This window comes from Podarcis muralis, chromosome 9 (genome assembly GCF_964188315.1).
Source record: "Podarcis muralis chromosome 9, rPodMur119.hap1.1, whole genome shotgun sequence".
Classification (NCBI taxonomy): Eukaryota; Metazoa; Chordata; class Lepidosauria; order Squamata; family Lacertidae; genus Podarcis; species Podarcis muralis.
This window is the reverse complement of record NC_135663.1, coordinates 1,663,586-2,188,598: the sequence shown is the minus strand read 5'-3', so window position 1 is coordinate 2,188,598 and position 525,013 is coordinate 1,663,586. Positions and strand designations below refer to the sequence as shown.

Below are 525,013 nucleotides of genomic sequence, written 5' to 3'. Positions count from 1 at the left end.
GCAATAAATAAACAAACGCCCTGACTTCCTGCCTTCAACTAGGGTTGCCATATGTCCGGAATTTCCTGGACATATCCAGAATACTGAGGTCGGAAGCAGTGTCAGGGTGGAAACAAGGGAAATGTCCGGGATAATCCAGACACAGGATGTCAATTTTCCATAAAAATAGCTCGAAAACGTCTTCTTCTTTTTTTGCAATTTTGCCAACCGTTCTGTCCAGATTTTCACTGTTTGAAACAAGGCAGCCCTACTTCAGCTTGCCCGGGCACAATCCTGCCCCGTGCTTGCCTTCCTTTCCCTTGCAGCCACCTTCCCCTTGCACCTTGCACACCCCTTGCACCCAAAGCACCTTCCCTTCCGCTCCCTGGCTTTGACGCCGCTGATGCCATTTGCAGGCGCTTGCACCCAGACTTGCTTTCATGCACCAACTCCACTCTTGGGGGGGAAAGGAGGCTGGGGGGGTGTGCGGCAGTGGCGATGAGCACCGCGCTTGCGAGTGGCACTCCATCTGACCCCACCAGAGAGGCTAACGCAGAGGGACATTTGCACATGCCTCTGATCTCCCCTGACCCAGCTTCAAAAGGGGTCTGTCTCTTCGGCACCTGTCTCGCCTGGCCCTAATGCTTGTGGACAGAGAGGCCTCGCGTGGCACAGAGAACAAGGGCGCCAAGGAGGATTTGTGCCAGGCAAAGCTGGCACACGGGGAGTGGGGGAATATGCCACGGATTCCCATCAGCGATGAAACGGGAAGGATGGAGATCAGGTGTCAGGTGAGTCGCCCCGGAGGGATACAGCCAGAGTCCCTCATGAAGCACCAGGCCGGTTACCATGCATTCCCTGACATGAAGTCATTGGGCAAAACAGTCTTAGCAACCATGAGGACTAGAATCGGTGGGATGTAACCCATTGGTGCAGTCAAATGCAACATTCCTTACCATATTTTTCGCTCTATAAGACACACTTTTCTCCTCCTAAAAAGTTAGGGGAAATGTGTGTGCGTCTTATGGAGTGAATGCAGGCTGCGCAGCTATCGCTGAAGCCAGGAGAGCGAGAGGGATTGGTGCGCACCGATCCCTCTCGCTCTCCTGGCTTCGGGGATAGCCATGCAAAGCCTCTTCAGGGCAACGGGAGGAACGCTCCCCCTGCCCTGAAGAGGCGTGGCACGGCTATCCCAGAAGCCAGAAAAGCAAGAGCGATCGCTGCTTTTGCTGCGCAGCGATCCCTCTTGCTGTTCTGACTTCGCTTCGCTGAAGAGGCGCTGCGCAGAGAGGGAAAGCTGCGCAGCGCCCCTTCAGCAAAGCGGCAGGAGAAATGGAACCCCTTCCATTTCTCCTTCTTTGCTGGAGAGGTGCTGTGCAGAGAGGGAGAGAATATTTTTTTTCTTGTTCTCCTCCTCTAAAACTAGGTGCGTCTTATGGTTGTGTGCGTTTTATAGAGCGAAAAATAAAGTATTTCCCTAGCGTGGGCACAGGCAGGGGGACATCCATTCAGTATAACTTTCTGTTCCACTGTTCTGGAGCATCCTTCCACCTGGATGTGACCTGGGAGATGGGCATGGCCCTGGCTGACTCCATAAAAGAGCCGAGTCACGCAGCCATTTCCTCAGTCCAGTTCCATCTATTCTTGCTTGCTCTCTTCTATCTTTTGCTGCCATGCTGCTCTCCTGCAGCGCTTTTGTTATCTTAATGTAATTTTGCTGTCTGCTGGCTCTCAGCCAGCAGCACGTGAGTTCAGTCTCCAAATGAGACAAACTCAGACTTTTGTTTATGTCACCACCAAGTAAAGCCTGCCTTTCAGGGATCATACCGTGAACTGAAATGTGAGTAAACTGTTACTTTACTCAGAAAGACTCTGGTGTCTTCATTCTTTTAAGAGGGATTAAAGGGGGCACCAGGAAATAAGTAGGGACACGGGTGGTGCTGTAGGTTAAACCACAGAGCCTAGGACTTGCCAATCAGAAGGTCGGCAGTTTGAATCCCCGCCACGGGGTGAGCTCCCGTTGTTCGGTCCCTGCTCCTGCCAACCTAGCAGTTCGAAAGCACCTCAAAGTGCAAGTAGATAAATAGGTACCGCTCCAGCGGGAAGATAAACGGTGTTTCCGTGCGCTGCTCTGGTTCACCAGCAGCGGCTTAGTCATGCTGGCCAAATGACCCAGAAGCTGTACGCCGGCTCCCTCGGCCAATAAAGTGAGATGAGCGCTGCAATCCCAAAGACGGCCACGACTGGACCTAATGGTCAGGGGTCCCTTTACCTTTAAGAGATTGAAATGAATCTGCGAACTAGCTTCCAGCTACAGTGGTACCTCAGGTTACATACGCTTCAGGTTATAGACTCTGCCAACCCAGAAATAGTGCTTCAGGTTAAGAACTTTGCTTCAGGATGAGAACAGAAATTGTGCTCTAGTGGTGCGGTGGCAGCAGGAGGCCCCATTAGCTAAAGTGGTGCTTCAGGTTAAGAACAGTTTCAGGTTAAGAACGGACCTCCAGAACGAATTAAGTACTTAGCCCGAGGTCCCACTGTATATTGAGGGGAATCTGCTCTGCTAAATCACTTCACTCGCGTGAGTGAAAGAAGGATAATACTTATTCAATATATCCTTTCCTACTATCCTTAACATTCCCACAGAATCATACTTTAGAGGAAGGCCTACAGCTCAGGGGTGGGACATCTGTGTTGCATGCAGAAGGTCCATGGCTCAACCCCCGTGATCACTGGGAAGGCCTGGGAGAGAGACACACACACACCACGCTCTGCAATTTTGAAGGGCTGCTGTCAGTCAGGGTATGCAATACTGAGCTGGGTGGAGTGACAGTCTGACTCACTATAAGGCACCTTTCGTGCGCTGGAGAACTTATCCTTGCCTCCATCCCATGATTAGCAGAAGGAGAAGACTGCATTCTGAACGCAGCATATGAGATGTGCAAAAATGTATTATTTATACACGTTGCATAATCCATCTCTCTGTGTGTGCAGAACCTGAACTGCCTTGGCATGGAAGATGGTTACATGCGCCCGTCCGCAATCTCCAAGCGGTGAGAGATCGCAAGGGTTCCGGCTACTTCCCCAGGGTTCGGTTTCCTCAGAATGAAAGTCAGCAGGGACCGTGGTGTCTAGAGTGTGCGCGGTTTTATTTATTTATTTCATAAGATTTACACACTGCTTGACTGTGGGGTTTTTAAAAAAACCAAACCTCTGAGAGCAGTTTGCAAAAAGACAGAGCAGTAAAATCAAGAAAGATTTACAGCCCTACTTTAAAACACGCAAAAGTTAAAATACTAAAACGGATTAAAACTACTGCAACTTTAGGGCATCTGGGTGGAAACTGTGAGAACAGGATACCGACCTTGATGGGCCATTGGCTCAATCCAGACGGCTTTTCCTATGCTCTTCTGTTGCCCAAAATGTTGCAATGCAGCTCTCCAGTCAAACATGCATGTACTGGGGAGGAGGATGTATAAACCAATAAAATGGGTGTGCATTTGTGAAAATGAAAGTACAAAAATGCATTCTGTTAGAGGAGATCGCTCGCAAGATGTGTCCTTTAGGTAGACTAATTTGTTTGTTTGTTTATTATTTCAAAGATGGAAGTTGGAAAAGACAGGTTTGACTTACTGAGAGCATATGATTAGCCAACATAATTGATGCTTTACTGTGGTTTTATAATTTGTTGGAAGCTGCCCAGAGTGGCTGGGGCAACCCAGTCGGGGGGATATTGTTGTTGTTGTTGTTGTTGTTGTTGTTGTTATGACTGTGGGTGGGGAGATAAACGGATAAAGACCAAAATGGGCAGACTCATTGAGAACCTACATAAGGACTCTATATGGGCTCTTGGGTACCCCATAAGGGGAAAAGGAGCAGTATTTTTCTTACAACATGACCAACAGAGAAGTGGCGCCATGCGCTCTGGTGGAAGAAGGAATGTGGGGCTGCGGGGGAAGAGGCGACACAGCCCTAGATGCCAGGCCTGTCTGCTTACTTAGCTAACCGCATGGCACTAACGCCATTGTTCACCGGCCATTGGGCTTGTGCCCCTAGCCTGTGGCAAAGGAGGGGGTCTTTCTGCATGCGCCAGGTCTTTGGGATGCGCCAGCTGCTGACGGGACTTTGTGTGCCCTGAAAGACACACACACACACACACCCTGCTCAAGGGAAGACCGTGCCACGCACTCTCTCCATTAGTGTCGCTTGCTCTCTGCCTTCTGTGGCTCCATTGATGCTCAGCGAAGGCAGAGTGCGCCAGGGAGGGAGCGCACCAGCCGGCCTCGTGTGGAGCATGCCTGCGGAGCAGAGCAGCCGTGCGTGGCAGATGGCGCCAGAGCCTCCAAACAGGAACCTTCTGGGATCAATCCAAAGCCACAGCGACCTAATGAACTCCCCTGCCCCCCAGACTTAAAGGGACACAGTCCCATCCTTCTGCATACCCAGCACCCTGCCATCTATTTCTCTGTGCACTTGGCAACCCAGACAGGGGGTGTCCCTGCCCCTGAGGAACCTACAGTTGGAAGAAACTGGGTGGTGTGGTTTATTTTGAGGGGGGAAGGGAGAATCGGTGCAGAAAGGGGAGGGGAGGACAAAGGCGTGCACACAAATTGGGTTTTGTTTGATGGTGGGGTGGGGAGTTCAGCCAAAAGCTTTGCAGACCAGGTGGATCGAGAGGAAGTGCAGGAAGGTCTTAGATTGAACCGATCGACCAGTCACAAAAGCTCCCCTTCAGGGGGAAGGTGGTGGAGATTAGATGACCCTTAGTCGGGTGCCAACTATAGGGGGCCCTGGGGCACCCACAAAAAAAATTGTTACGCTTTGGAACTCCCTGCCTCTTGGCACCAGGCAGGCGCCTTCGCTTCAACGCTTTCCACGCCTGCTAAAAACATGTTTGATTCAGCAAGGCTACCTGAATGTTCGGAAAGCCGATGCAAGTTTCAATCTGTTATTTCAGCTTTCCAAAAGTCTTGACTTGGCGTTGCTAATTCTTCTTGTCGGTAAGTTTTCCTCTTCTTTTGCAAACTGCTCTGAGGTTTCGTTACGGGTCCCACAACCAAAAGGTGCGTGGATTTTATGAAATAAATAACTCAAAAGAGATGCGCTGGCAGAAGCTGATGAGATGTGGAGGCCAAGACATCCGCTGGAGCCCCAGGTTGGGAAAGGCGGATGTGGGTATTCTGGGAAAGGAGCCAGAAGCAGAGAAAAAGAGCCGAGTCTTTAGGGATCAGGGGCTGGATAAACGAGTCCCTCGGGCTTTATCCGGACGACTCTTGGGTTGCGGCACTCATCTCGCTTTACTGGCCAAGGGAGCCAGCGTACAGCTTCCAGGTCATGTGGCCAGCAGGACTAAGCCACTTCTGGTGTACCAGAGCAGCGCACGGAAACGCCGTTTACCTTCCTGCCAGAGTGGTACCTATTTATCTACTTGCACTTTGACGTGCTTTCGAACTGCTAGGTTGGCAGGAGCAGGGACCAAGCAATGGCCGCTCACCCCGTTGCAGGGATTCGAACCGCCAACCTTTCGATTAGCAAGCCCTAGGCTCAGTGGTTTAACCCACAGCGCCACACATATCCTATTACTTTTTGAAATATGATGTTATAAGAATTTTAAGGTCTTAGATATGTAATAAATGTTCATAAATGTACCAAGCAAACACGTACATAAATATATAAACCACATGTCTGAAACCCCACAGAAAAAAAGTCCTAAACAAATTGACCTCAAATATTTGTCTGCAAGGTCAAAGTGGGAAACCTCCCCATTGTCTTTTCGTTCACAAATCCTGTCTTAAGGGTATGTCTGTGTTTGAATAGGGTGAGCCTGTGACCTGGCTCAGGAACTAAGTATTTATCATTACAAAAGACTGGCCAGGCTCCCCAGGGTATCCAATCAAGTGAGCATTAACAGGTAACCTGTCAGACGATATAAACAACGCACTCAAATTTCTGCTGTAGATCGCCTTTTCTGTGATGTAGGTTTGATGTATCTGGGGTGTTGTCTTGGGTTATACCCCTTCTGTGATGTCTTGAGCTCCAGGGTAGGGAATTTAAAATGTCTATATAAGGGGGGGCACACCTTGGTTCTGGGTTCCTCCCCTTTTCCTGCATGTGAGGGGAGCACCGTGTTGCAACAGATCAATAAAGATCTAGCTTACTAGCTGCTTTGCTTCTCAATATTCTCTGGCTGGCCTCTGTTATTTTCTCCTACCAATAGGGAACCTACGTAAGGACTCTATATGAGCTCTTGGATACCCCATAAGGGGAAAAGGGCAGATTTTTGTTTACAACAATGGCAACCTAAGCTATAGAGGAGTGGGCTATTGCTCTGCCTCCACAGCTGGAGTCCCCTAATGCTTCTGAATGCCAGTAAAAAGGTAAAGGGACCCCTGACCATTAGATCCAGTCGTGACCGACTCTGGGGTTGCGGTGCTCATCTCACTTTCTTGGCCGAGGGAGCCGGCGTACAGCTTCCGGGTCATAGAATCATAGAGTTGGAAGAGACCACAAGGGCCATCGAGTCCAACCCCCTGCCAAGCAGGGTCATGTGGCCAGCATGACTAAGCCGCTTCTGGCAAACCAGAGCAGCGCACGGAAACGCCGTTTACCTTCCCGCCAGAGCGGTACCTATTTATCTACTTGCATGTGTTTTTGAACTGCTAGGTTGGCAGGAGCAGGGACCGAGCAACGGGAGCTCACCTCGTCGTAGGGATTCGAACCGCCAACCTTCTGATCGGCAAGTCCTAGGTTCTGTGGTTTAATCCACAAATGGGCATCTGGTTTGCCCCTGTGAGAACATGATGCTGGGCTAGAAGGGTCAGTGGCCTGATCCAGCAGACTCCTGTTACGTTCCTCCTGAGGTGGGGGCACAGGGAGCTGTCGCCCTCATGTTTCTCCAGGGCGGATGGCAGAGGCCGCGATGCGTGTGAGAGATGCAGAGACTTGGAGGAGATAACGCCGGGTGGCACTTGTGTCCCTGACGCAAAGTCACCCGGCCGCGCGCTGACCTGGCGGTGCCGTTGCTCGCTGACCGTGACCGTGCTCTGAACACCAACGCCCCTGCGCGGCAGCCCCAGGGCAGCTCTGCCCCCTCTTCCCCCGCCCCGCGCCCTCCAGGCAGCTCCAGGCCATCGGGAAGAGCAGCGAAGAAAAGCGAAGAGAAAGGTGGCACACCTCGCTCAGGCCCTGTCAGCCTCGCTCACTCTCTCCCTGGCATCAGACAGCACTTGTGGCAAAACACCCTCCTTCACACATGCGGTGTATCCCCAGGGAATGGTCTGTGCTCAGCGAAACAGACTCTGCTGGGATCAGGCCTGTGATAAGAATTTTAAGGTCTTAGATATATATTAAATGTTCATAAATGTACCAACCAAGCTCATACATAGGTCAGCACAGGAAGACCGACCTGAAACCATTTTTGATTCCCAAACTGGCCAAATGTTTTCCCTGCAAGGAGGGAGGGGGTCAGGGAGCCTTCCCATTGTCTCAGGAACTGAGTAATCAGCACTTTAATGGGGGACAGACTATCAGGAAAGGCAATGGGATAACCTGGCAGACAGGAAAAACAACATTCAAATTTCTGTTTCAGACCACCTTTTCTGTGATGTAGGTATGTGGGGGGTGGTCTTGGGATACACTCCTTCTGTGATGTATGTATGATGTATGGAGGGGTGGTTTGAGCTCCAGGGCAAGGAATTTAAAATGTCGGACACGACTAAACAACAACAACAACAACAATATATAAGGGCAAGCACACCTTTGTTCTGTGTCCTCCTCCTTTCCTGCGTGTGAGGGGAGCACCCTGTTACAACAGATCAATAAAGATCAGGCTTACTAGCTGATTTGCTTCTCAATATTCTCTGCTTGGCCTCTGTTATTTTCTCCTACCAATAGGGAACCCACGTAAGGACTCTATATGGGCTCTTGGGTACCCCATAAGGGAAAAAGGGCACATTTTGTTTGTTGTTGCTGTTTAGCCATTTAGTCGTGTCCGCCTCTTCGTGACCCCCTGGACCAGAGCAGACCAGGCACTCCTGTCTTCCACTGCCTCCTGCAATTTGGTCAAACTCATGCTGGTAGCTTCAAGAACACTGTCCCACCATCTCGTCTCTGTCATCCCCTTCTCCTTGTGCCCTCCATCTTTCCCAACATCAGGGTCTTTTCCAGGGAGTCTTCTCTTCTCATGAGGAGGCCAAACTATTGGAGCCTCAGCTTCAGGATCTGTCCTTCCAGTGAGCACTCAGGGCTGATTTCCTTCAGAATGGAGAGGTTTGATCTTCTGGCAGTCCAAGGGACTCTCAAGAGTCTCCTCCTGCACCAGAATTCAAAAGCATCAATTCTCCAGCGATCAGCCTTCTTGATGGTCCAGCTCTCACTTCCATACATCACTACTGGGAAAACCATGGCTTTAACTATACGGACCTTTGTCGGCAAGGTGATGTCTCTGCTTTTTAAGATGCTGTCTAGGTTTGTCACTGCTTTTCTCCCAAGGAGCAGGCGTCTTTTAATTTTGTGACTGCTGTCACCATCTGCATTTTGTTTACAAGAGGCCAAAGGGGGCCCATCGAGTCCAGCATCCCTCTCTCTCTCATGGCGGCCAAACATATGCCTCAAAGAGAAGCCTACAGCAGGATTCAAACGCAAGAGCATCTCTCTCCTCCTGCGGTATTTGGAAGCAGTGCTGTCTCCAGCAATGTAGGCAGAGTGGTTTCTTAATGACCTCTTATTTTCATAGAATCACACACCTGGAAGGGATACCAAGCACCATCTAATCCAACCCCCTGCAATGCGGGAATTGCAGCTAAAGAATCTCTGGCAGACTGGCATCTCATCTACGCCTGGGAACCTCCAGCGGAGGAGAGTCCAGAGAGTCCGTTCCAAATGGCTCTTCCTGCCGGGAAGGTCTTCCTAATGTTTAGTCAGCATCTCCTGTCTGGTCATTTGATTGCATTGTTGTTCCTGATTTTCCTTGCGCACACACACCTGAGCGCTCCTTCCCTCTCTCCCTCTCTCTGCATCCTGTCTTCAATTTGGGCTGCTGCATAAAACATGATGACCGCATCTGTGTCCTCATTTTGGAGGGTCACGCAAACAGTGAGCGGCCCTGGATCTCCCTGAGGACAGCTTGCATCTCAGGAAGGCTGCTGAGCCAGTGGAGTCTCTTCCAACCAAAATAAAGTCCCGGGTTCAATCCTGGGGCATCTCCAGCTAGGGCTGGGAACGCTCACCGTGTGACACCCTGGAGAGGCACCGCTGGCCAGAGAAGACAGTGCTGAGCTATTATTCCACTTTCCGATGATTCTTCTCCCCCTCTTAATCCCCACAACAACCCTGTGAGGTAGGTTAGGCTGAGAGGCAATGACTGGTCCCCAAGGCCACCCAGTTAGCTTCATGGCCAAGTGGGAGGATTTGAACCCTTGTCTCTCCCAGGTCTCTAACCACTACACCACCGCTGTCTCCCTATGGTCTCTATGCTTCCTGTCTTCCTTTGCCCTCACTGTGCATGCATGAGGCGCTCAGGCTGCCAAAGACCCAAATTGATCGGGTGCCCTAACAAGTCAATTTGGACTTACAGGTTGCCCAGAGCAGAACCAGCGAGAGGGGTCTCCTGTGGGTGGTCTGTCCCCCTTGAAGAGGCGGGTTTGGCCCAGGACTTGGAACGAACCTGTTTTGTCTAAGGAAATTCACAGAGGACATCCAGAAAGCTCTTAAGCACACCTAGAAGTAGTTCCCTCGATTGCCAGGTAAACAGAATGTGAATTAAATTAACTTTGTGGTAGAACTTGGAGGCATCTCTAAAGCGAAAGGATAAGGCCATCACGACCCAAAGAACATAAGATGCCCTCTCGCCCCCACTTTGCAGAGGAATACACTTAATGCCCCACTGAGGGGGGTTGATGTCACGGACTGGCTGGATGCAGAACCCCCAAGGGAACCCCCAGGGGAAGGAGACCCAGAGCCCGGGGGTCGGTGGTGGGACGGCAGTGAGTGGTCAGAGAGAGAACAGGGAGAAGACTGGGGGAGGAGGTGTCCGAAATGGAAGAGACAACAGGGCCAAGGGAGCAGGGAGAATCTGTGGCAGAGAGCAGTCTAGGCTCAAAGGAAGGAAGGATGGGGGCAGGGGAGAGAGGTGAGGCCGGCTGCTGAAGAATCCAGCCAGTCTCCCCCTCCTGCTGCAACCAGTTGCCCTTCCGCCTGATCTCTCAGAACAAGGAGAGGGATGAAGAGCGCAGAGAGAGACAAGGCGAAGTAGTCTCAGCTTGGTGGAGGAGGAATAGGTGAGAGATGGGGAAAGGCAGGCACCTTCAGTTTTCGCAACTGCCTTCTTGGGGCAAGGAGGAAGAGCTGCTGGGACCATTCGCCCTGTGCTGTTTGGCTTTCTTTGAAGAAAGAGTTAACTTCAGATTATTCACCAAAGCCAGACTAAACGTCTTTCCTTCTGCAGTGTTGGATGGCAGGTTGAGAGGAGTTCCCTACCAGGACAGACTTTGCTCATGTGCTCAAGACATCAATTCTATAAAACAGATTTAGCTGCGCTGTGCGAAATATGAGCAAGCCAGGGCTGAACTGATATTACCCTTGCTGGTACCTTTCCCGGGAAAATCAGAGGCTCACTATGTCAGGTTCCTATTGGAAGACCGGACAAACGCTAGAACATTAGCAGGAGCGAAGTTTTTATCGGTGGTTGCAAGAACCAATGATCCCTATCTTTAAGTCTGAACAAAATGCTTGTTTAACCTGGAGGTGGGCTGTCTGAATTGTGCATTGCTTTGTAACGATTTGTTGGGTCTCTGGACCGTAATAAAGATTGATTGATTGATTGATTGATTGGAGAGTTAACTTCACTCACACCAGCAGATTTGCTGCTGACCTACTTCTGACAGGTGAGGACGAACACCACCACAGCTATAGGTTCTGCCCCCTAACCTATGCAGGGGCTCACATCAGATATCTAACCAAATTCAATGGGCCCTTTTTTTAGCATATCTATGAGACTTATATTGGAATGGCTCCCTTTTAACCTCAGCAAGGCTTACTTCTGGGTAAACGTGCATAGGATGGCTCCCGTGAGCTTGCTCTCCTAGGGACAGGGGCGTTGTGTGAAGTCACAACACCTGGGGAGGGCACAGGGTGAAGTTGGGGGGCAGAGGGTGAAGGAGCCCTGTGGGCTTGGCAGACCGAGGGAGAAACGAGCTCTGTTGGCCACGGCAAACAATGTCACCGGAGCACGAAGGAACGAGCCTCATGGGCCCTGACCCTGTGAGGCTGCAGGGTCCCTGAGATGTGCCCCCTCCCCAAAATGTGCCAGGGGCTCCGACCCCCACTGCCTGCCCCCCATGCTACTTCCTTCGATTTCAGACGGAGCTCTTTCCAGATACGCAAAAGTCGGGCTGCAGGTGACCTCTGGGCTACCCTTCTGGCAGTGCAGTTTGGATGGGTGTGTGTGTGTGCATGGAGCAAGGCCCCTGTTTATGTACTGAGTTGAATAGGATCCAAACTGCAGCAGTCTGATTGGTCCTAGAACAATAGGATCCAAAAGGCAGCAGTCTGATTGGTCCTAGAACAATAGGATTCAGAATGCAGCAGTCTGATTGGTCCTAGAACAATGCAGCAGTATGATTGGTTGGCAGGAACTACCCAATCATGCTCCAGATAGAAGTGAATCCACAACCTGATTGGCTTACAGTAGAATTCCGGAACTAGCCAATCATGTGCAGCCCATTGTGTAAATAATGTATATAAAGCAGATACTTTGAGGGGACTTTCATTCATTCCTCCTCACCACTATGAGCTGAATAAAGAGCATGAAATCACTTTGCGACTCTGAGTATATTTCACTGGCGACGAAGGTGGGATCCCGCTGAGCTGACTGCCACACACAGCACCGCAGCACCGCCACCTGCCGCACCGCTGCCTCGCACCGTGTATCCAGGCTTCAGCTCCGGGACACAAGGAACTCAGAATGGCAACCGACAACAGCTTCTCGCCGTTCAACCCAGCATCTGGAGACTGGGAAGCGTACGCCTCCCGTTTCACCTTCCTCCTAGAAGCCAAAGGGGTCACCGACGAAGAAGACGCCAAGAAGAGGGCGATATTCTTCAGCGTCTGCGGAGAGGAGACGTTTGAAATCGCCCGGGCTCTCCTTGCGCCTGAAGACGTCGCTACTGTTCCATACAAAACAATAATGGAACAGCTGAAGGGGCACTTTTCGCCACAGCCCTCAGTGGTGGCTCGTCGAAATGCCTTCTACGCAAAGCGGCAAGCCCCTGGGGAAACCATAACTGGGTTTGTGACCTCTCTCCGCCAAGCCGCCCGGTTCTGCAACTTCTCAGAGCTGGAGAACATGCTTCGTGACCGCCTCGTCGGTGGCCTGAAGGATGAGAAGCTGCAACGACGCCTCTACGCTAAGAAGGACCTAACGTTCCAGGTCGCTCTGGAGGAGGCCCTGGCAACGGAAGCTGCCGAGAGGTCGACGCAAGAGGCACGGCCGAGCCTGTCATCCCAACCGAGGGTCCACCACGAAGACCTCACCGACGACTCAGGATCCGACAGGGAGGAGGTGCACCGAGTACAGCAGCGCACTCAAGCAGCCCACATACCACAGCTGCCTCGACGAGAAGGAGGGAACTGCGCAAGCTGTGGAGAAAGTCACGAGAGGAGGACCTGCCGTTTCCGCAACGCAGAGTGCAGACAGTGCAGAAAATTGGGACACATCGCCCGGGTGTGTCGGGCTCGGCCCACCCGACGCCAGGCATCAGATGACCAATCCAAGAGCCCCAGGTCCCGGGGCCCAACACACCAAGGCAACTCGACGGAGCTCACGGACTTCCAGGTATACCAGTTGCCCCACCCCAACGTAGAGAAAATTTATGTCGAGGTACAGATAGAGGGGGCCCCATGCCGCATGGAGCTTGACACGGGTTCAACTCTATCCATAATCTCGGCAAAGACCTTAAGAAAACTGTGTCCTACGGGGGGTCCCAAACTCAGGCCGGCCCCATTCACCCTCCGGGACTTCCAGAAACGTAAGGTCCCCACAATGGGGGTGGGGACCTTCAGGGTGCAATACCGAGGGCGGACGCGGCAACTGGACTTGCTTGTGGTCAAGGGCCCCTACATTAGCTTACTAGGATTGGCATGGTTTGGACCACTGGGGCTAGCCGTCACCGGGGTGAACCACACTAGCTTACAAGTAGACGTGGACGCCATATGCAAGGAATTTCCGGGGGTTTTCGATGGGAAATTGGGACAGTATACGGGCCCCCCCATTGCTCTACAGCTTGACCCCGCAGTACGACCGGTCAGGCTCAAGGCCCGCCGGGTCCCGTTCGCCCTGAAACCCCGTATAGACGAGGAATTGGACCGGCTTGTGGAGCAAGGGGTGCTGGAGCCGGTGCCTAATGCCCCCTGGGAAACCCCAATTGTCACACCCGTCAAGCCTAATGGTTCGGTCCGCATCTGCGCAGACTACAAATGTACCATAAACAAGGCCCTCACGGCCCATGCATACCCAGTGCCAGTGGTCAGCCATGTTCTTGCCACCCTGGCTGGGTCGAAAATTTTTGGCAAGCTGGACTTGGCCCAAGCATATCAACAGCTGCCAGTAGATGAGGCTACAGCAGAGGCACAGACGATTGTGACGCACAGAGGAGCATTCAGGGTAAAGCGGCTGCAATTCGGTGTCAGCGTGGCACCAGGCATATTCCAGAATCTAATGGACTCTCTCCTTAAAGGGATTCCTGGCGTCACCCCCTTCTTCGATGATGTGTTGATTGCCGGGCCCACACCAGAGGAGTTTGAGGACCGCCTCCGCACCGTTCTGCACCGTTTCCAGACGGCGGGTCTCAAGGTGAAGCGGGAAAAATGTCTACTAGGAGTGCCTCAGGTGGACTTTCTGGGATTTATGGTGGACGCAGAAGGGGTCCACCCGACTGGGGACAAGGTACGGGCCATTTGTGATGCCCCAGCGCCCAAGAACAAGACTGAACTTCAGGCCTTCTTGGGACTATTGAACTTTTACCATTCCTTCCTTCCCCACAAGGCGGCGGTAGCGGAGCCCCTACACAGACTCCTGGACAAGCGGGCCCCTTGGGTGTGGGGCCAGCGCCAGGAGGCCGCATTCCAGGCAGTCAAGGACTTGCTTGTCTCAAACTCGGTCTTGGCACACTTCGACGAGAGGCTGCCGGTGGTGCTAGCATGCGACGCCTCGCCCTATGGAATCGGCGCTGTCCTGGGACACCAACTCCCGGATGGAAGAGAGGTACCAGTGGCATACTTTTCCCAGACACTCAACGCAACCGAGCGGAACTACTCGCAAATCGACAAGGAGGGTCTGGCAATCGTGAAGGGAGTAAAAAAATTCCATGATTTCTTGTACGGGCGGCCCTTCACCGTGGTGACTGACCACAAGCCGTTGCTTGGCTTGTTTGCCCCTGAAAAGCAGACCCCCCAAGTGCTGTCTCCTCGCGTCCTCAGGTGGTCAATTTTCCTTGCCAGCTACCAGTATGCACTGATTTACCGTCCTGGGAAGGCAATGGGCCATGCGGATGCCCTCAGCAGGCTACCACTACCAGAAACAGGCCCCGACCCAGCACCTGCACAAGAGGTTATGAGCCTGGAGCTGCTTCCCGACCGCCCCATTCAGGCACAAGAAGTTGCACACCATTCCAAGAAAGATAGGGTCATCTCCCGGGTCCTGGACTGGGTGTGGAGGGGATGGCCCAGCAGCAGCCCCGGGCCAGAATTCGCCAGCTACACAACCCGCAAGCATGAACTGTCGGCCCACAAGGGGTGCCTGTTATGGGGAAGCAGGGTCGTTGTTCCCCAGCCCCTCCGCAAAAGGGTCCTCACAGCCCTACACGAGACACACCCAGGGGTAGTAAGAATGAAGGCCCTTGCCAGGAGTTATGTGTGGTGGCCGGGGATCGACGGAGAGATAGAGGCCTGGGTCAAACACTGCCAGGCCTGCCAAGAATCCCGCCCAGATCCCCCAAGGGCCCCAGTCCAGTCCTGGGAGTCCGCCCGAGCACCATGGTCACGCCTGCATGTGGATTTTGCGGGCCCCTTTCACCACATTCTTCATAGTGGTGGACTCCTACACCAAATGGCTGGAAGTCGCACTGGTACCGTCCACTTCTACGTCCGCAGCCATCCGGGTACTACGCAGGCTGTTTGCAACCCACGGGCTCCCTGACACTCTCGTCTCAGACAACGGGACTGCATTTACGTCAGGAGAATTCCAAACCTTCACAGCACAGAACGCCATCCGCCACATCCGTTCGGCGCCATTCCACCCTGCCACCAATGGCCAAGCAGAACGCATGGTGCGGACCACCAAGGACACCCTTCGCCGCATGACGCAAGGGGATTGGGAGTACCGCCTTGCCACATTCCTTCTAGCACAGCACAGCACCCCCAGCTCAACGACTGGCCGGAGCCCCGCTGAACTACTAATGGGTCGGCGCCTTGCAATCAGATTGGACCGCCTTCACCCCGATAGAGCTCAGGATGAGGTAGTGGTGGGGGAAGACAGGAACCCCCGGACCTTCGAGGCCCAGGACCCAGTGTACGCAAAGAATTTTGGGGCAGGCCCAGCATGGGTACCTGCCACAGTCACCAGGGTCACTGGCCCCATGTCGTACGAGGTGCTAACAGATGGGGGGCAATGCTGGCGCCGCCACTGCGACCAGATACGGCGACGATTCCCGGGAGAAAACCAGGAGGAGGAAAGGGCAGAGGAGTCCCAAGGGAACAGAGGGGCAGTGAGGCCCATAGAGCACGAGGGGCCAGCAGGAGAGGCAGAATCAGTCAATACAGAGAGGACCTGTGAGGCCGAAAGGACACCGGAACCAGAACCACGACTGAGCGAGCCGGTTGCGCCAGACCAGACAGCCCCATCACAGCCAGCATCCTTGGAACACGAGCCAGAACCTGAACCTCGGACCAGGGAACACCCCAGGCCGCAACGCACACGTAGGCCGCCGGCGTACCTCAAGGACTATGAATGCGACCTCCCGGGCAGGACTGGAACTTAGAGGGGAGGGGTGTTATGTACTGAGTTGAATAGGATCCAAACTGCAGCAGTCTGATTGGTCCTAGAACAATAGGATCCAAAAGGCAGCAGTCTGATTGGTCCTAGAACAATAGGATTCAGAATGCAGCAGTCTGATTGGTCCTAGAACAATGCAGCAGTATGATTGGTTGGCAGGAACTACCCAATCATGCTCCAGATAGAAGTGAATCCACAACCTGATTGGCTTACAGTAGAATTCCGGAACTAGCCAATCATGTGCAGCCCATTGTGTAAATAATGTATATAAAGCAGATACTTTGAGGGGACTTTCATTCATTCCTCCTCACCACTATGAGCTGAATAAAGAGCATGAAATCACTTTGCGACTCTGAGTATATTTCAGCCCCTCCAGAGAGGCTTCTGCGAGAAGGGGTGGCGCAAACCAGCCCAGATATTTGGAATCTCTCTGGCGAATCAAATCCCTCCTGGACTTCCGGATGGCAGAAGAGAACAAAACAGACAGAAAAACCAAGACTCCGTTCAGGAGGAAAAACAACTGTCAGTCTTTGGGATCCCCTGACAGACGGCTTCAGAGCTGAGAGCAGCACTGGGAGGCACGTGCCAGTCAGGAATGGGTGGAATCGAAGGGGAGCAGCACCTTTCCATCTGCAGACCTGCCTCCTGCCTCCCCTGGACTCGGAAACAGCACAGTGGCCAGGCATGGTGGTTCTCTGCTCTGCCTCCACAGAAAGCAGCTCCTGGGAACCGCAGAGGGTGGGGTGGGGGCTCTTGCGCACGGATCCTGCTTGCGGGCTTCACATTAAGGACATGTGAGAAGAAGATGGTGCGCTTAAGGAACCCTTGGCCTGACCTGACAGCCTCCTCTCCTGTTCTTATGCTGGGGAGCCTCCCTCTGCCATTCTCTGCCCAGCAGGATCTGCCTGTCAGAGGAGAGGATAAAAACCCATTTGCCAAATATATGGAAGGGGAAAGGGGGCGATGGGCAGCAAAGGGAGATTTCTTGGCTTGGAGAAGCAGGAGCTGCCTAGAAGAAGAGTTTGGATTTGATATCCCGCCTTTCTCTCCCTTTAAGGAGTCTCAAAGCGGCTAAGATTCTCCTTTCCCTTCCTCCCCCACAACAAACACTCTGTGAGGTGAGTGGGGCTGAGAGACTTCAGAGAAGTGTGACTGGCCCAAGGTCACCCAGCAGCTGCATGTGGAGGAGTGGAGACGCGAACCCGGTTCACCAGATTACGAGACTACCGCTCTGAACCACTGCACCACACTGGCTCTCTACGGATGCTGAGAGAGGGATGCAGGAATAAGGACACACACACACCTCTGGGCTGGAAGCATTCTGGTGTGCAATGAAAACACACACACACACACACACCAACCCCGACAGTCCGTCACAGAAAAGCCAAGAAAAAGTACTGATTTACACAGCACATGGTTAACCTGTGGAACTCCTTCCCACAGGAAGCAGTGATGGTTTTAAAAGAGGATTAGACCAGAGCTGTTTGGCCATGGAACGGTCTCCCTTGGGAGGTGGTGGACTCTCCTTCCTTGGAGGTTTTTAAGCAGAGGTTGGATGGCCATTTGTCAGGGATGCTTGAGCTGAGATTCCTGCATTGCAGGGGGTTGGACTGGATGACCCTCGGGTCCCTGCCAACTCTATTAAATTCGCAGAGGAAGAAAGGGCTGTCGATGGCTAGTAGCCACAATGGCTGTGCTCTGCCCTTCCCAGTCGGAGGCAGCCATGATTCTGAATGCCAGTTTCTGGAGACCACAGGAGGGGAGAGTTGCTCTTGTGCTCGGATCCTGCTTGTGGGTTTCCCACAATGGGCATCTGGTTGGCCCCCGTGAGAGGCTGGAGGAGATGCGCCAGCAGGGCTAGTCTTGCCCTTTTACGATTTACGAAGGGGAGACACAGTGATGTTGTTTGATAACGTTGGTTGGGGAGACCTTTATCCAGCTCAGATGCCTCCATTTCCACAGGAGAGGTGAGGGAGCAGTTTGGGCTGGATAGCACCCTGAGGATGCTCCCTGGCACAGGCAAAGATGCCAGGGGACCCACAAGGAGCCTGCAGACCACCTGTCCTCTCCAGGGACAGGTGTGGGAGATCACCTGTGCCCTTGTCAATGGGATGAGCTCCATCCGGCCGGCCGGGCAAAGTTTGCCATGCGCCTCCCAGGAAATGTGCAGGGCCAAGGCCGGGTCGCCATTCTTTATGCATGCGTGCCCTGATGCGGCCTGACATGGAAGCTGCATTTGGTACCTCGCACATAAGTGATCTGAACTGCCTGCTATTTTCGTTGACGATAATTTGCTCCGTGTTTGCATGCAGTTCATGGCTCGGTCAGCCTTGCCTGATACTATATTCCCGTTTGTTCCACTAAAGGTTTCGCTGTCAGCTCGGCTCAGCCTCAACGGGCTTGATGAACCGTGAATGCACCGCGACTGGGGATCGGGACACGTGAGCTCGCCGCAGATGGGAACAAGCCGGACTGGCGGGGGCAGAAGAGAGGGAAACCAGGAGCCAGCCAAGCAGGGGGCACAGGGGGCGGCCATAGGAGCGGGCACTGAACCCATGGCCGGCACCACCATTGAGGGGAAGTCTGGGGACGGTGGGGAAGAAGAAACTCGCAAGCAGTATCCAAGCACAAGAGCAACTCTCCGCTCCTGCATGCTGGAAATTGCACCCAGATTCTGAGAGTCAGGCTTCTCCTGCCCCCGAACTAGAAATCTTCATTTTCTCCACGTGGGAAAATGGCCCTGTGCAAAGCATGTCTTCCCATTCCATAAAGGGCCATTATTCCAGGAGGTATCTCAGCCTCTGGGGACGTGGGTGGCGCTGTGGGTTAAACCACAGAGCCTAGGACTTGCCGATCAGAAGGTCGGCGGTTCGAATCCCCACGATGGGGTGAGCTCCCGTTGCTCGGTCCCTGCTCCTGCCCACCTAGCCGTTCGAAAGCACGTCAAAGTGCAAGTAGATAAATAGGTACCACTCCGGCGGGAAGGTATACGGCATTTCCGTGCGCTGCTCTGGTTCGCCGGAAGCAGCTTAGTCATGCTGGCCACATGACCCGCAAGCTGTACGCCGGCTCCCTCGGCCAGTAAAGCGAGATGAGCGCCGCAACCCCAGAGTCGGTCATGACTGGACCTAATGGTCAGGGGCCCCTTTACCTTTATCTAGTCTAGCACCCAACAGTGGCTAACGAAATGCCTGTGGGAAACCTGCAAGCCAGATACGTCAGCAGGGGTCAGCAACCAAAGGCCCATGGGCCGGAAGCAGCCCATGGAGGTCATTTGACCGGCCTACGAGCTGCTCCCGAATTGAGCTGCCCACTCGTCCACTGCGCTAAACCGGCAGAACCCGGCGCAGGGACTCGCTTCTGCAGTGCTGGAAACTGGACACCGGAAATTGTGGTCATGCGTGTGCAATCTGGCCCACGGAGGGATCTCTGTGGGACCGATCTGGCACAGGCCAGATAAACCTTGCTGACCCCTGCATCAAAGGATGAGGGGGCTGAGTGCGAGGCACCAGGGTTGCAGGGTGCAATAGGAGCAGACAGTAAACCCTTGACCACCAACACGACCGAGGAGAAATCTGGGGACTGTGCAGAAGAAACTAGCAAAGGGTGCACGCTCCATGTGCAGGGTGCTCGCCCTGACTGGGAGTGAATAATAATAATTTATTATTTATACCCCTCCCATCTGGCTGAGTTTCCCCAGCCACTCTGGGAGGCTCCCAATTGAGTGTTAAAAACCATACAGCATTAAATATTAAAAGCTTCCCTAAACAGGGCTGTCTTCAGATGTCTTATAAAAATAGGATAGCTGCCTACTTCCTTGATATCTGGTGGGAAGGCGTTCCACAGGGCGGGCGCCACTACCGAGAAGGCCCTGTCTGGTTCCCTGTAACCTCACTTCTCGCAATGAGGGAACTGCCAGAAGGCCGTCGGAGCTGGACCTCAGTGTCTGGGATGGATGGAGGGTGGAGACACTCCTTCAGATATACAGGACGGAGGCCATTTAGGGCTTTTACTGGGAGCCAATGTAGGTCTTTCAGGACCGGTGTTATATGGTCTCGGTGGCCACTCCCAGTCACCAGTCTAGCTGCCGCATTCTGGATTAATTGCAGTTTCTGGGTCACCTTCAAAGGTAGCCCCACGTAGAGTGCATTGCAATAGTCCAAGCGAGAGATAACTAGAGCATGCACCACTCTGGTGAGACAGTCCGTGGGCAGGGAGGGTCTCCTCCTGCGTACCAGATGGAGCTGGGAGACAGCTGCCCTGGACACAGAATTGACCTGTGCCTCCATGAACAGCTGTGAGTCCAAAATGACTCCCAGGATGTGCACCTGGTCCTTCAGGGGCACGGTTACCCCATGCAGGACCAGGGAGTCCTCCTCACCTGCCTGCCTCCTGTCCCCCAAAACCAGTACTTCTGTCTTGTCAGGATTCAACCTCAATCTGTTAGCCGCCATCCATCCTCCAACCACCTCTAGAAGGGGCCCGTATTCTGCTTTGGGCAGTGGTCCGCCATGCACCCTGCAACACCGGGAGAGCCCGCTTCTCACAGTGGCCAACCAGGTGCCCATTATGGGAAACCTGCAAGCAGGATCCAGGCACGAGAAGGGTGCTTTCTATAGGGCAACTATCCTCTTCTGTGGTTTCCAGCACCCGGGACTCAGAAGCATTGTTGCCTGCGACTGTGATGGCCACAGCAGAACCACGCCAGCTGGTCACCATTGCTAGCCTTCTCCTTCTCCTCCACAAATTTCTCCAATCCTCCTTAAAAGCCACCCAGATTGGTGGCCATCACTGCCTCCTGTGGCAGGGAGTTCCACCGCTTAACTCTGTGCTATGTGAAGGACTTTCTTTTCCCCGTCCTGAATCCCGCAGCATCCAGCTTCACTCTGTGGGATGTGATACACAAGTAGCAGTCAAGTACAACATTCCCAGTTTTCCTAGAGTGGACATGCGAGGGAATGTTTGGTCCAGTCAGTCGAAAACTTCCTGTTTCTTCCTGACTGGGACATACTTCCTCTTGCATGTGGCTAGAAGTGGGCGTGACCTTACCTGTGCAGGTAACAAAACCACAAGGCATGCAGCCCTCCTTTTCCATCTTCCTTTCGTCGTGTGAACGGCAGTGATTGCCAGTCTGCGGTCCCTGGGATGAGATCCACATGTATATACTTTGTAACTAAGCCTGACTTCAGGGATCCATCTGTGAACTGAATGTGTGAGTAAACTTCTTTTATATACTTTACATAAGATTGTGGTGTGTTTATTCTTTTAGGAGGGATATAAGGGGACTTACCAGGTCACTAATACTGAGAGGCTTAAACAAGCCTGCAACCAGCTACCTGCTGTGCATTTAAAGGGGAATGTAAAACTGCTAAGTTATAGAACTTGCTAGTGCAAGTTGTTGTTGTTTAGTCGTTTAGTCGTGTCCGACTCTTCGTGATCCCCTGGACCAGAGCACGCCAGGCACTCCTGTCTTCCACTGCCTCCCGCAGTTTGGTCAAACTCATGCTGGTAGCTTCGAGAACACTGTCCCACCATCTCGTCCTCTGTCGTCCCCTTCTCCTTGTGCCCTCCATCTTTCCCAACATCAGGGTCTTTTCCAGGGAGTCTTCTCTTCTCATGAGGTGGCCAAAGTATTGAAGCCTCAGCTTCAGGATCTGTCCTTCCAGTGAGCACTCAGGGCTGATTTCCTTCAGAATGGAGAGGTTTGATCTTCTTGCAGTCCATGGGACTCTCAAGAGTCTCCTCCAGCACCAGAATTCAAAAGCATCCATTCTTCGGCGATCAGCCTTCTTTATGGTCCGGCTCTCACTTCCATACATCACGACTGGGAAAACCATAACTTGAACTATACGGACCTTTGTTGGCAAGGTGCTGTCTTTGCTTTTTAAGATGCGCAAGTTAGGAAGGATATTAATAAACAATATATCCTCTCCTGGCTCCGTGAACATTGCCACACACTCAGCATTCACTCAGCACTGGTTGAGCAGTGCTGCTCTCTGCATGCCATGTCTAACTTTTGTTTTGTTTCCTCTTGTTCTTTCAACTGAAAAGTTCCAAACACCTTGGCTCCCTGGATTGCAACTTTGCACCGCAGAGCCACGGGCTCCGTTCCTTTGTGGACCTCCGGGAGCCACTAATGCAGTTCAGAGACGCAACATGTAGGCCGTCTCCCCCCCGGTCTCGTCCCCCATCCTCTCACCTACGGATAGATGAGACTCCCTGAATCCCAGCGCCATTAGGAAGTCTGCGCGCAGCATGTGAGCTTCTGGGAACCCAAAGTGTGGCTCAGGAGAGAGCCGGCGGCTGCCACCGGGTCACTTTTCCTCAGAAGCCCCTTCCGAGACCTTGCGAGGAGTTTGGCGGGGAGGGGGGCAGGCAGGCGCTTCGCCCGGCACTTGTCGCTTGAGATCTTGACGTCCGAGGTGCTGAAATGTTAACGGGACCCTCCAGAATGCTCTGCGACATCTCCTATTCCCTTCATAGGCGACAGCTCAGACCCCACAGCCAGTAGGAAGCTGCAAACGCGGCAGAATTTCCTGGAGCACTTGGCATGTTCTGGGATAGAGGTGAGAAGAAAGAAAGAAAGAAAGAAAGAAAGAAAGAAAGAAAGAAAGAAAGAAAGAAAGAAAGAAAGAAAGTTCAGCATTTGTTTCTCTCCTTTTTTTTGGAAATTATTTTCATTTCATTTTACCAATACTAGATATAAAAACATGAATAATAATAAAATTCAAAAATCAATTAGATAATCCCCAGGGCTAGCTGGCTGAATTGGTAGTACTTGGGCCATCGAGGAGACCAGGGGAGAATTAGCTGTGGGATCCCAGAGCGGGTGATCTTCATAAAAGGGGAGAGGGAGGGAAGAGAAGGGAAACAGAAGATCAGGCTGAATTCAAATTAAAGGCCAGGCGGAATAGCTCTGTCTTACAGGCCCAATGGAAGGAAGTTAAACCCTGTAGGGCCCTGGTCTCCTGGGACAGAGCATTCCACCAGATCGGAGCCATCACTGAGAAGGCCCTGGCCCTGGTGGAGGATAGTCTGACTTCCTTAGGGCGCGGGACCTCTAAACTATGGTTGTTCATGGATCTTAAGGTCCTCTGCGGGGCAGACCAGGAGAAAAGGTGGACGAGCCCAGAGTTAAGCCTGGAAGGACGGAAGCAGCCTTGAGCAAGTGGGGTTTGCTTCTGGGGGCGAACCCTCTTGTGGCTCGAGAGACTTGCAGGAGTGAAATGTGCAGCCAGCCCATAAGAAACAGCTCCTCTAAGGCTCCAGGCTGGCCTCTTTCGAGTCAGCAGCAGGTGATTCCACATCTGGAGGGATGACGTGATCCGAGCACGACCCTAAAATGGACAACAGCTGCAACTTTGCAGGAACTACTCCGAAAAGAATAGCACACCTTGGCTATTATGAGTTTTTTTTTGGGGGGGTGAAGGACTAAACCTTTTGCAGGCCAGGTCAAGTTCTGAAGCACAGGTGGGCAAACTTGCAAGATCTCTCTGCAATAACAACAACAATAAACAAAATATTAAAAGACACCAACAAAATCAACCATTAGTTCCAGCCTCTGATAAGAGCAAGAGGGAGAGAGGGAGAGAGAAAGGAGATTTGGAAAAAGAGGGGCAGATCCCTTATTTTTCATTTTATTGATTTACGAATCCCCTTCCACGTGAGCCCCGAGGCGATTTGCGTCATGGTGGCCAAAAATAGCTTCGAAAGTCGTACGCAAAACCCCGGCAGCTAGAAATAGCTGTAAAAACCCGAAGCAGAATAAACACCCAAGGCCTTTCCGCCCAGCTGGAAGAAATCTGTCAAAACCGAAATGCCTTTGATTGTTTCCGTAAAGCACTTTGCACCCGTAGCCAGCCTGCAGCCCTTGAGAAGAGGATTCTGGGACAGAGGGGCCTTTGGCTTGACCAAGCAGAATCTCCTGATGCTCTTATATTAATTGAAGATGACATACAGGCGAGCTGAAGGGTTAACTTGAGCCCAGGCACAGCTGGCTTCACACCACCTCTGGCATTCTAGGAGACCTGCCTATCCCTGCATCGCAGGGGGTTGGTATGGATGACCCTTGGGGAACCCTATGATTCCATGTGATAAAACATTAGGGGGTAGAGAGTCAAACAGGGGTGCGGCGGAGGGGGGTCATGGCTGACTCCCCCCCCCCAGTGTGAAACAACAAGGCAGATATTCTCTTTTCCAGCATCTCTAGGGAGCCGCCGGCACATAGCTGTATGACCTAAATGGATTCCCAGATGCTGTTCTTAGGATCATTCTGGGTATTAATAATGCATCACACCCTGGATGCTGCAAAAGCACTTTAGCAAAAAATAAAAATCTAAAAAACCATTCCTTCGGAAGAGGAGGAAGGAGGAAGGGGAGGAACACAGACGCTGGCGCACAGTCTGGACGGCACCTTAGCAGAATCTTACACATGAAGGGAAAGCGCCAAGACGTTATCCTACATTTTCCAGCCCCACGAAAGGAAGGGGAGATCCTCACATGCCTGTCAGTCACTCGTCGCAGGCCCTCCTCCCAGTGATCGTAAAGCGCCTAAAAATATATGGAAGGTATATGCCTCCAGCATATAATATGGTCTGGCTTGTAGAAATCCATCTTTTTATTCTTATTTTAAACCTACTACCATCTGATTCCTGTAATAAAGAGAGAAAAGAAATAATTAATAACGAAACAGCTGCAATAATAGAAAAGCAGTGTGTTATTACGCACCCGATTCAAATCTGAAGTGGGTTTCGTACGTATCCTGCATTTTGCTGATTTTGAATTTGCTTTCCGTTCTACTTTTTTGTATTTTAATTCGTCTTTGCATTTGCAATGGCACCGAAATCCCAATTAAAAATAATAATTGTGGAAACAAAAAACCTCCCGCACACTTTAAAGCAGCCTTTCTCCACTTTGGAGTGCAAGATGTTGCTAGACTACAAATCCCATCGTCCCTAGCTAGCAGGACCAGTGGCCATGAATGATGGGAGTTGTAGTCCAACAACAATTGGGGGCTCCCCGGCTTGCAGTTAAATGAGCTTTGAGGGTCCCTACCGTTCTATGACTTTCCACGTCTGGAAACCTCTGGGTAAAAGCATGTTAGATTTCCATAAGCGGGACGATTTCTCTGGCACGCGGGAGCATCCAGACATGACCAGCCTTCTGCGGTGGGACAGGAGCACGAGGCGACTGTCCTACATCGGAATCAGGACGTCGGCTTTCAGAGCAAACCCTGGACTCTTCCGTAGCCTGTAGGTGGGGGAATTTCCCTGTGAGTTTATTAACTCATTTTCCCTCCCTGCCTGGGGCTAGCTGGCAAATGTTCAAAATAAACAGAGCTGGATTTTCCACTCTGCAGGAGGCTGTAATTGCTGCAAGAGCTTAAAAAAGAAGAGTGTGTGTGTGTGTGTGTGTGTGTGTGTGTGTGTGTCTTAGGTGGCAGCCGACAGCTTTTGGCAAGTGCGTCCCTTCCAGATGTTTTGGACTACAACTCCCATCAGCCCCTGGGCCTTTCCCCCACCCCAAAGGCCACTTTTTCAAAACCTGCAACACACTTGGTCCCTTTCGCCTTGTCCTCGCTGCTACCATCGTCTCCCATCCTTCTTAGGGATATTTTTAAAGCTACCCAAACAAGCCTGCAGGACGAAGCCAAACTGCACCAATCTCCAACTGCGTTCTTTGATTTTTCAAAGGCCCCACTGCAATGGGCAAAGACTTTGGGGGCTGGGGCAGGCAGTCCTAAGGAAATCATCATTAAACAAATGGATGGTGTTGTTAATAATGAATAAAGGCACAGCTGCGCCGCAATCTGCGCATTACAGCTTTGCATAAAAGGAGGGGGTTCTTTTCCCAGGGTCCCCAAAACAGAACCCCCGCCCCCACGCCAGGCCGCCCTGAAATAATCTCAATTATGGGAGCACGGATCATTTTTAATGACTTGTTTCCTTTGCTGCGGCAAAGATGATAGGCCTCCCTGCCAGCTCCAATTAGTTAATTGCCTTGCATTTGCAAGCTGACTCAATGGCAGAGCCACTGGTCTACAAGAAGGCTTCCCTCGCCGCTATCATTTCCACGGAGAAAAAATAACGAGGCTTTGATTTATTTTTTCAACCTTAAGCAGACGACGAGCTGAGCTGGTAATGGAACAGCAAGTAAGTCAAACCATTATTATTATTATTATTATTATTATTATTATTATTATTATTCCGCCCTATACCCGGAGGTCTCAGGGCGGTTCACAGAACAAGATCAACATATAAAACCACAATACTCATAATCAAAATAAAAACAATAACCCATTAACACCCACCTCCAAAAGAACCACATTTTAAAAGCGCCTTCCGTTCCAAGGAATCGTTGAAACTGGCTTTCACGCATGCATTTCCTACAAACCCCACTGCACATCAGTTCTACTGGATCACGCCATTATTAGCATTACTGTATGTCCTCACAACCTGCAGGCTCAGGATCTGAGCACAAGAGCAATTCTCCCCTCCTGTGGTTTTTTTTAGCAATTTGGTAGCTTTGCTGCCTCCAGCTGTGGGGGCAAATCAAAGCCATCTTGACTAGAAGTAATAGTAATATTCTAATAATTTATTATTTGTACCCCGCCCATCTGGCTGAGTTTCCCCAGCTACTCTGGGCGGCTTCCAACAAAGATTAAAAATACATTAAAATGTCACACATTAAAAACTTCCCTGAACAGAAGCTATGCATAGTCGTCTCTCTCCATGCACTGGGATGTACTGGGATGCATCAGTGAAAGACATCTATCCGTTCTTAAAGGAGCAGCAGCAGCAGCAGGTATCTCATCCTCTCTGAAGACCAAAATGCTCAGCATCTCAAAATCAAGCTCCCATGGTGAGCGAGCTGCAGAGATGCCAAACCTTCCAGAGAGCACCTTCCCCGGGCGAAACGGAGTTGGCAAGACAGCTTCAGCTATCAGATGCAAAGTCCACGCACCACCACGGCCTGCATGCCCATGGCCCCCAAGATAACAGAAACAGCTGGACCAGAGTTTTGCACGCAGGCAAATGTCCAATGCAGCCCATCTGGGTGCCCTTCCAAATGTTTTGGACTACAATGCCCATCGGCACAGCTGGGACTGATGGGAGTTGTAGTCCAAACCATCCTAAGAACATAAGAAGAGCTGGGTGCTATGTCAGGCCAATGGTCCACCTAGCCCAGCATTCTGTTCTCAAAGCGGCCAACCCGCTTTGGGTTAGAGGAGGGAGAAAGGTTGTTTTCTGCTGCTCCAGAGAAGCGGACACGGAGCAATGGATCCAAACTACAAGAAAGAAGATTCCACCTAAACATTAGGAAGAACTTCCTGACAGTAAGAGCTGTTCGACAGTGGAATTGGCTGCCAAGGAGTGTGGTGGAGTCTCCTTCTTTGGAGGTCTTTAAGCAGAGGCTTGACAACCATATGTCAGGAGTGCTCTGATGGTGTTTCCTGCTTGGCAGGGGGTTGGACTCGATGGCCCTTGTGGTCTATTCCAACTCTATGATTCTATGAACCCTACGCCTGTGGGAAGCCAGCAATCAGGATTTGAACACAGGAGCCCTCTCCCTTTCTGAGGTTTCCTGCCATTGGTCTTTAGAAGCATTGCTGCCTGACTGTGGTCGCAGGGCAGAGCCATGTCTGGATAGCAACCATTGCTCCTTCGTGAATTTATACAATCTTTTTAAAAAGCCAACCAGGTTGGTGTCCATCCCTGACTCTTGTGGCAATGAGTTCCATAGTATGTGCTGCATGAAGAAGTCCCTTATCTGTCCTGAATCTTCCAACCTCACCTTTGGACGTCCACCAGTTTGCCTGTTAGGAGATGGAGGAAAACTTTTCTCCATGCTGTGCACAGTCTGGGAAACCTCGATTCCAGGGGTCAGCAAACTTTTTCAACAGGAGGCCAGTCCACTGTCCCTCAGACCTTGGGGGGGGGGCGACTATATTCTGAAGGGGGGAAAAGAATGAATTCCTATGCCCCACAAATAACCCAGAGATGCATTTTAAATAAAAGGACGCATTCTACTCATGAAAGAACATGCTGATTCCCAGACCGTCCGCGGGCCGGATTTAGAAGGCAATTGGGCCAGACCCAGCCTTAGTTTGCCTACCCATGCTCTATCCTAGGGGTCAGCAAACTTACCGCGCCTCGGGCCGGTGTCTCCAGCGCCGATTGCGCGGCGGGCCTGTGGGCGGGAGAGCGCGTGCCCATACGCGTGCGCACACGCTATTTCCCACGCACTTCCAGGTCGGAGGAGCACTGGAAATAGAAGAAGAGTTTGGATTTGATACCCCGCTTTATCACTACCCGAAGGAGTCTCAAAGCGGCCAACGTTCTCCTTTCCCTTCCTCCCTCACAACAAACACTCTGTGAGGTGAGTGGGGCCGAGAGACTTCAGAGAAGTGTGACTGGCCCAAGGTCACCCAGCAGCTGCAGGTGGAGGAGCGGGGAATCGAACCAGGTTCACCAGATTACGAATCTACCGCTCTTAACCACTACACCACACTGGCTCTCATAGCTTGTGCACATGTGCACAGGCTTCCTCCGACCCGGATGTGCACTGGAAATAACGCTTGCACATGTGCAAATAACACTTGCGCATGCGTACAAGCCATTTCCAGTGCTCCTCCGACCTGGAAGTGGGCAGCTGCACAGCGCCGGAAAGAGCGGGTGGCGGCAGCTGGTGGTGGGTGTTGCTGTGGGCAGGATAAACGAGTCCCTCGGGCTTTATCCAGACTACTCTGGGGTTGCGGCGCTCATCTCGCTTTACTGGCCAAGGGAGCCAGCGTACAGCTTCCGGGTCATGTGGCCAGCATGACTAAGCCACTTCTGGTGTACCAGAGCAGCGCACAGAAAAGCCGTTTAACTTCCTGCCAGAGCGGTACCTATTTATCTACTTACACTTTGACGTGCTTTCAAACTGCTAGGTGGGCAGGAGCAGGGACCGAGCAACTCCCGTCGCGGGAATTCGAACCGCCGACCTTCTGATCGGCAAGTCCTAGACTCTGTGGTTTAACCCACAGCGCCACCCGCGTCCCTAAACTTAGAAGTCCCAAATGCTGCAGCCTGTCTTCCTGGGGGAACTACTGCAGCCCCTCGATCCAGAGGGCACCAGGTTGGCCAAGGGGAGTAAAAGAAACTCCGGGAGGGCATTCCAGGCCAAGGAGAAGATGGTGAGTCTGTCAAGGTGAAGGAGGGAAAGGCGCAGAACCTTCTGGGGTGGAGACAGAGGTGGGGAGGGCAAGACCTGTCCAGCTGAGATCTCCAGAGAGCAGCAGCGTTAGGAGAGCAGAAATCATCATCATCATCATCATCATCATCATCATCATCATTTATTTATACCCCACCCATCTGGCTGGGTTTCCCCAGCCACTCTGGGGAAAGGATAGCAAGTGATTTAAAAGGAGGAGGGGGGCGCAGAATTAGATTAAATAACAGGAAGGATTCGAAACCTGCGGACCAGAGATTCACAGAAGATTGGTAGAAATATACAAATTATTTGAAGAGCAACTGTAATCAACAAACGATGCTAGTAGGACTACCTACGAGACGTTTTGTAAGGAGAAATGTATGAAACATTGCAAAAGTAGAGGAGGAACAGAGATATCAGTTATGAGTTAAATGTAATTGTGGAAGTAAAGAAATGTATATTTAGTGAAGGGATTGGAAAATTTTCAGATGCGATTGATGGAAGTCAAAAGAATTGTATAAGATATGAAAGTATGTTTAATTACTGTTGAAAATGATATGTCGAAAAACCAATAAAAAAATTATAAATAAATAAATGAATAAAAGGAGGAGGGGAGATGAGAGGAAGCCTGAAAAAGTGGACCAAACAGAAAATAAAAAAGAGGAGAGTCATAACCAACACATCCCTCCCTGCTCAGCTGCCCACCTGTCAATCATCTGGTGCGCCACTCACACCAGGTGACATATCTCCCCCCCTCTCCATCCCATTTTAATTCTAGCAACCTGACTCTGTGATTGAATCCCACCCCCCAAAAACGACAACCATCTGGAAGCACCTGTAAACCCCTGTGCTGTTCTCTGTCTCTCTCCCCCCTCGCTTTTCCCTTCGCCAACCCCCCAACCCACAAGCGCTTCCCTGCCAGTTCATTAGCTTCCTTGACATCCTGACTAAACGTTTGGGGATTTTGCCCGCTGAGCGGATGCCCCCCTGGGCTGGGGGGGGTGGGGGGCGGGCGGCGCAGCATCTGGGGCAGGGCTAGCCCACGCCAGGGAGTCACATTCAATTGCTGCTCTTCTGATCTGAGGCGACAGGGAAGCAGGCGGCAAAGGTCAGAGCTTGGCGCCTCTCGGCAGAAAAGGCAGGGCTGGGGGGGGGCAGGCAGGAGGGAGGGAGGGGGCCCAGGGAGCCCCCTTGCTCCCCCCTCCCTCCCTTCCCCATCCTTTGTCCTCTCCCCAAATGGGAAGGGCACCAGCACCCGGTGCCAGGCCTGCGTTCGAAATCCCAGTGTGGAAGGCGGTTGGCACACAAGCTGGCAAAGCGATCTTCTTCCAGGGCTGCTGTAAGTCCAGAATTTCCTGGGCACAGCCGGGATTCGCCCACCGGAAATGGCACCCAGGCAGAATTTTCAAAAATGGCAGCCCATATCAGTGTCGATTTGGGGGCAATTTGGCTTCCTTTTTCTTTTTTTCCTGAGATTTTCAACAGCTTTCGTGTCTGGATTTTCACATTTTTGGAAAACAGCAAGCCTGTTTCCTTCCTTTATGCAGGTGACTCTCAACACACGTTCCAGGAATAGCGTGTAATGCCAAAAGAATAAAAACATTAATGATAATTTTATGATTTATACCCCGCCCACCTGGTGTATAAAATAGTGTACAGTCATACCTCGGGTTACAGATGCTTCAGGTTGCGTTTTTTTGGGATACGGACGCACTGAAACCCGGAAGTACCGGAACGGGTTGCTTCCAGGTTTCAGCAGTTGCACATGCGCAAAAGCGCAAAATTGCAACCCGCGCATGCACAAACGCAGTGCTGCGGGTTGTGAACGTTCGCAACCCAAGCACCCACTGTTTAGTCAAAACACACTGGGTGCAATGGTGGGTAGAATTGCCAAAGCCTTTTCCCCTGGACAGCTGCCCCTTTTGATTTTTTTCACTTGCCAAGCATGTAAAGGGGCAACCCAGTCATATGGGTAGAGTAATAATAATAATAATAACAATAATAATAATAGCTGAACGTGCACAAGTTAAGTTGTGAGTTACCAATATTGTATTCCGCCCCATGATATACAGTATTTTAAACCACCTTTGAATGGAGGGTGCTTCAGAAATTTAATAAATAATAATAGTTTGCCCGCCAAAAGGACCCCCTTCTTTCCTCCCTGGTCACACAGAGAGTCACATTTTTATGGCTCAGAAAGCCATTTCCCCAGGCCAGGCTGATGGAAAGTAACCCAGGTTTGGTTCTCAGGTTTAAAAGGACTTCCTTTCCGCCCGCCCCTGTGGGACTGCCCCTGGCTCTGTTTGGTGCAGAATGCTGCAACCAGATTGCTGGTCCGGCCGAGAACATGTGACCCCATCGCTAAAACATCTGCACTGGGTTCGAGGTTCTTGTCTTAATTCACAAAGCCCTGAACGTTTGCGGTCCAGAGAATGTCAGGGACTGCCTGAACCATTACAATACGCATTCTGTATTTTTTATTCTGTATGTTTCTGCGGTCATTGGCTAAGGGGTTGGGCAATTTCAAAAGTCTTTAAAAGTTGTTACACACTTCGTTCGGGGTCCTCACCTCCTTGCAAGTGGCGGGGGGGGGGGGGCGCAGAGTCTGTTGCAACAGGAAAATTAAGTTCTCCCTTTCTTTCCTTCTATTGATTTCTGCCTCCATACGTTTTCCTCTGACCAATATTGAACTTAGGGGACCCTGAACCCCTTGATGGAGATCTGGGCAGCAAAAGCCAACCCCAAATGTTTCTAGAACATAGCTTTGAAGGGGATTTAAACCAGTTCATGAAATGTTTCCCTCCACGGTGATTAACCCCCCATGATAGCCCAGTGGAGCCTCCAAGTTCAGAGGCAGTCTACCTTTGGCTACCAGAGCCTAGCTGCAAACAGGGCTATTGCCTTCCTGCCTGGATTGCGAGCTTCCCGGAAACATCTGGCTAGCCAAGGAGGCAGGATTGGAGAGACCTGTAACCCGATGCATCAGCAGGGCTCTTCTGACGCCATTAATCGATTACCGTTCTTTTAAAACAGCTGTGCTGACTGCCAGCTCACTTCCAGCTTCAGTTCAAGAAGGGTGTTTAAAGCCCTGAAAGGCCGTCTCCTTCTTCACAGACCCTCTCAGGGGCTGAGATCGGCAGAGGGGACAGGGGACGCTTGGCAGTTCCCCCACCCTCAGAGGCTCAGGGTGATGGTGGTCCAGGGAGAGAGGGTCTTCTCTGAGGCAGCCCCTAAGCTATGGGTCTCCCTCTCCACAGAGGTGCACCAGTATACCTGAAGGAGTGTCTCCACTCCCATCGTTCAGCCCAGACACTGAGGTCCAGCTCTGAAGGCCTTCTGGCAGTTCCCTCCCTGCGAGAAGTGAGGTTACAGGGAACCAGGCAGAGGGCCTTCTCAGTGGTGGCGCCCGCCCAGCAGATGTCAAGGAAATAAACAACTATCTGACTTTTAGAAGACATCTGAAGGCAGCCCTGTTTAGGGAAGTTTTTAATATTTAATGCTGTATTATTTTCAACACTCAATTGGAAGCCGCCCAGAGTGGCTGGGGAAACTCAGCCAGATGGGCGGGGTAAAGACAATAATATTATTACCGGTATTATTTATTATTATTATTATTATTATTATTATTATTATTATTATTATTATTACACAGGATGCTGAAGACACAGCTCTTTGAACACTGGAGATGCCATGTCTTTAGGACGGGCCTTACTTTTAGAATTGCAAGTTGGTTTACATTGTTTTTGATCTTGGGTTTTAAGGCTGCAACGTGCCCCCGGGACCTTAGGGTGAAGGGCAGGTAAATCAAAATAATGACGGCAATGATAACAATGATTAAATAGTAATAGTACTAATGATGATGGTTTTAAAGGAGTCAAAGAATCGCCCTGCAATTCAAGAGGTGTAATGTTGCAGAGAGATCCCTGTTGGGTCACAACACTCAGATCATGGGCTAAAGAAAAAGCGTTAAAGAAATGGAAGCAGGCAAAGAGGGAAGAGATATGCTGAGAAGCAGACAATTCACTGGAAGAAAGTTCACCTCCGTGGTCCTGCATGCACAGAGAAATGTCCCTAAGTCGGTGTTCCTCAGGATTCTTTCTTCGAAGTTCTGGCGCCTCGTTCCACCCGTCGAACTTTCACGAGATTTCAGCTCCCCAGCTTTTGGCGTCCAAGAAGGGTGATCCCTATGGAAAGGTCAAATCCAGTCTCCCGGCATGTGGGATTTTGAACCCCCTGAGCCTTTGTATTCCACAGGTGCCAGGACCAATGGCAAATGCACATTCAAATCACTGGTGGTGATTTAGGAAGTGTGCAGTGCGCCACCCAGTTCAGGTGAAAACAGCCCTGTTCCAAAATTGGCACTGCAGGGCTGCAATTCAAGCCTCTTTCGACGGTTCTGCCCCTTGAGCACCAAGCTCATCCTCTCCAGCTTGGTCCTCCAGGCTTCCCATCCCATCCTCCTCGCCGGGACATGATCCCAACATCCAACAAACTTGCACCAACCCAAAAGTGTTCCTCTCGTCACAAAGATCACAGCCTGTGAGTCCTCTGTGTGGCATGGCTAAAAGATGCTCAAATGAGGCGTCGGATTCCCAAGGCCTGCACATCCAACTTTGCACCTCCCATTTCTCTGCCTCCAACGGAACGGTCCATATTCAGAATTTCAGGTCGGGGTCCATTCCGCCCATCCTTTGTCGCCTGTGGCGTTCACCCTTCGTAGCCGTGGCCGATTCGCCGTAAAAGTGGAGGATACTTTCCCATTGTGCGGAAGCGTATTCTTTGAGGCTTCCTCTGAATTCTTTTTGCTCTCGTAGCCTGAATCCGGTCAGCTCTGAAACAACAACAGAAGCATAACCAGAAGGGAGTGAAACAGCAAAGCCCAAAGCACTGTCGAAACGCAGACAATTCCCTTCTCCGTGTTTTCCATGCTATTTAAAAAGCAAAAAACAACAAGACGCCACTGTCACGACGAAACAGTACAAAGCCACCTTCTGTCCCCCTCGCACCCGAATCCAGGTATTTCTCTCACTTTATTCAGGCTCGCCTGCCCCCTCCCTCCCTTTCCACCCGGACGAAATGCGCCTTGGAAGCTCTCCTTGCCGCTTGCTCTGGGTGGGCGGCGCCAGGCACAGTATTTGGGTCACTCGGCACCACTTAGAGTTGGCGGCATCAGCAATGACCCTCCAGGAATCTCTGCCCCTTGGAAGGCCACTCCATCGCTTGCCAGTTCACAGAGGGCCGAGAACCACCCAACGGATTTGATGGGGAGCAGGAGTTGGAAAGTTTGTGAGCAACTAGCATGTGATTAGCATGTGTGCATGTGATAGTTGTTTATGCTCACATCTGCATGTCTGCGCACAACCCCGGCTTGGACTGCTCACATTTCTCTGGAGCACTGGAGTCTACCTTTTCGATGAAACATTAGTCAAAGTATCGCAGAGGAAGAAGCAGGGAAATCCATCTGCAGTTGTGAGGAGGTCATGGAATCAGAGAGACGGAGGAGACCCAAAGACTCATCTAGTCTAACCCGCTGCATGATGTCACGTAAATGAAACAGGCTCATGGAAGTCAGGGTCATCTTTCTGGTTTGTCTAGTTTCATGGCGGCCCTAAAATACGAGTCCTGCCATCGACACCTGTATTTTTGCATGCAACCAATCCCTCTGGGTTTCCACAGTCAGCACCAGCGGGGAAATCCAGAGAGGAGAGGGAAACGACCCTTCTCAGTTGGTAAACAGCAGGCAGCAAACACAACAACATCCATTTGTGGAGGGACAATCTCTGGGGAGGAATCTGGGGCCTCGAGCCAAGACAATTTATCCAAGCAGCACGCAAAACCATCTCCCCACAGCAACTGCGCTATATTGAACCACATTCAGGGCTGTTGCTATTTCCACCAAAGTCTGAGGTTGCTCCTAAAAGGCCAGGCTTTTTTCTTTTTTAAAAACCCTTTATCGATTAAAGACAATAAACAAAGGGCAAATTCAAAGCGCAGACAGCGAAAGGATTCAGAGGTCGGGAGCTGCAAGGACTGTAATGGGTCCAGAATGAAATCCCATCATGAGTTTAGTTTAAGAGGAGGAGGAGGAGGAGGAGAGTGGAGATAGCTGGCTCCTTTGGGAAGAAAGGCGGGATGTACATTTAATTAATAAAATAAAGAAATGAACAAGGAGAGAGGCAGACAGTGGTTTTTGCAGTGAATTGAAGGGCGGTCGAGAGAGGCGATTGCTGCTTTTGAAGCAGACACGCTTCCGATTTTTTGCTTCTTAGTAAACGGGTTTGATGGGAATAAGTATTGCTTCAAAAAAAACTTCCTGCCTGCTATGGGGAGATCCGCTCCCAGCTGTTGGGGACTCCTGGTCTTCTCTAGCCAAACCTCCAGAGGGCTTTATAAACAGCCCCCCTAGTTCATTGCAGCAAAACCCATGACACCTTGAAGGCCGACATATTTGCAGTGGTGCAAGCTTTCGTTGGCAACAGTCTACTTCATCGCATACGCAAAGCGGACTCAAATATATATCTATATCCCATGGGAGGCCAAATGCATAAGAAAAACTGAGGTATGCCACTCGGGTGAGCCCCAGTCCAATGCAGACCACAGAAGATGCAGGATTCCTGGACGACCCACTCTCACCACAGCCATGGACAACTCTTCTGACAGAAGAGGCGAGCCATTTCCACCCCAAAATACTGTGCATAAGACAAAGAGTCAAGAGGACCATCTGAGCGTTGGGAGCTGCTTGCCCCGGGATCCGCTATGAAGGGCAAGATCAAGATATCACATTCCTTGGAGGTCTCCAAGCCAGGCTGCTGGGGGGGGGGGTGAGGTCCGGGATCCTGTCCTTCAAAGGACAGAGGTACAACAGGAGATCCACCGGGTCTTCCTTCCAGTCCTGACACCCCTGACCGCCAAGGAAACTCCTTACAGGGGAGGGAAGCCAGGGAGTTCCAGGTCCCTTCTATCCAAAGAAGTCTGAGATAAGAGGACTTACCTGAGTGTTGCTCCTCCAGCTTGCTCAGTGCTGGACTGAAACTTTGTCCCAAGTCCAGACTGAAAAAGGGGGAGCAGAGCGCCCTGGGGGGGGGTCTCTCTGACGCCGACGCCTCCTCCCAGCGTTCCCATCACATGGGACAGACAGGCTGGTGCCAGAGGACTCAGGGAGTTAATGAGGTGGAGAATCGGGTGGTGACGCCTGGACTCTCCTGTCCCCCCCATGCACACGGCTGGCTGTTCTTCCTGGGGGGCCTTAACCCTTGCCCTGCCACTGCTCCTGTGTGCAAGTTGGTGGGGGGAAGGAAGCCGAGCTGGAGTCCTCAGTGGGAAAGGCAGGACTGTGCTGGGATGGGAAAGGGGCAGAGATCTCGCCGGCACAAATGGATGAGAGAGAGAGAGAGAGAGAGAGAGAGAGAGAGAGAGAGAGAGAGGCCAGGCTGTGTGGGAATGTCGCGACATCTGTGGCTCTTAGGCACATAAGAGCATAGAAGAGTCTGCTGGGTCCGGCCAACAGCCCTTGCAGCCCACTGCCCTGTTCTCCATGGATTTGGATTTGATATCCCGCTTTATCGCTACCCTAAGGAGTCTCAAAGCGGCTCACAATCTCCTTTCCCTTCCTGCCCCACAACAAACACTCTGTGAGGTGAGTGGGGCTGAGAGACTTCAGAGAAGTGCGACTAGCCCAAGGTCACCCAGCAGCTGCATGTGGAGGAGCGGGGAAGCGAACCCGGTTCACCAGATTACGAGTCCACTGCTCTTAACCACTATACCACAATGGCTCTCTGTGGGAATGCAGCAAGCAAGATTTGAGAGCCAGAGCAACTCCTGATCTTTCCTGCAACCGGTGTTCTGAAGCCCCTTGCGGTCTCCAAACTGAGGAGGGCAGAGCGTGGTCGTTGTGGCTAGGAGACATCAGCAGACCCGGGACTCAGCTATACAGCTGCAAATATAACGTTTCAAATGCGTTTCAGGTGCATTATGCAAACGCGACACTAGATGGCGATGGTGAGCTTATGGCAAAGTCAATGTATTTTTCAAAACACTTTTAAAAAAAGCATTTGGTGGTAGATGTGTGAGATAACAAAAGCATTCTGGGAAATGATATACAACGAGTTGAAAAAAATGTTTAAAATAATGTTTGTGGGAAAACCAGAAACATTTTTACTAGGAATTTTGGATGCAGAGATACCAAAGGAGCAGAAAAGAATATTTATGTATGCGACCACAGCAGCGCGGATATTACTGGCCCACAGATGGAAAGAAGATAAAATCCCAACCAGAGACAAATGACTGATGAAGATGATAGACTACGCTGAAATGGTGAAAATGACCGGGGAAATCAGAAACCAGGAAGGTAGAAACTTTAATAAGGAATGGAATAAATTTACAATTTACTTAAGCGAACACTGTAAACAACTGCAAACTTTGGCAGGATTTGAGGAATGCTTGTAATGTATTAATGTATTATTTTAAGAAAAATAAAGAAAATATATGATGCAGTAGAAAAAGTTTGAGAATGGAAACCATGGAGGGGTGGAGGGAAGTCTAAGGGTTAAGGGAATTCTAAATGTTGATGATTATGATTATTGTTTGATTTCAAATGCATAGTGTATTCCCGTTCGCATCCCGAGGTACCACTGTACTGTTTTGGGGGGACAGGGGGCGAGCGGGTGTGGGGGACTCCCTGGTCCTGCATGGGGTAACTGTGCCCCTGAAGGTCCAGGTGCGCAGACTGGGAGTCATTTTGGACTCACAGCTGTCCATGGAGGCACAGGTCAATTCTGTGTCCAGGGCAGCTGGTTACCAGCTCCATCTGGTACACAGGATGAGACCCTCCCTGCCCGCAGACCGTCTCTCTAGAGTGGTCCATGCTCTAGTTATCACCCTCTTGGACTACTGCCATGCGCTCTACGTGGGGCTACCTTTGAAGGTGACCCGGAAACTGCAACTAATCGAGAATGTGGCAGCTAGACTGGTGACTGGGAGCGGCCGCCGAGACCACATAACACCGGTCTTGAAAGACCTACATTGGCTCCCAGTACATTTCCGAGCACAATTCAAAGTGTTGGTGCTGACCTTGAAAGCCCTAAACGACCTCGGCCCACTATTCCTGAAGGAGCATCTCCATCCCCATCGTTCAGACCGGACACTGAGGTCCAGCTCCGAGGGTCTTCTGGCGGTTCCCTCACTGCAAGAAGCCAAGTTACAGGGAACCAGGCAGAGGGCCTTCTCAGTAGTGGCGCCCGCCCTGTGGAACGCCCTCCCAGCAGATGTCAAGGAAATAAACAACTATCTGACTTTTAGAAGACATCTGAAGGCAGCCCTGTTTAGGGAAGCTTTTAATGTTTGATGTATCACAGTATTTTAATATTCTTTTGGAAGCTGTCCAGAGTGGCTGGGGAAACCCAGCCAGATGGCTGGGGTATAAATAATAAAATTATTATTATAGATGCAGGTGCAATACTGACGGCAACTGAATCGAGCTCTTCTTTCAGACATGCTGGGCCCATGAATTGAGCTTTCCTGTGGGGCTCAGCAGAATGGAGGGGATTCCTGGAACAATCAAGTCAGAAGGTAAAGGTAAAGGTAAAGGTACGCCTGCCCGTACGGGCCAGTCTTGACAGACTCTAAGGTTGTGCGCCCATCTCACTCAAGAGGCTGGGGGCCAGCGCTGTCCGGAGACACTTCCGGGTCACGTGGCCAGCGTGACAAGCTGCATCTGGCGAGCCAGAGCTGCACACGGAAACGCCGTTTACCTTCCCGCTAGTAAGCGGTCCCTATTTATCTACTTGCACCCGGGGGTGCTTTCGAACTGCTAGGTTGGCAGGCGCTGGGACCGAACGACGGGAGCGCACCCCACCGCGGGGATTCGAACCACCGACCTTTTGATCGGCAAGCCCTAGGCGCTGAGGCTTTAACCCACAGCGCCACCCGCGTCCCTAGTCAAGTCAGAAGCATTTCGCTCATTTCCCCGTGCTGTCGATGCAGGACCACTCGGATGCCGAGGAGCAAGGCTGCCGGCCCAAGACCAACACAAGAACAGAAACCCCTAAGTGGAGCCCTGCTGAATCCGGCCAATGGTCCGTCCAGTCCAGCATCGTGTTCTCACAGTGATCAGCCAGATGCCCCAATGGAAAACCAGCAAGCGGGATTCGCACACTGTCCTCCTGCAATTTCCAGCAACTGCCCCCCAGGAGCATTGGTGCCTACCAGCCTGGCTAGTAGCTGATAATAGCCACCTCCTCCATGAATTTCATAAAATCATAGAACTGGAGAGTTGGAAGGGACCCAAGGGTCATCTAGTCCAACCCCCTGCAATGAAGGAAATAAGAGTTAAAGAATTCCTGGTCAATGGTCACCCAACTTTTGCTTAAAAAGCTCCAAAGAAGGAGAGTTCTTTGGAGGTTTTTTTCCAATTTCGTTGTTCTGTATGGGACAATGACAATAAAGATTATCGTATCGTTCACTATCTTCGGAAGGAGTCTGTTCCACTCTTGAACAAGTTTCTTTCTTTCTTTCTTTCTTTCTTTCTTTCTTTCTTTCTTTCTTTCTTTCTTTCTTTCCTCTCTCTCTCTCTCTCTTTTCTTTTTAAATTGTTATTTTCTTTTACAAAAACAGTAGCCAAAAACTGAACATCTCTTACCGTCAGTTCTTCCTGATGTTGAGTCGGAATCTCCTTCCTTGTAACTTGAAGCCATGAGTTCGAGTCCTACCCTCCGGAGCAGCAGAAAACAAGCTTGCTCCCTCTTCCACATGAGAGCCTTTCAGATATTTTTTGACGATGGCTTTCTTATCTCCTCTTCTCCAGGTGAAACCTACCCAACTCCTTCAGCCGTTCCTCATCAGGCGTGGTTTCCAGTCCCTTGGTTGTCTTGGTCATCCTGCTTTGAGCCTGTTTCCCATATCAGCGCTGGATTTAGGACAGTGCGGGAGGTTCCCCCTCCCAGGACTCCAAGCCGAGAGACTGCAAAACAAGAGCAATAGTAATTGTTATTATCATGAACCAATTTGGCCCCTGCAACCGGGATCCAAGCCCCATTGTTTGTAGTTTCCCTCTGCAGAAGATCCAGAGGGTGGGAGCTGGAGAACGGGGCCTTTTCTGTGGTGGCTCCCCATTTGTGGCCAAGGAGGCAGATCTCTTGCTTGCTTTATCCACCTCCTGAGGAACATGCAGAGAAATGGGCTCATGGCCCATTGAGGGAGACTTGGCGGTGGTTCGGGTCGCCTGGTGACTCTGAACTACTGGATGAGGACACCGTGGGCAGGAGCGTCCAGAGCTGGGTTCGAAATCATCCAGGTGCCAGGCACGTTTTGCGACCACGTGGAGATCTCTGGTTGAGGAAAGCAAAATGCCACTTTTGAAATATTTTCCTTGACGCTTGAATTTGTTTTATTCTGGATTGTTTTATTTGATTTTTAATGTGCTTTAAACTTCTTTCAGAATTGTTCTTTAACATGTAAAGTGGTATAGAAATGGAAATAATGATGATGATGATGATGATAAGTGCTTTTGGGGGGGGGCTGCAGGGGAACGCATACCCCTAAACGTTTTGTGAATCTTTGTACTTTTGTCCATTTCCTGTATTTATTTCCCCCAATTTGAACTATAAAATGGTGATTTTCTTGAGTCAAAATGAAAGTACCCCAAAACATTTTTTTTAAAAAAGCACTAATAATAATAATAATAATAATAATAATAATAATAATAATAATAATATATTTTTTATACCCAGCCCATCTGGCTGGGTTTCCCCAGCCACTCTGGGCAGCTTCCAACAAAATATTAAAATACAATAGTCTGTTAAACATTAAGAGCTTCCCTACCTTCAGATGATAATGATAATAATAATAATAATAATGATAATGATAGTGATAATTCCACTAGAGGGGGGAACAGCACTAAGATTGCCATGTGTCCGGGTTTTCCCGGACATGCCCTCTTTGTAGCGGCCAACATTCCAATCCAGGGAGGGGTTGCATTTTATTGGAAATGTCCGAGTGGGGGGTGTATTTATTTATTTTTTAAAAAGTTATTTTTTTTAAAAAAAAATGGCCCTCTGCTGCAGAAGCAGTTGCTCTGGCTGGAGCTGAGCGTGCAGAAGGGTCTGCTGTTTGCACCGTCGCATTCGATTCCCTGCACAAACCGTTGGCAGGTCTCCCCATTTAATTTGGAGATTTCCTCTGCCCACGGACACGGGGGGGGGGGGGAGAGTGGCATCATGCCAGGGTCCTCTGCTCTCCTTTCCAGCTGCCTTCAACGGGCACAAGAAGTGTGTCAAAATATCCTTATGCAACCCAAACATCCTGCCTGCTGTTATTTACTAATCTCTGGCACCCTCTGATGTCGGCCCTGGAAAACTGCTCCAGATCTCCAGATTCAGCCAAAGCAAGGGAGAAAACTGAAGACTGGAAAATATACCCCCCCCCCCCGGAAGCTGTAGGCAGGTTGAAAGAATGGCCTTTGCTTGTTGGGGGCGCGATATGTTGTGCTCACCCCAAAATTGCCACCAGTGAAACAGGGTATGCAAGGCTTGGTGGTATTATTTTGCAAAAAGCAAACGAGGCCCAAATGAGGCCGCACTCTGCTCCACCCAGCTCAGCCTATTATTTTTCTTATTTATTATTATTTAGCATTGCCTGACATTTTTAGAAGGCAAACTTAAAAATTCTTTGGTTTTTGAAGGCAGATCAAGGGCTTCCTCATCAAACATGTACTTACCGAGCTAAACCAAAAAATCCTAGCACTGGAAGGGACCCCCAGTGGTCATTGAGGCTGACCCCCTTGTGATGCAAGAATCTCAGCTAAAACATCCATGGCAGATAGCCATCCAGCCTCTGTTTTTAATCTGTTGGGAGCCGCCCAGAGTGGCTGGGGAAACCCAGCCGGATGGGCAGGGTATAAATATTATTATTATTATTATTATTATTATTATTATTACAGTGGTACCTCGGGTTAAGTACTTAATTCGTTCCAGAGTTCCACTCTTAACCTGAAACTGTTCTTAACCTGAAGCACCACTTTAGCTAATGGGGCCTCCCACTGCTGCCACCACCTGATTTCTGTTCTCATCCTGAGGCAAAGTTCTTAACCCAAGATAATATTTCTGGGTTAGCAGAGTCTGTAACCTGAAGCGTCTGTAACCCGAGGTACCACTGTATTATTAACCTCCAAGGAAGGAAATCCCACAAATAATAATAATAATAATAATAATAATAATAATAATAATAATAATAATTTATTTATACCCCGCCCTTCCCGGTTCAAAAACCGGGCTCAGGGTGGCTAACAACAAATTTAAAAGCAGCATAAAATACAGTATAACAATAATAACAATAATGACTACGATAAAGATGATGATGCAATAGAGGCCTAGGGTATCTCAGTCAGTGGAACATCTTAATCTCAAGGCGGTAGGTTGAAGACCCACGTTGGGCTGGAGGGGGGGTTGGACTGGAGGACCTTTTGGGGTCCCTTCCAACTCTATTTCCCGCTTCTTTCTTTCCGCAGGGCCTGTAAGACAGAGTTGTTCTGCTTGGCCCTTGGCTTGGAGCCAATTTGATTCCCTCCCCATCTCTCTTTTTTTCTTTTTCCTTTCTCCTCCTGTGATGAGGCTGCATTTTAATATTTTAATTGTTGTATTTTAATCTTGTTTTTAAGTTGTATTCATTCGACTTGTTTTTATTATTGCTTGTTAGCTGCCCTGAGCCCGGTCTTGGCTGGGGAGGGTGGGGTATAAATAAAAATTATTATTATTATTATTATTATTATTATTATTATTATTATTATTATTATTATTATTATTATTATTCTCTTCTGTGCAGGTCCTTGGCAATCGCTTTTTAAAAACCAATCTCCCTGCAGGGCGACGCCTATTTAACTCCCCAGGCGTCCCCAGGACCCAAACCTCTCCAGAATCCCTGATGCTTTTACGCAGCCCCTTCCCAAACGGGGCCGGGGGTCTCTCCCTGCGCCGGGGCAACGGGGAGCGCGGAGAAGCGGGGGGAGGTCGATGCGGGGGGGGGACCCTCTTCCTCTTCCCCGTGCCCCTCCCCCCCTTCCCAAAATAGCCCCTGGCGCGCGTGGGAGGAGCAGGAGGCGGAGCGAGAGGCGGCGCCTTCCTTCCTTCCTTCCTTCTCTCTCCGGCTGCGCCTGGCGCGCACTCGCCCTCCTTTCTCTTCCTCTCCCCGGGGCTCCTCGGTGTCCGGGGCGGTTCGGCGGGCAGGTCCCTCCCGGAGGCTCCATGGCTGCGATCTTCGGCGGCGTGGAGGGGTGAGTGAGGCCGGAGCCGGCCAGGGACCCTGCAGCCGGGCAGAGGGGAGGAGATGGGGCGCGTCCGCCTCCTACCTGGGCGCACATGATATGGGAGCGGGGTCCTTGTTTCCTCACCTGGGCTGGATCCTCAAAGGCAAACCAGCCAGATGGGCGGGGGGTCTTGCTATTATTATTATTGTTGTTGTTGTTTAGTTGTTTAGTCGTGTTCGACTCTTTGTGACCCCCTGGACCAGAGCATGCCAGGCACTCCTGTCTTCCGCTGCCTCCCACAGTTTGGTCAAATTCATGCTGGTAGCTTCGAGAACCCTGTCCAACCATCTTGTCCTCTGTCGTCCCCTTCTCCTTGTGCCCTCCATCTTTCCCAACATCAGGGTCTTCTCCAGGGAGTCTTTTCTTCTCATGAGGCAGCCAAAGTATTGGAGCCTAAGCTTCAGGATCTGTCCTTCCAGTGAGCACTCAGGGCTGATTTCCTTCAGAATGGAGAGGTTGGATCTTCTTGCAGTCCATGGGACTCTCAAGAGTCTCCTCCAGCACCAGAATTCAAAAGCATCCATTCTTCAGCGATCAGCCTTCTTTATGGTCCAGCTCTCAATTCCATACATCACTACAGTGGTACCTCAGGTTAAGTACTTAATTCGTTCCAGAGGTCTGTTCTTAACCTGAAACTGTTCTTAACCTGAAGCACCACTTTAGCTAATGGGCCTCCCACTGCTGCCATGCTGCCGGAGCACGATTTCTGTTCTCATCCTGAAGCAAAGTTCTTAACCCGAGGTAATATTTCTGGGTTAGCGGAGTCTGTAACCTGAAGCGTATGTAATCTGAAGCGTATGTAACCCAAGGTACCACTGTACTGGGAAAACCATAGCTTTAACTATACAGACCTTTGTTGGCAAGGTGATGTAATTCTTCTTATTATTATTATTGGCTCTCAGCGCCGCCCCTGCCACGTGCGTTAGTTCATTGACTTCCTCGCTTGCGCGTTTCCTTTCTGCAGCTGCCTTCGCGATCCCGGCTTGCAGCGCCTTCCAACAGCAAGGCTTGAAGGCAAAAATGCAGCCAGTCGCCGCACGTGGGGAATCCTTGGGTTGTAGAGCTGGAAGGGAACCCCCGAGGTCCTCTAGTCCCACCCGCTGCAAGGCAGGGCTCTCAGCTGAAGCATCCATGACAGGCTGCCATCCGATCCCCGCAAATGCATTAGAATGCAGCCTGTGAAATGCGTCTTGGATGTACTCAAGGGAAAGGTCTGGTGCTGAATCCTCTCCAAGCACACACTCCAACCCCCCAAGGAACACAGGAAGAGCTCTGCAGCTGGATCAGGCTGAAGGGTCGCCCAGGACAGGCCCCCACGGTGGGGGTCCCCACTTAGTTCCCATCAACCAATTATTCAGACATTAACGACTGAACACAGTAATAATAATAATAATTTTCAATCATAATTTATTATTTATATTTATAGCTATTGTGGCTGATAGCTCTCTATTCCACAAATTTCCTGCTCTGAAAGTCATCACTGTGGCAGGGAGTTCCATAGTTCAACTCTGCACAAAGGAGGACTTTATTTTCTCCATCGTGAATCTTCCAGCCTTTCACTTCACGGGATGTTCACGAGTCTTGGTCTTCTGGGAGAGGGAGGAAAACTTTCTTCTATCCGCTTTCTCAATACCATGTTATACTTTTATAAGCTTCTGCCCTGTTGCCTCTTCCTCGCCTTTTTTCTCAACGAAAAAGTCCCAAACTCTGCGACCTTTCCTGGTAGGAGAGTTGCTCCCCTGGAGAGCTCCGTCGGTTAGAGCCTGGTGCTGATAAAATGCCAGCCTTGCAGGTTTGATCCAGCTGCATATTCCTGCCTTGCAGGGGGTGGTTCTCCACCTTGGGTCCCCAGATGTTTTTGGCCTACAACTCCCATGATCCCTAGCTCACAGGACCAGTGGTCAGGGATGATGGGAGTTGTAGGCCAAAAACATCTGGGGACCCGAGGCTGAGAAAGGCTGGAATAGATGATCCTTCCAACTTTCTGATTCTGTATATTTTGGTGGCCCTTTTTCCGGCTCTACCACCTCCTTTCCCAGAACTGCACATGCTATCATTCCAAGCGCACCACAGATTTGTATTTACACAGAGCGACAGGTGCTCAGATTAATGAATTTTCCATTTCTCTCGCCTCTGCTCTCCCAGAGCAGCAGACACCGTTTAAAACGCTACAGCAAAATCATTTTAAAAAGCAAAACCTGCCATATGCAGGCAAGTGGGATCCAAACAGAGGTCTCCAGGAGGCAAATGAAAAGGCCTTTGCCTGCTACTGAAAGGAGAGGGCACCAGGGGAGGGGTCCAAAGCGGGGTGGGGGTGGAGGAAACCTGCGGCAACAGATTCCCATCAACCCCTGACCACCCTTTCCTGGGACTGATGGGTACTGAAGTCGGCAACAAATGCAGAACCATGGGAAGACGCCCAGAGGGGCTGGAGCAACCAGATCGGTGGGGTATGAACAAATAAATAATTCTATGAATAATGGAATCTGTTCCGCTGTCAAACAGCTTTTGTTGTTGTTGTCATTAATATCTATCATCTATCTATCTATCCATCTATCTATCTATCATCTATCTATCATCATCTCCAGGCGTCTTTATTGGAAGTTAGAAAGCACATAATTATATGTGCACTAAACATGGTGAGAGGGATGCGGGTGGCACTGTGAGTTAAACCACAGAGCCTAGGGCTTTCCGATCAGAAGGTTGGCGGTTCGAATCCCCGCGACGGGGTGAGCTCCCGTTGCTCGGTCTCTGCTCCTGCCAACCTAGCAGTTCGGAAGCACGTCAAAGTGCAAGTAGATAAATAGGTAACGCTCCAGTGGGAAGGTAAACGGCATTTCCGTGCGCTGCTCTGGATCGCCAGAAGCGGCTTAGTCATGCTGGCCACATGACCCGGAAGCTGTACGCCGGCTCCCTCGGCCAATAAAGCGAGATGAGCGCCGCAATCCCAGAGTCGGTCACGACTGGACCTAATGGTCAGGGGTCCCTTTACCTTTACCTTAAACATGGTGAGACATACATAAAAGAGAGAAAAAGAAAAAGAGAAGGGAAAGTGAAGGGGATGACGACCCAAAACTGTATACTTCCAAAGTTGTTATTGTTGTTGTCCAAACAGATCCGATGATCCCTTTATTCCTGTTCCATGACATATTATTTTAAAAAATTGTGGTTCTTATTCTTCTTATTTTGAGGGGTTCTCTATCGCTTTCTAAGCCTGGGTTGAGAACAGTGGAAGCAAAAGGTGGAGAAAAAAGGGAAGCTGATGTCTTAGGAGCCGGGAAATCCCATGATGGCAACAATGCAAATGCGTCTTGGGGCAGGGCTATAACTGGAGGAGGAACCTGGGTGTTCTGGAGAGGCAAGAGACACTGGCCTGCTGCCCAGTTAGAGTTTCGCTTCCTCCAATTTGTGCTGAGGTTGTCCGGAAGGTCTATCTTGGCTGCTCTCTTGAGGCCGTGGGTGTTGCTGGAGGGGTGTGGGATGTGCTGCACAACTCAGGTTTGCTCCCTGCACGGCTTGTCAGCTGGAGGGTTTCAATCAGAATTCTTGTCTCATAAATCTCCCACAGAACCAATCTCAACAGGCCACGTCTCCAACAGGAACTGACTGTTGCCTTCCATTTCGGGGTGTTTTTACCCCATTGTCTCACGTGGCTTAAATTGGCAGATGGTTAGAGGTGAGGGTGATGATTGCCTGCCAGGCGTGCTGAGGGATGCAGGAAGTTAAATTGCACAGAGTTCGTGGGTTTTTTCTTTTTATTATTGATTTCTGTGTTATCACGAGGGGTGAGACTTGGCGGAGAAATATTGGGTTTCGAAAGTTTTGTGGTAGTTTTATGTAGTTTTATTTAGGTAGTTTTATGTAGTTTTTATGTAGTTTTATGTAGTTTTTCAATTTCATTGTCCTGCATGGGACAATGACAATAAAGATATATCGTATCGCCCAGGTGGAGCTGTGCACAGATCTTTCTGCAGGACAGAGTTCTAACGCCCTTTTTAATATAAAGGACCTGCCTCCCCACTTTCCTTTTTTTTAATAAAAAAATATTCATTTTTCTTTTTCATTCATTACATACTCCCCTCAACTTCCGCTTCTGGTTTGTTTCTCCTTTCACCCACTTTGCTACCTCCTCACAGAAAAAGTTATTAATAACATAACATCAAGCCTAAAAACATAAAAGTAAAAGTAAATACACGATAATATTTCTCTATCTTCTAAACATTTTCTAATACTAACAGTGTGAATTTTTATTTAAATCCTGCCATCAAGTCTATCGACTTTCTTTGTTTCTGCAAGTATAATATAAACGGTTCCCATTCTTTTTTCAAAGTCTCTGTTGTCTTTTTCTTAGTCTGTCATTTTTGCCAGTTCTGCATAGTTCATCAACTTCTCTTGACATTGTTCTTTAGTTGGTATTTCTCCAGTCTTCCAGTTTTGTGCAATCAACATTATTGCTGCTGTAGTGGCATACATAAATAAAGTCCTCTTTTCTTTCGGTATGTCTTGGCCAAAAATACCTAGTAAGAAAGCTTCTGGGTTTTTTTACAAAAGTTATTTTCAATATTTTCTTCAGTTCATTATATATCATTTCCCAATAGGCTTTTACCTTTTTACAATCCCACCACATATGATAAAACAACCCTGCTTTCCTTTCCCAAGGAACTTTCCTTGCTTCTAGATCTTAAATGCACAGTTTGCTGGCTTTGGTGCTGGGCTGCAAGAAGGCCTTGTCAGCTGCATGCGTCTCTGCTACTTTGGGGTTTCCAGCATAGCTACAGTTGTGTTCAAGGAGACGGGGTAGATGAGAGCGATGCCTGGACTGCTGCAACTGTTCAGCGCTAAATACGCTGCAAAGTTGTCAAATCTACGAGATTCCTCTGTCACAGGCAGTTGTGTGGCTTGGCTGTGCATTGATGCACTTGGGTGACACAAATGGACACCCAAACCCCTTTTGGGATGTTTGCACGGGGAACAAAAATAGTTTCTAGCCTCATGAAGAATGGTGATTTATGAGACCATAATTCAGTGCTGGAGCATTTCCTTGGCACAGAAATGGTCTCAGGTTCAGTCCTTGACAGCAGGCAGAGCCGAGAAAGACTTCCCTCTCTGAAATCCTGCGGACAGTTGGTGTAGAGCAGGGGTCAGCAGACTTTTTCAGCAGGGGGCCGGTCCACTGTCCCTCAGACCTTGTGGGGGGCCGGACCATATTTTGAAAAAAAACATATGAACGAATTCCTATGTCCCACAAATAACCCAGAGATGCATTTTAAATAAAAGGACACATTCTACTCATCTAAACACACGCTGATTCCCAAACCGTCCGTATCCCCCTAGTTGAATTTCAGTGTATATCATTTTAAGAGTTTTCCAAAACCAATGTTCTTATGAAATTAACTTAATCACTTAACATCTTTCTTTCATTCAAATTTAGCATTAAACATATTAATTAATCACATTACATATTTAATTCCTAAGCCTATCTGATATTTGCAAGCTTTTCCAATTAAGTTAACTTAACATATTTAACTAAATATTAAATTTCGTCCATTCTTCCTGATACTCCTCCTCCTTCTGGTCGCGGACTCTTCCCGTCCGGTCGGCTAGCTCCGAAAAATCCCTCATCTTCATCTGCCAAGGTTGTGTCGAAGTCTTGACGAAAATCTGATTCTTTAAAATAAAATAAAAAGGTTTGATGCTTTATTATGTGTTATATATTCTGTAAGCCGCCCAGAGTGGCTGGAGGAACCTAGCCAGAGGAGTATAAATAATAAAATGATGATGATGATCATCATGATGCCTTTTAAATGGAGCCCAGAGATGGCTTCGATATTCTCCACGCTCAAGGCGTGAGCATCTTCCCAAGCATCCTCTTGTGCCAGTGTTAGAAACTCAGATACACAATGTTGGAAATGCAAAGAAAAAGAAGGTACTTTCTATCCTATGTGGTGGACGTGTCCCAAGGTGAAAGACTTCTGGGGAAAGATATATAATGAGTTGAAAAAAATGTTGAAAAACACATTTATTAAAAAACCAGAAGCCTTTCTACTTGGAATAATAGGATTGGAATTGCCCAAAAAAGATGCTAGACTGTTTTTGTATGCCACTACAGAGGCAAGACTTTTATTAGCCAAAAATTGGAAATCGCAAGAGATACCAACAATAGAAGAATGGCAGATGAAGATGATGGATTTTTTGGAGCTGGCAGACCTGACTGGAAGAATCTGCGATCAGAAAGCAGAGGAGACACATGTGGACTGGAAGAATTTTAAAGAATATTTGGCTAGATATTGTAATACAAGATAAAGAGAAATTTCTTGGAAGTAATAACTAGACTTAGGGGTAGAATAAGAATATGTTGTTTATAAATATTAAGGATTAGAATATTAATAAAGTAGAAGAAGTTAGTAAACGAAAGAAGTTAATATTATTAGAAATATGAATTTGGAGAACTGCTAAACAGGTGATATAATGAAATTCAGTTAGACGGGATTCAAGGAAGTCAGTGATCAATGTAATGAAATTAGGATTTGGGAGTCAAATTTCTTTTTTGTGTGTTTTTCCTTGTTTTTGTGTATTGTAATGTTTTAATAATAATAATAATAATAATAATAATAATAATAATAATAATAATAATTTATTATTTATACCCTGCCCATCTGGCTGAGTTTCCCCAGCCACTCTGGGCGGCTCCCAATTGAGTGTTAAAAACGATACAGCATTAAATATTAAAAGCTTCCCCAAACAGGGCTGCCTTCAGATGTCTTTTAAAGATAGGATAGCTGCTTATTTCCTTCACATCTGAAGGGAGGGTGTTCCACAGGAAGGGCGCCACTACCAAGAAGGCCCTCTGTCTGGTTTTTCTTTTTTCTTGTTTCTTTTTTATGTGATAAGTGTGAAAACCAATAAAAAAAATTTGGGGGGGGGGGAAGAAACTCGGATACATAAGGGAATTGCCAAATGGTACCTTCAACAAGGCACACCTGGGGAATGTCTAACACAGTCTTGCTCCTCACCTCCTTCTCCACATTGTTCTTGCTGGAAGGCAAGGTTTCAAAAAGTCCTCTTTTCCTCTGTCCCGAATCTTCCACCGTCCGGCTTCCTCGGACGACCACGGGTTCAAGTGCGAGGAGAGAGGGAGGAGAACCCGTCTTTCTCCATGATAGGCATGATTTCATGAACCCCTGTCGTGTGGCTTCTGACTCGGCTATTTGGGCTTTTGTTTCTCCCCCCCCCCAATGCAGGGGAGGGACCCACTCCCAGGTGGTCCTGATCTCTGAAGATGGCAAGATCCTGGCAGAGGGCGAGGGGCCCTGCACCAATCACTGGGTAAGTAGGCCCACCGTGGCTTCAGAGGTCATAAAATTAGAGAATAGTAGAGTCGGAAGGGATCCCAAGGGTCATCCAGTCCCAACTCCCTGCAATGCAGGAATCTTTTGCCCAGCGTGAGTCTCGAACCCCAAACCCTGAGATTCAGTGTCTTATGTTCTCACAACTGAGCTACAGGTGAAACTCGAAAAATTAGAATATCGTGGAAAAGTTCATTTACTTCAGTAATTCAACTTAAAAGGTGGAACTAATATATGAGATAGACTCATGACATGCAAAGCGAGATATGTCAAGCCTTTATTTGTTATAATTGTGATGATTATGGCGTACAGCTGATGAAAACCCCAAATTAACAATCTCAGAAAATAATAATAATAATAATAATAATAATAATAATAATAATAATAATAATAATTTATTTATTTATTTATACCCCGCCCATCTGGCTGGGCTTCCCCAGCCATTAGAATATTAAATGAAATCAGCAAAACAAGGATTGCAAACAGAGCAATATTGGACCTCTGAGAAGTAGAAGCATGAACTTTTCCACGATATTCTAATTTTTCGAGTTTCACCTATATATTAATGTTTGGAAATGCCTCTTAGTCACAAGGGACTAAGTCCTTCTTAGACGGGGAAGCAGTTAGGGTTGATCTTTTTTAAAACTGAAATCATTCAATGTCTCCCCTCCTGCACACCCCCCCCCCCTTGTATCTCAGGCAGCAACAGAGACAACTTCCTAGAGTAATGTAAGGATCACAATAAATCTTTGTTCATATCCTGCAAGACAGGATATTCACATCCCTGGGATCAACCCAGCTCAAGTGTTTTACTGTTATTGATTGATTTGTTCATGGCATTTAGACACCCCCCCCTTTGGCTCCCAGGTGGTGGCAAACACAGTCCTCCTGCCCCATCTCATTTAATCCCCACAGCATCCCTTGAGGTTGGCTGGGCCGAGAGAAAGCATCGACTGGCTCCTGACATCGGGCCCACTGAGCTTCATGACCGAGCGAGGATTCGAACCCTGTCCTCCTCCTAGGTCCTTGTCCACCACTCTAACCACTGTACCACACTGCTGGGGCCTTGCTCTCCTTTTGAAGCCCTGCATTGCACATTGTTGTTCAACCTGGGCAGCTTTGTGTGCCGAGATGAGTGGCTGCGCTCATTTGGCCTGCCAAGTCTGTGCAGGTCCCGTATCTGCTAAGGGACAGTTAGCTCCAAGTGGAACGCTATGGTAATAATAATAATAATAATAATAATAATAATAATAATAATAATAATTATTATTATTTATTTATACCCCACCCATCTGGCTGGGTTTTCCCAGCCACTCTGGGCAGCTTCCAACAAAATATTAAAATACCATAATGCATCAAACGTTAAAAGCTTCCCTAAAGAGGGCTGGCTTCAGATGTCTTCTGAAAGTCTGGTACTTGTTGTTCTCTTTGACATCTGGTGGGAGGGTGTTCCACAGGGAAGGCACCACTACCGAGAAGGCCCTCTGCCTGGTTCCCTGTAACGTGACTTCTTGCAGTGAGGGAACCGCCAGAAGGCCCTCGGCACTGGACCTCAGTGTATGGGCTGAACGATGGAGGTGGAGACTGCTGCCTCGCTCCCAACAGGGAGATACCCATATCCCGGAAGGGCCCACTGAGGATGGGAGGCCTTTCTCCTTCCTTTCCAGAAAGCTAGGATAGGGGAGCAAGCGGTGCCTGTCTGTGCCTTTAAGTTTGGGGTGCGGCGCTGATTGGGGTCTCCTTGCTTTCTCCCCTTGGCGAGCAGCTGGTTGGAGCAGACAGATGCCTGGAGAGGATCAACACCATGGTCAGCGAGGCCAAGGGCAAGGCAGGGGCTGATCCACAGGTTCCACTGCGCTCCCTGGTGAGTATCCTCTCCTTTGCCCAGCGGATCCCCATTGGCTATTAGGACATAAGAATCTGCTGGATCAGGCCTGGGGCCAGCAAGCAGTATCCACGCTGCTTTGGCCGGGAAGCAGCAATTGCTTCCAAGCCACAGTAGCCCCCCCTCGGGTGTGTCTGGGGTTTGTGTGTCCCCAAGGTTCTGCAGAAGCTCCTTGGGGGTTCCTCGATGGGATGAGCAGTTCCCAATCTTTCCCGGGCTCCCGACCCCTTGGTTTCATAAACCCCACCCTCTAAAAAGCCTGATTCAGAAGAGCGTTTTGCACAACCCGCTAAGGAAAATTAGGAACACAATTCAAAACAGCGGCGACTAATTGCACATTTTTTGGAAACCCGGTTAAAGCTATCATATTTTTTGCTTTATAGGACGCACCTTGTTTTAGAGGGGGAGAACAAGAAGAAAAAATTCTCCCTCTCTCTGTTCAGCGGCCCTTCAGTGAAGCGGCAGGAGAAACGGAGCCCTTTCCATTTCTCCTCCCGCTTGGCTGAAGGGGCGCTGCGCAGCTCTCCCTCTCTGCTGAAGCCAGGAGAGTCTTGCTCTCTCGGCTTCAGCAAAAGGAACCCAAAGCCTTCGGAACACAGCGCGAGGTCCCGCTGTGCTCCAAAGGCTTCAGGCGGCCATCCCTGAAGCCTGGAGAGCTAGAGGGGTCGGAGCTCACCGACCCCTCTCACTCTCCAGGCTTCAGTGAAAGCAATGCGTAGCCTCTGGAGCGCGGAGGGGGCGCTCCCTCTGCACTTTGGAGGCTTCGCGTTGCTGTCGCTTAAGCCAAGGAGCCTGCATTCGCACACACATTTCCCCTTAATTTTTGGAGGGGGAAACGTGCGTCCTATAGAGCGAAAAATACTGTATTTAGTATAATAGATTCAAGAAACTGGGTTGTATTTGATGCAGTAATGTCAGTTTATCCATGTTGCCTCTTAGCGCCCCCCCAGTAATCCCCCCCCAGGGGGCAATACCCCCTGCTTTAGGAATCACTGGTTCAGACAGTATCCATGAGAGAGAGTTTCTCCACTGCAGTCTATCTTTTCCCGTAGCGTCTAGCTGCAAAGAAGTGCCAATCTTCTTCCAGAGAGAATTGGGGAGCTTGGCAGCTCACCCCCCAATAAACGATGGGGTACATCTTGCAGTGCTCCTCAGAGTCGTACCGTATTTTTCGCTCTATAAGGCGCACCAGACCACAAGACGCACCTAGTTTTTGGAGGAGGAAAACAAGAAAAAAAAAATACTCTGAATCTCAGAAGCCAGAACTGCAAGAGGGATCGCTGTGCAGTGAAAGCAGCAATCCCTCTTGCTGTTCTGGCTTCTGGGATAGCTGCGCAGCCTGCATTCACTCCATAAGACGAACACACATTTCCCCTTACTTTTTAGGAGGGGGAAAAGTGAGTCTTACAGAGCAAAAAATACGGTAATTCTAGAGGAGTCCCAGGTAGAACCAGCTGCAGAATTTGCTTCAGGTGGAGCCATAGCTGTCAATGTTTCCCTTTTCTTGTGAGAGATCCTATTCAGAATAAGGGAATTTCCCTTAAAGAAAGGTAAACGTTGACAGCTATGGGTGGAGCTGCTACCACGACTCCTCTGAAAACTGAGGCATGTCTTTTGTTCCAGTGGGCTTTCTGAAAACAGTCTTCCTCCTCACAAGCAGTCCCCCCACCCTGGGCTGAACTCTCCCCTGGCCTTGTGTGGTTCCATTCTAGCCCAGATTCTGGCGGCCGGGGCTGAGCCAGGGTTGGGCTGGTGACGGTGTGGGTGTTTTGGCACAGGGCCTCTCTCTCAGCGGAGGGGAGCAGAAGGAAGCCATCAACAAGCTCATAGAGGAGATGAAGACCCGCTTCCCCTGCCTGAGCCAAAACTACTACATCACCACGGATGCCATTGGAGCCATGGCCACAGCCACCGACCACGGTAAGAGGGACGGGTTCTGTGTCTTGGCACGGCCGTTGGAAAAGGATAGAATCACGGAATTGTAGAGCTGGAAGGGACCCCGGGGTCATCCAGCCCAACCCCCTGCAATGCAAGAATCTCGGCTAAAGCATCCAGGACAGGTGGCCACCCAACCTTGGCTGGATCTGGCCAGCACCCATCTTACTGTAATTTTACTGGTGTTAGTCACCCTGAGCCCTGCTCTGGCCGGGGATGGTGGGGTATAAATAAAATTATTATTATTATTATTATTATTATTATTAGGTCCAGCAGCCTGACCAGGTGCGCCAAGGGGAAGCCCTCAAGCGAGGGCTGAGCTCGGCAGCCTCCCTCCCTGCCCTCCTTGCAACCCAGCATCTGGCTGGGGCTGATAGGGATTGCCGTCCAAAATGTCTGGCCCCGGGTGAGCAGATGGTGCGCTGTTGTTCCATGCTAATGCGCATGGAGTGGGAAGGTGCCCTGTACACGTGAGCACTCTTCTGGCAGGGTACCAAACAGTCGGGCTGGATGGGAAGGAGGGGAACTGAGCGTCTCTGCCCCTTGGCAGCACGAGGGAGGCATCTCAAGAGCCACAGGTCTGGAGAAAGAGGACGAAACTGCCCTGTTGTTGTTCGCCTCTGTCTGTCTTCAGAGACAAGGGGTGAAGTCAAACCGCTGCGTGAGCAACACCAAAGTCAGCTCCCTGGGGTGCAAGCCTGGGCCGTGTATCTGGAGATCCTGGGCTGCCTCAATGACAAGACCCCCCTCTTGACCTCATTGATGGGGGCCAAAGGAAAGCAGAGCAAGATGTTTGGCACCAGCTTGGCACAGTGGCGTAGCGTGGGGGGTGCAGGGGGGGGCCGGCCGCACCGGGTGCAACATCTGGGGGGGGGCGCGCTCGCCGCCTCCGGAGTTGCCAAAGAGCCTCGGGCGCAGGCTGTAGCAGAGCCCCATGTCTCGCGGAACCGACGAGCTGGCAGTGGCTCTCAGCGCTCGCCGCAGTCCCTGCGCATCAGGGCCGCGGAGGGCACGCCAGGCAGCCCCTCCTCACAGCCCCGCCGCCACCGTTGCTGCTGCAGCTGCTGGGCCATGTTGCATCTTCCTCGCCTCTCTGCCCTCCTCCTCCTCCGGGCAAGCGGCGTCGTTTGGGCGGCAGCGCCCACAGCAACTTGCCTCAGATCACCTGACACGGACCCGCCGCCGCCGCCGTGGCCACCTTACCGTAAATACCCCAGCCCAGGCAGCAGCAAGAAGAAGCTGGCAGCGGCGGCAGGTTAGGGGTTAGGGGGCGCAAATTACTTGCCTTGCCCCGGGTGCTGACAACCCACGCTACGCCACTGGCTTGGCAGCAGGAGTTGCCGGAAGGAGGCACACAAGACGCCAGCCTTAGGGACTCCGCTCTGAATTTGTGTAGGGTTTACTCCTTCGCCTTTTTTTCTCTGGTTGATGTCTCGCAAGGTAACGGAGGTTTAGGATCAGGATTTTGCTTCTAGATGAGCTACCTTCCCAGGTAGATGAGCCCCACCTGCCTCTCTCTCTTTATATACTGTATTTTTCGCTCCATAAGACGCATCTGACCATAAGACGCACCTAGTTTTTAGAGGAGGAAAGCAAGAAAAAAATATTCTGAACAAAACAGTGGATATATGATTTTTGTGGTTCATGCTGTGGCCACAGACATGTGATTTGACGGTGAGTTTGGGGTAGCCCAGTGCAAAAATCCTGAGGATCCATGTGGATCCATGCTTTGTAACCATGTTTTTGTGCCATTGCGGCCCCAGGAAACAGTGGGTGCGTGGTTTTTTTGGTGCAGGCTGTAGCCATGGACATGCAATGTGATCTGATGGTGAATTTGGGGTGACCCCATGTAAAAATCCTGAGCCGCTTGCCGTTCAGCGGCTTTGTTTCAACACCCACTTCCCTCTTTCAAATAAAAAGGATGATCTGCTTTTCGCCCCTGGGCAATTCTGCTCCAGGGACCACACAGTCGCTCCATAAGCCGCACAGACATTTCCCCTTAATTTTTAGGAAGAAAAAAGTATGTCTTATGGAGCGAAAAATACTGTATATGTTTATTATTTGTAAAGATTTAAACATACAACAAACAGCAATTCAAAATCTAAATAGTGAGATTACTCTGACTCTCCTGACTTCCCCCATCCTTTCCATGCGTCCTAATGAAAATATTTACAACTGCATATCCATATTTATCCAAATATTTTTATTTATGAATTATCCATAGTGTCCGTTACTTTACAAGTGCGATGAAAACCCTGCCAATGTTTTGACCTGCTTGCAGTGGTCTCATATATAAACTATAAACTTTCCGCATTCTTTTATAAAGTTCTTGTCTTCTTGATTTCTGAGCTTCCCAGTTCATCTCGCCATTTTGGCATAATCCGTCCTCTTGATTTGCCATTCTTCTCTTCTTGGGGTTGACTCTTCCTTCCATTTCTGGGCCGGTAGTATTGCCCCTCTCTTCCCTCTACAGCAGCCTTTATCAACCTTGGGTCCCCAGATGATTTTGGCCTACAACTCCCATGATCCCTAGCTAGCAAGGCCAGAGCTCAGGGATGATGGGAGTTGTAGTCCAACAACATCTGGGGACCCACAGGTTGAGAAACACTGCTCTACAGCATGTGCAGGAACAGCTTCCTTGACCGTTGGACCCCCTCTTGGTCTTGTCCGCTCAATCCACTGAAGCCTCTCTTCAGAGGAAGGCCCTAACTCACCGAGGGTTCGAGACCCGTCGGCTACCCTCACTTGGTATACAATTTATAGAATTTCAATTTTCTAGGACAAGCTGCTCACGTGCTCCTCTTCCTCTCCAGGCGGTGTGGTCCTCATTTCTGGGACAGGCTCCAACTGCAAACTCATCAATCCGGACGGCTCTCAGGTCAGCTGCGGGGGATGGGGCCACATGATAGGCGACGAGGGGTCAGGTGAGGACAGGACGCCTGGTTGGTGGGGTGCTTTGCTCGGGAGATGTTGGGCTCAGGTTCTCTGGGGATGAAGCAAACCACTTGGCTCTACAGAGGGGCATCTCAGGAGTGGCGCAGATCTTCCCCACAAAACCTCTGGATTGGACCCCATTACCCAGTCTGCGTGGCCAAAAGGGAGCCCAGACGCTTGGAAGGCCTTGCCACGTGGATGGTATCGTTGGGCATCGAAAGGTGTGGCGAGATCTTCAGAGCATGGCTTGGCACCAGAAGTCAATGGTCACATTTGGGAGGCTTCTGGCAATTTTCCGCAGGCCTCAGAGCTTCCTTTATAAGCACCTAGAAAAATCCTGCTGGATCAGCCCTGGGACCCAACAGGGACCAACCAGATGCCCGTTGTGGGGAACCCACAAGCAGAATTTGAGCCTGAAAGCTGTGGTTTCCAGCAACTGAGGTTCAGAAGCATTGCTGCCTGTGACTTTGGAGGCAGAGCCTCCAATAGCCCTCTCCTCCTCCATGAATTTGTCCAGTCCTCATTGAAAGCCACCCCGGTTGGTGGCAGGGAGTTCCTTTTTTTAAAAAAAAGAATAATACTTTATTTAGAATTCAACAATAAAGTAAAGGTAAAGGTACCCCTGCCCATACGGGCCAGTCTTGCCAGACTCTGGGGTTGTGCGCCCATCTCACTCAAGAGGCCGGGGGCCAGCGCTGTCCGCAGACACTTCCAGGTCACGTGGCCAGCGTGACAAAGCTGCATCTGGCGAGCCAGCGCAGCACACGGAAACGCCGTTTACCTTCCCGCTGGTAAGCGGTCCCTATTTATCTACTTGCACCCGGGGGTGCTTTCGAACTGCTAGGTTGGCAGGCGCTGGGACCGAGCAACGGGAGCGCACCCCGCCGCAGGGATTCGAACCGCCGACCTTTCGATCGGCAAGCCCTAGGCGCTGAGGCTTTTACCCACAGCGCCACCCGCGCTGAATTCAACAATAACAAATTGAATTCAACAATAACAAAGGGAAAAACCCACAGTAGTTGCTACATCAATTCATTACAATTAACCAATTTTAACAATAGATAAATAATGATAGAAAAATTACACACATCACTTTTAACTTACTGAAGTTTTCATATTATACTTTTATCTCTTTATCTCTTTCTTAACATATCAAAAAGAGAAAGACCAGGAAAGGAGGCACAAAAAAGAAAAGAGAAGAGGAAGAAGAAGGGGGGGAGGGAGGAAGGAAAGGGAAAAAAGGAAAAAGAAAACAAAGCAAACACATTTAGCTTCCGATTAGACTCACTGTACAATTTTTTCACACACAGTTCCAAGTTATTGTATTTCTTTCTTTGTTTTCGTCAGATATCAAAAAATATTCTATTTGTTGTTTTACAAGGATCATTCTATTTCTGCCAGGAGATATTTGTTATTGTAATTCTTTTCCAAATACTTTTCCATTCTTTCTGTACTTTCTGTTTTGGATAACCTCTAATTCTCCCTGTCATCATGACCATCTGTAGGTATTCTTTCATATGGACCTGCCACTCAATTTATCGTAGGTGTTTCGTCACTTTTCCAGTTTCTTGCAATTAAGATCCTGGCTGCTACTGTTGTATACATAAAAAGTGGTCTAATTTCTTTTTTGATTTCTGGCGACATTATTCCCAGGAGGAAGGTTTCAGGTTTTTTCTTAAATGAAAAGTTAAATAGTTTTTTAAATTCATTATAGATGTTATCCCAAAATTCTTTAATGGCTGTGCATTCCCACCACATGTGCATATATGACCCTGTACCATCTTTACACCTCCAGCAAATCAGTGATCTGTTTTTATACATCTTTGCGAGTTTTGCTGGAGTGTGATGGTGGCAGGGAGTTCCATAGCCCTTCCTGTTCTCAGTCCCGAATCTTCCCTCATCCCTAGTGCCTGGCGTAACCTCCTCTTTTGGTGTCTGTAGCTTATTGGATCGCTCACCAGGCGGTGAAGATGGTCTTTGACAGCCTGGACAACCTCGAAACACCTCCGCACGACATCAGCTACATCAAGCAAGCCATGTTTGACTACTTCCAGGTAAACTGCCCGTCTGGTGGTCCACCCGTCCACCCCAATTTATGCTTTTTTTTTTACTCATGGCAAGAGTCGGGGGCGCGAGAGGCTGGTCACTGGCTCTGGGGTCATGGGAGAGAGATCTCGGGTTGTCGACAAGGGACAAAATACAGACACAGCCCACTGAAACCAGAATCAGACTGCATTTTCCAGAAACTGGGATTCTGGAGCATTTACTGTCTCCATCTGCAGAGGTAGAGCAGAGCCATCACAGCTCAGGTGTTCAAGAGGCTTGTTTTCTTTTCTGTATTTCTTGGTAGGTCATAAACAGTAGGTTTCCTAGGGTGCCCACTTTCTGGCTCTGCCTCCCCTTTTATCCCATTTGCCCGCCTGGCACCCTGCCGCTGTTTTGATCTATGGGCTACTTTTAAAATGAGGCTGCATTTTAAGTTGCATTTTAACTTGTATTTTAAATTGGTTTTTTTCCCCTATGATGTTTTTACTGTAATTTTACTGCTGTTAGCCGCCCTGAGCCTGGCTCTGGCCAGGGAGGGCGGGGTATAATTAATTTTATTATTATTATTATTATTATTATTATTATTATTATTATTATTACAGTGGTACCTCAGGTTAAGTACTTAATTTGTTCCGGAGGTCTGTTCTTATCCTGAAGCAAAGTTCTTAACCTGAAGCACTATTTCTGGCTTAGTGGAGTGTGTAACCTGAAGCGTATGTAACCCGAGGTACCACTGTATTATTTTCATTTTCATTTTTATTCTTTGCTACAACTCCCAGCCAACATGGTTGTGCCCTGCTGGGGCTCATAGCGCAAAACAGCTGGAGGGCACCGACTTGGCAAAGGCTGCCTTAAATGTTCTTTGAGGCTGCTGGAGCCAGAGAGGAACTTGCTCTGGAATAGTCAAAAGCAGGTTCACAGGTGCAACTATCTCCTCTATGGAGCATCCTTAACTGATGCTTTTCCCAGGCTGCAAAGGTAGGCTTGGACGCAAGGTGGGGGAATATTTGGGGGGGCGGGGGGATCATCTCCAGTGCCAGAGGACCTCTGTGCTTAAGAAGCAGAATTTCAGTAGCAGAATAAATCATGGCGACTGGGCAAAAGTGCAGTGGCCTCTTTAACTGTTCAAAATTAAGATTTATTTTTCTCCGTAGGTGCAGAGAGTACATGCCTTGCTCTGCGTATGTCCCAAAAAGCTCTTCTTTCTTGTGCTCCATCTTCCTCGCTTGCTCCGGGGTGGGTCTGGGTCCGGCCGTTTAATGATTAGCCTCTTTGCTGCCTATTAAGCACCTGCCAAAGTCCACCTGACCCATTAGGGTTCTCATGTCATCTGACAGCTTTTATGGCTTGTTTCACCTGGCGTGAAAGGAGCCTCTTGCAACCGGGTTCGCGTCTCCGCTCCTCCACATGCAGCTGCTGGGTGACCTTGGGCCAGTCACACTTCTCTGAATTCTCTCAGCCCCACTCACCCCACAGAGTGTTTGTTGTGGGGGAGGAAGGGAAAGGAGAATGTTAGCCGCTTTGAGACTCCTTCGGGTAGTGATAAAGCGGGATATCAAATCCAAACTCTTCTTCTTCTTCTTCTTCTTCTTCTTCTTCTTCTTCTTCTTCTTCTTCTTCTTCTTCTCCTCTGCATTGTGCTTCCTTCTGCATTTCCCATTTCCCAAAGTTTCCTGTTTTAGTTAAATAAATTGTTTAAATTGTTCTTAAGAAAATGATTATTGTTCTCCTTCCAATAAGGTACAGCAGAAAAGTTGTCCAAATATCAACAGTTAACTTATTAAACCTCACAATAATTTCATAATTATCTATGCATTTCTAGTAGTATAACCAAATCAGTATTTTTTTATAAAACTGTAAAAACTGCTCTGAAAATTTATTACTCCAAAAATGAAATCTTCATCTGGTTGTAAATATTAAGATTATACCAGCAAGAATGAGTCTTTCTGTAAAAAAATATGATTGAAATCAAGTCTTACTGACTGGTGATTTAAATAGTGATTCAAATCCACCTTGGTTGCAATTTTAGCCAAAGATGCGTTAAGCGGGGAAGATTCAGATCAGTACTGGTGCATAGCTTATATGGGGATCCTTTTGGGGGATCCTTCCGAGTCAGAGATCAGGGCAGAAATCATAGATGACTTGCATGCAACTGAACTTGTTTTCTCCTGTCCCCGCAGGTGACGGACAGGATGGGACTCCTGACTCACCTCTACAGAACCTTTGAGAAGTCCAAGTTTGCAGGGTTTTGCCAGAAGCTGGCTGAAGGTAGCTGGGGAGGGACACCAGGTGGGGGCGGTGAGCTGGCTTGGGGTGTACCTGGCTTCTGAACTTCCCATCATCATCATCATCATCATCATTTTTTATTTGTATGCTACCTTTCCAGAGGTAAAAAAACAATGCTCAAGGCGGCTTACAGCACAACAAGATTTGCATAATTACAACGGTCATAAACAATGAATAAACCACATTTAAAAAAGATACACAACCAAATGTGAAACAATTTCCACATAAATCGAAATCTAAAACTAAGAATGCAGCATTAATATCACAGTTTAAAATGACATAGGTAAAAAATAACAGCAATTTAAACAAAAAAACAAAACCAAAAGGAGCCCTCTCTGCCCAGAGACCTCGGTGGCGTTCAGAGTTGTTGTTGTTGTTATTACTATTATTATTATTATTATTATTATTATTATTATTATTATTATTATTATTATTTATTGAGTTTATATACTGCCCTATACCCGGAGGTCTCAGGGCGCTTCACAGAAAAGATCACAACATATATAATCAACAACCTAGCCTTATTACTCAGTAACAGGACAAAGGAACTCTGCACATGCCCAGTAGCACTGTATTGTTATTTCATGCTGTTGTTATTTAGACTAAGCCTGGGCCCTGGAAACTGTATCTTGCCAGGAACAGAAAGCCATGAATTGTGTGTTAGGCCGCTATTTTGTGGGTCACTGGGCAGAGGACAGAAAACAGCCCGCACCACTTCCAGATGTTTAAATCACTGGTTAGTTAGCCTAGGACTTGCCGATCAGAAGGTTGGCGGTTCGAATCCCTGCGACAGGGTGAGCTCCCATTGCTCGGTCCCTGCTCCTGCCAACCTAGCAGTTCGAAAGCATGTCAAAGTGCAAGTAGATAAATAGGTACCGTTCTGGCGGGAAGGTAAATGGCGTTTCCATGCGCTGCTCTGGTTCGCCAGAAGCGGCTTAGTCATGCTGGCCACATGACCCGGAAGCTGTATGCCGGCTCCCTCGGCCAAGAAAGCGAGATGAGCGCCGCAACCCCAGAGTCAGTCACAACTGGACCTAACGGTCAGGGGTCCCTTTACCTTCCAGGTAATCTCTAAGGGAGTATATTGTATTCAATTACGGGGTTAACCAGGCTGGGATAGCAGGCTTGTTGGTTTTTGAATGTCTTATGTAGAATTTTCAATTTCGTTGTTGTGTATGGGACAATGACAATATTGTATCGTAAGGTGGCCACTGCAGCAGTTACATTCAAAGGCTTCACTTATTGGTTCCGCAGGCAACAGGGAGAGCCGTGGTCCTGTGGTCCTGTTGTGCTGGCAGAACATAAGAAGACCCTTGTGAGATTAGACCCAGGGCCCCTCTAGTCTGGTGTCTTGTTCTCCCTGTGGCCAAATGGATGCGTCTATCGGGAAACCCACGAGCAGGATCCTAGCCCCAGAGCAAGTCTCCCCTAGCAACTAGCATTCAGGAACGTCGCGGCCTCTGACTGTGGCAGAGCCATCTTGGCTTGCAGCCATCCCTGGCCCTTTCCTCGGTGCATTTGCCTCATCCTCTCTCAAAGCCTTCTAGGTTGGTTGCCACCTGTGCCTCCTGTGGCAGGGCGTTCCACATTTTAACTATGCGCTGTGAGAAGTGTCAGGTGGATGATGGGAGCTGCAGTCCAAATTGGCCAGAGGGCAACAGGTTGGGGAAAGCCGGGCCTCATTGTTTTTGCGCACTGCTGCAGAATTTATGCTTAGGGCCCTCGTATTTACGGGACTGCCTCTCCTGGTCTGCCCCACAGAGGACCTTAAGGTCCATGAATAACCATAGTTTAGAGGTCCTGGGCCCTAAGGAAGCCAGACTATCCTCCACCAGGGCCAGGGCCTTCTCAGTGATGGCCCTGACCTGGTGGAACGCTTTGCCTCATGAGACCAGGGCCCTGCAGGATTTAACCTCCTTCGGTCAGGCCTGTAAGACAGAGCTATTCCACCTGGCCTTTAATCTGAATTCAGCCTGATCTTCTGTTTCCCTTCTCTTCCCTCCCCCTCCCCTTTTATGAAGATTACCTGCTCTGAGACCCCACAGCTAATTCTCCCCATGTCTCCTCACTGGCCCAAGTAGGACCAATTCAGCCAGCCAGCCCTTATTAGATGAGTTTTCCCTAAATTGATTTCTGAACTTTGAATTTTATTGTTAGTCATGATTTTATACTGCTTTTGCAATTAAGTGTTTTAAATTTGTTGTTAGCCGCCCTGAGCCCGGTTTTTGAACCGGGAAGGGCGGGGTATAAATAAAAAAATATTATTATTATTATTATTATTTATTATTATATGAAGGAAAAATTCTCATTGGTTTGGAAAGGAAATGGCATCCCGGATGCCGGAGACTCGTTTCTCAGCTTTCAGTCTGCCTGGGGCTTCTTGCAGATCTTCCTGTAGGATCTTGAAGATGCCTGAAATAACACTCATTTGACCCAAATGGTTCATGCTTTCAAAGAGGGCGGGCCGTTTTCAGGACCAACACCATTCCTGCAACTGCGATTTGGCTCAGCTGCCTTTAATTCTGGATTTCAAATTGCTGCAAACCCGCCTTGGGACCTGCTGGCGAAGGGTTCATAACGACGACGATTAACTGCCGCAATACGTTTCCTTCTCTCCCAAATCATTTCCGTGCTTGAAACCAGCCAGCTACATTGATCAGCCCTTTCCCAAATTCCCAAGCCACGCTCAATTCAGAAAATATCAACTCTCCCCATGTCTGCGGACAAGGGCAGTTCCTCTTGGTTTGAAAAATCCTCCGGAAAACAATTAATGCAAGCAAAGCCGCTGCTGTGACTTCCGCGGCATCGTTTTCAGGTGCTGACCCTGGTTGCCCTTTGGCCAAAGGGAGCTGGCTGGGAGCCAGGCTGGGAGCTGCCAGTTAAATTTCCTGCTGCCCCAAAGGCATCGCGGGAACTTTTTAGTGGCGGCCCTCCGAATTCCCCGCTTGGGCCCACCAGGAGGGTTCAGAGCAAGCAACCCTGGGGCATGTCGAGGGGTTCACAGCTGCCCTAGGAAGCCGCCAGGCCTGCCCTGAGTTGGGAAAGACCCAGTGGTCATCTAGACCAGGGGTCGGTAAACTACGGCCCGCGGGGGCAGTTAAACCAGCTCCTGGCCCTTGCTGCCCACTCGGTCAGTCCCCGTGTGGAGCTAAACCGACCCACCGGCGGAAGTTTGCCGACTCCTATATAGACCAGGGGTCAGCAAACTTTTTCAACAGGGGGCCAGTCCACTGTCGCTCAGACCTTGTGGGGGGGCGGACTATATTTTTTTGGGGGGGAAATGAACAAATTCCTATGCCCCACAAATAACCCAGAGATGCATTTTAAATAAAAGGACACATTCTACTCGTGTAAAAACACGCTGATTCCTGGACCGTCCGCGGGCCAGATTGAGAAGGTGATTGGGCCGGATCCGGCCTCCGGGCCTTAATTTGCCTACCCATGATCTAGACCAACCCCTGCAGTGCCGCACCAGGGCTGCTTTCCTTAATATTCCGTACTGATAAGGTTATTCTTTTAGTTGCTTTGTAAGCCACGTTTCTAAGGGACACGGGTGGCGCTGTGAGTAAAAGCCTCAGCGCCTAGGGCTTGCTGATCGAAAGGTTGGTGGTTCGAATCCCCGCGGCGGGGTGCGCTCCCGTCCCAGCGCCTGCCAACCTAGCAGTTCGAAAGCACCCCCGGGTGCAAGTAGATAAATAGGGACCGCTTACTAGCGGGAAGGTAAACGGCGTTTCCGTGTGCTGCGCTGGCTCGCCAGATGCAGCTTTGTCACGCTGGCCACGTGACCCAGAAGTGTCTCCGGACAGCGCTGGCCCCCGGCCTCTTGAGTGAGATGGGCGCACAACCCTAGAGTCTGTCAAGACTGGCCCGTATGGGCAGGGGTACCTTTACCTTTACCTTAAGCCACGTTTCTAAACAAGGGCAAAATCTTTCTCCATGCAGGAGCCAAGGCTGGGGACCCCCTTTGCTGCTACGTTTTCAACAAGGCTGGAGAAGTGTTGGCCCGGCACATCGTAGCTGTGCTGCCAAAAGTTGATCAGGTAAGCTGTGAAAGGAAGGGGCGGTGGGCAGAGGTCAGAGCAGAGGAGTCGGGGGCTGGATCTCCCCAGGACACTGTCACTAAGAGGCTGGCTGGCTGGTCCAGAGAACACTTTGGTCCGTGCAGTTAGAAGCCGCTCGGCGGGCTGCAATCTTGCAGCCCTGGTGTGCTCTGAAAAGCAGTTATAATATGAAAATTTCCATAATTATTATTATTTAATTATTCTTATTAGTAGTAACAGTACTCCATCCACATGACTGGGTTGCCCCAGCCACTCTGAGCGACTTCTAATATGGTAACAGTGGGGCGACATTCTCCCCCCACCCTCCAAAAAAATACATTTGGAGGTAATGCTGCCCCACCTAGGTTGGTAAAGATGACCACTGCCTGTTGGGTTGGGGTGCCACGCTTCTCCGGTTGGGGTCCAAGCAGGCTTCCTGCCTTGTGGCTTATTTCAAGATTCCAGTTCTGTCCTGACCAAGGGGATAGAATCATACAATTGTAGGGTTGCAGGAATCTCAGGTTAACTGGCATGCACACCTAAAGGTGCCAGTGTGGTTATTTGTACAGATGCCTTTGTCTTATCTCGCCTGGAAACCTGAAACCGTAGAGGGAATTGTAGAATTGGAAGGGACCCCCGAAGGTCATCCAGTCCAACCCCTGCTATGCAGTCAGGGGTGCTTCTCTCTGGGTTTCCAGGTGGCGCCTGCCACACATTCCCAGAGGCACCTTACTCTGCTGGCGTGCTGCGCAGCCACTTTGTGGAAGGTTTGGGCAGTCCCAGGATGGGAACCTTCCTGGGAAAGGCCCTGTGTGCAGGAAAGGGGCGTGTGTGGGATGTGAAACACAGGAGCAGTCAGGTACAACATTCCTAAAGTGAACATGTTTACACATGGGGAGGAATGTTTGTCCAGCCAGCAGGTAAACTTCCTAGAATCATAGAGTTGGAATAGACCACAAGGGCCATCGAGTCCAACCCCCTGCCAAGCAGGAAACTGTTTCCTTCTGGGCTGGGACAGACTTCCTCTGCATGTGACTAGAGGTGGGCATGGCCTCACCTGTGCAGGTAATGACAAAAGCACAGGACAAGGCAGCCATCTCTCTCTTTGACTACATGCATCAAAGAAGCAACATCTGCTTAGCCAAAGATGCTCTCTTGGCCTCCAGCCAAGAGAGGACAAAGGGACTGTCTTCTTATGAGATAGCTTAGAAAAGTAACATATACCTAGAAACTAAGTCTGCCTTCTGGGATCCTATTGTGAACAGAATGATGTGTGAGTAAACCTTTTTATACTTTTATAGAAGACTGTGTTGTGTCTTATCTTTTATGGGGGAATAAGGGGGAAATACCAGAACAGTTATTATAGAGGCTTTAGCGAGCCTGAGCAAACGCATCCGCTGTGAGTTTAAAAAGGGGAATGTTACTCTGCTAAATTGTGGAACTTGTTAACACAAGTTGGAAAAGGATATAATCAGACAATATATCCTCTCCTGCATCCCTGAGCAGGGGATAGGAAATAAATGTCAGAAATGAATCCTCTGAGGCTCTTTTGTGTCCTTTCTCTTCCCTGCCAGAGCCTCTTCCTAGGAGACCTGGGGCTGCCCATCGTGTGCGTCGGATCGGTGTGGAACAGCTGGGAAATGATGAAAGGAGGTGAGCGGCTGTCGGGGATGAAGGCAGACGAGAGTCGCGCACCTCTTTGGCAAGGCTGGGGGTGTTTTGCTGCAAAGAGTGTTGTGGAATTGCAGAGTTGGAAGGGACCTGAGGGTCATCTAGTCCAACCCCCTGCAATATGGGAATCGCAGCTCCTGTGCTGCCTCTCATTTGCCTGCGCGGAGTGCCCATCTGGGTACCGAATTAGCACCCAATAGGGCGGGTGGCGCTGTGGTCTAAACCACAGAGCCTCTTGGGCTTGCTGATCAGAAGGTTGGCGGTTTGAATCCCCGCGACGGGGTGAGCTCCCGTTGCTCCGTCCCTGCTCCTGCCAACCTAGCAGTTCAAAAGCACGCCAGTGCAAGTAGATAAATAGGTACCACTCTGGCGGGAAGGTAAACGCCGTTTCTGTGCGCTGCTCTGGTTCGTCAGAAGAGGCTTAGTCATGCTGGCCACATGACCCGGAATCTTTACGCCGGCTCCCTCGACCAATAAAGCGAGATGAGCGCCGCAACCCCAGAGTCGCCCACGACTGGACCTAACGGTCAGGGGTCCCTTTACCTTTAGGGATTGGTGTCCTCCGAATGACCTGCCTCTTTTCCTCTCCCAGGCTTCATCCGGGTCCTTGACCAGGCGCGCAGAGAGCAGCCCAGCAGTGCCTTCTCCAAGTTCAGCCTCCTGAAGCTGAAGCAGTCCTCGGCGCTGGGAGGGGCTAGCCTGGGGGCCAAGCACATTGGCCAAGCCCTCCCCCTGGACTACGCAGCCAACGTGAATGTCTTCTACACACACTCCTTTGCCTAGAGCAGCAGGATGCTCTCCCCACCCTGACCTGTCCTGCTCTTTCTCGTTCTCGCTTTCTCTCCATGCCATGGGCCTGTTTTTTAAATGTTCAAAGACTGCCTGTTCTGCTTTGGAAGGACATTTTTGTAGGGGCATGTTTCGTAACGTTCATTAAAAAAAGAAAAAAAGCAAGACCGCCAAGCCGCAGTGTTCTTGGTCTGGTGGGCTGTGTGTCGCAGGAAACACTCATTCAGCCTGTTTTGTCGGCAACAAGCACCTGGCTGCGTCAAGGAAGTTCACCTAGTGAGTTGCTGATGAAATTCAACTCCTCCAAGCTGCCCAGAGACACAGAGAGGGGCTCTTCCTTGCGGTTGGGATAGCAGACCCCTACTGCAGAGCTTTCCAAACCTGTCATGTTGGTGACACATCTCTTTAGACCTGCATCATTTCACGACACAGTAATTCAGTTTTACTAGCAAAAACCGGAGGTTAAAAGGACCCCTTTCCAGCCCCAGGACAGCAAGGAGCATTTGTGTGACAAACCTACACACAGCAGCCGCAACACACTGGTAAGCTCTGCCCTACTGATTTGGGCTTTGAAAAGGCTGGGGCAGGTTTCTATAGGAACAGGCTGAGAAACCACGTCCCAGCACCTCGTTTCAGGCTTCAGACCCAAGATTTGGCTTTCGTATTTGCAAAAGCCCAACTGCTCTCCTGCATAAAGATGCTGTCACTGTGGGACGGATAGTTCGTGAGCCAGTTTAGCCGTTTGGGGATGGTCAATAATTGTCACGTTTCAGGTCACGACTCTCTCCCGAAGATGGTCACCAACCAATGGCTTTGAAGGAGCATTAGGTCCAGCTGTGAGGGCCTTCTGGCTGTTCCCTCATTTTGAGAAGTGAAGTTACTGGGAACCAGGCAGAGGGCCTTGTCGGCAGCGGCGCCCACTCTGTGGAACGCTCTCCCGTCAAATGTCAAGGAAATAAAAAACTAGCTGGCTTTTAGAAGGCAGCCCTGTTTAGGGAAGCTTTTGATGTTTACTGTTTTCTTTTGTATTTTGTTGGAAGCTGCAAAAGTAGCTGTGACAACTCAAGTCAGGTGGGTGAGGTACAAGTATAAGAAGAAAATGAGTTTGGATTTGATATCCCGCTTTATCACTACTCTAAGGAGTCTCAAAGCGGCTGACATTCTCCTTTCCCTTCCTCCCCCACAACAAACACTCTGTGAGGTGAGTGGGGCTGAGAGACTTCAGAGAAGTGTGACTGGCCCAAGGTCACCCAGCAGCTGCATGTGGAGGAGCGGAGACGCGAACCCGGTTCACCAGATTACAAGTCCACCGCTCTTAACCACTACACCACACTGGCACAATTAATATTAAATAATTATAAAAGAAGAATGGGCAAATTCATGGAGAGGGCTATTACTGATGGCTCCTAGCCACAATGGCTGCGCTCTGTCTCCATGTTTGGTGGCTGCAATGCTTCTGAGTCCCAGTTGCTGGAAAACACAGGTGGGGCGAGTTGCTCTTGGGCTGAAATCCTGCCTGCTGGTTTCCCACTGAGTCATCTGCTTGGCCACTGTGAGAACAGGATGCTAGACTAGATGGCCCTTGCCCGGATCCAGTATGCTCTCCTTACCTTCATGTGCAAGTGTTCCAGGGTAGTCCTTATGGTAGACAGAGAAATGTGCAAAAGCCCTACTCTATATCCTGCCCTCTTAACACCCCCCCCAAAAAAAACCTTATTCCAATGCCCATCATTCTCCACGTTCCATGGAGCCTGGACTCCCTCTTTCATGAGATGGTACAAAGGAGAAACCAGCCTTTTCCGCCGCCACGTTTTATCCATCGCCACCTACTCCCCTCTCCCATCGGGGAGCAGTAGGCTCCGTCAGGAAGCCCCTCTTCCGAAATTGGAAAGAACTCTGCATCACACCCAGCTCAAAACCAATTTATTTTAAGAATGCATTGTTTTAAAAATGGACAGAACATAATTGCAAAGACTTCCTCAGAAAGAAACCAGAGATTGCAAGGTGGGGGGGGGGAGGAGAAAAGAGCAAAGGGAGAGGGAATGGGGAAGAGTGGATATGGCCCCACACATCTGCTCTGTCCAATTATACTGCTGATTATTTAAATAAGCAAGCCTGAAACGTGGCTTTGAAGAAATCTGGATCATGGAGAACTTGCCCATCTCCTCCTTTTTAAAAAAGTCTCTAAGGCCAAGAGCAGAGCCAGCTGCCTCTGCCCCTCTCTACAAATGCCAAATGCAGGCAGGTAAGGGCAAATGGACAGGTGACCACTGAAAGCCAGGCTGGCCTCTGCCCCTCAAAGAGTTTGGGGTGGAGACATGCGCCAAGAAGTCAGGTAGCTGTGCAAGACAAGCTGCTCCAAAGTGGATTGACACGTGATATGCCTTTGCAACTGGGAATCCATGGAAAGAATCTGGGGAAGGGATCCTGATGCACATACAGCTCCGTGGTTAAGCTACTTTGTCACTTGCAACTGCAAGACCACAGGCTCCCAGCTGGATCCCTTCTGTCAGTCCCCCCCCCCCAAAAAAAAAGTCTGACTTGGTGGGGGCACCCTATGCATTCAACAGGAACCAGATTTTAAACAGGAGAGGGGCAAGCTGGCTGCCCTCCTTGGCAGTGAAGGTCTCTGCCCCGCCATCTCCTGGCAGCTTGCTTTGGGGACCGGGTCCAGACTGGATGAACTGCAGCTGCCCCACAAGTCCATGGGAGGGGTGCTCTTCCCATGGCCCCCAAGAAAGCAAGAGGGCTAAGCAAAGGGGCTCTGAGCTGGCAATGCTGATGGAGAACTGCTGCCCCCTCCCTTTTTTTGCAGATGAAGCTAGGTGTGTTCATGCTGTAAAAACCCCCTCAGCAATTCCAAAATATTCCCTCGCCATTTTTCCCTCCATGGGGGAGCCCTGGAAAAAGACAAAACTTGGATAAAAGGACCCCTGGCAGTGGGGGTGGGGTGAGATAGGGAAGTTTTCCCTTTCTTGCTCTCCCAGATAAGATGCAGAGCATGGTCTTGCCGTGGCTCTTTTGCTGAAGGTGGTGGCAGATACCGGACAACCCAGAAGCCCAGAGGTTGGGGAGAAGCTCCTTCTGTGCCTGGATTTTTGCAAGCTGTTTAGGGCCTGTTTGGCTGGTGTGGCCCACCTGTTCTTTCTGGTCCGCAGACAAGCCCAACTGCAGCTCCCCAAACTTCTCAGCAGCTAGGATGTTGAGGGAACTGGGCCCAGTTGGAGAGAAGAGACAAACCTGCCGGGATCAGAAACCCCCTCTGCCAAAGGCTCCAGGGCAGGAGCGGCAATGAGCCCAAAGCCTCCCTTCCTCAGAGAGAGAGGTCCTTTGTTTGCATTGGATCAAACAGCTGCCAGGTGGAGAAAATGTACCCTGTCGTTCCTGATTATTTTAGTTGGGGGCCGAAGCAGGGAGGAGGAGGAGGAGGATAGGAAAGCTGAGAGGGGAAAACAGTGATGCAGAAGACCAGGAAATGGTTCATCGTGTCTCAACAACTCTGTGGACATCCTGGGACCCCCTTGCCTCCTCAGCGGGAGGCCACGTGCTTGCAAATGGAGTGGGATTAGGTTCCAGCCAACTCCCCCAAGCCCTCAGGCTCCCCTGCCTTCAAGACCCCCAGGGGTTTGGTGGTGGGAGAGGTCACTTTGCAGGCTGAGGCCCACCGAGCTGCAACCCCACCTGCTGGAATCACAACCGGCCTGAGCGAGAGAGGGCAAGAGGAAGGGAGGTGCTCCAAAGCCAGGCGGAAGAGGAGAAGCAGAAGCACCGGGCTGGCGGGCGGCAGATCTGGCCTGCCCAGCTTGAGAACTTCCACCAAGGTGAGAGAGACGTCCGGGGGGCCTTTCCCCGCCACGCAGCAGGGCCTGCAAAGTGTCCAAAGCATGCCCAGCGAAGGGGCTGCCCAGTGGGGAGGAGGAGGAGGCGGATGGGCGGGCAGGAGACCCTGCTGGCGGTCAGGCTAGGCTGGCTGCTGTTAAACAGGAAAAGGTGAGAGGGGGAGAAAACAAGAAAAACCAAGGAGGTGCCCCGTCTGGATCTGTGCCGAGTCCCGTGGTGGGCATTCCTTCTCGTCAGTTTGTCTCAAAGTGTCCCGACGCAGCAAGAAGAAAGAGGGATGAAGTAGCGTAAAGAGTCCCACCGATTCGCCCACCAGGAGTCTATTTGCCCCACCGCTGCTTGCGGGTCCCACTGCCCCACCCACACCCCCCACCCCCATCCAGGGCAAAAAGAAATTGTCTTTGCAAGAAGGTTCAGTACTTCACTCCGGGGACAAACTCCTTGGCGTCGGGGTTTAAGGTGCTTTTGCTCTGAAAGGGAGAAGGGGGGAAAGAGAGGTCAGCTAGTTGCAGGTAGGAAAGAACACCCCCCCCCCCCGGTTGCTCCTCGGCTTTTAACTGGCTTTCCCTCCTCTCACCCACCTGTCCTTCCGTTCAGGGATGCAAATGGCCCATTTCCCTCCATTCCCGTCTCCTGAGAGCCCACTGCCCACATCAAACTTAAAAAGCACATAACTTTAAAAGTTTAGAATCATAGAATCCTAGAGTTGGAATAGACCACAAGGGCCATCGAGTCCAACCCCCTGCCAAGCAGGAAACACCATCAGAGCACTCCTGACATATGGTTGTCAAGCCTCCGCTTAAAGACTCCACCACACTCCTTGGCTTTAGATCACTGTTATTTGTTGAAGTTAAGAGCCGTAACAAAATGAGGAAAACTGAGTGAAAAATGATAAAAGCAGAATGCGCTTAAGCCAGAAAAGAGGTGGCAATTCCATCACCAACTCAGTACACATTTTACTTTGGAAAGTGGCTTGGAATACCGGGCCCCGTGTGGTGGGTCATTTATTACTAGTTTATAGAGGCGGACAGGCGGATGAGAAGGAGCACCCCAGCCCCAAGGAAGCTCAGGGAAGCTGAGATGGGGAAATGGCTGGATTTCAGGACTTCCTGGATTTCCATTGGGCCAGAAAAGTGTGCCTGAGAGCAAGGGAGCCCACTGCCTCCAGTGCAGCCACTTGGGGGACGGGCAGGGGTCCCCACTCCAAGATCATGGTGGTGCAACAAACCCTGGTAGGGCTCCCCAACCCCCTGTAACCTTCCAAAGCAGGAGCTGAAGAGAGACCAGGATTTCTGCTCTCTTCCCCATCATTGCACAAGGGCTCTTCTCTTGGTGCTTGCATCCCCTCCCTGCCCTTTCTTCTAATACTAACTGGCTGAAGTTCTCATCTCTTGGGCTCTTCCTCATTTCTACGCCCTCTCGATAACCCCTTCCTCCCTGCCTACTCCTCCCTGTGCACCTCCCATGTTGAGGTATTGATATCTCAGCTTCTTCCTGGCCTGACCCGGCCAGATTTTCTCATAAAATTGCCCATAAAAACAGTTTTAAAATGACAGCTATCGATAGCAGCTGCTGCCCCTCTGATTGCGGATGGATTCTGAAATGTGAGAGCCCCGAGAAGATGCTGCCCACCTTTTTTCTCCCTTTTCACATCCCTGCCCCTAATCTGTGACCGACCGACACAGCCAGGTCCCCATGCCCACTTCCAGCCCCTGTCCCGGGGCTTACCAAAATGTCTTCCGATACGTGGCTGTGGGTGTTGTCGTTGACCGAGAGCCCGTTCAGCTGCTGTTGAAGCTGCCCAATGCCCTGGGGCAGGTCACGGGACGGGATGAACCAATCCTGGTCCTCTTCATCCAGCATCTCCTGGAAACAGCGGTCGAGGAATTCCTGCTCCTGAAGCTCCTCCTCCACCTGGCCAGGAAGCAGATCCACAAGGGAGGGTCACATAGGAAAAGGTGTACCTCCAACTGCTTATCATCCTGTCAAAGTTACGGCGCCAACCCCAAAATAGTATGTATTTATACAATCCCTTCCTTCCACCATGGATCCCAGGGCAGCAACAACACAGGTGGCCATCCAGAGCTGCTTAGCTTCAGCAACATGGTGGCATCAACGGCCTTCCTCCCTGGCTCACCAATGTCAGCTGCCATTGAGAAGTGCCACAGAGAAGTATGCAGCTTGGAGAAACCTGATGCAAACAAGGAGGGCAGCTCCTGGCTAGCCCCTGCTCTTCCAGATACTCAGCCTCACCTGGGTTTTCCCTTGTCAGTCACGAAACGCCAATGGCAGGCCTCTCCCCTTCTTTGACCACTTTTAAAGCCACCTAAGCGAGTGGCTGCTGTTTCGCAATGAATTAATTCTGCACTCTTTTTTTTTTTTACAATGCAAAACTTTGGTTTAGCTTGTCCCCTCCCCAAAGATATTTATTGAAACTTAACACATATACATAATAATCAAAAATTCCCAATGATTCCCTCACATAAAATAATATCTAAATTACAACAGCTACTTAATTATACACTTAATTATGAAAGCCACCACCCACCCTCTACTTCCCTCCACAGCAATTCGACTTCTTTATATTTCTTTCTACCTTTTTTCCTTGCATTCTATAATAAATTATTTTTGTTACATTCTGATTTTTCCTTCTTTCTTTATTGGTTTTGTTATTGCTTACTTTTTTTTTATTCTAAGCCTATTAGCATGTTATTTTTAGAACAATATTTTGACATATAATCTTTGAAATACTTCCACTCCGTTCTTAACTTTTGATTTGAGTGATATCTTATAATTGAAGTTAATTTTGCCAAATCTGTATACTTAATTTACAAATCCACTCTTCCTTTGTTGTGTGTCCTGAGATTTCCATTTAGTGGTAATTACTACCCTGGCAGCTGTTGTTGCATATAAAAAGATTGTTGTTGTTTTTCATATGTGGTATGTCTTTGCCCACCAACCCTAACAGATAAGCTTCAGGATTTTTTATCAAGGGGGTCTTTGAGGGACTCTCCTCTCTCAGTGGATAGGAGCACATTGCTAAACTACAGAACTTGCTCTGCAGGAGGCAGGGAGGGCCACCAACGTGGATGGCTTGAAGAGAGGATTAGAGAAATTAATGGAGGAGGAGAGGGCTGTGCTCTGCCTCACTGTGAGGGGCAGCAATGCTTCTGAATGTCAGTTGCTAGAAACCCCTTTCTCCAATTCTTCTTTCTGCACAGGGCAATCCATCTCTTCATTAAGTTTCACTCATCAAAGTCTAGAAGTTTTCGGGGCTGCCAAGCCAAGGTTTTCACAGACACTTGTGTGTGAGCTCTAGCCTCTCAGTGGAGCCCATTAAAACAAGAAAAAAGGCCAGAGACACCCAGACCCTTCCCTTCCCAATCATGTCAACCTTCAAATCGCCAAGCTGGCAGAGCAAGAACAAGCTCAGATTTCACGTCTCGTCAGCCCAACTGCAGATGGTGCTGTACTTCAAGCTGGCGCACGGTGGCACTCGGGACCCACTGCTGGCATTTGTCCCTGAGAGGATGGAGAATGGAAGCTGCACCGGCCCTAACAACACTGCAATTTCCCTGACATGTGCTTAATACAGACACCACAGCGAGCACTAAACACCCCACCCCACCCGGGAACTAATCCTGCATTAGGGGGCATTGTAACACAACCATGCATGCATGTGCCTGACCTTCAGCTGGGGGAAAGTCAGAGACAGGCAGGTGACAACGAGCAGTCAAACGCAGACTTAGCTGTGGATTCACTGGGATGCTGCCTCCCTCCCCTCTCCTCATTACTATTAATCTCCAATCTTACAGTAGCCTTGTCTGTTTACTGAAGGCTAGAAGGTCTCTTGGCTGGGATCATGTGACATTTGGCTGTTCTGCAGGATGCAGCCCCTAACATGCTACTAGTTAAACAGCCGCTGACTTCTACGGCTACCTTAATTTAGGATACTATCCCTGGACACTAGAGCAGGCTTCTTCAACCTCGGCCCTCCAGATGTTTAGAGACTACAATTCCCAGCTTCCCTTACCACCGGTCCTGCTAGCTAGGGATCATGGGAGTTGTAGGCCAAAAACATCTGGATGGCCGAGGTTGAGGAAGCCTGCACTAGAGAGTCTTCCCAACTGACTTGGGAGGAAAACTCCCTAGACAGAGTGGCACAGCCATTTGACTGCCAATTTGCTGCAGAAATCAATGTGTTTCTTGTTTTCCAATGTTATTAATTCCACTGTACTGGTGCAGCCACCGCTTTAATTTATTGTTATACCGCTCCGTTGGGTGAATGGGCATGACAAACACAGTTTCCTTTAAGAAAGTGGTTAGGGAGTGTTTTTTGTCCCTCTCTTAAAACGCTAATTAATGCCTGTGGTCACCCAGTGAAGGTGCATGTTGGAAAATTCAGACTAGCTGTGATTTTTGCATTACAGAGATGCAACCAGATGACCCTCTGTGTCTCTTCCAACTCTCTAACTCATACACAAAGGAATACCTCCTTCACAAAGCCAACTCTGACATGAGCTACTGCAAGGTGTAATAACGGTCACTAACTTGGATGGTTCTGATAAACTCACGGAGGATCCGGCGGTGAATGGCTGCTTGCCGCACCACCTAGTATGCCCATATATTTGAGTTGCTGGGAAACAAGGGTGGCAGAAAAGGGGGCTGCTTGTGGGCTTTCCAGAGGCATCTGGCAGGCCAGAGGGAAACAGGATGCCGGGTGAGCAGGACCTTTAGCCTGACTTAGCCCCACAGCTCTTACGTCCTCATTCCAGGTGCTTCCTCCCCACTCAAAGCCCAAACCAGGGAACACAGTTAAAGACCAAGGAGGACTAGGAACATGGTTTCTCAAGCCTCACCTCAGATTGTATGTGGGACAGTGGGTGAAATGCACAGGCCCCAGCCATGGCCAACTGGTCAAGGCCTCCTGGCCACCACCAACTGTTCCACACAAGGAGGGCCCAACACAGCCTTGAGCAACCTGGCGCTCACCAAACATTTTGGATTACAACTCCCATCAGCCCCAGCCAGCATGGCCATCCTTTTGTATTTGTTACTTATTCAATGCATTTCTAAGTTGCTTTAGACAAAAAGAATACCTCTCAGTAAAGATTATGAAGCACAGAAATCAAGTAAAAGCAAAATTAAAAAGCATCGTGCAGTGCAAAACCCCTCAAATGCTCACCCAACAGCACAGTAAGGAGGAAAATGCCTGGCCCACCCTATTAAAAGATGAGCAGCACAACAGAGATGAACAGAATACTGTAGAGTTGGAAGGGACCACAAGGGTCATCTAGTCCAACCCCCTGCAATGTAGGAATCTCTTGCCCAACATGGGTCTTGAATCCACAACCCTGAGATTAAGAGACTCATGCTCTACAATGGTACCTTGGGATGCGAACGCAACTTGCGTCCGCGCATCTGCAGGTCACGTTTTGCCACTTCCCCGCATGCGTGTGACGTCATTTTGACCGTGTGTGCATGCGTGCGCGATGAAACCTGGAAGTAACGCACTCCGTTACCTCCAGGTCGCCGCGGAGCGCAACCCGAAAATACTTAACTTGAAGCACATTTATCCCGAGGTATGACTGTCCTACTGAGCCCAAGGACTAAATAAACATGTCTTAGGCCAGTGCCTAAAAATGAAGCATGTTGGTGCCAGGCAAGATTACCCAGGGACAGCATTCCTCAAGGATGTATGTGCTGCCCAATGAAAAGGCCTGTTTTCGTGTTGCCCCTTTTTACTCTTCCTGCGGATGAGGCAGATGGAGAAGGGCCTCCAACGAAGGCTGTCCTCCAGGGGTTGGGATCCTGAGCCGCATAAGGCTGATGTAGTCCAAACAGCTGGAGATGCGGTCCAAACCATTGGGAAGGCCTCAGACTGGGGAGTACTAGTTTCACACTTCCTGACAAACAGTACCCTAGACCCCAGCTCCCCTTCTGCTTGTGAAGCTCAGTTGCATTTGCAAGCAGGGAAGTCCCAGCCGGCAAATCCCACGGCTTTTGTGGCTTTCATTTGCACCAGCCACAGAGCGGCCTCTCCTGGCCAAGAAGCCCTTCAGAGGCCAACTTCTCACGGTTGCAGCATTTCTCACTGCACACGGAATGCTCGACAATCCCTCCACCTTCACAACCACTTTGTGGGTCAGGTTCCCCTATGGGCAACAGAGCGAGCAACTAGCCCAAAGCCAGCCAGCCAGCCCACCCACTCAGTTTAGGAGCCCAGCTTAAAGTTCAACCAGACCCTATGCCACAGGGGCACGCCTGGCCTCTCCGCACTTCCATGCATGCCTCCATCCTGGGGCTTCCCCACTTCCCCAGAACGTCCTGCCTTTTTACTCTTTCAAAAGGAGGAGAATGAATGTCTCCCTGGTGACTCTGTGGCTTGCCCTGCCCCCAGAGAACATTTTGCAGGAGCTGCCATCCTCCTTACTCAGTGGTCTTGCTGAAAGCCTTCCTATCTGCTTCTGGGCCCCACCCAGAGGCTGCCCTCCCAAACAGAAGAGGCTCAGTACTGATGCAACTGGCTCCAGGAAAGCAGCAGGGCTGGTCTGCTCACCCCCAAGAAGGAAGGGTTTCAGATTTCTTGTTTTCGGCTGAAGTCTCCTCCTCTGCCAATGAGACCCTCGGAAGGCAGGCGGGGCTTCTCCTGTCATCCCTGAGCAAGATTCCTTCCTGCTGCGGAGGCTTTCCTCGCACACTGCCACATCGCAGGCTTGGCAGCTGGACAGAGGCCCCGAGAAGACAGGAAGCAGCAAAACCGCCCCGCCAAGGCTTGGAGCGCAGCAGGCTAAGCAGTTCCAGACCTCCCAGAGCAGAAGGGAGATGCCGAGAGCAGCTGAGATAAGAACCAGGGAGCTTCAGCCGTCAGGTCTGAGGGCTCAGCTCTCACCAAAAACTGCCCCCCAGCTCATCCTCAATGGTCAAGCACAAAGAGAGTCTGGGAGGCAGGAATATAGGGAGCTGTGTCGCAGCAGCTCAGCCCCCCTGATCCAGGTAGCCTTGTACTGTCTCCCCCAACTGCCAACTGTTCTCCTGGGCCTCAGGTGGAAAAGAGCTTCCCTGTCACCTGCCAGCTGAACCTTTCTGCTGGAGATGCTGGCAGAGATTGAACTTGGGACCCACTAGAGGCCCATTCCGCCAGACTGCCTAAACGGGAGAGAGATGGGAAGCAACGGGGCTCATTTAATGCGCTCTACTGGAGGCCCAGGACATGGGTGGCGCTGTGGGTTAAACCACAGAACCTAGGGCTTGCCAATCAGAAAGTCGGAGGTTCGAATCCCCGCGACGGGGTGAACTCCCGTTGCTCGGTCCCTGCTCCTGCCAACCTAGCAGTTCGAAAGCACATCAAAGTGCAAGTAGATCAATAGGTACCGCTCCGGTGGGAAGGTAAATGGTGTTTCCGTGTGCTACTCTGGTTCACCAGAAGCAACTTAGTCATGCTGGCCACATGACCCGGAAACTGTATGCCGGCTCCCTCAGCCAATAAAGCGAGATGAGCGCGACAACCCCAGAGTCGGTCACAACAGGACCTAATGGTCAGGGGTCCCTTTACCCTTTACTGGAGGCCCAGCTCCATCAAGCACCTCCCTGCCCCTGAACTGTGCCAAGCTGCTCATTGGAGGAGCAACTGTTCATAAATTGGTGCCCGAGTCTTTATTTCCCTCTTCCCTCCCTGTCCCTTTCACCTTGCATGTCAGGTTTCTTTTCAGATCATGAGCCTGTGGGTAGCGTCCGTCTTGGCTACACGTAAGCTGCTCAGGGAGCCTTCTGGGCACAAATGCAATAAATAAATATTTTGCCCTGCCCCATTCAGCTATGGTTCTCTCCAAGGAGCTTCCTCAGCAGGGATGGAGTAGGCAAGGGAAGGGAGCTAAGGTGGCCAGGGAGGAAAAGCAGGCGGGGAGGGGAGAGGCAAGGACAGAGACAGACCCAAGGACTCTGGCAACAGATGTAGGGAAGAGGAGTGTGCATCCTAAAGAGAAGTGGCAGCAAGCTGCAGGATCCTTCTCCCTGCCACCTCCTACAGCTCAGCCTTTGCAGCAGTTCTGCCCTTGAAGAGGTATTGAGGAGCGTAGCGAATGCTCCTGCTGAGGAGCTCGTCCTGCCTGTTTGGCAACTGCTGTGCTGGCAGCTGCTGGGCCTTCTCCAGGCGGAATTCAAGGCACTCCTGCTTACCTTTCAAGCCCCTTGTGGCCTTGGAACCAGTGGGGTGGGGGGCACCGCTGCCTCTTCCTGTGGGAGATCCTACGGCAGCTACAGGCCGAGCCCAAGAGGCGGCCAGAACTTGGGACTGCCAGGAGAGGGGCCTTGAGGCCAGTAGCCCAAAAGCTCTGGGCTGCCGTCCTGGAGGAGGCACAGCACCGCTCCTTTCTCCTCTGTTTTTGAGAAAGCATTCATCTGTTGGGCGGTCCTTCCCCTGGTTTTTAATGCTGCTGGATTTTACCGAGTCCTGCCATTTCTAAAGTTTGCAATCGGAAGCCACCTCAAGGGTAGAAAAAGTGGGTTGAAGATAATCTAAAATGAATAGATTCATAAAGACCAAATTCCTAGCTGTCGTGCAGCCAGAGGCAGGTGGAGACTTGCCATCAGAGAGATAAGGGAGAGACTGGGGCTTCCTGAAAGATCAGGAATGGACGTTTTAGTGCCCCAAAAATCTCCTTTCTCCTCCCGTCCGACGTCTCCTGTGCCCTCTCCATCTTACTTCCCTTCTTTCTGTCATCTGTCAGCCTTATCTTTACCCCAAGATAAAGTTCTTTCAAAGAAGCTTAAACACACCCCTTGATTAAAGCCACATCTTAGTGGCATGATTTTATTTTTTTTAAGGTAGGCAAATCTCTTTCTATTACTAATGCAGGTGAAGGAGAGCCACTTGCCCAAGGCTGAGGCGAGGTTCTAATGGCAGACTTCCTGCCTCCCATGGCACTTCTATAGACAGGGCTAGACTCTTGCTCAACATGGAAGTTACAGAACTCCCTCCCACAGGAAGCAGTGATGGCCACATAGTTAGATGGGTTTAAAAGAGGATTAGACAAATCCATGGAGGAGAGGGCCAGAAATGGCTACTAGCCGTGACAGCTTTGCTCTGCCTCCACAGCTGTAATATTTCCAAATACCACTTGCTGGAAGCCACAGAAGGGGAGAGTGTTCTTGTCCTTGAAGGCTGCTTGTGGGTTTCACAGAAGAGGCATCTTGGTTGGCCACCCTGAGAACAGGATGCTGGACTAGTTCTTATGGAAAGTCATAAACCCCAACCCCCTGCCCTATCCAGAGTGTAGGCTGCCCCAACCTGTGAGCAAGGACGACACAAAGCAGGCGGCTAGCCTGAGCATCTATTTTTAAGTGATTTCTGATTTTCTAATGGTGTTCTGTACTCTACTGGCATTTCGCTTCTCATAATCCCTGTAGGCTGCCCCATAAAAACTGGCCTATAAACCGCGTACCAAGGAACAGACTGGAGAGTCAGCAACTGCAGCAAGCCCCTTGACTGCCTCACCTGCCGGTTGAAGTCCTCTTCGTTCTCCATCCACATGTACTCGGCAAAAGGGTTGTTCTCCTTCTCATCATGCCCGTTCACTACCTGGTCCTCCTTGGATTTTGCAGGGGTGGTGGCAGTCGTGGTCGTGTTTGCCACGCTGGAACCATTCATCATTACGGAATCTGAGAAGGGAAGATGAGAAATGTGTTAGGAATAGGGAAAAGAATACGAGACACTTTCACAGCTCAGGAGCCAACAGCAGATGCCACCCCAGCCCCCAGTATAATGGTCATGGTGCTTCATGCGTCACCCCTTGGATGTCTGGGAAGAAGAGATTTCTCCTGTTCCTTGGCAGAAAGAAGAGAACCTCTGCTGGCATTGGGGTGGAAGTAAGTGAGAAAGAGATCCACAGTACTGACTTGGCTCTCTTATACACTAGACTGCACATAGGGCACTGAAGTCCTGCAATGAGCACCCATCAGCCTGGGAGATGAGAGCCAGAGACAGGCAACGCATGAGAAAGGAGGAGATTCCATAGCTACCCAGTCTTCTACATGTTTACTTGAAAGGAAGTACCACTGAACTCAAGGGGTTTCTCTCCCATGGAATGGGATACAGGGTTACACCATCCAAGAGTGGAAAAGAAGATGCCCTCATGCTGGCCCATCCATCACCGTCTTCAACCATGAACTTGGAAGAGAAGCAGTCCACTGTCTGCCTCAGTGACAGAAACCATGAGAGTGGTTGCCGGCACAGCCAACGGCAGCTGCAACCCCTGAAGAATGAGGCAAGAGCAGCAGCAGAAAGGCAAACATGTCACGCCATGATACTCTGTAGGACTAGAAAGGAGCAGGCCCTGTTGAACTCAGGGGAGTGTTGCTTCCTATTAAACATGCCCAGGCTGGGGCTGTTACGCCTCTCTTGTGGCAAGATGTGCAAAGAAAATCCATAATGGGGAGGGGAACTGCTAAGAATCCCACCACATATAAGTTTCTTACCCACCCTAATTACCACTTGCTGCATCTGCAAACACCTGAGAATGGTGCCCATGAGTGAGAGGGATCCCATGGAGACAGGCAAGCCTGCAAGTTGACACAGGGCTTTGAAAAGGATCCACCTCAGGACTGGGCATGGAAAGAGATTAGGAGCCACACAGCTGCCTCAGCACTAGTGGCTTGGGTTCTCAATCCTGAAGCTGTATTCTGCATTGTCTTCAAGGACAGTCGAATGGGCAGTGCATTCAAGTCATCTAGAGGTAACCAGAGCATGATGGATCACTGGGTTAAGACTCTCTCCCAGACAGGATAAGAAAGGGTGACACCAGGGGAGGTTTGTGCTTGAGTTTCTCCTGAGCATTGCCTCAGGCTAAGTTGGTCTTGACCGTGACAAGGAGGGACACAGGCAAAAGAGGGTCTTCTCCACAGCAAGGAGGGCTGTGCTGGTGATGAAGGAAGCGAAGATGCCCCGTAGCAAATAATACTGTCCTACACAAATCCGAGTTGTGGGGCCACGGAGCCCAAACCCTATCCAGGTGAAAAATAATATGCAAAGGAGGACAAGGGTTGGATTTGGCCCCCACCCAAACTAGTTTCCATGCTAGAGAAAACCAGATGCCCTGTTCCAAACTAAACAATACGTTTCATTAATAACGTTTATTCCGTTCAATAAGTTTATTGTGCTAGCCAAAGGGCATGACAAAACCATCCAAACACAAACATTTATTCATACTAAGCAGCCGCAAGAAAGACCAAACTCCCAATGGACCGCTTGGGTGACGTGAGAGCTTGAGAGAGTTTGGCAGTGAAAACTACACAAGGCACAGGAAACAGCAGCAGAATGACAACATGGGGGGCTGAGAGGGAGAACAGCATTGAGGCACCAACACCTCCCAGCTGCAGTGCTTCCCCACAGACCCCTGGAGTAACATTTGGGGTATTCTCGGTGTGTAGGAGGGATGCACAGCTGTAACTAGACTCGAAACTGGGACAGCTGGATTGAAGACCCCATCTCTGCTATGCATGCTCAGAAAATTCACTCCCTTTCAGCTTCAACTGCCCATCTGTAAAATGGGAATACAGAGACCTATAGAAAAGGGGGGCTTGTAAAGGTGCACACAAATGACCACAAAATACGTGGATAGGTTCTCCCCTTTTTTGCAGCACCCCCAACCCCTTTCCATGCCACCAACCAAATGCATACTCCGACAGGGAGGGAGGACGTGGCTGGAGCTTCAATCCCAGAGGATGTTGCCACAGCCTCGTGCTGCAAGCTCCATGCCTGCACGTTTAAAAGATCTGCATGCAAAATCACTATTTTCTAGCCAAACGGCACAAGGCCTACTCTCTCACCAGAGCCCTCTGCACGGGGCACATTATGAACTCCACATGGCTTTCTTCAAGAAGACATTTGGACAAGGTCTTTTGACTGTCCAGGCTGAGCAAGCCCTGGTTCCATGCTTGGTACTCATCTGAGGGACCCTTCTGCAAGATCCAGAATGGTTTTTGCCAGTGCTTCTACACAGCTTTATGCAAGTGAATCGTAGGCAATTTGTAACTGTAGGGAGTGATGCTTCAACGCTTTCCACATGCATCATGTCAGGAGGGTTTTGGGTATCACATGGCAGGACAGAATTTGAAACAAAGATGTGCTCCCCCCAAGCTCACATTCCCAGCATGTTTGCACTCCTGTCTACACTGCCTTGGTCATGTCCACAGAGTGGAAGATGGCAGGATCCCCAAGAACGTGCTTTATGGGGATTGCATTACAAAGATGTCTGCCAATGTGACATGAGGGCTGGCAAAAACAACCCCGCCATGTGGGAATCCCTTGCAGATGATCACAGTGCCTGGAGGCAGGCAGTCAGGTCATGCATCCACAGTAGCGACCAGGGGAGGAATTGTTGGCTGTTTGCAGTATGGTAGCGCTGCAGAGAGCTTGCTGGGGAGATCATGCATTAAAAAGAAAAGGACTCAAAAATAACTTAAACAAGGTTTTAATTACAAAAACAAAAACTCCATTTACACTAAATACATCAACAACCAAACCAGACCCAACCACCAACCCATCCCCCAGGGTAATGGGAGAGCTAGGTGCTGCTCCTTATATACTAAACCCAAATGCTGACACACCTTAATCAAATACAACTCAGCAGCACCTGCTATGTTTCACAGCTGTAAAGCTGGGTCTCGTTATCTTGCTCTGGCCCTTGCTCTGGCCCCTTAAAGACATACACATCGAGTGGAACAATGATGAACCTTTACATTTAAAGAAACCATTCAACAGGAATGACCACTGGGGGGAGTGCAGAGAGAAGAAACACCCTGGCCCATCTGTGGCAGCACAACCAGACACCTTCTTCTGCCCCAGATGCAACAAAACATGTCTCTCCTGCATCGGTCTCTACAGCCACAGCAAGTGCTGTACTCCCCAACCCTTTGACCTCACCCTCAAAGGCACACTCCTCCATTGTTTCCCGAGACAGACGGACGCCAAGCAACCAACCATAGACTGACATTGAAGTTCCAGTTGCAAAGTTGACTTGGCTGAGCCATCGCCCTGAATCAAAGCACTGGCCTGAGCCTCCGGCAGCCTCAGATGTTGTGGGTTCAGGGGGCTTAGCTTTTATCTGTACAGTTGACAGGACGTGGGCAGGAAGAGGAAGTTCACTGCTTCACATGGGACTCCCTCTCTCTCTTTCATCCACCTTCACCTACGTACGTATCATCGGAAGCTGCTATATCTTGAGTCAGACCATTGGCCCATCTACTTCAGTACTGTCTGCACAGACTCCTCTCCGGGATTTCAGGCAGGGGTCTCAGCCAACCCTGTCTGGGGGTGCTGGGGATTGAACCTGGGACCTTGTGTTTGCAAGACAGATGCTTTATCACTGAGCTACAGTCTTTCCCATATGCACTGGAAAGGCCCTGTGTCGGATTTTGGAAATTACTAAAACTAAAATGAAATCTCTAATCCCTAAAATCTCTTTAAAATTCCATTGCTCCTGTATAAACTTGGCCTTAGGACATAACTGACAGATACACCAAGCATTTCATAACAAAACTTGCCCAAAGTAGCCCTTTATCGGTTTCCCAAGTCCTCTATGCTTGAGCAGAAAGTACTTCCATCAAGGCAGATTGTCAAAACCACTGGCTACTGCCCCCTGCCCCATCTTATTTCTCCCTTTCTGCTGAGTAAATGAGCAGTTGATCCAGCAAAGCCACAAGATTCATGGAGGCTGAGCTGGTGAACTCCAGGCGCTGGCAAAGGCGGGCAAAATCTCCTGCCAGAGTGAACTTCCCATGATGGGCAGAGGCCGCACCAGTCTCAGCAACTGAATGCTGACAGGCGCGGGGGCCCTGCTGGGGCAATGGGTGAAGGAGGCCTTCTTGTCTCAGCCTCTGAATGTCGTCCAAGCTGCATGTTCCAATGCAAACGATGCCTATCAATTTCAGGGAAAAGAGCAGAAGTAAAACTTTCTGCTTTGAACAGTCTCTGCAGGCCACGTGCAAGTCGGTTCCTATGAACAGACAGCCTTTGGGACTGCATGACACACATCTTCAGAAGTGCCCTCCCAAAGACAGTGCCCAATTATTTAGAAAGATCTCCAATGTCCACGTTTTTTCCTTTCCATACTATGTAACAGACCATTTCATTCAGTGCCGTTATGTGACAGGTTTTCCTCAGCCACTGGTCAATGGTTGGAGCCACAGGGTTTTCCCCAAATTTTTGCTACTGCTTCCAAGGCAAGAGCCTGCAGTTCCAGTTCTCTTCCAGTAGACAGTACTTGCTTTGCGCACATAAATCTCAAATGGCACCTCTGGCTTCAAAGTGTGTGCACAGGCAGGCACTAATGGGAGACTTCAACCTCCTGCACCTGGAGCGTGCCTTGCTAAGGCCTAGCTAAGGGAACCTGTCTTGAAAACCAGAGAAACACTGTGCCTCTGAGCATAGGCAGAGCACCACTCATATTCAGGTCAGATGAAAGCACAGTATTTCAGAAGAACCTTGGTCCCAAGTTCCAGCTCTTTTAGGAGTTCATGACTGCCCCTTTGGACTAAAAGGGGGGTGGGGTGGGGGTGGAGCTGACTAGGATGCTGCTGCTCCAAAGAAGCCACCCAGGCCCAGGGGCTCTTTCGGAAGGGCTCCACCCACCGCGGGATTCGCAGCCATTTCCTGAGCAGCCAAAAGGCTTTCCCAGCCATTTGCCAGGTGCTGAGCAACAAAAGCTGGGAGCTGGCGGCATCTCCCACCATATGGGCTGTAAATCAGCCCAGTCTGCGCCGAGGCCCTGGAGAAGAGAGTCCCTGCCGAGCGGGAGTTGGCAGGAGAAAAGGAACCACGTCACCCGGAGAGGCCGTGGAAAAACACCACGCGCCGATGAGATAAATGGCAAGAGGGACCCCGGGAGGGAGCTGGCTGGCTCTTGGCCAAGGAGAGGAAGAGGACACTGCTCCTGCAACAGGGGAGGGGGCTAAATCCTCCCCTCCAGCCTTGCAGCAGCACTGCAGCTTAGCAAGCCTTGCATGGGGAAATAGGTCAGCCTAAGGACTTCCCAGTCGGCACCTGGCGGGAATCCAGAGGAGCCCGAGGACAGGGGGAGGGGGGGCTTCCTCCACCAGACCACCAAAAGAAGACAGAGCGTAGCAAACTCAGCTGCCTGGTAACAGGACAGCAGCTGGTGAGAAATGGGAGAGTTTGCGGGGGGGGGGGAGAGAGGTTGGTTGTCATTCAGAGTTAAGGAGCTGCGTCAGACACAGCTTCTGTGCAGCTGAGGGCAAGTTGGGCATGGTGGGGTTGGCAGAAGGCCATCTGCAGCCAGCAAGAGCAAACCAAAGAGACAGCTTGGCTGTTCTTATAGGTGCAGGCGGGATTAGTTGAACCGCCCTGGCCCACCAGGGCAGAGAGGCTTCCTAAGCTTCCAGCTGAGAAGTAAGGAAAAACTGGGAAGGAGGGAAGAACGTATGGAGCCCCTTCTACCCTTCATGAGAAGACCGACTGATTGAGAAAAAGGCTTGCATGCTGCTTTGCAGAAGGAGAGTCTCAAAGTGGTTTCCAATCCCCAACAAGCACCAACGGCAATCGTGAAAAGCAACCGTCAATCTGGCTGTGAGGGTGACCTGTTGCTCCTCCTCCTTCCCTGTGCCCATTGTGCTTCGCTCTCTTGAGGAATGGAGGATGCAGAGCGTCAGGTAACCACGACCAATGCCAGCCTCGCCCAATGCCTGGGTGGGAGCCCACCAAGTCAGCCCCCAGCGGGATGGCTTCCCAGAGCGACTTGAGGAGGTTCCCCTTCCTCCAAGTCTGAGGCTCGGATCCAGGAACCACAGAGACCAGGGCTTCATTTCCTAGGACTTTCAGAAATGTCTGAGTGGCTCCATGGAGGGCTAAGCAGGGTGTTGGGCAGCTCCGTTATGGAGTGGGCCTGTGAAAGTTGCTCCAGTTTCACCGCGACTGCTGCTGGAGCAGGGTTGCCAGCCAAGGATGTGATGTCCAGAGTTTTAACTTTTAGCGTGGAAACTACTCACCCAACAAAACTACTATTTCCCATAGCTGGACCCAGAAGATCCCAACCAGGCACCCTACCCTGGCCTTGTGTCTTGCTCTCTACATGCTCGTTGCCATGGGGGAAAGTGAAACATTTATTTGCTACCAACACAAGATGCGATCACAGCCCACAATAAAAAGCCTCTCCATGGATCCCAGGCCTGATGCCAGATCCTTGGATTCCACAGTTTTGCACGAAGGAAGAATTCAGTACTCGGCAGTGTCTTCAGCACTCAGGAAAAAAAGGTTTCCCCTGCTCCCCACCCCAAGAGCAGAATTTTAGTCTTATGGCTGCAGAAAAGAACTCTGAATGTCTGCCCAGACCACCTCAGAGCGAAGGCCAAGCTGGACTACCTACAGTCAAAAGGTGGGGATTCAGTACGCCCTACCCCAAAAGCTTCTTCTAATGGAATCACAGTGAGTTAAATGTTCATGAAGTGGCTCCTGTAGACAGGTTCAAACTTCCTTGCAAAATCTCAGCACAGAGCCCACACACAAATTCAGAGACCCCAGCACACTCATTCACAGGGGCAGGGGATTTCCCACATGCTCAGGAGCACAGCCATCTCACAGAAGGGTCTTCAACAGGGTGGGGAGCTCTCAGCAGGCAACCAAGGCACTTAGAAAATGCAGCACCTTTTTAAGGTGTCTGGGAAGATTAAGAGGCAGAGGACTCCTCGGTGACTGAAATGCTGCCAGCGTCAGCACATGCAACCTTCTAATTAAAGAGAGAAGCAAGGCATGCATTTTATGGCTGCTCAGTGAACAGCATGATGTGCAAGGCACAACCACCGCTTGAGAGATCTGGAAGGCACGAGGCTGCTGGACAGAGAGCCAAGAGGCACAGACACAGAGGCGGGCAGGGAAGCGGGCCATGGGGCAAGGACAGTCAGTTTAACCCTTGCCCCTCCCAGACACACAAAGGTGGGCAGTTTAACTTAAAGGACACAGGGCTTCTGCAGCAAGATTTCTAAAACCAGGCAGCTCCTCCCCCTGTGTTGCCTCCCCGAACAGTATTCTGCAAATACACCCGAAATTCCTAGTCCATACAGAACTATGATACTCATTTGTGGTGCACCGGCACCTAGACTTTCCATGGTTAACGTATTGGTATTTTAGGTGTTACTTACTGATCCAATGTTATTGTAGTTTTACTACTGGGGTAGTTTGTTCACCTTTGGTCCCTGCACTTCACTTAGATCTCACCCATGGCTCCTAAAGCTGTCAGCATGTGACAGTGGCCACAACCCAGGGGCAGCTTTGATTCGCTGGCTAAAGCAGGTGAGGGTAGCCGATAGGTCCCAAACCCTCAGTCAGTTAGGAAATTCCCCTGCATGCAAAGACAGGCTCCGGTGGATTGAGCAGACAAGACCAACAGTGGGTCCAAGAAGGTGGTTTCTCCACATGCTATGGAGGGAAGTGAGGGTCAGATGGGGCTCATCAACTTGGGAAGGGAGCCCAGTTAAAGGAAAACTCTGACCCGAAACCTCCATTTCCTTGTGGGATATCTTCAGAGAAGAAAAGTCTCAGGAGTAAACCCTACACAAATCTGGAGTGGAGTCCCTAAGGTGGTTGGATGGTGCCTTCTGGCAACTCCTGCAGCCAAGCTGGTGCCAAAAGTATTGTTTTGCTTTCCTCTGGACCACATCAGTAAAGCTAAGGGGGGGGGGGCGGGTCTGGACAACCCAGGACCTCCAGGCACACTGCCCAGGCACGTGCCCCAGGGAGGTCCCTTTGGTGCTGCTGATGCGGTGGTTTGACTTCACCTCCAGAGGTGGACTTCCCTGTCTCTCGATGGACACCAATAACTACTACTGTTTGCTGCTTTGGTACCATTTTGACGTGAAAGCAGTAAAAAAGTTCTTTTAATAAAATCAATAAAAGAGAAAGCACTTTTCTGCTTAGTTACCTGGAGCGAATTCTGAATTCGCCCCAGGCAACCAAGTTGGACAAGCTTCCTTTTTCAGCTGTACCTCCCCTCTACCCCACAAAAATAGATGTTTTCATCACTCTGAAAGCAAACATACAGGAGCCAACCCACCCCTTGTGACATTTCCGACATGCCAGAATTCTGGCGTCAACTGACTGGGTTGTGGCAGGTGCAAACCTGAGCAGCTGGAATAGGCCTGGGGTCCTGCTGCTGCTGCAGCCTCTGTGGAGGAATAAGAGCTGCCCTTTGGCAGGGCCAAGCTGAGGTGCCTTTTGTAAATGATCAGCCAGTCAACAAACTGAACGATTCTCAAAGCTATTTATAGGAGCTCAAACGGGAACCCAATCGCAGGTGGCCTCTTCGCTCACCTCACCCTTGACATTCCCACCTCGAACAGCTCTTGACCAAAACTCTGCCTTTGGGAAACACCAGCCAGTGGGGGAACAGAGGCAGACCCCACTTTCCACCAGGACCTTTTACTCAGCATTGCAAAAAAGCCCACTCAAGTTGCTAGTCCACAAGAAACACCAACTAGCCTGTCTGTGCCTATAGTAGCAATTTTCACTGGCAATACTTAAAAGTAGGGTTTCATTGAACTTTTTATGGCTAAAAGATTAGAGAAGCAAAAGGGAGGGGGGCAAACAGTTTTCAACTTTAACCACAAGAGCAAATCACCAGACATCCTTCAACCATTGTGACAAGCTTTCCCACATCTAGGCCCATCGTGCTACTCAAATACTATGTCTGAAAGACAGGGTCAGTGAATCCCCCAGACGACTCCTCGGCCTTCTGGCCCAAGATGGCGCCTGTTTAAGGTGGTACACCATCAGAGCATCCTGAAAAAAACTACTTACCCATCAGCCAAGTGCAGGTTCACAGCCTCACCAGATGGCCAAATCAGCCAGGTTTGCAAAATCTTTAGGTTACCACACAATTAGATCGCATTTCAGTCTCAAAATCAGATGTTAATCCCCGTTCCTTAATCAGCTTTGAGCAGTAACCAACAGAGATAGGAATCTTCAAGCAGAAAAACAAAGGGGCAGACTCACACACTTTGTACTTAGTGAGAATGTGGCTGGTGCTAGATTTGAACCCCAAGCTCTCACACAACCATGTACAAAACCAACCCTGACCAAACTCATGCTGTCTTTAATATGTGTCCAAAACCTGCTGTATCACTGAGTCAGTTACTGTATTTTTCGCACCATAGGACGCACTTTTTCCCTCCTAAAAAGCAAGGGAAAATGTGTGTGCGTCCTATGGAGCGAATGCAGGCTTTCGCTGAAGCCTGGAGAGTGAGAGGGGTCGGTGCGCACCGACCTCTCTCGCTCTCCAGGCTTCAGGAAGCTATCCGCTAGCCGTGGGAGACCCAGCTCTCCCACGGCTAGCGGAGTGCTGCATTAATCCCGAAGCTTGGGGCGTGCGGAGCTCAGCGCGCCCCAAGCTTCTGGGTGCCGGCAAGGTCTCCGCTAGCCGTCTACCTTGCCGGCACCCAGAAGCTTGGGGCGCGCTGAGCTCCGCACGCCCCAAGCTTCGGGATTAGTGCTCCGCTAGCCGTGTCTAGGCTGCGGATAGCAGCCTGCTTCCCAGAGCGTCGGGCGCCCTGAAAGCAGATCGCCCGGCGCTTCGGGAACACATCCGCAGCGTGGGGACCCTTGCAAGAGTTCCCCGCAGGGCTCCCCACGCTGCAGATAGCAGCCTGCCTCCCGGCGCGAGGGGCACCCTGAAGCAGAGCGCCCCTCGCACGGGGCAGACATCCGCAGCCTGCGGAGCCTTGCAGGAATTCCCCGCAGGGCTCCCCACGCTGCAGATAGCAGCCTGCCTCCCGGCGGGTGGGGCGCCCTGAAGCAGAGCGCCCCTCGCGCGGGGCAGACATCCGCAGCGTGCGGAGCCTTGCAGGAATTCCCCGCAGGGCTCCCCACGCTGCAGATAGCAGCCTGCCGCCCGGCGCGAGAGGCGCCCTGAAGCAGAGCGCCCCTCGCGCCGGGCAGACATCCGCAGCGTGCGGAGCCTTGCAGGAGTTCCCCGCAGGGCTCCCCACGCTGCAGATAGCAGCCTGCCGCCTGGCGCGAGGGGCGCCCTGAAGCAGAGCGCCCCTCGCGCGGGGCAGACATCCGCAGCCTGCGGAGCCTTGCAGGAATTCCCCGCAGGGCTTCCCACGCTGCGGATAGCAGCCTGCCGCCTGGCGCGAGGGGCGCCCTGAAGCAGAGCGCCCCTCGCGCCGGGCAGACATCCGCAGCGTGCGGAGCCCTGCAGGAGTTCCCCGCAAGGCTCCCCAAGCTGCGGATAGCAGCCTGCCGCCTGGCGGGTGGGGCGCCCTGAAGCAGAGCGCCCCGCGCGCCAGGCAAACATCAGCCAGCCCCACAAGCTCGGGGGACAGCAGGGAGGCGCAGCGCCACTATCCCGCTGTTCCTTGACCTGGTTCGGTTTCCCTGACCTGCTTTTGGGGGGGAAATAAAGGGATTTTTCCCCCCTTTATTTCCCCCCCAAAAAACTAGGTGCGTCCTATGGTCCGGTGCGTCCAATCGTGCGAAAAATACGGTAGCTACAATTCTTATAAGCTTTTGTCATAGATAAACTCAATGCACCTTATAGCCAATTAAAACATACAAAAGTTTAGCAAAACTACTTTAGAAAGCACTGTAAATCATTTCATAGTAACCCTAACCCACATAATCTCTGGAAGTTCTTTGCATCAGTCTTTTCCATGAAAAACTACAAACCCTCAAACTGAAAAGAAGTTTGCTTCTTGTTGGAAAACATCAGAAAAGTTTCAGCAAAACCTATCAATAGATTTGGAGTATTTTCCCTGCTGCTGCAGTCAATAGCAGTAATATATTATTGTTCATGTTATACTGACAGTCAGGAGTTCCTTTCCCTTGATAAATATTGAGGGAGGAAAATATGACTTCACAAAAGATTGCTCTCCATGATCATATGTAGGTGTTGTTGTTGTTTTCTAAGGAGGCATTTTTAAATGTTTGCTATGTTTATTGTATTTTTTTAATGTTTCCAACAAGAATGCTGTTAAATACATTGTGAATGTTTTAAATGCTCTTCTTAACAAAATTGTCACCATCCCAACACAGCTATGGTTTCCAGTTGACTAAAAGACCAACCCAATGAGAGACGCACTTGTGAGAAGGTATGGATTGAGCAGCAGAGTTCATTCAGACTTCCCCTACAGAAATAATTAGGGTGGGGGAGGAGTACAGAAAGCACCACTTGAACCAAGCTGCCAAGGTATTGTGGTTTTGATAGAACTGCCAACTCAGCGGTGTTTTTCTAATCACTTGGATTTAGCAGCGCTGCCCCCTTTCAGCTGTGTGATGCTGCAGCAAAAAAAGGGAATGCTATACTAGGCTGCATCAACCAAAGTCTAGTGTCTCAAACAAGGGAAGTCATAATCCTGCTCTATTCTGCCCTGGTCAGACCACACCTGAAGTCCTGGGTCCAGTTCTGAGTACCACAATTTAAGGCTATCTTTTTATTTATTTATTTCAGATGTGTTTCCCACTCTAGGCTCCTTTGGGATGAAGCCCAGGATGTAAATCTGATTTATATAAACCAATAAACAACACAACAGAGGCTTCAACAGGCCCGGTCACGCCCCCTTTCCCCTGGAATGCAACACTCTTGCAAGACACACAGAGCAATATTAGCCTCCGAGATGCGAACACCCAAGCCACTTGCACTGGATCCTAGCCTGCTCACATGCAGTGCTGAGGATGCCTCTTGGCTTCTGCTCCACGTTATGTGATGCTGGAAACTTCCTGCTGTATTCTGCCACTACCAACGTCATGTAACTTCCCAAGATAAAGAAGTCTACCACCACTACTGTGCCTGACAAACAGGTTGCCAGACTCCCAACTGAGAGTCTGGGAACCAAGGAAAGGCAACTAAATCACCAAAGGATTACGCATATCTCATTGGAAAAGACACTCCTCTCGCCTCCCAGCAAAATGCTTCTTTAATAATAGGATACACACTCAGGACTTATTCCAGAAACACATGAGTGCCTAAAGACAAGCATTGTTGATAGACAATCAATTTTTGTCACAAAGAAACAGAGCACCACCTGGGGTTGCAGCCATCTACTCTGGAGAAGCAGCAGGAAGACACACGCAGGTCAAATGAAAGGAAGGGTAATTTTTGCTTTTTAAAATTCTATTTAAGCAGTCTTGCAGGGGGACTCTGACCTGGCCCTGCTTACCTCACTTAGTTATTGGTGACCTAGAAGACAGCACACACAAATGCACACACACTTAAAGCTTGCCTTCCGCAGGCAAGTGGCTATTTGCAAGCCTGTATTTAACTATTTCTTGGGAAACTTCCTGTTCCTAGTTCATCAATGGCATAGACCACGATCAGAGTAGGTCATGGTGGGTTGCAGTTATGTCACTAGCAAAGCAGGACAAAAAAATAGCAATCCCTATTTAAGCCCTTGAAGTGTAGGGCACAGCCCACTAAACCCTGCAATTTGCAAGTCATAATTAATCAACAATATGCCCATTAATAGGATGTGTGGGATGTGTGCAGAGAATCATTTATATATTGCAAGGACATTAATGCGGTTCCTCTAAACACTCCAAGGCATGCAGACTTTCTTGGGAGGCCAGCCTTTCCTGATGCAGGGGGGGAGCGCAGGCAGTGCCCCCAACCAGCCCATTAGTTTCCCCAGAGGAGCAAATGACAGATATACATGAAAGAAAAGTCAAGGGGAACAGTCTGGGACCCAATTTGGGTGCAGTCATACCAGCTTCCAAGAGCAACCAAGTCTTCCACCCTCTACATCCACTTGGGTTCAGTTTCTGGGTCAGACTAGTCAGGATCTGGCTTGAACTCTCCTAGTACTCAGGCTGTGTGCACTTCAAAATTCTTACTCCTCTCACCTACAACCCTCTTGGCAGGTCGGTATGACTCAAAGAGCAGAACTTGCTCTTCTGTATGCTTCACTGAGGAACAGGGGTGACCCAATGCCTAAGCCCTTGCAATGCTACAGTGGACTGTATACTCCTGAGCAGGGACTCGTCTGTGTCTATTGACTCAGTAAACAGCCATGAACATTGATAGTGACATATAAATAAACATAATAATTATGCAAGATGTCCCAAAATGACATATGTAAAAAAATAGGAACAATAAGGGCTAAACCCAGCTACAAAAAGAGTAATAAAAAAGACCTGAAAGATTCATTCAAAAGAATATATAAAAAGAAGAAATCTCATCCACGCTACTTAAAAGGCTAAGTACAAAAAAAGAAGCCACAGACATTAGTGACCCTCCCAAGGGACTGGGTAGAGAATGACAGCCACGCCTAGTGAAGCGCAACACATCTGCTTCTCTGCTTTGCAATGTTTGAGGCCTTTCACAATGCAAAGGATTCTCTCAAGAACCAGGACAGTATGGACGGGAGAGAGGTTATGGCAAGAAGCCATGAAGGCCCTGCTCTACCTCCACTGTTGAAGGCAGCAGGCCCCTGAAGACCAGTTGCAGAAACCACAGGAGGCGAGAGGGCTGCTCTGGACAGATCCTGCCTGAGGGCTTCCCAGGAGAAGCATCTGAATGGCCACTATGAAAACACGTTGCTAGACTGTGGGGGCCCTGGGCCTGATCAGCAACCCGGCTCTCCTGATTCCCTTAAGAACGTAAGGAGAGCCTGCTGGATCAGGCTTAGGGCCCATCTAGTCCAGCATCCTGTTCTCACAGGGGCCAACCAAGATGCCAGTTATGGGAAATCCACAAGCAGGATTTGAGCACAAGAGCAACTCTCCCCTCCTGCAGTTTCCAGCAACTGGGATTCAGAAGCATTGCAACCCCCAAGCATGGAGGCACAGCAGAGCCATCCTGGCCAGGAACCACCAAGAGCCCTCTCCTCCATGGTTTTGTCTAACTTAATTTTTAAAGCCATCCGAGTTGGGAGCTGTGGGAATGTTCTGGGGTGCAGGAGAGGATATATTGACTAATTATATCCTTATCCAACTTGTGCTAACAAGTTCCCAAAATATCAGCAGAGTTTATAGACATTCCCCTTTAAGTCTGCAACGGTAACGTGTGCACAGGTTCGCTAGAACCTCTATAATAATTACTCTGATAATTTCCCCTTTTGTTCCCTCTTAAAATACAAGACACGACACAGTCTTTATAAAAGTATAAAAGAGCTTACTCACGTTCTGTTCACAATGTGATCCCAGAAGGCAGACAGCCTTAAAAAGGTTACATACATTTAGAATCTATCTTGTAGCAAGATAGTCCTTATCTCCTCTCTTGGCTGGGAGCCAAGAGAGCATCCTTAGATGTTTCCTCATCGAAAGGAAGATGGCAGAGAGAGAGTGGCTGCCTGCCCTGTGCTTTTGTCATTACCTGCACAGGTGAGGCCACACCCACCTCTGGTCACATGCGGAGGAAGTCCGTCCCCAGGAAGTTTACCTGCTTGCTGGACAGACATCCCTCCCCATGTTCTAACATGTACACTCTAGGAATGTTGTCATTGACTGCTCCTGTGTTTACATCCCACAGGAGCAAGTTCCATAGTTTAGCTTAGAGACAGACAGGGACGCGGGTGGCGCTGTAGGTAAAACCTCAGTGCCTAGGACTTGCCGATCGCATGGTCGGCGGTTCGAATCCCCACGGCGGGGTGAGCTCCTGTCTTTCTGTCCCAGCTCCTGCTCACCTAACAGTTCGAAAGCACCCCCAAGTGCAAGTAGATAAATAGGTACCACTTTATAGCGGGAAGGTAACGGCGTTTCCGTGCGCTGCGCTGGTGCTGGCTCGCCAGAGCAGCTTCGTCACGCTGGCCACGTGACCGGGAAGTGTCTTCGGACAGCGCTGGCTCCTGGCCTCTTAAGCGAGATGAGCGCGCAACACCCAGAGTCGGACACGACTGGCCCGTACAGGCAGGGGTACCTTTACCATTACCTAATTTTTAAAGCCATCCAAGTTGGGAGCAAGTTCCATAGTTTAGCTTAGAGACAGAAGACACAGGGAGCTCTCTTATGGAGATTCACAGGCAGACCACATTCTAGGGCTGGCCGTGCTGCTGTACAGCCAGCAGAAAAATAATAAAGATCAACAGCAACCCAACCGAGAGACCCAGACGGAGCAACTACACAGCATTATTGACGGAAGGTTTGATCCAGCCCCCACAGAGGCAACACTGCCAATACAAGCAGGAGGTCAATGGGGCAGGCAGATGTTCACAGGGTCAAAGTCCTGGAGCTGACCTGGTCACTTACAGCATATTTAATAGAGGCAAGGAGACCCTGACACGCTATATATGCTATTGGACTCCAGTTCCCATCAGCTTCAGCCAGCATGGCTAAACATCAGGGATGATGGGAGTTGTAGTCCAACACCATCTTGATGGCTGCAGGGTCCTCCCCCCGGTTTAAGGGATCACTCTGGTCCTTGTGAGGCCAAGCACACCTCTGCATTCAGAGCACCACACAGAATGGGGAACAAGTTCCAGAGGGGAAGCAGCGTCACTCCCTTGTGGCAACAAAACACCAAGCCCTGTGACTGCTTAAAGATTAACAAATCTGTTGTGGCAGGAGCTTACGTGGGTGCCCCCCCCCGGCAGACACACGAAGAGGTCACCTCAGGAGGAAAAGAAGCAGATGGCAAGCCAAACAGAGAGATGTCTAGGAAGTGGCCAAGGCAGGCCTGAGAGAGCAGTCCGTGAAGCCTCTTCCTATGGAGAGTATAAACAAATAGCAGATTCAGCCACCGTGCTTTTAGAAAAGAGGAGCAGCTTATTGGCAGAGCATCTGCTTGGCATGCAGAAGTGCTGAAATTCAATCCCCTGTGTCTCAGGAGAGACCCTGGCCTAAAGAGCTCTGCCAGTCAGTGTTGTCAACACTAAGCTATGAGGCTTGCTATACGACTGCTAAATGTAGGAAGTCACCAGCCACTGATAACAGACTCAATATTTACATGTACTAATGTGGGAAAGCAGGAGAAAGTGAAGCAGGGCTTGTATCCAATCCGACTGCCTTGGAATAGGTGTCGAGCCTCCCCTCCGCCCACGATTCCCAGAACCAGGGCTTTGAGGAGCACCACACAATGCTGCGAGAGAATAGGCTCTGCATGCTGGTAGCCCCCCCCCCAATGCCCAGGAGCAACAGGGCCAGGTGGCTGGAATGCACCGGCTGCCTCCATCACTTTCCTCGGCCTGGGAGAGAGAATTTGCAGAGTTCAGCCAAGGAAGATGCAGCTGCTCGCCGGGATGTTCCCGTAACAATATCCAGCCGTGTTGATACATGTTTTCCTGTGAAACCTGAAGAAGAGGCAGGGAGCGAGTCCCGGGGACATGCAAAGCTATAGGCTCAGTTGCCGGGGGGGGGGGGGGGGCTACGCACCAAGCAGAGGCGCCCAAGACCTGCCCCCAATGGAGAAGGTAAGGGAGCTCAACTGACAGGCCAGCCAACCCGGCACTCACAACAGTCTCCCACCTGCCTCTATACTCTGGGGAACTAGAACAGGGCAAAATATCCATCCGCTTCAACAAACATGGACGCCTACAAGGACCACCGAGCTTACTTCTATTTGGTGGCTACATTTTGTTTCAATAAAAAGAGCACATGCACAGCATGATCAAACCTCACAGTGGCTACAACTGAGGCACCAGCGGTGACCAAATCAAGAAGTCCACAGACACCAGTGGACCAGCTGGAGAGAGCTTAAAAGTTTCCACAGTGGAGAAACAGCAGGGGGAGGAGATGCAACCAGATGTAAGTTGGGGTGGAAGATTCCCCCTGGTTTATTTGTTTAGTTAGTGGGGCAGGATGCACATCATCAGGTCATCAGCATGGTCATTGGACAGACACCAATTGCAAATGCAACATTAGCCAAGTTTTTAGCTTTGTTCACCAAAAACAAGTAAAATTAGCATGCTGAATCAAATCGCTCTCTGGGGCAGCCTTCTCCAACCAGGTGCCTTCCAAACATCTTGGACTACGACTCCCATCAGCCCCAGCCAGCAATGTGCTCACACCCCAAGGAGAGGAAGCTCAAGGATGCAAAAAGGTTTCACAGAAAAGGTGGCTTCACAGAAAAGGTGGAGCCTGGAACAGCTTGATAAACCAAAGGAACTATAATCTGACACCAGGTAACTCCATGTGGCAGAGTGGTCATGAAACCTGGCCTAAGCAAAAGTGATACTGCAGTTCTTTTGAAGTGATCGCTCTTCTGACAGTCTCGGGGGGGGGGGTGAGAGAGAGAGCTTGACTGATGTGGTGATGAATTCCTTCTTCTTTGCCGTTTGATCTTGGCACACAGAAGCAACAGGGAATGGCATCCTTTTCTCAATTATTACAGTGCTAGCCCACCCTTCCTTTAAGAAGCGCAGCAAACGACACTGCCCCATTTTGCTATTCATCTTAAGAGACTGAGGGGGAAAGTAGGAAAGGCAGTCTTCAAGTGTATAACCGAAGTTCTCCTGCAGTTTTGGACCAACCCAATTTTACACTTATAGGATCAAATAAGAGACCGACTAAATATGGCCTTCTTCCTCCCCACAAAGGGCTAGAATGAAAGAGGGCTCCTTACCATGAACAGAGCTGTTCCCTACTCCTCAAAAAGCTCTAATGCTCTGCTTGGCCAAAGTCCAAAATGGCAAATGTTTGGACAGTGCCAGATCACCACAGCCCAGCAAGGAAGTCCAGGGAAGGATGCAAAAGACCAAGAATATTTCCAACATCTCATGGAATGGGGAAGAGCTCATTGGGATTAGATTCATGCCCACTGGTCCAATTCCCCAGGGATTGAGGGGAGGCTCCAGCTAGTTCCACGTCCGTGGTCAGCAAGATGTGCGGCCATGCACAGAACCAGCAGCTTTCCTGCATTCCCCTCTTAGAAGCTGTGGCACATCACTGGGAGCACCAGCTGCTTGGACTACAGCTGTGGGGCATGACTGCATTCGCCACTGTGAATCAGCACAGCCTCCTCTGGCCTTGAGCCATTCCTTGTCAGCTATGTAGAACAATGGGGCTAAGGGGGGGGGGCATGGGGGTGGAAAGAGATAGGCATCTGAAAAGACTGGGCAAAGCTGACCAAAGTTATAGGTCAAGACTTCTCCAACACGGCCACTCCAAGCCTCCTAAAAGTCGGAGAAGCATCTGACTAGAACAAAAACTAAGGGCAGATGGCAGAGGCAGGAGTGCCAACCCTGATCCCCACCCCAAGGGCAAGCAGATGGAAGGAGGGTGGAAGGCCTTCTGCCACACTGGCCTGTCCCTTTGGAGAATCTCCTCTTGCCAATCTGCTTACGTTCCTCATCCGTGAATCCCATCTTCCCCTTTTCTACCTGTTTAGTTGCTGGGATCCTAGAGGGCAGTGCAGAGTTGCCCACATCATGAGCCACTAGAGCCACAGACTCTCCAAAGAGTGTCTCCCTGGGTAGAAACAGGTCAGGTAACAGGAGTGACTACCACCACCACCACCTGACCACAGACCTTCCCCAACTGGAAGGGACGTAATGGCTCCCTGTTCGAGTCAGGACTTTGCCTAGGCAGCAAGAGACTTCCTAGTGCACCTGCTTGGGTTGCACCTGATGGCTACCTACAGCTAGGCTCTGACACCACCCCTCTGGCCTGGCTAGACTACTGCTGCTTATATCTCCCAATCCACTACTCCACTCTGATCTCCTTGACCCAATTCTATTCAAACTTCATGATAAATCAGGAATGAGGAATTTGTGGTTGGAATATAGCTCCCCTCACCGCCAGACATGCAGGTTTGGGCTGATGGGAGTGGTGATTCAACAGCATCTGGAGAAGCACAGATGCTCCCCCAGTCCTAGGAGAAACCAATGTTTATTATGGCAGTAACAAACTGCATGCTCCCCCATCTGCCCCCACCCCACCACAGCTGAGAAAAAGCTTTTACTTCTGTGCTTAATTAACTGCAATTTCATGTTGCAGCCAAACCTGAAAACTGTAAATAAACTTAGCTATTGTTTGAAACAAGTGAACTTCACAACCCATGGTTTGAAGTTTGTTTCAAACAAACCATGGCTAATATTGACCAGAGTGCAGGATTTCGACACAATGCTCAACTGTGATTAATGCAAAAACGGAGTTCTGTTTTCCTCCTTGTGTCTGCACCAGAGGAGGAAAAGGAGCACACAAATCCCAAGGCTTGCTCAACCCCTTCCTGTCACCATAATCCATCGTTTATTGCAATGTCTGAACCAGCTCAGTGGCCTCTGCTATGCTGCTCTGGCTCAAACAGCCTCCTCTTCCTCCTCTTCTCTTACTCATCATATATCTACATATACATTTATACAGCTAAATGTTTACATGATCTCCTCCCCACACTTCACCCTAAGGTCCCAGGGCAAATTATAACAATATACTGACAATTAAGTCTATGACCTGAAACATGCTCTCTGGAAGGCAAGCTCCAATTGAATTGAATATACTTACAAGATACTGTAGCAAGAAGTGGCCCCAAAGCAAAAGGTTATTTGACAGGTCTGATACAGCAGATGACCAAAAGATCGTCAGTCACATTACTGTATACTGGCATGAAAGTGGCTTCATTATAAAACCCCTTTGCATCTCAGCAGCTGCTCAGTTTGGTGCAATTTTTTTTCTTTATTCAGTTTGCTGCAGTAACTTTTTCTGTAAAAACAGCATCCCCTTAAAAAACAAGTTTTGCTGGACTAATAAAAAGCAAATCTAAAAAACACACAATTCTCCTGTGATATTTCATGATAAAGGCAGCAAAAGAATAATTAGGGAGCAAAAGCATCTCCTGCTACTGCATCAGAGGCACGACTAGAAAGGTCTCATACACCTGTCCCATTTGAAACAGACAAGAGCTGGGTAAGTTAAATGCTCCACTCAGACTTCATCAAGGCTAGAAACTCCATCATTAGGCCCTGGTCTAAGAAAAATATGGTGTTTATCCTGGCCCTTGTCAAATCTGCAAAATCCAAACGGGTGACTGAAGGATATTAACACAAGCTAGTCAGATGAGCACTGCTTATTCCAATAATCTTCGCTCTGAAAATTCTGAAGCCCAGAATTTTCAATGCTTTCCCCACCTCTTATTTCTGGACAGGCCCAGAAGCCGCCAGCATTCCCACACTGTTGTGGCTTGCCCTTGCAAACCTGTCCGACACACATGCTTTGCTCAGCGGCCCCTTCGGCGCGTGCTGAACAAAGTACAAGTTTTTCTGGCTTGGCAAGTGTCGGGCTGCGCAAGGACTTCCAGCACTGGTTCCTAATTGGATATGGGTATCCCCTCCCAGAAGCAGCAGCATCCAAGCTGGTGCCAGGCACCAAAACAGAGGCTAAGCCTCTCCCAGCTCATGCCATAGCACCTGACCCCACCCCTCAGACTGGGGCTTGCTGGCAAACACCAACATGTGAAATGCATGCCAGTCACAAGAGCTCAGGGAACAGCGCTGACTCCAGACATGCAGCTCTTCCATAGTCCTCATTCACAAAGGATCTGTGCTGGCTTCCAGAGGGGTATGATATCAGAGGAAAGGAGAACCTGGACTCCATCAAGTCCACCCATCTCATGGAGAAGCAAAGAACTGCACCCAACAGCAGCAAGGAGAAGTGGAATGCACCCCTGCCCTGAAAGAATGGCAGATCTGCAAAGACCAACTAAGTTACTGTATTTTTTGCTCTGTAAGACTCACTTTTTCCCTCCTAAAAAGTAAGGAGAAATGTGTGTGCATCTTATGGAGTGAATGCAGGCTGTGCAGCTATCCCAGAAGCCAGAACAGCAAGAGGGATTGCTGCTTTCACTGTGTAGTGATCCCTCTTGCTGTTCTGGCTTCTGAGATTCAGAATATTTTCCTTGTTTTCCTCCTCCAAAAACTAGGTGCGTCTTGTGGTCTGGTGCGTCTTATAGAGTGAAAAATACGGTCGTTATTGGTATGAGCTTTCTTCTTCAGAAGCATGCATGCACACGAAAGCTCATATCAATAACTAACTTTGTTGGTCTCTCAGGTGCTACTGGAAGGAATTTATTTATTTGTTTTGTTTTGTTTCAACTTCGGCAGACCAACACGGCTACCTACCTGTAACTAGAGCTGAGAGATTCCAAGGTCAGCAGACCTGGCCTCCTGACCTAGTCTTTCACTCCTCTCCAGTCCACAAATCCACCTCTAACCCACAGAAGGCAGAAGCAAACAGTGGTCTATGGATGACTCACATAAACGTGCCAAGCTTCAATATGGAGATGGCCAAAGAAACACTTCAGAAGCGTTTCCTTGTCTGGCCTTAAGAGAAAGCATTGATGTATCCCTACCCCCACACACTGTTCAGTCTGCTTAGGTGTTAAGAAAGACCCAACCACCAGGTCTCAAAAAGAGAACTGCTATGGAAGGAAAAGTCCAAGTAATCCCACTGAACTCCACTCTGAATGGTTGTCCCCCATGCCAAAGTTCACAAAGGCTGGGTAGAATGCTCCAGGTTTAGCTGCCACGGGAAAAGGAATGTTTCTTCATTATACAGGATAATTGATGCCCAAGGAAGAGCTCTGTGCACAAAAACTCAGAAACTGGCATACCCAAATCCCAACAACGCCCTCCCCCCCCCCATGGTGCTCTTTATCTTTGGGACTACGTAACCTGAACTATCTATTGCAAAACCAGAAAACAAGGTAAGCAAGGGGGCAGGTTTGCATGGACCAAGGTGGCTTTCAGGTGTCAGAGCAAGGAACTGGGGAGGGGCTGTAGCTTTATTCACTGACAATCTGCGTAAAGGGCAGCACAGCCAAGGAAGCACTTACACTGCCAAGCACTGACTGGAAAGTTACCCCTAGCGAACCAGCCCCCACTGTAAGAGTCACACTTCACGAAGGCTCTTGAAATTATCCCTCTGTGCCTACGAGAGAAAGTGTGGCCATGCTTCAGGAGCAGATCGCAACCACTAGTCCCCTTTGGGTGGGATGCCCTTTGCAAATTCAGTGTCCAAGAGCCCCAGCTCCTCTGCTCTGCTGGAGGGGGGTGGGAAGGCAAAATGCAGGTGGAAAGGCAACAATTTAATCTGCAAAGTGGCTGGCCAGAAGCAGAACTGGAGTGCTGAAAATTGGGTTGGATAAACTGGACAAGGCACCCCAAGGCAGAAAAAACGCCTGAATCTGCCAGGTAGGAAAGGCCCCTCCTTTGAGAAGGCCTGGGGTGTGCCTGCCTGCCATCCCTCCCGCAAACTAGGGCAAGCAGCAGCAGCAACAACCCACCCTATGGCGGAAGAGAGGCTACAGGCCAGCCCTGCTGCAGAGCACCCCAGGCTCCCAAGCCAAGGCTTCTCCGAACTTTCAACTCAAGTTCTGCCCAAACAAAGGGGCACCAGAGCCAAGTTCAGCTGAGCCTCAGCAATTTGGGACAGGGACCCATCTCTTTGTCCTCGCTCCCGCTGACGGGGCTGGAGTCACAGAAGCAGGCAGTCTCTGGCATCAAAATCTCTTGGCCTCCGCCAGAGTCTCCCCTGCCCCAGGGAAGCGGCCAATACCTGTTTATTTGGTCGGCTCCCCTGCCCCACCCTCGGAGCCCAACCCTCGTGGCAAGGGGCGATTACAACATCTTAAAGACACACAATGAAGCAACATAAAACATGTAGAGAAAACTCCGTCCCAGACAGGCGCTCGTCAGCAAAAGCCAGGCCAGCTTAAAGAAAGTTTTGCCGTGGTTATTGTTTACAAGAGAAGTGGCTGGAGGGGTTTTCTTTTTGGGGGGGGGTATGGGACTACCTTCCAACTGCTCGTGCTTTCATATGCCCAAAAAGCTGCCATCACACACAAGAGAGCTATGGTGGGGGGTGGGGGGAGAGATTCCCACCTTATCCATATGGGTCCCGTATTCCAAGATGGGAGGCTTCAGCTGAACGTCTGATGGGAAGCGCATGCCCAGCAAGGGGAGCCCTGACCCAGAAGCCTGGCCACCATCTGCTGGGGGGCGCCCAAGCCCTGGGTCCCCTCCATGCCCTCCAGAAGGAAGGGCCAGACCTGAACCGCCCCCTCCCCACGGGCAGCATCCCTAGTGGGCAGAGCAGAGCATCTCCCTGGGTCTTTCTCTGCATCCAAGCGCGTGGGTGAAGTAATGGCGGGGAGGGGGGACGCCCGAAACAGCGGGGCCCCCTCTCGAATAAAACATTGGGGGTGGGTGGGACACCTGTCCCGCATAATCAATCGCAAGACGCCGCGCGTGCGCACCATTCGAATGGCAATGCACGACAACCTGGGGAGGGGGGGCGCCCCTCAACTATTTTATATGGGGGGGGGGAGACCTAAGGAACCTTGGCTCCTTAAGTCCTGAAGCCACAGCCGAGCCGAGCCCCCTCCGGGTGGGCGAGAAGAGCCCCCCCCCCGCTTTGCCGAGATCCCAGCAGAAGACCGGGGGGGGCTTTTGTCGGGGGGGGGCGGGTGAGGTGAAGATTGACAGGTCAGCTGGCCAACGGGCTGGGGGGGCGGGTAATGTCGCCCCTCCGGGCCCAGAGGAGGAGGAGAAGAAAGGAAAGGAGCCCCCACTCTGAAACCCCCCCCCCGAGGCAGCCCGCGCGCCCCCGGCCCTGAGTGCGCGTCCGTCCGAGGGGGGAGGGGAACCCCTGGGATCCCCCGGGGCTGAGGAGGGTCTTCCTCGAAGGCCCGAGCCTGAGGGGGCCCCGCGCAGCCTCCCTCCCTCTGGCCGTACCTGGCGTGGGCCCCGCAGGGCCGCTCTCCGCGCGCTGCCCGCCTGCCCCGGCCGCTTCCTCAGCCGCCGCCGCCGTCGCCGCCTCCTCCGGCCCTCGCTTCTCCGCGCTCGCTCTTCTCCTCGCTCTCCCTCAGACACGCCGCGCGCGAGGCCTGCCCCCCGCCATTGGCCGCGCCGCCCGCCACTCACCTCCGCCCCGCCCACGCTCGGCGGCCCGCGACGGGGGAAGGGGACGGCCGCTCCGCCGAGCCGAGCTCCCATTGGCCGCTCTCCGCGACGTCGCGCCTTCCCCGCTTTCCTCTAGGCGCCCATTGGCCAGCCGCCCCCGTCCATCTCTCTCGGAGCGTTTCCCACCCGCCTACCCTCGCTTTGGCTCGCTTTCCGCTCAAAGGCGGCGAGGCCCCCGTCGAGAACTCGAGCGCTGATTGGCCGAGGGCTTTTCCTCGTAAGCCCGCCCTCCTTCCCCGCCCCTCGGCTCCGAAACGCGGCGGGCGGGAGGCGTCCCCCACGTGGGGAGGCAGCGCGCGACGGCGATTGGGCTCTCGGCCGGCGTGGATTGGGCGAAGTGCCTGCCGCTCCAAGTTGGGACTCAGCCAATCCGGGAAGGCCTCTGCGGACTGAACCATAGACGCGGGGGGGGGGAGCGCAGAGAACAATGCCTTCTTCGTTTGCTGCGGCTGCATCCACTGGGGGGGGGGTTTCTGTCTGGTCTTCTGGCCTGTGCCTTTGCGTGCATCTGCTGTGTTTATAAGTTTTTATTTAAAACGGGGCTGCTGCTGTTTTAACCCCACTCCTGAGCCAAGCAAATACTCTATCCCTCTCCATCTGATATGTCACAAAAGGAAAAGGGACCACGGAGGGCAAAGGAGAAGCCAGAACAAACACTTTTGTACAGTGGAACCTCGCAAGACGAATGCCTCGCAAGACAAAAAACTCGCTAGACGAAAGGGTTTTTGGTTTTTTGAGCTGCTTCGCAAGACGATTTTCCCTATGGGCTTGCTTCGCAAGACGGAAACGTCGTGCAAGTTTGTTTCCTTTTTCTTAACACCGTTAATACAGTTGCGACTTGACTTCGAGGAGCAACTCATAGAACGCGGTGTGGTAGCCTTTTTTGAGGTTTTTGAAGACTTTGGTGATTTTTGAAGCTTTTCCAAAACTTTCCCGACACCGTGCTTCGCAAGACGAAAAAAATCGCAAGACGACAAAACTCGCGGAACGAATTCATTTCGTCTTGCGAGGCACCACTGTATTTCTCAGCTACAGAATATCTGTAATGACCAACTGGAACAGGAAGATTTCAAGGCGAGAAAGAGCCAAAAGCCGCTCATTGTTCAACAGTTTATTCATTCAGTTTTTATCCCGTCCTTCCTCCCGGAAAGAGCTCTGGAGATGCACTCCAGTGTCTGGTAGGATGACTGTGGCAGACGTTGTGAGCAGCTTTGAGGACCGTGGTGGAAAAACAGCATACAAACCTGCTAAAAATGCAATCTGTCTGTGTGAATTTGGCAGACCTTAAGAAATGTGATTTTCCACACGGCAGCAAGAAAATGCAGGCAGTACAACTTAAGTTTCAAAAGGGTAAATGGCTCTAGATTATTTTATAGAATCACAAAAATGGCTTGTTTAAGCCATGCGGCTGAAGCTTGGAGCATTCAGCTCAGACCTCCCAACTGGTAGCATTCACATGGTGGGAGAACAAAGAATTTGGTCACCCTTCTAAGGTGAGGGAACGTGACCTAGCCATACCTGGCAGGAAGGCTTCCCCTTTGGCCTTAATCCCTTTGTGCATTAGAGTTAAGCATGTTGCTTATAGGAGGCAGATTTATCCCACACCTCTGGAGGGCCAAAGGTTCCCCACATAGGAGTTGCATCAAGGTTGGATGACTTTAATGTGCTGCAGACTTTTTGAGGTGTGTTTGGAAACTTCAGCTGGGGACCTGCAAGGGATGTTGGTCTCGGCTGCCATATTTTTCTGGGACCAAAGTGCTGACCATAAATAGTCCAAGGCTGGGATACCTAAAGCACCCATTTCCCGAGAATCCCACTAATATTGGAGACTTGATTGCTGGAAGCCCGCCATAGGGTTTTGCCATACCCTTTCTCAGGGGACCTGTCTAGCTCTCCCCCCCCCCCCCCAACATGCTTCTGCAGGGAGAAATATGCCTGCACTCCCACTGTCCCCATTTGGCTCCCCTTTGTCTGCTCCTTGTTTGCTGACTTAGGTGGAATCTACATATATATTTTTAAAAAGCTGTGAAATTGATTTAAATTTTTTTATTTTTTTTGAAAAATACATTGAATTTTGCTATAGCTCACTTTCGCCATCTAGTGTCATTTTTTATGTTGCACTGTAAAGGTACCCCTGACCGTTAGGTCCAGTCTGGGGTTGCGCACTCATCTATTGGCTGAGGGAGCCGGCGATTGTCTGCAGACAGTTTCCGGGTCATGTGGCCAGCAGGACTAAGCCGCTTCTGGTGAACCAGAGCAGCGGAGTGGTACCTATTTATCTACTTGCACTTTGAAATGCTTTCAAACTGCTGGGTGGGCAGGAGCTGGGACCAAGCAACAGGAGCTCATCCTGATCTGCAAGCCCTAGACTCTGTGGTTTGGACCACGGCGCCACCCACGTCCCATGTTGCACTTTACAACACACTTAAAACGTTTCATTTGCAGCTACATAGCTGAGTCCTTTACATTATCTGCAGGTTCCCGTGTTGGTTTATTTACAGGCATTTGGAGCTCACCCTTAGCATGTGGTTCCGGGGCAGGTTACATATAGCTCAATGCAAATTCTGTAATGTGTAAATGTCATGAATCGTAATTCCTAAACCACTAGGCCATAAATTAAAGTGAATCAACAAACAGATATAGGAAACAATGTGGTGGTTGCTGAATTTTATTTATAGGAGTTCTTACCCTAAGATCTTTCTTCACCACAAGCTCTCCAGGCAGGTACCAACAACATAATCAGGCAAAACAAGTAAAGCAGTTCCAAAGAAAGTCATTTAAAAAAAACAACTTGTTGTGTAATGACTTTGGTGTTTTTTTTGGATCATGTTGTAAGGCACGATTGCCTGACACTAGGACAGTAAAATAGAATATTATAAATCTTGTTAATTAATTAAGAGGGGGCCTTCTCGGTGGCTACTCCCAGACTTTGGAACTTCCTGCCTAAAGAAGTTAGACAGGCAGGTTAAGAACTTTTTGATCCAACAAGCTTTTGGGAACTGACTGCTTTTAATGAAAGGGCTGAGGCCACGCTCTTTCTACTGTAATCTGTGGCAACCCAGTCAGATGGGTGGGGTACAAGTAATGAATTATTATTATTGTGACAATGACTAATATATTTAATTTTTAAAATAAATTTCACACACACAATTCCATTAATGTTTGTTTCCCCCCTATGTTTTCAGCTCTTGTTTTAACTGTAAGCTGCCTAGAATCCCTGCAATGGGTAAAATGAAGGGATATAAATAAATATATATATAGTAACAGCAATTCTCTGGTATTGCTGCCTGAAGCTAGTGGCCAGCTGCTGGCTCTCACGTTTATGGCTTGCTTTGTTTCTGAAAGCTGAAGGTGGTGCCAGACAGACAGTGGTTTGTGAAACGGATCCCTCTGCTGTCTCTGTTAAAGAGCTTTCCCTGGTGCAGGGGGGGGGGGCATTTTACCCTCCAGATGTTGCTGAAAGACAACTCCTATCAGCCACAGCAAGCAGGGATTTAAAACACTCGCTGCAGGTGTAGGAAACCCCAATAAGGGTGTTAATTGCACAGAATTGTAGCAGCATTGGAAGGGATCCCAAGGGCCATCTAGTCCAACCCCACTTCCATGCAGAAATCTCAACTAAAGCATCCCTGACAGATGGCCATCCAACCTCTTGCTTGAAAACCTCCAAGGATGGAGAGTCCAACACCTTCCTAGTCCTCTCCTGCTCAGCAGCTGGTCTTGGTAACATTGAGGTAGACTGCCTCTGGAGCTGGAGGTTGTGCTTGGCTATCCTAGATTTGTTATTGTTGTTGTTGAGTCGTTTAGTCGTGTCCGCCTCTTTGTGACCCCCTGGACCAGATCATGCCAGGCACTCCTGTCTTCCACTGCCTCCCGCAGTTTGGTCAAACTCATGCTGGGAGCTTCGAGAACACTGTCCAACCATCTCGTCCTCTGTCATCCCCTTCTCCTTGTGCCCTCCATCTTTCCCAACATCAGGGTCTTTTCCAGGGAGTCTTCTCTTCTCATGAGGTGGCCAAAGTATTGGAGCCTCAGCTTCAGGATCTGTCCTTCCAGTGACCACTCAGGGCTGATTTCCTTCAGAATGGAGAGGTTTGATCTTCTTGCAGTCTCAAGAGTCTCCTCCAGCACCATAGTTCAAAAGCATCCATTCTTCAGCGATCAGCCTTCTTTATAGTCCAGCTCTCACTTCCATACACCACTACTGGGAAAACCAGAGCTTTAACTATATGGACCTTTGTTGGCAAGGTGATGTCTCTCCTTTTGAAGATGCTGTCTAGGTTTGTCATCACTTTTCTTCCAAGAAGAGGACGCCTTTTAATTTATCCTAGCTTTAATTTTATCCCAGCTTAGGAGCTGCATACATCTTTCATTCATTCCTTTTGCCTATATCCCAGCTTTCGTCTGTAAACCACCTTGTGGCCCTTGTGGTACAGTATATAAATTTAATAAACAAACCAATACTGATTCCCACGAAGGTGGTGTGTGTAAGTCTCCTCCTCCTCCTTTTTATCCCCACAACAACCCTGGCGAGGTAGCTTGGGCTGAGGGGCAGTGGCTGGCCGAGTGCGGCGGGATTCGAACCCAGGTCTCTTCCAGGTCCCAAACCCACCAACCCTCGAATACCCCATGGCCGCCAACAGCCTCTCGTACGTGAGGTAAGGAAGAGCCCTGCCGAACCAAGCGGCCGCCGCGACCCCTTTCCCACAGACGCCGCCATCCGGCCGCCGGGGGTAGACTGCCTCTGGCTATGGAGGCTCCACCAGTCAGCAAACGGGGGGGGGCGGCGCCGAGAGCGCATGCGCAGGAAGGGAGACGCGGACCGCGCATGCGCCCTTCTCCAGATGGGCCTGAGAGAGAGAGAGAGAGCGCATTCGTTCGGCCCCGCCCCCTCTGTCCGCTGGCCAATCCGCAGCCAGGGGCCCGCCGCGCATGCGCCCTTCTCCAGATGGGCCTGAGAGAGACCGAGCGAGCGCGAGCGCATTTGTTCGGCCCCGTCCCCTCTGCCCACTAGCCAATCCGCAGCCAGGGCCCCGCCGCGCACGCGCAGTACACCCCTCTCCGCGCCTGCGCGTAGCGCTCCGAGGGCGGTTGCGGCGGCGGCTGAAAGAGGCCTCGGCTGAGGTAAGCGGCGCAAGATGGCGGCCGGGGATGAGGGCGGCCGGGGAGGGAAGGTCCGCGCCTGAAGAGGCCTCGTTCTCCTTTCCGCTGCTCGCCGCCTTGGCTCCGAGGCGTCCGTCTTCCTCGGCGGGAGAACTCTTCGTCCTCTGCCGGCGGGGCTTCTAGTCCTCAGGGAGGGAAAGAGCGGACCCTGATTGGTTGCCCCCGGGTAGGCCTTTCCAGTTGCCAGGCAGAAACCCGAATGGTGGCTCCCCTGGGGGGAGGGGAGGGGTGTAGCTGTTGTTATAATAATAATAATAGTAGTAATAGTAGTAGTAATAATAATAATTATATATATATATATACACATACACATACATACATACCCCGCACACCTGGCTGGGTTTCCCCACCACTCTGGGCGGATTCTAACAAAATATTAAAATACTGTACAGTAATTCATCAAATATTAAGAGCTTCCCTAAACAGGGCTGCTTTGTTGCTATTATTGTTTTGTTGTTGCTACTACTACTACAGACCCTCCAAGTGTCCCTGTTTTCCAGGGACAGTTCCGGATTTACAGAAGGCGTCCTAGTTTCTGATACGATCCCGGAATGTCCCATTTCCCCTTAGGATGTCCCTGTTTTCATGGGAGAAATGTTGGAGGGTATGGAGTTACCTGACCCCAGAGCTGTCGGAAAGCAATCCTGTAGAGGGAAGTTAATGGTTTTTTATTATATTTTCTATATGTTGGAAGCTGCCCAGAGTGGCTGGGGAAACCCAGCCAGATGGGTGGGGTATAAAGAGTAAAATTATCATTATGGAATAGGACATCCCTGTTTTCATTAGGGAAAGGTTGGAGGGCATGTTTCTGCCTTGGTCTGACCACGCTTGGAGTCCTGTGTTCAGTTCTGGGCACCACAGTTTAAGAATGTGACCAACAAGTTGGATTGTGTGCAGAAAAGAGCAACCCAGATGACCAAGGGTCTGGAAACCAATCCTGAGAAGGGAGCTGGGTATGTTCAGTCTGGAGAAGAGGAGACTGGTGAGATAGTTGCAATCAAAATTATTCAACCCCCAAGGCAAATTGGGCCTATTATCAACATTTGCAGACTTTCAGTTGTTTGCCATGAGCAAATCAAACCAAAGCAATAGAAATGACTCATCGGAAGGGATGCTTGAAGTGGCTTCCTTAAATTCAGCTGAAATTGCAGCTTATAAATTGTAAATTTTGATAATAAACCCAGTTTGCAATGGGGGTTGAATAATTTTGATTGCGAGTATATGAAGGCCAGTTCTAAGTGTGAAGCTCTTCCCTTGTGTTTCATACTTCTTGTTCTTAGTTTGGAAGCCTGGTTTGCTTTGTTCTGGTAATTACATGCAAGCCACTCTGGCAGTCTTTTTGGTTGAACTGAGTAACAAATGCTATAAATAAGATAAAATAATGTGATGTATGTCAGGGCAAAAATATCCCTTAGCTTCACATCTTTTCCCGGGGGGTGGGGGGTGGTCTGAGCTGGCAGTGATGGACCAGGAACGAGGCCTTGTGGTAAGAATAATAATATGTTGGGCTTCCCCCAGAGACTCTGGGGGGCCTCCTATACAAGATGACCTCAACCATCAAAAACAGGGCTACCCTTGGATGTCTGCCTTGGCAGTTGCACCTACCCTGGGGGACAACCTCCTGTCAGTTGTTAAGGAAGTAAACAACTATCTGTCTTTTAGAAGACATCTAAAGGCCAAGAGCAGGGTCTTTTCTGCAGAGGCCTCTTACTTTTGGGATGCTGTCCCCAGGGAGGCTTGCCTGGTGGCTTCCTTACTTTAGGCTCCAGTCAAGAAAATTCCTCTTCTGCTAAGCCTTTGGCTGATTGACATCTGATGCCCTTTTAAACTATGTGTGGGGAATTTTTTGTTGTTGTTGTTTTATTGTCAACTGCCCTGTAATTCTCAGATAAAGGGTAATATAGAAATTTAATAAATAATGATAGTATTAATATGTACGCACTGGAGACTTCATAGAGCTGAACAATACTCCTACCTTCTGAAAATGGCCATCCAAGTAGGACTGAAAGCATCACAAAGCTGTGTCACCACCCACAACATTGATAGCTACCCTAGTATAATACCATGATTTGTATTCCTAATTATCAGACCACCGGCTATTAGGATTCCTCCATCCCTCCCTGGAGGACTATCTTCAGCACAAGAGGACAACTGCATATCCTCCAAGGAATGGTCCCCTTCTAAGGGTTTGCTTGCCTCTTCCTTAGCATGGTGTTCTTCTAGGGGAGCCTCATTGTCCACAACAGCAGAGGAGCTATCATTCTGGCCTCAGAACCCAGTAGTAAAATGCCCAAATGCCTCATCCCTCACCCTCTGCCTCTCTCAATTTCTCTTGGTCAGCCACCCTGGCCTCAAGGACAGCAGGCCAACAGTCATGCATGTGACACACTGTGCAATACACTGGAAAGCCTCCACACACCTCCTTCCTTTCTGATTACATTTTGTGTTTTTACTTTCAGCTTGGTGGTGGTGTCTGCTGTGAATTGCTGCAGATTTGGCATTTCCCTCTGTAGTGTCCTCCTCTGCAGCTTGTTCAGTAAGACCAAGTGATCTCCGTGGTTGAACCCTGTTGCTTCTGACCATTCTGCCACACTTCATCCTTAAATTTATCATAGGTGTAATTAGCCATGGTCAAGTCTAAAAAAAAGAAAAACCAACAGAAGAAGGGGTATTTCCGGGATTACAGGTGGGGACCTAGAGGAAATATGCCCCCATGGATGAGAGGTCCTTGCCCAGGTGGCATGTGGGGACCCAGAGGAAATATGCCCCCATGGATGGGAGGTCCTTGTCCAGATGACACGTGGGGGCCCGGAGGAGATATGCCCCCGTGGATGGGAGGTCCTTGTCCAGATGACACATGGGGACCTGGAGGAGATATGACCCCATGGACCGGAGGTCCTTGTCCAGATGGCACGTGGGGACCCGGAGGAGATATGCCCCCGTGGACCGGAGGTCCTTGTCCAGATGACACGTGGGGACCCGAAGGAGATATGACCCCATGGACCGGAGGTCCTTGTCCAGATGACACATGGCAACCCAGAAAGAAACGCAGAAAATATACGCAGCCAAATATGAGCGGCCCCTGTCCTAATATGTGTGATCCTAAAGAGAGCATGTCTTCTTCTAATGCACCTGACCAAAGGCAGTGTAGGACTTTTGGAGGGCCAGGAAAGTCGTCTTCTGGGATGGAAGGATGTGGGACTAACAGTCAGGAGAATGATCCATTGCCACCTGGTAATTGTAGCTCAGATCAGCCCACTTCAGAAAATGCTGCAGATACTCAGAGGCATTACACAGAAGAGAGTGCTGCAAGAATTCTCTCAAACTTTGGCTTATCTGCTAAAGATTTGGAGGAATTTGGCCACTATTCAGATGATCAGCTGAAGCCTGAAAACATGGCTATGATTCTGAGGGACATCGTTGAGCGCAAGAAGGCTCGTCAGTTGCCCACGTCATCTCAGGGCAAAGAAGAAGAATCCTCTGGCGGACAGGGTGGATCTGATTCCCTGATGAAAAGTAAGTCCAGTTATGAATATGGCAGTAAGTGTGTAGAAACCAGGCTAACCAGTAATCCCACGAAGACTTCAGGGTTAAACTATGGCATTTTCTACCACATGATGCAGTGACAGCCACCAATGTGGATGAATTCAAAAGTGGATTAGACAAATTCAGAGAGTCAGGGTTGTTATGATGGGGGATGCAACCTCCAGGATTGGAGGATGGGCACACCTGTATACTAGTTGCTGGGGAGCAGAAGCGGGCACTGCTGCTGAGCTCTGCTCTTGCTTGTGAGCTCTACAGAACTGGCTGCTGGGCTAGATAGGCTGCTGGCCTGATCAGGTTACTGTCCCCTGCGCAGAGTAGTTGATGCGAAATGATCATTTTGGGGGGTGGGAAGGGGATATCCAGTAGGAGCAAGCTCCAAGGTGGCCTTTGCCCTTGGCACCCTCTCTCCTGGAATTTCGTTGGCATCCATCTGTGTTGCATAACAGAATCATGCCTTCCTTCAGCAGGACCTGGTGTACCGTCAGCAGCTCAACCCGCAACAACACCTGCGGCTTCATTTATGCCTCAGTCTTCAGGATCTCCATCTCCGTCAGTGATGAACGATTATCACGCTGTGTCGCCAACAGTACTTCCACACGTGTGTTCTCTGTGTAAAATAGAATGTGCAGATATGACGGTGAGTTCTTTGTTTTTGCAGAAAAAAAGGGCACACAGTTGTATTGAGCCCAGGATGAGTGCATTTTCCACTCTGGCTTTCAAGCAGATCTTATGCTATGAGGAGTGATGTTATCCTGAGGAAGTCAACATGGTGGCTTCCAAATGTTGTTGGACAGCATCACTGCAGCATATCTCCCCTCCCCTAATCCCCAAGGAGACATCTCTGCCACCTCAGGGCATCATAAATCCCCACATCCAGAAAGTCCATTTGACATCGGTGGGATTCAAACCTGACACCATGTCTGGAGACTCTTGTCTTATCTAACTTTGAGCTGCTGTTGTCTATTTTAATATTAAATGCATTGCACAGTATTGAACATTGTCCAGCGTTAAACTCATACACAGGATTGAAGGTCAAGTGAGTGTGTTTCTACTCTGCTGTAGAAACTCAGATATATAAGCTAGGTGACAAATGGCTCCTTAAACCAAGGTGTCAGTTGCCAAAATGGAATGTCTAGTTGCCATTTGGGGGCCAGATGGATCTAAAGTCTTATTTTTCAAATGATGGACTGACTGTGATTGATTCTCAGTTAAACATCCGGCTAGTTCAAGAGACAACCTTGAGCCAGATTCAGAACAATCACGATTCAAGGATCCCCAGGCATGTACCTCCAGGTTGTGTAGACGTCAGGTGCCATCCTGGCACCCAGGCATCTCCACTTGGTTGTAAGTGTCTGGTAGGACTCTCATGACCTTAAATGACGAGATTATGCAGTTTTATAGACAGAAGCCCCATCAATGGGTATTGGGCATATCACTAAGTGGAACTTAGTGTTTTATGTATATACTGTTATGTTGTTGTTGTTTTTTAAATAGTTGCTGCTCAGCAGCAGAGGAGGGCCCTTCTGTGGGTTTCTCAGAAGCATCTGGCTGACGGCTGCAGGAGACGGGATGCTGGACTAGGTGACGCTTTGTTCTCATCTAGCAGCCAGGCTTTTTGTGTTCTCATGCTGATTTCTCCCCTCCCTCCTGTAGGGCTGGAATCTGCATGTGCGCACTGCTGCACACTCCGAGAAATGTGAAGAGCTACGCCAACAGTAAGGCCTTTCATTTTAATTTATTGGGAATAGATTGAGGATTTGAAATGGTTTGAAAATGACTGCCTAGATAGCTCAGGGCTTTGCTAAAAGCAGCAGAGCCGTTGCTTACATGCCTTGCTACAAACCTCAGCCAAGGAAGTTGTGGGAGTTCACCTTTGAAGGAATGGTGCCTGCTCTAGGTTGTGTTTTGCTTGAATTTGTATAAGTGGTCTGTAGGCCGATTATGGAGCTGAACCAGGGAAGAAGGCAGAAGCTCAGAGGCATCTCATCTTGCATTCAGAGGCTTTTAGATGCCTGTGGAGCATGAGCAGAGTTTTATGAGGGGTGGCTTCAGGACAAACCAGTTCTTGGAGGAGCTGGGGCCTGAGTCTCATACCAGGGAGCTTTTGGAATACTGGATCAAAAAGCCAGGGAATCCTCATGGAATCACCTTTAAACTTCCCCAGAAGATCAGTAGTAAGAAATCAATAATTTGGACAAAAGAGAGAGAAATAATTGACAGTTTTAGAAATGTGCCTGAATGATAATGGAATGGAGTACATGTACTGTGTCAAATGAATAACACAGCTGTTTTGCTGGCTTTTCTTGAAACAGGTATCCTGACTGGAATCCAGAAGAATTCTCTTCGTTACAGAGGTAACCTTCTAATCTCAACATGAATACGCAGTAATGAGAATTAGGCTGCAGTAATCTCATTTCCCTGTTGTCCCTGATGGTGTGGGTTTTTGGAGACATTTTGAATGGGAAATTTGCATCAGGGCATTCTGCACTGGGACATTTTCTGATGCCCAGGAAAGTGATCTGAGATCTAATTCTGGTCTTTCATTGTATTTACCGTATTTTTCGGACTATTGGACGCACCGGTCCATAGGACGCACCTAGATTTGGGGGGGGAAATAAAGGCAAAAAAATTTATTCCCCCCCCCCCCCCGCCAGGCGCGGGGCTGGGGCGGGGAAGCCCGAGCTTCCCCCTCCCCCAGAACGGGACCCAGAGCCATGCCGAAGCTGCGCGCAGCTTTGGCATCGCTCTGGGAGCTTGCGGGGCTGGGGGAGGAGGAAGCCTTCCGCCAGCCTCCAAACCATGTCGGGAGACAGCGGGATGGCGCGCTGCGCCTCTCCCGCTGTCCCCCGAGTTTGCGGGGCTGGGCCAGCCTTCTAACCAAGTCGGGGGACAGCGGGAAGGGCGCGCTGCGCCCCTGCCGCTGTCTCCCGAGTTTGCGGGGCTGGCGACGGGGAGGAGCAGGCTTCTCCCCCCGCCAGCCTTCTAGACAAGTCGGGGGACAGCGGGAAAGGCGCGCTGCGCCTCTCCCGCTGTCCCCCGAGTTTGCGGGGCTGGCAACGGGGAGGAGCAGGCTTCTCCCCCCGCCAGCCTTCTAGCCAAGTCGGGGGACAGCGGGAAGGGCGCGCTGCGCCTCTCCCGCTGTCCCCCGAGCTTGTGGGGCTGGCGGTGGGGCTCTCCTGAAGCCTGGAGGTTGTGGGGCTGGTGGGGGGGAGAAGCAGGCTTGCTTCTCCCACCCCCAGCCTCCAGATCAGGTCGGGGAATAGCGGGATGGCGGAGCGCCGCCATCCCGCTATTCCACGACCTGATCTGGAGGTTGTGGGGCTGGGGGGGGGGGGAAGCAGGCTTGCTTCTCCCTCCCCCAGCCTCCAGATCAGGTCGGGGAATAGCGGGATGGCGGAGCGCCGCCATCCCGCTATTCCCCGACCTGATCTGGAAGTTGTGGGGCTGGGGGGGGGGGGAGAAGCAGGCTTGCTCCTCCCACCCCCAGCCTCCAGATCAGGCCGGGGAATAGCGGGATGGCGGAGCGCCGCCATCCCGCTATTCCACGACCTGATCTGGAAGTTGTGGGGCTGGGGGGGGGAGAAGCAGGCTTGCTTCTCCCACCCCCAGCCTCCAGATCAGGTCGGGGAATAGCGGGATGGCGGAGCGCCGCCATCCCGCTATTCCCCGACCTGATCTGGAAGTTGTGGGGCTGGGGGGGGGGGAGAAGCAGGCTTGCTCCTCCCACCCCCAGCCTCCAGATCAGGTCGGGGAATAGCGGGATGGCGGAGCGCCGCCATCCCGCTATTCCCCGACCTGATCTGGAGGTTGTGGGGATGGTGGGGGGGAGAAGCAGGCTTGCTTCTCTCACCCCCAGCCTCCAGATCAGGTCGGGGAATAGCGGGATGGCGGCGCTTCGCCATCCCCCTATCCCCCGAGCTTGTGGGGCTGGGGGGGGGGGAGAAGCAGGCTTGCTTCTCCCCCCGCCAGCCTCCAGATCAGGTCGGGGAATAGCGGGGTGGCGGCTCTGCGCCTCCCCGCTGTCCCCAGCTTTTGGGTGCAGGCTGCTGCCCGCAAGCCTTGCGAGCCCGCGGGACATCCCGCCGGGCTTGCAAGACTTGGGATAGCTTCCTGAAGCCTGGAGAGCGAGAGGGGTCGGTGCGCACGGACCCCTCTCGCTCTCCAGGCTTCAGCAAAAGCCTGCATTCGCACCATAGGACGCACACACATTTCCCCTTCATTTTTGGAGGGGAAAAAGTGCGTCCTATAGTGCAAAAAATACGGTAATAGAGAAAACTCAAAACTGAAAACTGCAAGTATCTGCAGTTGGCCCCCGTTCATTCCTTCTTAGGAACCATGTAACAAAGAACACTTCTGCAGAAAAAGTAACCAACCCCCCCAGATAATATTTTCCACCCCAGGTTACCGGTTGTCACGTACATGTAGGAGCTGCTCAACTCAGACTGCAGGCCCTCGTGTCTTCGTTCTAAGGCTCGAGGGGCCAGCTGGCTGAGCAGCTGTGGGTTGCACTGCAGCTAAGCCACTAGCAGGCAGGTAGCCATTGCCAGTGCAGGTGGCAGCCATAATTTTCTGGTATGAAGCTGGGCATTCTGTTCCCAGCATCTGAGTTCCTTTAGTCATTTGATGCTGCAGGCCCATCAGCCGTATTCTGTAGGCTTTTGATGCTTTTAGCTTTAACCCTGAGAGTTCTTACTTCTAGTTGATTTCCATTTGCAAAAATAACATCTTGGCAGATCTGATTTCTCCTTTTACATTTGAAAAAGAGAAGTCATTCAAATCCTGTTTTTTCTGCCTTTTGCAGACATGAAGGCGACAAGAAGGAAAAACATATTCCAATGCCATGCTCTACCAGTTCTAACCCAAACACTTCACAGCACTCAATTCCTGGCCATGCCTCGAGTCAGACTCGGTCACGATCTAGGAGCCCTGGATCCCACAGCAAACGGTCACGATCTAGGAGCCCCAGATGTAGGTCCAGGTCTTCAGAGCGACCAAGCTCCCCCAGCTTGAGTTCTCAAAGCTCTTTTAGCCAGAAGAGAGAACTGAGAAAATCAACTAGATCTCCAGGTAAGGTGGATGTTACAGATGCTTCAGAAACTGGCCTTGGGTTTTTTGTAAGCAGGATTATGAGTGTGATAATGGCAGGCGTGTTGCAGTGGCTTTGGCTCAGTGAATAGTTTGTTCTGTTCTGGGGTTTTTCTCCTGCCTTTGTCATTGTGTAATTATAATGCCTGCCAAGGAGACCAAGCCTGTTCCTATATTGGATTGTGTGAGTGACTCTGCAACTCATTTCAAAAGGGGATGTTGGTTGATCTCAGCCATTTCACTCCTCTGGAGTTTCCCCCACCCAGTTGGTATTTTTTACAGTTGCTTAGTACAATGATCTTCTTGCATTCATGCTATGCAGGGTAGAACCTTGTTGCAAATATAGCAGTGACCAAGGATCAGGGGAGATATTCTGCTGCTTCCCTGCAGTATTGTTGCCAAAAGTAGACCTGAAGTTGTTGCAATAGAGCGTTGATGAACTGCGGGGGGGGGGGGGGGCGTATTGGTTCCATTTTGTATCTTTTGGGTTTTTAAATCTTGTATTTTTATGCTGTGAACTGCCCTGAGATGTATGGATGGAGGGCGGTATACCAATTTAATCAATACTACTGCTAATAATAATCATAATAATAATGAGCCACTTGCTTTTTCTCCCCCTCTTTAGCGTCGTCTGCAGAAGCAGGAAGCTCCAGGAAACCTCCAGCCAAATCTGATGCGGCAGAACAACCACCCAACAAGTCGGAGCATCCACTGCAGACAAAACCTGGCCACCAGGAGCCGTCCAAGAAGGAGGCCGCAATGCGGGAACAAGGAGACCAGCAACTTCCATCCAAATCTGATGTGGCAAAACAACCACCCAACAAGCCAGAGCATCCACTACTGACAAATCCCGGCCATCAGGAGCTGCCCAAGAAGGAAGCAGCAATGGAGGAACAAGCAGACCGGCAACCTCCAGCCAAATCTGATGAGGCAGAACAACCACCCAACAAGTCAGACCAGCCACTGCAGACAAATCCCGGCCACCAGGAGCTGCCCAAGATGGAGTCAGCAACGCAGGAGCAAGGAGACCAGCAACCTCCAGGCAAATCTGATGTGGCAGAACTCACACCCAAGTCAGACCATCCACCACAGACAAATCTCAGCCATCAGGAGCTGCCCAAGATGGAGGCAGCAACGCAGGAACAAGGAGACCAGCAAAAGGAGACCGGGAAGAAGACCAGGACAAGGAAACAAGGAAAAAGGAGACCAGCCAAATCTAATGTGGCAAAACCTCCAGCCAAATCTGATGTGGCAGAACAACCACCCAGCAAGACAGACCAGCCACTGCAGACAAATCCCGACCATCAGGAGCTGCCCAAGATGGAGGCAGCAACGCAGGAGGAAGGAGACCGGCAACCTCCATCCAAATCTGATGTGGCAGAACAACCACCCAAGAAGTCAGACCATCCACTGCAGACAAATCCTGACCACCAGGAGCCGTCCAAGAAGGAGGCCGCAATGGAGGAACAAGCAGACCGGCAACCGCCATCCAAATCTGATGTAGCAGAACAACCACCCAACAAGTCAGACCATCCACTGCAGACAAATCCTGACCATCAGGAGCTGCCCAAGAAGGAGGCAGCAACGCAGGAGCAAGTAGACCGGCAACCTCCATCCAAATCTGATGTGGCAGAACAACCACCCAACAAGTCAGACCATCCACTGCAGACAAATCCCGGCCACCAGGAGCTGCCCAAGATGGAGGCAGCAACGCAGGAGCAAGGAGACCAGCAACCTCCAGGCAAATCTGATGTGGCAGAACTCACACCCAAGTCAGACCATCCACCACAGACAAATCTCAGCCACCAGGAGCTGCCCAAGATGGAGGCAGCAACGCAGGAGCAAGGAGACCAGCAAAAGGAGACCAGGAAGAAGACCAGGACAAGGAAACAAGGAAAAAGACCAGCCAAATCTAATGTGGCAAAACCTCCATCCAAATCTGATGTGGCAGAACAACCACCCAACAAGTCTGACCAGCCACTGCAGACAAATCCCGACCATCAGGAGCTGCCCAAGATGGAGGCAGCAACGCAGGAGCAAGGAGACCGGCAACCTCCAGCCAAATCTGATGTGGCAGAACAACCACCCAGCAAGACAGACCATCCGCTGCAGACAAATCCCGACCATCAGGAGCTGCCCAAGATGGAGGCAGCAACGCAGGAGCAAGGAGACCGGCAACCTCCAGCCAAATCTGATGTGGCAGAACAACCACCCAGCAAGTCAGACCATCTGCTGCAGACAAACCCTGGCCACCAGGAGCCGCCCAAGAAGGAGGCCACAATGCGGGAACAAGGAGACCAGCAACCTCCAGCCAAATCTGATGTGGCAGAACAACCACCCAGCAAGTCAGACCATCCGCTGCAGACAAACCCTGGCCATCAGGAGCTTCCCAAGAAGGAGGCAGCAACACAGGAACAAGGAGACCGCCAACGTGAAGATCAGTTGCATTTGTCGTTGACGCCTCTTGTAGAACAAAGTGTCTTGCAGGCCCTGTCGCTGCTGCAGCCTGGAGGCGCAGTGGGTGCTGGACTCACCCAAGGAACAAGCTTGCCCCCTGTTGTGCAGATCAATCCAGCATCCCTTGTCTCCATGATGCAGCTGGTTGCAACCCAGGTGGTACAAGCTGCCTTAGCCTCCAAGGAGGCCTCAAGTGTGCGGGAAAGCCCAAGTGTGGCTGGCCCAAGCCCCCAGTTAACTATTCCTGCAGGAAGCGAAGAAAAGAAGCAGGAGAGCAGTCAGGAAGTGGTGCCAGGAGTCGTTCCTCCTTGCTCAGGTGAGGAGTTGTCGGGAAGGGGGCTGAGGGTGGGTCTGGCTGTAGAGGGAGGTTGTTCTGTGTTGGAGATATCCGTCAAGACTTGCATTGGTGATACAATGCACAGTCCCTGCTCAGGTTCAGGACTGCCCTGAGATCCAGCCGGCTTCTCTGGTAGTGGTGAACACACCTGTGCTGTTGCTTCTAGGGTGCAGGGATCTTTTCTGCAATCCGTTGGTCTGGTCGACTGGTTCCTTTCGTGGCATACCGAATACACAATGGTATGTGATTTTACTGATTTGCGGCTACATTTCTATCCTCCAGTGAGCTCAAGGCGGCATACATGGTTCTCCTGCTCCTCATTTCACCCCACAACAACCCTGAGAGCCAGTGTGGTGTAGTGGTTAAGAGCAGTGGACTTGTAATCTGGTGAACCGGGTTTGATTTCCTGCTCCTCCACATGCAGCTGCTGGGAGACCTTGGGCCAGTCACACTTCTCTGAAGTCTCTCAGCCTCACTCAACTCACAGAGTGTTTGTTGTGGGAGAGGAAGGGAAAGGAGAATGTTGGCTGCTTTGAGACTCTTCTTCTTCTTCTTCAACATCACCCACTGAGTTTAAAGCTGAGTGGGGATTTGAACTCAGGTCTCCCTGGCCCTAGTCCAGCACTCTCACCACTTTACTATGCTGGCTCTTGGGCCAGTGAGGAAAAATGCTAGTTAAGGCTTCAAGAGCTGTGCCAGGAGAGCTGGTGCATTGCTGTTTAGGTGTTCTCATTGCTGTGGATGGATCTCTTGTGATTCAAATAAAGCTTGATGGAGAAGCAAGTGATTCTCAAGGAAACGGAAGCAATGAAGTCAGATCAGGGTTGTGTCAGAGCACATGTTGCTTATATTGTGGTTTGAGGTTTTGCTGAACAGGAAGCTACATGTGTTTCGAGTATGGTAACTGAGTACGGAAAGGCTTGCGAGAATTTCTAATCCTTTAGTGCTCTTTAGCAGATAGTTTGTGGATAGTATCAAATCTAGATATTTTGCTAAGGATCAGGGATGATGGGAGCTGGGAGTCCTGCATTGCAGGGGTTGGACTAGAGAATTCTTGGGGACTTCTACAATTCTATGATTCCATTCACAGCACCTGGATGGCACCAGGATCTTCTATTCTTGACATAGTCCAACACTGCTTGGTCATGAGGGGAGTCAGATTTGCTTGCAGGTCACCAGTCTGGGTGATTGAAGAGCAGGGGTAGGCAACCAAAGGCCCAGGGGCCGGTTGAAGCCCAATCGCCTTCTCAATCCAGCCCTCGGATGGTCTGGGAATCAGCGTGTTTTTACATGAGAAGAATGTGTCCTTTTATTTAAAATGCATCTCTGGGTTATTTGTGGGGCATAGGAATTCTGTCTCCCCCCCCCCTCAAAATATAGTCCGGCCCACCACATGGTCTGAGGGACGGTGGAATGGCCCACTGCTGGAAAGGTTTGCTGACCCCTGTTGAAGAGGATTGTAAATGCACCAGAGATAAAGAGCCTCATGGCCTACCAACTGAGCTATATAGACTGCACACAAAGGGGTACGTGGTGGCATCACGTTGACTTTCTGTTTAGTTGCAGCCCCTGCACGTAAGGTTTTCCGGACACAGTTGTGTGCTGTGCAAGAAAGCGCATGCTGGTGTCCGGGAGAGAATCCCACCTTGGGCTGGGTCACAGGCTGCACGTCGTGCGGCTGGGTTAGGAGGACATGCATGATTTGGGAGCGGCTGGTGCCTCCAGATGTTATCCTCCTGCAGCTGTGCAAGAATAACTTGGGCACACAGAAAGGCATAGAGCTCAACTGTTGGCAATGTTGGATCCACCTCAGCTCAGTATTTTCTATACCATTATTCCTTAAACTTGAATTCCCAACTGTTGTTGGACTACAACTCCCATCATCCATAGCTAGCAGCACCAGTGATCAGGGATGGTGGGGGTTGGAGTCCAATGGCAGCTGGGAATTCAAGTTTGAGAAAAAATGGTCTGCACAGACTGATGGCTTCAGGCAGGGAGTCTCTCCCAGCCCTTTTTGGAGATGCTGGGAACTGAACCCGGGACCTTTTGGTGCTGGAAGCTTCATCATCCTGAGTCAGACCACTGGTCCATTTAGTGTAATATTGCCTCATTGACTGGCAGAAGCTCTCCAGGGTTTCAGGCATGGAATGCTGCCAGCCCTGTATACCTGAAGGAGTGGCTTCACCCCTGTTGCTCGGCCTGGACACTGAGGTCCAGTTCCGAGGGCCTTCTGGCAGTCCACTCATTGCTGGAAGTGAAGTTACAGGGAAACAGGGAGAGGGACTTCCCGGTAGTGGTGCCTGCCCTGTGGAACACCTTCCTGTCGCTTGTCAAAGAGAGAGGATTTCTAAAGGCAGCCCTGTATTGGGAAGCTTTTAATGTTTGACATTGTATTTTTGTTGAAGCTGCACTGAGTGGCTGGGGCAACCCAGTCAGATGGCCAGGGTAGAATAAATAAATTGTTGTTTCGTTGTTTTTGTTTTAATTACTTATTTGTTCTTTTATCTTGTGAACCATCCTGATATCACTTGTTAAAAGGCAGTACAGTAGTACCTCGGGTTAAGTACTTAATTCGTTCCGGAGGTCCATTCTTAACCTGAAACTGTTCTTAACCTGAAGCACCACTTTAGCTAATGGGGCTTCCTGCTGCCAACACGATGCCAGAGCACGATTTCTGTTCTCATCCTGAAGCAAAGTTCTTAACCCGAGGTACTATTTCTGGGTTAGTGGAGTCTGTAACCTGAAGTGTATGTAACCCGAGGTACCACTGTATATAAATCTAATTATTATTATTATTATCTGGAGATGTTGCTGGGCATTGAACCTGGAAACTTCTGCACACAAAGCAGGTGATCTGCCACTCCATGGCATGGGACTTCAGGTGTGAGGTTGGTGGATGAGACTTGGGGAAAACAGTGTTACAGGTCAAACTGAGGCCTGTGCCGGAACAGAATAGGCTTGTTGGCTGGAGGTTTCCTACGTCAGCCGTAAAAGGAACAGCGAAAGGCACAGCAAATCCAGCAGGCTGCTGTGAAGCTCTGTATGCAACTGCTAAAGGGACTTGAATTCAGGTGGCACAGATTTTGGGAGCACAAGGGTTCCGTTCTGAAAGGAAAGGAGCAGATTTCTTGACTATTGGTGACCTAAGATATTTGGGCAGGGAGGGTGGCTGGCTGGCTGGCTAAGCTGGCCTCCCCTGACGATGCTCAATTGCAACTCCCATCATCCTCGCTTCTTAGCCTTGCTGGCCAGGGCTGTTGGGACTTGAAGTCCAGCAACCTCTGGAGTGCCAGAAATTAGCTACTCAGGTTTAGGGCCAGGACTGTAATGTAGGAATTCTTGGAACAGCTAGGCACCTGCTTACAAACCCCTGACATAAAATTAAAATGTAAGAGGGCACCTGCTCTTCATGCAAAAGGCCTCAGGTTAATGTGTAATTATCCAGTTTGTTTGTGGGTCGGATTAGGATCTGTGTATGCCCCCTCCCTTCGAATCCCCGCGGCGGGGTGCGCTCCCGCTGCTCGGTCCCAGCGCCTGCCAACCTAGCAGTTTGAAAGCACCCCCGGGTGCAAGTAGATAAATAGGGACCGCTTACTAGCGGGAAGGTAAACGGCATTTCCGTGTGCGGCTCTGGCTCGCCAGATGCAGCTTGTCACGCTGGCCACGTGACCCGGAAGTGTCTGCGGACAGCGCTGGCCCCCGGCCTCTTGAGTGAGATGAGTGCACAACCCTAGAGTCTGTCAAGACTGGCCCGTACGGGCAGGGGTACCTTTACCTTTATGCCCCCTCCTGCAGTTACTTGCATAGTAGAGGGATTGCGATGGCATCTTGAGAAGGGAGCAGGAGGCAAGGAAACCAAGCTCAAAAGCCGCCCACCAAACAGCCTCAGGATTCTTCTTCCAAAGAGGAGGGAGGCCCAGACATGAGGTCCGCTGGAGGCCACAGAGTGGGTAGCGAGCAAGAAACCTTCCAAATCTAGTAGAATGGCTACTAAACCACCTTTGCTTGATATTGCAGCCTGCGTGGAAAGATCGGAGACTTCAGGTAGTAAAGGGGACTTGTTCAGCTCAAGCTTGTTCACCGTGCCATGGCTTCAGAAGGAAGATGCAAGACCTCCGACGCAGAATCTTCCAGCGGAGATATCTGCAGGTGAGAATCTGGCACCTACCTTCACAGTGGTGGGGCTGGCTGGCTTGGAGCTGGGTTTCACCACGGGGCTCCTGTTGTGGGGTTGAAGGGGTTACGCAAATTTGGCCATTGCCACAGCCAGTTTAGGGGGCGGTACCAAAGGATGGGACAGAGCTGACTGAAGAGCTGACACACACACAGAGAGACATTTTAAATCTATATTTACTTATAGGTGCTCTCTATATTTAGAGAAGCAGAACAAATGAACAAAATCAGAGGGAATATGAATGAGAAGATAGAAAAAGATGTATAGAAATTTATTTATTAAATTTGTATGCCACCCTTCCTTCAGAGATCAAGGGCAGCTCACAACATAAGAAATACAAAATGAGAATGCAAAATAGAAAAATGAGTCAACTTGGCCAGCAGGATTTTTGGCACCTGCTGGAGCGACATTGGAGAAACAGCCCAATAAAGGAAGAGTCCTGATGAAGTACATGGGCATAATATTGAGGGCTTATAATGAATCTGTGTGTGGAGTATGGTGAGCCTTCCCAATCAAGAAGAATGGCTACTAAACCACCTTTGCTTGATATTGCAGCATGCGTGGAAAGATCGGAGGCTTCAGGTAGCAAAGGGGACTTAACTCCCTCGACCTTGTTCACCGTGCCATGGCTTAAGAAGAAGGAAGATGCAAGACCTCCGAAGCAGAATCTTCCAGCGGAGATATCTGCAGGTGAGAATCTGGCACTTACCTTCACAGTGGTGGGGCTGGCTGGGTTTCACCACAGGGCTCCTGTTGTGGGGTTGAAGGGGTTATGCAAATTTGGCCATTGCCACAACCAATTTAGGGGGAGGTACCAAAGGATGGGTCACGAAGAGTCGGACACGACTAAACAACAACAAAACCAAAGGATGGGACAGAGCTGACTGAAGAGATGTTACTGGTGCAGCCAGGAGATGTGTGAGGAGAACTTTGTGTTGCCGCCCAGACCGACAGTCAATTGGGTGCAGTCAGGTAAGAAGGTGGACGCAGTTATGAAAGGTATCTCATACGGGGAGGCCTCAAGTTGGCCTAGATATCCTTGATTGCCTGCCACCAATGAGCAAATATGAAAAGGGGAGTTTGTGGATGTGTTTCTCCTTTCTTTTTATTAAATGTATTCGTCACTTTCTTAACAAAATAACTAAAAGCAGATTGCAATACTTTTAAGCAAGCAAGCGTGCAAACACACACACACACACACACACAGAGAGATTTTTAATCTATATTTACTAATATGTGCTCTCTATATTTAGAGAAGCAGAACAAATGAATAAAATCAGAGGGAATATGAATGAGAAGGTAGAAAAAGATGTATAGAAATTTATTTATTAAATTTGTATGCCACCCTTCCTTCAAAGATCAAGGGCAGCTCACAACATAATAAATACAAAATGAGAATGCAAAAAAGAAAAATGAGTCAACTTGGCCAGCAGGATTTTTGGCACCTGGTGGAGCGACATTGGAGAAACGGCCCAATAAAGGAAGAGTCCTGATGAAGTACATGGGCATAATATTGAGGGCTTGTAATGAATTTGTGTGTGGAGTATGGTGAGCCGTTTAGGATGCAGGTAGGCTTTGGTGGTAGTTTTGATATGGGATAGCACAGTGTTTGAAGCTCCCATTGTTCTAGGCGCATTTTGCGACGGGGAATTTCATTAGCGCGATCAGTTTCTGAGCTCTGGGTTCAATACTTTGCCTAAGATTTCAGATTAAAACTGCAGAGTGGAAGGAAAGGAGGACCTTATCTGCCTCCCCACATGAAGACTGGAGAAGAGACCCGCTTAACATTAGGGAGTTTAGCAGGAGAAGGACTAGGTCTAAGGTGCCATTGAGCTACTAGCTTCCATATCTCAGTTTCTAACAGGAGATAGGCAGGAGACAGAGCTCTGTTAAAATGTGTGTTAGGGTCCAAGTAAGTCACTATCATTGGTAGGTCCATCTGTGAGCCTTGGGTGAATAAGCAACAAAACATCCACACGGCTCCTCAAAGTACGAGGCAGCTGCCTGCTCTTTTGGTTCTGGTCCTTAACACGACGCAACTGATTGACCAAGTTGAAATACTGGGAAACTTGGGAGGATGTGATCTTGTCTCCTGGGTTTCATGATCTAGAAGGAAGGGAAAGCAGAGTATAGTCAGACTTTAAGAAGACCAATTTCATAAAGCTTAGGGAGTTACTGAGTGAGATCCCAGGGTCATAAATACTTAAAAGAGAAGGGAGTCCAAGATGGATGGGAATTTCTGAAAGGTGAAATATTGAAGGTACAAAGGCAGACAATTCCAACAAGAAGGAAAAGTAGGAGGCATCTAAAGAAACTTGTGTGGCTGCATAAGCAGCTTACAGGTGAGCTGAGATTTAAGAAGGGCATGTATACGAAATGGACGGAAGGACAAATCACGAGGGATTAGGGTACACAGTAGCCAACAGCTGCAGGGAGAAGGTAAGGCTTTTGACCAAGTCCCCTGTGATAGACTAGCAGAGAAACTGGTAAAATTTGGGTTGGACGAGCAGTTTGAAAGCATGCTAGTGCAAGTACATAAATTGATACTGCTGTGGCAGGAAGGTAAACGGTGTTTCCGGGCGCTCTAGATTATGTCACACCAGAAGCGGTTTAGTCCTGCTGGCCACATGACCTGGAAAACTTTCTGTGGACAAATGCCGGCTCCCTCGGCCTGAAAGTGAGATGAGCGCCGTAACCCCATAGTCGCCTTTGAGTGGACTTAACTGTCCAGGGGTTCTTGTAATCCCTGTCCAGGGATTACAATATGAAAATTCAAATTCGATCACATTTCTTCAGATGAGAGAGCTGGAATCTCAGCTACGATTGAGAGGGGAACCTCAACTGAAACAGGATCGGCTCAGGGAGTGGATGATAGATCAATTTGTGGTGTGGTGGGACTTGAAAAAAGATGAAGTTAACTCTTGGATAGAAAAGGTCTACAGATTTGGTTCTAAAAAAGATTCAAAAATTATCTACGATTGAATTGTGGTCTTCAAGCCTATAGAACAAAGAGATATTATTTTGGGCCTGCATTACAAAAAAGGTTTAAAAATTCAGGATAAAGCAATTGTCCTTTTTAAGGAGTTTCCTAAACATTTTTTGAACTTGAGATCCAATTATACAGATTTGGCAACCACCCGAGAAGGAAAAATATATACAGTGGTGCCTCGCAAGACGAAAATAATCCGTTCTGTGAGTCTCTTCGGCTAGCGGTTTTTTCGTCTTTGCGAAGCAACCCTATTAGCAGCTTAGCGCTATTAGCGGCTTAGCGGCTATTAAAGGCTTAGCGGCTGAAAGGCTATTAGCGGCTTAGTGGCTTAGAAAAAGGGGGGAAAGCGAAAAAAATCGCAAGACTCGCAAGACGTTTTCGTCTTGCGAAGCAAGCCCATAGGGAAATTCGTCTTGCGAAGCAACTCAAAAACGGAAAACCCTTTCGTCTAGCGGGTTTTTCGTCTTGCGAGGCATTCGTCTTGCGGGGCACCACTGTATGTATAGGTGAGTATTCCCGGAGTGCCTTTTCTTCAAATCTGAGGGAAGGAAACAAAGAATTAAGACTGTTGGAGAGAAGGATAGGTTTCTGCAAAAGCACTCAGTTGAACGTGGGTTGGAAAGCCCACAGCTGGCAGGGGCAGCAGCACTCTAACTGATTAAGATGGCTTTGAGAATTTACTCTTGGAATGTCAATGGTTTAAACTCCACAAAAAAGGAGTCAGATTTACCATGTTTTGTCAAAGCAGAATTTGGATGTAATTTGTTTACGTGAAACACACATCAAAAGACAACATAGAAAAATTCTTTTGAATAAGAAACTTGGTCCAGAATTCATTTCCTCAGATAAAGTTAAAAAAAGAGGAGTGGTGTTTTATGTTAAAGAAAAATGCAATCCAACATTGATTTTAAAACATGAGGAGGGAAGATACATAGCAATAGAAATTGCAGCACAAGGCAAAAAACATCTATTGGGAATCTATGCACCTCATGATGTCAAAGCGGAATTTTTTAAGAATGTGGAAACAAAGCTTCTGGACTACTTGGATTATATATTAATTCTAATGAGATATCTGAATGGAGTTGCATCAACTCTAATGAGCAGGACTCAGAGACAAAAAATACTGAATGCTGGCAGACTACCGAAGACATTTTTTGACATAACAGATAAATTTGATTTGTCAGGCATACGAAGAATTAGAACTCCAAATTAAAAGACTTCACATTCTATTCAGATGCAAATCGATCATTTTTGAGAATCAACTATAGATATCCAGAGACTTGGTTCCCAGAGTAACAAAAATGGAAATTTGCCCCAAAACCTGTTCAGATCACTATGCAGTATTTATGGAAGTGAAATTGTTTTTACAGGGATCTTTCAGATGGAGGATGAATGATTATTTGTTGAGGAATGGGCAAATAATCAATAAGGCCCAAAAGACTCTAAAAGACTATTTTGAGATGACTATGACTTTTGGAATGGAAAAAAGAGTCATTTGAGACGCAAGTAAAGTAGTAATGAAAGGGTTCCTCATTCAACAAAATTCACTTAAGAGAAAGATACAAAATGAAAAGAAAGATAAAATTTTGGACCAATTAAAAGAAAGTGAAGAACCTTAGAAGTAATCCAACGAATTTGCAGATACAAAAGAAAATTAAAGCCTTACAGATCCAGTATTCACAGATTATAAACCAAGAAATAGAATGGAAATTAAGACTGATGAGACAAAGGAATTTTGAATATTCATATAAATGTGGGAAACTCTGAGCTTGGCAGTTAAAAAAAAGACAGAAACAAAGTACTATTACAAATACTGTATCAGAAGGAAAGTCTGTGGAGACCCCTGTGGAGATAAGATGTTTCCAGAAGTATTACAAACAAATGTATAAAAATGGTAAAGAAGACGAAGGTCAAAATTGAGCAGTTTATTAAAACTAATGGCTTGCAGAAGATTCCTGAAGGTAAAAGGATTCTACTAAATGGTTTAATTACATGGCAGGAGGTCGAAAATGCAATAAATTCAATGCAACTAGGCAAAGCCTCAGGACCAGATGGATTGTCAGCAAAATACTATAAGACTATGAAAGATTGGCTTATTCTGTCATTGGTAGAAGTTTACAATAAGGTAATAGGAGGGGCCAAAGCACCCGAAACCTGGAAGGAAGCTTATATAACCCTGATTCCAAAACAAGATCAAGATGACAAAAACTATAGGCAAAAACTATATGAAAGATAATATTAGGAATATAGTTGATATTTTGGAAAGGTTAGCAACAAGAAAAATTGTAAAGCAATGTTAATGTTTATTGATGCGGAGAAGGCCTTTGACAACATGTCGTGGAGTTTTATGATACAAAATTTAGAAAGTATTGGGGTTGGACAGGAGTTTTTAAATGGTATTAATGTGGTTTATCATGAACAAAAAGGCGCAGCGAATCCAGCAGGCTGCTGTGGAGATCTGTATGCAACTGCTTAAGGGACTTGAATTCAGGTGGCACAGATTTTGGGAGCACAAGGGTTCTGTTCTGAAAGGAAAGGAGCAGATTTCTTGACTATTGGTGACCTAAGATATTTGGGCAGGGAGGGTGGCTGGCTGGCTGGCTAAGCTGGCCTCCCCTGACGATGCTCAATTGCAACTCCCATCATCCTCGCTTCTTAGCCTTGCTGGCCAGGGCTGTTGGGACTTGAAGTGCAGCAACCTCTGGAGTGCCAGAAATTAGCTACCCAGGTTTAGGGCCAGGGCTGTAATGTAGGAATTCTTGGAGCAGCTAGGCACCTGCGTACAAACCCCTGACATAAAACTAAGATGTGAGAGAGGGCAGTTGCTCTTCATGCAACTCAGGTTAATGTGTAATTATCCAGTTTGTTTGTGGGTCGGATTAGGATCTGTGTATGCCCCCTCCTGCAGTTATGTGCATAGTAGAGGGATTGCAGAGGGATTGCGATGGCATCTTGAGAAGGGAGCAGGAGGCAAGGAAACCAAGCTCAAAAGCCGCCCACCAAACAGCCTCAGGATTCTTCTTCCAAAGAGGAGGGAGGCCCAGACATGAGGTCCGCTGGAGGCCACAGAGTGGGTAGCGAGCAAGAAACCTTCCAAATCTAGTAGAATGGCTACTAAACCACCTTTGCTTGATATTGCAGCCTGCGTGGAAAGATCGGAGACTTCAGGTAGTAAAGGGGACTTGTTCAGCTCAAGCTTGTTCACCGTGCCATGGCTTCAGAAGGAAGATGCAAGACCTCCGACGCAGAATCTTCCAGCGGAGATATCTGCAGGTGAGAATCTGGCACCTACCTTCACAGTGGTGGGGCTGGCTGGCTTGGAGCTGGGTTTCACCACGGGGCTCCTGTTGTGGGGTTGAAGGGGTTACGCAAATTTGGCCATTGCCACAGCCAGTTTAGGGGGAGGTACCAAAGGATGGGACAGAGCTGACTGAAGAGACGTTACTGGTGCAGCCAGGAGATGTGCGAGGAGAACTTTGTGTAGCCGCCCAGACCGACAGTCAATTGGGTGCAGTCAGGTAAGAAGGTGGACGCAGTTATGAAAGGTATCTCATACGGGGAGGCCTCAAGTTGGCCTGGATATCCTTGATTGCCTGCCACCAATGAGCAAATATGAAAAGGGGAGTTTGTGGATGTGTTTCTCCTTTCTTGATTTATTTGTTATTTTTATTAAACGTATTCGTCACTTTGTTAACAAAATAACTAAAAGCATATTGCAATACTTTTAAGCAAGCTAGCAAGCAAACAAACAAACGAACACACACAGAGAGAGACATTTTAAATATCTATATTTATTTATTGGTGGTCTCCATATTTAGGGAAGCAGAACAAATGAATAAAATCAAAGGGAATGTGAATGAGAAGATACAAAAAGATGTATAGAAATTTATTTATTAAATTTGTATGCCACCCTTCCTTCAAAGATCAAGGGCAGCTCAAAACATAAGAAATACAAAATGAGAATGCAAAATAGAAAAATGAGTCAACCTGGCCAACAGGATTTTTGGCACCTGCTGGAGTGACGTTGGAGAAACGGCCCAGTAAAGGAAGAGTCCTGATGAAGTACATGGGCATAATATTGAGGGCTTATAATGAATTTGTGTCTGGAGTATGGTGAGCCGTTTAGGATGCAGGTTGGCCTTGGTGGTAGTTTTGATATGGGATAGCACAGTGTTCGAAGCTCCCATTGTTCTAGGCGCATTTTGTGACAGGGAATTTCATTAGCGCGAGCAGTTTCTGAGCTCTGGGTTCAATACTTCGCCTAAGATTTCAGATTAAGTGCAAGTAGATAAATGGGTACTTTCATGCCAGTGCAAGTAGATAAATGGGTACTGCTGTGGCAGGAATGTAAATGGCGTTTCCGTGCACCCTAGATTATGTCACACCAGAAGCGGTTTAGTCCTGCTGGCCACATGACCTGGAAAACTGTCTGTGGATAAATAGTGGCTCCCGCAACGTGAACGCGAGATGAGCGCCGTAACCCCATAATCACCTTTGAGTGGACTTAACTGTCCAGGGGTTCTTTACCTTTTTTTACTTTACCTTTAGGTGGGTTGCTAGCTGGTTGACTGACTGAACCCAAAGAGTGCCCGTTAATGGTTCCTTATCATCCTGGAAAAAAGTGACAAGTGGGGTGCCACAGGGTTCTGTCCTGGGTCGTTTGTTGTTCAACGTCTTTATGTATGACTTGGATGATGGAATTATGGGGATGCTCATCGAATTGGCAGATGACACCAACCCTGGAGGGGGAGCTAATGCTGCAGAAGGCACAATTGGGATTCAAGATGACCTTAACAGATTGGAGAACTGCGTCCAAACTAACAAAATGAGTTTTGATACGGGCAACTGTCAGGTTCTGCACTTAGGCAGGAATAACCAACTTTACAAATATAAGACAGGAAATACTTGGCTTGCCAGTAAGACATGTGAAAAGGATCTAGGGGTCTTGGTGGTCCACAAGCTTAGCATAATTCAACAGAGTGCTGCAGCAGCAAAACTAGCTAATGCTATTCTAGGCTGCATCAAGAGAAGTCTAGTGTCCAGATACAGGGAATTAATAGTCATCTATTCTGCCTTGTTCAGACCATACCTGGAATACTGTGTCCTGTTCTGGGCACCCCTGTTTAAGAAACATGATTGATAATCTTGAAAGTGTTCAGAGAAGGGTGACCAAGATGATCAAAGGTCTAGAAGCCTTATGAGGAATGGTTGAAGAAACTGGGTATTTTTAGCTTGGAAAAGAGGAGGCTGAGAGGAGATACAATACCCTTCTCTACATACCTAAAGGGCTGCCACATGGAAGATGTAGCCAGCTTATTTCCCCCTCTCTGCAGGGTAGGGCCTGAACCAGTGGCTTCAAGTTAGAAGAAAGATTCTGACTCAACATCAGGAAGAACTTTCTGACAGGGCGAGCTGCTCAACAGTGGAACGGTCTCCTTTGGGAGGTTGTAGACTCTCCTTCCTCGGAGGTTTTTAATCAGAGGTTGGATGGCCATCTGTCATGGATGCTTAGCTGAAATTCCTGCATTGCAGGGTTGGACTAGTTGGCTCTTGGGGTCCCTTCCAACTCTACTATTATATGATTCCATCAGTTTTCAATGTTCAGATTAGGATAGGGGTGGTAACATATATGACCTATAGCTGTTGAGCAACTTGGGGAGTAGAACTTGCATATTAGGCGACAGGACTACTAGTTGGAACGTTAATAATAATAATAATTTTTTATTTATACCCCGCCCTCCCCGGCCAAGGACGGGCTCAGGGCGGCTTACAAGCAATAGTAAAAACAAGTTGAATCATTACAACTTAAAAACAAAATTAAAATACAACATTAAAATATTGAAACATTAAAATATTAAAATGTAGCCTCATCACAGGAGGAGAAGGAAAATAAAAAAGAAAGAGAGGGAGGGAGGGAATCAAATTGGCTCCAAGCCAAAGGCCAGGTGGAACAACTGTGTCTTACAGGCCCTGCGGAAAGAAATCAAATCATGCAGGGCCCTGGTCTCACGAGGCAGAGTGTTCCAGCAGGCCGGAGCCAGAGTTGAAAAGGCCCTGGCTTTGGTTGAGGCTAATCTAACTTCCTTAGGGCCCGGGACCACTAGGGTGTTGCTATTTGTGGACCTTGAGGCTCTCCGTGGGGCATACCGGGAGAGGCGGTCCCGTGGGTACGAGAGTCCTAGGCCGTGAAGAGCTTTAAAGGTCAAAAGCAGCACCTTAAATCTGACCCTGTACTCCACCGGGAGCCAGTGCAGCTTGAAAAGCACTGGGTGAATATGCTCCCATGGCAGAGACCCCGTGAGGAGCCTCGCTGCAGCATTCTGCATCCGCTGGAGTTTCTGGGACAGCTTCAAGGGCAGCCCCGCATAGAGCGAATTACAGTAGTCAAGCCTGGAGATGACCGTCGCATGGATCACTGTGGCCAGGTCGGGGCGGGAAAGGTAAGGGACTAACGGCTTGATGCGGCGAAGGTGGAAAAATGTTGCCTTGGCTGTTGCTGTAACCTTGCGACTCCTTGGAAAGGGAGGTGTCAAGGATTACACTCAAACTCTTAACGGAAGGCAATGGCACTAATTGGACCCCCGCCAGAGAAGGGAGTTGGTCCCTCATCCCCATGCCATCCCGACCCAGCCATAGGACCTCTGTCTTCGAAGGATTTAGTTTCAATTGGCTCCCATGAAACCATCCAGCCACAGCTTCCAAGCATCTGGTCAGTGTGTTCGGGGCCGAGTCGGTGTGGCCATCCATCAGCAGGTAGAGCTGAGTGTCATCAGCATATTGGTGACAGCCCAGCCCAAAGCTCTGGACAATCTGGGCAAGGGGGCGCATAAAGATGTTAAAAAGCATCGGGGAGAGGATTGCACCCTGCGGTACTCTACACACCAAGGAGTGGCGCGACGACATTTCCCTCCCTAGTGCCACCCTCAGTCCCCGACCAGAGATAAAAGAGCATAGCCAGTTATGGGCTATGCCCTGTATCCCCAAGTCTGCGAGGTGGTGGTCCAGAAGATCATGATCGACCATGTCAAAGGCTGCTGACAAATCTAAAAGGATCAGCAGTCCTGACCCGCCTCGATCCAGTTGTCTACGGAGATCATCTGTGAGGGCAACCAGAGCCGTCTCGGTCCCAAAACCAGGACGGAAATCGGACTGAAATGGATCTAAAGCCGATGTTTCCTCCAGAAACCTACCAAGCTGTTCAGCAACCGCTCTCTCAATTACCTTACCCAGATATGGAAGATTTGAAACTGGGCGGTAATTGGATAGGTCTAAAGGATCTAGTGAAGTTTTCTTTAAGAGTGGACACACCACTGCTTCCTTCAGTTCCCCTGGGAATATCCCCGTGTCAAGAGACAAGTTGATGATTTCAACCAGGGGGTCCGCGTGACATCTGGACACTCCCTAATCAGCCAAGATGGGCACGGATCAAGGAGGCAGGTGGTGGGCCTACCAGCTTGGAGGAATCTATCCATATCAGCAGGGAGTATCTGATCGAAATGGTCCAACACTGGACCTGAAATCAGTCGAGGGGCCTCCAGTTCAGTCACTGTATCTAAATTGGCAGGGAGGTCACGGCGGAGCAACAGGACTTTCTCTGCAAAAAAGCTTGTGAATGTCTCACAGCTGTGGGTCGAATTTGTCCTTAAATTTGGTTGTCCTCCTTAGGACGTTATTGACCTAATTATTCTAAAAAGTTGTGCCGGGTGAGAGCTAGCGGATGCAATGGAAGCTGCAAAGTAAGATTTCTTAGCAGCTTTCATAGCCATAGGCTTTCATAAGCGTCCTATAAGATGTTCTTGAGGCTCCGTCACGAGTCTGTCGCCATACTCGCTCTAGCCGTCAAGATCCCGCTTCATTTTCCGGAGCTCCTCAGTAAACCAAGGGGCCCGGTTTCGACGGGGTCACAGAGGGCTCTTAGGTGTGATCTCATCAATGGCTGCCAAGAGCCAGTTGTTCCAGTCCTCTACAAGGTCATCTAACGAGTCGCCAAGAGGAGCAGGGTCCCGCAAGGCTTGTCGGAATCTATCAGGATCCATCAGTTTTTGCGGGCGAGCCCAAATAGGCTCGCCACCCGAGCAGGGGAGGAGCGGGAAGTCAATCATGGCTTTCAGTGGCATTGTTTCTCTTATTATTTTCTAGTAATAGGTTTGTTTTGTGGTTTTTATAAGGAAATCTGTTTTTAAGGGGATAGGTTCAGGGAGTGAGTCCTAGCCAATGGGATGGCTTGGGCAGGTTCTACGGGGGGAGGGGGGATTTATTGGGACACACGATTTCCGTGATCATGGGCAGGAGGAGGAGTTACGCTAGGACCAGACCATGTCATTACCGATGGGGCAGGTTTACTCGTTGTTTGGAGACTATCCCTGCCTCTGGGTCTGGTCCTGACCAGAAGGTTACAGGTATCAACAAGGGTGTCCCACATGACCTTCAGGTGCTGCTGTGCAATGCCAGGTCAGTGATCCAGAAGACCACTGCCGTCCATGACTTGATCATGGATGGAGAACTTGAACTGGAATGTGTAACAGAGACTTGGTTGGACGAGGCATATGAGCGTGTTCTTGCTGGTGTTTGTCTGCCAGGCTTCCCTTATGCACAGCAACCCAGGTCCTGTGGGGGGGGGGTGCAGTGATTTTTAGGAAGTCCTTTGTTTTCATTGGGCATCCTTATTAGGAAGACCCACTTCTCTAAAGTTGGGCAATAGGGGCAGCACAGGCAGTACAGGATTGCTATTGGTGTACCAACCTCCCCGCTGCACCAAGGATTCCCTGCTCACACTGCTTCAGGTCACGTCGGATGTTTTTCTGGAGCCACCCATCTTGGTCCTGGGTGAGTTTAACATCCATGCCAACATGAACTTACTTGGGAATTTGTGGAAAGCATGGCCTTCATGGGGCTGTACCTGAATAAGTTTGGTCCAACTCATAGTGGCGGACATGCCTTGGACCTGGTGTTCACCTCTATGGATGTGGGTGATCTGACACTAAAAGTGAAACAAAAGAAGTGCTATGTCGGATCACTTCCTGTTGCAACTAGACTTCTCCGCTACCATCCCCTGCATAGGGAAGTGGGACTGATTAGAATGGTCCGTCACAGCCACTTAATGGATCTAGATAGTTTCCAGAGAGTGGTAGGGGATGTTTTATCCCATGTCGCATGCCTAGTCATGTCGCATGGGAACAATTTCAGTCTGTTACATCTGAGGATGTGGAGAGGCTGCTTGGACAAGTGAAACTGACCACCTGTCTCCTTGATCCTTGCCCATCCTGGCTCATAAAGAGTGCTGGGAAGGGTTGGGCGATGAGCTGTGTGGGGTGGTGAATGCTTCCCTCCGTGTGTGAATCTTCCCATACCCACTTAAAGAAGCAGTTATTAAATCTCTTCTTAAAAAATCTTTGAGCCCAGCCATCATGGCCAACTATCGCCCAGTCTCAAATCTTCCATTCTTGGGCAAGGTGATTGAGCAGGTGGTTGCTGAACAACTCCAGGCACGCCTGGAAGATGCGGACCATTTGGATCCCTTCCAGTTGGGATTCAGGCCTCATCATAGGACTAAAACTGCCTTGGTCGCACTGGTTGATGATCTCCGGCGGGCTAGGGACAAAGGTGAGAGCTGTTTCCTAGTTCTGCTGGATCTCTCAGCAGCCTTTGACACCATCGACCATGACATCCTTCTGGACCGTCTAGACGGGCTGGGGGCACTGTCATACAGTGGTTCCTCTCCTTCCTCCTTGGCCATGTCCAGAAAGTGATGTTGAGGGATGAATGTTCGGATCCCTGGGTGCTCACTTGGGTGCCTCAGGGTTCTGTCCTCTCCCCGATGCTTTTCAATATCTATTTGAAGCTGCTGGGAGAGATCATCAGGGGGTTTGGGCTGGGTGTTCATCAGTATGCCGATGATACCCAGCTCTACCTCTCCTTCAAATCGGAACCACTGAAACCAGTGAAAGTCCTGTGTTGAGAGGGTTGGAGGATGAATAGTGGCTAATGCTGAATCCTGACAAGACAGAAGTATTGTTTTGGGGGGACAGGGTGGGCAGTTGTGGGAGACTCCCTGGTCCTGAATGGGATAACTCTGCCCCTCAGATATGAGGTGCACAGCCTGGGTGTCATTTTGGACTCACAGCTGTCCATGGAGGTGCAGATCAATTCTGTGTCCAGGGTGGCTGTCTACTAGCTCCATGTGAGATCCTCTCTGCCTGTGCCCTGTCTCAAAAGAGTGGTGCATGCTCTGGTTATCTCCCGCTTGGACTACTGCAATGCGCTCTACATGGGGCTACCTTTGAGGGTGACTCAGAAACTACAACTAATCCAGAATGCGGCAGCTAGACTGGTGACTGGGAGCAGCCGCCAAGACCATATAACACCGGTCCTGAAAGACTCACATTGGCTCCCAATACACTTCAAAGCACAAAGTGTGGGTGCTGAACTTTAAAGCCCTAAACAACCTCAGCCCAGTATACCTGAAGGAGCGTCTCCAGCGCCAAGGCCCTTCTGGCAGTTCCCTCACTGCGAGAAGTGAGGTTACAGGGAACCAGGCAGGGGCCTTCTCAATAGTGGTGCCTGCTCTGTGGAAAACCCTCCTACCAGATGTCGAGGAGATAAACAACAATATGTTTTTTAGAAGACATTTGAAGGCAGTTCTGTATAGGGAAGCTTTTAAAGTTTGTTGGTTTACTGTGTTTTTATGTGTGCTGGAAGCCTTCCAGAATGGCTAGGGAACCTAGTCAGATGCACAGGGTATGAATAACAAATTATTGTTACTATTACATGAAATGGGGAGGCTTTGTCACTGCCACTCCTGTGCATTCTGAGATTGCACATCTGTGATGTGACTATCAGGTTCCAAAACAAAAAAATATTCCTTCCAGTAGCACCTTAAAGACCAACTAAGTTAGTTCTTGGTATGAGCTTTCGTGTACACGAAAGCTCATACCAAGAACTAACTTAGTTGGTCTTTAAGGTGCTACTGGAAGGAATATTTTTTTGTTTTGACTATGGCAGACCAACACGGCTACCTATCTGTATCAGGTTCCAGCGAGAGATCCCAAGAGGTCTGTGAGATCTCCCTGGAATCCGGAAGCCACAGCCGCTTTTCGTTGCTTTTCTGGTGGAGCACTCCTTTGCCACAGGAGAAGTAAGGAAACGCTGGGGCTATGGCGAGATCTTGCGAGTGTTCAGTAGGAGCAGGTGGGGTGCCTTTGCGGGATTCCAGCGCCTGAGGAGGCTGCCTCAGTCCGCTTCATGTGTGGTCCAGCCCTGCCTGTGATTTCTCAGTCTGGTGTTCTTGGAGGTTGGGGTTCTACTGAGGACGCGGTTCAATTCTGACCGAAGAGTTTGATGGTGCGGTTAAGCCCACGCTTGGAGGCTGATCTCTGAGCAATGATTGTCTTCGAGGAATATGCAGAGCATAGGGGCAACTCTCCAGGGATCTTCATGCCTCGTGTGCATGGCCATCTTCTTACGAAGTTTCAGTTCTGGACAGAAACTAAGAAAACACTTGAGCAGCTGGTGCTGGGTGTGTTGGAGGTACTCTGGGCCTGTTCATTTAGGATTACGGTGGCCCCAACTGCAGTACACCTGGAGACACCTTTGAGAGGCATACAAAACATAAACAGGTCATGTTTAGCATCTTACCAAGCACCGATAGGCATCTGAAAAGCCGGGGGAAAGAAAACTGTCCGGAGTTGCAATTTACTGATGATATTTTTTGTTGACAGATGGCTGGGATGGAGGCCAGCGTGTCCAAGTCCTCATCGCAGGCCACCGTACAGTTCTTCAGGCCAGACGTAGAGCGATACATTCCAGTCTGGGAACTGACTTGGGTCTGAGCCACATGGCCTTTGTTCAGTGGTTGGGCAGGAAGAGTTGCAGGTGGAGTCATCTGTTGCACACAATCTTCCAGGACAGGGTGGTCTGGCAGAAGCTGGACATTGTGGTTCTGCACTTGGACGACTATGAAATGAGGTTTATGAACAGTGAGGATATAGTTTCTCAAGTGGTAGCGGATTTGGAGGCATTTAGGCAAACGTGGCCGGGGATCCTTATCCTGTGGTCCAACATCTTGCCCAGGAGTGCCTCATGCACTAAACCGTTCATGAAGCGATTGTGCCAAAAGCGGCAATATATTAATAGAGAAGTGAGAAAGGTGCTGTTTGCAACGGGGGGTGGAAAGATATCTCACCCCCAAATTAATCCCACTAGGAACGAACTTTACCAAAAGAATGGGATTTCCTTGTCTCCTGCTGGGAACGATGTTTTCCTCTCTAACCTCCACAGAGAAATAAAAGCACATATTCGGCAGCGGTGGGGGAACATGGACTAAGCCGAGCTTTATCCTCCTGCGAAAGGGGAGAAGTTGACAAAACCGCGAGTACCCCAAATCACTTTTCAGGTTGCTAAGCGGCTCCAGGGGGACCTGTGGGGCAGGGATCTCTCTTGAGGTTGACCCGTGTCACTTGCCTGGATTTGTGGGGCTCCAAGGATGCATGAGTCAGCCAGAGCTCACCTTAAGGGGTGCGGTGGGGAGAGAGGAGGGCAATTGAGACGACCTTCCTCCCTGCAAGGTAGGCTTAGCCATTCACAACAGGATTTGGAGTCTCAGGAGAGACTTGGACTCCTGCCCACGTGTCTCCTCGTTTCCTGCCTGCCGTTTGTAAGTTACTCTGCTGTAGTTAATAAAGTGACCCTCTTTAAATCCCACACTTTGTGTCTTGCCTCTTTAGTCCTGGCCACCTCATATGGCTGTCTTCAACTGATCCAGTCCCGAGACCTATCTCTGAATAACAACAACTACTACTACTACTACTAGTACTACTACTTTATTTTATTATTTGTATCCCATCCATCTGGCTGGGTTGCCATTCTGGTTGGCTTCCAACAAATATAAAACACAATAAACCATCAGACATTAAAAACTTCCCTATACAGTTCTGCCTTCATGATACCTAACTTTATTTTTTGTTCATACTTAATAGTGCTAACCATATGTATTATTAATCACACAGAGCAATATACATTGTCCTACCTTAGCGTTACTTCTAAATAAGAACCCATGATTTTTATACTTTGCCAAAAGACTGGAAAGCATTTTAAAATCGGCTCTTGATATATTTGGAGATGGCTCTCGGAACTTCTCATTGTCTCCTTTTGTCCAGGCTAAACATGGCCAGCTCCTTCAACTGTTCCTCATATGGCTTGTTTTCCAGACTCTTGATCATCTTGTTTGCCCTCCTCTGCGCATCCTCCAGCTTGTCTATCTATCTGGTGCCCAGAATTGGACACAGTATTCCAGGTGTGGTCCAGCTAAGGCCGAATAAAGTGAGACTAGGACTCCCCTTGATCTGGACCCTGTACTTCTGTTGATGCAGCCTAGAAGAGCGTTATTGCTGAATTTCTTTTAGTTTGCCATTGTTCACTGTCTCGGGCTGCAGGAAATGTTGTTCATGCCCTACATACAGTTTGCATTTTGGTCAGACAAGCAGGCTGAGATCCTGACCTTGCCTCTTAGATGTGAAATCTGCAAAAGGGCAGAGGGCTCTTTTGCTGGAATCCTATAGGTATCTCGTTGGCTACTGTGAGAACAGGATGCTGGACTAGACGGGACACTGGCCTCATCCAGCAGGCTTCTCTTATGCAGCCTTAACAGCATCAACCCAGGGAGCATTTACAACAGGGCAGTTGGCAGCTAAATGGGACATTCTGAGTGTGCCCTGCAATCAGGGGTGGTGTGTCCCATTTCTCTACCTGAGATGAAATGGGGAGGCTTTGCCGCTGCCACACCAAGGACTCGCTTTATGGAATCGCGCGTCTGCACGTTCAATGAGATATCCCCGAGAGGTCTGCGAGATCTCCCTGGAATCTGGAAGCCACAGCCACTTCTTGCATCTCTGTGGGGCACTCCTTTGCCACAGAAGTGAGGAGACACTGGGGCCATGGTGAGATCTTGCGAGTGTTCAGTAGGAGCAAGTGGGATGCCTTTGTGGGATTCCAGTGCCCAAGGAGGCTGCCTCAGTCCACTTCGTGTGTGGTCCAGCCCTGCCTGTGATTTCTCAGTCTGGTGTTCTTGGAGGTTGGGGTTCTATTGAGGACGCGGTCCAATACTGACCGAAGAGCTCGATGGTGCCGTTAAGCCCACGCTTGGAGGCTGATCCCTGAGCAGTGACTGTCCTCAAGGAATATGCAGAGCATAGGGGCAACTCTCCAAGGATCTTCATGCCTCGTGCGCATGGCCATCTTCTTACGAAGTTTCAGTTCTGGACAGAAACTTAGAAAACACTTGAGCAGCTGGTGCTGGGTGTGTTGGAGGTACTCTGGGCCTGTTCATTTAGGATTGTGCCTCAATTTGGAAACACCTCTGCGAGGCCTCTGTACCGTTGGGTTCCTGAAAAGCTGGGGAAAAGAGAACTGTCCGGAGTTGCAATCTACTGACGATGTTTCTTTTTAACAGGAGGCCTGGCTGGAGGCAAGCGTGTCCGAGTCCTCATCGCAGGCCACGGTATTGTTCTTGGCGCCAGTCATAGAGCGAAACACTACAGTCCGGGAGCTGACTTTGGTCTGGGCCCGGTGGCCTCTGTTCAGTGGTTGGGCAAGATAAATTTGAAGTGGAGTCAACTGTTGCCCACAATCTTCCAGGACGGGGTGGTCGGGCAGAAACCGGACATGGTGGTCCTGCACGCAGGTGGCAATGACCTCGGGTTGATGTCGTATAACAAGTTGCTTAAGAAAGTGATAGAGGATTTGGAGGAGATTAGGCAAAGGTGGCCGGGGGTCGTTATCCTGTGGTCCAACATCTTGCCCAGGAGAGCCTGGATTAACATCCCAATCATGAAGCTATTGTGCAAAAAGCGGAAACAGTTTAATAGACAAATGAGAATGGCGCTGTATGCAACGGGGGACGGAACGATATCTCACACCCAAATTAATCCCACTAGGAACGAACTTTACGGAAAGGATGGGATTTCCTTGTCTGCTGCTGGGAACGATATTTTCCTCTCTAATCTCCACACAGAAATAAAAGCACATATTCTGCGGCGGTGGGGGAAGAAGAACTAAGCTGAGCTTTATCCTCCTGCGAAAGGGGAGAAGTTGGCAAAACCGCGAGTACTCCAAATCACTTTTCAGGTTGCTAAGCGGCTCCAGGGGGACCTGTGGGGCAGGAAAGGGATCTCCTTTGAGGTTGACCCGTGTCACTTGCCTGGATTTGTGGGGCTCCAAGGGTGCATGAGTCAGCCAGAGCTCATCTTAAGGGGTGCGGTGGGGGGAGAGGAGGGCAATGGAGACCACCTTCCTCCCTGCAAGGTAGGCTTAGCCATTCACAACAGGATTTGGAGTCTCAGGAGAGACTTGGACTCCTGCCCACATGTCTCCTCGTTTCCTGCCTGCTGTTTGTAAGTTACTCTGCTGTAGTTAATAAAGTGACCCTCTTTAAATCCCACACTTTGTGTCTTGCCTCTTTAGTCCTGGGCTCCTCATATGGCTGTCTTCAACTGATCCAGTCCCGAGACCTATCTCTGAATAACTACTACTACTACTACTACTACTTTATTTTATTATTTGTATCCCATCCATCTGGCTGGGTTGCCATTCCGGGCGGCTTCCAACAAATATAAAAACATAATAAACCATCAAACATTAAAAACTTCCCTATACAGTTCTGCCTTCATGATACCCAACTTTATTTTTTATTCACACTTAATTGTGCTAGCCATACGTATTGTTAATCATACAGAGCAATACACATGGTGCTACCTTACTAGGGAGGAGACCCTGGGGCTCGTAGAGGGTAGCCTGATGAAGGTTCCAGTGGAGTGAGTTGTGACTGAAAACTGCAGATTCCATCCCAGAGATCATTTACGAAAAGTGTGGGAAATAGAATTGCTGCTATCATAACACTGTCATGCAGATCTGCAGTGCGAATGCGTCTGGAATATTGCATACAGTTCTGGTTGTCGCACCTAAGAAAGGATGTTGTAAAGATGGGAAAGGTTCAGAAGAAGGGGAACAAAGGGTGGATGGCATTTGGGGCTTTTCAGTTGAGAGAAAAGGTGAAGAAGAGGCAACATGATAAAAGTTTATGAAATGATGCAGGGCATGAAGAAAGTGGATAGGGAAAGGTTTTTCTCTCTCTTACAGCACTGGAAGTAAGGAAGCTGGATATTGGTAGAATCAGGACAGATAAAAGTAAGTGCCATCTAGTCCAACCCCCTGCAATGCAGGAATATTGGCTAAAGCATCCCTGAGAGATGGCCACCCAACCTCCGATTAAAAACCTCCAAGGAAGGAGCCTACAAGCTCCCAAGGGAGACTGTTCGGCTGTTGAAGCAGCTCTTAAGTTCTTCCTGCTGTTGAGTCTGAATCTCCTTTCTTGTAACTAGAAGCAATGGGTTTGAATCCTACCCCCCTGGAGCAGGAGAAAACAAGCTTGCTCCATCTTCCATGAGAAATTTGAAGATAGCTCTCTTATCTCCTGAAGAAGTGTGCATTCACACGAAAGCTCATACCAATAACATTAGTTGGTTTCTAAGGTGCTACTGGAATGATTTTTAATCTATTTATTTTTTGACTACGGCAGACCAACACGGCTACCTCCCTGTATCTCTCTTATCTCCTCTCAAGTCTCCTCTTTTCCAGGCTAAAGATATGCAGCTCCTTCAAGTGCTCCTCATAAGGTTTGGTTTCCAGACCCTTGAACATCTTGGTTGCCCTCTTCACACCTTCTAAGTTTGTCAGGCGTCGGGGAAATGGCTCCCTCTTCCCCTTTGGCTGTGCATCAGCAGAAAAAAGCAATTAAGAGTCCCATACCAGTTTAAGAGTGTTTAATGATCATAGAGAAATAACACCGCAGCCATTCTTGGAGTGTAGGTGCTCCCTTCACTTGCTGCTGGATCATCACCTTGTCATGGTGAGTGGGCTTGCACATTCCTATGACCCTTGTGAGCGAAATAAATTATTATTATTATTATTATTATTATTATTATTATTATTATTACTATTATTATTATTGTTGCAGCATCGGATGAGTGAAATTGCTAACACTTAGTCTAGTAAGAAGGGCAAGCTCCTGAGATGCTTCTGCAGCCTCTGTCCTCTCCTCCTCTGCAACATTTGCTGAGTCTGAACCGCTTTCTGCGCCTGGATCTTCCGGCTCGAGAAAGCCTGTTGCCTCTTCAGCACCCCACCATTCCTCTCCTCCTCCTCCTCTCTGCCCCACCACCACTCCCCAGGCTCTGAGCCTTCCTCCTCTGGCTGGCTGGTGCCTCCCAGCTAACCCCCCACATCACGACAAATTGGGACTTACTAGCAGATAGAATTAAGTCCCTTAGGAAATGGCATTCCAGGGCACACCTGCGCCCCTGAACTTACACTGTCTTGTTTATTTTCTTGGTTTTTTGAGGATTGGCCACCAAGAAGGTATGGATTTGCGGGCACAGCGTTGTGTATTGGGCCGAAGTCCGCGCAGTTTCGTCCAGGTGGGGCAGCAACCTGGGCTTCCCCTCGAATATAGAGCTGTCGTGGATCAGCCAGAGGGGAATGAGGTGGCATCAGCTCCTACCATTGCTGACTGCTCGGATCTCTACGGCGGGCCCACCTGATATCATCATCTTTCACCTGGGTGAGAACGACGTGGGCGGACAAAGGATTTATGACCTAGTCAAGGCTATCACTGAAGACTTGGAGGCCTTGCACTTTCAATACCCACGGATCAGCCTTTGTTGGTCCGAGCTACTGGAGAGGCAGCACTGGCCTATTATTCTGAGGCCTGGCGCCCCGGAACCGCGGCAGGCATCCATGAAAAGATCAAGGGAGAGAATGAGGAAGAAAGTGAACAAAGACGTAACGCACAAGGTGCAGATGTTGGGTGGCTGGGTGATCCGACACCCTGACATCACAGTCGAACGGGAGGCCTTATTCCGACAGGATGGGGTAGACCTCTCCGATGAGGGACTTGATGTTTGGTTGACTGACCTGGTGGGAGGCCTAAAGTATTGTTTTCAGATGTGAGCGGTTTGGCGGTGAGCATTTGCTTGAGGGCCGGTTGATGCATTGGATAGGCGTAGTCTTGGATTGAGGGGAGGCTGTAGCCTCTGCCTACCCCTCCGGAAAAGGGATCCGGGAAAGATGCTTCTGCTCGGATGCCCAGGTGGGGGCTAGGCCCAGGTGCAATCCAGCAAGGGACTTACTCTTTGATGCAGGTCAAGAACTCGCTCACTTCCAGTTGACCCCAAATTAAGTCCTTCCGGCAGACGGGCCAGAAATTGTTTGTTCTCCCTGATGTCTATGTGAAACCTCTTACCCCAGTAGTTAATAAAGCCATGACCTGATTTTACCCAAATACTACTTGCCTTGTCTCTTTATTCATTGAATTTAGGGGGGGGTCCATAGGACAGGGGATGCATGGTCACATAATTCTGCTCCCTGTCCTTGGTTGGCGCCATTGAGTGCCAGCACGTCCTCCACCATGAACGATCCAATGAGGGAGACCCATTGGGTCACTTTGTGGGCAGCAAAGGAGGTCCTTGGGCTGAGCTTGCTGCCTGGGAAGTGGATCCTGGCCGCTTGCTCAAGCGAGGGGGCAGACTCAGTCTGGTCCCTGGGCATATAACCAAGGCCCCTGACTTACCTTAACATCCACTTCCTTGTTATTTTAGGATGTTCTTTGGGGTGGGGATTTCTGAAAAAGTGGGAAGGCATGGCGTTTGCTGCAGGGCGAGTCAGACGTTAGGGCTCACCCCCACTGATTAATTCTCCCGGGGGCCCGAGAGTTTCTCTCCGTGCCTTGCAAAAGCTCAATCTTATGTGCTGAATCGGGTCTTACCAGATTGTGTGGAAAATCAGAAGAGAGGTTTTCCATAACCCGAGCTTCAGTGCAGAGGCGAGGAGGGGAAGGTACCAACTGCAGCAAGCCTAACACCTCTTCAGGAGCAGCAGGGAATTTATGCAGCGAAGGAGAGCTCAGTGTTTTGGTTTTGAGATCCTTAGGAGGATAAGGGCCTGCAGCGTAATCAGGAATCTGAAGGCTGAAGTTAGAAAAACAAGTTTGTCTTTTTCTGCTGCATCCCCTCTTTCAAATTGGGAGGCACACTATCCTGTCTACTGCCTTGGCAGCAGGACAGGATGCAAGATCTGACGTGCTATTATTTTGCTATGGTTTAAAAGGGTAATAGTCTTGTGCCATCTCAGATTGCATCCTATGTCAGGGTTCACATGGTCGAAAGCTTTTCCATTTCCTACAGAGAGAAAATGAGCACATTGGGGTGATGGCTAGGCTTCAACCCCTGTCCCTGACATACTTGTTTCCTACATGCAGGGATATTTTTTTTAATTGCTCAGGAAGTGGACTGCCTGTGTCAGCTTCTGCCTTTGACAATATGGGGGCTATGTAGTAGGTTGGATGGCTTCAAAAGGGATTAGACAAGTTTGTGGTGATGATTGGCCCTGGAGCAGAGCTAAGCGTCCTGGATTGTCCTTGATCTCCAGGCAGATATTTCTTCTGAAGAAGCCACAGAGGGCTGTCCACAAGTGCCACAAGGGTTCGACATGAACCCTCAAAGCTTGCTAAATGACAGCTGGCGAAATCTAGTTAAGCTAATTTAATGCAGGGTAGTGGAGACAAAATCAAGGGACACTTTCTACAAATGGAGGCCAGGCGGCAGAAGCTGAATGGGCCAGTGTGGAAACAGGAGCATTGGAAGTGAGCGCATGAATGGACATGTGAGATCCTCCCAACCCTATAATGACATCTGTTTTTGTAATTAAATTTGTAATTTTGTAATTAAAGGCAGCATTCGTTCCATTATTTTATCCTTTGCCAACCTGGTGCCCTCCAGCTCTTTTGTGCTGCAGTGCCCATCAGCCCAGTTGGGTGAATGCTGCATTAATTATTGCCTAAGAAGAGCCTGTTGGTTAAAAAGACTGAAAATTGTTTACTGAATGTATAGGAGAAAATTGTGTTTATTTAAAAACACTGGTAGCATTAAGATAAATTCAACAGTGTAAATAAGTTTTGATGGCTGTAGCAATGGATTACTAATGGTTTAGTTCATGTGCAATATGCAGGGATTTATGATATGCAAAATGAACCATGGAAGGAGAAGAAGGGAAGTCATAGATGTAAGGTTATTTAAATGCATATTTTGAAATGTAATTTAGAAAAGTTAATACAATTTATTTATTTTTTTAAAAAAGAAGATGTTTATTTTTTTAAAAAAGAAGAGCCTGTTGGATCAGCCTTAAGGGGGCCAATCTAGTCCAGCATCTTCTGCCATCGATCACCCTCTCCACCTCCATGAATTTGTCCAATCCTCTCCTAAAGCCATCTAGTTTGGTGGCCATTCCTGCCTCCTGTGGTTTAATGGTGTGTTGCACAAAGAAGTATTTCTTTATCTCTCCTGCGTATTTTGCATCCGCTCTTCAATCATGTTTTTTTATTAAGGATTGCGTTCACTTCATTATGTGTTACGTTTTCTTTTGCTAAAATAGCTTTTGCTGCTCTTCCTGTGTGCTGGGCTTCCCCTCCTGTGGTAATGGTGGTCCAGGACCTGACTTTGGCATCTGTCAAGTATGCAAAACAAGATTTACAAGCAGCTGCAGGAAACAGACCAATGCGAATTGTCAAGGCAGTTTCTTTTGGCATTTCTTGAAATGATGGCTCGGGATAAGAGCTCTTTCGCTCACAGGCTGTTTCCCTCTTTTTCATCCCCTTAAAGACTTCGGTCGCGGAAGCGCCAGTGGATTGAGCTGAGTAATAATGGTGGCCAAAAGGAAATAGTGTGTGCAAATTGGGCAGAAACCTGCCATGAGTCATAGCTAGTGCTGCCATCTCACTCACCCAGCAGACTTCTGCTTCTGCACCAGAACTCCTTCTCCTCCTCTCCCCTCTCCCATGGTCTTCTGCACTCAAAAACTGCTCCAAAATGTTTGTGGAGTCTCCAGATCACTTTTTTTTTTGGGGGGGGTGCACAGCGAGAGGAAGCAATCCTGCTGCACAAGTGGAACTCCATTGGCGAACCATTTGAGACAACCCATTATGATGATGATTATGATGATGATGATTTGGCTTACGCCCCAGGCAGGTCACTTTGGTGTTGCTAGCGCACTGTTAGTCTTCTCCCCTGGAGGTGTACTCCATTGTCTCTCGGTGTAGACTTTATTGATATTAAGCCGCGCTCCCTGGTTCATGCTGCCCATTATTGCAGGCAATATTGATTGGTGCTGCTGCCAGGACAATATTTGATTCAGGCGGGCTGCCTGCCAGTGTAGACATTATTGACCTCAGTGATTTGCAATCTTGTGTATACGCAGCTGTCTTTTATCGTTTGCTATGCCTGCCAACAAGAAGCAAGCTTCTGGTGCTTCTCCCCCACGCACTAGGCACAGGACTGCTAGAGTATCTCAGTACTCTGCTCCTTTGTCCTGTTGTGTTTGGGTTTGAACATTGTTTTCCCCACCAACTTTATCCCGGCGGTTAATAACAACATGGCTGACGCATTATCTCAGTTCCAGATGGATAGTTTTCCATTTTTAGCGCCCGAGCCCCAGCAGTTACCAGAGCATTTTTTGGAAGCTTGACGTGATGCAGGGAGTATCTGCCTCTTGCACCATCCATGCTTAGATCCTACAAAAAGGCGTGGTCCGTTTTTATTGCTTTCCGCACAAAATCTAACTCAGACCTTGCCAGCCTCCTACGGAGGATCACGTATTGCCTTGTGCACCTCTGGAGGCTAGGTTGCATGGCTAAAACATTATCCATCCAATCTGCTGCTCTTGCCTTCTTCAGCAAATGTATTTTCTGTTGATCCCTGCGCAGCATTTATGGTATGTAGGGCGATGAATTTTGGGGTAGACTTCAACCACCAAACACAGAGAGTAGGAAAACGATCACTTTTGACCTCCTTTGCCATATCTGTAGGGATTTAACAGTCATTTGCTGGTTAAAATACAAGTCTCGCCTGTCTTGGCAGGATATGTCATAGCATTATTTGGGGCCCTCAGAGTGGGCGAAGTTGTCAATGAGGGTGAGCCAGGCATTTCCTCCAGGGGGTTACTGTTAGAGGACATCAATTTGTCTTAGAATTGGTAATATGCACCCAACAATCTAAAATCAGGGAAAGGAGCCCTTATCAGACTCTCGGCATCAGAGCACAAGGGCCCGTGTCCCGTAAAGGATGCCAGGAGATACCCCTGCTTCAGGCGTCCTGGTCCGGGCCCCTTCCTTATTCACCAAGATCGCTCTCGCCTGGCTCGACACCAGTTTACCCGCGTGATGCGGAAAGCTCTCCAGGCCTGTGGTCTCCCGGCTGTGGATCTTGCTGTGCATTCCTTTAGGATTGGTGCTGCCATGATGTCTGCCCATTGGGGTGTGCCAACCAACAGAATCAAGGATATGGGATGCTGGAGATCTGATGCATATAGAAGGTATATCTGCAAGAACCCATGGTAATCATGCTCTGCACTCCTTTATTTTCAGGTTGCCCCGTGATAAACATATGGATCGTAGGACACTGTATTATCCACTGGGCCCATGTGCGTGCCATCAATACTGGCTTGGGTAGCTGCCTAGGGCTTCCTGAAAATGTCAGTGTCTCCTGGGTAACAAGGTGTGACTTGAAATGGGAGGAGCTTATGCCAATCGTGATGGCCAAAGCTGCCTTGCATGGCCCCCCCAACGCTCTGATTGTTCAACTTGGAGAGAACGACCTGGGTCAAAGGAACGGCAATGGCCTAAACATAAGCATGAGAGAGGACTTTGCTAAACTGGCTGTTTTGTTCCCAGAAATGACCTTAATCTGGTCTGAAATGCTGGTGAGGCGGCATTGGCGAGATTGCTCCCGTCCGCACAGAATCGACAAGGCCAGGAAAGCTATTAATCGTAGGGTGGCATATGAGGTGCAGCTCTTGAATGGACGGGTGATACGACACCCCAACATTACTTACAAGCAGGAGGACTTGTTTCATAATGACGGCGTTCACCTTTCCGATTTGGGAAGTGATGTTTGGCTGGCTGATCTCGTCAAGGGCATTAAGGATTGGTTGCAGGTGTGAGGGTGTTGGCAGCGATCCTTTGGGGCTTGAGTGGCGGTTAGGCATTGGGTAAGTCTTGTTTATGGGAGGGGAGATTGTAGCCTCCGCCTGCCCCTCCTTGTTAAGGGTATCCTGTTAAAGGGATCCGGGTGTGTGGTGCCTGTCCAAAGCCTGGGCATGGGCTAGGGCCATGCCACAACCCCTTCGGGGATCCTGGGGGTGCCACGATTTGATGTATATCATAGGGCTCCCGCTACCAGTGGTTTATTCTTAGGAGGCTCCTTGCAGACATGCAGGAGTCAGGATATAGTCTGGTTTCGCCCAATGCTTAAGCCAAACCGCTCACATGTGTAACCAATAAAGTTATGGCCCATTTTATCCCATTAACCTAAATATTTGTGTCTGTTTTTTTATTATCTAAGGGGGCTTAAGGGCCCGGGGTCTCGACACGCAGTGAGACCAGGCTTGATTTCTGTTTGAATCCAAGACCATGGTAGGCAGTAGCCCCCAAGCTGTGGGGTCATCCTGGGGTTCCTTTTGCCCGTGGGGAAGGCCACTTCAACCTGCTGCTCCCACCACTACCTGTAAGTAGTAAGGAAGTAAATTGTTATCTATACCCCGCCCTGCCCGGCCAAGACCGGGCTCAGGGCAGCTAACATCAAATATCAAATACATTAAAACACAATTAAACAATTGATTAAAATACAGTTTAAAAATTAGAATCAGGATAAAATTAAGTAACTGCCCATGAATTACAACCATAGGGGTTGGGAACCTCAAGTATTCATCAGGGCCAGCTATCCGTGTTGATCCCACATGAGCCAATAAAAGGGCCAAAGAGGTAACTTACAGGGTTCCATGGAGGGAGGTCAAATTGGGCCCGGACTGAAGGCCATGCAGAACAGCTCCATCTTGCAGGCCCTGTAGAAGGATGTCAAGTCCTGCAGGGCCCTGGTCTCCTGCGATAGAGCGTTCCACCAGAATGGGGCCAAAGCCGCAAAGGCCTTGGCCCTGGCTGAGACCAGTTTAACCTCTTTGAGACCTGGGACCTCCAAGATACTATTATTTGTGGACTGTAAGGTCCTCTGCAGGGCATACCAGGAGAGGCAGTCCTGTAAGTACGAGGGTTCTAGCACGTATAGGGCTTTAAAGGTTAAACCCAGCATCTTAAACCTGACCCTGTACTCCAGCGGGGCCAGTGCAGCTGGTATAGTTCTGGATGAATGTGGTCCTGTGGCAAGGACCCCGTAAGGAGCCTTGCAGTGGCATTCTGCACCTGCTGGAGTTTCTGGGTCAGCTTCAAGGGCAGCCCTGTGTAGAGCAAGTTACAATAATCGAGCCTGGAGTAGACCGTTGCTTGGATTACTGTGGCTAGATCAGGGCGAGAAAGGTAAGGAACCAGCTGCTTAGTAAGGCGAAGGTGGAAAAATGCCGCCTTTGCTGTAGCTGCAACCTCCATAGAGAGAGAGGGGAGTCGAAGGTTAAAGCCAAACTCCTGATGGAAGGCGCTGGCACTAATTGAGCCCCCGCAAGAGATGGGAGTTGGCCCCCCAACCCCATGTCATCCCGACCCAGCCGGAGAACCTCTGTCTTTGAATGATTTAACTTCAACCGGCTCCCACGCAGCCCCAGCTTCCAAGCATCTGGTCATTGTGTCCGGGGCTGAGTCAGGATGGCCGTCCATCAACAGATAAAGCTGGGTGTCATTAGCATATTGATGACAACCCAGCCCAAAATTCTGGACAAGGGGGTGCATAAAAATGTTAAAAAGCATCAGAGAGAGGATTGCGCCCTGCGGCACTCCACACACCAAGGGGTGCCGCGACAGCTCCCCTAGCGCCACCCTCTGTCCCCGACCTGAAAGGAAAGAGTGCAGCCATTGTAAGACTGTGCCCTGAATCTCTACGTCGGCAAGGCGGTGGTCCAAAAGTTCGTGGTCGACCATGTCGAAGGCTACTGACAAATCTAAAAGAATCAGCAGTCCCGACACACCTCGATCCAGCTGTCTACGGAGGTCGTCTGTTAGGGCGACCACAGCAGTCTCAGTCCCATAACCAGGAAGGAAGCCAGACTGAAATGGATCCAAAGCCGATGTTTCATCCAGAAACCTACTAAGCTGTTCAGCAACCGCTCTCTGAATTACCTTGCTCGGGTACAAAAGGTTCAAAACCGGGCAGCAATTGGATAGATCTAAAGGATCTGATGTTTTTTGTTTAAGAGCGGACGCACCACTGCCTCCTTCAACTCCCCTGGGAATGTCCCCAAGCCAAGGGACAAATTGATGATAACTCAGGGGGATCCGCACCTCATCTGGACACGCTCTAATCAGTCAGGACGGGCACGGGTCAAGGAGGCAAGTGGTGGGCCTTCCAGCTAGGAGGAGTCTGTCCACATTGGCTGGGGGTATCCTATCGAAGTGGTCCAATACTGGACCAGAGGACAGTCGAGGGGTCTCCAGTTCTGTTATTGTATCCAAATTAGCAGGGAGGTCACGGCGGAGCAGCAAGACACTGCAAAAAGGCTCGCAAATGCCTCACAGCTATGAGTCGAATTCATATTTAAATTTGGCTGTCCCTCTGGGGACGTTAACGACCTAATTATTCTAAAAAGTTGTGCCAGGCGAGAGCTAGCGGATGCAATGGAAGCTGAGAAGTAGGACTTCTTAGCAGCTTTCACTGCCATCTCATAGGCTTTCCTAAGTGTCCTATAAGATGTTCTTGAGCCTCTGTCGCGAGCATGTGACGTTGAAGTCTCCCAAAACCAATAGGTTAGGAACTCCAAGGCCCAGTCTGCTACCACCTCCAACAGGCCTGACAGGGTGGCTGCCAGTGCGCTATGTGGTCGGTACACCAGCCAGACAGCCAAGGTCTCCTTGGTGCCCCACACCAGGCCAACACATTCAATTCCGGACATCGATGGTGCTGGCAGAGCCCTGAAAGAGCAATCCTCCCAAACTAACAATGCTACCCCTCCCCCTTGACCCACAGTCCGCGACTGGTGAAGGATGGAAAAACCCAAGGGGTGCCATCTCATGGAAGGCAACTGTTTCACCTTCGTGCACCCAGGTCTCTGTCACACAAGCCAGGTCAACCCCCTGCAAGGTGAAAAAGTCTCGTAGGGTAGCGGTTTTATTGCCTATAGACCTGGCATTGGACAACACCAGTGACAGAGGTGGGTAATCCCTGCTCACCCTACCCTCGTCCCTCGGGATGAGGCGCAGATTGGAAGGGGTTCGAGCATCTCCGCATCTCAAGCTCCTTCGCCTATTGTATCTGCCCCCAACGCCATACCTGCTTCGCTCCTCAGCAATGGTGATCCCAAGCCCAGTGTTGGCCTCCCTTATAAAAGAAAGATGTCCCTTTAGTGATATATCATCCCTGGTCCAGGTCTCCTGAATCAAAAGGTGTGATGTTGAGATAAAAAGTAAGTGGGACAAGTATCCCTGATGGATGCAGCCCATCCAGCTACATTCCAGGTAAAGAGGGTGGCCTGTTGGTTGTCAGTCCCTCTTTCCCTCATGGGATGGTTGAGAGGCTATTAATTCCTTCTGTGCCTTTGGGAGTATTAAGGAGGCATGTGCTGCAAAGTGGGGATCACTGGCCAGCGAAGAGTCAACTTCATAATCAGGGACCTCATTTGTCCTGTTTTGCCAGGGGTGTAGTAGGGAAAGTTGGTCCTCCTGTGTAAGGGTAAGTATCTGGGCACCAGTTGAATCCTAAGTTTTAGGAGCATTAGGCAAATGTCCGTGTATAGCCTGGGTACTATTGTGTAGTTTCAACTGTCTATCGGCGACATGTGGTTCTCTGAACAGCTTAGGAATGTCAGGGTTATCAGATTCCCCCTCTTCATCACTGTCGCTTGGGAAGAGAGGATGAGCTGGGACAGCTGAGACCCCTTCCCACTAGGGACTTTCCTGGGAGTATTACAGGACTCTCTTTCCTTTGCAATTTTTTTTTAAAGTGGGGATGGAATTAGTATGTTGTGATTTTTGAAGGTGGGTGGGTTTCATTTCGCTTGGTGAAGCACCATGTCACCTGAAAGAGGAAGAAGAAGAAGGAGGAGGAGGAGGATTTGGATTTGATATCCCGCTTTATCACTACCCAAAGGAGTCTCAAAGCGGCTAACAATCTCCTTTTCCTTCCTCCCCCACAACAAACACTCTGTGAGGTGAGTGGGGCTGAAAGACTTCAAAGTGTGACTAGCCCAAGGTCACCCAGCAGCTGCATGTGGAGGAGCGGAGACGCGAACCCGGTTCACCAGATTACGAGTCCACTGCTCTTAACCACTACACCACACTGGCTCCTCTTCTCTTCTTGGCCTTGGGGGGTGGGATGGCTTGCAGAGGGAGCCTCAGCTGGTGCATGGAGGTCAGGAAGGGGGAGAAGCTGCAGCCAAAGAGCACTGGGGGGCTGTCTCTGCTCAATGCAGGAGGGCTTCCTGGGCTTAGCCCTCAGCTGCTGTTTCTCCACCTTCTGCACTCACCCCCACCCTGTGGTGAGGCACCATGAGGGTCTTTATGGTGATGTCGACATTCCTGCAAGGCCAGGGGTTGGTCTAGACCAGTGTTTCCCAACCTTGGGCCTCCAGCTGTTTTTGGACTACAACTCCCATCATCCCTAGCTAGCAAGACCAGTGGTCAGGGATGATGGGAATTGTAGTTCAAAAACAGCTGGAGGCCCAAGGTTGGGAAACACTCTAGATGACCCTTGGGTATGGTTACCATATTTTTTTCAATGAATCTGGGGTCATTTTTTTTTTTAAAAAAAATGCTTTATTACCCATAATTACATCTATAAATCAAAGACGTATCTTCCTTATTTTACATAAATCAGTTTTGTCAAAGCAAAAATCCAACAAAAGAATATAAGTCTTCCTACAATAATTTTGTACATAAACTTGACTTCCTATCCTTTCAAAAAAAAATAATCTACGTTAATAAACCTATTGTTTCAACAAGAAAACTCCATGGACAAAAACAACAGGCATATAAAAGTTATGACGCTGGAAGATTTGAGCCCCTCAGGTCGGAAGGCGTTCCACATGCTACTGAGGAAGAGCGGATGACATTAGGTAAATTGTCATTGTCCCATACAGAACAACGAAATGGAAAAAATCTACATCAGACATTCAGAAACCAACAAGCCTGCTATCCCAGCCTGGTTAACCCCCCAAAACTCTGATACCCCATAATTAAATACAATATATTCCCACAGAGACTACCTTACACTGCGTTTAAAACCCAAATCGCATTTGGATAAAAACTGTTTCTCAGGCGGCTAGTCTAGGAGGGGGGAAGGAAGAAAAGAAGGGCGAGAGGCTCCAAGCCATAGCTGCCCACGTTTCCCTTTTTTAAAAGGGAAATGCCCTTATTATGAATAGGATTCCTCGCAAGTAAAGGGAAAAGTGGACAGCTCTGCTCAAAGCGGGGGCTGCAAAGACCCCTCAGAGACCGCGGCGAGGAATCTCCTCCCCCCCCCCTCAATTTTTAGTCCCCCAAAATTGGGGGAGTCTTATACAAGGGGGAATCTAATAAAAGTACGGTACTTTCTGGGCCCGCTCTCTCTGGTCAGGCGCTCCCTCTCCTCAGAGGCTGCAGCGACACAGCGGGGCCAGAGGTTCTTTTAAACCTCCTTTAGCGGAGGCCGCGAGCCGAAAGGAAGTTCTTCGGCTGCCGCCTCAGTTTAAATACCCCCCCTCCCCGCCAGCGGATTGGCTGGCTGGAATGCTCCCTCCTCCCCATCCGGGAACCACCCGGGCGCGCATGCGCAGCGCGGCGGCGCCCTCCGTGCCGCTTCTTCCCCTCAGAGCGGCGTCGGGGGCGAGGCGGGAGGAGGAAGAGCGCGGCGCCCGCGGCCTTGGCTTCAGCGTCTCTCTCCCTCCGCGCAGGCGGGACCCGAGGCCCAGCGCGGCGCCGGCGGAGGTGAAGCGGTGGGGGGAGGAGGAAGGGGAGGGAGGCCTCGGCGCCCGCGAAGCCGCCTCTCAGGCCCCTCAGGCTCCGCCGCTCGGCCGCCAGGGCCCCCCTCCCCCCAATGCGTGAGGGGAAGCCGTGAGGGGGGAAGGGACGAATATTATTCGTGGGAATCAAGAATAACCAGTAACAACACAATGGTTTTTTTGGGGGGGCTCAACATATGGCCAGAACAGGACCGGCTTTGGTTATCAACATGGGTCTGGTGCTCCTAGTACTCCGTTTACTCTTTAGCATATTATACTGTACAGAAAGGCCATAGCTTAGGAATAGAGCATCTGCCTTGTATATCCCTGGTATTTCAAGATAGGGCAGGAAGACAGCCCTGGCAAGCCATTGCTAGTTATTATAGGCAATACTGCACCAGATGGATCAGCTCTCTTGACTCCATATAATTTACTATCTTCATAGTACAGTCTTGCAAAATCTGCCAAGCTAAGTTAAGAGCCCATAAAATCTGTGAAGAAATTTCCTGTGGCTTCTAGGGTGTAACTGAATGTTTCAGTTCTTGGCGTGTGGTTTGCACTCCCCAGATCAAAACCTCATTCGCTGGTGGAAATGGGTCTCAGGACCTTCCTTTTCAATGTATGGTAACTTCCTGAATTGAACTTCTTTAGAATTGGTCAACATTTGATCCTTGCGGTAACTTGGTTTTGCCTTGAGCACCTGTGTTCCTTTCCCTAAAGGTGTTACATTCATACAGAGACCTTCCCAGATTTCCAGTGCCGTAGTGGGATAGAACACAGGTAGAAAATTTGGGTTTACAGAATAAAGAAAGACATTTCTGCATGTGCAGTCTGACCATGTCCTATCTCGGTGAGTTCACACGGTGAAAGAGAATGAACAAAGGAGGAAAATTAACTTCCTTCCAGGTGACCAACTGAGTCTTGGAATACTGTGGTCTCAACCCTTTCGTGCGTTATCTAGTCTTAAACGTGTTAGTTATATTTGACTGCAATTTCCCACACTTCATTTCATTGGTTCATTTCACAAATTGTATACACCGCTTGATTGTGAGAGAATGCCACAACAAAAGCAAGCACCCAAAGGGATACAGTGAAGGTACCTGCCTAATACCATTCATGCTATTCATAGTTCAGTAGGTGGAAGTGGTGGCCTTGCGGCAACTAAAAGCTAGCAACAGGCTTTTAAAGGCAGCAGCGAAAGGCAGAAAATGAGTTCCCTTCTTTCCCTGGAACTGTGCTAAATGATGCTGTGCCTCTTCTGGTCTTAAAAGTTGAAAATAGACATTGCTAGATAAAAGAGGCAAGAGGTCATTCACAAGCAACAAAAAGACCTGTATGCTCTTCTCAGTGACGATAGCCCTCTGGGTGCAGAAATGCATCTTTGATTTGATTGTTTTGTATGTCTTTAAATGGCCCTAATGCTTTAAATGGCCTTTAAAAGTCCTCAAACTGCATATTTTCAGACAACAAAATCTTGTCTTAAAATGCATTTGGCCCGCTTCAAAGGAGAGAGTAATTCATAGGATTTGATCGCCATCTTCCAATATCTAAAGGGCTTTCACATGGAAAATGGAGCAAGCTTGCTTTTTGCTGTTCTGGAGAGCAGGACCCAAAACAATTGATTCAAGTTACAAGAGAGGAGATTCTGAATTAACACCAGGAAGAACTTTCTGGCGGTAATCGCTGTGGAACGGAATTCCTAATGGACTCTCCTTCCTGGGAGGTTCTTAAGCAGAGGCTGCTTGGGCACCTATCGGGGATTCTTTAATTGAGATTACTGCACTGCAGGGGGTTGGACTAGATGACCCTCAAATGTCCCTTCCAACTCTACAATTCTGTGATTCTATGCTGTGTGTGGGAATGGAGTACAATGGTACCTTGGGATACATATGCTTCAGGTTACAGACTCCGCTAACCCAGAAATAGTACCTCGGGTTAAGTCTTGTTTCTGAGCTGGGGCTGATGCTGCAAATATGGTGGATATTTGAAGATAGAAGATAGCTTGCACATATTCTCAGATAATCTCAGCAGAAAATAATGTCATTAAGTACCGGCAGTAACTCTGCATATGCAGTTAAACTTGGCCTCTTCAGATGTGCATCATTATACACAGGCATAAAATGCATGAAGTATTTATTAAGTTTGCACAAATAGAAATGGGTTTATCAATCTTTACATGTTTGTTCCTCGATTGTGTTGGTGTATTTTCCGATTCATCAGTTTGCGGAATTCACTAGATGCGGAAGCTGGAAGAATTTTCTGTGTGAAGCAAACTGTTTTCTCATGGATTTTTATGGGCCTTCACATTTCTGTTTAATGCCTGTTTGAAAACATTAAATGCTCGTAACATGCGCAGCAACTCTATGGGGCTGAGGTGTCTTTGGCTCCCTCGAAATCTGCTGGGAGGGGGCCAGGCCTCCTGAATGTTGGGGTGGAGGAGGCAAAGCGCGAAGCCAAATGGGGTGCGGCTTCAGTGGCAGGCTCCTCCTGAGCGAGAGAGAGGAGGAATTGCCAGCCATCGAAGCCGCGCTGGGCTTCCCACTGGGCCCCTCCTGGCGACGCGACTTTGCATGTGTAACGCGTGTCACATGCATGACCTCACATGAGCATGATGCGTTCTGAGCGCACGATGTCACACACACGCTGGGCCACCTCGATCTTGGGCACAAGTTGACACCTCTGGTGTGTAACACGTCCGGTCTAAGAAAGAAAAGGTTTTCCCCCCTTTTTTGAGATTTATTTATTAATTAATGTTCTTATGTTACATTGGTAAACATCATATTACATTACAAGGCTCATTATAATATAATTTTCTGCATGTATACAAATATTATATACCTAAAGAAAGAAAAAACAAGGACAAAATATTACAAAATCATATATGTACCAACACTTTGGACTTCCTATCTATCCTGTTGTATATTCCTTTTTTACAAATGAATGTAGTCTTATTATTGGATATTTCTTTACATTTTATCTAATACTGTACATTCCTATATCAATATGTACCCTTTGTCTTATTTCTCAACTCAGTCTCTCTCCAACGTCAATTGAATGCTAGCGTAGATAGCGAACCTTTACTGTATTTTTGAACATATATCTTATATCTATCCCACTTTTCCATAAATTTTTGTTTTGAATTGCCTCTCAGGCTATTTGTCAACTGCACCATTTAAGCAAATTCTGGTAGCTTGTTATGCCAATCCGTTATTGTTGGGACATTTTCTTCCTTCCACCCCTTTGCCACCAAAGTCCGGGCTGCAGCCGTTGCATATAAGAATACCTCCTGAAAGGCATTTGGGATGTCCCTGCCAACAATACTTAACAGAAATGCCTCTGGTCTTTTTAAAAAAATTATTCCAAATATTTTTTTTAACTCATCATAAATTAAGAAAGAAAAGATTTTGGGACATATCAAGGCTAGAATCTCCTGATGGAAGGCTATGAAATTATATTGGATAGCAGTGGTAGGTAAACCTTCAGAAGAATTTTCTAAAGACTGATATGTCACTAATATAGGAGATTACTGAGACTGGTGGCAGTTTGACAACTTACTTAATATGGGTCCTGCCAGGGGGATGGACCAGGTGGTCTGTTAATGCCCTTTCCGTGTTACTCTCCTGTGATTTCCCCCTGCCCACAAGTAATTTCTGTGTTGAAATGGTTGAAGCCATTTAGTTGGCAAATTCTATGTAGCTCTTGCCACAAAGTTTCAAACATCCTCTAGTTTTGTTACTTGATGAGGTCACATAAATAGTGGTTGTAGCACATCTTCATTGTCAAATACATTGTTTTATAGGACAATCCTTTACCTAATTACTTGGAAGTAAGTCACATTGAATTGAATGGAACTTGCTGTCTAGTAATAATAATAATAATAATAATAATAATAATAATAATAATAATAATTTAACTCTGCATATCGTTGTAGTGTAAATTATTATCTTATTTTTCTAACGGCTTAATTAAATTACACTTGATATGTGGCTAGAATGCATTAAAATCACATGGGTTTTCAATTGAAAATGCTTGTTTGCATGGTTGGTTTAGAGTGGGATATAAAGCCTTTTAAATTCAAAAGTTGTGGTGCGTTGAAACACATAGGAAATGACTTTCAGTTGACAAGTGAGTAAAACCCCCAACCCCTTTGCTAAAACAAGATGTTAGTGAGAAAAAAACGAAACGGTTGTGTTTTTCAAACAATTTACTTACAGGCAGTAGAACCATTTTAGAAAGTAGATTAAAAATAAATGTAATCTAATTTTTGTGTGTTTAACTTTCAGCTTTGTGGTGTTCTTGGAAAATTTTGCACCTTTTGTGAATTCTCTGAACCTTGGCATTGCCAGCCCACTTCTGTTGGGCCCTCCTCCTCCTCCTCCTTTGCAGCTTGCTCAGATTAAGACACAGTTGGCTTTTCACCAGTTGAACTCGGTAGCTTCAACCCATTCTATAGCATCTTATGCTTTGTTAAATGAAGCATTTCTGAAAATTGCCATGTTTAACCCTAGAGGAAACATGCCTCCAAGGCCGAGGGGGCCTAATGCACCTGGTCCAATGCCGCGTGGCCCTTTTCTGGGGCCAGGACCGGGACCAGGACCGGATGGTCTTCAAAGGCAACACCTGCCTGCTCCTCCCAGAATGCCTCAAAGGGTCATGGAACCAGAAATGAGGGCAAGATTCCCAAGGCCAAATGTTCAGGTCACGCAACATGGAATGGATCCTAGACAAGAGCGGCACCAGAGGGAAGAGGGATGTGCTACTCACTTTCCGCTTGTAAGTAGTAGCCAGATCACTTCAGGAGAGTTTGCACAACAAGCCACACGTATCCAGAACCGTTATACAACCGATAGTGCTTCGAGCGTCTTAGCAAGCTTTGGCTTATCTAATGAAGACTTGGAGGAACTTAGTCGGTATCCGGATGATCAGCTGACACCAGAAAACATGCCTTTAATTTTGAGGGACATACGAGTGCGCAAAATGACTCATCAGTTACCAAGTTTACCTTCTCAGAGCAGAGAAAAGGAAATGTTTCACAGTGACGATGGTCGTGGTAGCATGGTGAAGTGCAAGGTAATTGACTACGGGCATAAAAGCCAATATAAATATACTGAAACTCTTCTTGAGGTCAAAGACTATAATTCTGGTGCATCAACTGAGGGGAACATGAAAGGATTTCCAACACAGCAGACGACTCTCGTGTCTTCGGCGCCCTCTGGTGTAACCAGTAGTCAAATGAAGGCGGTAGAAGAGGTGTTACGAAAGATGGGATTCCAGAGAAGCACATCAAGTACGCAGTCCTTTCCCCCCATGGATGCTTCCAAAAAGGGGCCAGGGCTAGGCCTCCCTCCAGCAGGAGCCGAGATACCACCTGGACCTGCCAGTGGCCAGAAGAAAATCCATGAGAAACCTCAGCATTCTATTGAGTCACCTGTTGTTGTGGTGAAAGCCTCTTGGCTTCCAGTTTTTTCACAGGCAGATGTCCAGAAGCTGAAGAGATTGCCAACTCCGTCGATGATGAACGATTACTATGCTGCATCTCCAAGAATATTTCCACATGTGTGTTCTCTGTGTAATGTAGAATGTGAACAGTTGAAGGTGAGTCACTCCCCCCCCCCCCAATTACATACATTTGTACACAATGTGTTCTATGTACTGGGTTTAATTGACTTCTGGATATCTGTAGATTTTATTCCTGTAAGATGTCCAACAATCAAGAAGCTTGGGAATAAATACTGCGTGTGTCTGATTTGCACAATCTGACTGGCTATTTCTGCAGGTTTCACCTGTAAAAGCTGCCGTATGATAGACAAGTTCTCAATTGACTTTGGATTCCCAGTTCCCTCTACTGCTTCCTCTGTATATAATTAAACTTGCTCTAGTAGCTTCTGGGATCAAAGGAAGTTGGGCTTAAAGTGGACAGTGGATTAAGGTTGCAGTCCAGTCAGAAACATTGGTAAAGAATAATAATAATAATTTATTATTTGTACCCCGCCCATCTGGCTGGGTTTACCCAGCCACTCTGGGCGGCTACCAACAAAGATGAAAGATACACTAAAATGTCACATATTAAAAACTTCCCTGAACAGGGCTGCCTTCAGATGTCTTCTGAATGTCAGGTAGATGTTTATCGCTTTGACATCTGATGGGAGGGCGTTACACAGGGCGGAAAGCACTATAGCGTTAGAATGTAACATACGAATGATAGAAGACTCTGTCTTATCTGACTTTGAGCTGCTGTTGTCTGTTTGAATATTAAATGCATTGCACAGTATTGAACATGGTCCAGTGTTAAACTCATACACAGGATTGAAGGGCAGGTGAGTGTGTTTCTACTCTGCTGTAGAAACTCAGATATATAAGCTAGGTGACAAATGGCTTCTTAAACCAAGGTGTCAGTTGCCAAAATGGAATGTCTAGTTGCCATTTTGGGGCCAGATGGATCTAAAGTCTTATTTTTCAAATGATGGACTAACTGTAATTGATTCTCAGTTAAACATCCGGCTAGTTCAAGTAACAACCTTGAGCTAGGTTAAGAACTTAAAGAAGATAAATCACTTGGTGCAGGGACATTCCACATATATACCGGCCTATTCCTACCTCCTTTTCTGAATGGTGTCACGGACCAAAATATAACTGATAGAATTCTACAGGATGTGGTGTTAGTGTGTGAAAACTATTGCGATGCAAGGATCCCCAGGCATGCACCTGCGGGTTGTGTAGATGTCAGTCGCCATCCTGGCACCCAGGCATCTCCACTTGGTTGTAAGTGTCTGGTAGCCAGGTGCAAAATGTGCTTGGCCCCTGCTAGTTTTGAGCACTGCCACGGACTCTCATGACCTTAAATGACAAGATTATGCAGTTTTATAGATGGAAGCCCCATCAATGGGTATTGGGCACATCACTAAGTGGAACTTAGTGTTTTATTGTTATAAAAAATGTATACCACTATGTTTTTTTAAAAAAAATATAGTTGCTGCTGAGAGAAGCAGTAGCAGCAGCAGAAGAGGGTCCTTCTGTGGGTTTCTCAGAAGCATCTGGCTGACGGCCGCAGGAGTCCAAAGCTGGACTAGGTGACGCTTTGTTCTCATCTAGCATCCAGGCTTTTTTGTGTTCTCATGCTGATTTCTTCCCTCCCTCCTTGTAGGGCTGGAATCTGCACGTGCGCACTGCTGCACACTCCAAGAAATGTGATGAGCTACGCCAACGGTAAGGCCTTTCATTTTAATTTATTGGGAATAGATTGAGGATTTGAAATGGTTTGAAAATGACTGCCTAGATAGCTCAGGGCTTTGCTAAAAGCAGCAGAGCCGTTGCTTACATGCCTTGCTACAAACCTCAGCCAAGGAAATTGTGGGAGTTCACCTTTGAAGGAACGGTGCCTGCTCTAGGTTGTGTTTTGCTTGAATTTGTATAAGTGGTCTGTAGGCCGATTATGGAGCTGAACCAGGGAAGAAGGCAGAAGCTCAGAGGCATCTCATCTTGCATTCAGTGGCTTTTAGATGCCTGTGGAGCATGAGCAGAGTTTTATGAGGTGTGGCTTCAGGAGAAACCAGTTCTTGGAGGGGCTGGGACCTGAATCTCATGCCAGGGACCTTTTGGAATACTGGATCAAAGAGTCAGGGAATCTTCATGGAATCACCTTTAAACTTCCCCAGAAGATCAGTAGTAAGAAATCAATAATTTGGACAAAAGGGAGAGAAGTACTTGACAGTTTTAGGAACTTGCCTGAATGAATGGAATGGAGTACGTGTACTATGTCAAATGAATAATACAGCTGTATTGTTGGCTTTTTTTGAAATAGGCATCCTGAGTGGAATCCAGAAGACTGCCCTTTGTTACAGAGGTAACCTTTCAATCTCAACATGAATACTCAGTAATGAGAATTAGGCTGCAGTAATCTCATTCCTGACAGTACCCCCCCCCACCTCACACCCCCCCCCCCGGAATAATATTTTCCGCCCTAGGTTACTGGTTGTCACTGACCAGTATATGTAGGAGCTGCTTAACTCAGACCTAACATTGATTGGGCAGCGGGGGGGGGGGGGATTTTCACTCCGCTGGAACCCTTGTGTCTCCACACTCCTGTGGGGGCTTTTTGGGGGTGCGCTGAACTCTAGCGCTGCCCTCCAAGCCTCCCTGCCGGCTCCGTGTCGTGGACGACACTCAGCACACCGCCATTGTCCTCCGCAGCGGACCGGAAGTCAGGAGCTGCTCAACTCAGACTGCAGGCCCTCGTGTCTTCGTTCTAAGGCTCCAGGGGCCAGCTGGCTGAGCAGCTGTGGGTTGCACTGCAGCTAAGCCACTAGCAGGCAGGTAGCCATTGCCAGTGCAGGTGGCAGCCATAATTTTCTGGTATGAAGCTGGGCATTCTGTTCCCAGCATCTGAGTTCCTTTAGTCATTGGATGCTGCAGGCCCATCAGCCGTATTCTGTAGGCTTTTGATGCTTTTAGCTTTAACCCTGAGAGTTCTTACTTCTAGTTGATTTCCATTTGCAAAAATAACATCTTGGCAGATCTGATTTCTCCTTTTACATTTGAAAAAGAGAAGTCATTCAAATCCTGTTTTTTCTGCCTTTTGCAGACATGAAGGCGACAAGAAGGAAAAACATATTCCAATGCCATGCTCTACCAGTTCTAACCCAAACGCTTCAGAGCACTCAATATCTGGCCATGCCTCGAGTCAGACTCGGTCACGATCTAGGAGCCCTGGACCTCACAGCAGAAAACGGTCACGATCTAGGAGTTCTGAACGTTGCAGGAGAAAACGGTCACGATCTAGGAGTTCTGAACGTAGCAGGAGAAAACGGACACGATCTAGGAGTTCTGAACGTAGCAGGAGAAAACGGACACGATCTAGGAGTTCTGAACGTAGCAGGAGAAAACGGACACGATCTAGGAGTTCTGAACGTAGCAGGAGAAAACGGACACAATCTAGGAGTTCTGAACGTTGCAGGAGAAAACGGTCACGATCTAGGAGCCCTGGGCCCCACAGCAGAAAATGGTCACGATCTAGGAGCCCTGGGCCCTGCAGCAGAAAACGGTCACTATCTAGGAGCCGCAGACATAGGTCCAGGTCTTCAGAGCGACGAAGCTCCCCCAGCTCAAGTTCTCAAACCTCGTCTAGCCAGAAGAGAGAACTGAGAAAATCAACTAGATCTCCAGGTAAGGTGGATGTTACAGATGCTTCAGAAACTGGCCTTCGGTTTTTTCTAAGCAGGATTATGTGTGTGATATTGGCAGGCGTGTTGCAGTGGCTTTGGCTCAGTGAATAGTTTGTTCTGTTCTGGGCTTTTTCTCCTGGCTTTGTCATTGTGTCAATATAATGCCTGCTAAGGAGACCAAGCCTGTTCCTATATTGGATTGTGTGAGTGACTCTACAACCCATTTCAAAAGGGGATGTTGGTTGATCTCAGCCATTTCACTCCTCTGGAGTTTCCCCCACCCACTTTGTAGTTTTTACAGTTGCTTAGTACAATGACCTTCTTGCACTCATGCTATGCAGGGTAGAACCTTGTTGCAAATTCAGCTGTGACCGAGGATCAGGGGAGATATTCTGCTGCTTCCCTGCAGTATTGTTGCCAAAGTTGTTGCAATAGAGCGTTGATGAACTGCAGGGGGGCGGGTATTGGTTCCTGTACGGATATCAGGGGGTTACTCGAGAGCAATCAGGCAAGTGCCTCCCTGGTCGGATGTAAAGCCTCGCTATTGGTGCCAAAAACCCTTCACCATGCAGAGCGCCACTATTCCGTGGCTCGCTCATTCACCGGCAGAATCTGTGAGTGGGCGGTCCTTAAACCTTCCCATCAGAGTAGTTTCTTGACTCCCAATCTGCGCCTCCCCTCTCAGCGCGGAAACCTACTGTGCAGAGAGGGCGTGGGTAACGGAGGACCTCTCTCCTCCCAGTTTTCGCCAGGCAAACTGTCCTGGCACCGCCTCGCCTCCTCCGAGCCCTAAAGCTCCGCTACACTGGAGGCGTGGTTACTCTCCTCCGCTGAGGAGGTGCTGCTTCCCACGATCTTTGGGGGATCTCTAATCCATACGGCTTTTCTCCTCTCGCCCCTGAGCCAATGGCAGTTCCTTGACAGTTCCATTTTGTTCTTCTTTTTATTTTGTATCTTTTGGGTTTTTCATCTTGTATTTTTATGTTGTAAACCACCCTGAGATGTATGGATGGAGGGCGGTATACCAATTTAATAATACTGCTGCTAATAATAATAATGATCCACTTGCTTTTTCTCCTCCTCTTTAGCGTCGTCTGCAGAAGCAGGAAGCTCCAAGAAACCTCCAGCCAAATCTGCTCTCCCAGGTCTGTGTCTGGCACACTAACCACTACACCAGAGTGGCTCTTCATAATGGCCCGGGAGGATGGGAGGGGCTCAGCTGGAGCAGACCCTGATACATTATTTGCTTACTGTCCCCTCTCTACTGGGCACCTCACTGTGTAGAGTAGTTGATGGGAAATGATCATTTTGGGGGGCGGGAAGGGGATATCCAGTAGGAGCAAGTTCCGAGGTGGCCTTTGCCCTTGGCACCCTCTCTCCTGGAATTTAGTTGGCATCCATCTGTGTTGCATAACAGAATCATGCCTTCCTTCAGCAGGACCTATGGTACCTTCAGTGGCTTCGTTTATGCCTCCGTCTTCAGAATCTCCATCTCCGTCAATGATGAATGATTATCATGCTGTGTCGCCAACAGTACTTCCACACGTGTGTTCTCTGTGTAAAATAGAATGTTCAAGTTTGATGGTGAGTTCTTTGTCTTTGCAGAAAAAAAGTGCACACAGTTGTATTGAGCCCAGGATGAGTGTATTTTCCACTCTGGCTTTCAAGCAGATCTTACGCTATGAGGAGTGGTTGATGTTATCCTGGGGAAGTCAACATGGTGACTTCCAAATGTTGTTGGACAGCATCACTGCAGCATATCTCCCCTCCCCTAATCCCCAAGGAGACATCTCTGCCACCTCAGGGCCTCATGAATCCCCACATCCAGAAAGCCCATTTGACATCGGTGGGATTCAAACCTGACACCATGCCTGGAGAGTCTTGTCTTATCTGACTTTGAGCTGCTGTTGTCTATTTTAATATTAAATGCATTGCAGTACAGTATTGAACATTGTCCAGTGTTAAACTCATACACAGGACTGAAGGGCAGGTGAGTGTGTGTTTCTACTCTGCTGTAGAAACTCAGATACAGTGGTGCCTCGCAAGACGAAATTAATCTGTTCCGCGAGTCTCTTCATTTTGCGGTTTTTTCATCTTGCGAAGCACGGCTATTAGCGGCTATTAACGGCTTAGCGGCTTAAAGAAAACGGAAACAAACTCGCAAGAACTCGCAAGACGTATCGTCTTGCGAAGCAAGCCCATAGGGAAATTCGTCTTGCGGAACGACTCAAAAAACGGAAAACCCTTTCATCTAGCGAGTTTTTCGTCTTGCGAGGCATTCGTCTTGCGGGGCACCACTGTATATAACCTAGGTGACAAATGGCTTCTTAACCCAAGGTGTCAGTTGGCAAAAATCCTATATACCGTATATACCATTAGGGTTTGTTTTTTTTAATAGTTGCTGCTCAGAAGCAGAGGAGGACCCTTCTGTGGGTTTCTCAGAAGCATACTGACTGACTGCCGCAGTAGATGGGATGCTGGACTCGGTGACACTTTGTTCTCATCTATCAGCCGGGCTTTTTTATGTTCTTATGCTGATTTCTTCCCTCCCTCCCTGTAGGGCTGGAATCTGCACGTGCGCACTGCTGCACACTCCGAGAAATGTGATGAGCTACGCCAACAGTAAGGCCTTTCATTTTAATTTATTGGGAATAGATTCAGGATTTGAAATGGTTTGAAAATGACTGCCTGGATACCTCAGGGCTTTGCTAAAAGCAGCAGAGCCGTTGCTTACATGCCTTGTCACAAACCTCAGCCAAGGAAGTTGTGGGAGTTCAGCTTTGAAGGAACGGTGCCTGCTCTAGGTTGTGTTTTGCTTGAATTTGTATAAGTGGTCTGTAGGCCGATTGTGGAGCTGAACCAGGGAAGAAGGCAGAAGCTCAGAGGCATCTCATCTTGCATTCAGTGGCTTTTAGATGCCTGTGGAGCATGAGCAGAGTTTTATGAGGTGTGGCTTCAGGACAAACCAGTTCTTGGAGGAGCTGGGGCCTGAGTCTCATACCAGGGAGCTTTTGGAATACTGGATCAAAGAGTCAGGGAATCCTCATGGAATCACCTTTAAACTTCCCCAGAAGATCAGTAGTAAGAGATCAATAATTTGGACAAAAGAGAAAGAAATAATTGACAGTTTTAGAAACTTGCCTGAATGATAGTTTCCTGCTTGGCAGGGGGTTGGACTCGATGGCCCTTGTGGTCTATTCCAACTCTATGATTCTATGATAATGGAATGGAGTACATGTACTGTGTCAAATGAATAACACAGCTGTTTTGCTGGCTTTTCTTGAAACAGGTATCCTGACTGGAATCCAGAAGAATGCTCTTTGTTACAGAGGTAACCTTCTAATCTCAACATGAATACTCAGTAATGAGAATTAGGCTGCATTAATCTCAATTCCCTCTTGTCCCCGATGGTGTGGGTTTTTGGAGACATTTTGAATGGGAAATTTGCATCTGGGCATTCTGCACTGGGACATTTTCTGATGCCCAAGAAAGTGATCTGTGATCTAATTCTGGTCTTTCATTGTATTTAATAGAGAAAACTCAAAAGTGAAAACTGCAAGTATCTGCAGTTGGCCCCCGTTCATTCCTTCTTAGGAACCATGTAACAAAGAACACTTCTGCAGAAAAAGTAACCAACCCCCCCAGATAATATTTTCCACCCCAGGTTACCGGTTGTCACTGAGCAGTACATGTAGGAGATGCTTAACTCAGACTGCAGGCCCTCGTGTCTTCGTTCTAAGGCTCCAGGGGCCAGCTGGCTGAGCAGCTGTGGGTTGCACTGCAGCTAAGCCACTAGCAGGCAGGTAGCCATTGCCAGTGCAGGTGGCAGCCATAATTTTCTGGTATGAAGCTGGGCATTCTGTTCCCAGCATCTGAGTTCCTTTAGTCATTGGATGCTGCAGGCCCATCAGCCGTATTCTGTAGGCTTTTGATGCTTTTAGCTTTAACCCTGAGAGTTCTTACTTCTACTGTGGTGCCTCGCAAGACGAAAAGAATCCGTTCCGCGAGTCTCTTCGTCTTGCGGTTTTTTCGTCTTGCGAAGCAAGCCCATTAGCGGCTTAGCGCTATTAGCAGCTTAGCGGGCTTAGCGGATCAGCTGATAAGTGGCTTAGCGGATCAGCTGATAAGTGGCTTAGCGGATCAGCTGATAAGCGGCTTAGCGGATCAGCTGATAAGCGGCTTAGCGGATCAGCTGATAAGCGGCTTAGCGGATCAGCTGATAAGCGGCTTAGAGGATCAGCTGATAAGCGGCTTAGAGGATCAGCTGATAAGCGGCTTAGAGGCTTGGGGAAAAGGGGGGGGGGAGGAAAAAAACCCTCAGGAACTTGCAAGACATTTGCGTCTTGCGAAGCAAGCCCATAGGAAATTCGTTTTGCGAAGCACCTCCAAAACGGAAAACCCTTTCGTCTAGTGGGTTTTCCGTCTTGTGAGGCATTCGTCTTGCGAGGCATCACTGTAGTTGATTTCCGTTTGCAAAAATAACATCTTGACAGATCTGATTTTTCCTTTTACATTTGAAAAAGAGAAGTCATTCAAATCCTGTTTTTTCTGCCTCTTGCAGACATGAAGGTGACAAGAAGGAAAAACATATTCCAATGCCATGCTCTACCAGTTCTAACCCAAACGCTTCAGAGCACTCAATATCTGGCCATGCCTCGAGTCAGACTGGGTCACGATCTAGGAACTACAGACGTAGGTCCAGGTCTTCAGAGCGACCAAGCTCCCCCAGCTCAAGTTCTCAAAGCTCTTCTAGTCAGAAGAGAGAACTGGGAAAATCAACTGAATCTCCAGGTAAGGTGGATGTTACAGATGCTTCATTAACTGGCCTTTGGTTTTTTGTAAGCAGGATTATGTGTGTGATAATGGCAGGCGTGTTGCAGTGGCTTTGGCTCAGTGAATAGTTTGTTCTGTTCTGGGGTTTTTCTCCTGGCTTTGTCATTGTGTCAATATAATGCCTGCCAAGGAGACCAAGCCTGTTCCTATATTGGATTGTGTGAGTGACTCTACAACCCATTTCAAAAGGGGATGTTGGTTGATCTCAGCCATTTCACTCCTCTGGAGTTTCCCCCACCCACTTTGTAGTTTTTACAGTTGCTTAGTACAATAACCTTCTTGCACTCATGCTATGCAGGGTAGACCTTTGTTGCAAGGGGGGTGGTATTGGTTCCATTTTGTTCTTGTTTCTATTTTGTATGTTTTGGGTTTTTAATCTTGTACTTTTATGTTGTGAACCGCCCTGAGATGGATGGATGGAGGGCGGTATACCAATTTAATACTATTGTTAATAATAATGATCCACTTGCTTTTTCTCCCCCTCTTTAGCGTCATCTGCAGAAGCAGGAAGCTCCAGGAAACCTCCAGCCAAATCTGCTCTCCCAGGTCTGTGTCTGACACACTAACCACTACACCAGAGTGGCTCTTCATAATGGCCCGGGAGGATGGGAGGGGCTCAGCTGGAGCAGACCCTGATACATTATTTGCTTACTGTCCCCTCTCTACTGGGCACCTCACTGTGTAGAGTAGTTGATGGGAAATGATCATTTTGGGGGGTGGGAAGGAGATATCCAGTAGGAGCAAGTTCCGAGGTGGCCTTTGCCCTTGGCACCCTCTCTCCTGGAATTTAGTTGGCATCCATCTGTGTTGCATAACAGAATCATGCCTTCCTTCAGCAGGACCTATGGTACCTTCAGTGGCTTCGTTTATGCCTCCGTCTTCAGAATCTCCATCTCCGTCAATGATGAATGATTATCATGCTGTGTCGCCAACAGTACTTCCACACATGTGTTCTCTGTGTAAAATAGAATGTTCAAGTATGATGGTGAGTTCTTTGTTTTTGCAGAAAAAAAGTGCACATGGTTGTATTGAGCCCAGGATGAGTGTATTTTCCACTCTGGCTTTCAAGCAGATCTTACGCTATGAGGACTATGGCACCCAGGCATCTCCACTTGGTTGTAAGTTTCTGATAGCGAAGTGCAAGATGTGCTTGGCACGTGGCTAGTTTTGAACACTGCCACAGACTCTCATGGCCTTTAATGACCAGATTTGAGGTTTAATGGACGGAAGTCACATCAGTTTTGGGCATATCACTAAGTGGAACTTAGTGTTTTATTTTTATAAAAAAATGAATATGCCGTGATTTTTTTTAAAAAAATAGTTTTGTTTTTTTAAAAATATTTTTATTAATTTTCCAACACATAATAAAAAACAATACAATACACAATACACAAAACAAACAAACACATAAACACGTATAATTTCAGAACCTTCTTTTCATAAATCTTATTTCACCGACTTCCCCATACCTCCCCTTTCTGCATCCCTGTTTCAGCATTTCATCAGCAAGTCCTCATTTAATTTAACTGATTACTCATTGTTTACCTCCTTCTCTCTTACGTAAAAGTCATTTACAACTGTAATCCTCTTTTTCCTATACCCTTGACATTTTAGCATTCATTAATTTTACAACAATTCTTAAGATACATTTTAAAATTCTTCCAATCATTCTCCACTGTCTCTTTTCCCTGGTCGCGGATTCTGCCTGTCATCTCGGCCAGTCCCATGTAGTCAATCACCTTCGTCTGCCATTCTTCCAACGTGGGTAGTTCTTGTGTCTTCTAATACTTTGCTATAAGAACCCTTGCTGCTGTAGTAGCATACATAAAAAACGTCCTATCTCTTTTTGACACCAATTGGCCGACCATGCCCAGGAGAAAGGCCTCTGGTTTCTTGTGAAAGGTACATTTAAGTACCTTCTTTATTTCATTATAAATCATTTCCCAGAAGGCCTTAATCCTCGGACACGTCCACCAAAGGTGATAAAAGGTACCTTCAGTTTCATTACATTTCCAGCATTTATTGTTGGGCAGATGATAAATTTTTGCAAGCTTGACTGGGGTCATGTACCACCTGTAAATCATTTTCATAATATTCTCTCTTAAGGCATTACATGCCGTGAACTTTATACCGGTGGTCCATAACTGTTCCCAGTCTGCAAACATAATATTGTGCCCAATGTCTTGTGCCCACTTAATCATAGCTGATTTAACTGTTTCATCTTGTGTATTCCATTCCAGCAACAAGTTATACATTCTTGACAAAATCTTAGTATTGGGTTCTAACAATTCTGTTTCTAATTTTGATCTCTCCACCTGGAAGCCAATTTTTCTGTCTTGTTTAAACACCTCCATTATTTGAAAATAATGGAGCCAATCTCGCACTTTAGACTTCAATTTCTCATAGCTCTGTAATTTCACTTTATCACCCTCTTGTTCTAAAATTTCTCCATATCTTGGCCATTTAGATTCCATATTGAATTTTTTCACCTCCTTAGCCTCCATTGGCGACAGCCACCTTGGGGTTTTATTTTCCAACAAATCTTTATAACGAATCCAAACATTGTATAATGATTTCCTAACAAGATGGTTTTTAAAACCTTTATGAGTTTTTACCTTGTCATACCATATATATGCATGCCAACCGAATCTGTTATCGAACCCTTCCAGATCTAAAATGTCTGTATTCTCAAGAAGTAGCCAATCTTTCAACCAGCAGAAAGCTGCCGATTCATAATACAGTCTTAAGTCCGGCAGGGCAAACCCCCCTCTTTCTTTTGCATCCGTTAGTATCTTAAATTTTATTCTGGGCTTTTTGCCCTGCCAGACAAATTTGGATATGTCTTTCTGCCACTTCCTGAAACAGTCCATTTTGTCCACAATCTGCAATGTCTGAAACAAAAATAACATTCTAGGCAAAACATTCATCTTGATAACAGCAATTCGACCTAACAAGGAAAGTCTCAAGTTTGACCATATTTCTAGATCTTTCTTTACTTCTGTCCAACATTTATCATAGTTATCTTTAAATAAGTTCACATTCTTAGATGTCAAATTAATCCCCAGGTATTTCACTTTCTTTGCCACCATTAATCCCGTTTCACACTGAAACCTCTCTTTTTCCACATTTGTTAAATTTTTCTCCAGAACTTTAGTTTTTTGCTTGTTCAACTTAAATCCTGCTACTTGACCAAATACTTGAATTAATTCTAGAACTCTTTTCGTACTAGTGTCTGGCTGTTGTAAAGTTAAGACTAAGTCATCTGCAAAAGCCCTCAGTTTATATTGTTTGGCTCCGACCTGAACTCCTTTAACCAGCTGGTCCCCTCTAATCATATTTAACAAAACCTCCAAGACAGATATAAAAAGTAATGGGGATATTGGGCACCCTTGTCGTGTCCCTTTTTCTATCGGAAATTCTTCAGTAACCACATTATTTACAATTAACTTTGCTTTTTGTTCAGAGTATATTGCACCTATACCATTTTCAAAACCTTGGCCTACCCCCATCCCTTGGAGATTCTTCTTCATAAAACTCCAAGAAATATTATCAAAGGCTTTCTCCGCGTCCACGAATATTAGAACAGCCTTCGTATTAATATTAGCTTCTAACAATTCCATAATGTCTATTATATTTCTCACATTGTCTGACATATGTCTCCCTGGAAGAAAGCCAGCTTGGTCCTTATGAATCTCTCCCACCAGAGCTTTCTTCAGTCTTTTTGCCAAAATGTCTGCAAAAATTTTGTAATCCACATTAAGTAGTGATATAGGGCGGTAGTTCTTAATTTGATTCTTTTCAGTCTCAGTTTTTGGTATAAGTGTAATGAACGCTTCTTTCCACGATTCAGGTGCCTTTTCCCCCTCTAAAATTTCATTACAGACCTCCTTCAGCGGTTGTACCAACCATTCTTTCAAAGCTTTATAGTATCTGGAAGTCAATCCGTCTGGTCCTGGAGATTTTCCCAATTGCATATTTTGAATGGCACCCTCTATTTCCTGTTCTGTTATTTTCTCATTCAAAACCATTTTACTTTGTTGTGAAATTTTTTGTAATCCATATTTCTTAAGAAATTCGTCTATTTCACCTTCATTCACCGGCCCTCGTGCGTACAGTCTTCTGAAATAACTCTGAAAACAGTTACTAATCTCATTTGGTTTATAGATATTCTTTCCTTCCACCTCTAGACTTGTAACCATGTTTAGTTTTTGTCTCTTCTTCAATTGCCATGCTAGAAGTTTCCCACATTTGTCTGCTGATTCAAATGTCCTTTGTCTCATTTGCTTAATTTTCCATTCTATCTCTTGGTTCATCAGTTCCATATACTGCATCTGGTAAAATTTAATTTCTCTCAAAATCTCATGAGACTTTGGTTTAGACCTCAATTTCTTTTCTCCTTCTTTTATCTTTTCCAGAATATTATCTTTCTTCTCATTTTGTTTCTTCCTCTTTATAGAGTTCTGTTGTATTAGGAAACCTCGCATCACGGCTTTACTTGCGTCCCAAATTACTCTTTTCTCCACCTCTGTTTTCAGATTTATCTCAAAATAGTCTTTCAAAGTTTTTTGGGCCTTTTTGTAGATCTCTTCATCTCTAAATAGGGTGTCATTCATTCTCCATCTGAAGGAACCAGCTGTTGTTAGTTTCATCTCCATCTTTACGGCGTTATGGTCAGAGCAAGTCTTTGGGCAGATTTCTACTTTTTTTATCTTTGGAGCCATCCCACTAGTGACCCATATTTGGTCAATTCTTGTCCATGTCATTTTTGCTTCAGAGAAAAAGGTTCCCTCTCTCTCAAGAGGGTTCCTTGTTCTCCAAATGTCGATCAAGTCCATATTTTCAGTCATTTCAAAGAAAGTCTTTGGTAGTCTCCCATCCTTAGAGACCACCTGTCTTTGTGCTTTGTCCTTGTTTGTGGAAACCACACCATTCATATCTCCCATCATAATTACATTGTAGTCCAGATAGTCCATTAAAATCTCATGCAAATTCTTAAAAAATTCTGCCTTCCCTTCATTTGGTGCGTAAATTCCAACTATCAATAATTTTTCTCCTTGGACTTGTATTTCAATTGCCAGAAATCTTCCTTGTTCATCTTTAAAAATCAATTTTGGAACTAGCTTTTCCTTTGCATAAATCACCACTCCTCTCTTCTTAACTTTATCCGATGAAATAAATTCCTGTCCTAATCTTTTGTTAATAAGTAATTTTCTGTGTATCCTAGTCACATGGGTTTCTTGTAAACAAATCAAGTCCAATTGTTCTTTTTTCAAAATATGAAACACATCACGCCTTTTTCTGGGAAGGTTCAGACCATTGCAGTTCCAACTTAGAAATTGCAGAGCCATCTTGTTATTTATTTACTTTCCCCTCCGACTGCTCCAAGTTGTTTTTCCTCCTCCGTCGATGGTTTGAGTCCAAATGTTAAGTTCTGGATATCTGCTGCTTCCTTTGCCACTGGGGTTGATTCCAGTTCCACCACCCCCTTCAGGAGGTCTTCCTCATTTTTTCCCAGAAATTGCTCTTTGTCTTGTACTGTTCTTATTTTAACTTTCTTTCCTTTGTAATTAAAAGACAGGCCTTGTGGGAATTCCCACCTGAAGGGTAGACTGTTCTTTCTCAGCAGATAAACCAAATCCTTGTAGTGGGCTCTCACTTCCAAAATGTATTTAGGGATATCCCTGAAAATTTCCACAAAAGAGTCCTCAATCTCTAAAGATTTTCGGAAGTGTAAATTTAAAATTTTGTCTCTTTCCTCTTTGGATCTTAATGTTATTATACAGTCCCTTGGTTTCTTTCTATTTTGTCTTCTGCCCAATCTAAAAGCTGAGACTATCTTGAATTCTTCCTCCTCTGGGTTCAGCTGCCAAAATTCCAAAATTTCTTTTGTAAGAAAGTCCACCAGATTGTCCTTTTCACTTTCAGGCACTAGTCTCAGTCTCAGATTTCTCTCCTTCCTTTGCAATTCAAGCATGGACAAAGCCAACTCATGTTCATCCAACTTTTTACAGACTGGTATTAAATTTTCCTGAGTGGTTTCGGCAATAACTTTAGCTTCTTCGGCAATCTTTCGAGTTGTAACATTTTCTTCAACCAATTTATAGCTTCTGTGTTAGATGCAATACTTTTTGTATTCAAGTCAAGCTTTGCTGAAAGTTCTTTCAACTGTTTAGAATTTTCTACACCCTGCTTTGTCAGGGCTTCCAAAGATTCATTTATTTTAACTAGTGCTTGTGTCACAGGATCCATGTGTGTGGTTGTTACTTTTTCCTGGCCAGCTGCTCCTGCTGGCACTGTGCTTGATAGTGAGCCCCTTTTCTTTTGTGCTGCTTTGCTCTTAGCTCTTGTTGTTATCTCTTCTGCTGAGCCACTCATATCCCAGCCAAGGTCGTTCCCACAGAAGCTACTTTTAAATGGAAAGTTCCACTTATAATCCACTTTGCAACTGTTTCCCCTCAATCCTCTAGAGGGAGTAATCCAAAGTAGCCAGACAACAAAGGAAACAAAGTCTCAAACAAAGTTCATAACAGCAATCTTCCAATGTATTTCTTTAAGTGTCAATAACAGGGCTATCAATGTGTAACTTTCAATAAATTCTTGGCTTTAAACAAATCTCAAAGACAGTTCTCAGTCCAGGTACCTTACTTAGGCAGCCCGCTACAGGGGAATTGAGGCGGCAGATAGTATTTTCATTTCCCACTGCCGTGCAGGTTCTCCACAGCCACCTTTCTTCTCCCCCTGCTCCTGCTTGCAGAAGGGATTTCCACTCCAACGTCAGGGTTAAATTACTTTTCCAATTGTTATCATAGATTACCGCTTTATACTTTCATTGCTTAAGTTGTCATGCAGTCCGGGAAAGGCAGACTTCCTTAATTTTCACCTTCCCGTTTTCGGCCAAATTTTCAAAAGGAAATTCTTTTTTTGTAGGTCCCAGTAAGCTTTTAAATCCTACTCACGGGTACCCCGTTCAAATCCAATTTTCAGGAAGGAATCGGCGCTCTCCGATCCTGGCGACGCGGCTTCACTCCACGAGCTGGGTAGCGACTCTCAGCACCGCGCACACACCCGCTGCCACTCCGGAGCCTTTAAAAAGGCTCCTTTGCAGTAGAGGGGGGCGCAAAAGGTGCCCGCCGAGTCTCCTTGTCCACAGGCTTCCGCGCCTGTGATTTTAGGGGTCTCCGCTTCGCCGTAGCGGTCAGACCCGAACTCGCAGAGCAGGCCCCCTCCGGAGCTCGGAGGGAGATTCGCCATAGATCGCTGGCGCCGACCGGAAGTGTAAAAAATAGTTTCTGCTGGGAGAAGCAGCAGCAGCAGCAGAGGAGGGCCCTTCTGTGGGTTTCTCAGAAGCATCTGGCTGACGGTTGCAGGAGAAGGGATGCTGGACTAGGTGATGCATTGTTCTCTAGCATCCAGGCTTTTTTGTGTTCTCATGCTGATTTCTTCCCTCCTTCCTTGTAGGGCTGGAATCTGCACGTGGGCAGTATTGCACACTTCAAGAAATGTGATGAGCTACGCCAACAGTAAGGCCTTTCATTTTAATTTATTGGGAGTAGATTGAGGATTTGAAATGGTTTGGAAATGACTGCCTGGATACCTCTGTCAGGATTCACAGAATGCTGTGTGAGATAGCAAGTCTGCAGGCTTGAGTTTCCTAGCTTATGCAACTGGCTGATGCAATCTGCCTGCAACACTTTCTATGGAAGTGCTGGGTCAGAATGACTCAGCAGTAATGTGCTGTCAGTTGATTGGCTGTCATCGGTTTAAAAGGGAAACCTGTCCAGCAGCAAGGTGGTGGTGTAGCGAAGTGTGGTCAGAAAGAGAGAGTTAGAGGTCTTCCTATTTGCTTTAAGGTGCAGCCAGATACTCTGTTTGACTGTATGAACTGCTTGTGTATTATAGCCTGTAGATATTTGTATATATATCTTGTTGTTTAGTCGTTTAGTCGTGTCCGACTCTTCGTGACCCCCTGGATCAGAGCACGCCAGACACTCCTGTCTTCCACTGCCTCCCGCAGTTTGGTCAAACTCATGCTGGTAGCTTCGAGAACACTATCCAACCATCTCTTCCTCTGTCGTCCCCTTCTCCTTGCGCCCTCCATCTTTCCCAACATCAGGGTCTTTTCCAGGGAGTCTTCTCATGAGTTGGCCAAAGTATTGGAGCCTCAGCTTCAGGATCCGTCCTTCCAGTGAGCACTCAGGGCTGATTTCCTTCAGAATGGAGAGGTTTGATCTTGCAGTCCATGGGACTCTCAAGAGTCTCCTCCAGCACCAGAATTCAAAAGCATCCATTCTTCGGCGATCAGCCTTTTTTATGGTCCAGCTTTCACTTCCATACATCTTATATATATATAGCTCACAATAATTATACTGCACTGAAGAACCTGGAGCTCTGAGCATTTCTGCTAAAGCGCTACGAAGAATTTGTGGCAACTTTGGGGCTTTGCTAAAAGCAGCAGAGCCATTGCTTACATGCCTTGCTACAAACCTCAGCCAAGGAAGTTGTGGGAGTTCACCTTTGAAGGAACAGTGCCTGCTCTAGGTTGTGTTTTGCCTGAATTTGTATAAGTGGTCTGTAGGCCGATTATGGAGCTGAACCAGGGAAGAAGGCAGAAGCTCAGAGGCATCTCATCTTGCATTCAGAGGCTTTTAGATGCCTGTGGAGCATGAGCAGAGTTTTACGAGGGGTGGCTTCAGGACAAACCAGTTCTTGGAGGAGCTGGGACCTGAATCTCATGCCAGGGACCTTTTGGAATACTGGATCAAAGAGTCAGGGAACCACCTTTAAACTTCCCCAGAAGATCAGTAGTAAGAGATCAAATTTGGACAAAAGAGAGAGAAATAATTGACAGTTTTAGAAACTTGCCTGAATGATAATGGAATGGAGTACATGTACTGTGTCAAATGAGTAACACAGCTGTTTTGCTGGCTTTTCTTGAAACAGGTATCCTGACTGGAATCCAGAAGAATTTTCTTTGTTACAGAGGTAACCTTTTAATCTCAACATGAATATTCAGTAATGAGAATTAGGCTGCAGTAATCTCAATTCCCTGTTCTCCCCAATGGTATGGGTTTTCAGAGACATTTTGAGTGGAAAATTTGTGTGAGGGCATTCTGCACTGGGACATTTTCTGATGCCCAGGAAAGTGATCTGTGATCTAATTCTGGTCTTTCATTGTATTTAATAGAGAAAACACCATTGCCTCGTAAAATTTCCGCAAGTCCTGGAGGGCATTGTTTCCTGCCGCTATCAGGGGTCTCACCCATTCCCGGGCTGCGCTTTCTAAGTGGGAAACTACAAATGCCACCCTTTCCTCAGCATCGGCAAATTCCTTCTTTTGCAAGTCCAGGGTGTATTTAATTTCAGTCTTAAAGGCAAGGTACTCTTGAGAGTTCCCGCTAAATTTGCTCACCAGCCCCGGTACCTTTCTCCCCACCGGAGTTGCTTTGATGTGCTGCTCCTGCAACCTGCGCTCCTCCAGCCTTGTTGTGAGGTCAGCGACATATGCTTCCAGCTCCACGTTCCTCTGCACCAGGGCCGCTATATTCCACGCCTCCTCTTCCTCAGCACCTCCGCCTGCAGCTCCTTGCTCCTCTGGCCTCCCTTTATTATTTTGACTCATCATGCTGCTCTTCACTGCTACACGCGAACAACCGCAAAGACTCCCGGATTGCTGTCAGATGCTGCTGGTGGTTGCTCGCGAGGAACCAGGCAGGATTCCAAACCTGTCTTTTACAGGTTTTATTGTGCAAACTATTTACAGTGCAAATCTCCAAAGTTCACGTCCATCTTAGGCACTTACAGAATCCAGGAGTGGCCCCTTCTGGTTTCTCCCCCAACATAAGAACTTTGACACCCCAAGCCTCCGCCTCCACTCCTTGCATTTCACCGCTCTGCACAAGCTGGGCGATGGAAGTGGCGTGCGTCTCTCCTGGCCAGCCCGGCAAGGTGAGGCGCTGGGGCTCTCTGCAGCATCCTCGAGCCCTTTCCTCACTTGGCTGGCCTCTTCCCTCACTTCTCCACTGGAGATGTGGCTTTTCTCACTGCTGGAAGAGGAACTGCTCCTCAGGAATTTTGGAAGCTTTCTGTATTCCAACGGGCCACCCTGCCTCCCTCCCCTGTTCCAATGTAAGTCCCCTGACAGTAACCCCCTGGGATAATATCCCCCCCCCCCCAGGTTACCGGTTGTCACTGAGCAGTACATGTAGGAGATGCTTAACTCAGACTGCAGGCCCTCGTGTCTTCGTTCTAAGGCTCCAGGGGCCAGCTGGCTGAGCAGCTGTGGGTTGCACTGCAGCTCAGCCACTAGCAGGCAGGTAGCCATTGCCAGTGCAGGTGGCAGCCATAATTTTCTGGTATGAAGCTGGGCATTCAGTTCCCAGCATCTGAGTTCCTTTAGTCATTGGATGCTGCAGGCCCATCAGCCGTATTCTGTAGGCTTTTGATGTTTTTACCTTTAACCCTGAGAGTTCCTACTTCTAGTTGATTTCCATTTGCAAAAATAACATCTTGGCAGATCTGATTTCTCCTTTTACATTTGAAAAAGAGAAGTCATTCAAATCCTGTTTTTTCTGCCTTTTGCAGACATGAAGGTGAGAAGAAGGAAAAACATATTCCAATGCCATGCTCTACCAGTTCTAACCCGAACACTTCACAACACTCAATCCCTGGCCATGCCTCGAGTCAGACTCGGTCACGATCTAGGAGCCCTGGGCCCCACAGCAGAAAACGGTCACGATCTAGGAGCCCTGGGCCCCACAGCAGAAAACGGTCACGATCTAGGAGCCCTGGGCCCCACAGCAGAAAACGGTCACGATCTAGGAGCCGCAGACATAGGTCCAGGTCTTCAGAGCGACGAAGCTCCCCCAGCTCAAGTTCTCAAACCTCGTCTAGCCAGAAGAGAGAACTGAGAAAATCAACTAGATCTCCAGGTAAGGTGGATGTTACAGATGCTTCAGTAACTGGCCTTTGGTTTTTTCTAAGCAGGCTTATGTGTGTGATAATGGCAGGCGTGTTGCAGTTCTGGTTTGGGGTTTTTTTCCTGGCTTTGTCATTGTGTCAATATAATGCCTGCCAAGGAGACCAAGCCTGTTCCTATATTGGATTGTGTGAGTGACTCTACAACCCATTTCAAAAGGGGATGTTGGTTGATCTCAGCCATTTCACTCCTCTGGAGTTTTCCCCCACCCACTTGGTTTTTTTTACAGTTGCTTAGTACAATGACCTTCTTGCACTTACGCTATGCAGGGTAGAACCTTGTTGCAAATTCAGCAGTGACCAAGGATCAGGGGAGATATTCTGCTGCTTCCCTGCAGTATTGTTGCCAAAGGTAGACCTGAAGTTGTTGCAATAGAGTGTTGATGAACTGCGGGGTGGCGGGTATTGGTTCCATTTTGTATCTTTTGGGTTTTTTAATTTTGTATTTTTATGTCGTGAACCGCCCTGAGATGGATGGATGGAGGCCGGTGCAGTCGTACCTCATGTTAAACATTTTAAGGTTAAACATTGTAAGGTTTCGCCGCATGCACAGATGCTCAAAATGATGTCGCTCATGCGCGGAAGCGCCAAATCGCGACCCGCACACGTGCGGACACGGGTTGCATTCACTTCAGGATGCAAACAGGGCTCAGGAACAGATCCTGTTTGCATCCAGAGGTAGCACTGTATACCAATTTAATAAATATTACTACTACTAATAATAATAATAACGAGCCACTTGCTTTTTCTCCCCCTCTTTAGCATCGTCTGCAGAAGCAGGAAGCTCCAGGAAACCTCCAGCCAAATCTGATGTGGCAGAACAACCACCCAAGAAGTCGGAGCATCCACTGCAGACAAAACCTGGCCACCAGGAGCCGTCCAAGAAGGAGGCCGCAATGCGGGAACAAGGAGACCAGCAACTTCCATCCAAATCTGATGTGGCAAAACAACCACCCAACAAGCCAGAGCATCCACTACTGACAAATCCCGGCCATCAGGAGCTGCCCAAGAAGGAAGCAGCAACGGAGGAACAAGCAGACCGGCAACCTCCAGCCAAATCTGATGTGGCAGAACAACCACCCAAGAAGTCGGAGCATCCACTGCAGACAAATCCCGACCATCAGGAGCTGCCCAACATGGAGGCAGCAATGCAGGGACAAGGAGACCGCCAACGTGAAGATCATATGCGCTTTTCATTGACACCATTTGTAGAACAAAGTGTCATGCAGGCCCTGTCGCTGCTGCAGCCTGGAGGCACAGTGGGTGCTGGACTCACCCAAGGAACAAGCTTGCCCCCACTTCCTGCTTTGCAGATCGAGGCAGCATCCCTATCCCTTGTCTCCATGATGCAGCTTGTTGCAACACAGGTGTTGCAAGCTGCCTTAAGTGTGCAGGAAAGCCCAAGTGTGGCTGGCCCAAGCCCCCAGTTAAGTATTCCTGCAGGAAGCGAAGAAAAGAAGCAGGAGAGCAGTCAGGAAGTGGTGCCAGGAGTCGTTCCTCCTTGCTCAGGTGAGGAGTTGTCGGGAAGGGGGCTGAGGGTGGGTCTGGCTGTAGAGGGAGGTTGTTCTGTGTTGGAGATATCCGTCAAGACTTGCATTGGTGATATAATGCACAGTCCCTGCTCAGGTTCAGGACTGCCCTGAGATCCAGCCGGCTTCTCTGGTAGTGGTGAACACACCTGTGCTGTTGCTTCTAGGGTGCAGGGATCTTTTCCACAATCCGTTGGTCCGGGCGACTGGTTCCTTTTGTGGCATACCGAATACACAATGGTATGTGATTTTACTGCTTTATAGCTACATTTCTATCCTCCGATGAGAGAACGTGGCATACATGGTTCTCCCCCTCCTCATTTCACCCCACAACAACCCTGAGAGCCAGTGTGGTGTGGTTAAGAGCAGTGGACTCGTAATCTGGTGAACCGGGTTTGATTCCCTGCTCCTCCACATGCAGCTGCTGGGTGACCTTGGGCCAGTCACACTTCTCTGAAGTCTCTCAGCCCCACTCACCTCACAGAGTGTTTATTGTGGGGGAGGAAGGGATAGGAGAATGTTAGCTGCTTTGAGACTCCTGAAGGGGAGTGATAAGCAGGATATCAAGTCCAATCTCTTCTTCAACATCACCCACTGAGTTTAAAGCTGAGTGGGGATTTGAACTCGGGTCTCCCTGGCCCTAGTCCAGCACTCTCACCACTTCACTACGCTGGCTCTTGGGCCAGTGAGGAAAAATGCTAGTTGAGGCTTCAAGAGCTGTGCCAGGAGAGCTGGCGCATTGCTGTTTAGGTGTTCTCATTGCTGTCAATGGATCTCTTGTGCTTCAAATACAGCTTGATGGAGAAGCAAGCGATTCTCAAGGAAACGGAAGTAATGAAGTCAGATCAGGGTTGTGTCAGAGCACATGTTGCTTATATTGTGGTTTGAGGTTTTGCCGAACAGCAAGCTACAGATATTCAAGTATGTTAACTGAGTATGAAAGGCTTGCGAGAATTTATTAATCCTCCAGTTCTCTTTAGCACATAGTTTGTGGATAGTATCAAATCTAGATATTTTGCTAAGGGTCAGGGTTGATGGGAGCTGGGAGTCCTGCATTGCAGGGGTTGGACTACAGGACTCTTGGGGACTTCTCCAACTCTACAATTCTGTGATTCCATTAACAGCACCTGGATGGCACCAGGATCCTCTATTCTTGACATAGGCCAACACTGCCATGGACAAGAGGGGAGTCAGAGATTTGCTTGCAGGTCACCAGTCTGGGTGATTGAAGAGGATTGTATTCTCTTTATTCAGTCATTTAGGGTGGGGTGAACGTTATTTAACAGAATCACAGAACCTTTGAATTGTGGAGTTGGAAGGGACCCAAAGTGTCGTCTAGTACAACCCCCTGCAATGCAGGACTTGCATGGATGCTTTATAGGTCTCATGGGGTTGCCTCATCAGCTGCCTGGGGTGGGGCTCACAAAAGCCAGTAGCACAGTGCCAGGGAGCTGCTAGTCATTTCCCTACAATTATAGAATCATAGAATTGTAGAGTTGGAAAAGACCACAAGAGTCATCTAGTCTAACCTGCTGCAATGCAGGAATCTTATGCCTAACGTGGGACTTGAACCCATGTCCCTGTGATCCAAAGCCTCATGGTCTACCACCTGAGCTACAAAGGCTGCACTCAATGGGGTATACTTGGAGGCATTAGTGGCGGTATCACTTTTTTTGGGGGGGGGGTTTAAATCATTTTTATTAATTTCCCAATAAAAAACATCCAATTAACATATCAAATCATAATCCAATTTAAATTAAAAACTAAAATATAAAAAGACCAAATTACCATCCAAATTATTGTTATTAATTTTTCGGGGCTTCCCATAGTCTGGACCTTGAAGCATGTCCAAATCTCAGTCCTGCCTCTCCTCGTTGTTTCAATATTTTCCACATCTCGATTTTAACGCTTTAAAGTTCTCCTTTTCTGGCTCTGTGATTCTCAGTCATGTCAGGCATCATATATCCTTGCATCCATCGAATACAGCTTTATTTGTATATATATCTTTTTTCAACTGTCTTTTTGCCCACGCAGCTTTCTCTGATTCCAGATTCCATTCCAATCTAAGCTGTTTTCCAAATCTGTTATCTGAAGTTTCTGAAATTTAATGACGCAGCAACTCCCAAATTGTTAATCCTTCCAGTCCGGGCTGTTGTCCAAACCTTCCTTTTGAGATTTAATAACGCGGTACCTTCCACATTATTGAGTTATTCTTAATAATTGTTGAGCAGACTGTTTGCAATATTGTAAGATAAATAAACTGTATTCCACAAATATCAGCCATCTGGCGATTGATCAGCCTTCCTGGAGACACAGTCCCCCTCCGGGCCCTAGAGGCGGGCTGCTAGGTATCCATCTAGCCTTCGCTCTTGCTCATAGTGAAAAAACCTTCTGCAAACAGCTGCACTGTATGTTATCCAAAATATTGTCTCAAATCATTGTAATCAGCCAGTAAATAGTTCCTGTTTCTCTCAAAGAAGGGAGGATTTCACATTTTCCCGTGCTGCATAGTACTGACAGGCGCCATCTTTCCCCCCCCCCCCCCATCTTTAGGAAGCATTTCAAGTCTTAAGTAAAGCTGTGCAGTTGAATCCCCAATTTTAAATAGAAGTCCATTTGTACTCTCTTTTTTTTCTCTCTCCTTAAATTAAGTTCTTAATGAGGCTTGGCATGGAAAGCCAATTGTAGATGTTAAGAAGAGAGAAAAAAGAACATACCAAACACCTTCACAATCCACACACCATGATGAGAATCTCTTTGAAGTCCAAGCTTGTGCACCAGAGACTATACAATTCTGCAGGTTTTTTCTTAAGCTTCTTCGTTCCAGACCATGTCTGTTTATTGTCCAAATCTAGTCATTTCTTCAAACAGATATTCCCGGCTATGAGAATGACATCAGAGAGTGCCAACCTTCCCTTGCTCTGCAACCCAGTGTCCTGCCGCTTGCACCTTGATGCAAGTTGGCAATCTCGGACAATCTGCGGGTCTACGAGACAGTCCTCCCCCAACCTGGGGAGGCTGCCAGGGCTAATTACCCCCATGTTAGCCCTGAATTACCGGGACGGCTGGGGTCCGGTCATATGGGAGTCAGCCATCACATTGACTTTGTTTCTGTTTAGTTCCAGCCCCTGCCCATAAGGTTTTCTGGACACAGTTGTGTGCAAGGAAGCGCATGCTGGTGTTCAGGAGAGAATCTCACCTTGGGCTGGGTCACAGGCTGCATGTCGTGTGGCTGGGTTAGGAGGACATGCATGATTTGGGAGCAGCTGGTGCCTCCAGATGTTATCCAGCAGCTGGGCGAGAATAACTTGGGCACACAGAAAGGCATAGAGCTCAACTGGAACATGCAGAGGAACTTTGTCTGGTGCACTGAGCAGTTCCCAGCAGCCGAGATCATCTGGTCTGATCTGTTGCAGAGGCTTTGTTGGAAAGACATCAGTGCGCCTGCAAAGATTAATTGCGCACGGGGGGAAATCAGCAGGGCGATCACGTTCTTTGTGAAGTCCCGTGGCTGGGGTGTCATTCAGCAGCCAGGCATTTATTTCGATCGCTCAGAACTACACGGAAGATGGCTATAAATCTCTCAGACAAGGGCATTGACAAATGGCTGAAGAACATCTGTTCTGGTCTTTTGGAGCTGGTGTATTTTCCATCGGTGAGGCGTCAGTCCAGCTTGGACATTGGCAAGAACTATAGTGCTGCTGCTGGGTATTGTGCATAGGGTACCTAAAGATGCTAAGGGAGAGGGATGTTTCCTTAAGGAGCCATGGCACTTTGAGTCCTCAGCTGGTCAGCACTGGAGCCTTAGCTTGGTGGCTGCAGGCACATCGAACAGTCCACATTGTCTGCTGCTTTGAGCTACTGCCCAGGTTATCCATCAGTCATTTTTGTCTCTTGCCAGCAGCCGCCTCTGGACTTTCTGTTCCCTCATCTAATTGTCATCACGTGAGGAAGAGCTGGGATTTGTTGCCAGCATCCCTTTCTCCGTTGCATCCTCTTACTGCCCTGCTGCACTTCCATGCGTTGGGAAAGTGAACAGCCGCAGTGAGGGCATCACAGAGAATTCTGAATCTCTGAAGTCTGATCTTGTGGGAATACAAATGGACCTAATATTTGGGCTGCCCCTGCCAACTATGTCTAGGAAGCTGCCAACGGGGAAAACATGGCCTGTTCCAACTCAGCTGTGTGCGTGGATTCCTGAAGTTGGTGTGAACGGTTGCAAAAACTGAAGCCATCAGAACAGAAAACTCACAGGATGGCAAAGTGCAGGAGAACATGCTGTCTCCTTGGAGAGTACTTTCTCCTTGGAGAGTATTTTCTATACCCGTGTTCCTCAAACTTGAATTCTCAGCTGTTGTTGGACTATAACTCCCATCATCCATAGCTAGCAGGACCAGTGATCATGGATGGTGGGGGTTGTAGTGTAGCCTTATTGGAGTTCACCGATTGGGTCTGCTTTGCTCCGGGACAGGAGGAAGGAAGTCAAATGACACCGAGGTTGATTCCAAGAAAGAGTTTATTCTGCTCTCCGGATAGCAGAAGTCCATAGCAAGTCCAAAGAAATGACAGGTTTCATGCAGTTTATATATCCTCCAGGCACCCTCTCACTCCTCCCCTAGGAGCCCAACCACGTCGGCCTACGTACACAGGTTGACATCACATATGTTCCTGCACTGGTACTCTCAACCATAAAAGGATCTTCCTTCCTGCACTTCTGACCATAAAAGGATCTTCCTCTTCCTACTCTTACCTGGGAGAATAGGTCATCATCTGCGGGAACACGCTATGGCGCTGTTCCCAGATTGGGTCTGTGCGTCTTTGTGGTCAGCACATAAGATAAAGCACATACACATCATCCCTGCTGTACTGGAACTTGGCAAGGTCACTCATTGCCGCCACGGACTGATAAGGGAGAGAGCTTCGAGCACAGCTGGGTTTTTGTTTATACATTGACTCAGAGCTCAAGTTAATGGATTTTAGCTAAGGAAAAATAGGGATTTTGGTGCAGTTTTCAAACTGCCTTCACAGTCAGTTTTGGGTTTGGGAAACCCATTCCTTCAGTAGTCCAACAGCAGCTGGGAATTCAAGTTTGAGAAAAAATGGTCTGCACGGACTGGTGGCTTCAGGCAGGGAGTCTCTTCCAGCCCTTTTTGGAGATGCTGGGAACTGAACCCGGGACCTTTTGGTGCTGGAAGCTGCATCATCCTGAGTCAGACCACTGATCCATTTAGCGTAATATTGCCTCATTGACTGGCAGAAGCTCTCCAGGGTTTCAGGCATGGAATGCCGTCAGCCCTATGGCCTCAGCCCTGTATACCTGAAGGAGTGGCTTCACCCCTGTTGCTCGGCCTGGACACTGAGGTCCAGCTCCGAGGGCCTTCTGGCAGTCCACTCATTGCTGGAAGTGAAGTTACAGGGAAACAGGGAGAGGGACTTCCCAGTAGTGGTGCCTGCCCTGTGGAACACCTTTCTGTCGCTTGTCAAAGAGAGAGGAATTCTGAAGGCAGCCCTGTATCGGGAAGCTTTTAATGTTTGACACTGTATTTTTGTTAAAGCTGCACTGAGTGGCTGGGGCAACCCAGTCAGATGGGCAGGGTAGAATAAATAAATAGTTGTTGTTTCGTTGTTTTTGTTTTAATTACTTATTTGTCCTTTTATCCATTCTGAGATCACTTGTTAAAAGGCAGTATATAAATCTATTTATTTATTTATATTATTATCATCTGGAGATGCTGCTGGAGATTGAACCTGGGAACTTCTGCACACAAAGCAGGTGATCTGCCACTCCATGGCATGTGACTTCAGGTGTGAGGTTGGTGGGTGAGACTTGGGGAAAACAGTGTCACAGGTCAAACTGAGGCCTGTGCTGGGACAGAATTAAGCTTGTTGGCTGGAGATTTCCTACGTCAGCCGTAAAAGGAGCAGGGAAAGGCACAGCAAATCCAGCAGGCTGCTGTGGAGATCTGTATGCAACTGCTGTAGGGACTTGAATTCAGGTGGCACAGATTTTGAGAGCACAAGACTTTCTTTCTGAAAGGAAAGGAGCAGATTTCTTGACTATCGGTGACCTAAGTTACCGTATTTTTCGCTCTATAGGACACACTTTTTCACCTCCAAAAATGAAGGGGAAATGTGTGTGCGTCCTATGGAGCGAATGCAGGCTTTCGCTGAAGCCTGGAGAGCGAGAGGGGTCGGTACGCACCAAGCCCTCTCGCTCTCCAGGCTTCAGGAAGCTATCCACAAGCCTTGGGAGCCTGGCGGGAGTTCAGCTGGAGAGGTTGTGTGTGGCTAAAGAGGAAGCCAAGACAGCCAGCGGGATGGATCACGCTGGCTTTCTTGGCTTCTTTGCTCTTTGGGGCTGGGGGGGGGTAAAATAATTTCCCCCCTTTATTTCCCCCCCAAAAAACGTAGGTGCGCCCTATGGTCCGGTGTGCCCTATAGAGCGATAAATACGGTATTTGGGCAGGGTGGCTGGCTGGCTAATCTGGTCTCCCTAGATGATGCTCAATTGCAACTCCCATCATCCTCGCCTCTTAGCCTTGCTGGCCAGGGCTGTTGGGAATTGAAGTATTCTGGGTGTGATCTGACTGAGGCAGAATAGAGCAGGACTATTCCTTCCCTTGATCTGGACACTAGACTTCTGTTGATGCAGCCTAGAAGAGCATCGTTGATGAATTTATTTCAGTTTGCCATTGTTTGCTGCCTGGAACTGCAGGAAAGGTTGCTCATGCCCTACATATAGTTTGCATTTAGGTCAGACAAGCAGGCTGAAGTCCTGACCTTGCCTCTTGGATGTGACTGATCCCAACGCTAAGAAAACGAACCTGACCCTGTGTGTGCCAGCGATCCTCCCCCAAGATTCTTGGCCTCATGTCCAGCCAGCTGGACTTGAGTGACAGGCAGCTCTGCCTTTGGATAGCGCATTCCAGGGCCAGCTAATGAGACCCTCTTGGCACAGGCAGATGGCTGAGTACAGCGTGTCCCTTGCCCAGAGGTGGCTGAGCTGTCGTTTTCCCTTCCTGCCATGCGGAGAACGTGGGACACTTTTCTCCGGTGGATGGTCCCCGCCAGCGGCATAAAGAGGAGAAGGATGGGAGACAGCAAGTGGCAGGCAAGGTCCAAGGGCGACCCGGACCTCTAAGGAGTTGTGGGGGGAGAAGGACCTGGCGTTCCCTGCACCCTTGTGAAAGGAGAGTCTCCTGTGTCCTCTCCCGTCTTCCAGCATCTTAGAAGGAGGACCTGTTTTCAGCATAAGCTACCCTTTGGCCAAGGAGTTTCTCTCCTCCGTTGATAGAGGAGCAGAGGCCAATGTTGACCGAAGAATCGGCTTGGATTGGATACCCTTGAGCCAAATATCTCATGCTTAGCCTTCACCCTTTTGCACTTCTCCCAAGAAGCCCTGGGGGGAGGAAGTTTTTGCCTGGGTTCCTGCCGATCTCGCTGATGGGAAGATGCAAGACGGGAAGAAAGCAGCAAGCACCAAAGGGAGCAGGGCTCTGTCCGGTGAAGCGGCTGCTCAGCACCCTCTAGATCCACTGAGACGGTAAGTCCATGCTGGACCAAGGCGGTCTAGTCTGGAGTCACTGTTAGTAGCCCAGAGATAAGCTTTCTGCCCATCCATTGTCAGGATTCTTAAAGGATTTCGAGGGTCATCTCGTTCAAGCTCATAATACCATGACTGTAATGCCTGTATGCTGGTCCAACATTTCTTGGTTTCAGGGACAGAGACCCTCCCTGTTTCTGGGACGCTTTGATCCCTTGTTAATTCATGCTTTTGTGAAAGGACTGGTTGGTTCTCTCACCTGGGTATGCAAGGGCTTTCAGGTTGACAGGCCTCCAGCAGATGTGCTCTGTAAAGAAGAATGGAAGGATCTAGGCATAGTAAAGCACAAAGAGCAACGGCTTTCGGCTGTGCAAGAAAAGAAAGAAAGTTGGAATGAAGCAATGATTTTAAACCACCAGAGGTAGATTTAAATATGAAGGAAGAGGTGAAGTGAAGTCTTTCTAGATTAAATACACACATACATATACATGAGCCAGAGAGAGAGAGTATACACACTCCACTTTGGGAGAATTGAAGCAGGACCGTGAATAAGTTATCTATAATACCCAAATAAAAATTGAGTAATGGCTGCATAATGGAAAGGATGTTTGTGTTGAGAGCCAGTGTGGTGTAGTGGTTAAGAGCAGTGGACTCGTAATCTGGTGAACTGGGTTCGATTCTCCGCTCCTCTGGTGACCTTGGGCTACTCACACTTCTCTGAAGTCTCTCATCCTCACTCACTTCACAGAGTGTTTGTTGTGGGGGAGGAAGGGAAAAGAGATTGTTAGCCGCTTTGAGACTCCTTAGGGTAGTGATAAAGCGGGATATCAAATCCAAACTCTTGTTGTTTTATCAGTTTTTTAATAGAACAGATTGCTAACGTAGCAAGTGTGTGAAGTATCCTCTGAAGCTTTCCGAAGGGTTGAGCAAGGATTGTGAAGTGGAGCCCATCTCAAACTTATCCTTCCAAAAGAGCTGCCTTCCCCCAGTTCTGCTTGTGCCTCTCCTTGCACACAGGGGTCCTCTTTCTGTCGTTGCTCAGGGGCAGAAGGCAAGCTTTGCGCATGGAAGGTCCCAGTTCTCATCACTGCCATTTCCCTTAAAGATGAAAAGCCCTGCTGGGAAGGGCTTCTCCCTCTTCTAAAGTCCCTAGAGAACTTCTGCCGCTCTGAGTAGGTAGCACTGGGCAGGCTGATCAGCGGACAGACTCGGCACGGCATTGATGTACGTTCCTTAATGGCAGTCAATTAAGAGAGCGGATTGAGGCATGTGCTGCTGTATAATTCTGTGCCAGCTCTTATGGCCGCCTCTCAGCAATTCTTGAGCTGTGATTCCTGCATTGCAGGGGGTTGGACTAGGTGGTCCATGGTGGTTCCTTCCAACTCTACACTTCTGATTTTATTGTAGTTGTTGCGGACCTTTCTGGCAAAATGCACAGCAGAAATGTGTTTCGATACTATAAACGGCCCTGTAATCCTCGAATGAAGGGTGGTATATAAATTTAATATTTCCCCCCCTTTAAAACAGTGAGCTGAAGTTGGTCATAGCGCTGAAGAGGATGCATCTTTGGTCTCAATGACTCCAGGTGCATTGCTGAGACTGCTCAGCGGCTGATGGGGGTAGATGGGGGGGTATGGATGGATGAACTGTTTTGTCCTGCTTGGGCTGCAGTGAAAAGGCCAGTTGCTGGCCAGATAAGACACTGCAAAAAACCTTGTGTTGATTGTGTCCTCTCAGCCGTCTTGACTGTGATGTCTAGGCCAGTGGTTACATGGCGAGCTATGGCTCAGGCAACTACAGATGCGGGCATTTCATTGGGGTCCTGTGGCCTAAGCCTGGGTTCCTACAATCAAAGCCCACTGAGCATAAAACACAAGGAGCTGCTCCTGCACAAGCCCCACTGAAATGGCCTTGGGTATTTCACCAGGACATGCATTGGACCCTGTTTCTTGGGCACTAGAAAGGAAAGGAACAAGAAAGAGCAGGTTTAGGAGGGCAGCTGTTCCCTCTGTGATACCATAGGAGGGAGATGACTCTGCTGGATTCTGCTGTGAGATTGAGAAGACCCTGATATGAGATCCTCCCTGGAGGTCATGTGCAGGGTTTTGTTGCCCTCCCTTCTCAAAGCTCAGTGCATTCTCCAATCTTTGAACAGCTTTCAAAGAGGACCAGGCAGGAGGAGAAAGGGCTGTTTTCAGTAGGGTTGCCATATTTTAAAAGGTGAAAATATGGACAACTTTTTTGGGCAAAGTTATTGAACTTTTTTTAGTTTTGCCCAAGGTTGCTGAGCTTTTCTTGCAAAAATCTCAAAATGAGATTTTAAGTAAATTTGGCGAAATCTAGACTTCCGACATGGGTTGCCATGCGTCCGGATTTTCCCTGACATTTCCATGATTTCTGCCCAAATACTGCTCTCGACTGCCGTATACCATCCATGTCTAGGAAATTCTGGACGTATGGCAACCCTATTTTCAGCTACTGGCCACCATGGAGCTGCTCCACTGTCAGATGCACTCTGAATACCATGCCTTATGAATTAAGGTACTTTTGATAAATAAATGCCTTAGCCCGGGGCTAGTTCCCCATGGCCTGACATTTTACCAATCACTCAGCAATAACATGCATTAGAAAAAGAAACCAAAATGTATCAATTGTAAAACAAGTGAAGGAATTTATTTGAAAAGACCCAAGGTGAGATATGGCAGAGGATAAGTATTAAGGGATTTGTTAACTGAAATGGTGACTGTACTCTAAATTTCATGGCAGGTCCTTAAGGCAATCTTTTTCTAATGGATTAAGATGCTGTTGGTTTCATGGCATAGTATTTTGCTATGATGGAGGGTGGCAAGGGAAGTCCAGGAGAAAGCTGGTTGGTAGGGATTAAGCGCAGGGGTCAGCAAACTTTTTTAGCAGGGGGCCGGTCCACTGTCCCTCAGACCTTTGGGAGGGCCAGAGTATATATTGGGGGGGGGGACAGGACGAATTCCTATGCCCCACAAATAACCCAGAGATGCATTTTAAATAAAAGCACACATTCTACTCATGTAAAAACACGCTGATTCCTGGACCGTCGGCAGGCCAGATTTAGGCCCCGGGCCTTAGATGGCCTACTCATGGATGAAGGGGAGGGATCCTTTCACAATCCAAGTATTTCTTGAAAATTGCCACGGAGAAGCTGAAGCAGCCCTCAGCACCTCCACTTTGGAACTCCCTGAGTAGTGATATTAAGCAGACGCCTTCGCTGTGCTTTCCCCCCAGTCTGCTAAAATCATCTTTGTATATAGGCAAGCCTACCTGGATGTTCATAAAGATGGTGCAAGTTTTAATTCGTTTCCGTTTGAGCTTTCTCAAAGCCTTAAATTGTTAGTAATTCTTATTACTAATCATTTTATCATTTTACCTTTTTCCGTAAACTGCTTTCCGGTTTGTTTATTGGTTCATACAATCAGACAATGTGTAATTTTTATGAAACAAACAGATAATAAAAAGATTGTGTGGTAGCTGTAACTGGGGAGTAGTGCGTCTGACCAAAAAGCAGCAGCAAAGATAGTTGGTGAGCAGGTTTTATGTCAGACCAAAAAATTGCCGTGGGCAGATGTGTTGCTGAGCTGAGGGGGACGGAGTCAGAGTTGTGAATGACAACCCTGAACTGTAGCCCAGTGTGACTCTTCTGTTGTGTTCCTATTGTAGTAGCACTGCACATTTGGACCAAGGTGTTCAGAGACCATCGGGTCTGCTTCTGGTCCGATAACCAGGCAGTGGTGAGCGTTTTGGCAAAGCAGTCTTCACGCTCCAGCAGAGTCTCGGCCCTCCCTTTCGTTCTGCACTGCTTAAGGTTCAATATTGTGTTTTCTGCCTGGTTAATTCCTGGAGCTTCTGACGACATTGCTGGTGCTCTGTCTCGTTTTCATCTGGAGTGCTTCAGGTCCCTGGCTCCAGATGCACAGCAGCTGCCTGAGTTTTTTCCTGGATCATCTATGGAACCTTGGCAGCATTTAGTTTTACAGGGAGTAGTGGCTTCCGCTTCCCCTTCTACGCTTAGGTCTTATAAGAAGGCCTGGACTGACTTCTTAGCCTTTCGCTCGCAGTTCTTGGCTGTCGATAGGAGTTTGTCTCCATCTACTGAGCAAGTGCTGCAGTATTTGGCGCACCTTTTGCAGCTTGGTTGTGCCACTAAGACTATCAGGATTCAGTCCGCTGCAATTTCGTTTTTTAGCAAATCACTATTTTCTAAAGACCCTTGCACTAAGTTTATCATGTGCAAAGCCTTGGAGGGCTGGAGTAAGCTTCAACCTCCCAGAGCATTAGGGAGGAAGCCTGTCACATTTGACCTTCTGTGCCGCATTCGTAGTAAGTTAAGACTTATCTGCAGGACAAAATACGAGGCTAGAGTTTTTTCAGCTGCATATTCCATTGCATTTTTCGGAGCACTACGGGTTGGTGAAGTGGTGCTGGAATCTGCCCAGGGTCGAGTTTCCAGAGGTCTATTGCTGCAGGATGTATCATTATCAGCAGCGGAACTCGTCATTACTGTCAGGAACCCCAAGACTGACCAATTGGGCAGAGGCGCCACGGTTAGGCTGCCTGCCACTGGTAGGGAAGGCCCTTGCCCAGTTAAGGATACCAGGAAATATATGTCTCTTTGTCTCCCCGGGGCTAGCCCCGTTAGCTAGGCATCAGTTTACGTGGGTGATGGGTAAAGCTATTTCAGCCTGTGGCTTGTCAGCCACTGAATATGCGCCTCATTCTTTTCGCACAGGCGCTGCCACAACAGCAGCACCTTGGGGCCTGTCGGTTAACAGGATAAAAAATATGGGATGCTGGATGACGCTTACAAGGGTTATGTTAGGAAGCGTCACCAGCAGTGTGTGTTCTGATGCCTGCTTGTTATTCCCTTCTTCTCAGGTCTAGCACCCGTGCGTATTTGGATTGTCGGCCACAGCATTGTGCACTGGGCCAGTCTGCGGGCTGCAGAGTCTGAACTGGGGCACTGTCTTGGCCTTCCCAACCACGTGAGCGTATCCTGGATGTCCAGATGTGGAATGCGATGGGATGAATTTCTCCCAATGGTGCGGGCGAAGGTGTCCTGTGAAGGACCTCCCGCAGCGATGGTGGTGCAGCTGGGCGAGAATGATTTGGTGTTGGTACATAGCTTAAGCTTGCGTTCCCGCATGCAAGAGGACTTGGAAGAGCTGGTGGCCGCTCTCCCTGGACTCAAAATATTTTGGTCACAATTGCTACAGCGACGTGCGTGGCTTGGTAGCAACAGCCCAACTGCCACCGAAAGGACTAGGAAGCGCACAGATAGTGCCGTGTCCAAGAAGGTTGTTTCTCTGGGAGGCACTGTTATCCGCCATGCGGGCATTAACTTCAAGGATGCTGCCTTGTACAGGCCAGATGGTGTAAATCTTTCCAATGCTGGAAATGATGTTTGGCTGAGCAATGTGTCAGTGGGGTTGATGGGTTGGTTGCAGGTGTGAGTGGTTTGGCGGATATACCCATTTTAGCACAGAAATTTGGTCTTCTATTTCTAGTTTTTCTGCTGCTTTAAACAAATACATTCAGATGCCTACCAAGCCATCAGATAATGGTGAGTGCCTCTTCAGCACTGAGATACCCATTGGCAACAAGGTAACTATTGGCCAGGACATTCATAGTCATTGATTGATTGGTTCTTTGGTTGATTATTGTAGTTAAACATTATGTTAAAAATGTCATTTTATCAGCTTCAAACAACATGGTATTTCAAGTTTGCTGATGAATGGGTCTTTCTTTCTCTCTCTCTCTCTCTCTCTCTCTCTCTCTCTCTCTCTCTCTATTGCACCTTCTTCCTTGATGGAACCCAAGACGGTGTACAGATAAAAACAGGAACTGCTTATAACCCCATTCACAGTCAGTCAATGGATATTGAATGTACGTTGACAATGAGAAGAGAGATCACATGCATTATCCATGTCAAATCTGCACACATTCATTTAAGTGGGAGAACAGAGTGTACACTCATACAAATCTGTGTGTCAAGGGAGCTAGCCTTTTATTTCCCCAGGAACAAGAATATTGCTATTCTCAAGTGAGCTAATTCGATAACAGAGTATGGCTTCATCCACTCAGGCATTCAACGTTGCTGGAATGTTTATCTGAAAAGGGTTTAAAGTTTTATATAATGTGACCTTGATATGAGAATCCAGGATTTGACAAAAGAATGTTAGTGCTTCTTTATTAGTACCTGTGGATGTTTCCTAAATAGGCATTAAATAGACTGGGGAGATGAGTTATTGGCAGATGCTATGTGAAAGCCAAACTACAAGTTTAACAATGTACTTAGAATCATAGAATCATACAGTTGGAATAGAGTCCATCGAGTCCAACCCCCTGCCAAGCAGGAAACACCATCAGAGCACTCCTGACATATGGTTGTCAAGCCTCTGCTTAAAGACCTCCAAAGAAGGAGACTCCACCACACTCCTTGGCAGCAAATTCCACTGTCGAACAGCTCTTACTGTCAGGAAGTTCTTCCTAATGTTTAGGTGGAATCATCTTTCTTGTAGTTTGGATCCATTGCTCCGTGTCCGCTTCTCTGGAGCAGCAGAAAACAACCTTTCTCCCTCCTCTATATGACATCCTTTTCTATATTTGAACATGGCTATCTTAACTCAGTTAAAAGTTCTTTAGATAGCCACCCTGGCTTCTTTAGGCACCTTCCATGTTTCCATCTCATTGGTATTGCCTGAAGTTGTGCTTTTACTATCTCCTTCTTAACAAACTCCCAGCCATCATGAACTCCCTTTCCTTTTAGTATTACTGTCCATGGGATCTCACCCAGCACTTCCCTAAGTTTTATGAAGTCGGCTTTCTTAAAGTCAAGAAATTGAGTCCTAGTATGCTTGGCTGCACCTTTCCGCTGTATAGTAAACTTCAGAAGAGCATGATCACTCACGCCTAATGATCCTTCCACTTCTACCCCACTAACCAGGTCCTCAACATTGGTTAGGACCAGATCTAAAATGGCTGTTCCTCTTGTTGCTTCTCCCACTTTCTGGACAATGAAGTTGTCTGCAAGGCCAGTGAGGAATCTGTTTGACCTTATGCTCTTGGCTGAGTTTGACATCCAACAAATATCCGGGTAATTGAAGTCCCCCATTACTACTATCTCCCTTCCTTTTGCATGCTTGGCCATCTGTTCCAGGAAGGCATCATCTATGTCCTCCGTTTGGCTTGGGGATCTATAGTAAACTCCCACAATGAGGTCTCTGTTATTCTTCTCTCCCTTAATTTTGACCCAAATGCTCTCACTTTGGCTTTGAGGTTCTAAATATTGGATCTCTTCACAGGTATACACATCCCTGACATATAACGCCACTCCTCCTCCTTTCTTGTCTGGTCTGTTTCTCTGAAATAGATTGTATCCCTCCATTATTACATTCCAATTGTGGGACTTATCCCACCAGGTTTCAGTGATGCCTATTATGTCATATTTAGTTTGCTGTACCAAGAGCTCAAGCTCATCTTGTTTATTTCCCATGCTTTGCGCATTAGTGTACAGACATTGAAGTCCATTAATCATTTCCCCGTGTCTCTTATTTAAGGATTTTTTCCTCCCACCACTAGGTCTGCATGCTGTTTGCTCCATTTGGTCTATGACATTTGGATGATCATCTTCATCAATTGATAGACTCCTACCTTCAGGAGCACTGTCTCCCTCCCCCATGTTAGTCAGTTTAAAGCCCTCCTGATGAGGTTTCTGAGATTTTTGGCAAAAACATTCCTCCCAACCGTTGTGAGGTGCAGCCCATCGCTTGCCAGAAGTCCATCTTCAAGAAACTGCAGTCTGTGATCTAAGAATCCAAACCGTTCCTGTTTACACCATTTGCGAAGCCAGCTGTTCACTTCCACTATTTTTCCCTCTCTCCCTGGGCCACATCGTTCAACTGGGAGGACAGATGAGATGACAATTTGTGCATTTAATTGCTTCAATTTCTTGCCCAGAGCCTCGTAGTCTCTTTTGATCTTCTGGAGGCTATTGCTTGCAGTGTCATTGGTTCCCACATGAACCAAGAGAAAGGGGTATTTGTCAGTGGATTTTATGATTCCTTGCAGTCGTTCTGTTACATCTTGGATCTTAGCCCCGGGGAGACAGCACACCTCCCGAGACATCTTGTCAGGCCCACAGATCACTGCTTCTGTTCCCCTCATGATGGACTATTTATTCCTCCTTAATAAAAAGTAGCCAGGTGCCCCCAGTCTGGAATGATACCAAGGGCAGTAGAGTGGCATTAACCTTGCATTGTTTTTCTACTGAAAATTTGCCTCTGAAGCTTCTATTTAGCTCCAGTGGTACTATTTGCAGCAAATGGTGCTACATTTCCACTCAGGGTTTATTCACACTTCTATTTGCTCTGTTTCTTCCCTACAGGGAAGCCCATTCTTTAGTGATGAATTGGAACAAATAGCAATTGGGTTTTTGGTGGATTGCTGTTTGTTCCAATTTAGCACTAAAGAGTGAGATGGGAAAACACCATCCCTAGCTGCTACTATTACCTAGAGCAAAGTCAGACGTATGAGAGGGTAAAACATTTGGAGAATTCTGCTAACTGATATTTAGCATGAGCCTCCTATGCAAAAACCATCAGCCTTCACTTGACTTGCTCTTTTGATTATAGCTACAGCTTGCCTCTTGAGCAAGTAGTAGCTACTATTCTTAGAAGGGGTTGTGTAATGGGACCTAAAAGTGTAGCAAATTCAGTTATATTTCAAGCTCCACACTTTGGCTCCATATGCAAATGATTCCATGTCCAGTGCACTCAAGATTTTCAAATACTTTATTTGCAGTATGTTAAGAACCTGGTGAAATAATTACAACTTTCCCTTAACTTCCTTTTATTACATTGTGCTTCAGTTAGACCCCCGAGTTGGACAGCACTTATTTCTGGGTAATGGCAAACTAATATACCTTTCGCTGGACTTCAGCTCATTAGACCATTCTTCCATTAGACTGTGCTGATTTCTTTATACTTTCAAACTGTATTCAAACTCCCACTGCAACAATTTTATGTGAAATTTAGAGCTAACAGATTGTAAAGTTAGGCTGTCCACTACTATCTGAGATGATGTACAGTGTCCTTCCACCTGCTCTTGTTAACAAGGTCCTCAGAAATTCACTTGATCTTCCATTCTTGTGTTTAACGAGCATTTGCCCTCCGACTGAATCTTTCATGTGCTGTGCTGGCAAAATGAAACAAGGGCTTTAAATCGTATCAGTACTCTGTAAGTCAGGTTTTGTGGAAAGTTTATGAATGTCACTTTGTAAATACAATCAGCACCATTTTGAAGATTTTGCGTGGACACATAACATACGGATCAACAGCTCGTATGGATCAATGGTTTTTTTCTGGCAGATCATTAAAACAGGTAGGTGGCACTTATAAATTTTGTACATTTAAAACCCTATTGTCCTGCAACTTAAAAAAGATTGTAAGGAAAGTTGAGCAAAAACTATTCCCCTTGCTTTGCTTTTGAGTCACAAAAAACTCCTGTTTTCCATCATTTTTGGGAGGAAGTACATGAAAGTGATTCAGTGAAGTTAATTATGGGCCGGAGGGAGTCTGGGAAAACGGTCTTGGTGGTGAGTGGAAAAGCGTATTTCCAGCAACTGGCATTCGGAAGCATTTCTGCCTCCAGCCGTGGAGGCAGAGCCATCTTGGTTAGTAGCTGTCAACAGCCCTCTCCTCCCCAAGAGGGAAGCCTTCCACCTGACCCCTCAAGACTCTCTTTATGGTGTGAGGCTAAGGCTGTAATCCTCACAGCACTCGGCAGGGCTTATTTATGCCTCCACGCGGCGAGGATCACATGGTATGTTTTGAAGAAAACAACACGTCTTGAGTGCGCTCAGTTTCGGACGCGGCTGGGACGCTCCACTGCTTTTTTGTAAAGGAGCAAATGAAGACATCCGAAACCGGGGCGGCTGTCACAACAGTTCGGTCACTTCTTGCACAGCTGACCTTTGGCATCATGTGTCTGCCGCACACCAGCTGCCTTGAAGGCGAAAAACAACATAATCTCCCTGCTCCTGCCGGCAACCATGGGCGGGGAGCAGAGGCTGGGGAGAGGGGACCAGGATGGTTTGGAGACATTGATGGGTGAGGGGGCGACGTGCTTTGCAGCATGTTAGAGAGCCATCCCCCTGAGATCCACATAATGGTCACCGCCTTGGCCAGAAAGTGCTGGACCACTGCCAGCATGCGTTGAGCGCAGTTATGCTCTTACTTGGAGGTGACGTTCTTCAGGATTTGCCAGCCTGCCCACGATCTCCAAATGCTTGTAATTCAGTACCCTGGAGATGTATTAGCTAGTCCTGCCGCCCTCCTGCCACCTTCATTTATGGCTCTGCAAAACAGACAGCTAAAGATAGCCAGGGGCTGGCGGTGATGAAATTGTAATTGCTCGTTGCATGAAATGCCAGGGTATTCTGCCAAGGCGCTGAGCGCCCCTCAGTTCAAGACCCGGGAAAACCATTTAGAGGGAAGGGTTTGCAATAGGATGAGGTGTCTGGCCCCTGCTGGGTTATTTTTCTTTACTCAGGGATAGCCAAGCAGGCAGCCCCGTCAAAGAAACTGAGACGGCCTGGAGACTTCCAAGTTGGTCACAAGCTGAGTTCTTCTGCAAAGCTGTCTTTTAGGTTTTCGGTTTTCAGCCTAAACTAAAGCAAAATGCGGAACAAGGGATTCTTCACCCGTAGTTTTTGAACCCCTCTACAGGCAGCTAGGTAAATTGCACGTTAGGTTGGCATCCAGGAGACAATGGAGGGGGTGAGGCAGGTTGCAGCATCTGCTGTGGCTGTAGAAGCCGATGCAGGAGAGACATGTTTTGTTGCAGCTGGGGCAGGTGAAGGCATCTGGTAGATGCACCAGGCTGTTTCTTCTCTCTCTGCTCCTCCCAGCAGTCATTCCTCCTCTGAGCACTGCTTTGGATACACTACTGCCTGTCTCCAGTCACTGCAGTTGTATCTCTGATGGTGGCAACTCAAGGAACTCCAACGGCTTCGTCCTGGTGGGTGGGTGGGAATCGGGGAGGTGAGGAATCTGTTCTTTGTTCTGCAAGCCCTCTGTGTCCTTGTAGATAAGGGGGTTGGGGAGCTTAGTGTTGGAAAACGCTCTTGGGGTGCCTGCAAGTCCCTGGAACTCCGAACATCCTCTGGTATGTGCAGCTCTGGAAAAGGCATCTCTCTTCTCTTCCAGTGCTCTTCTAGCGACATCATAAGGATATACGCACACTGAGCTTCTGGCAAAACACAGCAAGAAGTGTAAGACATCGTAGAGCTAATCTACTATTTATTTACACACTTTGCACAGACAAAAGCATAATGGCGTCCGTTCTCTTCAGGACACTTAGTCCAGTAAGAAGGGCAAGCTCCAGAGATGCTTCTTCAGCCTCTGTCCTCTCCTCCTCTGCAACATTTGCTGAGTCTGAACCGCTTTCTACACCTGGCTCTTCTGGCTCGAGAAAGCCTGTTGCCTCTTCAGCACCCCACCATTCCTCTCCTCCTTTTCCCTCTGACCTGTGATCTCTGCCCCACCACTACTCCCCAGGCCCTGAGCCTTCCTCCTCTGCCCGGCTAGTGCCTCCCAGCCAACCCACATATCACGACAAATAGGGACTTACCAGCAGATAGAATTAAGTCCCTCAGGAGATGGCATTCCAAGGCACACCTGCGCCCCTGAACTTACACTGTCTTGTTTATTTTCTTGGCTTTTTGAGGATTGGCCACCAAGAAGGTATGGATTTGTGGGCACAGGGTTGTGTATTGGGCCGAAGTCCGCACAGTTTCGTCCAGGTGGGGCAGCAGCCTGGGCTTCCCCTCAAATCTAGAGGCCCAGGTGGGGGCTAGGGCCACAGCACTCCCCAGGTGCAATCCAGCAAGGGACTACTCATTGATGCAGGTCAAGAACTCGCTCATTTCCAGTTGAACCCAAATTAAGTCTTTCCTCCAGTAGTCAATAAAGTCATGACCTGATTTGACCCAAATACTAGTTGCCTTTTCTCTTTATTCATTGAATTTAGGGGGGGGGTGGTTTCCGTAGGACAGGGGGGTGCATGGGCACCTAAGTCCGCGCCGTTGAGTGCTGGCACTTCCTCCGCCATGTACAATCCAATGAGGGAGACCCATTGGGTCAGTTTGTGGGCAGTAAAGGACGTCCTTGGGTTGAGCTTGCTGTCCAGGAAGTGGATCTTGGCCGCTTGGTCCCTGGGCATATAACCAAGGCCCCTGGCTTGCCTTAGCAGCCACTTCCTTGTTATTTTAGGATGTTCTTTGGGGTGGGGATTTCTGAAAAAGTGGGAAGGCATGGCGTTTGCTGCAGGGCGAGTCGGAAGTTAGGGCTCACCCCCACTGATTAATTCTCCCGGGGGTCCGAGAGTTTCTCTCTGTGCCTTGCAAAAGCTCAATCTTATGTGCTGAATCGGGTCTTACCAGATTGTGTGGAAAATCAGAAGAGAGGTTTTCCATAACCTGAGCTTCAGTGCAGAGGTGAGGAGGGGAAGGTACCAACTGCAGCAAGCCCGGCACCTCTTCAGGAGCAGCAGGGAATTTATGCAGTGAAGGAGAGTTTTGGTTTTGAGATCCTTAGGAGGATAAGGGCCTGCAGCGTAATCAGGAATCTGAAGGCTGAAGTTAGAAAAACAAGTTTGTCTTTTTCTGCTGCATCCCCTCTCTCAAACTGGGAGGCACACTATCCTGTCTTCTGCCTTGACACCAGGACACAATGCAAGATCTGACGTGCTATTATTTTGCTATGGTTTAAAAGGGTAATAGTCTTGTGCCATCTCAGATTGCATCATATGTCAGGGTTCTCATGGTCGAAAGCTTTTCCATTTCCTACAGAGAGAAAATGAGCACATCGGGGCGATGGCTAGGCTTCAACCCCTGTCCCTGACATACTTGTTTCCTACATGCAGGGATATTTTTTTAATTGCTCAGGAAGTGGACTGCCTGTGTCAGCTTCTGCCTCCCAAATGTACCCCATTGACAATATGGGGGTTATGTAGTAGCAGGTTGGATGGTTTCTTTCAAAAGGGATTAGACAAGTTTGTGGTGATGTTTGGCCCTGGAGCAGAGCTAAGTGTCCTGGATTGTCCATGATCTCCAGGCGGATATTTCTTCTGAAAAAGCCACAGAGGGCTGTCCACAAGTGCGACAAGGGTTGGACATGAACCCTCAAAGCTTGCTAAATGACAACTGGTGAAATCTAGTGCAGCTAATTTAATGCAGGGTAGTGGAGACACATATCAAGGGAGGCTTTCGACAAACGGAAAGCTCTTCAGGCCTGTGGTCTCCCGGCTGTGGATTACGCTGTGCATTCCTTTAGGATTTGCCCATTGGGGTCTGCCAACCGATGGAATCAAGGATATGGGACGCTGAAGATCTAATGCATACAGAAGGTATATCTGCAAGAACCCATGGTAATCACGCTCTGTCACTCCTTTATTTTCAGGTTACCCCGTGATTAACATATGGATCGTGGGACACTATATCACCCACTGGGCCTTTGTGCGTGCCACCAGTACCTGCTTGGGTAGCTGCCTGGGGCTTCCTGAAAGTTTCAGTGTCTCCTGGGTCACAAAGTGTGACATGAAATGGGAGGAGTTTATGCCAATCGTGATGGCCAGAGCTGCCTTTCATGGCCCCCCCAAAGCTCTGATTGTTCAACTTGGAGACAACGACCTGGGTCTAAGGAGCGGCAAGGACCTAGCCGTAAGCATGATTAAGGACTTTGATAAGCTGGCTGCTTTGTTCCCAGGCCTGACCTTAATCTGGTCTGAAATGCTGGTGAGGCGGCATTGGCAAGATTTCCCCAGCCCGCGTGGAATCAACAAGACCAGGAGAACTATTAATCGTAGGGTGGCAGAGAAGGTGCAGCTCTTGAATGGACAGGTGATACGACACCCCAACATTACTTACAAACAGGAGGACTTGTTTCATAATGACGGCGTTCACCTTTCCGATTTGGGAAGTGATGTTTGGCTGGCTGATCTTGTCAAGGGCATTAAGGATTGGTTGCAGGTGTGAGGGTGTTGGCAGCGATCCTTTGGGGCTTGAGTGGCGGTTAGGCATTGGGTAAGTCTTGTTTATGGGAGGGGAGATTGTAGCCTCCGCCTGCCCCTCCTTGTTAAGGGTATCCTGTTAAAGGGATCCGGGTGTGTGGTGCCTGTCCAAAGCCTGGGCGTGGGCTAGGGCCATGCCACAACCCCTTCAGGGACCCTGGGGGTGCCACGATTTGATGTATATCATAGGGCTCCCTCTACCGGTGGTTTATTCTTAGGAGGGTCCCTGCAGATGGGCAGGAGTCATGATATAGTCTTCTTTCACCCAATGCCTAAGACAAACCGCTCACGTGTGTAACCAATAAAGTTGTGGCCCATTTTATCCCATTGACCTAAATATTTGTGTCTTGTGTTTTTATTATCTAAGGGGGCTGCAGAGCCCGTGGTCTCGACATGCAGTGAGACCAGGCTTGATTTCTGTTTGAATCCAAGAGCATGGTAGGCAGTAGCCCCTAGGCTGTGGGGTACCTCTTGTCCGTGGGGAAAGCCACTTCATCCTTGTCAGGGCGGTGTGTTCCTCTCTCCATAAACAAACACCTCCGGAGACTTCTAGTGCTTTAATGGTCTTTATTTACAATATTTACAATGGTCATCAAGAGTTCATTATCATTCATCAGAGTTACTCAGTTCAGATACCAGTAGAGGCCTCCGCTTACACCGCCAACACCTCATAAAATTCGGGAATCTATCGCCCCACCTTTCAAGTTCCCTCTTGTCCATGCACCTCACGAGAGCCGTCATAAATCTCTCGCCAGTCTCTGATCCAGAACTTAACCCTTGTCCCTGTGGAGCTGTTGGCTCACTAGCAGCCTCTTCCTGGCCCTCTACGCCTGAAGACACTGCCCTTCCTTCGCCTGCTCCTCCAGCTCCCTCTCCCTCAGGCACAGTGTCCTCTTCTCTACCCTGAAGTTCTCTCCCACATCCGGGGAACTCGAACATACTGACTCAGCCCTGACAATCCTGCTGCTCCCACCACCACCTGGAGGATGAGCTGGGACAGCCGAGGCCCCTTCCCACTCAGGACTTTTCTGGGAGTGTTACAGGACTCTCTTTCCTTTGCAATGTTGTTTGGGGTTTTTTAAGTGGGGATGGAATTCAAACTGAGGTCCAGCTCCGAGGGCCTTTTGGCAGTTCCCTCGCTGCGAGAAGCCAAGTTACAGGGAACCAGGCAGAGGGCCTTCTCGGTAGTGGCACCCGCCCTGTGGAACGCCCTCCCACCAGGTGTCAAAGAGAAGAACAATTACCAGACTTTTAGAAGACATCTGAAGGCAGCCCTCTTTAGGGAAGCTTTTAATGTTTAACAGACTACTGTATTTTAATACTTTGTTGGAAGCCGCCCAGATTGGCTGGGGAAACCCAGCCAGATGGGTGGGGTATAAACAATAAATTATTAAATTATTATTATTATATGTTGTGATTTTTGAAGGTGGGTGAGTTTCATTTGGCTTGGTGAAGCACCGTGTCACCTGGAAGAGCTCCTCTTCTCTTCCTGGCCTTGGGGGGTGGGATGGCTTGCAGAGGGAGTCTCAGCTGGTGCATGGAGGTCAGGAAGGGGGAGAAGCTGCAGCTAAAGAGCACTGTGGGGCTGTCTCTGCTCAATGCAGGAGGGCTTCCTGGGCTTAGCCCTTGCTCAGCTGCTGGTTTCTCCACCTTCTGCACTCATCCCCACCCTTTGGTGAGGCACCATGAGGGCCTTCATGGTGACGTCGCCATTCCTGTATGTCCGGGGGTTGGACTGGATGACCCTTGGGTCCCTTTCAACTATTCAATTCTATGATTTTACGACGACGAGAGAAGCAAGGCCTTCTGGGCGCTGATGCTGTGAGCCACTCCATTGTAGGATCGGTGTGTGTGTGTGTGTGTGTGTGTGTGTGTGTGTGTGTGTGTGTGTAAATAAACCGTATATCCTAAAGACGCCACAGTCTCTGCTGTGCCTCATTTCCAAAAGGAAAAGCGAACCCTGGGGAAGCACCTGGAACCTCACACAGCTCGGAGCTTGGGGAGGCATGCTGCATACTAAAATACTTTTTAAAAGGGGTATTAAAAATCGGATAGCTTCTTTGATACATATTGTGAAATGTGTCTCCAGACACCTGCTTTGGACCTTCTCGAAAGTACCAACAAGTGGGGAAAAGAGTGCCACTTTTTATAGTTATTTCAAATCCCCCACGCAGGAGAAATGTAGGCACTTTGGATGCGCAGCACACACAGCAATGGGCCTCTTTGGGCAAGGTGACAACCTCGATGGCTTTAACAGACGACTGGAGGAACGGATGGAGGAGATGGCTCCTCGCCAGGATGGTTGGAGGCAGCAAGGCTTCTGAATGCCAGTTGCTGGAAGCGGCAGGAGGAGAGAGGGCTCTTGCCTTCACGCCCCGTTTGCTGGTTTTCCCCAAGCATTTGGTTGCCCCTGCGAGAACAGGATGCTGAACTAAATAGCCCATTGACCCAGCAGTGTCTCTGACTTCACTCCCAGAGGCGCACTCCATTGTCTCTTGAGACGGAAGGATGCCAATAACTATGAATGAAGCTCAGGGGGGACAAATCCTGATGTGGAAGGTGGGAAGGGGACCGAGGAAGAGTGTGAGCCGTGAGGATTCATAGTGTTCCTTCATCTAAGGTGAGCCTGACGTTATCGTGCCTGCCTATCTCCATATTCAGCAGCTGCTGAGCTAAGCCTCTTAACCTTGGCATTTAGCAGGCAGCGAGAAAACAACTGAGTGGATCTAACCTTGGCGCAGTTTATATTTTAGGAACATTTTACGTTGCAGTTCACAAAGCCTCCCTTTCTCCATTTAAAAATGCATGCATGCATGCCTGAAGCTATAAAAGCAGCAGGTTAGGCTACAAATAAACCAATGAGTAAAATGGAAGGCTTTTATAAAAATAAAGCAATCTGTTTGGAACTGGCCTCTCAGGGGTCTTGCCTGCCAAGCGGGCTTTTCATTCTGCTGTGCTTGAGCATTCTGAAGGAGAACTTGGGCTCCCTTGGCATCGGCTCTCCAGGTCCCCAGACCACCTGCTGCTTACAAATTCTTTTCTTTTTTTTTAAAAAAAGATATTTATTCCTGCTTACAAATTCCCTGACTTTGCTGCAAGGTGTCTGGCATGGAAACAGAGGCAGGGTGAGGGGCTTTAGCTAAGCGCCCATCCCTGTCAAGGAGCATGACAAAGCCATGGTTGCCCCCCAGATGCTAAGGCACTACTACGTTTTGGAAACAGGCAAGTGACCGGTTTGGGATGTGGTCACAATCCCTCTTAAGGAGCAGGCTTGCTGGTACACCTTTGTCACTAGGGTTGCACACGAATCCAATGAGTTTTCAAGAGTTCTGCATTCTGATTCCTGGAGCCAAGAAAGAAGCAAAAGGAGTTGCGAAAGGAAAAGGGACCTCATTGTTTGGGAATAAACCGAGGCTGACTCCCTTCAGCACCAGGCTGGCAAAACTAAAAAATGCTAGAAAGTGCTGTTGTGCCGACTTCTCTGAATCACGCTGGGGAGAAAAGATGAGCTGTGCAGGCAGAGCAAAGCCAGCTTAACATAGCCAAGATGCAAACACGCTCTGAGACACTCTCTATTTAGTTTCTAGTTCTAGCCAGTGCAAGTTTTGCACAGCCAGCACTTTGACCCTAAGGAAGCACCCAGCAATTTGGGATGCATAATATTCAAAAGGTTGAACGTTACAAACTAGGACAGCGCCTTAACAGATTTTAACTTTTGTAATCTGTTGTGGCAGATGCGCTTTATAACACTAAAAACAGGGCACTGGTTACTCAAAAGTTTGCAGGTATAATTTAATTAGAAAACAGCAAAAGGCTACAGCTGCTATTAGCCCCTCCGAAGCAAAAAGGCAGGGCAGATCACTTTATGTAAAATAAACAATCAGATGCATTTTGATCATGGGTGATCTTCCTCAGTGGCCTTTTGGGATCTGTGTTGGGGGGCAAGGACCAAATAGGTATCTAGAAAGGAGAATTCCCTGGATACCAAGATCCAAGTTTGGGGCAAGTGCTCTTGGTCAGTTTGCATTTCTTGGTACAGAAAGTATTGATCTGATGTGTAGAGATCTTTCCTGTTCTAATTAATTCAAGAGGGTTTTGGAAGCTTCTCTGTGTGAATGAAACAAGCAGAAGGTACCTGATGTTTGGGTTGTTGCTTCAGAGAAGCTGAGTACAGCTGGCTTAAACCAGGGGTCTGCAACCTTTACGACAAAAAGAGCCACTTGGACCGAAGGGGAAAAAACTGGGAGCCGCAAAACCATTGCGACATTTAAAACAGTGGGGAGTGTCGGGGCACACAATGCGCCGCCTCCCCTCGCTAGTATCCGCCCCGGAGCCGCAGCAAAGATGTAAAAGAGCCACATGCGGCTCCGGAGCCGCGGGTTGCTGACCCCTGGCTTAAACTGAGCCTGTTATCTCTTCTTCAATGCAATGCTGACTATAATGATAGGCCAGAAGGACCCTTGTTTTTGCTCTCTTTTCTATCTTTCATTCTGGTGTGGTATTCTTTATATAGTGTTAAGGTTTTTGTCTTATTATAAATTTAAGTTAAGTCTGATGCAACTGGATTTTTTATGAACACGGCCAATCCTGAATGTATTGGATTTGTGACCATAATGCTCATTTGCCTTCAGTAGCAGTAAAGCTCTCTTGGATGAAATTAATTGCCTCTGGTCTGTTTTTGGGGAATCCTGCAACATGTTTAATTTTTTACTCTGCTAACCATACGTTGGAGTTCTGCTCTGGATCAATACTGAGTAGAATACATGACACTCTTTGGTAAGAGAACACTGATTTAAAATCACAAAACACGCAGCAAAATAAAGCAGAGAAATACAGTATAGGCTGCTGGACCTTTTAAATATGGCTTTATGAGTTCCATAACTTCCCACCTCCCTTAGCATGTTTGTTGAGTTAGAAATGGTTTACTTCCAAACTCTCCAAAGATCAGATTCATGTGCTTTTCCATACAGCATTCAGAAAACACAAGGCAGTAAAACCTGGCTTAGTGATGAATGTTCCTAAATTATTGGTATAGGGACACAAGAATGACTTGTAGGAGCCATGCAGTCTGAGCTGCAATAACCAGCTCAAAATCACTTTACATGTTGAGCTGCTCTGGTAGACTGAAAAGGAACAAAAGCTTGGATTACCTAATCCCTCCTGAGGTGAGCTAAACCTGGCAGGACCGTTGACTCTCTGGCATTAACCCCTTTGTGCATTAATTAGACTTAAGCATGTTGGTTAGATGAGGCTGATTCTCCCAGAATCTGACGGATCCCAAAGCTCCTATAGAAAGCAATAGCCTGCCTTTCAGCGTTGTTACTGAAAGCTCTTTAAAGCTGCACCATCTAAAAACAACATATTTCTTAAAGGTCTTGTGCAAATAGATGCACATATAATAGACTGATCAATTGAAACCCCTTTGTTGAATAGATGGAGTCTTCTTTGCGCAGCTTTGACCCCTCATTTAGATGTTTAGATCAGGCATAGGCAACCTTAGCCCTCCAGATGTTTTGGTAAAAGGCGAAACATTTATACGATCTGAAGAGAAACCAGAGTATTCTCTTAGCCCTCCAGATGTTTTGGGACAATTCCCACCATCCCTGACCACTGGTCCTGTTAGCTAGGGATGATGGGAGTTGTAGTCCAAAAAACATCTGGAGGGCCAAGGTTGCCTATGCCTGGTTTAGATTGTGGGTGTGTTTATTTCCACGTACGAATCGTGTCACCTTGACCATGCAGGGAACATCTTTTTCTTGTCATGTTAAGAAAAGAATGCCACCCCACGCCCCCGCAATATCTTGGGTGAGGACAGATGGAGTCTGCCTTTCATCTTCTGGTGAAAAACAGGAGGAGGCTGTTGCAGGGGATTTGCACGAGGCTCAGTTGGGAGCTGGGCAGCTTTACTGATTTTCATGCCTTTAGAAGAGAAACCTTTGCAAACCTAGATTCAGTTAGGTAGCCGTGTTGGTCTGACGCAATAGAAATATATATATAAAAAAATTGTCCAGTAGCACCTTAGAGACCAACTAAGTTTGTTCTTGGTATGAAATACAGTCCTACCTCGGGTTAAATATGCTTCAGGTTGAGTGTTTTCAGGTTCCACTCCATGGCGACCCAGAAGTAACGGAATGCATTACTTCTGGGTTTTGCCGCTCGTGCATGCGCAGATGCTCAAAATGATGTCACACGTATGCGCGGAAGCGGCGAATCGCGACCCGCGCAGGTTGCATTCACTTCAGGATGCGAACAGGGCTCCAGAACGGATTCCGTTCGCATCCAGAGGTACCACTGTACCATGACGGGTATCTGAAGAAGTGTGCATGCACACGAAAGCTCATACCAAGAACAAACTTAAGTTGGTCTCTAAGCAGAGACATCACTTTGCCAACAAAGGTCCCTATAGTTAAAGCCATGGTTTTCCCAGTAGTGATGTATGGAAGTGAAAGCTGGACCTTAAAGAAGGCTGATCGCCGAAGAATGGATGCTTTTGAATTCTGGTGCTGGAGGAGACTCTTGAGAGTCCCATGAACTGCAAGAAGATCAAACGCATCCATTCTGAAGGAAATCAGCCCTGAGTGCTCACTGTAAGGACAGATCCTGAAGCTGAGGCTCCAAGACTTTGGCCACCTCATGAGAAGAGAAGACTCCCTGGAAAAGACCCTGATGTTGGGAAAGATGGAGGGCACAAGGAGAAGGGGACGACAGAGGACAAGTTGGTTGGACAGTGTTCTCGAAGCTACAAACATGAGTTTGACCAAACTGCGGGAGGCAGTGGAAGACAGGAGTGCCTGGCGTGCTCTGGTCCAGGGGGTCACGAAGAGTCGGACACGACTAAAGGACAACAACTCTCTCTCTCTCTCTCTCTCTATATATATATACATATCCCTTTGCATATGGCTGAGCCATAAGCAATATATATCGGAGCAGCACCAATCCTCGCAGCAAAAAACCCCACGAAGTTAGAAGGCGGCGTTCTTGCACTTTGACCCCCGGTTTTCGCCCCTGACGAAGAGACCTGCGGGATCCGCAAGCCTCCGGGGGCCTCCTTGCAGCGTCTCCGCCTGCGCGTGCGTGGCTTTGCCCCGCGCATGCTCCGTCCCTTTCCCGCCGCCGCCCGGCTGCTGCTTTCGCCCTTCCGCTCCGCGCAGGCGCAGCGGCCCTTTCCCTCGTCCCCATCCGGGAACCCGCGGGCGCGCATGCGCAGGGCCGCGCCGCCGTCCGCGTCGCTTGTTCCCCTCAGAAAGGCGACCGCGTCGGGGGCGAGGCGGGAGGAGAAGCGCGGCGCCTGCGGCCTTCCCTTGAGCGTCTCTCTCCCTCCGCGCAGGCGGGACCCGAGGCCCAGCGCAGTACCGACGAAGGTGAAGCGGCGGCGGGGGGCAGGAGGAGCGGGGTCCTGGCGGGGGAGGAGGACGGGGAGGGAGGCCTCGGCGCCCGCGAAGCCGCTTCTCAGGCCTCAGGCTCCGCCGCTCGGCCGCCAGGGCCCCCCAATGCGTGAGGGGAAGCCGTGAGGGGGGATGGGAAGAATATTATTCGTGGGAATCAAGAATAACCAGTAACAGCACAGTGATTGGGGGGGGGGGGGCTCCGCATACCGCTAACGAGGGCCGCCTTGAGGTTGGAGGAGGCCCTCAGCTCCTGAAGGTAACGGGGCCCTTTCTGTGTCCAGCCCTCCTTTGTCAAAAACAAATTGTCGCCGGTTTTTGTGTTGAATATATGCAATATGGTAATTTATAGACCTAGTAGGTATCTAAAGCCATTTACTAGGAGCCTACACAAAACAAAACACTGTTGCTGCAAGTAGGTTTTATTTTATTTACCCTTTCTATGTCCGGCTGTCCTTTGTCAAAAACATCGATGTATGTAGGTTTTATTTTGTTTGTTTTTATCTTATATTTTGGAAATTCACATCCAGGTTTTTCCCCCCTTTAATTTTTTTGGGGCCCCCAAGAGAGTGAGACCCTAAGCTATATCTTGTTTAGCTTATATGTAGATCCAGCACTGCCTCTAAACATTTTGTGAATCTAAGTTGGGCCTCACTGAGGGGCAGTGTTTCAATATGAGTAGGAAAATGAGAGTACTCCTAAACATTTTTTTTAAAGGAAAAAAAGCAGTGGCCCTTTCCTTGAATTTTGAAGATTAAAACGTTTGGGTAGGGGCAGCCCATTCTTATTTTTTGCAATGTGCCTAGTCTATTTTTATATGTTTAATAAATTGCATACATATATACAGTGCTTTTTTCCAGGGGAACGCAGGGGTACGCATACCTCTAAACATGTTGTGAATCTAAGTTTGGCTTCATTGAGGGGCAGTATTTGAATATGAGTGGGAAAATGAGAGTACCCCCTAAACATTTTTTTTTAGAAAAAAAGCACTGATTAATAATAATAATAATAATAATAATAATAAGTCTCCACCGAAACCCTCCCCTCTTTGTGAGGGGGGGAAGTGAGTGCCTCGTGCAATGTTACATCTCCTAGCTGCCCTGTGAACAACACTATGTTGTTGTTGTTGTTGTTGTTGTTGTTGTTGTTGTTATTATTGGCTACCATCCTTGCCTCACCATTGCGGCTTCCTCTGGTTCTGCATTCATTCCCACACTGTACACATCCCCAATCCGTCTCCCATTTTGCAGGCTTTGTTTTGGGCACCCGTGTCACGTGCGACATGAACTCCCTAGCCAGGATCCATGCATATCTTGCAGAAAAGACAAAGAAAAAACTATGACTCTTGCCCCTCGTGAAAGTTGCCTGTCGCCTAAGGCGCCTGGGGGAAGGTGGCAGCTGGGGAAAGGCAGCTATTGGAGAAGGAAGCCAGGCGGGAGAGGGAAATCTCTGGGCTTCTTGGTCTTTCCTTCCATATGTTTCCTACCTGGGAATTGTGAGGGGGGAGAGTTGCCTCTGCTGCTTCTTCCAGGTCCTGCCTGTGGGTTTCTTCCCACTGGGGCATCTAGTGGAGAGCGTGAGGCTGACCGAGATGGGGCCCCTTTGGCTGATTTTCATTAAATTTATGTACCGCCCTCCATCCAAAGATCACGGGGCAGTTTGTTCAGCTTTTGTTGTGTTCCTAATTCCCATCACGCTGGTATTTCCAGGGACGAGTCTAGAGTCCACTCGCCCTACATGCTGATATTCTGCACAAACTGGATGGTGCTTGTAACTTCTTTCCCCCCAGGTATTTAGCCCTCACCCTTCTGCCAAAACAGCCCCCAGGCCAGTTTTCACAAATCAGGACTCTTATCTGTAGTTTGAAGTGACAAGAGCTGCTTTACTACTGAGCTTCGGTGGTTTTTCTGTAGTGCCTTCAATATGCACGACATTTTACAGCAAACTTATAAGCTGTCTTAGTTTCTTACATTAAGGAAGCTGCAAGGTTTGTTTCTGACAGGCCAGAACAGGACCGGCTTTGGTTATCAACATGGGTCTGGTGCTCCTAGTACTCCGTTTACTCTTTAGCATATTATACTGTACAGAAAGGCCATAGCTTAGGAATAGAGCATCTGCCTTGTATATCCCTGGTATTTCAAGATAGGGCAGGAAGACAGCCCTGGCAAGCCATTGCTAGTTATTATAGGCAATACTGCACCAGATGGATCAGCTCTCTTGACTCCATATAATTTACTATCTTCATAGTACAGTCTTGCAAAATCTGCCAAGCTAAGTTAAGAGCCCATAAAATCTGTGAAGAAATTTCCTGTGGCTTCTAGGGTGTAACTGAATGTTTCAGTTCTTGGCATGTGGTTTGCACTCCCCAGATCAAAACCTCAATCGCTGGTGGAAATGGGTCTCACATGCTTCCCCCCCTCCCCCCATTGCTTTTCAATATGTTGAAATTTTATTATCATGGTGGCAGCATCTCATGCGCGGAGCTGAGGTGAGGGAGGCTGGAGGGTGGACTTGTTTGGTGTGGGATCTGCTGGCTGGCTGCTTCTGGGTTGAGGCTGTGACACTCAAGGGGTTTCTCTCGTCACTTGGATGCTTTCAGCCAGGTACGACTTCAAAAAATGGCATCCTCCAGTGCTACTTCCACACCTGCCTGGTTATATGTTCCTGAAGCACATGTGCTTTTGCCTTCCGTGTAGACCATGAGAAGGTGCCTTACCAAGGCTCTGCACCTGAGATGTGCAGAGCAAAACAAAATGTTAGTCACTTGGTGAACTTGACGCTGGACAGGAAGCCAGGGTTCATGCCCTCTTCGGCAGATCTTGAGCCTGGAGAAAACCTTGGGCTTTCTTTGCTTGCCAGATCCTGGCTGACCTCTCACTGTGACGGAGGTGGTCCAGATTGTCAAACAACGTTCATTGTCAATGTAACTTACTGAATTGAACTTCTTTAGAATTGGTCAACATTTGATCCTTGCGGTAACTTGGTTTTGCCTTGAGCACCTGTGATCCCTTCCCTAGCCGTGTTACATTCATACAGATACCTTCCCAGATTTCTAGTGCCGTAGTGGGATATAACATAGGTAGAAATCTTGGGTTTACAGAATAAAGAAAGATATTTCTGCGTTGCCAGCCTAAGCATGTCCTATCTCGGTGAGTTCACACGGTGAAAGAGAATGAACAAAGGAGGAAAGTTAACTTCCTTCCAGGTGGCCAACTGAGTCTCGGAATACAATTCTGTGGTCTCAACCCTTTCGTGCATTAACTAGTCAACTTGCTAGTTATTTTTTTTTTTTTTTTTTTTTAATATTTTATTAAGGATTTTCTTGTTTTACAGAAGTGTAGTGCCTCGTTTTTTGTTTGTTTTTTCCCTTTGACATTTTTACAAATCCATTTCATTTGTTGAGGCATTAGGGGGAGAAGAAAAAAGAAAGAGAGAAGAAAAGGGGGGGTGGAGAGAGGGAAGATGGATGGGGGTGGGGTCGGGTGGTGGTGTTTCTATTATGCTTAATGTGTGTAGAGTTTGGTGTCAGCGTTATTTGTGTCGTTCACTTTTTTTTTTTTTTTTTTTTTTTTAATATTTTATTAAGGATTTTCTTGTTTTACAGAAGTGTAGTGCCTCATATATATTTTTCCCCATGTAACATTTTTACAAATCCGTTTCATTTGTTGAGGCATTAGGGGGAGAAGAAAATAAAAATAAAAATAAAAAAAGGAGAGAAAAGAGAAAGGGGGGTGGAGAGAGGGAAGATGGATGGGGGTGGGGTCGGGTGGCGGTGTTTCTATTATGTTTAATGTATGTAGAGTTTGGTGTCAGCGTGCTTGTGTTATTCACTTGTGTTCCTTTGGTGGTGAGAGAGGTTGGGGTTGGCCTAGGGTGTGATTGTTTGCTTGTGATTGGCTGTGGTGATCTTTGTTTTCGTGTGTGAGTGAGGTGGGTGGGTGTTTTGGATCAGGTTAGCCATATTGATTTGTATGCTGTTGGTGGATTATTGTCATTGTCCTGTTGGGCTGTGTGTGTGATAAAGGGGAGCCATACCGGGGTGAAGGCATCTTCTTCTGTTTGTCCCCGTGTCAGTTTCAGTTTATTGGTTAATTTTTCTAGTAGGGCTGTTTCCCATACTATTTGATACCATTGGTCCATGCTTACTCCTGACAGGTCTCTCCAGTGTCTGGTTATGGTGTTTCTGGCTGCTGAGAGCAGGTGGGTTATGAGTTCTTTGTGGTGTAAATGGGCATTGTTGTCTTGGAAGATGTTTAGTAGGGCCAATTCTGGGGTGGTGTCTATTACTTGCTTAGTTATTTTACAAATTTCTTGTATGGCTGTTGTCCAGAATAGTTGGATTTTGGGACACTCCCACCACATGTGGAAGTATGTGCCTGTGGAGGTGCACCCTCTCCAGCATTTTGGTGAGGTTCCTGGGTGTATTAGCGCTAGTTTCCTTGGTGTTAGGTACCACCTGTAGGTGAGTTTCAGTGTGAGTTCTTTTCTTTTCGTTGATATGGATTTAAAGGGGGGTTTAGACCACATTCTGGTCCATTGAGTGGGGTTTATCTCATAGCCTATGTCATTCTCCCATTGATTTTTGATTGCGTCTAGGGGATTTGCGAGATTTTGGAGTAGTATTTTGTATATTGCGGATACCATCCCTTTACCGTTTCCCTTTGTTGTTAGGAGGAGGTTTTCGAAGGTTGTCAGGGGCCTAGTTGCTGCTGATTTTACTGTTGGGTTGTTTAAGAGGGCATGTAGTTGGTGTTGTGTTAACCAGGGCATTTGGGTGTCTTCTAGTTTGTCTTGTATTTCTTGTGTTGACAAGGGTTTGTTATTTTTATAAAAGTCTATTAGGCGATACAAGCCTTTGGTTCGCCAGGTTTTTATCTTGAGGTTTTGTGCTGCATGGTGGAATAATGGGTGGTACGCCAGGGGTATTAGTGGGGATGGGGTTGGGGATAGTTTGCCTATTTGTGTTTTCCATGCTTTGAGCATGGTCTGTGTGTACCTGTTAAGTGTTGTGGGAATTTTCTTTAGTTTGTTTGGGAGGAGTGGGTATGTTGTGGTGCAGGTGTTTTCAATTGTGTCCTTCTCTAGGTGTACCCATTGTTTTGTCTCATCTTCTAGTATATATGGGATTATATGGCGTATTTGGTTGGCGTTGTAATATGCTTCTATGTTGGGGATTCCCCATCCTCCTTCTGAGGTGGGGAGGTGCAGGTATTTGGGGCTTATTCTTGGTTTTTTATGTGAGAAGATGAAAGAGTGTAGTTTTCTCTGCCAACTGTGAAGTTGGGTTGAGGGGATCCAGATTGGGAGGGTTTGGAATAGGTAGGTCAGTTTTGGGAGTGTGATCATTTTGATCATGGCTATTTTGTCTGAGAGAGTGAGGTTCATGTTATTCCATCTCTTTAGGTCTTTGTTAATTTGTCGCCACAGGGGCTTGTAGTTGTGGAGGTATAATTTATTGAGGTTTCTGGTTATTTGTACCCCTAGGTATCTGAACTTGGTGTGGCAAAGTTTTATTTTGGTGACCTTCGTGAGTTCTTTTTGGGTGTGAGGAGGGGTGTTGAAGCACATAGCTTCTGACTTTGTGAAATTTACCTGTAGGCCCGACACCATTGCAAATGCGTTGAGTTCTCTGATTAGGGAGGTTGCTGTGCTTATGGGGTCTGGTGTTGTGACCATTAGGTCATCTGCAAAGAGCCCTAATTTATAGGTCCTGCCTTTTATTTCCACTCCCTTGATGTCTGTGGCTGCTCGGATGCGGATTGCTAGGGGTTCCAGAGCCAGGATAAATAAGAAGGGAGACAGTGGGCATCCTTGTTTCGTGCCTCTTTGGATAGCTATAGTGTTAGAATCCATATTGTTAGTTCTGCATTTTGCTGAGGCTTGGGAGTATATTTGTTTGAGGATTTGTAGGAAGTTGGGGCCAAATTTCATGTTAGTTAGTACTGCTAATATGTATTTCCACTCCAAGCAATCAAAGGCTTTGAGTATGTCTAGGGACATAATTGTCAATGGGAGTTTGGTTGCCTTGCTGTGTTCGATCAGGTTCAGTAGTTTCCTGATGGGGTCTGTTATATTGCGGCCAGGGACAAAGCCAGTCTGGTCTGGGGCTATTAACTTGTGTAGGAAGATTTTTAGGCGGTTGGCCAAGATTGATGTGAATATCTTGTAGTCTTGGTTTATTAATGAGATTGGGCGGTATGATTCTACTTTGAGGCTGTCTTTTAGTGGTTTTGGGATGGAGACTATTTTGGAGTGGGTCCAGGTTTTGGGGATGGGGCCTCCTTTTATGATGTCGTTGAATAGGCGGGTCATGTAGGGCATCAAGGGTTCTTTGAATTTCTTATAGAATTCTGCTGTGAAGCCGTCTGGGCCTGGGGCTTTGTGTGGTTTCAAGTTTTTGAGGACCGCATCTATTTCCTCTGGGGTGATAGGGCTGTCCATGAATTCCCGCTCCTCATCAGTTAGGGTAGGCATGGTCAGTCCTGCTAGAAATTTTTTGATTTCCCTCTCTGGTGGGTTATGGGAGGTGTATAGGTTGGAGTAAAATTCTGCAAATTCTGAAATTATTTCTTTGGGGGAGAATGTTATGTTGCCGTCTTTTTTGGTGATGCAGTGTATTCTTGTTTTGAGTGCTTTTTTCCTACATCTATTTGCTAGTATTCTGGAGTTTTTCCCTCCATATTCATAGAAACGTTGTTTAGAGTATAGAATGTTGATCATTGTTTTGTTGATTTCTAAGGAGTCTAGTTCTCTCCTTTTCTGTTCTATAAGTTTGAGGAGTTTTTTAGATCCTGTTTGTTTGTAGCGTGATGAGAGGGCTGTGATGTCTTGTTCTATTTTGCTAATTTTTGAGGAGGTTTGTTTTTTAAGGAATGTTTTCTCTTTTATGCAAGCTCCTCTGGTGACCGCTTTCATTGCGTCCCATAGGAGGGGGGTTGTTGTATTGTTTACATCGTTTTCTTTGAAGTAGTTTTGGAGGGTTTTTGTGAGACTCTCTCTAATTTGTTTGTTTGTAGTTAGGATGGGACTGAAGGACCAGGATGGGGTGGTTTGTGTTCCTTCTCCTATTTTAACAGTGACTTCTACTGGGGCGTGATCTGTGATTTTAATGTTACCTATGTTTGTTGATTCTACTGAGGGAATCAGACCCTGTGTGAGTAGAATGCTGTCCAGTCTGGACACTGTATCATGGCGTCCCGATTGGAATGTATGGCTGATGTCTCCCGGGTTTTGCTCACCCCAAATGTCATAGAGACCCCTGTTTTTTAGCATTTTTAGTAACTTGTAAGAGTTCCTGGTTGTTGGGGGTTTCCTTCGGAGGAAGGTTGCCCATGGGGTTGTGGGGTGGATATCTTTCAGGGATATACCTTTCATATTTAGATTGAGGTCCCCTCCTAGGATTGCTTCCCCTTCAGAGAAGGAGAGGAATTTGTTTAGTGTTTTCTGGAAGAATTCTAGTTGTTTCGTGTTTGGGGCATATATGGAGCCGATTGTCAGTTTGATTTTGCCATCTAGTGTCCCTTTAGCGAAAATGAATCTGCCTTTTTTGTCCTTGAGGACTGTTGTGGCAGTGAAGTTCAGGTCCCTACTGAGTATTATGGCTACACCACGGGCTTTCCCTGAGCCTTGTGCGACCCACTGTTGACTAAAGCGGGGGTCGCTCAGGAGTTTGCTGCCTTTGGGTGGATTGTGTATTTCTTGTAGGAAGGTGATGTGTGGTTTCATGGTGTTTATGTATGAGGTGATGCGTTTTCTTTTGATGGGGTTTCCCAGCCCCCTCACGTTTAATGTAATTGCTTTTAGGTTAGCCATTTTGTTTATCTATTATGTGGGGCGATTCCATGCCAACCCGTTCGGGTTGTCTTGTGTCTCTCTCTTCGTGTTGTTTAAAGAACCAGTGGGGTTGCGCTGACCTAGGGTGTGGTGGATGGGGGGCTAGTAGGATTAGAGTGAGATTTGGGTTAAAGAGTAGGGGGTAAGTTGTAGGGAGTTTCCTATATGTAGTCATATAGGTGTTTGTTTGGGGTATTTTGGGCCATCTGGCATTTAGCCAGTTGGTCCTAGGTCTCAGCTGGTGTGGAAGGCCGTGTTCAAGGACAGGCCGTCCCCCCTGTTGTCTGCGATAGGGGGTGATCAGCGAGACAGTGTGAAGTGACTTTGTAACGTCGCTGTCAGGTATAAGGTTTGTAAGCAGTGTTGCCAGTATTATGAGCAACATTGTTGGTGTGTTGGGGTGGGGATGTGGGTGCTGGTACGCTCTGGTGCCACCATAGTGCTGGTTGGGTATCAGATTTTAGCCTGATTGTGGGTTGTGTTATTAAGGTTGGAGTTGTTTTTCCTTAGTATGGAGTATGAGGATGTTGAAGGTGTGGGTGATGGGGAATGTGGTTGGGGTCGTATGGACTGGTGTTGGGGTGGGGATTTCTGTGGGGGTGCGGGGCTGGGGGGGGTGTTGATGGTGTTAACTAAATCTATGTTTTGGGGGGGAGGGGAAAAAAAGGGGGGGGAATCACCAGTCCTTCAGTTTGTGGTTTTTTCCTGGTTGCTTCTTTCAGCCGGGGTTGTTGTTGTTGTTGTAGGGTTGTCCATCTGCGATGAGTTGGTTTGGTTGATCTTGGTCTGGTTTCTTGTGTCGTATGGCCGGCGGGACGGTTCTGAGCATGATGCTTGCCTGTATTGGTTTGCGTTGTTGCGCCGCTTCTGTTGATTCTTTTTCTTCTGTACCGTTGTCCAGTTGTTTGCTGTTGTTTCCTCGTGGTTGGGGCTGTCACTTGGTGGGTTTGTCGGTTGCCATTCTGGTGGGAGGTCGAGTTCAAGGTTCTTTAGTAGTTGCAGGGCCTCAGGTATGTTGGTAGCCATGTGTTGTGTTGTGTTGGTTGTTACAATGAGGCGGAAGGGGAAGCCCCATCGGTATTTGATCCCTGCTTGTTGGAGACGCTGGGTGCATGGGCGCAGGCTTTTCCTCTGGTTTAGGGTATCCTGAGATAGGTCCTGTAAGGCCAGAATGGGGGTTTCTCCATATCGAAGGTTGCTTGAGTTTCTGAGTTGGTGCCATATCTCCTCCTTCTTTTTGTAGCGTGTGAAGCATACAATGATGTCTCTTGGGGGGGCGCTGGGTTTTGGCATAGGTTTTAGGGCTCTGTGAGCCCTCTCCAAGTCATCTGCCTCAAGTTTCAGGCTTGGGATTGTGTTTTTCAGCCAGCGTATAATTAGGTCTGCTGGGCTTTTCTCCTCTGTTTTTTCAGGAAAGTTGCGGAAGCGGATGTTACAACGTCTGTTGCGGTCTTCAAGGTCCGCTTGCTTAATTTTCATCTCTCTGTGTTCTGCTTCCATTTGGTTTACCAGTTCGTCCAGTTTCTTGTTCACACGTGCGTTCTCCTCCCGGTATTGTTCTATTATTCTTTCTTGCATTTGGTTCTTGTTCTCTAGAGCTTCCACTTTGGAGGTTAGATTGTTGATTAGTACCTGCATGGGAGCCATTGTGGCCTTCAGTGTTTCTTCTAATCTTGCTTCCATTTCCCTCAGATCTCGTTTCGTTATTGGGTGGTCATCATCTTGAAGGGGAGTTACCATCTTAGCATTGTTTGCCATCTCCCTGGTTGGTGTCATCTCGGTCTCCCTGATGGTTTTGGTTTGAGGTTGGCTTGGCGTCCTCTTGGGGTTGGGCGTGTGGTGGTTAGGAGTTGTGGCAGTGGTGATTCCTGGGTATTGTTGGGTTGCTGAGCTGATCAGGCTTTGTTGGCTGGTGGCTTTTACAGAGCGTTTCGATTAGGTGGTCATTTGTGTCACTTCTAGCCTGTGTTTTAAGAACTTCTCTAGGGCTTCTGTAGATGCCTCAGCGGTGCCGCCGAGGCGGGGGGGGGGGGGGGCAGGTAAGCAGAGATGGGTATACTAACGGACAGACAGTTCATATAAAGGGAGGGAGGTTAGCAGGTAGAGATGCAGGAGATTAGAGGGGTGGGGCCAGGGGAAATATGTGTTTAGGAGGGGGTTGTATATGCCCAAAAGGGGTATTGGGGTCCAGTTAAGGTGGAAGTTGGGGTTGGGAGTGCACTCAGAAACAGAGGCAGACAAATAGGGTATATGTAAAGGGTGGAGGGGGGAAAGGGAAGAAAAAGAAGAAAGAAAGAAAAAGGGGGGAGGCGGGGGGAGAGAGGAGATTGGAGTAAAAGAGGAGAGAGAGAGAGAAAGAGAGAGAGAGGAGAGAAAGTACAGTAATATCAGCGGTATTAGAATGCAGCAGTAGTTTTAGCTATAGTATGAGGGGGGCAAATTATGATAGGGTGATATGAATGTGTGTATGCGTTTCCTTTAGGGGAAGGGGGGGATGGAGAGAGGGAGGAGGGAGAGAAAAGGAGAGGAGGAAGGGGAAGGGTGGGAAAAGGAAGGAGAAGAAAAGAGAGGGGGAGAGGGTGAGCTGCTGCAATGGTATGGGGGGGAGAGTCTTATTTTAAAAGAGGGGGTGGGGGGGAAAGGGCTCCCTTCTCAAAAACAAACTGATGAACAGGCTAAAAAGGGGGGGTTGATTTTAAAAAATAAAAGAGATAGAAAACAAAATTGGGGATGGAAAATGAAAGGTGGAATAAAGGGAAAAAATGAGGAGGGGTGAAGAGAGAGATGGGAGAGAAAAATAAAAAAGGGGGAAGTTGAGGGGGAGAGTATCAATAGCAATAGCAGTGATATGGAGGAAATTTTTGTTTTAAAAGAGAGTGGTGGTCGTAGCTGGGGGCGAAAGATTCCCCCTTCAAGAACAAACCAACAAGAGCTTTAAAAAGAGAAAGAGGGAAAGAAAAGAATAATAATTGTATGGTTTGGTTTTGTTTCCCCCCCCCAAATAATAATAATAATATTTCCCCCTAATTATTATTATTTTTTGTTTGTAAAAAAGTAATTAAAAATGTACGGGTAAAAGATAAAAATGAGAATTAAAGGTAAAAAAGAAAAAGGGGGTTGTCTTTAGATAGAGCTTTTTATTTTATTTTTTTAAAAAAATGAGTAAAGTGTAGGTAAAAGAGGGTAGGTAAAAGAGAGTGGGAAGTCTGGGGCGAAGTGGCAGTCCCAGGAAATGGCCTGTGATGGTTCAGGGTTGTTTTCTGGGTACTGCCATTTTAAATCTTAAGAGGGGAGTTTGAGGTGGAAATAAAATGAGGTTTAAATTGAGGGTGTGTGTGTGGAAAAGTGTGTCTTTAAGTAGTGTGTAGAAAAGATAGAAATAAATATAAAGATTCAAATAAAGGGTGGCTGCAGCAGCAGTGGCCCCTCTTTTAAAAAGAAAAGTGGTAAAAGTAGGTATATGGGGGGGGGAGGGATAAGAAAGATATATAGATATATATATATATTCTTTTTAAAGGGGGGAGGAAGGGGTTAAAAAAAAGGGGGAGTTAAAAAAAAAAAGAAAGGGGGAAAAGGGTAGTTTTTTTCCTCCTTTGTTATGCAGCTTCTCTGTGTTTTCCTTGCCGCTGGAGCTCCCGGTAGGGCTCAGCCACGTGCGTTTTTTTTCCCTTTTCTTCCCCGAAGCCTTCACCGTGCTCACCTACCTCTCCTCTGCTTTCCCGTCGGCAGAGATGGGGGCAGCAACGGTAAATTTGGGGCTCCTTTTTCTTTCCTTCCTTTTCTTCCTCTCTCTCCCTTTCTTTCTCCCTCTTTGCGTTAGCTCCACTGTCCTCCTGGTTTTGGAGCTCCTCTCGGCTGTTGGGGGGGGGGGGGTCGGGTGCCTTTCCGGTTCAATCTCAGTCGTGGGGGGGGTGCTTTGGCTCCTTTGATAGATGCCCGGGCACCCCCAATACCTCTCCGCTGGCAGTGTTGGCAGCAGCAATCTTGGGGGTCCGGGAATTGGCCAGACAGAGCCTTTTAATGTGGCTGGCTTCAGGAGCTCTTTTCTTCTGCTGCTGCCGCCATGTTGCCTCGCCGGAAGTCCCCGTCAACTTGCTAGTTATATTTGACTGCAGTTTCCCACACTTAATTGCATTGGTTCATTTCATAAAATTTGTACACCGCTTGATTGTGAGAGAAAGCCACAAAGTGGTGTACAAAAAATATAAAACAATAAAATTGTTCATTAAAAAACCAATCATGTAAAATATTCAGAAAATTAAAATCACCCTAAAACTAAAAAACATATTAAAACATGTTTCAGCATCACTGTAAATATTGGGGCAGGCTTGTCTAAACAAAAGCAGGCACCCAAAGGGATGCAGTGAAGGCACCTGCCTAATACCATTCATGCTATTCATAGTTCAGTAGGTGGAAGTGGTGGCCATGCGGCAACTAAAAGCTAGCAACAGGCTTTTAAAGGCAGCAGGGAAAGGCAGAAAATGAGTTCCCTCCTTTCCCTGGAACTGTGCTAAATGATGCTGTGCCTCTTCTGGTCTTAAAAGTTGAAAATAGACATCGCTAGATAAAAGAGGCAAGAGGTCATTCACAAGCAACAAAAAGACCTGTATGCTCTTCTCAGTGATGATAGCCCTCTGGGTGCAGAAATGCATCTTTGATTTGGTTGTTTTGTATGTCTTTAAATGGCCTTTAAAAGTCTTTAAACTGCATATTTTCAGACAACAAATTTTTGTCTTAAAATGCATTGGCCCGCTTCAAAGGAGAAAGTAATTCATAGGATTTGATCGCCATCTTCCAATATCTAAAGGGCTTTCACATGGAAAATGGAGCAAGCTTGTTTTTTGCTGTTCTGGAGAGTAGGACCCAAAACAATTGATTCAAGTTACAAGAGAGGAGATTCTGAATTAATATCAGGAAGAACTTTCTGGCGGTAAGCGTTGTGGAACGGAATTCCTCAGAAAGTAGTGGACTTCTTTCTTGGAGGTTTTTAAGCAGAGGTTGATTGGGCACCTATCGGGGATTCTTTAATTGAGATTACTGCATTGCAGGGGGTTGGACTAGATGACCCTCAAATGTCCCTTCCAACTCTACAATTCTATGATTCTATGCTGTGTGTGGGAATGGAGTATCCTAAAACTAGTTTAGAACACTGAACAGAAAGCACTGCAGTGTTTTATTGTGTGTCCCCTTGGAAAATCCAACAAGTAACTGCTACATGTTTCTTTAAAAAGTCTTGTTTCTGAGCTGGGGTTGATGCTGCAACTATGGTGGATATTTGAAGATCTTCTAAGCCATGAATTTATGGTGGACTTCATTAAACTGAATAGTACTGCTAATTTAGGCCACGAGGTGGTAGCAAAATTGTGCCGCTCTCATCACAATACAGCACAGGTCTAGAGGTGAATTTGCCCCTGCTCTGCATTCTTAAGCAGACTAACCCAATTCTCACGTCCCTGACTGAAACACAGATTGAAACATACTTATATACTTCAGATTTTGCATTTATCTGAATTTTATGGTGCAGTACTTGGCTTAAAATACTAAAACACATATAATAATAGTTTGGGATAGTATTAGTATTATTCACTGGTATTACCCAAAGGTCTCCAAGCATCTTAAAGGTAAAGGTACCCCTGCCCGTACGGACCAGTCTTGACAGACTCTAGGGTTGTGTGCTCATCTCACTCTATAGGCCGGGAGCCAGCGCTGTCCGCAGACACTTCCGGGTCACGTGGCCAGCGTGACAAGCTGCATTTGGCGAGCCAGCGCAGCACATGGAACGCCGTTTACCTTCCCGCTGGTAAGCGGTCCCTATTTATCTACTTGCACCCGGGGGTGCTTTCGAACTGCTAGGTTGGCAGGTGCTGGGACCGACCAACGGGAGCTCACCCCACCGCGGGGATTCGAACCGCCGACCATGCGATTGGCAAGTCCTAGGCGCTGAGGTTTTACCCACAGCGCCACCCGCATCCAAGCATCTTAGAACACATTAAAAAATGTAAAATATGTTTAGAAATGGATACATTGAGATAAAACATGTTGGGTTATTGCGTTGGACTAGGATGGGGGGGCCGAGATTAGCGCTGCTGTTCCTCCATGAAGCGCAATGGGTGGCCCTGGTCCAGTGTGTCTCTCGCTGCTTAACCCTCCTCACCAGCTTTCTTCGAGGAGAAGTGAAGGGGAAGAACATAGGAGGCCACTTTGAGCTCCTTGTGGGGAATGCCAGATAGAGGTGCAGCACTTGATTCCTTAGATAAATAAGCACACATTGCTGGGGGGTGTTGCACTGCTCTCAGCTAGGTGGTTATTTGTTTTCTTTAAAATGGTACGAATGAGTTTAGCAAAAATGTTGCAGGGGCTGAACATTTGGAGCGACAACTACGTTTGCTTCACAGAAAACTAGAAAATTTAGTATCCTTTCCCCAGAGAATGTATGCAGTATTTATTAACTTTGCACAAATAGAAATGGGTTTATCAACTTTTACATGTTTGTTCCTCAATTGTGTTGGTGTATTTTCTGATTCATCAGTTTCTTTCATTAGATGCGGAAGCTGGAAGAATTTTCTGTGTGAAGCAAACTGTTTTCTCATGGATTTTTATGGGCCTTCACATTTATGTTTACTGCCTGTTTGAAAACATTAAATGCTCGTAACATGCGCAGCAACTCTATGGGGCTGAGGTGTCTTTGGCTCCCTCGAAATCTGTTGGGAGGGGGCCAGGCCTCCTGAATGTTGGGGTGGAGGAGGCAAAGCGCGAAGCCAAATGGGGTGCGGCTTCAGTGGCAGGCTCCTCCTGAGCGAGAGAGAGGAGGAATTGCTAGCCATCGAAGCCGCGCTGGGCTTCCCACTGGGCCCCTCCTGGTGACACGACTTTGCATGTGTAACGCGTGTCACATGCATGACCTCACATGAGCATGATGCGTTCTGAGCGCACGATGTCACACACACGCTGGGCCACCTCGATCTTGGGCACAAGTTGACACCTCTGGTGTGTAACACGTCCGGTCTAAGAAAGAAAAGGTTTTGGGACCTATTAAGGCTAGAATCTCCTGATGGAAGGCTATGAAATTATATCGGATAGCAGTGGTAGGTAAACCTTCAGAAGAATTTTCTAAAGACTGATATGTCACTAATATAGGAGATTACTGAGACTGGTGGCAGTTTGACAACTTACTTAATATGGGTCCTGCCAGGGGGATGGACCAGGTGGTCTGTTAATGCCCTTTCCGTGTTACTCTCCTGTGATTTCCCCCTGCCCACATACTATCTTTAAGTAATTTCTGTGTTGAAATGGTTGAAGCCATTTAGTTGGCAAATTCTATGTAGCTCTTGCCACAAAGTTTCAAACATCCTCTAGTTTTGTTAGTTGAGGAGGTCACATAAATAGTGGTTGTAGCACATCTTCATTGTCAAATACATTGTTTTATAGGACAATCCTTTACTTAATTACTTGGAAGTAAGTCAATTGAATTGAATGGAACTTGCTGCCCAGTAACTCTGCATATCGTCGTAGTGCAAATTATTATCTTTCTAATGGCCTGATTAAATTACACTTGATAAGTGGCTAGAATGCATTAAAATCACATGGGTTTTCAATTGAAAATGCTTGTTTGCATGGTTGGTTTAGAGTGGGATATAAAGCCTTTTAAATTCAAAAGTTGTGGTGCGTTGAAACACATAGGAAATGACTTTCAGTTGACAAGTGAGTAAAACCCCCAACCCCTTTGCTAAAACAAGATGTTACTGAGAAAAAAACGAAACGGTTGTGTTTTTCAAACAATTTACTTACAGGCAGTAGAACCATTTTAGAAAGTAGATTAAAAATAAATGTAATCTAATTTTTGTGTGTTTAACTTTCAGCTTTGTGGTGTTCTTGGAAAATTTTGCACCTTTTGTGAATTCTCTGAACCTTGGCATTGCCAGCCCACTTCTGTTGGGCCCTCCTCCTCCTCCTCCTCCTTTGCAGCTTGCTCAGATTAAGACACAGTTGGCTTTTCACCAGTTGAACTCGGTAGCTTCAACCCATTCTATAGCATCTTATGCTTTGTTAAATGAAGCATTTCTGAAAATTGCCATGTTTAACCCTAGAGGAAACATGCCTCCAAGGCCGAGGGGGCCTAATGCGCCTGGTCCAATGCCACGTGGCCCTTTTCTGGGGCCAAGACCGGGACCAGGACCGGATGGTCTTCAAAGGCAACACCCGCCTGCTCCTCCCAGAATGCCTCAAAGGGTCATGGAACCAGAAATGAGGGCAAGATTCCCAAGGCCAAATGTTCAGGTCACGCAACATGGAATGGATCCTAGACAAGAGCGGCACCAGAGGGAAGAGGGATGTGCTACTCACTGGGACAATCCATTTCCGCCTGTAAATAGTGGCCAGATCACTTCAGGAAACTTTGCACAACAAGCCACACGTATCCAGAACCGTTATACAACCGAGAGTGCTTCCAGCATCTTAGCAAGCTTTGGCTTATCTAATGAAGACTTGGAGGAACTTAGTCGGTATCCGGATGATCAGCTGACACCAGAAAACATGCCTTTAATTTTGAGGGACATCCGAATGCGCAAAGTGACTCATCAGTTACCAAGTTTACCTTCTGAGAGCAGAGAAAAGGAAATGTTTCACAGTGACGATGGTCATGGTAGCATGATGAAGAGCAAGGTAATTGATTACGGGCATGAAAGCAAGTATGAATATACTGAACCTCCTCTTGATGTCAAAGTCTACAATTCTGATGCATCAACTGAGGGGAACATGAAAGGATTTCCAGCACAGCAGACGACTCTCGTCTCTTCGGCACCCTCTGGTGTAACCAGTAGTCAAATGAATGCAGTAGAAGAGCTGATACGAAAGATGGGGTTCCAGAGAAGCGCATCAAGTACGCAGTCCTTTTTCCCCATGGATGCTTCCAACAAGGGGCCAGGGCTAGGCCTCCCTCCAGCAGGAGCCGGGATGCCTCCAGCAGCACCGCCCATGATGCCTCCCGTGGTACCACCCATGTCTGGGGTGCCAGCATTGCCTGGGATGCCTCCTGTTGCCCCTCAGACTTTGCCTCCGCCAACTGTTCCTCAGCCCATGATGCCGCCTGTGAACCAACCACCTCCAACTATGAACCAGCCGCCACCTCCTTTTGCACCTGAGATGCATGATAGGATTCACCATGAATCCAGGGCTCATCCTTCTGATGTTCCACCTGGACCTGCCAGTGGCCAGACAAAAATCCACAAGAAACCTCAGCATCCTATTGAGTCTGCTTTTGGCGCGATGAAAGCCTCTTGGTTTCCAGTTTTTTCACAGGAAGATGCCCAGAAGCTGAAGAGATTGCCAACTCCGTCGATGATGAACGATTACTATGCTGCATCTCCAAGAATATTTCCACATGTGTGTTCTCTGTGTAATGTAGAATGTAGACATTTGAAGGTGAGTCACTTCCCACCCTCACGATTACATACATTTGTGTTCTATGTACTGGGTTTAATTGACTTCCTGGATATCTGTAGATTTTATTCCCGTAAGATGTCCAACAATCAAGAAGCTTGGGAATTAATACTGTGTGTGTCTGATTTGCACAATCTGACTGGCTATTTCTGCAGGTTTCACCTGTAAAAGCTGCCTTATGATAGACAAGTTCTCAATTGACTTTGGATTCCCAGTTCCCTCTACTGCTTCCTCTGTCTATAATTAAACTTGCTCTAGTAGCTTCTGGGATCAAAGGAAGTTGGACTTAAAGTAGACAGTGGATTAAGGTTGCAGTCCAGTCAGAAACATTGGTAAAGAAAGCATTTATTATAGTGTTAGAATGTAGCATAAGGATGATAGAACAAAATAAGTTATACAGAAGCATTAGTTAAATTTTCTTAGCTGATGCATCTAACTACTTGTTTGACCCTTGATACCTTAAGTTCAAGTAAGGTTTGAAAGCTTCAGGTTAACACAACTACATTTAAGTTGTCTTGGGCTGCAGTCCAAGCTTACCTGAGATTATCTCCCAATTAACTTGGCACAAATTGTTCTTGAATAGGCCTGGATAAAAGTTTAAAGAGGAATCTAGCAGTATGGGCAGAGCTCCTGAGTTGACTACACATGGCCGATGAGGAATCGTTCACTGCGAGAAGGAAAGCCCAGCTAGATTTAGAAAAAGAAGACGATGGGATTCAGAGCAAGTTCCTTTCTGTCTCATTGAAATCAAAAGTCTTAAGTTATTAATAATGCTACAGATTGATTTCACTGGACCTAAGTGAGACTTCCTTGCTCTGGATCCAACCCAGGAATTTCCTGCAGCTTTGAGAATTTCAGTGACCATAATCTCTGTATGAAATATTATCCTCCATACCAAAGAAGATACTCTCACGAATGTCTGATAGTCTCTTTTCCTGACAGAGAACCAAATGACAGGGTGGGAGAGGAGAGCCAAATATCATTTACAAGTATGGGATTCTGGCAATAGTTTCTTTGTGGGCGGGGGAATCACCCCACAACACAGAGAAGTATTAGCCAGACAAAGTGAGATATGTACAGTATTGATTTGACTTTGATTTCCAAACATCTTTTTTATTTCGCTTAATTCTGAAATAGATTGCACGAGACATTATCACAAAATTCATTGTATTTCTCCGGCTCTTCCCCTCTTGCCCTAAGCATCTCAAGGACCTAGCATGGGTTGCATTCATTTGTTCCTCCCAACAATCATAAGAAGGCTATAAGTACTTAGTGCAGTGTTTTGCATTTTCAAATTCCAAAGGATTGAAGGCCGGCCATAGGTAATTTACCGATGTGCAGTTACTCAAAAATATGTCCCACTGAGTTAAGAAGGAATGTACTGTTAGTGTGATTATAATTTTGTCCTTAGGGGATTACTCAGTTACAGAGTTTTTAAACTTTTCTTCTGTATCAAATTTCTGTTTCTCTTAATGTGCTTCGTGTCCACCTCAAACTGTGTGTTACTATCCCAACCAATTCTAGATTTTCGTTCATAGAATCTTAATCCATTAGCTCAGGCTGTGTAATAAATTGAGTTTTGTAAATTGTGTTTAACTGCACAATGGCGGGGTTCTGAATTATATGCATTGCAGATGTTCATGTCTCCAAGTTTATATTTCTTACTTACTCAAAATCCTTTTAAGGGCGTGAGAGTGCGGAAAACAAGTCATACAATCATAAAATTGTAGAATGGGAAGGGACCACGAGGGACCACCATCTAGTCCAACCCACTGCAGGGCAGTAATCTTTTTGTCCAACGTGGGGCTCAAACCCATGACCCTGAGATTAAGAGTCTCCTGCTCTATTGACTCTGGATCAGTCTTTGCAGATGCCTAAAAACAGAATAAATACTGTAATATGGGAATTGGTTTGGGACAGAAAAACTTTGTACGAAATAAATAATGTTGTTGCCTGTTGCTTACTCTACACACTAAGCAGAACATGAGTGTAATTTATTCAATGTTTTTCTATTCTCTTGCATTCTGCATACAAGTTAGTTGTTTACTGAATTGTTTAGGTTCCTTCCCCCACCCATTCATAATTTTTTAGTGCAGAACATGAATTTTAGCCTCTTTTTAATATTTAATGGAATAATATAATAATGTTCTATGGGCAGCAAAGGCCTTCTGAAGCAGGAGGTTTTGTGATTCCTGAGACAAAAGTTTGGGTTTTAAAAACATTCAGAGAAGGGAGCTTAACAGATGCGAGAGCCCAAAATAATGTTTCCATGTGAACACCACACTTTCAGGTGCTGCTGTTACTAAGATGACTGGTTGCTGTTTACGTTTTTAGGCTTATACTTTGGGGGGACTTCACGGCTCCCAGAAAAATATAAGCCTTACAGATGTCCGCAGACCACCATAATGTAGCAGGACAGAATACTTTTATTGCGCAGCACTGCAAACCTTCAAATGCATAGACCATTATTTTTATTATTTATTATTATTTTTATTTGTATACCACTCTATACCTGCAGGTATGTAGTTTAAAAGGGGGGGTTGTGTCTTTGCAGCTCTTTATGTTGAAACACTTTTCTTTTACCTCTATTATAAAGATACCGATTGTAGTCAAGCTGTATAGGTTGTGATGTCCCCCATTGTTCTTCCCAAGTCGCTGCTGTTGACTTGCCCATGTAGTGCTATCCCAGTTGTCTGTATGGTGACAAATGCTGGGACAAGTGGGCAGAATAGTTCTGCATTGCTCTTTTTTCCAGGAGAATGCATCACAACGCCATGGCAGCTGTATTTGGGTTTGCTTTTCTCTCTCTTCTTTCCCCTCTCTGAGAATTATGGCATTTCTGTTCATATTTGGATCCTTCTGGGCCAATGTAAAGCAGTACTTGGAAGACCAAAATACCCTAATTCTGTTCTGTATGCAGTTCAGAGGCCATTAATTTGGCAGGTTTGAATTAACACAGAACAGCAACATATTGCATATCTTGACATCAGACGACACTACACTGTAGATCATCTTGATAGAAGAAATCTTAGGCTTGTCTTATGAGTTTTGGACAACCTGAGTATATAACACAACATGGTTATAAGGGCAAATGGTGGCAGAGGGCGTGAGAAATCCATGTATACTACCATGAGCTGCATGGAGGAAAGCGGGGGTGTAAATGTCATTCTAATAATAATAAAATACTTGTAACTATGATTTATGGCTTTTCCTTCTGTAGGACTGGATTCAGCATCAGAATTCTACTGCCCACATTGAGAACTGTCATCAGCTATGCCAACAGTAAGAATGCCCATTTAATTTGTACATTAATTATATGAAGACGGACTTGATTCTTGTACTTTCCTAAAGGGATACTAATAGTCAATAAAATGATTTCAGTGGGATGTGAATTTCAACCATAATACTTTTAAGCAGTATGTTCTGCTTAATCTGTATGTTGATCTGTTTGTTCTACACTGGAAAGCTCTAAATGCCATGCGCCATTCTGAAATGAGATGAATGGTTTTTCAATTCTAGGGAATTAGGGTTGATCTGAGACGGAATATAGCCACACAACTTTAAGCAGGGTAGTGCATAAAAGGTAGAAGAACCAGTGGGTGGGCACAGGGTCAACACCACCATGATCAGGAAGGGTGAGGAGCATAGAACAAGCCAAGGACTCCAAGGGAGAGGCCCACCATTGGGGCAGTGTGGGAGGGGGTGAGCCAAGTTTCAGTGAGGGCAATTACGTGGAAGGATGGAAAGAGAGAAAGATCAAGGAGGGCGACAGTTCTCTAGGAAGCAGAGCGGGTGTTAAGCAACATGTGGATGAGATGCACAGAGAGAGCGAGAGGGTGGGTGCTTGAGCTGGGATCCAGACGTAGGTCTTGCTCTCAGGTACTTCTGGGGTTGGACCTGACTAATAATGTGACTATTTTTTAATTCTGTAATGTGGTCTTTCACTTAATTCAATTGCTGTGTTACATGTTCACCTTAAAAGCTCCCAAGCAGATTAGGACAACCTCTTAGAATATTTTTTAACACAGAGGCTAACTTGGGAAATTGACACACCTCTGCCAGTACCTGGCAGACATGCAAATCTCACTCTCTGCAGCACAGGAAAGGGAGGGAGGTGCTTCTTAGCAATAGATAACAATGAAAATAATTCAAAACTTCTTGCATTGATAGTTTTATTCTTGAAACAGATTTCCTGACTGGAATCCAGAAGCCCACTCTTCATCAAAAAGGTAATTTTGCAAATACGACTACTTCCCATAATACTGATAAGGTGCAGTAATATTTCATCTCCCTTTTCCCTAAAGACATTATAATGGATTGAGTTCTCTGTGGTTGGGAGAACGTTATTTAAATATTGGAATTGTGGATGTTGCTTTGCATGTTGTCCCGTGGAGATTTTGCAGCTGCTTCTTCCGCTTCTGCTTCTTCACCACCCACCTTTCACACTGATGTCCCAGGGCAGGTTGCAACAACTAAAACACAATATTAAGAACAGTTTAAAACAACTCACAATCACTGGAATAAGATGGGTCCTGAAAATACATATCTCAAGTGTCAAGAGGTAAGGTAAAGACATGCATCTTCAGTGTTCATTGCCAGCTGTGTAATGAAGATACCAGATGCTTCTCTGTGGGGATGGAGTTCCACAGTGTAGGGGCTGCCCCAGAGAATGCCCTCTCCCGGACCATCACCACCCTGAGCTTCTGAGGGTGGAGGAACAACCGACTATATAAAACTATATATGAGAGTTATCATAGTTACAGAGCTTATCATGGTTATAGAGCATCATATTTGTTTAAGCATGGCATTGCCTACCTGTTTGGCACTTGAAGGCTTGCATGAGTTTCTCCTGAGCCCAAGGAGTGTTACCAGTGCAGATACCAAAACGTTCTGTAGGTGCTGATGCTTTGCGAGAGTTCTCTCACCATGACTGAAATGGTACCACAGTGCAAGTCATAACATCAAACTGGGTTGTATCCCATGCAGTTTACTCAGTGTAAATCGGTTGAAATTAATGGATGTGACTAACATAGGTTTATTAATTTTGGTGAATTTACTCTGAGTTGGATACAGCACTTTGTGTGAAAGCTTCATTGCTTGGCTTCTTTCACTCCAGCTTTTCCTTGCTTGCAGGATGTCCCCCCTTCTCCTTTATAGTGGGTACCTTGGTTCTTGAATGGCTTGGTTGACGTACAAATCGGCTCCTGAACACTGCAAACCCGGAAGTAAGTGTTCCGGTTTGTGAACATTTTTCCGAAGCCAAACGTCTGACGCAGCTTCCACTTGAGTGCCGGAAGCTCCTGCAGCCAATTGGCAGCTGCGCCTTGGTTTTCTAATGGTTTCGGGAGTCGAATGGACTCCCAGAACGGATTAAGTTTGAGAACCAAGGTACCACTGTATAGGTGTAATAAATCAGGGTAGATTGTTGACATTTCTTTGGCATTCTAGTTGTCTTGATGCAGCCCTCTTTTTCAAATCCACCTTTATTTTCACTCTGTACTACTTGGGGGACGTAGGAGTCTTGTTCTGAGGCTCACTCCTGGTCGTGGAATCCACGAAGCCAAATAACATCTGAATGCACACTTATCCTATTGAATACTGCCCTGTAGTTTTATTTCTTATAAGGAATAAAGTATTTTTTAAAAATTAAAACATTTTAAAAACTGTCCAGTTAGATCGGATTACTTATTTCATATTAAATACAGAATGTTGGGGAAGAACAACCTTTTCTGTTTTTACAGACATGAAAGTGACCGAAAGGAAAACCATACACCGAGGCGACGCTCTTGCAGTTCTAGCCCCAAACGCTCAAGGCGCTCAAGCTATGGCCATGCCTGGCGCCGCTCTCGCTCGCGGTCTAGGAGCCCTGGGCGCCGTAGACCCAGAAGTCGAAGCCCAAGATATCTGCCTGGTCCCCGGTATAGGTCAAGGTCTCCACGACGCCCTCATTTCTTTTCTTCACGCTATCGAAGATCTTACAGCAGAGAAAGAGAAAGAGAAAGAAGATCAAGAAGATCCACCAGATCTCCAGGTAAAATGGAGGCTCCAGCCTGTGGGCCTTCTTAAGCCTTGCAGTGGTCCTGATCTGATCTGCAAAGCCATTTCCATCAAGGCACAACCAGATATGATGTTAGGTGGGAGGCAGATAAAGATGCAGCTGCAAAAGAACAATTTTTGAAATGGGCTTCTGATTGTTCCTGGACAGGTATGTGAGAGAGAAAAGCAGACACAGACGACACAGATACAGATACATAGAGGGTGGCCCCATCATGTCTGGTCTGGTGTTAAGGGAAGGAGAATACAGTGGTACCTCAGGTTAAGTACTTAATTCGTTCCGGAGGTTCGTTCTTAACCTGAAACTGTTCTTAACCTGAAGCACCACTTTAGCTAATGGGGCTTCCTGCTGCTGCCACGCCGCCAGAGCACGATTTCTGTTCTCATCCTGAAGCAAAGTTCTTAACCCGAGTGACTATTTCTGGGTTAGCAGAGTCTGTAACCTGAAGCGTATGTAACCAGAGGTACCACTGTATTGTGCCATTGGTTATGCCTTCCATTCATTCACTCGAGCTCAGGGGTAACGAAATTACTATAGTGGTACCTTGGCTTAAGAACAGCTTCGTTTGTGAGCAACTTGGATTAAGAACGGTGCAAACCCGGAAGTAGGTGTTTTGGTTTGTGAACTTTGCCTTGGAAGCAGAACATATTCCGCTTTCTGTTGAGTGTGTTCCATTTGTAAATTGAGTCCCCCGCTGCTATGGGAAAGCACACCTTAGTTTAAGAACAGACTTCCGGAACGGATTAAGTTCGTAAACCAAGGTACTACTGTATTCCTTTTGGTGGGAGAAACAGGGCTTTAATTTATTTATTTATTTCAAATTTTATGTTGCATGTACAACACCACAACATACCAACCTTGCTGTTCATGAGACTTAGATCATAGTCCTGTATTTTAGTCCAAGAAGATGGTGCCCATGGTGCCATGAGATTTTGGAGTTTCAACCCTACGTCACTTAGCTGGGTTGCCCAAACTATTTACATAAAAGGACAAGATTTTTAAAGTATCGGGGTTCCCCATTGGATTGTAATTTGTGAGTTGAAAAAGGCATAGTCGTTACTTATAATGGATTTTATGGGGTGCTTTTGTTGTTACTATTAAATTTGTGCTTTAGAACTGTATTGGGGGGGCAGGTCTATATACAAAGCTGTAGGAAAGTTATGAATCGGGGTAGTCAACCTTTTTATACCTACCGCCCACTGATGCACCTTTCTTGATGGTAAAATTTCCTTACCACCCACCAGTGCTTGACGGAAGGAGGATTCAGCTTGTGCCATAGAACCCCCTACCGCCCACCTAGAATCCTGAAACACCCACTAGTGGGCAGTAGGGACCAGGTTGACAACCCCTGGTATCAATAGTGCCCAGCTCCTTATTTAATTTGCTGCTGCTGCTGCTGTTGCTGCAGCTGTGTGTGCCCTTGCCTTCTTTGTCCAGGATCAACAAGTAGTGTCATGCTTTTTCCACGTACACTGGCAAAACAGTGCATTCAGTATCTCTCCCCCTCCATTCAGGTAAGGACTTGGAAGAAGCGGTGAGATGTTTGGGTCCAAGTTTTGTTGAAGAGTACAACAAACAGAAATCGCTCCAAGCACTCACCCGAGGGTCCGCTTTAAAGAGCATACCGCTTGAGCCAGAGAAGACTCCTGGAAGTGTGAAGAAGACCCCAAGTCATCCTACGGCTCCTCCAAAGTCTTCCAAGAAAGATTTACCTCCTCAGGGCTCATCGGATATTGATGTCCCAAACAAAGACGGAGTCGTAGCTGAGGAAACAAATGTTTCTCAACCCATTCCCTGCAGTCAGGTCAGTAAGTCTTCTGTGAAGGGGTTTAGGCTTAATGTGAGGTCTGGATCTGGATTTAGAGTTCTGGTGTCCTTGGCTCTCTGGTCCCTAGATGTAGAAGGGCTTTTCTCTGTGGGACCACACGGGAGCTTTTTGCTTATATGGGAGAAAGCTTCCTGCCTCTGATCCAGTCATTAACAATCATGCCTTCCCCTGGGTTTGCAGCCACATCCCATCATCTTTCATACCCCATACTAAATCAGGATGAAATATTGAGAAATGACTTTCATTTAGATAGTTTGTGAAGTCATTTCAGTGCTTTTTCAAGAGATGTAATATACAGGTTTTTTAATCCATTCTTGCATTTCCCGCAATGCTCCTTTAAGTGCACTATACTTTACCTATTTCGATGTGTCTCTCTGTGTCTCCCTGCCTGCATACATGAGAGCGAGAGAGCAAGCACACAAATCAGTAACTGGTTTGAAATATGCTTGAAATACTGTTTCATTTTCAGTTTTTGACAGACAGAGCCTTGAGTTGTGGTACGATTCTTCGAATATTTGATTTACCAGATGACGGCTATACTGATAACGATATTAAAAAAATTGTTCAGCCCTTTGGAAAAGTTAGTGATATCTGGGTGCTTCGTGCTAGAAATGAGGTAAGTACCTTAAATGCCTAACATAGAGTTTTCTGTAAGTCACATTAGCTGGGGGTAATCCTAACACCCAGTATACTAACCCCAGAGGTCCTACGTATAGCCTCTGGTGTGGTTCACAGCAGCGCTGCACAACTGCTAGTAGTAAGCATGGCACACTGTGCATTCTTTAATCTATAATCAATGTGCTTATTGATCGATTATTGACTGATTGCTGGAGTAAGGATAGAATTTTGAAGACATCCCTTGGAGGTGCTGAGGTGAGCTGTAGCTAAACAGTCTAAAATTCCTGATAGTAGTAATGGAAAAACCTATTTTAAACCTCACTTTAGAAACTTTGGACTGTTTAGCTACAGCTGTTTTGCAAAACCACTTTAAAAGTTTTCTGTGAACTTTGGCCACTTGGCTCCCATTCTCAATTTTCCTGATGCTCCTTCACTCAAATCTGAAAACCACAATGTAGAAGGTTAGAGCAAGATGTAAATGATGAAACTTTTCCTTTTTGTTAGGCCTTTCTTGAAATGAATTATAAGGAGGCGGTAACAGCTGCTGTCAAATATGGTGAAACATCTCCAGTCTTGGTTAATGGCAGGCGTGTGAAAATAAGTGTTGCAGAAAAGTCCAAAGTGGATCCCAGCCTGGTAAGTTTGTGTAATTTAAGGTGCCTTATCTCCACAGCACCTGACAAGGTTTCTTTCCCCACCCCAAGATGGTGTATATGCTGCGTACTTACTTGAAGCATTTATATCCTCCCTTCACCATCGCCCTTTTATTATTATTATTATTTGTACCCTGGCCATCCGACTAGGTAGCCCTGCTTACGATTCAGAACATTTTACAGCTGTATAAGAGTTCAGGACAACCAAAATAATAATAACAGCAGCATGCTTTTTTTAAAATCAAAATACTAATAAAATCAAAAACATCTAACTGAATAAAAATAATGGACAAAAATAAAGTTAAAAAAACTTTAAAATAATGACCTTTAAGTGATAGCAGTATTAGGTGCCAGGCATGTCTTCTTAGGAGACTGGCTGTTGCATTGTTCATTCTGTTATCACCAGGTTGGGCATTGCTTTACTTTTGGGTGAAGACAGAGGCAAAGTAGGTGTCTGTCACCCAATAGCATTTCTCCGTCTACTTCCCCACTACTTTTTTGTCCTTCCTCTGCTTCAAGCATAGCCTTTTTTATTAGTTTGCTGTCTCTTGCAATCCTGAGTTACTGCCTCCTGCCATGAAGGCAGATCATGGCGCCATCATGGCTAATGGCCATTGATGGCCTTGTCCTTTGTCAATTTATCTAATCGTCTTTTAAAGCCAATCCAGTTGGTGGCTATCGCTGCCCCTTGTTGCAGTGAGTTCCACAGTGTGTGCGGCATGAAGAAGGATCTTCTTTTGTCTAGTAGTGTTGGGAGAGAGGGTGAGGGGAAACCTCTCTCCATGCCATGAGATTCCTGCATTGCAGGGGGTTGGACTAGAAGACCCTCAGGGTCACTTCCAACTCTTCAATTCTATGATTCTATGCTTAATGTTATAAATTGTTGCCATGTCACTTCTTACCTATTTTCTAAACGTAAAAATCCCAAATGCTGCAACGTTTTGTCCTAGAGCAGTCGCTCCATCTCCTTGATCATTTGAGTTCCCTTTTCTGAACCTTTTCCAACTCTACAGTACTCTTTTTCAAGTGAGGTGACCACAACTGTTCCATTTTCTCTCCCATGCTCTTTAATGCCTATATGAAGCTACTGGGAGAGCTGGGTGGGTTCTGGAGCAGGCCCTGAACACAGTGATGGGCTGGCCAGTAACAAAACTGACTGAGGACAGGGGGGAACCCTGGGAGTTGGTGTTTCCTCAAGTCTAGCAGTTAGTAAGGTAGCAGTTAGTAAGGTAAGGGACGCGGGTGGCGCTGTGGGTAAAACCTCAGTGCCTAGGACTTGCCGATCGCATGGTCGGCGGTTCGAATCCCCGCGGCGGGGTGAGCTCCCGTCTTTCGGTCCCAGCTCCTGCCCACCTAGCAGTTCGAAAGCACCCCCAAGTGCAAGTAGATAAATAGGGACCGCTTTATAGCGGGAAGGTAAACGGCGTTTCCGTGTGCTGTGCTGGCTCGCCAGAGCAGCTTCATCACGCTGGCCACGTGACCCGGAAGTGTCTCCGGACAGCGCTGGCCCCCGGCCTCTTAAGTGAGATGGGCGCACAACCCTAGAGTCGGAGACGACTGGCCCATACGGGCAGGGGTACCTTTACCTTTAAGGTAGCCAGCTATGGGCAGGATGACAGTCCCATTGAAAAATGAGATACATTTTCTTGGGGTACTCATTGATCCAGTTTCTAGAGACCCAGGCAGCCTCAGTGGCTCTGAACACCTTTTGGTTCACCAGCTACAGCCATTCCTGGACAGGTATACTTTTCCTACAGCATGCTCTGGGAACCTGCTGAGTGAATTAAATCTAAAGCACGGTATGTCAGACTGCACTTGAAGGTGATCCAGAAGCTGCAAGTAATGCAGAATCTGCTAGTTCAGTGGTGGAGCAGTTGCACTGATGGGTACCAGGGTAGTGCCTCACATCGAGAGGGGAAATTGTAGAGCTGGAAAAGGTTCAGAAATTGTGTGTCAGCCTGCTGAGTCTGTGTGGAAGAACTGTAGCCAGAGGACTGCATCCCAATATCTGTGACTTCCATTTGTGACCCTGCAGAAACAGAAAATGTGCATGGAGGAACCGAAAAGGGTAGATAGGTATTGAAAAGGCCGTTAAGTTGAGTAATGAATGCCAGAGAATCAAAGTAGACCCCAACACTGAGTGTGTTGTTAGCAATTGCATTGTGAGGAGGAGGAGTTATTGTTCTCATCTAATACTGGGCACAAGGAAGCCAGTTTTCATTGGGACTACACCACATGTGGAGGGAAGGTTTGATCTCTCTCCTCTCTACCCCCCCCCCCAGCAGTTATAACAGTGGTCCATTTATCTCTGCATCTGGTTTGCTGCTTATGCATACAGCTGTTAGGACAGCAATGTGACTTTCTGCTCAGTTATTGGGGAAAGGTATTTCTGTAGCTTAAGGGTTTTTTGCACAGATTGTGCATGTGTATATTCATAAAAGAGAACATAGTGTTATCTTTTTCAGATCAAAGGAAATGAAAAGAAGCCATCACAGAGTATCAAGAAAACTCCCCCAGGTACACAGGTTGTTAAACCTCCCCCAGATTCTCAGAATGCCAAGAAAGCTCCCCCAAGCCCAAAGAATGTCAAGAAAGTTCACGCAAGCACGCAGAATGTCAAGAAAGCTTCCTCAGGCACACAGAATGTCAAGAAAGCTTCCTCGGGCACACAGAATGTCAAGAAAGCTTCTCAAGGCGCCCAGAACGTCAAGAAAGCTTCTCTAAGCTCACAAAATGTCAAGAAAGCTCCCTCAACCTCGCAGAACGTCAAGAAAGCCCCAGGTTCACAGGATGCCAAGAAGCCTCCCACAACCTCCCAGAATGTTAAGAAAGCTCCTTCAAGCTCCCATAATGTCAAGAAGTCACTTGCAAGTGCATCGTAAGTATGACGCTACTTAGTCTGGCCTATCACATTCTTTAAATCAGCTTTTTAATTGTTTTCTGTTCCAACTTGTGATTTATTTTAATGGGATTGTATCCAGCAATTAACACACGATTTTGTTGCTTTTTTCAGGAAAGATCAAACTGCTGCAAAAACGTCCTCGGCAGCTGTGTCACTGGCCACTGCCTGTGAGTTCTGGTTGCTTTTCCTTCCTTTATGCTCCGTCTCCTGTAGTTTGGTGCATTGTGTGCTGAAAGTGGGTGAAAAAATTGAAGAAGACTCTTGCCTAGTCTTCCCATCATTCAGGCCTACTGATATATGTGGATCCCTGTCAGATGGAAATGTGTTGAAGAATGTGGTAGCTGCATGGAGAAGGGGGTAATGATTTTCAGGGGTGGCAAGTTCAGCAAAATGAGGCCTTGAACAATTACATTTTTGGATCACTGAAGCCTATTCATTTTCAATAAATACTTTCCCACCAAAATATGTCAAACTGAAATCCTTCTTACTAATCTCTTGGGCTGCATTTTTGTTAACGGTACAGAGGAGAGTTATCTTTTTAATATACTTCTCGTTGGAAGTCCTGGGTTCTTTTCAAATATTTGCTCATTTTAATCTTTCCCTTATTCTATAATTCTGTTAGCAGAACTGAGTTCCTGTTTTGTTCATTTCTGAACCTTCTTAAGTTGTCTGAACATAGTCTCGGGGCCACTGTAGTCACTGTCTTTTTTAAGGTTAATAACTTAAACAGCAAGCCCCTTCTAACCAGATGAATGTTTTGTCTGATCACAGCAAATGATGACAAAAAGTCTGGAGACTCTCGAAAGGCTGGAGAGACAAAAGCGGCTGGAAAACCAAAAAAGGCTGGAGATGTCAAAAAGACCGCAGGAGCAAAAACAGGTGTGAAGCAAAAGAAGCCTACAGACCCCAAGAAGCCTGAGGGGGCCCCGAAAGCTGCAGGAAGCAAGGAGACAGCAGAACCCAAGACAGCTGTGAAGTCCAAGGCAAGCGAGACTGGAGGGACAAAGGCTGCTGTGAAACAGAAGAAGCCTCATGGTGGTTCCAGGAAGCCTGAGGAAGCCGCAAAAGCTGCAGAGAGTGAGAAGACGTCAGAACCTGAGGAAGCTCTAAAATCCAAAGCCAAAGAAACGAGCCCACCTGCAGAAGTGCCAGGTATCTTTGGAGACTCACTTCTGCCATCCTACTCAGAAGTCAGCCCCAATAATGATGATGATGATGATGATGATGATGATAATGATAATAATAATAATAATAATAATAATAATAATAATAATAATAATAATATTTATTCATTCATACATGCATACATACCCCACCCATCTGACTGGGCTTCCCCAGCCACTCTGGGCGGCTTCCAACAAAACACTAAAATACAATAACCTATTAAACATTAAAAGCTTCCCTAAACAGGGCTGCCTTCAGAAGTCTTCTAAAAGTTTGGTAGTTATTTTTCTCTTTGACATCTGATGGGAGGGCATTCCACAGGGTGGGCGCCACTACCGAGAAGGCCCTCTGCCTGGTTCCCTGTAACTTGGCTTCTTGCAGTGAGGGAACTGCCAGAAGGCCCTCGGGGCTGGACCTCAGTGTCCAGGCAGAACAAGTTCATTGGGTTTATTCCCAGAAAAGGGACTATAGCAGCCTTTCTCAACCTGTGGGTCCCCAGATGTTGTTGAACTACAACTCCCATCACCCCTAGCTAGCAAGGGATTATGAGTAGCTGGAGGGCAAACGCAGGCCTCAGCAGAGATCTGAACTGAGTGACTCTGATGGATGATAACGATGTGCTAATGACCGGTTGTAAATACTGTAAATAAAGACTATTAAAAAAACAACAACGGTCAAGAGGCTCCTGTAGTGATTGTTGTGAAGAGAGGAAGAAGATAGAGTCGTAGTCCAACAACATCTGGGAACCCACAGGTTGAGAACCACTGGACTATAGGATTGCAGCCTTAAAAGTGTTGCTTTCATTGAGGTAAATTTTTACCTGTTCCATATAAGACAATAGTCTGGAACAAAGGGATTGGTTCAGTTTAAAATTGGGGTTTCCTTGTTCTGGGATTTGGGCTTTCAACTCCCCAAATGAACTCTTCATCAGTGACAGCCACATTACTTTTTCATCTTTTAACAAAATTATTTTTTAAATACAGATGTGTCAGAAGCTGCAAAGAACATTGAAGCAAGTGAATCGGTCACCAAGGTGAGCTAAGATCCTGGTGGATGCAAGCAATTTTGTCCTCAAAATGCTTTGCAAACAAGGGAGAAACTATGGAAGAAAGATTTACAATTTACAGCATGCAGCACACTAAAAGAGAATTTTATGAAAATGTTATATAGGTGGTATCTGACCCCCTAAGTAGGTTAGCAAAGATGTATAAGTCAGAATCTGATATCTGTTGGAAATGTAAAGAGAAGGAAGGTACCTTTTTATCCTATGTGGTGGACATGCAAAATGGCTAAGGACTTTTGGGAGATGATCTATAAAGAACTGAAAAACATGTTTAAAAGGACCTTTGTAAAAAGACCAGAAGCTTTTCTTTTAGGAGTAATTTTAGATATACCAAGCAATCAGGAAAAAACCTGTTCATGTACGGAACCATAGCAGCCTGAATAGTATGTGCCCAAAAATAGAAGGAGGGTTTAATAGCAGCAAAGGAGGAATGGCGGATGAAATTGATGGAATATGCAGAAATGGCTAAATTAACTAGTAGAGTTAGTAGAGTATCTGAAGAAGTGTGCATGCACACGAAAGCTCATACCAAGAACTAACTTAGTTGGTCTTTAAGGTGCTACTGGAAGGAATTTTTTTTGTTTTAACTAGTAGAATAAGAGATCAGGAAGATAGAGTTTTTAAAGAAGATTGGAAAAGATTTGTAGAATATTTGAAAACTATTGTAAACAGATTAAGATGTTAGCAGGATTAGAGTGACGAAACGGAGAAATAAAAGAATACGGATTGATTAGAATAGACAGCAGAAATTTGGGCTGGGTTTGGAAAAAAATAAGAAACAGCAGGATAATGTTATGTGAAAATTCGTTGATGTCAGGGGTTCAGGGAGAGAGGCACAGATGAGGGAGGAGACTGAGAGCGAGGGGGAAGAATCCCGGAACGAGGAGGAGGAGGATGACAATGACTTGAGGGTTTCCATGAGTCTTTCAAGTGAATCGGAGGATTCCCAAAAGGGGGCGCCCCTGGTCAGGCCAAGGGGAGTCACAGGGGGGACTCGTCAGGAGCAGGGGAGCAGCAGGGCAACCCCGAGTGGGAGTTGGAGATCGGGGCCGGCTTCCCCGCCGGAACGGAGTGAAGAGGGTGGAGTTCCCAGTGTGACAGACGAAGCAGAGCAGGAAGCAGAGGGGGGGAAGGAGATCGGGGCAAGACGTCCTGCCGGAAGGGGCGGAGAGTAGTACAGAGAGTAGTGTAACTGTCAAGAGGAAGGTCAGAGGTAGCGAACGGGCACCAAGTTCAAATGTGGAGGCGCGCGGAAATGCGGAGAGCCCGGAGGAGGAGCCTGGTCCCAAAGCACGAAGGAGGGGGGAGCAGGCGTCTGGGGACTCGGCGTCAGGGGAATCCAGGAGGGGAGGAACCCAGGGGGGCAGAAAGACCCTGCGGAAAAGGAAGGACAGGAAGAGGTGGACCAGCACAAGCCTCTTAAACTGGTGTAGAGGCGGGACTGATTCAGAGGGGACTTCAGCGGTCTAAGCGTAACAGACATGGGGCTACGCGCCTCGGCTGTGGAACAAACAATGTACTTCAATAAAGACTTTTGTAAATAAAGTGGACTTGGCGTTGGTCTCTTGTGAGCTGGGACCTGAGGCGGCCCTGACAGTTGATAATAATTCTAATTTTTTGTTTTTGTTTTGCTTTTCTAGGAAGCAGAAGAGATGTGTGTGGTTTTGATTTCTAACCTGCCTGCTTCAGGATTAACTGCAGATGAGATTTCTAATTTAACCAAGCCCTTTGGAAAACTGAAAGATGTGTTAATTCTATCTTCACATAAAAAGGTATTGAGAAGCCATTTTTCACTGGACATCCAAATAAAAAGCAGAAATGCTCCATAAAGCAGTATTTCCATGAACGTTCATGGAAAACCACATAAAATTTCTGCATATTGTAACTTTGGAGGAGGCGATTATCTGGTTTCAGGTGGCTGATACAGATTTCTTCCTTCTTTTTCAAAAGGCATACCTAGAAATGAGTTGCAAAACTGCAGACTCCATGGTGCAATTTTATACCTGCTTTCCAATGTATGCGGAGGAGAACCAACTGAGCATTACTTTGGCACCTGAATTCAAAGACATAAAAGATGAGGTTGGTAACTAAAACATTAAGAAAAATGGTGGGGGAGAATGCAATGTAGTCTTGTGGTATTCTAAAGACGAACATGTTTATAATGCTATCTATTTTATTTGTCTTTAAGGTGCCACAAGACTCTTTGTTGCATCAACCATTTGGGGGGCGAAGTGGGGATGGAACAGGGTATTTGCCGGCTTTTTCAATGATGTTTCAAATATGGTCATCTGTCCTGGATGCTTTAGCTGAGATTCCTGCATTGCGGGGGGTTGGACTCGATGACCCTTGGGTCCCTTCCAACTCTTAAGATTCTATGCTATGCAATTTCACTTAAACACACGGTACCTTGGAACGTAACCCCTGCGTAAATTTGGAGTTGCCTGTGCTACAACCAATTAATGCAGTCACATCTTTGATCATCGGCAAATGGTCTGCTAGGAGCTGCTGTCCTCTGCTTCCTCACATTTGATTTAGTTGTGCTTCACTTTTTATTTAGGCAAATGTGTTGCAGGACCTGTTTCAAACCCTGCCCTCGGGCCTTTCTTTCTATAAACAACTTGCTTGATACCTAGACTGCAGAGGCAGCGGTGCCAATTAGGATGATCTGAGGTTCTGTGCTTGGTGTGTCTGGGCTGGTTTGCATGGCTCAGTGCTGTGTGCAGGAGCTGAGCCAAGTATCTGGGTCCACATGCTCTTCTGCTCCCACTGCCACCCAGCTGGGAGAAGGACTTTGCTAGGATTTCCGTTCTGTTTCATAGGATCCTGGCTCAGCATTACACATGAACCAGAGAGTCATGGTTTAACTCAATCCCTGGTTGGTTAAGCAAGCCAGCTTCATAACTCAAGGTGTGGAGATTTGTTTAGAATCTGGCCAGTTTTTGGTCTGAACCACATTCTCTGGTTTGTGCCCAATGCCAAGATGGGACTCTGTGAAAATGAAAGTATATGCTAGCGAAATCCTTCTTGCTCCTCTACGGAAGAGGGAGGGAGCATGTAAACCTGAGAATTTGTTGGGCTTGTTTCAGCTCACCCACATAGTGCTAAACCATGGCTTACCATGATGTGCAAAGTATTCGTCTGCCTATTTAATCCAGTAAATAATCATGAATTAACAACTCCCTGGAGTTGGAACACTAATGAAAGCAGTGCTGGAAAACAGCTATGAAAAATGAGTGTGCGTTCATGAGCCAGAGCCCCATTTGTCAGGGGCATGGAGTGGTATTCCTGGGGGATAGGTATATATTCACCATGAAAATTGGGGGCGGGGGGGGGGCGGGGGAGGGAAGAATGTGTTTGCAAAGTGGAGCCAAGGCTGAATGCTTTAAGAGGGTTATGGTGCTGAACACAAATGAGACCCAGTGAAAATGGCTGTGATTTATGTATAATCTGTAAATCCGCAGACACCTTTAGTTTTCTTAAATAAATATTTTTGATCCCTTTTTCTTTAGGAAGCTATATTTGTTTCTATGATTAAAGATGTCAATCCAAAGGTAAGTAGCAGAAGCATTACGAATTGTTATGTAGTGTTTTTCCTGATAATCATTTTGATCCCCATCATGCTGGCGACAAACCTCAGAATGGCCCAAGTGAAGTGCAGGTGTGAGTAGCTGAAATACTGTTCTGTGGTCTCCACAGAATAGATGGCTTAAGGAAATGAATCCAAACCTCATGCTGCCGGAGAAGGCAGGAAACCGCCAGGCTCCCTGGCCTAGCAGACCTGGTGAAAGAAAAAGTCAAACTCCAAATAGAAACCATCTGCTGTGCAGTCACTGCTTAACATGGGACTTTATGGTGAAGGGTGGGCAGGAAACGGGGTACTGTAAATAGATAAAATTGATGCCTGCGTTTTCTTTAACTAGGTGAACACAGAAAATATCCATTCACAGTTTGTGCATTTGGGCAACCTGCCAGATAAGGGATATTCAGAACTCGAAATACTTTGTGTTGGACTTCGATTTGGACGCGTAGATCACTACATGGTGATAGCAAATAAGAACAAGGTGGCTGTTCTTGTTTTGGAAACTTCTTTTTGTAAGCAGACCTGTTACTTGATGCACTCTCCCCAGAGCACCATGACACAGTTTACTATTGTGGCACAGGAACCCAGTGGCACAGGAAGGTTCTCACCCACCCCTCCCCAGCTGCCTTAAAGGACAGCAACAAACTCCTAGAAATAATGTCTTTCAGGAGGAAAAGCTCCATCTGGCTAATAAGTAATATTTACATGCGTATCACTGTACTGACTGCACAAAGGGTATACTTTAATGTTAACGTTATGCATATCTTAACTTCTAAGGCCATTCTCCAGTTGGATAGTGCTGAGTCGGCTGCATCCATGTGCCGCTTCCTGAAAAGGTATCCACACAACCTGGGAGAATCACGGTTGACATTCTCACGCTCACCACAGATTGAACCGTCGCCAGTAAGTGAGCTTCCTTTCTTTAAACGCGTCTCAGTTTTCCAGCTTGTTTGCATCCATGGTGGGTTCTGAAGACTCAGCCTGGATGTGGATGTTTGCTGTGAATGCCGCTGGGCTGTTCTTGCCCACTGGCATGGAAGGTTTGAAAGCTACGCAGTGGTCGGGAAACTGGACAAGAGCTCGCTTGTCTCTAGCAAGGACACACCAGTGCAGGAAAGCCCTGACTCTGCCAACCCAAAACTAAGTCTAGTGCCACCCAGTGGCTAAACTATGTAACAGTTGTGGGGAAGCTTGAGGCAGCCCTATGTGGTGGCCCAGGCAGTTTTGGCCAAGCCAGACCCACCTGCCCTACCCATATAATGTCATTTATGACATGGTGTGTGGAACAGGTAAAGACGACAATGGGACAGATTTGGAGTTTGCTGGCTTTGCCAGCCAGCTGATTGGCAGCTCCTGACTCTTTGTAAGCACTGCCTTGCGAAGGAAGGCTCCAACAATGGGTGTCTCCTGCAAAGCCCTGCACTTTGCAAGAACTGACAATCAGCTGATGCTCAGTTACGCTCCAACACTCCCTCTTCCCCTGTTGCTTTTGTAGACTGATCAAGTTGCCAACTAGGTATACGGTCCAGTCTGATTCCTTGACAGGGCTTAAAATTGGGCATTAGCATGGGGTCAGGTGTAATGGGCAAAGCTTATAGTTAAGGTTGATTCCTGGGAAGTAGAAATCGTGCGATTAAAAGAACAGAGTCATTACATATGAGTTGCTCTGTTTCCCATTTCTCACTCTCATTTCTTTTTCTGTTATCTCACGCAAAAGTATTTACTTTTGGACAACTGCAAAAAAGAGCCAATCATAGAGACTCTTTTTCATTACTCTGAAAATTCTATTGTGTATCTGTGGGCCGAAGTATTTCGCATGATTTCTTGTTAATTGTTTCAAGAGCTCAGAACTGGACATGGTTTTTCAACAGGCTGAAGTCACAAGAAAGGAGGAGAAGAAACAAGAACCAGGCAATGAAAGGTTTGTTTTTTAAATATTTAAATGAACTGTGTGTGTGTGTGTGTGTGTGTGAGAGAGAGAGAGAGAGAGAGAGAGAGTGAATGTATGCATGTATGTGTGGCTTTTAAGATTTGTGATTGAATAAAGTAGACTGATTATCCACCTCACCTTTCCGTGGTAAGCCCAGTATTCTGATTTATTTAGGGTTGTCACTTCTTATGTGAAACAACTTGTTCTCTGTGTATCCCTCTCACCCCTCTGTCAAGTTTTGGACTTGTCGTGCAGTCGTAGCTGCTGAAGTCAGCAAGTGTGCCTGGAATGTGTGCGTACAGTTCATTTCCATTAATATCCATGGAACTTTACCATTGACTTTAGTGGGGTGTGGACTGAACCATACACAGTATTTGCAATTCAGATGACTACAGAAAAATGACATTGGAATTAACCAGCTGCAGCACTGCATGCAATTCTGTGTGACAAGCCGGTGTTTTTGAATCAGTGCTTTGAAGCTCTTTCCAAGTATATAAAGATATTTTGCTGTGCAATTCATTTTTTCAAGGAGTCTGCAGTTGGCCCTGAAGCTGGTCCATCATGTCACGCTATTTAAGTGTAATAGAAAAGTCCATTAGCAGTTTAAAGTATCCCAAGGACCATGTGCTAAATGCATAGTGCATCCTGTCAAGTGTTCACACAATATAAAATTATGGATGAGATACACAGAATTTTAATGACTGTATTTATAATTAATTTGCATCAAAGAGAATAGGTTAAAGTAACAAGGGTTTTTTTCTGTAGGGGGGGAAATGAACATTTTTGTTTTCAAAATGACTTCTGCACCTCAAATTATCTTCCTAGATTATTCTTAAAAGGGAGATGCATACACAACTTTATAGCCTACAGATGTAGTTAAAATAATTGTACTCTGGCTAGCAAGTACATTTGAAAATTAACACCTGGGGTGTTTGTTTCATCATAATGCTGATATGTTCCCTATTTCACGTCTAATAAAACTGTGTTTTCCCCCAAAGCTCTCATCTACACACGTGCAGCCTGCTTAGTTGTTGATGATATGCACCTGCAATGGAAGTATAACACACATTTCTAATACTGTATACGTACACTTGGTACATGTAGAACACCAGGCTCATTTGGTAACTCATTGTCTCCTTACTTGAGTGTAAACGTTGGGTCCTGAGATACTGCATCTGAAGGAAGCATTTAACATAACCGCTGTTGAGGAAGCCCATGTAAGAGAGTGACTTTGCATGGGTCATACCTGAGTCAGCTTCATCTGCTGGCTTTTTGCGCAAAAAACCCCAAAACAAACAAACCACACACCCTGTTCTCTGTTACAAGGAAACCAGCAGCATGGCTAGTAGGCATAAAGCTTGTTCTTCACTGAATCATTTGCGCTCATGATGGAATATGGCAAGAAGAAAATATTTTAAATCGTGGAGTACAGAAAGAAGGCAGATTTTTCTTTTTACTTGCTCCCCGACCTTACTCTATTGGGGAACAAATGGACGCCATATGTTTTTATGGTTGATCCGACGGAATAGATGAAATCTTGATTAATAAACTGTGTGTCACTTCTTCACAATGGCTATCACTTCATCTTCTGGATGAGTTGATGGACCTGCTTGCTCTGAATGTACTTTGATACCTCCTCCAATGATGGTATGTTTCCGGCAAACAGTTTCCCCCCAGAACCAGATGGAGGTGGCTGAAGATGAACTGAGCTTCGGGTGAAGAACAGCTGTGTGTGGCTCTTTTGCCTCACTCACGTGTGGCATGCTTTTTATGGGTTGTCCTTTCCATTAGCTTCCTCAAGGGTGCGGGCCTGCAACAGCAAGTGGGGTTGTGTGGCGCTTCCTTGACTTGTTTAAATTATTGCACCCTGTTGACAGAATCTTGATACCACACCTCTATCATTCCTGAAAGCTCCATCTCTTTGGCAGGATTTTATTCTTGGCTGTGAATTCTGCTTTTTTTTCCTCTTTTTTTTTTTTGTCTGTGCTTTTCTTGTCTGTCAGAAGGTCCTGGAACTCTTAAATCTCCCAAATGAATTGCTAAAGTTCACTACCTGCACCTAAAAAACACATTTTAAAGGACTGAATCATTGTGTGAGTAGCTTCTCTTCTTCAAGAAAGGCTCCCTCTTGGTTGAGTAGCATGACCAACCTCTCTATGGGAATTTTCCTGTTTAGATTCACCTGAAAAGAGTCACATGTGCAAGCTGTGTTGTTGAAAGCCCAAAGAGAAGGGGATATATGTGCTGAGCCAATCTCAGTTGGATATCTTCACAATTTAGAAACATGTTCTTTGCAGTTTACCTCTGAATTCATGCAGCTGTCTATCCAAACCATACAGATGTGCATTACCCAGGAACTTTTTTGTTTCCCCCTGGAGTTCTGTAAATTCACTAATGCCATGAAGTTGAGCTGCGTCACATCACCAATCCCAGCTGGAAGGTCCCATCTATATTTGCCAAAAGTTGGAGGAACCATACTGTTTTTTGCTTGGTTCGGTTCTGGATCCGGTTTGCTGTGCTTCATTATAGTGTGCCTTGCACTCCTTACTCTCCTAGTTTCATTTACTCTAATACGCATCAGCATCCCCTTTGCAAGTCACAAAATCCATGCCTTTTGTGCTTGACCATTTATTATTATTATTATTTATTCAATTTTTTTACCACCTTATACCCGTAGAATCTCAGGCGATTAGCAGCATAAAATCGAAATATGAAAAAGGAGAAAATTAATAAATAATAATAATAATAATAATACAACAAAGACAACCCAATAATCCAGCCTTCCACAACACAATCAGTCAGCCCAAGGCCTGGTTGAAGAGGAACGTTTTCGCCTGGCACCTAAAGGTGTATAATAAAGGTGCCAGCCAAACCTCCCTGGGGAGAACATTCCACAAACGGGGAGCCACCGCAGAAATGGCCCTGTTCTCTTGTTGCCACCCTCCGGACCTCTCGAGGGGGAGGCATAAGAAGAAGAAGGGCCTCAGAAGATGATCTCAGGGTCCAGGTAGGTTCCTGAGATCTTCTCAAATTTAGTGATCTCAAATTTTTATTTCTGTTACTTAGCAAAATTTATATACTGATTGATTGGTGTAAAACCTCAAAGCGGTTTGCAAGAAATATTAAAATTATCAATGAGAACATTATATTTGCATATATTTTACTGCTTTGTAGTCCTATTTTTTGAGGTTTGATGTTTCCTTCTAGAATTGCTCCTGCTTGGGCAAGACACTTTCCCCTCCTTTAATCGATTGTGATAGTGGCAGCTCTTCTCCCATCAATTGCCTGCACAGTTTACATGCCTCCCCTTTTCATTTGGTTCTGCAGAATACAGCACACTTCACCCTGCCAGTTGTGCTGTGTGTGGGGGGGAGGTTGTTATGGAGCTTTTATTTTGCCCTCTTTCTGAGGCCACCTGACTCACTTCACATAACATGTAGAGCACCCAGTTTGGTCGGTTAACATCTTTCAGTTGTAATATGTGATATCTTAGCATCCTTTCCTAGGTCATCAAAGCAGCAATTGCCATTACCCCAGCTTTGAAATCATTCACCTCCAGGTGGAGATTATTCTAGAGACACACTAGAATGGGCTTTCAGGAGGCACCAGTTTGGCTGTTGCTGGAAGCTCAATGGACCAAATAGAGCCTTGATCTGATTGCAGCAGGACCGATTTTACATTCCTAATACTTATGTACTTGTAAGTGGAAGTTCTCTGAAATACTGTACATTGTCACCTTGAATTTGGTTATTTTGGAATCTATCAGAAAGCTGAAAATGGACTAAAGGCTCAGCGAGTGTGTATGTGTGGACATTTCCACTCTTGTCTGACTCATTTCAGTTCTCTAGGTAACACCCCATTTAGCACCCATATTTCTGGAGCGGAACTGCAGGAAGGTGGATAAAAGATCAGGAGGGCTTCCTATTCTAACTTTAAATTGGTTTATATCCACAGCCAGAGCTATGCGTCCCTGTGTTCTGTCTGTCTTTCTCCCTACCTAAACTTAACCCTGACCTGTCAGCTCCAAGGTACACAGAGCACACATGCATACTGACTAGTACCATTTGAGAAATGCTAAGATGCCTGCCATGCTGAAGCAACTTAAGAGAGAGGTAAACTAGAATTTGGCTCATTGTGAAAACCAGTTTGGTTGTTAGGCCAGATTTCCTAATGCTAAGCTCTGTTGCATCAGGAAATCCCAACCGTTGGCGTCGAGGGGTTATTGATTACTGTGGAGTTCTCAACATAGCTTGATTTCTTCTGTCTTTTTAAATATATTTAGCCCTGACTTGAACACATTTCCCGAAGGATCAGGAGGGGTGCACCCAGCTGCTGTTCCTTTACCAAAGCCTTCTGAGGCCAAGGAAGAACCAAGTTCTGATCAGAAGCCTAGGATTCCAGAAGGGAAGACTGAAGAAGACTCAAGACCTGTTGAGAAAGTGGTATGTGAAGTGTCATCAGAACCATCAAAGACAGAAGGATCAGAAGAGGATTCTGGAATTGGAGCAACAACCACACCTACTACGCCAGTTGATTTAGGATCATCTGAAGTAAAATCCGAAGGAGTTCTTCTTACTTTGCCATCCAGTTTGGAGAAGGGAGAAAAAATTACAGACACCTCTAATGATGAATTTCTGGAAAATGCACCTGCAGCTACTGGAGAAAACAAAAGTGAAGAATTAGCCACTCCTGTTGGTAAATCACCGGAAGAATTACCCAGCACGACTGAAGTGGAGAGCATAGGAGTAGACTCTGTCACGACCGTGGAAGGAGAAGACACAGTTGCTGCCACCTCTGAGACATTTCCAGTGGACTCTGCAGAAGTTGCCGTGGAGGAAGTGTCAAGTGGCAACGTACAGTCAGATAGCAAGCCAATAACCCAAGAGGCAGATAGTACTGAAGCATTACTCAATATATCAGAAATGCCTACACATCAGGTGATTGGGGGGGTGATAGACAAGGAATCTGAAATCCCCTGTTCCGCAGCTGAAGCTAATACAGTGGTGGAATCTGAGGCAGCGGTGCTGGAAGCTGTGGAAGTCACAGAGGAGAAACCTGAATTACATGTAGCCAAGATGGAGACAACTTTAGAGAAACAACCTGAAAGGCTGGTATCAAATGATGGACCAACCAAGGAGAAACCTGAAAAGAATACAGACGACAAGAGTCCTGAACAAATTCTACCCAAGGCACAGCCCAGTAAAGGACCGGGACAAGCGGCTGAATCCGTCAGTCTTGCATCAGAATCAGCAACCAGTGCGGAGACTACTTCTGTTAGCGAAAGTATGCTAAAGGCTCCGATGTCTGTCCCAAATGTATCCAAGACGAAAGCTTCGACTCTGAGAAAAGAGCAGCAGAAGACTCCCGCAAAGCCGGCAACCAGGAGCCGCACCGTCACTGAAAAGAAAGTGGTGTCAAAAGAAGCGAGTCAGCAAAGGCCTCCGAGCGGCAGGTCAAATGTGACAGATGGCGGCAAGTCTAAGCCCGACGTACGTTCTCTTGTTGTTAAGTTAGGCATTGGGAAGAGTTCATCGCTGCCAGACAAGGACTCCCCAGTGGAAACTAAGGGTAGCTCAAAGCAGACCCCGGAGCGGGAGAGTAGATCATCCAGTGTGAAGCGAGACAGCAGCAGCAATAAGGTGAGAAGGGCTAAAGTGCTGGCTCCTTGTGACTGGCTGGTAACTAACGTTGACGCTTCTTCCAGATCCTGAACCAGTGCAGTGATAGCCTGCTCCCTTCCCCTTCCTCTAAGCGGTTGCATTAAGCGGGGCAAACATGGCAGGCGGGTATCCTGCCGTCTCTAGATTCATGGCACACACAGCTGGAAAGCGGTTCACTCGGAAGCACTCGGTGGACGGGAACTTCTTCTGGGTAAACCTGAGAGTAGAGCACCAGCTCTTCACGGTGCAGTTCTGAATGGGCGGCAAGTATTGTTCATTCTTTCCCTTGCTGTCGCTGTCTCCTCTGTCGTGAAGTGAGGCTTTCTGTGTCGAATCCTGACGGTTTTGCACATACTGGCTGCTGAGAAGGGACCACTTACTCACGAGGTGGTTGGTGCGCTCAATACCCGGATCTTAAAAATGATTGGCACGGTCTTAACTTTCTTAGCGTGTAATGAATTTCATCCAAGTTTAAAGGGGGAAGTCGTGTATCTGTGAGCTTGCAATTCTGTTGTTTTGATTCTTGTTCCCCTTTCTACATTTTCTTCAGGTATCTGCTGGGAGAACTACTAGAAGTTCTAAAAGCTGCACAAAACCAAAAGAGGTAAGGAAAGAAACAAAGTGAGTGACAGCATTAGAATTACAATCATTTCAAGAAGCACCTGAAATAAGGTCTCTGCAGTGAGTTTTTGAAGGGATATTTTTTCTTACCACTTTCCTGTCGACTAAAAAATTATTATAATGCTCATGGTCATATAATACCACAACTGGAGAAAGCTGCTATGGCTCAGAACTTAAGACTCTAGATTTCCTTAAGGAAGATGGGCACTATTATTATTATTATTATTATTATTATTATTATTATTATTATTATATTAGGAAACAAGATGAGGGTCATTTTTCTGACCTATTCTGACCTTTTGTTTGAACAACTGATGGAACTGAACACAGTTCCACTTAAATTTTGGATTTGGATTACTTGGGTTGTGTTTCCTGCAGCGGAGCAGGGGGAGAAAACCAGCCTATGCCGTTGGTGTGATTCGAGAGATGAGAGAGGGAAAGTGTGAGGTGGGGGAGATTCTGAGTTTTTTCTACAAAACACAGCAATTGCTTCATAGCAGTAACAATAATATCCCAGTTTTTTCTTTTCCTTTTTTTAAAAAAGGGTTACCACATTTCTTCTTCTTCAAAGTTTGGGTTCCTAGGAACTTTGGGGGGAAAAGGGTAAAAAGTTGCTGCATTTAAATGATAGAATTCCCTTCCACAAGATGTAATGGCGGTCACCAGCTTGGAGGACCATCCAAGCAGATGAGACACATTCACAGAGGACAAGACGCTCATCTACGGTTGCTCAAGGCAGCTATGTTCCACCTCTCCCATCAGGCAGGATGCCTCTCAATACCAGTTGCAGGGAGGGTGTAGCTGTTGCACACATGTCTTGCTTGTGAGCTTCCCCATGGTGCCTGGCTGGCTGCTGGGGGAACAGGATTCTGGACTGGAGGGGCCTTTGCCTTGATCTAGGGTTTGGTTTGGTTTGTTTGTTCATAAAATTTATATGCACCCCTTCATCCATAGATCTCAGGGCACTTCACAACATAAACTTGCAATATATAAACCGCAAAATACCTGGTCTGTGTTCTTTAGTCATGCTAAGCTCAAAAGCCTTTACTTACACCCCCATTTTAGGGCAAAGCCCCTCCAGATAGCAGCTTCTATAAACAGTAGTCAAAGACACAAATCCTGTGTTTGTGTGGCCATGGTAAATTTCTGTTTCTATGTTCACCCCTTTGGTTTTGAACTGCCCTTACTGGGCATCTTTGTCACCATACTTCTGCTGATTTCTCTTGCTCGCTAAAGCTGAGCTTTGCTTTTCTTTTGTAGGAAGAAGAGCTTTCTCCATTTAACTTGGATGAGTTTGTGACCATGGATGAAGTTCTAGAGGAAGCGGACTCTCCCACTCAGCCCAGGAGAAACCCCGTACGAGGCAAAAGGAAGGATCACACCAAGAAAAGCCTTCCTTCCGAGCCGAGTTCCAAGAAAAGGAAGGGCAAGAGCTCTGCTCACGTTGATGAGAACGAGCTTTCCTTTGTTACTCTGGATGAGATTGGAGAAGATGAAGGTGGAATGTTGCAGGCTGAGCTTCTGAACTTGGAAGCCGTGCCAGATTCCCAGACTTTGGTCACGGTGGATGAAGTGAACGACGAGGAGGAGTTGATTGATGAAGTGATCAAAGATCCACAGTCACTTGTTACTTTAGATGAGATATCAGAGCAAGAAGACCCTAAGGATGCGTTTGCTTTAGGGGATAATGAGTCGGACCTTAAAGCAGAGCCCTTAGTCACCGTGGATGAAATTGGAGAAGTGGAAGAGATGCCGCTGAGTGAGCTGTCACATTTCAAGGTTGGCAAGGCCATAAAATCCAGGGAGGGTGAGAAGCAGGTTGTTGAGGATCCTGGAGAGGATCCTGGAGATTTCCTTTCTTCTCAGATCCCAGAAGATCCCAGCACTCTAGTTACCGTGGACGAGATCCACGAGGACATCGATGATCAGCATCTGGTGACTTTGGATGAAGTGGCGGAAGATGACGAAGACTTCCTGGCGGACTTCAATCGCTTGAAAGAAGATCTTAACTTCGTTACTGTAGACGAGGTTGGAAGCGAGGATGAGGAAGAGGGGAAAAGTGACTCTCCTCCCCCAGCGGAAGTGAAAGAGTCAGTTGCTGAAAGTATATCGGGAGAAGAGGTTGTCATGGCAGTAGCTGAACCAGAAGAGGATGTGGCCAAGCCAGAAGAATTTGGAACTCCAGGTGAATCTCTGGCCGAGAAGAGAGAGCAGGCCTCGAAGGAACAACCTGAAGGAACTGAGGCTCAGGCAGAGGAGCCTCAGGAGGAGACCTGCATTTCTGTGGCTGCCACAGTTGACAAGCCGGATGCCTTAATAGACACAGAAAAGGATGAAGGAAGAGATGAAGAAACAAGCCGGACGCCTGAAGCTGACACAGGGTGTGAGCAGCCAGTGGCAGGTAGGAACGGAGTTATGTCTTAACAGGGCTCAACCCCACGGAAGAGGTGAAAGCCACCTGAGCAAAAGTGTCAGAATTATATATGCAACCTTCTACTTGCAGAACCAATATTGAACCAGGCAGAAATGCCAGATAGCGAGAGCAGTATGAGGGAGGACCAGCAACCACCTGGTGAGATTTATTTACTTGAGTCTTGCATGTCTCTCCTGCTTTTCCTTCCAGGAGCTCAAGAGGGCAGGCAAGTTGCTTCTCTCCCCATTTAGATCCTGTGAGGTAGCTTCAGGCTGAGAGACCTGACTGGCCACTGCTCCCCTAGAGAGCTTCATGGGGATTTGAACCCTCCTCTAGCTCAGAGTCCGACACTCTTGCCACACTGGAGGCTCATGGAAAGACGAGTTCCTGCATGATGTACCTCGCAGTTAGGCGTGTTGCAAGAAAGGAACTCTGTTGTTTCTCTTTCCACTAATCTGCGCTCATGCAAACTCTTTTAAGAGTCTCTAGGTGCCACTGAACATAGGCTCTCCTGAGAGAGATGGCCTATTAGAAACATATTACCAAGAGGTCCACACTAGGCAGATTTGGAGTTCCAGGCAGGACCCATTAAATTCCTTGCAGCTTGGGCCCTGCATGCCTTAGTCTCTATGTCCCATTTATAGTCCCTGAAGTTGCCTTGTACACTCATAGTGTGACAAAGGTTTTAGACATGTTAGTGCCGGGGTGGGGGACCTCCAGCCTGCGGGCCCACAAGGCTTTTGTCCGGAAACGTACTTTGCATGATTCTCTTGTACGATTCTCTGAATGGGTTTGGTTGTCTGGATGCAGAATTTTGAGAAATGTTTGTCAAAACGAAAAGAAGGGAAGTCTGCATTTTGAAGATCACAGTTTTGCATGAATTAAAAAGATGAAGCTCTTAAACTGCTTATGTTTGGCAATGATTATTAGTCCTTACTGATAATGCAACTCAAACTGTTGTTAGTTCCTCAAGCTCTGAGGAAGAGTAACTGAGCTGTCTGACATTTATGCTGAACTAGAGCCGGATAGTCTTGGAGAGGGTGCTGTTGGTAGAGAAGCTGATACGGAAGTTGAAGAAAGCTCTGCGCCCACTTCCAGTGAGGAGAAAGCGGGAGAAAATGTGCAGATGCCTTCCTCAGACGTGAGTGTTTCTATGGTGGACAGTCAGGCCACGGCCACAGCAGAACCGGACACAAAATCTGAACCTCAAGACCAGGTTCCCAGTGCAGAATTGAAGGAGGAGAGCTGCAGTGAGGTGACGTCTTCACAACCTTCTGAGAAGCCTGAAAAAGGTAGGAGCCAGAAACCAGTTTTGTAGTTTTTATGTTCTTGGTTTGAGTTAGGTGAAAGCTGACAGAACAGCCCAACAGATGCTTGCAGTTGTTTCTATCTGGTAGTCTCTCCAAACCGTTCAGCACCTCAGGCATGGTGCATCTGTGTGGCTAAGAGACGGAGCTATGACTCAGGAAGGCCATGGCTCGCATTTTTGAATCTACCTTGAACTCACTAAGGGGCCTTTGGTAAGCCACACCCTTCGCCTTCATCCTCCCAGCCACAGTATGGGAACGATAATACTGACTAGCCTTATAAAATTGTAAGCACTGCAACGTCATTATCCTCATCATTGCTGTTATTTGTCGTAATGGTATTGCAGTCAGTGCAAGCCAATTTTGAGTAACTGTATTTGCAAGTGGAGAGCAAATGATTGCTTCAGATGCAGTGAGCAGGTGGTAAAGCTCCCAGTTCAAAACCAGCTGTCTTTAAGAGATATTGGTAAAAGTAACCCGCCAGTGCCTCTCTGCTTGTGTTTGCTGAGCTCTTTCACATTCCACCTAGGGCCAGGAATTTATCACCCCCCCCCCCCCCGTTTTCTTGCTCAGGAGTAGGCAGGCACAATGGAGGTGGGAAAAGCAATGCTCCTTGGCTTTCCTAGACCTCACTCCACAAGAGCCTATTACTGCAGCTGTGCTTCGATTGGGATAGCCTCGCCCTGGTAGTGTGCTGGCCTGTCCTTGTGCGTCTGTACATGCTCACACAACCCCTGTTATGTGGGATCCGCAGTGGCTGGCTATATGCTACCAGATCCAGATACGTTCTCTGTATTAACTTGTGAAGGCCTCCATTGCATGGGACCGTATCAACCATCTTGGATCCTGTGGTCAGCAAGGGGTGCTTATCTCATCATCCCACCGGCAAGCTCAGCTGCATGCAGATGCAAGAGAGAACATTCTCTGTCATCCTCCTCCCTGCCCCCCCCCCCGACTGTAGGTCTCTCTTCCTCTGGAACCATGGAGGGCAGTAACTGATGGGTTTCTACCAGCAAGTAAAGACAATTTTCTCCCAGGCATTTGGAATAAATTAGTGAATGCCTTTTACTTGGTTTTAGTACTTGCTGTTAAGGCTGAAAGAAATGCTGTATCCTCAGCCCTGCTGTATACTTCAGATCAGGCACCCCCAAACTCAGCCCTCCAGATGTTTTGGGACTACAACTCCCATCATCCCTAGCTAACAGTGGTCAGGAATGATGGGAATTGTAGTCCCAAAACATCTGGAGGGCTGAGTTTGGGGGTGCCATCGTCAGATGATTCCTATGTGTTTGTAATATGTTGGAAACTGCCCTCTGATCCCCATGCATCGTGGAAAGCGGTCTGCAATTTGAAAGTGAAGCTAAATGCGAGCCCCAGTGGATTGAAAATTAAAAAAGAGAGATTAGAGCTAGGATTAGGTTGAGGTTATGAAGGGGTTCAGGTGAAGCAGGCAGACAAGAAATCTAACGAGCCAAGCCATCTAGGCATCGTTGGAGACCCTTCTCTGAGCATCCTCACCTGGTGTGATATAGCTGGTGGCTGTGAGGGGAAAGGGCCTTTTCAGTAACACCCACCACTGAGTCAGTGTCAAATAGGGGTGTCCTGACACTGAGGACTCGATTGCTGAAGGCAGCCCTGTTTTGGGAAGCTTTTAATGTTTGATGTTTTATTCTGTTTTTAATCTGTTGGGAGCCGCCCACAGTGGCTGGGGAAACCCAGCTAGATGGGTGGAGGTATAAATGATATATTATTATTATTATTATTATTATTATTATTATTATTATTATTACAGATACAGTGGTCTGGTTTGCATGTAACATTAAAACCAGATTCTGGCTTAGCTTGACTCTGTAGGCATGCTGGTGCGTGGAGCGAGAAACAAAGCTTTTTTGCCTCTCCTCTCCTGCTGCTGCATTTGAAAGCTTTGTGAAAAGTGTGCAAAGTGAAAGCTTTGCTTAGTGTTTTGCGCAAACCTGGGGAGACAAACCTAGGTTTGCCTAGGGTTGCACATAATCATGGCTTAGCTCCTAGGAGCGGGGGGGGGGGGGGGGGGAGCAAAGCAGCCGCTGTATTCCTTCCATGTACCAGCACAGTTTCTTATTCATGCTTCTCCATAGTTTATTTTTATATGTGAACATGGCGTAGTTACTATACTGCATCTCCTAGAGGGGGAAATATGTATGCTAACTAAAATGTGTCTTTTATAGATTTAACTGACTCAGAATGTGAGGAACCAGAGTCTAAACGGAGAAAAACAGATTCTTCAGAGAAATGCAAGGCTCCAAGCCAGTTGAAAGGTAAGATCGTGTTACGTTCTAAAATAAAAGCACTTCAACATTCTTGTCACCTGCTTCCTATTTAACAATTTACTAATTCAGCGGTAATTTGTGGTGACTCTTTTGATCTGTCCCACATTTGGGATGTAGCAGAGTTGGGAGTTGGTGTTGCTGTTTAAGCAAATGAAGTAGGGTTTTTTTTGTCTTGGTTTTGCTCTAGTATAAGATGTGAGGTCCTGCATCCACGTGTGGTATCCTGTGGAAGTGACCTGAGGACTTCTTTCTGTGTTTTGCATGACAATATTAGCCGTGACATGAATCTTACAGTTTGTTACCTGTGATAAAATTAGCAATTTCTCCAACTGCTTCCTAAATACCTGTCATGGATACAGAGCCTATCCATCTCCTGAAGTGCCCCTATATCTCTCTAAGACATCAGAACTAGCATAAATCGATTTTTACAAAGCTTAAACAGCCCAAGTAGCATAAATAACCAGACCTAAATAGCATAATTAACAAAACAACGTAAATACAAAAAACAGAATAAACTGCTTAAGCCACATACAGAGGTAACATAGTGTAAATAAGCTAAGTCTTATAATTACATGGCAATGCTAGGCCATCTGAAACTATGGTTTATAGGTATAGTAGTTATGAAAACTGCCTTAAGCTTCAATGATTTCTGAATCATTGTCACAAAAGGAAATAGATAACTTTTGCATTTGTAAAGGGAGTCTTCTGGTTGTTGTGGCCTTTTGTGTCATTTTCCCTCTTTTGCCCCTATCTGGGCAAAATAAAAAGATGACTTGGAATTGCACTTGTTAATATGTGTGTCCTTTCTCTTTTAAGATTTGGATTTCCTTGTTCCTAAGGCTGGCTTTTTCTGTCAGATCTGTTCCTGTTTCTGTGTGGATGAAGCATCTATGAAAACCCATTGCCAATCTCAGCTCCACCAGGAAAATATGGAGGTAGTACTTACTTGTTTTCTTTTGTGTTTCCTTCTGGTGAATGAAATGTTTTTATTAAAATTGGAAGTCCATTTCTCCTGGAGTGTGACATCTCAGGCACTAGGAAGGCACTGGGGGCCTTTGTAAATCAGATAATTGTGGAATTGTGAAGTTGGAAGGGACCACAAGGGTCATCTAGTCCAACCCCCTGCAATGCAGGAATCTTTTCCCAACGCGAGGCTCGAACCCACAGCCCTGAGTTGGGGAAAGAGTTATGCTCTACCAAGTGAGCTGTCCCAGGCTTATGCAAAAAACATGCCATGTTTCTGTCCCAGGAGGTCAGTCGTACTTATATGTGGTCATTATCTCCAGATTCTCTGTACATATGCACACATGCGTATAAAAGAGTGCAACTGACCCTATGAGGGTGCAACTGCGCTATGAGGGGCTCATTAATCTCGGGGCAAACTATACTTTAGGAACGTGGGTGGTGCTGTGGTCTAAACCACAGAGCCTAGGACTTGCTGATCAGAAGGTCAGCGGTTCGAATCCCCGTGACGGGGTAAGCTCCCGTTGCTCAGTCCCAGCTGCTGCCAACCTAGCAGTTCGAAAGCACGTCAAAGTGCAAGTAGATAAATAGGTACTGCTCTGGCGGGAAGGTAAATGGCGTTTCCGTGCGCTGCTCTGGTTCGCCAGAAGCGGCTTAGCCCTGCTGGCCACATGACCCGGAAGCTGTACGCCGGCTCCCTTGGCCAATAAAGCGAGATGAGCGCCGCAACCCAAGAGTCGGCCATGACTGGACCTAATGGTCAGGGGTCCCTTTACCTTTTACCTATTAATCTATACTTTAATGCCGGTTTTAAATGCATTTTAACTCTTGTTTCCAACAAGTTTACTTTTTAATGCTGCAAGCAGCTTTGAGCCCTGCTTTGGGAGAAAGTGGTATATAGGTATGTTAAATAAATAATAAATCTGATTTGGGGGTCTGTGACATTTTAGAAGCTGAAGGTCCTGCCCACTTGCTCCCCAGGCTCCTAATGCCCAGATTCCCAAGGCTAGAGTGGCCTAGCATACTGGCCAGTCTTCTCTGTGCAGTCACACGCATGGGTCCAGAGCCAGCGCAGACATCATTTTGAACTTTCTGGAGCCAGGCTAGCGTTTGGCAGGCTGCCCACCCCCACCCTCGGGGCTTTGCCCCTCTCCTAAATGAGCACCCGCAAAGCCGGCAACCAGGGGAGTGGAATGTCGCCTGAGCAACGGCAATAAATTCAACAATAAAAGTGCCCCCCTCAAAAACCTGAGGAAGTTCTCAGTCGCTGCAAAAGAGTTTGTTTCTGTGTTTCTCTGCAGAAATTCATGATCAAGAGTACAGCGGAGGAAAAGAAAAAGGAGGGTGACGGGGAAGCCGAGGAGCAGAGCTCGAGGTGATACGAAGACAGGAAGAGCCTCCCCAAACTTCACTTAGGGTCCAGTCAGTTCTGTGTATCGTGTTCATGTTTCCTTTTGTTCCTTTGAAGATTTCCATGTGGTATACACGTTGTATATAGTTTATTCAGTATAGGTGGACTGATCTGAATAGTGCGGTGGCTCTGGGTTGCTGTTTGCAGTGATGCTGGATGGGTTCGAATAAATGTTCCTACTGTGCTGCCGGCACAGATGTACACGGCGTTTGTTTTTTATCAGCTCAGCGCTGCCTGTTCTGGTGTGTTGAAAAGCCAGACTTTGTGTCGCTGACAGATGTCTCCTGTCTGAATCCAGAAGATGTAGAGAATCACTGTTGCTGAGGGCTAATGTAGTGACAGTTTTAGTCTGTTGCAACAAAAACAGCCTTGTATCACCTTAAAGACCAGCACATCTTTGGTGACAGGAGCTGCTTGCTGAGCATAGGGACAGGATATGACAAAGAACAGAATCACCGCCTCCATGGTTTTCTTTGGCGTCATGTTTCCAGTGTCGGAATGGAAGACAAAGTTGCATAAATGCTGTGTTGCCTCTCCCGAAAGAAAGCCAGATCTCAGAAGGAAATTTCCCTAACTCAAGAGTTCTTTCTCATTCTTTAATTTTGAAAAATGTACAGTCTATAAAAGCACATGGGTAATGTTCAGGAAGAAAATGAATTTAATTTGCAAATGTCTGAATTAAGACTGAGCACCTGGAGGAATTCCTAGGTGGTTTTAATTTTTTGTGGTAGATAATAAGACATTAAACTGATTCAGTTTTGCTGTATTTAACTATTGCTGAGTATTCTGAAAGGGGACGAGAGAAACCCATAATGTGTTGCCGAGTTGCAAATGCTTTTATTTAGAGAATGCAACTTTCTTACCAGAACACTATAGGTGTAATTCTAATTTAGTCTTTGTACCATCCTGGTAATAAAAATCACACACACACCCCGCAAAAAAATACATTTTTGTTTTGTTTCACCAGAAAGCTCGGAATTCCAGTAGTCGGAAGATAAGTTTGTGCTGCAGTTCTGTACTCCCTTAGTTGCGAGTTGAGAACAGCCTGTTGGATCAAGCCAGTGGCCCATCAAGTTCAGCACCCTGCTCTCAGGGTGATTCCCCTGATGTCTGTGGGAAGCCAGCAAACAGGATCTGAACACAGCAGCACTCGGCTCATCTGCAGTTCCCAGCAACTAGTATTCAGAGGCAGAGAGCCTCCCACAGTGATCTAGCATACACTGAACTCAGTGGGACTTACATCTGAGTAGACTGGCTTAGGATTGTGCTGTTTCTTTGTCCTGAGCAAATAATAGTAGTAATAATAATAATAATACCCTGCCCATTTGCTCCCCCCCCCCCCCAATATTCAAAAGTTGAGGTTACTTAGCTGGATGTTTGCCATTCTCTGAACATCCTGTCTGATTTGCAGATGTGGCCACGTGCTCCTCTTTTTCAAACAGGAAACAGGTACATTTAGGCAGCTTGCACATGTTGTTGTTTTTTATTGATTCTATTGCACATGCACATAAATCAAAATGCACAAACTTAAACAAAAGAAGAAGAAAATACAAACGCTTATGTAGAGAGAGCAAAAAAGAAAAGAATAAAAGCAGAAACTCCAGAAAGGAAGGAAGAAGTAAGAGATATAAATATATGCCTCTCGTAAGCACATTTAAATCTTGAAAAGAAAAAGAAAGAAAAGGAAAAAGGGAGCATACATAAAACAACATTCGTTCATTCTTCAATAAACTAAGACATTTCAAAAAAAAAAGAAACACATTTATTATGGACTTCCGCCAACTTCACAACAGTTCATTCTTTCTAAGCAGCTTGCACATGTTATGGATCCTCTGACCAGTTTCAATGCCAGCCACTTGCCAGCAGTAGGCAGTGCCAGAAGCAAAAGTGGGTGACCTTTGTCTAGTCACCTTGAGACATAGAATGACTTCCCCTGGACAGATGAATATAAACTATTATTTACACACAAAACTACACAATTGCCACCAGTTTTTAATCTTTTGGGATATAGACTTGGGACAAACACCACATTTAGTGCTGTTCATCACACGTGGTAAGAACTTTTGCCCTGGGATGTGGGCTGGTTGCTATTACTACCCAGTGCCAGTGTGGTGTAGTGGTTAAGAGCAGTGGACTCGTAATCTGGTGAACTGGGTTCGCTTCCCCGCTCCTCCACATGCAGCTGCTAGGTGACCTTGGGCTAGTCACACTTCTCTGAAGTCTCTCAGCCCCACTCACCTCACAGAGTGTTTGTTGTGGGGGAGGAAGGGAAAGGAGAATGTTAGCCGCTTTGAGACTCCTTAGGGTAGTGATAAAGCGGGATATCAAATCCAAACTCTTCTTCTTTGGAGACATCCAGTCTAGAAGCTGAAAAGGGTTGACTTTGTTCTGCCTTCTAAAACGTAAGTTGGTGCTGCATTTCATGACCTTATAAAATCTGGAATCATTCTGCCAGGATCTTCCAGGCAAAGCAGCTTCTGAATCCTTTCTTTAGTTTCCATTTCCACTGTTCAGAAAAGAGCCTGAGTTTCGGTAACTAGAACAGTAACTCCCATATATCGGGGGGAGTGGCAGATGGGTGGGATGGGAGGAAATGTCGAAAGTATGCAGAGATAGAAAAAATGGGAGCTTGAAGCAACGGAGTGTGGAATACTGACTTTTGACAGGGAGGTGGACTGAAAAGCAGGAGGAAAGGCAAGGCAACAGGCTGCCCTAATGCACATAGACATTAAAAGAGTAAAGGTAAAGAGTAAAGGGACCCCCCGACCATTAGGTCCAGTCGTGGCCGACTCTGGGGTTGCGGCGCTCATCTTGCTTTATTGGCCGAGGGAGCCGGCGTACAGCTTCCGGGTCATGTGGCCAGCATGACTAAGCCACTTCTGGCGATCCAGAGCAGCGTACGGAAACGCCGTTTACCTTCCCACCGGAGCGGTACCTATTTATCTACTTGCACTTTGACGTGCTTTTGAACTGCTAGGTGGGCAGGAGCTGGGACCGAGCAACGGGAGCTCACCCCGTCGCGGGGATTCGAACAGCCGACCTTCTGATCGGCAAGTCCTAGGCTCTGTGGTTTAACCCACAGCGCCACCCGCGTCCCTTATTAAAAGAGTAGAGGCAGCCTTATTCTCTGGATGAATCACTTTCTCATCCTCGCTGCCTCTAAATGTTCCCAGGGACAGAAAAGGTCAGTGAAGAAACCCAAGCTATTTTAATGTAGCTGGGATCGGGTACCACTATGTCTGTCACACCACAAAATACCTCTAAAAGGTGCGCAGCCTGGGAGTCATTTTGAACTCACAGCTGTCCATGGAGGCACAGGTCAATTCTGAGTCCAGGGCAGCTGTTTATCAGCTCCACCTGGTACGCAGGCTGAGACCCTATCTGCCCGCGGACTGTCTCGCCAGAGTGGTGAATGCTCTGGTTATCTCCCGCTTGGACTACTGCAATGCGCTCTATGTGGGGCTACCTTTGAAGGTGACCCAGAAACTGCAACTAATCCAGAATGCAGAAGCCAGACTGGTAACTGGGAGTGGCCACCGAGACCCCATAACACCAGTCCTGAGAGATCTGCATTGGCTCCCAGTACGTTTCTGAGCACAATTCAAAGTGTTGGTGCTGACCTTTAAAGCCCTAAACAGCCTCGTCCCAGTTTACCTGAAGGAGCGTCTCCACCCCGGACACCAGGGTCCAGCTCCGAGGGCCTTATGGCGGTTCCCTCATTGCGAGAAGTGAGGTTACAGGGAACCAGGCAGAGGGCCTTCTCGGTGGTGGTGCCTGCCCTGTGGAACGCCCTCCCACCAGATGTGAAGGAAATAAGCAGCTATCTTATCTCTAAAAGACATCTGAAGGCAGCCCTGTTTAGGGAAGTTTTTAATATTTAATGCTGTATTATGTTTTTAATATCCGTTTGCGAACCGCCCAGAGTGGCTGGGGAGGCCCAGCCAGATGGGCGGGGTAATAATAATAATAATAATAATAATAATAATAATAATAATAATAATAAAAAAATTACTAAAAGGTCACGGTAAAAGAAGCTCCTGCTTTTTCTTACTCAAGCCTTATTTATTGTGAAACGTTTTCAAAACTCCCCCTGCTGATGTAAATTCCCAAGTAAAGGTGCTCTGTTGTCGCCATATTGCAGGAGCTGTGGCCAGGAGTCAGTGACTTAGCAGCTACTCTGCAGTGTTTACTGAAGCTATTAGACCCAACTACTGCAAGTTTCCCTTCTAGTCTGTCCCCACATTACAGGTTGGACTGAGAGAATAAGGTAACAACCCTGAGTAGAAACCCAGATTATGCCAGATAAAGGTAGCCTCTTGCTGGCTCTGTGACTTTCCTTCGGGGCCAGCGTCCAGGTTTTGTCCACTTTTTACAGCCCAATTGTTTTCCCTTGTGTGTATTGATCTGATCCTGCAAGTCCAGAGGGACTACATTCTTCAGGGGGATATAAAAATGTTCCATGCGACATGGAAAGATACAGCTTTCCTTGCATCTGTTTCAGAGACGGTGGCAATTACATTATTTAACCATTTAACTAATCTAATCGCACCCCATAAAAACCTCCCGAAGTGATGCAACAATAAAAATGCATAGCAAAAATTTTCAAATCTTATACAGACTTGAAGAAAAAGGCTTGCAAAATGAAGGTTTTCATTAGGCGTAAGCAGTGCTTTTTTTCCTGGGGGTACGCATACCCCTAAACATTTTGTGAATCTTTGTACTTTTGTCAATTTACTATATTTATTTTTCCTGATTTGAACTATAAAATGGTGATTTTCTTGAGTCAAAATGAGAGTACCCCTAAACATTTTTTTAAGAAAAAAAGCACTGGGCATAAGATTATCAGAAGAAGCTGCTTGGATGAGACCAAAGGTCCATCTAGTAGTCCAGCATCCTGTTCTCTCAATGGCCAACCAAATGTCTGTGGGAAATCGTGGTATTCTGGGATGGCAGCTGCTGATAGACCTGACTCCTCCATGATTCTGTAGAGTTAGTTTTCAGAGCCATCTATCACTGCTTTTTGTGGGAGTGAGTTACAGAACTTAATTATGCCATTCATGGTTTGCTTAATTCATTTCATCTCTCTGTTCATCCCCCACTTTAAAAAAGGCTCCCCGTGTGGTTTACAAATGTCCGTGATAACACAGTTCATGCCCTCAATCTTGCAATCTTAAGACACAACACAAAAGGAAAAGGCAGTAGGAGGGAGGAGGGAAGAAGCAAACACACTATCTCATAGTTACAAAGTGTTTTGTAATGACCAACTGGAAATGAAAGATTTCAAGGAGGAGGAGGAGCAAAATGTTGCAGATCCTTCAGCAGAGAATGGATAAAGCAGCATCTCAGAATTAAGGAACAGCTTGAAGAGGAATGGTTGAGAGAAAATTGAAAGGGGAAAACTGCTGCAAGTGATACAGCTGGGAATGAACAGGTTTATTCAAAGAAATAAGTGACTGGTTTAACAACGCTCTGATATGAATCTATGCTGCAACGTGATCTGGAATTATGTGCAGTTCTGATTGCCCCATTTGAAAAAAGGATATTGCAGCAGAGCTGGGAAACGGTGCAGGAAAGGGTAAAAAAAGTGATCAGGGAGCAGGAGCAACGCCCCTACAAAAGAGGTTGCTGCATTTGCTTTTGCTTTTCAAATATTTATTTTTGCATTTTCAAGTTTATATAGAATAAAGAAAAGAAGATACGCCATCAAATGAAAACATAAAATCCCTTTTGACTTCCCTCCCCGCCCTTATTGGTGGATCCTCATAAAGATTTTTCCCTCTGCATCTCTTCCGTAACTCTACTCTTCTAAGTCCTTTATCCATAATTTGAATTTTTACTACAGGTTTTCTGTCATTCCTACCAATGAATGTAATTGTTCACCATAGTTTTTCAAATAAATTATATACTTTCCCCATTCTTTAGTAAACTCAGCCTCTTCCTTCTTTCTAATTCTTCCTGTAAGTTTTGCCATCTCAGGATTGCTCATCAATTTTATCTGCCCTTCCTTGGTCAGAGTTGTACCATCTTTCCATCTGTTGCATTTCGGGTGCTAGAAAATGAGGCCATGAGCAGGAATTTCAAAAATTTTGCACTATGTGGAGAAAGTGACTAGCCTCTCCCATAATACTAGAAATCCGTTATTAGACGAAACACCTAGGATTCTAGGATTCTCCGCTTCTGAGAAAATAAAGCCTGTCTTTCAACTCAGATCTGCGCCCCTTGCCTTAAAATGAATCACAGGCTCCTGCGTAGGCAGAAAGCAGAAGTAAAAAGGAACATGGCAATTTTCAGTGTTGCAAAGCCGGGGGGCTAACTTTGGATGGGGGGAACTCGGTAAAAAGGGTCATTGGAAGCCAAATGGTATAGCATTACCTGAAGATTGGAGGTTGTGGAAAAACAGAGGCAGGTGGTGGCCGTGTCATGGAATGACCTCCTGGCCGAAATACGGGAAGCCCCATCAGGGAAGCATTTCCCTGAATTGAAATCCCTATGCCAAGAAAGAAAGAAAGAAAGAAAGAAAGAGAGAGAGAGAGAGAGAGAGAGAGAAGAAAGAAAGAGAAAAAGAAAGGAAGGAAGGAAGGAAGGAAGGAAGGAAGGAAGGAAGGAAGGAAGGAAGGAAGGAAGGAAAGAAAGAAAGAAAGAAAGAAAGAAAGAAAGAAAGAAAGAAAGAAAGAAAGAAAGAAACGGAAGCTCTGAGGATGCTCATTTTTTAGCGTTTGACAGAAATGCCCAGAAAAGCCCAAATTATTTCCTAGGGAAGCCAATATGGGGTTCACACCTCACTAATCCTAATACCTGTTTCAGTAAACGCAATTTAATAACCACAACAGTCCCCAAAGATTCTGCTCAGCCACCTTCGGCAGAGCGAGGGGGTGGGGGCCATTTTCTGTGTACAATCTGCGCTGAATCGATGAAAGGGAGAGAGAAAATGATTTATTTATCAAGGAGTTTGAGGTGGTGCACCTAATTTACTCCTTCGCCATTTTACCCTCGCCACCACCCTGTGAGGTTGGCTAGGCTGAGAGGCAGTGGCCGAGCCTATCAGTCAATCACCCATCTCCCACCGCCCTTCTGAGTAATACCCCTCCCCACCCTCTCACTATATATAAGGGTCTAGTGATTTCTGTTTCAGTGTACAGTGGTACCTCGAGTTACATACGCTTCAGGTTACATACGCTTCAGGTTACAGACTCCACTAACCCAGAAACAGAACCTCGGGTTAAGAACTTTGCTTCAGGATGAGAACAGAAATCATGCTCTGGCAGCGCAGCGGCAGTGGGAGGCCCCATTAGCCAAAGTGGTGCTTTAGGTTAAGAACCGTTTCAGGTTAAGAATGGACTTCCGGAATGAATTAAGTACTTAACCCAAGGTACCACTGTATCTGAAGAAGTGTGCATGCACACGAAAGCTCATACCAAGAACAAACTTAGTTGGTCTCTAAGGTGCTACTGGACATTTTTTTAATTTAGATATATATATACATATTTCTAGGGACGCGGGTGGCGCTGTGGGTAAAAGCCTCAGCGCCTAGGGCTTGCCGATCGAAAGGTCGGCGGTTCGAATCCCCGCGGCGGGGTGCGCTCCCGTTGCTCGGTCCCAGCGCCTGCCAACCTAGCAGTTTGAAAGCACCCCCGGGTGCAAGTAGATAAATAGGGACCGCTTACCAGCAGGAAGGTAAATGGTGTTTCCGTGTGCTGCGCTGGCTTGCCAGATGCAGCTTTGTCACGCTGGCCACGTGACCCGGAAGTGTCTCCGGACAGCGCTGGCCCCCGGCCTCTTAAGTGAGATGGGCGCACAACCCTAGAGTCTGTCAAGACTGGCCCGTACGGGCAGGGGTACCTTTACCTTTACCTTTATATATATTTCTACTGCGTCAGACCAACAAGGCTGCCTACCTGAATCTAGAACCAAGAGGCTGCTGTCCTTCAAAATTTGTACTCGCTAGAAGCATAACTACCTGACCAAACCCCCTGCCCCTCCCCCTCTTCCCTCCTTTTCTTCTTCTTCCTAATTGTTTAAAACAATTCATAAACCAAGAACATTGACCACTAATAATCAAGCATAGGTTGTAGATATTTTTCCACATTTATTATGTATTTTTGTGATATACAAATGACATGAGAAAACTTGGTATGCTTATTTGTATAACATTATTCTTGTTTATAAAACCCGAAAGAGAGAAGTTAGTCATCAGAGAATCTAAAATAAAAAATTGCACTTGTCAGATGCTGTGATTCAGTTAACCAACCAAGTAATATTGGGGGGGTCTACATCTGTTAGGAGAAAAACAGCTCATGAAGATGCTTATATGAGGCACAAAATTGTGTGCCTTAAGGGAAATTCCCGCTGAAAAGCTGTCAAATTTCCACTAAGAATTTAAAAAGCAATTGCAAACTGACGTGGAAATGTGGCCAGAAAAATCAGAAATGGATCCGTGCACATTTGTCTATCTCTTTGAACTTGTCCTGTCTTGAGGCGATGACCTAAAGGCCAGCGCCGGAGTGTCCAGTTGTCTAAAAACGAACACCAATGTCTTTGCAGGCCCTCTTGGCTTCGGAGCTGGCCAAGGCTGGTGTCCCTTTAAGAGCTCTATCTGTTTGTCACTGGAGCTGGAGCCAAGCTGTTCTGCCAGCTCCAGAGCAGGAGGGAGACGGGCCTGAACTGTAGGGAAAGCAAACATCCCAGAGGACGGGCCAGATCCGAGGCGAGGAGGGGGAGGAAACCCTCTGGGCCTCCCAAAATGTTGCGGGTCTTCGTCCTCCACGCACAGAACGTCCAGACTCCGGATACGGATATCAGCGATGCTTATTGCTCCGTGGTGTTTGAAGGTAAGGAGGAGGCAGGATGAGTTTGCAAGTACAGGGGCCGAGACGAGGGAAGCAGAGGCGCAGGGTGCCAAGAGCACCCAAGGGTGCTGGAGGGGGGGGAGAATACCACCTCTCTCTCTCCCATTCTCAGGGGCCAAAGGGTATTTGGAGAGGGACGCTTGGGGCTGTTTCTATTTGCAGGTTGCTGAATGCGGGACAAGCAAGAAATCAATCCCTGTACACATCTGCATAAACCTCAGATCTCCAGGGAGGTCTGTGACTTTTTAGTTTAGAGGAAAAGAGAATTAAGACGTGGTTAAAGGTAAAGGGACCCCTGACCATTAGGTCCAGTTGTGGCTGACTCGGGGGTTGCGGCGCTCATCTCGATTTCAAGGGAGGCATGTACAGCTTCTGGGTCATGTGGCCAGCAGGACTAAGCCGCTTCTGGCGAACCAGAGCAGTGCACGGAAATGCCGTTTAGCTTCCCGCTGGAGTGGTACCTATTTATCTACTTGCACTTCATGCTTTCGAACTGCTAGGTTGGCAGGAGCAGGGACCGAGCAACAGGAGCTCACCCCGTCGCGGGGATTCGAACCGCCAACCTTCTGATCGGCAAGCCCTAGGCTCTGTGGTTTAACCCACAGCACCACCCACATCCCAAGGCGTATAGAAGTTTATAAAAAGTCTGCATGTCATGGGGAAAGTGGGTGCAGAGAAGTTTTCCTCCCTCCTATCCCTAGAACTTGGGGACACCTGGCAAGGGTGAATGTTGGAAGGTTCAGGAGAGATACAGTCCTTCTCGCAGCTCGTAGTTAAACTGTGGAACTCCCTCCCACAAGAAGTGTGATGGCCTAAGCAGCTTTACGAGAGAACCGGACAAATTCCCAGAGGAGAGGGAGATTGATGGCTACTAGCCAGGCCGGCTATGTTTCTCCCTTTGCAGTTGGAGACAGCAAGGCTTCCAAAAACCCGCGGCTGTAAACCCTGGGAGGGAAGAGAGCTCTGGTGCTCAGATCTTGCTTCCAGGTTCCCCAAAGGCAGGGGGCATCAAACCTTTTCAGCAGGGAGCCAGTCCACTGTCCCTCAGACCTTGTGGGGGGCCGGACTATATTTTGGGTGGGAAATGAACGAATTCCTATGCCCCACAAATAACCCAGAGATGCATTTTAAATAAAAGGACACATTCTACTCTCGGAGAAACACACTGATTCCCAGACTGTCCACAGGCTGGATTTAGAAGGTGATTGGGCTGGATCTGACCCCGGGGCCTTAGTTTACTTAAGAGGTAAAGGTGCCCCTGACTGTTAGGTCCAGTCGTGGCTGACTCTAGGGTTGCGGCGCTCATCTCGCTTTACTGGCCGAGGGAGCCGGCGTACAGCTTCCGGGTCATGTGGCCAGCATGACTAAGCCGCTTCTGGAGAACCAGAGCAGCGCACAGAAACGTCGTTTACCTTCCCGCCAGAGTGGTACCTATTTATCTACTTGCACTTTGACGTGCTTTCAAACTGCTAGGTGGGCAGGAGCAGGGACCAAGCAACGGGAGCTCACCCCATCTGATCAGCAAGTCCTAGGCTCTGTGGTTTAGACCTACCCATGCCCAAAGGCAGCTGTTCAGCCCCGTGGAGAACAGGAGGCTGGACTAGATGGGCCGCTGGGCCTGATCCAGCCAGCTCTTTGGAGGTGTGTCTCCTGCTCATCCTCAGCCAAACTTCATGGCCCCAAAGTCCTCCATCCTGCTGCAGTTGCTCAGCCTGCGAGAGAAACAATATTTGTGGCAGAGTCTCTGCCAGGTCCAGAAAGGAAATGGGACCCAAGGAAGTGGCTCAATCCAGCCCAAGTTTAAAGTTCTGTGTTGGGCATTTGCCTTGTGAAATCATAAAAATGCTCCACTGTGGCTGTGTCCATTCGCTGTGTTCAGCTTCAATGCAATGTTAAGAAACCTGCCTCTCTTTCTTTGGAATGGCTCAGAGGACCAGCCCTACCATTGGGTAAAGGGGGACCAGCCCTACCATTGGGTAAAGGGGGACCAATTTTGGCTATTGCTCAGTCTTATTTCCATCATTATAGTTGCGTTTCCATGGCTGGGGAGAGGCAACATCAAACTTGGCTTGCCCCTTGGGTACTTTGCTGGGAGGGTTGGGGTTTTGCTTTCCTGCCTCAGGTAGCAGAACACCTTGGCTGGGGCCACTTGAGGTGCTGCGCATGCGCATTAAGATGCTGTGCATGGACTGCACCACATCAGACCGCAGGGGGCTCAGATGATGTAAAGCAGCGCCACGTAGTAACTGTATGTTGCTGTGGTCCTTTCCTGCATCCCAGGGCATCTAGAATGCTTCTCCCTTCCATGCTAGCTTTCTCAGTGCGGGGATTTTATTTGGGCTTTAATTCATTTGATGCCTCCATATTCCAAAGGGGGTGGGGGTCACCCTCCTGCATCTGAGCTTACAGATTTGCTGCTGCTGCTGAACTCGTTCACAAGGAAAAGCAAAACAGGATCTGGGTCAGTGAAGACCAAAGGGGTCATCATCACTCAGCTACATCTCTCTGGCAATATTTTAAGGAAGTCTGGTGACTGATTTGTTATGTACGTCGTAAAATTTATACCCAATTTATTGGCTATAATATCAGAGCAACTGACGGTTGAATCCTATTACGTTTGTGTGTGTGTGTGTGTGTGTGTGTGTGTGTGTGTGTGACTTATAAGTCAGTGAAACCAAATGCCCCCCTTACTTCATTTATATCCATTTCATAAAATGTATACGCTGCTAGAATGCAGATGGAAACCTCAAAGCAGTTTGTGAAAAGATAAAACGAGAAAATCGAGGGGGAATTTTCAATAGTTTGAAACATACAAAAAGTTAAAATTACTAAAACCGGTTAAGACTCACATTTTCTTTCTAAGCATGCTTAGAGATCAAGCACGTGTCCTTTCTAAGCATTGTCTAAACAAGAGTGTTTTGAGCAGGTGCTGGAAAGAGTGCAGTGAGTGAAGGCACCTGCTTGAGATCAAGTGGCGGGGAGTTCCAAAGGACAAAGGTGTTGCCACATGAATGGAGCTAATTCTTCTAAACGTTAAATGGGAATTATTTGGCATGTGTGCTAGTGCCCGTTCTGGTCCCCAGTTGTTAGGGGCTTTATATGCTAATAGGCTTCCTGGGAAAAGGATCCAACGGGCAGAGAGAGAAGGGAGGGGTCTGTTTAGGGAAGCTTTTAATGTCTGATGTTTTATCGCTTTTTTATTATTATCATTAATTCTTTTAGGAGCTGCCAAAAAAATTGCCAAAAAACAAAACAAAAAACATGCCAAAAGAATTTTTTTAAATTAATATAAAAAAGGGAGTGTTTTAGATGGTCTCCAGTCCTCCTCCTTTCCCATTCCCCCTCTGCCCCACCTCCATAGACCCTTCCTCGTAATCGGAGAGACTGGATCCTGCCCAGGGTATTTGGCAACAGGCGCTGCAGAAGCCCAGCAAAGGAGCCAGATGAGAAACATAACCTCCCCAGCACCGCCACACCCTGCTCTTTTTATAGTTTCCTCCTTGCCGTCACGCAGCGCCTTTGGATCCTGGCCCCAGCACCTGTCTGGCCAGCGGGGGCTGGGGTGGCTGACCTGGCAGAGCTCTCTCTGTGTCACAGAAGCTCCAGCAAGTGCCCAGGGCTCAGCGGACGCTTTGCAAAGGAGGAGAACATGAGAGGAGCAAGATATTTTCATGGTGGAACAGGCCTCTCCTTCCCTGGAGTTTTTGAAGCAGAGGTTAGGCCATAGCTGTCAATTTCCCCCTTTTCTGCGAGGAATCCTATTCAGAATAAGGGAATTTCCCTTAAAAAAAGGAAAACGTTGACAGCTATGGGTTGGGTGGCCCTCTGTCAAGGGTGCTTTAGCTGAGATTCCTGCATTGCAAGAGGGCAGAATCCTAGAGGGTGATTAAAAATAAATATTTATTTGGTTTTTCAGATTAAAACTTTACAGTCACATATCAAACATATCAATAAGATTCCACAGAATCTCCCAGACTTCCCTTCTCCCCTTTGCGGGTCCTCTTGTTAATCATTTCCTCCCACATCTTTTATGATGATTTTACATCTCCATTGAACTACATCTCTATTGAACTACAAGTGTCATTCCAATCCTACTAACGATTTTAACTGTTTGCAATGCTCTTTAGGATAAGTTATAGATTTTCCCCATTGCTTATTACATAGATATATAAGACCAGCTTTTAAAACAGACTTGGGGATACAATCCCAGAAGGAAAGCAAACATTTAAAACAACGTACAACAATAAATTTAAAATTTATAAATGCGACAATCATATAGACACTTAAAACTTTAAGATAAGCTATGAGCCAGAGTCACCCATGGAACTGAGTTTGGGGATTTTCTTAACGAACTAGTTTGGGTCGAGCAATGGTCTATGCCTACAGATCTGTACACAGAATCTGGCGATCATCCAGGTTGTCTTACGATCTTTGCCTAACAGGAAAAGGTCAAATTTTTGCTTCCATTCCTTATTTAAATTCTGGTCTTCCTGATTTCTGATTTCCCGGTCATTTTTGCCATTTCAGCATAGTCTATGCACTTCATCTGCCATTCTTCTCTGGTTGGAACTTTATCTTCTTTCCATCTCTGGACCAATAACGTCCGTGCAGTCGTGGTCGCATGCATAAATAGTCTTTTCTGCTCCCTTGAGATCCTACAATGCTAGAGTTGGAAGGGACTCCAGGGGTCATCTAGTCCAACCCCCTGCAATGCAGGAATCTCAGCTCAAGCATCCCTGACAGACGGCCACCCAACTTCTGCTTAAAAACCTCCAAGGAAGGAGACTGGAAATGAAGCCATATGTCCTTGCCAAAACAATCAGTATGGAAATCAGAATTCTGTGAACTGCCCTGAGACCTGCAGGCATAGGGTGGTATATAAATTCAGTTAATAATAATAATGTAGAACTGGTCCAATGTCACCATTACAAGTCGTCCACAACCTTCCGAGGGAGACTGTTCTGCTAGGGTTGGCCTAGATGATCTCCGGGGTCCCTTTCCCACTCTGCAATTCTGTGATTCTATGATAAGAAGAGGCTGCTGGATCAGGCCAAGGGGACACATCCAGACCACTTTCTCACCACTGGAAAGACTGCAAGCAGGACCTGAGCGTCCTTTCCTCTCCTGTGGCTTCCAGCAACTGGGGTTCAGAAGAATAACAATAACAATAATAACAATTTATTATTTATACCCCACCCATATAGGGACGTGGGTGGCGCTGTGGGTTAAACCACAGAGCTTAGGACTTGCTGATCAGAAGGTCGGTGGTTCGAATCCCCATGACGGGGTGAGCTCCCTTTGCTCGGTCCCTGCTCCTGCCAACCTAGCAGTTCGAAAGCACGTCAAAGTGCAAGTAGATCAATAGGTTCCACTCTGGCGGGAAGGGAAATAGCGTTTCCATGCACTGCTCTGGTTCGCCAGAAGCAGCTTAGTCATGCTGGCCACATGACCCGGAAGCTGTACGCCGGCTCCCTCAGCCAATAAAGCGAGATGAGCGCCGCAACCCCAGAGTCGTCCGCGACTGGATCTAATGGTCAGGGGTCCCTTTATCTTTACCTTTACCCCGGCCATCTGGCTGCACTTCCCCAGCCACTCTGGGTGCTCCCAACTATAATAATAATAATAATAATAATAATAATAATAATAATAATAATAATAATAATAATAATAATAATTTATTATTTATACCCTGCCCATCTGACTGGGCTTCCCCAGCCACTCTGGGCGGCTCTCAGCTGAATATTATAAACTTCCCTAAACATGGCTGCCTTCAGATGTCTTCCAAAAGTCAGTTGTTTATTGACTTGACATCTGATGGGAGGGGGTTCCACAGGCTGGGCGCCACCACCGAGAAGGCCTTTGCTGCCTCCGACTGTGGAGGGACGCCCATCGATAGCCCTCTCTTCCTCCATGAATTTGTCTAATCCTCTTTTAAAGCCATTTTGGCTGGCGGCCAACGCTGCCTCCTGAGGGAGTTCCACAGTTTAACACAGCGCTGTGTGCCCCCCCCCCCGTCCTGAATCTTCCATCCGTCAACTTCATCAGATGTTGGTGAGTTTCTGTCGTTATGAGAGAGGTAGAAGAACTTCACCCGCTGTCTCCGTGCCATGCATAATTCTATATCTTGCCAATTCTTCCTCCCTTCCTTTTCTCCAAACTGAAAAGTCCCAAACCGAGACTCCAGAGGCAGGACCAGATTTCCCAGCTGAATTCTTTCTCTGGGATCACTGAGTCATCAGTCCTCCTGCTGCCAAAGGGTATTTCCACCCAACAGGTGCAGAATTTGTGGGGGGAACAGTCATCCGCTTTAAGCTCGTGTTATTTAAGGTGGTTCTGCTCTGCCTGCGACGTGCACAGGGCAGCCGAGAGGACTCATCCTGCACACGCCTTCTAGAGCTCTTCTTCATGAAGGCTGCTGCATCACCAACCTGCGAGGCTCCCCCCCTCTTTCTTTTTTCTGTCTTTAAAAAAATATATATTTAATTTTCAATGCAAAATTACAACAAAAATTACAAACATTGAATCCAAAATAAAACTATACAAACAAGAAAGAGAAACAGAACACAAAAAAGGAAAAAAGAGAAAAAGAAAAAGCACACATCTACAAAATAAAACCATATCTTCATTTTAATCTAGTCATTACATACATATACACATACTGACTTCCTTCCTTTGTGCTAAGACCTCAAAAATTTTACTCTTTCTAAATTGTTGTGTCTAATGTAGATTACCTTTATCTTTATACTTTTTACATCATTTTTCTTTTTCTTTAACCCTGCAAAGCGTCATTCATTACACGCCGATATGCTTACTCCAGAACAATGTTTTTTCATATACTCTTTAGCGCATCCCCATTCTTTTAATAATTTCTGGTCCGATTGTCCCCTTATGAATGCTGTGAGTCTTTCCAAATTTATATATTCACAAAATTTAATTTGCCATTCTTTCATTGATGGAATTTTTCTCCCTTTCCAATTTTTTGCTATAAGCATCCTGGCAGCTGTCGTTGCATAAAGGAATACTTCCCTTTGATTGTCAGGAATATCATTTGTGATTATACCTAAAAGGAATGCCTCCGGTGCTTCCCCCCTCTTTCTCAGGGATTGTCTGCCCTCCTGCCTGTTGCGATGCACTCAAGGGGACGGGGGCAATTGGCAGACCTCCAGGTGGCTCCAGCCCACCGGCCGGCAGCTGGTCAAACTCCAGTCCTCGGTTCTGCATCAAAACTGCGACTCGGAGCTTCAGAAGCCTTTCCGAAGCTTAGCAAGCAAGCCAGCAGAGATAACAAACTCCTCGCGGTGGAAGGGCGGACAGAGGCATATGTAAAGCATATTTAGGTAAGGTAAAGGTACCCCTGCCCGTACGGGCCAGTCGTGTCCGACTCTGGGGTTGTGCGCCCATCTCACTTAAGAGGCCGGGGGCCAGCGCTGTCCGGAGACACTTCCGGGTCACGTGGCCAGCGTGACAAAGCTGCTCTGGCGAGCCAGAGCCGCACACGGAAACGCCGTTTACCTTCCCGCTATAAAGCGGGACCTATTTATCTACTTGCACTTAAGGGTGCTTTCGAACTGCTAGGTGGGCAGGAGCTGGGACCGAAGACGGGAGCTCACCCCGCCATGGGGATTCGAACCGCCGACCATGCGATCGGCAAGTCCTAGGCACTGAGGTTTTACCCACAGTGCCACCCGCGTCCCATATTTACAAGCAGTTTATTTAGCATACATCAGGACAAAGGAAAAAACATGTCTTCCCCCTTTTGTGTCCAAGAAAGAAGCAGCAAAAGGCAAAAGCTATACCGTATTGTTAAAGCTATGGTTTTTCCAGTAGTGATGTACGGAAGTGAGACCTGGACCATAAAGAAGGCTGATCACCGGAGAATGGATGCTTTTGAATTCTGGTGCTGGAGGAGACTCTTGAGAGTCCCATGGACTGCAAGAAGATCCGACCTCTCCATTCTGAAGGAATTCAGCCCTGAGTGCTCACTGGAAGGACAGATCCTGAAGCTGAGGCTCCAAGACTTTGGCCACCTCATGAGAAGAGAAGAGTCCCTGGAAAAGACCCTGATGTTGGGAAAGATGGAGGGCACAAGGAGAAGGGGACGACGGAGGACGAGATGGTTGGACAGTGTTCTCGAAGCTACCAGCATGAGTTTGACTAAACTGCGGGAGGCAGTGGAAGACAGGAGTGCCTGGCGTGTTCTGGTCCAGGGGGTCACGAAGAGTTGGACACAACTGAACGACTAAACAACAACAAGAATACACAAACGGAAGTTCCCGGCAAGCTGTGCTGGAATGTAAACAGAAATGTGACATACAACAGCTCCACACATCTGTTTAGGTGGAACAGAACATCAATATCCTAACACTGCCAAGAGGGAAGTGGCCCTTCCTGTTGCCATCTGCTTTCTGGCCTCGCCAACTTCCTGTCCACCCCTCCCCATCTTCCCATCAGATTTCCACCTGAGGTTTAAATGGCTAGAATACTTTGAAAAGATGTTGCCAGTGGCTCAAATGTGTTCCTTCCAACTTTCCCAATTCTATATTTCTATGGAACCCTCAGATAACACAACTGGGTTTTTCTGTGACTGTTGTTATTCTGTCTGTTGGATAGGGTCTCTAAAAGGTAAAAGGTAAAGGGACCCCTGACCATTAGGTCCAGTCATGACCGACTCTGGGGTTGCAGCGCTCATCTTGCTTTATTGGCCAAGGGAGGCAGCGTACAGCTTCTGGGTCATGTGGCCAGCATGACTAAGCCGCTTCTGGCGAACCAGAGCAGTGCACGGAAACGTCGTTTACCTTCCCGCCAGAGCGGTACCTATTTATCTACTTGCACTTTGACGTGCTTTCGAACTGCTAGGTTGGCAGAAGCAGGGACCGAGCAACGGGAGCTCACCCTGTCGCGGGGATTCGAACCGCCGACCTTCTGATTGGCAAGTCCTAGGCTCTGGGGTTTAACCCACAGCACCACCCGCGTCCTGGATAGGGTCTCTATCTCCTGCTTAATCACCCATAGCCTCCAAATGGTTGATACAGAATATAAAATGTTAGTTAAAAATACGGATTTATTGAATTTGTATCCCAACTTCCCTCCTCTGCAAGAGCTCCAAGTGTTGCACCTGTTTCAGTAGGTGAGCAGGACAAACCCAATGTTTTCCCACTTCTCTAATCTCACTCTCCTGTTAGGCAGTTTCGGTCACTGATGAAACTCAAACAGAAGAATTAAGCCTTTTGCTGTGCTGGCTTGAGGCCCCATGGGATTAGCCTGGCCGCAGGCTTGGAATGGACAAAACTCACTGTGTCATGGAAGTGGCCTGGGGAACTCATTGCAACCAGATGTCATGGTGGACAGAAGCATATGCGGTTTTCTAAGTATGTTAAATTGTGGAAGAGGATGAGAGGTGTATTAGATGGATGCTGCATGTGGCAACGCTGGAGGGGAACATCCCATAATCAGAGGCAGCCTCCCTCAGGCTACCCAGTGCCAGGGAGGAAGAAAGGACAGTTGCAGATATCTGTCACCTTGTGCTGCTAGTGAGCTTCATGGCTGGGTGGGGATTTGAACCAGGCCCTGGTCAGACACTCTCAGTGGGTCTCAAACATTTTAGTGCTACTGCTCTCTTGGTTCCATCAACTCGCCCCCAGTGCCCCCCACCCCACCTTACCCTACACCATAAAAGCCCCCGGGAGGTGAGATTACCTAGGAGGATGCAAAGCAGCAGGGGGCAGCAGAGGAGGGAGTTATGGAGGGCACAAATGAAAACCAGACTTGGAAAGCTGATATTATAGGATCAAGTTCATCAGTTTTGTTTAATTAATTAAACTAAATAGTTTTAGCTGGATTTTGAATAAATGGGCAATTAATTTTTGCTGTTTTGAATTTTATCACGTTATTGCCAGGCGAAAATGTTCCTTTTAAACCAGGTCTTTGGCTGATTAATATTCTATGGCCTTTTAAAGGTGTTTGTGGGAAGGGGGTATTATTGTTTCCTTTCCTTTTTGTTTTCACTATTTATTTTGTGCTTCCAGCCTGTATTTCTATCTTGTGAACCACACTGAGATCTTCAGATGAAGGGCAGTGTATAAAATCAATTAATTAATTAATAGAAAAAGAAGTGCAGGAACTCACCAGGAACGCCTCCCTTGTTCTACAGGGTAGGTGGAATTCCAGTGCAGTTAATGCAGTTAAACCGGAGTGAAGAAAGAGGTGATTTCATCCTGCATGCTAGGCAGGGCTGGATTGAGACCTTTTTTAAGAGGCCCCAAACACTTAAAAGATTTTGGTGCCCCCATATATATCTCATTCAAAATATAAACAATAATAAACTGTAAATCTAAACTGTACTTTTTGAAATGAAACAAAACCTGCAGTAGGATGGAAAATAATCTATTTTTGTATGCTCCCACTTTATTTCTATTTGGAAAAAAATTCTCCGACTTTATCTAATTGCAAAGTCTTTGATCAGATCCTCAAACTAATCTTACATGACACATTTGCTTCTATACTCAGTCAAGATGAGGCACCCAGCCCGCCTTGTTGCACTCTTGTTCTATTGGGGTTTTAAATATACTTTAACCGAGAAAACGAACACTCAGAGGAGCAACTGGTGACCATTCATGTTTAAAATCTTGCAGTGGAAAATTTCTGGGGTGCTTCCCTTGATGCCCTAAGCACGTGCTTATTTTGCTTAACGGTTAATCCAGCCCTTATGCTTGGACGTGGGTTTTTTTTGCTGTCTTTTATTGCCTATGGTTGCTTTTAAAATTATTATTATATATTGTCATTTAAACAGCTTGTTGTAAGCCGCCCAGGGAATATTAATGGACTGGTGGCTATATAAATCTAACAGCAAACAAACAAACAAACAAACAAACAAACATATCCCAGTGACGAAATGCGGCGGGGGCGAGTAGCTGCGCGCAGCTGCGCTTCCTTTTGCGCGCCGAGCATCCCTGCCGGCCGATCGCGCAGCGCCCCCTGGCGGGATAACGCGCCGCCCTGCCTGCCGACTGGTCCTGATGCTGCGTCCGGCGCTGGGCGGGAGGCGGGCGGCGCTGGGCGGGGATGGCTCTGTGTGACCGGCGGGCGCTGCGCCCCTGAAGGCGGACGCGCGCCAGAGACAGGGAGAGAGAGAGAGACCATGTTCCGCTGCGTCGTGCAGCGCGCCTGCAGCCTGCCCGCCTTGGAGAAGGGCGACAAGCGCAGCGACCCTGTGGCCAGCATCACCTTCCGAGGTAAGGGCCCCTCCGAGACTCAGCCCAGAGGCAGAGGGTGGGGGGCAGAGGTCTGGACAAGGGGGGGGGACTCCTCCTCCTCTCTGCCCCACCCCACAGGCTGCTCAAAAAGGGAGCTCTGCCCGGCACTCCTGTTTTGTTGGTTTTGCAGAGGGAGTTTATTCTAATCTGTATCTTTGATTCATGCTTTTGGACTTACTTTTCATAGTGGCGGTCTTCGTATTTATTTATTTCATTGCATTTTATAGCATACCTTGTCTTTTGAGGAGCTCAAGGTGGCCGGCATGGTCCCCACCCCGCTCCTCATTTAATCCCCACAACGACCCTTCGAAGCATAGCTGTCAACGTTTCGCTTTTTTTAAAGGGATTTCCCCTTATTCTGAATAGGATTCCTCGCAAGAAAAGGGAAAAGTTGACAGCTATGCTTCGAAGTAGGGACGCGGGTGGCGCTTTGGGTTAAACCACAGAGCCTAGGACTTGCCGATCAGAAGGTTGGTGGTTCGAATCCCTGCGACGGGGTGAGCTCCCGTTGTTCTGTCCCTGCTCCTGCCAACCTAGCAGTTCGAAAGCATGTCAAAGTGGATAAATAGGTACCGCTCCAGCGGGAAGCTAAACGGCATTTCTGTGCGCTGCTCTGGTTTGCCAGAAGCGGCTTAGTCATGCTGGCCACATGACCCGGAAGCTGTACGCCAGCCAATAAAGCGAGATGAGCGCCGCAACCCCAGAGTCGTCAGCGACTGGACCTAATGGTCAGGGGTCCCTTTACCTTTACCTATGCTTCAAAGTAGGCTGAGAGGCAGGGACTGGCTCCTGGCCAAGTGGGGATTTGAACCCTGATCTCCTCCCGGGAGAAATGGAAAAGTCTTGGGTTTTCTCTGCCTCCACAGTCGGAGGCAGCAATGGTTCTGAATCCGTTGTTGGAAACCACCGGAGGGGAGAGTTGCTCTTGCGCTCAGATCCTGCTTGCAATTTTCCCATTGTCACATCTGTTTGGCCCCTGGGAGAACAGGATTCTGTCCTAGATGGGTCCCCTTGGGCCTGATCCAGCCGCGATCTTCTCAAGTTCTTATGTATCTGCCCCTTTGTTCCTTCTGAACTGCTGTCTTCTGACGTGTTTCCAACAACCAACTCCAATTCACGTTTTTATTTGGCGTGATGTTGTCACGACCCTCTTCTTCCTTATACCTTTGACCAAATAAATAACAGAATGTATTTATTTATTTATTGAATGATTATAGCTAAGGAAAGGACACAATTAAACAACAACCCAGCAACACCCAGAGACATTTTAAAGCATAAAATCATTGGCGGCTGTCTTACACTGAGTCAGATCATCATTGGTCCATTTAGCTAAGTATTCTCTGCTCTGACTGGCAGCTGCTCTCCAAGGTTTCAGGCAGGGAGCCTTTCTCAGCCCTGCCTGGAGATGCTGCCGGGGATTGAGATGTGGTTATTCTGCATGCAAAGCAGATGTTCTTCCCCTCCTGCCTTTCCCCTCCAGACCACGCCAATGAGCATTGTGGGCAGCACCCATCTTACATTTACTGATCACATGAAAACCCAGTTAAAGCAAGAACTCCTTTAAGCCAGAAGTGTGAAAACATCTGCAGAGTTTCTGGGAACCTGGGGAGGGAACTAGATGCCTGCATCCAGCAAAGATTTATATGGACATGCCTATATTCTGGGACATGGGTGGCGCTGTGGGTTAAACCACAGAGCCTAGGACTTGCCGATTAGAAGGTCGGGGGTTCGAATCCCCGCGTCGGGGTGAGCTCCCGTTGCTCAGTCCCAGCTCCTGCCAACCTAGCAGTTCGAAAGCACATCAAAGTGCAAGTAGATAAAGAGGTACCGCTCCGGCGGGAAGGTAAATGGCGTTTCCGTGTGCTGCTTTGGTTCTCCAGAAGCGGCTTAGTCATGCTGGCCACATGACCCGGAAGCTGTACGCTGGCTCCCTTGGCCAATAAAGCGAGATGAGCAGCGCAACCCCAGAATCGGCCACGACTGGACCTAATGGTCAGGGGTCCCTTTACCTATATTCCAGGGAGTGATCTCATAGCAGAATTGTGGACTTGGAAGAGACCATGAGGGTCATCTAGTCCAACCCCTTGCAAAGCAGGTATCTTTTGCCCAACGTGGGGCTCAAACTCACCACCCCGAGTTTAAGAGTCTCGTGCTCTACTGAGATATCTCAACCTGATACCAAGTTGAGAGGTTCAGCATGTTGATTGTTCCCTGGGAACAGAGGTGCAATTTGACATTTCACTTCCAATGGTGGAAGTGGCATGAGGTATGGAGACATATGTAACCTCAGATAAAACTGTAGACAAGACGCCCTCCAAACTCTCCACCCAGCTGAAAATAAGGGCCCCCTTCTAAGCTTGGAATAGTTCTATTTTCATGCCAGGGATTCCTGCCAGTGCCCCACCCTGTTGAGACCTCCGATTCTGTTCTCCCTTCTGTCTGTTGCTGCATGGCTGGCCATGCACTTATTCCAAAGCACAGAGTTTCTCAGAGACCTGAGGTCCAGAATTGCAGGTGAGGCGACTGAAACCTGGAGATGGGTCAGCGACTCACGCTTAGCAAAATTTGAGCCATGCATTATTCCCTTTATATTATTTTAAAATTATTTTTTCCAGACGTTTTCACAATCACCTCAAATCAAATAATTACATTATTTCATCAGTTGACTTCATCTCTGCAGTGTTTTTACTCCTGGATTATATCTTTATCTATTACAAAAAAGTTTCTCTGCTGCAATCATTTTGTCATTTTTCTTCTGCTGCTTTTATCTCAAATCCTGCCTGCGATTTCATTTGGCTGTAATGCTTTTTAAAAATGAAAGCCCTCCATTTTTCTTTGAAAACTTCATCATTCTGACCTCTTAATTTCGCTGTCAGCTTTGCCATTTCTGCCTAGTCCATTACTTTCAAAAGCCACTTCCCCTTCATTGCAACCTCCTCTTCTTTCCATTTCTGAGCATATAATATTCTAGCTGTTGTTGTCACATAAATAAATAGTTTGGGCATCTTCTTTGAACACCTGCCCCTATCATATCTACAAGCTTCCCATTTAAACCTTTTCTTCCTTTCATTATATATATTAAGCCAGGCGTTATTCCTCAGTGGGGGGCCAGCAGGATTTCCTGGGCCTGGTGTATTGTGTGTGTTATTTCAGGTCCAGATTCCTGCCTTGCAGGGGGTTGGACTAGATGACCTCTGGGGGTCCCTTCCAACTCTACGACTCTATGAAATCACAGTCCAAATGGCCTTGCTGAAGGCTGGTTTGGCTTCCCATTTTGGTACGTTGGCTCATGTTGTCAGCTGAGCTCCCGTGTCCTGCAAGGAACAATTTTATTTTTTTTGTATATAATTTTTTTATTAAACTTTCTGTTTTACAATTTAAAGTACTTGTTTTTTTACATCCTTAAAATATCCATGACTTCCCTTCTTCTCTTTCCGTGGTTCATTTTACATATCATCAATCTCTGCATCTTTTACAGAAACTATACCATTCAGCATTCCCTTATTACATCCATCAAAACTTATTCACACTGTTGAATTTGTCTTAATGCTGCCATTGCTGCAAGGAACAATTTTAAACCTGCACATTCATCACGGGGAAAAATTAGCATTTGCAAATGAGCGGTGGCCTTTTTCTCCCTACAAGAGGCGGCAACTTTGGGCGTTCTCTGCCCTCCTGCACTTCCTTGGGAACAAATATCATCTGCAAACACAGCTCCACTCTTTCCTTCCTCCTTCCCATTCTGAGCGATGCCTTTTTCAAATGCTGCTCCGTCTGAGTCTGCTGGGTGACCATATATAGCAGTTTTTGGCTCTGCACGGGGAGAGCTGCAGAGCTATGCCAGGCAGACCTTCCTGCAGACCTTTGGCAATAGCAGCTCCTCCTATTGTTCTGTCTCTCAAGAGTCTTCCTTTTCCTTTTACCATTTTGTGGCAAAACTGAGCAGAGAGAGAGAGAGAGAGAGAGAGAGAGAGAGAGAGACCCTTTCTGCCCCTTCTAAATGGTTTGCTCAGCCTTCCAAGCCTTTTTTCTCTGCTTCGGAGTCTAGATCCTCCTTCCGGTTTTGGACATCTCTGTTTAGACGATCGAACACGTGATGCGCTCCAAAGATAGATTATAAAAGCAACAAGCGGATGAGGCAGAATTGTTTTCGTCTCCTAGGACAGTCGAGCTGCTCCAGAAGCACCAGGCGGCCTCTATACCAGGGGAATGTGGCTGGGTGGTTAGAGCAGCCTTCCAGACGTTTGGGTCTCCATCTCCCATCATCCACAACCATTGGATGAGCTGGCTGGGGATGTTGGAGGCTGCAGCCCAATAATAGCTAGGACAGCAGTCAGAGAACTCTGGCTGGGCGAGTCTTGCATTTTTGGAGGGAGAAATAGGTGGCCCATATCTTAAAAATGAAACCAAGCAAATGGATAAATGATGCCACGCAGGGCCTGAATCGGGGCCTCTGGTCTGGGCTTTTTACAGGCTTTGACACGAAGGAGTCAAGTGCACATCTGTATGAGGAAAGGTGACCTGGCGTCAGGGCCGGCCCAAGGCATTTTGCTGCCAGAGGAGAAACAGCTGATGTCCCCCCCTAGTGAAGGTCTCCCCATTATCTCCTTATCTTAGACTGCACACATATACACAGAGAGAGAGAGACAGAGAGGAGAGAAAGAAAGAAAGAAAGAAAGAGAGGGAGAGAGAGAGAGAGAGAAGGAAAGAAAGAAAGAAAGAGAGAAGAGAAAAAGAAAGAAAGAAAAAGAGAGAGAGAGAGACAGACAGATAGGAGAGAAAGAAAGAGAGAGAAAAAAGAGATAGAGAGAAGAGAAAAAGAAAAAAGATAGAAAGAAAGAGAAAGAAAGAAAGAAAAAGAGAGAGAAAGAAAGAGAGAGAAAAGAAAGAGAGAGAAAGAAAGAAAGAGAGAGAAAGAGAGGGAAAAGAAAAAGAAAGAAAGAAAGAAAGAAAGAAAGAAAAAGAAAGAAAGAGAGAGAGAGAGAAGAGAGAGAGAGAGAGAGAGAGAGAGAGAGAGAAATATTAATAAAGCTGGATGGATCAAACATCAACTATCTGTACAACTATAATAAATTAACTGGTTTCTGAAATGGCGAAATTAACTGCCAAATTAAGAGGGCATAATGATGAAGTGTTTAAGGAGGATTACCTCTCAAATTATAACCCATATATGAAGTCGTCTGCAGGATTTGAAATATAAGACACAGATTATTGACAGAATTAACGATAGTGGGGTTTAGAAAATTAAAACTTATGTGCTGTAAAACAGCTAATAAAAAGGAGTAAAAAAGAAACATCTGGAAAGGAGGGGCTGGAAGTCCAGAAGAAACTTTGCATGTTTTTGTTTTTTAATTGTATATGATAAGAAATGTTTTGGAATATTTTTGGAGATAAAAATGATATGGAAAAAATGAATTGATTGCTTTCCCTGTTCTCTTGTAAGCGCCAACATCTTCCTCTTAAATTGGGCATGTGGATAAACAGAGCACTGACACCTGGATCTATGCGATCTGGGACAGCTGTGTGCGGGATCTTCAGCCACACCGGCTGCCAGGGATCTTGTTGCTGTTACTCCTTCCAGAATTGCAATTGTCTACTCTGATGGGGACAGACAGATGGGTGGCTTTAGACCCGCCGTCCAGAGGAGATGGCTGGACCGAAGGCTTTCTGTGTTTTAGAGAGAATGAGTGTGGATGCGCCTGTGTGTGTGTGAGAGAGAGCGAGATCTCAAAGAAACCTGTTTTGCACCCAGGCTTGTTCCGTTGCTGAAGCCGTTGTGCTTGTCATTTGCCTTTTCTGCCCATGCCCAGCCTTGGAACTGCAGCCCTGATCCTGCTGCACCCCTTCCCCTATCTTGCCCACTGCCCACTACCCTGGCACCTAGTAGCAGGGTGCCAGCTGGAGTCTCTTTGGGCAGGAGTTGGCTCTCTGCACCAACCTCTGGCCAAGGATTCAGAGGCAGCTCTTTCTCAAGATAATTTAAACTCCAGATGCAGTAACTGGAACTCAGGTCCTTGTGCACACCTCCTGCTGCTGAGCTCTGCCCCGTCTCCGACTGGGCTGTGACTTGTTAATGCAGAAACATCTGTTCAGACAGATGTGCAAAATGTGCTGCTACTGGGGCCGTTTCTTACCTTTCTGCTGTCTTTCCTAGGGGTGAAGAAAAGAACCAAGGTGATCAAGAACAACGTCAACCCCGTGTGGAACGAGGTGAGTCAGCCGCCCCTCTGCCTGAGTCTCTGATGGGTATGACCCTGTGCTTAATTTCAGCAGAGATGGCTGTGGGTCAGTCCCAGCATCACGTTCCCACTGTCAGGGATCAGCTCTGGAAGATGCTCTGAGCCTGGACTTCCTCCGCACTGAGTTGTTGAATGGTCTCTTTAAATTTGAAGGTTCATTATTGTTCCACAAGAAGTGTATTTCTTTAAGGGCCAGAGCAAATAACATGACCTAGTTTTACAGCTGTGAAGCAGTACAGCAGGTGCTGTTAAGTTATGTTTTTGTTATTAAAAGTTATTTTGTGTTCCTTGTAATGTGTGGTCTCCCCAGAACGCCTTCTGCAGTGCAACTAATCTGCAAATAGCCAACATAAGTAACTAGATCAGTTGGATCTCCCGGCAAGTTGAGAGGGAGGATTGGGACCCTGCCCTCAGTCACTGACCTGCTTCCCTCCTCTCCTCTTAGGGCTTTGAGTGGGACCTGAAAGGGATTCCATTAGATCAGAATGCGGAGCTCCACGTCGTCGTCAAAGACCATGAGAAGATGGGCAGAAACAGGTAGGAGATCTCCACAAAATCTTCAGAGCAGCTGGCCAACTTTGGCTCGCGGCCGGTCCTACCGTTGGGAGATGCGAGGCAGTGGGACGTCTTGCCATTTGCAAATTCCCCCAACGAGGGGTGCTCAAAAGTTGGAACGTGACTTGCAAATTCAAAAGACCTTTTGCTTAAATGGATATAAATTAGCTTTGCTTGGGAAGCAAAGTGTGTGTGAAATAAAGTTCTCCGTGAATTTGGCTAACCCTCTTGTGAAGCCGTCGGCTCATCTCGTCTAGCATCCTGCCCTCACAATGGCCAAGCAGATGAGAACATAAGAGCTCATTCGGTAGACTCTTGATCTCTTTGGGCTGTGGGTTCAAGCCCTGCAATGGGGAAAAAAGTTTCCTACATTGCAAGATTGGACCAGATGACCCTCATGGTCCCTTCCAACTCTACAACTCTGTAACTTAATGCAGAATAATAATAATAATAATAATAATAATAATAATAATAATAATAATAATAATAATTTATTTATATCCCGCCCTCCCCAGCCAAAGCCGGGCTCAGAGCAGCTACCAACAGTAAAAGTAACACAGTTTACATAAAATCACAATCTATTAATTGAAATACATTCTAAGATCAATTCATTCTAAAATCAATTCAGAATCAAATTCATGGCAACCATTGGGCTATAGCTCTATGAGGATTACAGAAGGGGAGAGGGGGTCAGGCTGTGCCTTGGCCAAAGGCCTGGTGGAACAGCTCTGTCTCGCAGGCCCTGCGGAAAGATGTCAAGTCCCGCAGGGCCCTGGTCTCTTGTCACAGAGCGTTCCACCAGATCGGGGCCACATTTGAAAAAGCCCTGGCTCTGGTTGAGGCCAGCCTAACCTCCCTGTGGCCTGGGACCTCCAAGATATTTTTGTTTGAAGACTGTAAGGTCCTCCGTGGGACATACCAGGAGAGGCGGTCCCGTAGGTAGGAGGGTCCTAGGCTGGATCAGGCCAATGAACTGTGCTGGATCAGGCCAATGGTCCCTCTAGGCCAGCATTCTGGTCCCCCAGTGGCCAAGTGGGTGCCCCAAAACGAAACCCACAAGCTGGATTCAAGCACAAGAGGAACACTCTCCCCTCCTGTGGTTCCACCAACTGGGATTCAGAAACATTTCTGCCTCTGATTGTGGAGCAGAGCCTTCTTGGCTAGGGGTCCATGGGAGTGGAGCTGGCTGCTGCAGGCGTTGGAGCCCCCATCCTGTGTCAGTTTGCATTTCTTAGTGCAAAAAGTATTGCTCTGATGTGGAGAGATCTTTCCTATTCTACTTAATTCAAGAGGGTTCTGGAAGCAGCTCCGTGTGAAAGAAGCAGGCAGAAGGGTTTGGGTTATTTCTTCAGAGAAGCTGAATGCAGCTGGCTTAAAATGGTTCTGTTATCGCTTCTGTTAAGGTCATGCAGACTATAAAAGTAGGGCCAGAAGGAGCCTGGGTTCCACTCTCTCTTTGTGTGTCTCTCTTCCTTCTGGTGTGGTGTTCTGTATATAGTGTTAAGGTTTTAGTCTTATAAGTTATTGTAAGTTTAAGTTAAGTCTGCTGCAAACTGCAGTTCTTATGGACAGTGCCAGTCCTGAATGTATGGGATTTGTGGCCGTTATGCTCATTTGCCTTCAGTAGCAGCAAAGCTCTGCTGGATGACACATTCATTGCCTCTGGTCTATTTTGGGGGAATCCCGCAACCCGTTTAAGTTTTTACTCTGCTAACTATGCATTGGGAGTTTTGTTCTGGATCAATATTGAGCAGAATTCCTTGCTCTTTCAGGGCATGCAAACTGCTTGCCACCTACTCTCTGCCTGAGGAGAAGTTCAGGCATTCTTCACACAGGGAAACGCCTGGCCTCTCCGTGGCTCCGTGAGTTCCTAGCATTGGCAGGGGAGGAGGTGGCTGAAAGGACTCTTTATGCTGCCGAGTGACATGGGAACAATTATCGGAAAGGGAGAGAAAGTCACAGAGCCACATCTTAGGGGCACCAAGGGCCTTCTCAACATCCAGCAGGTCCCACGTTCAATCCTTGGCTTCTCCCTGCTGCCCCAAACCCCCGAAAGGCACAGCTAGTCTGTGAGCTCGGTGGACCCTGTGGTCACCCTGTGGCCCCAAACCAAGGCGTCTGTTGAAGAGAGCAACCCAAATCCATATTCCTCACCTGATAAGGCAGCCTAAATGTACTATGGAAGTTCAGCATGGTGGTGACATTGAATGTGGCTGGAGAGTTGCACCCCATCTTAGGCACTGATGTTGTTGTTTAGTCGTTTAGTCGTGTCCAACTCTTCGTGACCCCCTGGACCAGAGCACGCCAGGCACTCCTGTCTTCCACTGCCTCCCGCAGTTTGGTCAAACTCATGTTTGTGGCTTCGAGAACACTGTCCCACCATCTGGTCCTCTGTCATCCCCTTCTCCTTGTGCCCTCCATCTTTCCCAACATCAGGGTCTTTTCCAGGGAGTCTTCTCTTCTCATGAGGTGGCCAAAGTCTTGGAGCCTTAGCTTCAGGATCTGTCCTTCCAGGGAGCACTCAGGGCTGATTTCCTTCAGAATTTTGAGGTTTGATCTTCTTGAAGTCCATGGGACTCTCAAGAGGCACTGATACAGCTGGCCGATTGTGCCAAATTTTACACATACCCTCCAACGTTTCTCCAGTGAAAACAGGGACGCTCCATTCCATAAGGATACTTTTCCTATTTATACCCCACACGTCTTACTGGGCTGCCCCAGCCACTCTGGGCAGCTTCCAACATATATAAAAACAGAATAAAACATTAAACATTTTAAAAAATTCCCTTTACAGGATGGTTCGGGGGTCGGGTAACTCCATACCCTCCAACGTTTCTCTGATGAAAATAGGGACATCCTAAGGAAAAGTGGGACATTCTGGGTTCAGATCAGAAACCGGGGTGGCTTTTCTAAAGCAGGGACGTCCCTGGAAAATAGGGACACTTGGAAGGTCTATTCTTCACTTGCACAGGTGCTTATAACAGGCTTTTCCTGCTTTTTTTATATTTAAAATCTGTTTATTTGAAGACTGAAACATAGCCTTATATATTATTCATTTTTTTTAAATAAAATTTTTATTAAGGTTTTTACATTACAAAATAGAAAAAGAAAAAAGAAAAAAAATACAAAATAAAAATAGTTAAAAACAATCAATCCTTTCATCACATTATTTTTCATTTACTTGTTTCCCGTACCTCCTCGTACCTCCCTTTTTTGTATTCCAATTCAATTTATTAGCTCAGCAGTTTCTTTCCCTCTTTATTCTACCCAGATCTTTAATCTTAAATTATTATAACATTAAATTTTTACTTATAAAAAACCATTTTTTCATATTATTTTATACCATTAGCTAGAAACCACTTAATTTCAATCCAACATCATTCTAACATTCATTAATTTTACAGTATCTCTGTAAATAGTCTTTAAATTTCTTCCAGTCTTCTTCCACTGACTCTTCTCCCTGGTCTCGGATTCTGCCAGTCATTTCTGCCAATTCCATGTAGTCCATCACCTTCACAGGCTTTTCCTGCTTTCAGCTTCACTTCCTTTCTAAGAGAAAGTTCCCAAGGTTCTGATGCAGTTGATGGGAACAGTGTGACCTTGCGCCGAGTTTGCATCTGCCAGGGGATCCTGTGGATCCATGCGCTTGATCAGGACCCACTATGAGGAGCAGGGAATGGTGTTTGGCTGGCCTTTGCTTTTTCCTGGCTGAGGGGCAGGATGGTTGCCTTTGGCTAAGTTCTGACCAACGTCCCAGTTGAGGATAGATGCAGGGTAGAATCGGAAGCCTCTGCCTCTTGTTTGTCTGAAGTGGCCAAGGCTCTTGTCCCAGGGGGATATCTAGCCTCAATTTCCAACTGAGGCAGAGCAGAGCCATTGTGGCTCAGAGTCTCTCCTCTGCGAATTTGTCTAGTCTCTTTTCAAGCCATTCAGGTTGGTAGCCATCCTTGCCTCTTGTGGGAGAGAGTTCCAAAGTCTAACCCTGCAAGAAAGAAAACTGGACATTAGTTGTTGTGTCTGGAAGGAGTCGTTAGTTGCTTGGGTCATTCCAGGAAACTTAGCACCTGATTCAATTTACTCTTTCTCTGTCTGTCTGTCTGTCTGTCTGTCTGTCTGTCTGTCTGTCCATCTGTCTGTTTAATCCTCAACGGCATAAGAGCAACACTGCGTCTGACAGTGTTTTGAATGCGTTATAAACAGGCAACACCAAATGGTGCTGTAGAGTAAAAAAAAAATTATTTGCGATTTCCCATAGCATCCCCCCCCCTTTGTTATAATGATTTAATTTCTGACTTATTTATAGCGTTTCCCCCCCGTGTGTAGATCCACCCAAGCTGACCTCTGGGGTGTGTGTGTGTGTGTGTGTGGAAAAGGGACTTTCAGAGAATTACGTTTGTGTGTACAAGGTGTTCTCTGGACAAAAACAGATGGGAATGGCAACGTTGTGATGAACATGGTATTGTTGACAGTCCCAGCAAGATGTTCTGCTACCAGTTTTAGAATGGTTCTCTCCCCCTCCTCATTTCACCCCCCCCCAACAACAACCCAGTCAGGTAGGATAGGCTGAGAGTGAGTGACTAGCCCTCAAGATCGCCCAGTGAGCTTCATGGCCAGATGGAGGATTCGAACCCAGGTCTCGCAGGTTCTAGTCTGACACTCTAATGGGTCTCATAGGCAACTAGACTCTTAAACGTGTATAGAGTAACTTCCCACTTTGCAAGCTCAGCCAGGCTCGACCTCGCTAGAGATTATTGTGGACTTTAGGAAATGTAAATTGAATATTCAGCCACTCATTATTGAGGGGAAGTGTGTGGAAGAGGTCTCGGTGTTTCGATTGCTGGGAATGGAGTTGAGAGATGACCTAACCTGGGGAGAAAACAGCAAAGACCTGATGAAGAGAGCACAGCGGAGGTTATATTTTCTGAGAATCCTCCGGAAAAACAATTTCTCAAAGGACCTGTTGATGACATTTTACCATTGTACTGTTGAGAGTGTATTAACTTATGGTCTGTGTGTGTGGTTTGGGAGCTGCGCAGTCAGGGAAAAAACAGTGCTGTCCTGGGTTGTAAAGACTGTGGAGAGACTATTTGGGTGCACTCTTCCTACCTTGGATCAAATCTATGCTTCCAGGTGCCATAAGAAAGCTGCAGAGATAGCGCAGGATAGTGCGCACCCCGGAAATGATCTCTTTCAGCTTCTGCCTTCTGGAAGAAGGTCCAGGGTTATAAAGACTAGGACTAGCCGCCTGAGAAACAGTTTCTACACAAATGCGATTTTGGTTTTAAACGCAGTGTAAGGAGTCTCTATGGGAGTACCGGTATATTGCATTTAATTATGGGGTATTTTAAGGGGGCTATCCAGGCTGGGATAGCTGGGATAGCGGGCTTGTTGGTTTTTGAATGTCTGATGCAGATTTTTTCAATTTCATTGTTCTGTATGGGACAATGACAATAAAGATTATCGTATCGTATCTTTGGGGGAAGGAGCTTCTGGGAAGATGGTGGCAGAGGTCAGGGGTGGCTCCTTGCATGATCTCTGAGCCTCATCAAGTGGCTGGTCCCTGTTGCTTTTGTGGCAAGAGCCACCCGGGAAGGTTCGTCTCCTCAAAGAGTTCCTGGAGCGCTGAACAGGCGCACCCATAAAAGGGGTTCTTGTTGCACCATAGAGAGAATCTGAGCCGGCCACAAGAGTTCAGTGTGTCAGCTCTGAGAAAGCAGCCCCTGCTAGGCGGGTGGGAAGGGGAGAAGAGAAGAGGACTGTTCGAAAGAGGATATCCAGGAATAGCAAGGATGATTCAGGGCAAGAGAATCCGGAGACCTCAAGTCTGGCTGTGTGCCCGAGGTCTGGGGGGGGGGGGGATGATTGGAGGGATGTCGCTCCTTCGTCGAATATTGGAATGGTAGAGTTGGAAGGGATCGCCAAAGGTCATCTAGCTCAACCCCCTCCAACGCAGGAACGGCAGCTGTGCAATTCCCGCAAAGCAGGAACCAAAGCCATTGGAAGGGGACAAGACTGCAAGTTGCACCCAGGGCTATTGGGACCGAAAAAGAGACAGGCAACAAATGGATGTTCCTTCAAAAAGATGAAACCGAGTTCGTTAAATCCTAATTGAAGCACACAGATCTCTTTGCATTATGAAGCTGGCTAGTAAATGTTATTGTGGTTCTTGCCAAGGTAGAATAAGAGAATCGTGGAATTGTAGAATTGGAAGGGGCCCCCAAAGGGCATCTGTCCCAACCCCACACCATGCAGGAACCAGAGCTAAAGAATCCCCGGCAGAGAGTTCTCCAGCTCCTGCTTGAAAACATCCAAGGATGGAGAGGCTGGCTGCCTTCTGAGGGAGTCCATCCCACTGTCAACCAGGGCTGGATGATATCTGGTTTTCAACATCACGATATGTTGTTGTTTAGTCGTTTAGTCGTGTCCGACTCTTCGTGCCCCCCTGGACCAGAGCACGCCAGGCACCTCTGTCCTCCACTACCTCCCGCAGTTTGGTCAAACTCATGCTGGTAACCTCGAAAACACTATCCAACCATCTCGTCCTCTGTCGCCCCCTTCTCCTTGTGCCCTCCATCTTTCCCAACTTCAGGGTCTTTCCCAGGTAGTCTTCTCTTCTCATGAGGTGGCCAAAGTCTTGGAGCCTCAGCTTCAGGATCTGTCCTTCCAGTGAGCACTCAGGTCTGATTTCCTTAAGAATGGATGCATTTGATCTTCTTGCAGTCCATGGGACTCTCAAGAGTCTCCTCCAGCACCATAATTCAAAAGCATCAATTCTTCGGCGATCAGCCTTCTTTATGGTCCAGCTCTCACTTCCATACATCACTACTGGGAAAACCATGGCTTTAACTATACGGACCTTTGTTGGCAAGGTGACGTCTCTACTTCTCAAGATGCTGTCTAGGCCTGTCATTGCCCTTCTCCCAAGAAGCAGGCGTCTTTTAATTTCGTGGCTGCTGACACCATCTGCAGTGATCATGGAGCCCAAGAAAGTCAAATCTCTCACTGCCTCCATTTCTTCCCCTTCTATTTGCCAGGAGGTGATGGGCCCAGTGGCCATGATCTTCGTTTTTTTGATGTTGAGCTTCAGACCATATTTTGCGCTCTCCTCTTTCACCCTCATTAAAAGGTTCTTTAATCCCTCCTCACTTTCTGCCATCAAGGTTGTGTCATCTGCATATCTGAGGTTGTTGATATTTCTTCCGGCAATCTTAATTCCAGCTTGGGATTCATCCAGCCCAGCCTTTCGCATGATGTATTCTGCATATAAATTAAATAAGCAGGGAGACAAAATACAGCCTTGTCGTACTCCTTTCCCAATTTTGAACCAATCAGTTGTTCCATATCCAGTTCTAACTGTAGCTTCTTGTCCCACATAGAGATTTCTCAGGAGACAGATGAGGTGATCAGGCACTCCCATTTCTTTAAGAACTTGCCATAGTTTGCTGTGGTCAACACAGTCAAGGGCTTTTGCATAGTCGATACATACATCACGATATATCACCAGCTAAATATCACGATATCTCGATATATCATGATATATATCTGTGGTGGCAGAGGGCCTTGATGAGGCTCCCTGTGGCTGTGAAGGGCCTTAAAGTGTAAGGAAGCGGTAGATTTAATAAAAAATATTAAATAAACTTCCACATAATATATTTAATATATTCTCAACTAATTTAAGACTCGTCAGGTTGAATCTGCTTCCCCTCTTGGAGGTCTAAGTGGAATCTGTGCATGCCAAAGCCCCACTGAGTTCAACTAAACAGACTTCTACTTTTCTGGGAGTAAGCCTCATTGAATTCAGTAGGGCTTGCTTGTGAGTAGACACGCATTTGCTTGCACTGCTTCCCTCCCCATCATTCTCACATAGTACCCCACCTCCCATTTCAGCATAAGGCAGCCAGCTAAATCTTCTCCCCTCCATCCCCCCCCCAAAGCCCTCATCCCACCAATCTTTCGCTTTTAATCAAAGGGAGGGAGGGCAAAAAAGAAAGCAAAAAGATAGTCTCCTTTAAATAATAATAATAATAATAATAATAATAATAATAATAATAATAATGATAAAACAAAACAAAACATCCTTTCCCTTTTAATATGGATGAAAGCTATTTACGGGGAACCAACCATGTAAACACCACCAGAAAATAAAAATAAAAATAAAAACTCTTCCAGGCCCTCCTGTCTTCCACTGCCTCCCTCATGCTGGTAGCTTCGAGAACACTGTCCCACCATCTCGTCCTCCGTCGTCCCCTTCTCCTTGTGCCCTCCATCTTTCCCAACATCAGGGTCTTTTCCAGGGAGTCTTCTCTTCTCATGAGGTGGCCAAAGTATTGGAGCCTCAGCTTCAGGATCTGTCCTTCCAGTGAGCACTCAGGGCTGATTTCCTTCAGAATGGATAGGTTTGATCTTCTTGCAGTTCATGGGACTCTCCTCCAGCACCATAATTCAAAAGCAGCAATTCTTCAGCGATCAGCCTTCTTTATGGTCCAGCTCTCACTTCCATATATCACTATTGAGAAAACCATAGCTTTAACTATACGGACCTTTGTTGGCAAGGTGATGTCTCTGCCTTTTAAGATGCTGTCTAGGTTTGTCATCGCTTTTCTCCCAAGGAGCAGGCGTCTTTTAATTTCATGGCTGCTGTCACCATCTGCAGTGATCATGGAGCCCAAGAAAGTAAAATCTCTCACTGCCTCCATTTCTTCCCCTTCTATTTGACAGGAGGTGATGGGCCCAGTGGCCATGATCTTCGTTTTTTTGATGTTGAGCTTCAGACCATATTTTGCACTCTCCTCTTTCACCCTCATTAAAAGGTTCTTTATTTCATTACCGGTATTCAATGATATGGCGATTTACTGCACAGCCCTCCTGTTGAGCGGCTCCTAATGTCAGTCAGATCTTCTTAATGCTCAAAATTGGAAAGACCTCTAGAGGAGAAGTGGCCGGGGGCATTTTTGCCCCCATGCCAACATCAAATTAGCTGGATATTTTATCTTCTTTTATAACCATTCTAGGGTTACATGCAGCAGTGGGGAAGCAGGCAGGGTGCTATAGCAGTTTGGGCATCAGACTTGGACCAGGGAGAGACCAGGGTTCGAATTCCACCACCCAGCTGTGAAGCTCACAGGCTGGGACCTTGGGGACCAGCCACAGTCTCTCTCTCTTTTTTTTGAAAAAAAAAATTATTATCAATTTCAACATATCAAAATATCAAAACATCTCATATTCATTATTTTCCCCCTTCCCCCACCTCCCCATCCAGCCCTCCCTCCCCCCCAAGACATCCCTCAGCTCCTCTGATTTTTCAACATATATTATTCTCTGCATACTGTAAAATTGTATAAATCCTTATATTATCTGTCTGCTATATTAACAATCAATAAATTTGTGTATGTTTACACAAGGAGTCCAATTCATTTTGTTGTCTTTTTAATTAATTTGTAAAGAGTTCCCATTCTTCTCTGAAGTCACAGTTGTCCTTATCTCGCAATTTATATGCTAGTTTAGCCAGCTCTGCATTGTTCATCAATTTCTCTTGCTACTGTTCTTTTGTCAGGGTTTCCTCATTCTTCCATCCTTGTGCTATCAAGACTCTTGCTACTGCTGTTGTTGCATACATAAATAGATTCTTTATTTTCCTTGGCAGGTCTTGTCCTACGATCCCTAACAGTTTTTAAACAAATGTCATTTTAAACATTTTCTTCAATTCATTATATATCATTTCCCAAAATTTTTAATTTCTCTACATTCCCACCACAAACCAGCCAACGCCTCTCAGCCTGACCTCCTTCCCAGGGTTGTTATGGGGATTCATTGGGGGCAGGGAGAACCATGTTTGCCACCTTGAGCTCCTTCGAGCTGTTCAAGAGCGAAACAGCCTCCCACAGAAGGGGGCCGCCTCTGCTTCCTGTGAGGTTTTAAAACAGAGGCTGTAGAGCTATCTGCCGGGGACTCTTCAGCTGTGGTTCCTGCATGGCGTGGGGTTGGTCCAGATGACCTTTGGAGTTCCCTTCCCATCCTACAGTTCTACGATTCTGCAAGCTTTTGCATGTGCTGCTGTATTAAATACACCCCAGTTCTCTCTTTCGTCCAGCCAACCCCACTGCTGCTGGGCTCTCAGGCCCCCAAAGTGAGAAAGCTAGTCCCACTTTCCTAGCAGGACTTCCTTGCGAAGATTCTCCCCTCCCTATAATCTGAGCAGAGGGTGAATTGCTATTGTCTTTTCCCTGATAGGGGTCTGGAAAGGACACCACCCAAGATAAGTCTGGAACTGCCCTCTGACGCCTTGGCCACCATCCAGGGCGCTCCTTGCCAGCTTTCATCATCCTGTTTTCATATGCTAGTTATGCACCCTCAAAAGTCCAGAAGAAATCTGAGGGTTCTGTCCACCGCTTCAGAAACTGCATTTATTTATATCCCAGTTCCAAGGAGCTCCAGGTAGTGTCCAGGGCCGCTGTCTACTAGCTCTATCTGGTACGCAGGATGAGACCCTACCTGCCCACGGACTGTCTCACCAGAGTGGTGCATGCTCTGGTTATCTCCCGCTTGGACTACTGCAATGCGCTCTACGTGGGGCTACCTTTGAAGGTGACCCGGAAACTACAACTAATCCAGAATGCGGCAGCTAGACTGGTGACTGGGAGCGGCTGCCGAGACCACATAACACCAGTCCTGAGAGACCTACACTGGCTCCCAGTACATTTCCGAGCACAATTCAAAGTGTTGGTGCTGACCTTGAAAGCCCTAAACAGCCTCGGCCCAGTATACCTGAAGAAGTGTCTCCACCCCGGATACTGGGGTCCAGCGCCAAGGGCTTTCTGGTGGTTCCCTCCCTGCGAGAAGTGAAGTTACAGGGAACCAGGCAGAGGGCCTTCTCGGTAGTGGCGCCCGCCCTGTGGAATGCCCTCCCATCAGATGTCAAGGAAATAAACAACTATCTGACATTTAGAAGACATCTGAAGGCAGCCCTGTTTAGGGAAGCTTTTAATGTTTGGTGGTTTATTCTGTTTTTAGTGTTGTGTTGGGAGCCGCCCAGAGTGGCTGGAGAAACTCAGCCAGATGGGTGGGGTGTAAATAATAAATTATTATTATTAACATATATGAGGTTCTCTCCCTGTTCATTGAAACCCCACAACCACCCTTTGAGGCAGTTCAAGCGGAGAGATAGGGACTGGCCCAAGGTCATACCCAGTGAACTCCATGGCTGAGCGGGGGATTCAAACCCTGTACTCACAAGCCCTAGTCTGGCACTTTGACAGGTTCTTCTCCAGTTCATTTAATCCAGGGTTTCCCAAACTGGGATCTCCAGCTGTTTGGGGACTACACCTCCCATCATCCCTGACCATTGGCCTTGCTAGCTAGGGATGATGGGAGTTGTAGTCCCCAAACAGCTGGAGACCCCAGTTTGGGAAACCCTGATTTAATCCTCCTCAAAAAGGAAAGCGAGTCTTGACCAAGCAACTTCCATTTTTGGTGCAGCCACAAAGAAGGCCCTTGTCTTCCTTGTCTCCAGCATCTGAGCATGGACAAAGTGCAGGAGCACTGAAGGATGTTCCCTCTCATGCATGCACTGACTCTCGCTTCTGGCTATCCAGATCTTGCCCAAAGGTTTTTCTGAAGCTCTTCTGTTGTGTCCTCCGAAACTCGAGTCAGCCGGGCTTCCCCTTGGCTCACCTCGCCTGAAGTCGAGCTGCGTCATGATTCATTTTGCGTCAGAAGCTGAAGGAGCAGGAAGGGGATTTCTACGGAAAAAAGCCCCTCTCTCCTGCGGAGACAATGTGGGGAAGTGGAGAGGGAGACATTGGAGCAGACTCTCCAAGATGGGGATTTTATGGCCCCGGGCATGTTTTGCCAAGAAGGTGTTGGGAAGGCTATTTGCTCCTTCCTATTTTTAAATTGGGTCCAGCTCCACCCGCCGCTTGTCAGTCTCCAGCCAGTGCAGCTCTGTTTCCTTGGCAAGGTCTCCACCTCTCCAGGGAACTTCAAGACAGGATGGTTAACTTATCTGGTTTTCCTTTTGGCGTTGAGCATTGTGTCTCAAAGTGGCGCAACAGATGTTCGGCCTGAAAACAGGGATCGGTCCAAAGGATTTATGGGTTGTTGTCAGCAAATTAAGGCTGCCTGCAGTCCTCTTAAAGACCCTTTGCAGAACCTCAGTCCCCTTGAACTTGGAGGGACTTGCTTCTGGGTAAACAGAATCCTTGAACTGTAGAGTTGGAAGGGACCCTGAGGGTCATCTAGTCCAACCCCCTGCAAGGCAGGAATGTGCAGCTGTCCCATATGGGGATCGAACCTGAAACCTTGGCATTATCAGCATCATGCACTAACCAACTGCATGCTTAGTATCTTTTTTGTGAACTGTCCTGAGACCTCCGGGTATAGGGCGATATATAAATAGTAGTAGTAGTAGTAGTAGTAGTAGTAGTAGTAGTAATAATAATAATAATAATAATAATAATAATATCAAATAGATGACTAAAGAGGATGCAGCATGATGGCAGAGTGAATTCCCTTCCCAGTCCATCATCCTTTGCGTTGTGCGTTCATTATGATTCGTAATGATGGCATTGGAACAGTTAAACACTGTTCTGCTTTCCAGATTGATTGTTTTGGCATGGACATATGTCTTCATTTGCAGTCTCCTTCCTTGGAGGTTTTTAGGCAGAGGCTGGATGGCCGTCTGTCATGGATGCTTTAGTTGAGATTCCTGTCAGAAAGTAATTCCTGATTGTCAGGTGTGCGTGCAGGAGCCAGGCCTTGTGACCAATACGACTCTGCAGGACTGGGGCCTTCCTAAGTTTGTTCTGAAGAGGCAAGGTGCAACCCCACAGGTGAGGCCGATTGGTAACTCACAGCACCTGGTGGCAAGAGCTGGGAGGGGATATAAGGTCAGCATTTTCCTTCAGCTCTTTGCCACAGCAACATGTTCCCTGCCTTGCTGGGTTTGGCTTCTTGCTTCCTGATCCTTGAACCTCGGCTTCTTGACTCCCTGCTTCCTGACCCTCGGACCCTCGGCTTCCTGAATCCTGGCTTCTGGACCCCCGTTCCTGCTCCCACCCCACCATTTTGCCCCCGGTCCTGATGATCCCTGCCGGGACTTCGATCACCCGTGAACCATGACACTGATGTTTAGTTGGAATCTCCTACCTTGTAACTTGAAGCCATGGGTTCAGGTCCTGCCCTCCAGAGCAGGAGAAAACAAGCTTGTTTCCTCTTCCATGGAGATATCCAGCATTTAAAATGCTAGTTTTAAACTTTTCTTCATCTTCTAAAGAGAGCTTTAATTGTGACCAATATCCCAAGCTCTGCTCTGAACCCCCTGAGAACTTTTGTCCTTCCCTGTTCACAGTTTCTCCTCTTCTTCTGTTTTCTCTCAAAGGTTCCTGGGCGAAACCCATGTGCCCCTGCGGGACGTCCTGGCATCTCCCAACCTGGCAGCCAGCTTCAACGCTCCCTTGCTGGACGCCAAGGGGCAGAGCACCGGGGTAAGTCCATTTCTTGGTGGTGCATCTCACTGATTTGCAGCCGGAGGAAAGGGAAGTCCACTGACCAGATGATGGTGCTGTGCACACTCTCAGTCAAGTCCTATCAACCCTTGGCCACAACTGTGATGGCTGGAAACATCTCACCTGAAAGTCCGGGGAGCCTCTGTGAATGCGTAGATGGATAAACTTTATTCGCATTAGCCAACGGCCATAGCAACATAAAACAAGCAATATATACAATTAAAAAGACAACAATGGGTAAAAAAGGGCAATCAAATGACCAAGATTATTGTTCAGATGTTGTTGTTTAGTCGTGTCTGCCTCTTCGTGACCCCCTGGACCAGAGCACGCCAGGCACTCCTGACTTCCACTGCCTCCCGCAGTTTGGTCAAAATCATACTGGTAGCTTCGAGAACACTGTCCAACCATCTCGTCCTTTGTCATCCCCTTCTCCTTGTGCCCTCCATCTTTCCCAACTTCAGGGTCTTTCCCAGGGAGTCTTCTCTTCTCATGAGGTGGCCAAAGTATTGGAGCCTCAGCTTCACGATCTGTCCTTCCAGTGAACACTCAGGGCTAATTTCCTTAAGAATGGATGCGTTTGATTTTCTTGCAGTCCATGGGACTCTCAAGAGTCTCCTCCAGCACCATAATTCAAAACCATCAATTCTTTGGCAATCATCCTTCTTTATGGTCCAGCTCTCACTTCCATACATCACTACTGGGAAAACCATGGCTTTAACTATACGGACCTTTGTTGGCAAGGTGATGTCTCTGCTTTTTAAGATGCTGTCTAGGTTTGCCATTGCCTTTCTCTCAAGGAGCAGGCGTCTTTTAATTTCATGACCATTGTTCAGATAGTGGCACTTAATCTCCTTGCACCCTCGATAAACCTAGCAATCTTTGCTGTTGTCTGATCATTTTGATCTGATAAAAGAAAGAACAATGTGGCCTCAGATGGGCGGCCTGGGATGGTAAGTAAGAGTGGGGTAATGATCTCATTCCTCAGATCTTTGTAAAGGGGACAGGACAGGAGAGCATGAGCCACTGTTTCCAGACTGCCATCTCCACAGGGGCAGAGTTGTTTCTCAGTTGGAATCTTTTGGTATCTGCCCTCAAGTACGGCAGAGGGCATCACATCCAATCTGGCCAGTGTGAAGGCACATCTGTATTTTGGGATGGTTAATTTATGCAAATATGGTGCCAGGGAATCAAACTGAGAAGGGGGGGGGGAGGCATACCAAGGTCGTTCTGTTGCTCTAAGTCCTTCAGACGCTGTCCAATTAGCCTTTTTGCTTTAATAAAGCCCGTTGTGGGAAGCTGATGTGGGTGGAGTCCACAGGAGAGGAGTTTTTGGTGCACGCAGTTTTAGACCATGCACTTTTATGGGGGTCTTGTGTCACTAAGGGCAGTAGACCGGGTGGATCTGTGAATGCGTAGACATTAGTGAGATCGGACTGAGTAAAAGCAGTGGCATAGCATGGCTTGCCTGGGGCCGGGGCTGCCTGGAAGGGTGGGTGGGAGAGAGGGAAATGGACAGAGTATGCATGTGCATTGAACTGCCTAACGGTGCCTGTGTCACTCAGGAGATCTCAGCCACAAAAATAAGAAAAGAGCTGTTCCATTGTCTGGTGAGGTTGTTTCCTGCATCACATGGAAAAGCAGAATTTGACACCTGGGTGCCCCGCACCCCTTGCACTGCCGGGTAAAGACGGCCCTGGGTCTTTGCTCGGATCCTACGTCAGGGCTCCCCAGATCTCCTGTATGAAAAGAGCTTTGGAAATCAGGCTCCTGGACCTTAGAGCTTCACGGTTTGAGCCTCCTGCTTCTCAGGGTCTTCGGTGAAGGAGCAAAATCTCTGGCCAAGTGGCCAGAATCACGTTCCTTGGAAGCATCGCTGAGAGATTATTCCAGTCAAGTTTTTCTTCGGAAACCTTCAGGGTCAAAGAAGGCGACTCTGTCTCATTTCCTTGCTGGGAATTCTGCTGCTGAATTGTTTGCACAGCTAGGAAATTATCCATCACCGGTGGGAGGCAGCCTGCAAACGATACTGCGCCAAAGTCGCAGGATTTGGGAATCTGCCTGCTGATACAATCTTGAATTGCTGGGCCTTGATATGAGTGGTTGAGGGCTGCCCCTTAGTGGCCGGCTGCTGAATCACATCTGATGGTAAAAATAAAAGAGGCATACCAAGATCTGCAATTGGGTTGTGTCTTAGAATGCTTCCAGCTGGCTAGATTTTATATTTCCCACCCAAAGTGAACAGCACTGTTGCTTCTCTTTTGGTTGCAAAATGAGATCAGTTTTGCACCTGGGAGAAGCTACTTTGAAGGCCAAACTCAGCAAGACATTACTTGCATGAAGGCAATTAAAGTGACTGGCCTCTGCGGAAGGATCATTAAAAATAAAAAATAAAAAAAATAAAGTGACTGGCCTGGTTTGCAAATAACACCAAGCTGGGACTTACTAAACTAAGGTTTACTGGTTTGCAACTAACACCCTGGTTTGCTTAATCACTGGAATCCTGCCCCACAGCTGAACAATTCACTCGAAACCATGGTTTGTGTTAACCATGGCTTGGTGTTACCTGTGAACCCAGAACACTTCCTTGTCCGCAGGTTGTTTGACAACCCCCTGAGCTTCAGATGCTCAACAAGCGATAGAGCAAAGAACAGCTGGAAAGCAACCCAAACTTTGCAGAAGAAAGCAATGGTTTGTCTTAGTGTTGTGTGTGAACCAGGACATTGCTTTGCAGACCACAATTGCCCTCCTGCAAACCTGAGCCTCACCAGGATTTGGAGGGAGCACCCTGGTGTGCTGCTGTGTCAAGGCTCAGAGCACCCCACTTCCATCAGGCATCTTCTTTCCTCCTCAGGCGTGTCTCATCCTGCAAGCCTCCTACGTCCCGCCTCCTGGGGCTGCTCCTTTGTTTCCGCCTCCTGCCCCCCCAGAGCCAAATCCAACCCCCGTTGAGCTGGACATGGTGACAGGTCAGTACGAGACAGTTTCCCTCATGTCCTACTCTGGTTTCTATTTATTTATTACATTGTTCAGCTATTCTGAATTACCGTATTTTTCGCTTTATAAGACACACTTTCCCCCTCCTAAAATGCAAGGGGAAATGTGTGTGCGTCTTATGGAGCGAATGCAGGCGGGAGGCTCTGCTCAGCACTCCGTTTAAAGAGCCATGTGGAGCCCCCAAGAGCCACACACATACTCCGTACGCTATTTAAAGGGAGTGTAGCTATCCATAAGCCAGTACAGCCAGTGGGATCACAGCGCTGTTTTCCTCTTCCAAAAACTAGGTGCGTCTTATGGTCTGGTGTGTCTTATAGAGCGAAAAATACGGTATGCTTTTTACAGGGTGGTGGGAATGAGGCTGTGGTACCGAGGGGACGCCCAAAGGTTTGGGAACTGCTGCTTTCAGAACAACCCTGTTTCCTGTTCCCTCCAGATACGGCCGGCGAGGAAGAGTCTGAAGACCCCCTTGGGACAGGCGATGAAGCTGATCGTTCCACGGGCCCCTCTGCGCCGGATCAAGTCTCCCTGCCCAAGAAGCCCCCATCGCACGTGGTCCACGGGACCAAGAGGAGGAGAGCCGCCTCTAAAAAGCTCCTGTCCAACAAGCCGCAAGACTTCCAGGTGATCAAGCGCCCTCTCCCCAGATCGCCCCCCCCTGCACCCGGACTTGCAGACTCTGCTGTCCCTCCTCCTCTTGGCCAAACCTCTGGCCCTGAGGCAGAAGTATGCTATGCAAGATGAGCCCAGATCAAAGGAGATCCTTCTTTGCACAAGGCGGCGTTAGTTGAACTTGCAGAATTTGTCTGGCTGCCAGCTTGGAAAGGAGCTTGGAAAAGTTTGGGGAGTAGCCGAGGCTTTCAGTGGCTGCTAACCACAAAGGCTACTATTCCCTCCCTTGTCAGAAGCTGTAAATGTCCCTGGATGCCAGAGGTTGGGAATTGCAGGGGGGCTGCCCTTGAAGCTGACCCAGAAACTCCAGCGGGTGCAGATTGCCACGGTGAGGCTCCTTACGGGGTCCTTGCCGCAGGATCCCATTCACCCAGTGCTATACCAGCTGTACTGGCTCCCGGTGGAGTACAGGGTCAGGTTTAAGGTGCTGGTTTTGACCTTCTATATGGCCTAGGATCCTTGTACCTATGGGACCACTTCTCCTGGTATGTCCCACGGAGGATCTTACGGTCTTCCAACGAAAACATCGTGGAGATGCCGGGCCACAGGGAGGTTAGGCTGGCCTCAAGAGAGCCAGGGCCTTTTCGGCTGTGGCTCCAATCTAGTGGAACGCTCTGTCCCAAGAGACTAGGGCCCTGCGGGACTTGACATCTTTCCGCAGGGCCTGCAAGACAGAGCTGTTCCACCAGGCCTTTGGCCAAGGCACAGTCTGACCCCCCTCCTTTGATAATCCTCACAGAACTCTGGCCCAATGGTTGCCATTAATTTGATTCTGAATTGATTTTAGAATGAATTGAATTGAGAATGCTGTGTTACTTTTATTGTTGTTAGCCACTCTGAGCCCGGCTTCGGCTGGGGAGGGCGGGATATAAATAAAATATTATTATTATTACTACTATTATTATTATTATTCTGCTTGAATCCCGCTTGCGGGTTTCCAGTGGGAACAGGTTGAACAACTCTATTTTTTAAAAAAAGATATTTATTAAAGTTTTCCAATTTAATACAAGAAAAATCCAAAAAGAAAAAAGAAAAAAAGTTTAAAAACACATAAAGTTCACAATACTTATTTTCCCATAACATATTTCCCTGACCTCCTCATACCTCCCCTTCTTGTATTCCAATTCAAATTGTTAGTTCAGCAAATCCTTATCAGTAATTTTTAACCTAATTCTATACCCTTCCCCCCCCATATCACCCACAACATTACAGCTAAAAACCTCTTAATTTCTATCCGACATCATTCAACATTCGTTAATTTTACAATATTTCTGTAAATAGTCCTTGAATTTCTTCCAATCTTCTTCCGCCGACTCTTCTCCCTGGTCACGGATTCTGCCAGTCATTTCTGCCAATCCCATACAGTCAATCATCTTCATCTGCCATTCTTCCAGAGTGGGTAAATCTTGTGTCTTCCAGTACTTTGCAATGAGTATTCTTGCTGCTGTTGTAGCATACATAAAGAAAGTTCTATCCTTCTTTGGCACCAATTGGTCGACCATGCCCAGGAGAAAAGCCTCTGGTTTCTTCAGAAAGGTATATTTAAATACCTTTTTCAATTCATTATAGATCATTTCCCAGAAAGCCTTAATCCTAGGGCATGTCCACCAAAGGTGAAAGAATGTACCTTCATTTTCTTTACATTTCCAACATTTATTATCGGGCAAATGGTAAATTTTTGCAAGCTTGACTGGGGTCATGTACCACCTGTATATCATTTTCATAACATTTTCTCTTAAGGCATTACATACCGTAAATTTCATACCTGTGGTCCACAACTGTTCCCAGTCAGCAAACATAATGTTATGTCCAACATCTTGTGCCCATTTAATCATTGCAGATTTGACCGTCTCATCCTGAGTGTTCCATTTCAACAGCAAGTTATACATTTTTGACAGAATCTTAGTTTTGGATTCTAACAATTCTGTTTCCAATTTAGATTTTTCCACCTGGAAGCCGACTTTCTTATCTAAATTGTAAGCCTCCATTATCTGATAATAATGAAGCCAATCTCGCACTTTATCTTTTAATTTCTCAAAACTCTGCAGTTTCAGTCTATCTCCTTCTTGTTCCAAAATTTCCCAATATTTCGCCCATTTGGCCTCCATATTGAGCTTTTTTTGAGCTTTTGCTTCCATTGGTGACAACCACCTTGGGGTTTTATTCTCCAATAAGTCCTTGTATCTAATCAACACATTAAACAATGCTTTCCTGGCAATATGGTTTTTAAATGCTTTATGTACTTTAACCTCGTCATACCACAAATATGCATGCCACCCAAAAATGTTGTTAAAACCTTCTAAATCCAAAATGTCTGTGTTCTCAAGAAGCAGCCAGTCTTTCAACCAGCAGAACGCTGCTGATTCATAATAAAGTTTAAAGTCTGGCAGGGCAAATCCACCCCTTTCCTTTGCATCAGTTAATATCTTAAATTTTATTCTGGGCTTCTTGCCCTGCCAGACAAATCTAGAAATATCTTTCTGCCACTTCTTGAAACAGTCCATCTTGTCCACGATTTGCAATGTTTGAAATAAAAACAACATTCTAGGCAATACATTCATCTTTATAACTGCAATTCGACCCAACAAGGAAAGCTTCAAATTTGACCAAATTTCTAAATCTTTTTTCACTTCCATCCAACATTTTTCATAGTTATCTTTAAACAAATTCCCATTTTTAGCTGTCATGTTAATCCCCAGGTATTTCACTTTCTTCACCACAGTCAAACCTGTTTCATTCTGAAACTTCTCTCTTTCAGTCAATGTTAGATTTTTCTCTAGAACCTTAGTTTTTGACTTATTCAGTTTAAATCCTGCCACCTGACCAAATTCTTGAATTAGTTCTAAAACTCTCTTAGTACTAGATTCTGGCTCCTGTAGCGTCAAAACTAGGTCATCTGCAAATGCTCTCAGTTTATACTGTTTAGCTCCGACCTGTATACCTTTAACCAACCGGTCCCTTCTAATCATATTCAGCAGGACCTCCAGGACCGATATAAAAAGCAATGGGGAAATTGGGCACCCCTGTCGTGTCCCTTTTTCTATCTCAAATTGTTCCGTAACCACATTATTTACAATTAATTTAGCCTTTTGTTCAGAATATATTGCACCTATACCATTCTCAAAACCTTGGCCTACCCCCATACCCTGTAAGTTCTTTTTCATAAAACACCAAGAAATATTGTCAAAAGCTTTCTCCGCATCCACAAATATCAGAACTGCTTTAGTGTTTATATTCACTTCTAGCTTTTCCAAAATGTCAATTATATTCCTCAAATTGTCAGATAGATGTCTTCCCGGTAGAAAGCCCGCTTGGTCCTTATGAATCTCTTCAATCAATACTTTTTTCAGTTGAACAACTCTAGGGTGCCCAAGGCACCTTGGCTCCCTCCACATTTGGGCCCCTTCGGTCTTGAGGTGGCTCTGCATGCATTGCATGTGTACGACATTGTGTGTGTGACGCACGGTGCACGTCACATGTCCAGGGGCTGGCACCTCCAGAGCACTTGTTCTCTTCTACCGCATGCACATTGCGTGTGCACGATGTCACATGTGTTCAGTGCACGCCGGGCCCCCTGAATCTTGGGGTCAACCTGGCGTCTCCGAATGGAAATCTGACTGGAGAACAGGATGTGGAACTAGATAATAATGATGATGATGATGATGATGATGATGATAAAATAATTTATTTATGCCCCACCCTCCCCGTCCAGGGCCGGGCTCAGGGCAGCTAACACCAATAAAATTTCAGTAAAAACATAATAAGAGGAAAAAAAGAAAACAAATTAAAATGCAATTTAAAATGCAGCCTCGTTTTAAAAGTCAAAACCATAAGGGGAGGGAAACAAGGGTCAGACTGAGTCCAAACCAAAGGCCAGGTGGAACAGCTCTGTCTTGCAGGCCCTGAGGAAAGATGTCAAGTCCCGCAGGGCCCTAGTCTCTTGGGACAGAGTGTTCCACCAAGTCGGGGCCAGTACTGAAAAGGCCCTGGCCCTAACTGAGACCAATCTAACCCCCTTGAGGCTCGGGACCTCCAAGGTGTTATTTGTGGACCTGAAGGTCCTCTGCGGGGCATACCAAGAGATGGTATGGGCCTCCTTTGGACTGATCCAGCTGTCCCTGGGCTCTTCCGATGTTCTCCTTTTGGGGAACCGACTCAGCCTCGGGAGTCCCTGAGGATGTTGATGGCAACCTGCTTCTTCTGCAACTTTGCGGTTTCCAGATCCGGGTGCGAGTCATTGAAGGCCGGCAGCTTCCTGGAGTCAACATCAAGTCTGTGGTGAAGGTCACGGCCGCCGGGCAGACCAAGAGGACCAGGATCCGAAAAGGGAACTGCCCCGTCTTTGATGAGGTGAGGAGGTTGTGCTCGGGTGCCACTTTTGGGGTTCCCTGGGGGACATCTGGGTGGCCATTATGAGAACAGGAGGCCGGACTAGGTGGCTCCCAATTGTCCACCTAAGACTAAAAGGAGAGGCTCACTGAGTATTTCTGGATGGGGGCAGGTGGAATATAGTTGGGTGTCATTTCATGGAATCACAGAACCATTGAGCAGGAAGGTGTTGGGATGCGTCCAGGGAACGGGGGCAACTCGCAGGCCCCCAGCTGGCTCCAGCCCACTGGCTGGCAGCCGGGCAAAATCCAGTCTCCCTTGGAACAGCATCAATCAGTGACTCATCGCTTCAGAAGCCTTTAGAAACTTGAGCACGCTCTAATCAGCAGAGTGAATAACTCTTCACAACGGAAGTGGTGGACAGAGACATATCTAAGCATATTTACAGCATTTTATTCAGCATAGTTCAGGACAAAGAAAACATGTCTACTCTCTTTCGTGTTCAAGCAAAAAGCAGCAAGCACAAAGCAAAAGTACCGTATTTTTTCACTCTATAAGACGCATCAGACCATAAGACGGACCTAGTTTTTGGAGGAGGAAAACAAGAAAAAAAAATATTCTGAATCCCAGAAGCCAGGACAGCAAGTGGGATCGAAGAGCAGCGATCCCACTGGCTGTCCTGGCTTATGTGTTAGCCGTGCGCAGCCTCTCCTGGGCAAGGGGAGCCTTCATCCCCTGCCTGGGAGAGGCTGCACGCGGCTAAGGCTCCCCCAAGAGCCGTGCTCCCTTTAAAGAGCTTGCGGAGCGTGTGTGCCGGGGCAGCCCTTCTCCCTCCTCGGGAAAAAGCCCCGAAGAGCCGCACACATGCTCCATGTGGCTCTTTAAAGGGAGCGCTGAGCAGAGCCTCCCGCCTGCATTCGCTCCATAAGACGCACACACATTTCCCCTTACTTTTTAGGAGGGGAAAGGTGCGTCTTATAGAGCGAAAAATAAGGTAATACACAAACGGAAGTTCCCAGCAAGCTGTGCTGGAATGTAAACAGACATGTGACATACAACAGCTCCACACATCTGTTTAGGTGGAATGGAACATCATAATCTTAACAGAAGGGACCCCAAGGGCCTTCTACTCCCTTCAGCACAGGAATCACAGCAAAAGAACCCCTGACCTCTGCTAAAAATCCTCCAGCAAAGTCCACCACCTTCGGAGGGAGTCCATTCTATCACCAAACAGCTCCGACCACCAGAAAGTTCTTCCTGAGGTTGAAATGGATTCTCCTTTCTTGTAACTTTGAGCCCTGAGTTCGAGTCCCACCCCCCAGAGCAGGAGAAAGCAAGCTTGCTCCATCCTCCATTACTTTTTGAAATACAGCAACCCTAGTTAATTCCATCTTTGAACTGTGTGATTACTGACTGGCATGTTCCTGGGACACCCTTCGAAAGCTCAGCCTTGAGCATCTTTCAGAAGTGGCAGGTGGCCTTTAGATTTTGGGAGGAACAGGACAGAAGAAGATAAAATTGATTTTTTGGGGGGTTGAGGAGCTGTCTTTTGGTGGTCCTTCCAGGCAGACTTCACTGTCGTCCATTGTGGTCTTGTGTGCAATGTCTTATGCATGCATAGGTGCACCCATGGGTGATGGGTGCACTCATGTTTCTTTCTGTTCCCCACAGACTTTTTTCTTCAATGTCTTTGAATCCCCGATGGAGCTGTTTGATGAGCCCATATTCATCACAGTAAGTTGGGGGTCAGGGAGTGTTCACTTTGGGGACTGTTTCTAGGGATGGGGAGAAATAAGATTCAGTTCACATTAATAAATAATACTACACTTGGTCTTAGCCAAAAGGCCAAGAAGTGATAATAAATAACAAATGACAAATAATAAATAATAAAGATAATAATTTAAAGGCAAACCAAGCTACTCCACACTTTCCAAAACAGCCCTTTGAGGTTTGCATTTCTCTGAAGTTGGCAATGAAATTCTCTAGCCAAATAAGATGCAGAGACATGACCAGGACAAACTGTGCACATAGATGCACATCTTGGTGAAAACTACATACAAGAATGCACTATATTAGGGGAAATTGCTCTGTAAATAAACCCCGGGATACTGAAGGCAAAATGGCACACAAGACTGTGAACATGAGGAGAAATTTGTAGTAAAATGTCAAAGAGTTTTTATGAGGACTTAAAAAAACAGAAAAAATTCCTTCCAGTAGCACCTTAAAGACCAACTAAGTTAGTTCTTGGTATGAGCTTTCGTGTGCATGCACACTTCTTCAGATACACTGAAACAGAAGTTGCCAGATCCTTCTATATAGTGAGAAGGTGGGGAGGGGTATTACTCAGAAGGGTGGTGGGAATGGGTGATTGGCAGATAGCTGTGATGAGTCTTTAAGGTGCTACTGGAAGGAATTTTTTTTGTTTTGACTATGGCAGACCAACACGGCTACCTATCTGTAACTTAAAAAAACAGCAAATTGATGTGGGAAACTGAGTTTAAAAAGGGGGAAAGGAGAAACTGAAATGGACCTACTGTATTCGCCCATTTCTAACACATCTTTTTGGTCGTGTCACAAGTTCATTTGAGGTGATTTCGTTCAGGAGGAGTTTATTTTTATAAATATATTTACATACCACTATACTGTATCCTAAAATCAAAAATCAAAGCAGTTTACAGTATGCCCGATTACTCAGTATTGCTCTTGGAGAAAAACCTCTTGGGTGGATCTCCTGTTAGATACCACCAACTATGTCATCTAAAGACTATTTGAGGATCCACTGAATATTCACCATTAAAATCTGCAGAGCAGAAATTTTGCGGGATGGCTTCATTCTGATTGATGCAGCTGCTGAGCATGAGCACTGCATGTTGGGTTCTGTAGTCTTGCAATATTCTTCACTTAACGGATGGTTGAGTCGCTGCCCTGTCTTCATTTTCTGAGCTCCTGATTTTAATCAGTGAGAGGGATCCCCTGGCCTTAGGACTGTGCCTTGCATGTTGGGATTTGTAGTCCCTTTGTGTCCTGAGATGCCCTTGGATTCGCCATGCTGAGCTTGGTGTCACAGCCCAGGAAGAGGCACCCCTGCAAGATGCGAACTAATGGAAGGTTCTTCCTGCGTATTGAGCTCTTCGGAGAGTCTTTGACATTCCTCCTTCCTCCTTCCTCCTCTCCAGGTTGTTGACTCTCGCTCTCTTCGGACGGATTCCGTCCTTGGAGAATTCCGGGTAAGGGCCACCTTCCATTTCACTTCTATGGGTTTAGGAAACCGGTCCTTCTTTGTGATCCTCCAATACGATGCCTGGCTGAGGACACAAATGCATGCAAGACCTTTGGGCTCGGTCTCCTTCTGTGGCCCTTATCTGCATGCTTGGCCCCTGGCCTCTTCCTTGGGGTAGTTTTTCCTCTGGGAAGGGCTTCTGAAGGGGAGACCAGACCCTCCAACTGCCCCTATTTTCCAGGGACGTCCCTGATTTAAAGAAGCCTTCCCAGTTTCTGATTTCATCCCTAAATGTCCCACATTTCCTAAAGACATACCTAGTTTCACTGGAAATTTTTTGGAGAGTATGGAATACGACATCCTTATTTTCATTGGATAAATGTTGGGATGTCCTGCCAGAGTGGTGCATGCTCTGGTTATCTCCCGCTTGGACTACTGCAATGCACTCTACGTGGGGCTACATTTGAAGGTGACCCAGAAACTACAGCTAATCCAGAATGCGGCAGCTAGACTGGGGACTGGGAGCAGACGCCGAGACCACATAACACCGGTCCTGAAAGACCTACATTAGCTCCCAGCACGTTTCCGAGCACAATTCAAAGTGTTGGTGCTGACCTTAAAAGCCCTAAACGGCCTCGGTCTTGTATACCTGAAGGAGCGTCTCCATCCCAATCGTTCAGCCCAGACACCAGGGTCCATCTCCCAAGTGCCTTCTGGCGGTTCCCTCCCTGCGAGAAGTGAGGTTACAGGGAACCAGGCAGAGGGCCTTCTCGGTAGTGGCACCCTCCCTGTGGAACACCCTCCCACCAGATGTCAAGGAGATAAGCAACTATCTGACTTTTAGAAGACATCTGAAGGCAGCCCTGTTTAGGGAAGTTTTTAATGTGTAACATTTTAATGTATTTTTAATCTTTGTTGGAAGCCGCCCATGGGAGAAATGTTGGGAGGGGATGGAGTTATCTGACCCCCAAGCCATCTGAAGGCACTCCTGTATAAGGAAGTTAATGTTTTGTTTTGTTTTTCTATATGTTGGAAGCTGCCCAGAGTGGCTGGGGCAACCCAGTCAGATGGGTGGGGTATAAAGAGTAAAATTATCATGATGGAACGGGACATCCCTGTTTTCATGGGAGAAATGTTGGATGATATGGGAGACACACTAGCCCCATGGCCACTTCCTACGGAAACCTGGTGGAAAAGTGGGTTGGGGGGGTCTTTCAGGGAGGTGGGGGCCGCACACACTGGCCAGACTGGGGAGCAAGCAAGGGGATTCCCCTCTCCCCGATTCAGGATTTCCAATGGGTTTCAGGGGGTTGGACTAGATGACACTTTTTTGTCCCTTCCAACTCCCCAACGCTATGATTCTCCGTGCTTGTGTTTTGCAGGTGGACGTTGGGACAATTTATGCCGAATCCAGTGAGTGGAATTTGCTTCTCGAGTGCCTCTTGACTTCGTTTTAGCAAGGAATTGATGTGTTTAGCATAGATAAATGAGTTTAGCAGGGAGGGAATGCGCTCTGCCGCTTCCGAGATGTCGAAACTATTTTATCCAGAGAACTGAATGATTTTCTTTATCAAATTAGGGGTGGAAGGAGAAGAAAGTGTGGGAAGGGGGAAACGTAGAGCTGTGTCCCCATAGCTCAATTGGTCCCAAGTTCTTAAGGGTTTTATATATGAACTTGCTGAACTTGGCCCAGAATCAAATCAGCAATGGCATCTCCTCCTGCTTCCTGGGTGCCAATTTGATATTCACACTTCGCTTTCTGCTGCAGGACACGCCTTCCTCCGAAAGTGGCTCCTCCTTTCCGATCCGGAAGATTTTTCGGCCGGGGCTAAAGGCTACCTGAAGGTCAGCTTGTACGTCCTGGGCCCTGGCGACGAAGCGCCTGTGAGTATTTCTTTAAATTTAACAAAAAGGGCAGAAGAAAGAGGTTTGGCTGTGACACTTTCTCATCTCCAGAAGGGGTGGAAATTTATTGGGGGGAACCTTACATGCTGGGCCCCCAAACCCTTTGGAGAAAAACTCCATCACTGCAGGATCCATGCCTTTTCTTTTCTTTTTAATACAGTTTTTTATTTATGTTCATGGTACAGAAGATAAATGTTGAGAAAACAATTACCGTATTTTTCGCCCTATAGGACACACTTTTCCCCCTCCAAAAATTAAGGGGAAATGTGTGTGCGTCCTATGGGGCGAATGCAGGCTTTCGCTGAAGCCTGGAGAGTGAGAGGGGTCGGTGCGCACTGACCCCTCTCGCTCTCCAGGCTTCAGGAGAGCCCCAGCGCCAGCCCCACAAGGTCGGGGGACAGCGGGGAGGCGGAACGCTGCCATCCTGCTGTCTCCCGATGTGGTTTGGAGGCTGACGGCGGGGAGACGCGTGCTTCTCCCCGCCGCCAGCCCTGCCAGCTCCAGGGACAGCGGGGAGGCGCAGCGCGTCCTACCGCTGTCCCCGGACCTGGTCTGCAGGCGGGCGGCAGGGAGAAGAGCGCCTGGGGGGAATTTTTTCCTCTTTATTTCCCCCCCAAAAAACTTGGTGCGTCCTATGGGGCAAAAAATACGGTATTACAACAGTAAACAACAAATACAGTCATACCTTGGGTTGAAGTAGCTTCAAGTTAAGTATTTTTGGGGTGTGCTCTGCAGCGACCCAGAAGTAACGGAGTGTGTTACTTCCGGGTTTCGCCACTTGCGCATGCGCAGATGCTCAAAATGACGTCATGCGCATGTGCGGAAGCAGCGAAACGCGCAGTCACATGTTACATTTACTTCAGGATGTGAACGGGGCTCCGGAACGGATCCCGTTCGTATCCAGAGGTACCTCTGTAACTTGTCCCCACTGATGAAATTGCAGACTTTTATCACGCCGTGTGTTAAAGTTTCATTTGCTTGCTCTAAGAGACCCCCCCCCCCCATTTTTCCAGGAGTGCTGTGTGGGTTCCTGCTGCAGCCTGAACAATTTATGCATTCAATAAACCGTTGCTATATATTATAAAAGGAATATATAGTATATTGCTGCTCTCACCTGGCATGTTAGTTTCTCAGTCAATGCTATTGACCACACTCTGTTGTACCGAGAATCAACATTCAGCCCAGAATCCGCACACTGTCCTTAAGCCCTGTGCTGTTTTGATTGATTTTTATCATCTGCATTCCAAAAAACATTGCTTTAATGATTATTCCAGTTTAATGGCCTCTTAATGGCTATCCTGCATGCGTTTTTAGCTTTTTATATTTCATGTACAGCGGTGCCTCGCAAGACGAATGCCTCGCAAGACGAATGCCTCGCAAGACGAAAGGGTTTTCCGTTTTTTGAGTCGTTCCGCAAGATGAATTTCCCTATGGGCTTGCTTTGCAAGACGAAACGTCTTGCGAGTTCTTGCGAGTTTGTTTCCTTTTTCTTAAAGCCGCTAAGCCGTTAATAGCCGCTAAGCTGCTAAGCCGCTAATAGCCGCTAAGCCGCTAATAGCCATGCTTCGCAAGACAAAAAAAACCCGCAAGATGAAGAGACTCGCTGTCAGAGACTGCCTCCCGGTCTCAGCTCACAGAAGACCAACGCTAGCCATTAGAACTGTACAGAAGTCTTTATTGACATTTAGTTTCCATTTTCAAACACTAGCGTGCGTCTCTACGTCTAGACCCTAGACCAGCGAAGCCTCGTCTGAGTCTCCGCCCCCTGTACACCAGCTTAAGACTCTAGCCTTACTCCACCTTCTACGTTTCTCCTTCCTCCTCTGGGTCCTACTACCCCCCTGGGTGCCTTCCTTCCTGGATGCCTCGGAAGCGGACCCTTCGGACTCCTCCCCTTCTCTCCGGCGGGCTTTGGGACCCGGCTCTCTCTCCGGACTGCCCATTGCGCCCCCCTCTTGTACATTTGAACTTGGCGCGCGCGCGCTGCCCCTGACCTTCCTTTTGACCGTTACCTCGCTCTCTGATGCAGGCGTGGCTAACCCTGACTCCTGTCCTTCCGCTGACGGAAGGCTGCCTGCTGCCGATGTTTGGGACTCCTCCCCCTTACTGCTCTCCGGTGGGGAAGCTGGTCCCGATTTCCAGCTGCTGCTCTCTGAGTCCCCTCTGGCCCCTCCTTCCTGGGGTGTTCCCTCTGGCAACCCCCTGGCTCTGACCACTGGGGCCCCTTTCTGTGAATCCTCTGATTCACTGGAGAGACTTAGAGACCTCGGATGGCTACCCTCGCTGACTTCTCCCTCAGATTCCTCTCCCTCGGTCTCTACTTCCTCCCTTTCCTGTCCCTCTGCTCCTGAACCCCTGACATCCATCCCCCCCTCGAAGCCCCCCCTTCCCCCCTCCCCTCCTTCCGGTGCGGGTACTGGGTGCTCCGTCGTAGCGGGGGTGCTTGCAGGATACAGTTCGTCCCCCATGTACTCGTCAACGTTGCTCTCCTCTGCTTCCATCTCTCTGTCTTCGTGCTCGAACCCCACGTTGTCCCCCAACACGTCCATGTCCGTCTCGCCCCTCTCCCCCTCTTCGGGTGGTCCCATCCAAGGACCCCTCAGCCACTTTCTGCGCCACTGCTCCTCTGGTTGATCGTCCCACCAATACGAGTGGTCTGAGGCAGACCCCGGTGGCGAACCCACCTGGGAGCTGGGGACTGGTGCCTGATCCTCGTCCGAGTCGAACCCCAGGAATGTGCTGGCTGAAAGAGTGGGTGTGAAAAGCCAGTCGTCGAAATACTCTGCTGGCATGGGCCTGTGCGGGAAGAGGGCATGAAACTCCTCTTTGAGCAGCGGTTCCTCCAAGGCATAGTCCGGTACCCAGCTGTTGGCACTGGCCGGGGTACCCTCTCTGGCTAGGAAATATTCTACTCCCTCTTCCCCCCATCTGGAGTCCAAAATCTCTGTGACCTCATTGATGTGCCCCCTCCTAGGCGACCCCCTCACTCTGGGCCCTTCTCTGCTCTGGTCTGGTGCTGTGTCTGGCTCCTGAAACCTATGAGGTGCTTTGTAGGGCGTGAGCACCGATCTATGGAACACCGGATGCATTCTGGAACCCTCCGGAAGAGCTAACCGGAAGGCCACTGGATTGACCTGCGCCTGGACTTGGTAAGGTCCTAGCTGCTTATGTCCTAGCTTCTTCTTAGCTAATGATCTGGTCGGCACTGCTTGCGCTGCTAACCAGACCCAGTCACCCACCTGTATGTCTTCCCCAACTCTTCTGTGTCTGTCGGCCTGCACCTTGTATGCGTGCTTTGCTAGTTCTAACTGCCTCCTGAGCTGTTCGTGGACCTCCTGCAACTCCGACGCTAAGGCTTCCGCTGCCTGTGGCTCCCCCTCCCCCACTCTCTCTAAACCCGGGAAGGTTCTGGGATGCCTCCCATTGTTGGCGAAGAACGGCGTCACCCCCGTCGACACGTGCTTCGTATTGTTGTAAGCGAACTCGGCGAGCGGCAGGTAGTCCACCCATGTCGTGGGCTGCTGGTTGGCGTAGCATCTTAGGTACTGCTGCATGATGGCGTTGACCCTCTCCGCTTGTCCGTTGGTCTGTGGGTGTCTCGCCGACGCCAAATTGACTTTGACGTTCAGAATGCCCATCAGCTTCTGCCAGAAGTTCGAGATGAACTGTCGCCCCCGGTCGGAGAGAATAGACCGTGGCAGACCGTGGACTTTGAACACGTGGTTTATGAACAGTTTGGCGGTCTGCTCTGCCGTGGCTACCTTTGCACACGGAATGAAGTGTGCCATCTTAGTAAACATGTCCACCACCACTAGCACTGCTGTCTTTCCCCTCGAGCTGGGCAGATCCGTGACGAAGTCCAGGGCCACCCTCTCCCACGGTTCAGACGGTGTCTGCAGCGGTTCCAGCAGTCCCGCCGGCGGTCTGTGAACTGACTTGGCCCTTTGGCAGGTGTCACATCTCGAGACGTAATCCGCTACTTCCCCCCGCATCTTGGGCCACCAAAAGTCTCTGGCTACGAGTTCGACAGTCTTTTCTTTGCCAAAGTGCCCGGCGGTGGGAGCGTCGTGTAGCTGCTGCAGGACCCTTGCGCGGAGGTCGTCTCCCGGCACGTAGAGTGCTCCCTTGTGGAGGAGCAACCCATCGCGTATCTGGAACTCGTCGGCCCTCGCTGTGCCCCTGTGCACCTCCTCCATCTTGGCCCGTGCGAAGGGGTCTTCCCGCAGCGCGCGACGTACGGCGTCCAGGTCCACGGTTGCCGACGCGCATGCCCACGCTTCCGGTGCGAAAATGTGCTTGGCCGCCGACGGTGCCGCCTCCTCCAGGTATTGCGGCTTTCTGGACAATGCATCCGCCATCACGTTGTTGTCGCCTGGGATGTACTCTATCTTGAAGTCGAAGTCCGCGAAGAACTCTGCCCATCTAATGTGTCTCTGGTTGAGGAACCTAGCCGTGCGCCAGTACTCCAGATTCTTGTGGTCCGTGTGGACCTGCACTGTATGTCTGGCTCCGATGAGGAAGTGCCTCCATGCCTTGAATGCTGCATGTATGGCTAGCAACTCCCTGTCCCAGATAGTGTAATTCTGCTCCGACTTGCTGAGCTTCCTCGAGTAGAAGGCGCACGGCCTCCAGTCCCCCTGCTGGTCTTGTTGCAACAGGACAGCTCCCACGGCTCTGTCTGAGGCGTCTGTCTCCACCCTCATGGGTCTGCTGGGATTCACATGCAGCAGCTGCTCTTCGGACGCGAAGAGACGCTTGAGTTTCTGAAAGGACTGCTCCGCTTGCTCCGTCCAGATGAATTTCTTCTTCTTGGAGCTGAGCGTGTCGGTGATGGCCGCTGTCTGCATGGCAAATCCCTTGATGAACTTGCGGTAAAAGTTGGCAAAGCCGACAAACCGCTGGACTTCCTTCCGATTGCGTGGGCTTTTCCAGTCCAAAACTGCACGAACCTTGGCGCTGTCCATGGCGAGCCCCTTGTCCGACAACTTGTAGCCCAGGAAATCCACCTCCGTCACGTCGAACTGGCACTTCTCCAGCTTGGCGTACAGCCTGTGCTCCTTCAGTCTCTGCAGAACTTCCCTGACATCCCTCTCGTGCGCCTCTCGCGATTCTGAAAAAATCAGGATGTCGTCCAGGAAGCATACGCACTTCTTGTAAAGGAGCCCCGCCAGCACGTGATGCATAAAGGCTTGGAAAGTGTGAGAGCCATTTTGTAATCCGAAGGGCATAACTCTGTATTCGTAGGTGCCCAGTGGCGTGAACATGGCCGTCTTCCACTCGTCGCCGTCGCGCATGCGAATCAGGTTGTACGCCCCACGTAGATCCAGCTTGGTGAAAACGCGTCCTTTCCGCACCGTCGCGAGCAGGTCGTCTATTTTGGGCATGGGGAAAGCGGAGGGCTTGGTTTTCGAATTTAAGATTCTGAAGTCCACCACCAGCCTCCGTTGGGGCGTGTCCCGCTTCTTCACAAAGAATACGGGACTGCCTCCCACCGCTTTCGACTCCCGGATGAACCCATGCTTCAAATTGTGATCTATGAACTCCCTGAGTTCTTGCAGTTCATCCTCAGACATGGAGTACAGTTTCCCAGTTGGCAGCGTCGCCCCCGGCAGGAGGTCAATCTTGCAATCATAGGGTCTGTGAGGGGGTAGCTTGTCCGCCTCCTTCTCGCAGAATACCTCCAAAAACTCCGCATACTTGTGGGGTACTGCTTGCAGCGTGCCCAACTGTAACTGCGGGTCCTCCTCTTCCCCTTCCGGGCTGGGTATAATGCAGTGTTCTGCACAGTAGGAGGAGCCAAAAGTCAGTTGGCGCTGGTACCAAGCCAATGCTGGGCTGTGTCTGTGCAGCCAACTCATGCCTAATACTATAGGCGTGTCGGACAGTTGGGTGACATTGAAACTGATGACTTCCCGGTGATTCCCAATTTGCATCACCATAGGCGGCGTCTGCTGCACCACCTGCCCCCCTAGCAGTTCCCTGCCATCCACCGTGACAACCTTCAGGGGCCGTGTGGCTGGCAGTAATGCTACGTTGTGTTGTTGAATGAACTCCAATCCTATAAAGTCTGCGTTACTGCCAGAGTCAATTGTAATAGGCACTTCTAAGGTGAGTCCATTGGGCAGCTGAAGCGATGCGGTTAGCTGCACCACTGGCTTGGGCGGGAGGGGGTCTGTGGGCTGCAAAATCTCTGGGGACTTCCTCACTGACTCGTCTGGCTGGGCCCCAGTGCCTCCTCTTCCAGCCAGACTTGGTCGTTTCCCTGCTGTGGTGCTCTCTGCTGAGTTGTTTCCAATACTGTCACTGAAGCTGCAGTGTGCTTGAGAAACCTCTGGGGACACTCTTTCGCCATGTGCTCTGCACTCTCACATACATAACACTTCCTGTTCCTTCTAGGCAGCTTCGATTTTACTGCTCCCGGTGTTAAGGCTCTGGTAGCTGAGTGAGCCCTAGCACCGCCAATCTCCATCTGCTCCTCGCCCCCTCCCTGTGGAGGCGTGGACTGCGCACGCGCTGCCTCTCTGGGCAAGAGGGAGGGCACTCTCGCTGGTGAGCGTCCCCAACGCCCTTCTTCTTTGCTCCACGGGCGTTCTTCCTGCCTCACCCCAATAGACAACGCTCTTTCAACCACTTGTTGAGTGGTTGTGGGTCTCTCTCCCCTCGCCATCTCATCCTTGATCTGTGCATTCAGACCCTCCCAAAAAAGGTCTCTAACCGGCGGAGAATCCTTATCCCAATTCAGCGCGTTGACCAATGCAAAAAACCGGGAATGATACTGCCTTACGCTGGCTTTCCCTTGTCTTAGCCCAAATATGTCCCTCCGGGCAATGTCAAGGTCTATTTTGGATAAGAAACAGGAGTCCATCGCCTTAATGAACGCATCTGCGCTTTGGAGCGCTGGATCCTTATCCCTCCACAGGTTGCGCAGCCATGCTTTCGCGTCCCCATGCAAATGAGACAAAATAAACCCCACTTTCTCCCGCTCATCTCTAAAGTCTCTTTCCAGCAGCTGCAGCGCAAACAGCACATCTGCTCGGAAATTGGGGTACTGCTGCAAATTCCCATCAAAATGAGATACAATGCTGCCTCCTCTCTTCCCCAAACCGATCCCCTCGGATCTGGGTACTGGGATCCCCTGCTTTACAAGCCCTTCCAACCTGGCTTGAAGATCTCTGCAGGCAGCTGCCGCTTCTTCCTCTCTCTTCCTGGATGCGATTATTTCAGCGTTGAGTAGTGTCACCGCTTCTTGCAGGGAAGCTATTTTCTGTTCTGTAGTCATCTTGCCTGACTCTTGTGAGCTCGCAAGGCACCAGTCTTCTACCCTCCCTGCCTCGCTTCCTTAGCGATGCTTGAGGCGAAGAAAACCGATGATACTTGAGACGAGGCTTACTGTCAGAGACTGCCTCCCGGTCTCAGCTCACAGAAGACCAACGCTAGCCATTAGAACTGTACAGAAGTCTTTATTGACATTTAGTTTCCATTTTCAAACACTAGCGTGCGTCTCTACGTCTAGACCCTAGACCAGCGAAGCCTCGTCTGAGTCTCCGCCCCCTGTACACCAGCTTAAGACTCTAGCCTTACTCCACCTTCTACGTTTCTCCTTCCTCCTCTGGGTCCTACTACCCCCCTGGGTGCCTTCCTTCCTGGATGCCTCGGAAGCGGACCCTTCGGACTCCTCCCCTTCTCTCCGGCGGGCTTTGGGACCCGGCTCTCTCTCCGGACTGCCCATTGCGCCCCCCTCTTGTACATTTGAACTTGGCGCGCGCGCGCTGCCCCTGACCTTCCTTTTGACCGTTACCTCGCTCTCTGATGCAGGCGTGGCTAACCCTGACTCCTGTCCTTCCGCTGACGGAAGGCTGCCTGCTGCCGATGTTTGGGACTCCTCCCCCTTACTGCTCTCCGGTGGGGAAGCTGGTCCCGATTTCCAGCTGCTGCTCTCTGAGTCCCCTCTGGCCCCTCCTTCCTGGGGTGTTCCCTCTGGCAACCCCCTGGCTCTGACCACTGGGGCCCCTTTCTGTGAATCCTCTGATTCACTGGAGAGACTTAGAGACCTCGGATGGCTACCCTCGCTGACTTCTCCCTCAGATTCCTCTCCCTCGGTCTCTACTTCCTCCCTTTCCTGTCCCTCTGCTCCTGAACCCCTGACACTCGCGGAACGGATTAATTTCGTCTTGCGAGGCACCACTGTACCTGCATTGTTTAAACATGTTGAAAGCCACCTTGGGCCCCAGCTTGGGAAAAAGGCAACAGATGAACAACCATTAGTCTCGACTAAACTAGACCAGGGTGGAATCTCGATGCTTAAAATAGCTTTAGAAAAATATGTTTTGAAAAACAGATTGGAATTGCCATCATCTCGCCATTGCCATCTAGTGTCCCATTTGTATAATGCATTTAAAACACCCTTGAAACATTTTATTTGCATTGTTTTATAAGAGTCCTAGAACTCATAGAACAGTGCCTGGAATCAAGGTGCACAGGACCCTGAAGTTCAACAGGTGCAGTTTTCCTTGCAAGCTCCAAGGGTGAATTCCTAGTCCTCTCCTTTTATCCCCCCCCCCCCGCCGCTGCTTGTTCTGCAGGTGGAGAGGAAGGAAACAGCCGAAGAGAAGGAGGACATCGAAGGGAACGTCCTCAGGGCGACGGGGGTCTCTCTGAGAGGGGCCCATTTCTCCCTCAAGGTGTACCGAGCAGAGGACCTGCCCCAGAGTGAGCGGGGCTGGGGGGAAAAGAGCGCGGAAAGAGCGCGGGGGGAGGAGCAAAGGGGAGATCCAGCCACAGAGGGAGGCCTTGGCTGTGCTCCCAAGGGAAACAGTAGAAGAACGCTGGGAATATCCCTGGACGAGCAGGAAGCAGGAATTATTGGGCAATTAGGTGGTGGTTGTTTTTATTTTGATGGTGAACTTTGTGCTTTTGTATTCTGATATTTTTCTCTGAACCGCCTTGAATATAGGGCAGTGTAGAAATCCAGTAAATGAAAGAATAGAATAGAATAGAATAGAATAGAATAGAATAGAATAGAATAGAATTATCAAGAGCTCCTAGGCTGGCACTCACCTTTAAAATGCTATTAGAATGTTATTAAAAATATTGTTCCAAAATGTGGAGACAGAAAGAGACCCCTTTGCTTTTTCTCTTTTGCTTCGTTTCCACAAAGTCTCCCTCGTTTCTGGAAGGGGGTCGCTCTGCAGCGCCCCCTGATGTCACATATTATGAAGGCATTATTCATGTTAAAAAATGGTTATCGAGACCATTCCTGAACTCTTTTTTAGCCTTAAAAAACGTGTGTGTAGATCTGCCCTGGTTGCTTAAAAAGAGCAGGCGATGACATTTTGAGACTGGCGGTTGACCATTTGCCTAAAAATGAGATGTGCTTAAGCACTGAGAATAATAATAATAATAGCAACAACAACAACAACAACAACAACAACAATTTTTTATTTGTACCCCGCCCTCCCAGGCCAGAGCTGGGCTCAGGGCAGCTATCATCATAAAACTAACACAGTATACAAAGAACATAAAAATAGGCAATCAATTAATAAAAATACATCTTAAAATTAGTTCAGAGCAAATTAAAATCTGGACAGATGGCAGATAAAATATTTTATTATATTCTGCCCATCTGACTGGGTTAAACTGGCCGCGCTGCCTTCCTCCCACTGCTCCTGCCTCAGTTTCTCTTTCTTTCCAGTGGACGATGCCGTCCTGGACAGCGTCAAGCAGATCTTTGGCTTCGACAGCAGCAAGAAGAACTTGGTGGATCCTTTTGTGGAAGTGAACTTTGCCGGGAAAATGGTGAGCCGGCTCTGCTCCCTGAGTGGGGCGCACAAAAGACCCCCGGGTCTCTGAAAGCTAAAAGTTGGGTTCTGGGTGTGAACTTGGGCATTACAATGGATCCGTCGGCTATCTGGCCTCTGCTGTGCCCTTAAAGTGGGTCTGAGAAGCGTAGCAGAACACATAATTGCATGGCATCGCCCCTTCTTGCACCCAGACCTCCCCCATAGCACAGAAATGGGTCAAAAGCAGCCTTCACAAGCAGGCTTGAGCCGGCTCCCTCCATGCGTGTGTTCAGAGCAGTACCGTATTTTTCCGTGTATAAGACGTCCCCATCTATAAGACGACCCCTATTTCTTGGAACCCAAAATGAAGAAATCGGGTCCAAACCCCCACCCAAGCTGCGCACGCCAGAACCAGAACCCAAACCCGAGTCCAGGCTGCCCTCACCAGAGCCCCAACCCCTGTGCATTCACCATCTGTGTATAAGACAACCTCCAATTTTTGACTAATTTTTTCTTAGCAAAAAACATCGCCTTACATGGAAAAATACGGAATATAAAAGGGGTTTTTTGTGTGGCCTCCTTACCCAGGGCTCCCTCTCTGAGTCCCCCTCCCCACATTTAACCCTGATATTCTGCCCGGGGTGGGGTGGGGGTGAGGATCACGATCTGGCGTTGTTTTGGGATGATGTGCAGGGAAGCAGCCTTCTCCCTGACCCCCGAACTCTTGTCTCCCTCTGGCAGTTGTGCAGCAAGATAGTGGAGAAGAACGCCAACCCCCAGTGGAACCAGACCATCACTCTGCCAGCCATGGTGAGTGTCAACAATGTCTAGGCAACACAATGACCATATGCATACGCAATAGACAATCTCTGTAGAATTCCTTCAAATCATAAAAAGTTCAAAATGAAATCTTTAGTCTCAAAGTCTCTGGAAATCTTTAATTGAAGCTACATACCAGACTTTGTACGGTGGAAGACAAGCTGTGAAGCTTTGTGTATTCAACAATGATGTCCAACACTGAACATTGATTCCGCATATTGACTACTGTTTCGTAGAATTCTTCGTCAGCATGGTGGGAGGATATAGACTGCTTCATAAACTGAAAATAAAATTTACCTGCATGACATATCACTTTACAAAAATTATAAACTATAATACAAATAGCAATGAAGGAGAGTACACACCCCATCTTATTTCAAATGAATGTATATAAATGAAAATATCAAATGCTGTGGAACAGTGCTCATGTAATAATGTAGTCACTGCAACTCCAGTCGATGCTGATAACAAGGAGGCTGAGTTTAAAGGTACAGTGCAAAGTAACAATACAAATACCAGGAGATTGGGATTACAAAGAAAATACAAATAATCAAATGAAACAATTAAGGTCTAACTCAAAGTTGAGACCCCTTGGATAAATGGTTTTAAACATGAAAATAAACCGTGTTTCTTGCTGCCGTAACTGTCGCTCATCATCTTTTCTGATGCTAATTGCCTTCTGATTCACCCATAAAACTGTAAATAATAGATCCGTATCTGAATGATTATGAGAAACAAAATGTTCTCCCAGAGGTGCCTCCAATTTAGCATTACGAATACGTGATCGGTGTTCACCAATCCGAATCCCCACAGCTCAAGTGGTGGAGCCTATATACTATAAATTGCAAGGACATCGAATCAGGTAGACTACGTCTTTGGTTTGACAGCTCATTGTTGACGTTCTCTTTGCAACACAGGGGTTTGTTTGGCCATGGGGAGTGAGCAGCCAGAGGGGCCTGCGCTCCAGGCATGATCCTGCGTCCTGCTGAGCTGCTCTCCCTGACCTCCCGTCTCCTCTTGTGTTTCCCTCTGTAGTTTCCATCCATGTGTGAGAGGATGAGGATCCGGGTGGTGGACTGGTGAGTGAATCAGGAGTTGGGCTCTCCTTGGCCCTCGCTCTGCCTCTGGGCTCCTCTAAGGCACAGGGCAGGGAAGGGAGACTTTTCAGTGCTACATGGGAGCAAAGGGCAATCTGGAGGAAATCTGAATTACCATTTTTTTACTCCGATTGAGTGCTAAAGAGCAGTTTCCCCCAGGAGAAGCAGCAGGACAAGACTCCCTCCCTCTCTCTGTGTGTCATAGAATAATAGAATTGTAGAGTTGGAAGGGACCCCATGTGTCATCTAGTCCACCCCCTGCAAAGGTACGAGGAATCTTCTTGCAGAAGGAGCCCCCATGGGTCTGTCAGTACGCCTTTCAACCGATGTGCAGTGACTGAGCTCAATAACTGGTTCTGCCCCGGACTGGGCTAGGCGACTGGAGCACTTTCAGAGACCTTCCAATCCTGGAAAACAGGTCCCAGTGCACTGGACCCACAACTGTAATTGTGAGCACCAGACTCAGCAGAGTATAAATAACGCGGAAGCTAGCTGTGAAGCATAGCTCCTTTTATTTCTAATAGCTACTACTAAGTAACTACTGGCTTGCACGAGTGTTACAGCTCCTATTCAGCCATCTAGTCACTACATAGATAAGACTCTCTCCACACACACAGGCAGTCAGTCAGGAGTGGGGGGAAAGAAGAGTAGTTTCTGCCCCCTCCTTTCTCAAAACATCAGATCAGGAGATTCTTGCAATGGGAGGGGTGAGACCATAGGCGCCGACTCCATGGGGCCTGAGGGGGCTCGAGCCCCCTCAAAAAAATTTTTTGGGGGGCTCAGCCCCCCCAATAATCTCGGGCGCCCTTCCAGCAGAGCGCCGCCGCCGTCCCCCGCCTCCTCCCCACCTGCTCCCTCGCCAGCCAGCCAGCCAGCCGCGCGCCCTAGTCGGAGAGCCCCGGCCGTCCCCCGCGAGATTAGGGAATCCCCGGGGGCGGGGGCTCCTGCCTCGCTGCTTCGCAGCACCACCGCCACTGCCAAGGCACTGCCGGGGGGAATTTCCTTCCTCCTGGCCCCCGCGAGAACAGGGGAATCCCGACTGGCCACACCTCCCAGCCAGCCGATTGGCTGGCTGGGGGGGCGTGGCTTGCCCTATTTAGGGCCGGAGCCACTTTATTTGCATATTCATGAGCTTATTTATTATTCATGAGCTTTCCCGGGCCCCCCCAATATTTTTTATAAGTCCGCGTCCCTGGGTGAGACTATCAACAGGGTCATCAAGTCCAACCTCCTGCAAAATGACAAGGGATCTTGTTTTAGAAGAAGTTTACTCACATCAGTTCACAGTTGGATTCCTAAAGGCAGACGTAGTTACAAATATGTACACGTGGATCTACTCCATATGGGGGAATAATCCCAGTGCTTCTGCATGTCGAGAGCCAGCAGAGCAGTCCTAGCTAAAAAGCTGGTCCAACGAAGAAGGAAGTGAAAAAGAGAGAGGTGTGCTGTGTGACTCGTCCTTTTGTTACCTGGACAGGTAAGGTCACGCCCACCTCTAGTCACATGCAAGGGAAGGATGCTTCAGCCAGGAGGATCTGGAAGTTTCAACTGGCTGAACCAAACATCCCCTTGCATGTCCACTCTAGGAAAACAAGGAATGTTGTATTTGACTGCTCCCAGTGGATTACATCCCACATGGGTAATCTAATCCAGTGTTTCCCAACCTTGGGCCTCCAGCTGTTTCTGAACTACAATTCCCATCATCCCTGACCACTGGTCTTGCTAGCTAGGGATGATGGGAGTCGTAGTCCAAAAACAGCTGGAGGCCCAAGGTTGGGAAACACTGATCTAATCCAACCCCCTGCAAAGGTATGAGGGATCTTCTTTTAGAAGGTGCCCCAGCAAAGAGGAAGCTCCGAGTTTTAGCAGAAGAAAACGAAAACTGTCTACAAAGTCCAAATCTAAGACGCTGAAATAAAAACAGCCCTTCTTGTTCCAGGGACCGGGTCACTCACAACGACATCATTGGCACGATCCATCTCTGCATGTCGAAGATCTCGGCTCCTGGAGGGGAACTGGAAGGTATTCAACTGCTCTCCATATCATCTGACCTCGGAGTTGGGGTGTGTGCGAAGGCTAAGGAGCTGGCAAGAGGGGGCCTTTCAGCTCCTGGGTCTGAACTGGAGTCTGAACTTGAAGCTCTCCTGGCGGTCAGAGAGCATCACTTCCAAAGTGAAGAGGGAGGGACTTCTTTAGCCCACCCAGGCTGAGGATCAGACCAAGAATGGAGGCTGTATTCCGCTTTCACCAGCCTCCCCATTGCACCTGCTCTCAACCCACACTGGTTTCTTGCTAGCAGGAGGTTGGCACAGAGTTTCCACTTGTGCCAGTTGCATTTACCGTGCATTTGGGACAATCCTGTCCAGGCATGTCCCAGGGCTTCTCCGCACTTACCTTTTGCCCTGCTCTTTTCCCAGGCACAGTCTGTGTCTGAGTGCTCTTTTTTCTTTTTTGCTTTGGCGATTTCCCTGCAAAAAGCCACTCTTTAAAGCTCAATGGGAGCAAACAGCTCTCTGTGGCAAACCCAATTTTTCCCTTCTTCTTTATCTAAGCTTTATTATTCATTTTCCATATATATATACAACACCTAGTCATCTTCACTATCATCACTTCAGTAAAAATATCACAAAAGGTGCATGCAATTTTAACTATGTGCTTTCTACACAAACCAATGACTTCCCATCCTCTCCATGTTTCCTTTATATTAAACATATTGCTTTGATTTGTCATTATTAATTTATAAAAATTCTCTTTTCTATTTCAATATCATTTCCTATTATATATATAATTTACAGAAATCATTCAAAGGCAGCTACCATGTGTAGGCTACAGCTATTTTTCAAATAATTTTTGAAATTACCCCATTCTAGAATGAACTCTTGTCTGGGTTTACCTCTGATTCTTTCCGAAAGGGAGGCTAATTCTGCGTATTCTGTCAATTTGAGTAACCATTCGACTCTGATAGGGAGTTTGTCATTTTTCCAATATGGCGCAATGAGCACTCTCGCGGCCGAGGTTGCATATACCGTATTTTTCGCCCTATAAGACGCACTTTTCCCCCTCCAAAAATGAAGGGGAAATGTGTGTGCGTCCTATGGGGCGAATGCAGGCTTTCGCTGAAGCCTGGAGAGCGAGAGGGGTCAGTGCGCACCGACCCCTCTCGCTCTCCAGGCTTCAGGAAGCTATCCGCTAGCCATGGGAGACCCAGCTCTCCCAGGGCTAGCGGAGACCTTGCCAGCACCCAGAAGCTTGGGGCGCGCTGAGCTCCGCACGCCCCAAGCTTCGGGATTAGCGCAGCGGTCTGCTAGCTGTGGGAGAGCCGTGCGAAGTCGCGGGGCTCTCCCCCGGCTAGCGGACACCTTGCCAGCACCCAGAAGCTTGGGGCGCGCTGAGCTCCACACGCCCCAAGCTTCAGGATTAGCGCAGCGGTCCGCTAGCCGGGGGAGAGCCGCGCGAAGTCGCGGGGCTCTCCCCCGGCTAGCAGAGACCTTGCCAGCACCCAGAAGCTTGGGGCGCGCTGAGCTCCGCATGCCCCAAGCTTCGGGATTAGTGCAGCGGTCTGCTAGCTGTGGGAGAGCCGCGCGGCTCTCCCATGGCTAGCGGAGACCTTGCTTGCACCCAGAAGCTTGGGGCGGCTGAGCTCCACACGCCCCAAGCTTCGGGTTTAGCGCAGTGCTCCGCTAGCCCTCGGAGAGCAGTGCGACTCTCCCACGGCTAGTGGAGACCTTGCCGGCACCCAGAAGCTTGGGGGTGCTGAGCTCCGCACGCCCCAAGCTTCGGGTTTAGCACAGCGCACCTGGGGGAGAAATAAAATTTCCCCCCTTTATTTCCCCCCCAAAAAACTAGGTGCGTCCTATGGGCCGGTGCGTCCCATGGGGCAAAAAATATGGTAAAAATAATTTTCTTATACCCTTGGGGATGTCAGTGCTTGTAATACCCAGAAAAACGCTTCTGGTTTTTTAAGGGAAATTTAACTTTAACATTAGTTTTAGTTCTGAGTGTACACATATGCGCGGAAAACCCAAATTGACATTTGATCCAAAGAAGCACTTTGGAGGGTGGGTTTTTGTGTGTGTGTGTGGGGGGGGAGGCTTTCGGACATGGAGCTTAAAAGAACGAGGCCACAGGTAATTGGGGATGAGTCCCCAGTTAATATCTGGCAGCTTCTGCCCTGCTGTTCTTCCTCTCTTTGATTCCCTCCACCCCCAAATCACCCCCACCTCTCTCCATGGCAGGAATAGGGAACCTCTGAGCTGTGGACCAAAGATGTGGCCAGCTTGTAGGCACAGCCCCTCAGCAAATCCGTGGCTCTTTGCAATCCTCAACAATCAATCCTCAACATCAATATTTGGCGTTTTATTGTGTTTTTATATGTATTGGAAGTGGCTCAGAGTGGCTGGGGCTGGATCTACACACACACACAGAAAACACACAGACTTTAATTAAGTCAGAAATTAGATCCTTTTGCAAAAAAACCCTATGGAAAAATGATAATAAAAATTTCCTGCTCTCTGGCGCCCTCTGGTGTTGCATGTTTATAGTACATTCTAATTGTTGTTTCTTTCGTAATGTAGCTGAGTCCTGGGTCAACCCAGCCAGGTGGGTGGGGTAGAAATGATAAAATTATTATTATTATTATTATTATTATTATTATTATTATTATTATTAATCAGCTGGTTGTTGATGCTTGCCTAGACCAGTGTGCAGTGCTTGGAAGCATCGGGGCTTCAAAGCGCCATGTTAGCTGGGATTCCTACATTGGGTTGGGCTAAATGACCCTTTGGGTCCCTTCTGTGCCCACACTTGGAGACGTGGGGTTTAGGAGCCCCCAGACCCCATGCCTGGCTTCTTTTTAACTCCTCTCCTCCTTTGCCCTTCTTTGGTTCACGAGTTCTAGTCTTACCACCTCCCCTTTCCTGAATCCTGGGTGCGGATTCTGTCCCCGAGACCTGGAGATCCTAACATTCTGGTTTCTCTCCCGTTTCTTTGCACCTCAGAGGAGTTTCCTGTCCCTGTGAAGCCTTTCCAAGCCAACAACAGTATGTTCCTTTGCACGTGCAAACTTGGCATCCCTTTCGCACTCGACACCAATACTCGTGTTTGGGGCATGCTCAAAATCCGGACTTCTTTTTAAAAATTGTGTGCAATGCTCTGTTTTGCTGCTGTTAGTAGTTTTAGCAGTACGTCTGGCTTTTTACTGTCCCGGCTCCAACTGTAATGGCTGCTTTGTTCTGTTTTATTACTCATTTATCTATTTTGTAAAATTTTAATGCTGCTTGATTGTTAAAAAAAGCAATCAGCCCAACAAAACCTGAAAAGTTTTAACTTACAGAATGAAATTGTTTTTCTTAATTTTTCTTAGGGTGGATCTGCACATAGGAAAAAACGCTATAAATAAGTCATTAATTAGATTGTTGTAATGAAAGGCGAGGGGACGCGGATGGCGCTGTGGGTTAAACCACAGAGCCTAGAGGGCTTGCCGATCAGAAGGTCGGCGGTTTGAATCCCCGCGATGGGCTGAACTCCCGTTGCTTGGTCCCTGCTCCTGCCAACATAGCAGTTCGAAAGCACGTCAAAGTGCAAGTAGATCAATAGGTACCGCTCCGGTGGGAAGGTAACGGCATTTCCGTGTGCTGCTCTGGTTCGCCAGAAGCGGCTTAGTCCTGCTGGCCACATGACCCGGAAGCTGGACGCCGGCTCCCTTGGCCAGTAAAGCGAGATGAGCGCCGCAACCCCAGAGTCATCCGTGATTGGACCTAATGTTCAGGGGCCCCTTTACCTTTAATGAAAGGGGGAAAAAACCCTATGGAAAAACATGTGTAATATTTTAATGCTCTCTGGCGCCATCTGGTGTTGCATGTTTATAAACACATTCAAAATGCTGTCTTTGAACTGAGGTACCTGAGACCTTAGTGAAAATGTGGCTGTTTTGTTGTTGTTGTTTTTCTGCAAATCGCTTTACAATCAAATGGCATGCAGATTTACTGAAACAAGTGAGCAAGCAAGCAAATAGACAAACAAATGAGTTTTACAGAAATTTGGTGTCCTGGGACATGGCCCCCTTCATGCTAGTGGAGCACCCTTTGTGTGGTTCTTTTGGGTGGGTGCTGGCGCTCTGCTTGCTTCGGCCCCCTTCCAGCTCACCGGTCAGTCCAGAAAAGTCCACGTTTCTCAAGCCATCGCTGCTCCTGCCTCCTGTCTCACCCTCTCGGTCTCCCTGCAGTCGACGATGCGCTGGGTTTCCTGCCCACCTTTGGCCCCTGTTACGTCAACCTGTACGGCAGCCCCAGGGAGTTCACGGGATTTCCGGACCCCTACGAGGAGCTCAACCTGGGAAAGGTGAGGAAAGTTGGGAGAAGCGTCCGGGGTGCGACCGGACGCCCTAAATGGAGATAAACGCTGTGGCATAGCCTCCGACATTTCCTCGCGTGGAAAGAGGGACGTTCTCTTCCCCGTCCACATCACTGCCGGAGCATCTCTTCCTGGTCAAGTGCAAAAGTCAGGAGAGGAAACCCGGAAAACAGCAGGATTTTAAGCACAGGAATCTTTGAATGTGGGTATTGCATCCAGGGGAGCCTGAGAGGAAAAGAAAACCCCAAATCAATAAATGCAAAAAATACAACTCACTAAGGGGAGCCTAGGGCTTGCTGATCAGAAGGTTGGTAGTTCGAATCCCCGTGACGGGGTGAGCTCCCGTGGCTCGGTCCCTGCTCCTGCAAACCTAGCAGTTTGAAAGCACGAAGTGCAAGTCAATAAATAGGTACCGCTCCAGCGGGAAGGTAAATGGCGTTTCCGTGCGCTGCTCTGGTTCGCCAGAAGCGGCTTAGTCCTGCTGGCCACATGCCCCAGAAGCTGTGCGCCAGCTCCCTCGGCCAATAAAGCGAGATGAGCACTGCAACCCCAGAGTCGGCCACGATTGGACCTAATGGTCAGGGGTCCCTTTACCTACAACTCACTAGCAGGGATAACTGATGCAGTATAGAATAGCTAGCCTCAGGCTGCCCTATTTCCAGAATTGAAAATCCGGACACAACCAAACGGCTGAGAAAATTCCCAAAGTTGTTGAGAAATAACCCAAGTTTTGTTGAGCATTTTAGGTTAGGTTGCCGAAGATCCAGGACAAGCCACCGCTTTTCGGAAATCCCCCCTGGATTTTCTGGTAATGTCCAGGAAAATCTGGACATATGGCAACCCACCATGGTTCTGCCCAGCCTCCACAGCTGGAGGCAGCAATGCGTCATGGTCCCTGTATGGCAAGGTTATAGGTTCGATTCCAGCATGGGGCAGACGCATAGTCCTGCATTGCAGGGGCTTGGTCTGGATGACCCTCAGGGTCCCTTCCAACCAGAAGCTTCCATGATTCGGACGGCCACTTTCTGGAAACCCCTATTTTTATGGGAGAAATGATGGAGTTATCTGACCCCCGAGCCGTCTGAAGGCAGCCTTGTATAGGGAAGTTAATGTTGCGTTATGTTTTTCTATATGTTGGAAGCTGCCCAGAGCGGCTGGGGCAACCCAATGAGATGGGGTGGGGGGTTATAAATGGGGAAATTATCCTGATGCAATGGGATGTCCCTCTTTCCATGGGAGAAATGTTGGAGGACTTGGCTAGATCTCTTCTCCTCCACCCTCCCCAGGGAGAAGGGGTGGCTTATCGCGGCCGGTTGCTGGTGGAGCTGGAGACCAAGTTGGTGGACCATGTGGAGCAGAAGGTCGGGGACATCCCTCCCGATGACATTCTGCTGGTGGAGGTAAGCCCCCCCCCCCCAGGACACCCCCTTCCCTTCCGGACACAAGGCCAGGTCTTCCCAGAGACATCACAGAGCTGCCATTCCCTGCCATCCACCTTGCAAACTCCTGGTGTGTGTGTGTGTGTGTGTGTGTGTGTGTGTGTGTCTGTCTCTCTCTCTCTCTCTGTGGTTTTTTTTTTAAAAAATATATTCTTCCAGTTGTGTTTTAAAATATATTCTTCTGGTCTGACCCACTTATGTTCATCAGGGAAAAAACCCAGAAGTTCCTTCTGGGTCTCGAAGGATGGAAGAATCACCCAGAGAAAACAAAGATACTCTGTTTGTTTTCTTTTTTTGTAATATTATTTTCGTTCCATAAGACGCACCTGACCATAAGACGCACCTAGTTTTTAGAGGGGGAATGCAAGAAAAAAAATATTATTTAAAGGAAGTGCTGAGCAGAGCCTGTATGCATCCCAGGCTCTGCTCAGCGCTCCCTTTGACGAGCCACTTGGAGCGTGTGTGCGGCGCTTGCAGGCTTTTCCCCGAGGAGGGAGAAGGGCCAGAAGCTAGAACAGCAAGAGGGAGCGCTGCGCAGCAATCCCTCTTGCTGTTCTGGCTTCTGGGATAGCCGCGCAGCCTGCATTCGCTCCATAAGACGCACACACATTTCCCCTTACTTTTTAGGAGGGGAAAAAGTGAGTCTTATAAAGCGAAAAATATGGTAAGTCAAGAGGTGTATGTATCTATGTATAATATGTTTGTTTAGTGTTCTGGTTTGTGTTTGTAAGTATCGCATTTATCAATAAAATTCTAAAAAAGGAAATAGAAGAATCACCCAGAGGTCCCTCTTGAGGCCGGTGGGCCGGGCGCTCGCAGCAGAATCCCAACACAAGGAAAAGACCAAAGTCTTTTGCCTAAAGTTGTTGAAAATCTTGAAAAAAAATGAGGTTTTGGAGCTATTTCTAAGGGGAATCACCCCAAACAGGGGTTGCATTTTCCCAGACATTTCGACAATTTGCACCCAGGCGCTGCTTCTGGCAGCCAGTTTCCGGATATGAAAAGTCTCGTAGCACCTTAAAGACCAGCAGGTCGATTGCGGCATGAGATTTTGAGGAGAAGAGAGTTTTGCAAAAAAGGAAAAGTGACTCCTAAGTTTGATTTAATGATAATTAATCATAATCATATGATCCTTGCGTAGGCCTTCCAGCTTTACATTTCTAATAATAAGAAAACGCAAAAGTGCTTTTGTCTCTGCAGCGACTCTCTTCCCGCTTTCAGGACTAGCTGGCCCTTGGGGAGGTGGATTATTATTATTATTATTATTATTATTATTATTATTATTATTACCAGCATTTCCCCCGAGGAAAGCACAAGGTGGCGTCCATGCTTCTCTTCCCCCCATAATATCCTCGCAACACCAACCGTGCAAGGTAGGGTTAGGCTGAGAGGGAGGTAGCGGCCAGCCCCCCGAGTGGGAATTTGAACCCCGTTCTTCCGGGTTCCACGCCCAGCACTCTAACCACTGCACCGCACTGCCACGCCCCGATTTCTGGGTCTTACAAGAGTCTGGCGGGCCCGATCCATGCCGTCTGTCTCCTTCCTCTTCCCCGCATGGCAGAAGTACCTTCGCCGGAGGAAATACTCTCTCTTTGCCGCCTTCTATTCGGCCACCATGTTGCAGAACGTGGACGATGCCATCCAGTTTGAGGTCAGCGTGGGCAACTATGGCAACAAGTTTGACAGCACCTGCCTCCCTCTGGCCTCCACCACCCAGTACAGCCGGGCCGTGTTTGACGGTAAGGACTAAACAGAACAGACTAAAACAGATTAAAAACTCCTACAAACTTTCTAAGCGTCTGGCTTGTCTTGTCTAAGCAAGAAGGCTTTTAGCAGGTGCCAAAAAGCGGGCAGTGAAGGCGCTTGCTTGGGATCAAGTGGCAGGGAGTTCCAAAGTCAGGTCCTGCTGCAGGGAACGATCAGGTTTTATAGAATTGCTTTATAGAATCGCACAATTGTGCGGTCGGAAGGGTTCCCTGAGGGTCATCTAGTCCAACCCCTGGAATGCAGGCACCACAGCTCAATGGGCCCGGAGAGGCGGCCACCCAACATTTCCATCAAGGAGGAAGAATCTGCCACCTTTGAGGGAGGCCACTCTACTGTCAAACAGTACCAGGGATTCTTTAGCTGTGGTTAACCTGCAGAACTCCCTCCCACTGGAAGTGGACACCATCTCAGACGGCTTTAAAAGAGGATTGGGCAAATTCATGGAGAAGACGGCTATCGATGGCTCCTAGCCGAGATGGCTCTGCTCTGCCCTCCGCAGTCGGAGGCCTCAGTGCTTCCGAATCCCAGTTTCTGGAAACAGCAGGAGGGGAAGAGTGTCGCTCTTGTGTTCGAATCCCGCTTGCCGGTTTCCCGTTAGGATATCTGCTTGGCTCCTGGGAGAAGAGGAAGCTGCACTAGCAGACCCTCCAAGGGCCTCAATTTTCCAGGGACAGTCCGGGATTTACAGAAGCCGTCCCGGTTTCTGATCTGATCCCAGAATGTCCTGATTTCCTTAGGACGCCCCTATTTTCATTGGAGAAATGCTGGAGGGGATGCGGTTATGTGACCCCCCCCCCCAAGCCAAGGACCCCCAAGCTATAAAACCTTCAGAAGACATCGGAAGGCAACCCTGGATAGGGTTTTTTTCTGAAATGTTTAACCTTTTATTATATTTTAATATATGTTAGAAGCTGCCCAGAGTCAAATGGGCGGGGTATCAATAGTAAGATTATTATCACGGAAGAGAACATCCCTATTTTCATTGCAGAAATGTTGGAGGGTGTGGACTAGATGGGCCATTGGCCTGATCTGTCAGAAAGTCAGATATATCTGTGTCTCCATCTCTTTGTCTCACTGGCTGGGGGCTTTTTGGTGTTTTCCATCCCTGTAGGCTGTCAGTATTACTACCTGCCGTGGGGCAACGTGAAACCGGTGGTGGTCCTTTCCTCCTACTGGGAAGACATCAGCCACAGGACCGACGTGCAGAACCGCCTCTGTGGTGCCGCGGACCGGCTGGTGAGTGCCGGAAACGTCTCCGATTAACATGACCCAGAAGCTGTACGCTGGCTCCTTCGGCCAATAAAGCGAGATGAGCACCGCAACCCCAGAGTCGGCCACAACTGGACCTAACCGTCAGGGGTCCCTTTACCTTTAAGGAAAAGTGGGACATTCTGGAATCAAATCAGAAACCGGGACGGCTTCTCTAAATCAGGGACATCCCTGGAAAACAGGGACCCCTGGGAGGGTCTGAGTTTGCCAAGCAGTGCCCCCCTGAGATGCTACCAAGGCCTCCCTCCTGTCAGCAATTGGGCTGCAGCATCCTGCCCTCGCTGCAGCACCAGGGAAGCCCCCCATGGAGCGCATTGCAGCAACCCAGACTTGGGACAACCAGCACATGAGCTGCTGTGGCAAATCTCTCCATGTCCAGGGACAGCCGTAGCTGGTGAAGCAGCCGCTCAAAGGCACTTCCAGCTGTTAATGGAGAAATCTGAGGGCTCCCTTGGACAAAAAACAAGGACACCAGCCAGGAATACCAGAGCAAAACCGCAGCCAGTAGGCTTGGTCTTGATTGAAGACTGTCATGATAGGACTCCCACCTGCCACCAGGTGAAAGAAGATGGAAGCCCCGAACAAAAGAGCCTCCCAAACATTTATTAGCTGCTAATCCCCATGTTACACCCCCCCAAACTACATCACTCATACATCACAGTTATATCATGAAAGGGGAGGTCTGGTGGCAGGAATCTGAGCATCCTGCCCCATGGTTCTCCTTGCCCTACACCAAACACCCATCAAGTGTAACAAAAGAGATATTTACATTTCCCTGTTTCCCAGCCACGTTAATCACACCCTTTGGTCTTCATCTGGGTTTGTTCTTTCTGGAATGGCTACCTGTCTGGCACTCAGGTATCAGGAGGCCAGGAATTATCCCTCAGACAGAGGGGCTGCTGAGTAGCTGATCTCACATGTCTATAGGAATTTCTGAAGTTTTCCCAGTACAGAGATACATTTATCAGTGAATTCTTACATTTGGTATTGTGCAGCAGAGGCCCTTTGAATAGCTAGGAAGAAACTGTGATGAAGTGTTTTGTGGGGACAAGTCACAAAAGCGATTGTACTGATTTTGGTAGTGGGCTGCATGTGCATGATATCTGCTGGAGGGGCAACCCCCCCAACCTATACATAAATTCCTGCAACACAGCCCCCCCCCCGGCTTGTGCACCCACAAGCTGGCAGTCTTGCCTAGTGGTCTGTGTGCATGTGTGACTCCAGTGGTGTCCCCCCCCCCTTTCTCCCCAATGTAGGAAGAGAACTTGGCACTGGTCCAGCTGGCCATCAAAGCCAAGTGCTCCGTGGGCGACCTGGACACCCTTGTCGCACGGCTGATCGATGAGGTCATCGCGGACTGCAGGTAGGGGTCTGTGGGGCCGCCAGCCTCTTTCTGTGGGGTTGTTACGAGCCGGGTTGTTTGGGTTGGAGGGGGTCCCTGGCAGCAAAGAATGCCCTCCTTCTGGCTGGGAGCATCGGCCGAGCCAAGGCACGGATTTGAAAAAGCGATACTTGAGGCAGGTCGTAAATTTCCACTCGGTGGGCTGCCTACCTGAATGGCCTCATTGTGTTTCGGGGCAGACCCTCAATTGGGGGGCGGGGGCAGACAGCCGCCTCCAGTTCACGGCCTCATGACTGGTTCCTAACTCATACCCTCCAACATTTCTCCCAGGAAAACAGGAACGTCCTACTGCAGAATGATAATTTATACCCCTCCCATCTGACTGGGTTTCCCCAGCCACTCTGGTATAAACATAATAAAACATATTTTTTTAAAGCTTCCTTCTACAGGATTGCCTTCAGACGGCTCAGGGGTCAGATAACTCCCTACCCTCCAACATTTCTACCATGGAAATAGGGACGTCCCGTCGCATAATGATAATTGTACTTTTTATACCGCACCCATCTGACAGGGTTGCCCCAGCTGCTCTGGGCTGTTTCCAACATATAGAAAAACATAATAAAACATTAAACATTTTTTTTTTAAACTTCCCTATACAGGGCTGCCTTCAGAACAGAATAGAATAGAATAGAATAGAATAGAATAGAATAGAATAGAATAGAATAGAATAGAATTTATTATTTATACCCTGCCAATCTGGCTGGGTTTCCCCAGCCACTCTGGGCGGCTTCCAACAAAGTATTAAAATACAGTAGTCTGTTAAACATTAAAAGTTTCCCTAAAGAGGGCTGCCTTTAGATGTCTTCTAAAAGTCTGGTAGTTGTTTATCTCTTTGACATCTGATGGGAGGGCGTTCCACAGGGAGGGCGCCACCACCGAGAAGGCCCTCTGCCTGGTTCCCTGTAACTTGGCTTCTCGCAGTGAGGGAACCGCCAGAAGGCCCTCGGAGCTGGACCTCAGTGTCTGGGCAGAACAATGGGGGTGGAGACGCTCCTTCAGGTCTACTGGGCCAAGGCCGTTTAGAACTTTAAAGGTCAGCACCAACACTTTGAATTGTGCTCGGAAACGTACTGGGAGCCAATGTAGGTCTTTCAAGACCTGTGTTATGTGGTCTCAGTGGCTGCTCCCAGTCACCAGTCTAGCTGCCGCATTCTGGATTAGTTGTAGTTTCCGGGTCACCTTCAAAGGTAGCCCCACGTGGAGCGCATTGCAGTAGTCCAAGTGAGAGATAACCAGAGCATGCACCACTCTGGCGAGACAGCCTGCGGGCAGGTAGGGTCTCATCCTGCATACCAGGTGGAGCTGGTAGACAGCTGTCCTGGACACAGAATTGACCTGCACCTCCATGGACAGCTGTGAGTCCAGAATGACTCCCAGGGTGCGCACCTTGTCCTTCAGGGACACAGTGACCCCATTCAGGACCAGGGAGTCCTCCACACCAGCCCGCCTCCTGTCCCCTAAAACAGTACTTCTGTCTTGTCAGGATTCAACCTCAATCTGTCAGCCACCATCCATCCTTCAACCGCCTCCAGACACTCACACAGGACCTTCACTGCCTTCACTGGTTCTGATTTGAAAAAGAGGTGGAGCTGGGTATCATCTGCATATTGATGAACACCCAACCCAAACCCCCTGATGATCTCTCCCAGCAGCTGCATGTAGATGTTGAAAAGCATGGGGGAGAGGACAGAACCCTGAGGCCACCCCCACAGATGACTCGGGGGTCGGATAACTCCATACGTTCCAACATTTCTCCCATGAAAATAGGGACGTCCTAAGGAAATGAGGGATCAAATCAGAAACAAGGATGGCTTCTTAAAATCAGGGGCGTCCCTGGAAAATAGGGACTCTTGGAGGGTCTGCTAACTGGGCATCTATTGCTCGTTCTTGACAGGTTTGCAAGAAAAACCATAAGGACCTGCAAGGATTGTGGTCGTTTCCCCTTTGAAGAGGCAGTGTGCCTTACAAAATTCCCCCCTCTCCCCCCAAAGAGTTCTTGGGTCTTGGGTGCACATTCGTGCCCTGTAGGCTTCTGTGTGTTTAAGGAGTATCACATATTCCAGCATGCAGAGAGAGACTGAGAGAGAAGGGTGTGTGTGTGCTGGTCTCTTGCAACGAAAGGCGTCTTGCATCGCCTGAAAAATTTAACAAAGGTGAAGCAGGCTTTGGTCCATGCAAGCTTATCTCATGGAATCAAAGAATGGTCAAGTGGGAGGGGACCCCAGGGGTCATCCAGTCCAACCCGCTGCAATGCAGGAATCTCAGCTCAAGCATCCCTGACAGATGGCCATTCAACCTCTGCTTATAAACCTCCAAGGAAGGAGAGTCGATCACCTCCTGAGGGAGTCTCTTCCACTGTCAAGCAGCTCTTAACTGCCAGAAAATTCTTCCTAATGTGGAGACAGAATCTCCTTTCTCTTCCTTTGAATCTGTTGGTTTGGGTCCTCCCTTCTGGAGAAGCAGATATGTGTTTCAGATATTTGAAGAGGGCTACAAATGAGCAGAAGGGATAATAATAATAATAATAATAATAATAATAATAATAATAATAAATAAATAATTGATGATGATAATAATAATAATAATAATAAAAATGGTGATAATAAATAAATAAATAAATTGATAATAATAATATTGATAATAAAAATAAAAATAAAATAACTGATGATAATAATAATAAAATTGTTAACAACAACAACTACTTATTACTTATACCCCGTCGATCTGGCCAGGCCTCCTCAGCCAATCCCCACAAAAGGAGATTGTAACTCAACAGAGGTGCTGGACTCTGTCTTCTCAGAGGTTTTGAAGCAGAGCTTGGATAGCCACCTGTCATTGGGTCCAGTCGTGACCGACTCTGGGGTTGCAGCACTCATCTCGCTTTACTGGCCGAGGGAGCCGGCGTACAGCTTCCGGGTCATGTGGCCAGCAGGACTAAGCTGCTTCTGGCAAAGTAGAGCAGCACACAGAAACGCTGTTTACCTTCCCGCTGGAGCGGTACCTATTTATCTACTTGCACTTTGACGTGCTTTCGAACTGCTGGGTGGGCAGGAGCTGTGGGACCGAACAACAGGAGCTCACCCCGTCGCGGGGATTCTAACCGCCCACCTTCCGATCAGCAGGCCCAAGGCTCAGTGGTTTAACCCACAGCGCCACCTGCATCCCCAAACCCTGGATTAGGCAAAAGCTAACTGGGAGCCGCTGGCAAAGTCCAAGGGGCAAAGCTGGAAACGCTCCAGGAACAAATTGCTCGATACGTGGGATGTGTGTCATTGCATCTTTCCAGCTCCTGGTGTGGTGTTTTTTTTGAGCCCCCCAGAAGGAGCTTCTCTTGCTCTCTCTCTCTCTTTGCCCCCCTCATTGATTTCCCCTCACTGATGCAAGACGTGCTTGTTTGCAGAAGGCCCAAGACACCCCCAAGTCTGCTGCGCGTGTGTCATACGTGACCTGGGTCAATTCCCGGGACTTCGCTTTCCCGGAGGGAAGCCTCCTTCCAAGAAAAACTCAATTAAACGGGGGGAGATATCGCTGGCGAAGCTGCCAAGCCGGCGTTTTATGCAGGCTGGGCTCCTGGACTCCCTCTCTCCCCCCCTGCCCTGTGGTCTGTCGCTTCCGCTTGGAATAAATCACTGAGCCACAGCAGCTGTCCTGGGAGAAGCGGAAATGATGTCGTGTCGATGGCAACAGCAGGGAAGGCGGCGGTTGCTCAATGCAGGGTAGTTTTGGTCCAAATAACATGCAATTACTGGACAAAAGATGTCTCAGTGTCCAGAGTTGGCTCCTTTCCATCTTTTCACGGGAGATGGTCTTCGCTTTCAGCTCAAACCTTTGCTAAGTTCTCTTCTCCTTGCAGCTCAGAGCCAGGAGATCCTGGAAGAACTCAGAGGGTGGTTCCTTGACAAATTGTTGCAAGAGGCAGACAGCACTTGGGGGGGAATTAAAGCCTGAAATAAAATTGGAACGAGGCTCCAAGCCCAAAGGCTCCTTTACAACGGAATGGCAGAGCTCTATTACGGACAAAGCTGAAAACAGAGGACCCCCCCCCCTCATTTAATAAAACTTAAAATGTTTGTTGCATTTGATGCAAAGCATAGTCTGGGACGTGGGTGGCGCTGTGGGTTAAACCACAGAACCTAGGACTTGCCAATCAGAAGGTTGGCTGTTTGAATCCCTGCGACAGGGTGAACTCCCATTGCTCAGTCCCTGCTCCTGCCAACCTAGCAGTTCAAAAGCACATCAAAGTGCAAGTAGATAAATAGGTACCGCTCCGGCGGGAAGGTAAACGGCGTTTCCGTGCGCTGCTCTGGTTCGCCAGAAGCGGCTTAGTCCTGCTGGCCACATGACCCGGAAGCTGTACGCCGGCTCCCTCAGCCAATAAAGCGAGATGAACGCTGCAACCCCAGAGTTGGTCACAACTGGACCTAATGGTCAGGGGTCCCTTTAGCTTTACCTATAGTCTGGGATAAGAAGTCCTTTGGCTTTAATTGGACCTGTATCGCCTGAACGCCAGCTTCCGGGTTAGGGTGGGGTATTTCATTTTTTTAAAACTCTATCCTGTTGTTTTATATGTTGAAAGAATTTAATTTGAAAAAAGCACCTGTGGCCTTATCAATCCGAACATGTCTGATCTTGGAAACTAAGCAGAATTATGGTTGGTTAGTACTTGGATGGGAGCTAACTGGTAACACCAGGCGCCATAGGTTCATTTTTTTTTTTTAAAGACTATGAGCCTATGCACATTTACTCGGGAGCAGGGCTGGGGTTTCTGACAGGTATCTGAACAGGATGCTAGGTTAGATGGGTCCCTTTGGACTGATCCAGTTCCAATGCCCTTGTTGTCTTTACCTTCTTGAATCCAATAAGTTGATGGGAATACAGTGGTGCCTCGCAAGACGAAATTAATCCGTTCCGCGAGTCTCTTCGTCTTGCGGTTTTTTCGTCTCCGAAGCACGGCTATTAGCGGCTTAGCGGCTATTAACGGCTTAGCGGCTTAGCGGCTATTAACGGCTTAGCGGCTTTAAGAAAAAGGAAACAAACTCGCAAGAACTCGCAAGACGTTTTGTCTTGCGAAGCAAGCCCATAGGGAAATTTGTATTGTGGAACGACTAAAAAACCGAAAACCCTTTCGTCTAGCGAGTTTTTCGTCTTGCGAGGCATTCGTCTTGCGGGGCACCACTGTAGAACTGTCCTTTGAAATTCACGCTTTTCCAAATTTTGTGATAAAGGAAAGGGTGTATCTAGGCGCATGCAAAGTGCATTTCCAATGGAGGGCAAAGAAAGGAAGATATCAGATAGAGGCATGAAGGGTGGAAAGATTTCAGATTTGTACAGGAAGGCAACCAATTCTACTTTGGTTTGTTCAATCAAAAAGAAATGCTGACTCAAGATGCTTGTAGTCCACCTTTCCAAGCAAAGCTTCTGAAAGTTTCCAGCTTATATGATAAAAAGATCACAATGCAATTCAGAATAATAAGTATCTCAGCACTAAAAGCAAGATAAATGAACACCCCCCCCCTGAGATGCTTGCAAGATGTTCTGCTACAGAGCTCTGGCAGGGAGGAGCACCAACCTATTGCAAATATTAATCTTGCACAGTTTGAAGCAATTGGATGTATAAAAACGGACTCCTTTTGGAAATACGAATTGTCCAGACCCAGAAATATGATGCAAAGATTTACTAACTAAAACTTCTCCCAAACAGGTACAAAACCAAATCAATGGTACATCCAAATGATTCTATGCTTTGCAAAGCATGGGCTCAGCATCTCCTTTAGATATATAATATAATTCCAAACAGAGCTAGATTCAAAAGTCTCTCTCCTTACAGCCTCCATCTGCCTGCATTCCAGCCTGAGACTGTTTCTCCTCGAGAGGCATCATTAGCACATCCTTCTTTGACTTTGCCCAGGAATAAAAGACCAAGACAACTCCCTTCAAAATGGAGATTTGCAATTGAATGCCTTGATCATGTGATCTAAGGTTAAACACTCACATGTAAACTAGCAGAAAACGCTAACAGTTTAGTTTTTTATTTTTTAATATATTTTTATTAGTTTTCAGATTTTTACAAATCTGTCCAAATTACTTTGAGTTATTGAGTTAATTATTAGCCTGCTAAACACTCAGTGAGCTTTCGTGTACCTCAGGGGAATTTTCCAATGTCAAACCTTTCAACAATAAACATGCTGGCATTCTCTTTATAGATCTATCATTTTTATTAAATCTCCAAAAATATTCCCAAACATTTATCATCATATACAGATTCCCCCCCAACACAATTTTCTTCTTCACTTCCTGCCCCCCCTTTCCCTATGTTTGCTTTTGTACTTCTTTTTGCTAGCTGTTTTAAGCACATACAGAAACTCTGCATTTTAGTATGCAATTAAACTGTTATCCTTAACATGTCCTCTCTGGGGTCAGCCTCGCACTGGGAGGTCCTTCTCGGCAAATCCTTGGGGTGATTCCCTCCTGCTCTTTGCCCTCCACAGCCAGCCGCTGGTGGACGTCACCCAGAAGCCAACCAGCACCCATCTGGACAAGTTCCTGTATCGCTTCCGCAGCACCAATCTCAACCAGATTGTCGAGGCGGCTCTGAGGTTGAAGCATGAAGACTCAGACCTGCAGATGGTGCTGGACCAGGCGGAGGACTGGCTCTCCAGGCTGAAATCCATGGCGGAGGAGGTGAGGGCCTTGCCCCGTGTTTGTTCATTTCGTAAAGTTTACACATCACTTGTGTTATTGGGTTTAACACATTTTATGTTACAAGGCACGTTCTAATGGTAGACGAACATTCTAATGACAATTAAGCACATTCAACTGTCAATGGTGAGTTCATGCTCAGGTTTATTATTGTGTTGTCCAGTCTGTTTGGTTCTTATGTTCCTATGAGTGAGCTGTTGTCACTGACAAATGTTGAATAAACTTAGCTGAGGAACTTATACTGCCTTGGGCTTCTGACTTTTTCCGAATATTTAACAACTTGCTTCTATGCAAAGAACCCTCAAAGTGGTTTCCAAAAAAGATAAAACAAGAGGAACGGTCAACAATGATCAAAGGCTTTCGAAAAGTTAAAATAACTTTTGGAAAGTTGAAACCAGTTTTCTAAACATCTGGGCAGGGCCGGATTTAGGTTTGATGAGGCCCTAAGCTACTGAAGATAATGGGGACCTTTATATGTCCAGCTGTCCTTTGTCGACAACAAATTGTCGCTTTTTTGTGTTGAATATACGCTATATGGTAATTTATGGACCCAATAGGTATCTAAAGCCATTGGCACATGTTCCCCTGAAACCAGTCCATGCAGAATGTAGTCACCCTCTTTGCCACTTGGCTTTTCTCACGAGTAGGGTTGCCATACATTCGATTTTCCTGGACATATCCGGAATACTGTGGTTGACAGCAGTGTCCGGGTGAAAATCTGGGAAATGTCTGGGGAAATCCGGTGTATGGCAGCCCATGTCGACAGTGCCATTTTTTTGCCATTTCCCCATAAAAATAGCTTAAAATGCCTTTTTCGTGATCTTGCCCAAAAAGCTCAACAGCTTTGCCCCCAAACCTCTCTTCCAGCCTCAGAACAGCCTGCCAGACGTGGTCATCTGGATGTTGCAGGGCGACCGGCGCGTGGCTTACGCCCGGGTGCCGGCCCACGAGGTCCTCTTTTCCCGGAGCGGGGCCAGTTGTTGCGGCAAAAACTGTGGGAAGCTCCAGACCATTTTCTTGAAGGTAGGCTCTGTCGGCGCCGAAATGTCTTTAAGGAAAAAGAAAAGAAAATCAATTCCTTTTGTGAAATGTTTAGGGCACCGCATTGCAGAAATAATGACCACAACGCGGTTCTGCAAAGAGAGAAAACTGTAAAATGGTTGGGATAAATACACAGTGATACTTTAAAATGTAATGTTACGGAAAATTCTAGTGAGAGGCTGCTCAGTCCCCCAGCTGGTTGGGCAGAGCCCGCGGCTCCCTGCGGAATAAAGGAAGGAGTCCAGCCAACCGGAGCAAATAGCTGTAGACCAAAGTTTATTGCGCAATAGGTTCAAAGAGGAATTTTGAACCCCGAGGATGGGGTGACCAGGACTTTTAAAACTTTCCCACCATATCCCAGAATACAGTTCGTACAGCATCATTGCTACATCACTGTCATGTCACAAAAAGGGAGGGGTAGACAGATCCTGAAGCTTAGGCTCCAGTACTTTGGCCACCTCTTGAGGAGAGAAGGCTCCCTGGAAAAGACCCTGATGTTGGGAAAGATGGAGGGTACAAGGAGAAGGGGATGAGATGGTTGGACAGTGTTCTAGAAGAGACCAGCATGAGTTTGACCAAACTGCAGGAGGCAGTGGAAGACAGGAGTGCCTGGCGTGCTCTGGTCCATGAAGTCAGGAAGAGTCGGACACAACTAAACGACTAAACAACAACAACAGACAGCGGTTACACTAGTTCAACCTTGGCAAACATGTCCTGACACATCTCTTAACACCTCTCAAGTATAAAGGGTAAAGGGACCCCTGACCATTAGGTCCAGTCATGACTGACTCTGGGGTTGCGGCGCTCATCTCGCTTTATTGACCGAGGGAGCCGGCGTACAGCTTCTGGGTCATGTGGCCAGCATGACTAAGCCGCTTCTGGCAAACCAGAGCAGCGCACAGAAACGCCGTTTTCCTCCCTCCAGAGCGGTACCTATTTATCTACTTGCACTTTGACGTGCTTTCGAACTGCTAGGTTGGCAGGAGCTGGGACCGAGCAACACCTCTCAAGTACCTATCGCCAAAGAACAATAAAACTCTTTACATATCCTTGTCCTGGGGCAAGTCCTTTCGACTTGACAGCTCAGGGAAGATATCTAACTTTATAAATTCATATAAAATCAGTAGTTTGACCAATTCTCTTCATTCCAATGCCATTCTGGCCTTAGAGGAAAGGACTCCTTTATCTTTCTCTCCTGCCATAATCCCTCAAGCATGAGGGCACATACACAACACCCCACCCAGGGAGTGCCCAAGAGCTCATCCCCAGTCTTGCCCCAATGATGCTGTACAAACAGTATTCTGGGATATGGTGGGAAAGTTTTAAAAGTCCTTGCCACCCCATCCTTGGGGTTCAAAATTCCTCTTTGAACCTGTTGCGCAATAAACTTTGGTCTACAGTTCTTTGCTCCGGTTGGCTGGACTCCTTCCTTTATTCCGCAGGAACCTGCAGGCTCTGCCCGACCAGCTGGGGGACTGAGCAGCCTCGCACCTAGATTTTTCTACAACAGTACCAAAAGTTAAAATACTGAAACAGGTTCAAATTCTGATAAGCAATAAATAGGTTTCATTTGGAAATGCAGTAAGAAAATTATAAACATAAGGAACTGCAGAAAGAGTGGGAGGGGAGTGTAAATACGATATATGTAAAAACTTGATTTTTAAGAGTGCTTTGCTTTTTGTTTGTTGTAAAATGAAAATTATAAATAATAGATATCTAATTCTTGCCAACTTCCTTAGTATCTTTGGTAGGCTTGTCTAAAGAGGAATGTTTTTAGCTGGTGCCCTAAAGAGTACCTATGTTGATATCAATTGGCAGGGAGTTCCCAAGGTTAGGCACAACCAAACGAAATGATTGGGTTCTTACAAAGGCAGAGCGGCTGTTCCTTGACACCCCAAAATAGGGATGGGATGGGACTCGGGGTGGGGGGGGTGGGCAGTGGGACTTTTGGCAAGAGCTGTGATCCAGCCGTCGCCCGGGAAGGCCAGAGGGATCCTGGGTTTTGACGGCTTCTTCCCGGTTTTGTCTCAGTGTCCTCAAGGAGAGGTGATGGGGCCCAGGATCCCGGCCCAGATCCGGGTGCAACTGTGGCTGGGGCTGACCGTGGACGAGAAGGAATTCAACAAGTCGGCCGAGGGGAGGCTCTCGGTCTTCGCGGAAACGGTGAGCCAAATCCTCTTTGGGTTGTGCTAGGTTTGGACTTCGTGGAGTCATAGAATGGCAGAGTTGGAAGGGAATCACAAACCCTCCAAGCTCCTCTATTTTCCAGGGACAGCCCCGGATTTACAGAAGCCATCCCGGTTTCTGATTTGATTCCGGAATGTCCTGCTTTTCCTTAGTACATCCCTATATTCATCAGAGAAATGTTGGAGGGTCTGGAGTCATGCGACCCCCGAGCCAAGGAGATAAGGAACTAGACAACCTTTACAAGACACCAGAAGGCAGCCCTTTGCGTGGCAAGTTCCCGCCTCCCCCCAGTGGAAATAAAGACACGTGACACAATTATTAAGGTTAATGGGCAAAATAAGGTCACAACTTTATTGGTTACAGGGGATGAGCGGTATTGGCTTAGGCATTGGTCCTAACCGACTATATCTGACTTCAGCCCATCGGCTTGAAGTCCTGGAAGGGTTAACCACCAGTAGGGGGAGTCCTGCTGATACACATCAATTAGGAACTCCCCCAGGGTCACCGATAGGGGGCGTGCCTTAGGCTCTCACCTCCTTAGGCTTCGGACAGGGCCACGCCCCCCAGAATCCTTTACCGGACTACCCTTCAATATGTGGGGCAGGTGATGGTGCTACCTCCCTTCTTCCATCTACAGAGCAATACCAATGCCTAACCACCAATACCCAGAAAGCTGTGATGATTTGCTACAAGGTAGGCGAAAATCAAATGGCTGGTGCCAATTTGCCAAGTAGAAAAATTCCTACCAGGCCCCTCAACGGCGACCAACCAAGGTCCATAGCAAGGTCAAGGAACGAAAACCTTAAAGGAACAGGAACATCTGGTAGGCAGAAAGAGAGGGAGATCCCCAGCCACGTCTGCCTTAAATAGGGCAGGCTATGCCCACAGAGCCAGCTGATTGGCTGGCCAGGGGGTGACGCGGTCGGGGATTCCCCCCAATCGTGTGGGGGCTCCAGCCACCGTGTGTGTGGTGGGGCTGTGAAGCCCGCAACCCCACCTCCTCCGAAGGGCAGAAGTGGCTTTATAGTTTTATTATGTTTTTATATATGTTGAAAGCTGACTGGGCAACCGAGTCAGATGGGCAGAGTAGTAATAATAATAATAATAATGATAATAATAAGGACTGGATGTCCCTATTTTCATTGGAGAAATGTTGGAGGGTCTGGAATCACAGCTGAGGAACCTCTGACCGATAGCTGTCTGACCTCTGCTTAAATAATTCCAAGAAGGGGAGAGCCTACTACATTCCCTGTCTACTGTTGAATACTTCTTCTTGTCAGAAAGGTTTTTTTAAGTCACAATCTCCTTTCTTTTTTTTTTGCCTTTGAAAAACCTTTGCAGCCAAAACTCATTTTTATTTACACCTAATTAAAATATCCTTCTGTTTGTGCATCCACGCGGCTTGTTTTCAAAGGAGATCTTTAGTCCCCTCCCCGCTTGTAGCCCTTCAGCTGAAATGGAGAATTACGCTTTTAGTCCTCAGGATTACAAGGGGGTCTTTGTAGCCCTCGATCAGGGCAAGTCCATGTTTCCTTGACTTCTACCGTCAGACAGACAGATGCATAAAATACATGGAATCACCCGGAGGTGTTTTGGGGAAGATTGTTGCAGACACTTACCTGCAAGGAAGTCCCAGGGAACTGAGTGGGATGCCCCTAAACAGCCTCAGCTCAGTATACCTGAAGGAGCATCTCCACCCCCATCGTTCAGCCTAGACACTGAGGTCCAGCGCCGAGGGCCTTCTGGCAGTTCCCTCACTGCGAGAAGCCAAGTTACAGGGAACCAGGCAGAGGGCCTTCTCGGTGGTGGCGCCTGGCCTGTGGAACGCCCTCCCTTTCGATGTCAAAGAGAACAACAACTACCTGACCTTTAGAAGACATCTGAAGGCAGCCCTGTTCAGGGAAGTTTTTAATGAATGACATTTTAATGTATTTTTAATCTTTGTTGGAAGCCGCCCAGAGTGGCTGTGGAAGCCCAGCCAGGTGGGCGGGGTACAAATAATAAATTATTATCATCCTTTCAGGAGTTTTTGAACAGTGAAACATACAAAAGCAAAGCTTTTTGGCCAATGAAGCAAACACATCCCTCTCCTATGATACACAGCATCCAAGGGCAACTCAATGACACAAAGGCACATTTTCTATCAGCTTAGACTTTCCCCTCTTGCAATAACGCCAGTGTTTCACAGGGTTTCCTCTGTGTGTGTGTGTGTGTAGGGGTGTGTGTGTCAGGGTCTGTCCTCTTTGGGGATTCCCTCACCCTTTTCCTTGCTTCTTCTCCGTTAAAACACTTTCCCCTTCCTCCTTTCTGTTTCCCGTCTCAGTATGAAAACCAGACCAAGCTGGCCTTGGTTGGGAACTGGGGTACCACCGGCTTGACCTACCCCAAGTACTCGGATGTCACCGGGAAGATTAAGCTGCCAAAGGACAGTTTCAGACCCTCCACTGGCTGGGCCTGGGCTGGAGACTGGTTCGTCAGCCCCGAGAAGACGTGAGTACAAAGAATCGGGGGGGTTGTCAAGTTGGAAGGGACCCCTGGGGTCATCTAGTCCAACCCCCCGCAATGCAGGAATCTCAGCTAAAGCATCCCTGACAGATGACCATCCAACCTCTGCTTAGAAACCTCCAAGGAAGGAGAGACCACTACCTTGCAAGGGAGACCGAATGAATTTTATTATTTTGGTCACAGACCAGTTCCAGCCCACATACAATAAATATCAAATATCATAAAACACCATAGGGGTACGTTTGCATTTGCAATTAGTTATAACAGGGACAATACAGATATAGCAACAGTTAAAAATATATATAAATTAAAACTTAGTCACTAACATATAACCTAAAATTATCATTTAAAACCTTAATCGTTATGATAGCACAGCTGGTTCCCTAAGTTTTATGGCAATCCTACAGAATTTGGTTACCCTTAACATGATCTCAGGATCCTTGTCCTCTGCCAGGGATTTTAGACATTGAAGTTCAGATTCATTTGGAAATTTTTGCGTAATAAATACCGAGCGTATATCCCCGTAGAAACGACAGTTTCTACCTCCATCAAGCCACGGGGCAGACTCGTTCCGCTTATAGTTTACCCTCAGATCTGCCCTAGCAAGGGAGACTGTTCCATTGTCAAAGAGCTCTTAATGTTCTTCTTGATGTTGAGTCAGAATCTTCTTTCTTGTTGTTTGAAGCCATGGGTTCGAGTCCTACGCTCCAGAGCAGGAGAAAACAAGCTTGTTCCTTCTTCCGTTCAATGGCCCTTGAGATAAGATAGTTTGAGAATTATCAGCTGTTAGGCCCTCTGCTGATCTTGCTTAGCGCCAGTGGAATTTTCCAATGGTACCCCGCTAGCAATACACATACGGAGCTATTTTTGGTGTCAATGCACAGCCAAACAATGATACTTACCACTCCCCGTCGTCTCTCCATCCCACCCAACACAGGTTGCTGTACGATGTGGATGCTGGGCACATGAGCTTCGTGGAGGAAGTCTTCGAGAATCAAGTGCGCCTTCCGGGCGGTCAGTGGATCCACATGGCGGAGGCCTACACCGACGTGGTGAGGATCCCCCTGTTGGGATGCTTCTGTAGAAACTGGCTCCGTTGCGTGGGAATGTTCAGGGATGCAGGAGAGGATATATTGTTTTGATTATAGCCTTTCCAACTTGTGATAACAAGGTCACAATTTAGCAGAGTAACATTCGCCTTTTTAAACTTGCAGCGGATGCGTTTGCTCAGGCTCGCTAAAGCCTCTATAATAACTGTTCTGGTATTTTCCCCTTATTCCCTCATAAAAGATAAGACACAACACAGTCTTCTATAAAAGTATTAAAAGGTTTACTCACACATCATTCTGTTCACAATAGGATCCCAGAAGGCAGACTTATCTTAGGAAAGTAACATATACCTAAAAACTATCTCATAAGAAGACAGTCCCTTTGTCCTCTCTTGGAGAGCATCTTTGGCTAAGCAGATGTTGCTTCTTTGATGCATGTAGTCAAAAGGAGAGAAATGGCTGCCCTGTGCTTTTGCTGTTACCTGCACAGGTGAGGCCATGCCCACCTCTAGTCACATGCAGAGGAAGTCTGTCCCAGCCCAGAAGGAAACAGGAAGTTTACCTGCTGGCTGGACAAACATTCCTCCCCATGTGTAAACATGTTCACTCTAGGAATGTTGTACTTGACTGCTCTTGTGTTTCACATCCCACATGTTGGTTTAGGGGAGCTTTCCACAACCGCCACCCTTCGGAAAAGGACTGGGTTTCACGGGCTCCCTCTCTTCTTTTCCAGAATGGGGAGAAAGTCCTGTCTAAGGATGAGATCGAATGTCCGATGGGATGGAAATGGGAAGACGTGGAATGGGACACGGATCTCAACAGAGCAGTCGATGAGAGAGGTATTTTGGAGGGGGGGGATCCCTGTTTCCTTTAAATCTCCTTTACTCTGTCCTCCATGGCAATCGTCCCTTGGTGGGCAAAACCTCCTCTTGGATATTCAATCTTCCTGGGGTTTGGTTGCCCTCAAGTCAGCAAACTCATCTGGTGGGCTTTGGCCGGTGCAGATGTTCCAAGCGCAGTTCCACACGCTAAACCTTTTGAAATCTGACACGTCGGGGCCCATTTCCAAGATACTGCCCCTGTGTTTTCACCCTACGGAGATTGCCAAGTGCGAAACGGTCCTGCTTGCCTGCTTAAGAGGTCAGGTGTTCCTTCTGGCCACTTCCATGCCCCCCTTTTATGTCTTTTTAAAGATAAATAAATAAATGTTTACATGTTTTATTTAAGCATATTTACAAACAAAAAAACAGACAAACAATAAGGTACACACACTTAACCCCCAAAACCAAAAAGAGTAAAGGGAAAGGGTAAGAAAGAAACATGGATGACGTACCACACCCATTTGACTCCCCTCCACTAGTACTTGTCATATTTAAGTTTTTATTTACATGGCATATCATTTATCGCTCTAATTACTTCATTTATAGTACTGTTATGGTATAATATCAAGCCACCTTACAAGCTTAGTCTAAACATATCAGCATGTTTGTTCATATATTCTTCGAACCATAACCATTGTGCCCTTAATTTCTGGTGTGTTTGATATTTTTAGTGAATTTTGCCAGTTCTATAAACTCTGTTAGTTTAATTAACCAATCCTCTTTTGTAGGTATGTGAATTCCTTTCCAGTTCTTTGCAAGGAGTATTCTGGCTGCTGCGATTGCATACAGTAATAGTTTTCTCCTATCTTGTGCTACCTCCTTTCCAAATCTGCTCAGCAAGAATTGTTTTGGGTTTTTCTCCTATAGATATTCTGAGCATCATTTTTAATTCTACAGGAATGCAGCTCCAATTTTTATTTTTTATTTTTTACTTTTTTGCATCCCTTATCTGTCTTGTCTCCAAGGGTGGGAATACGGCTTGACCATCCCGCCAGACCACAGGCCGAAGTCCTGGGTGCCGGCGGAGAAAATGTACCACACGAACCGGCGCAGGAGATGGGTGAGGCTTCGCAGGAGGGACTTGGCGCAGAGGGAAGCTGTGAAGAAGGTACATCTTTTTTGGGGGGTGAGGTTGTGGGTGCAAGAAAAGGGAGAGCATGCCAAGCCAAGCGGACTGTCTCACCAGAGTGGTGCATGCTCTGGTTATCTCCCGCTTGGACTACTGCAATGCGCTCTACGTGGGGCTACCTTTGAAGGTGACCCGGAAACTACAACTAATCCAGAATGTGGCAGCTAGACAGGTGACTGGGAGCAGCCACCGAGATCACATAACACCGGTCCTGAAAGACCTACATTGGCTCCCAGTACGTTTCCGAGCACAATTCAAAGTGTTGGTGTTGACCTTTAAAGCCCTAAACGGTCTGAGCCCAGTATACCTGAAGGAGCGTCTCCACCCCCATCGTTCAGCCCGGACACTGAGGTGCAGCTCCAAGGGCCTTCTGGCAGTTCCCTCACTGCAAGAAATGAGGTTACTGGGAACCAGGCAGCGGGCCTTCTCGGTAGTGGCACCCGCCCTGTGGAATGCCCTCCCATCAGATGTCAAAGAGATAAACAACTACCTGACATTTAGAAGACATCTGAAGGCAGCCCTGTTTAGGAAAGTTTTTAATGTGTGACATTTTAATGTATTTTTAATCTTTGTTTGAAGCCGCCCAGAGTGGCTGTGGAAGCCCAGCCAGATTGGTGGGGTACAAATAATAAATTATTATTATTATTATTATTGAATCATAGAATGGTAGAGTCGGAAGGGACCCCAAAGGCCATTTAGGCCAACCCCTTGCGATGCAGGAATCTCAACCAGATCACCCACGACAGGTGGCCACACAACTGCTGCTTAAAAAACCTCTCTTGCTTGCTGGACAATGTCAGCACTGACAGGCAGCAAGCAATGGCTCTCCAGGATTTCAGACAGGACATTCCCTTTCTTTTCTTTTCTTTTCTTTTCTTTTCTTTTCTTTTCTTTTCTTTTCTTTTCTTTTCTTTTCTTTTCTTTTCTTTTCTTTTCTTTTCTTTTCTCCCCCTTTTCTTCTTTTTGGTAAATTTATTTTTTTGGGTTTTTCAAATTAAAATTTTACAATAACATATCAATATACAATATAAAAACAAGATTCCACAGAATCTCCTGGACTTCCTTCCTCCCCTTTGTGGATCCTATTGTTAATCATTTCCTCCTGCATCTTTTATAATCAAGTCTTTTATTATTATTATTTTATTATTATTATTTAGAAGACATCTGAAGGCAGCCCTGTTTAGGGAAGCTTTAAATGTTTAACAGACTACTGTATTTTAATACTTTGTTGGAAGCCGCCCAGAATGCCTGGGGAAACCCAGCCAGAAGGGCGGGGTATAAATAATAAATTATAATTATTATTACATCTCCATTGTGTCCAAAGTTCACCATTAAACTACAAGTGACATTCCAATCCCACTAACGATTTTAACTGTTTACAATGGTTTTTAAGACAGATTATAAATTTCCCCAATTCCTTATTAAAAATTTGGTCTTCCTGATTTCTGATTCTTCTGGTCATATCTGCTCATTTCGGCATCATCCATCAACTTAATCTGCCATTCTTGTCTGGCAGGGACCTTATCGTCTTTCCATCTCTGGGCTAATAGCAACCGCGCAGTCGTGGTCGCGTACAGTCGTGGTCGCGTACAGTCGTGGTCGCGTACATAAATAGCCCCCGAACTTTTATTAGCTGCTAATCCCCATGTTACACCCCCCCCAACTACATCACTCACACATCAATGGTTACATCATGAAAGGGGAGGTCTGGTGGCAGTAATCTAAGCATCCTGGACCCTGCCCCATGGTTCTCCTTGCCCTCCACCAAACACCCATCTAGTGTAACAAAAAAGATCTTTACATTTCCCTGTTTCCCAGCCAAGTTAATCACACCCTTTTGTCTTCATCTGGGTTTGTTCTTTCTGGAATGGCTACCTGTCTGGCACTCAGGTATCAGGATGCCAGGAATTATCACTCAGGCAGAGAAGCTGCTGAGTAGCTGAGCTCACATGTCTATACGAATTTCTGAAGTTTTCCCAGTGAGCCAGTACAGAGATCCATTTATCAGTGAATTCTTACATTTGGTATCGTGCAGCAAGGCCCTTTGAATAGAAACTGTGATGAAGTATTTTGTGGGGACAAGTCACAAAAGTCACAAAAGCGATTGTGCTGATTTTGGTAGTGGGCTGCATGTGCATGATATCTGCTGGAGGGGCAACCCCCCCCCCTATACATAAATTCTTGCAACAGTATGGTAAACCTGTTGATGACTGTTAACGACTGCAATTAGTCCTACAGGAAAAAGCAAGGGACTTTTCCTAGGAGGTGAGGATCAGTTAGTTGGACTTGCTTGAGCTCTTCTCTAGGGGTCTCCCTTGCACAGCAAATCCACCAGCGCAGAGAGGGAAACCCCCATAAGTTTTATTTGCTGCTTTTAAACCTTTAAAGCGAAAGAGACGCATGAAGAAGGTGGGGAAGAGGGGCTAGGAAGATGCAGGTGGAGACTCAGCGCTGTGGGATGCAATTTCCTGGTCCAGATTACCTGTTTTTTTAAAAAAAATTCTGAAAGGCCCTCATTCCATGAAAGATTCACAAAGGGCTTATCCACAGTCACTTTTCCTCTGCCATTTCCAGGCACACTCGGCACCCGAAAGCTGTGTCTCTGTGCTCTCTTGTTTTAAGCTAGGGAGTTTTCCCTGCAAAAACCCGCTCTTTAAAGCGGAATCGGAGCAAATGGCCGGGGAATACCCCATTTGTTGCTTTTCAGGTTGACAGAGCAGGCTTTTGCAGGGATAGCCCCAGGGCAAAAAGGAAAAACGGGGCACTCGAGTACGCTGCTTTGAAATGCAGAACTGCACCTGGACAAAAAGTCTCAGGCTGGGGTGCCAACTGGAATAAAATGGGGGGGGGGAGGAGGTATGCTCCACCCCACATAATTGATCATAAGATACAAAACACACACTATTTGAATGGCAAAAAAGTTTGGGGGGCACCAGTCCCCTCAAATGTTTTATGGGGGGGGGGAACGAAGGGACCTGGGACCCTAGGAATTCTCCCACTACCAGTGGCAGGGTTTGTCTCTCCTATGTCAGCTGGCTGAAGAATGGGCTGACTCTGAGGACGTGCACAGACGCGCCGCTGCGGGTTGCGGACGCTGCGGGTTATGAACGTGCATCCTGCACGGATCACATTCACAACCTGAGAGTCCACTGTATATCATTTCCCAGTGAGCTTTAACCTTACTACAATACCACCACATATGATGATGATGATAATAATAATAATAATTTATATCCCGCCCTCCCCAGCCGAAGCCGGGCTCAGAGCGGCTAACAACAGTAAAATGATACAACATTCTAAAATCATTTCATTATAAAAACAGTTCAAATCAGATTAATGGCAACCATTGGGCTAGAGTTCTGTGAGGATTACAGAAGGAGGGGGTCAGACTGTGCCTTTGCCTGGCGGAACAGCTCCGTCTTGCAAGCCCTGCAGAAAGATGTCAAGTCCCGCAGGGCCCTTGTCTCTTGTGACAGAGCGTTCCACCATGTCGGGGCCACATTCGAAAAAGCCCTGGCTCTGGTTGAGGCCAGCCTAACTTCTCTGTGGCCCGGGACCTCCAAAGTGTTTTGTTTGAAGATCGTAAGTTCCTCCGTGGGACATACCAGGAGAGGCGGTCCCGTAGGTACGGGGGTCCTAGGCCGTATAGGGCTTTAAAGGTTAAAACCAGCACCTTAAACCTGATCCTGTACTCCACCGGGAGCCAGTGCAGCTGGTATAGCACCGGGTGAATGTGATCCTGCAGCGAAGACCCCGTAAGGAGCCTCGCCGCAGCATTCTGCACCCGCTGGAGTTTCTGGGTCAGTCTCAAGGGCAGCCCCATGTAGAGCGAGTTACAATAATCCAGTCTGGAGGTGACCGTCGCGTGGATCAGAGTGGCCAGATCAGGGCGAGAGAGGTAAGGAGCCAACTGCTTAGCTTAGCACCTTATTTCCCTTCTTTCCCGCAGTATAAACAGGAGGAGCTGGAAGGAGAAGGCTGGGAATACGCCTCGCTCTTTGGCTGGAAGTTCCACCTGAAGTACTGCAAGACCGACTCCTTCCGCCGCAGGCGCTGGAGACGTCGGATGGAGCCCCTCGAGCAAACGGGCGCCGCGGCCGTCTTTGCCCTGGAAGGGGCCCTGGTAGGCTCCCCATATTCTTCCTTTCTGGGTGGGGGGGCTCAGCGCCGCCTGTTCAGCTGTGAGTCGGTAGAACGGGGTGCATGAGGAGCAGGGCTTGCACCACCACCGCCTCTTGCCACTGCGCACTGGCCCCAACCCCAGCGGTGTGCAAAGCGAAGACCCTTGAGGGAAGCATGCCCATATACCGTATTTTTTGCTCTATAAGACGCACTTTTCCCCTCCTGAAAAGTAAGGGGAAATGTGTGTGTGGCTGATGGAGCAAATGCAGGCGGGAGGCTCTGCTCAGCTCTCCCTGTAAAGAGCCGCACACACGCTCCGCGCACTCTTTAAAGGGAGTGCGGCTCTTGGGGGAGTCTTCCTCCCGCTGCCTGGGAGAGGCTGCACACAACTATCCCATAAGCCAGGACAGCTGCGCAGCAATCCCTCTTGCTGTTCTGGCTTCTGGGATTCAGAATATTTTTTTTCCTTGTTTTCCTCCTACAAAAACTAGGTGCGTCTTATGGTCTGGTGCGTCTTATAGAGTGAAAAATACGGTATGCGCTTGCAGGCCAGGAAGATGTTTTAGGCCTGTGAGGCTGTGCTCAGCCGCCTTCAGATGGGGGCTGACAATTGGCGCAACATTTGATGCTCTCGTTCTACTGGTCCACAATAGAAAGTGTCCTTTCATACTGCATCACGGTGTGGTATGCTCGTTTGACATCATCTGATAGGAAGTGCCTACAGAGGGTGGTGAATACAGCACAAGATATTATGGGCTGTCCCGTGAATCCGCTGGATGAAATAGCGGAAGAACGTAGAGAGCCAGTGTGGTGTAGTGGTTAAGAGCAGTAGTCCCATAATCTGGTGAACCGGGTTCGCGTCTCCGCTCCTCCACATGCAGCTGCTGGGTGACCTTGGGCCAGTCACACTTCTTTGAAGTCTCTCAGCCCCACTCACCCCACAGAGTGTTTGTTGTGGGGGAGGAAGGGAAAGGAGAATGTTAGCCGCTTTGTGAGACTCCTTAAAGGGAGTGAAAGGCTGGATATCAAATCCAAACTCTTCTTCTTCTTCTTCTGCCTCAGGAAAGTGAGGAAAATCCTCATGGATGATTCACACCCTGGCTGGCACTTTCTTGATCTCCTGCCCTGAAAGTGAAAGGGCCAATGTCCTAATGCTGTTATTCAGATCTACGGTGTGCCCCCATTTGGAACAGGGTGTGCTGTGTTCGGGTCACCTTGCCTCCAAAAGGATCTTGTTGAGTTGGAAAGGCCACACAAACAGAAAGCCAAAATAAGAGGGACGTCCCATTCCATCATGAAAATTTTACTCTTTATACACCACCCAGCCCGACTGGGTTGCCCCAGCCATGCTGGGCAGCTACCAACATATAGAAAAAACATAATAAAACATTAACCTCCCTCTACAGGATTGCCTTCAGACAGCTCAGGGGTGGGATAACTCCATACCCTTCAACATATATCCAGCAAAAATAGGGACACCCTAAGGAAAAGTAGGACATTTCAGGATCAAATCTGGAGGGAGTGATGCTTCTGAATGGTGGTTGCTAGAAACTGCAGGAAGGGACAGTGCTACTGGGTTCAGATACTGCTTGCTGGTCTCCCAAAACGGGCCTCTGATTGGCCTCTTTTGGTGGACCTTGGGGTCTCAAACTTCATAGATGCCCCGTGCGATGTTAAAATTTGGTGCCGCCCCCTCACCTTTCATTCTGCTTCAACCAGAGGCAGGACCTTTTCAACACTGGCCCCGACTTGGTGGAACGCTCTGTCTCATGAGACCAGGGCCCTGCGGGATCTGATTTCTTTCCACAGGGCCTGTAAGACAGAGTTGTTCTGCCTGGCCTTTGGCTTGGAATCCACTTGATCCCCTCCCCCTCTTTCCTTTTTCCTTTTTCCTTCTGTGATGGAACTCCTACTTGGGGACTTCCCTGGCTTTTTTCTGGCCCACGTAGGACCAGTCTGCCTTGGTGATGACTTGACGTTTTTATCCCCCCAAAAGTTTTTGATTTGAGTTTCCACTGAAAGGAGGCTACATTTTAATGTTTAAATGTTTTAATGTTGTATTTTAATCTTGTTTTTTAAGTTGTATTTCGATCAATTCTTTTATATCAGGTGTTAGCCACCCTGAGCCTAGTCTTGGCTGGGGAGGGTGGGGTATATAAAAATTTTATTATTATTATGGCACCCCCGATGCTCTGTGTCCCGTGCAACCAAACCTCTCACTCCCCCCCAAATCCTCCTTCTGGCTGGACCAGATGGCCCCCCTCTGGCCTGATCCTGCAGACTCTTCTGAGGTCCTTATGGCATTAACCTCTGGCAGACCACTGGGCCAACTTGGCCCCCTCCAACTAGCTCAAACTACAACTCCCACCAGCGCCGCCTAGGAGTCGTAGTGCCGCACAGTCTGACTGTAGCGGTTTGGCCCGGGCTCTGCCAGGCTGCACCTTGGCATCGGCCCACGAGGTGCCAAGTTCAAGGCCTGTGTCCTTCTGCAGCCGGCCCCGCTTGGGATGACCTCATCCCAGGGAGTCACAGACACCTGTCCAGGGCTGTTTTCCTAGCTGCTTTAAATGCTGCCGAAATCAAGGCCGCTGTTCGCCTGCCTGGCTGGGAGCCTCGCTGTCAACCTCTCCCCCAAAGCTGCCCCTCACCGGCTCCCCCTTCCCACATTTATTTTCTTAACTAATATGCTGGCTTTCTTAAGACATTGGATTTCATAATCTCTTGGCTTTTCAAGGAGCTAATGGGAACCAAAGGACTCGCAGCACAAAGACGCTATTATATTTCCCCCTCCCTCTACCCTAGGATTTTCCTTATTTTTTGCTACATTTCGTCCTTTCCTTCTTTCTTGACATTTGGAGTACGTTTTAAACAAGTTAATATATAAAATGTAGTCATGTGGTTGTTTTTTTTTTTTAAAGGGTGGTTTTTTCCTCCTTTCCCCCCTCTTTGGTATATTCTTCTTCGCCTTGAGACCTAGCCAAGTTTCCTTTACCATATGACTGTGACTGCACACTCTGCGTCCCTCAAAATGTGGTTCTGAAGGAGGTGGGCTTCATGGCCTCTGCCTGCCCCACAAGATGCCCTCTGGGAAGTCTAATCTGGTGCGGAGATTTTCGTTCTTCTTGCTCTACTTCTTGCCCCTTTTCTTCCTCTTAAGAAGACCCCTGCAGGATCAGGCCAGGGGCCCATCCGGTCCAGGCTCCTGTTCTCACGGTGGCCATGCAGATACAGCAATGGGAAACCCCAAGCCAGGAGCACAAGAACACTCTCCGACTCCATGGAAAACCCAGGTCCCATTTGTTCCAATTCAGTGACGAATAGCGGGTTTCCCCGGGAAAGCAGACAAACAAACAAACAAACAAGCAAGCCAACCAAAAACCCACTCAGACAGAGACCTCGAAAGCACTGACCTGTGCCTTGAAAATGTGGCACAAAGGGATGAGCCCAGACTCATCTTTTCTCTAAACTAAAAGCTCCCCAACACTGCAATCTTCTCTCACAGGGTAGCAGACCCTCCAAAGGTCCCTGTTTTCCAGAGACACCCCTGATTTAGAGAAGCTGTCTCGGTTTCTGCTTTGATGTCCCACTTTTCCTTAAAGGTAAAGCGACCCCTTGACCGTTAGGTCCAGTCGTGGCTGACTCTGGGGTTGTGGCGCTCATCTTGCTTTATTGGCCGAGGGAGCTGGTGTACAGCTTCTGGGTCATGTGGCCAGCAGGACTAAGCCACTTCTGGAAAGCATGACTAAGCCGCTTCTGGAAACGCTGTTTACCTTCCCGCTGGAGCAGTATCTATTTATCTACTTGCACATTGATGTGCTTTTGAACTGCTAGGTTGGCAGGAGCAGGGACCGAGCAACGGGAGCTCACCCCGTCGCGGGGATTCGAACCGCCGACCTTCGGATTGGCAAGTCCTAGGCTCTGTGGTTTAACCCACAGCACCACCCGTGTCCCAACTTTCCTTAGGACGTCCATATTTTCATTGGGGAAATGTTGGAGGGCATGGCGTTACCTGACCTGTCTGAAGGCAACCCTGCAGAGGGATGTTAATGTTTTAGTATATTTTTATATAGAGTCGTAGCTTGGAGGTTGAATGGAATCCGTTCCAGAAGTCCGTTCGACTTCCAAAACGTTTGGAAACCAAAGCGCGGCTGCTGATTGGCTGCAGGAAGCTCCTGTAGCCAATTGGAAGCTGCGGAAGCCCCTTCGGACGTTCAGGTTCCAAAAATAGTTCACAAACCTGAACATTCACTTCTGGGTTTGTGGCGTTTGGGAGCCAAAACGTCCGGGTACCAAGGCGTTTGGGATCCAAGGTACGACTGTAGGTTGGAAGCTGCCCAAAGTACAATTATCATGATGGAATAGGATGTCCCTGTTTTCATGGGAGAAATACTTATTTTGGCTTCGTGTTTTGAGGCTTTCCCAACTTGACAGGACCCTTTTGGAGGCAAGGTGCCCAGAAAACGGCGCCCACTATTCCAAATGGGGGCGCACCGTAGATCTGAATAACAGCATCAGGACATGGGCTGCTCTCCTCTATTCACTCCAAAGGTAAAGGTACCCCTGCCCGTACGGGCCAGTCTTGACAGACTCTGGGGTTGTGCGCCCATCTCACTTAAGATGCCAGGGGCCAGCGCTGTCCGGAGACACTTCCGGGTCATGTGGCCAGCGTGACAAAGCTGCATCTGGCGAGCCAGCGCAGCACACGGAAACGCCGTTTACCTTCCTGCCAGTAAGCGGTCCCTATTTATCTACTTGCACCTGGGGGTGCTTTCGGACTGCTAGGTTGGCAGGCGCTGGGACCGAGCAACGGGAGCGCACCCCGCCGCGGGGATTCGAACTGCCAACCTTTCGATCGGCAAGCCCTAGGCGCTGAGGCTTTTACCCACAGCGCCACCCGCGTCCAAACGTGGTGTAAAAGGTTCTCTGTACAGCTTCCGCTGTGCATTTAGGAAACTGGCCGGACTCTGCGCCGCGAGTCGGGTGCTGTCGCTGCCGTAGCCTCAGGTGGCCCCCCATAAACCTTGAGCATTGCACAGCCCGCAATCTGGGCGGCATCCGTTGCATTGTGTGGGAAGCCTTTGCCGCGCCAACTAACGGCCGGGGCAACCTGTGTACGTCTTTGTGCATGTGAGACACTCCTGGCTCTCAGCTCCCCAGCAGGAGGTGAACTTTGGAGAGGTTAGGAAATGACGGGAGGGTGGGGGGGCCTGGAGCGCCGTCTCGTCCGGCTGCCTTTCAAGCGCCGGTTTGAGCCGGGATGTTTTACGGGGGACTTTCAAGCGCGGCAGCCCGGCTCTGGTTTCATGTTCATTAGGCTGTAAACAGGATGGGGCTGCAGCCAGGACTGCTACTGTGAGGGCAGCTGGGGGGCCGAAAAACAGGCTTCTGCAGGGCTCTGGTGGGGGGCCTTTGGAGGGGATAGCACCCCCCCCGCCTTTGCCAAACTCTCCGCCTTGGGAATCCTGGAATAGAGGCCGTGCTCTGTCTTCCAGCCTGTGTGCGTTCATATGTCCGCTGCCCCCCTGCCAACCTGGCTGCCCCCCATCCTCAATACCTCCCTCGTGGCTCAAATCCTGCTCGTGGGCTTCCCAGAAGTGGCATCTGGTTGGCCACAGTGAGGACTGGATGCTAAACCCGATGGACCACCAACCTGATCCAGCAGCTTCTCCTTACATCCTGCTGCCCCCCTTTTCTCATCCCCTGCCCCCCCCCCCGACACCCTGGCAGACCCTCCAAGTGCCCCTATTTTCCAGGGAGAGTTCCAGATTTACAGAAGCCGTCCTAGCTTCTGATTTGATCCCCAATCACCCCGCTTTTCCTTAGGACGTCCCTATTTTCATCGGAGGGTTATGCAACCCTTCAGCCAAGGAGATAAGTTAACTATACAGTGGTACCTCGGGTTAAGAACTTAATTCATCCCGGAGGTCTCTTCTTAACCTGAAACTGTTCTTAACCTGAAGCACCACTTTAGCTAATGGGGCCTCCCACTGTAGCCGCGCGATTTCTGTTCTCATCCTGAAGCAAAGTTCTTAACCCAAGGTACTATTTCTGGGTTAGCGGAGTCTGTAACCTGAAGCGTCTCTAACCAGAAGCGTATGTAACCCGAGGTACCACTGTACAACCTTTAGAAGATTTCTGAAGGCCTCCCTGTGCAGGGAAGTTTTTTTTTTTAATGTTTAGCGTTTTATTATGTTTTTATATATGTTGGAAGCTGCCCAGAGTGGCTGGGCAAGTCTGATGGGCAGGGTATAAATAATGAAATAATGAAATAATGAAATAATGAAATAATGAAATAATGAAATAATGAAATAATGAAATAATGAAATAATGAAATAATGAAATAATGAAATAATGAAATAATAATAATAATAATAATAATAATAATAATAATGGAATAAAGGTAAAGGTAAAGGGACCCCTGACCATTAGGTCCAGTCGTGGCTGGCTTTGGGGCTGTGGTGCTCATCTCGCTTTATTGGCTGAGGGAGCCGGCGTACAGTTTCCGGGTCATGTGGCCAGCAGGACTAAGCCGCTTCTGGCCAACCAGAGCAGCGCACGGAAACGTCGTTTACCTTCCCGCCGGAGCGGTACCTATTTATCTACTTGCACTTTGACGTGCTTTCGAACTGCTAGGTTGGCAGGAGCAGGGACTGAGCAACGGGAGCTCACCCAGTCGTGGGGATTTGAACTGCCGACCTTCTGATCGGCAAGTCCTAGGTTCTGTGGTTTAACCCACAGTGCCACCCGCGTCCCTAATGGAATAGGACATCCTTATTTCCAGTGGAGAAAAATTGGAGGGTATTCCCTGGTTATTCCAGCTCTCCTTTCCCCCACCACAGGAGTTCCTTTAAAAAAACCCAATGTTCTTTGGTTGGGCTCCTTGTTGGGTGAATTAGCTCTCCAGCCACACCAGCCGTCTTAATTTCTCCAGAGTAGGAACGCAACGTACAAGCCTAGAAACAGCTGACCCCTCTCCTCCAGCCTCCTGTTCTCACAGGGGCCAACCAGATGCCTTCATGAGGAACCCTCAAGTAGGACCCGAGTGCAAGAGCAGCTCTCCCCTCCAGCGGTTTCCAGCATCTGAGATTCAGAAGCATTGGTGCCTCCAATTGGGGTGGCAGCTCATAACCTTCGTGGCTAGTAGCCCATCAGTAGCCCTCTCCCCTTCCAGGAATTTGCCCAATCCTCTTTTTAACGCCATCCAAATTGGTGGTCATCACTGCCTTGAGTGGCAGGGAGTTCTATAGTTTAACTGCATGAAGAAGGGTTTCCTTTTATCTGTCCCGAATCTTTCAATTTCATGGGATGTCTGCAAGTCCTAGTGTTGAGAGAGAGAGAGGGAGAGAAAGTTTTATTTATCTGCTTTCTCTGTGCCGGCATAATTTCATAAACTTCTGTCTTCTTGCCTTTGCTCCAAACTAAAGAGTCCCAAACGCTGCAATCTTCTAGGAAATTCGCTCCACCCCCCTTGATTAATTTGATCGCCCTTTTCCAACTCTACAGCTCCATCCTTTTTGAGGCGAGGACCAAAATGGGACTCAGTTTTCCAAATGTGGCCGCACCATAGATTTGTACAAGGGCAGGGGGTTATTGGCCCCTCTTATTTTCAATTCCTTTCCTAATGAACCCTGTCATGGAATTCACCTTTTTCACAGCTGCTGAACATTGGGTTAACCCAGGGGTCAGCAAACCTTTTCAGCAGGGGGCCGGTCCACTGTCCCTCCGACCTTGTGGGGGGCCGGACTATATTTTGAAAAAAATAATGAACGAATTCCTATGGCCCACAAATAACCAAGAGATGCATTTTAATTAAAAGGACACACCCTACTCATGTAAAAACATGCTGATTCCTGGACCGTCCGCACGCCAGATTGAGAAGGCGATTGGGCCAGATCCGGCCCCCGGGTCTTAGTTTGCCTACCCATGGGTTAACCTCTTCATTCAGGTATCTGCTAGGACTCCGAGGTCTGGTTCCTGGTCGGTCACTCCCAGTTCAGACCCCATGAGCATGGATGTGGCATCGATACTGTTTGCATTCCGACATGCATTCCTTTACACTTGTTGACAGGGAATTATATTTGCCATTGGATGCCCGATAACTTCTTTGTGGAGGTCCTTACGCAGCTCTTTGCAATCTGCATTCCGTTTTGTTTCAATGACCGTGATCAATTTAGTATTGCCGGCAAAATGGGTCACTTCACTGCCCAACCCTCATTTCTGTCATGGATGCTTTAGTTGAGACTCCTGCATTGCAGGGGGTTGGACTAGATGACCCTTTGGTCCCTTTTGTTGTTGTTTAGTCATTTAGTCTTGTCCGACTCTTCATGACCCCCTGGACCAGAGCACGCCAGGCCCTCCTGTCTTCCATTGCCTCCCGCAGTTTGGTCAAACTCATGCTGGTAGCTTCGAGAACACTATCCAACCGTCTTGTCCTCTGTCGTCCCCTTCTCCTTGTGCCCTCCATCTTTCCCAGCGTCAGGGTCTTTTCCAGGGAGTCTTCTCTTCTCATGAGGTGGCCAAAGGATTGGAGCCTCAGCTTCACGATCTGACCTTCCAGTGAGTGCTCAGGGCTGATTTCCTTCAGAATGGAGAGGTTTGATCTTCTTGCAGTCCATGGGACTCTCAAGTGTCTCCTCCAGCACCATAATTCAAAAGCATCAATTCTTCGGTGATCAGCCTTCTTGATGGTCCAGCTCACTGCCTTGCTGTGCCGAAGGGGCTTGAATAACTCAGAGAAGCTATGAGCTATGGCGTGGAGGGCCACCCAAGATGGACAGATCATAGTGGAGAGTTTTGACCAAACGTGATCCACCTGGAGCAGGAACTGGCAAGCCACTCCAGTATCCCTGCCAAGAAAACTCCATGGACAAAGATAACAGGCATATAAAAGTTATGACGCTTTTCCTTAGGACGTCCCTGAGCCAAGGAGATAAGATACAACCTTTAGAAGACGTCTGAATGCCTCCCTGTGCAGGGAATTTTTTTTTTAACGTTTAGGATTTTATTATGTTTTTATTATGCTGGTTTCCTTCAGAATGGATCGGTTTGATCTTCTTGCAGTCCATGGGACTCTCAAGAGTCTCCTCCAGCACCAGAATTCAAAAGCATCAATTCTTTGGCGATCAGCCTTCTTGATGGTCCAGCTCTCACTTCCATACATCGCTACTGGGAAAACCAGAGCTTTAACTGGGGTCCCTTCCAGCCCCACAATTTGCTGCTTCCTAGTCTGAGCATGCCTGCTCCCTTTCCTGAGCGTTGCCTTGCTGGGCTGCACATTATCCCCTGTGCACACAGCTCAGCAGGTGACTCAGGCCCCCATCCTGGCTCGGCGGCCAGACCTCATGGCGCGAGGCCGACTCTGGGAGGGTTGGGGCCCAGTCCTGAATTCTCAAGTGCAGTAGGTCATCCTGGATCCCCTCCAAGCTCTTCATAGCTTGGGATTAGTGGGTTCCATCCCTGTGGTTCCAAGGCTCTTCGCCGAATACTTTGCTAAATGGTTTTGCCAGATTTTATAGGTTTGGGGAGCCTTTTTTCCAAGCACTCCTGGGCTTCCAATTCAAAAGTGCATCTTGACCTTTGGGACGCAGCCAAGGGCTTCGCTTTGAGTTTGCATCTCATTCCCCATCCCGGGGGAAAAAAAGCCACACAAAAAACACACAGCCCATGTCCTTGTTCCTTAAAACCACTCTGTGCTACTGTTTGCCTGCAGGATTCCGTGGGGAAATGGCAACTCTTGGCAGTTTTGGGTTCTTGCCTTTGCTTTCCTCCCGGAACGTGTCCACACATGTAAACACATGTAAATATGTGTCAGTTCTCTCACTTCCAGCATGCAGTTAGCACCAAAAATAACAGCCAGACCCTCCAATATGGAATCAATGCCCCCCTGGCTTCGTATGGGAGGAAGGGTGGGGTGGAAATATTATATATAGATACATTTCCTATGGAGGTTTCTTTTCTTTTTGTCTGTAGCAAGTCACAAGCAGTGGAAACAAGGAGGTGTGTTTTTTAAGGTCAGGGGGCTCACAGTTGCGCCTTGGCAGGTATGGGAATCTCAAAAATAGCCTCCAGATCAAATCCTTGAGTGGATCAAGATTGGTTAAGTTGCAGGAAGCAAAGCTCAGGAAGAAACGGACCATTCTCCAAATGGAGAGAAGGAGAAAGTTTAGTCCCCCAAGGAATGGCACTGGGATCTGTGCTTTTTAAACTACAGTGGTACCTCGGTTTATGAACTTAATCTGTTCCGGAAGTCCATTCTTAAACCAAAACTGTTCTTAAACTGAGGCGCACTTTCCCTAATGAGGCCTCCTGTCTCTGGTGCCCTTCCACTGTTCGGATTCCGTTCTTAGACTGAGGTAAAGTTCTCAAACCGGGACACTATATCCAGTTTTGCGGAGTTTGTAAACCAGACTGTTCTTAAACCGAGGTACCAATGTAGTTCATAAATGATCCAGAGTTAGGACTGAGCAATGAGGTGCTGGAGGAGACTCTTGAGAGTCCCATGGACTGCAAGAAGATCAAACCTCTCCCTTCTTAAGGAAATCAGCCCTCTCACAAGCGTAGGAGGCTCTCTGTATCCCAAACGCCCCCCTGCTTCCTTCCCCTGTTCCGATGGCAGTCCCCTGACACTGGGGAAGCCTGTTAGGGTGCCAACTGGAGCCTGAACCCCGGAGGGGCTGGGAATTGCACAGTGGTTGCCATTTTCCAGGCCATTGCCAAACATCTGAGACTTGAAAAGATGGAAAGTTTGGGGGGTTGCGTTAATCCAGGAAACAATGGCCTCGGCCCAGTATACCTGAAGGAGCGTCTCCACCCCCATCGTTCTGCCCGGACGCTGAGGTCCAGCGCCGAGGGCCTTCTGGCGGTTCCCTCATTGCGAGAAGCAAAGCTACAGGGAACCAGGCAGAGGGCCTTTTCGGTAGTGGCGCCTGCCCTGTGGAATGCCCTCCCATCAGATGTCAAAACGATAAACAACTACCTGACATTCAGAAGACATCTTAAGGCAGCCCTGTTCAGGGAAGTTTTTAATGTATGATATTTTAGTGGGGTTTTTGGTTTCTATGGAAGCCGCCCAGAGTGGCTGGGGAAACCCAGCCAGATGGGCGGGGTACAAATAATAAATTATTATTATTATTATTATTACTGAAGTGCATCTGGGAACGGTGGGGGGAAACCAGGGTGCTTTTTCCTTCTGCCTCACCCTGTTAGTAATCTTGGGGGCTGAATCATGCATGCCCAGGTGATTCGCAGCTGAGATATCTGAATCCCCCAGTTGAGAAGCCCTGGGCTTGATGGGACAGATCACTGCCACCTGTGTTGACTGATTCTATCGGAAGTGAATCTTGGAAGAATCCATGCCATGAATGACGTCTTGGGGGGAGTTGGGAGCTCTTTGGTGCTTCACCACCCATCTCTGGGCAAAGGAAGGGATCTCAGGGCGAACAACCAGGCAAAACAGAGAGCATCTTGAACAGCAATAGGCTAGAGCAGGTCTCGTGTGACCCAGCTTGACTCTGCTATAAAAATCTCCAGTCAGGCTTGCTTTGAGCAAGAGAAGAACTCAGCCACGCTGTGCCACAGAGCTGTGTGCCCCTTTGGCTCAACAAGATCTTCCTCAGGGGGCAGGAAGGGCTCTAGACCAGAAAAGCCTGCGCAAGCGACCGTGGATCCCTTCAGCCAGCTCTTGAGACTTCCTTGGTTCTTCCTTCCAGAAAATAGGCAGCCAGCAAAAAGATTTGAGGGAAAGCAAGCAAGAAGGAGAAGCATATTTTCAAGGCAGCGTTAGCAAAATCTCAGCGCCCCCCAATTATCAGGAATGGTCGGAGCTGCAAAGCCCGTGTTTCCTCTGCAGGAATCTCACGCTAATGTCTATTCCTGATGGGGGATTTTTTGGGTGGAAAGAGCTGGACCACCTGACATGTTCTCTAGGACCAAGCGGCCCCCCCGGAGGGGCTGGGAATTGCACAGTGGTTGCCGTTTTCCAGGCCATTGCCAAACATCTGAGACTTGAAAAGATGGAAAGTTTGGGGGGTTGCGTTAATCCAGGAAGCGGGATCATCACACGGAGCCCCTGTTTCCTGCAGCCAAATATTTCACCCTGATTGCCCCAATTAGCAGGTGATAAAAGGAGCCTTTGGGGAGCGGGAGAAGGAGACAAAGCGTACTGGGGTGGGCTGCCTTTCAAGCCGGGTTTCAAGGCACTGGGCGGACCATTAAGAGAAGTTATACTCCATTAACTTTACTGGCCGACATTCTTAGCAAAATACGTTTAACAGCTAGTTCTTTGAGCTCCGTTTATAGCAGAGCTAGCTCAAGGCTTGTCGTGTTTTATGGGCAGGGTTGGGGGTTAAGGAGAGTTCCAGCCCTCACTCTGCCCCCAACGCAACCCCTAAACCAGTCTCCCAGTATCCACAGTGAAAAACTGGTCTGGGCTTATCTCAGCTCAGGGTTAACCACACTCTGCATCTCTAGGGACAGGTCTGGGATTTCCAGGTTTGCATCTGACAGCAATTTTCCTCTCTTTCCTTCTTCTCCTGGTGCTTCCCCCAGGAGAACCCAATCTTTACCACTGAATTGTAACAAACAGAAGTCTGCGGGGAAACCTGAATTGCCCTATAATCATAATAATCACAATAATCATAATTTATTATTTGTACCCCGCCCATCTGGCTGGGTTTCCCCAGCCACTCTGGGCGGCTCCCAACAAAATACTAAAAACACGATAAAACATCAAACATTAAAAACTTCCCTAAACAGGGCTGCCTTCAGATGTCTTCTAAAAGTTAGGTAGTTGTTTATTTCCTTGACATCTGATTGGACAGAGTTCCACAGGGCAGGCGCCATCACCGAGAAGGCCCTTCTCACAGTGAGGGAACAGCCAGAAGGCCCTCAGAGCTGGACCTCAGTGTCCAGGCAGAACGATGGGGGTGGAGACGCTCCTTCAGGGATACTGGGCCTTTGAAGCTGTTTAGGGCTTTCAAGGTCAGCACCAACACTTTGAATTGTGCTCGGAAACTTACTGGGAGCCAGTGTAGGTCTTTCAGGACCGGTGTTATATGGTCTCGGTGGCTGCTCCCATTCACCAGTCCAGCTGCTGCATTCTGGATTAGTTGTAGTTTTGAGGCCACCTTGAAAGTTTACTGATTCTGCAGTAAACACTGGGCAGGGGGGGAAAAGCACACTTGGACATGGACTTGGAAACTGTAGACTTGAATGGATGAGCTCTTGGAAGAAGGTTGCACTCTGCTCTGTTGAATGCCATTACGGGGCCAATGAGTTATTTGCCACTCATAGAATTTGAGGGTTGGCTTGAGCATCATGGGAGGTCCCCACTGAGTTCTAGTGTTATGGGAGAGGGAGAAGGAACTTTCTCTATCCATTTTCTCTGCACCAGGCGTCATTTTTAAAAACTTCTATCATGTTGCCTCAGCTCAGGAAAGAAGGAATAAAGTGTTGGGCGATTGTGATGAAGCGTTGCGCTGGAGCAACCCCGTCACATCATTGATAGCAGGTTGTGGCATGATGAGACTCTGCACATTTGTTGTACATGTTGCCACTTCATAGATGATTGCTAGAATTAAGCAATACTTTTCCAGTTCATCCCTTCCTAGAACTAGGCTGGCACTGAAAAACAAAACAAAAACCAAGCACACTCTCTCTGCCCCGTCTATCCATTGGATAGCTGGTTGCCCCAGCTATTTTGAAAGTGAGATAGCCATGTCACTGGGGATCAAAAAGCATAAAGCAGGGATGTCCTCCAGTTCTTGATGGACTACAACTCCCATTGTTCATGTGCGGTGGCTGAAGGCAGCCATCTGCTGGCTTTCTACGCCTGCAGGAAAATTAGCCATCGGGTGGAGTGGCTCTCCACACTCTCATCACCCCGAAATCTCAAAACTGCTGCAGCTCATAATGGAACTGATTTCCTTCTTCAGGGTGGAGTGACGGACGACAAGAGTGATGATGGCAAATCGGTGTCGACCTTCAACTTTGGCGTGAACCGTCCCACAATTTCCTGCATTTTTGATTGTAAGAGCGTACGCAGTCTGCTTCTGTTGCCAAATGCATCTACCGTATTTTTTGCACCATAACACTCACCTTTTTCCTCCTAAAAAGTAAGGGGAAATGTCTGTGCATGTTATGGAGGGAATGCCTACGGGTGGCATGCCTACGGATTTTCCTCCTCTAAAAACTACATGCGTGTTATGGTCGGGTGCGTGTTATAGAGCGAAAAATACGGTAATTGGGCTTCTTAGAGCAAGAGGATATTGATGGGAACTGGGAAGGGGTTCTGCTTGTGCTGGGATCTCTCCGGGCTCAGAGAATTCCTCAAATCAATCACACAAGCACATTTTTCATGATTGTAGCAAACCAGCCCCTTAAAAAAAATATCTGGGTGTGCAATCACCAGAGAGAGAGAGAGAGAGAGAGAGAGAGAGAGAGAGAGAGAGAGAGAATAACCTGCAGTTCTCAGAAGATCTGACTAGGATGACACAACCCTGGTGCTCAGGGACTGTGCATGTTTTTGGCCAAACTGTGTGGGGAGACTTTGTGCCCCTTTGCTGAAACCCACACCTGCAGTATATAAACCAGGGCTCCAATTTTGGATCAGTAGTGGCATATAAAGTTGAATCCTTACAAAATCCAAACTCTTCTTCTTACTGTGCCTTATGTTCACCTCCCCATAGCCTCTCCCCCTCCACTTGGTGTCTCCCCCATTAAGGCCCCAGTTCTGGCACAGCTTCTTTGTTGAAGAAATGAGGACTTCAGTGGGCAAGCCATAGGTGGGTGGGTGTGTTTGTTGGGGTGTGTGGAAGGTTCAACAGCTCCTACCACAAGACCCCTTTTGCCCCCAAACCCCATTCCCCCCCCCATGACTGGAGCAGTCCAAAATATCCAAAGGACACCAGTTTGCCTGGCACTGACAGACATCTCCTCCTCTGTGGGCATCAGGAATGCCAACTTGGCCCCATGACTGTGGGTGCCCTGCAGTGTGTATGGCCCTGGCACTGAAATTTGTGGGTGCCCGGCCCCTTCATGGGGAATTTTGTGGGTGCTTGGGCACCCAGGGCCCCAGGGAGTTGGCACCGATGATGGCATCACCCTGCCTTGGAGGTTGTGAAGTTTTGTAATTCACTTTGTGTGCTGTAACGGAATGCTCTTCTAAACTGTCTTGCAAGTTTGGTTTCCAAGCTCCGGCATGAATTTGGATAATTTGTTGTTTTCATTCCCCCTCTTTCCCTTGAAGATGGGAACAGGTACCACCTGCGATGTTATATCTATCAAGCGAGGGATCTGATTGCCATGGATAAGGACAGCTTTTCAGGTAAGCTGGCCTCCTAAATTGCATTGCTCCCTTGGGATTTTACTTTATTTTATTTGTTAACTTGTTTGTATTGAAATATTTTCATGGATAACTAAGGTCCGTATATTATCTCTGTTTTCAATTCGTAGTGTCCTTTCTACAGGTCATTTACATTTCATGTGAGACGCGGCTATCATAGGCATTTTGAGGTTGGGGGGGGGGGAGGGCTGCCATATGTCCAAGATTTCCCGAACATAACCCGGATTTATCCATTGAAAATGTTATCCGGGTGGAATTTTCTAAAATATCTGGAGAAACCCTGGCGTATGGCAGCCCATAATGAAAGTGTTAATGTTTTGCTGAAATTTCCTAAAAAATAGCTTTAAAACTCCTTTTTTTGGAGGGGGGGAATATTTTGCAAAAAAAGCTCAAGAACCTTTGTGTCCGGATTTTCGCTTTTTGAAAAATGGCAACCTTATTGTGGGGAGAGATATATGGGAGAAAGAAGGGGGACAGTGATCTTTCATTATTTCGCATTGTGTACATGTGGGGTTTTGTGTCAGCATCATGTGGATAAGTTGTTTGTTTGTTTATTCATTCTTGATGGCGGGGCAAAGAGATTTGGGAGCCCAGAGCATGGAAGGTTGCATTTGGTTGGTTAACAAGACTCCCCAGGGATTTTAGACGTAGGTCAAAGTGCGACCAGGCACAGCACCCTGTGTGATACTGACATTCCTTAGTGCTCAAAGGGCACTGTGGCTCCTTGCTTCCCGAAAAGTGTCAGTCTTGAGGACTTTTGCCAAGGAAGGCAGATGAATGGACCAGTTCCCATCTGTGTAGGAATGGAAGCAGCCTGCCAAACTTCCTAGTCGCCTGTGAGCGTTTTCTTGGCCCATTTCCACATGTTGTCCGATGATGGAAGTTAAATTCCATTGTTTCAGGGCCTTACTTTTGCCTCACTCTTTTCTGGTCCAGGTCCACACTTAAAATCTCTGTGTCCAAGCGTTTTTCGTTTTTCCCCCTCCAGAGATTTCCCTGCGAAAATCTTCTCTTTAGTGCTCCATTGGAGCAAACATCAATTGGACTTTTCCATGGTTTGATGTTTGTTCCGAGTGAGCTTTAGAGAGCAGCTTTTCACGGCGAAATCTCAGAGCAAAACAAAGGGCACTCGGACATGGAGCTTTAAAGCACGGACTCTGCCTGTGGGAGGAAAGGTATTTGTGGATTAGCCCTAACTCTGCTCTGTGTGAAGAAAGGCATTTGATTCCTCTCCTTCTGGGCAATTAATGAAAAGTGTGCAGGAATGAGCTGGAAGTTTAAAGACCGGGGGCTGTTGGAGGTGTGTGAGTGACCGTTGTTTTCTCTAAAGGAGCCTGGATGGAAATGGCATGTGGAGCTGATGTTCCAGTATTCTTAGACTGGTGAAAGTAAAGTTCTCTCAACTAATCTGTTTTTTTTAAAAAAAATAAAATAAAAAATTAAGCTAGGCCTCAGTTTGCCCGGAGAGCCACATTTTAGACATTTCAAAAAAGATAAAAGAAAAACATTGCCTGGCACTTTAACTGCTTTCTCTCTACTGCTTTTTGCATTTTTACTGTTGCTACGATAATTGCTTTTGTTTCTGATATTTTTGTTGCCCTGTGGTTCTCTTTTGTAGGCTATCTTGGAAATCTAGATTACCGTATTTTTCGCCATATATGACGCACCTGCCCATAGGACGCACCTAGTTTTTTTTTTTTTGGGGGGGGGGAATAAAGGGGGGGGGAATTACCCCCCCCCGGCCCGGGGCTGGGGCGGGGGATGCCCAAGCTTCCCCTGACCCCAGGCCCCAGAACAGGCTGCTATCCGCAAGCCTAGGGAGCCCGGCGGGAAGTCCCGCCAGACTCCCCAAGCTTGCGGATATCTGTCCCCCGAGCTTATGGGGCTGGCAGCCTCCAAACCAGGTCGGGGAACAGCAGGATGGCGGCGCTGTGCCTCCCCGCTGTCCCCCGAGCTTGTGGGCTGCAGGCTGCTGCCCGCAAGCCTTGCGAGCCCACGGGAACTCCTGCCGGGCTTGCAAGGCTTGCGGACACCTGCGCGAAGCACGGGGCGCCCTCCAGAAGGTGCCCCATGCTTCGGGCTGCAGGATGCTGCCCGCAAGCCTTGCGAGCCCGCGGGAACTCCCGCCAGGCTTGCAAGGCTTGCGGATAGCTTCCTGAAGCCTGGAGAGCGAGAGGGGTCAGTGCGCACCGACCCCTCTCGCTCTCCAAGCTTCAGCGAAAGCCTGCATTCGCCCCATAGGACGCACACACATTTCCCCTTCATTTTTGGAGGGGAAAAAATTGTGTCCTATAGGGCGAAAAATACGGTAATAAAGTGATGTTATTGTGGTTTTTTTGGTGTGTGTGTGTTTTTTTCCCCAAAGCAAATGGTGAGCGAATGTGTTTTGTGGCTCCCAGTGCGGGATGTTGTTCACAAGAACAAACGCCTGTTTGTAGAAAGTAATACATGGCAGGTTTCCTGGTTCTTGCTGCGTGTGGGGGAAATGTCATTCATCCGCTCCAAGATGCTGCCATCTCCCTGCACAGAGAATATTTTGCAGATTCTCAATTGAACTGGGCAGGGACGCTTTGCAAACATTGGCGTTCGCTCAGCGGAGAGGGGAGTTCTGGGTTTTGAGGTCAGGTCAACACCTACAGGGTGAAAGGGGGGTGAGGTGGGCCGTTTGCAGCTCCCTGCCTCATGTGTGATCACTTTGGGGCTTCAGATGCTTTCAGCCGGATAAACCGGAGCCATACAAACAGGATCTTCTTCTTCTTTGGCGATCCCTCGTAGCCAAGTAAGATTGTCTTCCATAAACATGATTTTAACAATAAGTCCGTAAGTGACTTTGGAGGCCAATTCTGGATCCACACATCCTTCCACAGTGGGGACATAGGTTTCCAGGTGGGAGTTGATCATGGTGCGGATTTGCCAGGCGTGCCTTCCTCTTAGCACATTTCTCCCTTGTGTCCTGAGTTCGAGTGTCTTCAAAGCCCAGGACACCTTTGGTCAAGGCTGTTCTCCAACTGGAGCGCTCGCAGGCCAGTGTTTCCCAATTGTCGGTGTTTATGCTACACTTTTTTACATTTGCCTTGAGAGAGTCTTTAAACCTCTTTTGTTGACCGCTAGCATTACGCTTTCAGTTTTTAATTACAGGTAGGTAGCCGTGTTGGTCTGCCGTAGCTGAAACAAAATAAAAAAAAATCCTTTCAGTTTTTAAGTTCCGGGATAGAGTAGTTGCTTTGGAAGATGAGAATCAGGCACCTGTACAACATGGCCAGTCCAACGAAGTTGATGCTGAGGAATCATTGCTTCGACACTAGTGATCTTTGCTTCTTCCAGTACAGTTACAGACGCTTCAGGTTACAGAGGCTTCAGGTTACAGAGGCTTCAGGTTACAGACTCCGCTAACCCAGAAATAATACCTCGGGTTAAGAACTTTGCTTCAGGATGAGAACAGAAATCGTGCGGCGGCAGCAGGAGGCCCCATTAGCTAAAGTGGTACCTCAGGTTAAGAAAAGTTTCAGGTTAAGAACAGACCTTCAGAATGGATTAAGTTATTAACCCAAGGTACCACTGTACACTGGCATTAGTTGGCTTCTCTTCCCAAGTGATGTGTAAAATTTTTTGGAGACACAGTTGATGGAATCTTTTGAGGAGTTGATAGCTGCTGTTTGGAGGGGTGAATCAGCTGCAGTAGTCTCCTGGATTTGCAAAGCTAGGCTTGCCGAGAACGGCATGGCAAACTCCCCACTCTCGCCCTCACAGTGGCCTGGCTGTTCACAGCCTCCCCTGTAGCAACTTGGGCTGCATTTATACCATTGATCAATCAATCAATCAATTGCATTGATATCCCACCTTTTTCTTTGAGGAGCTCCAGGTGGCAGTCAAAGCTCTCCCTCTCCTCATTTAATCCCCCACAACATCCCTGTAGGTTAGGGTGAGAGGCAGTGTGACTTCATGGCTGAGTGGGGATTTGAACCCAGGTCTCTGCAAAGTCCACTAGACCACCACTGGCTCTCGTTCACAGCACCTCCCAACCCCGGGAAGTGAAGTATCCCCCTCGTGGAGCTCCAATTCCCAGCACCCTAAGCAACCTACAGTTTCTTTTGGGAAAGTCATGTTCTTCTCTAAGTGCACAGAGAGGAAGCGGAGAGGAACAATTCTCCTTTGGCGTCTCCATCTCCTCCTGAGCTGGGATGAGAAGGGGGAGATGGGCCTCAGGTCTCCCTGGTCCTCTCCTGACTTGGGAGGTTCCTGAAGGCTGCACCCCAATCAGTTTTGGGGTTTAGCATAGCCAGATCCCTTCTGGACCTTGTTGTCTTCTTCCTCCTCAGAAAAATCTTTCCACCCCCCCCCCCATTTACAGTTCTAATTTAGAAATTGTGCACAAGCACATCCGCTGGAACAAAATTTTCCGGGCCAGTTATCATCAACGGAGGGAGAGGAGATCGCCAAACTCTTTTCGCTGGCAATTTCGCGTTTGGCCTCGCTGTGAGTTTCCACTGAAAAAGGGAGTCCTTATAGGACGCGTCGCAGGTCGGGTTTGTTTTCTCAAGCCTGAAATGTGCCCTTCTTCGTGATGATGAGCGCACAGCACGTTCCTTCTGCGCTTTCTGACTCATTGGACTGGGAAACCATCGAGTGGAAACCTGCCCCAACCCTGATCTTGAACCGGGACCAGCCCAACGATCACCCACTTTCTCTCCACCCCGTGGGATCCCTTCTCTCACCCGTGTCCACAATGAGCCCCTTATTTCCCCTCTCCTTTTCTTGTTTGTTGCTGGTTTACTGCCTCGGATCCAAACCAGAGTGATCTCATCCCTCCTGATTGGCCGGCCCGGGTGGGAGTCGCTTCCCTTGGGTGGATGGCAGCCAATGGCAACACAGGGAGCAGACATCCACAATGTGGGATTGTGATTTACCGTCCCTCGAACAAAGCATAAAGGAGCCCTTGAAGGCCGAGCCTTTTTGTGGTTATGAAAATAAAACCGCGTGTGGATACAAAGCTCAGACAAAGGGCCTTTTTAAAGGATTTAACGTTCTGTTTATCGTAGTGCATTCAACCTTCCCCGGGCTGGAAAACCCAACAAGCGTCGGATGAGAAAGACATGCTCTTCCTAGCAGGAGTTCGGCCTCTTGTAGCTGATCGTATCGCAAACCGCCTGGCTCATTACAGATGTACATTGGCTGGGATGCCAACCAAGGCAAGGAGTGGGGGAAGCCCGGCACTCCAGGCGCCATGGCACAAAACGGGCACCCGGCTGGCCCGGTGCCCTCCAGGCTGCAGGTCAAAGTGCTGGGTTTCAAATGCTCGTTTCTGGAGCGAGGCCCAGAGTAGCAAAGGAAACACCAGCCCCACAAACGAAATAAATGTGGCACCGTGTGCAAGCTGGCAGTAACGGGAACTGCACTTATAAGAATCGGGAACTGGTTGTGTTTCTGCTCCCAAAGGCGGCACGGGCGATGGGCTCCGTTTGGCATACGCATTGCAGAGAATAATAGACTCATAGGTGGTACCCGGACGATCCGTTGAGCTTGCATTGTGGTCTTTTTGTATTGGTTTGAGGAGACGTCATAAGATGTCAGCTCAAGCAGTTGTTTTCTATTTTCCACCATCATTTTCCTTAGCACACAAGGCCCATTTTTAAAAGTGGATTCGTTCTGCAAGAGTGCCAAATCCACTTTAACTGCCCAGACTGAATTTGCCACACACTGTTGAATTACATCCACAAAATAGCCGCATACAGGATGCATGTTGCAAGTGTCCATATTCAGCCCTTGCTGGATGGCTCCAGAAGCAATGTTTGGGTTTGGTCTCAAAGCTCCTGGAGAAATGGCTCATTTATTCACGCGGCATTTCTGAGGAGGGTCTCAAGGAGCCGCTTCTCAATGGCGGTTGAAGGACTCAGGAGGGCCCTGGCAATTGTGTGCATGCATGCGCAGTTCCCAAGGAGTCTGGAACTGTGAGTGCCCACCATAAGGAGTCAAGGATGTCAAACAAGACATCAGGACCCTGGACAGAAGACAAGGGAGCTGGAGGTTGCTCAGACGCTGGCCAGAACATCTGGATCAGGCCAGTCTAGTCCCAGATGCCCATGGGAATCCTGAAGTCAGGATTCAAGCACCAGAGCGATTCTCTCTTCCTGTGGTTTTTAGAGGCGTTGCTGCTTCCAGCTATGGAGGCAGAGCAACAGCCATCGTGTCTAGCTTCCACTGATAGCCCTCTCTTCCATGACTTGGTCTAATCCTTTTTTAAAGCCATCCAAGTTGGTGGCCATCACTGTCTCCTGTGGCAGGGAGTTCCATAGTCGAACTCTACCCTGCACGAGGAAGTGCTGTGTAAAGTGTGGACTGGAACCCGGGAGACCAGGGTTCGGATCCCCACTTGGTCATGGAGCTCGCTGTGTGCCCTTGGGCCAGTCACTCCCTCTCAGCCTAACCTACCTTTCAGGGTTGTTGTTCAGGGAATTAAATGAGGAAACGGTTGAAGCCATGTCAGCCACCTTTAGCTCCTTGGAGGAAAAGGTGTGATATAAATGCAATGGCGTGACTAGAATTGGACACGGTACAGTCCTACCTCGGGTTAAATGTACTTCAGGTTGAGCATTTTCAAGTTACGCTCTGCGGTGACCCAGAAGTAATGGAGCGCGTTACTTCTGGGTTTCACCGCTCGCGCATGCGCAGTCGCTCAAAATGATGTCACGCGCATGCGCAGAAGTGGCAAAACGCAACCCGCAGACACGCAGTTGCGCCTTACGTTCTACTCAGGATGTGAACAGCGCTCTGGAATGGATCCTGTTCGCATCCAGAGGTACCACTGTATTCCCAACATAGTCACGCCATGGGTTTGTATAAGGCCATTATGATAGTGGCAGTTTTGTTTTCAATTCCTTTCCTAATGATCCCTAATATGGAATTTCCCTTTTTCACGGCCGCTGAACATTGTTGAATGGTCACTGTAAAATGTGAAGGTTCATTATTGTTTCACAAGTTGTGTATGTCTTTAAGGGCCAGGGCAAATAACGAGACCCAGTCTTACAGCTGTGAAACATAGCAGGTGCTGCTAGGTTGTGTTAATTAAGCTGTGTCAGCATTTGGGCATGGTATATTAAGGAGCAGCACCTAGCCCTCTCATTACCCTGTGGGATGGGTTGGTGGCTGGGTCATGTTTGTTATTGTTATCTTTAGTGTAAAAGGAGTTTTTGTTTTCTTATTAAAACCTTGTTAAAGTTATTTTTGAGTTCCTTGTTATGCATGATCTCCCCAGCAAGCTCTCTGCAGCGCTACTAAACTCCAAATAGCCAACAAACATGAAGTCAAACATCTTCACCAAGCAATCCACTGTGGACCCTGAGGTCTCATTCTTGGTCACCCCCAGTTCAGACCCCCATGTGAAATTTAAGGGTTTTGTTGTTGTTGTTGTTTATGTAGAGATTTCCAAGACTTGATCCTGGCCTGCTGCAGAATGTGAACCTTTTGATCCGTGGACCTTGCCTTGACCCACCTCCCTTTTCTGTTCCTTCTCAGATCCCTACGCCACCGTCTCCTTCCTACACCAGAGCCAGAAGACGGTGGTTGCGAAAAACACGTTGAACCCCACCTGGGACCAGACCCTGATCTTCCACGAGATCGAGATCCATGGAGCCCCCCAGAACGTTGCCGACTCCCCTCCCAACATCGTGGTTGAAATCTACGACCACGACACCTATGTAAGTGGGTGGGAACGTGAGAATACACGGGGGAAATGGGGAGGCTAATCTCAACAAAGGTTTGTTCAGGATACTGAGGATGATAATTATTTGTAGGCCGCTTTCAAAGGAGGGCAAAAAGTGGTAATATAGTTTTTTTAAAAAAAATTATTTACAATTTTCAATTTTATACATTTCAATAATTTTACTGTCATTTTAACATTTCGAAACTTGACTTCTTCCCCCTCTTTCCCCAGTTCCTTACATTTATTTTTAAATGTTTTCTGCATATTTCAAATTGACTTACCGTATTTTTCGCCCTATAGGGCGCACTGGCCCATAGGGCACACCTCGGTTTTTTTGGGGAAAATAAATGTACAAAAATTTATTCCCCCCCCCCCCCCAGCCATGGGGCTGGGGCGGGGGAAGCCCGAGCTTCCCCCAACCCCAGCCCCCAGAACAGGCTGCTATCCGCAAGCCTTGCGAGCCCGTGGGAACTCCCGCTGGGCTCCCAAGGCTTGCAGACACCTGCACGAAGCACAGAGGGCGCCCCGTGCTTCGGGCTGCAGGCTGCTGCCCGCAAGCCTTGCGAGCCCGCGGGAACTCCCGCCGGGCTCCCAAGGCTTGCGGATAGCTTCCTGAGGCCTGGAGAGCGAGAGGGGTCGGTGCGCACTGACGCCTCTCGCTCTCCAGGCTTCAGCGAAAGCCTGCAGTCGCCCCATAGGACGCACACACATTTCCCCTTCATTTTTGGAGGGGAAAAAGTGCGTCCTATAGGGCAAAAAATACGGTAATCATTTATTCATCTACTTTAAATGTATACTCTTACAAAACTGCAGGTTATTACGATAATCTTGCCACTGTTCTTCTCTGTTTGCAGTTTGTTTGTAAATATTCAATAAACCATTTCCATTCTTTTATAAAAAGTTTGTCACCTTGATTTCTTATTTTTCTGGTAAGTTTAGTGGCAATATACTTAAGGACATAAGAAGTGTCCTGCTGGATCAGGCCAAGGGTCCAGCCCCTCCAGCATCCTGTTCTCACTGTGGCTGAACAGTTGCCCATTATGGAAAAACCTGCAAGCAGGATTCGACCACAACAGCATCTCTCCCCTCCTGTTGTTTCCAGCAACTGAGATTCAGAAGCATCGCTGCCTCTGATTGTGGAGGCAAAACAGAGCTATCCTGGCTAGGAGAATCTGATGATAGCCCTTTCCTCCGTGAATTTGCCTAATCCTTTTTTTTTAAGCTATCAAAAGGCTGTTGGTGCCTTTTGTGGAAGCAAATTCCCTTGTTTAATTGTGCAATTCCTTTTTCTTTTTTAGCATGCATATACATTGTTATTTGTTAATTTCTGTGCAGTCCTTCATCCGAAGGTCACAGGGTGGTTTACAACACAATAACACGAAATTACATAGCAATGAACAAAAGCAAACCCCCTCATCTACAATGGAGGGGGAAATTGAAAAAATATTATAATCTTAGAATATCTAACTGTGAAGATACATAAAATGAAAGGGTTTAAGGTCAGTGAGAAGGAGGAGGATTGGGTTGAGAAAATACTGAATTATTTGGGCAGGTTTGAACAATTTGGGGCAATTAAAATGTTAAAAGTTAAATAAACCTTGTGGAGGGAGGAGTGTTAAGGTATATTGAATTGTACATATGGTTGATTTGAATATGTTATTATTGATTATGTATGCCCAATGTATCAGCCGCCTGGGGGTTCTCACTGTTTGTGTTTTGGTTGTTGGTATTTTTTTTTAAAAAAAGTATATTGCATCTACATGTGCGCTTATGTAGCACATCTATGCGCTCGGTGCATGTATCCAGCTCCTGCAATGCTCCTGCACTTCTCATTGGGGCTTGTTCAGGAGAACATCCTGCTTAATTGTGAAGACGATTAGGATTCTGTCCTTATAAGTACCGTATTTTTCGCTCCATAAGACACACCTGACCATAAGACGCATCTAGTTTTTAGAGGGGGAATGCAAGAAAAAAAAAATTCTTTAAAGGGAGCGCTGAGCAGAGCCTGTATGCATCCCAGGCTCTGCTCAGCGCTCCCTTTCACGAGCCGCGTGGAGTGTGTATGCGGCGCTTGCAGGCTTTTCCCCGAGGAGGGAGAAGGGCCAGAAGCTAGAACAGCAAGAGGGAGTGCTGCGCAGCGATCCCTCTCGCTGTTCTGGCTTCTGGGATAGCCACGCAGCCTGCATTCGCTCCATAAGACGCACACACATTTCCCCTTACTTTTTAGGAGGGAAAAAGTGTGTCTTATAGAGCGAAAAATACGGTATTTTCTGGCTCGCTCTGAGCGTTCGCCCCCCTCTTTCAGTGAAGCCGTGTGTGTGGCTGCCTTGTCCCCCTTCCCTGACTCTCTCTCCCTCTCGCCAGGGTGCCGATGAGTTCATGGGACGCTGTATTTGCAAGCCGAGCCTGAACCACAAGCCGAGGCTGTCGTGGCACCCCATCTCGAGTGGCAGCCGGGGCGCCGGAGAGCTCCTGGCTGCCTTTGAGCTCATCCAGCGCGAGAAGGTGAGCCGAGGGGAGGCGGGGGTCTTGGACGTTGGGGCAGAAGGCTGCCCAGGGCACTGGCCGAAGGCCTGAGAAGGGTTCTGCCACATCTAGAACCCAGAGGCTGGCCTCTTCCGTCTCTGAGGATGCAGGAATCCAGGGGGAGCTCAGCTACTCCAAGCTGGCTTGCAACCTCCTTGGGAGTCGCAGGACGGATTGCCTGAACCTCAGCCAGCCAAGCCTAATTGAATGTTCTTGTTTACGGAGCAGCGTTTGGCATCCAGGTGGCGGTTTTTATTTATTTGTTTGCTTGTTATAAATACACATTGTTTCTTTGGCTGCGGGGCTGCTCAACAGAGCACACAACGTGGAGAGAGAAATCCAAAAACATTAGCATAAAATAGCCAAAAAATGATTGCATAAAGCCCTTTCTTTCTTTCTTTCTTTCTTTCTTTCTTTCTTTCTTTCTTTCTTTCTTTCTTTCTTTCTTAGAAAACACCAGAATAAAACAGTTTAGAAACTCATATGGTTAAAGGCAGCAGCTGCAGCAGACTGGGCTCTGTGGCCACAGAAAATGGCTTGGTGGGGAAAAAATAATAAGAGCCACTTGAAAATCAGGTCTGGTGGGAAGGGGATGGGTGCTACCACCGAAAAGGCTCTGCTCAAAGTGACTGATAAGGAGGGAGAAGGATGCTATGGGCTCAGTTGAGAAACAACTGACAAACCATGGCTTGTGCCAACCATAGTTAAGAGCCCACACATTGGTGCAATGAGAAAGCCATGCTTTATTGATGCTTTTGCTTTCCATCTACCCAGCTTCATAATTTCCTGTGTTCATGTTTGTTCCTGCGGTGCAGCAGCAATTGATGTGGACCCTTTACTGTGAAAAGGATTTAATGTGTGAATCCAGTCGTTTTTTGTGAAAGTGATGGGGACACTCTGTTGTGGTTTGCCAGCACTTTGTGAATGCTGACATAACAGGAAGCCGCATGAACTCTGGTTTGCAAACCAGCTTCACACTATCGCTTGGTATTTTTGGAAACCATGCTTTGCGACAACCTTCCCCAGACAGTTTGCAAGTTGACATAGTTTCAGGTGTAAAAACACACACCATGAGATGGATTTACCATGATTGCATTTGAATGCGTTTTATTGGAAAGAAGTCCCTGACCTTTGCCGGCTCACCCTGTGAGTTCCGCTCCTTCCTGGCTTTTGCATATTGAGACCTGCAACAAAATGTGCAGGGGAGAATGCTCCTGTTCCGTCAGTCAGCCCATTGGGAGAGTGCTCTATTCCATTTTCCCTCCCTCTGCTCTTCTGTTATCCTCCCAGTAGGCACTGAGTGTTCTGCAACCAATGAGGATTCTTAGGGCTTATTTAGCTGCTTTGGTGTGTGTGTGTGTGTGTGTGTGTGTGTGTGTGTGTGAGAGAGAGAGAGAGAGAGAGAGAGAGAGAGAGATGCTTCCCTCTTCTTTGTGGGTGGTGTCATTTTGGATGACATAAGAGGGGGAACTTGGGGAAACGACTTTCACTTGTATGTACAGCATACCAATAGCAATCAAAGCCAGCAGTCTCACCCTGCCTCCCAATTAGTGGAAGTGGTCTTGGTGACATCACAGGCCTGGACCAGTCAGTGCTGCTCCTGCTATTTGAAGAACTCTGCTTGATTACTCTGTTGAGCAAAGTACATTTGGGTGGTGTGCAATTGAGGGTGATTTCTGGTTAGCCCCAGTGCTCTAAAAATGCCCCACCTATCTTTAATCTGAGCTGAGGACATCACATATTTATTTACAGTGAGTCTAACCCTTTGGCCCTTTTACCTCAGCATTGCCAACACAGACTGGCAGCAGCTCTCCAGGTTTTCAGGCAGAAAGTCTCTCCCCCCCCCTCCCAGCTCTGAACCTAAGAAGGGTTTGTTGGATCAGGCCAGCAGCTCATCTGCTCCAGCGTCCTGTCCTCACAGTGCTCACCCAAAGGTCATCTAGTCCAACCCCCGACAATGCAGGAATCTCAGCTGAAGCATCCCTGAAAGATGACCATCCAGCCTCTGCTTCAAAACCTCCAAGGAAGGATAGTCCACCACCTTCCACCCCATGGTAGAGCAGCTCTTACTGTCAGAAAGTTCCCCCGCGAATGTTTTGTCGGAATCGCCTTCCTTGCAACTTGAAGCCATGGGTTCGAGTCCTACCCTCCAGAGCAGGAGAAAGCAAGTTTGCCCCATCTTCCTTCAGGTATTGGAAGATGGCTCTCATATCTCCTCTCAGTCTCCTCTTTCACAGGCTAAACATTGAGCCTCTTGAGCTTGCCAATCGGGAGGTTGGCGGTTCGAATCCCCGTAATGGGGTGAGCTCCCGTTGCTCTGTCCCTGCTCCTGCCAACCTAGCAGTTCGAAAGCACGTCAAAGTGCAAGTTGCATACTTAATACTTAAGTACTTAATACTTGCATACTTAAGTTTTGGTTACATACTTAATTCGTTCCGGAGGTCCGTTCTTAACCTGAAACTGTTCTTAACCTGAAGCACCACTTTAGCTAATGGGGCCTCCTGCTGTTGCTGCGCCGCCGCGCCGCAATTTCTGTTCTCATCCTGAATCAACGTTCTTAACCTGAGGTATTATTTCTGGGTTAGCGGAGTCTGTAACTTGAAGCGTATGTAACCTGAAGCGTATGTAACCCGAGGTACCACTTTACAGATGTTGAACCTGCTTCTGGTCGTCTCTCTGTTTGGAGGGCAGAACCACTCTCTCTGTTTTCTTTGGACAGGGATGCATATCACTCTCTGCTGATTTCTTATCTGTTCTCCGCCATCTGATCGTTTTCCACAGACAGCCTGTTCTGCTTCTGCTGTGGTTAAGTGGGGCTGGTGTTGCTTTTCCAAGGGAAATGCGGACCTTTGAGGCTTTGGGGAGCTACACCCCCCCCCTTCAACTCCTGGGTCTGTTCCCATTAGGGGGACATCTCTCTCGGAGAGCCGAGCCAAAAGTGCAAAGTGTCTCTATGTTTATCTCGCCCTCCAGCAGGCAAGGAGTGTGCTGTGCCGGGCTGAGGGAAGACACGTCTCGAGTCCCTGCAGCGGGAAGGAGAGGCTGGTCTGTCCGTGGGCAGCCTCTGCCAGCTGGCACCGCTGGTCTGTTGACATTGGCAGGGGTCAAGAACAGTGCCTGGCAGGATAAAAGGCAGCGCTGGGTTTGCGGCAAGCGAGGAGCGGTTGGCAGATGGGACAATTTTGACATCTAAGGAGTGTCCGGCTGGCTGGAGCATAACTAGAGCACCAAACAGGGGCACAAAAGATAGAATCAGGATTCGAGATTGGGGAACAGAGCCAAAACTGACGGCCAGGGCTGGGTTTAGGTTTGATGAGGCCCTAAGCTGCTGAAGGTAATGGGGCCCTTTATATGTCCAGCTGTCCTTCGTCAACAACAAATTGCCGCTGTTTTTCTGGGTTGAATAGATGCTATACGGTAATTTATGAACCTAATAGACACCCTATATATAGAAAGGAGCAAACCAGTGATATTTTAGGGAGCAGGCTAGCAGGCGGGACCCATGACTTACATCATAGGAGCCTACACAACACAAAACACTGTTGCTGTAGGTAGGTTTTATTTTACAGTGGTACCTCGGGTTACAGACACTTCAGGTTACAGACTCCACTAACCTAGAAATAGTACCTCGGGTTAAGAACTTTGCTTCAGGATGAGAACAGAAATCGCGCGGCGGAGCGGGGGGCACCATTAGCTAAAGTGGTGCTTCAGGTTAAGAACAGTTTCAGGTTAAGAACGGACCTCCAGAACGAATTAAGTTCTTAACCCGAGGTACCACTGTATTTGTTTTTTATCTTACATTTTGGAAATGTACTTTCAGTTTTTTTCCCTTTCAATTTTTTGGGGGCCCCCAAGAGAGTGGGGCCCTAAGCTACAGCTTGTTTAGCTTATACGTAAATCCGGCACTGCTGACGGCATTTGTTTTTAAGCAGAGGTTAGATGTTCACCTGTCAGGGATGTTGTAGTTGAGATTCCTGCCGTGGGAGTTTGGACTAGATGACCCCCAAAGTCCCTTCCATCTCTACAGTCCTATGATTCTACCTGGGCATTGAGTGCTTAATGCACCTCCAGAGATTCAGGGCATTTGCAGAATTCGACATCAGTTGCAGTGTTCAGCACTGTGAGAATCCCATCTCAGAGGATGTTATGACAAGTTTTAAGTTGTATTTCAATCAATTTGTTTTTATATCGGGTGTTAGCCACCCTGAGCCCAGTCTTGGCTGGGGAGGGCGGGGTGTAAATAAATTTATTATTATTATTATTATTATTATTATTATTATTATTATTATTCTGACAGCTTCTAGAAGCCACAGGTAAGAGCTGAGAGCAGGTTGGGCACCAAGGTGGGCAAACCACCCCAGAAGGAGCCCAACGTCCTCTGGAAGTACTACTCCATCCCTACTGTGCCATACGGTCCATAAAACTCAAAATTAAGCATTTATAGAATCAGAGTTGGAAGGGACCTCAAGGGTCATCTAGTCCAACCCCCTGCAATGCAGAAATCTTTGGCCCAACATTGGACTCGAACCCACAACCCTGAGATTGAGAGTCTCCTGCTCTACCAACTGAGCAATCCCAACCCGCATTGGATCAGCTAAGCCAAAACTGGATTTTCATTTAATGTTGAGTCAAATTTCAGAATTCCACTTTATTTATTTGTACGTGTGTGTGTGTGTGTGTGTGTTCCGATTATTCCTCCCTAGTATCTGAGTGAAGTTCCTTCTGGCAGCTTTATAGCTCCTGGGGGGGTTTGCCTTGTCAGGACTAGTAAGAAGAGGAGGCTGAGGGAGTCAGGAGCCCTTGGAAGGAAACCAAGCGTTTTACAATCTTTAAATCTTTCTTTTACAAGAACTCTATACGGTGGCACGGTAGTCGTGTTCTCATTTACAGTCGGGGAATGGAGAGGTTATGGAGCTGCCACCGGAAAAGCTTCCCTGCAGGAGAGAGATCTGAACAGAGCGTTCTGCCCCCCATGGGCCTTCTGCTAGCCCTGAGGGGCAAGGCCCTGGGATCAGGGTGGGCAGCTCTGCGCAATTTGGGCGCTTAACCCCCAGGGCTGGTTAAGGGTGTAGGGGAGGGGATGGCTGGCTGGCTGGCTGTTCATAGAGCCCAATAATCCACATGAAAGGTTGTTGCAGTTCCACAGAATCTTTTCACAGAGTCTAAGACAAGGATTTCCAGAATATTAGCCTTTTTTCGCCGTCCTAGGCTTCATCAGTAGTGCAAACTCTAGGTAATGCAAATAAATACAATATTATAATCTCACACATTTTTACAGCAAAAATAATATAAAACCGTCAACAACTGTACATACCATATATGATATCACAGGACAGTGGATCTTATAGCATAGTAGCAGCTGCTGTAACCTTTTGTGTGGATTGTTGGACTCTATGAACAGACAGGTGGAATAGACACTTAAACGTGTGGACCTTATGCATAAACTGATTAGAGAGTGAACTGATCCACTGGGTCTTCTACTTTTTCCGTTGAACGTTATGAACTACTTCTGTTGAAATCTACAATTCAATACAATGAATAGTATATTTTATTTCTTCAAACGTACAGCCGGTTACGTCTTGTGTGTTTATTGAATGATGCAGAACAGAGCACAAGAGGCGGGAGGGCAGCACCGAATTTTAGCATCACACACATTTTGAGATCCCAAAGTTCTGCTGCTGCCCTGGTGCAACAGGAAGCAAGCTGGCTCCATCTCCCATGGAACAGCCCTTCAGATATCTGAAGGTGGCTATCCTGTCAGCTGCCAGTCTCCTCTTTTCCAGGCTAAACACACCCAACTCCCTCAACCGTTCCTCATCAGGCTTGGTTTCCAGAACAAGATGATTAGGAGACTTTGAATGCAATGGCTTTCAAAATGGGTCTGGTGACTTCTGCCCACGACAAGATGTGGTCCTGGGGAGAATGACTGACTGGGGCCATTTGGGGAGCTGGTTCACTCCAGTGGCCCTGCGTGAGATGGCTGCATTTCATGGGGCCATTGCGCTGCTCTTGGCGCATGAGAATGGGGTCCCACATTCCAGACGGAGGTGCTGATCTAGGTCTTTGCTTTTTGCTTCCTTTCCACAGCCGGCCATCCACCACATCCCTGGCTTTGAGGTAAGAACCCCTTTCTTGGCTGTGATTTACAGGAACTGCTGTGGGACCGGCTGCCTTTGCCACCTCTTCTCATGACTGAGCGATGCTGATGGCGAAGGGCCTGGTTGCGTGGCGAGTCCCCCCCCCCCCCAGTGGAAGTAAAGACACATGACACAATTATTAAGGCTAATGGGCTAAAAAAGGCCACAACTTTATTGGTGATGAGCGGTATTGGCTTAGGCATTGGTCCTAACCGACTATATCCGACTCTAGCCCATCCGCTTGAAGTCCGGGAAGGGTTAACCACTAAGAGTCAACGATAGGGAGCGTGCCTTAGGCCCTCACTCCCATAGGCTTTGGACAGGGCCACGCCCCCCGGAATCCTTTACTGGACTACCCTTCAATATGTGGGGCAGGTGATGGCGCTACCTCCCCTCTTCCATCTACAGAACTATACCAATGCCTGACCGCCAATACCAAGAAAGTTGTGACGATTTGCCAAGAGGTAGGCGAAAACCAAGTGGCTGGTGCCAATTTGCCAAGTGGAAAAATTCCTACCAGGCCCCTCAACGGCGACCAACCAAGGTCCATAGCAAGGTCAAAGAACGAAAACCTTATAGGGCGGGAGGGTGGGAAACAGGAACAGCTGATAGGTGGGAAAAGAGGGAGATCCCCGGCCGTGCCTGCCTTAAATAGGGCAAGCCATGCCCCCCGGGCCAGCCGATTGGCTGTCCAGCCGGTGACGCAGCCGGGGATTTCCCCAATCACGTGGGGGCTGGGCTCCAGCCTCTGTGTGTGTGGTGGGGCCATGATGCCCGCAATCCCACCTCCTCTCCAGGGCGGAAGTGGGTCTAGCGAATATCTGGGCCTCTGCTGCCTGGTGGTCTATGGTGTGTTTGCATGAAGTGTGGACAGTCAAGGAAAGGAGGGTGTGCTTCAGCCTTCTTTGGACTGTGGCTGGTGAGTTGTTCCTTGAGAGAGACTGAGCAGGCCTTTAAGATCTCCTTAGCAAGCAGCTCTTGCTTGAAGCCGCATCCTGGACCCCTAGCCTAGGGATGGGGAAGCCCATAAGTTGGGGGCAAAATGCGGCCTCTTGGCTTCTCTCAATGAACTTTCCCCAGTCCACAACCCTGTTTTGGATTAAAACTGCCGTCAGTCCCAGAATTACGTGGGCATGCTGGCCAGAGCTGATGGGATTTGTAATCCTAACCCCTGGAGGGCACCAGGTTGGAGAAGCTGCCACCCTCCCTTTCCGAATGTCTAGCTACACAGCGTCTTTAATTTATTTCCCAATTAAAAATACATTTATATCCTGCCATTCCCCTTGTTTGGATTTGAGAGCAGCGTGCAGCAATTCAGCTTTGAAACTTCAGAGCTGACCGGCTGTCGCTTTTTGAATTTGCCCATTTGCTATAAGCAAGAGCTGAATGACGTCCAGCCACGGATAGGGCGCAAAATACCGTTTCTAATGCTGACAATTGCTGTTTGGATGTGTGCAGAAAACAGTGGCATTTCTGACCTTTTTCTGTCTCTGTCCCCATCCTGCCCTCTTCGCTCCGCTTCCTGCACAATTGGGAAAACTCCGCAGACCGAACTTCCGTCCGTCTTTGATGAGGTGAGGCTCTTTGGAGAACTTTCTCTCTTTCGCCTTCTGTCTCTCTTGGTGTGATCCAGGGAACTTGTCGCACGCGATCCCCCTCAAAATGGGAGCTCCACCACAGCCCAGGAGCATCCATCTCACCTGTTTTTAACAAAGGCCTCAGGTGAGCCGAGGCTCATCGGAGAGCACTGCTGCCCCTAGCCAGGATGGGACCATCTCACCTAAAGACCCTCCAGAGATGTCTAGGTGTCCAAGGATCATGCCAGCCCACAACGGAGGAGGAGTGAGCTGGGGACTTCTCCACAAGGTGGACCATAGATCAAGTCTCTCTCAGACCCCCAGCCTATGTAGCTCAGTGATGGGGCTCCCGTCCCAAGCCCTGTGACAGAGGCTCTTCAGTGTAAGAAAGCAGACTTGGGTCTCAACCACACTTCCATTTTCCCCACTGCTTTCGCCCGCGGCTTAGCACTGAATCGGAGCAAATGGCAACTGGGTTTTCCATGGATGGCTGTTTGTTCTGATTTAGCGGGACCAAGTGATTTTCCGAGGGGACTGCGGTGGGGCAAAGGCAAATCCCCTCGGACTTGTGGCTAGAAAAGGAAGCCGCTTGAACAGGTGTGTTATGTACTGAGTTGAATAGGATCCAAAAGGCAGCAGTCTGATTGGTCCTAGAACAATAGGATCCAGAATGCAGCAGTCTGATTGGTCCTAAGACAATAGGATTCAGAATGCAGCAGTCTGATTGGTCCACAGGAGCCACCCAATCCAGCTCCAGGTGGAAATGAATCCACAACCTGATTGGCCTACAGGAGAATCCCGGAATTAGCCAATCACGTGGGGCCCATTGTGTAAATAATGTACATAAAGCAGACATTCTGGGGGAACTTCCATTCCTCCTCACCACTATGAGTGGAATAAAGAGCATGAAATCCACTCTTGACTCCAAGTATATTTCAATGTGCTTTCTAGAAGTGTGGCCAAGTCCTTTATTTGAGGTGTGTAATAATTCAGGGGCATTGCCCAAGGCACAACTAGGAAATTTGAGATGAGCCTGAGACTGTATGAAAGCGCCCAAGATGTCCCAACAGATGGGAATACGCCTCCGGTCAGCTTCTAAAGGCGAGACATGGCACCCTCGCTCATGAGACTCTGCATGTGAGGCTGGTGTGCTTGGAACTGCATGCTTCCTTAAGAGGCAGGGGTCCGACCACAGAGGGGGCTCCAGGTTCTTGGTGGCTGGGTGGTGGTCAGCCCCATTGGCTCCTCTAGCTGACCAACCTCCCTTCCCAGCTCTCCAGGCTTTGAGAGAGAGAGAAATGATCTTTTCAAACCCAACCTGTAGATGCCACCATTGGGGATTGGACCCAAGATCTGTTTGCATGCGAAGCATGTGCTCTGAGTTACTACCCATCCCATCTCCACCTCCGCTTTCCACCTGCACTTTGGAAGTATGGCTGATCTGCCTTCCAGGATGCTCTTAAGAATGGCCGCAAGCTCAGGCATGGGGAGAGCTTTGGAAAGAAAAGTGCGTGGCTTTGTTAGATCTGCACAGAAAACCTTCTCCCACTTCCATGGAGCTTTCTTTCCAAGAAAATTGGGGTTGAGATATCTGGGGACAGGGGACTTTGGGTTGAATGTGGAAGATAAAAAGGTAAAGGTAAAGGGACCCCTGACCATTAGGTCCAGTTGTGTCTGACTCTGGGGTTGCGGTGCTCATCTCGCTTTATTGGCTGAGGGAGCCGGTGTACAGCTTCCGGGTCATGTGGCCAGCATGACTAAGCCGCTTCTGGCGAACCAGAGCAGCGCATGGAAACGCCCTTTACCTTCCCGCCGGAGCTGTACCTATTTATCTACTTGCACTTTGACGTGCTTTCGAACTGCTAGGTTGGCAGGAGCAGGGACCGAGCAACGGGAGATCACGCCATCGCGGGGATTCGAACCACTGACCTTCTGATCGGCAAGTCCGAGGCTCTGTGGTTTAACCCACAGCGCCACCCGCGTCCCGATGGCCCCATACCTGAGGCCAGGCTTGGAAGGAAAAGCTCATTTCCTACACAGGAGTCTCCCGCAGATCCAGGCTGTGGCTTCCCCCTCTTTTAAAAGCTCCGGAGAAAGGAGAAATCTGGTAGCCCCCCCATAGCACCAGGGCTCTGTTGGTCCAGCAGCTGCAGAGATCTGCAGGTGCAAGAGGGTCCTTGCGCTGGTGATGTTCCTCATCTGATGTTCCTTGTCTGCTTTCTCTCCCCCTCCGTCTTGCCTCGCCCGGGACTGGCGCTTCACAGCTGTGCACCCACCTCTTCTACCAGGAGGGGCTTCTCCGATGGGTATCATCATGTTTTGCTCACCCTCTCCTTTTCCACCGCTCTCTGCTGGGCAACCATCTTGGGGACTGGGCAAATGGGCCAAAGAGCTTCAGAGCATTCCTCATGGAAGATAAAGTCTACCAGATAGCCCTGGGGGCTAAGATCAGAACCTCCTCAGGCAGGGGCACTGTATCCCAGATGCCAGGGATCAAAGACCAGAGGCTTCTGCCAGGCTGCTATTGGAATGGGAGTGCTGGGCCAAAATGCCCCCTTCAGGGCAATTATTATCAGGTCTTTCCTATGAAATGCACCTGGATTTCTCCTTGGCCACAAGCTTGGATTTGGCCACACGCTTCTCTTCTCGTTGCCTTAAATGTTGGAAGAAACCTCACCCCGCCCCCCCAAATCTGCGGAATAAAGGTCTGAGGCTCTTTTTGCCCGTTGCTCATGCTTCACAGATGACTGCCTTACCCTTTGCTACCCAGCCATTCTAATTTCCCGCTTGGTATCATGGGTCACGGAGTCCGTTGGGCAAGCAAGATTTTTGCAGACTTAATCTTTACAGCACCCCTGTGGCAGGGTGTGTGTGTGTTTGCCAATGCCTCCTGTTTTTCTCAGAGCCAGAGGATATGGGAAGTTGGTATATTATTTGGCGGGGTGGTGGTTCAGAGAGTTTTAACAGTGCCCAGTTGCAAATGCCTGGATGAACGGGTTTTTTAAAAAAGAATGTTTAAAAATGCAGGCCCTTCCCATTCCTGAAATTTTGGAGCCCAAATCTGGAAGCTCGCTGCTGAATTTGGGACCCCCCACTGCTTTTGCTTCCCATAAGCTGCCAAACAAGAGAATATGGCAGCCTATCTGGCAGCGCCTGGCATTCTCGGGAAATTCCTGATGCCTCCACAGGCCCTTCTTCAAATTATATTTCTTCCCCAATTCTCCCGTCGGTGCTGAGTCTGGGAGCTGCCATTTGGAGGTCCCGCAACGGGGACTTATAAGCAGTGGCTCCCAGAGCCAGCTGTATGGCAGCCATTGGGGTTCTGCTTACAGTTGCCGGTAGGTGCTGCAGAGACAGGATGGGGCCCACCAGAGACCCCTTTTCTGGGGGGTAAATCCTGCCAGAGCCCTTGATCTCTGAGCCACCATGGCAGCTTCCTATTGCTGGACTTGCTGGCTTGCTCTGTGCTGCAGCGCCCCCTCTGTGTGTGGCCAAAATGTGGTATTTCAGCTACTTGCTCATCAGGGATGACTCCGTGTTCCTGTAGAAGGGCAGACTCTGTCCTGGCTTGTCCAGCCTGGCTCAACTAATTCCTGGACTTGTATGCCGGCCTGACCAGCAGCCCTGACCTGTCTCATGCTTCGCTTTCTACTTCTAAAGCAAATCTAAGCTTTGGGGTGGGACTCAACCTCCCAAGCAAAGTTCACTCTGATGATGATGATGATGATGATGATGATAATGTTGATGATTTGATTTATTTTATTTTATTTTTACCACACCGACTCTGGGCCGCTTCCGACACACATCAAAACATAATATAACATCAAACAGCAACCATCTGATCCAATAAGTCACAATAACTTTAAAATAAGCAGCTTCTATCAAACAAAGCAATATTCAGCAAGCCATCAGAATCTGATAGCAGCCAGTAAAATTAAACATCAGCAAATAATAAAGTTTACATTTATCAACCACAATAAAGAATTACCAATCTATAATCAATAAAAAAACAGCAAATCACAATGTATACAATTAACAGTGATTGTCATCTAGCTCAAGGTGTCCTGGCTAACTGACAGCTAATCAATACCCAACGTCTAATCAATACCCAATTAGGTTGGGTCTTGTGTACCAAAGATGCAGATGATGTCACAGGAACGAAGGAGAGTCAGGCCACTGGCCAGTCTAGATCAGTCTTGTCTACACTAGCTGGGAGCAGGGTTTAGGCAGGCAGTTAAAAGTCGAAAGAGAAGGCACCTGCTGAATCACCAGTGGCAGAGAGTTCCATAGGACCAGGTCCATGACACGAAAGGCTCAGTTTCTTGCTGTGGTCAAACGAGCCTCAACAACTCAAGGAATGGCCAATGGCCAATGTCCTGGAGAAGATATCGGGGATCGAGTTGGGATATTAGGGCTCAGGTGAAGTAGTTCAGGGATTTGTAAATTTATGCAAGGACCCTGAGCCTGACTTGGGAGTAAGCGGGCAGCCAGTGGCAGCTAAGAATGGCGCCACAGGTTCTTGGCCGGCTGCTCCCATCCGCTTCTGCACCAGGGCCAAGGGCAGCCCCACGCAGAGCACATCACAGTCATCCAGCTGATGGCAATAGCTCATGCCCTCCTTTGAACGGTGGCACTGCCAACCTTGCAGCTGTTGGCAGAACAGTAGCCTGGCTTGGAGAAGACAGGGTCCCTGCTACCCACCCCACCCCCTAAATCCTCCCGGTTTGCTCCATCGGGAGAGACATCTGTGGCTCCAGTTTCCCCCGAGCAGACCTGGCAGAGCCACTGCTCCCGACAAGCTGTTTTGATTTGGCAGCTCCTGGCAACCGCCGAGGAAAATTGCGAGCCGACGTCGGAGCGCCTCTGGCAGGCCACCGCCCGGCATCCCTCTCCGTAGCCTTATTAATGCGCACATATAGGGATCTATAAATAAATATGGCCTGATCCGATGTTTGAAATGTATCTGCCTCCTTCATTTAATGCAATAATGCTTTAGCCTGGAAAGAGTGACTGGCTCCTAAATTGCTTCCAACTGCTGCCTTTGGTTCGGGGGCGCCTGGTCCCCACCCCCAGACCCCGAGGGTTTTCCATTTGCTCCAGTGACTAGAAAAGAACACGGTTAGGATGAACCTTGGGAACTTTTCTTGCAGGGAAAACTAGGGCGAAGGCAGAGCAGGAAGGAAGACTCTGGAAGGTGCTACACTGTGATGAGTTCAAATATTATTATTATTATTCTCATACTCTTCAACTTTGTAACCATAAAAATAGAAATGAGGCATAAAAACAGACATCTCAGGGGTCTTGGGCCAGGTCAAAGATGTGCATCTTCAGCATCCTGTTCAATGAAGGTGCCAGGTGTACAGTTTAGGAGCCGCAACAGATAAGATTCTCTCCCACGAGCCCCCTTCCCTGGCAGATGGTCAGCCAAGTTCTGCATAAAAATCTCCAAGGAAGGAGAGTCTGCAACCTCCCGATGGAGACCTTTCCAGCACCAGGGTGCAAAAGGTGGCGCTGAAGTGAGGAGCCTGCAGCAGAGAATCATAGAACTGTAGCATTGGTTGGGTTCCCCAAAGGCCATCCAGCCCAACCTGTTGGCATGCAACCAAGGAAATGGGGGCAGTTGGCAGGCCCCCAGCTGGCTCCAGCCCACCGGCCGGTGGGCCGGGCGATCTCCAGTCCTTGGTGCAGCATCTGTGACCCGAGCTTTAGAAGCAAGGGCACGCTACACAGCAGAGTAAACACTACACAACAGAAGTGGCTGGAGAGGCTGTGTGAGCACATTTTGTTGTTGTTTAGTCATTTAGTCGTGTCCGACTCTTCATGACCCCCTGGACCAGAGCACGCCAGGCACTCCTGTCTTCATGATCATATTTACAAGCAGTTTATTCAGCATAGGTAAAGGTAAAGGGACCCCTGACCGTTAGGTCCAGTCGTGGACGACTCTGGGGGTTGTGGCGCTCATCTCGCTTTATTGGCCGAGGGAGCCAGCGTACAGCTTCCGGGTCACGTGGCCAGCATGACTAAGCCGCTTCTGGAGAACCAGAGCAGCGCACGGAAACGCCGTTTACCTTCCCGCTGGAGTGGTACCTATTTATCTACTTGCACTTTGACGTGCTTTCAAACTGCTAGGTTGGCAGGAGCTGGGACTGAACAACAGGAGCTCACCCAGTCACAGGGATTCGAACCGCTGACCTTCTGATCGGCAAGCCCTAGGCTCTGTAGTTTAACCCACAGTGCCACCCGTGTCCCTTATTCAGCGTACATCAGGATAAAAGGAAACATGTCTGATCTCCTTCGTGTCCAAAGCAAGCAGCTTAAAGCAAAAGCTATACACAAACGGAAGTTCCCAGCAAGCTGTGCTGGAGTGTAAACAGACATGTGACACACAACAATTCCACATGTCTGTTCTTAAGGTGGAACGGAATATTCCAACACAACCCTCTGCAATGTGGGACCCAGCTCACGATTGAAATCATTGCACGCCAGTTGTGTTTGCCTTACTGTGTGAAGAAAGCCGAATGGCGCTTCTGACTTCTTTCCCCCCCTTCTTCTTCTTCTTCTTCTTCTTCTTCTTCTTCTTCTTCTTCTTCTTCTTCTTCTTCTTCTTCTTCCTTCCTCTTATTTTTGAAATAAAAATTATTTGATTTTACAAGTGTAGAGTTATAACAATACCAAATAAATATCAACGTTTAGAGATTACTCCGAATCTCTAGACTTCCTTCCATCCCCTCCTCGGGTCTTATTGTCAACGTTATCAACTGCATCTTATTTCATAATCCATATTTTAAATCTGTCCATATTGCCCATAATACTTGTTACATTACAAGTGTTATTAAAACCATGCTAATGTTTTCATCTGCTTACAGTGGTCTCCTAGCTTGGTTTGCTATTCCTCTCTGGACAGGACTTTATCTTCCTTCCACATCTGGGCTAGTAACATCTGCGCGGCTTTTGTTCCATGCATAAAAAGCCTTTTCTGATCCTTTGGAATATCGGCACCTACAATTCCTAATAAAAACACTTCTGGTTTTTAAATAAAAGATATTTTAAACATTTTTTTCATTTCATTCTATATCATTTCCCAGAATGCTTTCATTACCTTACACGACCACCACATACGATAAAAGGTACCTTCTTTTTCCTTACATCTCCAGCAGGTATTTGTACTTGTCTTACACATTTTTGCTAACTTACTAGGAGTCAGATACCACCTGTACATCATTTTTGTTTAGTTTTCTTTCAGCGTACAACAAGCCATGAATTTCCAATTGGTGTTCCATAACCTTTCCCAATCTGAAAGTTGAATATTGTGCCCCAAATCCCTCTCCCAGTGTATCATTGCTGATTTTACCTGACTTCTTTCCCTTTCTGTTCCAGTCTGAAGATTCGGATCTGCCTTACCCTCCGCCCCAGAGAGAGCCGAACATCTTCATGGTACCTCAGGGGATCAAGCCCGTCCTTCAGCGTACAGCCATTGAGGTGGGTGCCGGAGGCCACCTGAGCCATGCCTGGGGGGCCACAAACAATCCTCTGGGAGAGAGAAACTTTCATTTGATATGATCAGGCACAATGCATCAGTTCTGACAATACAATGCTGATTTTTGATGGGTCATTGATTCCCTGGTCCGGAATGGGGTAACTATGCCCCTGGAGGACCAGGTGCGCAGCCTGGGAGTCATCCTGGACTCACAGCTGTCCATGGAGGCGCAGGTCAATTCTGTGTCCAGGGCAGCTGTCTACCAGCTCCATCTGGTACGCAGGCTAAGACCCTACCTGCCCACAGACTGTCTGGCCAGAGGGGTGCATGCTCTGGTTATCTCCCGCTTGGACTACTGCAATGCACTCTATGTGGGGCTACCTTTGAAGGTGACCCGGAAACTGCAACTAATCCAGAATGCGGCAGCTAGACTGGTGACTGGGAGCGGCCGCCGGGACCACATTACACCGGTCTTGAAAGACCTACATTGGCTCCCAGTACGTTTCCGAGCACATTTCAAAGTGTTGGTGCTGACCTTTAAAGCCCTAAACGGCTTTGGCCCAGTATATCTGAAGAGCATCTCCACCCCCATCATTCTGCCCGGACACTGAGGTCCAGCTCCAAGGCCCTTCTGGCGGTTCCCTCACTGCAAGAACCCAAGTTACAGGGAACCAGGCAGAGGGCCTTCTTGGTGGTGGCACCCGCCCTGTGGAACGCCCTCCCATCAGATGTCAAAGAGAACAACAACTACCAAACTTTTAGAAGACATCTGAAGGCAGCCGTGTTTAGGGAAGCTTTTAATGTTTGATGCATTACTGAATTTTAATATTTGGTTGGAAGCTGCCCAGAGTGGCTGGGGAAGCCCAGCCAGATGGGCAGGCTATAAATAAATATAATAATAATAATAATAATAATAATAATAATAATTAATAATAATAATAATAATAATAATTTATTTATAGCCCGCCCATAATAACAGCCATGGTCCCCTTACTGAGAAGTTTAACCCCTTTCTGCTTTATCCCAAGCCAGACCATTCATCTGCCTAGCTTAGCTTGGTCCTCACTGCAGTTCTCTGGGGCACATACCTGGCCCGCCCTGGAGGTGTTGTTGGGAATTTGAACCTGGGACCTTCTGCGTTTAAAGCAGGTGCTCTCCTGCTGAGCTGTGGCCCTTCCCTAACAACCTACACCAAAGGGATTGTGTCGCGAGCCAGCGGGATGCAGTGGTGAGAGGGTCAGACCTGGGTTCCAATTCCTACTTGGCCAGTAAGTTGACTCCATCACTTTGGCCTCGTCACTGCTTCTCAGTCTACCTCGCAGGTTGGTTGTGGGTAGATTAAATGAGTAGAAGGGAGAACCATTCCGCCATCTTGAGATCTTTGGAGAAAATGTGGGATGTGAATGCATTAAATTGATTTGGCCGCGCTGAGTTGCCACGTCAAGGAGTTTCTTCTTTTCTCAATGGTTTCCTCTCTCTTCTAAGACTGCACACCTTTGGGTGCCATTTCCTTTTTTGAGAATAATTTTTATTAGTTTCCAATTACAATAATCCAATCATAGCCTCATTATAGCAACGCCAAATTACAATACAATTACCAATGCCAATCATTCAGATACCAAATTATACAATATAGGTGGCCCTCCATGTGCTATAATTGATAAGGTAAAAGTAAAGGGACCCCTGACCATTAGGTCCAGTTGCGGACGACTCTGGGGTTGCGGCGTTCATCTCACTTTATTGGCCGAGGGAGCCAGCGTACAGCTTCCGGGTCATGTGGCCAGCATGACCAAGCCGCTTCTGGCGAACCAGAGCAGCACACGGAAATGCCGTTTACCTTCCCACCGGAGTGGTACCTATTCATCTATTTGCACTTTGATGTGCTTTCAAACTGCTAGGTGGGCAGGAGCAGGGACCAAGAAACGGGAGCTCACCCCGTCGCGGGGATTTGAACTGCCGACCTTCTGATCGGCAAGTCCTAGGCTCTGTGGTTTAACTCCCAGTGCCACCTGCGTACCGCTATAATTGATAGTTTGATGATTTACTTTATTTCTGCAGTCTAAAATCTTATTCATTTCAATTACACTCCAGTCAAAATAACAATCCCTTATACAACAACTGCAACTTTAACGACTTCCATTCTTATTGACATATTACATGATTTACAAATCTATAGGTGAAGCATTCAGACTATATCCTTGTTCTTCCTGTGTGTGGCAATTATTCTGTCCGTGTTGTTTCTTACTGTCCTTGTAAAATATTTTGTCTGTCTTTCCCAGTTGTTGCTGTTCTCCATCATGCCTTGGGCAGAGCTGATATCCCATTGTGGTTTCAGAAGTTCTCCATTGCTCCGCCCTGTGTGTCATTGTTTTGCAACTTTAGCAGCAGCAGCTGCTGCAAAAATCACACTGTCCCAATAAATATTCTGTTTTCGCCATTTTTCTCTCAGCCTGGGAAGGAGAGTGATCTGTCAAGCTTCAAATAACTCAGGAATGAACCTTACCTTGGCAAGCTCACGGTTCCGTTCATCCCTCCGTTCAGCCGAAGATAAGCGATTATACTTCTTTCCTTTTGTCCTTCCCGAATTTAGATATTGGCTTGGGGGCTCCGGAACCTGAAAAGTTACCAGCTGGCCAGCGTGACTTCTCCCAGTCTCCTGGTGGAGTGTGGAGGACAGATGGTTCAGTCGTGCGTCATCAAGAACCTCAAGAAGAACCCCAACTTTGACATCTCTGTCCTCTTCATGGAAGTGGTGAGAGGCCGTCGTTTCTGCTTCGTCTTGGCTCTGCATGCTCATCACACCTTTCTCTTGCCATTCTTGGCTGGAGAATCACCTTTGCTCTTTGAATCATATAATCAAAGAGTCGGAAGGGACCCTGAGATCATCTAGTCCAACCCCCTCTTCCATCTTTATACTATTGTAGATAATAACATGAGGGACGTGGGTGGCGCTGCGGGTTAAACCACAGAGCCTAGGACTTGCTGATCAGAAAGTTGGCGGTTCGAATCCCCGCGACGGGGTGAGCTCCTGTTGCTCGGTCCCTACTCCTGCCCACCTAGCAGTTCGAAAGCACGTCAAAGTGCAAGTAGATAAATAGGTACCGCTCTGGCGGGAAGGTAAACAGCGTTTCCGTGTGCTGCTCTGGTTTGCCAGAAGTGGCTTAGTCCTGCTGGCCACATGACCCAGAAGCTGTACGCCGGCTCCCTCGGCCAATAAAGCAAGATGAGTGCCGCAACCCCAGAGTCGGCCACGACTGGACCTAATGGTCAGGGGTCCCTTCACCTTTACCTTTAGATAATAACATTGCACTGCTTGAAATAATAGGATGCATAAAAGCTGACTCCTTTTGGAATAAAAATGGTCCAGACCCATAAATGTGCTTCAAAGCATATTTACTAACCAGAACTCCTTCAAAACAGGTACAAATCAATCTATGACACATCCAAACAATTCCAAAAGTCTTATGCTTGTCCAATCATTGGTTCTTTTTCTTCAATATATAAAATAATTACGATCAGAGCAAAAATCAAAGCTCTGTCTCTCCCATAGGTTGCATTAGCCTGCATCTAGCCTAAGGCTATGCAGGTCCTGGGGAGGCTCATTTATATGACCCAAGTAAACTGTATCTGGGAACAAAAGACAAAGGCACCTCCCCTTCAAAATGGCGATTTGCAATTGAATACCTTGATCATGTAATCTAAGGTTAGACACTCTTGTGTAAGCGAGCAGAGAACAGCAGTAGTTAACTGGTTAGAGCTCAGAGAGCTTCAGAATACTTCAAAGGAAATTTCCAATGTTAAACCCTTTCAGCAATATACCTAAGGCATTGTCAGAGACCAGGCTGAGGAGTACAGCTCTGATAAGGAACGGTGGGAGCCTCCCCCTGCTCCTGACCAGGATTCTGAAGCTGCCCAGGAGCAGTGGAGCAGTATAGATTTAGAACAGTAGTTTGCAGAGAGGCATAGTGCTGAAGACAAAAGTTGGGAAGAACTGGGGGGGTGAACAGCAAGGTGAAGAAGAATTGGAAGAGAAAGAACTAACAGACTCTCTCTTGCTCGAAAGTGTTGAGCCTATCAGTCCAAGGTCACGTAGAGCCAATAAGGTGGCTATACAAAAAGCACGGTGGTTGTGAAGTCAGGTTACAAGCAGTGGAAGTGACCAGGGAGCAGGGAGGAAGTGGGTGGAAACCTTAGTTGGGAGCACCTTCATTCTGATATGGACTCTTTGCTCTTTCGCTGTGATCATTAAAATTCTCTTTAAATGGTAAGAGGCAATTTTTGCTTTCTTCTGCTTATCTCACGGCCAAAGGGAGGGAGGAAGTCGCTCTTCCGAATCCTGACAGGCACTCTCCATTTCAGTGTGCAATACAACAATTATACTTAACATATGCCCAATGGAAAGAGGTCCACCCTCCCTCTTTCTCCTCTTCCTCCCTCTCTTTCTTTGCCTTGCTGCGCTAATTCTGCTTCTTGTTTCAGAACTTGCCAAGGGAAGATCTGTACTGTCCCCCCATCATCATCAAAGTGATTGACAACAGGCCCTTTGGCCGGAAGCCGGTGGTGGGCCAGTGCACCATCCGCTCTCTCGAAGCATTTTTCTGCGATCCCTACAAGGAGGAGGTCGTGTTCCCTGAAATGCATGCAGGTATGGCAAGCGGGTGGCGCTGTGGGTAAAAGCCTCAGCGCCTAGGGCTTGCCGATCGAAAGGTCGGCGGTTCGAATCCCCGCGGCGGGGTGCGCTCCCATTGTTCGGTCCCAGCGCCTGCCAACCTAGCAGTTCGAAAGCACTCCCGGGTGCAAGTAGATAAATAGGGACCGCTTACTGGCGGGAAGGTAAACGGCGTTTCCGTGTGCGGCTCTGGCTCGCCAGAGCAGCGATGTCATGCTGGCCACATGACCCGGAAGTGTCTCCGGACAGCGCTGGCCCCTGGCCTCTTGAGTGAGATGGGCGCACAACCCTAGAGTCTGTCAAGACTGGCCCGTACGGGCAGGGGTACCTTTACCTTTTATGGCAAGCTGGGGAAGGTCAGGCTGGTATTTGATTCATTATTCACAGAGAGAGACATAATAATAATAATAATAATAATAATAATAATAATAATAATAATACATTTTATTTATACCCCACCCTCCCCAGCCAAGGCTCAGGGCGGCTAACACCAGGTATAAAAACAATTGATTAAAATACAACTTAAAAACAAGATTAAAATACAACATTAAAATGCAGCCTCATTTCAATGGAAACTCAAATCAAAAACTTTTTGGGGATGGAAACGTCAAATCTTCACCAAGGCCAATTATCCAGACTGGTCATACATGGGCCAGAAAAAAGCCAGGGAAGTCCCCAAATAGGAGTTCCATCACAGAAGGAGAAAGGAAAGAGGGGGAGGGGATCAAGTTGATTCTAAGCCAAAGGCCAGGCAGAACAACTCTGTCTTACAGGCCCTGCGGAAAGAAATCAGATCCCACAAGGCCCTGGACTGATGAGACAGAGCGTTCCACATAACACCAGTCTTGAAAGACTTACATTGGCTCCCAGTACGTTTCTGAGCACAATTCAAAGTGTTGGTGCTGACCTTTAAAGCCCTAAATGGCCTCGGCCCAGTAGACCTGAAGGAGCGTCTCCACCCCCATCATTCAGCCCGGACACTGAGATCCAGCTCCGAGGGCGGTTCCCTCCCTGCGAGAAGCCAAGTTAAAAGGAACCAGGCAGAGGGCCTTCTCAGTGGTGGCACCCGCCCTGTGGAAAGCCCTCCCACCAGATGTCAAAGAGATAAACAACTACCAGACTTTTAGAAGACATCTAAAGGCAGCCCTCTTTAGGGAAACTTTTAATGTTTAACAGACTACTGTATTTTAATACTTTGTTGGAAGCCGCCCAGAGTGGCTGGGGAAACCCAACCAGATGGGTGGGGTATAAATAATAAATTATTATCCTTTTTCTTAGGTTCTTATGTCCTTAAAAGAGTCTCCTGAACAGGGAAATAGGAGAATGGGCTGGTTGTGATTTGCACACGATTCCAGTCCTGCCTCCCCGCACTCTGCAAATCTCACTTATTTTGTATTTCAGATGACGTGAGCCTCACTCCAAGGGATGACGTCCTCATTGATATTGATGACAAAGAGCCTCTCATTCCAGTCCAGGTAATCACTCTGCAAGAAAGGGGGAAATTAAGGCTAACCTTTCTGGTTTATAGCTCAGAATACAAGCTGGAATTGCGAAGGGGTGCTTAGATCCAGAGCACACAAATCACATTTTTCATCAAATGAAAGCAGCAACAACCCCTAAAAGGTTGCTAACCAGGAGCAGTGGATGTTGGCGTCCTGTTCCACTGTTACCCCTCGTCTGAGGAGACTTCTGATTCAGGGTGTGGGCATGGCTGGACCCCGATAGAGATGTGTTGGTGTTGCCCACAAGTGAAAAGTCTGCCGGGGTGAGTCAAGCTTATTGAGAGCCCTTGGCTGCCAATCTCCCCCTCTCAGCCTTCCCTACTTCATAGGGTTATTGTATGAATTTTCATGATTTTTTAAATGAAAATTAGGAGGGAAGTTACCAGGTGTGCTGCCTTGATCTCATTTGGTGGGGGGCAAAGAAGGACTATGAATGCTGATGGACAAATAAGGAGATTCTGGGATTAGTGAGGAAATAATAATAATAATAATAATGATAATAATAATAATAATAATAATAATAATAATAATAATAATAATAATTATTATTATTATTATTATTATTATTATTATTTATACCCCGCCCTCCCCGGCCAGAGCCGGGCTCAGGATGGCTAACACCAATAAAATCACAGTAAAAACATAATAGGGGAAAAAGAGAGGGGGGGGGAAAACCAATTTAAAATACAGGTTAAAATGCAATTTAAAATGCAGCCTCATTTTAAAGTAGCCCATAGATCAAGACCATAAGGGGAGGGAAACATAAGGGTCAGACTGAGTCCAAACCAAAAGCCAGGCGGAACAGCTCTGTCTTGCAGGCCCTGTGGAAAGATGTCAAGTCCCGCAGGGCCCTGGTCTCTTGTGACAGAGCGTTCCACCATGTCGGGGCCAGTACTGAAAAGGTCCTGGCCCTAGTTGAAACCAATCTTACCTCCTTGAGGCTTAGGACCTCCAAAGTGTTGTTATTTGTGGACCTTAAGGTCCTCCGCAGGACATACCAGGAGAGGCGGTCCCATAGGTACGTGGGTCCTAGGCCGCAGGTTAAGTACACACAGCCATAAAATATTGTACATAAAAAACCCCCACAGAGATGTGGGGAAAAGGCATTGGGTCCCTAGAATTAAATGTGAAAGGAAAGCCTTTAAGGCATTTCCAGTTGTCGATCTACAAGATTGAGGACTCTGCTGGGCATGTATCCCCTGCCCAGGGTGGTCTGTCAGCTGGCATGCCTTCTCCTGTTCATTCCCCCTCTTGGGCCAAAATTGACCTCCCTGATTCAGGGAGAAGTGAAGAGTCAGGGATTTCCCATGAGGGGGCACCCCAAGTCCCCCACCCTCCTTTTCTCCTCTTCCTCTTCCCGAATGATATAGGAGGCTACCATAATGGCTGAGTTCAACTGGGGTTTCAGGCATGGTCTCTTTCCTATGGAAATGCAGACCTACCTGGAGATGCCAGGAATTGAATTGTGCCAGTGTGGTATAGTGGTTAGAGAGACTAGAACCTGGGAGATCGAGGTTCGAATCAGCAATGGGTGACCTGGAGCCAGTCAGTCTCTTCCTGTGACTCCAGCTTACTCTTCCATCTGATGCCTTACCTTAGAGTCTTTATAATAATAATAATTTATTATTTGTAGCCCCATCTGGCTGGGTTGTCCATCTGCCTGGGTTTCCCCAGCCACTCTGGGCGGCTTCCAAGAAAGATTAAAAATACATTCAAATGTCACACATTAAAAACTTCCCTGAACAGGGCTGCCTTCAGATGTCTTCTGAAATGTCAGGTAGTTGTTTATCTCTTTGACATCTGATGGGAGGGAGTTCCACAGGGCGGGTGCCACCACCGAGAAGGCCCTCTGCCTGGTTCCCTGTAATCTCACTTCTCACAATGAGGGAACTGCCAGAAGGCCCTCGGCGCTGGACCTCAGTGTCCGGGTAGAACGATGGGGTGGAGATGCTCCTTCAGGTCTGGACCAAACTTGTGCTTCACCTGAGCATCCAGAAGGCATTGGTGCCTCTTCTAGTCTGAACAACCGCTAGGTGAGGCCATCTTCATCCAAGCAAGCCCTGTCCAATTTCCAGGCCACTCTTGCTTGCCTCAAGATATGTTTCTCCATTGTGAATGGGGACGAGAGGACCACGGACATCCTCAGATGCTGGATCAGTTTGGAGTGGCTTTGAACACTGCTCAGGACAAGATGTTCCTGTCCCAGGACAGTCAGGAAGAGGTCAAGGATCAGGCTCTCCAAGTGCTTCTTTCGGAGTGCAGATACCTCATGCCGTTGTCAGCATTCCTGGGAACACTCACGTCTTGTCAGGAAACTCCTTTTCATGCCAGTTCTCTCCAAAGGCTCCTCCTTCCCTTTGAGCTGGACACAACATCAGCAACAGGAAGCCCTGTTCCCTTTCTCTCATCACCCCAGTCAGGGACAGCTTGTGTTGGTTCCTAGCCTGTCGTGACCCCGGAGTCCAGCAGCGCTCAAGACAAAGAGTCAGAGAGGCTGCAGAGTCATCTGGCTAAACCTTAGGATGAACCTTCTGCTGGCAAGAGCTGCTTGAGGTGGGTATGGACTCCCTTGGAAGGCAGTGGACTCGCCTTCCTTGGAGGTTTCTAAGCAGAGGTTGGATGGCCACCTGTCATCGAAGCTTCAGTTGAGATTTCCTCCATTGCCGGGCGTTGGACTAGATGGCCCATGGTGACCCCTTCCAATGCTACACTTGTATGATTCTAAGAAGTGAGATGGGATTCCTGACTCTGACTCTGACGCTTGTGACCAGGAGCCCCCACTAAATCAAGCGCTGGTGGGCATCCCCTGGAACAAATTCAACGGACCAACATGGGTGTCTTCTACTGGACCCCTAACCTACCTCCTGATAAATAAATAAAATAAATAAATCTTTATTTATACTCCGCCTTTCCTGGTTCAGAAAACTGAGCTCAGGGCAGCTAACAACAAATTTAAAACACTTAATTGATGCAACAAAACCAGCATAAAATACAGTATAAAACGTGAATAACAATAAATTCAGAATTAAAAAATCAATTTAGGGGGGAAATCCACCCAATAAACATTAGATGATCACCAGGGCTAGCTGGCTAAATTAGTCCTATTTGGGCCAGCAAGGAGACCAGGGGAGAATTAGCTGTGGGATCCCAGAGCAGGGAGTTAAGGAAGGGGAATAAAAGATCAGGCTAAGTTCAAATTGAAAGCCAGGCGGAATAGCTCTGTCTTACAGGCCCTGCGGAAGGAGGCTAAATCCTGCAGGGCCCTGGTCTCATGGGACAGAGCATTCCAGCAGGTCAGAGCTATCACTGAGAAGGCCCTGGCCCTGGGGGAGGATAGTCTGACTTCCTTAGGGCCCAGGACCTCTAAACTATGGTTATTCATGGACGTTAAGGTCCTCTGCGGGGCAGACCAGGAGAGGCTGTCCTGATGCAACAGCACAGAGAGTGCACCAGATTGGAGGCTAGCAGGTGCAGAAGGTCAGGCACATGGCCTTTAAGAGGCTCCGTTCCTTCAAAAGTGGGGCATGTCATGAGGAAAGTGCCTTGAGAAAAGCTACCCCACCCTTTCATAATACTAGAAAAGAATTCCAGGCCTGGTGGGCCATTGGCCTTGTCCAGGAGGCTCTGTTCTTCGGGAGCCTTAGAGAGAGGGACTGGAAGCAGAGGCTGAAGAGGCCACATCCAATCCTTCTCAGAGCAGGTTGCTGATCAGGAGCTCTCCATGGTGCTGCCTTGCCCTGTGGGCTACATGGCCAGGCCAGAGATGGGCATAACCAGCCTGGCAGGCTGGCTCAGATGATGCCTTGGGATGCCTCCCATGATTGAGGAAGGTCTATTGTGTTGAGGGGCCCACTCTGAAGAACGTGTTGATGTGAGGGTTCTTGGGTGGCCAGCAAGCACACAGCAACATGACTCAGGAAGTAGAGAAGAAAATGACCAGGTCAAAGGCAGAGTTGGGAAATAAGGAAGAAAGAGGGTGAGATGACAGAGGCAGCCCTGAGATACCCCAGACCTGGACCTTTTAGGCTTCAAAGACCAGCACTTCAAACAAACAAACAAACAAACGCGTCCAGATTTTGTGATGTCATGTGGATGAAGGGCTTCACTTCTGGGGCAAGTCATGCTCTCTCCTGGACCAGATTGGTTCCATCTGGTGGATGGGAAGAGAGTCGTTCAAGCTGAGCTCTGCCTGAGCACTTCTCCACACGCAATGCCATATCCCGGCACATGGAAGCTGCCAACGTGGCCTTTATTACGTGGAAATTGCTTATGACTTCATCCCTGTCCATTGGTGGGGAAACAAACAATCCCTGCTCCCTTCCTTCAGCAGCCCTTTCATCAGGCAGCCAGAAAGGGTGTTTTGTGTGTGTGTGTGTGTGTGTGTGTGTGTGTGTGTGTGTGTGTGCGCAACTGACGCCCTTTTACTTAGAAGGGGAGGGGTCCTCTCCCGCATTCCTCTGGGGTTCTGCCTGGTATTATAGCTGAGAAGATGGTGAGCGACTGGGGTCTGGCAAGCCTCTTGGGACTCCACTGTGGCTTCCTTTGAAGTGGCATCTCTCCCCACCCACCCCCAGTCTCCGTTAAGAGGACCATAACCTATGAGGCTTAAGTGGAGGCTGATCAGATCCTTCTGTGGAAAGTTGCAACCCAGTTCTCTTTCCAACAGGCAGTTCTCTAGGAGTTTTCTGCTGCATCGCCTTTGAACTTCAGAAGATTCAGGAGATGCAAAAGGAAGGACTTAGAATTGTAGGGTTGGGAGGGGCTCCTTTCTGGCAATTGGAATCCTCAGTGTGTGGTGCAACTATGGGATTTGCTTCCAGGAGGGTCTGCGATGGTCACCAACTTGGATGGCTTTCAAAGATGATCAGGCCCGTTAATGGAGGATGAGGCTAAGCTGTTGCAATGGGACCCTGTTGGTGGGCTTCCATGGGCAGCTGGTTGGCCACTGGGAAAACAGAAGGCTGGGCCAGGTGGACTTCAATCTGAGGCTGTTCTTGTGTTGCTCACTTTGACTCAGGGCAGAGGTTTAGACAGACAGCTCTGTCTTGCAGGCCCTGCGGAAAGATGTCAAGTCCCGCAGGGCCCTGATCTCTTGTGACAGAGCGTTCCACCAGATCGGGCCACAGCCGAAAAGGCCCTGGCTCTAGTTGAGGCCAGCCTAACCTCCCTGTGTCCTGGGATCTCCAAGATGTTTTTGTTTGAAGACCGTAAGGTCCTCCGTGGGACATACCAGGAGAGGCGGTCCCGTAGGTACGAGGGTCCCAGGCCGTACAGGGCTTTAAAGGTTTAAACCTTTAAAGCCCTATATATATATATAGCTTTGGCACCGATTTGGCATTTCTACGTCTGTCGTCAGGGTGGCATTCCACCTCCAGGATGTTTGCTGCTGCTCCTGCCATTGCTCCACCCGGCTGGCCGTCCTTAAGCCTGCTCCCAATTAAATTCATTTGGAGCTGCCGGAGGGGCTCTCTGCCTGCATGCTGCCGAAGGCCCTGGCCTTCTTCTGCTGCTTAAATTGCCAAAGATTTATCCCGCTTAGATGTGGCGCAGAGTCAGGGGCAAACAGGGATCCCCACCAGGCGATCGTTTGCCAGGAGACGGAGAGGGAAGATGGGATGGGAGAGAGTTCAGAGCTTAGGTAGGAGAGGCACTGAGAGTTTCCTTGCAAATAAAATGAGAAGCTCGTGTCTGGGATTCCAGAGTTGAGATGCAACTGGGAGCACCAAACCTCAGGGGAGCAGGGCTCTCTGGCACCAAAAAAAACCTGCCCTGGTGATGGGCACTGGAATGGTGCGTGGGTCTGGAGGAAAATTTTCCCTTCTGCCCATCTCTCTCTCAAATCATCTCATGGGCTTCTGAGTTTTTTGGGGTTCTGGGTGAGGTGGTAAGATCATATCCTCCAACATTTCTCCGGTGAAAATAGGAGCACCCAGGGCTTTTTTTCAGTTGGAACTCAGTTCCAGCACCTCTCAGGAGGGCGTCAGTACCAATATCAGAGGACAAAGGAGGTGTTCATGGTGAGTTCTGGCACCTCTTTTTCTAGAAAAATAGCACTGTGAATAGCCTATTCCATAATAACAACAAGAACAAGAACAACGACAACAACCTTATTATTTATACCCCGTCCATCTGACTGAGTTGCCCCAGGCACTCTGGGCTGCTCCCAACATACAGAAAAACACAATAAAACATTAAAAAAACCTTCCTAGACAGGACCCTCTTCAGATGGCTCTTCGGCCAGATAACTCTGTTCCCTCCAACATTTCTCTGGTGAAAACAGGGATGTCCTGAGGAAAAGCGGGACATTCCAGGATGAACTCAGAAACTGGTCCAGCTTCTGAAAATCCAGGACTGTCCCTGGAAAATAGGAACATTTGGGGGTTCTGTAAGATGCACCTTTGTATTTAGGCACTTTTGAACTTAAGCACGTTGGTTGTTTGTGTTTTCGACTCTTTTATATGAAAGCGATTCATAATTCGGTGTTAATAATGATCATTTCATATTTCTGCAAGGCAATTGTCAAATCATTGGGGACTATTGCCCCCTTTTGCTCAACTGCTCTGATATTGCAAACCCCTCCAATAGCGTAATATGATTATGGTTGCGATTTGCAATGTGACTATCATAATCTCCCTGTGCTATCGATGTATGCAGCCCTTTGTCAAGTAAGGGAAGAGTCTGAATTTTAACAGTGAAGAGAGAGAATAGGAGGAAGGCCAGAGATGGAAGATCGCCAAGTCTCACTATTTGCATAGGGCTTGCTCAGGAGCACTTCCCAGTGGGCTGTGTCCTTGATCTTGCAACAATTCTGTGAGATAGGCCACAGACATACCCATTTTACAGATTGAGGAACTGAGGCTGAGAGGTGGAGTTCGGATTTTAATCCCAGTCTGCTTTTGCCTGATTAACTCTGGAAGCTTGTTGTGCTCTTTGCATTGATTAACCTCGGTTATCCACATCTCTGCAACAGGAAAGTTATTGCTTACCTAAAGTTTCCATGGGTTGTGCATATCTGAGCGTCATTAGATGCAATGAGGATGCAATGAGATGCAATTTCCTATGACTACGGAATTCGGGGTGTATGGTAGCCCTGAACTAGAGAATGTGGGAACAGGAACAAAGATATTGGCTATTTCTTTGCTCCTGTTCCCACCTTGTTCCCACATTCTCTAGTTCAGGGCTGCCACACACCCTGAATTTCCCAGTCTTAGCTGGTATTTGGCCCTTGTAAGCAGGTGTTCAGGCTGTTGTTCTCCTTATTTAGGATCTTGTGCTTCTGATGCCCAAAATGACCCCCCCCCCAAAAAAACCTAGCTTATAATGAATAAACAAAGGGGTGGGAGCATTGAAACACACTGTGGCATAGAGTGCTAGACTAGAACCTGGGAGACGACGGTTTGGATACCCGTTGGGTACAGTCACTGTCTCTCAGCCTGACCTACCTCCCAGGGTTGTTGTGGAGATTAAATGAGAGGGAGAATAATGTATGCTGCCTTGCGCTACTTGGAGAAAAAGGTGGGATATAAATGCAAACAAACAAACAAACAAACAAACAAACAAGCAGCACTTTGAAAGCAACACCATGAAATGCTTTAAAGGTATAAAATCTGCAGGCCCAAATGAAAAGAGAGACCTCAGAGGCCCTCTTGCCTCTTTGCCATTTTGGATGTTCAAAATAGGCCTCCCACCACCCACTGGCCTGGTTCGCAAGACATCACGGTGAGCCAGAGTATCTCAGGACGGTGTGATCCTGCCCCCCCCCTTGCTCCTCCCGCAGCTTTTTAGCTCGGGGCGAGACGACGGCTAAGCCAAGGCTCGATAGCCAAAGTTCAGGGTAGATACAAGAAAGCGCTCCTTCCTGCAGTCTGCAGTTAATCTATGGAACTCACTTCCCCAGGAAGCGCCAACCTCGATGACTTTAACAGAGGACGGGGCAAATTCATGGAGGAGGAGAGGGCTATTGATGACTCTGCTCTGGCTCCATTGCGATGCTCCTGCATCCCAGTTTCTGGGAGGGTGTTGGGATGGGGAGAGTTGCTGCTCTTGTGCCTGAGTCCTTCACTAGATGGGCCATTGGCCTGATCCAGCACGCTCTCCGCGTGTCGTCATAATCCCTGGGACGGTTCTTCAGGCTTCTGTTCCCTAACCATGTGCTGTAGCCCAACAGCCAAGGGTCTTGGCTAAGCAGGAGTGTTAGTGGTGAAGCCCAGGAGGAGCCAAGCAGGTGCCATCATCTCCTCCACAGCCAGGCATTCCTGAGAAACCATGGCTTGGCGAAACATTATGTGCAAAGGCAGCTGCTGTATCCACAAAACCAGTCAGCATGGATATTTTTTCTCACACCTTGCTTGTCCTTGAGTTATTGGAGATCCAGTTATTTGGACTCGAGGTCTTTCCCATGTGCTCGTTTGGATAAGGGAGGTTGTATTTCTATGCCTTGTTTGTGTTTTACAAAAGCCAACCCTTGCGCCTGCCATTGTGTGTTGGATTTGTGCTTGTCTAACTCCCCCACTAATCAAAGCTTTTAATTTGTAGCCGGAGGACGGCATGACCAGCTCAGCTTTCATTAACATGCAAACTTCCCGGGCTGACCTCCATGTATGTATGGCTTCATTTCTCACCTAATTACTGGGTTCAACGGCTTTATGCTTTATTTTGCAAACCCGGGGTTTTCTTTTCTTTCTCTTTTAATGGTGTGTGGTAGGTGGTGGAAACAGCCACAAATTGGAGGCTGGGAGTGTCAGATTGATGTTTTCTCAGGTTACACAGAAAGATGAGAAAACCCCAGCCTTCTATTTATGCCTGCAAAATTTGTCCTGATATTAAAGGAAAAATAGAAAATTGGAACCGCAAAATTGGGTTATTCGGTTGAGGCAAAGCCCAGGATTCCTTGCTGGGTGGAAGCTATTGGGTCATGAAGTTGGAATAGCTGGATGCCTTGAGGTGGCCTCAGGGACTCCCTTTCCTCTCACACATCTCTCAAGTGATTTGGGGGGGATTTGAGGATTGGTGGGTGCTGAGAACTTGGGAGTGCATGAAGAAAATAGAAATTGTTCCTGTGTAGACCCCAGCCACTGTATCTGCAAAGCCTGGAGGTTGAGAGTCTGCAAAATCTGTGAGGCTTCACTCAAGAGTGCGGAGGGACCATAAAACAAGAACCAGTTTAGGAGGACAGTAACTGAATGCTATGGGACGCGGGTGGCACTGTGGGTTAAACCACAGAGCCTAGGACTTGCTGATCAGAAGGTCGGCGGTTCAAATCCCCGCAACGGGGGTGAGCTCCCATTGTTTGGTCCCTGCTCCTGCCAACCTAGCAGTTTGAAAGCACATCAAAGTGCAAGTAGATAAATAGGTACCACTCCGGCAGGAAGGTAAACGGTGTTTCCGTGCGCTGCTCTGGTTCGTCAGAAGTGGCTTAGCCATGCTGGCCACATGACCCGGAAGCTGTACGCCGGCTCCCTTGGCCAGTAAAGCGAGATGAGCGCCGCAACCCCAGAGTCGTTCACGACTGGACCTAATGGTCAGGGGTCCCTTTACCTTTACCTTTAGGCAAACTAAGGCCCGGGGGCCGGATCTGGCCCCATCGCCTTCTAAATCCAGCCTGCGGACGGTCCAGGAATCAGCGTGTTTTTACATGAGTAGAATGTGTGCTTTTATTTAAAATGCATCTCTGGGTTATTTGTGGGGCATAGGAATTAGTTCATTCCCCCCCCCCCAAGAAAAAATATAGTCTGGCCCCCCAAAAGGTCTGAGGGACAGTGGACCAGCCCCCTGCTGAAAAAGTTTGCTGACCCTGGTTTAGGGGAGTGTTGATGTCTCAGACCTGGAGAGGGGCCTGATTCAGCTTCTGCCATTACCAGAGGGACTAATCCTGAGGAACCCAGTGCAGGGTCAGGTGGGGAGGGCCTCGCTCCTGTTGCTCCTGCCTGTGGACTTTCCCCTGGCTGCCCTCTGGGAGAACAGGATCCTGGGATAGCTTGGCAGCTGCTGTGATCTAGCAGCCAGGCTCTAATGATGTCCGGTTCAGCCTAATCTCGGTTCAGCAGCTACCACTACAAAAAAATTTGCGCAGCCTTATCTCCGCTGTTTCATTTGCTTAGCAAACAAATGTAAAAGCAACACTGTGTACTTGAGATATGACATGGCATTTGGTTTCACTGCTCACCTCCCTGTTTGCAAATTAACTTGTACAGCACATGCTGGAAAGTGGCAGATACGGAGATGATCCCTGAGGAAGCCGGGTCACTGCACATCAGTGCAACACACACACACACTGCCCAGGATGGATGGGAGGGGAGAAATGCCAGCAGTGAGCCGGACGGATCCCTTTACACCCACGTAGCTGCATTTCTCAGATGGGGCCATTCACACAAAGCAAGCAACTCTGTCCTCGGAATTTGCAGGTTTTCCAACGCACATCTGGGGGAATAGAGGAAATGGCTAAACTTAAGAAATTCCACAAATGGATACACAAGATGAGCCTGCTGGATCAGGCCAATGGCCCCTGCAGTCCAGCATCCTGTTCTCAAAGTGGCTAACAACAACAACAACAACAACAACAACAACAACAACAACAACAACAACAACAACTTATTTATACCCCACCCATCTGGCTGGGCGTCTTCCAACAGAATATTAAAATGCAATAACCTATTAAACATTAAAAACTTCCCTAAGGGCTGCCTTCAGATGTCTTCTAAAAGTCCGGTAGTTGTTTTTGACATCTAGTGGGAGGGCGTTCCACAGGGTGGGTGCCACTACCGAGAAGGCCCTCTGCCTGGTTCCCTGTAACTTAGCTTCTCTCAGTGAGGAAACTGCTAGAAGGCCCTCGGAGCTGGATCTCAGTGTCTGGGTGGAACGATGGGGGTGGAGACGCTCCTTCAGGTATTCTGGGCCAAGGCCGTTTAGGGCTTTAAAGGTCAGCACCAACACTTTGAATTTTGCTTGGAAACATACTGGGAGCCAATGTAGATCTCTCAGGACTGGTGTTATGTGGTCCCAGTGGCCACTCCCAGTCACCAGTCTAGCTGCCACATTCTGGATTAATTGCAGTTTCCGGGTCACCTTTAAAGGTAGCCCCACACAGAGCGCATTGCAGTAGTCCAAGCGAGAGATAACTAGATCATGCACCACTCTGGCGAGACAGTCCGTGGGCAGGGAGGGTCTCAGCCTGCGTACCAGATGGAGCTGCCCTGGACACAGAATTGACCTGTGCCTCCATGGACAGCTGTAAGTCCAAAATGACTCCCAGGCTGCGCACCTGGTCCTTCAGGGACACAGATACCCCATTCCGGACCAGGGAGTCCCCCACACCCACCCGCCTCCTGTCCCCCCAAAACATTACTTCTGTCTTGTCAGGATTCAACCTCTACCACACGCTCCAAAGGGAAATCTGCAAGCAGGATTCGAACCCAAGAGCAACTGGCCTCTCCTGTGGTTTCCAGCACGTGGCATTCAGAAGCATTGCTGCCTCCAGCTATGGTGGCAGAAAAGAGCCATTGATAGCCCTCTCTGATCCTCTTTTAAAGCGGACCAGACCATGTTGGTGACCTCCACTGCCCCTTGTGGGAGGGAGTTCCACAGTCTGCGCTGCGTGAAGAAGTTCTTTTCTCTGTCCCGGATATCCCAGCATCCGGTTGCTATGTGCCACGAGTGCATTGGAAGTAGATGGAGAAAGTGCAATGTTAAATTGGACCGCCAACATTGGCATGTGAAGAAGATGCAGTCTTCCGTCCCGTCAGCGAAGAGAGCTGCCGCTTTGGAGAGCTGTCGGGTTGCCTCCTTGCAGCCAGCCAGGCCTTCTGCTGCCTCTAATACAAATAAGCCATTAAGCGACAAGTTAGCACGCGAAACACGAGCCAGAAAACATGCGAGCCGAAATCTGTAAACTATTTGGGGTAATTGGTTATTTGCTGCGCTTGCGAGTCTCAAATCGTGGCGCATATTTTATGGCCTATCTGGTTACCCTTCCCTGGAAGAGCCACTGGGATCGGATATCTCCAGCTGAACCTGACAGTTGATACCCAGCCCCGAGACTCTCCGAAGGGGTGGCCTGCCAGCTGGGCATTCCTGTGGTCACCTCCCATGAACGCAGCCGTGCCGGGGCCTCCCCACACCCAGTTCAGGATTGGGTTGCCAGGCCCAGGCTCTGGGGGTGTGTGTGTGTGGCTCCTGACCCTTGCAGGGAACAGCTTGCCCAGGCCACGCAGAAGCCTGAGACCTCCCACTTCCTAGGGGCTCCAATTCACTGGCAAGGTCTCCTGCACAGACCCCACTGAAATGGGGAGGAGCCGGCAGAGGTTTCTCAAATGATGTCCAGCAAGAGGAAAGGGGCTAGAGGGAAGCTGTTTTCCCTCTCTCCCCATGCTAGAACTCGTGGACGTGCAATGAAGCTCAATGTCGGAAGTCTCAGGACAGAGAAAAGAAAGGACTTCTTTGTGCTGCATGTCGTTAAACCATGGAACTCCCTGCCACAGGAGGCAGTGGGTGGCTTTTGAAATATACTCGGAGTCGAGAGTGGGTTTCATGCTCTTTGTTCAGCTCATAGTGGTGAGGAGGAATGGAAGTTCCCCCAGAATGTCTGCTTTATGTACATTATTTACACAATGGGCCCCACGTGATTGGCTAATTCTGGGATTCTCCTGTAGGCCAATCAGGTTGCAGATTCACTTCCACCTGGTGCTGGATTGGGTGGCTCCTGTGGACCAATCAGACTGCTGCATTCTGGACCCTATTGTTCTAGGACCAATCAGACTGATGCCTTTTGGATCCTATTCAGCTCAGTACATAACAGCTACCAGCCATGAGGACCACAGTTGGAGGCTTCCAAACCCCAGTTGCTGGAAACCACAGGAGGGAAGAGGGATCGAATCCTCCTTGCTGGATCTGGTTGGTCAGAGTGAGAACAGGATGCTGCACTGGATGGGCCCTGGGCCTGATCCAGCAAGATCTTCTTATGTTCTTATGAGCTGCTCAAGAGAACTCTTGCACAGTCCCTGCCCATTTCAGCAAAAGCATATATATATTTTTTGGTCTTGGCTCAGTTCTTGACCTCTCCCTCCCCAGTACCACCATGTCTCTCTGTTGTAGATCATAGGACGTTGTTGTTTAGTCGTTTAGTCGTGTCCGACTCTTCGTGACCCCCTGGACCAGAGCATGCCAGGCACTCCTGTCTTCCACTGTCTCTACGAAACACATGTTCCTAGCTTTGAGAACACTGTCCAGCCATCTCGTCCTCTGTCATCCCCTTCTCCTTGTGCCCTCCATCTTCCCCAGCATCAGGGTCTTTTCCAGGGAGTCTTCTCTTCTCTTGAGGTGGCCAAAGTCTTGGAGCCTCAGCTTCAGGATCTGTCCTTCCAGTGAGCACTCAGGGCTGATTTCCTTCAGAATGGAGAGGTTTGATCTTCTTGCAGTCCATGGGACTCTCCAGAGTCTCCTCCAGCACCAGAATTCAAAAGCATCAATTCTTTGGCGATCAGCCTTCTTGATGGTCCAACTCTCACTTCCATACATCACTACTGGGAAAACCAGAGCTTGAACTGTACAGACCTTTGTTGGCAAGGTGATGTCTCTGCTTTTTAAGATGCTGTCTAGGTTTGTCATTGTTTTTCAATGGAACATATCATCCTTAATTCCCCCCTCCCCAAAAAGGAACCCATCCTCCACTCCACCCCCTAGACTTCCCTCAGCGCCTCTCTCTTGTTTTTCCATACTTATAATTCTCTGCATATTATAAAATTGTAAAAATCCTTAATCTAACTATTATGTGTTATTAATAATGAATTTGTGAATGTTTATTCAAAACCTGCCAAGGAGTCCAATTTAGTTTCTTAAATACTTTGCAAAAGGTTCTCATTCTTCTTTGAAGTCACAGTTGTCCTTGTCCCACAGTTTGTGCGTCAATTTCGCCAGTTCCACATAGTCCATCAGTTTCTCTTGCCACAGTTCTTCAGTCGGGGTTTCTTCATTCTTCCAACCTTGTGCTATTAAGACTCTTGTCGCCGTTGTCGCATGCATAAAGATATTCTTAAATTTCCTTGGCAGGTCTTTCCCTACAATCCCTAACAAAAATGCTTCAGGTTTTTCAACCGATGTTAATTGGAACATTTTCTTCAACTCATTATATATCATTTCCCAAAATTTTCTAATCTTACTGCAATCCCACGACATATGGTAAAAAGTCCCTTCTGGATGCCATGCGATGTCAATCCAGGGCCTTCTGTGCCCCTCGCAAGACGCTTAAGCCAGCTCCCTCCTTAGTCTTTCTTGCCAGGCATGGCTTTCCTGTTTCGAATGAGCAGCCAGTGTCCTTTCCAGTTAACATTCCAGCTGCGTCTCCTGGTGTTTTGCTTAAAAAGAAAAAGGGGAAAAAATACACACATCCAAAACACCCCCCTAAAAACACAAAAAACATGTTATTCTCAGTAGCCTCAGCCCCAACATCAGCAGAAACCTCTAACCCCTTTCTTTGTCTTGGGGCTGCAGAGGAGACCAGAGGTAAAACCGTCAGATTACTGAAAGTGCTTTCTTTGTAACACGGCACCTGTGGAATGTCATAATAAAGGCATTTTGGTTAGAATGCAGCTCCCCCCTCCCAATGCAAAAGGATGGCCGAAAAGGGAGATTTATGCAATATTCCTACGAGGGGAGGAAGTGTATTGTGGGGGGTTGGAGAGAAAGTTCTGGGTCCCAGCGCAATGCCTTTTTGAGACAGGGACTCTCAAGATGCCCGCCTGCCTGGCTCCCAGTCAAACTCCATAAACCCCGATTATCCCGGCTTCTCCGTGAGGTTAGTGTGATGGAATTTTGCGGAATTCCAAAATGAGATATTTATTTGCTTAAGGATGTTTCACGAATTACCAATTGCTCCTTCATCTTGGCTCCGGTTGACCTTGAGAATTGTAGCCATTACCAAAGAAAATAACATTTCTTTACAACCCCCCCCCCCCCCAGTTCAAACGAAGCCTTCTGTGTGCCTTCTACTGAGCCAGGCCAACGGCTTCCTCTTTACCTACTTAACTAGGTAAGTTGAAAGGTTCAGGGCAGATACAAAGAAAGGACTCATTCGAGCAGCACAGTGTTAAACTATGGAACTCCTTGCCACAGGAGAGCGGGGTAGCCGTCAACTTAGATGCCTTGAAAAGAGGATTGGGGAAATAAATGAAGGAGGCTACTAGCCAGAGTGGCTGAGTTCGAGGCAATAGTAATAATAATAATAATAATAATAATAATAATAATAATAATAATAATTTATTTGTACCCCACCAATCTGGCTGGGTTTCCCCAGCCACTCTGGGCAGCTTCCAACAAAGATTAAAAATACATCAAACTGAATCCCAGTTTCTGAACCTGCAGGAGGGGAGATCTGTTCTTGTGCTTGTGGGTTTTCCATTGGGGCACCCAGCTAGCCATTGTGAGAACAGGACGCTGGACTAGATGGGCCATTGGTCTGATCCAGCGGGCTTTTCTTAAGGGATTGAACCCATGGCATTCTGGAAGTAGAGCTGAGCTGCGGCTCCAGCTTTTCAAAAGCCACCCAAATCCCCCCGCTGGTTTTTCTAATAAGAGAGCTGTGTTTCGCCGCAATGACTTGCGCCGTTCATTCTTGAGCCTTGTTGATGGAGACCCATCCTTTCTTTGCACGCATCCCCGTGCAAACCGAGAGCCACTCAGGTGGTGCCGATTGCTATCGGGATTTCTTGATACGAAGTGTTGCTTCTCCTCTGCCAGGAAGAAGAGTTCATCGATTGGTGGAGCAAGTTCTACGCTTCCACGGGCGACCGGGAAAAATGCGGCTCATACCTGGAAAAGGGTTTTGACACGCTAAAGGTAACCGGTTGGAGGGAGACCTCTTGTTCTTTATTAGTACAGCTCCAGAGCTCGATTCCTCAGCAAATAGCATCTGATAATACTTTGCAAAGAAAAGGATTTTTCTTGTTGAGACACTGGTGCAATTCCAGTTATTTAAGCAATGCAGTTAAATTGGTTCCTGGGTGGCAAGGGCATCCGGAAGCATCAAAACCAAATTGTAAAAGCAGAGTAATAGCAAAGTGTGCTCTTGTTATATATTTAGGTAACACGATTTGTATGCTGCTTACTTCAGTTTACAAAGAGCAATCGCTAATGAAAAAAGAGTTCCTTTCTCTTGTTTATGGCGTTAGATGGTGGGCAGCAGCAATCTAAGTCAATAACCTTAGATCAGTGGTGTCCAAACATTTTTCACAGAGGGCCAGATTTGATGAAGTGAAGGGCCGCGAGGGAGACCTTCCTTGGGAGAGGAAGGATGGCGGTCGTTGCTTAGGAGATGAAATTGCAACACCTGGGACTCGAGCTGGAGGGAGTTGTGAGGTTGGACTGAAACTTAGCCAGGGAGGTGTCTGGGACAGTGGCCACTCTGAGCTTCACCAGCTCCTCAGAAGCAACAGAAGTCTAGTGTCCAGATCAAAGGAAGTCATAGGACCACTCTGTTCTGGTCAGAACCAGTCTGGAGTCCAGTTCTAGGCCTCCCAGTTTAAGAAGGATATTGACAAACTGGAAGGTGTACAGAGGAGGGAGACCAAGATGATCAAGGCTCTGGAAACCAAGCCTGATGAGGAACGGTTGAAGGAGCTGGATATGTTTAGCCTGGAAAAGGGGAGACTGAGAGGAGATATGAGGGCCATCTTCAAGTATCTGAAGGGCTTTCACATGGAAGGGCAGGACCCAAACTGCTCTGGAGGGCAGGACCCAAACTGATAGCCCCATGATGAGAAAGAACCATAGAACCATAGAATTGTTGAGTTGAAAGGGACCTGGAGGATCATCTAGTCCAGGCAGAGGCAAACTCGGCCCTCCAGATGTTTTGGGACTACAACTCCCATCATCCCTAGCTAGCAGGACCAGTGGTCAGGACCAGGGAATTGTAGTCCCAAAACATCTGGAGGGCCGAGTTTGCCTATGCCTGATCTAGCCAACCCCTTGCAGTGCGGGAGGAGGTTTCTGACTAGACATTAGGGATAACTGTCAGATGATAAGAGCCATTCAACAGTGGAATGGACTCTTTTGAAAGGGGTTGGGCTGTCCTTCCTCAAGAGAGGTTGGAGGCCACCTCTGAGGGATTCTTGAACAGGGAACGACTTTGCAGGGTGTTGAGCTACATGACTTCTGCAGAGGTGCCAACTATAGGGGGCAGAAGGAGCTCCAGCCCCCTAAGTATTTCTGGGCAAGGGTCTGAGCCCCCCCCCCCCAATACTGAAGGGGCTGTTATCCCCCACCACTCCCGGGCGAGTGCTGGTGCACCGAGTGGGGCCGGGACTTCTGGACGGTGAAGATCACCCCCTGCACTCCCTGCCCCACCAACAGGCAAGCAGTGGGGGGCAAGTCGGCGTCCCTGGTCCTTTGGGACCCCTTCCAACTGGACAAACCAAAACCACGTTTTTCTTCCCTTAGGTCTATGAAACGGAGTTGGAGAGCGTAGAAGACTTTGGGGGTCTCTCGGATTTCTGCAACACCTTTAAGCTGTACCGTGGCAAGACTCAGGATTCCAATGAAGACCCGACCATTGTGGGGGAATTCAAGGTTTGCTAACCTCTTTCAGATACCGGAGGGCCTGGAGACGATTGCTGTGTAATCCGTATAAAACCTCTGCTGCAATATCACTTGTTTTGCATAAAGGAGGGGAGTCATGAGCTAAGTTCTTTCAGGCACAGGTGCCAATCTTCTTCTTCTTCGGCAATCCCTCATAGCCGAGTAAGATTATCTTCCATGAACACGGTCTTAACAGTGAGTCCATAAGTGACTGTGGAGGCCAATTCTGGATCCACACGTCCTTCCACAGTGGGGACATAGGTTTCCAGGTGGGAGTTGATCACGGTGAGAGTTTGCCAAGCGTGCCTTCCTCTTAGCACGTTTCTCCCTTGCGTCCTGAGTTCGAGTGTCTTCAAAGTCCACAACACCTTTGGTAAAGGCTGCTCTCCAGCTGAAGCACTCGCAAGCCAGTGTTTCCTAGTTGTTGGTGTTTATACTGCATTTTTAAAAAAAGATTTGCCTTGAGAGAGTCTTTCAACCTCTTTTGTTGACCACCAGCATTATGCTATGAAACGAACAAAGCCAAAGCTTCAGGGCTTCTAATCCCAGAGGGGCCACAGAAGAGACCCCATTGCTTAATTTTGTTGTGTCTAGTAGAGTCACATTGACTTGAGTCAAATGGATTGATTTTTGGTTGCATATATTTCAACAATCCCAATGTAGCACAGATGTTGCAAAGGTGTGGTCACCCGTCGTGGAACAACCCCATGGAAAAAGATAACCGTGGATACCCACACCTCGTTGCTGGTTGCAAAGGGGCCCCCATGACAGTTTAAGCTTCAGGGCCCCCCAAATGTAGGTCTGCCCCTGTTCAGGGCCTAGATGGACTCCTTGCCAGAGTCACCTTCCTTCCTGAGGGTCATGGCCATTGCGTTCCTCGAGAGATGGGTTGGTTCACAGTGTGAGCCCTCTGAGTTCTGCTTTGTAAGCTGTGACCCAGCTGAGCTTGGCTGTAGGATGCAGGGAGTTGTCGATGGCAGGCTCTAATGGCCTCCCCGCTCGGCTTGCAGGGCGCCTTCAAGATCTACCCTCTGCCAGATGACCCCACAGTGGCAGTTCCTCCTCGCCAGTTCCACCAGCTTCCAGCCAGAGGCCCCCAGGAATGCCTCGTCCGCGTTTACATCATCCGGGCCTTTGATCTGCAGCCAAAGGACTCAAATGGAAAGGTAAGCCTGGGAGAGAATGGGCAGGCAGGTAGGATCTCAAGGTGGTTCACAGAATAAAATCAAGATATAAAACCACAAAATACCTAATAAAAATAAGAAACAACAACCCAATAGCTACCCAAAATAGGGTTGCCATATTTTATTTTATTTTGTTAAAAAGCAGAGACATCACCTTGCCGACAAAGGCCTGTATAGTTAAAGCTATGGTTTTCCCAGTAATGATGTATGGAAGTGAGAGCTGGACCATAAAGAAGGCTGATCGCCAAAGAATTGATGCTTTTGAACTCTGGTGCTGGAGGAGACTCTTGAGAGTCCCATGGACTGCAAGAAGATCAAACCTCTCCATTCTGAAGGAAATCAGCCCTGAGTGCTCACTGGAAGGACAGATCCTGAAGCTGAGGCTCCAGTACTTTGGCCACCTCATGAGAAGAGAAGACTCCCTGGAAAAGACCCTGATGTTGGGAAAGATGGAGGGCGCAAGGAGAAGGGGACGACAGGGGGCGAGATGGTTGGACAGTGTTCTCGAAGCTGCAAACATGAGTCTGACCAAACTGCGGGAGGCAGTGGAAGACAGGAGTGCCTGGTGTGCTCTGGTCCAGGGGGTCACGAAGAGTCGGACACGACTAAATGACTAAACAACATATTTCAAAAAGGAAAAACCAGCAGGACACCCCAAATGTTGTTGAGCTTTCTTAGGTCTTTTCTTAGGTAAACACCAAAGCCTTTTTTTTTTTAACGATAATGCCAAAAAACCACAATTTTTTGGTTCACTTGCCTAAGATCCAGGAAAAACCGCCACCTTTCAGAAATTGCCCCTGGAAGTTGCTTCTGCCTTTGAAATCCCAGTAGTGTCTGGGGAAATCCGGACATACGGCAGCCCTAACAAAAAACAATATGTTTTTTAAAGCTTCCACTTTTCCTTGTCATCCACTTTTTATTAGCAGTTTTTGTTTTTTGCTTTAAGGAGGATTGTTCTTGACTACAGCTCCAATTATCCCTGACCATGGATGACTCGGCTGGGATGATGGGAGTTGGAGACCAACAATGGCACCCAAGGGTGAAAAACAACTAAGGTAGAATCCTACACACACACACACACACACGCGCACGGTATCTAAATACACAGTATTTAAACATCTCCCTAAGACCTATTTCCCATGTAATGTGAAAGTGGGGTATTGGTTTGTTTTATTATGCATTTTGTGTTTTTATCTTGTATTCTTGTGTTGTGAACTTGCCTGAGATCTACAAAGGGTGGTATATAAATTTTGACAAGTAGATAAATAAATAAGATATCTAGAATGCCAGTGTGTGTTTTAAGCTGTTTTCCATTTACTGTTGATTTTCTGAAGGTTTAAAATGATTGCTGTTAATCGTTTTAAGCAACAATATTGTTGATTATTCCTTCTGCTTTTTGTAAAGCACTTTGAGGTTCTTTTACTATCAAACATTGTACAAATTTTATAAAACCAACCAACAAGCACGTATCTTTTGGGGGCTTCTGTTGGGTGTCAGGAAGTGGGGACCTCGTTTGCCTCTGTTTGCATCTCTCCGTTGGCTAGACATGCCCAGGTAACCTTACCTGGGTCTGCAGAGAGCCCACCTTGACTGACCACCTTTCTTTTCTCCTGTGCAGTGTGACCCTTACGTCAAGATATCTGTGGGGAAGAAATCCATCAATGACCAGGACCATTACCTCCCCTGCACGCTGGAGCCCGTCTTTGGAAAGTAAGGGGTGAATGCAAGGCCAGACATAGATGTAGACCCCTGGGGGGTGTTGAAGGGAAGAGGGAAAGGTTCCTTCTTTAATACCTCTTATTCTTATTTCTTGAGTTTATATACTGCCCTATACCCAGAGGTCTCAGGGTGTTTCACAGAAAAGATCACAACATATATAGTCAGAATAAAAAACAATAACCCAAAAACTCCCCACTCCCCAAAAAGAGACACATTTTAAAAGGGCATAGGATGTCAAGCGGGTCAACCAAAGGCCTGGTTAATAAATTTCATTTTTTTGAAAACGAGTGCTCTGCTGAATATGTAACACATGGATAGGCAAACTAAGGCCCAGGGGCCGGATCCGGCCCAATCACCTTCTAAATCCGGCCCGTGGGTGGTCAGGGAATCAGCGTGTTTTTATATGAGTAGAATGTGTGCTTTTATTTAAAATGCACCTCTGGGTTATTTCTGGGGCATAGGAATTTGTTCATTCCCACCCCCCAAAAATATAGTCTGGCCCCCCGCAAGGTCTGAGGGACAGTGGACCGGCTCCTTGCTGAAAAAGTTTGCTGACCCCTGGACTGTAACCAATCAATCAACAATACAGTGTGTAACCAACCAACCAACCAATAAAATTAATTATTATTATCATTATTAATTAAATTTATATACCACACTATGTTTGGAGGTCTCAGGGTGGTTCACAGAACACACTGCTAAGCAAGTGTAGCAAATGTGACCCTGTCCATCTGAGTAACACTGAGCCTTCCTTCTCCCCGTAGGATGTTTGAGCTGACGTGTATTCTGCCCCTGGAGAAAGATCTGAAGGTCACCCTCTACGACTACGACCTCTTGTCCAAAGACGAGAAAATTGGGGAAACCACCCTGGACCTCGAGAACCGGTTCCTCTCCAGATTTGGGTCCCGCTGTGGCCTGCCCCAGACTTACTGCATGTGGGTGCTTGGGGGAAACCGAGACAACACAGGGTGCCTTGCCCCTCTTTTGGGGAGGGGGGTTTGCGGGAATAGCCACAGGAGAGAGCTGGGCCTCCGGGTGGCCTCAAGCCCACCTGTTTATCCAACCTGGTTCCTGCAAAGCTGAGGGTGATGGGAGGCCAAGGGGGGAGGCAAAATGGTAGAATTGCAGAATTGGGGGGCACCCCAAAGGTCCTTTAGTCCAGCCCCCTGCAATGCAGGAATGACAGCTAAAGAGGACTGGAGACTGCAAAGAGGCCGAACATCACTTTGGGGTAGAGAGCAAGCCTTGCATGCAGAAGCCTTCAACCATTTCCAGTTCGAGAGGATTTCTGGCAGCAGCCTAGAAAAGTCCTTTTTTTCGCTTGAGGGTTTGGAGAGAGAGTGGAGCTGGAGAACTAAACGAGAAGAGCTGTGAACCTGAATCTCGAACCCAAGGCTGATCGGAGGGGCCTTCAGAGCCCCAAAGCAGCTGGTCGCTCACTATGTAAGGCAGGATGTTGGGCTTGTCCCACGATGGCTGTCAGCTGATGTTCAGGGTTTTGGAAAGCTCCATGCGCTGAACTGCAAAACCCCGGCGATCAGTTGCTTGTCAGGTCTGGCATAGCACTGCGCATGGTGCTCAGCTGACCCGTGGGCCTTGTGAGATGCCTGTAAACCATCAGCTGATTGACAGGCAGCACAGCATACAATAGTGAGAAGTTCTCCTGCACATATCACGTTGCAATAAAAGGGGAGGTGTGCAGGAACAGGGTAGCATCTCTTGGAAAAAGTGCAACAAGTCCCATCAAACTTTACCTGCCTTGAGCCTGGAGGATAGGGCAGGTTGACGCTTTCTTTTGCTTTTCACTTCTTTTAGTTCTGGTCCCAACCAATGGAGAGATCAACTCCGTCCTTCTCAGCTGCTCCACCTTTTTGCTCTGCAACGCAACTGGAAGCCTCCCGTCTACAAACCTGACCGGATCATCTTCAGAGATCAAATCTACCGTCTCCCGGACCTTGGTAAACAAACTTCTGGTCTTGGACCTTAAGATCCTTCATAAAGGTAAAGGGACCCCTGACCATTAGGTCCAGTCACGGATGACTCTGGGGTTGCAGTGCTCATCTCGCTTTACTGGCCAAAGGAGCTGGTGTACAGCTTCTGGGTCATGTGGCCAGCAGGACTAAGCCGCTTCTGGTGAACCAGAGCAGCGCACAGAAACACCATTTACCTTCCTGCTGGATTGGTACCTATTTATCTACTTGCACTTTGATGTGCTTTTGAACTGCTAGGTTGGCAGGAGCTGGGATGGAGCAATGGGAGCTCACCTCATCACGGGGATTCGAACCACCGACCATCTGATCGGCAAGTCCTAGGCTCTGTGGTTTAGACTGCAGTGCCACCCAAGATCTTTCATAGGTTCATAGAAGTGTAGAGTTGGAAGGGACCCCAACCCCCTGCAATCTCAACTAAAGCATCCATGATCGTTGGCCATCCAGCCCACAAGGAAGGAGAGTCCACCACCTTCCAAAGGAGCCCATTCCACTATTGGACAGCTCTAACCACCAGAAATTCCTTTCTCTTCTTTAGTCAGAATCTTATTTCTTGTAACTTGAAGCCATGGGTTTGAGCCCTACCCTCCAGAGCCAGAGAAAACAAGCTTGCTCCCTCTTCCATGTGATGGCCCTTTAGATATTTGAAGATGGCTCTCCTAGATTCTCTCAGTCTTCTCTATCCCAGACTCCTTCAACCGCTCCTCATCAGGCTTGGTTTCCAGATCCTTGATCACCTTGGTCTCTCTCCTCTGCACACCTTCTGGCTTGTCAATAGCCTTCTTAAATACCTTACTACTTACAGGTTAAGGGACGTGAGTGGCGCTGTGGGTTAAACCACAGAGCCTAGGACTTGCTGATCAGAAGGTTGGTGGTTCGAATCCACGCAACGGGGTGAGCTACCGTGGCTCGGTCCCTGCTCCTGCCCACCTAGCAGTTTGAAAGCATGTCAATGTGCAAGCAGATAAATAGGCACCACTCCGGTGGGAAGGTAAATGGCGTTTCCGTGCGCTGCTCTGGTTCTCCAGAAGTGGCTTAGTCATGCTGGCCACATGACCCGGAAGCTGTACGCCGGCTTCTTCGGCCAGTAAAGCGAGATGAGCACCACAACCCCGGAGTCGTCCGCAACTGGACTTAATGGTCAGGGGTCCCTTTACCTTTACCTTTACTTACATGTGGCTTGGATTCTGTTCCAGATGGGAAAAACCATGTTTTACCCACTCTCTCTCCTCCTGTCCACCTGCCTCTTCCTTGGCATACTTTTGGCCATGCAGTCATCTTCAAGGGTTGTGTGGGCAAGCAGAGCCCTGTATTTGTAGGTTTTGGCCAGCAGAGAGAGACATTATCACACAGACGGAGCTATCACAATATAAGCCGTGACCTGGTGGAGAGTCTCATGGCAGCCGGAATTGGCATTCCCAGAGGAATGCAGGTTTTGCAGGGTTGCCCTGTTCTTCCTCTCCCCTGGGCCCCAAGGGGGTGTCTGGGGCCACCGAAGCAAAAAACAAAAACAAAGAAGGCAATAGGTATTGCAAGACATGAAGGGCTTGCTATGCTGCACTAACTACTTTGGATTATTTCATGTGTAAATAGCCTCGAGATAGTGATTTACGTGCAATTAGTATTAGTATTAATATGTTGATTGCATTATTATTCCACCTTTTTCTCCAAGGAGCTCAATGTAGTGTGCAAGGTTCTCAAAAAATCCTCCTTTAATCCCTGTCTGGCCAGAGTGGTGCATGCTCTGGTTATCTCCCGCTTGGACTACTGCAATGCGCTCTATGTGGGGCTACCTTAGAAGGTGACCCGGAAACTACAACTAATCCAGAATGCGGCAGCTAGACTGGTGACTGGGGGCGGCTGCTGAGACCACATAACACCAGTCCTGAGAGACCTACATTGGCTCCCAGGCTGTTTCCAAGCACAATTCAAAGTGTTGGTGCTGACCTTTCAAGCCCTAAACGGCCTCAGCCCAGTAGACCTGAAGGAGCGTCTCCACCCCCATCGTTCAGCCCGGACACTGAGGTCCAGCGCCAAGGGCCTTCTGGTGGTTCCCTCCCTGCGAGAAGTGAGGTTACAGGGAACCAGGCACAGGGCCTTCTCGGCTGTGGCGCCCACCCTGTGGAACGCCCTCCCATCAGATATCAAGGAGATAAACAACTACCTGACTTTTAGAAGACATCTGAAGGCAGCCCTGTTTAGGGAAGTTTTTAATGTTTGATGTTTTATCGTATTTTTAGTATTCTGTTGGGAGCTGCCCAGAGTGGCTGGGGAAACCCAGCCAGATGGGTGGGGTATTATTATTATTATTATTAATAATAATAATAATAATAATAATAATAATAATAATAATAATAATAATCCCCACAGCAACCCTGTGAAGTAGGTTAGCTTGAGAGGGACAGTGAGTTTCATGGACAAAGAAAACCTAGTGTCTCCTAGTTCAACAATCTAGGCATTATCCTCTAACCACTACACAACACTGCCCTATGTTTAGTGAATGCATGGATGGAAGGAAGGAGGTTGGTGTCAGTTGAGCCCAGCCAGGCCTCAAGGTGGAGCAAAACTGGGTGATGGGCAGGGAGGAGAATCTGCTTTGGGGGCAATCATAGAATTGTGGAATTGCAGAGGTGGAAGGGACCCAAGGGTCATCTAGCCCCACCCTGTGCAATGCAGGAATCTCAACTTGAGCATCCATGGCAGACGGCCATCCAACCTCTGCATAGAAATCTCCAAGGAAGGGGAGCCCACCAGCTTCTGAGTCCATTTCAATGACCATCTGAAAGTTCTTCCTGATGTTTAGTTGGGATCTCCTTCCTTGGCACTGAATCTGTTAGTTCAGATCCAGTCTTCTGGAGCAGCAGGAAACAAGCTTGCTCCATCTTCCATGTGACAGCCCTCCAGATATTTGATGGTGGCTCTCCTGTCAGTCTTCTCCTCCACAGACCAAAGGAGTCTGGATGTTTGAGGGGCCACCAAAGGCTGGCTCACTTCACAGCAGCTGTGTGCCCTCAAAGTGATCCCAGCTGAGGGTGTCCTCAGGTTTATAGGGCTGCATAAAGCTGAGCAGAGCTCTTTCTCCCTCCTCCTTCAAACCCAGAACTGAAGCTCTGGCAGCTTTGACCTTGGAACTTGGGGGGGGGGGGGAGGGAGAGAGAATGGGGTCTGGAAAGCAGCTGTGTTAGAGCTGAACCTGAATTCATGCAAGCCCAGAGTGCAGAGGACATTTTGCAAGCTTTGTTTCTGGGCCTTGCTTCCATCAGCTCTGAGCTGGTGATGTTTGAAGTGTGGCTGGGGAGACAAAGAGGGAGACAGATATATTTTTAATGTGGGGCCGCTGCTTCTGTGATGTCCATGCACACCCAATGACAGAGTTGGCTGCTGGAGACTTGGGGAAGGCATAGGATTGAGGGCAGAGTTCATGCATGCTCATGTCTCATGCAGTCTTAACTATTGCAGATCAAAAACTGGGACACGTGCCTTCTGGGATGTGCTCCCGGGCGAGTCGCTTGACCCGCATTGCGCTCTGACCCCCCAAAATGCGCTTTTTTCAGGGCGAGAGTGTTGTAAGAAAGAGCAGCACCCAAAATGGCCACCACAATTGCACATGAAAAAATGGGACGTCCCGTTTTTTGCGGGACACTTGGCTGGTGTGACCCCTGCTTGGCCATCTGGAGGCAACAGATGAGGAGCACCTCACAGAAGGATGGAGGCCTCACACAGGACATCCTAGGAAGACACATGGCCATTTTATACTGAGGGCTGAGCCACACTCCTCTTTTCTCTGTTCTTGTCAGGCATAGCCTGTGCTCTGAAGCTCTTTGTCCGAGTAATCATGATTTTTTTTCCTTTTTGCCCCAGAGCTTTCCCTGTGAAAAGCTGCTCTTTGGCGCTTGTTCGGAGCCAACATCCACCCACGGAAAAACCAAATGGATGTTTGTTCTGATTGAACACTAAAGAGCAGGTTTTCAATGTGAAAGCTGCAGAGCAAAAAGATCACAGGGCGGTTGACAGAGTCATTCCGGCCATGTCAGTTTCCTTCCTCCCACCCACCCTCTGGAATACTTGGCAGCCTCGTTTGTGTAAGTAATCTGTGGGAAAGTCGAACAGGGACCATCTCCCAGCTGTCCCAAGCCTCTTCCGTCCTTCTTAGCTCTGCCCTTTTATCTGCGCTGGCAGTAGTAGGCTGGCCCGCTGCTGCAGTCTCCTCCTTCTCTCTTTCATTTAGATGATGGCAAGCCCCCCAACCCACACCTGGGTCCCCCGGAGGAGAGGCTCGCCTTGTACACCCTGCAGAAGCAAGGCCTGGTCCCCGAGCACGTCGAGACGAGGCGGCTGTACAGCCCCTTGCAACCGGACATCGAGCAGGTAAGACCCAGGTGGGAGAGGCAGCGGTGAATCTCAGGGAGCAGCCGCCGTCATCTTGAAAGCCCTTCTGTATCAGTACCTTAAGGGGAATCACACCCCAAAATAGCCAGATGAAAGATGGAATGCAGTAGGGATACGATACAATAATCTTTATTGTCATTGTCCCATACAGAACAACAAAATTGAAAAAAATCTACACCAGACATTCAAAAACCAGCAAGCCTGCTATCCCAGCCTGGTTAGCCCCCTAAAAATACCCCATAATTAAATGAAAAATAGTCCCACAGAGACTACCTTAAAGGTAAAGGGACCCCTGACCATTAGGTCCAGTCGTGGCCGACTCTGGGGTTGTGGCGCTCATCTCGCTTTATTGGCCGAGGGAGCTGGCGTACAGCTTCCGGGTCATGTGGCCAGCAGGACTAAGCCGCTTCTGGCAAACCAGAGCAGCGCACGGAAACGCCCTTCCCGCCAGAGTGGTACCTGTTTATCTACTTGCACTTTAATGTTCTTTCGAACTGCTAGGTTGGCAGGAGCAGGGACCGGGCAACGGGAGCTCACCCCGTCGTGGGGATTCGAACCACCGACCTTCTGATTGGCAAGTCCTAGGCTCTGTGGTTTAACCGACAGCACCACCTGCGTCCCTATCATTGTCCCATACAGAACAACAAAACTGAAAAAAATCTACATCAGACATTCAAAAACCAAAATTAAATGCAATATATTCCCACAGAGAGTACCTTACACTGCGTTTAAAACCAAAATCACATTTGGATAAAAACTGTTTCTCAGGCGGCTAGTCCTAGTCTTTATAACCCTGGACCTTCTTCCAGAAGGCAGAAGCTGAAAGAGATCATTTTTGGGGTGCACACTATCCTGCACTATCTCTGCAGCTTTCTTATGACACCTGGAATCATAGATTTGATCCAAGGTGGGAAGAGTGCACCCAATTATTCTCTCCGCAGTCTTTACCACCCTGGACAGCATTGTTTTTTCCCTGGCTCTGCAGCTCCCAAACCATACACAGGATGAAGATTTACATCAGCAGTTCCTAAACGTTTGGGGCCACCATCTCGTTCGTTCCATAAACTCATCCATAGTGCCAAAATTATTGGCCTCCGTCTGTCTAGATTTCACTTTGCATTCCCAAGAGGTGATGCTTTGAGGGCCTACTGCGCAAAGAAACAAAAGCCAAAGCGTCCCTGAAGCTCTCAAAACCAACACCAGCTGGGGAATCCGAGCTCATGCCTTTATCTTCCCTCTCCAGGTTTGTCTTTTCCCCGGAAATAGCCAGCTTCCAGAAGAAACCCCTTGCCCCCTTTCTGTCAATTCCTCTCTCCAGAAGCAGGGAGATGGAGCAGGGCTGTCTGAGCTCCCGGAACGAACTCTCCTTGCCTCACAGCCTCTTTTCTCATTTCAGGGAAAAATCCAGATGTGGGTCGATGTGTTTCCCAAATCCCTGGGGCCCCCAGGGCCCCCATTCAACGTGACCCCACGGAAAGCAAAGAGGTAATACGGACTCCTATTTGCCTCTGTCATACACTCACACCCACACCACGAAATCAGAAGAATTGCCCTGCTGGACAAAGACAAATGTCCTGCGATTCCTTCATTTTGGGGGGTTGGTCTAGATGACCCTTGGGATCCCCCCTTCCAGCTCTACAACTATATGATTCTATGGGTTTATTAAATCCCCTACCAAAGCCACCCAAGATGGCAGCCTGTCTGTGGCTGCATCCAAACTGTGCATTGAAAACACCCTCCAAGGATGTGGAGGGCACAATGTGTCATATGTGGTGGGGCTGCGCAAAAATTAAACGCTTTTGGGGATCTCATGTATGAAGAATTAAAGAAAATGTTCAAAGGAACATTTGTAAAAAACAAACCAACCAGAAGCCTTCCTTCTAGGTATTTTGTCAACAGATATCCCAGGGGATAAGAAAAGGATATTTTTATACGCAACAACAGCAGCAGCGAGAATGTTGGTTGCCAGAGATTGGAAGGGAGAGGAAATCCCATTGAAGGAGGAATGGCAGATAAAAATGTTTGAGTATTTGGAACTTGCAAAAATGGCAGAAATAATCAGGAATCAAAGAAACCAAAAGTTTACAAAGGAGTGGGAATCTTACAGAGAGGGTATTTAAAAAACCACATTGTTCCCAGCTAAAACCTCTATCATGCCTGGATTAATTTTCGCAAATTGCATGATTGATAAATATTGTATTGGATATAATATAGATGATGGTTAAGGTGATAAAGGATGAAAAAGGGGGGAAAGGAATAAAGGGGGGGGGAGAACCCCAGTAGGTAGACGGAAGTCACCCTTAAAAAGTAGAAGACTATCTAATCATGATTTAAGATCCTGAAGACATACGGCGTTGAAGCTTTTTTATTAAGTATGGATGTTTCTTCATGATTTTTAGGATATATTTTGTGTATCTTATTTTGAAGGTGAATGGAATACTTGTGATATCTAATAAAATCAATAAAACCAAGCAAGCAAGCAAGCAAGCAAGCAAGCAAGCAAGCACGCACCCTCCAAGGAATCCTGTTTAGGGTGGTTCATTAAGGGTGCTGGGAATTGCAGAGCTGTATGGGTCAAACTATAGTTCCCAGCATCCTTTGAGAGGTGTGCTTCAAGTGGGTGCCCATAGCTTAGATGCAGCCACTGAACCCTATCTCTTTCCCGTTGGGTTTCAGGTTCTACCTGCGCTGCATTATCTGGAACGCCAAAGACGTCATCCTGGACGACCTCAGCATCACAGGGGAGAAGATGAGTGACATCTACGTCAAAGGGTAGGCCATCCTGCCGGGGCGCAGGGGAGGTCCTGGAGATTGGCATAGGGTTACCAGATTTGCAAATCTGTCCCTGGGAAACGTGGCAGCAGCAGCCTCAGCAGCCCGGAGTCAGCCTGGCAGCACAGTTGGCTCTGGCTGACTTCAGGAGCTGCTCGCTGCTCGCTGCCCGCTGCTGTGGTGCCCGCCATTTTTCCTTGCTGGAACTTTCAGCGAGGAAAAATGGCGGGTGCCACGGCAGCGAGCAGCTCCTGAAGCCAGCCAGAGCCAACTGAGCTACCAGGCTGGCTGCAGGCTGCTAACTGCCACTGCCGAAGGGGAACCGGGGACGTCAGGCAGTACAGATCTCCTGCCCCCTTCCAACTTTGTTTTGACTGATCAGGGGAGGCTCAGGAGTTATGGGGGGTGGCTGTTGCCCAGTTTTTTTAAAAAACTGTGCAGAAGAGCCAAATCATGACCCGCGCGTGCGCAGACGCAGCTGCAGACATTTTGGGGGAACTTTCATTCCTCACTACTATGAGCTGAATAAAGAGCAGCTGCAGGTTGTGAACGTGCCTCCCGCACGGATCACTTTCACAACTTGAGCGTCCACTGTACTTTGAACGTGCCCCTGATTTGCAAAAAAAGACCCACCTTCATCTTCACTTGCACAGGTGTTTAATAATAATAATAATAATAATAATAATAATAATAATAATAATAATAATAATTTATTATTTGTACCCTGCCCATCTGGCTGGGTTTCTCCAGCCACTCTGGGCGGCTTCCATAGAAACCAAAAAACACTAAAATATCATATATTAAAAACTTCCCTGAACAGGGCTGCCTTAAGATGTCTTCTGAATGTCAGGTAGTTGTTTATCGTTTTGACATCTGATGGTAGGGCATTCCACAGGGTGGGCGCCACTACCGAAAAGGCCCTCTGCCTGGTTCCCTGTAGCTTTGCTTCTCGCAATGAGGGAACCACCAGAAGGCCCTTGGCGCTGGACCTCAGCGTCCGGGCAGAACGATGGGGGTGGGGACGCTCCTTCAGGTATACTTAGTTGAATAGGATCCAAAATGTGTTATGTACTGAGTTGAATAGGATTCAGAATGCAGCAGTCTGATTGGTCCTAGAACAATAGGATTCAGAATGCAGCAGTCTGATTGGTCCTAGAACAATAGGATTCAGAATGCAGCAGTCTGATTGGTCCTAGAACAATAGGATCCAGAATGCAGCAGTCTGATTGGTCCGCAGGAGCCACCCAATCCAACTCCAAGTGGAAGTGAATCTGCAACCTGATTGGCCTACAGGAGAATCCCGGAATTAGCCAATCACATGGGCCCCATTGTGTATATAATGTATATAAAGCAGACATTTCGGGGGAACTTTCATTCCTCACTACTATGAGCTGAATAAAGAGCATGAAATCCAACAACCATTGAGCAGCCGGACCTGTTTGCTCCTTTTGCAGGTGGCTGGTCGGTTACGAAGAGAACAAGCAGAAGACGGACGTGCATTACCGGTCGATGGGAGGCGAAGGGAATTTCAACTGGAGGTTCGTCTTCCCCTTTGACTACCTCCCTGCCGAGCAGGTCTGCTGCGTCTCCAAGAAGGTGAGTGTCCCTGGACTAAAGGAAGCTCTCTTGGTCCCAGGCTGTTTTCTGATGCAACAACAGCAACCGAACGCTACACAAAACACACACATACACACCCTTCCACTTCCATCATCTCCAGTCTCTACCCCCTTCCCAGTCTCCTGCATGGGCAGACCAGTGGCAGAGTATGGGGCTCTCAAATTTTAGTGGCACCCCGTGCGACGCCAAAATTTGGCGCTCTCCCTCAGTCAGGCTGGCTAATAATAATAATAATATTAATAATAATTATTATTTAACCAGGTGACAGAAAAACTGCAAAAAAAAAAAAAAATAGGGGCAATTAGAATAAGATCTATTCCAGTAGTACCTTGGTTCTCGAATGGCTTAGTTGTTACCACTGTATTTGATTACTGATGTAAACCTCCAAAATGTATTTTGTATAGTTAAGTTTTCACCTCTATCTTCAGTACACTATTTTATTTTATTTTATTGCTATGGCTAGTGGCTGATGCAAAAAAAGATTCTTCTGATCTGATATAACAGTAACAACAACAACAACAACAACAACAACAACAACAACAACAACAACAACAATTTATTTGTACCCTGCCCATCTACCTGGGTTGCCCATGCAATCCTGGCCCATCTTGCCCTGAGCAGGTCTTATGCTCTGTCTGCTGCCGAAAATGTGGCCCCATCCACCCCACTCCCCTGCAAAAGTGACAGCTCTCTGAAAAAGCCTCTGAGCAAGCACCCCCCACTGCACCAATATTATTGATCCCCCCTCCCCGTGCGCCAGCCGTCGCTGGATGCAGGAAACAAACAGCTTGTAAAAGGTTTTGCAAAGGTAGAAATAATGAGTGACAAGCTGGGCTCTGGAGGCGGGAGACGCATTCCTCTCCGGTGGGTTTTGATCTTGCCATGTGCCGTTTGAAGTCCAGCTTCATTACTTGCGGCCGTAAAAAAGAAGAAGAGAGAATTTTTTGGGGGGTGGGGTGGGGAGACGAGAAGGAAAGCGGCACAGGCTTGAAGTTCAAACCGAAACCCTCAGATGGAGAAGTGTTCTGCCGCAGCGGCACCTGCCATGAAGAGGGCCAGCTGGGGTGGCAGGCGAGTCCTCCAGGCGTCTTGGGCAAAGCAGCTGCGGAAGGAAAGGGCCCCTGGGGTGGGGGCCTCCCTGAAAGGTGGCGCTGTGCCCTCGAAATGGATCTGGGCTTTCAGGGTGCTGTGCATCCAAGACATTTCCAAGCCCTCTGTATCTGGACCACACGTTAGATAAACATGATAGAAGAATCCTCTACGTCCCTTCGTTTTCTCATAGGACAATTAGCTGTGCAATCCAAATCTCAGGCCCTATCCCTGCAGATCCAAAATACAGTGGTACTTCGGGTTACATACGCTTCAGGTTACAGACTAACCCAGAAATATTACCTCAGGTTAAGAACTTTGCTTCAGGATGAGAACAGAAATCGTGCAGCGGCAGCGCAGCGGCAGCAGGAGACCCCATTAGCTAAAGTCGTGCTTCAGGTTAAGAACAGTTTTAGGTTAAGAACAGACCTCCAGAACAAATTAAGTACATAACCAGAGGTACCACTGTACCTGCATCTTTTAATCTAATCCACTCTTTTACCCACATCAAACATGCAGCTTCATAATACATCTCCATATGTGGAAGCGCAAAGCCTCCTCTATCCTTCCCTCCTATGAGTATTTCATACTTGTGCCTTGGTCTTTCCCCCTGCCATACAAAATTTCTTAGATATTTCTTCCATTGTTTGAAACAATTCGTGGCTCCTTCTATTCAGCCATGCCTTCCTGGGACTGAGCTACAGAATCATAGAATTGTAGAGCTGGAAGGGACCCCGAAACTCATCTAGTCCAACCCCCCGCAATGCAGGAATCTCAGCTCAAGCATCCAGGACAGATGGCCATCCAGCCTCTGCTCAAAAACCTCCAAGGAAGGAGAGACCACAACCTCCTTCATTTCTTCTGCCCCAAATCTCCCAGCGTTCAGCTTCCTTGGATGTTTGCAAGTCCTCGTGTTAAGAGAGAGGGAGAAAAGCTTTTCTCTTCCCACTTCTTCCCTGCCAGGCATCATTTTGCAAACTTCAGTCTATCATGTTGCCTCTTTGTCACCTTTTCTCTAAACTAAAAAGTCCCAAATGCGGCCAACTTTCCTCATATGGGAGCTGCCCCACCCCCTTCGTCATTTTGGACAATATCCTTTTTGAGGTGAGGCCAACAGAGCTTTACACAATATTCTATATGTGGTGGCACCATGGGTAAAGAGGAGGAGGAGGAGGAGGAGGAGGAGGAGGAGGAGGAGGAGGAGGAGGAGGAGGAGAAGAAGAAGAAGAAGAAGAAGAAGAAGAAGAAGAAGAAGAAGAAGAAGAAGAAGAAGAAGAAGAGTAGTAGTAGTAGTAGTAGTAGTAGTTTGGATTTGATATCCCACTTTATCACTACCCTAAGGAGTCTCAAGGGATGCGGTTGGCGCTGTGGGTTAAACCACAGAGCCTAGGACTTGCCGATCAGAAGGTTGGCGGTTCGAATCCCCGCAATGGGGTGAGCTCCTGTTGCTCGGTCCCTGCTCCTGCCAACCTAGCAGTTTGAAAGCATGTCAATGTGCAAGTAGATAAATAGGTACCGCTCCGGCGGGAAGGTAAACGGCGTTTCCGTGCGCTGCTCTGGTTCGCCAGAAGCGGCTTAGTCATGCTGGCCACATGACCCGGAAGCTGTACGCCGGCTCCCTCGGCCAATAAAGCGAGAAGAGGTGAGTGAGGCTAAGAGACTTCAGAGAAGTGTGACTGGCCCAAGGTCACCCAGCAGCTGCATGTGGAGGAGCAGGGAAGCAAACCAGGTTCACCAGATTATGAATTCACCGCTCTTAACCACTACACCACACTGTAAATGACCCCTGGATGTTAAATCCAGTCAAAGGCAACTATGGGGTTACGGTGCTCATCTCACTTTCAGGCCGAGGGAGCCGGCATTTGTCCACGGACAGCTTTCCGGGTCATGTGGCCAGCAGGACTAAACTGCTTCTGGTGCAATGGGACACCGTGATGGAAACAAGAGCAAACGGAAATGCCATTTACCTTTCCGCTGCAGCCGTACCTATTTATCTACTTGCACTGGTGTTCTTTTGAACTGCTAGGTTGGCAGGAGCTGGGACTGGGATGGGGCACTTGTGTCAAGTGCCCAGCTCTCATGAGGTGTCACCTGAGCTGCCGGAAGCCGGTGTGTGTGTGATAGATAAGATAAAACTTTATTCGCATTAGCCAATGGCCATAGCAACAGTAAAACATTACAGTATACGCAGAAAAGGAAATTTGATATAAGAGCACAATTTAAAGTCCTGAATGAGCCGTCAGTTAGTGGCCCTTATTCTGATTGCCCCTGCTATGAACCTGGCGACCTTTGCTGTTATCTGCTCATTCTGATCTGATAGAAGAAAGGACATTGTGGCAGTGGTTGAGCGTCCTGGGATGGTTAGTACGAGTGGGGTGATGGTCTCGTTCCTCGGGTCTTTGTAGAGAGTACAGGACAGGTGGACGTGTGGCGCTGCTTTGGTGCTACCATCTCCACAGGGGCAAAGATGTTTCTCAGGCGGGATCTTTTGGAATCGACCCTCAAGATGGCAAGACATCCAGTCTTGCAAGTGTAAAAGCACATCTGTATTTTGGGATCATAAGTTTGTGCAGACATGGGGCCAGAGAATCAAAATGGAGAGGTGGAAAATGAACATACCAAGGGCAGAATTTCCTTATAGTGGCCGGGTTGTTCTGATGCTCGATATCTTTTAGACGTTGACCAATTAGACTGTTTGCTTTAGTAGGGCCCATAGTGAGTAACCGGGGTGTGTGTGTGTGTGTGGAGTGAATGAGCTCCCCCACCACCCAAGGGTGCTCCTGGCCCCAGCACATGAACGAACCCTGAGACTGAATCAGCAGCCAACATGGAATTCCAATCTGGATTTGCCAGATCTGCTCTGTTCCCCTGCTGGGCTCCACCCTCTCTCCAGATCATCGTTCCTCATTATTTTATTCCTAAGCGTCAAGCCAGGCTTGTAAACCCCCTCCTCCCGAAATAAATGGAGCCAGGAAGCTCTCTCAGTGCGCACCTTGACTTTGGAGGTATTTGTAATTGTGCCTCAAAGCTGACACCTTGAGGTTAATCCTACATGAGGCCGTTTCCCCCAGATGTTGCTCTGGAGGCCTCCTCTCGCCATTGTCTGAGGCGATGGGGCCCCCACTGGTCCTCTGGGGAGCTCATTACGAAGATGGATACTTTGTGTGCCTCCCTGGAATGTTCTCCCAGATGTTTGTTTTGAGCTGGTTTCATTCCGACCCCCACCAAAAAGAGAGATTTCGGTCCTCCCTGGCAGTGGAGTGGCTCGTTCTTCCACTCTTCTGACCTCCTCGCAGGCCGCTACCCAGTTATCCGTGCCCCGTAGCCTCGGGGGCCCTGTCCAATTTGGCAAGGTGCTCTGGAGACTGCCCAGCTGGTGTAAAAGCTCCCACAGAGATGGGCAAACCAGCCCACTGGAGAAGGAACCGGTGTCCCGCAATGATCAGGTTGGGTTCCTCCTTCATGTTCACTCTCTCCGGGATGTCCCCGTGCCAATAGTACGAAGTCATGCAGAGCGTGTGGACCCCACGGACCCCAAAGTGAAATCCTTCATCACACAGCACGGATTAAATGATGGAAATGAAATAAATGTGCCCAACCCTGCCTCAATTAGTCTATATCTACTGGTTAGTTTTGTGGCTTTGTTTCAACATCGTCTGCACTTGTTTTAAATGTGTTATTTCTGGGACACATTGCACTTTGGTGAAGTGCAAATGATAAATAAATAAAGGTGATGGGAGGGGCGATTGATTCAGATGGGGGCTGATGCCCACCCATTGCCCACTGTAGTTCATGCTCAACTCCTAATGCCAGCTTCTTAGAGTTCACCTCTTGATCCTTCAAAATGCTGCCACCATGTTTAAATGCTGGGATTCCTGATGTTGGTGGATGCCAAACACTCAAACCTAGCCTTCAGTTTAGCTGATAAAATGAAAGAAACCAGAATATTCATCCTTCTAACGGAGCATTTCCTGTCTTCCCGTGTCTGTACGAATGCAGGAGCATTTCTGGAGCCTAGACAAGACAGAGAACAAAGTTCGTCCGCAGCTGGTCCTTCAGATCTGGGACAACGACAAGTTCTCTTTTGATGACTACCTGGGTGAGTGGCAAGCGTCTCTTCCCCCTTTGGGCTGTCTTTGGACTCTTTGCCCCGCATTTCACTCTGCTGTCCTCGTCGCTTAACTTGTAGCATTTCCAAAAATTAGTTTTGGGATTGGCGGATGCACAGCCAGGCATAGTTTCCCTCTGGACTCTTTGACTGCGCATGCATTGAAAGGAAGCACAGGAAGGAAACTTGATGTGGCATCAGGATTTTTCCCTGTGCCAAGACATTGCCAGTGCAAAGAAGCAGCATTGCGCATGGAGGCCCATGCAAAAACCAAGAGGCACATTGAAAGCTGGAGCAAATCGGCGTGCTTTGAGCAGTTGGAATGAAGCCCAGAATTTAAATGCAGGAGAATTTCCCAGTCCTGTGTACAGGTGAACCACTGTGCATAGGTGACCTGCCACTGGTTGGCAGCCACAATATGGAAGTGATCAAACTGGCAGCTGTCTGGCAGCTGTGACTTGTGCGGTAGCCCATAAAGCAGACCCAGACAGTCTCCTTTTGAGAAATGGTTGAACTTATTTTCTGTTCTTTTCAACACTGGCGCATGACCAGCAAGGCTGAGTAGGTGTTCCTTACTCTTCCAAAGAGGAAAGACTTCTCTTCTGTTCACAAGTATTGCCTTCCAGTGGCATTGAGTGACCCCATATGGTGGTACCTCGGAAGTCGAACGGAATCCGTTCAACTTCCAAAACATTAGGAAACCAAGGCACGGCTTCTGATTGGCTGCAGGAAGCTCCTGCAGCCAATCGTAAGCCGCGTCGGACGTTCAGGTTCCAAAGAACATTCACAAACCAGAACACTCACTTCTGGGTTTATGGCGTTTGGGAGCCAAAACATTCAACTCCCAGGGTGTTTGGCTTCCAAGGTACGACTGTACAACCATTCAACATCAGCCTTGCAAATTGCCATTCCGCCAATCATCTGCCGCCAATGTGGATTCTTAGTAGCCCACAAATTGCCATGAGTCCACAGTGTGATGCAGCAGCAGCAAAAATAAATAAATAAATAAATAATGCTAATGCTGTTCTAGGCTGCATCCACAGAAGTCTAGTGTCCAGATCAAGGGAAGTCCTAGCCCCACTCTATCCTGTTTTGGTCAGACCACACCTGGAGTCCAGTGTCCAGTTCTAGGCACCACAGTTTAAGATGGATATTGACAAGCTGGAACATGTGCAGAGGAGGGTGACCAAGATGATCAAGGGTCTGGAAACCTAGCCTGATGAGGAATGGTTGAAGGATCTAGGTATGCTTAGCCTAGAAAAGAGGAGACTGAGAGGAGATCTGAGAGCCATCTTCAAATATCTCAAGGGCTGTCACATGGAAGATGCAACAAGCTTGTTTTCTGTTGCTCCAGAAGCAAACCAGTGTCTTCAAATGACAAGAAAAGAGATTCTAACTAAACTTTAGGAAGAACTTTCTGATGGTGAGAGCTGTCCAACAGACTTCCTCGGAAGATGGTGGACTCTCCTCTCTTGGAGGTGTTTAAACAGACGTTAGGTGGCCACCGGTCAAGTCTTTTCTATCTGTGATTCCTGCATTGCAGGAATGACTCCTGGGGGTCCCTTCTAACTCTACAATTCTATCATTCCTTCCAGGTGACCAGAATGAAACCATTAATGAAAGTCAGGTCTTTGTTCTCTGCTTCGGTCACAAATAACTGACATCTATAACTATGGGCAGCTGGGCTGCTAAAAACCCCTGCATGCTAGTAACTTCAGCAGACCGCTTTTCTGGTCGGCGATGGCAAAAGCAACCTGTTTCCATATTGTGCAGAACCATGCTTCATGCATGGAGTCGGTGGATGTTGGCTTCCACACCAAGCAGCTGCCCACAAATAGCACCCCTGTTGCTGGCGGAAGCTTGCCTAACCAGAGTCCTCTGCAGCTATCCAGCCTGCTTCATTCACAGCGCTGGACTCCTCCTTTCTTCCCGCCTTGTAGGTTCCATCCAGCTGGATCTCAACCACATGCTGAAGCCAGTCAAGACAGCCGAGAAGTGCACGTTGGACCTGTTTGACTCCGCGGAGAGGGTGGTCTCGCTCTTTGAGCAGAAGACAGTGAAGGGCTGGTGGCCTTGCGTGGCAGAGGAGAATGGAGAAAAGACCATCGGAGTAGGTCCCTCTCTTCTCTCTTTTTAAAAAAATCATTTTTATTACATTTTCCACTTTAACAATCCAATCCAATCACATTAAATATTCCAAATTGTACATCTACAGATCAAATAACCTGAATATTCTGCCAAATTATGAATTTTTAATAGGACTTCCCATGCTTCAAGTTCGGAGTTCAACTTGAAGGCTCCTCTCTTCTCGTTGCACAATGAAAGCCTTCTCTGGGTCAAGCAGGGGTGGCAGGATCTAGGCCACGGCTGTGGGGTCTGAGCTTGTGGGAACAGGCCAGGAAAGAGACCTTGGGATCGTGGCAGATCACTCAGTGAAAAGGTCTTCCTAGTGTACAGCAGCTGTGAAAAAGGCAGATTCCATGCTTAGGGATCATTTGGAAAGGCCTTGAAAATAAGCCTGCCAGTCTCAGATATGCAAATCATTATACAAATCTATGATGTGACCTCGTTCGGAATACAGCGTGCAGTTCTGGATATGGTAGAATTGATGGGGTTCGGAAAAGTTCAATGGGGTGGAGGAAAGGTTGCATAGTGGGGATGTGAATGAAGAAGATTTTACAAGTTGTAATGAAAGCAGACAGGAAGACGCCGAATGCTAGAACCAAACAGAGTCGCCTGGGGAAGCTGAACATTGGAAGTTTCAGGGTAGACAAAAGAAAATGCTTCTTCATACACACAGTGCATAGATAAATTGTGGAATTTGATGAATTAAGTTGTATTTCTATGCTTCTTTTCATCCAAATGAATCCCAAAGCACCTTACAAACAAGAAATAACCATAACAGAACTGAGCGCCGCAAGTATGACTTAAATCATAGAAAACAATGAACAAATCGTCAGTAAAGGAATTACAATCTAGAAGTCGCTACTAACAAAGCGGCAACTAAAAAGGAAGCTGAACACCACAGAGGTTTTCTGGGGTGGCCATTCTGGGCCTTTAAAAAAGGTAAAGGTAAAGGTACCCCTGCCCGTACAGGCCAGTTTTGACAGACTCTAGGGTTGTGCGCCCATCTCACTCTATAGGCCGGGGGCCAGCGCTGTCCGGAGACACTTCCGGGTCACGTGGCCAGCGTGACAAAGCTGCTGTGGCGAGCCAGAGCCACACACAGAAACACCGTTTACCTTCCCGCTAGTAAGCGGTCCCTATTTATCTACTTGCACTTAGGGGTGCTTTCGAACTGCTAGGTTGGCAGGCTCTGGGACCGAGCAACGGGAGCGCACCCCGCCGCGGGGATTCGAACCGCCGACCTTTCGATCAGCAAGCCCTAGGTGCTGAGGCTTTTACCCACAGCACCACCCGCGTCCCCGTGTCCCCCGCGTCCCCGTTCTGGAGTGGCCATTCTGGGCCTTTACATCATCCTGAATCAGAAAACGTACCTAAATATTCTGGGGGAATTAGACTGCTTGGGCTACATCTAACTCAGTCCTACTCAGAGCAGAACCATTAAAATTAAGGGGCAGGAAATTAGTTCCGTCTATTAATATCAGTGGGTCTGTGCTGAGTAGGACTAACGTTGGATACAAGCCTTTGTATATCCAGCCAGGGTTCCCTGCCCTGACTGGCCTTCCTTGGCGCTCCAGGGTCTTAGGCAGAGAAGGGTGTCTCCTCCACTTGGTCTCCTCAGATCAGTGTTGTGGTCTTTGCATCTCAGTCCTCGAAATCCCCCTTTTCTCCCATACAGGGAAAGTTGGAAATGACCCTGGAGATCATCAGTGAGCAAGAGCATGACGAGAGGCCGGCTGGGTTGGGCCGGGACGAACCAAACATGAATCCCAAGCTGGAAGACCCAAAGTAAGAGTTCACAGTCGCCTTAGGGTATACAAAGGGGCTCTGCGCCTGTGCTCCCTCAGTCCATGCTGAAGCAAACATTGGGAAGCGGGTTTGGGGAAAATGCCATGCAACAGGGCACTCCTTGCATTTGGTATTGCTGTCTGTTATTTTATCCCATTGCAACACCCCTTCTATTGCATTGTCCCATCTCTTGCATGGCCCCATCGTGTGGCGGTATAGTTAGGGAGACAGTCCACAGGTTCTGGGTAGCTTGAGACTTTAGAATACCTCAGAAGACCTTAAGGTAAAGGTAAAGGTACCCCTGACCGTTAGGTCCAGTCGCGGACGACTCTGGGGTTGCGCGCTCATCTCGCTCTATAGGCCGAGGGAGCTGGCATTTGTCCTCAGACAGCTTCCGGGTCATGTGGCCAGCATGACTAAGCCGCTTCTGGCGAACCACTACTTGCACTTGACGTGCTTTTGAACTGCTAGGTGGGTAGGAGCTGGGACTGAAAAACGGGAGCTCACCCCATCGTGGGGATTCGTACCGCCGACCTTCTGATCAGCAAGCCCTAGGCTCTGTAGTTTAGACCACAGCACCACCCGCGTCCCATGCACCACTCACGTCCCATCAGAAGACCTTAGTGCAGAGTAATTTTACAGTGAAGGAGACAGGTGGAGGTCTTCATCCTGGTCCTGCCCATATCTGTCTCTGTGGGCTTCTGAAAAGCCTGTGGTTGCCTCGACCTTCCATCTCAACCCTGCCCTGTCTCACCTGCTGCGATTCCATCTCAACCCTGCCCTGTCTCACCTGCTGCGAGCGCCAGGGGATGACTCTGCCCAAGGGCACTGCCCTTCTGAAGGGTATCTGGCCCATCCTGGCACCGCTTTCAGGATTTCTGGGCCTAGCTGTGTCTCTCTTTGTCTGCAGGCGCCCAGAGACCTCCTTCCTATGGTTTACCTCCCCCTACAAGACTCTGAAGTATATCCTGTGGAGGCGGTTCAAGTGGGTCTTCCTCGTCTTCCTCTTAATCTTCATTGTGCTGCTCTTCCTGGGGATCTTCATCTATGCCTTCCCGGTAAGAACCACAGGGAGTTGGTTAGATGGTGAAATGCACGCACACTCTATGTCCAAAGTCATAGAATCGTACAGGTAGAAGGGACACCGAGGGTCTTCTAGTCCAACCCCCTAAAATGCAGGTATCTCAACCAAACGAGCATCTCTTTATAGCAAAGGTGAGGGACCCTTTTCAGCCTCCCATGAACACTGACTTTGTTTTTCTGGCTCCACTTTTGCCCCGGTCTCCATTTCAAGGTGCTATTTCTCAATAGGGAATCCTAGAATTTTAGGCTTGGAAGGGACTCTGTTGGATCATAGGCGTCTCTAACAGAAGCATACCAAGAAAACAGTTTGCTTGGGAGCACAATCCTTCTCGGTGCTCAGTGTGGAGAGTCTCCTGGAAAGTGTTCCCAGCTTGAATCGCTTAAAGATGGAGCAGGATGCTTTATGGAGAGTCACGCAGGCTGGGTTGCTCGTTCCTGGGGCTTGAAAGGAGCTTTCTCTGCCCCCTCCTGAGGCCTAAAAGTGGAGGAAGGGGCTGCCGCCTCATTAATCTGGACGGCAGAGTTTCCTCCCCCCCCCGGCCAGTCCTAGCTACATTCCACCTGCCCAGCTTGCTACGGGGCAAAGTTCCTGAGTACCTCCGTTTTTAAGCGCCGGAATAATTCATGCGGTGCCGCGAAATGTCCTCCTGCACAAACCCCGATAAGAAAAACGACCCACTTGCCCTGGTCCCACACATAACAAATTCTGCGGCTGGGATATTAAAAACATACCTGCTTGGCCTGGAGAAGGGAGGCCGAGGTGGCCAGGCAAATGAGGTGACAAATGGTCAGATCCTTTTGGGATGCCGGTTCCTTGCAGAGCTCAGCGATCCCCGGCAACACGGCAGACTCCCCATGTTTTTATTCCCCTGTCACCCTGGACACATTAGCTGCCCAGGAATGCAGCCCTAACTCATTAGCTGCCGGGAGAAGCCCAGCCTCCCTTATCTGATGAGCTTCCCAGATGAACCCAAAGCAGCCAGCGAAGGTGTTGTTGTTGGGGCACCTATCCTGGTGCCCTTTTCAGTGTGCATCCATTTCTGTGCACGATGGTATTGGGCAAGTTATGCATGGAATTGGAAGAAGAAGAAGAAGAAGAAGAAGAAGAAGAAGAAGAAGAAGAAGAAGAAGAAGAAGAAGAAGAGGAGGAGGAGTTTGGATTTGATATCCCGCCTTTCACTCCCTTTAAGGAGTCTCAAAGCAGCTAACATTCTCCTTCCCCTTCCTCCCCCACAACAAACACTCTGTGAGGTGAGTGGGGCTGAGAGACTTCAGAGAAGTGTGACTAGCCCAAGGTCACCCAGCAGCTGCATGTGGAGGAGCGGAGACACGAACCCGGTTCCCCAGATTACGAGACTACCGCTCTTAAACACTACACCACACTGGCTCTCGGTTCCATCTCTGATGACCTTCTCTCGTTAGGGCTGTGAGTGATGCTTGCCTGAAATTCTGGCAAGGAGGCTGCCAGTCTGTGCAGGCAACACTGAGAAAGATGGACTCGGTATAAGTCAGTGCCCTCTGAGACTTACGGCACAAGCTGAACCGTGTCTACTCAGAAGTAGACCCTATTGAATTCACCGGGGCTCACTCCCAGGTAAAATGGCTCAGGACTTCAGCCTTACTTTGGTGTCAATGTCTGCTGCCTGAGGTTGCATTTCATGGCAATTTGGATGGTGGAAGAAGCCCTTAAGTCTCTGGGATGAAGCAGAACAGAAATCAAGCTGGATATGTGAAAATGAGGGGGCAGCCCGACTCGTATTTCTGAAAAGCAACTGAGGCATGTCATGGAATTTTTCTGCTTTCATTTATTTAGAATCGTTCCCCTGCCCCCCGCCCATCCCCTTCCCTCTCCCCATTTATTGAGGTTGCTGACTTGAACGTCTCGTCCTGGATCTGGGTTCTCTTTCCCTGCTCTGTTACCCATTACTCTTTGGCAATAGTGCTAGCATTGGGGAAGGGCAGGGGGAGGAATTGGTGACGCTCCGAGTATCAGGGATGCCCCCAAACACGAAGAGGCCTGGCAAGGCCCCGAGAAGTGATTTCTTGCTTCGTATCAGAGTGGATGCAGATGGAAAATTGCACAACGGCCGGCTTTTAAAAATACTGCTCAGCTCATACATGGAAGATGGAGCAAGCTCGCTTCCTGCGGCTCCACAGGGCTGGACCCAAACCGATGGATTCAAATTCTAAGGAAGGGGATTCCGACTCAACATCAGGAAGAACTTTCTGGTGGTGAGAGCTGTTCAGCAGTGGGACAGACTCCCTTGGAAGGTCAACCTATCAGGGCTTTAATAATAATAATAATAATAATAATAATAATAATAATAATAATAATAATAATACCCCACCCATCCAGCTGGGTTGCCCCAGCCACTCTGGGCGGCTCCCAACAGAATATTAATAACATGATAAAACATTAAACATTACAAGCTTCCCTAAAGAAGGCTGCCTTCAGATGTCTTCTAGAAGTAAGATAGTTGTTTATTTCCTTGACATCTGGTGGGAGGGCGTTCTACAGGGCGGGCACCACTACCGAGAAGGCCCTCTGCCTGGTTCCCTGTAACTTGGCTTCTCGCAGTGAGGGAACCGCCAGAAGGCCCTCAGCACTGGACCTCAGTGTGTGGGTAGAACGATGGGGGTGGAGATGCTCCTTCAGGTAGCTGGAATTCTTGCAAGGCTAGGAGTTAGACTATATGATCCTCAGGTTCCCTTCTACAATTCTACGATCCCATGATTCAGTTTGCTGCCTCACAGAACAGGTGGGTGGCAGGCTATAATTTTCTTTCCCACAAGGCAGACCTGCCCAGGGTAGCCCACCAGCCCTGCCCAGGGGTCGACAGGGGCCTTGAGAACCCCCCTTCTGATGCTCTGCTAGGACTGCACACAAGTCCCAGGGGGGAGAGGGCCAGTGCTCAGTGGCAGAGCATGTGCTGTCCATGCGAAAGGACCCAGTTCCTTTCTTGATGGCAACACCATCCTGGGCTGGGAAAGACCCTGGTCTCAAACTGAATAGCTCAGACATTAGAGCAGGAGACACCTAGAGCAGGAGCAGGTTGTGGGTCTGAGCCCCCCATTGGGCAAAAGATTCCTGCATCGCAGGGGGTTGGACCAAATGACCTTCACGGCCCCTTCCAACTCTATGAGTCTGTGATTCTAAACCCCAGAGAACCATCCGCTCTTGGTGTGGAGCAGGGAGGCTAAAGGCCGCTAACTTATGGCTCTCTGGGTGTTCTTGCGCTCCCGGCTTCTGTCAGGCTCAGCCACAGAAAAAACCCCAAACCCAAACTGCAGAGCGAGGTCCTGTGCATGATTCCCACATGGAGCGAACATGGGCACCGCCCACAAGGGGCGTCTCCTGCTGCCACTTCCTATGATCTCTTTCTCCCCGTCTTGGGTGATGAAGCCTTTTTGGCTTCCGCCATCCCTCCAAGTTTGAAGAAGAAGAAGAAGAGTTTGGATTTGATATCCCGCTTTATCACTATCCGAAGGAGTTTCATAGCGGCTGACATTCTCCTCTCCCTTCCTCCCCCATAAAAAAACACCCTGTGAAGTGAATGGGGCTGAGAGACTTCAGAGAAGTGTGACTGGCCCAAGGTCACCCAGGAGCTGCATGTGGAGGAGCGGGGAAGCGAACCCGGTTCACCAGATTACGAGTCCACCGCTCTGAACCACTACACCACGCTGGCCTTTTCCACCCAGATAGGAGGGCCTCCTTCCCCTCCTGGCCTCTCAGACAAGCCCTAAAAATAACAGCCTCGATATTCTGGAGGAAGCCTCCTAAAAGACAGACGGTGAGAAATTAATTAGGAGGTTCTCGTGTTCCGCCGAGGGAGCTTGCTAATGGTGCGTGATGATGTGCCTCGCTTTGGACTGGCTCACTTTATGGGGCGGAGGGCGTTCCTCCCCCCCCTGCCCCCCCCCAATGGGAAGAGAGCCTCATAAGTTGGTGCGAACGGCAATTTATTACGCTGCCTGGGGTCACACTTCCCTGCCCCACCCCTTCCCAGTTGGCTCTCGTTCCTCTTGCTCTCCTTCCAACGTTGCTTTTTTAGGGTGGGGGCAACAGAACGGGCCAAGCGGTGGCTATCAGCCCGTCCCAATTAAATCCAGCGGGTTTGGAAGGGAAATGCCTGCCTTTGCCGAGCCGTGTGTATGTGTGAATCGGAGCTGCTTTCCACCTCTTTCCAAGCAGCATAAACATGGATGTCAGCTTGGCTTTGCTACAGATTTAATAAGGGAAGCGTTCGGAATATTTATGTGACGGGCTCCGTGCTGGAAAGACGGCCGGCCACAGAGGGGAGAATAGTCCAGAGGCGGCCAGAGTTGGGGGTCGGGGTGGAGATCTGAGCATGTGCACCAGGGTCTTATTTATTGAAGACCTTTCTCTGAGGCTTTCTTCAGCAGTTTGCAGACTCTTTTCCAAGCCACTGTGCCCTTGGTTCCATTCAAAGGCGTCGGGGCGCGGGTGGCACTGTGGTTTAAACCACTGAGCATCTTGGGCTTGCCGATCAGAAGGTCGGCGGTTCGAATCCCCGCGATGGGGTGAGCTCCCATTGCTCGAGGGAGCCAGCGTACACCTTCTGGGTCATGTGGCTAGCATGACTAAGCCGCTCCTGGTGAACCAGAGCAGCGCACGGAAACACTGTTTACCTTCCCGCCAGAGCGGTACCTATTTATCTACTTGCACTTTGACGTGCTTTCGAACTGCTAGATTGGCAGGAGCTGGGACCGAGCAACGGGAGCTCACCCCATCGCGGGGATTTGAACCACCGACCTTCTGATCGGCAAGTCCTAGGCTCTGTGGTTTAACCCACAGCGCCACCCGCATCCCTTATTATTAATAAGTACTATTAAATCTGGGTGGATTCCCACGTATATAAAAACATCAGCTATTAAAAACCTCCCAACACAGAGCTGCCTTCAGATTTCTTCTAAAAGTTGGTTTGTTCTTCATCTCCTTGACATCTGAAGGGAGGTCGTTCCACAAGGAGTACTCGACTACTGAGAAGGCCTTCCCTCAACTCACCCCCTGGGTCCATAAACTCATTCCCCTACCCTATCAAAAGCATGATTCCTAACGGCGGTTTGCACAACCCGCTAAGGAAGACGGCGACAGGAGAAAATTCGAAACGGTCACCGTTCATTGCACGTTTATTCAAAACCGAATTAAAACTATTCAAGTTTGATTGATACAGCAGAACGGATGAACTTGACCTAGTGATAGCAGTTTTTCAAAGTCGGGTGGTCATTTATGCCTCTTGGCACCCCCACCCCGGTGATTCCCCATTCCCCTCCTCCCAAGGGGGGGTCCTGCCTGCTTTGGTAGGGTTGCCACATTTATTTATTTTGGGGCCAAAGCTTAAAAAAAAAAACCAACACACTTCCGACATGGGTTGCCCTATGCCTTGGTCTTCCTGGACATTTTTGCTGATTTTCAGAAATTCCACCTAGACTCTGTTTCCAGCAGATGAATCCTGGCTATGTCCAGGAAATTCTGGACGTATGGCAGCCCTGTGCTTTGGGAACTGCCGGCTTAATCCCCCCCCCCCATTTCTAAGCGGTAGACATAAAAAAAAAAAAAGAAATCAGCACAAAAGAGGACCAGAAGTCCCTAAGAGTTGATCAGAAAGCCAAACGCTCCCTCTTTCAAGGTTATGATCTGTTTCTTTCTCCTCTGTCCTTGCTGTTCTCCCCCCCCCCCCCAATTTTTTTATTATTAATTTTCCAAATTTATAAGAAACAAATAAGAAAACATTGTCCTTGCTGGTCTTTCCTGGACCTGGACGCTGCTGGACTCTCCTGCCCAGTCCATCCTCTGGCAAAGGCCTCTCTCGGTGGCAGACATTATTAGGAGGGCAAAAGAAGCAGCTGCTCTCGCCTGCTGGGAAAAGTTATCGGCCGTTTGGAAGATTTTAACTGGCGCTCAGAATCTGTTTATGGACCAGGGGTGTTTTCTTCTTCTTCTAACATATGGAAGAGATGAAGCAAAACTGTTCCTGGAAATGAATATATCAGAAGTATTTTCTGCCAGGCCAGTAATGTTAATTTTTTATATATAAAGAAAGAAATCTGTGCTGTTAGGTATTTCCACATGGGTTTTTTCTTCAGGAACACTTGTTGTTTTCTGCAAATTTGCTCTTGTTTTGGGGAGGGGAAAGAGCCACTTTTGAGGAAGGAGAGTATATATTTAAAGAAGATAAATATATGAGTATGCTAAGTAATAATAATAATAATAATAATAATAACATTTATTCTTTATACCCTGCCCATCTTGCTGGGTTTCTCCAGCCACTCTGGGTGGCTGCCAGCAAAAGATTAAAAATGTATTAAAACATCAGTCGTTAAAAACTTCTTTAAACAGTTAATTTGGATATGCAGAAGATATTAAATATAAATTTAAGGAGCCACAGAAAGAGGGGGAAGAAAGTCAAGTTTTAAAATGTCAGAATGATTGTAAAATCAGTGAAATTTATATATCTGAAAAGTATAAATACCGTATTTTTTGCTCCATAAGACGCACTTGACCATAAGACGCACTTAGTTTTTAGAGGGGGAATGCAAGAAAAAAATATTCAGTATGCACCCCAGGCTCTGCTCAGCGCTCCCTTTGACGAGCCACTTGGAGCGTGTGTGCGGCGCTTGCAGGCTTTTCCCCAAGGAGGGAGAAGGGGCAGAAGCTAGAACAGCAAGAGGGAGCGCTGCGCAGAGATCCCTCTTGCTGTTCTGGCTTCTGGGATAGCTGCGCAGCCTGCATTCTCTCCATAAGACTCACACACATTTCCCCTTACTTTTTAGGAGGGAAAAAGTGCGTCTTATAGAGCGAAAAATAGGGTAATTAAAATAAAATAAAATAATTGCCCAGAGCGACCTTTCCTCACCTGCTTGCCTTTGTCTCCCTGCAGAACTATGCTGCCATGAAGCTGGTGAAGCCCTTCAGCTGAACTTGGGCCAGGGAGGAGAAGGAGCTGCTGGGAAGGAGCTGGAGAACCCGCTGAGATCCCCGGACGATGGCGCCTTTCCAAAGTCACGGCCCGACCTCTGCCACGCTGTGCAAAGGGGGAAAGGAATTGGTGGCGCCTCCTGGCCGAAACTGCACTCCTTCACACACACACACACACACACACACACACACACACACACACACACAACCCCTCCCTCCCCACTTGTCCAACCCTGCAAGTGCTGCTCAGGTGACTGAACTGGTATACCAAAGCTGGACTTTCCCCAACCTTCTGCAGGCTTGTTTTCTGTACAGTGGTACCTCTGGTTATGAACGGGATCCATTCCGGAGGCCCATTCGCAACATGAAAAGAACGCAACCCGCAGTGGCGCGTCTGCGCACACGCGGGTCGCGATTTGCTGCTTCTGGTCATGCGTGTGATGTCATTTTGTGCATCTGCGCATGCGCGTGTGGCAAAACCTGGAAGTAACCCGTTCCGGTACTTCCGGGTCGCCGCAGGACGTAACCTGAAAGAACGTAACATGAAGCAGATGTAACATGAGGTATGACTGTATAGATTAGCTGAAAGAACTTCCTTGAGACTTCCCTTGGACACCGGAACAAGAAGATGGTCACTTCTTGACCAGTGGTAGCCGTCCCAGGAGGAGAGCTGGATCCTCGCATGAGACTTTCTCTTCCGGCATCGGCAAGGTGCTCAAAGCCTCTTGGAAACAGGAAAAGCATGGTGGGTTTTTAGGATCCGGACCCCGGAATCCTCCACACCCTATAATCCAGATACTCCCCAGCGTTCTTGCTTACCAGGAGCGGGTCCTGTTTCCCTCCCCCTGAAAAAAACTCTACTTTGGTTTGATCGATTTCCGGGATGCCTTATGCAAATATTTGTGTGAGCTGCTTCTTCAAGTCTCAGCCCCTTTCTCCACTCTCCAGGATCTCTAGGGCTGAAATCTCTGGGGCACCCACCTCTTGTGCCTGGGTCAATGCAAGCACTTGAACAGAGGGCCACCATTTCATACACTGTGACACTTAAAGTATATTTTGCGCTGTTGGCCAAAGATTGGAGGGCGACCACATTTTTCTTTGGAACAAATGCCCTATTTGTTAAAAAATCTGTGGTGAGCAGGCTTGGACAGAATGAATGAGCAGGGCAGATGGAGAAGATCCATGTGTAAGGAGAATTGGGGTGTGTATTATTTCACCTGTGAACTTTTTGACAGCGCCCCAAATCCTGTGCTCATAACCTGGGATTAAATTTTGTTTTAATTTTAATGAGAAACTATCCAATGCACACTTTCTGATCTGCAAATTGAAACACACCTGATCTTTGAAATTCACACTTCTCTGAGTTTTGCCGGTCAGTTCCCCGGCCAAACAGTGTGTACAAAATGCCATATATTAGAAAGCAAGTGTGCATTAAAAATGTAGACAGTGGTGAAACTGGTATACAAAAATGCATTATGCTGGAGAAAATTGCTTTGCAAAAATGTGTACATTAGTCAAAATTGCATACAAAAATGTGTGCATTAGGAGGAACTAAAATGCCCATGAGTGCTTTCCTAATAAATAGCAAATTGTTGCCAAAATGTGGAGAACTAAATTTAAGATCAGAAAAAAGAGGAAACCATAGAAACTTAAGCAGACAGATTTGTCTATCTATCCCGTGTCTAACTAATTCCACAATTGTCACAGGCAACCAAATTGTTCAAATTCTGATAAGATAAATCAGACCGTTACAGAATTCAGGGAGCAGAAAGAAATTTGGAGGACCATCTGGGTGGATGTTCTCCTGCTGCAGCTTCATTCCATGTTCTTGTACCAACCCCATGCACTTCTGCAGGGCTTGAGCAGGAGAACTTCTCACTGGATTCTGCTCTTGAGAAGCAGGTGATCAGGGTTAAAATTCACCAAGTTTAAACTGACTTCCAAACATTTCAAAAATAAGTACAGTACTGGGTGATTTATTTTGGACAGCATTTGCAAAGACCTTGCGACGGGGCTGAAGATAGAGGCTGCTCTCTCCCCCCCCCCCTTAATGCAAAGTTGTCAAGTTTCAAAATGTGAAGAGATTGAAAACGTTGCCAGGTTTCACATTGGTGAGAAATGCTTTTTTCAGATCTGCCCTCTGGCAGCTGGACCTGCCACAGCTGTCGACTGATGGCAGGCTGGACTAAGTTATTATTGGGCTGCAAAGGAGAACTCTCTCTCTCTCACACACACACACAATTCTTTTTATTTTTATTTTTTCTAGCAACTCCTGACACGCTTCCAATCTGCCTCTGCCCGTTTTCCAGTCCAAAGACTGGACCTCCCATCAACCGACCTACTTTGGCCAGCCTAATGTGGCTGTTCCCTCATTAGCAAATCTGCAAAAACTAGAATGGCAGATTTTCATTGCTTTGCCAAGCAAGCCTTTGCCTGTCTGCTCAGAAGCAAACCCCTCTGAATCCCACAGGACTTACTCTGAGAAAAGTGTGCTTAGGATCACAGCCATAACCATGTAAATTAACGGAGAACCTTTTGGTCAACTGGGCTGCCAATTTCAAGACAAGCTGCGATTGTTTTTTCTCTCATGCAAGTGTTTTCTGAATGCTGTGCCTTCTCTGGGGGCTGGAAGTTTGCTTCCCCGCCCTCCAGAACAACTGTTTTTACTTCTTATGCAAATATGTGTAGATTTAATCAGTGCTTTCACCTCTTAGCAACTGAGCAATTTAACCGGCTTACAAATTATTTCACTGGTTGGCAGCCAGGGATGGGGCAGAAATGCAATCAGGTTCATGTTTAAAAGCGAACCTACCGAATTCTCACTTTCTGAAACAAGAAGGGAATCGAAATGCCGCCATCCGTCGAAATTCGCTCTTTTCTGAATTTTGCAATGCAGTTCTCCTGTCTCAGACGAGGCAACTAAAAATGTGTACGTTTGTGAAAGTAATATGAAAAGATTCATTATATAAGGGGGGGATTGCTTTGCAGGAATGTTTGTGTTAGGCAAAATTGCGCCCCCCCCCCAAATTGAGATTGTTAGAAGAAATTTACGCTAAAATATTGACGGATGTTCATGAGGACTTGGAACTTCAGAGTGGAAAAATGAGGAGCCGAGAGAAATTTGCCCATCCCTAGCAATGGTCCCACCAAATGACAACCCTTCAGCAGTTGGGGGAATGCTTCTGCTGACAGTGGCCTACATGAGTCCTCTTGGACAACCAACCCATGCAGAAGCGTTTAGACTCTGATTTAGCATAACCTCAACAGACCCCTGTGACCCACCCCTTGCTTGCTCAAAGGGTTTATTCCGTTTCCTGGCCTGGGTGCTGAGGCCCGAAAGGCAGGCTAGGCTTCCTGTCCCATCCAGAGGGAGCCAGCCCCAATCCGTTTTGCATTTTATTTTATTATTTTATGCAATATTATGGAGCACCTTCTGCAGGCCTGATCTTTGCTGCAGCTGAGACAAACCAGAAGCCACATATAAAACTGCTTCAGAGCCGCTCCAGAGCTCAGGGCTCTTTGAAAGGGAGGTGGCTGGGAGTTTTCTGTATCACCTGTATTTGCCTTGGAAGCAATATCGCAATTGCATTGCGGTTACCAATGAAATCCTATTAAACCTCCCGCATGCCTCTGGTGTTTTATTTTCCAGAACATGAAGCTCAGGGGTGTGTGGGTGGGGGGCGGGGTGTTTATAGCTCTCCCATCTCTACCCCCAAAACACGTGGAGAGCCATTGCATCTGATGCCACTTATCAGGGAATCAAATGGAGGTGTGTCGCCATCTTGTTTATCTCCATTGCACTGGGTGAAGAAGGTGAGATGGCTCAGGATTCTTTGCTTTCAACTGCCAGCAGCTCTCCTGGTAGGTTCCCCGCACATTTTGCAAGAGTAACTGTGGAACAGCAGGTCCTCTGCATGCAAAAAATAAAGCAAAACCCAAATCCAGTCCTTCTGGATTAGACTAAGGTGGGTCCATCAAGTCTTGGGTTTAAGCACAGTGAAGCAGAGGCCAAGTTGCCAAGCAAGGCGTGGCAGGGACGGTCCTTCCAGGCTGTTTTGTCCCTGGTTGGCATCTGGTACCCAGAGGCACTCCTCAAGTTGTAAGGGGGTCAGCAATGTCTTTAAATGAAGTGGCGTACCAGATGAAAGACAATAAAATTATTTGTAAAGTGATATGTGCATGCAGGTCATCATCTGTAAAAAAATTATTTTCAGTTGATGAAGCAATTCTCTATCCTCCCACCACACTGACGAAGAAGTCTACGAAACAGTAGTCAATATTCAGAATCACGGTTCAGTGTTGGACATCATATTTGCTGAATACACAAAGCTTCACAGCTTGTCTTTCGTTGTACAAAGTCTGGTACCTCGCTTCATTTAAAGATTTTCAGAGACTATCCTGGCTCCTAGCCGTTAAGAGACCCACCCTCTTCCCTTGATGGCCGTCGAAGCCATTTTCGTGGCAACCACTGCATGATGTGATGGAGGACTCCCTTTTGTCTCTTCTGGAGAGTCTTCTGAGATAGACCTTCCACAGTCACTGTCGTTACAGTAAGAGCTGATTGACTGTGGAATGGTCTCCCTTGGGAAAATGGTGGACTCTCCTTCCTTGGAGGTTTTTAAGCAGAGGTTAGATGTCCATCTGCCAAGCTTGATTCCTGCATTGCAGGGGACTGGACTGGATGATCCTTGTGGTCCCTTCCAACTCTCCAGTTCTATGAGCTCTCCTTATTAGTGCACCTGCGATTTGCTGTTAGGAGGTGAAAAAGACTCTCCACCTCTTTTCTCCACCCGTTGCATCATTTTGCAAACCCAAGCTTGCGCTCTCGCTCTCTCCCCAGTGGGAGAGGAAGGGAGGCAGGTAATCCTCTGGCAAGGTCGCTCTCCAAGAAGGCAGCCACGTTGCTGCACACTTCTTGACTTTATGTTGGAATCATTTCAGACCCGCCGTGGAAGTGTGCCCCTGCCACCACCGCCAGGGAGATCTCCTGCCAGGAACCCTCTGACGGCCTCCCACACCATCTTCCCGGCTGCTTTCCCATACCTCTCCCATCACGTAATCGCCACGGGCCCGTCTGAGCCAAGCTTTGCTCGTAATGCTTTTTGCAGGATGTCCCTTGAAAAGATCAACCCACGAGATGGTTGGATTTCCCCCATCAGGCTGGTTCTGTCCCAAAAATTCCGGATGGGCTGCAACCGAGACAAGAACATACCAGAATGAAAAGTCATTTCAAAACAAACCAGCCTCCTTCCTTGGAGGTTTCTAAGCAGTGGTGGGCCGGCCGTCTGTTGGGGATTCTTTAGCTGGGATTCTGGCATTGTTGGGGGTTGACTAGATGGCCCTTGGGGGTCTCTTCTGACTCTGCAATTCTATGATCGTATGAACCTAAAGACCATGAGCCTACTGAGTGGCAGAGAGTGGGAACAGTCCTCTCAGGGGTAGGAAGAGATGAGACGGTTATAGGAACCGAGAGAAGGAGAGATGAAAGCAAGAAAGTTGAGGATGAGGGGAGAGAAGCCATCTATGTAGCGTTTGGGGCCTTCCTCACAAGGAGTTTAGTGCACATGGGATCCCTATGCTTTGTTCATGCATTTTATACAGGGCTTCCACACCCAATCATTATCCTGTATTTTCTGGGTGGTTCCTCCATTTTCTCCCAAGCTATAGGCTGACTTTTTCAGAAGAATAAAATAGTAAGGCAATCTCTGGACAAGGCTCACCTGCCCGCTCTAGTTCATTCCTTGGTAACTTCAAGGCTAGATTACTGCAATGCACTCCATGTGGGGCTGCCCTTGGGTCTGGTCTGGAGGTTTCAGCTAGTGCAGGATGTTGTGGCTAGACTGGCGATGGGAACAGATGACCGCCAACACTTGACCTGCCCTGCCTTCCTGTCTCCTAGCAAGCCAGGTTCAAGGCTCATGGACGGGTGTACAAAACCCTGAATATCTTAGGGCCTTGCTCCCGACACTCCAAGTCCCTATCAGCCTGAAGCGTGGCATCTGTGTTGTAGAATTTCCAGCTCTATGGAACTTCCTTCTATGAGAAGCGAGAAAGGAACCATCCCTATTGAGGGTCAAAGCTGTTTCATTTTGGGAGGTGTCCTCCATGCTTCTCAAATGTTCTACACTTTTTAAAGATTTTGAATTCTTGAGGTTTTGAATTTATTTGTGGGGGTTTATTGTAGATCTCGATTTTTTGCTTTTTTTTATTATTGTTGTGAGCTGCCAAAAGGCCTACACAGTGAAAAACATTCCAGCACTCATCTTCATGCGATGTCCACACATGCTAGTGTTACGAGAGTAGGGAAGATGACTCTGCTTTCTCCAGGCCAAGCATGATTCTATAAACCCCTCTCAAGTTGCAGCCTTTCCCCATAGGGAAGCCTCTCCACCCTCTGACAATTTGGGTCGCCATTTTCTGAACCTTTTCCAACTCTACCATCTCCTTTCTGAGGTGAGGTGACCAGAACTGGGTCCCGTCCTCCAAATGTGCTCAAACCATAGATGGTATAATGGCATCATGATATTGGTACAGTAGTGCCCCGCAAGACGAATGCCTCGCAAGACAAAAAACTCGCTAGACGAAAGGTTTTTTCGTCCGCGATTTGCCTCGCAAGACGAATTTCCCTATGGGCTTGCTTCGCAAGATGAAAACGTCTCGCGACTTTGTTTCCTTTGTCTTAAAACCGTTAAAACCAAGGGTGCTTAGCTTGAGCAGCTGCAGTTGCGACTTGACTTCGAGGAGCAACTGTTAGCACGTGGTTTGGTAGCCTTTTCTCAGACTTTGCTCACTTTTGAAGATTTTCCAAAACTTTTCCAGAACTTTTCCAGAACTTCTCTTTCATCCATTTGGTAAGTTAAACTTTTAAAACTTTTTTGGGGGGTTTTGGATTTTGGGTTGGGGTGTTTGGGATTCAAGGACTTGGTGTTGGGAAGGGGTTTGCGATAATCTGGGGGCTTGTGGGGTTTTTTGGGGAATTTTTATGATTTTCTGTGACCACTGGGCCAGGTTGTTTTTTTTTGAAAATTTTTCTGAGTTTGAATTTCTGAGTGCTGGCTGGCTAGGGGAACAGTTGGGGAGGTTTCTGCAGAAATCTGGGACCATGTGGGGTTTTTTGGGGAATTTTTATGATTTTCTGTGACCACTAGGCATGGTTGTTTTTTTTCAAAAAAAATTTTCTGAGTTTGAATTTCTGAGTGCTGGCTGGCTAGGGGAACAGTTGGGGAGGTTTCTGCAGAAATCTGGGACCATGTGGGGTTTTTTTGGAATTTTTATGATTTTCTGTGACCACTAGGCATGGTTGTTTTTTTTTCAAAAAAAAAATTTCTGAGTTTGAATTTCTGAGTGCTGGCTGGCTAGGGGAACAGTTGGGGAGGTTTCTGCAGAAATCTGGGACCATGTGGGTTTTTTTTTTGGAATTTTTATGATTTTCTGTGACCACTAGGCATGGTTGTTTTTTTTCAAAAAATTTTTTTCTGAGTTTGAATTTCTGAGTGCTGGCTGGCTAGGGGAACAGTTGGGGAGGTTTCTGCAGAAATCTGGGACCATGTGGGGTTTTTTTTGGAATTTTTATGATTTTCTGTGACCACTAGGCATGGTTGTTTTTTTTCAAATTTTTTTTTCTGAGTTTGAATTTCTGAGTGCTGGCTGGCTAGGGGAACAGTTGGGGAGGTTTCTGCAGAAATCTGGGACCATGTGGGTTTTTTTTTTGGAATTTTTATGATTTTCTGTGACCACTAGGCATGGTTGTTTTTTTTCAAATTTTTTTTCTGAGTTTGAATTTCTGAGTGCTGGCTGGCTAGGGGAACTGTTGGGGAGGTTTCTGCAGAAATCTGGGGGCTTGTGGGTTTTTTTTGGAATTTTTATGATTTTCTGTGACCACTAGGCATGGTTGTTTATTTTTGAAAATTTTTTCTGAGTTTGAATTTCTGAGTGCTGGCCATGTTGTTATTTTTTGAAATTTTTTTTTGTCTGGGTGGGGAAGCAGTTGGGGAGGGGTTTGCAGCAGTTGGGGAGGGGCTGGGGGAGCAGTTGGGGAGGGGTTTACAATTTCTGTGTTGTGGGTGGGTTGGTGCGTGTCTGTGGGAGCAGTTGAGGTTTTTGAAGACATTGGTGATTTTTGAAGCTTTTCCTAAACTTATTTTGCAGCCATTTGAGGTTTCTGAGGACTTCGGTGGTTGATTGTTGAAGCTTTTCCAGAACTTCTCTTTCATCCATTTGGTAAGCTAAACTTTTAAAACTTTTTTGGGGGTTTTTGGATTTTGGATTTGGGGTTGGGGTGCTTGGGATTCAAGGCCTTGGTTCTGGGTTTTAATTTCTGTGTGGTGGGTGGCTGGCTGCTTTTGTATTTTTTGGGTTTGAAGCACATCACTGATTTTTTTTTTCTGTTTCTGAGTTTACGAAGGTAGGAGCTGTGCTGCCATGGGACCCAAGAAGACTGCTGCTGCGGTGGCCGGCGAGAGGAAGAAGGAGAAGGTGACGCTGGAAATGAAGAAGGAGATCATCTGGAAGCACGACGGCGGAATGCGTGTGACGGACATCGCCAGGAAGTACGGCAGGAACCCATCGACCATCGGGACCATCCTGAAGATGAGGGAGAAGATCCTGGCGACTGATGCAGCCAAGGGAGTCACCAGGATCGTGAAGAACCGCCCAGCTGTCCTGGAGGAGGTCGAGAAGTTGCTGCTCATCTGGATAGAAGAGAAGCAGCGTGCAGGGGACACAGTGTCTGAGGCCGTCATTTGTGAGAAGGCCAAGGCCTTGCACGCTGACCTCATCCGGGAACAGCCAGGAACCTCAGCCGAGCCAGAAGTCTTCAAGGCTAGCAGAGGTTGGTTTAACCGGTTCAAGACAAGATCTGGCATCCACAGCGTGGTCAGGCATGGAGAGGCTGCCAGTTCTGATGTTCCTGCGGCTGAAGACTTTGCAGCGGAGTTCCTGGAGCTTGTGAAGACGGAGGGCTACATTCCGCAGCAGGTCTTCAACTGCGACGAGACCGGGCTGTTTTGGAAGAGGATGCCCAAAAGGACTTTCATCACTCAGGAGGAGTCCAGGCTGCCTGGCCACAAGCCCATGAAGGACTGCCTGACCCTGCTCTTCTGTGCCAACGCAAGCGGCGACCTGAAGATCAAGCCCCTGCTGGTGTACCACTCGGAGAACCCACGGGCCTTCAAGAGACACAAGATCGACAAGGAGCGGCTGAGTGTCATGTGGCGATCCAACAGCAAGGCTTGGGTCACACGTGTGCTGTTTGTGGACTGGGTCAATCTTGCTTTTGGCCCTGCTGTCAAGCAGTACCTGCTGGACAACGACCTGCCGCTGAAGGCTTTGCTTCTGATGGACAATGCTCCTGCCCATCCTAAAGGCCTTGAGGTGGACTTGTTGGAGGAGTTCAGCTTCATCAACATCATGTTCCTGCCGCCTAACACCACGCCACTGCTCCAGCCGATGGATCAGCAGGTCATCGCCAATTTCAAAAAACTCTACACCAAGGAGCTTTTCAGGCGATGCTTCGAGGTGACTGACTGCACCACCATCACCCTGCGGGAATTCTGGAAGGACCACTTCGACATCGTCACCTGCTTGAAGATGGTCAACACGGCCTGGAAAGGGATCAGCCAGAGAAATTTGAATTGCGCTTGGTGCAGCCTGTGGCCGGACTGTGTGGCACCAAGTGACTCTGATGCACCAGAGTCAACAGTGGTGCAGGACATTGTTGCCTTGGGGAGGACCATGGGCCTGGAGGTCACGGAGGAGGACGTCTGCGAGCTGGTGGAGGAGCACGACGACGAGCTGACCACCGTGGAGCTGGTCGAACTGCAGGCAGAGGCTGCACAGGAGCAGGCCTCACTGGAAGAGGAGGAAGCAACTGAGGAACGGCTGTCCTCCGAAAGACTGAGGGACATTTGCCAGAAGTGGAAGGAGGTGCAGACTTTTGCAGATCTACACCACCATGAGAAGCACGTGGCACATGACGCTGGGAACTTTTATGTCGTCATGTCGTCTTTCAGGGAGCTGCTGAAAAGGCGGATAAAGCAGCAGACTATGGACAGGTTCTTGACCAAGAAGCAAAGAGTGGAAGAGGAGCCTTCTTCGAGTGGTCCCCCAGAGTCTTAGAAAATGTACTGTACACTTTGTTGATTTTTAAATGTTTTTCTGTCATGTTTATAAAGTTAATTTATTTTCCCTTCAATTTTTGAACTGCTCTTTACAGTATGTGTGACTTTAAAGAGCAGTTAATAAACTGTTGTTGTACCAAATTTGGCTTTGTTTGGACTTTTTTTGACCATAGGAACGCATTAATTGATTTTCAATGCATTCCTATGGGATTTCGTGCTTCGCAAGACGAAAAATTCGCTAGACGACAAAAATTGCGGAACGAATTAATTTCGTCTTGCGGGGCACCACTGTAGTTTCATTTTCAATTTCTTCCCTCATGATCGCCAGCATAGAATCAATCTTTTCCACCCCACACACTGGGAGCTCATCTATCCTTCCTCCTGCCCCACTGCTTTCCCCTGGGAAAAACAGCTCTTTAGACATCGATTGGAGCAAATGGCAATTTGGGTTTCCCTCAGATCACCTTTTGTTCCAGTGTATCTCTAAAGAGCAGGTTTTCCATGGGAAAGGATTGGGGCAAGAGGAAAGCAACGGAGACCCATGGTTTTGGGGTCTTTCCTATGACCCCAAGGTCCTTCCTGGTCCATAACTTCCCATTCAGATCCAAGGAGAGTATATGTTAAATTGAGTGTTGTTTTTCGTCCAGGGGCAACCTTCCAGAGTGCTATTTTGCACTTGGAAAAAAGCAGGCCAGTCTCAGTTCAGCTTGTAATCCTGGTGTGGCAGACCCTCCAAGTTTCCCTATTTTCCAGGGATGCCTCTGATTTAGAAAAGCCGTCCTGGTTTCTGATTTGATCCCAGAATGTCCTGCTTTTCCTTAGGATGTCCCTATTTTCATTAGACTCTTGAGAGTCCCATGGACTGCAAACCTCTCCATTCTGAAGGAAATCAGCCCTGAGTGCTCACTGGAAGGACAGATCCTGAAGCTGAGACTCCAATCCTTTGGCCACCTCATGAGAAGAGAAGACTCCCTGGAAAAGACCCTGATGTTGGGAAAGATGGAGGGCACAAGGAGAAGAAGGGGACGACAGAGGACGAGATGGTGGGACAGTGCTCTCAAAGCTACCAGCATGAGTTTGACCAAACTGCGGGAGGCAGTGGAAGACAGGAGTGCCTGGTGTGCTCTGGTCCAGGGGGTCACAAAGAGGCGGACACAACTAAAGGACTAAACAACAACAATGCAGTGAGTAGGTGAGGGGAGATACCAAATGAGAAGGACACACAGGGGGAGGTTTACTTATTTATTTTGTGATGGCAGCAGACGTTGCTGAGATTTGTGTCCCCCTCCCCTGCACATCTGCACATGCGAGCACATAAGCGCACCAGGAAAAGGCCTACGAAGTGCCGCCGGGGCCCGGAGCGCTGTCTCTCGTGTGTGCATAAAAGTTAATTGCAGAATGTTCCACTGCTTAGCGAAGTTTGTGATGCTTGTTTTCATATTATTTCCTTGGTCTTTAACTCTTGTGTTGTGCGTAATTGAAGGCTGGAATTATGGAGTGTGCCGGCTGCCCGTAGGGGAGGCCACAACAACATACCTTTGTGTTCCTGCGCGGGTGTCGGTTCGGCCTGGCGAGGCGGAGGGCTGCCAGGATTAGACGCTGGCCGGCTGCCACACCGCAAGCAAGATGAACTCTCGTAACCCCAAGTAGCAGACTCCCGGGCTTCGTGAGCCTGAGGTCCACCCCCCCCCCACACCATTTATTTGCTGCATTAACTGGTCTCTTTGCAAAGTGGAAAATATCACATTTTATCTTTTGCAAATAACCACCAACACCGGCATGTCAATGGTTGGAAAGTTGTCACTGAGATGTTCGTGTTACGCAGAGTATCTGGGGCAACCCAGCCAGATGGGTGGAGTAGAAATCATATAATTGATTAAAGTACAATTATATTTATACATTAATCGGTGTGTGTGTGTGTGTGTCCTATTTCTCTCCATGGTGTGGGAAAGCAGTCTTTTAGGACATGACCTGAAATGTAAGAAAGGAAGTCCCACCAAACTGAACATAAATGCTATGCAAGTTCCTTTCTTTTCACAATTTGAGGTGCATGTGTTATCTTTTGGTGCGTCTGAGTTGAAAATAAGAGCCCCAGATAGATAGATAGATAGATAGATAGATAGATAGATAGATAGATAGATAGACAGACAGATAGATGATTAAGAATTAATTACTGGTATTGCAAGTTCCCAAGCCAGGTTTAGGCTCATTTCATTTGAGTATTTTGAGCAGTGGGGTTACCCAGAGACCCTGCTCCCCAATCCTGACCCTTTGCCCTGGGCACATGTAAGGCTTTATCACCAGCTAACAGGGTCCCTGGTGGGCTTGCCATTGATTGATTGATTGATTGATTGAATGAGTGCATTTTTTTAAAAAATCTATTCACTTTAAAAAAGAACAACCCTCAAAGGAGTTTACAAAAACCCAAAACATTAAAATAAAGCTAAATTAGTAAAACAGAAACCGGGCCAGATGGATGGGGTGTTATTATGGTCTAAACAAAAGTGTTTTTAGCAGGTGCTTGGAAAGAACACAGGAAAAGCGCCTGCCTGATGTCAATAGGCAGGGAGTTCCAACGTGTCTGTGCTGCCACACTAAATGATCGAGTCCTTTCAAATGCAGAATGAGTAACATACGTGGCACCTCTATGAGTGCCACTTTGACCGAATGAAGCGGTCGATTGGCCGTGGGCTATGGCAAATTCACAGGAAAACTTGTTGTTAAGAACCCTATATACTAATAGTAGGGACATGGGTGGCGCTGTGGTCTAAACCACTGAGCCTTGTGGGCTTGCCGATCAGAAGGTCAGCGGTTCAAATCCCTGCGACGGGGTGAGCTCCCGTTGCTCGATCCCTGCTCCTGCCAACCTAGCAGTTCGAAAGCACATCAAAGTGCAAGTAGATAAATAGGTACCGCTCCAGCGGGAAGGTAAACGGCGTTTCCGTGCGCTGCTCTGGTTCGCCAGAAGCGGCTTAGTCATGGTGGCCACATGACCCAGAAGCTGTAACCTTACACAAGAGGGGAGAGGGCTCCTGTGTTCAAATCCCGCTTGCTGGTTTCCCACTGACTCTTCTTAGATTCTTAAATCTGACCAAAGGCCTTGCAATAGGGATGGAGATGGGGGGAAATCGATCAAGTCATTTCGCACATGTTCTATGGGGCAGTAGCTTTCCCTGCTCAAATGAGAAAGACAGAGCAGGAGCAGTGCGTTGGGGCTTTGCTAATTTGTAGGTTGTAATTTGCCATTTCTCCAGAGAAGGCACTTATTTTATGAGGTCTGGAACCAAACTGACAACAAACCGCAAATTGGGGGTGGGGAGAAACAGGAGGCCGGCTGCGTGAGGAAGCGAGGAGGGGAGCCTGAAAATGGGAAACGTTATTCCATTTACAGGAGGAGAAATTTTTGGTTTCCTTGCCAAACAACAGCAGATAACTTTGGGGCTTGGCAGTTGGGGGACCGCGGGGAGATTTTGACACATTTTCATTCTCCCTTCACACGCTCGGAGTTTCTCATTTCATCTCAGGAGGGACCTGGTTCTCCTCGCTTGGAAATTCACAGCTTTCCTTTTCGTCCCCAAAGCCGCTTATTTTCATAATTGAATTATACAGCTTAAGCCCATCATTCGGAGAATCATAGAGTTGGAAGGAACACCAGGGCTCATCTAGTCCACCCCCTGCAATGCAATCTTGCATCTCTAAAATCCTGATGCCCCGCTGTGACATCACTGGGGAACAATCCCCCCCCCCCCCATTTTCTGTTGCATGAGATTTTTCAACTGTTCTTATATGTTCTTTCAATGCTGATTTCAAATCTGAAATCGATTTCCGTGTTCGTGCTATAGTTATCTTTCAATTTCCGACTTTTGCCGATATGTCATATTTACACTCGGGGTAAGTGGACACTGGCACACTGATCTACCCTAACCACATGGTAATTATTGTTTCGCAAACTTAATTTTTCTTTATTTTTATAGTTTTGTAACCTAAATATTGGTATTTTTTGGATCGGACCATGAACTCCTTTTCATGCGGAGAAAGCCTAACAGGCCATTCACTGTGGGGGTTTTTGAAAAAAATATATTAAATTGAATTTTACATCATTTTTAACATAATCACAACTAAAAATATAATCACAAAATAAATTCCCAATTACCCCCTCCCCCACGACTTTCCCCAACTTCCCCTCCTGGTTTCTTGCACATTCGTTTGTCCAGCTTGGTGTCTTATTATGTCCTTAACATTTTAACCTCGTTTTCTATATTTTCTATATTTGCTTTGTTAACAAAAACAAAACAAAACTCATTCTCGAATCAGATTCTGTGCACTGATCTGTAGGCACAGACCATCCCCTGATTCAATCTAGTTTGTTAAGAAAATTCCCAATCCCGGATCCACGGGCGACTTTGGGTCATTTCTCTAAGGTAGTCTGTTTTTAAGTTTTTATGTGTTTATATGCCTATCACACTTTTAAACTTAAAATCCCTTGTTGTATATTGTTTTAAATGTTTTTTTTTGCTTTTGGGATTGTAGTTCCATTTGTGTTTCTCAAGCTGGTCTCTGACCGTAATAAATTTCATGTTCATTCTCGAATTGCCCCCCTTAAAAAATCAAACTGCCCCACGTTGGGAACCACGGGACTAGAGGGACACTGAGTGAGCACAGACGTCTGTTGCCTTCTGGGTGGAAGTGTGCAGCCGGTTTGCCAGAATCTCATTTATTCCAATAATAATAATAATAATAATAATAATAATAATAATAATAGTCATAAGCAACTCCACAGGAAAGGAGCCCCTTTTAAAACATCTTGTAGCCATCCGAATTAGAGAGGAGGTGGGGTTGCAGGCTTCATGCCCCCTCTACGTGCGCGGGGGCTGGCTCTCAGCCTCCGTGCGATTGAGGGAATCCCTGGCCGCGTCATCCCCTGGCCAGCCAATCGGATGGCCTAGGGGGCGTGGCCTGGGCTATTTAACACTGGCGCAGCTGGGGATCTCCCTCTTTTGCCGCAATACCCCTACCAATGCCTAACTGCCACTCGAGCAAAAGCTCACCGCCAATTCCCTCAGAACTGCAACCAATCCCTAATACCAGAAGATATGTCAGCCAACCAAACATCATTTCCCGCACCGGAAAGATGCACGCCATCCTCTTGGTAGAGGGCCACCTTGTTGAACTGGATGTTGGGGTGGCTAGTGAACCGCCCCCCCAGTGCTGCCACTCTACGTGCCACGGAACATACCAAAATCTTTCTGGCTTTGTTTATTGCAATAGGGCACCGGCAGCCCCTCCAAACTTGCCTCTCCAGCAGCGATGACCAAATTAGGGCTAAATTAGTACCTGCCACCGTCTCACTTTGAGCGGGACATCCTGGAACTGCAGAAACTGTTCCGGCTTCCGTTTTATATGGCGGGTGCCCCGGGGCGAGGCCTCAGCCTGCCGAAGCCGCAGCCATGCTTCAAGAATCCAGCTTCGCAGCTGTACTTGCATATAGAAAAATTCTCCCTGCCCCGTGGTATCTCTAGAATAGTGATTGTGGCTAGAATAGTGATCTCTGGTAGGTGGAAGTCACAAACTATACCTTCAAAGGAGGAATGGATTTGTAAACTAAATGAATATTTAATTTTGGCAAAATGAACTGCTATAATAAAAAAAATCAGTCAAATCAAAAATTTAAAAGGAGTGGAAATGTTTTGTTGGCAAAATATTGCTGGGGGGAAAAGATACGCTAATATGCCTAGATTAAAATGTGAAGTACTGGATGGAGGAAAAATGAGTAAGGAAAGATAATAAGAATATAGAGATGATTTGAGAAGATTGTAGAATGCAAAGATTGTTGTAAATTGTATAATGTGGAGGAAATCGAGTGGGGGCGGAAGGAAGTGGGAGGAAGAAGAAAAGAATAATATGATGGATTGAGGAAATATAAATGTAAATGTAAATGTATGGGGAGGAAATGGTGTTGGTTTTGGTACATCTGTATTGTAATGTAATATGTGAAAACCAATAAAGAAAGAAAGGAGGGAGGGAAGGAAGGAAGGAAGGAAGGAAGGAAGGAAGGAAGGAAGGAAGGAAGGAAGAAAGAAAGAAAGAAAGAAAGAAAGAAAGAAAGAAAGAAAGAAAGAAAGAAAGAAAGAAAGAAAGAAACCAGCTTCAAGAAACCAGGCACCATCTGGAATTAAAACTTGGGGGTTATGGCATCACCGTTGGTGCCTCAAGTTGAATAAAGCCGTGGCGGAAACACATGACTGCCTGGTCCCTGCGCAACGAAGGTGGCATCTAGTTTGGCTCTGGGCTGCCTGGGATCAGTTCAGAAAGGTTTGGCCAATGAGGAGAGATGTGGGCAATGGCGTCCTGGTGGATCCTTAGCCCAGCAGACCTTTCCTTAGTGCCACTGAGCACCAGGTGCCCTGAAGCACAAGCCAGGATGCGTTCCTTGCCTGGGCAGACAGGTAAGGTATTGAAGCGGGTGGGCAGTTGGGGTGAAGCATCTGCCCCAAAAATGTGGCCAGGAAATACTTTTGAGTAAAGGGTCTGTGTTTTGTTTTGTTCTTGTTTTTATTATGTGTTTCATGTCTTTTGTTTTGCATGTTTATGTTGTGAACCGCCCTGCGATCTACAGGTGAAGGGCAGTATAGAAATTTAATAAATAATAATAAATCCACTCTTGTCAAGGCAAGCACCCTGAATTCCCTTCCTGCGTCCCCTCCCTTCCTTCCTTCCTTCCTTTCTTTCTTTCTTTCTTTCTTTCTTTCTTTCTTTCTTTCTTTCTTTCTTTCTTTCTTTCTCCTCTCTCTCTCCTCTCTCTCTCTTTCTCTCTTTCTTCTCAGCCCCCCTCCCGCCCCGCTATTTATAGAACAAAACCCGCAATCAAAGAATTTTTAAAACCTGTTAATTGTTTCCATCCAACAGGCTCCCCTGGAATAATAACTCTGGCCATCACCCTGGTGGCCCGAGGCGTTTTCTTTGGCCCGGCCAACCGGGGCGCCTTCCAAGACGGGGCTGAGCCTCCCCGACACGTCAAGGAAAGTTCCATTCCGCCTTGCCGGGAGCCCCCCATAACAAGGCGCGGATGAAAGGGAGGAAGAAGAGCCCCCCCTTCCCGCCTTCTCTCCCCCCCTCCAAATGTGAACGGCTAAAGGAGTGAGTCAGACTTTCCTCCCATAAAAAGGTTCCCGGCCACACATGACACGAATCGGCAAGCTAATTGCACCTCGAGGACTGCCGGGTCAAGCTCGCCTTGTTAACCTTGTCAAAATGACGGGGGGCAGGGGGAGCCGGCTACTGTGCAGGGGGCTCAGGGAGAAAGAGGCGAGGGGGCGGAGAAGTCCCACCCGCCGGTTGGTTTCCCTCCCTCCATTTTTAGATCCATAGAATCAGGGAGGAGGAGGAGGAGGAGGCAACAAACCTAGAATTGTAGAGTTCAACCTAGCAGTTCGAAACCACATCAAAGTGCAAGTAGATGAATAGGTACCGCTCTGGTGGGAAGGTAAACGGCGTTTCCGTGCACTGCTCTGGTTCGCCAGAAGCGGCTTAGTCATGCTGGCCACATGACCCGGAAGCTGTATGCCAGCTCCCTCGGCCAGTAAAGCAAGATGTGCGCCGCAACCCCAGAGTCGGTCACGACTGGACCTAAAGGTCAGGGGGTCCCTTTACCTTTACCCCTGGGGACATGGGTGGCGCTGTGGGTTAAAGCACAGAGCCTAGGGCTTGCTGATCAGAAGGTCGGCGGTTTGAATCCCCATGACGGGGTGAGCTCCCGTTGCTCGGTCCCTGCTCCTGCCAACCTAGCAGTTCAAAAGCACATCAAAGTGCAAGTAGATAAATAGGTACGGCTCCGGCGGGAAGGTAAACGGCGTTTCCGTGTGCTGCTCTGGTTCACCAGAAGCGGCTTAGTCATGCTGGCCGCATGACCCGGAAGCTGTACGCCGGCCCCCTCGGCCAATAAAGCGAGATGAGCGCCGCAACCCCAGAGTCGGTCACGACTGGACCTAATGGTCAGGGGTCCCTTTACCTTTACCTTTACCTCTGGAGCCATTCAGTCTAATCCCCTTCAGTTCAGGAATCTCATCTCAAGCATCCAACCTCTGCTTAAAAACCTCCCAGGAAGGAGAGCCCACCAAATTCCAGGGGAGTCTAGATGATCCCTGGGGGTCTCTTGCAACGCTGCAATTCTGGGATTCTTTAGCCATGATTTTTGCATGGCATGGGGTCGGATTGCCTGATCCTTGGATCCAGAATCATAGCTCTCTGCAGCTCTGGGATCAGGCACAAGGGAAGCCCCACATATCCATCCTTTGGGTGAGTTGCTTTGAGCTGAAATGGATTTAGGGGAGCGCAGCCGGTTTGGTTGTACTGGGAGCTGAGCCTCAGGGGAACACCAAAATGATGTTTTTGACTGGAGTGCAAGAGGCAGGGCACATGTGCCGGATTTGGGCGTTGCAGAGGGTGCCGCTGGAATTTGAGACCCCAAGGTCTGCCTCTGCTTTGAGACTGTTCCTGTGCAAAGCAACACACCAATGAAATAATGAATAATCCTAAGAACATACAGGTGAAACTCGGAAAATTAGAATATCGTGGAAAAGTTCATTTATTTCAGTACTTCAACTTAAAAGGTGAAACTAATATATGAGATAGACTCATGACCTGCAAAGCGAGATATGTCAAGCCTTTATTTGTTAGAATTGTGATAATCATGGCGTACAACTGACGAAAACCCCAAATTAACAATCTCAGAAAATTAGACTATTAAATGAAATCAGCAAAACAAGGATTGCAAATAGAGCAATATTGGACCTCTGAGAAGTAGAAGCATGCATATGTAGTCGGTACTTGGTTTGGGCCCCTTTTGCATCAATTACTGCCTCAGTGCGGCATGACATGGATGCTATCAGCCTGTGGCACTGCTGAGGTGTTATGGAAGACCAGGATGCGTCAATAGCAGCCTTCAGCTCTTCTGCATTGCTTGGTCTCATGTCTCTCATCTTTCTCTTGGCAATGCCCCATAGATTTTCTATGGGGTTCAGGTCAGGCGAGTTTGCTGGCCAATCAAGCACAGTAATTCCATGGGCATTGAACCAGGTTTTGGTACTTTTGGCAGTGTGGGCAGGTGCCAAAGTCCTGTGGGAAAATAAAGTCAGCACCCCCATAAAGCTCGTCTTTGGAAGGAAGCATGAAGTGCCCCAAAATCTCTTGGTAGACGGCTGCGTTGACCCTGGACTTAATTAACAGTGGACCAACACCAGCTGATGACATGGCCCCCCAAATCTCTTTTCTGATGAGAGCAGCTTTTGCATCTCATTTGGAAACCAAGGACCCAGAGTCTGGAGGAAGAATGGGGAGGCACACAATGCCAGATTATTGAAGTCCAGTGTGAAGTTTCCACAGTCTGTGTTGATTTGGGGAGCCATGTCATCAGCTGGTGTTGGTCCACTGTGCTTCATTAAGTCCAGAGTTTCACCTGTAAATAATGTGGAGATTAACAGTTAGAGAAATGCTGGTCAAACAGGGAAAAAACTTCCATGTGAGGGTAAACTGCCATAAAAAGGCTTTCTCTGCATATGTTGGGCAGGACTTAGGCCCAAAGGGGTATAAACTGCTAAATATAAAATGCCAGGCACCATCTGGTGAGACGTTCTCCTGTGCAAAGCCCATTGAAATGAGCTGTGGGCAAGAAGGCTAACCCAAGGACACTTAAAAACCAAATTACAAAGGCCCGATGCTATGTGTATATTTATTCAAGGGGGTTATGAGCTCTGCTCTTGAAGCAAATCCTTCACCAAGCGTCTTGCAAGATTTTAAAATTCAATTCCATTTCGCAAAACCTTTCTAAAACTATATCGGAAGCAGCTGTAAACAAGGGCAGCACGAAAACCATGAACACAGCGCCGCCGGGTCGGCAGATCCCAGGAAAAGGCCCTCATTCATTTCTCCTGCACCTGTCCAAAAAGCTTTGTGTCCACGAAGGGCGGGTGCTCTGGAGATGAGCTTATGGGACCAAGGGGTTGGGGGGTCTGAACATTTCTTGGGAACCACTGACCAGGGGTGTCGCAAAGGGGGTGCAGGGGGTGTCATGCCTGGGGGGGTGACAACCCCCCCCCCGGCAGATCTGCATGGCAGCGCTCACACCCCTGGTGTGCACTTTCATTATTGGTGTCAGGTGTGCGTGCAGGAGCCAGGCCCTGTGACCAGGACTGGGGCCTTCCTGAGTTTGTTCTGGAGAGGCAAGGTGAGGCCACACAGGTGAGGCCGATTGGTAACTCACAGCACCTGGTGGCAAGAGCCAGGAAGGGATATAAGGTTCTTCGGTTCTTTGCCACAGCAACATGTTCCCTGCCTTGCTGCGTTTGGCTCCTTGACTCCTTGCTTCCTGACCCTCAGACCCTTGGCTTCTTGACTCCCAGCTCTCTGACCTTCGGACTCTTGGCTTCCCAACTTCTGGCTTCTGAACTCCCGTTCCTGCTCCCACCCCACCATCTTGCCCCCGGTCCCGACGTCCCCAGCCGGGACTTCGACCGCCCGTGAACCAGACTGTGACAGTTGGTGCATTTGTTGTCGTGAAAATCTGCCTGCTGATTGCGCAAATACCCCCGGCGATCAGCCTGGCACTCCCCGTTGGGCGGTGCTCGCATCCCCGCTGGGCAGTTTTATGCGGTTGGATTTTCAACCTTCCCTTTAAAAAAGCTCAATAACTCTCAGCAACATTCCCAAAAATTGCAACGTGGGGTGTGTGTGTGACAAATCCCCCCCCCACTGGCTACCTCCTGACCTTGCTACGCCTCTCCCACTAACCTAGAAGCCAAGGCTGCTTCCCTTCCCCAAGAAATGACCCTAGAGGCTTGGCATCCGAAGTGTGTTTGCAAGTGTGTGAACATAGCAGGGAGAAAGGCTCAGCTCTTTCAGATAGCAGCTGCTGTGACCTGATTTTGTGTTTTCGGCCGTTGAGACGGTGCACGGGCCTAAAGAAAACCAGGTGTCCTCTGCAGGTTTTTAAAGCATGATTTATACGAGAGTTGTGGGTTACAGCCGAGCGCGATATTGTTTCCAGGTTCTTAGGCATGGCTCGTAACTTTTTACTGCCTGTACCTTCCAGGTATTGTTCTGCTTTTCTTTCAAGCGGCAGAACCATTACATGGAAAGTAATCCAGGTCTGGGCCATTTGCCTTCCCCCTCCAACCTTTGACCCCAAGTGCCCTGCCTTGGCGGAGGCAAGGGGCATAGAGGAACCTCGTGCCGCTGGCAGAGAAGACACACTGGGGGTTGCAGGCCCAAGACAGCGGAAATTGCTTGATTCCATAGAATCATAGATTTGTGGAGCTTGGAAGGTTCTCCAGGGGTCAGGATTTGCAGCAAAAGAAACCCTAATGGAAAATGCAATCCCCAATGAAAGAAAGTCCATCACTTCCCCCAGGAATCTTACATCTTCTTTCCTGACTTGAGACGAGGGAGAAATTTGTTCAGGTCACATTTTTAACGTGGGGCTGCCTAATTCATACAGTGGTACCTCGGTTTTTGAGCATATCAGAAACCAAACGTTTCAGTTTTCGACACATCTCCTCACCTAGATATGGAACATGCCCTTAAAGGTTGTTGTTGTTTAGTCATTTAGTCGTGTCCGACTCTTCATGACCCCATGGACCAGAGCACGCCAGACCCTCCACTGCCTCCCTCATGTTTGTAGCTTTGAGAACACTGTCCCACCACCTCGTCCTCTGTCGCCCCCTTCTCCTTGTGCCCTCCATCTTTCCCAACATCAGAGTCTTTTCCAGGGAGTCTTCCCTTCCCATGAGGTGGCCAAAGTCTTGGAGCCTCAGCTTCATGACCTGTCCTTCCAGTGAGCACTCAGGGCTGATTTCCTTCAGAATGGATCGGTTTGATCTTCTTGCAGTCCATGGGACTCTCAAGAGTCTCCTCCAGCACCAGAATTCAAAAGCACCAATTCTTTGGCGATCAGCCTTCTTTATGGTCCAGCTCTCACTTCCATACATTTGCCTACCCATGATTTAAACAGAGGACATTGCAAGTGTGTAGCTCACACCCAAAGCTGGCACCTTTCTCCTGCCAAGCCCCCTGCTTTCTCTAGCCTGCCGCCACAGAAATGCCACAGGGCATCAGATGCGAGCAGAAGCTCAGCTTGGGGCAAAGACTCCCCCCCCCAAGAAACGCCTCTCAACAGGGGCTGCCGCAGTGACGGGAACAAATGTTGCTTGTTTGCCCCTGACCTGCCGTAAAGCCCGACATGGAAATAATGAAGGCATCCTGCAAATTAGTCACTCGAAATCACTCAAGCCATAAAATATTACGATCCCGAGAATGGGGAGGGAAGAGCTGGAGGGGAGAGGAATGAGAGAAAGCTAGAAAAATCCTCCTCTGTAGACAAATGGCTTTTCTGCTTGTATTAATGAGGGTCACGCAAGGGCAGAGAAACAATGTAAAAAAGAGAGAGAGAGCAAGCAAATGGTAAAGGGAAACTGGGGGTGGAGGGAGGGGTGAGAATGGATGGGGATACAGGCAAGAGCAGAAAAGGTGTAGCAAAGCTAGACTCTGAAAAAGCAAGGAAGGCTTCTCCATAATGCAGAAAATCACCAACATTTTTTTCAAAATTGGAAGAAAAACCAGCTTCTGCAATAACTGGGACCAGCAAAACAGCCTATTTCACCGAGAATGAGAAGCAGAGGACTGGAAGGCTGGGAAAATGAGAGGGTTTTTCTGGCTGTGCTGCAGATGCAGAAGAGGAAGAAGAAGAGTTTGGATTTGATATCCCGCTTTATCACTACTCCAGGGGTCTGCAACCCGCGGCTCCAGAGCCGCATGTGGCTCTTTTACACCTTTGCCGCGGCTCCGGGGCGGATACTAGCGAGGGGAGGAGGCGCATTGTGCGCCCCGACACTCCCCATTGTGGCGGGCGCTGTACTGGCTGTGACGTCGCATGGGGGCGGTGCGTGCGTTAGTCACTCACCGTCCCGACGTCACCTTCCCGCCCGCCCGCCCGCTACATTTTAAGGGGCATGTACGCTGGTCACTGCATTGAAAGGGGGCATGTACGCTGGTCACTGTTTTGAAGGGGAGTGAAGAACACACACACACACAAAGGTAACTTGTTAATTTAACGTTTATTTCTATGAGGAGGAGTAATTCTGAGGGGTCAAACAAAGAAATAATAAAAAAAAGTGACAAAAAAGTTATTTTTATAATGACGAGTTTTGCGGCTCCCAGTTTTTTCTCCTTCAGAAACGGGTCCAAGTGGCTCTTTTTGTCTTAAAGGTTGCAGACCCCTGCACTACTCTAAGGAGTCTCAAAGTAGCTCACATTCTCCTTTCCCTTCCTGCCCCACAACAAACACTCTGTGAGGTGAGTGGGGCTGAGAGACTTCAGAGAAGTGTGACTAGCTCAAGATCACCCAGCAGCTGCAAGTGGAGGAGCGGGGGAAGCGAACCTGGTTCACCAGATTACGAGTCCACCGCTCTTAACCACTACACCACACTGGCTGTACGCAAGACGCGGTGGAGGTTGAGGGTGCGCCACAAGCATGTTGTTGTTGTTTAGTCGTTTAGTCATGTCCGACTCTTCATGACCCCCTGGACCAGAGCACGTCAGGCACTCCTGTCTTCCACTGCCTCCCACAGTTTGGTCAAACACATGCTCGTAGCTTTGAGAACACTGTCCAACCATCTCGTCCTCCGTCGTCTCCTTCTTCCTGCTTCCTGCCCATATCACAGCCCTTGGATCTTTTGATAAAGCGCAGTATACACATTGAATTGTTGTTGTTGTTGTTTTTTAGTCGTTTAGTCATGTCCGACTCTTTGTGACCCCCTGGACCAGAGCACGCCAGGCCCTTCCACTGCCTCCCTCAGTTTGGTCAAACTCATGTTGGTAGCTTTGAGAACACTGTCCCACCACCTCGTCCTCCGTCATCCCCTTCTCCTTGTGCCCTCCATCTTTCCCAACATCAGGGTCTTTTCCAGGGAGTCTTCTCTTCTCCTGAGGTGGCCAAAGTCTTGGAGCCTCAGCTTCAGGATCTGTCCTTCCAGTGAGCACTCAGGGCTGATTTTCTTCAGAATGGAGAGGTTTGCTCTTCTTGCAGTCCATGGGACTCTCAAGAGTCTCCTCCAGCACCAGAATTCAAAAGCGTCAATTCTTCGGCGATCAGCCTTCTTGATGGTCCAGCTCTCACTCAAGCATGTTACTTTCCCCCAAAGGTGCATTTGGAGAACGAAAAATTGCTCCATGCAGCACAACTGCTGACAGGACGGAGCCCCTGGTATTTTGGGGGCAGCAGGACAAGCGTTCCAGGCAGAGAGCCATTCCCAGGCTATCCAACTGCGTCTTTTCACAAGCTGTGGCCTTCAGGGGGTGCAGAAGGGGGCGAAGCCCAGCCCCCAATTGCTCGACCACCTCCTACAATTAAAAGGGAAAAGCGGCTGGGGGTTTATCCAGTGGTTGACACAGGCTGAGGTTCACCCGGTGCCTCCTGCCCCCTTGATGCCACCCCGGCCAATTTCCCTTGGAAATGCAATTCTGGGTGGCAGAAGCCAGGAAATGGCAAACAGGCCTCCCAAGGGATGGAGACGGGCCAGCATCTGCCAGCTGTGTCCGCAGAGAAGGCTGGTTCCAATGGCAAGATGAAGGCTCCCCGATTAGCTCTGCCTCCTTGAGACTCTGCGGGGACCTTGACCAACAACAGCAAATAATGATGCTAATGATCTTTCATCAGGAGGCGGAGGAGGAAGAAGCAGCCTAGAGAGCCATTTTATGGCCACCACTTAAGGTCCACCCACTTTAGTTGTAGTATGGGAGCAGAAAATGCATAAATCCTCATAGGAAATAATGAAGTGACTCTCTTATGTGAAAAGTTTGCAGCATTGGGGACTTTTGTAATTTGGAGAAACAGCATGAGACCACATAGCACCGGTCCTGAAAGACCTAGACTGGCTCCCAGTACGTTTCTGAGCACAATTCAAAGTGATGGTGCTGACCTTTAAAGCCCTAAACAGCCTCGGCCTCCTGAAGGAGCGTCTCCACCCCCATCGTTCAGCCCGGACACTGAGGTCCAGCTCCGAGGGCCTTCTGGCGGTTCCCTCATTGCGAGAAGTGAGGTTACAGGGAACTAGGCAGAGGGCCTTCTCGGTGGTGGCGCCCGCCCTGTGGAACGCCCTCCCACTAGATGTTAAGGAAATAGGCAACTATTTGACTTTTAGAAAACATCTGAAGGCAGCCCTGCTTAGGGAAGTTTTTAATGACTGATGTTTTAATGTATTTTTAATATTTTGTTGGGAGCTGCCCAGAGTAGCTGGGGAAATCCAGCCAGATGGTGGGTGGGGTTAGAAATATTAAATTATTATTATTATTATTATTATTATTATTATTATTATTAAGATAGGGTTGTCCCAGACAAATGCAACCTGCATCAGAAGACTTTATTTTGCCAAATTAACTTCAATGAATTTTAAGATTTCACACACACAAAAAGCTCAACAACTTTGCCCCCCACAACGGCTCAACAATGTTTGTGTCGGGATTTTCACTTCTATAAGTTTAGCAACCCTATAGAGGCGGCACGATAGAAGTTTATAAACTGATGCGCTGCATGGAGAAAGCAGATGGAGAATAGTTTTTCATTCTCCATTGTAATAACTCACAGGGGCAGGTCTATTATGAAGGTAATGTAGCTCAAGCTTCAGTACTCCAAATCTGGGGGGGGGGGCAGATGCAACTTTAATTTTCATTGCTTAAAATTTTTAGGTCTAGGAGACCCAGTTTGAGTTGGACGATGCACACTGATTTGGGGGGTATGTATTTCAACAATCCTAAAGATTGAGAGTCAGTAGCCCAGATGTTGTAAAAGTCGTGGAGAAACCCCATTGAAGAAGATAACAGGGACTCCCCAGACCTTATTGCTGGTTGCGATGGGGCCCCCCGGGACAGTTTAGACTACAGGGCCCCCAAAATGTAGGTCCTTCACTGAGAACTCCTGGGCATCCCATGAAGCTCAATGTCGGAAGATTCAGAACAGATAAAAGAAATAACATTTTAAAAATATATTATTAAATTTCATGAAAAAAGTAAAATTTCCACATATACACTCCAACACACATAATTTTGCCTTTTGATTTGTGACTTTCCATCCCATTTTCCATAGGGATTTTGTTTTCTCTCCCTTTGCTGCACCTGATCTTCTATCAAGTCACAGCAATATTGCAGTAAGTCCTAATTCTTTCTGTTGCTCATACTTCAAATCCTGCTGGCGAATTCATCAAACTAGAATATTTCTTTAAATAGTCTGGAAAAAAGGCTTCCATTCTTCCACAAAACTGTCAAAAAGAAAGGGCTTTTTCGTGCAGCTAAACTGCGGAACTCTCTCCCTCAGGAGGCAATGGTGGCTCTGAAACAGGATTCTCTCATGTTGCCTCTCACTTGTCTTTTCACAGCCATTATGCCAATGGCACGCTGCAGAATTAACTGACGAGAAACAGGCCCATCCAGAGAACCACATTCTGCATCACGGGCAGAAGGTCCCATGTACAATTGCTACATCTCCAGCATCTCCCATTGGAAACCCTGGAGGGTCATTGTTACCAGTCAGTGTGGACAATATTGGGCTAGATGGACCCCAGTGGTTTGGTGCAGTATAAGGCAGCTCCCTCTGTTCCCGTGCACAAAGATTTGTCTGCAAATATCATTGCTCTCCTGGTTCCCCAACCACAGCCCCATGGTTTCTGGATCATGCGCATTACGATGATGCTGGAGAGGGTAGGTTGGAGGTGCAGCTTTGCAGAGCCCCAGATGTGGGATGTAACCCATTGGAGCAGTCAAATGCAACATTTCTTATTTCCTTAGAGTGGGCACAGGCAGGGGGACATCCAGTCAGTGTAACTTCCTGTTCCACTGGTCTGGAGCATCCTTCTCCCTGCATGGGACCTGGGAGATGGGCATGGCCCTGGCTGACTCCATAAAAGAGCCGAGACACAGCCATTCTCTCTCTCTTGCTCTGATCTCTTGCTTGCTGCTCTCCTGCAGCCATTTTGTTCTCCTAATGTAATTTTGTTGTCTGCTGGCTCCCAGATGAACTCACAGATTGTTATGTAAGTCCTAAGTAAAGACTGACTTTCAGGATCAAATTGTGAACTGAAATGTGAGTAAACTTCTCGATACTTTCAAGGAAAGACTCTTGTGTCTTTATTGCTTTGAGAGGGATAAAAGGGGACACCAGGAATAATCCATCTGCGCCAGCCAAATTGGATTACTTAACTAAAAAGATTCAAACAACCAGCTTCCAGCTCTATTGAGGGGAATTTGCTCTGCTATATCACTCACTAAAGGGACGCGGGTGGCGCTGTGGGTAAAAGCCTCAGCGCCTAGGGCTTGCCAATCAAAAGGTCGGCGGTTCGAATCCCCGTGGCGGGGTGCGCTCCCGCTGCTCGGTCCCAGCGCCTGCCAACCTAGCAGTTCGAAAGCACTCCCAGGTGCGAGTAGATAAATAGGGACCGCTTACTAGCAGGAAGGTAAACGGCGTTTCCGTGTGCGGCTCTGGCTTGCCAGAGCAGCGATGTCACGCTGGCCACGTGACCCGGAAGTGTCTGCGGACAGCGCTGGCCCCTGGCCTCTTGAGGGAGATGGGCGCACAACCCCAGAGTCTGGCAAGACTGGCCCGTACGGGCAGGGGTACCTTTACCTTTATCACTCACTAGCATGAGTGAAGGAAGGATAATACTTAATCAATCTATCCTTTCCTACTATCCTTAACATTCCCACACCAGACACCTGCACCCCGGAAATCCCATCACGCAGAAGTGGCACCTTTTGTCTGCACAATCTGAATTTCCACCCAACCCTTCATGCTTTGAGAAATGCGCCAGCCATCTGCGCATCGAGGAGCTCCCAGCATTTTTGTTTTTTTGTTTTCCACCCAACGCAGGCCTCCATCAGGAGCTGAGCGGTTTCAGGTGCTCGCCCCGTCCTTAATCCAAGATTTTCCTTTCCACATAAACAGCTGCTCTAACCTCTCCCTCATCCAGAACGAGAAAAGGCCGAACCTTTCCAAAAGGGTTCTGCAGTTTGTGCGCGACGCCGGCAAGCAGACGCCTTGCATTAGGCTGGAGGGGGCGTCCAAGATGCTGCGAGGGGATGAAAGCGGTGCTTCAACCAGCCTGGATTCAGAAGGGAAGGAGAGATGGGCTCCTGGACTCCTCTGATTTCACACCTAGCTTCTCGACATTATAACGGAATCTCCCTGCTTTTCTGAGAACCTCGCAGGCTTCCCTTCCAGCGAGGAGGACGTCTGCGATGCACACATGGGATTCATTAACCGAAAAACACAGACAACCTGAGAAATGGCGCTTGAGTTTCAGGGTGTGCCACCCCTCCTTGGCCCTGAGGGGCTGATCTTAAAGGGTATAAATATGCGACAGGAGGTTCCTTTCGGCCTTGGCACACCTGCCAGCTTTCTGACTCTGAACTAGAGGCGCCTGGTTTGAAGGCTGAGCTCCCTCCCTCCCTCCCTGAAAGCAGGTTGTCCAACTTTCCCCTACCAGATGCTTGAGGTTTCTTAAATAACGCCGTTTGCAATGGAGCTAAAGTCGCCCCCCCCCACCCGCCCTAGGAACCGAGCTTACTGCAGAAACATTTCCCCATTTGAAAGCCCATTTGCAAGCGCATTAAAGTAATTCAGATGTTGCACACCGGACAGGATTCGCCGCTCCTTCCAAGAGCAATGTTGGCTCGCTTTCGTAAGAGTAGAAGAAGAGCAAATTCCCGGAAGAGAGCAAATTCCTGGGGGCAAAATGTGGATTGGGAATCAAAACTCCTGTCCGGACGTCTGGCATCTCAGGTGCTCCGGCTAAGAGGCTGGAGGCTGGGATGACCCGGGTTCAACTCTCACTTTGGACAAGAAGGCATAGGAGCATCAGAAGAGCCTGGCTGGATGAGGCCCAGGGTCCATTAGCCCAGTATCCTTTGAACCCTCTCAGCCTCTAGCCCAGAACCTTGGACTAGAATCAGAATGAAAAATGCACATGGCTGCAGAAATGCAGAGAAATTAAAACACTCCGTGTTTGGGGGCTTCCTATATTTATTTTGCAAAGAATTGTAGCCTCGGAAGGCACTCCAAGGCTCATCTAGACCATCCCCTCGCAATGCAGCAATCACAGCTAAAATAATCCCTGTCAGATGGCCATCAAACCTCCAAGGAAGAACATAAGGAGCGTGTGCTGGATCAGGCCCGTGGCCTGTTGAGTCCAGCGTCCTGTTCTCACAGGGGCCAAGCACATGCCTGGGGGAAACTTGCGAGTGGGATTCGAGCACAAGAGCATCTCTCCCCTCCTGCCGTTTCCAGAAATTGGGCTTTGGAAACATTTCTACCTCTGAATCTGGAGGGCAGAGCAGAGCCATCAGAGCTGACAGCCATCAATAGCCCTCTCCGGCTCCATGAATTTGTCTAATCCTTTTTTAAAGTTGTTCAAGTTGGTGGCCATAGTTTAAACTGTGCACTGTGTGAAGAAGTCCTTTCTTTTATCTGTGCTGACTCAACAAACAACAACGAAATTTAAGCAGTGTTTGGGTGGCTATTAGTAATTATTTTTTAAATAATGTTATTATTTGTACTCCGCCCATGTGACTGGGTTGCCCCAGCCAGTCTGGGGCACTCTGAGTCTGTATTATTATTATTATTATTATTATTATTATTATTATTATTAATACTATTAATACTATTATTATGTCACACCTGCTCTTCATCATAATGCCTTTTCTGCTCTTCACAACACAGGAAGGACACAATATTAAAATCAGCTGAAACCATTTGCAAACAAAAGAGTAGGTTGGGTCTTGTTACCAGAGCTGTCCAAAGTCAACAGGGCGAAGAGGTCGGGGTAGGCTGGATGACCCCTAAGACCCCCTTTCCCCTGCTCTGCAACACAGCGATTCGATGCTTCCATGCCCTGCGCATGAACTTTCCGGGGGCCCCTCTCTGGCCGCGCTTGCAAACCCGCTGCTGGACGGAGCGAAACTTTGGACTGATTCAGCGAGGCAATTCTTTACGATCTCGTGTTCCAAAGGATGACAGAATTGTTTAGAATAGTTTCTGTCTGAAGGGAGCCCGGTCCGCTCCCTCGATTAAGTAACGCTCTCTGCCCGCCAGGCGAGGGTTAAGCGCTCTCATCATCCACAAAGCGAAAACCCAGATTTCTCGCCACCTATCATTCCTGCTCCGTAGAATCATTTATGGTTTCTCTTTTGCAAAGTTGGCCAAAGGAAGCTCTGGAAAGACTGCTCCCTTTTCTTTTTTCGCCACAGCGAAGCTGATTCAAGAAGGCCAGGAGGCTGACCACAACCCTGAGCCAGCCAAGGCACTAAAAATTCCAGTAAATGTTTCTTCTTCTTCTTCTTCTCGTATGAAACCAAGAGCTCATAAGCAAATGGACCTTCCCTGGAGATGCACTAACCTTCCCTTTACCTGGAGAGGCTCCACTGAACTCAGGCTGCCCCCGTTCCCTTACTTGGGAGGCAAAGTTTGCTTTTCCAATGTGCTAGACTGCTCTGGAGGGCTGCAGGGCATTTTGAAATGCAGACCTGTGGTGGAAGGTCATGGCTTGCATGCCAAGGCGTTGGGCTGGACTTCTCAGGAGCGGAGAAGGCTCTCGTGCTCAGGTTCTGCTTTCGGTTCCCCATAACAGGCACCTGGTTGTCCACAGTGGGAAGAAGATGCTGGACTCGATGGGGCCCTGGCCTCATCCAGCAGGCTCTCCCTATCTTCTGATGCTCCTTGAGCCTTTGCATCTTTCGCAGGTTTGGGGTCAAAATGTGAATTCTATACACAGGGCATCATGTAGAGAGAAATTCACCTGCACAATCCCCATCAAAATGAATGGGAATTATTAACTACCTCTGGCTGTGAACGGGATCCATTCCGGAGGCCCGTTCGCAACATGAAAAGAGCGCAACCCACAGCAGCGTGTCTGCAGAAGCGCTGGTTGTGATTTGCCGCTTCTGCGCTTGCGCATGACGTCATTTTGCACTTCTGCGCATGCGCGAGCGGTGAAGCCCGGAAGTAACCCTTTCCGGTACTTCCGGGCTGCCGCGGGACGTAACCTGAAAGAACATAACATGAAGTGGACGTAACATGAGGTGTGACTGTATTGTTAAGAATTACAGTGGTACCTCTGGTTACAAACTTAATTCGTTCTGGAGGTCTGTTCTTAACCTGAAACCGTTCTTAACCTGAGGTACCACTTAATGCTGTATTGTTTTTAACACTCGATTGGGAACCGCCCAGAGTGGCTGGGGAAACTCAGCCAGATGGGCGGGGTATAATTAATAAATTATTGTTATCATCATCATCATCATCATCATCATCATCATTATTAATAGCTAATGGGGCCTTCCGCTGCCACTGGTGCACAATTTCTGTTTTCATCCTGGGGCAAAGTGCTTAACCCAAGGTACTACTTCCGGGTTAGGGGAGTCTGTAACCCGAAGTGTTTGTAACTGGAGGTACCACTGTATTGGGAAACGATTTATAATTAAATGAAGAAGATGTTAAAAATAACCTTTGCCCCCCCCAAAAAAGGTATCACAGGAATGGATTTACCAAGATTACAAAAGAACTTGTTTGTGTATGCGACTACAGCTGCACGAACATTATTAGCACAACATTGGAAAGAAAACCATGTCCCTGCTAAAGAAGATTGGCAAGTTAAATTAATGGAATATGCTGAAATGGCAAAACTGACAATGAAATTAAGAGGAAGAGATGGTGACAAATTTAAGGAAGAATGGAAGAACTTTATTGCATATATACAGAAGCAATGTACACATTGGTAGGATTTTGAGAATACTTGTAATTTTATTATGAGTGGACAATAAGTAATTCAAACAGTTAAAACTTTATAGTGGACATGTAGTACATTGATATACAATGGAACCAAGGAAGGGAATAGGGGGAAGTCAAACTGTTTTGTTTTGTTTTTATTGATGTTCGTTTTGCTTTTGTTATTGTTGGAAAATTAATAAAATGTTATGGGGGAAAAAGAAATGAATGGGAACTGCTGGAGAGCAGCTAACCATGGAATGATGAGGTTGGCAAGTAGCCAGCTGATGATGATGATGATTACTATAATTTATTAGAGTGGGACGGATCCACTCGGAAGGTGGTGGGCTCTCCATTATGACCTGCCCTTCACCCTAAGGTCACAGGGGGGTTGCATCCATTAACACATATTAATATTAGAACACAACATTACTCAATATTTTAAACAGTTCAAAACAAATTAAATTTACAGAATAGTATTATTAGCCATTGGAGGCGGTCATGCTGTGGGAGTTGCAGATGACGAAGGGGTCGCTGTGCTTGGAGGCTTCCTAGTTATTTGCTTTTATTTATTTATGTAAAAGCATTTCTAAACATCTAAATTATGTGTTACGATTGCCATACACCTGGAATTTCCCAGACCTAGCTGGGATTCAGCTGTCGGAAACTGAGTCTGAGCAGAAATCGCTGGAACGTCTGTGAAAATACGGACTTATGGCAACCCAGATGTGTAGATTTTGGCGAATTTCCTTAAAAATAGCTCAAAAACTTTCTTCTTCTTCTTCTTCTTCTTCTTCTTCTTCTTCTTCTTCTTCTTCTTCTTCTTCTTCTTCTTCTTCTTCTTCTTCTTCTTCTTCTTTAGATTTTGCAAAAAGAGCTCAACAACTTTGGGCAAAACCAGAAAAAAGCCCAACAATTTTGGCCAAGAAAAGCAGCTCTGGATCATCACTTTTTAAAATATGGCAACCCGAAGATAAATGCTAACACATATGCTTTATTGCAGAAGTTTTGTGCATTGTGTTTATGTGCTGGTAACTTTGGGAAAGCTGGAGTGTATATGCACAGAGAACATTATATATATAATATATGAATGCAGAGAAGGTCCATTCCACACTTCTTCAGTGTCTGGAACTCCCGGGCCATTGATAGGAGGCTGCTGTGGTGCTTTCGTTGTCTGCTAAAACCCTTTTCTTGTTTTTGTAAAGACAAACCTTTCCCCACAAAGTCCGGAGTCTAAACTTGCCTGTCTGCATTGCTGCCTGCAATAAATGTGTTGTGTTGTGCTTGACTGGTTCATGCTTCAGAGTTTCAGGGGAAGAAACCTTCTTTGCAGGACAGACCAAGTGGGTCTTTCTAACACCATTGGGAATCTTTTTGCACAATGACAAATTGATAGGCATGGGTGAAATCTCTCAATTTTGGTTTCCCAGCTTCTCACTTTAAATCCAGTTCTCCACATTTATGCAGCAATTTGCAAATTTTCTTTTTTAAAAAACTCATGAAAATTCGCCAGTGAATTTTTATGGTGCAAATTCCCCCTGATAAATACATTTTCACAGGTAGCTGAAATATGCACATTTTCGCAAGCAATGTATGCGTTGCTATGCACATCTCTCCCTAACCTATGCATTTGTGTACGAACTGTGTGGCTGAAGAACTGCATTGCAAAATTCAGAAAAAGGCAAATTTCAAAAGATGGCTGTGTTGCGGTGGCTGTATCGGTTCAAAAAGTGCAAATTAGTTTCTCGTTAGAATGGAAATAGGATCGAATTTCTCCTCCATCGCCAGAAGTATTGGAGTATCTAAACACCACAATTCACACTTTTTTTCTGAGTGTACCCGGACCATTTCAGTATCTCTCTGAACAAGCAGCATCCATGCGTCTTGAGATGTCCTAAGGTTGTCCCTGCCTTCACTCTCCAAGGAGATATAATTCCAGTAGCTGCTCAGCGGCACCACTTTCTGAAGTGGTGAAAAGGGGATTTAAACGTGCTTTGGTTGCTGTAGAGGGAGCTCTTCCATTGCAGATAAAGAGCGAGGTGTGGACTGCAGTCAAGGTGATCCAAATTGTAGTATTGCAATGGGCGAAAAGATTTTGGATATAACATTCCATTAGAAACCTGGGAAAGGTTATGGAAGGAGAGTATCAATTTTACCGCATGCAGTGCACTAAAAAAAAATGTTATGAAAATGTACAGTCATACCTCGGGTTGCGAATGTGATCAATGCGGGAGGCACGCTCGCAACCTGCAGTGTTTGCAGCCTGAAGCGTTGCGTCTGCACATGCACGTGACGTGATTCTGTGCTTCTGCGCATGTGTGTGACGTCATTTTGTGCTTCTGCGCATGCGCGAGTGCCGAAACCTGGAAGTAACCCGTTCTAGTACTTCCGGGTTCAGCGCAGTCTGCAACCCGAAATGTGCAACCCGCAGCGTTCATAATCCAAGGTATGACTGTATAGATGGTATCTAACACCATCTAAACTTGCTAAAATGTACAGGACAAGAATGAGCGTCGGAAATGCAAAGAAAAGGAAGGTATCTTTTATCACATGTGGTGGACTTGCAAAGAGGTAAAAGCTTTCTGGGAAGTGATATATAATGAGTTAAAGAAAATGTTTAAAAATATTTTTGCGAAAAAAGAAGAAGCTCTTTTACTAGGTATAGTGGGGGAAGAGATACCAAAGGGAGATAAAAAACTGTTTATGTATGCAACAACTGTGGCAAGAATTCCTTTAGCCCCAAAATGGAAGCAACAAGAAGTACCAACGAAAGAAGAGGGGCAGACGAAGATGATGGAAAAATCTGAAACCAGCGCGATCAAGCATTCCAAAAGGACTGGAGTAAATTTATACAATATTTGAAGGCCCATTGTAAGCAATTAACATCACTAGCAGGGTTGTCAGAAGACCTGTAATGACAAACGTTTCCCCTTTTTATATTTATTTAAATATTGTGGTATTTTTTAACGGGTGAAACTTGAATTGGAAAATGGATGAATGCTCTGATATAAAGGTTAATTTTGAAAGCCATGAGGCGGGAGGGAAGGAACTCCTTAGGCTCTAAAAGAGCCAGAGAAGTAAAGTGAATAACAATGACGTGATTATATATTATAAAATGGGAAATCAATAAAAATATTGTACAAATTGTAGTATTGCTTCCCTCTCCTCACCCTGAAGCATCTCCAGCAGAAGACTCCCATCCCCGGACCAACGCCTCTCGGGTCTCGTGTGCAGCAGGGCCCCCATCTCAAACATGACCCAAAATAACCGGCAAATGAATGTCAAGGGAGACCAAGAGCAGAGGTGCACCTCTGGCCTTGGCCTTTAAGTATAAAATCAGTGCTCTGGCTTAGAAAAGAGACCACTGGAGGCTTAGCGCCAGCAGAATTTCCCTTCCTCTGGTTGGCTCTGCCCTGCATTCCATTCCTTCTGAATCCTAGTCTGGGAGAATTTGGAAATTAATTTTGGAAATGGAGCGTGCATGGTTTGCCACATGCAAGAAGAGCCTGTCTGCTGGATCGAGCCCAAGGGGGCCCATCGGAGGCCAGCATCCGGCTCTGACGGTGGCCAACCAGACAACCCGGCAGGAAACTCAAAAGCAGGACAGGAGCACCAAAGCACAGATTCCAGGAACTAGAATTGGGAAGCATTGCTGACTTTTAACGTGGAGGAGACACAGAGCGTAGAGTCATCCTGGCTGGGAGCCCATCGATAGCCCTCTCCTCCTCCATGAATTGGCCGACTCCTCTTTGAAAGCCACCCAAGTTGTTGGCCATCACTGCCTCCTGTGGCAGGGAGTTCCAATGTTTGCAATGCATGAAGGACTTCCTTTTAGTCAGGGACAGATCTATGACAAAGCTTAAGCTTCAGGGCCCCTAAACTCGGAGGGGACCCGAGAAGCGACTTTAGATCACATTGCTTAAAAAATTAGGTAAGGAGTTTAACTCTGCATTGTGTGAGGAAGGACTTTCATATATGAGTCCCGAGTCTTCCAGCGTTCAGCTTCGATGGACGTCCCCAAATTCTTGGGTTACGAGAGAGGGAAGCTTTTCTCCACCCACTTTCTCCTTCTTCTTCTCTGGCGATCCCTTGTAGCCGAGTAAGATTGTCTTCCATAAACACGGTTTTAACAATGAGTCCGTAAGTCACTGTGGAGGCCAATTCTGGACCCACACGTCCTTCCACAGTGGGGACATTGGTTTCCGGGCCGGAGTTGATCATGGTGCAGATTTGCCAAGCATGCCTTCCTCTTAGCACATTTCTCCCTTTCGTCTTGAGTTTGAGTGTCTTCAAAGCCCATGACACCTTTGATAAAGGCTGTTCTCCAACTGGAGCACTCGCAGGCCAGTGTTTCCCAGTTGTCAGTGTTTATACTACATTTTTTTTTATTTGCCTTGAGACAATCTTTAAACCTCCTTTGTTGACCACCAGCATTACGCTTTCCATTTTAAAGTTCGGAATAGAGTAGCTGCTTTGGAAGACGATCATCAGGCATCCGCACAACATGATCAGTCCAACGAAGTTGATGTTGAAGAATCATTGCTTCCACACTGGTGATCTTTGCTTCTTCCAGTACACTGATATTAGTTCACCTGTCTTCCCAAGTGATGTGTAAAATATTTCGGAGACACCGTTGATTGAATCTTTCAAGAAGTTGGAGGTGGCGTTTATAAGTGGTCCATGTTTCACAAGCATACAGTAAGCTTGGTGGTACAATAGCTTTGTAAACAAGCATTTTGGTTTCCCAGCAGATGTCCCAGTCCTCAAACACTCTGAACTTCAATTGGGAGAAAGCCACACTCACAGAGCTCAGGCGATGCTGGATTTCAGCATCAATGTTGACCCTTGTGGAAAGATAACTGCCTAGGTAGGAGAAGTTTGCCTTCACCCCCAGAGGCACACTCCATTGTCTTTTGAGACAGACAGATGCCTATATATATATATATATATATATATATATATATGCACACACCAATAAAATATATGTTTATTTGCTTTTTTATTTGCACATTTTATTTGAGAATTACTTTTTACTCTGTGTCATAAGAAATTTGGGTGCTTTTTGACCGTGGTTTTACTGCTGCCCCCCCTTTTATTTTCCTTCTTTGGACATTGCCATGGCCTTTGGCCAGTGCAATAAAATCCAATTTTTTAAAATGGCTTTTAAATGATATCCTGGGTCTATGTTTTAAGAATAATAGAATCATAGAATGGCAGAGTTGGAAGGGACCACAAGGATAGTCTAGTGCAAGTCCTTGGTGTGCAGGAATATTTTGCCCAACGTTTGGCTGCTGTTGCTATTTTCTCTGTAAGCTGCCTGGAGTCCCTGTTGGGGGGGGGAGTGGGATCTAAATAGTTGTAGTGATGATGATGATGATGATGATGATGATGATGATGATGATGATATCTCTCACACACAAACAGGTAACTTTGCAGGAGAAGGGTGGGCAGAATTTTCCCAGGCAAACTGATGCTCAGAACGCGGGAATGTCTTCCTGCTCATCTCCCCCACCTGCAAAGACCACCTACGAGCTCTGGCGGGCAGCGTCCACTGTGCGATTCCGCTTGCCAGGCCTCTCCAGCTGATAGTCTCGTTTGGCTGCCTCCTGAATCGCTCTTCTCTTGGAGGGAGCCCACGAGATTCCCCTGCTGCTCGACAGCTTTTTCGGGGCCAGATTCCTGGCCTGGGTCTCGGCCAGGCCCAGCCGCTGGGCAGGCAGCGATGCCTTGTTTCATTTCGTCCTCTGGAGCCCCGAGACGATTTGAAATGAGAACAAGAGCGAGAAAAACGTAATAATAGTTTTGATGGCCGCTGCTTGTGGGGTATTATGGGCTGGCTGCAGAGACGGCGGCCTGGATTCCATTATGAGCAAAGTGTTAAGAGTCTTCCTGCTTGCAAGGGTGGAGGGCTTGCAGCGCGATCCAAACAGCACAAAGGGGGTGGGGAATCCGCTTTCCCCCCACAAAGGAGAGCGTTGTCCTGGCCAGTGATGGGTGGATTGACATGGCTCAGCGCCGACTGACAGGCCATTTGGACCAGTCAGGATGAGTTCTGCAGAAAGAGATGACCTTGCCTTCTGCAAATAGTCCGGCTGATCTTAACCTTGGCTCTAGAACACTTAGGCATTGTGTGGGAATGTTCAGGGATGCAGGAGAGGATATATTGTCTGATTATATCCTTATCCAACTTGTGTTAACAAGTTCCACAATTTAGCAGAGTAACATTCCCCTCTTTTAAATTTTGCAGCGGATGCGTTTTGCTCAGGCTCGCTAAAGCCTCTCTAATAACTGTTCTGGTATTTTCCCCTTATTCCCTCATAAAAGATAAGACACGACACAGTGTTCAACAAAAGTATAAAAAGAGTTTACTCACATTCTGTTCACAATCAGATCCCAGAAGGCAGACTTAGCTTAGAAAAGGAACATATACCTAGAAACTATCTCATATGAAGTCAGTCCCTTTGTCCTCTCCTGGCTGGAAGCCAAGAGGGCATCTTTGGCTAAGCAGATGTTGCTTCTTTGTGCATGTAGTCACAGAGAGAGAGATGGTTGCCCTGCCCTGTGCTTTTGTCGTTACCTGCACAGGTGAGGCCACGCCCACCTCTAGTCACATGCAGAGGAAGCCTGTCCCAGCCCAGAAGGAAACAGGAAGTTTTCCTCCCCATGCGCAAACATGTTCACTCTAGGAATGTTGTACTTGACTGCTCCTGTGTTTCACATCCCACACATTGCACACCCAGAATCCTTGGAACACAGTTTTAAAAACCAGGGATTCAGGTGGAGTTGGCGGCAACAACACTTCTGAACATCAGTTTCTGGAAACCACAGGGGGAGAGAAGATTATCGCACTCAGATCCTGGGGCATCTGGTTGGCCCCTGTGAGAACAGGATGCTGGACTCAATGGGCCACGGGCCTGATCCAGCAGACGCTCCTTATGTTCTTCCTTGGAGGTTTGATGGCCATCTGACAGGGATTATTTTAGCTGTGATTGCTGCATTCCAAGGGGTTGGTCTAGATGAGCCTTGGAGTGCCTTCCGAGGCTACAATTCTTTGCAAAATAAATATAGGCAGCCCCCAAACACGGAGTGTTTTAATTTCTCTGCATTTCTGCAGCCATGTGCATTTTTCATTCTGATTCTAGTCCAAGGTTCTGGGCTAGAGGCTGAGAGGGTTCAAAGGATACTGGGCTAATGGACCCTGGGCCTCATCCAGCCGGGCTCTTCTGATGTTCCTATGCCTTCTTGTCCAAAGTGAGAGTTGAACCCAGGTCACCCCAGCCTCCGGCCTCTTATCCGGAGCACCTGAGATGTCAGACGTCCGGACGGGAGTTTTGATTCCTGATCCACATTTTGCCCCCAGGAATTTGCTCTCTTCCGGGAATTTGCTCTTCTTCTACTCTTACGAAAGCGAGCCAACGTTGCTCTTAGAATCCTGTCCAGTGTGCAACCCACATTTTACACCCAGGAATTCGCTCTCTTTCAGTAAAGTTGGAAAAGAATTAAGGAATTGCTGGGGACAGGGAATCGAAGAAACCCTCACAGCAGAAGCATAGTCGTTCATTTTCTCTTCAAATACTGGAAGGGAAAACGATGTTCCCATCCATCCTAAACATTTATCAAGAGGCTGTGAGCTTTGCCTGGCGATCTCCACAGACTTCTGTGACTCTGGCAGCTGAGAAATCTGGGAGATGAGATTCTTTGCAGCTTTCCTTGCTCCCCACTCCCATCTCCCTCACCCTTCGGGGAAATTAGGCCAGTTAAGAAACACATATATATGTTACAGTGGTACCTCAGGTTACATAAGCTTCAGGTTACATACGCTTCAGGTTACAGACTCCGCTCACCCAGATATAGTACCTCGGGTTAAGAACTTTGCTTCAGGATGAGAACAGAAATCGTGCGGCAGCAGTGGGAGGCCCCATTAGCTAAAGTGGTGCTTCAGGTTAAGAACAGTTTCAGGTTAAGAATGGACCTCCAGAACAAATTCAGTACATAACCAGAGGTACCACTGTATTTCCATGCCTCCTATCTGCTTTGCAGGAATGGCCCAGCAGCAAAACAGCCTATTTAATCACGGAACAGAAGCTCCAATAGGATGATGATTCGCCTATTTATTATTTTCCCAGTAGTGATGTATGGAAGTGAGAGCAGCACCATAAAGAAGGCTGATCGCCGAAGAATGGATGCTTTTCAATTCTGGTGCTGGAGGAGACTCTTGAGAGTCCCATTTACTGCAAGAAGATCAAACCTCTCCATTCTGAAGGAAATCAGCCCTGAGTGCTCTGTGGAAGACCAGATCCTGAAGCTGAGGCTCCAAGACTTTGGCCACCTCATGAGAAGAGAAGACTCCCTGGAAAAGACCCTGATGTTGGGAAAGATGGAGGGCACAAGGAGAAGGGGGCGACAGAGGACGAGATGGTGGGACAGTGTTCTTGAAGCTATGAACATGAGTCTGACCAAACTGTGGGAGGCAGTGGAAGACTGGAGTGCCTGGCGTGTCAGGATTCAATGTCAATCTGTTAATGATGATGGTGGTGGTGGTGGTGGTGGTGCTGTTCTACCACAGGCCTACCTCCCTGTCATGGAGGAGAGGGCTATGGATGCCTCCCAGCCATGATGTTTGTGCTCTGCCTTCACGGCTGGAGGCAGAAATGCTTCTGAAGACCAGCTGCTGGCAAGCACAGGAGGAGAGAATCCTGCTCTTGTGCTCGGTTTCCCACTGGCATCAGTTTGGAACAGAACGCTGGACTAGATGGGCCACTGGCCTGATCCTGCAAGCTCTCCTTATGTTCTTCACAGCATGTTTTCAAAGCCGAGGTCGGGTGGCCATCTGTCAGGGATTCTCCAGCTGGGATTCCTGCCTTGCACGACCCACATGGATTCCTTCCAATTCCACATTTCTATGATTCTAGGAAACAAATGCCGCATTGCCCAAGGCCCTACCACCATCTCCATTGTTCCAGCTCCCTCCCTCAGCCTCTCCTACCACATCTGAAGCCACTCAGGGATCTCGCTGCCAACATTTGCTCCAGCAAAGCAACGCCTGTGTCTGGCTCCTTCCGTGCAGTTCTCTGGACCTTCAGCTGTTTGGACCTTCAGAGGCTTTCAGCCAGTAATTGAGTGATAAGAGGCACTAATCCCGTTCCCTATTAACTCAAGCTGCTTGGATTTATTAGGGAACTCTTGGCTGTTCCGTGGGAATCATGGAAAGTGTTAGAAGCCTTCGGCTTACCAGCACACTGTGGAGAACAACTGGTCTACAAGCCTCAAACAGAACGTTCCCAATACCTTTGGCAGGACGGGAAGTCTGTGGCCTGCTCACCTACCATATGGGGCGTTTGGGGGTCAAACTCCCAACTGTATGCTCACAAAAGCCTAGAGGACCGTTTGATTCAAATGCTTCCACAAATCACCTTGTTGTTGTTTAGTCGTTTAGTCGTGTACGACTCTTCATGACCCCCTGGACCAGAGTACGCCAGGCACTCCTGTCTTCCACTGCCTCCCGCAGTTTGGTCAGACTCATGCTGGTAGCTTCGAGAACACCGTCCAACCATCTCGTCCTCCATCGTCCCCTTGTCCTTGTTCCCTCCATCTTTTCCAACATCGGGGTCTTTTCCATGGAGTCTTCTCTTCTCATGAGGTGGCCAATGTCTTGGAGCCTCAGCTTCACGAACTGTCCTTCCAGTGAGCACTCAGGGCTGATTTCCTGAAGAATGGATAGGTTTGATCTTCTTGCAGTCCATGGGACTCCTCCAGCACCAGAATTCAAAAGCAAAAAAGGAGGAACCTTTGAGTCTCCTCCAGCACCAGAATTCAAAAGCAAAAAAGGAGGAACCTGGAGGAGGAACCAGCAAGCCACTCCAGTATCCCTGCCAAGAAGACTCCATGGACAAAGACAACAGGCATATAAATCACCTACGTCCAACATATTCAAAGTGCTGGTTTGGCCCAGGCCATGTGAAGGACCATATATCTCAAATGCAAACCTGCCTGGGCCATGAGATCTTCAGGTGAAGGGCATTTTATCCCTGCAGTCCTGACCTGGCAACACTAGAATGCAGCTAGGGTGAAGTCTCTCAAGGAGAACAAGGCTCGTCCCAAATCTGATGAGAACACAGTTCAGAGTTCATTATCAAGTCTATTCTGTGGCAACCAGGACAGCAAAGAAAACCTGCTTTTCCACCAAGGTTGTATCTGCTTGTGTCTATTTTGTGTGATCCATCTTGGTCCTTCGCAAGCTCACCCAGCTCTGTAGCTCAGCTATTGCGAAGGATGGCGGACTGTGAAACTGACCATTGTGCGGGTTCTTTTGGGGTCAAGGGTTCCAGAGTCGCATGCAAAGGCCGCGCTGAAATGTTCTCCGTGTGATCCAGATTTCCTCGTCCCTTCACTGCAGACTTCTTTCATTTCCATTTCACACGCAACATCTTGTGACTGGCCTCTGGCCGCGAGGTGTATAAACAGAACTCCTTACAATTAATTAAAGCTGGTTGTAAAAGCCGCTCGGAGAGAAAAATAAAATAAAAATTCCACTATTCAAGCCAGCACCTTGCATTTGGCTGGGATCTTGCCTTTCTTTAGAAGACTCCCTCCCCCCTCCCTCCCTCCCTCCCTCTTTTCCTCCATCTCTCCACAAACCCTTAAAAACAAAGCCCTAGGGATTTTTTCAGAGGCTGGTCTGAGACAGTGTCCCATGAATACACTATGCCAGTGTATTTTGGCACCCTGGATCAGGCCTCATCTACAGCGATAATCCAATAATTACTTTTTACTGATTATGTTTTATACGTTTCAGGCTTTTGGTATTGTTTTTGCATTGTTTTAATTTGTGTAAGCCACCTTGAGTACTGGTCTGGGAAAAAGTCAGGATGTAAACAGAGTTGTATGGGACACGGGTGGCGCTGTGGGTTAAACCACAGAGCCTAGGGCTTGCCGACCAGAAGGTCGGCAGTTCGAATCCCAGCGACGGGGTGAGCTCCCGTTGCTCTGTCCCAGCTCCTGCCCACCTAGCAGTTCAAAAGCACGTCAATGTGCAAGTAGATAAATGGGTACCGCTCTGGCAGGAAGGTAAACAGCATTTCCGTGCGCTGCTCTGGTTCGCCAGAAGCGGCTTAGTCCTGCTGGCCACATGACCCGGAAGCTGTTCACCGGCTCCCTCGACCAGTAAAGCGAGATGAGTGCTGCAACTTTACCTTTAAATAGAGTTGTAGCTCGGTTTTCGAACGTCTCTGTTGATGAACATTTTGGAACTTGAACGTCGAAAACCCGGAAGTACATGCTTCCGTTTTCGAACGTGCCTCAGAAGCTGAGCAGCTTCCGCTGAGGTACCACTGTATTTTTCTTAATTTTCTCTGTAAATTTGCAGACTGCCCTTGGTTTTCGAACATTTCAGAAATCGAACGGTCTTCCGGGACGGATTACATTCGAAAATCAAGGTTCCACTGTACACAGAGTAATGGAATTGCAGAGTTGGGTGATTTGAGGCTACCTGCATTTATTTGATAGAATCATAGAACTGTAGACTTGGAAGGGACCCAAGGGTCATCTAGTCCAACCCCCTGCAATGCTGGAATCCCAGCTAAAAAAATCCCTGACAGATGGCCACCCAACGTCTGCTTAAAACCCTCCAAGGAAGAAGAGTCCACCATGTTCTGAGAGAATCAGTTCATTGCCCATTAGAAGAAGCCCACAAGGAGGACCCAGGCACAAGGACAATCTCCCCACTCGTATTTCCCAGTATTCCCAGAACGAAACTGGGGACAGAGCACAGCCAAAATGGCTGGTAGCCACCGACCAATTTCACCTCCAAGAGTCCTTTTTCAAAGCCTTCCCAGTGGAGTACAGTCATACCTCTGGTTACAGACGCTTCAGGTTGCGTTTTTTCGGGTTACGGACCTGCTGAAACCTGGAAGTACCGGGATGGGTTACTTCCGGGTTTCAGCGGTCGCACATGTGCAGAAGCACTAAATCGCACTTTGCACATGCACAGAAGCACCGATTCACAACCCGTGCATGTGCAGATGCGCTGCTGTGGGTTGTGAACGCTGCAGGTTGCGAACGTGCATCCTGCATGGGTCACGTTCGCAACCCAAGTGTTCACTGTATCTGCTTGGCCACTGTGAGAACAGGATACCGGACTAGGCAGGCCACTGGCCTAATTCAGCAGGCGGTAAGAGCCGTTTGGCAGAGTCTCTTGAGAAGTTGTGGGTTCTCCTTCTCTGGGGTTTTTGAAACAGAGGTTGGGTGGCCATCACTCAGCTCTTTAGCTGAGATTCCTGAATTACAGGGGGTTGGACTAGATGACCCTGGGGGTCCCTTCCAACTCCACAATTTTATGATTCTAACAACAACAACAACATGGTGGTGGCAGAACAGGGCCTCCTTCAGCTCCCGTCTGGAAGAACCAGTGGGAGTCTTTCCTTGCTGCTTGGAGAGGCCGGCCGCTTCCCTCTCTCCAAACCTTGGCCAGAGCCGAGCCCCTCTGCCTTTTATTTATTTTCTCCGCTTGCCATTTCTTTCTGCTCTCGATTCCTTTCTGCCTCTGGAGTGCAGCAGGGCTGTTTGGTCAGGCCTGGCGGCTGCAATCCATTCCTCCGGCAGCCCGTGGCTCTGCTTTCCATCACCTCCCTTACCACACACCGCTGGCTGCTCGGCCACGCTTAATTCGGCAAAGCTCTCCGGGACGCGGCTGGCGGGGGGAAGAGGCGCTCCTCGCCGAAAAGCTCGCCTGCCTCGTGCCCTCGGCAGCCGATGCCCCTGTGGCTTCGACTCGAATCAGAAGCCACCTCCGTTAAGCTGGGGAGGGACCTTCGCTTTCTCCCAGCCAGGCGGCTGCTTAGCCTCACCCTGACAGCCAAGTCCGGACACCTGCGGAGTCCAGCTGCAGGCTCGGCGGCACCAGCGGCAGCCGCACCTGGAAAGCATAAAGTATTTACAGTTCGGAACGAGAACAAACTCCCTCCGTGAAAATACTTGCAGGGGGATCTGCACTCTCTCAAAGGCTTGATGCAGAAAACATTTCTCTTCTGACAGCTCCGTTTGCCAGGGGGAGCAAACAGAGGGAAAGAGGCTAGATCAGTCAGCGATTCTGGAGCCGTGATTCCTGAGTCGCAGAGGGCTGGACTAGATGGCTCTCGGGGTCCCTTCCAACTCTACTGTCCCGTGAGATTTTGCCGCTAACGTCGCTGGCAAAGGAAGGCTCCCTCAGTTTCATTTTTTTTAAAAAATATTTTTTATTGAGTTTCTTTTCTTAGGTTCATAAACACAGGATAACAATAAGAAAGTGCAAGAAACAAATACAAAAAAAAAGTATTAGAAAACAAAAAAAGGTTATTTCTGTCCAACTTTCAATAGTTTTTTCAATATTCCAGGTGGACTTCCCCACATCCTCCAGACCCTGCGTTCTTTGCAATAAAAGTTTCAGCAATTTGTTACCTTGTTTCTTAACTTACTGTATCTTTCAGTTATTATGTTTCCGAATTCACAATCTCATATCCCAAACTTTGTACATTTAAAATTAACATAATAAAGTTGTTTCATATTACCACCTCTTTTTTCTTGTCTTAATTTTCAATTTACCTAATCAAGTTGCTAAAGCGAAAATTTCCTAATCGTGCATATTTCTTAACATTCATACAACTTATAATGTTTTTGCAAATAGTCCTTAAATTTTTTCCAGTCCTCTTCCATTGTTTCCTCTCCCAGATCTCGGATTCTGCCAGTCATTTCAGCCAGTTGCATATAGTCCATCAACTGCGTCTGCCACTCCTTCAACGTGGGTAGATCTTGAGTCTTCCAGTGCTTTGCAAGAAGAATTCTTGCTGCTGTGGTAGCATACATAAACAAAGTTCTGTCCTTCTTTAACACCCTCTGGTCCACCATGCCCAGTAGGAAGGCCTCTGGTTTCTTAGGGAAGGTATACCTAAATACCTTTTTTAACTCATTGTGAATCATTTCCCAGTAGGCCTTCACTTTTGGGCAGGTCCACCAAAGGTGAAAGAATGTCCCTTCTGCCTCCTTACATTTCCAACATTTATTATCAGACAGATGGTATATCTTAGCTAACTTGACTGGGGTCATGTACCACCGGTATATCATTTTCATAATGTTTTCTTTCAAGGCATTACATGCCGTAAACTTCATACCGGTGTTCCATAACCTTTCCCAGTCTTCAAACATAATGTTGTGTCCAATATCCTGTGCCCATTTTATCATGGCAGATTTGACTGTCTCATCCTGTGTATTCCACTTAAGCAGCAAGTTATACATTTTCGATAATGTCTTAGTTTTTGGTTCTAACAATTCTGTCTCTAATTTCGATTTTTCCACTTGGAAACCAACTTTTTTGAAGGCTCCCTCAGTTTCAGAGGGATGGGCAGAGTGGTCCCTGATGGATCAGCCATGCAGGAGACCAGAAGAGTTACTCCAAGGCAGAATGAGCCCTGAAATAGGATGTGCTGGGCCCAGGGGTTAACCTGAGCAACGCAGTCCAGGTCCGGTCCCGAATCCAAGGGTTCAGTCCGACAGGGCCAAGGCAGGACACGAGGCAGGAAACCAGGCAAGGACAGGTACAGGATCACAGGCAGGATCTGACAAACAGCAACGTTCCTCCCACAACCTGGGGCAGGGCCCAACAGTCTTTTATCTTTGTCCAGGTAGTGGCCGGTCCTGATCCCCCGGTGACTCACCTCCCTGTTTCGCCCGAAGGTGAGCACTCCTCCTGCAAGTACTCAGGTCTCTCCTTCTCTCAGACCTCAGTCTCTGTAGCTTGGGAGACGTCGGTGGGTTACTAGACCCAGGGGCCGCCTCAGCCTCCCCTGACCCAACTGTAGTGGAGCAGCTGTAAGTGATGGCCCAGCTGGAGGCAACGAGGTCATCCCCGCATCTGGAGCCAGGGCAGGCTTAGGCCCCGGACTCGGCCCAGCTGGTGCTTGTTGCAGGGGAACCTGTGCAGACTGGGGCTCTTCAGGATCAGGCCCCAGACTTGGTTCAGATGCCACCTGAAGCAAAGGATCCGGTGCAGACTGAGACTCCTCTGGTTCTGAGTCCGAGCCCAAGTCCCAGGCCATCACATAGGGGACAAAGGTCCACCAATGACAAGCCCACTCCCAAAGAGCACCCTCTTTTCCACAACGGGTTGAGATCCTCCAAGGGGCACCAAATGCTGTTGCCACCAAGATGTGCTCTTCTGCCCCCTCCTCAAATCAGCGTAGTGACAGCTGTTCCTTTTTACCTGGCCTCTGCTGCCTGAGATGGCCGCTCCAGTCAACCTAAGGATATTTAGCTATTGGTTCATTTATTTATACCCACATTCATGGGCGCCAGCTCCTAGGAGCCGAGGTCCCTTTGTTGCCCCCAATAAAATATTTGAGGGGGCCATGGAAGATAGGGCTCTTGAAGGTCACTAGCCAGGGTGGTTGCACTCTGCCTCCACAGTGAGAATGAGCAAGGCTTCTGAATCCCAGTTGCTGGAAACCTCAGGAGGAGAGAGTTGTGCTTGTGCTCAGATCCTGCTCAGATCCTCAGGCATCTGGCTGACCACTGTGAGAATAAGAGGCTGGACCAGGTGGACAATTGGCCTGATCCACCAAGGTCTTTAGTTGTTTTCATGTTCTTATAATTTTAACATCTTTATCCTATCTCCTAGGGAAGAGGAAAGCAACGTTGATCTTTTTTAAGGAAGAAAAGCCCTGTTTTTGGTGGTTCAGGTCATTTTAGGGGTGCAGAGCAAAGATGTTGAGCTTTTATTTAGGGGAGCCAAACTTGTTGAGCTTCTTTGGGGGGAGCCACTGATCTATCGGTGATCTACCACAGCCGTCCAGTGATCTACTGATAGATCACGACCTACCTGTTGGACATGCCTGCTCTGAACAAACAAGCCCCAATTCTCGAAACCAGCATTTCCCAAACCTGGGTCAACAGCTGGTTTTGGACTCCAATTCCCATCATCTCCTGCTAGCCAAGGCTGATGGGAGTTGTAGTCCAAAAACAGCCCGAGACCCAAGTTTGGGAAACCCCGTCTAAACTAAGAAACGTCAGCTGTTGTAACTTTTCCTCAAAGGGCGGGTCTCTCCATCTCCTGGAGCTGATTTCATACAGCCAAACAGACAGGACTTGAAACACGCATCTGTGCAGAATTGGAACGGCACAGAACGGCCCTGGAAATGAGACGCGGGCGCTGTTGATTTCTTTCTGAATACAACCTTCTGAGGACAAGAAAACCTCATGTCCTCTGAGCTTTGCTGTCATCACCTCCCACCAGCTTCACCCCATTGCACTTAAGGGATTCTTGCCTTGTCAAAGCACCACGGTGACAGGCGGGTGAGTCAGCGATGGGGTGTTTTCTTCGGTGCCCTCCGCCGATGAATCAGAAAGCAAAGAGGGAAAGCCAAGGAGGCTTCCTGCGGGGCTGCCCACCCTGGGACCTGATAAATCTGCCAGACAATTTATTTGATCTCTGAACTCATGGGTCCCTTGGAGGCTGGCTATGAAGTCTGCAAAAGCAATCAGATAATTAAAGAAGAAGAAAACAGTCCCTAATAAGACATAGGCTTGGTCCTTCTCCAGGCAAGATTTATAGCATTGGGTGGAAAATCACTAGGGTTTAAAATGCTCTGCATAATCTTAGAGATGTGTGTGTGTATGTGTGTGTGAGAGAGAGAGTGTACACACAGTGGGCATTAATATTTTTTTAAAAAGATAAACCCATTAGGAGATGGAGATAGGCTTGGGCAGCATTGAACGTTCACTCATATTTTGGTTGGGGGATTAATGCTTTTCGAATGGAGTATTTCATGGGAAATCTCTATGGAAATAGATGCCTTTTCCAACCCTTGTTGAAGACCATTTGTTTCCTGGTTCCTTCCCAGAGTGGCCCTAGCTAATCAGAGAGCAGTGCACAGTTAAAATGTGGAACTCCCTCCCACAGCAGGCAGTGAGGGCGGCCAACTTGGATGGCTTTAAAAGAGGGCAGGACAAATTCATGGAGGAGGAGAGGGCTATTGATGGCTACTAGCAGAGGTCGATTTAGATCAGCACAACCAGTTCCCCTGCACTGGGTGTTGAGCCAAGGAGTGTCCCACTGGACATTGCTGCTATGACATAGCTATTAATCCAGAATGCGGCAGCTAGACTGGTGACTGGGGGCGGCCGCCGAGACCATATAACACCGGTCTTGAAAGACCTACATTGGCTCCCAGTACATTTCCGAGCACAATTCAAAGTGTTGGTGCTGACCTTGAAAGCCCTAAAAGGCCTCGGTCCAGTATCCCTGAAGGAGCGTCTCCACCCCCATCGTTCTGCCCGGACGCTGAGGTCCAGTGCCGAGGGCCTTCTGGCGGTTCCCTCCCTGCGAGAAGCGAGGTTACAGGGAACCAGGCAGAGGGCCTTCTCAGCAGTGGCGCCCTCCCTGTGGAACACCCTCCCACGAGATGTCAAAGCGATAAACAACTACCTGACATTCAGAAGACATCTTAAGGCAGCCCTGTTCAGGGAAGTTTTTAACGTGTGATATTTTAGTGTATTTTTGGTTTCTATGGAAGCCGCCCAGAGTGGCTGGGGAGGCCCAGCCAGATGGGCGGGGTATAAATAATAAATTATTATTATTATTATGACATAGTGCACATGCAAAACGGAAGGCAAGAGGTCAGAGGTACCAAATTTGGGCCTTGCACAGGGTGCTGCTGAACTATGAAAGACCCAAGTCTGCACCTGCTAATAGCCACCTGCGCTACCAGGCTGGCTGGGGGCTGCTGAGGCTGCCGCTGCCAAGTTTTCCAGGGACAGATTTGCAAATCTGGGGACTGTCCATGGGAGCTGGGGGTGTCTGGTAACCTTATGCTATGGCCCTTGTTGCTGCGTTAAAGAGCATCATGCTTAAACCTTGTCCCTGCCTGCACTCCTGCAGATAAAGGCATCTCACGCCATCTAGGAGACTTGCTGGACCTCTGGGGAGATGCCGCCTTTCCCATCCCCAACACACAGGGGCTCTTATCAAGCCCATAGGAGATGCAATGGCAAGGCCCAGAGGAGCTGGAGAAAGCTAGTTCAGCCTCTGGAGCCTCATCTGATCCTGGGCTTTTATGGCCCCTGAGCTTCTGCCAATCATAGATTTACACCTCTTCCTTGAAATAATGCGAGTGGAAACACCGATTCCCAGAAATACCAGGAGCCTTGTTGGAAGGTCTCCACATCCTTCAACTCATGTTTTCACTCTTTTCTTTTCGTTCCAGAAGATCATTTGGGAAGACTGGCTTTTGTTATGCTTTTTCAAGGTGAGAGACAGGAGAGCACTGAAGATGCTTCACTTAAGAGAGTCTCTTTTTTTCCAGGAAGAAAGAGGGGCAGCTCCCTTCAGACACTGTGGTTGGACACTGTGGTGGTCACTGACAGATTTTGCTCTTGGACATAAGAAGTGTTGAAACAACTGGAAAGGAAGGCTCCATCCTTCAAGTGATCTCCAAATATCACTGAAGAAGCTCTTGAATGGTGCTGGGCAATATCTGTGCCTCTGCAGATGTTGTTGGGCTCTGTCACTCATCCAGCATGGAAGATGGTCAAGAATGAAGGCTCACAGTTTCCTCCTATTTGCTCTGGAAAGAGGGTTATAGAATCATAAAACTGTAGGGCTGGAAGGGACCCAAAGGGTCATTCGGCCCCTTCTCAAAATATCAACTTGAGAAGAACTGAACACTGAAGTGGAAGAATGTTTATTGTCATGTATGTCCAAAGTAAAACACTTGCAATGATACTTTTTTTTTGGGGGGGGGGGGGAGGGAAAGAGAATGGAAGAACCTTCTGCTCACGAAACACTTGTTTGAATATACGTGTCATCTATTAGTCCTGAAACATGAAAGGTATTGGCGTGCCAGGAACAGAGAGAAGCAGGTGGCCAGTCAGTGGTGCAGAACTTCTGTTCAATTCATTATTAGGGAGGCCAGTGTCATTCACGCAAAAGTGCAGCCTGACCTCAAGACTGGTAAGAACCAGTTTAGGAGGAAGCTAAGGGCTCAACAACTCCAGAGAAGGTGCAAGGAGGGCCCTCCATGTACGGTAAATAAATTGGATTGAGTAAGTGTTTTCAAGGACTGCCGTTGGATGAGAGCTGATGGAGCGAGGGGGTGGCAGATGATGGTTGGCCAGAAGATGGAACAGCCAAGTTCTCGCAGACTCCTAGGACTCTGTTCAGGAGTGCATTACTGAATAAAGTCTGGCTAATAGGGAATTTCTTGCGAACCTCCCTAACTGACCCCCCCAAGAGGAATTTCTTTTACATCAGGCGTGGAAGCACATCACGGGAACCGTGTAGAATGACAGCTCTGGGAGGATTTGGTGCTGGATGATGGACGGTGTGACATGACAGCAAATACTTGCCAAGTCAGGGTTCAGGTGGCACAAGTAGGTTGAAATAAACCATGTTGTTGTTGTTTAGTCGTTTAGTCGTGCCCGACTCTTCGTGACCCCATGGACCAGAGCACACCAGGCACTCCTGTCTTCCACTGCCTCCCGCAGTTTGGTCAAACTCATGCTGGTAGCTTCAAGAACACTGTCCCACCATCTCGTCCTCTGTCGTCCCCTTCTCCTTGTGCCCTCAATCTTTCCCAACATCAGGGTCTTTTCCAGGGAGTCTTCTCTTCTCATGAGGTGACCAAAGCACTGGAGCCTCAGCTTCAGGATCTGTCCTTCCAGTGAGCACTCAGGGCTGATTTCCGTCAGAATGGAGAGGTTTGATCTTCTTGCAGTCCATGGGACTCTCAAGAGTCTCCTCCAGCACCAGAATTCAAAAGCATCCATTCTTCGGCGATCAGCCTTCTTTATGGTCCAGCTCTCACTTCCATACATCACTCCTGGGAAAACCATAGCTTGAACTATACGGACCTTTGTTGGCAAGGTGATGTCTCTGCTTTGAAATAAACCAAGGGGGTGTTTAAAGGCACCGAGCAGGAAATCTATTTAGACCAGGGATCCTGATCACAAGGGAAGTGAGCAAGGAACTCTACAATTCTATTATTCTATGCAATTTTAATATTTTCTCATGACTGCTTTGGCCTGGCTGGGTTGTGTCTTCCTTAAGTCTTGCCCATAGTGCATGGGAAGATGTGTTTGTAGCTCAGAGCTTCCTGGTTTGGGAGGTCAGTGCAAAGCTGTTGCTGTTTTCTGCATTGCAGACTATTTCGGTTTTTGCAGACTATTTGAGACTGGGTGCCGGCTGCTCTCCTTACTCCTTAGCTCTCCATGGGCATGCCAACAGATTTCGGGGGGTGGGGTGGTGGGTAAGATGGCCAAAGTCCACCAACAATCCCTGCATCAGATTCAGTTGGGAGAAATCCTCTCCTCCTACAGAAGCTCTTTCCTCAAGATTCTGCACATGTTTTGCATCCAAGCAAAAATCTCCGAATCCATATTGAATTTCCCTGTGGGCAAAACTCAGTTGAGACAACTCAGGCGGTGTTTGTGTGTGTGAACTCTGTTGTGGGGAAAATGTTTTCTGATTCCTATTACAAGTCAGTTTTGGTTCCTTGGAAATTTCAAGCCAGGACCTCCAAATTAGACTTGATATTTTTTTTTGCTGTAAAAGGAAAAGGCTCCTGCCTCCAAAAGGAACTTGGCTTCAGAGAAGTGGCCCCGAACTTCCTGCCAGGCAGAGAACCTATTGCTGCAAAAAGGGGTGGGTGGGTTGTCTATTCAGGTGGATCCTCCCTTGTCCCCTCTAATTAGTTCCTCGGATAACTTCAAGTTATCCTCACGATTCCTTGGACCTGGAGAGCTTTGAGAAAGTCAGTTTCTGCATGGAACAGCTTTAGCTTCAGACTCGGGTACGAGCCAGTGGCCTCAGCGTGAACCCGTAATCCTGGCCTCCGAGTAACAACTGTGAAAAATCAAGGCCGATCATTTCCATTTTTCATATTGATGCCTTTGGCTTGGCAGTCCGCTTTTCCTCTCTCTCTCTCCCTCTCCGCCCCCCTCCCCGCTACCCTGTTTTCTCAGTTGCGAGAAAAAATCAGCACGGACAAATTCAGCAGTCCAAACTGTAGAAAGATGTCCTGATGATGGAGGCTCCCTGGAGAGGCTTTAAAATCATTTAGAGCGGGGAAGGTTTTCTTCACTCGGAGTGCTTTGAACATGGAGAAACAGGCAAACATCCCTGGCGAGGCGTCATGTTGGAGAACGCTGCGCAGAGCCAGCGGAGGGGGTTATTGCAAAAATGTTCCAACAACAGCAGTTAACAATTCTTATCCACCTTTTTAAAAAAACCAAACCATTTTGCTATTGGATTTTGTACATTCAGTTTCTGAGAGCGAAAAGGCCACGATCCAGCGGGAAAGTATCCTGCCCAAGCATCATTGCCCATTAATTCTGAGAACTGGAATTGCTGTTGTTGTTGTTACTGCCTTTTCGCCAGACCAGGACCCAAGGGGTCTCACAAAGGTTTAAACAAGCGCAAGTAAAACATAGAAAGCTAAAAAAAGAAAACAGTAACCAAACTCTACAAGAATTAAAACAATGAAAAATATATATTACAATTTATAACAATAACAATCATAAATAAAATAATAAAATACAGCTAATAAAAGCAGCCCAGCACTATTAAAAGACCTCTCCTTAAAAAAACAGCTGGTTTCCAAAGACCTGTTGGAATTAAACAATGGTCAGTTGATGTCTCTTTTTAACTTTCTTTGAAATGTTTTAAACTGTTTTATTGCAGTTTATTGTGATACGTTTTTATACCTTTGGGCTTTTTTAACAATACAGCAGCATACAAATATTTTTAGAAATAATATTTATAAGAAATGAATTCATTTATCTGCGCTGCCTTGGACAAAAGGGGTTGGTGTTGCCACAGCGAAACCTCGTGCGCAGACTCTGGCCGGCTGCTCCTTGAAAACTCCCTGCCACCATTTGCGGAGGCTATTTCCCTTCTTCCAGTCCTTCCAAGCGGCCTTTTGCAGAAAGGCCCCGGGACCTTTTCCCAGGTTCACGAAGCTCGTCTCAGGCACACTCTGCCGAAAAGCTCTCTGGCTCCAGCCGACGTGAGATCCAATTTCCCCTTTTAAATTCCCAAGATTTTCCGTTCCCAGAACTGTGCTCTGAACGTATTTATTCCAGCTCGGGTGGTGGCGAGGCCCAGATTGCTCGACACAGCCTCTCCTGCCTTCCAGAGACTTGTCAAAGGGCCTGTTGTTATTCCGCAGCCGAAGCCTCTGCTTTTTACGGCTTACGGCGCGTCCCTAGATTTAATTTAGATCAGGGATAATTGGGAAAGGAATGTCCGCGCTGGAGGTAGCTGCAGGGGCAGCCGTTACCGAGAGGCCACGCGAGGCCATGGCGGGCAGCAGGGAAGGGCAGGTTCTGCTTACAGGGCACGATCCGCGGGACGTTCTCCTGCACAAGCCCCCCTGTAAGGAGCGGGGACTGTGCAGTGGGCTTGCTCAGCTCCCATTGACTGCAGCAGAGTGTGTGCAGGCAAATGTCTCTGTGGATTGTGGCCCCAGGTTAGTGAGTTTGCAGTGCCCTTTGGATTTTCTCCCCCAAGCACCGCCATAAGCTCAAATTCAAAGCATCATGATTGTAGGGTTGGAAAGGGCACTGAGGGTCATCCACTCCAATCCCCTGCAATGCAGGAATCTCAGCTAAAGCATCCTGGACAGATGGCCACTCAACCTCTGTGGGAATGTTCAGGGAGGCAGGAGAGGATATCTTGTTTATTAATATCCTTCCTAACTTGCGCTAGCAAGTTCTATAACTTAGCAGTGTTTTACATTCCCCTTTTAAACACACAGCGGGTAGCTGGTTGCAGGCTTGTTTAAGAGAGGACAAAGAGATTTTCTCCTTATGAGATAGTTTCCAGGTGTATGTTATTTTTCTAAGCTAAGTCTGCCTTCTGGGATCCAATTGTGAACAGAATGTGAGTAAACTCTTTTTATACTTTTATAGAGGACCGTGTTGTGTCTTATCTTTTATGAGGGAATAAGGGGGAAATACCAGAACAGTTATTATAGAGGCTTTAGCAAGCCTGAGCAAACACATCCGCTGTGAGTTTAAAAAGGGGAATGTTACTCTGCTAAATTGTGACCTGTCCTTTATTTTGCCTGACCTGTCCAGCATTTCATCAGTCCAAGGGCTGGGAACCCAGCTCAGCTAGAGATCAGCGGCTGCCACAAGAACCCCCGGCCATCCCTTTGGGTCAGGGGAAAGCACAATCAATACCTCATGCGACTGGAACGCGATGGCAAGCTCTGCGAGGGAGCGACGTGGTGCAATTTCTCTGCCGTCTTTCTGCCAACATACTGAGGTTCAGAGCTCCTCCACTTCATGGGAAACAGAAACCCAGCTATGCTAAAAGGCTCTTTAATGGGCTGCAGATTGGAATGGTTTTGCTGTCCTAAGTGCCACCGGGGCACCGGGGCAGCGCGGTCCCTGATCAGAAGGTGCCACCAACTGGCCTTGTCATGCCAAGATCCGCTTCAGCCTTTGCCCTCCCAAATTAGCTAATAAATTCACAAGCTGCTCTCTGTCGGAAAGAGGTGTCCCCGACCAAATATACCCAGCAGCAGTTCTGTGGGTTGAGGATGTGCTGACCTTGCCAGCTTCTGCAAATGTTGGCCTGGCGAGCCCAAAGCTGCCAAACCACAGGCAGGCATGAGTGGAAAAGGATCTGTGCGGAGCACAAAACAAATTGGTTGATCCCTCTTCAGGTGCTGGCCACGATGACAGATCAGCTCCCAGAGGCAGATGCTGTCAGGCTCCCAGACTTTACCACGGAATCACTGAATCGCAGAGCTGGAAGGAACTCCAAAGGTCATCCAGTCCAACCTGCTGCTGTACATAAAGAGGATGCAAAAGGAAAACAGGCTGCAATTCGTTCCATCCCATGTTTGAACATTAGAAAGGGAAGCGGATTCTCAAACATGCCCTCTTACTCTAATTTTTGCTTGGGGGAAAACTCACAGTGACATAGTGTGATGGTCTGGGACTCGGGCTCGGACTTGGAGCCAGAGGAGTCTCAGTCTGCACCGGATCCTTTGCCTCAGGTGGCATCTGAACCGAGTCTGGGGCCTGATTCTGAAGAGCCCCAGTCTGCACAGGTTCCCCTGCAACAAACACCAGCTGGGCCGAGTCCGGGGCCTGATCCTGCCCTGGCTCCAGATGCGGGGATGACCTTGTTGCCTCCAGCTGGGCCATCACTTATAGCTGCTCCACTACCGGTTGGGTCAGGGGAGGCTGAGGTGGCCCCAGGGTCTAGTAACCCACCAACGTCTCCCGAGCTGCAGAGACTGAGGTCTGAGAGAAGGAGAGACCTGAGTACTCACAGGAGGAGTGCTCGCCTTCGGGCGAGACAGGGAGGTGAGTCGCCGGGGGATCAGGACCGCCCGTTGCCCCGACAGAGATAAAATGCTGTCGGACCCCGACCCAGGTTGTGGGAACAACATTGCTGCTTGCTGGAACCTGCCTGAGATCCTGTACCTGTCCTTGCCTGGTTTCCTGCCTTTGTGTCCTGCCTTGGCCCTGTTGGACTGACTCCTCGTGGAATCCTTGGATTTGGGACCGGACCTGGACTGTGTTGCTCGGGTTAACCCCTGAGCCCAGCACACATAGCTCAGTCTTGCAGAGCATGAAACCTTTCATCTCAGGGTCATGAATCTGAGCCCCACGTTGGGCAAAAACATTCATGCATTGCAGGGGTTGGATTGGATGACCCTTGGGGTCCCTCCCAACCCTTTGATTCTCCGATCTTTGATCAACCTCCCCTGATCTATCAATTTTGGCCAGAGCATTGGGTCCATCTAGCCGTGGGAATGCAGCCCTCCATTGTTCGAGGGGCTCCATCCAGCTCCCATCAGCCCTAGCACTCAGCGCAGCCAATAACATGATCTGCAGGGACGTTCTCTTGCACAAGCCCCCTTGCAAGGAACGGGGACCGCACAGTGGTCTTGCACAGCTGCCATTGCCTGCAGCCGAGTGTGTGCCTCCCCTTTGCTGAACGAAGGTCTGAATTCCCTCTCTGAGGTTCGTTTCTATGAAAGCGGTTTTTCGGCTGAGGTCTGACTCTCAACCGCAGTGCTCCTTCTGAGCAACTCAGAGCGTCTGCTATTTCTGGTTCCTTGTAGGATCTCCACGTCATGCAGTCCAAATTGCTTGGCACGGTGTCCGCTCCCTAAACCAGAGTCTAATTGGATGTGTTGGATGGTCTGGAAACTCCTAAGCCGTTTTAATGATGATCTCATGGCTCCCAAGTACCTGCCATTCAAAAGGGCATCCTATATCTGCTTTCCTAATTCCTTAAAGCTGTTCCCCTTTCCCCCGCGTTGGCTCAGGGAGCTCTGTTTACGCCTATCTTTCTTGGAGACCTCACGTCTCAATGTTTCGAACGTGGAAAGGATTATTTGAGAAGGCATGTGGGTTCTGCGCTTTCGACGAGGGAGAGGCACATCTTTAAAAGGAAAACTACCCCAGCGTTCGGCACACACATGTGTGCACGTTCTTGCAATTCATCATTTTTTCTTCTAATTAAACAATTGGGTCATAAGTTGTAGCATCAGGACCACAGGCGGTCCTTGGTGCATTTCGATGATCTCCAGACCATAATGAAAATGACAGGGGGGAAAGCTGGAGGGAAAGATATGTCTTTAATGTTGCTTCCACAAGCTGAAGAAGCAAGCCACTTTTCAGTTCAAAGTTGCTTGCCTCTTCAGCAAAGCAAACAGTTGTTGTGGAAGCTTCCCAGGGGTGAGCAGGGTTCTCCCACCTGCACGACCGGAGCCCCCGTGAATCCCAGCTACAAACAACAGTTGCATCCCAGAAGTGGAGAGACTGCTTTCCTTCCTACAAAGGACGAGGGAGAAATTTGTTCAGTTTGCACGCCATGAACCAATTCGCAAACCGAAACACAGTGCTCCTTGGAAAATTGCAGACCTCCAGGTTTTGTGATGTAAAGAAAAACAATATACCGTATTTTTCGCTCCATAAGGCGCACTGGACCATAGGGCGCACCTAGTTTTTAGAGGGGGAAATCAAGAAAAAAAATCTTATTCCCCCCCCCCCCCCAGTCCCAAAGAGCAGCGTACAGGCTTCGCGCAACCTCTCCCTGCCGGAGGGGTTGCGCATGGCTATGGCACAAGCCAAGACAGAAGCCATAGCCATGTGCAGCCTCTCCCTGCCGGAGGGGCTGCGCGCAGCTATCCCTGAAGCCTTCTGAGCGTAGCGCAAGTTCCCGCTGTGCTCCTCAGGCTTCGGGTTCCTTTTGCTGAAGCCGGGAGAGGAAGACTCTCCTGGCTTCAGCGAAAGGAACCTGAAGCCTCCAGAACGCAGCGGTAACTCTTGCTGTGCTCCAAAGGCTTCAGGCGGCTTTCCCTGAAGCCTGGAGAGCAAGAGGGGTCAGTGCGCACCGACACCTCTTGCTCTCCAGGCTTCAGCGAAAGCAACGCGAAGCTTCCGGAGCGCGGAGGGAGCGCTCCCTCTGCACTTCGGGGGCTTCACGTTGCTGTCGCTGAAGCCAAGGAGCCTGCATTTGCTCCATAGCAAGCACACACATTTCCCCTTAATTTTTGGAGGGGGAAAAGTGTGTCCTATAGAGCGAAAAATACGGTAAATATAGAAAACAAAAGAAGCAGCAGCTCATAGTCATGAAAACAATGGTGGGAATACTGTGTGTGCCATTACTGCCTCCTGCAGAAAAGAGTTCCATAGGTTAACTATGTAGCACATGAAAAAGTAATTTACTTTATCTGACTCTGGAAACGTGCTTCTTTATTAGATGTCCGCTTTATCTACTCTCTCGGTGCCACGTACAATTTTACACATATCCGTCACATCTTCCTCGCGTTTTCTCCCAGCTCAAAAGTGTCCAACGCTGAAAGCTTTCATCCCAGGCGAGTCTCTCCAAGATCCACTTGGTCACCTGGGCCGACCTTTCTGGAAGCTTTCCCAGCCCTGCCACCTCCTTTTCGAGGCGAGGCCTCCCCCTGCTCCTCTCCAGCCTCTGGTCCCAATGAGGAGGCGGGCAAACCAGAGGCGATAACCTTCTCGCCGCAGCCTTGACTCACCGAGGTTTCCTTTCAGCGCTGTCAGCAGAGCCGCATCTAAGCCGCTCGTTCTTTTGTTACAAGAAGCCACCGCGGCGGCTCTGCCAGCTGCAGCATCTGGAGCGGAACTTATCTCCGACTGATCCTCAGCTTTGCAACGTAGCAGATCCTGGAAGAGGCCGGGGTGTGTGTGGAGAGGCAGAGATCCTTGGCCAGCCCAGATTTTGGAAGCGCACAGAGGATAATTCGAAATACTTTCTTTCCTTTGCATTACCTGCACCTGTCATTTCGAAAGATGCCTTTTATATGACCTCCATCAGCACGCCAGTGGAGATTCCCCTTTATTTTATTATTTATCTTACCGCTGTATTTACTGTATTTATTTATTGGGGAAAGCCCCGGCTCACGGTCCACCCTGAGCTTGGCAGCGATGGCCCTGGGAGGGAAAATAGGGGCATTCTGGGATCAAATCAGATAATAATAATAATAATAATAATAATAATAATAATAATAATAGTAGTAGTAGTAGTAGTAGTAGTAGTAGTAGTAGTAATTTATTATTTGTACCCCGCCCATCTGGCTGGGTTTCCCCAGCCACTCTGGGCAGCTTCCAACAAAGACTCAAAATACACTAAGATGTCACACATTAAAAACTTCCCTGAACAGGTAGTTGTTTATCTCTTTGACATCTGATGGGAGGGCGTTCCGCAAGGCGGGCACCACTACTGAGAAGGCCCTCTGCCTAGTTCCCTGTAACTTGGTTTGTCGCAATGAGGGAACTGCCAGAAGGCCCTCGGAGCTGGACCTCAGTTTTCGGGCAGAACAATGGGGGTGGAGACGCTCCTTCAGGTCTACTGGGCCGAGGCCGTTTAGGGCTTTCAAGGTCAGCACCAACATTTTGAATTATGCTTGGAAACGTACTGGGAGCCAATGTAGGTCTTTCAAGACTGGTGTTATATGGTCTTGGCGGCCGCTCCCAGTCACCAGTCTAGCTGCCGCATTCTGGATTAGTTGTAGTTTCTGGGTCACCTTCAAAGGTAGCCCCACGTAGAGCGCATTGCAGTAGTCCAAGCGGGAGATAACCAGAGCATGCACCACTCTGCCAAGACAGTCCACGGTGGCACGGCTTTTGCAATTCCGAGACAGTCCCTGGAAAACCAGGACATTTGGAGGGTGTGCCATATTTATATCTGTATACAGTGCTTTTTTCTGGGGGGACCCAGGGGTATACATAACCCTAAACTTTTTGTGAATCTAACGGGAGAAGAAACTAAAAAAGTTTAAAATTTTAATTTCTTCTTTAGTACGGTGAATCATCAGTTTCTATTCCCAATGTCCATTTACTGAAACCCCCCCCCCCCAATTTGAACTATAAAATGGTGATTTTCTTGAGTCAAAATGGGAGTACCCCTAAACATTTTTTTTAAAAAAAGAAAAAAAGCGCTGTCTGTATATCTATACTCTTGGCCACCTGGGAATTCAAGACCTCCACTTGCCCTCGGATGAGGTCTGGGGACTTCAGGCCAGACCTGGAGGACAGGTAACCCTGCTTGACTTTTCGGGGGGTTGGTATAGATGACCACCTGGAGTCCCTTCTACGATTCAGTTCTATGCTTCTAAGGTCAGCCATGGCTCTCTCCTCCTCCGCTCCTTTGCACCCTTCTAGGTCCGTGTCTGCGTGGCCAACTGGAGACACGGCTGCGTAATTATAGCCAAAGTCTTCAGAGCTATTTCCAAGCCCCCTCTCGGTTTTCCTTCCCGTCCCAGGAATGCAGAGCCGTAAGTGGCAGCCTCCAAGAGGACGGCTATAAATAGAGATGCACTGTGGCTTCCCCTCTGACCCTCCTGCGTTGCATTCTCCCCTCCGTTGCCACCGCCAGGCCTATTATGGCCTAGGCGACCACATCAAGACCTGACGAGGAACGTCTTGAGTTGCCGAAGAAAGGAGAGGGAGCCCCGTTTAGACAATGGGCCTCTTTGCGCGAGGAGACATGTTCCTGGGGGAATCTGCTCACAACAGGAGGCGTGTCTGCATGTTGTTGTTGTTTAGTCGTTTAGTCGTGTCCAACTCTTTGTGACCCCCTGGACCAGAGCACACCAGGCACTCCTATCTTCCACTACAGGGCGATATAAAAATTCAATAAACAATAATGATAAATAATGATAACTAAATCCCTGCCCTCGGGCATGAGGATAATGTGTGGGTTGGGCAGAGGAGCAGCAAGGATCAATGAAGGGGGTCGTCTTTCAATGGGGAACAGGGAGCGAGTCCGTGACTGGCATCAAGTGGTTCCAACACATGCTTTAGGTAAAGGTAAAGGGACCCCTGACCATTAGGTCCAGTCGTGGCTGACTCTGGGGCTGCGGCGCTCATCTCGCTTTACTGGCCGAGGGAGCCGGCGTACAGCTTCCGGGTCATGTGGCCAGCATGACTAAGCCGCTTCTGGCGAACCAGAGCAGCGCACGGAAACGCCGTTTACCTTCCCGCCAGAGAAGGTATTGATCTACTTGCACTTTGACGTGCTTTCGAACTGCTAGGTTGGCAGGAGCAGGGACCGAGCAACAGGAGCTCACCCCGTCACGGGGATTCGAACCGCCAACCTTCTGATTGGCAAGCCCTAGGCTCTATGGTTTAACCCACAGTGCCACCCACGTCCCTAATACATGCTAAAGGGGGTGGCAAATCAATATAAAAATAAGTGGCTCTTAGCCCTAAGTAGGTTCCCCTCAACCCAATAGCAAATGTTCCTTTAACGCAACTAGGGGACACATGAATGTTTGAAGAGATGCTGACAAATATATATATATATATATATATATATATATATATATATATAATCTCAGTGCTCTCTGTTCATCCGAGCCAATGTAAATGGATCTGGGCAACAGTAAGTTTATTGTTCCCAAGTCCTAACCAGATTTCAGCTGTTTTCTTAAGTGAGCAAATGTATGTTTTGGAGCGGAAGGTCCTGACAGTGTGAAGTAAAAAGCTCATATGTTAAAGATACTTGGGGATGTTACCTCCTCATTCATTTGCGTCGGCCGGCTTGCAGTTCCTTGGCAGCGAGAGCTTTGTTTGAGAGGCACGTGCGGGAAAATGTTGGGGGGTTGATTCCGAAGGAAAGAGCCCCTTTTATGTAACCTCAACCCTCAACCCATATCTCCTGGAGGCTCTGCAAGGAAGTCACAGCCACCAGTGGCATAGTGTGTGTGTGTGTGGGGGGGACACGGGGCCGTTGTCCCAGGTGCAAAATTGCCAGGCGTGCAAAAGTTCAATACCTGGTTCTCCATGTGAACCAGGAAGAGACCTCTCCAGACAATGGAACAACTCTTCTTATCTCTGTGGTCTTCTGGGTGATGCAGACACTGTTAGGGAGCAAACGTAATCCATCCATTTGCGTGGACAGGCAGAGTCCCTCAAACCCTGGGTGGCCCCCGTGTGGATTAACGACTCAAGACAACGTGCTATGGGATTAAAATTGGTCACAACTTTATTATGTTTCAGATGTGGGTAGACCTTGGCTCAGGCATTGGGCGTTTATCCCTCCCAGTCCCCCACCGGGGATCTGGGGAACATCAGGGTTATCCAGTGTGTGGGGGGAATGGGCTAGCTCTGGAGAACATATGTTCAAGCAGAGAGAGCCCGCCCCCATTACGCCACCGTTGCAGGGGAGAGCAATGACAACCTCTAGGCTTACAGCCAAAGCCTCACCTCAAACAACCCCTTTAACGGGGAACCCTGGTATCGCCGCCACAAAGAGGAGGGGGGCGTGGGTCACTGCTGCATGCTACCCCCCCCCCCCCCATTTAGGGAAGGTAGACTATAAGATTCCGCCCAAGGCCTGATACTGCCAAAGTTGTGACGGTGTGATGGCCTGGGATTCCGATTCTGAGAGCGAACCGGAGGAATCCCAGCCGGCACAGGAGTCCCCGCCTCCAGGGCCGGCTGAACTGGGGCAAGGCCTAGATTCTGAGGCGCCTGCACCTGTGCCAGATCCTCAGGAGCAGGCACCAGGTGAAACCATTCTGGCCCCAGAGGTGCTTGAGGACTCAGTGCCTACAGGTGAGTCTCCCCCTGGGCCCAGTAACCCTTCAGCCTCTCCTGAACTGCAGAGGCTCAGGGCAGAGAGGCGAAGGGAACTGGTTTCTCCCAGGAGGAGTGCTCGCCTTAAGGCCAGGAGAGGCGGGTCTTCTGGGGGCCGGGACCGCCCCTGGCCTCAGAGAAGATAAAGGCCAGTCAGCCCAGTCCCAGGTTGCGGGAGCAACGTCGTCATTGAAGAGCTCTTTCGGCCAGCATCCAGTCCTGTTCCTCCAGTGTTCCTGTTCCCCGCCTGGCTTCCTGCTTCTGGTCTTCGAGTGTTCCTGTCCCCGCCCGGCTCCCTGCTTCGGACCTCGCCTCGCACCTTGTGGACTATTTCCATGCTAGTGACTCAGGACTGAACTTTGACTACGGTAACAGTAACCTTCCCCCCCGGGACCAGCACAGACGTTTTGCTACGGGAAAGGCAAACCTACCAACGCAGGAGAATTCCTTTCCGACCCTTCAACAGCAACCTTGACGTAGCAACGCCCGCGTCCCTGTGGAGAAAAGGTTAACCTGCAAAATAAGTCTTAACTGAGGGTGGGTAGGGTGGGAGAAGCTCTGTAGCCAACTGACGATTCTCAGGTAAGATCCTCCCCCTATTGTGTGGGCAGGTGGTCCCTCCCCCTACCTGGCCTGATCACCTTGGCAACGCCTCCCCAGGCGGGATTGGGCAGCTGGCTGAGGTAGGCGGAGACCTCCAGGTATCCCACCTGGGGAAGGTGAAGCTAAGCCTGTGCTAATGGTGCTGCATAGGGTCCAGGGGGTTGTGCGCAACCATGCAAAGGGCGCCCCCCATTTAATGTGGGGAGCAGTCATTCCCTCCTCCCCACCCATGCTATGCCACTGGCTGAATGAATTTTTTGTATCCGTCTTCACAATGGAAGACCCAGGGCAGATTGCAGCACCTAAACTACATTTTGCAGGAGGGAAGTCCTCTCTGCATGACCCCGGGCAGTGGCAACCCACGCTATGCAACCGACGGCACCAGGCATAAGAAAATCAGAAGACCCGGCTGGATCAGGCCAATGGTGGCCCATCTCATCCAGCACCCTGTGTTCTCTCTCTCTCTCTCTCTCTCTCTCTCTCTCTCTCTCTCTCTGCTTTATTGTTTATAATTGCATCCATACAACAGAAACTTGAATTCATTGTTATCCACAACTCAGTTATAAAAAAGGAATTATTATTAATAATAATTCATAATATTAAATAATAATAATAATAATAATAATAATAATAATAATAATAATAATAATAATAATAATTTATTTATACCCTGCCCATCTGGCTGAGTTTCCCCAGCCACTCTGGGAGGCTCCCAATCAAGTATTAAAAACAATACAGCGTTAAATATTAAAAACTTCCCTGAACAGGGCTGCCTTCAGATGTCTTTTAAAAATAGGATAGCTACTTATTTCCTTCACATCTGGTGGGAGAGTGTTCCACAGGGTGGGCGCCACTACCGAGAAGGCCCTCTGCCTGGTTCCCTGTAACCTCACTTCTCGCAATGAGGGAACCGCCAGAAGGCCCTTGGAGCTGGACCCTGGTGTCAGCACCAACACTTTGAATTGTGCTCGGAAACGTACTGGGAGCCAATGCAGATCTCTCAGAACCGGTGTTATGTGATCCCAGCGGCCACTCCCAGACACCAGTCTAGCTGCCGCATATACACACACACACACACACACACAAATTTTCTAACAATAAATGTTCTTCATCAACATTTGACTTCCCGTTCTTTCCATAGTCCTTTCTTTTTAATAAGCTTGTTGCTTATCTTAACTATTTATTTAACAAATATATATATATATATATATATATATATATATATATATATATATATATGCAGGTTTTGGTGTCCTCGGGTGTCTTCCCGTGTAAAAGTTGGGGTGTCTAGGCGACGTTTCGACGAGGTCTCACTCGTCATCTTCAGGCTGGTGCTTTTGGCTTCTTGTTACTGGAACAGAGCAGGATCTCAGTGTTTGAGTTCCTATAAATACTGTTGAGGAGGTGTGGTGTATAGCCTCCAATGTTCTGGGCAGAGAGGAAGTTCCCAGGCTAGTGTGCCTTTTCTTCTTTTGTTCCTTAATTGCTTGAGGGATATCTTGAGTGATTTCTTGAGTGATATCCTGAGTACCACTTAGGTGGGTCATTAGGTGTGGATTAGTTGCTAAAGCCTTTGTGTCTTGACCTCTTGAACTTTGTGAAGAGTTTTTCTGAGAAGATGGCTGTACTGCATTTAGTTGTGCTCTGGCTTGGCTTCGTGTATAGGGGCGAGCTGTGGTTTTGTGGCCTGTGCCAGCCAGATCTGTGTAGGGATTGCAGGGGGGTGCAGCATCCGGAGGTGCCACCATGGTTTGGCTACTGGATGGTGTCTGTAATTTATCTGTGGAGAGGGTCTGGGTTTGGGTCTGGTGTGGTTGATTGGTGATGGCGTTCTGTGTGCCTCTGGATCTGGTGTCAGTTTTTGTGGGGAGGGCTAATTTCCAGATGTCTGGCAAGCGGGATGTGTCGTCACGCTTGTTCATGTTGTGAGGGTGTTTCTCTATCTCGATGGCTTCCATGATTATTCTCTTGTGGTGATGTTCCATGTTAGAGAGCAATTTGGAATCTGCAAAATTAATTTCGTGTCCTGTTTCTTTCATGTGTTGGAAAAGAGAGGAAGTTTTTTCTTCTTTTTTGACGGCATTCTTGTGTTCTGCGATACGTGCATTTATTCGTCTGTTTGTTTGTCCAATGTACGTGGCTGGGCAGACTTTGCAGGGTATTTCATAGACCCCTTGGTTTTCCAACTGGATTTTATCCTTGGGGTTTCTGAGGATATTGGCTATTTTTTGGTTGGCGCAAAAGGCTGTTTTGATATTGTGTTTATGGAGGATATTGTGTTTATGGAGGATTTTGCTAATTTTATCTATACACCACTATACACCACACCTCCTCAACAGTATTTATAGGAACTCAAACACTGAGATCCTGCTCTGTTCCAGTAACAAGAAGCCAAAAGCACCAGCCTGAAGATGACGAGTGAGACCTCGTCGAAACGTCGCCTAGACACCCCAACTTTTACACGGGAAGACACCCGAGGACACCAAAACCTGCATTCCTGTACCCGTGAAAATCTACGAAAGCAAATTCCTGCATTCCTGTACCCGTGAAAATCTACGAAATCTACGAAAGCAAATATATATATATATATATATATACAGCCTTTTGCGCCACACATGAAAGAAACAGGACACGAAATTAATTTTGCAGATTCCAAATTGCTCTCTAACATGGAACATCACCACAAGAGAATAATCATGGAAGCCATCGAGATAGAGAAACACCCTCACAACATGAACAAGCGTGACGACACATCCCGCTTGCCAGACATCTGGAAATTAGCCCTCCCCACAAAAACTGACACCAGATCCAGAGGCACACAGAACGCCATCACCAATCAACCACACCAGACCCAAACCCAGACCCTCTCCACAGATAAATTACAGACACCATCCAGTAGCCAAACCATGGTGGCACCTCCGGATGCTGCACCCCCCTGCAATCCCTACACAGATCTGG

At 48.1% G+C, this 525,013-nt stretch overlaps 6 protein-coding genes and 2 long non-coding RNA genes across 37 annotated transcripts; 6 read left to right on the top strand and 2 right to left on the bottom strand.

Annotated features, from left to right (window-relative positions):
- Positions 1–21,268: 21,268 nt before the first annotated feature.
- LOC114604566 (uncharacterized) lies at positions 21,269–33,817 on the bottom strand. 2 transcript variants are annotated; one of them, XR_013394112.1, is made up of 3 exons: positions 33,261–33,817; positions 28,174–28,290; positions 21,269–25,276 (listed from the first exon to the last, which is right to left on the bottom strand). It is a non-coding gene; the product is annotated as an uncharacterized LOC114604566 (long non-coding RNA). The 2 variants fall into 2 exon arrangements; XR_013394111.1 differs by lacking the exon at positions 28,174–28,290.
- A 9,509-nt stretch (positions 33,818–43,326) lies between these two features.
- NAGK (N-acetylglucosamine kinase) lies at positions 43,327–68,614 on the top strand. Its single transcript, XM_028744485.2, has 10 exons — positions 43,327–43,484; positions 50,759–50,843; positions 52,629–52,727; positions 54,527–54,668; positions 57,497–57,607; positions 59,559–59,671; positions 61,844–61,931; positions 65,892–65,989; positions 67,564–67,642; positions 68,253–68,614. The coding sequence occupies exons 1-10, from the start codon at positions 43,456–43,458 to the stop codon at positions 68,441–68,443; spliced, it is 1,035 nt and encodes a 344-aa protein (XP_028600318.2). The 5' UTR covers positions 43,327–43,455; the 3' UTR covers positions 68,444–68,614.
- A 2,943-nt stretch (positions 68,615–71,557) lies between these two features.
- Positions 71,558–106,053, bottom strand: PAIP2B (poly(A) binding protein interacting protein 2B). Its single transcript, XM_028744486.2, has 4 exons — positions 105,890–106,053; positions 81,786–81,949; positions 74,018–74,203; positions 71,558–72,759 (listed from the first exon to the last, which is right to left on the bottom strand). Exons 2-4 carry the CDS (start codon positions 81,939–81,941, stop codon positions 72,703–72,705), a joined length of 399 nt encoding a protein of 132 aa, XP_028600319.1. The 5' UTR covers positions 81,942–81,949; positions 105,890–106,053; the 3' UTR covers positions 71,558–72,702.
- Positions 106,054–111,138: 5,085 nt separating this feature from the next.
- Positions 111,139–163,201, top strand: LOC114604421 (uncharacterized). Of its 16 annotated transcripts, none has more exons than XR_013394109.1 (12): positions 111,248–111,446; positions 113,740–114,796; positions 115,291–115,463; positions 116,480–116,541; positions 117,139–117,180; positions 119,628–119,893; positions 120,537–122,684; positions 126,723–126,854; positions 127,435–127,569; positions 133,010–133,141; positions 146,498–146,768; positions 147,261–147,364. XR_013394109.1 is itself a non-coding variant. In XM_028744495.2 (11 exons), exons 2-11 carry the CDS (start codon positions 113,908–113,910, stop codon positions 147,866–147,868), a joined length of 4,587 nt encoding a protein of 1,528 aa, XP_028600328.2. In that variant the 5' UTR covers positions 111,139–111,241; positions 113,740–113,907; the 3' UTR covers positions 147,869–148,199. The 16 variants fall into 16 exon arrangements, 14 of the variants coding, with proteins under 14 accessions (XP_028600328.2, XP_028600345.2, XP_028600333.2 ...); XR_003708300.2 differs by having other exon boundaries at positions 146,483–146,768; XM_028744495.2 differs by lacking the exons at positions 111,248–111,446; positions 146,498–146,768 and adding an exon at positions 111,139–111,241 and having other exon boundaries at positions 147,261–148,199.
- Positions 163,202–163,285: 84 nt separating this feature from the next.
- Positions 163,286–202,019, top strand: LOC114604422 (uncharacterized). Its single transcript, XM_077933705.1, has 16 exons — positions 163,286–164,416; positions 165,966–166,027; positions 166,623–166,664; positions 167,403–167,983; positions 169,071–169,127; positions 169,418–169,566; positions 170,543–170,604; positions 171,272–171,313; positions 172,544–172,773; positions 173,305–173,361; positions 173,652–173,800; positions 180,274–180,335; positions 181,756–181,797; positions 183,397–183,743; positions 184,552–185,298; positions 197,767–202,019. Exons 1-16 carry the CDS (start codon positions 163,316–163,318, stop codon positions 198,339–198,341), a joined length of 4,305 nt encoding a protein of 1,434 aa, XP_077789831.1. The 5' UTR covers positions 163,286–163,315; the 3' UTR covers positions 198,342–202,019.
- LOC144328826 (uncharacterized) lies at positions 185,307–190,940 on the top strand. Its single transcript, XR_013394110.1, has 2 exons — positions 185,307–186,185; positions 186,222–190,940. It is a non-coding gene; the product is annotated as an uncharacterized LOC144328826 (long non-coding RNA).
- On the top strand, positions 191,738–266,292 carry ZNF638 (zinc finger protein 638). Of its 7 annotated transcripts, none has more exons than XM_077933698.1 (26): positions 191,739–192,861; positions 230,036–231,596; positions 234,835–234,896; positions 235,802–235,843; positions 237,356–237,645; positions 239,184–239,473; positions 239,967–240,113; positions 240,620–240,751; positions 243,219–243,646; positions 243,782–243,837; positions 244,442–244,822; positions 245,818–245,867; positions 247,538–247,669; positions 247,848–247,976; positions 249,407–249,448; positions 249,818–249,958; positions 250,255–250,380; positions 251,349–251,398; positions 255,690–257,046; positions 257,618–257,671; positions 258,949–260,089; positions 260,192–260,260; positions 261,121–261,393; positions 263,616–263,705; positions 264,534–264,652; positions 265,982–266,292. In XM_077933698.1, exons 1-26 carry the CDS (start codon positions 192,770–192,772, stop codon positions 266,057–266,059), a joined length of 7,332 nt encoding a protein of 2,443 aa, XP_077789824.1. In that variant the 5' UTR covers positions 191,739–192,769; the 3' UTR covers positions 266,060–266,292. The 7 variants fall into 7 exon arrangements, with proteins under 7 accessions (XP_077789825.1, XP_077789824.1, XP_077789826.1 ...); XM_028744487.2 differs by having other exon boundaries at positions 191,741–192,861; positions 243,234–243,646; XM_077933702.1 differs by lacking the exon at positions 191,739–192,861 and adding an exon at positions 214,211–214,319.
- An 8,426-nt stretch (positions 266,293–274,718) lies between these two features.
- On the top strand, positions 274,719–462,055 carry DYSF (dysferlin). Of its 8 annotated transcripts, none has more exons than XM_077933691.1 (56): positions 274,719–274,919; positions 292,344–292,399; positions 292,874–292,965; positions 306,359–306,464; positions 309,337–309,451; positions 309,916–310,103; positions 314,373–314,501; positions 316,152–316,214; positions 317,657–317,707; positions 319,083–319,113; positions 319,469–319,584; positions 328,188–328,314; positions 329,297–329,400; positions 330,126–330,194; positions 331,239–331,282; positions 333,240–333,322; positions 336,298–336,339; positions 337,524–337,639; positions 338,938–339,051; positions 340,652–340,829; positions 341,969–342,093; positions 343,383–343,489; positions 350,017–350,209; positions 351,095–351,250; positions 353,300–353,431; positions 355,779–355,945; positions 356,898–357,012; positions 357,743–357,848; positions 358,856–358,998; positions 362,969–363,142; positions 377,073–377,166; positions 378,386–378,463; positions 385,994–386,175; positions 388,545–388,685; positions 394,794–394,823; positions 396,391–396,417; positions 403,798–403,899; positions 406,488–406,649; positions 408,377–408,542; positions 409,968–410,041; positions 418,604–418,666; positions 425,798–425,896; positions 427,496–427,624; positions 428,644–428,799; positions 430,436–430,527; positions 431,301–431,471; positions 432,352–432,494; positions 436,753–436,892; positions 438,310–438,398; positions 439,590–439,685; positions 441,140–441,281; positions 446,391–446,490; positions 448,440–448,609; positions 450,302–450,411; positions 451,322–451,469; positions 458,397–462,055. In XM_077933691.1, exons 1-56 carry the CDS (start codon positions 274,832–274,834, stop codon positions 458,433–458,435), a joined length of 6,273 nt encoding a protein of 2,090 aa, XP_077789817.1. In that variant the 5' UTR covers positions 274,719–274,831; the 3' UTR covers positions 458,436–462,055. The 8 variants fall into 8 exon arrangements, with proteins under 8 accessions (XP_077789817.1, XP_077789819.1, XP_077789821.1 ...); XM_028744492.2 differs by lacking the exon at positions 274,719–274,919 and adding an exon at positions 286,008–286,168; XM_077933693.1 differs by lacking the exon at positions 336,298–336,339 and having other exon boundaries at positions 274,720–274,919.
- Positions 462,056–525,013: the final 62,958 nt, after the last annotated feature.

What these genes read in the sequence shown, in the direction of transcription:
- NAGK (XM_028744485.2), top strand. Translation starts at nt 43,456, where the DNA reads ATGGCTGCGATCTTCGGCGGCGTGGAGGG. An exon ending in GATAGGCGACGAGGGGTCAG is followed by an intron (nt 57,608 to 59,558) that starts GTGAGGACAGGA and finishes TGGTGTCTGTAG; the next exon opens with CTTATTGGATCGCTCACCAG. An exon ending in CTGGGAAATGATGAAAGGAG is followed by an intron (nt 67,643 to 68,252) that starts GTGAGCGGCTGT and finishes TTCCTCTCCCAG; the next exon opens with GCTTCATCCGGGTCCTTGAC.
- PAIP2B (XM_028744486.2), bottom strand. Translation starts at nt 81,941, where the DNA reads ATGATGAATGGTTCCAGCGTGGCAAACACGACCACGACTGCCACCACC. An exon ending in AAGAGGACTTCAACCGGCAG is followed by an intron (nt 74,204 to 81,785) that starts GTGAGGCAGTCA and finishes CTTCCTGGCCAG; the next exon opens with GTGGAGGAGGAGCTTCAGGA. An exon ending in ACGTATCGGAAGACATTTTG is followed by an intron (nt 72,760 to 74,017) that starts GTAAGCCCCGGG and finishes TCTCCCTTTCAG; the next exon opens with AGCAAAAGCACCTTAAACCC.
- LOC114604421 (XM_028744495.2), top strand. Translation starts at nt 113,908, where the DNA reads ATGGTCAAGTCTAAAAAAAAGAAAAACCAACAGAAGAAGGGGTATTTC. An exon ending in TCCAGCGGAGATATCTGCAG is followed by an intron (nt 126,855 to 127,434) that starts GTGAGAATCTGG and finishes TTGATATTGCAG; the next exon opens with CATGCGTGGAAAGATCGGAG. An exon ending in TCCAGCGGAGATATCTGCAG is followed by an intron (nt 133,142 to 147,260) that starts GTGAGAATCTGG and finishes TGGTTTTTTGAG; the next exon opens with GATTGGCCACCAAGAAGGTA.
- LOC114604422 (XM_077933705.1), top strand. Translation starts at nt 163,316, where the DNA reads ATGTTTAACCCTAGAGGAAACATGCCTCCAAGGCCGAGGGGGCCTAAT. An exon ending in TAGAATGTTCAAGTTTGATG is followed by an intron (nt 169,567 to 170,542) that starts GTGAGTTCTTTG and finishes CCCTCCCTGTAG; the next exon opens with GGCTGGAATCTGCACGTGCG. An exon ending in AGCCAAATCTGCTCTCCCAG is followed by an intron (nt 173,362 to 173,651) that starts GTCTGTGTCTGA and finishes GCCTTCCTTCAG; the next exon opens with CAGGACCTATGGTACCTTCA.
- ZNF638 (XM_077933698.1), top strand. Translation starts at nt 192,770, where the DNA reads ATGCAAGACGGGAAGAAAGCAGCAAGCACCAAAGGGAGCAGGGCTCTG. An exon ending in TGATAGCAAATAAGAACAAG is followed by an intron (nt 249,959 to 250,254) that starts GTGGCTGTTCTT and finishes TTAACTTCTAAG; the next exon opens with GCCATTCTCCAGTTGGATAG. An exon ending in CACAGATTGAACCGTCGCCA is followed by an intron (nt 250,381 to 251,348) that starts GTAAGTGAGCTT and finishes GTTTTTCAACAG; the next exon opens with GCTGAAGTCACAAGAAAGGA.
- DYSF (XM_028744492.2), top strand. Translation starts at nt 286,075, where the DNA reads ATGTTCCGCTGCGTCGTGCAGCGCGCCTGCAGCCTGCCCGCCTTGGAG. An exon ending in GACAATTTATGCCGAATCCA is followed by an intron (nt 319,114 to 319,468) that starts GTGAGTGGAATT and finishes TTTCTGCTGCAG; the next exon opens with GACACGCCTTCCTCCGAAAG. An exon ending in CCATCACTCTGCCAGCCATG is followed by an intron (nt 330,195 to 331,238) that starts GTGAGTGTCAAC and finishes TTCCCTCTGTAG; the next exon opens with TTTCCATCCATGTGTGAGAG.